This window comes from Chiloscyllium plagiosum, unplaced genomic scaffold, assembly GCF_037043375.1.
Source record: "Chiloscyllium plagiosum isolate Xiang-an unplaced genomic scaffold, Cpla_swu_hap1 HiC_scaffold_36, whole genome shotgun sequence".
NCBI classification, from domain to species: domain Eukaryota; kingdom Metazoa; phylum Chordata; class Chondrichthyes; order Orectolobiformes; family Hemiscylliidae; genus Chiloscyllium; species Chiloscyllium plagiosum.
Window position 1 is genome coordinate 30,441,742 of NW_028270174.1, and position 576,716 is coordinate 31,018,457.

Here is a 576,716-nt window from a genome sequence, read left to right on the forward strand (position 1 = left end):
GATCCAGTCCTTGCTGCCCTATCTCCATGGTAAGCTTTATTATGACAGTGCTGTAGCTTTAAGAGGTGTTCATTGTCCTGGTTTCTTTTAAGAGAGAGATTGCTCGTCACCTCTTGTTCAATCTGTGTTAAGGTAAACAGCTTATGAGGCTTTGGTAAGTTGGAACAATAGAGGTAGCCTGGATAGTTATGTCCAGCTGTCATAGATCGGGATTTCTAGTTTTTTTTTAACTTTTATTTTCAGCAATTAATGAAGAGTCAACAGGTTTGGACTGGCTACTACTCTCTCTGAGTTTTTTCTTGATGGTTGTCTTTCTGGATTGTTGGAGTTACCTGTGAGATTGATCTATTTTCTGAATTTTGCCACAGGGTATGTTTATGGAATGTTTGAGACTATTGGAATATAGTAATTGTTACTGTATCTATTATTCTGTTACGTTTTCAAATAGAGTTGTTCTTCAAAGTTATTATTTCTTTTATTGTATTTTAGCTATAGTATTTCAATAAATAGGGTTTTGCTTAACATAGAGTAGTCTGACCAGTTGAATTGCATCTAGAACACAGTACGTTATATTTGTCTTAAAAATAAGAAAATGTTAGGATCTAGACTATCTTCTTAAAATATTTTGAGTGGGTCTGGCCTGGTCCATTACACAGCCAATTCTGCAGAGGGTAAGCTGTAAAGGCTTACTGAAATTGTGACAGGGTTGGGCACTTGAATGAGATTGTCCTCAACAATCACTTCTGCCAGGAACAGAGACCCCATCCAATGCAATGATCTTCCTTTCTCAACAGGCATTAAAGTAGTTAGGCCTCCCACTGACAGCAAGATGGGCATATGGTTCCTTCAGGAAATCTTATTTAGAACTCTGAGCTCAGTCCTGTGCAGAATCATAGGAACTTGGTCTATGGTGAATGTGAAATTGGGCATGTAGAAGTGTCATGCCTAATTGACATAGGAGTGGAAATGTCAATTACTACTCACCAGTGTTTCCATGAGTATCTAGCACAGGAGTGCAAGCTGATTGATGCCTATTTCCTCATCTGGGGTTATGTTTTGCAGAGGTCGGTCATCTCCTATCATGACTATATCGAGCTCTCCAGCCTGTCCTCAATCACACTTTTAATAGCCTGGGACCTCTGGTGGGTTGTGACCTGATTGATACTCCAATGGAAGGGTGAAAGTTAAGAACACCTGTGATGTTGAGATAGAATGTATTAAAAGCTATCTGTGGGTCCTTGGAAAACATGTATGGTGAATGCTATGCACACTACATATTTGGCAGACAGGGCACAAAAGATTTTGACCTTACTCCACACACTCAAGGTATGTCAACCTGTATGGGACCCAAGAACTATTCAAGTTGCAGGAAATTGGTTGTTCTTTCAAATATCTGCACCATCACTGTTCTCGAATAATCATGCCAGCCATCTCCAACTGTTCAACATCAGGTCCTGCTAGTGTCACATGTCACATATAGTAGAGCTCCCACTTGATATAACTCTAAGAACTGCCATCATCACTGTTGAGAAGAGGGTACAGTACCCTTGCTGATTGCCAGTTTCAGCAAAGATGTTTCCTATCAACCAAAAATGCCTGTGGTGTCCTTAAATCTGCCACTATCATGGATAGTGCAGCAATTGAAGCAGACATTTCAAACCAGATTTCAAAGATGGTCAGTTACCGAGAGGAGAATACCCAGAAGAGGAAACTTGTTTCTACTCTCATCAAGCGTGAGATGACTTTCAGCAAAAAAAAGATGACAATTGATATTGTGACCTGGTAAACCACAGGATAGTGACTACAGATGAATGTCCAATAAAGCTTCCTTGCCAAAGGATTCCACATCATCATTGGGAGGATAGCCTGCAGAAACCCATGAAGCAAGGTGTCATCTGAGTATGTATGCTTCACAGTCTTTGTGAGGAAGAAAGGTGGAAAACTGAGAATCTGTGCTGATTACTGGGCACTGAACACAAAGACTAACAAAAGATGCTTGCCCTCAACCTAGGGTTGAGGTTATAACCACTTATCTATTGAACCAATGAACAAGATATTGAAAAATGGCATTTGGAGCAGACATTGGAGGACTTCACAAATACACAAGAATGCTGCTTTGGTTCTGTAGTGCTCCTACTATCTTCATGCCTGTGCCGGATAAAGCTTTTGACAGTCTTAATTTCCAGTCCCTGTAGGGTGACATATTTATCTTCGGTTCAATATTCGGGGAAACTCTTGCAAGACAAGACATTGGGTGTAAGCCTGCTTTTTGTAGTTAAACCCTAAAGTCAAACCAGAAATGTGCCAACATTTCCAGACAGAAGTATGATATCTGGGGCACTTCGTTACTAAGGAAGTCATTATTCCTGATGAGAGTGAGCTGGGTTTGTACAAGGCTATGCATAATTGGCTGCCACACTCCATGATTCTTGATCAAATGCTGGATAACACACCAACCTTTATAAATTTGCCTTGATTGGTGGTACAAAAAGAAAATGCTGCCATTAATGTGGACTCAAAATGTTTTAGTTGTAATTGTACAATTAATCATCCATGTGCTTAGCACAAGATGCCTGTGTGCTATATGCATTTGCCAGGATGGCATATTTCAGTCATGGAAGTTTGTAATGGGACCTCCAGCAGAAGGTTGCATTGGTGATGGAGGACACTGACCAAGGAAGCTGCGCACTTCTCTGGATGACTGTCAAGGAGGGCAACTGGAACAGTCAAAGAGACTCTCCTTGGAAAAGAGTGTCTTTGGTGAAAAGGAGTCTGATGGGAAAGGAGGGAAGACAGATGAAGAAATTCCTCAATTCAGTGTAATCCACACTGTCATTACATGCATGTTGTGTAACTAATTTCTTGTTATTCTTAATTTCCTTTCCTGTTTGTAATGACCTGACCTGATGCCAGTGGAATAAAGAATTATCTCATGATCTTTTGACCATTCATGTGTTCAAATCTCAAATTACACTAGCCATATTTATCAATAAAGGAAGGGTAAATGAAGAAAATTGGAATTTTCAGAAGTGTTAAATACTTGCATGTCTGTTTTCATGATGATTTCAAAGATTCCCCAGAATATCTCAATGGCAATGGTCTGTTCACAAGAACATAAGCTAAATCTTCAGCATTTTAAACAAAATATTTATGTTAATAATACCATCTACAGATGAAGTAATATGCGTGCCCTTAATGTGTATAAGTGAAAGTGACAGAAATAATTAGTATCAATAAAATTATGTATCAGGTTGCTTTTATTTTTTTTCATTTTTAAAAATATTCAATTTGATATTTCTATCAATCCCTAACTACAAAATTAAAAATATAATCCACCAACACAAAGGCCAAAAATTTGCTCAAGTCCTTTAAAATGTAAACAGATAAATATCCAAGTTGATATTACAGTCAGGATTTTTCTCCCAGCAGTGCCATTGCAGATGGGAGTTCTTCCCCCACCAATATGACTGCTGTAAACCTGACCTGTTTTCTTCAATTATTTGACATGTAGGGTGGATTCATCGTGGGGTTGGTGTTGTTAAAATGAATACAGCCATTACAGAAGAAGGCAGTTTTGTTGTCATTTCAGATCATTGTGAGTGTTTCACCCATAGAGGATGGAGCAGCAAAAAAAAAGAAATATTCTGTTCCTGTGATGGCATGGATAATTCTTGGCTACACAATGATGAGAGAGAACTCTACAAGTGCCCTGTAATTACCACTTCCCTGTTACTGCAAGTAATGCGTACCTACCAAAAAGTACACAAAATTGCTGGTACCCTCTCTCCACAGTGAATGTGGAGGGAGTGGCCAGCATGCTTCTGATGGGTACTGGATGAATATGCAGATTGTGTAGATGAGTTGTGGGAAAGGGGTGCCTTGGTAAGATATGCTGCCTGACAGAGGCGCCACAATAATTTTCCATCAATTCTCCACCGTTGTCTTTGCTTAGCTTCAATTTGGGTATGAGAGGAGAATCCAGCCATATATCTTGGTTGACAGTTTGATAAATTGCTACTGCTAAATAGGCAGATTTACTATTGACTTCAATATTATGCCTTCCAGACTATGGAACACATTGTTGCTGTGTTTAAATGTAAATCACTCTTTTAGTGAAGCAACATGAACCAATTAAAGTTTGTTAGAGCAATTTTGCTTTTACTTAATCCATAGACCAAAATACATCCTCAAGGCTTCGTGTACTGTCTGATGACAATAATGTTACCACTGCCATCAAGGCGCTCGAATAACTGTTTTGTTACAAACTAAAATTTAACCATTTATAACCAAACTGAAGATCAACAGCTGCTATACAAAATTAATGGTATTTGTGAAAGATATTTTTAAAAACCAAGAAGTTGAGTACTCACAAAGAAATTGTAATTGTGGATTTCATGCTTTCTTCCTCACTATACATGTTTTATTGATCCTTTGAAAGGCTGTAAAATGTTATATGCTCATCTCAGAGAAAGCATACAGAAGGAATTTATGTTGCAAGTCTTGAAGCTCATGCCTATGTTTCAATGACAAAGTGCTATTGCAAAGTTTAAGCCAAATGCCCTGCCATCTTTTTCTGACAGCGTAATGGTATAATAATCTTAAACAAAAAATAATGGTATGATTATGACTAACTTGTAAAGGAAAAGAAAAGATAAATGGCATTAAAAAACAGAATTCCATATATTAATAAAATCCAAGCCAAATAGAATTTTAGACGAAAAAAATGTTGCTGTAGCAACAAGATAGCTTGAATGTAATTAATTGCCAGATCTTTTACAGTATTGAAAAGGTTAACCACTTAACTCCTGCCATGACGCAGGAACTTTAATTCAACCCACTAGTACGTATAGTTTCTCCCAACAGTGCAGTCATTGTAGTGTTCCTGTTCACAACCTTCACTCATCCTCACCTCTGCTGCAACCCAAACTGCCACCAGTTCAAGACTGTCACCTGTCCCCAACCCCTTGCTACTCTTTGTATGGTAAATGAGGGCTTGGGAGAGGAGTGCCAAGTGAGGCAGTAAGGCGCCAGGACAGGTGGCAAAGAGATTAGAGGGACAGAAAGCAAGCTGGTGAACAACGTTGAACAGTCTTGAGAGGACTGGTGAAAGGGGCAGTGAGAAGTCTTGCATTGAGCAGCACAAGATTGGGAGAAGGGTGATGAGAGGTCAGGAGTGAGCTAGTGGCCTCACTTTTCAATGTACATTTAAATGACAAAACATGTCACACTGATTGCTGCAAAAGAGGGAGTGGTTTCTACAAAGATTTTCTGTTCTCCTGGATTCAATGGATTCTGGTATTAGTTTGTAACAAAGTCCCTGTCCGGGAATCTCCAGTGCAGAAGTAATCTCAAGTTAAGTGGGTAATTTGTAATGTGATCAGGGACAGGAGTAGGACTTCTGACCTTGATTAGAATATCAGGACTATTTGGTCTGAAGTTCTCTTGGCGGAAGTCTCAGAGTTTCAGGTCCTCTACCTTCAGTAGCTTTTTTTTTGCTCTAACTGAAACATGTAGAACTTCTGTATCAAGTTTAGATCCTAGCTTTAAGTAACACTTAAACAACAAACTTCATGAATGTGTTTTTTGTGAATTCTTTGGTAGTTTAATTTAAAACAAAGTTTTATGTAACAGTGGAATGCTTTATTTCTGGAAGTTATAAAAGACAAGGAACACCTTGTCAGCTCATAGAATGTCATTGCCAAGGGCTACAATCCAAATCATGTTACTGTCTTTGTTGCAAAGAACATTGTGGAAGGAGGAGCTAAACCAAACCTATAAAAAAATCTTCTCCCTCCCAACAAATAAAGTATAGCTTGTGATTAGAAGAGATCATTATCATATTGACTTAATGTGATGTAATTTTAAATAATTTGTCTTAGGACCAATTACATAAAGTTACCAAGCATACATTTTGTTTCTACACAAAGTATGCATTTATAAACACCATAATTCAACTTCACTGAAGTTTTCATTAAGATGGTATTTTGTTATTCATTTTCATGATGACAGTAAAAAAAACCAATGTAATTATTATATAAATAAACAGTTAAATTGTTTTGGTCAAAGATTATTCAAACGTTTGCACATCTACAGCTTTCCATCACTGTGATCTTTTACATTAGTTCTGTCCCTTGTTGATTTTCAACAATTGTTCTTTTTATTTTACCACACTAGGTGGTGTCGTTGTTGAAGAAATCCATCAGGCAAACCTTATTGAAGAGGCACTAGAAATAGTTGCACTTTTGCTGGGAAGCCGAATTTCTTGCTTGCATTTATGCAGCTGGCTTGATAAATATCTGCAAAAACATTGTAGACATTGTTAAAATGCATTTGTGAATTTTATTGAAAAATCCATACTCTGTTCACCTTTTACCATTTAAAGAATTTGAGTCAGAAATTTAACCCACTAAGAACCAAAATTGTCAGAGTCGATACATGCATATGGAGTAAAAGTCTGAAGTTCACCATTTTAATGTAGGAGGTAGCATTTGCAATTGGTTTAGGATTTACACTGCTGACAGAATTTAAAGCACCTGGATAATTTTGTCGATGAGTATATGTTACATGCAGAACACACTTAACATTATGCATAACTTCAACTCATTGAATGCCATGAGTTAACTTTGCTTGGTGCAGTGGCACACTAACCAGGATGCAGTTGAGTGGTGCAGTTGTAACGAGAAAGAATTTGAACAATGTTCTTATCCTGAAAACTTAATGATTTAACTAAAACTTTTTACAGCATTGTATGCCAGATGTGGGTGTTGTATTCCTGGTAGTGAGCCCTTCAGTGATCTCCTTTCATCTCATCAGCAAACAAAAAAGTTTTCTGACCCCTGGGGGATCATGAATGTATACTCTCCTCTCCACTCCCTACACCATGACCTCCACTGCAGCATTATAGACACTTGATGACTTCTCTCCACCATGTTCAACCATTTCAATGATAGGTATCACAGCAATTCATCTCCCCTTTAAGAACTGCTGATTACCTTACTCCCCCTGCTGAGTATGCAGTCAATGAATGTGCAGCATTGGCTGCATGCACAAATCATTGTAATGAACAGGTAGCATTTATTTTACAGACTGTCAATGTTCCTATCAATTGATCTGGATTGAAATGCTACCACTCTCTTCCCTTGCCTCCTATTTTACTTAGCAAACCATGCCACTCATAATGTAGTAAAGCATTATAAATGGCAGAGGGGAAAATATTTGTTTAGAAAACCTGAAAACTTGGCATTGAGCTCACTAGAAGTACACTAAATTACCAGGACTTTAAATTGAATAGAAATTATCTCGCAGTAATATATTTCCTTTGATTTCAAGCTCCCAAGTCTGCAAATAACATTTACAAAATAAGTTTGAATGTTTCTGAATTTGGCAGTACCTCTTTTTTAAATCTTCTATTATATTCCAATTATAAATTAAATGAATCCACTATCAGGTCTACTCCCATTCCTCCATTTTCAGAAGAAAGAAAGAGGAAGATAAGAAGATAGGATTGCAAAGCTTTTAAGCTGCACCTGCACAGTAGGTGGTCTCCAGCTGTTTCCCACAACCTACATCTTCATACCGGCAGAGCCGCTTTTCTGTCAGACACTTGAGAAGTTTGTATTCCCCTCACAAAACAATATCTGATAACTGTTAGCTGCCATAAAAAACTGTTTCACAGCTCCTGAGTGATCTTGAGCTAAGGTACAAGCTTACTTTCACATATATCCTATCATTATTGCTTTGACAATATTCTCAATCTGGACATTTGCCAGCATTATGTTTTTCTGCATAATTACCAAAGCTTCATTTGGAGATGATTCTGTTACTCCTTCATAAAGATATCTTCACCTTGCATATATCTCATCTCACTGATGACAAGTGTGGCAACTTTTTATTGTTTAGGATCATAATGACTCTTCTTGCAGTCTGAATATACCATCCTTATATCTCCTACAGTTGTAGAAACTTCTGGGGTTCTGTCTGGTGTTTGTGCACTTGCACTGTTTTCTTTCATAGAGAGAGTCAGGGCCTCCTGCTATCAAATGGAATTCAGAACAAATTTCAGGATGCATTCCCTAGTGAGGGCATAGGGGCAAATACTGCCAATTACTACAAAAACTCTGTTTTTTCATTTGTGGATCTTCTCCTGTTGGTACACAAAACTGGGGCTTTCTTTGCCAAATGAAAACTGCAATTAGAGATTTTTTAAAAATTGAAGGCCCAATGCCCTGAAGAAGATTCACTCTTAAGTATCACATGGCACCTCATTGGATGCTTTGATGCTTTTCGGTGCAATAAGGAATTTTCCTCCCTAGAAGTGGGCTACCTATAGTCCCTCAAGAACACGACTAACATGAAATTAAGATGCTCTGAGTCAAGATTAGTCTAATACTTGGTGCTGTAACACAGGTAGGTTGAAGAACCGATTTGGTTCATATCTTGTAAATCTGTCAATTAAGTCTATCCTTGATCACCACAGGGTAAACTAACTCATTGTGGAGATAGCGCTGATGGCAAATCTAGACACCAATGGAAAAGTTGGTCTCCACTACTGCTGGAACAAGGTTAGCTTGGACACTTTATTTTGAAGATGTGCTGTCAGGTGTGCAAGACCTGGGATTCAGAAACCTAAAGTAATTCTATAAGATAAAAATAATTTAGGATGCTGTGTCCTTTCTGAAATATTACCTCACTCAGTAAAACCCAAACAGGGGATTCGGAAAGAACAAATAGTCGAAGGGCCTCAATTTTCCCAATCGATGCATCAACTTCACCTTCTGCAATTCCGTTTCTAAATGCACCTTAACATGTAAATGAAACAAGATTACAATTTGCAGAAAACAAACTAAACATATACCCACAGACTAAACGGAAGAAACCTAGCTAAATTGGAAAATTTTAGTGACACTGAGTAAAGTTGCATATTTAGACACCAGTTTCTTCTCCAGCACTGAAAAGATAAGAAAAATCTTTCAAGTAGTTTTAAGCAAGCTACAGTAAATGAGTTTTGAATAGTTTATCGAGTAAGAATGAACAAGTTGAATTGAATAAGTTATATTTGACAAAAAATGAAAGATTTCCTTTATATTTTATATGTGATAATAGATCAATTGTCTACTTCAAACAGAAACATACTACAGAAATGGTATTCAACAAAGAAAGATACATATTTGAATTTTTCCAGCAAAATTAAATGCTACAGAATTTAAATTACAGTTTTATTTGCCTAATTTTAACTCTGTTAATGAATAGGTTTTGAATAAATTAAAATCTTTCCTCCAAGTAATTGTGTATATATTACTTAAGACCTAGGTTAAAATTCAATTTTAACATGAACACACAAAGTGAGCAGTAATGGACAAGTGGTATCTATAAAAGTCTGCTCATGACAGGCTGTTTAACAGCCACACTGCATTGAATTTTACTCTTGATATATATCAAGAATATATATCACTGATTTGATAAGGGACTGAATGCATAGTTTCTAAATTTGTTAACAGCACAAATATAAGGAAGTAAGTTGTGAAGAAGATAGAAGACATTTTAATAGGCTTTTAGTTAGGTTAGTTAAGTGAGTGTGCAAACATTTGGCAGATGAAGTATAATGTGGGACAATGTAAATTTGTTCACTTTGATAGGGAGAATAGAATAGTGGAATATTATTTAAATGGTTAGAGATTGCACATTAGAGATACATACAGATCTGAGTGTTCTGGTATATGAATCACAAAGAAATGTTATGCAAGAACAGTAAATGATTAGGAAGGTAATTGGAATGCTGTTTTTTGTAAGAGAAATAGAATATAAAAAGTGGTATTTTAGCACAAGGTAATTGTCAGATCACACCTACACTACAATGTACAGTCTTGTCTCCTTATTTAAGAGAGGATATTATTGCATTAGACATTGTTTAGAAAAGGTTTTTTGGACTGATTCCTGGGATGGGGACTCTTAGGAGAAAATGTTGAACAGATAGGGCCGATGTCCATTGGCATTTCAAACAATGAGATTACCTCATTGAACCATGCGAGATCCTGAGAGAACTTGACAGGATGGATGCTAAAAGAACGTTTCCCCTTGAATGAGAGACTAGAGCAAGGCTTAGAAGATTGAGAGAATGCAGAATTATCTTCCTTAGAGAGTGGTGGAGGCAGTGTAATTGAATATGTTGAAGACAGAGGTTGAGAGAATCTTGACTAGTTAAAGGGTAGCCAGTAAAGTGAAGTTTGAGGCCACAAACAATCAACAATCTTAGCAATTAGTAGGGCAGGCTTGAGGGCCCAAATGGTGTGCCACTCCTTCTAAGTTGTATATTCATCTTGATGCAACCAACATTTTGTTCTAACATTTTTAAATGTTCCATTTTACTTTAATTTGTCTATGACATATTCAATTACCTTAAACTGAATGGAGGAATTAAAATTTAAAGGGAAATTATTAGAAAGCAGTTTAGTTTTAATGTGTTCAGATGGAATGATAAATGCAATAGAGACAGTGAATTTACACGTTAGTTTAGGCAAAGTCAGAAAATAGGGCTAAAGGAAGAATTTTCAGGTTTTCTACTGAAGTTCCAGTTAGTTTGAGTAGCTTTTGCTTTCAGGCGATCTTCTTGCTTGGAAAATTCCTCTTCAATGATGACAGCGGTCACTAGCTCACACTCCACTGAGGAAAATTTGATATAAGCAAGATACATGCACAGCACCCATGATTTTCCTGAACTTGCTACTGACTCTCCCATTCCTTCCCTCATCACCTTGCTGTGGGGTAGGCTAGAGTAAATGTGCAAATGTTGATATGTTCTAATTGAGAAAGTGGATAAAATGAACAAAAAGAGAAATCGGTGAACCCGAGTTACAAAAATTTCAAGAAATGAATAAGACCAATCAAAAAAAATGCTCAGATGCTTTCCACAGAGCAATAGCCATGGGTTGTAAAAATTTACACTTCCATTTCTAGCAAGATTATTACAAATTTTTATTAGAAACTTTTTCAAAATTTTTACAAACATCTATGTACAAAAAAAGTAATATGAGTAAAAAACAGAAAAATAGAGTACAACAATGTCATATCATGATACTATTAGTCATGAACTACCTACTATTCTATCAGAACAAATGAATCTACTTAAACTAAACTACAAATTAAATAAAAAATAAACTGAATTCAAATTAACTTAAATTATATCTCACTACTTTATTCTATTTCACTCACTACACCTCCACTGAGGCTCCCATCCCGGGGAGCATCAGTCATTGTACCCGTATTCTTTTCCCCCAACCTCCCCCTCCCAGGGCTCCATGGGCGCCCAGACTGATTCCCATGGCTATACCACAGCCCTAATTAATATTGCTGATAAGTCTGCATTAATATAATTTAAAAAGGGCTGCCATGTCTTGTAAAACTGCTCCGTTTTGTGGTGCACCATATTTGTGAGGTAATCTTGGGGGAGATACTCCATCACCTGCCACACCATAAGACCTGGGGGTTTTTCCAACGTCCAATTCCTTAAAATATTCTTCCTCGCGCAATGGGTAAGAATGTTACACAATCTCTTCCCATGTTCCCTCGGAGAGGACAAATTTGGCAAGCCCAGAAGAAGAAATACCAGATCCACTTTAACTTCGATCTCCAGGATGTGCTTTAGCTCCCTTACTATAGCATTCAATATCTCTGGATCTTACAACATGACTAGTAGCAGTGTGTGAGAGTGCCTATACTAATGTTACATTTGGGACACCTGGTGACGCTCCTCTCTTGAACTTAGCTAGCCTCTCTGGCACCATATGAGCCCTGTGTAAAATCTTCAATTGCATGGCCTGCACTCTGTTACAAACTGAAATTTTCCTTACATTTTCCCAAATGTCTTACCATATACCACCAATGAGATATCCTCTCCTAGCTCTTGATTCCACGTCGCCTAAGGCACGTCTTTTCTGTAAATGATACAAAGTACTAACTGAAAGAGCGCTCGTCTGACTTGTAAACTGAGCCAGGAGCGTGGTTTTCCTCTGTATATAATCGCTTATCTGAAAGTACAGAAAAGGTCCCTATTCGACAATCCATATTTCTGACTTAGCTGGCTAAATTACATCAAGACCTCCCTCTTGAATAAATCTCCCAGACAAGAGATTCCCTTATTCTCCCATAACTTAAAGCCAGAGTCCATTGCTCCAGGTTTATCCTTGGGCTCCCACCAACAGGGTAAATGGCAAGTCTTAAGCCAATTGCCCTCATCTTGCCTCATTATCCTCCAGGTTTTCACAGTATTTAAAATGATCGGATTCTTACATTGCTCAGTCATGGATTTCATCTTATCCATAAATAATAGATTAACCAGGGACATCTCGACTGCAAAACTTCACCATCAAGCCAAATTGACTCCAAATCCCCCATACCCAGTCTATGCTAACAGGACACTTATTTGATATCTCTTCATGTCCGGAAGATCCACCTCTCCTTCACCCTGTGAAAGCTGCAATTTGGTAAATTTAATTAAGGGTTGCCTGCGACACCAAATAAAATAATCTAGCCAACCATTGAGCCTCCATAACACTTGTCTGGGTAGCAACAACGGGAGCATTCTCATGGAGTACAACAGGCAAGGAAGAACATTCATTTTAATCAGGACTATTCGGCCTAACCATGATAACGGTAATCCCTCCCACTGCTGCAAATCCTGTTTTATCCTCTCTGGTAGTTGTACATAGTTAGCTTTTTATAGCTGGTGGAAGGCAGAGATAATAAAAATTCAATAAAAATCTTTTGATGACCATCTAAACGGAACTGCATTCCATCCTTCAGATCAGGCACCTCCACTAATCCCCCACCGGCATGGCTTCCGATTTCGTAAAGTTGATCCTGTAGCCCGAAAAATGCCAAATAAATTAATTGTTTGAATCAATCGAGGAATGGACTCCTCCAGATTGGCAAAGAACAAAAGGACATCATCAGCATATAGGGTGATCTTATGCTCCCCCATTCCCACCTTTGGCGCCACTATTTCAGGATCCCTCCTGATAGCCTCAGCTAACAGTTCAATTGCCAAGGTAAATTGTCAGCAGTGAAAGAGGACACCCGTGCTGACTACCTCTCCCAATATTAAAGTTATATGACTTAGTGCCGTTTGTGATGACTGCCACCTTCGGATCATTATATAATACCGCCACCCATCTAGCAAAGGTTCCCCCCAGACCAAAGTGCTCTAGGACCCCAAACAGGTACGGCCATTCTATCCGGTCAAATGCCTTTTCTGCGTCTAGGGAGAACTGCAAACCCGGGATCAATTTTTGCTGGCATACCTGCACTATGTTCAATACCCTCCTGATATCATTGGAGGAGCTACGGCCCTTAACAAAACCAGTCTGATCATATTTTACAATATGGAAAACACCTTTTCCAACCTCAGGGCCAACATCTTGGATAGAATTAAAAAATTTACATTCAACAGTGAAATTGGTCTGTATGAAGCACATTCTTCGGGGTCTTTCCCGAATGAGGGAATGATGGAAATATTAGCCTTCCTAAGAGAGGGCGGCAGACAATCCTGTGCATATGAATAGCTATACATCCCCAGAAGTGGCTCCACGATCACATTTATGAATTCCTTATAGAATTCACTTGGGAATCCACCTGGCCCCGGTGCTTTACCATCCTGAAGATGCTTTATTGCTTCCTGCACTTCCTGTACTGTCATAGGCGCATTCAACAGGGAAGCCTGATCCACGTTTATACTGGGGAGGTCCAGGTTCTCAAAAAAGGACTGCATTCTCATTGCACCATGTTTGTTTCCCTCCAACTGATATAACTCTGCAAAAAGTATTCCCTAAATCTAACATTGATCTTCTTCAATTTACGGGTAACTGTGCCAGCCTTCTCTCTAACAGACATAATAGATTGGGAAGCTTTTTTCTTCCTAGCCAGATGTGCCAGGTATCTACCTGGCTTAACTCCAAATTCAAACAGTCTTTGTTTAGTGAAGGAGATCTCTTCTTTTGCCACCTGTGTGTGCAATGAGTTGAGAGCTGCCCACAGGGCTGTGACCCGCTGCAGCTTGACCAAAGAGGGCCTATTATAATATACTTCCTCAGCTATCAGCAGCTGGGCCTCCAGCATCTGTTGTTGCTCCTCCCTCCGCCTCCTTCTAGTCACTGAATACGAAATGATAAGGCCTTGTAAATATGCTTTAGTGGCCTCTCAAAGTATTGCCAGATTATTGGCCGTACCGGAGTTGATATCCCAGAAGGCCCTGAACTCTCTTTTAACATACTCAACAAATTCAATATCCCTTAACAGATATGAGTCCATGCGCCAGTGCCGTGAATCTGTTCCACCACCCTTGATTTTAATATCTAAATACACTGGCGCATGGTCCGAGACAGCTATATTCCCAATTTTGCACGCCAGTGTTCTGTCCAATCAATCTGATGGTATTAAAAAAAAGTCAATTCGCGTGTGGCACTCGTGTGGGTTGGAATAGAAAATAAAGTATCTTCCGTTAGGGTGGACATGCCTCCACACATCCACTGATCCCAACTCCTCACACAAGTCCACCAACTGCTTAGTTTGTGTGGACGTACCTGCTGGGCCCCTTGGCACCCTGTCAATCTTGGGATCTATGAGACAATTAAAATCCCCTTCTGTGATCATGCAGTGCACCCTAAGACTCATGAATTTAGTGACTGCATCAATTAGAAATTTAAGAGGATGCGCCGAGGGACATTCAAGACGCCATACCCTTCTCCATGTATTAGAGCTTTAAGAATGATGAACCGTCCATGTTCGTCCTTAATTTGCTCAGTTACCTGGAAAGGGAGGTTCCTTCTTACCAGTATAGCCACTCCTCTACTCAGAGTTAAAGGAGGAGAAGACTACCCTGTCACACGCCCCTGCTGCAGTTTCAGATGTTCCTTATCAGTTAAATGCGTCTCTTGCAGCAGAGCAATGTCCACTCTTCCGAAGGCTTGACAGCACCTTCTTTCTTTTAATGGGAGAATGGCTCCCTTTTACATTCCAGGTGTATTACCTGAACAAATCACTAGCCATGGTCATCCAGGGCAGCCCGTAGTTTCCCAAGTGGAGGAAGCTTCTCGGTGATATGCCGAGCGACAAAGACATTTACTCTATAAAGTCTAAAAACTACTCCTGTAAAAACTACTACAACTAAAAACGAATCACTACCTTTAACTTAAGCAAACACCCAAATAACCTCCGATTCACTAGTGATCTCCCCCTTGCCCATATGGGGTATACCTTCCAATCCTTGGTACCATCCCAACTCCCACTAGCTAAGGCCATGCCCTAGACCCAGGTAATTCACAAATGAAGAAAACCGGTTATTGCCCCCCCAACCACCGCACACATCTTAACCACAGCCACCCCCAACCCAAAAACAAAAAGGACAGCAGTAAAAAAAACACCCCAGATAAAAGCCAACCGACCGATATATGAAATAATTTCAGTTATACATCAAGGCAGTACGTATAAAGCCAATAATCACAAAAAAGGGGAGAGAGGAGGAAAAAGGGGCAATAAAAAAACCCATACTATTGTTCATAACGATGCCCCCTCCATCCCCACCCCAACTCGAGTCCTTTAATTCAGAGAATTCACAAAGTCCTTTGCCTTTTCTGCAGAATTAAAATTAATACCGTCCCTCCATGAGCAAAATGCAACACGGGCGGGTACCTCAAGGAATATTGAATGTTCATGCCCCTTAATTTTCTCTTAATTTCATCAAATGCCCTTAATCAGGGCTCCTGAGAAGTCCTGAAAAAAACATTATTCTTGAGCCTTTGTACATTAAAGCCTGTGAATCTCTTCCCCGTCTTCTTGCTGTTTCGATCACTAACTGTTTTGCTTTATAATGCAAGAGTTGCACTAGGACTGCACAGGCGCGTGGGTCCGGCCATGACCTGCACATTGCGATTCAGTGGGCCCGCTCCACATTCAACAGGCCCGACTCCAACTCCAGCCCCAGGAACTTCAGGGGCCACTTCTCCAGGAAGCCAACGAGGCCCTCACCTTCCTCATGTTCCGGAAGACCAAAAGCCGTAAGGTTTCCTTCAATTCTATTTTCCTGGTCGTCCACTTGCTCCTGAAGAACCCGAACCTGTTCTTCCAGTGTTTGGATCCTTCCTCCCAAGACTCTGCCAAGGTCTCTGATGCCACGGCCCTCTCCTCCGCTGTCTCTACTCTTCGGTCCAACAAATGAATTTCCTGCTCATGCTTTTTCAGCATGGCAGATAGTGTTTCCATCACTGCTTCAATCTTTTCTTGGAGTTTGGCAAATCCAATGGGGCCACCCTGGGAGTTTCAGCCCTGGCTGCAGGCACTCCCAATGCAATTGGGGAGTGCCCTGCCTGCTATAGTCCTTTAGGCCCCTTTCCTTTATTTGCTTTCATTCTGGCCTTACAGCTGTCGCACCACAATTTTAGCTGCTACAGATGTTCAGCAAGTTTGTATTAGGAGATTTTTGTCCTGGGGGTGGTTGATGAGAGGGGTAAAGGCCCACCTTGCCTGGGGGTATGGCACAGAGCACAGCACAGCAGACCCCTCAGACTGCCACCATCTTGGGTCTCCAATTACAAAATTTTAACATTTTTAGTGTTAGTATCTCGACAGCAGGAATCACTGGAGTATAATTAGCATCAGAGGCTCCATTTACTTTTTCTTTTTAGCCTAGAGGCAGTGGTTTCAATTGTAATGCATTGATTTTCTGCTTTCATTGAGATCAGATAGGAACAAACTTAAAATCTTAATAATCTTTATGACCCATCATCACATAACTCAATCTGTCCAGCAGTGACAAGCTATAAGTTGAGAAGTTTAAGAAGAATTATGAAAAATTATTTAGAGATCTTTCTTCTTATAATTTGTACCAATATAATTTGAAAAAGGTTGTAAATAATGAACAACTAATTTATTATTGTGCATGAGACACGTACCCAGGAAGAGTCTTTCTAGAAACATAAGGAAAGATGCTAGTGTTAGCAATGAGGTAGCAACCAATTGACCAGCTACCAAACTGATTAGTTTTCATTTTCATTGACCTCATTGGGAAGGAAATCCAAATGGAATATATAATGAGCAACCTATTGGGTTTCCATCCACTCCTGAAAATGAAAATTAGTTCCAATGTTTTGATAATTACCATGAAACAATCTAAGTACAACCAGCACCCATACAGGTCGTTCTGGTATAACATGCTTATCATCAAAGCGATTTGGCTATAACATGATTGACGAATTAGGGAGGATGTTTTGATAATGTGAACTTTCTACTGAATGGGTATAGCAATCTTCTACACTGTGATTTTCTGTAGCGGTTTTCTATAACACAAGGTTCCAAAAGAACCCAACTGTTGCGTTATAGCAGAATGGCTGAACTGTGTTCACTACTGGATAAATTTCCATCTACACCAGCTGGGCCTAAAGCGTTGCTTTGGCAGAGTGGAGAGAAAAAAGGTCAGACATAGAGCATGCCACACCTGTCGTGCCAGGTTTACCAGGTGGGAAAGATGGAAAAATCTGACCTTGTGTTTGTAATGAACAAAGCTGCAGGAAATGTAAAAGAAATCAGAGGTAGACATTAGTTGGAATTGTTTCCCAGTTAGTTTCTTTCTTAATAAAATAAGAACCATGAATGTACATCTGGTTAAGAAATGTAGTCGTTTTTTTCAAAATTCCTAACATATCATATGAACAAAAAGTTTGAAAATGTTGTTGCAGCATTAGTAGATGAATGCTTTATATGTTCACATGACAATGCTTTGTCTATTATTTTTGCAAACACATAGACACATTTAAAATAATTCAGATATGTCTGTTATAATCGACAAATCACACAAAGTGTAAAATGTTAGTTTTCCGACCTTCCTGACCGCAATGTTTAGCTCACATTTTTTTCCAGATATTGTTTCAAAGCACATTTTTAAACCATGTTTTTAAATTGGATTTGGCTACAGAAAAATATTAGCTGGTTACCTATTCTGTAGTAGCCGTCTTCTGTTTCTTGGTATTTGAGATATTTTGTTATATTGTTGTGCAAAACATTCTTGTCAAATTCAGATTTCTGAAATAGAGAAAGGAAGATTCAAATCATTATGATGAAATTATTTTAACAAAATTGAAGAAACCAATTTAGAATTGCACTTTTGAGAACATCGTGAGCTAAGTCAGCTGATGCATTTAAAAAGTGCCAACCCGGTAGCCATAAGTTACTGCCAGTAGGCTAAACAGGCAGAGAATATGACTTTCAGTTAGTTAGGCAAAGTCTCACCTTTGAAAGCTGCTGGCCAGACTGATTAACCAGTCACTCTAGACATTTCAGCAGCACCAGAATACAGAAGTGTGCACTGCCAGGAAAGACGTGCAGATCTTTAATGGATTCCAGAGAAAGGTCATTTCCTATTAAAGGGCAAAGAGGGAATACAGGGGTGGAAATAAGGGAATTGGGAATGTGGCTGGCTTTGGAGTCAGGTTGGAAGAAAAGAAGTGGTGGTAACATCTTGAGGAGAGCACCCCTGATGCACACAAGGTAGCTCCTGCATCCAAGCACCTACTGCATTATGGAGAGCTTGAAGATAGGTGGGAAAGCAGTAGGCTGGTAGCACTTGTATTTTACATGCTCCCCTCTCCTCAGTTCAGAATGTGGTGGAGCTTGGAGGGAACTTGCAGGTGATGGTGTTCCCCCATAGTCTGGTGGCTGTGAATGCAGATTTATTGCCTAAACCTTTTAGTAAAAGATTAACTTACATCAACTGGTAGAATTTCCACTGTTGTATTAAAAAACTTATCTCCTGGATGTTCCATATTGCCACTTCTAAAGAGGTATCTGTGAAACAAAGCAGGCCAAAATAAGGGAGCATATGAAACAAACTTATTATCGCTGCCTGATGCAAAGCTTGATCTGTTAAATTATATGATGCTAGCATACAAACATCTAACTTCTTCCTCTGAATGCCCTCTCTTCATGCCTTTAATGAAGTGTTTATCCATTTATTTTAAATAAGTTACTGCATTTGCTAAAATAGCGGAGAGAGGAATTACAGATGAACCTGATAAACATTTATGAACAGTGTCCCTGAACACAATAAGACTCATTTTCACTGGCAGCTGTTTTCCTATCCAATTATTTTTGAACAGGTAGGTACAGTAAACACAGCAATGAAAACAGCATCAATCTAGAAAACCTTCAGAAAGATCAGATTATTGTATTATTCAAAAATTAATCTTATACTTGCCCAGTTCTTGATTGATTCTAGGTTCTGATTTTAATTGTGGTCAAAGGGCAGGAGTGGAGCCCAGCTCAGCAACAATCAACAGGAGAATGTGGCTGGGTGAAAGCCAATGAAAATGTTTGCACGCTGTCAGGTAAATGATAGTGACAGTGGGGTGGTGCAGAGAGTAGGCAATTACTGACTGATAGCCTGGGCCCATACCTTTCTTTAATGAAATATACAGGCGCACCCCTGTATTACTGAACCTGATTGTCCTTCACATAGTATTTCTATGTCAAGGCCAGCACCAGGCAAATTAAAATAGCATTAAAGTCTGACTGACACCATTAAACAGTGACTTAGTCAAAGCATTTCTCTCTTTTCAGAATGCTGCTTTTAGCTATTCATCTGTTCCCACTCCCTAATTGTGACAATTTTGAATGAGGAGGCTTAATCTATCCAGAGATGTAGACAATATTGCTCTGTAACTTGTTGCTTAAAGGTTTGTGAACATTGCTGATGAATCACTTGTTTTTTTTTATTTCATCTGTTTTCTGGAAAGGAGTGCATGCCTTTTTTTCTACAACTCGAAGAAGAAATACATCATTACATAAAAGTATGGGGTTGAGATCGTTATATGTTTTAAGGGAAGAGAGTGCAAACATTTTAAGCAGGAATAGTTGCAGGGTAACGAGAAAAGAGACATTTGGGATTTGTGTTGGATTACTGTACCAAAATGCTTGCACAAAAATGATTGTTAAATTGGTTTCCTTTCAGATTGTATACTTCTGTGGTTCCATTTGTTATATCAAAATTAAAATTTAACATGAGGAGTTGTGTGCATGAATGTACATTCTACTATGTTGCAACATGTTGTCACACCAGTACAGATATACACCACCAGCTTAACATTTACATTTTAGAACTTCAACTACCGTGTCATCTTTTTACCCAGTAAAGATTACAAGTAAAATTACATATATAGTTATGTTACAAAGATAGGTAGAAGGTGACAGAACAAGGATAAGTGAAATGAGTGCACAAAAACCTGACAAATAAGAATATAGTATGGAAAAATGGAAAGTTGTTCACTTTAGCAGGAAGGATAAAGAAACAGTATTATTTAAATGCTGAATGACAGCTCGGTACAGATGGATCTAAATGTTCTGGTGCACAAGTCACAACATGTTAGCATGCAGGTACAATAAATAATTAAGGCAGCTAATGCTTTCTTTTAAAACAAGGGGAAATTGAATCTAAAAGTAGAATGTTATTCTTCACTTAAACAAGGCATTGGCAAGACCACATTTCAAAAACTGCAGTTTTGGTCTTATTAAGGAGGGATGTAAATTTGTTGGAGACAGTTCAGAGCAGGCTTACTAGATTGATATCTAGAATGAGTGAAGTCTCTAATGAGGGAATATTGGGCAGGCTTGGTTTGTTTTCACTTGAACTTAGAAGAATGAGGGGCAATTTGTTTGAAGTTTATATCCTGAATGGTCCAGACAAGATGGTAAGAATAAAGATATTTTCTCTTTTGGGCAAGTCCAGAACTTGAGGACATTGTTTGAAAAGGGATACCTTTTACGACAGAGATGAGAGGAATTATTCCTTCTCTGATGGTTGTGAGACTTGAAACTTCCTGCCTCATAAGATGATGGAAATTAGGTCACTGAATATTTTTAGGACAGAATGAGACTAATCTCTTGTCTAACAAGAATCTAAGGTGATAAGGAATAGATGGGAATGTGAGATTTGGGACACCAACAGATCATTCACAATCTTAATGAAAGATATAGCAGACTCGAAGAGCTAAATGTCCTTTCTTATGCTCTTAATTCATATGTTTATAGATTCATACTTGAGATGAAGGAATTTATCTAAACTGAGGTAGTTACAAGTAGGGCAAGACTACATTGAAAGAAGAAATGACAAAATATTAATTGATAAAAATGTGAACATGGTTAAATCTATTTGTAATTCAGACTGCAGCAAATAATATCGATGATTGGTCTCGGTCTATCATACATGAAACAGATTTATACAATGCACTCTTATACCAACCTTTCAATTTTCAGTGGTTGATAGAATCTGAATTTGATGAAGTCCCCTACCATTGGAGTAAATGCCCAAAAGAAATCATCCCCTTGATAGGCCTTTTCCAGACTGTGTTGTTGGTAGATTTTCAAACTACACGTCAATTCGGCAGTCGGATTTGTATGTCCTTTGTGTAACAATCCTTTCTTAAAATCTTTATCCTATATTTTAAATAAAATCATTAGAATAAGGGCTTGAAATATAAAAGCCATAGACATCTAACACAAAAAAACTGGTAAACATTAACTAGCTGGAGATAATAGTTTATTTCAAAATGGCACCAAAAAATATGCAATGCACTATTTTACTACCCTGAAGTTGTATTGTGAAGACTGCAGATGCTAAAGAGTCAGAGTCGAAAGGTGTGGTGCTGGAAAAGCACAGCAGGTCAGGCAGCATCTGAGAAGAAGGACAGTCAACATTTCTGGCATAAGCCCTTCATCAGGAATGTCGGAGGGAAGGGAGAGTTGAGAGATAAATAGGAGGGTGGGGGTGGGGCTGGGGAGAAGGTAGCTGGGAAGGAGCTTCAGGGTGGGAAGGTCCTGGGGGTGCAGTGGGAGAGTCACTGAGATCCTTGTGGAGGGAGAAGGAGAACGTCTTCAAGGTGGACATTCTTGGAAGAGGCTTCACAGTAAGGTTTTCAGCTACTCACTTTCTTCTAGCTTATGTCCAAAGCGTCAACTGTCCTGCTCCTTGGATACTGCCTGACCTGCTGTGCTTCTCCAGCACCACACTTTACAACTCTGAAATTGTATTGTGCCAAAACAATTAGTTCAGTTAGAGCTAAAGCTCCAAGTTCTACATTTCTTCAGGCTTGTTATTAGCAGACACATTTGATTGTCAGGGTAGCCTAAAATGCAAGTCTTTAATTATCAGCTAAAACAGTCAGTCTTTCAAGGTCACAAGGTAATTACAAATGAAAAAGGCTAATCATCCCATCTTGATATATCTGTCAAGAATAATCTTCATCCTCCCAATCTCATGCTATTGTTTCTTAAATTATCTCAGGTTTTTTGCTGCCTACTCTTTTACCGAAGAATTTAATACATGTATTAATCATTCTTAATCTGAAGAGGGACTTCCTGGAAATCAACTCTAAAATTATCTTTCACTAGTATGAATCTGTTCCATAGGGTATAACTCAGGTTTTCCTTTGGCTAAGTCCAAGTTTTGAGTCAAGGATTTTGAGTGGATTTTCACCATCTAGGTGTTGAATTAGAATCCCTACAGTGTGGAAACAGGCCCTTTGGCCCAACAAGTCCACACTGACCCTCCAAAGAGTAGCCCATCCAGACCCATTCCCCTACCCTACACCTACCCCTGACTAATGCACCCAACCTACACATCCCTGAACACTATGGACAATTTAGCCTGGCCAATTCACCTAACCTGCACATCTTTGGATTGTAAGAGGAAACCAGAGCACCTGGAGGAAACCCACACAGTCACAGGGTGAATGTGCAAACTCCACACAGCACTGAGTATTCTCACTGTATCTTACCAAACCCAGCTATTAACTACTTACCCAGCCTCTATGGCATCCGTCATGTCTGACTCTAGCCCCAGCTTATGTGGCGCATTCTCAGAACAATTCACCACTCAGTGGAAGTCACCAGCGTCCTTTGTGACGTCAGCATCTTTAAAAGCCCATAGCGCACCTAGTCAAGAACTGTCAACCCAGACCTACCCTGCACAGTTCCTGACATTTGCCCGGACATGGTAGATGGGGGAAATTGGCACCTTGCTTTGTAGGCAAGGACCTGGAGGTGCTGGGGGATGGGATAATGCAGAGAGAAGACTTTCTTTTTCCTCAGGACTAACACTCGAGGCTACAACACCAAATCATACCAGTCTTATTTGAGAATGCCACCTGGATTAAAGCAGTCTTAGCTGTCTGGACAAACGCACAGCAATTAATGAAGAAAGTAGAGGCCTTTTTCACTCTGCCAGCAAAGTGCTGCCAATTTCTCTCATACCTCATTTTCTCTGCTGCTCTACCCACCTCCCACCAAAGGTCATGCTCTACTATTCTCACTATTGCCTGAAACATCTTCCCTCACTCTCTGCCACCATTCGAAACTCTTGACATCACTAACACTACATTCCCTTTAGGCTGCCTAATCATTCACTTGAGACACCTCCCCACCTGCACCAAAAGTAGCACCTGTGCCACTCATTTTCATCTTCCTTAATACCTGCCGCTCCTTCCATGAGGTAAGCAGCCCACAGTAAAGTAGACCGGACATGTCTCGTGAGGGTTCAGAAGAGAATGGCACATAACAGATGCTAAATGTCCATGGACGTGGAGTGCATATGACCTGTGCCCATGGAGCAAGCCCTGAAACATTGGTTTGTGATATCCAACATGGAGTGTTTTGGAGCAAGCAGAAAGCTGAATTCACCAGGTACCTGCTCTGATCTCCCTTGTCAAGTTTGCTCAATGTCTAGCTTGTTTAGCGCATGTGGTAAGGTAGAAGCTGAATAATGTATGAGGTCAGTTGATTAGCAAGGCATTTAACAAACAGTAATACCCCTTGCTTGGCAACTCACCACTCCCTAGTGAGAATTCACTGCTTGTGAAAAGCGTAAAAGGGGCAACAAGATACTCCCGATGTCAAGCTCAGCCATGTGGCGCATTTCATCTTATTCTGCCACAGATCTCGCCATGGCTCATGTTGCTCAGACTCCTATAAATTTTCACCCTAGTTTTGCTCTACAGCTAAATAAAAGTTATATTTTGAAGCCTGTTAAACCATTTGGTTAGATCATGGTTGATCTGTATCTTAAACTTAATTGATTCATTTTGATATCCCTAGCTAGTTAAAAAAAGCAATTTTTGACAATCTTGTGTTACGACACAGAGATAGCAAGCCACACCAAATCAGACTCGCTATTAATGGATTATTTTTATTTATTCATTCTGGGATGAGGGTATCACTGGCTAGGCCAGTATTTATTGCCTGTTCTTAATTGCCCAGAGGGCAGTTAAGAGTCAACCACATTGCTATGGGTCTGGAGTCACATGTAGGCCAGACGAGGTAAGGTTGGCAGTTTCCTTCCCTAAAGGACATTAGTGAAACAGATTAGTTTTTCCAACAATCAACAAAAGATTCACAGTCATAAGATTCTTTAACTCTAGGTGAATTAATACATGAAATTAAAGCTCAGTCTTCTTCAATCAACAACCTCTACTTACAAACCAACAAACAGACGCAATTAAGGGATAAATTTTGAAAATAAAAGAATCATAAGTTGCCGGTTCAATAATTATTTCAACTATGAATAAGAAGACTTCACAACATCTAATGGATTGTATTACAGACAGCTAGGATTGTTTCTTGCTTAAATTCTGAAGTAACTGGTCAATATAAATAGCTTCTGAGACCTCTGGAGACTTTTCCTTATTTCTTACTGACAGGGTTCTTTCCTCAGTACTTCGAACAAGTCACTAACTGGAGAATAACTAGGGGAAAGCAAAACCAAAAAACGTCCTGCAGCTTCCAAAACCACAGCGCCTTCTACCAAAATATCCCAGTCAAACCTGTTCTCTCTTTCATTTCCCTTTCCTTTTAACATTCTCTGTACAGGTATTTCTAGCATAACGCGTGTTTCGTCAATGCAAATTGGCTATAATGCGATTGATGAATAGTGGATGCTGGTTAGATATCACGAACTTTCAACTGCACAGGTGTAGCAATTTTCTATAGCGATCTCCTACAGCGTGATTTTCTATAATGTGAGGTTGCACAGGAATGCAACCAGTGCATTATACCAGAAACACCTGTAGTTGGCTGGCCAGCACTTGCTCTCCCTTGATTGACCAATTCCACATCCAAACAGCTGCCAGTCCCTGATCATAGTGACATCTCAATGCCAGTTCATCTATAGTGTTCTTAGAGCAGTAATCAGCCTGCTTTATCTTTCTAGGCCAATTCCCAATTTTAAAAAACAAGCTGTTGTTCAAAGTTCAATTCTCAATTGCAACTTACAGTTCCAACTGATGATCTCAATTCTTGTAAATTTCAATTGACATAGCATCCAACATCTTAGGAGAGGATATTTTGGAGGACCCATGTGTGTTGTGTGGAAAAATACTTTTTTATTTCCATCGTTAGCTGATTTAGCTCTAATTTTGAGATTACAGCCTTTAGAGATTTATACTCTTTATTGAGGCATAGTGTCCACAAATAGGGATAGACCAAGACTCCATTTATCTAAAGCATCACTTCCTCACTTTTATATTCCAATCCTCCTGAAATAGAGGTCAATTCGATTAGATGGTTTGATCATATTTTGGAACCTGTGCACTAATTTCGACCTTTAAATCTCTTTGGTCTTGACAACTCTTGACTCCATCCGAATCAAGAAAATATCTGGATTTTTCTTTGTTCCATCTAAAGTGATTAAATCTATATTTTCCAACATTGAACATGCATCCACCACTATGTTGTCCATGACCATTTGTAACTTCCTGCTACCAGCTATACAACTTACCCCAATTTAATATTATCTACAAAGCTGTCTATTTTTCATATATATGTGCAGCATTTAACACCCATCTGCATTGAATGTCATCTGCCAATGCTATGTCTTTTATATTTTGTCCAGCTCACTTGATATTTTTCAAACTGTCTCTGAGACTGTTTACCCATCTTGTTTGGTGTCATTTGCAAACATAGCCAATTTGTATTAAACTTTCTAACCTAGATCATATATGTAAATTAGAAACATTGCATATGTAAACTAGGCTCCAACACTGAGCTCTGACATATCATGTTCAATATTACCCTCCTCTCTTCCTTCAGCTGGTCTTGTTTTCAGTTTTTGTGAATCCTCACAGCATTGACTTTTTTGGAAGATTTTCATACTTATTAAAATAATTTTTAAAAGTTAGGCTCATCATGACATAGGGCATACCACAATCCACTTGGTGTCACTTCCTTAAAAAAGGCAAGTAGATTGGTTAGCCGGGATCTTCCCCTTCTGAATCCATGTTGATGGTCAAACCTAGATTATCTTTGTATAGGTTGTTCTGTCTCACAGTAGCTATGTGATATACGTTTAAGAGACATACTCTTAGTATCATCATCATACCATAGCATGTGATCAAATGGAATAAAAGTCTCACTCTGCAGCTTGTAGCACGACACAGAGGGAAGCATGCTACTTTTATATCAGAATTGCTTAGTTTGACCCAGGCATCTAAGTGCCTGGGTTATAGCATACATATGCAGATTCTAGGTGCTGTATTAAAAGATCATTAAATTCTTCAGTACAGGTACTACATGATGAACATGTCTTTTTTTTATATTTGTGTTAGGGGAACTCACATAAGTATCACATCACAAGAGTTTCAGCTCATCAGCTATCTTGCCACTTCACATCACAGGTGATCCTCAAGTTTGTTTCTGATAATTGATTCCATTATCTTACTCAGGATGGAAGCAAGGCTAATAGCTCTGTTAGAGTCAGTGGTTTGTTCGCATTTTTCAGCATGGATACAGCATGCATTAAAATGTTTCCACTGCTGCCAGTTCCATCGCCACTGATTCCTTTGTAATAATCCTGAACCAGAAGATTGTAAGTATAGTTGTGTCCATTTTGTAGCATTAAATTAATATTCAGCAAAGAAGAATTCAACAAATTATTATTTGATGAGTAATTTGACCTCTGTACAGGATGTTACATATCTATACAGCAGTCCATATTGTCTCAAAGTGTCACAGTAGTGTCCATAATACAGTAAAATACCCAGCAGTGCCAAAAGGACATTGACCTTCTCCATTCCACCAGGGTAAGAGACATCACTGTCCGTCTGCTACCCCATCCCTTCCTCTCCTGCCCACACACACACAAACAATCTCTGCTGCTGCATCTATCTCCTACCAATGCTCATGCTCCACCACTCTCATCCCTGACTCACTCTTACTCATCCCAAGGTGGACTTGCCTCTGATAAGGACACATTCAGCATGTTTGAGCACTGGGACTTGAGCACATAATGTAAGCTGATCCTTCTGTGCAGCATTGACAAAGTATTGAGGATGAGACATTAAACCAAGGTAACACTGTCTACTATCTCAGGGGCATGTAAAAAGATTCCATGGCACACATCAGCTCTTTGATCTTACCCTGTATAAGCTGACTGCTGTATTTCCTTTCTTTTAACATGACAAGCAATACTATTTTGCTGTGAAGTATCCTGGATACCATGGGATTGGTAAAGGCACTGTAAAGCCTTTCTTACTCCCATGGTGGTATTAGGTGGATAATTCCAGGATTTTGACCAAGGATACTGAAGGAATGGCAATATCTATCCAAGTCAGATCAAGTGTGTGACTTATACAAAATTTAAGTGATCGTTTCCATGAATATGCAGCTCTTACCCTGGTTGGCCCTGATTGGAGCCTGGGAAGTATTGTTGAGGCAAACATGTAGTGACTTGCTGCAGAGACTGTACACGTCACAATTCTAGTGATGGATTCCATTTAGCTCTGCATCATTGGAAAAAATGTTAAAATGGTGCCATTCAGCTGACTTGGTAGAGGTAAAAGATTCCACAAAGGTACTTGGTCTGACTTTCATGTTGGGAATTTTTAGCATCTAGTGTTATTCTCTTCCATGGTATGATAGCAAGGTGCATATTAATGAGTTGATATTCCATGTTAATGAGGATGATAATGAGCAATAATCCCTGTCAATAGGCATCTGGCTGCTCCCTAACAAGAATGTTATCACTTTGAACTCTGTTGGAAAATGCAACTTATTGCTTCTGATGTTGAGAAAGGCCTTGCACACGATTCTCCCAGACTTCTTGCCACAGACAAGATCATTCAGGGCCTTATAAGAATCTGTCCTTAGCTCAGAAGCATCAGTATTACCCAAGCTGCCCCCTCCATCATTCCTTCATGATCACCTCCCGTATGGTAGGGGACACATTGGGCATGTGCAGACACTTTCTGACCTTTTGAGGGACTGCCTCACTGCACGATCCCAGGCACCCACTGCTCCCCACCCACCCCGAGACAGGGGCTTTACTTAAACCTCCCCCAATCAAGTTTTCATTCCTCTCTTGAAAGATTTTAAAAGCTGTGATCCTAATAAATTCAATGAAATTACTTTTGCTCTCTCATGAATAGTCCTGTTAATTGGAGGTATTTTGCAAAATGTAACTAAACAGCAAAAAATGAAATTGACTGAAGAGTAGAGTTTTAAATTAAATCAGAATCAAATAGAATTGAATATGGTAAATTGAATTTCATTATTGTGATAAGTAAAATTTGGTTCTGTTATTAAAAATGGAGAAATATAACTCGGATTGTCTTTGGATTGCGGATGGATATTTTTTACAGAATACTGAAGACTTAGTTGAGTAGCTTTACAAATGAACTGATAAGAACATTTGTTAACAGCATCCCATCACATTAAATATGACCTACAGCATAAGCAGTTAATGCACATAAACGTATGCTATAGCAAGCTCTTACACAGAAATTTCTGTTTACCTTCAGAGGCTGAAGTTTCCCAACTAATGAAGAATGAGTTCCCACATGTTGAAACAGGGAAGGTTTGTAACGGATTCGTAAATTAGCTTTCTGTCTGTCACAGTGTTTCTGAAAGAAACAGAAAACATGGTATACCATTAGACTTGCTTGAAATAAGGGACTTCAAACCATTACTTTGCTGATCAATTACCTTACTGTGCCTATGAAGTATGTGATTCACAAAGAGGACATTTTAAAGCTGCAATTATGCGTTGAGAAGCTTACACGCCTATTTTGTATTTTGTATACGCCAGTATAGCATTAAAATACAGAAGTGAAATAAGTATCAGTATTTCCAGAATATTTGTATCAGTGGATTGTAAATATCATCCTTTTCTCATCCACACATAAAACAATCTATGCCTCCTAAATGACACACATTTAAAACTGCCAAAAAAGCATTCATTTGTCACTTCTATTACTGCCAATTATAGAATTGTTTCTGACAGTGTTTTAAGTGTTCTGAATAGTTTGTGCAAAATCAGGTGTAAAATGAGAGGTTTGAATTTGAGACAAATTCAATAATATATCAATGTGCCTCCAGGCTTGCTGTAGTTATGTGACCTTTATCACGGGGCACTCGCCTCAGAGAGTTATCTTGCACCCAGTTCATTAGATCATTCAGTACAGGCCTCATGGTACTGGATCTAGCTCATAACATTGTTTTGGAGTGGAGCCACGATAGAGAGTTGAAGAGCTGTCTGATTAGCTACTGATAAGGAGCACAGATACTATTCAGAGCTGTGAAAACTGCCACTGAAAGTTTCTGAAAAGGAACATCAAAGCAAGCCACAGCTGAAGCATTGGATAAGACATAGTGACTGATCAAAACGAAAGGTGCTATGAAACAGACTTGCTAAATTAGAAAATTATTACAGATCTACTTAAACTGAAGCAGCTACATACTTTATTGGAGAGAGACTGTTGTAAAATGGATTGCAACCTAAACCTCTCTGAAGATAAAACACAGATTGTAGAGATTTTGATAACTTTGAAGGCATGCTTTGAAACCTAAGTAAATGTAACTTATGAAGATATATATTCACTATGAGGGACCAAGATTAAAAAGAAGTCCACTAAACAATATGTGACTTCATTAGCATGGCTCACAGAATACTGTGAATTTCTGCAAATAAAAAAACAACCTAATTGAAGTCAGGATTATATTAGACATAAGAAATCCCACAGTGAGAGCATGTATACTGAGAGAGGAAAAACTTATTTCAGGAGAGGTATTGAATGTGAACAAGTGCTGTGGTTGTAAATCAGCTGCTAGAACGTAAACAGAAATTGCCAGAAAAGCTCAGTAGGTCTGGCAGCACCTGTGGAGAGAAATTAGAGTTCATGTTTCAGGTCAAATGACCCTTCCTCAGAACTGGGGAGTTCCTCCAGTTTGAGGAACGGTCACTCAGCCCAAAACGTTAACTTTGATTTCTCTCCACGGATGCTGCCAGACCTGCTAAACTTTTCCAGCAATGTCTATTTTTGTTTCTGGCTGACAGCATCCACAGTTTTTTTTTCACGGTTTTAGCTGCTGGAACATATTCATGACTATGCTTTGCATTATACTGATAGATATTCCAGATCCAAAGGGCAGAACATTCATGGACAAAGGCCATGATGCACATACTGCAGAAAGCATCACAAAGGAAAAGAAGGCATGTCTAGCGTGGGAAAGCAGTATTCTCACCACAAGAAGCAAAATAATTTTTCTCATGTGTATGGCTCGAAAAAAACATAACAGCAGGCATATACAGCCAGTGTAGAGATATCAGCCGAAGATTCTGACGAATTACTGTATGCTATACACATGATCTGTTCCTTCAGGTCAATACCTGATTGATGGTTTATGACTGTCAGGATGATGACCGTAAAAGGAGAATATCAGGCCAAAATAAAGTGTTTATTAGCTTCTCCCATTCCATTACATCACCTATGCACTGTGACCTTCACAGACCTGTATGAAGTGGCTCAAACTGGCAATCTAAATATGCAAACTTGAAAGTAATGTTGAGGCTATATAATGGCAACATATTTGTACTGAGAGGACAAATTGCTCTAACAGCCCAATGTAATAACAAGACCTAGAGTCTCAGATCAGGAACAGCAACGGAAGCAATTGATCTCAACCAAAGCAAGTCTGAAGCTTCAACTGGTAACTCTCAATGGATCAAAAAAGATTTTCAACATGTTGCAGCACATTAAACCATTGATCATGGAATGGATCCAAGAAGCGTAAGTATTTACAGTTTTAGGATATCTTTCTGGAAAATGACATCCCAAAGTGGATGAGATTGTGAAACCAATTCAGAATCAGCCATGAGAGATCCAGGTGGCCTCAAGGTCAGGCTGAAAGACCAGATGAAAGAACTGGTAAAGAAGAAAGTAATAAAAAAAACTCCCACAGAATGGATTAGCAAAATCATAGCAGTAAAACTATGTGGAAAGGTGAGAGTGTGCATCGACCCAAAGGTTCTAGATAAAGCTCTGAAGGGATCTTACTACACAATGCCAACTATCAAGGAAGTTTGCTTGAGACCAAGGGCCAAAGTCATCACATCCATAGATGTGAAGGACGGTTACTGTAAAGTAAAGCTGCATGAAAACTGCAGTTTTATAACTACACTCTGGATGCCCTTTGAGAAATACAGATGGTTGCATATGGCCTTTGGTATTTAAATAGCTCCAGAGGGGCATCAACATAGATAATGAGAGTGAACACACTAGTGGATGATCTGCTAACTTATGGATGTGAGCATACAATGGGAGAAGCCATTGTTGACCACAATCAGATTCTGGTGCAACTGCTAAACAAGCTGAACAAGAAATAATTAAAGATGCCTGAAGTCAAGTTCACAGGGCACAGCAAAAGATCTATGCCCAAATTCTGTACGATGTTTGGGGTTCACTTTCATAGAGCCATATAGCATGGAAGCAGGCCCTTCGGACCAACTTGTCCATGCTGACCAGATACTCTAAATTGAACTAGTCTCATTTGGCTCATATCCATCTAAACCTTTCCTATTCCTGTACATGTCCGAATGTTTTTTAAATGTTGCAATTTTACTCACCTTTACCAATTCCTTTGGCAGTTTATTCCATACGCACACCACTCTGTGTGAAAACCATACCCCTCAGGTCCCTTTTAAATCTTTACCTGTGCCCACTAGTTATATACTCCCCTATCCTTGGTTAAAACAAAATATGCCTCTCATGATTTTATAAACCTCTAAAAGGTCAGTCCTCCACCTCCGACATTCAAGGGGAAAAAAGTCTCAGCCTGCCCAGTTTCTCCTTAAACTCAAACCCTCCAATCCTAGCAAAATCCTTGTAAAATTTTTCTGTACCCTTTCTAGTTTAGCAACATCCTTCCGATAGCAGGGTGACCAGAATTGCATGCAGTATTCTAAAAGTGGCCTCACCAATGTCTTGTACAGCCACAACATGATGTTCCAATTCCTACACTCAATGTTCTTGAACAATGAAGGGAAGCTTGCCAAAGTCAGTTACAATTGAGTTGAGAGATCCAGTATAAAGGAAGTACTACAGTCATACTGTTATAAGTATACTTTATAACTTTTACCGAATTTCTGAAGTTTATCAAAACAAGTACAAAAACAGTGATATTCAATAAAAGCAGTTAGTTTTCGTTGATCCACTTTGGGACACCAGCTCACAATTCTCTTGCTTCTCTTCTGTTGTCTAAAGTTTTCTTTCTGTGTTAAGTCTTTTCATTATTCTCTGAACTTTTTATTAATTCTTGCTGGCAACTGTGCATGATCAGAGGCATCTCTCTAACTGGTTTGCTAATGCCTGGACAATACACCATCAGTCTCAGATTAGTGAGGTAATATATGGCCAATTTGTGATTGTCACTTTTAAATAAACCAATCACCTTACAAATACCTACCATCTCCTACTTTGTTCCTTATTATGTTAATCACATCACACAGCTTTTCCTCAGTTTACTAACTTCATAGATCTTTATCATAATGAAATGGCACTAGTACAGTAATTCATGTGTCTGCTTAAAGTAGGTAGCATTACCCCCTGGTTACTTAATATAATCTCAAATAGCTAACTGATCCACTTAAGTATTGTCCTAAACCTATCACTGATCTTTATTCAAAGAAGCTTGTCTGACTTCCATGGAACTCTAGAATGCTGAGCCTGACATTGGTGATGGGCAAGTTGTTAGAGGGAATTCTGAGGGACAGGATTTACATGTATTTGGAAAGGCAAGGGCTGATTAGGGAGAGTCAATGTGGCTTTGTACATGGGAAATTGTGTCTCGCTAAGTTGATTGAGATTTTTGAAGTAGTAATGAAGAGGACTGATGAGAGCAGAACGGTGGATGTGATCTATATGGCCTTCTGTAAGGCATTTAACAAGGTTCCTCATGGTAGACTGGTTAGCAAAGTTTGATCACATGGAATAGAGGGAGAACTAGCTATTTGGAACAGAACTGGCTCAAAGGTAGAAGACAGAGGGTGGTGGTGGAGGGTTGCTTTTCATACAGTTCAATGAAGAAAACAATTCAAACTATGTGCAACTGGATTGAACTCATACTACTTTGCACCTCATTAAGGTGGACTCTTCAATTGGACACTGGTGGCAAGTACTGGAGCTTAATAAAAACACTGCTCAGGAAAATATTTGCTTAACGACGTTGACTTCCTATCAATTCAAATGGACAGAAAATCAGGAGCTTTTAACTTGTGGTTTCTCAATTATTTCTTCATGAGCAATACTCTTCATTGGGAACATCTAATTGGTAGTCAGCTGTCAGATTTATTTCCAATAGGAAAATCTGAGTCAGGATCACAAATATGTGAAATTTTATCAATAATGTACTAGTAACAGAACAAGAAGCAGTTCTCAAACTTTTTGAAATGCAAAATGCTGCAACTGCCAGACATCAAAAGAGAAAAAGTGGAAACCTTCAGGCATCAACAATGGAAAAAGAAACAAAATTAAGTTTTCAACAACAGTCTCTACTTGTAGTTGTGTTATGACCCCAATTGATAATATTGCTGTACAAGTCAGATCCAGACAGAAATCTGGTTTAATAGATCATATTTTTGTTTCTTAAACATTTAAAAAGGTGGTTTTTCACTTAAACACGAGCATGCAATGCTGCTGATTTGGTTTTAATAATACAAAAGATTTATTATGCAAAAGAAATACAGATAAAATAGAATAAACAAAACTGTTTACATATGATATTTAAATATTTTATAATACAAGATAAAATACAATATTTCACCTATCCCAACAGCACTCCTTTAGAGTACTCAAACACCAGAGAAAAGCCCTTCTCTGTCACATCTTGGTTTAACTTAACTGTTTCTTTCAATTCCTTGTCTGGAGTGTTTGATAGCCTCTTCCTTGAATATTCATAGAACTGAATTTAGACTTTCTCAATTTCAAATAACCCCTTCAGGATTCTAATCTAGCACTTTTGGTTTGGAGCTTTCAAATTAAACTCCCTGCAATGAACTAACCTATTTCTTGGCAGTTCTTAACTTTCTTCAAGAAAAACTATTTTATGCATCTAACTTCCACCAGAATGTCTGCAAACCAAAAAAAAAGGCTTTCTAAGGTGTGGGTGGAAAAACCAAATCCCTGATCAAGCAAAAAACAAATTCCTGATCATTCTAATTGAAAGCAAGCTAACGCTTTTCAATGTTTACTCTGTCTGTGCATAAAATAAACTAGGAGAAAGTGAGGACTGCAGATGCTGGAGACCAGAGTTGAAAAATGTGGTGCTGGAAAAACACAGCAGGCCAGGCAGCATCCGAAGGGCCGGAGAATCGACGTTTCGGGCATAAGCCCTTCATCAAGAATGCATAAAATAAACCCAATACAAGAAAAAAAGCCCATTACACACTACTGAATACTGGGTTTTACAAAAAATACAGCACTAGAAATACTGACAAGTTAAACGCCCTCACTTGCACACCAATATCCACATACCACGAGTTCAAAATACAATCTCAAAAATAAAGAGATATATGTATAAACCTTACATATTTACTGTACATTTTCAGAACAATAACCCTACATAAACTATCTTCATAAATATCACCTAAAACGTCTGCGTATATCCAGTGTTTTCTGTTCTCAAAAGTTTAAATCTGATTTATGTTAGTAACTCTAATAATTGTAATTGAAGTAGCAATGGAGTTTGAAGGAACAAAGATGATATGAGAAGTTATTTATAAAAGGAAAGGACATCTTGCTGCTTGCTTCTATTTTTTCCTACCAGTGAAATATTGGTTCATTATTTTGTGAACAGTCATGTCTGTAGGTTACAAAATTGTGGCCTACTAATTGTGCTCTGGAAAAAAGTGTCACAAGGTTGAATCTTCATTTCTTGAGGAAATTGAATAGACTGACATCTGGGGGTACCTGCTGCCTTCCTGCTACCATAAGAATTAAGGCCCAAGCTTCCCCACTTAAGAACAGTTAACGGCCTTTTCATGCTTCCATTGCAATTAACGCTGCTCCTAGTAGAGAATAGGTGTGACTGGTAGAACTTAGTGTCACGTTCAGGAATGTGATCAGGGCATGGATGGGGAATGGAGTAGACAGTATGGTCACTGAAAACCACCATACTGATGTCCCTCTCCCCACAACCTACACCCTACAATCAGAAAATAAGTCACCTATCTTGTCCTTTGCACCTATACTACACCAGTATTGTGCTGCCAGCAATCTCTGCCTTTCAAGATGCCCTGGTTGGCAGCATCAGGTATGCTGAAATATTGCTATTCTTGGAAATGAAAGTGCAAGAAACCTATCGGGTGTCCTATTTGTGGGGGTGTCCTTTGCATTATGGCACTTGCCATCATATTAGAAAGTAAAACTCCTGGCCACAGTGTCTAAAGGGTTTTTCTGAATCCAAGAAAAGCATCAATGAGTGAAGAAGTACTTTGGTAATATCAAAAAAGTCATCAAAGTAACTGACTATGGGGGTACCTGCTGCCATTGCATTCTCCACACTTTTCATTGGTCAGTAGGGCAGATGGGTCTCATTTTCTACATAGTATGCCTCAATGCAGCACTTCCCAAACCTTTTCTCACTGCAACTCCACTTGGAAGATTAAACCCCAAGTCAGACCTGGAGAATAGGTGTGAGGAGGGGCTTAAGTTTGTGAGCAGCTATTTCTGGCATATAACTCAGTCACTCATTTAACTCTGTTTATTCTCCACAGATGCTGCCAGACCTGTTGATTTTCTCCAAAGTTTTTTTTTCAGAATTCCAGCATCTGCAACTCATTGTTTTATTTCACCGAGTTCGACAGTTTTTGAACATACTTCACTGCCATTAGCACTAACTTTGCTTTTTGCTCTGGTTTACCATCTCTATCTGTTTCACGTGCTTCCACATCTACTCCATCCACCCCCTCCCCTTTTTTTCACGGCATTAAAGCCACCTCTTTTCTTGCTCCTTTCAGTTCCAATGAAGAGTCATATTGATTTCACAACATTAACTCTGTTTCTGTCTCCATAGATGTTGCCACACCTGCAGAGTTATCAAGCATTTTCTGTATTTATTTCAGACTCCATCATCTGCAGCACTTTGCTCCTGTCTCCACTCCTCACCTTCTGAAAAGTTATTTTTGAAACAGGTGAAGATGGTTGGACCTATGACACTATATGCTGAGGAATTCTTACAGCAATGTCCCAGGACTGAGACAATTGACCTTCAACAAACACAGCAATCTTCCTTTGTGCTGACTATGACTTGAAACAGTGGATAATTTCTCCCCTTGATTCCCATCAACTTCAGTTTTGCTGAGGCACCTTGATGTCACATTAGGTCAAATGCTCCTGTGATATAAAGTACAATCACTTACCTCATATCTTGAGCTAAGCTTATTGAACCTAAGCTATAATGAGGCCATTGACATTCAGTCAAGTTCCGCCAGTGCCAATGGACAAGTTATTCCTGATAATTGAGAGTAGACTGATGAGAGGTAATTGGACATTTTAGAATTACCGTGTTTTGTGTGGGATGTTGTCAGTTGTGTGCTTAGAGGTTCAGCAAGATAAGAATGGCAGATTTCCTTCCCTTAACCAAGATGAGATTTTTAGAGAATCAAAAATTACTTCCTGGGTTGCATTACTGAGACTAGTTTTTAATCCCAGATGGTAGGAAAAACTAAAACTAAAAGGACATACATATTTTTGAAGCAACGGTGCCTAAGAACAGACTGATCAGTCTATTCACTGTTCAAAAACTTACAGGCCACAATCAAAGCAAAGATATCATAAAAATTACAAGTACATTGCATTGATTATTTTCAATGGTTTGTAAGTGGCTCTGCTGGACAGAAATTGGAATTAATACTAATAACATAAAGAAGTTAGAAGAACTATTTTTTATGCAACAATGCATTTATATATACAGTGTGTTACTGCAAGTGGCTACTGAAAGTAAGTCAATCACAACACTGAAGAGGGAATTAAACCTTTGAAGAGATACAAGTATGACAAGACATTAACAAAAGCATGTTTCAGAGTACATGAGTATTATTCAGACTGTCTGTGCAGCACATCGACAAGCAATCTTACTATTCTTCTGGCTTTCAGTTCAGTTGACTTCTGTGCTTCCCTGAAATGTTGTTTGGTTTGTGCAGCTTTGCATCTTTGAATGAGGGACCAAATAACGACTGTTAGTCTCTATTGCAGCATTCTTAAAGTTGGAACGTGTATCCATTTGTTTCTCTAACCATCTTCCTTCCTGTCTGAAGCCACAACATATCGCCTCTTTATTAGATGCTGCCTGTCTTTTGTGTGGCTTAAGTGAAATCAGACTACTGTTATGTTACATTAGTGACCCAGGGATCATATCCTGATACACATAAAGTGCATGATCACTGCAGTCTTGAACTAAGGCAGTCTGTCATTTTTGTGCAGTTATAAATTACCTCTGTTATTTTGATTTCTTTTTAAATCACATTGCAAATTCAATAGCTATTTTAATTCATCTCAACTCATATCAGTTTTGTATTTTAGAATAGCTTTGGCAGTTGTTTAGCAAGGAGAAAGTGAGGACTGGAGATGCTGGAGATCAGATCGAGAGTGTGGTGCTGGAAAAGCACAGCAGGTCAGGCAGCATCCAAGCAGGAGAATTGACGTTTCGGGCAAAAGCCCTTCATCAGGCCACATTCTTGACAGTTGTTTAGTAATGCAAGCAAAACATTTAGTACATCTTAGTAATCTAGTAACAGTTAAAACAGATTTATAACATTTTCTATGATTAACGTCTTTAGCAGTCAGTTAAATCATAGAAAATAATAATAATGTTCATTTTTAAAACTTTGATTGAGTGTTTGATACAAAACAACCCTTCACTGAATAAAGTTGACTCCAAACCAGCAAACTGCTAATGGATATTTCTCCCACCTGATATTCATCGATCATATTCTCATATCACAACATCGTTAGTATGGCTTTAGAAGATGATTTAAGCATTGAACATTCAAGAAACCCATTTGAACAGAGTTGTTCCACAAAGCATATTGTTCATATTTAAATCCCTAATCGCTGCTGTGCTATCACAATAAAATCACTGCAGCCTTATTTACAATGTATGAGTGTAGCAATTCCTTATGGATTACACATAGTATGAAGGTCAATATCTTTCAAAGAAGCAAATCAATGTTAAGATGTTTCATGAATCTTTTAACTGATTTACACAAATGCATTTGGGTGATGGGATGCATTTAAAATTAAAACATGTTGAATTTCTGCTCAGTTAGTTTAGTTAAAGAATAAAAATAAAAGGCTATGGATTTATGACTTCTCAACCATCATTCATTCAAACTATGCTCCTTACCAGAATCAGGGAATCACATGTAACATCTTCTATTTGTTTAAAGAAGTTAGAAAAACTAATTTTCATGAAACAATGCATTACTGCAAGTGGCTACTGAAAGTTAGTCAATCACACCACTGAAGAGGGAATAAAACTTGGGTAACAAAGATATCTGAGTGACTAGTGACAACGTTAACATTTAAGATTTCCTTGTACCCAAATGCACAAGTGGCATTTGCCAATTGGGAATTCTAGCCTTGAATCTCAATTTCCACTACCTGGCATCCAATAAGAAAGCTGGAAGATAACAAGAAGGCAGTTCATGCAACAAATCACTTCATATAGGGGAGATGTCAGGGGTGGGTGTTTTACCCAGAGAGTGGTGGGGGCATGGAATGTGCTGCCTGTGGGAGTGGTAGAGTCAGAATCTTTGGTGACCTTTAAGCAGCAATTGGATAGGTACATGGATGGGTGCTTAAGCTAGGACAAATGTTCGGCACAACATCGTGGGCCGAAGGGCCTGTTCTGTGCTGTATTGTTCTATGTTCTATGTTCTGTAAGAGAAAATAAGGTTGAACTAAGTCAGCAGGAGAATTCATAAAATACTGGCAATGTGAAGATTGGGCCAGAAGAAAGAACAATCACCATATTAATCATAAATATTATGATGTCAACATGTCCACATATCAGTTGTATACAAAGGCAGAGTGGGTTATGTAAGGCTAATACAGTAGCAAGTAGCTCTTTATAGAACAAGGAGAATCAAGTCAACCAGTAGCAATATAACCTAAAGTAGTAACAGTCAGCAGCCACACTTAAAGCAAGTGTCTGGATTGATACACAATATATGTGAAGTAACAATACTCTGATGAAGTACAGAATGGTGCACTGCTTAGGGTATGGAAGTTGTCAGAGAAATTCAAAATCTATACCATACGGACTGCATTTTCAGATTGGAATGATAGTTATGGATAAAAATTAAGTAACATTCTATTGGTACCACTTATTAACATATGTCATGTTTTATGTTATTAAGTAAGTTTCAATTGCATTATGATTAGTCATGTGAAATTTTTATCATGTCTCATTATACGTAAGAATTTTGTAGAAATGGTGTACAACCACAAATTAGCTTGTTTTGAGAGAATGCTAAGAAGTGATTGTTAATAATGATGATATCCCAAATTATATACAATTTTGATTGGAAGTCATGTTTTTGGTCATATATCTTTTTCTCACCATTCAACTGGTCCAAATGGACTCTGAATGATAAGTAAAATAATAGATATACTTAGCTTTATAGACACAGAGGAAGGGGAGTTTTCAACTCACCACCTATATAATAGCCAGACAGATTGCCCATTTTGAGAGACTCCACAACAACCATCACCCTATCCCATTTCTACAAAGGGCAGATACTATGTATTGGTATGACTCTTGGTGGGAGGTGTTCACTAGCAATCAAGTTCTATCACCCCATCAGCTGTACCATAGTGTGAATGTTTTATTTAATCACTAAAATTGTCAATTTGCTTCCGTTATATTGTTATGTAGAGCAAAAAGATTTTCACCAGGTGTCTTCAATAAACTCAAAATAACTCATTTTACAGAGGCAAACTTATTCTTACAATAGGTGGTAAAACTAGTTAACCACCAAACTATTTGCCCAATTAAACTACTCCACTAGGCGAAGGGTCTGAACATAAAGGATTAAAAAGGGAACACATTTCATGATCGGGTTGACTTCCTGTCATTGAGGTTATAATGCTGGCAGCTGTGGAGTGAATGAAATCTTCAAATCAAACTTCATTTTGAGATGGAAAGTTATTTAGACTTAGCTATTTGATTGGATCTTTAGCTTGCAGAGTGTAAAAGGAAGTTAACAATCCTGATTTATGGAACTTCCTGAGGTTTCTGGAAAATACTTCGTTATAAAATATCTGTGCAGTTTATCAAAAGTGAGATCTTTCTTTTTGCTACCAACATCTTGGAGGTTTGTTGCTTCAATTGACACATCTAAATATACACTGAAAGGGCACCAGTGAATCCACAATTAAGGCCATATGACTAATCTCTCAAAAGCTTTGGCTTGCTTTCTTCCCACATAATTAGTTGATTTTCATAAACAGTAGGTGAACCAGAACCTACGTCAACATTTGACTCTTCATTTTCAAGAAGTCACATAGTAAACCTTGTGGAACGCAGATATTGTAAACATCATTTCATATCTTTTAGCTTCCTTTACATAGTTACTTTTAAGGACTACCTTAGAAGTTCTTTCTAACAACATGGCCAGGTAATATCCATTAGAGAAGGTGAAAATTACTCCTGCCCTGGCAGACAACTAAACAAGTCAGGGAGAGGATTCTACTTCAGTAATATAGAGCTAATCCCACAATCTTCTGCATCCAACACTTTAAAGCTTCAGTGTTTTATTTACATTCCATTCTTCCTTTGCCAGCAGTTCATCACTCCAAGGATTTAGACAGAAAGTACAATAAATAATGTATTTGCACCAGAAGATTGTCAATGATAAAATGGGATGTTTTATAAGTTTTATAAACAGTATCGTACAGCTACCCTTCTTTGCCATTGGAGTGAGACAACAATTTTTGTCAGTGCTTTGCCAAAACTTTGGAATCTTGATCTTACCTAGTACAATTAACGTCCCAATATGAATGTGAGTAATTAATCCAAGTTTTGTTCATATTCCACCTATGCAAAAATGCAATATTTCTTTTTCTTTAACAGAAATTTAATAACTAGCAATATTATTGCCTTTGAATTGCAAGGCTCTAGCTTTAAGGACCAATCAGGAAGTTAGCCCATGAAGCTTGGAAATAAAAAGAGTATACTTTTTGTTTTAATAGAGTTAAGCATTTGCTTAACCTCCCTGTATTTATGTGACAACAGAAGAAGAGATGTGAGCAGCCTCTGGATCATTTTACTATGAAGTAAGTTCTAGTACCTAATGCAGGAATGACATTGAAGCTCTGGCCTCTGTACAGCATACCTTGTTTCATGGTGGAATTCCTGATAATTTCCCATGTGCTGGATGACCATATGTATGAAAACTGACATCAACTGCAGCAGCTTGAGCAGCAACAAATCCATGAGGTTGAGAACTTTTGAGGATAGGTAAAATCACTCTTGTCCTGCCAGACCATGGGGTTGCTTTCTCGTTAGAGAGAGACAACTGGATGGTGGTTTAACCTGAAGGTCACCACACCTCAGGCAAGGAGAAGATATTGAGAAGGAGAGTTCTTCATGGTAACCTCAGGCACTGCAGGAATGAATGCATGCTGTTAGCATCATCCTGCATCGCAAACTAGTTGTCCTGCCAACTGAGTTAACTATCGGCTTTTGAGGATAGCACATTTATAAATGTGGTAAGTTCTCAATTTAAGAGTATGCAGGGAGAGATAGAGAGGGCAATTCCCAATAAGCAAGAAGAAATAGGCACAGAGAGCAGAGGTCACTTGAATGCACCCTACTATCCAACGGTGTTCAGTTCTCTTGTATGAGCATGTGAGGTCTGACAGGCTTAATTCCAAAGAATTGGCACACCCAATATGTCACATGGGTTTGATGGGAAAACAGGTCAGGATCTTGAGGGAGCAAGACCTACCAACTGGGTCATCCTCATAGTGTCTGGCTATAATGTCTAACATTTTAACATACCTTGCATTATGCACTAATTTACATCTTGTTTAAAACAAAAACCTCCTTCCATTTGACTACCAAGTGGTGTTCCTTTGCCACATTAGACTAAGCAGGCTCTGTAAATCCTACCAGAAAACAGGATGTTAGCAAAATTCTAACAGACAGCTTATATAGTATGATGTGCAGTTGTTAAGGTTCATTCTGCAATGGAGTCAAATGGTATGGAATGGGGAGCAGAATTGCATACAGTATTCCAGTTGTGACCTAACCAGCATTTTGTACAGTACCAACATAACCCCCTTCCTCTAGAATTCAATGCCTCTGCCAGTAAAGGTGAGTATCCCACATACCTTCTTAACCACCTTATCTATCTGTCCTGCTATCTTCAGGGTTCTGTGGACCTGCTTAACAAGATTCCTCTGATCTTCAGTTGTTTCCAAGGTCCTAATTTATAGTATAATCCTTTGCCTTTTTCGTCCTCCCAGATTGCATTACCTCACACTTTTCTGGGGTGAATTCCATTTGCCACTGTTCTGTCCATCTGACCAGTATTGAATTCTCAGATGTTAGTATATCAATAAACATCAATCAAATTACATCAACCAGAACTGAATCAACAATGTGCTGGTGAATGTTTAGGAAGACCTTTCATTTGTCACAAAAGCGCCTGTAGATATCTTCTCTGGAATGTTTTGTGCGATGGTGCTCCTGCCATTAAGAGAAGATTTTGCCAAATGTGCTCCTAACAAGTGCTTTGGGAGCTTCACTTGCTTGAAATGCACATCGGGTAGGAGGCATGATATTTTATTCTTTGGATGAAGGCAGCATAGACTCAGTTGTGTCACTCTACACAGTCCAACAGCCTGTTTACACATGAAGAATAGTTTTCTTTGTCTGGTATTGAAGGATTGCTAGATTCCCTGGAACCACCACCCAGAGGTAAAAGGCAAATGGCTGAATGGAAAACACAAATAATTGTAATTTCCAGTGAAAATTGAGTTGGCTGAATAAAGAATGGTGAAGAAGACTGATTTGATCAATATTCAAACACACATATGATTTACTATTGACACTATAGAAGTTCACTCTAGTAGATACTTAACATATTAATGCCATATGTAAAACCATTTTTCTAAAACTAAAGAATTTATTGTCTGTGCAGCCTTCTTCATCACGACCGTGAAGAAGTATGTATTCTATCTTCCATATATCTTAATTTTTTTCAACATAAAGCAACAGCATTATTCAGCTTCTAATATTCAGTTAATTGCTTAATTGAAATGGAAGTAGATATAAAGGCAGTAACAGATGATTATTGCAGATTTCATTGTTGGTATTTGAGCTACCAAGAATGAAAAATTAACTTACAGCATCTTTCTCAGGATTGCATACTTTCACCCACAATATGTGATCCAGCAACCAATCTATTGGCTTGTCCTTGTAGAACATGATAATGAATTCTATGACGAGTGTCAGATCAGGAGATTTGAACAACTTTCCTAAAACAGAGTAAAATAATAATGAAAACAATTTTACTTTTCCACTCTGCTTTATTGGGAGATTCTACTATATTAGTTGAGACATGATCATAGATGTTGGCAAAATTTAACAGATAAAATATGTGAGTACAATAATTTTATAAAAGTGGACTCATTATGTAATAAAATTAAAAAGAGTTTCTTCTGCTTGTTAAATCCTTGGGTGTAATGACAAACTGTGTTTCAAGGCACATCACTACTGCAAAAATACTGTTTTATTGATTGCAATATAACTAATGTGTAGGTTCCTCTGTTATTCTTCTCCAGTGAACATGACAGCACTGTGATACTTAGTAGCCTTTCAAAATGTCATCCAAATTTAATTAGCATGACTTAATGGATTTTCTTCTTTTAGACCACACTAAATATATAGATAATTGCAACACAGTTAACTGTGAAAAAGAATTGCAGTCATGATCATCTGAAATGCACCAACTGGTCAATATAGTCTACTGCGGACTAGTATTGAGCCCCAATTCAATTAAGATAGTATAGTATATCCATAAATGCAAAGGATAGAGAGTACATGAAAACAAGTTATCCACTGTGTGTTTAAGGCACTCAGTAAACAAATGTTCATTTTAAAAAATAAACAATGACTCAGATATTGTGATGGCGAGAGAGTCAATTCCACAGCATAGAGTGTAGCTGCGCGTCGGGACCATGCAGAATTTGAGATGCAGCTGATTCCGAAGGAAATCTATTCTAACTTCTGGGTAGCTACTATATGGAATACCCAACTCAAGTTAAACAACCTACTCAACCTTCAAAATCTTACATCCCTCAGAACCCTGATCTCTAACCACCATTCTCCCTAACCAGAAACGCAAACCAATACTATCCCCTACAACTAGGGCCCAACATTGTGTCACTGCCTTGAACCCTAAATCTGATATCACCCATCCCTAGACAGGCAGGATAACAAATTGCTGAGCATTGACAGGCATCTTTGTATCCTCTTTGGCCACAGGTGAGGTCCCAAACGACTGGAGAATAGCCAAAATAGTTCCATTGTTAAAGGATAGCAAGGATAATCCAGGAAATTACAAGCCTGTGAGCCTCATGTCGGTGGTAGGGAAATTGTTGGCAAAGATCCTCAGGGACAAGATCTAAAAGTATTCAGAAGCAAATGGACTTATTAGCGATGGACAGCATGGTGTTGTGTGGGGGAAGTCGTACCTCACTAATTTGATTGAGTTTTTTGAGGAGCTGATGAAGATGATTGATGAGGGAAAAGTAGTTAATGTTGTCTACATGGACTTCAATAAAGCCTTTGACAAGGTCCCTTATGGCAGACCGATGCAAAAGGTGAAGTCACGTGTCATCAGGGGTGAGCTGGCAAGATGGATACAGAAATGGCTTAGTCACAAGAGATAGAGGGTAACAGTACAGCCATGCTTTTTTGAATGGAGGATTGTGACAAATGGTGTTCCAAGAGATCAGTGCTGGGACCTAACTGGTCAAGTTAGTAAGTCGGACGATACAAAGATTGGTAGAGTTGTAGATAGTGAGGATTATCGTCAGAGGATACAGCAGGATATAGGTCAGTTGGAGGCATGGGCAGAAAAATGGCATATAGAGTTTAATCTGGATAAATGTGAGGCAATGCATTTTGAAGGTCAAGGACAGGTGGAAATTACACAGTGAATGGCAGAACCCTTAGGAGTATTGATATGCAAAAGGATCGAGGTGTGCGGGTTCACAGAGATCACCTAAGGTGGCAACACAGGTAGATAAGGTAGTAAAAAGGGCTATGGCATGCTTGTGTTCATTGGAAAGGGTATTGAGTAGGGGTATTGGAAGGATAGGCAAGTTATGCTGCAGCTTTATAAAACTTTAGTTAGGCCACACGTGGGAATGTTGCATATAGTTATGGTCACCACACTATTGGAAGGATGTGGATGCAAGAGGATACAGAAAGGTTTACCGGGATGCTGCCTGGTATGGGGGATTTTAGCTATGAAGAAAGGCTGGATGGACTGGGTTTGTTTTCACTGGAAAGCAGGAGGTTGACGGGCAACCTGATAAAAGTTTACAAGGTTGTGAATGGCATGGATAGAGTGGAATGTCTGAAGTGTTTTCCCAGGGTGGAAGGGTAAATTATTCAGGGACATAAGTTCAAAACGTGTGGGAGGAGAAGTTTAAAAGAGATATTCGAGGCAAGTTTTTCACACAAAGGGTGGTGAGTGCCTCAAATGCACTGCTAGAGGTGTTGGTGGAAACAGATACAGTAGCAGCATCCAAGAAACACCTGGATGAATACATGAATAGGAAGGAACAGAGATACAGATTCTATAAGTGAAGACAGTTTTAGTACGGAAGGGCAAAATGTGTCAGCGCAGGCTTGGATGGCCGAAGGTCTTGTTCTTGTGTTCACTCTCCCCAACCTAGCAACTTTAAATCACCGTCCAAGCCACTGCACTGGACATCTCTCTCCAGATGAGACATCACAACCCCAACCTGTTGGCCTAACCACCCAGATGTGAAAATATCCCCCACATCCTGGACAGACCTGACAACCCTGGCCATCCCTCAGACCCGATACCCTTTGTCCCCCTGCATTCCCTGCCACTGGAACTGAGAAGCCCCTCTCAGACCTGATACACACCCACCTATCCTGCATGCTGGCTTGACATTCTGCCAGATGAAACTGCCCACATCCACCTGATGCCAGGTTTAACATCACCTCTCCTGACCCTGATCTAGCCTAACCATATCTAGTATTCCACTTTCCTTAGATGACTGTCACTCTCTAACCTTGCACTTATCTTATATACTTATCTGTTCACAGTAGCTGCCAAAGTGGCAAGCTGTGTTGCTGGATATTTAAATCACAGAACACGGCAGACTGACTGCTGCAAAAAGGAGCCATGGTTATATATTGATTCTCTTCATTGCTGGATTAATGAGTTCTTGGTAAACCCCTGTCCAGGAATCTTGAGTGTAAAAGCAATTTAAAGCTATATGGGTAAGATTTAGTCTGATCAGGAATGGAAATAGGGTTTCCAACCCTGATCAGGATATTTGAGTCAGTGCTACACTTAAATGCTGATGTTTCCTTGAATGTATTCTGCATACTATTGGCAGTGATTTCTTAATTGTTCCGTCTCTAGCGTATACCAATTTTACTTCACATTCAGATATAATCTAGTTACCAACATCTCTAAGATCTTCAAATCAACATCCTGCTTACTAAGAATAGTTTACAATATTTAAATAGCTAAGAAAACATAATCATCATGGGTCAAATATCAACATTCATCTCCTCAGACTGACAATAATGATGAGCCCCTTAAAAGCTGCAAGCTTATTGAGACTGTACAAATGAATGAAATCTGATACGGTTTCATAAACTGAATGCTATTTCAAGCTCCAAAATACAGTAAAGTTCTTTTGTCTTAAAGCACAGAAATCCTGTGGGGTAGTGCTTGACTTTCTAACATTAATAACAGCATTCTCTTTCAAGACAATGGCAAACACAAAAACACATTCAGTGTCAGAAGTATATAAATAATTAAATTAATATATAGTTTTCATAAACCAATGCATGTTTAGGAAAGAGATTTTTCTTTAACTTCATGCACACAGAAAAATTTCATTGCTTTGTGCTTTTTAAACAATGGATTAAACTGTGTTTTTGATTACAAACATAACTATCCAATAGGACTCAAATATCAAGGCAACCAGGAAAGGGCGATATTTACATTGTTGCAAATTTTAAAAAATAAATAAAATTTTAGATAAATTGTTTGTGAACTCCATGTTTGGAATACCATGAAGGAGATTTAAATCCATTTAGGAAGCAGCTTTTCAGGGTGAGGTTCGTATCTTTATTCATTGTTTTAAGTGGGGTAATTCCAGCTGGGAAGTGGGTAAGATGATCATGTAATGTTCCCATACATTAAGATGCAACTTAAAATTAACACTTAATTGCATTTTTTTTTAAAATTGTCTTTAACTACCTCAAACTGCTGATTCACTGCTGTAGCAAGATGTTAGATTGCCTGGATGCCTCTAGTCTTGTGTAACGTAACGGTTCTTTAAGAATGAATGTTAAAGCTGTGTTAAGTTCTACTGAACCTGATGATGTCATACAATGTTTGAGTGAAAAAAAACAAGTCTAACACAAGTCCTGATGTGTCACCTCTGATTCCTAAGAGTTCTTGTAATTATGCCTAACTAGACATATATGTATTCCTATCAAGTAGAAAATTATATCTTATTAGTACAAATGCCTCTTCTTATTAAAGACTCAATAATGGTTTATTGTCTCTGACTGCTAATTAAATAGACCTTTAAATTCAGCATAGAAGGGAGGAATTGTGGTTGTTCTCTACCCCAACTACAAGCCATCAGTATTTAGTACTGCAAAATACACGATGATTGGCATTGGCACAGATCATTTTATGCTAGTAACTATCTCACAGACTTTGACAATGGGTCAGGGTTACAGTTGAACGGCAAATAGAAGCCTTCTTCACTGCATTCAGCAACAGAACAGAACAGGGCTGCAATAAGTTTGCAAACTTTGTCCTAGCTTGTCTGTTAACAGTCATTTATAACGGATTTCAAAAATGAGCAAAGATCAGTGTTTCAATGCAAGGTTGTTTTAATTACTAGATTGAAACTCAGTTGTGACTGGTAGTAAAAAAAGTCTTTGTTGGTGGTTGTAATCAATATATGTGGATGGAGTAAATTGACAAAATCGTTTCCCTGGGGTGGGGGAGTCCAGAACTAGAGGACATAGGTTTAGAGTGAGAGGGGAAAGATATAAAAGAGACCCAAGGAGCAACCTTTTTACACAGAGGGTGGTGCACATATGGAATGAGCTGCCAGAGGAAGTGGTGGAGGCTGGTACAATTGCAACATTTAAAAGGCATTTGGATGGGTATATGAATAGGAAGGGTTTACAGGGATATGGGCCAAGTGCTGGCAAATGGGACTAGATTGGGTTGGGATATCTAGTCGGCATGGACAAGTTGGACTGAAGGGTCTGTTTCCATGCTGTACATCTCTATGACTCTATATATGGATTCCTTGGATATTCTGCCACTGTGCTAGTGTAACTTTGTTGGAGATGCACACTTGCAGGGTGAATAGACTTAGCTGGTATAGAGGCAGGAAAGTTGATAAAATTCAGTGGTAATATTCTTCATACCTGAAGTTACGAATACACAGAATGCTTTTGCTGATTGTACTTTAGATTTAAACCGTGCAGAAAATGTGTTGCTGGAAAAGAGCAGCAGGTCAGGCAGCATCCAAGGAACAGGAGAATCGACGTTTCGGGCATAAGCCCTTTTTAAACCGTGCAGTTAATTTTGAACAGCGTTAAGCTAACTTTGAGTAAACCCAGAGTTACATAATTGTAATGGAAATATTCACTTTGTACTTAATCTCATCACACTCAATTTCATAGTTATGCAAAAAAAGGCCTAAATCAATACCAAAACATCAATCAAATTTCAACCGAAATCCAAACTGAAAGGGACTTCTCAAAAAATCTTTGTTCCAAAATATTACTACTAATGGCATAAAGAAAATGTTCCCTCAGTGTTTTGTTATTTATGCATTACCTAATATGAGTGATGCACTGTAAGGACCAGGCTTGACCTGGGTCTCTGCTGATTTAGCTAACATAAACTGGGAAGATAGAGGAGTGCTGCAAATAGGCTTAACAGTCTGAATAATGAAGATTAAAATCAGACTAAATTCACATTTTCTGGTTAATATTCAATAATGTCTTTTGGAAACTTGTTGTACTATTGAGCTTGGCTGTGACATACTCGTAGATTTGCTGACCAACACTGTCTTGACTGTCATATGAGGAATTACCATTGGCTAGGTGACCAAAAAATGACAAATGCATATGAATGATTCACCTGCATTAGACCCCTCAGGATAGAAGGAAAGACAGTGCATTAATATAAATATAAGAAAGTAGATATTGGCAGAATTATCAGTGCTTGAAAGAGGTTGCAGTTTTTTGAAGATCATTGTAAGCATTTTCTGAATACAAATGTATTATACTATAATTGTAATTAAGTTATTTAAAATGAAATACACAAAGGCTCTTTACAGGATGATTCAAAAATGTTAGTCTGGTGAAGTGCATTAAATATTAATCTTCTGTAAAGTACCATGTATTAATCTTAGGTCATATATAATAAAAGGCATTAATAGATTTGTACTTCTCCAGAATATGTTCACTTGCATAAAAATTTGTTCTTGAATGAAAATGTATTTTGTGAATGCAAAATACGATTACAAACACTCTTACCAATAAATCCAAGTTGCGAAAATTCCAAAGTCAGCCAGTCATCTGAAGGCTGCTGTTCTGCAAAGTTCATCATAGTTTGCAAGTAGTTGGGTGTTGCTATAATATCATCCTCCAACTGTTACATAGACAAAAAATCAAGTCATTGGTTTATTGTCGTGGAATGAGTAATATACTTAAAGCAAACATCAAGTGTTTTAATTTCCTTGGGTGGTTAATTGTTAATACATTATTTTTAAACCAACAACACTTAAAAGTAGACATGTCAACAATTCATCAAATAGTCCACAAAGAAAATTTGCACATGAAAAATTAACCAGTGTATTACTGGAGAAAACTAATGTAGTTTGTTTGCCTTTACTTTCTGGCTGCTCAACCTGACACCTGTCCAATATCCGTCATCTTAAGAATTCTCTCCATCCATCACTGGTGCAACACAGGAAGTGTGCTTTTGACAGCACCTCCTAAATCCCTGATCTTTAACACCTTCAACATGCTTTTGTAACCGGGACTATGCACAACATATAACAATTTCCTGATTGAAACCACAAAATGTACATTCAAATAGCTATTTTTTTACTTCCTACTTTTTTGCATCCATCTTCTTATTTTTGAAAACATAAATAATTCCAGTTTTCAGCAATTATCAAATTTTCAAAACGTGTTTTAGCTTCCATAGCACCTGCAGTTTAATTACTTTTTTCTCATACATGTTGACTTTGTTGTTAGTTACTGAACACAAAATAAATAGATAACAAAATACAAGCAGTGCAATTTTGTAGAATGAAATGCATATGCTTTAACTACATTCATTGTGGTTCATATTATGGTACCCTGGCTCTTAATGTATTGTGTTTTCAAATAAATGTCAAAAATTAAAATCTGTCACATCTTGTGTCACTTCGCCATCTAACAGAAGAGTTGTAACCTTTCCTCTGGTATTGAAGATCCTGGTGATGGAGGTGGAAGTCCTGCCTGCTGAGAGCTGCTGGCTAATCAGTACTTCGATGCTTCTGTAGAAATCAATGAGGCCAATGCAAGTGGGGTTCTACACCACACAAGGCCTCAGATCAAGGACATACAAGTGATGGCAGAAAGGGGATTGTGGAGGAAGGTGTTAGCAACAATGCCAGTAGTTGACTTTCCTCGATTTGGCACTGAGTGCTTTTGAATGAGGTGTTGTTACACAAACCTGCAAACAAACATAGGAAGGTGGCTTGTTGTGGTCCCCTCATGGCAAGTATCTCATCTGCTGCTGGGCTAACACCAGTGGTATCTGGATGAGACCTTTTAGTGAGTATTAATTGGGATGGGTATTAACTGGCTTCTGCTCAGCTAAATACCTGACACCATGAAAACTGCCATGGAGTAAGGCAACAGATTCCGTCAACTCATTTTGGACAGGATACAGAAAAGATTCATTAAAATTATATCAGAGTTCATGGGATCCAATTATGGAGGTTCCACACATTTTGTTTGTATTGTCTTGACTTTAGAATGTTGAGGGTAATTTATTTAGGTCTCAAAATGATAAATGAATTTAGTATGAAAGGTACAGAAAAGTTGAATTTTGTGGTCTGTTGCAATGGATGGGAGTTTCTGAGTTGTAGATGTGTGGATTATCGACTTTCAGCAGCTTTAAGAAACCAATTGGCCATTTAATGGCTGCTATGTGGGTTTTCAGTCAATGAGATTTCTTCAAGTTGTGCTGACCAGCCTCTAGCTTTTACTTCAAAACTTTATTGAATTTAAATTTCTCCATCTGCCATGGTAGATTCAAGCCACTGTCTATAGAACATTAGCCTGCCACTCTGGACTACTGCTCCAATTAGATAATCCTTATACCACCAACTCCTTTTAATTATTTTGGCACTGGGATCAGTCTTGGAATTTGGACAGGTGTCTGCAGCCACTGTTTCAATGAGTACTCCTGGTTACTCAGTCATCATCCTTCAAATGCATCTGGTCATATAAACATCGCTGGCACCTAGCAGTTCCTGAGAAAATAGAAATCATGGCTGCTCCTTCCATCCAGGTTGAAGACTAATTATATGTTGATTGAATGGGAGCTGTCTTTTCATTGAACACCTTGGCTAGCCCGCTGTACTTTATAGCTACATGAGAATAATCAGTTGTGCCTCACATCCTGTGAAATCCCACTATGGCAGCAAAGCCTCTGGGTCTTTGTGTCTGTCTATTGCAGTCAGTGGGGAAGATTATGAATTGCCCTGTATGTTTGAACTTGACAATATAAAGACTTTTGGACAATGGTGCATGGCAGGCTGGGTAATGCCACTCAGGACCTATATGCTGCTTGGGATGAGATGGAGTCAAAAATTTCAAAACCACTGTGACTTTCAGTGTAGCCAACATTGAATGCTTCCTTCACCAGCCACCCACACTAAAAACACACACACACTATCACCCACGCACACAAACACACTCACCCATTCCCACACCAATCCTAAACACAACTACACTCACTGTCTCTCACACACACACACACACACACACACACACTCGCATTGGAAAACTGAGGTCTCCTCAAGGTTGCATCGCTTATTCATCTGCATGTCTACCCTACACACTCAATTGTCTGGGTACAGTTCCATCTTTACCTCTCTGGCTAATGCAACCTTTATTCCACAGATTGAGCTCCTGCATGCACTTGCTTTGACCATACTAATGTTAATGAAGGAGCAGTGCTCCGAAAGCTAGTGCTACCAAATAAAATTGTTGAACTATAACCTGGCGTTTTGTGACTGTAACGATGTTAATCTGGCCTCCTATCTCGCCTTTATCTTATTCTCTTGCTCACTAGTTGATATATTGCCAACAGAAATAATAAAGCTCATATACCATAGGGCATAATGTTGCAATGATGAGATATTATCAGGTGCTATCAGTTTACAGATAATATAATTCATAAGACTTCAGATAATGTCCAAGATTCTAGGCTATCCACAGTGTATCCTGCTGAAGTTAGGTGCAGGGCCAATATCCTTTATATCTGCCTTTAAAGTCAAATGTGAAAGAAACTGATGTTTTCACCTGGCGTGTTTCACATGCTGAGCTTGATGTATTGTTTCAGTTGATTAGGCTGTTAATATTAGCAAGCCATTAATGGCTCAATTGAAAATGGGATTGAGCTCTACCCACTCACTATATTATGTGATCAAATGTGGCCAACTAATGTGATCATATTGAGATCATACCCACATCATCGCTGCAGAATGAAATTGTCCAGTTCTCATAAATTTCAGAAACTGTCCTTGTGTGAGGAATTTTGAAAAGGATGGCTTAATGTTTCAAATTGGTATTGGACAATTTCGAAGTGAAATCAGGATAATTCCTGCTGTGGAGGAATTGCCTTAAGAGCAAAGGTTAAATATTTTGGAACTCACTGGAGTTTAGAAGAATGAGAGGTGATCTCATTGAAACATTCTTAAGGGGCTTGACAGGGTAAATGCTGAGAAGATGTTTCCCCGCATCAGGGGACCAGAGGGCATTGTCTCAGAATAAAGGAATGCCAATTTAAAGCTGAAAATGTGGAGGAATTTCTCTGAGTGGTGTGAGCCTTTGGAACTCCTTGCCACAGAGAGCTGTGGGGTCAGAGGCCTTGTGTACATTTAAGGCCCTAATAGAATGATTCTTGATCAGTAGGGGAACAAGACTTACAGGGAAAGGGCAGGAAAGTGAAGATGAGGAATGTTCACTCAGCCACAACCCTATTGAATGTTGGGCAGGTTCTAGAAAAATCTGTGATTTCTAGCCATGGGAGATGGTCAGAGCCAGGGAGATGGTGAGGGTGAAAAACAAAGAGGCAAGAGACAGGCAGACATCCTGACACAGAACTTCATTAACAGTACAACACAAACACTGCCCCTACTGCCCTGGGAGGCAAAAGGACCTGACAAAAAAAAGGAAAATAAATATTAAACAAGAAGGGTGGGTTAGCAAATTTGCGGACGACACTAAGATAGGTGGAGTTGTGGATAGTGATGAAGGATGTAGTAGGTTGCAGAGAGACATAGATAGGATGCAGAGCTGGGCTGAGAGGTGGCAAATGGAATTTAATGTGGAACAGTGTGAGGTGATACACTTTGGACGGAGTAATCGGAATGCAGAGAACTGGGCTAATGGTAGGATTCTAGGGAGTGCGGATGAGCAGAGGGATCTCGGTGTCCATGTACACAGATCCCTGAAAGTTGCCACCTAGATTGACAGGGTTGTTAAGAAGGCATACAGTGTTTTGGCCTTTATTAATAGAGGGATTGAGTTCCGGAACCAGGAGCTTATGCTGCAGCTGTACAAAGCTCTGGTGCGGCCGCACTTGGAGTATTGCGTACAGTTCTGGTCACTGCATTATAAGAAGGATGCTGAAGCTTTGGAGGGGATGCAGAGGAGATTTACTAGAATGTTGCCTGGTATGGAGGGAATGTCTTACGAGGAAAGGCTGAGGGCCTTGAGGCTGTTCTCGCTAGAGAGAAGAAGGTTGAGAGGTGACTTAATAGAGATGTACAAGATAATCAGAGAGTCAGATAGGGTGGACAGGGAGAGCCTTTTTCCAAGCATGGGGAAGGCAAACACGAGGGGACACAGCTTCAAAGTGAGGGGAGATAGGTATAAGACAGATGTCAGAGGTAGTTTCTTTACTCAGAGAGTAGTAAGGATATGGAATACATTGCCTGCAATGGTAGTAGATTCGCCAAGTTTAAGTTCATTTAAGTCTTCATTGGACAGGCATATGGATGTAAATGGAATAGTGTAGATGGATGGGCTTCAGATTAGTAAGACAGGGCGGCGCAACATCGAGGGCCGAAGGGCCTGTACTGCGCTGTAATGTTCTATGTTCTAATAAAGGTCCTGACAATCCTTATTTTCAGTTTCAGTTGTAGAGTTGTAAAGTCCATGCTGAGGCTACCATGAAGGACTCTCCTCCCTAGCCTCAGCCCTCACCTAAGGAAAATACAAACATTGAAATTGTATTTTGTCAACATGAAACACTGTAATTACACAATCCGTGGAGATACTGCAGTGTCACCAAAATTAGAGAACTCAATTGCAGTTGGTAAACCATAGGTGATTAGGAGATAGTGAGGACTGCAGATGCTGGAGAGTCAGAGTCAATAAAGTGTGGCACTGGGAAAAGCACAGCAGGTCAGGCAGGATCTGAGGAGGAGGAGAGTTGATGTTTCGGGCAGGATCCTGTGGCTTCAATTAAGAGTATGAACAAAATTTGTGATAAAATATATAGGTAAAGGGAGCAAATATATGATTTTAAAAACCAGGACTGAATATTGATTATATACACTGGTCCATGTACTCTCTGTCATCTAAAGCTATTTCAGTTCAAGAGTACACTTGGTAGTTTATGGCTTTTAGCAGAGTTTGGCACTTAAATATTTGTGGTAATCCTTTTACAATGCTGATTTGTTAATTTGGATAGTGTTTTATATGTGTACACATAAATGATTGACTACTATGCTGTACCATTACAAAATTTGAATAGTTGTCAATGATTTTTAAAAGTTGCAACTAAAAGTCCATTGTTTATATTCTGGAAAAGATCTTGCTTTCATATAGAGAATAGAAACAGAAAATGTTGGAATTGGTGAGCAGGCCAGTCAACATCTACAGAGAGATGTACAGAGTTATCAACCCAAAGTTTAATTTTGTTTCTCACTCCACTGATACTGGCTGACCTCCTGAGTATTTCTAACATATCCAATATTTCTTTATATATTGAATTTTCAGCATTTGCACTTTTTGGAACACAATTAAGGCTGTAGGAACACAGTTAAGGCTGTATTTCCTTTTAAAATTTAGCCAAAGGGTATATTTTATTTGAACTATTATTTCATCATTCATGATACCATCTGAATTACAAGGATCAATCAAAATGACTCATAACAGGCAGAACCAAAGTTCAAATTATTTGTTGGTCATCAAACTCTTTGAGATTAATTTATTGACTTCTGTAATCCTCTGCTGCCATATTATGTAATTTAATCAACCTTTGGCAGTACTGCCTCCTTACTTCTGAAGCAAAATAACATGGAGTCTCATAGAATATCAGTTGACAAAATACAAATAAATTGACAATTTGTCTTGTATTATAGTGCTTAATTGTTTCCCATATTTGAGTAAAGACTGATGTATTTTTTTAAAAGCTAGGGAAACAGAAACAAATTGACTTTGCCTAGCAATTACATATAAAGTTCCTCTTGTCTACAGATAATGCAATCTGGAATCCTAAAGAAACAAAACTGATGACAGAGCACAAATGTGGAATGAAGGAGGACATCAATTTTAAACCTGCTTAAATTAAAATGGAACTGGCAGACATAGTTGGCTTGATATTACACTTTGATGAGGAGGAACAGAACTTTTCAGCTGCATCCTTTAAATGTAAAATAAATATGTGTAGCTCTTAAATAAAATAAACAATGTTCGGAACTTTGCTCACAATCAAATATCTTAATTTTAACTTGAACAGAAATAAATTGGATAGTCTAATAAATGAGATATGAACATGAAAAAGGTTAAAAAACAGTGTGAGAACTTTTTAAGATTGCCTTCAAGGTACCTTTGGTTATTGTGAATACACACAGTACTTTAGGTGATTGGGATTATTTGATTAATGAAATATTGGGTAGCAATAAATAGGGAATAGATGGAACTAATGTGTGGAGGAACTGCCAGACTGTATAATGAAGGGATCTTGTAGCGCTGCAGTAATGTGCCTACCATCTGAGCCAGTAGACCCAGGTTCAAGTTCGAGTTCCTCCAGAGGTGTGTAGTAATGTCTAAGTAGGTTGATTAAAAGACTCTATAACTAAAAAAGCTCTTTTGCCAAAGCAAGCTGCCTTGGTTTCTGTCTCACTGACTGATCCAGATCTGATTTGACCATCTATGATTTGACTCAAAACCATCTCTGCTACCAATGTCAAATCAGATTCAAATTAGTCGGTGAAACAGAAACCAAAATACAAAAGTTGCTGGAAAAGGTCAGCAGGTCTTAAGGAAGGGTCACCGGACCTGAAACGTTAACTCAGATTTTCCTTCACAGATGCTGCCAGACCTGCTGAGCTTTTCCAGCAACTTCTGTTTTTGTTCCTGATTTACAGCATCCACAGTTCTTTTGGTTCTTTGTCAGACATGGTTTTGAAGAGGTGAAGACAGGAAAATTATAAGTTCATTACATTCAGAAGGTTGTTACTTTTGAGAAGAATAGCTGAAGCCAGGTGTGAAATGTTGGGATACAGTTTCGCATGGATGTTCTGTGAAGCTGAACCTTATGATTAATAGAAAAATTAAACACTTTTATGGACATGGGTTACATTTTTACCAAAGGAAAAATAAGCTTTAACCTCAGCAGGTTTGCTTCCTACTAGATGTGGGATCAGGTATGCTTAGAGCTACTTGCTCAAGAATTGGTCAATGAGGAAGGTTTCAATAGTCCACAAACATTTGTGAAAAAAAACAAGAAAAATGATTTGGCAAAATTGTGCAATTACGTTAGAAAATTACATATTATTTATAACTTTTTTAAGAACCAGCACAGCCTTAATTACAAAAAAGACCAATCAAATGTAATAAGGTGACATGATTTACAGCAGTTTAATCCAATGATATTTCCTGGGAAAGGGTTCTTAATTACAAGAAAAGTCCAATCATCTGTAATATGGTGACATGATTGACAGCAGGCTAATCCAATGATATTTCCTGAGAAACAGATTGTTTGATGCACAAAATCATTCCATGCTTGCTAGTTCAAGGTTAGCTCAAATACCAAATCACTGTCTTATGATTCATATTATGAAAACTCCATTGTTTTTCTCTTATCTCTAAATACAACCAACTCAGCAAAGCATCAGTTCAAGTTCAAAGTGTCAAAGAAAAATCTAAAGCCATTTTGTTATGTTATTTTAAATTGAAAAACCATTTTGTGGTTAATAAAAATCTACATATACATGTTGCTTCTGACAACAACCTAAATTCAAATTTTAGATCATCAAGGAAAGTCTGGACAGTCCACAAACATTTGTAAAAAAACATACAAGAAAGATGATTTGTTAAATTTTTATGAGCCTTTGTTGAACTTTAATTAAGTTAGAAAGGTAGGCAGTTTTTCCATCGAATACTTTACAATGGAATTTAATAAACTACATTCAAGATTGAAGATAATCTATTTGTACAGTTTCAACTCAATAATTGATTTAAATTAGTAAACTGTGCTGAGCTGTTGAACATGGATAGACTCCTAGTATGAAATGTAGTTAAATTTTCAGATATCAAAAGCTTTAAAAAATTTCTGGGGAAACATTCAGTCTCAGCAATCTTTCTGGTTCAAACAGGATATTCAACAGTATTCAACATAAATAATCACAATTTCAATAGAGACCAAGGTACAGGCAGAAAATGCAAAGGAGAATCATAACCAACAGGAGTGAAGACCCCTGACGATGTTACTAGGAATTGGAAACCTATAATAAAGGAATAAATCCAAGAATATCTGGGTATAGTCAGCAGGTGCTTTAGACATGACTCAAAATACCATCACAGAATTTTAATGATGCAAAAGGAGGCTATTCAACCTATTATGGAGGAGAGCGCAAGGACTGCAGATGCTGGAGATCAAATTCTAAAAGTGTGGTGCTGGAAAAGCACAGCCAGGAAGGCAGTATCTGAGGAGCAGGAGAGCCGACGTTTCAAGCATAAGCTCCTCAGCATTCCTGATGGAGAGCTTATGCTTGATTTGTCGACTCTCCTGCTCCTCGGATGCTGCCTGATCGGCTGTGCTTTTCCAGTGCTACACTTTTACATTCAGCCTATTATGTATGCACAGGCTCCCAAAGCATTTTAACTTAGTGACAACATCTTGCCTTTCCCCCATAACCCTACACATTCCTTATATAGAAACGATCAGCCAAAACCGTCTTGAATGTCTCAATTGAACCTACCTCCACTATACATCCAATTAATGCATGTATTCATCGTCAAGTGAAAACGTTTTACCTCATCTCACATTCACTTCTGGCAAGACAGTATAAAATTCTGCCTTTTAGTCTCAATCCATTTATGAGTGGAAACAGTTTCTGACTATCCAGACTTCTCGTGATTTTAAAAACTTCTAACAAATCTTCTCTTAATCTTTGTCTCTCTAAAAAAACAATACCAACTTCTTTAATCTATCCTGATAACTGATGGGTCACATCCCCAGAACCATTCTTATAAATCTGTTTTGCACTCTTTCCGATGCATTCATAGCTTTCTAGATTGTGATGACCAGAACTTTACATGATGCTCCAGCTGAGGTCTAACCAGCATCTGTTATAAATTCCCTGCTGTTGTATTCTATGCCCCTACTTATGAACCCTAGAATATGGAGTGCTTTATTGACAGCTGTGTATATTGGTTATAATTTATGCAAATATACACCCAGGTCTAGATGTTCCTGCATACCCTTTAGAATGGTACCTTTTATTTTATACAGTCTCTCCATGTTCTTTATACCAAGGTGTATCACCTCATACTTCTTCACATTAAACTTCATCTGCCACTTATCCTCTCCCTTCACCAACTTGTCAATGTACTTCTGAAGTTCCATGCTGTCCTCATAATGTACAATTGTCTCAAGTTTGGTATTTCAACCCCAGGGCATCAATGTGGACTTCAACAGTTTCTTCATTTCCCCTTCCCGCACCTCACCCCAGTTCCAAACTTCCAGCTCAGCACTGTCCCCATGACTTGTCCTACCTGCCTATCTTCTTTTCCACCTGTCCACTCCACCCTCCTCCCTGACCTATCACCTTCATCCCTTCCCCCACTCACCTATTGTACTCTATGCTACTTTCTCCCCACTCCCACCCTCCTCTCATTTATCTTTCCACCCTTCAGGCACTCTGCCTGCATTCCTGATGAAGGGCTTTTGCCTGAAACGTCGAATTTACTGCTCCTCGGATGCTGCCTGAACTGCTGTGCTTTTCCAGCACCTCTAATCCAGAATCAAGTTTGGTATTGTTGGCATGCTTTGAAATTGTCCCCTGCACACCAAGATCTATATCACTTATATTTACCTGGTAAAGCAATAGTCCCAATAATGACCCTGGTGGAATTCCTTGGAAATTCCATAGGCTTCTTCCAGCCTAACAATTACCTTTTAATTATTACTCTCCAGCAATTCCTGTTTTGGTTTTACACTATTACTCTCTATTTCCTATCCTTCAGCCAATTTTATTTTCATATTGCTACGCTCTCATTTATTCTATGACCTATTAATTTCCTCACAAATCTGTTATATGGTACTGTATCAAGTGCCTTTTGGAAGTCCATGTATATCACAAAAATAGTCTTCCTCTCATCAATCTCTCAGTCACCTCTTGAAAGAACTTCTGCAAGTTAATTAGATGTGATTTTCCATTAGCAAATCTATGCTGACTCTTCCATTGATTATCAAATTAATCCACATGTTTCCATTGACTATTAATTCTATCCTGAATAACTGTTTCAGGAAGTTTTCCCACCACTTCAGATAGAATGACTGATATGTAACTGACAAATCAATCTTTACAACCTTTTTGCAATTCTGGCACCATCCTAAATTCATGGAAGATTGAAAGATAATTTGCACAGCCTCTACAAATTCACTCTTACTTCCTTCATTATTCTTGGTCGTACTTCATCTAGTCCTGGTTCTTTTCAACTTTAAGTCAATACATTCTCTTCATCAATTTTAAATTCTTCTAGTGACTGAGCTTGTTCCTCAACTACTATTGTCTCAGCAGCATGTGCCCTTGCAGGTAAAGGCTCTTTGTTTAAATACCCTTTTGTCCCCTAATCAGCTTTACCCCTCTTTTCACCACTCTTTCACTATTGATAGTCACATAGAAGACTTTGGGATTTCCTTTAATGCAATTAAATGTTCTAAAAGAAATAACAGGGTTTATGAAATTAAGCAAGACATTGGGTTAAAAAGGAAAAGATGATGATAATGATCAAGGAGAGGGAATTGTGCTAATACGGGAAACTTCAGCCCAGACTTATTCAATTGTAACAGACTTATTCAATTGTGCTGTTTGCACAGTCAATGCCTGTCCACAGTACATATAGAGTAAACTGGATAAATGTTATTTAAATAATAAAGACCAAAGTAAGAGTATAGAATTTAAGAGTTCATCTGCTTCAGGTGTGGATACAACAACATGCTGAAATCACGAATAGGAGTGACGATTCACTGTAACTTAACTGGAATGAACCATTTTATCAGCACATACTGCGAAGTGAAATTCTCTTATTGTTAAGCAGGCCATCAATAAAAAAGGTTCAAGGGGAACTGGACACAGGACATGTCTAGGCAATTGTTTTAGGGAAGCTAATTAATTCAGTGTTCATAATCAGTACTTTATTGGAGGCAATAAATGTGTAAGTGGACAAGGTATTGTAGAAATGGAGAGGGAAATTCAAGCAGATTACCCTCCCCTCTCCTCCCCACCCCACCCCATATGATCAAGCTGCTCTTTTATCTTATTGTGGAGTATTGACAATACCAAATTTATCTTTGTATGACATTTTCTTTCTTTACAGTTTTGCCAATATTCACCCACTTAGTTTGACAAATGTTTTGATTTACTGCATTTACAATAATTGATGATGTTAAAGATGATATTGTTACTAAAATTAAAATTGAATTATTCAAATCATATGCTGAGATATGTTATAGCTGATTGAAGTGTCTTAATCGAGCTATGCTTAAACTACAGCACTCATTGCAAGCATTTAAAATCAACCTGCATTTTCTTGTTAAACGTTTAGTTTATTTATTTTGAGTATTATCTCAAATACTTGTTAAATGGTAAAAGAGATGATTACTGGAAAATCTTCAAATGCTGCAGAAAAAGTGCAAACATTTGTCAGCTTACATTCTGGTAATAAATAATAAGTAGAAGTATTACGCTTCATAAATACGTTTGTGGTTTTTATATGAACTAAGAATAAGGATGCTAAAAGAAGTTGTCAGAGCTGATGTTATAAATTTTTCTTTTGTCTGTTTGCCAAAAACCCCATTGAATAAAGATTGTAACTGAGCAACCTGAAACACTTTGAACTTTAGAACCCCACAATTATCATGAGGAACTGAAGATACTTTAATGGGCACAGGGAATAAAAGCATCTCATTTCTTCACAGAAGGATCATATGGCCAGCTATTATTATTGCATCATGGCTACATTATTAGTCTCTTGGCAGGCTTCTGAGAGACTTTTTTTGCCTTCTTAATAGATCTTGAGAGAATGTGTAACGCTGCAGCATTTGGGTTAGTATAGATATTAATTGCTTTTGAGCTGCTTTTGCCTTTTATTGACAAAGACATTGTAAAATGGGAACTAAATACACAGAATTTGGGCATGTGGATACTCAGTCAAAATGGAAGAGATGAAAAGAAATTGTGAAGGTATGTGAAATGCACACATAAAATTTGTTTTCATTTGAAGTATAACACAGTTTTCCTGCTGTCAAACTGGCTGTGCACAGCAAAGTGTCAATCCTGCAACAATAGAATAATTAGCATAACATTTCTGCATTGTGACCTTATCAATCTAACTGGAGTTATACAGGCTAGCAATTGCAAAAGCGCATTTCTATGACCTGTAACAGCAGACCGATTAGTCACTTTGTTCATGAAGCAAATCCTGATTCTTGGTTTTGCAGGTTCATTGAAATCCTTTTGTCCCATTTCTGTACGATCTGCTTGCTAGCTAGTTGGTTACTGTCACTCAAAGCAATGTAGGGGTGACTAGTAGATGGTTCTTTAGTCGTGACTTTCACAGCACACTAGTTTTTGTACTCAAGCTGGTACGCGAGCAACATAGCCCACAGGCACACATCAGTTCTCAGTTCACTAGCACACCATCTTCCACTAGTGCATACAGGCCAGCGTTGAACTGCTTTGAACCCATTTTCTTGGTGTATTCTTAAAAGGGGAAGACCCAAACTGTATCGCTTCCTAGACAGCTGACCTTTTTCCCATTATATGTACAGTTTGGGACAACTCATGATCATCAGGAAAGTAATAGTAAGTATCGTTACTAGTGCTATCAAGCAGTAGTTGTTTTAACAATAACATGTACACTCATTTTGGGTTCCAAGAGGTTTTCTCAGCTCCTGAGCTTGTTACAGCCTTGGTTCAAACATAGACAAAAGAGCTGATTTCCAGACATCAGGTAAGAGAGACTGCTCTTGACATCAAGACTACTTTTGGCTAAATGTGGCATCAAGGCACCCTAGCAAAACTAGAGTCAAAGGGAATCAGGCAAAAAATCATACCACTGGTTGGAGTCGTGCCTAGTACAAAGGAAGATGGTTTGGTTGTTGGAGGTCAGTCATTTCAGCTCCAAGACATCTCTGCAGGAGTTTGTCAGGGTAGTGACTTAGGCCCAAACATCCTCAGCTGCTTCATCAATGATTTTCTCTCCATTGTAAAGTTAGAAGTAAGGATCCTTGATGATGACTGCACAATGTTCAGTACCATTCATGACTCCTTAGATATTTCAGCAGTCCATGTCCAAATATAGCAAGATCTGAATAGTACCCAGTTTGAAGCTGAGAAGGGGCAAGTGCCAGGCAATGGTATCATCAAATGGAGAGAATCTAGCCATCGCCCCTTGACATTTAATCACTTAACCTTTCCTGAATATCCTCCTTTCAATATTCTGGATGTTACCGTTGATCAGAAGCTAAACTTGACTAGAAATATAAGTGGCTACACAAATAGGTCAGAAGGATACTTGCAGCAAGTAACTCAATATCTACAAGTGAACAGTGTGATGAAGTACTTCTCATCTGCTTGGGTGAATGTAACTTTAACAACACTCAAATAGCTTGAAACCTTCTGGGACCATATGGTCTGCCTAATTGACATTGCATCCACAAATATGCAATTCCTCGATCACTGCTCACTATCAGCAGTATGTACCACTTACAAGGTGCTCTGCAGAAATTCATCAAGGCTTCTTAGTCAATACCTTCCAAACCCATGATTACTGCCATCTAGAAGGACAGGGTGCAGCAAGGAGATGGAAACAACATCTCTGACAAATTCCACTCCAAGCTACACACTATTCTGATTGAAAAATATTGCTGTCCCTTCAATGGCCTTGGGTCAAAATCCTAGAACTTCTTTCCTAAAGGCATTATGGATTTTCTTAATGTACATGGACTGCATTCAAGGAGGCAGCTGACCATCAACTAGGGCAATTAGGGGTGAGTAACAAATGCTGGGCCAACTTGCAAAGCCCCACGTCCCATGAAATAATTAAAAATAACTTCCAGGAGATTGCAGTTCATTCATTAATGCATTGTTCTCCTTTGAAGTACATTTGTTTGAAGTTTCTGTGACATCAGGTATAACATTCCAGGTTTCTGTTCCCAGGCAATTATTGAATTTATGTCCACAGACACTGTAGCAGTCTTACTTAAAATATACATGCCAGAATGAAAAAGTTTGAAATGTTTATAGTGACCCAGAATTATGATCTGTGGTCATAAAAGTGTGTACATTCTCCTTCTGCCTACAAAGAACGGGGCTGTGTGAATTAATATACGTAGCTTCCAATTCACTTAAACGTGCTGAACTGCAGGACCAACTGATAATCCTAAATTCGTTGTCAGTATAATTCTTCACACACTCAGGATCATGTAACAAATGTTGTCCAATGGCAAAACCACATCCAAAGTTGGACACTGTTTTGAGATTTGCAATCATGGTCTGTTGCATATGATGAGTTCATTGCTGTTATGAACAGTCAAAGCGAAATGCTTTTGATATGATCCACCCCAATCTTTGTAATGTATGGCTGACATATCGAACATCATACTGACACTGAAATTCATATGTCATATTACCTGTTTGTGTGATAGGTCGCATCCTGTCAGTGGTGAATGCCATTTATGCTGTGACTGCATAGGAGCAGTGTTAAACAGTTCTCCAAATGTAGTTCACACTTTTGGGAGACCTTGCTTTTTTTAGGTTAATTTGAAGTAAACTGGATATTTGTCAGGACCAAAGTTTACAGCCTTATATTCATTCAGAACTGCACAATATACAGCAAGAAGTAATCTAATCAGAGTATCCATTGTCCAGCAGGATGGCTTTTATGCACCCCATTTCAGCAACATGGTGAACAAATGACTCAGATCCAACACATATAGTGATGAGTGAAAGTAGGTTTGTAGCAGATAGTTAAAGAGAGCTCCGTAGCCGATTTCTCAACCAAGACATCAAGGAAAATTCAACTGCTCCATTTAAAGGTGGATTTGACTGCAGGCTTGGGCCTGTGAAGTGTTATGAAGATGTAGGTGTGTACTGTACCTTTAAGAGAGAATGAAAGCTAGCAAGGACTCACTAAAAGCACAGAGTGTGCTGAACAATTTAAAAACAAAGAAAGCTGGAGCTGCGTTGCCATGGTACACAACAAATTCAAAATCAGCCAGTTTAAATTATGCCCCAAAATACCAAAATCCAATTGAATTTGAATTTTAATGTTTTGATGACTTCAAACCAATGAGACAGTCCAATATTTTGGGGTATATAAGATCAGGTATTTTGAACCATTGGCTAGAACAGCAAAGAGCAGCCAAGTACCAACAGACTGCTACCAGAATAGCTGTCCTGTCCATAAGAAAAGTTGTGCAGCAGAAGACCGAAGAAAAGATGACCCAGGAAAATCTACAAAGGAGAACTGACCCAGCTGGCTGGTTTTGAAACATGACTTTTTTTTGCAAATCTTAAACAGGTTTTTAAAAATTGGACCAGTATTGTAGAGTGGGAAGTAAAAGATAGATTTAAGAGAAAGGACTTTTAAACAGTTGTTGCCTAATGTTCTCTCTTGGACTTAAAGAATAACACCATTAAACTTTTCTTTAAATAGTGATATTTGGGATGGCTCTTTGCCACTCAAAATTTAACAGATTATAGCACGAGGTGGTCTTTTCTATGTGTCTGATTTAAATTAGTAGATGGGTTTACCCCGTGTCGTAACAGAAGACATGTAAGGAAACTATTACATGCAGCTGCCAATTGAAAAATAGCACATGTATCATCTATTTATTGGAAAAGTGCAAGGGGCAAGAGGTTGGGTGACAATCAAACACAAATTTCTCATGCAACTCAATAAAGACATTTGTAAGACTTAGCTGGGATTACATGACAACTCTATTTACTTGGGCATACATGATGTTACTAAAGCAGTTCAATTGTGAGAGTTGGAGTTAATAAATTCAACGAATACTAATGAATACGAGGACACTGTTTCTAGATTGTCATGATAATGTTGCAAGGCAAACTCACATGACATATGAAAGTCAGACAAGTCATTCAAAATGCTGCAATATGCATGCAATAGATCCACTTTCAAGGGCTTTCAAGGATTTACCATCTTTAGTGGACACTGGCTAGTGACACATTAACTGGAAGTAGACAAGTTCAAACTCAGCAAAAACCTCTTTATGTTTGATGTGTGATAAAGGCATACCGAACTGAAACTCTGCATGAGGACAAACTTCTCACCTGTGGAGAACACAGAGAGAGATTTATTACATATTTTGGAGCCTTGTTAATTACATTACTGAACTGATTCCATTTTAGTGAGTTTACATCGTGGGTGTGTTCCAAATGCAACGCAGGATTTTGAAGCCTCAAGACCAACCCAGTCATACGTATCTAATTAGCACCTTTGAGCAAGTTTCCTACATACACAATGCCAATGTGCTCATTCAACTATCTGCATTGCAATTTCACTGTATATCAAGGATTAGACTCTCATTTGTTGGAAATGGTCATTGCAATGTACCTGTGTAGCATAGATTTTAATTTTTCATTATTTTGTAATTTAACTAGGCTTATCAATCTTGATTAAAGCTGCTTTGTATTGACAATCACCTCTGTGTTTAATAATTCTGTGAAAGCTATATGAGGCTGTGCATTTTCTGAAAGTGTAAGAGTAACTGCAAATATTCCAATTTACTGCTATTTCAGGCTCTTAAGATGCATAGTTCATTAAAGTCACTACTCAATAAACATAAAGTAGAGAAGAACGAGTTGCAATTAAGATCATTCAGATTGGTCGGTTGATCAAAGACAGAACTGGAATCCAGTCAGTTACTTGTTTCCTGTCCCCATTCTCTCTCAGTGTCTCAGAAAGATGATTCTATGTTTGAGACCAAGAATTAAATTTGAATCATCCCTATGAAGGACATATTCATCACTGAATCCCGGAAAAACAGGAATACTATTTAGTTTACCCTCAGGACCAATTCAGGTGAGGTTTCTTAAGTGGTGGGGTCAGTTAGTGGTAGTAATTATGATTAATCCATTATGATTTTACAGTCTAACATTTATAGTGTGCTCATAATCCTAACAACAATTATGAGCAGTGGGGGCTGAATTGCAACCCTGCTTGAAGTGGGAGACCAAATAATTATAATACTGCTGCTTAAGGAAAATATGAAAAACATAGCTGTTAAGTTATAATAATGGTAAACATGGGTTATCGATTTTCAATTTCCAATTTCCAAGAACTTTGACATCTGAGACTGTCATGGAATAACATTATTTTTAATAAGAACAAATACTAATCTAAAATGATCGCTGTGATCACTTGACCACAGATTGAGACAAGTCCAAGGGACCAGAACGAGATTAATGAAACCAACTGCACTGAAGTTGCTATTTTTAGCTAAAGACAACGAAATCAGATAACGTTTTGCTATTCATTTGGGGAATGTGGACTTCATTGACTGGCCAACATTTGTTCCCCAGCACTAATTTCGCCTTGGGAAGGTGGTGATGAGCTGTATTCTTGAACTGCTGCAGTCTAACCACTATCAGGAAGGCAAATTCCTGAACTTTGACCCAATGACAGTGACTGAACGGTGATGTATTTCCAAGTCAGGATGGTGAGTGACTTGGAGAGGTGGTGTTACTATATATCTGCTGCCCTTGTCCAGATGGTAGTTGTCATGAGTTTGTAGGGTGTTATCTAATGAAGTGTGGTGAATTTCCTCAGTGCATTTTGTCAATGATGCACTCAGCTGATACTGAGATCTGTGGTAGAGCAGTGAATGTTGTGAATGTGATGCCAATGAAGCAGACTGTTTTTTCCTGGATAGTATCAAGCTTCTTGAATGTTGTTGGAGCTGCACTCATCCAAGCACATGACAAGTATTCCATCACACTCCTGCGACAGCTATGTGCAATAAGGAAATAAAATGTTGGTTGTGACCCACTGACAGGATGTTGTAAAGTTTGGAAGGACTGGGGAAGAATCAAATCATTCCTCTAACCTGTATAGGACCTAACTATAGTCATTACACTGTAAAATAGTTCAACGTACATGAAGTACTTTCTGAGATATGTGACCTGATGTGCTATACTAACACAGAATTATTGTGGTAATAATGATAAGGAGTAAAATAAAATTGAGAATTATTAACTAATATTAACTCCAAAACAGCCTCAAAGTTCAGTACAGTTACACAGAGAGCTTTTGTACAGTCTGTAGAGAGTTGGGAGCTCCTTCTACCTCATGCTCACACCTTACCAATCCACACAATTTCAGCAAGTATTTTATCTCACTCCTGCTTTAATCGATGAATTGATGATACCCCCATAGGAATGCATAATTTATTGTTCAGGAAGCACTTACAAATTGGAAAGCTGTTATAAAGAGACTGTTTTAAAGTAACATTATGAGCTAATACTAATGGCTTCTCACAAACTATTGATCAAACCCTGAAAGGTTCAACTTATCAATGACTGTAAGTGGTTACCTTCTGATTTTGAAATTGACACCAAAGGAATAAAAATACTGTAAATATTTCAGTGAATTGGAAAGGTCCAGAGATCTTCACCATGGAGTTTGATCACGGAGAACTGTTTTGGTTTTATCTGCAGGTAGATGATTACACTGTACAATGGGCAGTTACTTACAGAGGGATCTTCAGTCCAGCTACTACACCAGCTGGCTGCTGCTAGTCATCTGCCAGTGAGTGCCAAAAGCAGTGTATAGTTCGCTTTGGCATGAGATTATCACTTACCATACATGTTATTGGAGGACGGTGTGTGGGTGTGTCTGAATTAATTAACTTCCTGTAGTTATTGTGATTTATTTTAGAATAGATTTTGAGGTCAGACATTAGAATGAATAAGTTTGTGTGCATCACCAAAGGATTATTTTGTTTATCATAGATTGTTTTACAATCTAGCAACATAAATAATTGAGCTTTAAGGTTTGTCAGATAATTATGGAATTTGTTTTTTCAAGGGAAAATACTCATTGCTTAAAGAGGGAAGCCTTTTGTTTCTAGTTTTTACTTTTCAGGTTTGGTTAATCCTATGAAGTCCTTGGAATAGCAAGCCTGGACAGACCTGTGCTCCTGAGAAGATAAGGATACGTAGTGAATCATGTTACTGTAGAATGAGGATTTAGTGTTAGTCCCAGTCCAGAAGTGTTGGGACATAATCTTGAAGAGGTTACTTAATGCTGAGTATATTTAAGTAGGTGTATGATAACTCCAGGAAAGAGCTACCTGTAGTTCTAGTATAAATATTGAAAGTGACTTAAACCAACTGACCTGATAGGTGCAGGATTCTGGTGGGAGTATTGTGTATATGGTGTTTTTGGATACTTACAAAAGCTTTTTTTCCCTTTGATTTATAAAAGTATGTTTTGGGATTAATGGGATTATACTTTTACTGTGTATTTAACAAAGATTAATTTACATTAGAAGAGGATAGCCTGGATTATTCTATTTTTTATTAATTTACTTTGTTAATAAATTTGTTTCATTGTTAAAGTACAATCTGGGTACTTATGTTTCAGTGCAAGGCCAATTTGTTAAAAAACAAAATATGATCTGTCAAGCCAGATTCCTGCTTGCCAATCAATACAAACATGGCTAATTGAACATTTAGGTTATGGAAATAAAGTTGAGGCAGAAGATGAACCATTTAAACACAATGTTTAAACACAAGCCAGACATGCTGACACAGTCCCAAGGACTCACTGCTACTTCCCACAGAAAGGATATTTTTGTTTACTAGTTTTGCAGAATTGATCTCCGATTATCAGTCTGAGAGAAGCATGGATGCCTTAATATTTCTCATAAAAAAGCTTAAAAACTGACAAAATCCTGGAGTTTGTTTTTGCAACCTGGCTAGGGGAGCAGCTAGCTATTATCATAGTAACATGAGATTATTAGATAAATGTATCCATATAGCTGGGCACTCAGATGATATTCATACAAAGTCTGAACATATTTCTCTAGAAAACCAACAAAAGTTGACTTACATTTCACTAAAGCAGATAGTAACTTAATAAACAAATGCATAAGAGGCCAATGAAAAACAAAAAAAGGAGATAAGTCAGGATACCCCAGACATAGCTCATGGGCTCCATACAACCCTCAAATCCTAGCAATTGAGGCCTCAAAGTCCAGGTATCTCAGCTGTACTTGCATTAATATTCCTTATTCTCCAAATTATTCTGTTTGAATGTTGTTGTTTGGGAAGAGCTTTTCTCAATACCCTTGCCTCATTAGTCAATAAATCCTGAATTAGAAGAGATCTATTAAGAAAGAAACAAAATTAACATAATCAAAACAGAAAGTGCTGGAATTAATCAGAAAGTCAGGCAGCACTGTGAAGAGAAACAGACATAACCTTCATCTCCACCTCAAACATTATCTCTGTTTCTATTGCCTGATGGAGTAGTTACAAAATTTTTTATTTATATTTAAGATTTTCAGCATTTTCATTTCAGTATTTTTCTTCTGTATCAACATGTTAAGTCAATAATCTTCCTTTAGAACTAAAAAGTTTAGAAATAAATTGATTTCAAGTAAGTGCAGAAGAAGCTCCAACATGGCCTGCTCCCCACTTTGTTCTCTTTATTTCCCTGCCCCTTTTATCCTGTCTGTCCACTTACTCAGATCTTCCAAATCTGATGGAAAGTCACTGACTTTACCTGGGCTTGATATTAACTGCAAGATGTGTTGAGAACTGGGGACTGTAGGGAAGAGGTTGTTTCAATATGGTTAAACAACCTAGAAGTAAATATAGCAATTTATTGATTTTTAATACTCACTATAGTCCACTATAATTTTCATTCAAAACTTGGCATGGCAAGGACCTGCATATGCCAATCTCAACTAGTCTTATAAATTGGAAATATTACATTTGGCTCCCACATCCAACTCCTTAATATTTAATGCGTATACCAGGGCCTGAGTGCTGATCCTTGTGGCACCCAACATGAGAATGACCCATTTATTCCTACTTTCTGTTTTCTGACTGTTAGCTAATATTTAATCCATGCCAGTACATTACCACCTATACCACATGCTTTAACTTTGCTAACCAATCACCTTTGGGGGTCTTTATCAAAAGCCTTATGAAGATTCAAATATAGACAGAGAAGGAGATATTCACAGTTATTCATCCTCATGGTCAGATTTTTACTCACTCCTTTGTCTGTCCAACTGTTCTTCCTTCTCTTTGGGCTCTATCCCTACCTATCATTCACTCCTTACTCCCTCCCCCATCCTATATTCTGCATATAAGCCAACATTTTCCTCGCTACCACCAGTTCTGAGGAATGGTCATCAGACTGAAACGTTAACTCGGATTTCTCTTCACAGATGTTGGGAGACAATGCGGATGCTAGAGAAATCAGAGTTGATGAAGCGTGGCACTTGAAAAGGGACAGCAGGTCAGACAGCATCCAAGGAGCAAGAGAGTTGACATTTCAGGCAGGACCTTTCTTCAGGGTGGGGGAATGGGAAGGGAGTTGAGAGATAAATGGGGATAAGGGGGAATGGGGCTAGGGGAAAGGTAAGCCATAGATGGGCGAAGGTAGGGGGTGATAGTGATAGGTCAGTGAGAAGAGCAGAAGGTGGGAAGGAAGATGGACAGGTAGGTCAGGTCAAGCGGGCGGATCTGAGTCAGAGGGTTGGATGTGGGATGGGGTGGGGGGAGGGGAGATTTGGAAACTGGGGAATTCAATATTCATGTGATTGTAGGCTCTCGAGGTGGAAGATGAGATGTTCCTCCTCCAGTTTGTGGGTGACCTTGTGTAGGCTGTGGAGGAGGCTCAGAATGTATATGTCCTTAGAGGAGTGGGAGGGAGACTTGAAGTGAATGGCCACAGGAAGGTGGGGTTGGTTAGTGCCTACAGACCAGAGATGTTCCTTGAACCATTCCGCAAGTTTGCGCTTGGTCTCTTCAATGTAGAGGAGACCACATTGAGAGCACCAAATACAACAGATGAGGTTGAAGGATGTACAAGTAAATCTCTGCAGGATTTTAAATGATCCTTAGGTGAAGGTGAGAGTGAGGGGGTGGGGGGGAGAAAGAGTGTGGGTGCAGGATTTGCATCTCTTACAGCAGCAGGGGAAGGTTCCAGGAGTAGAGAGGGGGTTAGTGAGGAGTGCAGACCTAACGAGAGAGTTGCGGAGGGAATGGTCCTACAGAATGCAGATAGGGATGGGGAGGGAAGGATATGTTTAGTGATGGGGTCTGACTGAAGGTGGCAAAAGTGGTGGAGGCTGGATTTGGAGATTGGTGGGGTAGAATATGAGGACTGGGGATTCTATCTGGAAGAGGAATACCTCGTTTTCCACCTCAGAAGCCTCCAACCACATGGCATCAACATTGAAGTCACCAGTTTCCAAATCTCCCCTCCCTTCACCTCAACCCAGATCCAAACCTTTGACTCAGATCTGCCCTCTTAACCTGTCCTACCTGTCCATCTTCCTTCCCACTACCTGCTCCACCCATCCCACTGACCTATCAGTATCACCTCCTACCTTAGTCCACCCATCGCCTAACTTTCCCCAGCCCCACACCCCATCCCACCAGTTATGTCTCAACCCCTTTCCCCCTCCCCAGCCCTGAAAAAGGATCCTGCCTGAAACGTCAACTCTCTTGCCTGTTGGATGCTGTCTGACCTGCTGTGCCTTTGCCAGCTCTACACTTCTTCCCAGACACTGCCAGACCTGATCAGCTTTTCCAGCAGCTTCTGTTTTTGTTTCTGATTTACAGCATCTTTTGGTTTGTAAGAGAGCCTTTCAGGTCTTGTTGTATACATTTTGACTCCCTGTTCTATATGGTAAAGGAAGAAGTTCACACCATTTCATTGTGGAAGAGGATGAGAGAGGGAATGAGGGGGGAGGAGAGGGCATAGTGCCATTGACTTACTGCTGTACAAACACCTTCCTCCCTTCCTGGAAATACAATGTGGGAAAGTGTAAGGTTATGCACTTTGGTAAGAAGAATAAAGGCATAGAATATTTTCTAAACTAGGGAAAGGCCGTGGAAATCTTTAGCACAAAGGGATTTAGGAGTCGTAGCTAAGGACTCCCTTAAGGTTAAGATGCATGTTCAGCTGGCAGTTAGGAAGGCAAATGCGGTGTTAGCATTAATTTTGAGAGGGCTAGAATAGAAGAGTGGGGATGTATTGCTGAGGATGTGTAAGGCTCTGGTCAGACTACATTTGGAACATTCTGATCAGCTTTGGGTCCTATATCTGATGAAGGACGTGCTGGCTCAGGAGGAGGTCCAGAGGAGATTCACAAGAGTAATCCTGGGGATGAAGAGCTTGTCATATGAGGAGCAGTTGTTTACTCTGGGTCTGTATTTGATGGAGTTCAGAAAGATGAGAGGGAATCGTATTGAAACTTACAAAATGCTGAGAGGCCTGGGCAGAATGGATGTGGAGAAGATCTTTCCACCAGTAGGCACAACTTCAGAGTGAAGGGAACAGAGATGAGGAATTTCTTCAGCCAGAGGGTGGGAAATCTGTGAAATTAATTGACACAGAAGGCTGTGGAGGCCAAGGCACTGAGTTTATTTAAGACAGAGACAGATAGGTTCTTGAGTAGTAAGGGGATCAAGGGTTACAGGGAGAAGGCAGGAGAAAGGGGTTGAGAAACGTATCAGCCATAATGGCAGAGGGGCTGAATGGTTGAATTCTGCTCCTATATCTTCTGGTCACAATGACTCAGCACACACGTCCCTTGTTCAAGATAATCAGTATCACTGGTGGTGAAGATTTGGAGATGCCGGTGTTGAACTGGGGTGTACAAATCACACAACACCAGGTTATAGTCCAACAGGTTTAATTGGAAGCACTAGCTTTCAGAGCGCCACTCCTTCATCAGGTGGTTGTGGAGGACACAATTGTAAGGCACAGAATTTATCGCACTGGTAGTGAAGTTCAAGTTCCCTGGGAGTGGCTTGTACTGCAAACATGGACGATAGCTGTGTCTAGCCTGGTACAATGCTGAGTGAGAGCTCCCTCATGCCTGCTCCTGTTTCTTTTCTAGTGCAGACTCCCTCCTGTTCTTTTATTTTTTGCTTCTTCTTCTTGATCTCCCAGAAGGTGTCATCACAAATTGTTCAGTACAGCTGAAAAGCTCCTGCATAATGCCCATTAGAAACCATCACCATACCTACACAGCTCCTCCAATCATAGATTCTGCCACTGGAGGAGTCACAAGATTCAAGAAGGGTTACACTTGAAACGTTGACTTTGCTACCTCCTGATGCTGCCTGGCTTGCTGTGTTCTTCCAACCTCCTGTCAGTCTACTTTGGATTTAGGCATCTGCAGTTTTTTTTGTCTCTAACCAAGATATCTGTACACTGACTGGTGTCTCTTAGTCCCTCCTCTCTCTCAGGGAGATATCTGTACACTGACTGGTGTCTCTTAGTCCCTCCTCTCTCTCTCAGGGAGATATCTGTACACTGACTGGTGTCTTTCAGTCCCCTCTCTCTCTCTCTCTCTCTCTCTGTGAGAGATCTGTACACTAAGCAAAGATGGAGTGATTTGCTCTTCTTGTCCAATGTGGGGGTTTAGGAAGAGTTTACATGCTACTGAGGATTATGTCTGCAGGAAGTGTCTTTTATTGTGAATCCTATCAGATCGAATGGATTGGTGGAGCGACAGTTAGAGGCAATGAGGAATTTAAAAGAACCAGAGGGTGTGATGGATGGCAGTTACAAGAAGGGAGAAAAGCTGCAGATACAGTCAGATAGATGGGTTAACTCCAAGAAAGATAGAAGAGGTACTGCAGGTAGTCTTCTGTGGCTATCCCCATTTCAAACAAATGTGCTGTTTTGAAAGAGGTAGAGGGTGATGGGCTTTCAGGGGAATGTAGCACAAACAGCCAAGTTTCTGGTATCAAAACAGGCTCTAATGTAATGAGGGGTACGTCGGGTTCCAAGCGATCGATTGTGTTAGGGGACTCTCTCGTAAGAGGCACAGACAGATGTTTCTGTGGCCAGCAGTGAAAAATCAGAATGGTGTGTTGTCTCCCTGGTGCCAGGATCAAGGATTTCTCAGAGAGGGTGCAGAATATTCTGAGAGGGGAGAGGGACCAGCAGGAGGTCATTGTACACATTGGAACCGATGACATAGGAAGGGAAAAGGATGAGATTCTGAAGGGAGAATATAAAGACTTAGGCAGGAATTTAAAAAGGGAGGTCTTCAAGGGTAGTAATATCTGGATTACTCCTGGTGCTACGAGCTAGTGAGAGTAGGCATAGGAGGATAGACCAGGTGAATGTGTGGCTGAGGAGCTGGTGAAGGGGAGAAGGATTCACATTTTTGGATCTTTGGAATCTCTTCTGGGATAGAAGTGATCTGTACAAGAAGGATGGTTTGCATCTAAATTGGAAGAGAACTAATATACTGGCAGGGAGATTTGCTAGAGCTGCTCGGGAGGATTTAAACTAGTAAGGTGGGAGGGTGGGACCCAGGGAGATAGTGAGGATAGAGATGATTCTGAGACTGGTACAGTTGGAAAAAGGAGCGAGTCAAACAGTCAGGGCAGGCAGATACAAAGTAGAAAACAGAGGAGGACTGATAAATTAAACTGCATTTACTTTGATGAAAGAGGCTTAATAGGGAAGGCAGATGAACTCAGGGCATGGTTAGTAACATGGGACTGGGATATCACAGCAATTACAGAAACGTGGCTCAGGAATGGGCAGGACTGGCAGCTTAATGTTCCAGAATACAAATGCAACAGGAAGGACAGAAAGGGGGGCAAGAGAGGAGGGGGGGTGGCATTTTTCATAAAGGATAGCATTACTGCTGTACTTAGGGAGGATATTCCTGGGAATACATCCAGGGAAGTTATTTGGGTGGAAACTGAGAAATAAGAAAGGGTTGATCACTTTATTGGGATTATATTATAGACTCGCTAATATACTTTGAGAAATAAATTTGTAAGGAGATTTCAGTTATCTGTAAGAATAATAGGGTGGTTATGGTCGGGAATTTTAACTTTCCAAACATAGACTGGGACTGCCATAGATGGAGAGGAATTTGTTAAGTGTCTACAAGAAGATTTTCTGATACAGTATGTGGATGTACCTACTAGAGAAGGTGCAAACCATCTCTAAGCTCCGAAGGCTGAAGACTTTTCGTGAAGTTTTTGCTCGCCATAACAAGGTTGTTTGGCATGCAAACAGTCAACCCAACTCCACACCCACTCAACCTACATCACTCAGATGTGATGAGTCAGCATGGCCCAGCACTGATAGGCATCAATTCTGTCTCAGTGCTCTTCGTACTCACAGGTGTGTCTGCTGTTTGGTAATTTTTTTATTACACCATGAAACTATCACTTATTCCAAAATTCGAAAACCAGCTGGCCTCAATGGTTTCAGATAAAGGATTGCGTACCTGTGCCACTGTTTTAGAAAAGTGGTAAGGAAAAGCCAGGGGATGATAGACTGGTGAGCCTGATGTTGGTGATGGGCAAGGGAGGGTATCCTGCGGGACAGGATTTACACGTATTTGGAAAGGCAAGGACTGATTAGGGATAGTCAACATGGCTTTGTGCTTAAGAAATCAATTCTCACAAACATGATTGAGTTTTTTGAAGAAGTAACAAAGAAGATTGATGAGGGCAGAGTGGTGGACATAATCTACATGGACTTCAGTAAGATATTTGACAAGGTTCCTCATGGGAGACTGGTTAGCAAGGTTAGATCTCATGCAATACAGGGAGAACTAGCCACTTGGGTACAGAACTGGCTCGAAGGTAGAAGACAGAGGGTGGTGGTGGAGGGCTGCTTTTCAGACTGGAGGCCTGTGACCAGTGGAGTGTCATAAGGATCGGTGCTGGATCCACTTCTTTTCGTCATTTATATAAATGATTTGGATATGAACATAGGAGGTATTGTTAGTAAGTTTGCAGATGACACCAAAATTTGAGGTGTAGTGGACAGCGAAGGAGGTTACCTCAGATTACAACGCAATCTTGATCAGATGGGCCAATGGGCTGAGAAGTTGCAGTTGGAGTTTAATTTAGATAAATGCGAGGTGCTGCATTTTGGGAAAGCAAATTTTAGCAGGACTTATACACTTAATAGTAAGATCCTAGGGATTGTTGCTGACAAGAGACCTTGGAATGCATGTTCATAGCTCCTTGAAAGTGGAGTCGCAGGTAGGTAGGATAGTGAAGAAGGTGTTTGGTATGCTTTCCTTTATTGAACAGAGCATTGAGTACAGGAGTTGAGGTCATGTTGCGGATGTACAGGACATTGATTAGGCCACTGTTGGAATATTGTGTGCAATTCTGGTCTCCTTCCAATTGGAAGGATGTTGTGAAACTTGAAAGGGTTCAGAAAAGATTTACAAAGATGTTGCCAGGGTTGGAGGATTTGAGCTACAGGGAGAGGTTGAATAGGCTGGGGCTGTTATCCCTGGAATGTTAGAGGCTGAGGGGTGACCTTATGGAGGTTTAATAAATCATGAGGGGCATGGATAGATAAATAGACAAAGTCTGTTCCCTGGGTGGGGGAGTCCAGAACTAGAGGGCATAGGTTTTGAGAGGGGAAAGATATAAAAGGGACTTAAGGGGCAACTTTTTCACACAGAGTGTGGTGCATGTGTGGAATGAGCTGCCAGAGAAAGTGGTGGAGGCTGGTAAAATTGCAGCATTTAAAAGGCGTCTGGATGGGTATATAAATAGGAAGGGTTTCAAGGGATATGGCCAAGTACTGGCAGATGGCACCAGATTAGGTTAGGATATCTGGTTGGCATGGAGGAATTGGACTGAAGGGTCTATTTCCATGCTGTACATCTCTATAACTCTATGACTAAGCAGGGCCAATGGCTACTTTGAGCAAGGAATACAGACTTATTTTGTCTCATTGGGTTCCCTTATAGATTGCCTTCAATCTAGATTTGCAACTTCGAGAGGAGATAACATAAGAGTTTCAAAAGAAAGCCCTCAGTGGTACAATCACAGTGCATATCTGTTCACACAAAGAACAAAAGAACAAAGAAAATTACAGCACAAGAACAGGCCCTTCGGCCCTCCAAGCCTGCACCGATCCAGATCCTCTATCTAAACCTGTCACCTATTTTCCAAGGATCCATATCCCTCTGCTCCCTGCCCATTCATGTATCTGTCTAGATACATCTTAAATGACACTATTGTGCTCGCCTCGACAACCTCTGCTGGGCAACTCATTCTGGGCACTCACCACCTTCTGTGTAAAGAACTTTCCACGCATTATTTCCTTAAACCTTTCCCCTCTCACTTTGAGCTCGTGACCCCTAGTAATTGAGTCCTCCACTCTGGGAAAAAGCTTCTTGCTATCCACCCTGTCTATACTTCTCATGATTTTGTAGACCTCAATCAGGTCTCCCCCCCAACCTCCGTCTTTCTAATGAAAATAATTAGAATCTACTCAACCTCTCTTCATAGCTAGCATCCTCCATACCAGGCAACATCCTGGTGAACCACCTTTGCACCTCTCTAAAACATCCACATCCTTCTGATAATGCATCACCTTGCATTTGCCTGGATTGAACTCCATCTGCCATTTCTCTGCCCAACTCTCTATACTATCTATATTCTGCTGCATTCTCTGACCGTCTTTCACTATCTGCTACTCCACTAATCTTGCTGTCATCAGAAACTTGCTAATCAGGCCACCTATACCTTCTTTCAAATCATTTGTGTATATCACAAACAACAGTGGTCCCAGCATGGATCCCTGTGGAACACCACTGGTCACAGGTCTCCATTTTGAGAAACTCCCTTCCACTACTACTCTCTGTCTCCTGTTACCTAGCCAATTCTCTATCCATCTAACTAATACATCCCAGACCCCATACAATTTCACTTGCTCATGGGGAACCTTATCAAACACCTTACTGAAGTCCATGTATATGGCAACTATAACCCTTCCCTCATCAATCAACTTTGTCACTTCCTCAAAGAATTCTGTGAAGTTGGGAAGACATGACCTTCCCTGCACAAAACCATGCTGCCTATCACTGATAAGCCCATTTTCTTCCAAATGCAAATAGATCCTATCCCTCAGTATCTTCTCCAGCAGCTTTTCTATCATCGATGTCAGTCTTACCGGTCTATAATTACCTGGATTATCCTTGCTACCATTCTTAAATAAGGGGACAACATTAGCAATTTTACAGTCCACTGGGACCTCACCTGTGTTCAAGGATGCTGCAAAGATATATGTTAAGGCCCCAGCTATTTCCTCTCTCACTTCCCTCAGTGACCTGGGATAGATTCCATTTGGACCTGGGGACTTGTCCACCTTAATGCTTTTTAGAATACTTAACAGTTCCTCCCTCCTTTTGCCAACTTGATCTAGAGTAATCAAACATCTATCTCTAACCTCAACATCCATCATGTCCCTCTCCTCGGTGAGTACCGTCGCAAAGTACGCATTACGAATCTCACCCATTTTCTCTGACTCCATGCATAACTTTCCTCCTTTGTCCAACCCTTTCTCTCAGTACCCTCTTGCCCCTGAAAGGTGAATAAAAGGCTTCGGGATTTTCCTTAACCCTGTTTGCCAAAGATATTTCATGACCCCTTTTAGCCCTCTTAAGTCCTTGTTTCGGATTGGTCCTACTTTCCAGATATTCTTCCAAAGCTTTATCTATTTTCAGTTGCTTAGACCTTATATATGCTTCCTTTTTCCTCTTAGCTAGTCTCACAATTTCACCTGTTATCCATGGCTCCCTAATCTTGCCATTTTCTATCCCTAATTTTCACAGGACATGTCTGTTCTGCTCTCTGATCAACCTCTCTTTAAAAGTCTCCCACATATCAAATGTGGATTTACCCTCAAACGGTTGCTCCCAATCTACATTTCCCAGCTCCTGTCGAATTTGGGTATAGTTGGCCATCCCCCGATTTAGCATTCTTCCTTTAGGACCACTCTTATCTTTGTCCATGAATGTTCTAAAACTTACGAAATTGTGATCACTATTCCCAAAGTTATCCGCCACTGAAACTTCAACCACCTGGCTGGGCTCATTCCCCATCACCAGGTCCAGTATGGCCCCTTCCCGAGTTGGAGTTTTTACATACTGCTCTATAAAACCCTTCTGGATGCTCCTTACAAATTCTGCTCCATCTAAACATCTAACATGAAGTGGATCCCAGTCTATGTTGAGTAAATTAAAATCTCCCATCACCACAACCCTATTGCTCCAACATCTTTCCATAATCTATCTACATATTTGTACCTTTATCTCATGCTCACAGTTGGGAGGCATCAGTACAGCCCTAACATTGTTACCACACCCTTCCTACTTCTGAGCTCTGCCCATATTGCCTCACTGCTCAAGTCCTCCATAGTGCACTCCTTCAGCACAGCTGTGATATCCTCTCTGACCAGTAATGCAACTCCTCCACCCCTTTTACCTCCCTCTCTATCCCGCCTGAAGCATCAATATCCTGGGTTATTTAGTTGCCAATCTTGGCCTTCCCTCAACCAAGTCTCAGTAATAGTAATAACATCATACTCCAAGGTACTAATCCAAGCCCTAAGTTCATCTGCCTTACCTACTATACTTCTTGCATTAAAACAAATGTACCTCAGACCACCAGTCCCTTTGTATTCATCATCTGCTCCCTGCCTCCTCTTCCCCTTAGGCAAACTGACTTCATTATCTAGTTTCTTATGAGCTTTAGTTACTACCCCTTTACTGTCCACTAATCTCATTTGGTTCCCATCCCCCTGCCACATCAGTTTAAAGCCTCTCCAACAGCGTTAGCAAAAGCACTCCCTTGGACATTGGTTCCAGTGCTGCCCAGGTGTCGACCATCTGATTTGTAATAGTCCCATCTCCCCAGAACTGGTCCGAATGTCCCAAAAGTATGAACCCCTCCCTCCTGCATTATCTCTCAAGCCACTCATTCATCCTGCCTATTCTTTCATCTACTCTGACTACTATGTGGCACTGGTAGCAATCCTGAGATTACTACATCTGAGGTCCTACTTTTTAACTTGGCTCCGAACTCCCTAAATTCTGCTTGTAGGACCTCATCTCATTTATTACCTATATTGTTGGTGCACAACGACAGCTGGCTGTTCACCTTCCCCCTTCAGAATGTTCTGCAGCTGATCTGAAACATCCCTGACCTGTGCACCTCGGAAGCAACATACCATTTAGGAATCTTGTTTTTGACCAAAGAACTGCCTATCTTCTCCCCTTACAGTTGAATTCCATATCACTATAGCTTTTCCACTCTTTTTCCTGCCTTTCTGTACAGCAGAGCCAGCCATGGTGCCATGAACCTGGCTACTGCTGTGTTCCCCTGGTAAGCCATCTCCCCCAACAGTATCCAAAACGGTATACCTGTTATAAATTGTTCATTTCTTTCTCACCTTCCACCCTACCAATCTTCGCATACACTGCATCATCCGCCGATATTTCCGCCACCTCCAAACGGACCCCTCCACCAGGGATGTATTTCCCTCCCAACCCCTTTCCGCAAAGACCGTTCTCTCTGTGACTACCTGGTCAGGTCCACGCCTCCCAACAACCCACCCTCCCATCCTGGCACCTTCCCTTGCCACTGCAGGAATTGATAGATTTCTGAAAGCCTTCAAAAACGTAAAAGGTACATTCTTGGTAAAAGACCTGTGACCAAGTCCTTTCCCACTGGTAGCTACAAAAATAGCTGTGATCACCAAATATTTGGAATACTTAGATGACTGCAGGTAAACCTCTAAATGTTCTTGCCTTGGTTTCAGTGGTGAGTTTTAGGAAGACTAGGAAACCGATAATGTGAAGTTATGTTTGAAATGTATTGCTACATTACTGCAATTATCATTTTTAATCACTAATCCACCTCTCACTAGGGTATTGTATAAAATTAACACTAATATGCATGAAGTAAGGACAAGACAACTTGACAAGTGGAAGTCAACTTCCTGTAACTCTTACATTTTTGACAGCTGGATGTTATGGGAAATCGAAAATATTGCAGGATATTTGTTGTCACATTATTAGAGTAAACTTTGGCTTGAACATCAGCATGTAGCACTTGGCTAAGTTTTTTTTTGTAGAAAATAAACCTATTAACATCCTTTAACTTTTTGTTCCCAATGAGAAATAGCTACATTAGGAAATTATTGCCGAAGAATTGATTTGTACCTTGTCACTTGAGAGTTGCCAGTTATGTAACAGCCAGATACATTAACAATCTTATTTTTGACAGAATCACACAACGGTCACAGCAGAGAGGAGGCTATTTGGCCCATTGTGTGTATACTGCAGAATTCTCCTAAGCCCAAAATGGAATGACAAATTCTGTTCCTGAGCATGGCAGTCCCCTTTCTGTGTGGGTCGGCATGGAGTCAGGCCAGGTTTTCTGCATATTTGTTTATTGATGCAGTTGGGTATTTAAATCATCAGCTGCCTCCGTTCAAGTGGGATCTTGGTTTCCCTCTGAAGTGGAAGCTAGAGTGTTCCTATTAAACCCATTATGATCAGGTCTGAACTTGCTGTATGTGTTTGAATATCCAAAGTACCCCTTTGGAGAGGTATAATAACCCTTTGGAATATGGTTCCGACACATTTTGAGGGAGGGAGGGAGACATCAGGTTCCCTTCAGGGGTATTCAGTTGACCTTTGGAAAATTATTCTTGGAGGTGTCCAATATCCTTTGAAGGGGTCAGGTGTATTTTGGGGTTGTTAATGGTACATATGAATATGCATAAAAATTACACTAACTCATTAGATTCATCAAACTGTAACAGAACCGTCAAGCTAGCAAAGAGCTTTCAACTGTTAAAGAGTTGTCAACAAATGATAAGGTGTCAAAATTGTTGAGGAACTTTCAAGGTAGTCAAACAAATTAACTATTTTGAGTTTTAAACTTAAACAAATATCTGTGATTTTTAAAAACATAAATTATTTCTATTTCCCTCTGTTGACATAACCTTGAGGATTATTATTGTAAGATTTGTGCTACTTGGCTGATTTTATTACCTTACATAGTCACAGTGGGATGCCTATTAAATGTACAGTTTGATTGGCAGTTCTAAGTGATTGTAGAATATAGGCTTGTTTACACAAGCAACTAGTTGAAAGCATGTCAATATTTTTTTTAAATCAGTGAGAGTATTTTATTTAAATAGTGACGTTGTCAACAGAGACAACTTTATTTTATGAGTTTGCTCATGGTGGATGCTAGATGAGTGTGTATGAAGGGGAGAGGCAAAAGAATCTGAGAGGGGGCAAAGGAAACTGGGGAACTTGGAGGTGGGCACAGAGATATAGGTTGGCATGAAAGAAATGCAGAAACAGGAGTGTGGGTGCAGTGGCAAAAGCTGGCACAGGGTTATGGGAAACATCGGAGTGAATGGATGGGCAAAAGCATGAAGGAGTGCAGGGTGAGCAAGGTTATAAGGATGGGTAGATAGGGTTATGAAGGTGTAAGGTGTACCTTTAAGAGAGTTGAAGGAATTAGCAAGCAAACAGAGTGCTGGAGAATTTACAATGTAACATTTGGTTCAGAAGGTAGCAGTACATGGGTTGCTATGAGACAAAAAACAAATTTAAATTCAGCCAATCAGTTTAAATTATGCGCCAAGATACTAAACTCCAATCAAGTTTGAATTTGGTACTTTGACAATATTAAAACCAATGAAACGATCCAATGCTTTGGGGTATAAATATTTTAAAAATTGAACAGTTGGAAGAGAACTGGCAAGCCACCAACATATGGAGAAAATGAGATTTGCAGATGCTGGAGGTCAGAGTCAAGAGTGTGTTGCTGGAAAAGCGCAGCAGGTCAGGCAACATCTGAGGAGCAGGAGAATCGACGTTTCGGGCTGGAGCCCTTCATCAGGAAGGATCCCCTTCCTGATGAAGGGCTCCAGCCTAAAACATCGATTCTCCTGCTCCTCGGATGCTGCCTGACCTGCTGCACTTTTCCAGCAACACACTCTCGACTCAAGCCACCAACATATGCAGACTGCCTGGAGAATGGCTCTCTTAAAGGTACCTTTATCTATCAATGACCTGTGAAACAGAAATCCCTAAGAAGAAGACAGAGGAAGATACAAAGAGAAGATTCGACACCTGGTAAATCTTAATCGGGAGTTTTATTGGTCCAGTATTGTAGAAGGGAAAGTAAAAGTAAGGTTAGAGAAAGGATGTAAACAGTTGTTAGTTAATATTCTATGTTAGACTTAACGAATAAAGTTCTTAATTTTTTTGTACTTTAAATAGTGACCTTAGAGATAGCTCTTGGCCTCTCGAATTTTAACAGATTATAGCATGGGTTAAATCACTCCTGCGTTGCAGGTTTAAATTAGATCACAGGGATGTTTACCCAGTGTCGTAACAAGAGGTGGGATTGTAGGGGTGGATAGAGGGGCTTAGTGTGGCATGGAATATGAGGTGGCATGGGTTAGCAGTGATGTGGCATGGGAGGGAGGTGATATAAGGGTCAGAGTTGGTTTTGGTTTTTAGTTTTAATAAATCTTTAACACAATGGTACAGGTAGACCTTGTGCCCAGTTCACATCTGCAGTTGGCAGACTCTGCATTTGTTCTGGGGTTGCGTGGCATACCTCCCAGGAAACTCCATCACCCCAGAACCTCTTGGACTAATTTTCCTGGGTCAGGTTTGCAGAGCCCCATAAATGCCTCCTAAGCTGGGAGTGAAACCTGGTGCCTAGGTTCTGCTTTCTCTTCGTAACCCAGCACATTTCTTCTTTTCAGGTAACAGTCTAATTCCCTCTTGAATACCTTGATTGAAGGTACCTGCACCATACACTCAGTCAGTGCATTCTAGACATTAACCAATCACTGTCTCAAAATGTTGTTCTCTAATATTACACTTGTTTCTCTTCCCAATTATTTTAAATTTGTACCATCCAACTCTCAATCCATATGTGTTTGGGAATAATTTCTCCCTATTTACTAAGTCCAGAGGCTTCATGATTTTGAATCCCTCTATCAAATCATCTCTAGCATTCTTTTCTCCAAGAAATACAGTTCCATCTTCTACAAACAATCTTTAGAATTGATGGTCCTCATCCCGAGAACAATTTTGATGGATAAGCACATGGATAATGATGGGATAGTGTAGGGGGGACGAGCTGAGAATAGTTCACAGGTTGGCGCATCATCGAGGGCCGAAGGGCCTGTTCTGCGCTTTATTGTTCTATGTTCTATGTTCTATAGGGAGAAAGTGAGGACTGCAGATGCTGGAGATCAGAGCTGAAAATGTGTTGCTGGAAAAGCGCAGCAGGTCAGGCAGCATCCAAGGAGCAGGAGAATCGACGTTTCGGGCATAGAACGGCTTATGCCCGAAACGTCGATTCTCCTGCTCCTTGGATGCTGCCTGACCTGCTGCGCTTTTCCACCAATACATTTTCAGCTTCTATGTTCTATAATCTTATATACACTGTCACCCTTTACATCCATCACAATTTTCTCATATGGGTTCAACATAGCCTCCATGCTCTTTACTCTACACCCCTAATAATAAACACAACATACTGCATGCTTTCTCAATCTTTTGCCCAATGTGTACTGTCACCTCCGATGATTTACATGCATACATGCACACAGGTCTGTTTGCTCCTGAACATCCACTAGAACTGTACTATTTATTTTGTGCTGCCTCTCTGTTTTCTTCCTCCCAATTTGAATTATTTTACATTTCTCCACATTGAACTTCATCTGCCACGTGTGTGCCCATTCCAGTAATTTATCCAAGTCTACATTATTGTCCTCACAGTTCACAATTTCTTTCAAATTGGGTATCAATCAGAGGCTTTGACATTGCACCATGTATACCAAGATGTATAATCATTAATATGTGTCAGGAAAAGCTTAGGTAACCAAACACCAACCCCTGGGAAACTCACCTTCCTCTAGCCTGAAAAGTTAGAAAATAGCCACTTTTCTCTATTTTCTAACACTCAGCCAATTTCATAGATATGTTCCTTCAATTCCTTTTATTCCTAAATTTGCTCAAATGTTGACAATTCTGTTCAACAACAGTTTCAAATGCTTATAGGAAGTTGATGTGCAGCATGTATACCGTCTTTGGCTATCAAATCCAGAGTAGATCCAAATTCAGATATACTAGCTCAGAGGCAGGGACACTACCTCTGTGACACAAGATCTCTGAGGAGATTCAAAGCTGCTCTGGCAACATGCTGTTTGCATTTACAGTTGTGTTCCAGAACTATGGAAAATGATGGTAAGGAGTTCCAAATGTCTTCATCAGATGACACTCAGGAACCTGCCTCGCCTTTACAATCTACCATTGGCAAATATTGAAAGAATTTATAGGTGAATCCTCAACTGGTTGACATGCATTAAGAAATCACCTTCCTTGGCCATCGACTCAAAAAATCTCGAGCTTTTGACTCAGAGGCAGTGATACTACCCATTGTACCACTAGACCTCCAGTGAGAAAATGCTTGAACAAAAATTGATAATCCCATCCTCCCTCAATAAAGCAAAAGCAAAATACTGCTTATGAATATTCAATATATTTAACTTGATTTGCCTGAATGAATTGACATGAAATTGTGGAACATGCTTTTTTAAATAAAAGACTTAAGAACAAAAGTATATGAAACTCTTTTGATTTAAATATTGATTTTTCTTTCAAAGTGATAAATGTAAATTACTCTCTGTGGTAGGAATAAGTATAAAGTAGATTTTTCCCATCATAAAATGTTTCAGTACAGCTTTCTCTTAATGTTTTGTTCTTTTGTTTTCCACTCAGAACAGTGTTTTCCACATCCCTAAATGCCTTGAGAAGGTGATAGTGTTTGTCTTCCATATTGAAGGTGTTGCAAGCATATGAAGGGATAACCAGGTTGCAATTACATACAGGCCAGACTGAATATAGATGACAAACCCTGAAAGATATGAGTGAGCAGTAGGTCATTTTTTTTCCTGCTGCTGGTACAGATCATTGCAAATTTGTTGAATTCAATTTGCAACTATTTGAACTTTTAGATCGTGGTGTATTTGGTGAGTAGCATAATCGTAAGACTATGCTGATTGCTCAAATTGTATAACATTTTATATGAGAGAAATAGACCATTCATCCAACTAATCTGGACTGGTGTTTATAATTTGTATCAAATCTTATCAAGTCTTATTTTCTAAACAATATTTACTTGGCAAGAATACACTAAAAGAATCTGAGTTGCTGAGGCAAAACAAACTTTTCCATGCCAGCTGAATGTCGCTTGGAGCTCTGGATAGAGATAGTAGAGGCTCCAACCTCCCTCATCACATGTCTGACCAGGAATCTGTCTCACCTTTACAGCCTGCAACTGGCATGTGCTAGAAGGATTCACAGACGGATCCTCAAACCTGTGTGACCACTTTATGAACATATCTTCTTTGGCCATCAAGCCCAGGGGTGAGATTCAACTCCAGAGCTCCTGGTTCAGAGGTAGAGACATCACTCACTGCACCATAGAACATTACAGCGCAGTACAGGCCCTTCGGCCCTCGATGTTGCGCCGCTCTGTCATACTAATCTGAAGCCCATCCCACCAACACTATTCCATGTACGTCCATTTGCCTGTCCAATGACGACTTAAATGCACTTAAAGTTGGAGAATCTACTACTGTTGCAAGCAAAGCATTCCATACCCTTACTACACCACAAGACCTCCAGTGAGAAAATACTTGAACAAAATTGACAATTCATTCTTCCTTCCACAAATTAAGTGCGAAAAAAAGTGATGATGCATATTCAACTTGATTGAATAAATTGGTGTCAACCTTCTGATAAGGTTTTACGTTTTGTTTTAATTTCTTTGCTCTTTTCATAATTTATATAAAGAATGAAGAGGTATGGTATGGGCCTATTATTGTTTTAATAAATTTCCATTCTCTGAACTCTCTTTGGGATCTTTCAAACTGTTTCCATTAAAAAACAAACCGCACAATAAATCCAGATGAAGCTTCAAACTGACAATCTTCACTGCAGTTATTATAAGCTGATATTCTCCAGAAGCTGCAGTTATTACAGTTGAAAGTGATTAAATGCTAATGTCTAAGTCCCATGAGCTGACTAATTAGTGGAAAATGGAATATTAGATACCATATCGTGCAATTGATTTCTTTGAGGGACCAAATTTATCTACAAAAATGATGTAACATCTTACTACTATACCTGTAAATAGAATACTCCTTTGGCTTGAGCATACATCATTAAAAAACTGTAGTCCAAATTCTGCTTTGTTCTCCACCTGAAAGCAGAAATGTTCATATACAAATCATTGAAATTGTCAGCACATTTGGATTACGAAAGACTCTACATCAGAAAATGAAAACAGGTTCAGGTAACTTTCATACCCCAATCATTTTGGTTTAGCAATCATTTCTGGTTAATTGAAGTGTTGTGCGTGTACTTATGTATAACTTGAAAACGGTGTTAACCACTGACCCAGTATTAGCCACACATAACTACACAAAGCCGTTCAAGGTAGCTATTTATGCAAGTGGGTGTCGGTGCTGTGCTCTTACAGGAAGAGGACAAGAAGGCAGAAAAGACCTATCAGATATTTCTCCAGGAAATTGAACATTCATCAACAGAAATATTCGACAGGTGAGAAGGAGACTTTGAGCTTAGTGTTGACGTTACATCATTTCAATGTTTATGTTACCAGTAACGTATCGAGACAATCATATACACTGATCATAACCCATTGAAGTTTTGTGGAGAAATTTAAGGACACAAATTCCAGACTGTTTAAATGGAACTTGTTGTTATAGCCATTCAATTTGAAAACTGTGCATGTGGCAGGACGAAAAAATGTGATTGCTGACACATTGTCAAGATTTGGATGAAAAACTGAGATATTTGGTAGCAGGAGTTAACAGACTGGCCTAGAATGTAGTACTGCATGTTTATATTGTTATGGTCAATACAATGTGTATGTGTTGTAGGGTACTAACAATGTAAGTAATGACGGCAGATGCTGGAAACCAGATTCTGGATTAGTGGTGCTGGAAGAGCACAGCAGTTCAGGCAGCATCCAAGGAGCAGCGAAATCGACGTTTCGGGCAAAAGCCTTTCATCAGGAATACTAACAATGTAAGTTAAAAGTAATGACTGCAGATGCTGGAAACCAGATTCTGGATTAGTGGTACTGGAAGAGCACAGCAGTTCAGTCGGCATCCAAGGAGCAGCGAAATCGACGTTTCGGGCAAAAGTCTTTCATCAGGAATACTAATACTAACAATGTAAGATTAGGGTTTTTAAAATGAAGCCATCTTTGGATATTGATGGTTCATTTCTTTTAAGGAGGGAGGTGTGATCTTGCTATCCTTTGACAAGGTTATTCTGTCCTTGGTTTTTTGACCCGAGAGGGGTCATAAACGCAGAAGTGCCAAAATATATAGAACTGGCTACTTTAACAATGGCGAACACGCTACTTAAATCAATAATCAGAAAAGGCTTACAGGTTTTTTTTTAAAACACTTGTACAATGAAAGGGGAGCGGCCAGTTCAGGGCTTTTTCTAGTTTTAGGTTAGTTAATTTTTAGCTCCATGCTGATCCTTTCTCTCTCTCTCTCTCTTCTGTAAGAACTTATATTTGAGTTTACCTTATTGCCAAGGAGTGTGTTATGTTGCAGAAAATCGGAACAGCTCTTTGTTGAGTTGTGTTTTCACGTTAGTCGGGATTTCAAATAATTGTTGTTATTCTAAATTTGGTTTTAATTTGTTTGTGTGTAAATAAATTCTGTTTTGTTTGAAACCAAGTGGTTTGACCAGCTGCAATGCACCTTACATCTACCTAAAACAACTAGAAAAGGTAGGTTCTGGGCTACCTTCTTATAATATTTTGAGGGTGTCTAGCCTCATCCATAACATTAACCAATCCTCTATCCATGCTAATACATGGGTAATAATGCCGTGCACCTTCATCTATGTAGCAGCCATTTGTGTGGCTCCTTGTCAAATGCCTTCTGGAAATCTAGCTATGTCACATCTACTGGGTCCCCTTTGTCCACTGCACTTGTAATGACTTCACAGAATTCCAATAAATTAGTTAAGCATGACCTGATTTTCATGGACCTATGCTGCGTCTGTCCAATTGGACAATTTCTATCTAGATGTCTTGCTATTTCTTCCTTAATGATAGATTCAAGTATTTTCCCCACTACAGAAGTTAAGCTAACCAGTCTATAATTCCCCATCTTTTGTTTACTTGCTTTTTTAAACAGTGACATCATGTTTGCTGCTTTCCAATCTGCTAAAACTGTCCCAGAGTCCAGCAAATTTTGGAAAATTGCCACAAGTGCATTTGCTATTTCTCCCACTATCTCTTTTAGTACCTGGGATGCATTTCATCAGGGCCAGGAGACTGGTCTACCTTTTGCTCCATTAGCTCGCCCAACACTACCTCTTTTGTGATAACTGGTTACTTCTTAATCATAGTCAAAATCAAATAGAATTACTTCAAGCTGCTTAAGAGTATTGCGTTTTGAATGCACATGGAAATCATACAAGATTTAGTTCAATCTTGGTTTGTGAAATGCTCCAAATCTTAGTCAAGTTATTTTGATTACATTTTCCAGATAATAGTTTAACAAAAGTACCATAGTGTTGCAACTTAATGATCCTGCTAGTGCACTTCTAACAGTTGCATTATAAAAATGGCATGATCCAAATTTGGCTTAACATGCTTCAGGGGTTTCCACAGAGCTCTGTAAAAGGTGGAGCCACTATCCAGTATAAACAAGGTCAATAGCACAGGAAAGAAAGACAGAGTTGGTGCACCAGCCTAGGATTTCCCATATCTACAGTCTGGCAGAGCAATGGTTCATCGTAAAAAATAACCATCCGAATTAGGTTAGGCTCACTTTGAGGCTGAGGCCTTTACAAAGAGAGCTAATGGGCATAGTTACTGGCTTCAGTCAAGGTCTTCCACAATGGCAGGCAACTAAGAAATGTGACACAGGCACTTGCCTTCATAATGGCACATCATTCATTATATTAATCAGTCGAGGCTACTGGTGGGAATGCTGCCATTTAAATGAGAGGTTTGAGTCACAACATAGCAATGGTCTACATTATCTAGATTTTTAAAAACAGGAATCACTATTCAACTTTCTCCTTTCCATTGACAATATGCGCAATTTACATAACAGTTCTTAATATAATCTCTCATTCCTGTTCCGTATCCTTTCAATAGCTCCAAGGTTTTTGTATTTCGATGACTATAACTGTACACAGTATTATTCAAGTGATCAATAAAGTGACAGGATTTCCTCAGTGTTTCAGTTTAATATTATTTTTAATACATTATTTTCATCTTTGAAACTACATTTTATATTTAATTTTACTTTGAGTATATAAATTTTGAATGATCATGGAAAAAGGTATTTATTTCCAGGTTTGTAGACCTATCTGGAGTGGTTTATATAAAATAGGCCTTGAAAGTTCATTGTGGACTTTAGAGATTTTTTGTTTTAACAATGCTCCCTAGAAATCACATGACAGGTGATAGCAGTTTAGTTTGCTGTTGACCTTGCTGGGGTTGTTTTTGAATGTTGATTTATTTTATCAAGGTGAATTGGAAGAAAGCCTGCAGATAACAAACTGAGTTTGAGGGAAGCTTAGAATAAACTAGCTGAGCTGAAGGGAATCCCACTGAGAATTAAACGTGTTGGAGGGAATTCTGCTAAAATAAAGCTGAGTGGAGGAAGGCTGGCTATGAACAAGGTGTCCAGCTGATACCTCCCATTTCTGAACAGAAAGCCCTCTGTTCATGGTGAAACTTATTTGTTCTTTCAAAATAGCGATTGAAATAACATCGTAAGATTGTATTTGCTGAGCAATCTGCATCTGCCACACTTCAGAGATAACCATGCATGATTCGTGATTTTACCTGATGTGCCAGAACATCAGAGCAAATGTCTCCAGAGCATCCTACATTTTATATTTTACAGTCAAGAATAATCCATTAGCCAAAGTATGTTTTTTTTTCCAGAAATTAAATTTCTTCAGAGGAATCTGTTTTATTTCCCTCTTTTCACCTGGAAAAGGCTGTGTATGTGTGTGACTGATTGCACATGTTAATCAAATATTGTATTTATATTAAGTGTGTTTTGAACATTTTGTTTAGATAAAAAGCCCATAATTATGTTAATTAAGAAAACTGTTGTTTAAGACCTGATATAGATAAAGAATTTTGCTATCATTAACTCTTGGTGAAATTTATTTCTAACTTCGTGTTGTCAGCCATGGAATAGTAGGATTAGAGTGACAGTATACTCCTCCAGCCTTGCTTGGAACATTTGCATTAATAGTTTCAATATATTGTTAATCAGGATCCTCAGATCTCTTTCATTTTCATTGCCTATTGCTATCTTCCCCATTTAATTGATGCTCCTTCCCTATATTGGTTTCTGTTCAAGTGAATAACTGTACATCCCTGTTGATTAAATTCATCTGCTGCCTGTCTGCTCAATCTTCAGGTATATTCAAGTTTTCCTGTTGCTTATCCTCTTCAACTTTATTAACTTAGTATGGTCTATACGTTTAACTGTTCTGTATATGACTTCTCACTTCAGATAATCCATAGAGATATTGAAAAAGGTCCTGTAACAGACCCCTATGTGACCATGCTCGTCATATTACCTCAGATTGATGATAATCAATGGAGCACTAACCTCTAGTTTTCTATTGGTCAACAATTACATATCCTATTCAAATTATTTCAATTAATTTCAGTTTCCCTTACTTTCAGTCTGAACATCTCCAAAGGAACTATATCAAAGGCTATACTGAAATCCAAAGTATGTTAGACATACATGGCCCAACCCCCATCAATCTCTTTTAATCACAATCTTAAAGAAAATAATAAATTAGATGAAGTGGTTTAAGATCATTACCTTCTCAGAGTCTCCCAAGTAAATGGGAAGAGATGTAGAAAAGAAAAATTGACTATGAAAGTGGATTTTAAAAGATTTTGCATCCACCAGGATAACGCTGGAATTCTTCAGGGTCAAACAATCAATATAAGCTTAGGGATGAAATTCTACAAGGAATAGAGGAGCCATGCTAGCATACGTGATAAGTGTCATTGGTGCCTATAATGACTGTGAATTCAGGAGAAGGCCTATTAATTGCATAGGAAAGACAGGCTTCCATTCTACTTGGTGCACATCTGGGAAACCTGAAGTGGAAAAGTGACCAGCTTGAAGGATCAATTGTCAGATCAACTCCACCTTTATGTAAAAAGTGCTGTCTATTTGCTTTCAAGAACTTCCTTTGTCAGAAAAATATAAAATATAAAGTGGACAAGTCCACAATAGCAGAATTTTTACCTTCCAGTTACTTCAAATACAGCATAATACTCATGCATTCTTTTTATTCTACGATAGGAGAAGATCTTCAGTAAGGCGTTCAACAAGGTTCCCCATGGGAGACTGATTAGCAAGGTTAGATCTCATGGAATACTGGGAGAACTAGCCATTTGGATACAGAACTGGCTCAAAGGTAGAAGACAGAGCGTGGTGGTGGAGGGTTGTTTTTCAGACTGGAGGCCCGTGACCAGTGGAGTGACACAAGGATCGGTGCTGGGTCCTCTACTTTTTGTCATTTATATAAATGATTTGGACACGAGCATAAGAGGTACAGTTAGTAAGTTTGCAGATGACACCAAAATTGGAGGTATAGTGGACAGCAAAGAGGGTTACCTCAGATTACAACAAGATCGTCATCAGATGGGCGGGTTGAGAAGTGGCAGATGGAGTTTAATTCTGATAAATACAAGGTGCTGCATTTTGGGAATACAATCTTAGCAGGACTTATACACTTAATGGTAACGTCCTAGGTCGTTTTGCTGAACAAAGAGACCTTGGAGTGCAGGTTCATAGCTCCTTGAAAGTGGAGTTGCAGGTAGATAGGATAGTAAAGAAGGTGTTTGGTATGCTTTCCTTTATTGGTCAGAGTATTGAGTACAGACATTGGGAGGTCATGTGCGGCTGTACAGGACATTGGTTAGGCCACTGTTGGAATATTGCGTGCAGTTCTGGTCTCCTTCCTAAGGGAAAGATGTTGTGAAACTTGAAAGGGTTCAGAAAAGATTTACAAGGATGTTGCCAGGGTTGGAGGATTTGAGCTACAGGGAGAGACTTAACAGGCTGGGGCTGTTTTCCCTGGAGCGTTAAGAGGCATTTGGATGGGTATATGAATAGGAAGGGTTTGGAGGGATATCGGCCGGGTGCTGGCAGGTGGAACTAGATTGGGTTGGGATATCTGGTTGGCATGGACAGGTTGGACTGAAGGGTCTGTTTCCATGCTGTACATCTCTATGACTCTATGACTCTATTTGAGGAAAACATTTCACCCAGAGAGTTGTAGGTATTTGGAACTCACTGTCTTAAAGGGTGGGATAAAGGCTGGAACCCTGAAGACATCTAAGAGCTGTTTAGATGAAACACTTACATACAAAAGCTACGGGCTAAGTGCTAGAAAGTAGCAATAGAACAGATGGATATATGATGGCCAGTGCAGATACAATGGCTCATGGGTCTCTTTCTGTTTTGCAAAAATCATATGGGTCTCTGACCCTATGTGGGTGCTGCCTTTTTGTTGTCCATCCCTAATTGCCATTGATTTGACAGTTTGTTAGGCCCTGTCACTTCGTGCCTGAAATCACATGTAGATCAGACAAGGTAATTTTGGTCAATTTCTTTCCCTAATGGACATTCATGATGGATTTTTGCAACAAATCAAGTTAGTTGTTGTGCTCACCATCACGGTTGAAAAAAATCTTTCTGTCAAATTTTAATTTGCTCCTTGATAACAGAATGGCAAAGATGCTGCAATGATGTACCTAGGCACTGAATGATCGAGTAATAGAGAGCAAGCGAGATGCAGCCTGGTCTACTTATGAGCTGGAACTCTGCTCACTGTGTGAAAAGTGTCCTTGTTGCAGCCTTTCAATGCTAGATGCCAGTGCACCCAGCAGGGCTAGTCTATGCTTCCAGAATGCCTTGCCAGTGTATTAGAGAGGTGCCATGGTGATTGTGAAAGTTTGGCAAATGCTGGATGCCAATGTCCATCAACAAGGGCCCCATCCATCATGTCCTGTGATGCAGCTTGGTCCTATGCAACATGGAGGTCCTTCAGAGCAAGTGGTGAGCTGAATCTGTTAAGTACCCAGTCTGGTTTTCTATTATGTTTTGTTGTTGTCTACGTTGTTTTGAGTTTAGTAAAATAGAAATCTGAACATTAACGAAGTTTGTTAGGCTTGCTAACAAGCCAAGATATAGGTGAAAGCAGGAATAAGGTAGCTATGATCATATAGAATGGTGAAACAGGCTCAAAGGACCAAATACCTACTCCTATTTTCCTTCTTTCTATATTTATCAAGCAATAATCCACCTTAATTAGCAACTCAGTATGATCTAGTTGATTTGCCATTTGTTGAACACATGAAAAATGGAGCAATATGCTCAAGCCAAGATAGCCCCTCTCGACCTTTTGTCCTATTGTACTACAAATCCTGCATTGTCCATGTTATTCAAATCTCTACAACATTCTACCCATTGATCTTGAGTAGGAATGTTGAAATCAAAATGTATGCCAGCTCCCCTAAAAGCAAAACCATTCAAAGTACACACTGGGCTGGGGTGGAAATATACTCAACGTTGGATCCAGAAGGTTGTAAAGTGCCTAAACAAAAGAATTTAGGCAGTGCTCCTATTGTTTGCATTGGGCTTCAGTGGAATACTGTTGCAGACCTTGGACAGAAAAGTAAGCATGAGAACAAAAAGGACAGCTTTTGTGGCTATGAATCATTAATACTTTCAATGATGAAGGTGAAAAACAGTGGTGAAGTATTTATGCTTTTGAGGGTAAAGTGCAGGAAAACAAAACAAAATGGGCATGTGTCGATAACTTCCACTGGACCTCTACTTTAGCACCTATTGGTTTGGTGCTTCTCTTATTATTAGGAGGCCCTTGATGCACAGAAACATTCCGTGCCCTCCACACTGCTTCACTACAATGGGCCATTATAATACTGGCTCCAGAGACTGAACCCATAAAATAAAAGCTGCAGATACTAACATGAACATTGCAGTCACATCAGATTTTTGTTTTAGCTAAATTTATATATATAAAACAATATATAACCAACTAATCAACAGTAAAGTTGGACATTTTCACAAGGGATAAGACAGAATAAATCAACTCTCTCCACATTCAGATAATTAACTTAATGACAGCCTTACCTTCCTGCTGAATTTTGCTTCCTTTGCAGGGGATAAATGATGAAGTAAGGCATTGCTCACTGGCTGTAGTTACAATTTTATCATCACTGAAGTGGTACAGCTCAAAAACAGAGGCTTTCATTAACATGGAATTGCTGGCAAATGGGACTAGATCTGGTCGGCACAGACAAGTCAGACCGAAGGGTCTGTTTCCATGCTCTACAGCTCTATGACTCTAATTAATGAAAAATCTGAAATTAATTGTCCAACTTTAAAACAAATATTGTGAATAACTTAATTTTGTTAGTCAAATATTGGTAGAAGCACTGACCATCAATGGTAGGATTGGAATGTTATCAATAACCATTACCAGACTATACTCCTGACTTATGATCCAGCATTGGCTGAGGATCCGCAATGTTTCTGGAGAAACAATTGTCTTGACCCATTTCTACCACTCCTCTGAGATCTGTGCATCAGGAGACCTTTTAGGTTGTGTCAGGTAGTTCCACTTCAGATAGAATGTGAATTCAAATAAAGCTTCCTGTATTCTGACTTAACACTAGGAGGTGAGGACTGTTATGATCCTATCTTTTCAGGAATGAAAACAGAATGATTTTTTTAAAATCAGCCCTTGTTTATGTGCGTTTTATCACCAGATAAAGGCAAAGCCACCTATCCAGCTAGAAATTAAATCTGGGATAGAATTTAAAATATTATTTCAAATCTACGCAACTGGGGATACAACTTCCAACATGCTTCAGCTGAGAATTCTTGAAACTCATCAAATGTCTGGTGGTGACAGATCTAGATCATGGTCCAATTTGATAAATCCAATTTAGAGGTGGTTCTTGAAGGTAGGTGGTAACTATAGCAAACCACATTTGAATCATTAGCATTTATCTTGGTATTGAAGAGAAAATGATAAAGCAAATGGAGACTATGTTGGTAGTTATTGTTAATTGAACTATTTAGAAATATTCAAAAACATCATGGGGCAATAAGGCCCTTCCAGCCTAGATGTAGGGATATATCCACTGTGTCACAAGACCTCCAATGACAATGCAGAACTGCTGACAAAATCTAATGGGTAATACTGACAACTTTCACTTATGCTATTTCCCAATGAGCATTTACCTGACATTAGAGCCTAACACAACTGTGTAACAGTTAAATTGTTACAAACTCCAAAGTCTCAAGTTTTGCCTGTTTAAGATAATTGTGCTTGTCTAATTCTGGCCTTCTGAGTAGCCTAATTTTATTTGCTTCATCGGTGACAGTGCTTTCTGCTGCCTGGGTCCTAATCTCCCCTTTCTATTTATTTTCCTTCCTTCAAAATGATTCTTAAAACATGACACTGGATCAAGCTTTTGGCCCTTTGTCCTAATATTGCCTCATGTGGCTTGCGTGTCTAATTGTGCTTTATTATGCACCTGTAAAGTGTATTGGCTCATTTTATCTCACTAATAGCTCTATATAAATTCAAGTTGTTATTGCTGAGTTGGTGTTATTTAAAAACAAAACTCATCCACTGGAATCTTTTAATATCTTATAATATTGTACTCAAAGTTGCTGCAGTATTTGGGATGGATTTACTGCACTAATATTAAGAAAAAATGAGTCATTAAAAGCAACTTGCATTAACATATTGCCTTAGGATTTTGCAAAGTAGCCAACAGCCAATTAAGTATGTTTGAAATGTAGTCATCATTGTATCTCTGAAACTAAATTGCTAATTTACACATAGCAGTGGAATGGTACTTCTAGATTCCAGATGTTGGAGTAAAAAAGAACAATTTCTGGAAGAAGTCTAGAGTAACAATGATAGGTAGTGTTATATCCTCCCATAATCTGCTGGGTGAAGGAAATGAAACTGATTCCAATATTTACATTCTTCTTATTTAGACAGGTGTACTCAGTTCAGTGGGAAAACACCTAGCACAGGCTGAGTATCAGGCTGCTTATGGCAAGTTAGTTATAATTGAGTTGCTCTGTGATAATGGAGTGATAAAGGCTGGATTTACAAGATTCAAGAAGCAAAAATATCATAATTACAAGAAGAATTCCTGAAAAGGGAGATTTATTGTTAAAGCTTTTTGTCCTGTACCCATCAGGACAAATGCAAGAATGCAAAATATCTAATGACTGTAGCAATTTATTCCACAGGAGAAAGAGGGGCTGATTGGCTGGCAAGTCAACTGTAATTAGCCAAAGCATTGCAATAGAGAAAGCAATGGGTCCTATAGGCTCCCAAATGTCCCAGGTAATTCAAAAAAGGTGCAAGGTTTAAACATGCTCTTTTCATTTGCTGAGAACAGCTCTCTGCATATTAATATTACTTTCTTCTGAGCCAACCAGAGTTGACTTCCCAAGCAATCAACACCTTTTTCTCTAGTAGCACAAGATTATTGTGATCTTTGAAATTTGGCATTCTTGCATTTGTCCTGATGAGTGCAAAATGAAAAAAAATCCAGCAAAATGTCTCTTTTTTCAGCATTAGTCATAGTCAAAAAATGTGGTGCTAGAAAAGCACAGCAGGTCATGCAGTATCCAAAGAGCAAGACAGTTGATGTTACGGGCATAAGCCCTTTATCAGGAATGTGGAAATCCTGAAACGTTGACTCTTCTGCTCCTCGGATGCTGCCTGACCTGCTGTGCTTTTCCAATGTCACATTTTTCGACTATGACTAATGCGTTCTTCATTGAAATAGCATCATGGGATTACTTATGCCCACCCCAGAGGCCGGATGGCTACTCTGTTTGACATATTTTCTGAAAGGAAGCATATCTGCCAGTGCAGCATCTCCTCAGGACTGCACTGCAGTTTCAGCATAGATTGACATTAAAATGCTGAACAAATCTCTCCACTAGCTTTGAATGTGTGAAACCTTGCTCCCCTCCCATTCTTTTCCTCGAACAATGGAAAATTCCCATGGTGAGAGTCCTTTAAAATGTTTTGGTGATCCAGCAAGCTTTCATTTACAGAGGAAGGCTTGGCTTAACTAGGAGGATGAAAAAGGCAATTGCTACAGCAGGTCCTAAATGTCCATGAAATCTTCCTACGCTGGCTGTCGTCGGGGAACTAAACAGAAATCTCTGATTTTCAAGAAAATACGTAAATCATTGTGTGGTGCTATTAAATTACCCTTGCACATTCAAATTGAAATCCCCACCTTTTCACTATGTAGCCATATTGCAGAACACTTGGCTATTCAAGCATAATGTATACTTCTATCATATTTAAGCAATTTTAATCTGAATTCCCACTTTTGACCTAATAAATGGGAATCCAAATACCATTTCTCTTCAGAAATTGTAGAAATGGCAGTAGGTAAAAGGAGTCAATGGAATGGTTCGTGGGTGGTTTTCCTCTCATTGTTCAAAGTTTTGCCAAATTATCCAAGTAAATTGAAAAGGAAATTTGATGCCTCCTCTAATTTGCTGAAAGGTGCTGTCAAAGGCTACTTCATTATCCAGCTGAGGACCTGAGAGGAATGGATAGAGTGGGGAGCAAATAATACATCCTTCTATAAAACACAGCCCAAACTTTCAGAGGGAAGTTAAGAGTCAACCATACTGCTATAGGTATGGACTCACAAGTAGACCAGATGGCATATTCCCTGTTAGCAGGAAATTAGCGAATCAGATGGATTTTATGACCATCTAGCCATTTGTTATTAATGGGACATTTCCCCCATTAATCCCCTTGGGGGGATTGAATTTATGGGCAGACTGTTTGGTTGGCAGGGTCTCCTGCAAACTCCCTACTTGAAGAGTCGGCAGGATGATCACAGTAGCCTTGCAGGCATTTAATGCTTCAAGAAGTGTTTTAGCTGTTGGGCAGTGTCTGATATGGAAACTGGGGCCTTGAGCAAAGTAATCTACTGGACTTTTTCATGATATCACTTTAAAAGATTGTTCAAACAAAGAGCCAGGATGTAAAAACAGGATGTGATCAGTAGTCAGTTTGTAATGTGAATGCAGTTGTTCTAAATTAAGTTAACTCTACAGCTACCTAGATTACACCTCTTCCCACCCTACTTCCCACAGAAATGCCGTCCCGTATTCCCAATTCCTCCGCCTCCACGTATCTGCTCCCAGGAGGACCAGTTCCACCACAGAACACACGAGATGGCCTCCTTCTTTAGAGACCACAATTTCCCTTCCCACGTGGTTTAAGATGCCCTCCAACACATCTCGTCCACATCCCACACCTCCGCCCTCAAACCCCACCCCTTCAACCATAACAAGGACAGAACGCCCCTGGTGCTCACCTTCCACCCTACCAACCTTCGCATAAACCACATCATCCAACGACATTTCCGTCACCTCCAAATGGACCCCACCACCAGGGATATATTTCCCTCCCCACCCATTTCTGCTTTTCGCAAAGACCATTCCCTCTGTGACTATCTGGTCAGGTCCACACCCCCCAACAACCCACCCTCCCTTCCTGGCACCCTCCCCTGCCACCGCAGGAATTGCAAAACATGCGCCCTCACCTTCTTCCTCACCTCCATCCAAGGCCCCAAAGGAGCCTTCCACATCCATCAAAGGTTTACCTGCACATCCACTAATATAATTTATTGTATCCGTTGCTCCGAATGCGGTCTCCTCTACATTGGGAAGACTGAACACCTCCTAGCAGAGCGCTTTAGGGAATATCTTTGGGACACCCACACCAATCAACCACACCGTCCTGTGCCCAACATTTCAACTCCCCCTCCCACTCAGCTGAGGACATGCAGGTCCTGGGCCTCCTCCACCGCTGCTCCCTCACCACCCGACGCCTGGAGGAAGAACGCCTCATCTTCCGCCTCGGAACATTTCAACCCCATCAATTTGATTTCACCAGTTTCCTCATTTCCCCTTACCCCACCTCACCCCAGCTCCAACCTTCCAGCTCAGCACTGCCCTCATGACCTGTCCTACCTGCCTATCTTCCTTTCCACCTATCCATTCCACCCTCCTCTCTGACCTATCACCTTCATCCCCACCCCCATTCACCCATTGTACTCTTTCCTACCGTTCCCCACCCTCTTCTCTGACCTATCAACTCCATCCCCACCCCCATTCACCTATTGTCCTTTATGCTACTTTCTCCCCGTTGATTTTCCTGCTCCTCGGATGCTACCTGTCCTGCTGTGCTTTTCCAGCACCACACTAATCTAGACTCTGGTTTCCAGCATCTGCAGTCCTTGTTTTTACCTAAATTAAATGAAGTTGTGTTGCTGAATCCCTAGAGCGTAATTGTTTGCTAAGCAATCCAAATTATGAATATATATCAGCTGAAGTCTTCAAATTAAATCAACCTAACTCATTGTTTATTTTCCCTGTGAGTTAATTTAATGATTGTGTGTAAGGGAGCTGAAAATGCTATAAACTTTCTCCCCGTTCTTAAACTTGTTCCACTCATCTCAAAGTTGAGGCCACTTGCTTGGCCCTTTGGCCACATAAGGGCCCTCATCAAGGTGAGTTATGGGGGTCAGCATATGTCTTGTCCAACAGTATAAATTGCACATAGTTCAGGTACATCTGCCAGGCTAGCAGGAACGCCACCAAGGGAATATACCAGTGGAGAATCATAAAAGTTTGCCCCATGTTACCAGAGCATTAGTGAGACCCTCTATTACTAGCACAGTAACATTACTATGATGCCATCATGTGCTATGTTGTGTCTATATTCAGAATACAAACTGAATTGTGGAGTATTTTACATGCTAATTTCTTCAGCTGATCAGGGATATATGCCTTGAATTCTACAACTGCACATTTGCAAAGAATAAGTCATGAGTTCAGTCTAATTCAGATTGCCTCATCTGACCATATGTTCCAACAGAGCAAGAGTTTACAGCATCTCTTTGACTATTGTAGCGTTTCTTTTTGTTCTGATAACCCACAGTAACAGTGCTCGGCTTGATTTCCTGTAGGTAATAAGGTGCAGTCCAAAGCCAATGTAATTCTGCTATCCATAATCTCTCAGGCTGAAGATTGATTATATAGCTCCCTTTACAAATCCGATTGATAAATAAAGCCACCTCAGTTGATATGTTTGTTTTCCTCTTTCAAGAGGTGCAGGTATTAAAGAGCTAGCATCATGGACTGTGCTACTTCAAGTTGGACATTGATTTCCTAATCAACCCAGACTAATTTGATCCAAAGTGAAGGAATCTGAGCGTATCAACAAATGTGTTACTGGTAATATGCAAGATGTTCTGGTCACTGCACTGGTGAAATGTTACACCAAGGGTCATATCCAGAGACAGCGTGACGTATGACCTATGTTAAATATGATTTTATGAAACCATAGGACTCAGGCAGTTATGCTGATTGTAACTCACTACCTGTTTAACGGGATGGTTTTTAAAAAAAGTTGAATCCCTACAGTGTTGGAACAGGACTTTCGGCCCAACAATTCTAGACTGACCCTCCAAAGAGTAACCCACCCAGACCCATTCCCCTACCCTATTATCCTATATTTACCCCTGACTAATGCACCTAACCTATAGATCCCTGAACACTATGAGCAATTTAGCATGGCCAATTCACCTAATCTTTGGACTGTGGGAGGAAACCGGAGCACCTGGAGGAAACCCACACAGACACAGGGAGAATGTGCAAACTCCACATAGACGATAAGTGCTTTTGCCAGTGCTTCCTGCTATTACTCAATTCATTAAATGACCTTGAGATCGACAATGATCTTTGTACCTGAACGTTTTGCTTCAGAACTAATCAAATTTCAATACTTTGGTAGTCAAAATCTCATTCCATTTACTTCTCAGTTTCTCTATACATTAAGTGGAATAACATTATTTCAAGAAAGGGATTAATAGATGATAAAGAAATAAAAGGAAAGAGAACTAAAAATTCAGCTCACACGAGTATTGATAATTGCTGGAGAAGTTCAGTAGGTCTGGCAGCATCTGTGAAGAGAAAGCAGCATTAATGTTGCAAGTCCAGCAAACTTCCTTCAGAAGACCCCTTCTGAAGAAATGTCATAAGATTTAAAAGGTTAACTCTGATTTCTCTCCACAGATGCTGCCAGACTTCTTGAGCTTCTCCAGAAATCTCTGTTTTTGTTTGTTTCAGATCTCTAGCATCTGCATTTCTTATATTGGTCATTGTATTGGTCTAAAATTTGCTTGGCTTGATCCACTGGATTATGTTGGATGATTATCCAATGGTGAGGCTGCTGGATCTTGCAGGGTCAGTGGAAGGACACCTGATTATTATGGGAGAACTCGGTGCAAGGCCACATCAAAAAATTCCAGTGCATGACCATGAAAATTCTGGTGATGTACTGCCTATTGCGAGCTCTAACTCGATACTTCATTCCATTAGCTTGGAACTGAGGGCAAGGAGTCTGAGTGACAACATTTTTCTAGAAAACTTTCCAGGGAATATTAAGTCAGTTATGGACATGCCAATCACATTCAAGTGTATTAAATCAGTCTGCCTCATCTCACTGGATGTACTGACTGCCAGGTTCTCTTCCTGAAGAACAGTCATACCAGTCTCAAAATGTTTCTCCTCCATAGACACTGCCAAACCTGCTGAATATTCTCTGTGTTTGTTTCAAATTTCCAGCATCCACATTGTTTACCTTTACTCACAAACAATCTGACAACGTTCTCAACAAAATGCAAGTGTGTTATGTGAATGTAAGTTTTGGAAGCAAATTGCATTCATATCAACAAAGTAACAGACACTAAAGAGTCAAATATCATAGCCTTAGACGTCAAACATTTACAAGTTTTACATAGACAAAAACATTGCCATCTGCAATACACCCTGTATGAAGATGTGATGATGGTCAAAGTGGAAAATGTAATGGAGGCTTTTGATATAAAGAGATCCCTCCCAGAACTTGATTCAGTTGTGTTGCAACATCTGTCGAATGGCTTTTTTTCAAGAATATATATTAGTAGGCAACTTTAAAATTCACAAATAGTTACCTTACTCTCTGTTGGGTATCTCCAAACGTTTCCTTCAGATTTGAGAGGTCAGGATAAAAATCAGCAGAAGGAGAGATGATCTCAAGAAGCCCTGACTGTATTTCATTGGAGTACCTAAGAGTAGCATGTCAATAATGCAGAATTATCAATTTATAGGACAAACCTATGAAGAGAACACTATTGATTTTCTCGCAACTTGCAAAAGTAACTTGGTTTCACACTCTTGGCTGTTGAAATTACATGATGCAATATTAGAGATCAATGCAAATTTACCCGCTGATTTATTACAACCATTTAGGTTAACATTATTCCTTTTTCTGTTCAGTACACACTCTGAGGGTATTTACAACCATGGACTTACACCGAGTTCATGATTATGTTTGACAAAGTATTTCAGTGGGTTGCCATTATCTATTGCTGCCCAGGAAATTCCCATTCTTACTGTCTGTCCTCAGGCATATTGGAAGAATATATAGGCTGATCTATTTGGCCACATAATGAAGGTCAAGACCAGAGCTTCTGACCCAGAGACAGGATTTGCCATAAGGCCTCCTTAACACTCTTACTAACATAATGAAAAATAAATTTCTCACAAAAGACCTTTAAAAGCTTTAATTCCTAGTATCCCTTAATGCAATGTTAACATTATGTCACACAAAATGTGACATACTGTTCAATATTCTTATGGTTGGAAACTCCTTAAAGAATTGCATTTATTATTATAAGATAGTGGCAGAATTCATGTAACATTGACTTGGGAATTGAATTTCGAATAACCTAAAAGGTCTAAGGTGGTTTATGCTAATCAACAAGCTAAAAGTCGAAATTGTAATTTTCTGTCTGCCTGATGCTAGTCCAGGCATAACCTCTTGCACTTGAATTTGCTAATTTTGCTTGGGTTTCATTTCAAAGCAAAGATGGGCAAAACAGTTTTAATCCTTCACCCCGTCCCAAAAATGCCAAAGACCTGTAACCCCTTGCATTTTCAGTCTGGAGTCAACTTTTCTGTTGACATAGCAGGAAAAGGAATTTAATATGAGCCAATTACCAATATGTGCTCCAGACAAAACGCCAAGCTGTGAGTGGAAAATCTGAAATTAATCCAGTCGTGTAAACTGTCTTATCCTCAGGCATTGCTGGCACACTGTCCATGATTTTCAGATATCCATGATCTGTGGGAGGGCCCCTACCACCAACACAGATATGGTCCATGTTTAAATTGGTTTTCCACTTTGTGTTAGTTTGTCTTAACCTCCTAAGCTCATTGTGTAAACTGTGATAAGTGGCTTCCTCATCCTAACTCAGCTGCTTACAGGGCCTCTGCCACCACCATTAGAAACTTGCTATCAGCATGGGCTCTAGGGATAGGCCTCTCCTCCTGTCCTCTGCTCTACAGCTCTTTATTGTGTCATGATCTGATTGCAGCTCAGTAAGAATGGCAATCAATTTGCAACTTAGCACCATGAGCTGTTGCTCCAATTTTTATTCATTATCAACTAGTTGACTTCAAACTTACGTATTTTGTAAATTTTCTACCAGCTTATTTACATAATCTTCTTCCACCTGTGGACCAAAAACAGAAGAATATAATTTAACCCATCAATATTTCATGACTTATTTGTTCACTTTAATACTATATGACTACTGGAGTACAGTTATTTTTTAATTGTGTGGTATTAATATTAATTGGTTCTGTGTAAGAGAGAGATGCAAGATTTAATCCCTAAGGTAACAGGAAAGATCAATAGCCCAATTTCTGTGCAAGTGTAGCACTTCACTAGTCTATGGAACTAGTCTTGCAGAATTAAGGTCTTTCTACTCTCTGTCTTAACAATTTAACTTTATCCCTGTCTCCAAAAAATATCATCCTTTGGGGCAACTATGACCAGGTTGTGCTCATTTAAAATCTTTATAGTAAAGAGATTTTTATCCCATCAGTCTAAACTAGATTAGATCCTAGATCTGAAATTTAAGTGCTTGAACTTTGGCCATGCTTAATCTTTATCTTTAGATTTGATTAGATTACTTACAGTGTGGAAACAGGCCCTTCGGCCCAACAAGTCCACACCACCCCGCCGAAGCGCAACCCACCCATACCCCTACATTTACCCCTTACCTAACACTACGGGCAATTTAGCATGGCCAATTCATCTGACCTGCACATCTTTGGACTGTGGGAGGAAACCGGAGCACCCGGAGGAAACCCACGCAGACACGGGGAGAACGTGCAAACTCCACACAGTCAGTCACCTGAGGCGGGAATTGAACCCGGGTCTCTGGCACTGTGAGGCAGCAGTGCTAACCACTGTACCACCGTGCCGCCCACGGTGCCGCTGAATAAGTAAACATGACAATAGAATTATATCAGTTTGACAAATGTTCCAGCTAAACACGCATTAAAGATCAAAGTGCAGTGCTGTACTAAAGTGATTTTAATTGGTACACAAAACAACAAATATCCTACAGCCTAAAAATTCTGATTGCACCAATCCTGATTTGTGTTGATAAGGGATAGAGCTGCAGAGATATTATCAGGAACACAGGTGCACAGGCAAGATGAAACTATGCAATCAACGTCCAACTTTGTACATTCATACCATCATTAAGATTGGCTATTTCCATCTATGTAATATTGCCCAACTTCACCCCTATTTCAGCTCATAGGCTGCAGAAACCCTCATTAATGATTTACCATCACCTGATTTGACTATTCCAATACATGCTTGATTGTTCCCTCACATTTTACACTCTGGTCATTGAGGTCATTCAAACCTCTTTGTCTGCCTCACACTAAGTCAGATTTATCCACCTCCCTGTGTTCTTTGACCAATATTGGCTTCCAGTCAAGCAAGCTGTCCATGGCCCAGTCCTTGCCCATTTCTGTAATCTCCACCAGCCTCTAAGATAACTTAGGCAACTATTTCTGGCCACTCCAGTATCCCCCAATTTTAAGTGCTCTAACTTTGGCCATACCTGCAGTTGCCTAAGCCATGGATTCCCCTTCTGATACACTCCATCATCTCGCTAAAATACTTTTAAAAATAATTCTTAAATCTATATGTCAAATTTTACATTTTTTGGCTAAGTGCCAATTGTGTCAAGTGTTCCTGAGGATTTTTCACTGCAAAGTATAGTGAGATTTTTTTGCCATAATTTACCAAAGTCTTTAAATACATGTGCTGTCCCTTTGATGTCCATCTTATCTGATTCCAGCCCACCTTACTATGTGCCATTCCCAAAACAACTTGCCACTTACTGGATATTGCCAAAGGTCTTGCATCTATGCCATCTTTAAAAAGTCACTGTACACCCAGACAAGCATTGACAATCAGGCATTGCTCTCAATAGTAACATAATGACTTAGCAGTCAAAAAGCTGACAGTCCATCACACATTACAATCCTTCTTCAGTGGGCACTGGGGACCGAGTAGTGGTGACTTAGAAGAGAGGGTGGTTAATTGAGATGTAGCTAAGGACAGGTAAAATAAGTTGACTGGGAGTTAAACAGTGGCTGGGACAAGAGAACAGGATTGTGATGTGTGATGGACTGTCAGCTTTTTGACGGCTAAACCTTTTAAAGATGGCATAGATGCAAGGGATGCCAGTCTTTCGGTAATATCCAGTAAGTGGCAAGCTGGACAGTGACAAGTTGTGAGTCTTCAGAAGGGGAACATCACTCAATGGCAAGAACCAGACAATTCCAAAGACGAGCTTTTATTTACAGCCAGCAAAATTTATGAATGCAAACCAAATGAATAGAAGTTGTCGTTTGTCCCGCAATTATTCTAGGGTTCATGCTGCACCCAGCTCTCATCTACTGGAATCAGGTCAGCCAGCTTCTCTCTGGCTTGTAGCATGCACACAGCTGAGTTATGTCATGCACAAGGACAGCTTCCCCCTCCAAAATGGCCTCATTCTCCTGCTTGGAAAACTGCTCTATTTCTCCCAGCTTCTCAGGTTCTATAGCATCAACTGGTTGCTTGCTCCAAATGTTCAGAGCACAGAGCACCAGGATGATGTAGCACACTCTGTCTGGACTACATCAAAGGGCTTAGGCAAAAGTGAGGACTGCAGATGCTGGAAACCAAAGTTTAGATTAGAGTGGTGCTGGAAAAGGACAGCAGGTCAGGCAGCATCTGAGGAGCAGGAAAATCAACGTTTCGGGCAAAAGCCCTTCATCAAAAATAGGGCTGAATTCCTGACGAAGGGCTTTTGCCCGAAACGTCGATTTTTCTGCTCCTCGGATGCTGCCTGACCTGCTGTGTTTTTCTAGCACCACTCTGACCTACATCAAAGGGCTTCCCCAGGGCAATCCAAACAGCAGAGCCTCATGTTTTATCATGATGCTGGTGGCAGCATGTGCCACGAGCTTGGTGAGTATGGCGTGCCAACACAATACTGTACATCAATATGGAAGTGCCCACTGCACTCCAACCTGCTCTACACAGACCGACATCATTCAACTTTTTATTGCATTCAGTAGGGTCCAGTAGCATCCTTAAATGCAATATGATGAGGCGATATTCCTTTCCTCCTAGTGCACCCACTTTAGGGTATAGGTTAACCAATCACCTGTATGTGTTGCAGAGTGATACTAACAGCGTGGGGTCAATTCCCGCATCAGATGAGTTTACCATGAAGGACTCTCCTTCTCAACTTCACCCCTTCCCTGAGGCATGGTGATCTTTAGGTTAAACCACCATCATCATCTCCCTCTAATGAGATAGCAGTTCTGTGGTCTAGTGACGTTATTTTTACAGCACCCTTAAAAGTTTCCCAACTGATGGGATGCTTTTACCCAGCATTTGTCTGATTTTATGTTATTGTTGCTAACTTCTGCATCATTGAAATTACGATGTTAGGTTTGCAAATACTAACGGCAATGTGCAAATCACCTTTAATCTGTATTTAAATCCTTGGCACATTCATTCCACATGCACTGCAAATGGACGAAAAAGTGGTTGCAAATGAAATGGAGTTTGCAAAGGTATGCATCCTAATATTCAGCAGATCAACTGACAGTAACACCACCATCCTGGGCATTGTCACAGCCATTTTCCAGTTCAATTTTGCACCTAGAGAATGGCTAGTGATGGGGCATCAAATCCAATTCACAGTGGACACTGTCAGCACCAACCTGTGCCTAGTCACCTGGTATACTCCTCTTGCTACCTGAAGCCTCCATATCCCCTTAATCTCCACATTATCCCGACAGTGCATTCCCACCCATCCCATCATGTGGACACCCAACCTCCAGCTGTTCCCCTTGCCCCCAAGCTAGTGGCCCCCTTTCCTTAGCCTGCCATGCTCTCCGATGATGATTTACCCACACCATATACAGCTAGAGTTTCTCCCTGTCACTGTCCTGATCTCCATCTCTACATGAGCTTCTACTTTTCCCTTGCCCCAGCCCCAGCTTTGACTCATCTCACGCCTTTGGCAGCAATCTCCCTCCTGCCTGCATACAGCCCCCTTGCACCCTCCTTGACAATCAACACATAGAACCCCAGAATTATTCACCTATGACCTGTGACTAAGTTCAATAGGAAGCACCGAGACATCTGAGTGCTGTGTTTGCCATTCCCTGACGGACAATACATGGTTCTAATGATTTCTTGTGATGCGGGTGTGTGCGTTTCTGTCTGTTTATTTCTCTGTCTAAAGGCAACACGTGATTGTCATCAGCCCTCCAGCCTCAAGTATTGACACCGTCAATGTTTCAACAAGATTCTACCCTGGGAAGCATTTTTCGACATTTCATTAAGTTAAAGGTGCTACATAAATATAACTGAGGGGGTCGGAAATTGTCTTCACTCCTTGAGTGGCGATCTGTGCAAGTGAGTCATTTGTCCTATCCAATTTTCATCTTGTTTACTTCAGAGAATGAAAATCAGGTATGTTTTATAATATGCTTTCATCCTATTCACCTCTCTGGGTTAACTTTCAAGCTGTGAAGAAAACAGAAGTGGAGTTTTGCTGCTGGCAAATTACTGCAGAACACTGAGCCGTAGAAATAGCCAAGCAGCTTAGAAACCATTCTTAATGCATAAAAGTAGTTTATTTTTCAACTTTATTATTTACAATCATGGAAAGGTATAGCACAGAAGGAATTCGATTCAGTCATTCTTCTGCTAGTTCTTTGAAATTAGTCCAATTAGTCCCACATTCCTGCTCTTTCCAATAGCTTTGTGATGTTTCTTTCTTCCTTAAGTATTTATATTTTTTGCAAGTTATGATCGAATCTGCTTTTACCACCCCTTCAGACATTGCATTTCAGATCATAACAATCTGCTCTGTAAAAGTACTTCTCCATATCTTGCCTACTTTTTTTTGCCAATTACATTAAATTTATGACCACTGGTTACAGATCAACCCCAGAGAATAGTTTCTCCATCCTGACATTATCTGAAATCACTCAATGTTCAGCTCATCTATTAAATCTTTCTTTCACCTTCTCTGCTCTAATAACCACTCCAGATTCTCTAATCTCTTCACATAATTGACATTTATTGCCTACATCTCCAGTAGCATTCTAGTGAATCGCCTTTGCATTTGCTGCAAAGCTTTGACACCTTTTCTAAACCACTATGCTCAGGGTTGGACAAAAGACTCCAGTTCAAGCCCATAACCAGTCATTTATAAAAGTTCAGTCAAACATTCTGCCTTTTGTACTCCTTAGAATGTTAATTTGAGAATGAATGCAGCAGAACATAAGGAGTCCCAATTTAATGCTGTACTGTGAACAATGCAAATCCTAGAAACAGGTCTGTCATTTCTATAAATGATTCCATAGGAACCTTACACAGATTTCACTCCTATCATCACAACAGCGTCAGAGCTCATGATGGATTATTTTCATGGGATCATGATGCTACTCACCAAGAGTGTATGTTTTATAATTAGCTGCTTTAAATCATTCAGATAAATACTGTTTAAATGTTTGATTTTTTAAAAATTGAGTAACACAACAACAACTCAAAATTAGCAAGCGTCTTTAAAGTTGAAACATTGACACTGAGCCACATGGGGAGACATTCTGGACATTGCCAAACACTTAACCAAAGAGGTCGGTTTTAACAAGTGTTTTAAAGGTAGAGAAGCATTGGGTCTTAAGCAAAGAATCCTAGGACCTATCCAGCTAAAGGCTGGGCTGACAATTTTAGAACAACTGAAATCAGGGATGTGCAACTCGCCAGAACTAAAGCACTGCATACATCTCAGAGAGATATAGGGCTAGGGTGGGGTTTGTAGAGACATAGGGAATGAATGAGGCCAACAGAATAATCTGAAAACAAAGGAAAGAAATTAAAAATCACAATAGTCCGCTTGGTAAACTTAAAGGGGTTGGAGAGTGGAGTAGTTAGGTCAATGGGGTTGAGCAAGAAGTAACCATTCGAGGTTGAGTGAAGCAGGTTTGAAATTGTTCAGCTTTATGGGATACAAAACCAAGGTGGAAAGGACAAAATATTTATTTGCACTTGTTTTCACGCCCATTATAATTGATAAATGCAAACTTTGCATTTTGTCATCATTTGAATGATTCCTGTATGCAGCCAAGCATACTCTGCATTACCAGCTGGCTGCTACATTTAATAAGGGACCTTTCAATACATTTGGGGAGCAAGTGTTTCAGCATCCAATCCTTTCTTCTTACTACTGGGGAATTAATGATACAAGGCTGCTGTAGAATGTGAGAACAGAATCTTCCCAGCTCAGAACAATGGGTGCAACAAGGAATCAATTTGGAAAAATTTGATTTTGAACGCCAAGAGAAAAATATTCTGATTCGGCAGGTTTTGAACACAGATGAATGGTGAGAAGCCTGTTTACATACTACCTCATTAATATGTGGTTTTCTGTTCTCTCACACCAGATGATGTCAATTGCCAATACAAAAGCCAGAGTTCGAGCTTGTGAACTCAGCTTGCCACAGCCCTCTCCAGACCTCTAATTTGGACAGCAGGTACCAACATCTCAGGGTATGCTCCTTGGGCAGCAACCACCTGCTACAATACCCAGTCACCTCCACTGTCCATGGCAATTGGCATCAAACACATACCAGCCTCTTTGGATGCTCATGGTACATTTCTGACCGTACTTATAATACAGTTCTCCACTTCAATGCTGGAGAATGATGACACCTTTCATTCTAATGCTGTTGACAGGATACTTAGCATACAGGGACAAGCACTGAGACTATGGATTGATCCAAGGTGCATCTCAAGGCTCCTCGCTTGGTGTCTTCATACTCGCCCACTTGGATGTTTACAGTATCTCTGCCTTGCCATGCACTTTGCCTCCTCATTCAGAACTGAAAGGCTTACAGTACTTCTGTCTTGCCTTGCCAGTTAGTGTAGACATTAAACATGGCAGTTTGGCATGCTGTCAGCAGGTCATTAGTCAAGGGAGTGGACATGTTTACGTATGGCACTGTCCAACATCAATTTTTCATTTGCACCATGTGCCAGCCTCAGCACATGGAGCAAGCACACTGCATGGGTTTCAATCATAGGATCTTTACTCAATGTCTAATGGCAATGGTTTCCATCTAAACAAACCAGCCTCCGATATCGGTTCAGCGCTTGGACACGGTGAGTTGACTGCTTGAAACAGTCAAGGGCAGAAAATCTGAACAACTTCAGTGCAGGCAGTGGACTACAGGCAGTCGTGCAGATCCAGTGCAACCAGCCCTAGGATTCGTAGTACGTCAGGGAGGGGTCTGATCAGTCATCAGTTAGGGCTATCCATCCAAGTCTGTCAGGGGGTTTGTCCATGGTTCGACGTGGGGGTCAGCTCAGTGAAAGTCGAGGAGATTATCATGGGATTTGGCAGTGGGGATTGTGGGGATTGTGATGTGGGGGAGATTACAGGTCATGGGAGGACATGAGTCACTTTGGGGAAGGGGTCATTAACAGTCACAACCACTCTAGCTTCATCAGGTGACAGAATGGCACAATGTTTGACATAGATAAGCTGAGGGTTCAGGGCTTAGGGGTAATGTTGGGAGATTAATTTCTAAAAGAAAAGGTGGGTGAGAATGCATGGAAGCTCAGTACAGATGGGTTCCACATTACCTTTGTCCTTGCTATCCCTGTTGAATCCATCTGAATTGAGTTTCCATATATTCATCAACATGCTCTTAAATGCAATGCTCCTTTTCTTGCATGATTTGGGCAGTAGGGTGAGGTACAAGGTATTGATAATCATTCAGCACTTACAAACCCTAGCCATGGATAGCATGGCTAGTGCTGCAGTCTTCAAAAGTCCATGGAGAGCCATTCCATTGGCCTCTTAGTCAGAGCGCTCGATGTCACGCTGCACAGGGGACTATGGTAAACCACCATTTGTGTGTCATGCAAATTCTGACTGCTTACATTACTATGGACCTGTTTTTTTTCTGATATCACCCAAATTGTTCATTGGAACTGTTACCTGGCCAGAGCAGGACTTGTTGTTATTCGTAGCCATGACATATCAAATACAAAGAGAAGTTGAGATGCATCAACAAGCTCAGGACCAGCAGCAACCTCCAGAAGATGCCAAACGGTCTCCATATGAAGAAATTGCAGCTGAAAATCCCCCTCAGGATGTGCAGGAGATACAGGAGGCTCAGTGTCTATTGCCTTCAATATCATTTCCTTCACATGAACAAGGTGCAGTGTCGATACAAAGTGAGGATGTCCTGGGACATTTTCGCCAAACTCTGCCAACTATAGAAGCATGATCTTTAATTGGAAAGATTGGCTGGCCACACCATCCCCATGACAGTTAATTTGACAGCTATGCTGAACTTTTATGCAACGACTGCTTCCAAAGATCCATTGACGCCTGTGTGGGATCTCACAATCTTCAATCCACAAATAATTCAAGACAGTTATCAGTACAATTTGTAATAGATCTCACTGCTTCTCCTCAGCCCCAGATAATGACTCCATTACACAACCTGCCAACTGAGGGTCAGGTATAGATACCATGAAGCCATTTCTTCCATCCAGGTCATCAGGAAGCAGATGATAGGCCTCTTGATGATGAGGTTCTGCTGCTTGGATTAGTTAGAGAGATGGTTCCAGACAGAATGTTCTCCATGATCCTTACAAGCTGTGCTCTGCACATTTGGAGGAGGCATAGAGGAGATGTATAATGGAAGTTGAAGACCTGGGAAAGCGGTAGCGGTCTTCTGAGGAGGAAGATGAGGCCATTGAACAGGAGGAACATCACCTTCTCGATGATGCAGTGCTGCAGCATCATGACAACAAATCAGACAGGACCTCATTGACTCGCTATTCCAGTTGATGTGAGCTGGGTGCAATGATCACAAACTGACCATAAATTTGTCAAAAGGCAAACAGTCCCTGCCTGTTCCCAGAAGCAAACAGATTTTCTTTTCTTTCTTCACTTTTGCTGTTGCTGAATAAAAGTGAACATATTCAACCATTTAAAGTATGGAATGCTATTACATTGACCAAAATGAAAATGTAAGGCTACACTGAGTCTTAGGGAAAGACTATTTCTCCAGTACATGAGGAAAGACGAAATGGTACTAAAAACAGGTAGCCTGGGTAATTTGGTTCTCATAATTACAATTAAAATGTCAGCCATGCCACCTATGTGCCTGCAAGATGGCAGTGATATGGTCGACTCCTTGCAAGCTTCTGCGTGCAGATCTAGGTTTCCTATTTCCTACAATCATTCTACACTCTTTAAATTAATAGCATGCTTTTAAAAATTACTAATAACTCTATTTTATCTAAACTCACAGGTTTGAAGCTCCTCCAATCTTCAAAGCCGGCTTAAAGCTCCATCCCACCTTGATAATGTTTTTCTACAGCCTCTACCATCGGGGAGAAGGTACAGAAGCCTGAACACACAGACCAGCTGGTTTTGCAACAGTTTCTACCCAACTGTTGTTAGAATACCGAATGGACTCACAAACTCTTAACATTTGCCTGTACCTGTGTTTTTGTTTTTGCTGCTATTTACCTATTATTTACTATCTATGCTACTTAACTAAGTGACCTGCCTGTATTGCTTGCAACACAAAGCTTTTCACTGTGCCTCGGTACACGTGACAATAAATTCAATTCAATCAATTCAACTCAGAGACATATCTTTTTCTTTTCCCTCCCACTATGAGCAGAGTGAAGGGCAGCTTTTGGTTGGTAGTACTTGAACGGCTTCATGGCTAGAGTCTAAAAATGGTGCCAGGAATCCCAGGAGATCCTGGCAGTAGTGAGTATGTCTGCCATTGTTGAGCAATTGTAGCACAATTGAGGCATAGTGCGTAACAAGTGAGATGAGCTGTGAAGAATAGGTGAGATGATTCACTCAGGCTTATGGAGAAAAGCCCTCAGTGAAACTCCCCAATATTGACACTAAACTGTTTTAAAATCAGTCCCTAGTCTTAAAACTGGAGAGAAGGGAATGGAGCACTGGGACAGACAGAGGACTCTCATTCACAGATGCAGAGACTGAGTGCACAGGAGGGAAGCTATGTTTCCTTGCCTGGCCAGGGAACCAGCAAGCTGTGCCCTCTGGAGGAAATGGAGACAGTGACCAGAGAAGGGAATTTCTGGTGCTAGATTTTCCTGTTCTGATATGGACGTTGGGAATGGCACTCAAGGCCTGGATCCAGGATTTCCACCCTCCTTTCTAACTCTAGCAATATTCATTGACACAGGAAAGGCCAGTTTGATTACACAACATCAGAGGAACATATGCATGTTTGATTTCACAAACTTATGAGCTTCTGAAGACAATAGTTTTTTTAAAAATAGATTTCAAGTACTGTTCATTTATTTTGACAGATTTATGAGACCGCAAGACATAGGACTTAGAACATAGAACAGTACAGCACAGAACAGGCCCTTCAGCCCATGATGTTGTGCCGACCATTGATCCTCATGTTAGGTAAACCTAATGTACGAACCCTCAAATTTCTGTGACCATATGCGTGTCCAGCAGTCTCTTAAATATCCCCAATGACCTCACTTCCACAACTGCTGCTGGCAATGCATTCCATGCTCTCACAACTCTCTGCGTAAAGAACCCGCCTCTGACATCCCCTCTATACTTTCCGCCAAACAGCTTAAAACTATGACCCCTCGTGTTAACAATTTCTGCCATGGGAAAAAGTCCCTGGTTATCAACTCTATCTATGCCTCTTATTATCTTGTACACCTCAATTAGGTCCCCTCTCTTCCTTTTTTTGTCCAATTAAAAAAGTCCGAGCTCAGTCAACCTCTCTTCGTAAGATAAGCCCTCCAGTCCAGGCAGCATCCTGGTAAACCTCCTCTGAAACCTCTCCAAAGCATCCACATCTTTCCTATAATAGGGCGACCAGAACTGAACACAGTATTCCAAGTGCAGTCTAACCAAAGTTTTATAGAGCTGCAACAAGATCTCACGGCTCTTAAATTCAATCCACCTGTTAATGAAAGCCAAAACACCATATGCTTTCTTAACAACCCTGTCCACTTGGGTGGAAATTTTAAGGGATCTATGTACCTGCACACCAAGATCTCGCTGTTCCTCCACACTGCCAAGAATCCTGTCTTTAATCCTGTACTCAACTTTCAAGTTCGACCTTCCAAAATGCATCACTTCACATTTATCCAGGTTGAACTCCATCTGTCACCTCTCAGCCCATCTCTGCATCCTGTCAATGTCACGCTGCAGCCTACAACAGTCCTCTATACTGTCAACGACACCTCAAACCTTTGTGTCGTCTGCAAACTTGCTAACCCATCCTTCAATCTCCTCATCCAAGTCATTAATAAAAATTACAAGGAGCAGAAATTAGGCCATTTTCCATCAAGTCTGCGCTGCCATTCAATCATGGCTGATAGGTTTCTCAACACCATTCTCCCACTTTCTCCCTGTAACCCTTGATCCCCTTAATACTCAAGAATTTATCTATCTCGGTCTTAAATATACTCATTGACCTGGCCTTCACAGCCTTCTGTGGCAATGAATTCCATAGATTCACCACTCTCTGGCTGAAGAAGTTTCTCCTCATCTACACTGTCAGATCATTCAGTATTCTGTATGTTTCAAATAGAGCCCCCCTCATCCTTCTAGACTCTATTGAGTAGAAACCCAGAGTCCTCAAATGTTCCTCGAATGTTAAGCTTTTCAGTCCTGGGACCATTCTCATATGTCTCTTCTGAACACACTCTAGGGCCAATACATCCTTCCTGAGATAGGGGACCCAAAACTGCCCAAAATACTCCAAATGTGCTCTGACCAGCGCCTTATAAAGCCTCAGAAATACATCACTGCTTTTATATTCAAGTCCTTTCAAAATAAATGCCATAATTGCATTTGCCTTCTAACTACTAACTCAATCGCTCGTTTACCTAGAGAGAATCCTGGACTAGACTGCTCCAGTCTCTTTTTACTTCAGATTTCTGAATTTTCTCCCCATTTAGAAAATAGTCCATGCCTCTTTCTTCCTACCAAAGTGCCCTCACACTTTCCCACGTTGTACTCCATCTGCTACTCTCCTAACCTGTCCATATTCTTCAGTACTCTCCCTGCCTCCTCAATGCTACCTGTCCTTCTATCTATCTTTGTACCATCTGCAAACTTAGCCAGAATACCTTCAGTTCCTTCATCTAGATAATTAATGTATAAAGTGAAAAGTTGTGGTCCGACACTGAGCCTTGCGGAACACCACTTGTCACTGGCTGTCATCCTGAGAAGGACCCTTTTATCCCCACTCTCTGCTTTCTGCCAGACAGCCAAGTTCTATCCATGCTAGCCCTTACCTTACTCAATAGCCACCTCAGCGGCATCTTATTAAAGGCCTTCTTGAAATCCAGGTAGATAACATCCATTAGCTCTCCTTGATCTAACCCACTCGTTACTTCCTCAAAGAATTCTAGCAGATTTATCAGGCATGACTTCCCCTTGATGAAACCTGCTGACTTTGCCCTGTTTTACCATACACTTCCATGAATTCAGAAATCTCATGCTTCACAATGAATTCCAGGATCTTACCCATGACCAAGGTTAGGCTGATCAGTTTGTAATTTTCCATCTTTTGCCTTACTCCCCTTTTAAATAGCAGTATCACATTAGTGATTTGCCAGTCCTCTGAAAATCTCCCTGATTCCAGCAATTCCTGAAAGATCACCACTAAAGCCTCCACTATCTCTTCAGCTATCTCCCTTCGAACTTTGGGGTATAGTCCATCTGGTCCAGGTGATTTAACCACCTTCAGGCCATTCCGTTTTTCTAGCTGAGGAGATACTCAGCTTTATCTCCTCACTCTTTTGAATTTTTGGAATATTACTCATGTCTTCTACCATGAAGACTGACACAAAATAATTATTCAGTTCCTCAGCTATTTCCTTGTTCCACACTACTATCTCTTCAGCGATATTTTCCAGTGGCCCAATGTCCACTTTTGCCTCTCTTTTGCCCTTTGTATATCTAAAGAAACTCTCACAATCTTCCCTTATATTACTTGCTAGCTTACCCTCATATTTAATTTTCTCCCTCCTTACTTTTTTTTTGTTGCCCTCTGTTGGACTTTGTAAGCTTCCCGATCCTCCGGTTTCCCACTGCCCTTCGCCACATTATATGCTTACTCTTTTGCTTTTCTGCTTTTCCTGACTTCCCTAGTCAGCCATGGTTGCCTCATCATCTCTGTACCATGCTTCTTTTCCCTTGGGGTGAATCTCTGCGGTGTCTCCTGAATTACTCCCAGAAGCTCCTGCAATTGCTGTTCCACTGTCTTTCTTGCTAGGCTCCTCTCCCAGTCAATCATACCGAACCCCTCCCTCATGCCTTTGTTGTTGCCTTTAATCAGCTGTAATACCGTTGCCTCTGATTCTATCTTCTCCCTCTCAAATTGCAGAGTAAATTCAATCATATTATGATCACCGCCTCCTAAGGTTCCTTCAGCTTAAGCTCCCTTATCAAGTCTGCCTCATTGCACAGTACTAAATCAAGTATTGCCTTTTCTCTAGTGGGCTCTACTGAGCTTTCCAAAGATCTACACATGATATTACAGGGCCTATCAAATCTGTTTATACTGGATATTTTGGAGAGGTAAGGATGGGTGTATTTTCCTATGCAAGCCAATCCCCCAACAAGCTTTGTGCTGAAATATAGCACAGAGAAAGGAGCATAGTTGTATGCAGCAAGTCTTTCTGAGTGTCACCACGACTGCTACCAGAGTGCTATAACCAGGTAGTTTTAAGGCCTAAAACACAAGGTTGGAATGGAAAGGGAAAGATAAATTGTATCTGTGTGCTATGAACATCTACATACTATTTTAAGGACCTCTCAGACTCTCCAATCTGACAGGGTTCCCAGCAAGACTCATTGCAAACCTATTTTGGAGAAATGAAAATGGAATGTAATATGGGAAAGCAGAAAAGCTTTACCACTTCCAATGGAATATGAATCCAGCCCCTGTGCAGACATACATTCCTTTATGTCTACTACAAGGTTCCACAAAAAAATCTTGCTTTGAGATGCTTTGCAGAATGCCTTGTTTGTTGGATTATTTTTTCATACCCTGAATCTTCTGAAAAGAACAAAGATGAATTAATGTTTCAGGTGAATCCATTTCATCAGAATCACTTGCTCTGTGTTTTAATTAACTCTGATGGAACAGATTATCCTCTCTTAAATTCCATTTAACACACAGTTGTGGAGCTTATTCATTCGCCATGACAAACAACAATAATTCATTTACAACTTCAAGAATACACTTAAAATGTTTAGCAGATCTCAAGAATATTAAAAGTTAATGATGGCAAAGTTTACTAGTCCATTTGAGAATGACTTTGACATTAACATTTTGTTCGGTGAAATAGAATTTAAAGCTTGACTGACCTCTGCAATGAATACAACTATTACACATTTTTTCTTTTCCTCTGGAGACAGCTCATAAATAAGGGAATTCAGTGTGTCCAACAGGTAAGTTTGTGATTCTCTCTTTACTGTGGGTACGCCCATCACCAGCAAGGCTAAAATGAGAAGAGAACTGGTGAGTGAAGGAGTGAACATCACAACTAGAAATTCAACAACAAGTTAGGCAAGTGTTATATGGTATAGGTGAGGGATTTAAGGCCATTTGAAGTTTTGAACAGAAGTAACATGTACAATTTCATGCCTGAAATTAATGGAAAGAGTTAATTCAATTTTTATTCTACTCGGAATTTAAAATGTTATCTATTTGTACACAATTTTGCCTTTTATTTGGAGACACCCGGGAAAGGCTTTGCATTCTGGGCCAGAACTGCAAATGGGATCAGGTCCCAAATACAGGTCCTGACTGATTTTACCTGAATTGGCCAAATGGTGGCCAGAAGACATGCTGGCAGTCCAATTAACAACAGTCGTCAGGCTATGAATGCCTGGGGGCCAATTCCTGAGGAACTCTTCAACAGGTTGGACTGTAGTTGCACCTATGACCCGATAGGAGGCAGAAATCTTCAAAGTCTGCCTGGGGCACTCACAACCCCTGCCCCCAGACCTTAACACTTCTTCTCCCATTCAAGATCATCCAAGGCAACTGCCACCAAGCCATCCCCAAAGGGGAACCACAGCCCAACTGAAAAATTGCAGCAAACTATGCTTGGATCAGCTTGGAGCAGTGATGATAGCATATGCTGTGAAATTACTCACCTGTCCACTTTCTTGCCCTCATATCAGGGCAATCCACCTGTAACCATTTCCTAGTTTGTCCCTTTTTTGTCTCTCTTAGAAGGCTATATGGGTTGGGTTATGGAGATGTGAGGAAAAAGTGGGGTTTGCCAAAGACAAATACGGGCAGTGAAGTGTAGAAACTAACATGAAAATATATTAAACATACAGCCACAGAGTCATAGAGATGTACAGCATGGAAACAGACCCTTCGGTCCAACCCATCCATGCCGACCAGATATCCCAACCCAATCTAGTCCCACCTGCCAGCACCCGGCCCATATCCCTCCAAACCCTTCCTATCCAAGTGCCTCTTAAATGTTGCAATTGTACCAGCCTCCACCGCTTCCTCTGGCAGCTCATTCCATACACACACCACCTTCTGTGTGATATTCAATATCTTTTTTGTTCTTCATTTTTACCTATTCAAATATTTAAATGATGTTGGAATAGAGAATGATGGGAAATGGATATTATCCATCACCAGCTTGTGTGTGTTTCTGGAGTACCAAACAAGCACATCTGTGATAAAGGCTTGGGAACTCACTGGATGTTGTCGGACACAGAAGGTTTGCGTTATAAAGATAGGCTGGGATGTTTTCACTGGAACATAGGAGATTAAGAGGTGACCTTATAGAAGCTTATAAAATAACGAAGAGTATAGACAAAGCTAATAGCAGTTGTTCTTTCCCTAGGATGGGAGATTTCATGACTGGGAGGCATATTCTGAAGGTGGGAGGAGAGAAAGTTAAAAAAAAAAGACATGGGGGCAATTTTTTTACATTGAGGGTGATTCGCATATAGAATGAACTTCCAGAGCAAGTGGTGGATGTGGATACAATTACAATGTTTAAAAGATATTTGGATAAATACATGAAAAGGAAATTCTGGAGGGATACGGGCCACGCGCAGAAGAGGTTAGTTTGGGATTAGGGTCGGCATGGACTGGTTGGGCTGAAGGGTCTGCTTCCATGCTGTATGACTGGTTAAACTCTATGGGAGAATAACTCTGTGACTGCTATTCCCATTGATTCTCTAATAATTGAAGAATCAGTGATGAAGATAATCTGTGACTCCACTATTACAGGGATTAAAGAATATTAAGAGGAGCAGGTTGAATAGCTGTGTCACTTTGAGCACTGGGCTTCAATTAAACCTAAACCTTTGAGAATCTATGGTTCCTCACTACTGCTCTCAAAGGTCAGACAATGTGAAATAAACTTAGACTCTAATGGTTGTTAATCTGCAGTGTAAACCTGCTAATAATTTGGATTTACACAAGCAACTTCCTTTAGTGAGGCCTCAAGAATTGGTATGAAAAGAAGAAAACATTTACATAGTTGCTGTAACATTAGCCTTGCAATTTGGAGGCAGAAAATATCCGACATCCATTCAGCACTTGTCTGATCTCTCATTGCTTCAAAGGGTCATGGTTAGACAGTATTCAAAACACAGAAGAAGTAACAATGGATTTGTTCAATTAAATGAAAAGGTGACAAAGCCTATTTGTGTTTCTAATGTTGAAATAGACTCCATGAGTATAATGTTCAAATAGGCTCCGTGAGTATAAGGTTGTGTTTAAAATAAATACTGTGAAACAAGTAGTTTTTCCAGATTCAGTGGAAACAAGTCAATCATTACAAGGCTGAGAAATTTAAATTCTCTGATTGACAGCATGATCACAGATTCTACAAAATCAGATTTTTCAAAAAGAGATATCCAAAATCATCAAGCTTGCCCTCAGTAATTTTGTGTTACATAAGGCAGGAACAGGTGGTGGTGTTCTGAGTAAATACAAATTGAAGAGTAAGATCAAATTTAACAATAAATCCAGGGTTGACCTGTGCATTTGTATATGTCGCCTTCACAATGGAGATCATCCGTGAGTTTCAGCAGTGGATAAGGAAGCAAGTGCATGTGACTCAGCCTCCTGGTGATGGAGCATGCATTTACTGTCAAGGTTGTAGGACACCGGATGGATAAAATACTGCAGCAACTGGACGCTGAGATAGGAATATTAATGTTCCCACAATGGCAAGTATTTCTGTGCTGACTATGTGCTGGAATTTATCATCAGAAGTACATAGTGAGGTAAATGCCAAGGCAGCTGTATCTTTGTATAAAATGTTTCCACTTCAATGTGCTTGTGCCGAAATCTTTTTGTGGAACAGACACTTGGTATTATGATTGCTGAATAAATGAACTGAAAAAAAAATCAATCAGAAGAAAGTGCTCATAGAATCTAATCCAACAGGGAAGGAAATTGATGCACCAGTACTCCCCGTGTCTGCATGGGTTTCCTCCGGGTGCTCCGGTTTCCTCCCACAGTCCAAAGATGTGCAGGTCAGATGAATTGGCCATGCTAAATTGCCCGTAGTGTTAGGTAAGGGGTAAATGTGGGGGTATGGGTGGGTTGCGCTTCGGCGGGGCGGTGTGGACTTGTTGGGCCGAAGGGCCTGTTTCCACACTGTAAGTAATCTAATCTAACCTAATACTATTGGCATACTATTCTTGGATAATTTTTTTTATTAGCTTGATAAATAGATGACTAAATAATAAATCTATGGATAATCAGGTTCTGAATAACATCCTGTAGATTCTAGCCCAGTGAAGAATCCAGAAGTGATACATTGTCTTTTTAGAATTAATATTGATTTTGCTAAAGTGCAAGAGGTTTATAGTGAAATTTTCTGTACAAAACTAAAATTAGGACAGACACAAATTTTGTCAGATTTGTTCGATGGAACTACAGATCAGAAAATCCTTTGTTTGGTGAACAATTGCTAACTTCTGATGATTAAATTGAATTGTTGGAAACATTGGGAGCACTGAACTCTGCATCCAAATCTCTGATCTGCCTTACTACTAAGTCCAACTTTATGAATGGCAGACCAACTAATTTGGTACAGTCAACTTGTTTCAGAGATGACGTTCAGCAGACACTTTCTAAACTTATTCAATGTTAAGTTGAGGGAAACGAAGCATTCAAAGATATGGGGTTGGGTTGAATCTTTGTTGTGGAGGTGCTGCTGTTGGACTGCGGTGGACAAAGTCAGATGACACCAGGTTCTAGTCTAACAGGTTTATTTGAAATCACAAGCTTTCCAAGGGCTGCTCCTTCATCAGGCTCCTTTATCTGACGAAGGAGTAGTGCTCCAAAAGCTTGTGACTTCATATAAACCTGTTGAACTATAACCTGATGTCGTATGACTTTTACACTTTGAAAGTGTAAAAGGTGTAGGCTGTACTCACTAAGCCCTCCCTCCAAAGGTTTATTGTTCAGTGGCAGGAATAAGCTTTTTCTTTTGTCATTTAGGAATTCTTATTCCACATTAGTGGGCGGCACAGTGGTTAGCACTGCTGCCTCATAGCGCCAGAGACCCGGGTTCAATTCCCGACTCCCGACTGTGTGGAGTTTGCACATTCTCCCCGTGTCTGCGTGGGTTTCCTCCTGGTGTTCCGGTTTCCTCCCACAATCCAAAGATGTGCAGGTCAGGTGGAATTGGCCATGCTAAATTGCCCGTAGTGTTAGGTAAAAAGGGTAAATGTAGGGGAATGGGTGGGTTGCGCTTCAGCGGGTCGGTGTGGACTTGTTGGGCCGAAGGGCCTGTTTCCACACTGTAAGTAATCTAATCTAATCTAATAAATTATTCATCTTGTCTAATAGGGAAATCGCTCATACTTCTACTGCTTTCCAGGCGAGACTAGGAGATGCTGGTTCTCCCTCACTTCCAGGAGAAAAAAAGCTGATTTTATGTGTACCTCAAACTGTTTCACATTCTAATAATAAAAAAAGTTAAATTTGATCTTCTTCAGTCTCATTTTAGTCAGTCCACTTATTTTGACTGGGTGGGGGGACCCAGCATTGACATACTAATTTTGTAAAACTTAAACAGAAATACATTCAAACAATAAGGAAATAAAGACTTCTTTTGTGTGTCTGGCTGAAGAGAATTAGATCACTGCCTCCCTTATTTACAATATTTTCCAAATCATGACAACTTCCATAGGGGCCAGACAATCCATGGCTTCACTATTACAGGGAGTAAAGAACATTAAGAGGAGCAGGATTGAATGTGGCTGTGTCACGTTGAGCACCAGGCATCAAAGGTCAGACAGTGTGAAATAATTTAAGACTGCAATGGTTGTGAATCTGCAGCATAAATCTACCAAGAATTTTGGATTTATGTAAGCAATTTTCTTTAGAGAGGCCTTAAGAATTGGTGATGGAGAAAGAGAAACATTTACATAGGTGCAGTAACATAAGTGAAGACCTTGTACTTGGATACAGAAAGAATCCGACACCCATTCAGCACTTGTCTGATTTCTCTGCTTCAAAGGGTTATGTTTAGACAGCATTCAAAATGCAGAAGTCGTAATAAACGAAAAGTTGTCAAACCTTATTTGTGTTTCTAATGTTGAAATAGGCTCCATGATTATAAGTTTGTATGTTTAAAACTAATACTGCTATAAGAATAATTTTTCAGAATCCATGAGAACAAGTCAGTCATTACAAGGCTGAAAAGTTTAAATTCTCTGACTGACAAGGCAATCACAGTTTCTAGAAAAGAGCCATTTTAAATCATCATGCTCGCCCTGAGTATTATCAAGCCATCACAGTATTCATGACATGCGCTTAACAAACGGAAGTAAATCAGAGAATCTGAGTAACAATGCCTTGTACGTAAATACATCGGTTAAACTGTTGAATCACAAAGTTGCACTTTAATCCATTTTCTGGGATTTTCAATCGGTTCCCATATTACTTTCCTTGATTTCTTTAAGGCCCTACTTAAGTTACAGACAGTTCTCAGATACAATTAGTTCTATTGATGCTAAATGTGGTTTCTGTGTCACTGCACAAAAGATGAACCACAGAAACATCTCTTTATGCATAAGATTTATGGATATGCAACTGTCCCTACCCCAACAGCTAGTGTGTTGAATCTGCTTACAACAACAAAAGGAAATGTATAAACATTACTGGTAGCTTCTGAGAAGTTGGTACAGAGGACAGGAGACAAGACTAGTGCAAACTGATAAGATTAATTAACACTAAAACTATTTGCAGTAGGATAATAAGACAAGGCTTCCCCAGTGCTTTCTTCTATCAGGTTTCAGTCCCGTGTGGACTGACATCTGTGTTATTATGACACAACTCCTCACACAAATGCACCATAGCTCCTGTTAGAGCACTAATCTATTGAACTTTTTAATCTATGTCTTGCAAAAATCTGTATCTCTACATTCTACTTGCACATGGGAAGGATTTAGAAGGATATGGGTCAAGTGCTGGCAAATGGAATTAGATTAATTTAGACATCTGGTCAGCATGGATGAGTTGGACCAAAGTGTCTGTTTTGGGCTGTACAACTCGATAACTTTGACATCCTCCTACAACTGGTGTCCCTCAACATCTGCATAGATAGTCTTTAGGCTGGTTTTACTAAGCCCTCCAAACATGCAGAAAGTTTTTTTGAGGTTGAGGATCCATTCATTTAAAATTTATTCTCTGAGCATCTTCATTAGTGTCTGTGCCATACTTTGTTGTGCAATCATACTATCCTTCAGAAGTTCAAGATATGCACCCTATCCAGCTACTTTACATCATCGCTTGCCTGATCAACAGACATTGTAACTGCAGCTGTAAAACACAAGCAACCAACCCATCCTCAGCATCACACCATATTAGAATCCATATTGAGGGAGTGCTATTCGTTCCCTCACACACAGCGCAGCATAACACCGCATCATTGCTCATGGCTAACCATGGTCAACCCTCTGACCAACTTGGATAGACAGCCCTGACTGATGAATGATCAGACCCTTGACTGATCCTGTTCAGCCCTGATTGATTTGCTATTAATGCCCTGTCTGGGTGCACTGGAACTGCAGGATGACCGTGGCCCACTCTTTGGACTGCAATGGTACAGAACTCCTGACCTTACCCACTCTAATGCCTGATTGACCACTTTTAATCTTCTGGCCTGATATTAGACAACATCCTCAATTTATTGTGCTCGGATTCCCTGACTAACAACCCTTCTCTTTGACTCAAGTGAAGGCCACTCCCCTTGGAATTTGCAATAGAGCCATTTGGTCAAAGCACATGCAATGTATTTGCCATGCAAGCTGCTGGCACATGCTGCAAGTATGGCACTGATTAGATTAGATTCCCTACAGTGTAGAAACAGGCCATTCGGCCCAACAGCTCCATACCAGCCCTCTGAAGAGTAACCCACATAGACCCATTCCCCTACCCTATATTTACCCCTGACTAATTCACCTAACCCTATGGGCAATTTAGCATGGCCAATTCACCTGACCCGCACATCTTTGGATTAGTATAGCTTGGTGTTGGAAAGCAAAATATCACCTCCCTCTCACTGATCACAGTGGCAAACTGATTGGGTTTGTGTCTATGCAAAGTGGCAAGGCAAGGCAGAGGTACAGTGAACCTGTAAGTTCTGAAGGATACAGGAATAAGCAAAAAGGCAAGGCAGAAATGCTGAAAATATCCAAGTAGGTGCAAAGTGAATAAGAACTAACAGCAAGCTAAGAACCCTGCACTGAATTCTGTTCCAATGCACGAGACAGCTAACTGTCCCTGTATGCAAAGTGGCCTGCAGCAGCAGTGCAGTATAAAGGTATTGGTGCACTGCAAACGGGCAAACTGTATTCCAAGCTAGTCTGAAATGTGCTATGGTGATATAAGGCTGTGCATGCCCGAAGCCAACCTCTATTGTACAGGCAGTCACTGCTCATGGGGTGTAACCTGAGATGTTAGGGGTGCTGCCCAAGCTGGAGCGTCAGATGAGCAAGCAACAAGTTGGAGCAGCCAGTTCTGACTGTCATGTTGAGAATTGTCAGTATTTAGTTTGTCTCTGTTGCACAGGAGAATAGGAAATTGAACATACACGAGGTATGATTAGGCACTAATGAGGTGTAAATGTGGCAAATAGGATACTCACTACTCATGAGTGAGATTTTCATCTCAACCTCCAAACCTTGGGTGTAAAAACAAAAGCAAGAATTGAATTTTTCTGATCTCACCACATTTTCCCAACTGACTTGTCACAGCCCACAATGTTCAAAGGCTGAGAAAATTCAATCCAGCATCTCTGAGATTTGTAAGTCTTTCTATCTTAAGATGATATGAAGATGACCTTTGACTTTAGGTTGGCTCCTCCTGGACCTTGGCATTTGGTGAACGAAGGCTCTAGGGTTTTTTTTTGTTTATTTGAAGCTATTTATGCCCAACAAAAAGAACTGTGATGCCAGCTCCTGGATGGAATTTAAAGTCCGTAAGGACATTCATTGTGGTTCTCATGTGATGTATTGGCTCTCATTCTAAATGATATTATCATTTGGTGGTGGTTTGGTGCTTGTGCCATTTGTGTGGAACTTCTTTGCTTTAAGGATTTTGTCTTATGTTTGCCAACACAGCCGCAGAAGTTTAAGCAGATTATTCCTACTCCCTTTGGGACTTAGAACTGCCACGGGGAGCCATGGATAAACAAGTCTTTCCCCTGCTTGCAGTTGCAGTGCATTTTCAATTCTTTCAGCTCTGCCTGCTCAATGCTCAAAGCTGAATGGTTTCAAATAGGTTACTGCCAAGCAGCTATGCTTAAACTGTCTGGGGCTGTCTACCTTTTGCAAGGTTTTAGGGTGAAGTAGCGTGGAGGTTGCACACCCTGATCTGATGTTTCTCCAGTTCTGTCCATGTTGGTTCCTGGGCTATCCTCCTGGTTTACCTCTCCCCAGTCTGATTGCTGGACTGGCTTTGAAACCTTTTACCCACTGCTCTCCACAGCTGGGATTCTCCTCAGGCTTCTCCCTGTCATTCAACACTGTTTTTCTTGGTCTGGTCACTTCTTGCCACTAAGTATAAGTATCTCTTGTAGTTTCTGGGAGCTTGGTACAGATGAAAACTGGACACAAAACTAGTACAAACTAGTACATACATATGCATGGAAAAATAAGCCTTCACTAGTGTCTTTTTCCATTAAGTTCCAGTCCCATATGATTAGATAAACAAAAAACAAAGAAAATGTACAGCCCAAGGAAATGTCCCTTCGGACCTCCAAGCCTGAGCCGATCCAAATCCACTGTCTAAACCTATCACCCATTTCCGAAGGATCTGTATCCCTCTGCTCCCCACTGACTCATGCATCTGTCCAGATGCATCTTAAATGAATCTACCATGCCTGCCTCTACTACCTCTGCTGGCAATGTGTTCCATGCACCTACCACCCTCTGTGTGAAGTACTTTCTGCATGTATCTCCCTTAAACTTTTCTCCTCTCACCTTGAATGTGTGACCTCTTGTTATTGAATCCCTCACCCTGGGAAAAGCTTAGCTCTATCCACCCTGTCTATACCCTTCATGATTTTGTAGACCTCAATCTCCTTTTTTCTAATGAAAACAATCCTAACCTACTCAACCTCTCTTCATAGCTAGCACCTTCCATAGCAGACAACATCCTCATAAACCTTCTCTGCACCCTCTCCAAAGCGTCCACATCCTTTTGGTAATGTGGCAACCAGAACTGTACACAGTATTCTAAATGCGGCCAAAGCAAAGTCTTGTACAATATTAACGTGACCTGCCAGCTCTTAAACTCAATACCCCGTCCGATAAAGGCAAGAATACCATACATCTTCTTGACCACTCTATCCAACCTGTGCAGTCATCTTCAGGGTACAATGAACCTGAACTCCCAGATCCCTCTGCTCATCAACTTTTCCCAAGGCTCTTCCATTTACTGTATAGTTCACTCTAGAACTAGAATTCCCAAAATGCATCACTTCACATTTGCCTGGATTGAACTCCATCTGCTACTTCTTCACCCAACTCTCCAGTCTATCTCTATCCTCCAGTATTCTTTGACAGTCCTCTATGCTTTCTGCTCCTCCATCAATCTTCGTGTCATATGCAAACTTGTTGATCATACCAATGGTGCCCTTTTCCAGATCATTTATGTATATCACAAACAACAGTGGCCCCAGCACTGACCCCTGTGGAACACCACTGGTCACCTTTCTCCATTTCAAGAAACTCCCTTCGACTACTACTCCTTGTCTCCTGTTGCTCAACCACTCCTTTATCCACTTAGCTAGAACACCATGCACAACATGTGACTTCCCTTTCTCCATTAGTTTACCATGGGGAACCCTATCAAATGTCTTATTAAAGTCCATGCATATGACATCTACAGCTTTTCCTTCATCTATCAACTTGGTCACTACCTCAAAAAACTCTACTAAGTTGGTAAGACGTGATCCCCCTGCACAAAACCATGTTGCCTATCACTGATAAGCCCATTCTTTTTTAAATAAAAGCATGTTTTATCCCTCAGTGCCTTCTCCAGCAGCTTTCCCACCACTGATGTCAAGCTCACTAGTCTGCAGTTACCTGGAATATCCCTACTACCCTTCTTGGACAGAGGGACAACATTAGCAACTCTCCAGTCCTCCAGCACTTCACCTGTGTTTAAGGATGCTAAAAAGATATCTGTCAGGGCCCCAGCTATTTCCTCTCTCACCTCCCTCAGCAACCTGGGATAGATCCCATCCGGTCCTGAGGATTTGTCCACCTAAATATCCTTTAGCCTACCCAACTCATCCTCCCTCCTCATGTCAACATGATCCAGAGTAAACAAACTTCTATCTCTAATCTCAACATTCATCATATCTCTCTCTTCAGTGAACACTGTTGCAAGGTAATTATTGAGAATCTCACCCATTTTTTCAGGCTCGACACACAACCTTTCTTCCTTATCCTTAAGAGGAGCAACCCTTTCTCTAGTTACCCTCTTGCTCCTTATATATGAATAGAAGGCCTAGGGGTTCTCCTTAGATGTTGTTTTGGAGACTTGACTCCTTTCAGGAACCTGGGCACGAGTGTTACAACATGCCTAACCTGTGAGCAATGCTGCCACCAGGATTGTCATTGGATAACTGCCATTATATATAAATAAAAGGCCTTTGGATTCTCCTTAATTCTGCTCGTTAAAGTTATTTCATGACCCCTTTTAGACATGGCTCGTTATGCAGATGCTCAGCAGCATTGATACAGTTAATCCTTCAGTCTACATGAAGGAGCCTCTTTCCCTCGCAGTTATATTTCTATTGGCTTCTTAGAGATGATGGATAGATTTCTGGGCCTGCATTGGCAGCATTACTTCATTTACTTTACGGCATCAAAGTGAAATGGGTAGAGATTGAGGGATAAATATTGGTCAGGACTTTCCAACTTTGTGCTTCCAGTTAAAACATATAGCAGTTTGCAGTCTTAGATCTGTCTTTTCAATATGTACTGTCATGGGGTGTGCTGTCTCCTAATGGAGAATGAAATTGCTTATTAAATATCAAGCTTTTAAAATGTGATTACATAAATCAGATGGCCCTTTGCTTACCTTCCCAGCTGTGTGTCTGCAGATTGGAGATTTTCCATCCATCCATGCCAGTGTTGGGCAGGAATTTACCATTAATTCTTTTTGTTTTCTCGCGCTTCCAACTTAAGAAACAAGTAATTTGAAATATCACTAACTGTTTTTCCATGGCCAGTATCCTCCTCAGCCCTTTGCCCACATGTCAAAGAAAACCACCAGCCTGCCAGCTCTTAGACCAACTCACATACCACTTCAACCCTTCAAAACTTTAGTTTGGAGCTCACGGACTCCTTTGACTTGCATGCTTCCATCAGATTGTTTATATGGAGGGACAAATGTACCTCATGCATCTGCACAACCTGCAACCTTTGGCTCTTAGCTTGCTTTCTTAGCACACACTCACTTTATCTCCCAATGGAAGGCTGCCAGTCTCTGTATACTCCACATTGCTTTCTTCATGCACGTTCACTGACTTCAGCAGTGATTTATGAAATAATTCCACAGAGGCTGGTATCCTGTCGCTGAGTCACCCTTTATTTACACGTGGAGAGTCCTTGACTTTGATTCAGCACCCTCAGAGCCAGTTCTCAGAATGCACACGATATCTGACACTCCTGTTCTTCTCTGTCAGCCAGGGCTCCCTGATTGGGACAGATTTACAGTCCCAATCAGGGTACTCCCATTTTATAAGGGCCACCTGACTGCCCTCATTACAATCAATATAACTCGAAGACTGCAGCTTCTATGTGGCTCACATTATTTTCGTGGCACACAGAGTCTTTACTGTTTAGTTACAAGCTGCCAGTTACTGTGCATTTTCTGCTGCTTTTTAGTGCAGAGGAAAAGATAGGCAGCTTGTGATGGTGGGGAGTACTGAACTGTCTATCTTCCAGTCAGACACCAAATGTGTTTCAAGCATGTAAAAGTCAAAGGCAAACAGTCCCTTGTGGGGTAAAGGGTAACTACATTCATCGTCACAAGTACTGCCAGTCAGTCAAAGAGCTTGTCCTTTGCCAGTCCAGAGGGGTTAGCCATGGTCAATCAGGTGCTTGGACCTACCGGAATCTGGGAATCTAGGTCTTTGCAAATTGGAGAATTGGCCACAATCAGTCCTGTAGGTCAAGTGCAGCCAGTCCAGACATTACAGATAGGATGTAGTCGAGATATCAATCTAGGGCTGGGCCACAGTCAGGCAGGACTATCTTACAAAATCTCTCTGGGAGATGGGCTATTGTCAGTCTTGGAGCTTGATCAATAATGTTTAAGGAGATTATCATGAAGCAACCTTCTAGCCCTAGTAAGTGGGCAACTCTAGTCTAGGGATAGTCTTCATTGTCCTGGGTTGTTGGGAGAGGGATTGGTGACAGTATGGTGGCAATTATAATGGTAAATTGGGACCATTATGAATGGGAAGTGACTGGGAGCTCTGGAAGGGAGAGGTTCAAATGGATCATGCTAACTCTGGCTGAGTGAAAGTGGAGACATTAATAGTTCAGGAATTGATTTGAATGGGATGGTGCAGGCTGAGGGTCTTAGAGGCCACAGAACAGCAACACAGTTTGTGTCATCTGACACCTCTGAAAGGTTCACATCATCCATGTGGAAAGTTGTCTATGCGCACCCTTTGTCAAACACTGCCAGTAAAAACATGGAGGTGCACAAAAGAGCACAACAAATATGAGTGAATGGGACAGAATGACATCACTGGCAGGGGTACTGGGTGCACATGCTCACAGAGAACATTTTGAGCACGTCAGCAGACATTTTCCCACAAAACAGGGAACTTGAAGGATAGGATGAAATAAGTTTGTCAGAAGCAGAGCCTGGAAGACACATACACTGAAACAACGCTAGAAGTTTGACATGTCAGATTGAAAGTCAACTGCACAGTAACTACAGAAGATGGCTGACACTACATTCAAGATAGGTGAAGTAAGTTGTTGGGATTTTTCTTTAGGATGGGGAAAGCTCTTGAAACTGATGGCTCAGGACATTTACAGTAATCTGTCACCTGTCTGCCCTCAATTTGAACAACCTGCTCATAAAGTACACTGACCCAGGGGAAAAAAAGCATATTGGGAAAATGACCATTCACTTCTTCGAATTTCACGACAATTGAGGAAAGGCAACAACAGTTAAACAGCTGTGGACTCAGGTTTCACACTCTCAACTCAAAGGTTCTAACAACTTTCAACTGCATCTGCTTTTCTATTCCTATGAAATAACTTCCCACCACTTCTTTTTAAATTCATTACCCTGTCTTTGTGTATGTGTTTCATGTTATATTTTTATTCTTCTTCAGGTCAGTGGGTAAAAACATTCCCTTATCTTTCACTCATGTAAAGCATGGTAATTGGCTCTGGCATTTCCCAGCTAACTGCGTTATAAATTTGTTGTGACTGATCAACGGGAAGTTAAAAAGAGGGGAACTGAATCCCACCCCTTACCTGTTTGGAACACTTGGTGGCTAAAATGCCTTGCAATGCACTTCAGCTCTCTTAAGGCAATATTGAAACTTCTGTTGCTTTAACATCTTTCTCACAGTAAAGAGATTAATGGTCAGCAAATTTTTCACCTGTCAGGATACAGTCTCTATCCCAGGATAAAGAATCAGCACTGATTACATTTTCAGTGTCCCTGCCACCACCACCAATTTCTTGCCTGCTGAGGACATCCATATGTCTTGGTTTTAACCTAAACTGTCGGATTTAGAGCCCATTTCTCACATTGGCCAAATTTATACCCTGTTGGCTTTAAATGAAAGTAAAATTGAACAGTGTGTAAATCCATAATTTACTCAACCCTTTCTCATTCTCAGTGGGTGATTTGAATTATAATCAAGGTTTTATACACTCCTTCCACTTGGGATTAATGAGTAATGATGAAGAATTGTAATCCTGGCTAACTGTTTGCACTCCATCATGGAGGTTGACATGCTATTTTTATGAACAGGGAACTTGTTCAGCTGTCTGAAGCTTCAAGTTTGCTCAGCAGACTCCATACTGTATCAAAACTGGCACTTAAATCTCACTAACTCCAGTGTAAAAGAAGTTAATTAGGAGGTGCTTCTTTCAACAGGAGAACTGATGGAATTCTGGACCTTGTACTCAAACAGCATGGACAGAATGGGCTGAAGGGCTCGTTTCATCCTATAAAGCTTTATGACTGTGACTTCCAACTATGATTGAGCTTAATAGATATTTTAAGGTGTTGGAAGATTTAGAGTTAATGAAAATAAATGTGATCGCCACTGATCTGATAATTGAATAGTGGAATAAGCTTGAGGGACCGAATGGCCTGTTTCTGCTGTAACTGTGTTATTGAGGTTCATTGAAAGTTTGAATACACTCTCACATTCTTCTTGGCCTTCATGATTAGGACTGTACTTATTGCACTGTGTGTTCCACTCACAAAGTGAACATAATGATGTGGGGATAAAACAAAATCAAAGCAACTTTTAAAACTATATTCAACTAGCCAACTCTTCAATCTATAACATGCTGTTACTTCCATTTACATCTTGGTTTTCTTGTGACATGAGCGTTATCAAACAAGGAATGGATCATTTCAGATGGCAAGCCAAGCAGCTTTCTTAGGTTTTCCGAAGTTAAGACACACTTTTTATGTTTCCTATCAAGTTAATTATTTATCAGCAAGGAGCTGATGCATAAATAAAGAAGAAACAATTAAATTGTCATTTTGTGTCTGATTGATGGGAGAATGAGTAGTTGTCCAATAAGAAGGACAAATGCAAGAGTGTGCACTCAAGGCTGCCATATTTAAAGGCCATAAGTTGTAGGAGTAGAGAAAGGCCATTTCGTCCATTGAGTCTGCAGAGATTGTAAGTAGGTTAGCTAGGTTAACCTCACTGTCTGAGTTCCCTGATTGTTACTGTTAATCTGGTCCAATAAGGCAGTCCTCGGCAGACTGATATAAACAGAAATGTCAGAGGGTCTGTTCACTATGAGTGCTGGCTCTGAGGGAGATGGATCAGTGTTAAGGACTCTGCACATGTTAATTAAGGGTGACTTGGTGTTGGGATACTGGCTCCACCATTCAGTGAGATCATGGCTGATTTGGTCAAGTTGAACTTCACTTTCCTGCTTTTTCCATTTGATTCCTTTATTGATTAAACATCTGACTGTCTCTATCTTGAATATACTTAACAATGCAATCTTTATAGCCATCTGTGGTAATGATTGTAACAGCTTCACTACGCTCTGGGAGAAGAAATCCCTCCTTATTTCTGCTTTAAATGTGCAACCCCCTTTTCTGAGATTATACCCTCTGTTTCTCAAATCTCCCACAAAGGGAAACAACCTTTCTGCATGTACCCTGTCAAGTCTCCTAAGAGTCTCAAATGTTTCAATAAGGCTGTTCCTCATTCTTCGATATTCCAATGAGTACAGATCCAACCTACTCAACTTCTCCTCATAATGCAGACCCCTCCATTTCTGATTTCAGCTTAGTGAACCTCCTCTGGACTCCCCCCAATGCCAATATATCTTTCCTTAGATTAGGGGTCCACAACTTTTCACAGTATTCCAGCTATGGTCGGACTACGGTCTTGTATAGTTTTAACAAAAAAAATCTAAACTTTGAAATAAAGGCACCTGTGCATCCACACGTGTGTGTGTGCATATGTGTGCGTGCGTGTGTGTGTGCGTGTATGTAGGGATGGGGAGGGATTTGGCAGGGGTTCAACTTGACATTATGGCTCCTTACTTTGAAATAAAGGCCTATCTCCCCAATCCTGTATCCCCTGAATTACAACGTCCACTCAACTGACTCATTTCTATATCCACCCCGGGGGGTTCCTCCCTGTACCAATATGCTGTGGTCAGTTACTCATTCTCCCTGCAAGTCCCCAGACTCATCTGCACAGCTAGCAAGAATCTCAAACTGTTGGACCATTTCAGAGGCTGAGGCTCTTTAACTGTAAGTCTGGGTTCTCATACCTATTTCATCTATGGTCTGACCCTTCAGTGTCTGACCACAGACTAATTTAAAATGACCTAATTTTAAAGATGTGACTATCACTGGAACAAAGCATCCAGGTACTTAATCCTTCCCTGATGTGGTGCAATGTCCTTGCACTATGATAGTAAGGACACTTTAGGGAATGTTTCATAATTGTTACAAGTTGAGAAAGTTGTGATACAAATAAATGGAAAATTTTCTGTCTTGGGACAATGGCAAACATGCTCACACTCTGCAGGATAAAGGGTATGGAGCAGAAGAAGGACTTGAGTGTAAGGTTTATGATCAGTCACGTGAGGAGTGTGTGTGTGTGTGTGCATTAACATTGCAGTAGTGAACCATTGGATGTCTTGTTTGGATATCAACACAGCTCAGCAGATTGAAACCTCCTGATATTGAGTCACTTCAGCTGCTAGCAAGGGAGTGCACAAGAATGAAGAGCTTGGGTATGCTCACATCTCACCTTATCGGGGCCACAATGACGTTGGCTATTGTGAGAGGTGTTGCAGAATCATGTGAGAATTTCAGCAAGGCCTATTTTGAAGTCAAGACCAACTCTCTGCACTTTTAACTACATTCTGGGCTTTGAGATGAGATTTGGTTTGCCTATTAAGGTGGGGGGGGGAGGGGTGGGGGTTAAGATCTCATGAACTGCAGATCTCATCTCTTTAATATGCAGCCTCCTACCTACTAGCAAGATAAAGCAAACTAGATGGCGAGAATTCTTGACCTGGAAGCCAGAGTGGGTACTTGGTGGCTTCAGCTTGCTGCTAGCTGCAAAGAGCCTCCATGTTGCATTAGCATCCCAGGAAATGATTCAAGAGCAGCAGCTGCTCACATCCTTTGTCCATAGATATTGGCATCCCAATCATCACCAAACCTTATGGCATTTCTCTGATCCACTTGCAGGACATTTAAGAAGTTGAGACCCACATTTCAGGGAACACGAGCAATTGGAGTTGAAAAGCTGCTGGAAGGACACTCTGCAGAAAGGGCTAGACACTCAGCTCATGGATTAGAGCAGGCTGCATCTCAGGGCTACTCACATACTCTCTTAGCACTCACTCACTCAGCACTTAACTGCACCCTCACAGCATCCCAGCCATGCTTTGCCCAGCCATGCACACTATTAGCACAATCAGACAATTAAGTAGCTTGCCTGGTGGTCTGAGGGACATGTTGGTTCCTCCTGCAGCTGGAGCCATTCGTATTGCCCTGTCTCTTTCTGAAGAAGGGATATCTGGAGTGAGAGCCAAGTTTCCTGTCCCTCTGTCACTTGCCATGCCTTCAGTCCTGAGGACCAATGGCTGAAGCAATGGTACACCTCTCCGGCAGACCCTGAGGGTGTTGGACCTGTATGTCCTTGGATACAAAGGAAAAGACTCACTCCATCAGGTTGAGGAGCCTCATGTTAGACAGCCATCCAACGATCCTGGCTCTTTTGCCCTGTTCAACTCTGTTTTCTCCAGGAATTAGTGAAATGAATGGCTTGAATGAGATGAAAGTGAGTGGCACAACTGTTAGTGTTGATGGAGGTGCGCAAAAGGTGTTGGGGTGTCCCAGAAAAGTGAGTAGGCAGCAGAGAGGACAAAAGCACAGTCAGGGGTGAAGGAGATTGAGGGAGGACAAAAGAGAGTGAAGGAAGATGTTAAAGGTAATAGTGAGAGTGGACAAGCTTGGTGGGGGAGGTAGGAGCAGTAGCTGAGATAAGGTGAGTGAGGTAGCACAGACAGGTCAGTGGTACTTACCCTGGCAGAGTGGAAAAGATCACCAACTTTCCTGCTGCACTGCTGTACATTTCTCTGAACCATGGAGACTGCACTGACCCGGGTGATGAATATAACAAGGCTGCCAGGGGCAGATGCTGTGAGCCTCCTCTACCAGTCAGTCCTCCCAGAAACAGACACCATTCTTCTGCACCAGTCCATCCACCAGATCCCTGCAACATTTCCCCTTCTTCGACATCTTTGAAATGACAGACGGTCCCCGAGCAGGGCAACTTCAGAATGCCAGTGCTCGTCCGGTTGCACATCAGGCTTTCGAAATGTGCCGCAGGTGCCAAAGATGCTAGTTTTCAGAGGCTATCTGATTAGACAGGACTTTTTCTGAGTGGTGCGGTGGAATTAGAACCCAGTAAGAAGGAGCCATAGGAATGAGGTAGGTAGTTAATGAGGTGAGCTTGGTAAGATACGTCGAGAGATCTCATTGGGTCTCATGATGAAAACCTTCATGAAACTCAACTAAATAGACATGGCCAAAAAGAAAAGATACACCTCTATAACATGGCTATTGATGTTCAGAGAAAAAAATCCCCAAGGGCTTCTTTCCCAAATTGGCTATATTTGTGTGCTTATTTTGGCCTGAAGAAAGACAATCTCAGTATAATGTGACTCAGTGACAGCACTCCTGCCCTTGGGTGCAATGGTTAGGGATTCAAGTCCAACTTTAGGGAGACGAAAATAAAATCATGGGTGACATTTCAGTTGCAGTACATAGCAGGGTGCTGCACTGCCAAGGTGCCATTCTTTGATTGAGAGGTTAAGTACACGATATAAACTCACTATTTTGGAGAAGAGTAAGGACGTTGCCCCCACCACCCCCACCTCTTGAGCCAAGTACTGTACGATATTTATCATCCAGCTAAATATTGAAAATTCATTTCACTGCTGTGTTACCTACAACATGGTTACACTGCCTTAATTGGATGTAAATTGCTCTGGGATGACCTGACATCATGAAAGGCACTGTCTGTCTGGAAATGTTTGGCTTTATTTGTTTCCTTTATTGAAAGTACACTTTCTGCCATTCAAAAAATTCAAGGTTTTGATTATCCTGGTCTAGGTGGAAGCAGCAATAAAAACTTGAATGTTTGGAATGAAGATAGAGAGGTTGCTTTTAAAATTTATTGAGAAAAGAGAGGCAGTTTTCAAATGCTGCTCAGTTGTTAAGTATTACAAGAAGATTTAAGAAATATACTGTGGAACCTTTAAACAAAACCATTTAAAGTAACCATTCATATAACACATTAAAGGGAGTACTTTGTTTAAATTCAGGCAATTTGAGGCAGCAGTTTTAGATGTTTTTGATTGTTCCTTACCTCCAGTCCTGCCCTGTCCTATCATTTCTTTTGGTTGAAGGCTGTTTTCATTCAACATCAGATGAGGAAGGTAATAGAAGATATTTGGTTGTTGAACATTATGCTTTCTGGTAAGGTTCAATGCTTTCATCTTCATTATATCTGAAATCAAGGATACCAATATGAAGGGAATATTAACAAATTGCAGTAGCTATGTCAGCTTAACGTAGCAACTTCAGTCAAACCATGCCTCTGGTTGTAGGCTGAGACTTCAATCCTGTATAGAGGTGCTATATTTGCATTAATGCATCCTGAGGCCTGTTCATTGATTTAACTTGGATGAAAAGAAACCTCATTGCACTACTTGACAAGCGCAAGAAATCTTCCTGATGCCTTGCCCAACATTTCTCCTTCAACTATTAATAATTGATCATTCACCTCATGTTTTGTATAAGCAACCTTGCTGTATGAAATGATGAAAGACTATAATTGAAAATCAACCTACTGGCTGTGGAATGCTTTGAGATATCCTGGGAATGTGAAAGATGTGGTATAAGGGTATGTTCTTTCTGCTGACTGCTGCACTTTAATATTTGCCACTAAAGGCTAAACATAAATGACTACTTAAGGCAGGTATGAATAGAGGCCTGATAAGCAAGGAGTGAAAGGTTATTGCCGCCAAATGCGAATGTGAGGTAATCTGATCAGCCATGACCTTACTGAATGGTGGAGCAGGCTTGAGTGGCCTATCTCTGCTTGTGATGTACATGTTCATATGAAATAGCAGTTATCCAATGACAATCCTTAAGGCAGCATTGCTCTCAGGTTAGGCATGTTGTAACACTGGTGCCCAGGTTCCTGAGAGGAGTCAAGCCTGCAAAAACATCAACTTAAGGAGAATCCCAAGGCCTTCTATTCATATATAAGAAGCAGGAGGGTAACTAGAGAAAGGCTTGCTCCTCTAAAGGATAAGGAAGGAAGGTTGTGTGTCGAACCTGAGAAAATGGGTGAGATTCTCAATGATTGTTTTGCATCAGTGTTCACTGAGGAGAGGGACATGATGAATGTTGAGATTAGAGAAAGACGTTTGTTTACTTTGGATCACTTTGACATAAGGAGAGAGGATGTGTTGGGTAGGCTAAAGGACATTAAGATGGACAAACCCCAAAGTCCAGATGGGATCCATCCCAGGTTGCTGAGGGAAACGAGAGAGGAAATAGCTGGGGCTCTGACAGATATTTTGTAGCATCCTTAAACACAGGTGAAGCGCCAGAGGACTGGAGGATTGCTAATGTTGTCCCTTTGTCCAGGAAGGGTTGTAGGGATATTCTAGGTAACCACAGATCAATGGGCCTGACATCAGTGGTGGGAAAGCTGCTGGAGAATGTACTGAAGAATAAAATCTATTTATTTTGGAAACGAATGGGCATATCAAAGATAGGCAACATGGTTTTGTGCGGGGTAGATCGTGCCTTACCAACATATACATGGACTTTAGTAAGGTGTTTGATAAGGTTCGCCATGGTAAATTAATGGAGAAAGTGAAGTCACATGGTGTGCAGGGTGTTCTAGCTAGGTTCATAAAGAACTGGTTGACCAACAGGAGACAAAGAGTAATAGCTGAAGGGAGTTTATCGAAATGGAGAAAGGTGACCAGTAGGTGTTCAACAGGGATCAGTGTTGGAGCCACGCGTTGTTTGTGATTTCCATAAATGATCTGGAAGAGGGCATTGGTGGTCTGATCAGCACATTTGCAGAAGACATGAAGATTGGTGGAGTAGCATAAAGCATAGGGGACTGTCAAAGAATATAGATAAACTGGAGAATTGGGCAGAGACGTGGCAGATGGAGTTCATCATAGAATCCCCACAGTGTGGAAACAGGTCCACACTAACCCTCCGAAGAGTAACTCACCCAGACCCATTCCACTATCCTATTACTCTACATTTACCCCTGACTAATGCATCTAATCTACACACCCCTGAACACTATGGGCAATTTAGTATGGCCAATCCACCATAACCTGCATAACTTTGGATTGTGGGAGGAAACCAGAGCACTTAGAGAAAATCCACACAGAAACGGGGAAAATGTGCAAACTCCACACAGACTGGAGGCTGGAATCGAACCCGGGGCCCTGGCGCTGTGAGGCAGCAGTGCTAAACACTGAGCCACCGTGCCGTCCGTAAAGGGGAAGGATGCATTTTGGAAGGTCTAATTCTAGAGCGAACTATACAGTAAACAGAAGAGCCTTGGGAAAAGTTGGTGAGTAGAGAGATCTGGGAGTTCAGGTCCATTGTACCCTGAAGGTGGCTGCACAGGTGGATAGAATAGTCAGGAAGGCATATGGTAAGCTTGCCTTCATCGGACAGGGTATTGAGTATAAGAGCTGGCAGGTCATTTTAAATTGTACAAGACTTTGCTTCGGCCCCATTTAGCATACTGTGCACAGTTCTGGTCGCCACATTACCAAAAGGATGTGGACGCTTTGGAGAGGGGGCAGAGAAGATTTACGAGGATGTTGCCTGGTATGGAAGGTGCCAGCTATGAAGAGAGGTTGAGTGGGTTAGGATTGTTTTCATTAAAAAAAAGGAGATAGAGGGGGGACCTGATTGAGGTCGACGAAATCATGAAGGGTATAGACAGGGTATATAGAGATAATCTTTTTCTCAGGGTGAGGGATTCAATAACGAGAGGTCACACTTTCAAGGTGAGAGGCGAAAAGTTTAAGGGGGATACACGCGGAAAGTACTTTACACAGAGGGTGGTAGGTGCCTGGAACGTATTGCCAGCAGAGGTAGTAGAGTCAGCCATGGTAGATCCACTTAAGGTGCGTCTGGACAGATGCATGAGTTGGTGGGGAGCAGAGGGATGCAGATCCTTAGGAAATGGGCGATAGGTTTAGACAGTGGATTTGAATCAGCTCTGGCTTGGAGGGCCAAGGTGCCTGTTCCTGGGCTGTACTTTGATGAGAAAAGAGGACGAGTGGAAATGAATTGTGACAGCTGCCAGAAAACCGAGTGCATGATACACTGCCCATAGTTGTACATTGATAAAACAGAATTCCTTCCCAGTCAGACTGTTGCTAGCTGAGGTGAGAGGCCAAATTAATGCAATTTAATAGAAGGGTAGTCTATGGTATCTTGGAATGATGGGGAGGCAAAAATGAAACTGATGGCTACACAAAAAAAACCTGAGCCAATCTGTTTGGCAGTGCACTTCAGCTCCTAATGAGAGCTGTCATCCACCACATTGTTTGCAAAGGTGCCTGCTTTATGCCTGAAAATAAGGCACAATGCCATCCTATTTCTAGGTCTGTAATTCCCAAAGGTTTCTAGTATTTCATTACCAGTAGTCTTAGTTGTGTCTACAATTGACAGGCAAATTGAGTTCTTCAGCCAATGCTGTTTGTATGGAAGCGCTTGCTTTGTTAAGCTCATTTCTGACGATGAAGTCAATCTTGCCTGGCACACGTTCAAAGCTGGTTCTCATTTTGCAGAATGGAAGAGGAACCCAAAAGAACAAAAGAGAAGTACAGAACAGGAACAAGTTGTTCGGCCTTCCAAGACTGTGCTGATCATTGTGCCCAAACTAAACCAAAAAACAAACCTTCTGCCCTTATTTGGTCCATATCCTTCTGTTCCCTCCCTATTCATGTAACCATCCAGTTGCCTCGTAAGTGTCATCAATGTTCCTCCTTCAACCAGATCTTCTGGCAGCACGTTCCAGCTCCTACCACTCTCTGCATGAAAAACCTCCATCGCACATCTCCCTTAAACTTCCACACTCTCACCTTGAACATGCGCACCCTTGTAATTGAAACTTCAACCCTGGGAAAAAACCTCTGACTGTCCACCCTATCTATGCCTCTCATAAAATTGTAGACCTCTATCAGGTCTCCTCTCAGCTGCCATCTTTCTAGTGAAAACAATCCTAATCTTTTTAACCTTACATCGTAGCTAATGCCCTCGAGACCAGGCAACATCCTGGTGAAGCTGCTTTGCACTCTCTCCAAAGCTTCCATGGCTTTCTGGTAGTGTGGCATCCAAAACTGCATACAATACTCCAAATGTGGCCTAACAACGGTTTTATGTAGCTGCAACATGGTTTGTACTCCCTGCCCCGGCCAATGAAAACAAGCATGCCGTATGCCTTCCTAACCACCTTGATCACCTGCATTGCCATTTTTAGGGAACTGTGGACCTGCATGCCCATATCTATCTGTATGTTAATGTTCCTCAGGGTTCTGCCATTTACAGTACAATTCAAGGAGAAAGTGAGGTCTGCAGACGCTGGAGATCAAAGCTGAAACTTTATTGCTGGAACAGCACAGCAGGTCAGGCAGCATCTAGGGAACAGAAAATTCGACGTTTCGGGCACATGCCCTTCCTCAGGAATGAGCAGAGAGTGTTCAGCAGGAGAAGATAAAAGGTAGGGAGGAGGGACTTGGAGGAGGGGCGTTGGAAATGTGATAGGTGGAAAGAGGTCAAGGTGAAGGTGATAGGTTGGAGTAGGGTGGAGGCGGAGAGGTCAAGAAGAAGACTGCAGGTCAGGAAGGCGGTGCCGGGCTGGAGGGATTCGGCTGAGACAAGGTGGGGGGAGGGGGGATGAAGAAACTGGTGAAGTCCAAGTTCATCCCCTGTGGTTGGAGGGTTCCCAGTCGGAAGATAAGACGCTCCTCCTCCGACCGTCGCGTTGTTGTGGTTTGGCGGTGGATGAGTCCAATGACCTGCATATCCTCGGTGGAGTGGGAGGGGGAGTTGAAATGCTGTGCTACAGGGTGATTGGGTTGGTTCGTCCGGGTGGCCCAGAGGTGCTCTCTGAATCGCTCCGCAAGTAGGCGGCCTGTCTCCCCAATATAGAGGAGGCCACACCGGCTGCAGCGGATGCAGTAGATAATGTGGGTGGAGGTGCAGGTGAATCTGTGGCGGATATGGAAGTTTCCTTTGGGGCCTTGGAGAGAAGTGAGGGGGGAGGTGTGGGCACAAGTGTTGCACCTCCTGCGGTTGCAAGGAAAGGTGCCGGGAGTGGAGGTTGGGTTGGTGGGGGGTATGGATCTGACAAGGGAGTCGCGGAGGGAGTGGTCTCTACGGAAAGCTGATAGAGGAGGGGAGGGAAATATATCCTTGGTGGTGGGGTCCGTTTGGAGGTGGCGGAAGTGACGGCGGATGATGCGCTGTACATGGAGATTGGTGGGGTGGTAGGTGAGGACCAGTGGGGTTCTGTCCTTCAAACCAAGGTTTGACCCCCGAAAATGCATCATTTCACATTTGTCTGGATTAAACTCCAGCTGCCGTTTCTGTGTTCAAGTTGCCAATCTATCTATATCCTGTGGTATCTTTTCATAATTGTTGGCACTATCAGCAAGTCCACCAATTTTTGTGTCATCTGCAAACTTAGAAATCAGACCACCCACAATATCCTCCAGATTATTTATATATACTACAAACAACAGAAGACCTAAAACTGATCCCTGTGAAACACTTCTCGTTAACAGTCTCCATTCTGAAAAACACCTTTTCACCTCTACCCTCTGTCTTCTATGACAGTCAGTTTTGTATCTATTTAGGTAAAAACAAGGACTGCAGATTCTGGAAACCAGAGTATAGATTAGAGTGGTGCTGGAAAAGCACAGCAGGTCAGGCAGCATCCGAGGAGCAGGGAAATTGACATTTCGGGCAAAAGCCCTTCATCAGGAATAGAGGCAGGGTGCCTGCAGAGTGAAGAGATAAATGAGAGGGGGGTATGGGGGTGGGGAGAAAGTAGCATAGAGTACAATAGGTGAATGGGGGTGGGGATGGAGGTGACAGGTCAGAGAGGAGGGTGGAGTGGATAGGTGGAAAGGAAGATAGGCAGGTAGGACAGGTTATGAGGGTGGTGCTGAGCTGGAAGATTGGAGCTGGGGTGAGGTGGGGAAGGGGAAATGAGGAAACTGGTGAAATCCACATTGATGCCCTGAGGTTGAAGTGTTCCAAGGTGGAAGATGAGGCGTTCTTCCTCCAGGTGTCGGGTGGTGAGGGAGCTCTATCTAGCCAGCCCACCCCAAATCCCATGTTATTTTAGTTTTTGTATGAATGTGCCATGTGGGACTTTATCAAATACCTTACTAAAGTCCACATAAACCACATTCCCTCATCAATTATCTTTGTCACCTCTTCAAAAACTTCAGTCAGGTTGGTGAAATATTTGCTGAAGCCCCAGTTATTTCTTCCCTTGCCTCTTGCAGTAACCTGGAATAGATCCATCTGGCCCTGGGGACTTGTCTACTTTACCGCAACTTAGGATACCCAAAACGTTCTCCTTCAATACATTGACATTCTCTGGAGTATTCACACACATCCCTGACCTCAACAGCAATTCATGTCCTTCTCCTTGAATACCAATACAAAGTACTCATTTAAGATCTCTCCCACTTCCTATGGCTCCACACATAACTTCCCTCCATTGTCCTTGAGTGGGCATACTTTTTCCTTTGCTACCCTCTTTCTTCTAATATATGCATAAAAAGCCTTGGGATTCTCCTTGACTCTGTTTGCTAAAGACAATTCATGACCCTTTTCAGCCTTCCTAATTCCGCACTTAAATTCCTTCTTAATTTTCCCAGTTGCTTGTGCTGCCTTTAGTTTTAGTGGATCTTCCTGACTTTCAGGCATAGGTAAACCAGCAAGTGTACTTTGAGGTTGTGTACAACTGCATGAGACCCAGATGTCAGGAACCAACAGTATCTATGATGGTACTGAGCCTAAAAGACCCCAAAAAGCTCATTGATTAAGGAAGATTTCTCATTCTTTCCTTCATTCCATTTTCTTTAGTATAAAAACCACTTAGCTGCTAAGTGTTTACGGCTTCAGGTGCAAATCAGAAAGTATCATTTATCTTAAAAAACAGACTATTTGTGTCACACAATCGAAGACATAACTGTTTCCTTCCTGTGTTGGAACAGTTTTAACCAAGGGCTTGCAAGGCACCTGTTTTTGTTAATCACCTCCGGCTACATCGTGGCAGTTTGACATCTCAAATTCAACACCAAGCATTACAGGTACATTTCCACTTTTGGAGAGATAAAGCATCACTGCAGCTGGCAATGATGAGCGGTCTGGGGCCATGCCTTGCCACAGATGAACCCTTGCATTTTCCCAAGTTTAATTGTGAAAAGTTAACTCAGTCAAGATATCTCTAAGACTAATTATGGCTATAATGGGAGATATCAATCCTAACAATAAAACATGTTCACGCAGAGAAAAACATTATTTTTACAGGCTTTTTGGCAGAACAGGCCTTTTAGATACAAATTGTTACAGTCAGAAGTTTATATAACTATCATTTGACTCTCAAGACATCTATCTGTTGTAGCTACCTTAGATTTAGTCGATCACAACATGGTTACTGTTGCTGACTGATTCTGAATATTTTAGTATGTTGATAGGAGGAAATGTTTCATAGGAAAAGAGTGAAATCTAGTGACATATAGGCATAATAGCAGGTTTAATTTCTCAAAATAATAGAAGGGATTTAATGTATGTGAGACGAATGGAAAGCATAAGTGGGGCTAGATAACTTCAACATCAATCTCTTTGTAACTTCATAAATGTTAGCAGATTGTATCTACCTTATCTTACTAAGTCATGAGAACTTCCTTGTAATTTAATTTCTTTTCTTCTTGTATTACTTTCTTTTATCACTGTAATAGCCTCTTGTTTTGCAGCACCAGAGGTTGAATTTAAAAAAGATTACTGACATTATTTAGACTGTCCAACCCGAAATAATGATTCAAATACAGGAAGATTTGGAATATATTAGCTTGCTGGTCACCTTTTGAAAAGTCCAAACTTAATTACAGACATAATAGGGAGCAGATAAGACATGGTATTATATAGCTTCAGTCTTAATTCTTTTTGGGTCAAGCTAAAATTTCTTGCACTGTTGAGACATAATAATTTTTAAAGAATACTCCTTTTAGAAATCAGATTTTTGAAGTTTTGGTTTTCGTCTGTAGTTTAGGGACATTAACGGGTGACAGGTTATCTGTGCTCACGCCTTCCCAAGAGTGGAACCTGAAGTAGGCTGCACTTCTGCTCTCGTTAAGAATGATTGAGGACTCTGGGTCCGGACTCAATGGAGATTGAGAGGGGATCTCATTGAAGCTTACAGAATACTGAGAAGCCTGAATAGAGTAGTCGAGGAGAAGGAGGAGAGACTAAGACTGACAGCACAGCCTCTGAGTGAAAGGATGACTCTGAAATGGAGATGAGGAGGAACTTCTTCAGCCAGAGGGTGGTTAATCTGTGGAACTTATAGCCACAGAAGGCCATGGAGGCTAAGTCATTGAATATATTTAAAACAGAGGTAGATAGGTTCTTGATTAGTAAGTGGATCAAAGCTTACATGGAGAAGGCAGAAAAATGAGGTTGACAAACACATTTGCCATGATTCAATGGTAGAGCAAAGTCAGTGGGCTAAATGGCCTCATTCTGCTCCTATAGCTTATAGTCTTATGGTTGGGAACCAATTTCCTCATAATTCTATTTAAAATTCAAATTGTTAGTGATGTACACTGGAGGCAATCATGCACTTGGAGCAAGTATTTATTGATGGATCCTGCTGTCAGCTTTGGCTGGGACCTGATAAAGGTCTGGGAGGCGAGGGTTACTCAAAGTCATGAGTCACAAATTTCCCTCGGAAATGAATGCATGCTGTTTGCACAAGGACTTGTTCAAGCAGTGGTGGATAGTTTGTTTTGTGGAGATTTGGCTGGAATGGGTTATTTTGTGGGCTAGTGGCCCACTGTCAAGATTGGGGGCTTTTCCCTGCCAGCAACTTGTATGGTTGTTGGTTAGTTCCCATGTTGGGGCTGTGGGTGAATGGGGAGAAGCCATCAGGTCTCCATAGGCTCACAAGTTGTTTCTGTTCTCTGTAGTACCAGCCAATTGAAGCCTGAAGAAAACTAACCGACTTTTCTTTCTGCAATTGCTGTCAGCTGTGACTTCTAATTGATAAGTCAGCATTATTTTATAAGTTGGAACCAGTCACCCTGTGCCTTCTGCAACCAAGTGAAAGCAAAGAGAAGATTGCCTATTTATATGTGTGTATAAGGACTATTTATTTGTAATAAATTGTCATTCTTGCAAAGTACAAAAACCTGGTCCATGTTTCTTGTTCACCTGGGTCTACAAGTCCAGTAAATTGGAGAATTCTGCATACTTTTTAAAATCTTTAACCTTTGTGATGACTCCAGGATTAGCAGAGCTTGATTTTTAGCAATGCTATCCCAGTGAGGTGAAATAATAGCAAGTTTACTGCACAATGCCACAGATTTCGGTGACACCTTATGGAGACAGCCTCAATGGTCTCTGGCATTGCCTTTCTAACATCTGCAGTTGTTAGTTCCTGTCCAAAGGATGTGGCAACCTGTTTTTATAATGGCTTCGCTAAATGACTACATCCTGACCAGCCTCTCCTGCTGGTGCTGCTATGTTGCAGCCTCTGGTGTTGACTTATGACAACTCTTCCTCTGTCACACCTATGGTCCTGCTCTTGACCCCCATCCTCTGTCCTCCTGTGTAACCCTCTTCCACTCCTCCATGTTACGGATCCTATTCCACCCTCCATGGCCTACTCACCCCTGACTCCATGCAAGTTGCCATTCTCCTGCTCACCACCCTTATAGATTCTAACAAAGTAAATTTCTAACCTCAGACATAATTACACAATGCTGACTGTTGTCCACCTTTAAATGAGTGTGAACTTGGTGTTATGAGAGTCACATGTGCTGCTGGTGTAATCTTGAAAGTAGGACATAATTTTAATATTGTTAGTCTTCTTGGCATACAAATGCATTACAAGAGTAAATATGCACTGGATAGTGAGAAACCTGATCTACCATTAACTTAATCTCTGCAACTCAACCCGACATAAGGAAACGAACATTTTGGTTCCCACCTAACTAAATTACTCTGAATGCTACACTTCTCATCAGTACAGGCTGCATTAAGTACTGAACAATGTTACCAATGGGATTTCAGCAGTAAAATATTATTGACAAAATATTCTTCCTTACAAATGTTTATGGTACCACAGCAAAATTGACAATGGGCTAATTAATTTTGTACAATCACTTAGAGAAATAATTATCTTAACAAAAACACATCTTCCAACATTGCACTAATCCTCTGCCAACTCTTAATGATCAATTCACACCCCACCATGGACTTCAGCAGTTCATAAAGATATTTTGCCATCATTTCTCAACGTTAATTAGCGATGGGCAGCACATGCGAGCTTAGCCATCAGCCCCCAATCCTGTGAATAAATATGTTTTAAAATTTGGGTTACGTTAGGGAAGTATACTATTCACACATCGGGAGGACAATCAAATAATAAAGTGCTATGAAACTTAATAATTCATTGAGAGTAGGAATCTTGAAACATGTTTTAAGATCACCAAAGGAACAATGTGTACCAGATTAAGTATGACTAACAAACCAGAACATTCTAACAGAAGATGAACCTCTGAGGAATAGAAACCATAATGTGATCAAGGGTGTTATTGGGTTTGATAACAAGAAGGGAAATTCTCAAGTTAGGATTACAAGTTTCAGTGAAATAATATTGAAGGGAGGTGCATGAATTAACTGCCAGTAAATGGGATCAAATGAAATGGTTCAACACTTCTTGGAATGTAATACAGACCCTCAAACAGTAATTGAAGGAGATAGAAAAGTTAAATAGGTAGCAATAATAGTATTTAAAACAGAATTTCAACAACCGTAATATTAAATGGGATAAAATCAGATTAAAGCTATAAAGGGTGTGGAATTATTGAAATGCTTTCAGAGCTTTTATTTTGGTTGATCTGTAGCTGGAGGAGAAAGTGAGGTCTGCAGATGCTGGAGATCAGAGCTGAAAATGTGTTGCTGGAAAAGCGCAGCAGGTCAGGCAGCATCCAAGGAACAGGAGAATCAACGTTTCGGGCATAAGCCCTTCTTCATAGCTGGGCTATGATTTGCTCAGAGTGGCATGAAAACAGCTAATTGTAGATAAGACAACACTAGAACAGGAGGAGGTATTCAGACAGGATATAGGGAGGGTTCCACTTAGAAAAAAAGTGCAACTCTCAAATCTAGGTCAATAGGAACATCAAAGAGCATACAGAGTAAGGTAAGTCAAAGCCAATGACACTTAGAATTGTAGAAAGCTGAAAGGAACATAAGAAGTTTAGGGCTGAAATTAAAAAAGACAAAATTAGGAAAGGAGGCTGTCTGAAAAGTGAAGACACAGGAGGATGTGTGTGCGGGTGTGAGTGTGGGGGCTGTATGGGTGTGTGTATGTGAGAGAGTGTGTGTATGAGAGAGGGTCTGCGTGAGTGTGTGTATATGAGAGGGTGTACAGCTAGTGGGGTCACCTATTCACTATGAACTCAAGATCCCGGTTGAGTCCATCCCCAGTGATTCTGAACTTGGCTATCAGCCTCTGCTCGGCCACTCCGTGTTGTTGCGTATCCCAAAGTCCGCCTTGGAGGATGGTCACCTGAAGATCCGAAACCGAATGCCCCGACGGCTAAAGTGTTCCCCGACTGGGAGGGAATACCCGTGTCTGGCGATTGTTGTGCGGGTAATATTTTATAACTTCCTATGTTGGAAATAGAACTAGTCTGACTGAAGATTGGAATACAGACAGATTTTAATCCCACACCTTTAATGCATTGTCTGAGCTGAGGTGTCACCTTTTTGGATGGACTGAATAGCCTTGTCCTGCTCCAACGTTCCTATTGCCACTGACAGTCAACTTGTCTTCAGAAACAAGCTACAATGTGAAGGAGGTGTTGCTGCCATTTTTGAAAGGAGTGTCTATGATCCAAAAGTTGTTCCTGACAAGTTCTTTGTATTCACCAATAATTTAAGCAAAGCGGAGGGATGACAGTCACACTATTAATTACTGAGTTAAAACAGCAACTGAAAATCTCCGACCTTCCTTCTTTAGGTAAGTTGGATCATAGGTTATACACATCATTAGTCTGGAACAGCAAATTGACATAATTACTATATCATTTCATCAGTCACCAAAACCACAGTAATTGGCTTTTCATAGCAGCAGAATAATTACAGATGAAAATGGAATTCATTCTTGCTGAATTTAACTAGGTAAAGATTCTAAAATGTCACCACTAAACATCTTAGCAACCAGAATCATGTAAAGAACTCTAGATGTGCCCAGGTCATCAAGTTTTTTCATGACCTGTTCTAACTTGTATTCTGTTGTTTTAGCTGTATGTATAGTTCAAGACCTTATGGGTTTATTAACTGTTGCTCTGGATTACTTGGATATGTTTAGATGTACACAGAAAAGTACCTGGGATCACCCTTGGCTAGTTCAACATAATTCATGGAATATACATAAAGTTTTTTTTCGTACTTTAGCACTGTATAGTCGACTGTGTTTAATTTAGTTTGCCAATTGTTTCAATTATGTTTGTACTGTGCCCAATTCATTTTGTCACTTCCGAGAAGCCTGTTCCAAAACAACACTTCTCTTCCCACTCAGTTGGTATCTTCTGATAATTTGACCATTTTCCATTGCAATTCAGAATCCTGCTCATACAGAAAAATGATTTAGTTATTTCAGCATCAAGACCTAAAAATCCCCAATCTGCAAGAGGTCTGTTAATGCATATTTGTTCTCTCCCATCATTCAGGCAGTTACTTATCCATTGCCAAGACATGTCTACAAATTTATTAATAACCTTTTGGATGTAACTTTGTCAAAAGTCTTTTGGGAATCAAGGTGTGTAGCTTTATAATAGATTTGGCTTGTCATTTCTTCAAAGAAGTTGGAGTGATTGCTCAGACAGATTCTTTCTGAATCCATATAGACTGCTGTTAACTAGTTGATTTATAAAAGAGATGATCCTCAAATTACCACTGATAATTGATTCTACATTTTTTACTTAGAATAAAAAATGAGTACCTCTATATCTGCTTGTGTCTATTTTACATTTTTGAGTATGACCAGGCATTTCCTTGCTTCAATAGATTTATACCTGACATGCCCCAGTGTACAGTGACTTATTTACAACAATATTAAAAGCAGGATATTCTGGTCAACTCCTTGCATCTCTTTGTCATTCAAATCCAGCACCTTTAGTCACCATGGTGAGTTCACCTGATAGAGTGAAGTCATGAAGAACACATTTGTCGGTGATGTTCTGGGACATCATGGGGTTATTAGGTGGATGATGTTTCAAGGTGTCAATAGTAAGTTTAAAAATTCTTCTTTTGTACAATAAGCCTCCTTGCACCTGACCATCTGTGGCAATTGGGAGCGAAGGGAAGAGGTCGCCAACAGCTGACGGTTTGTGGAAAGGTGTTGGGGCCAGGTTAGCTTTCTTCTGTGTTTGCAGAAAAAGGTGAAAAGAAAATTAACTAGGGGTGCATAGAATGACCTCAGTCTCACAACCGAGCTTGTAACCTCCTTCCCTTTTGAAAAGGGAAGCATTGATAGCATTGATAATTGCATTAAAATAAAAGCATTGTTCAAGTTTGTGAAAAAGCAATCTTGTACTATTCCAGTGAGCACTCCGGGTATTGATTGAATACAACATCTCTAGTTCATGAAGGGCTCACTATTGTGTACATTGGCCTGTATGCCAACACGGCTGCAGTGAATGACAGCTTAGACCTGTAGCATTGTGGTTTGCTATCTACCAAGCACAAGTATAAGGACCGTATAAGGACTTCATTGCTTGAACCTGAAATTACATTTTATTTCTTATGGCTTGCTTTCTACTCTTCTGAACCATTGTCCATTTACAATCACTTCAGTCTGCCTCCAGTTCTACTGTTTTTCATACTATCTTGGGCTCATGCTCACCTGGTTCTTGTATTATTTATAGGAGCCAAGTAGCATGTGTAAATTATCCAATTACCACAAGGATACAAGTGTGATTCCCTAAATCTATTATCCCTGCTTATAATCCTGTTTTGCAATAACTCCCTGAATTCTTTAAGTGTAATTACTGTAAACATATTTGAGCATGTGGTAAAAGTTCCTCTCATTCTCTTCCTATTTCCTGTTTTAACAATCTCTTTAAAGCATCCTAAATAAAACTTTATACATCAGTTGCGAAACTTGAAATATGAGAATATTTGTTTAATTATCCTTATTTGCTCTACACTGTTTTGAAATCATGCTGGATCAGGTTTCTCCCTGCTAGACTTGGTAATTTTTCTCATTCTATTTTATCAATCTTGCCTCATTAATTACTTATCCCACACCTATGCCATATTTCATATCTGATTTTTGCCCCATCTTCCTATGTGTCATTCACCACTCATCTGCCCAAACACTGGCATCCTTTGTCAGTGCCATCTTTAAAAGCCCATTGTGTACACTGCTGTCCCAGAAGTGCCCAGCTTAGACAAATACATGCAGAGATAGTGACAATGGTGGTGTGATTCTCCACCAGGGACATGGAGGACCTGGTGGTTGGAGTGCTCTGGAGGAGTAGTGTCCAATTTCCAGAGAACAATCAAAGGAGGCTGTTAGTGACAAATGAACTGCAGATGCTGAAATAGAAAACATCAAGCCAGGCAGCAACAGGAGGTAGAGAAGTCAATATTTTGGGAATAACCCTTCTTAAGGACTAGATGTGAGGGCAGGGGAGCCTACTAATGGGTGGGGGGAAATGATGCACGTGGGTGAAATGTAGAGAGTCTTAGGATGGTGAGGTTCTGACCTTGCCAGCCTGGTTTGATATTGACACCGGATCATAGCCATCTTCACAGTGTACAGGAATGGCCAGCAATGCCTAAAGAAAGTCAATGGCATTTTCCACTCCACCAGAAAAGTGCCATATTTTCCTTTCAGCCATCTCACCATCACTCCATCTCTGGGACTGCTCCCACCTCCAACTAAGGCCCATGCTCTGCCACTTTCACTGATGCATACAGCATCTTCACTCACTCACTCTTCCCTCTCCCCTTCCTGCACTACAGCCCCCCCCCCCCCACCGAAAACACCCACACCATTAACCCTGCATTATCTCTGTTCTGCCTTCTCAGTTACTGAGTATACCTCGCCACCTTTACTGCACATGCACCAGCGCTAAGCCTTGCCACCCACTGTAATCTCACTCATTCCGTCCTTTTCTCTCATTCCAGGAGCACATACCATGGCAGACAGTGCCTGTATGGGTAGAAGGCTGTCTGACAACCATATTCTCCCCTCTATGAGGACAGAATCCTGGCCTTGCAGGAGATGGTCAGATCACTCCTGAAGGGGAATTCCCAAACATTCACATCCCAGCAAACAAGTAAGTACCACTCTTCCTTCCACTGCAGCTCTCACTTTAACATTGTTGTCACTCTCAATCATTGTATACCATGTCTAATCAGTGGCCACAACTTTTTCTCTGATTGGCCCAGCTCCTGCAAAAGATCCACCTTGGACATATGAGGACAAGATTATAGAGGCCCCAGAGAAAGTAATAAGCAGGCTGTTTCCTGCAGCCCCCCAATCAGCCAAAATACTGACACCTCAAAGGAATGTTAGGCACAGAGAGTTTTGGTAAATAGCACCTCACAGCTTTATAGCTGACCCAGGAAGAAATGCCCCAGACCATTGACACTGGGAGGACTGACAGAGACCACGGACCTGCTCAGACCCAAGCAGGAGAAGACCCTGGGCTGTCAGTAATCAGGGACTTTGTCCGAATGCACAGGGAGAAACAGGAACAGCAGACAGAAATGTGGGAGGAGTGGCTCCCAATGCTCAGAAGCTACAGCAGTGCTGTGATATATACAACCATCTGGTTGTCTCCAGGGACAGGGTCTGCTGGAGAGGCACAGAAACCTCTACTCTATCACTCCAGCTATGGTCCTCAGGACTGAAAACATAGTGATAAAGGAATGGGTAGCTTTGACTCCAGTCCAGTCGTTCCTTCCTCACAAGAAAAAGGGATAGTACCAGAACACACCCAACCAGAGGTGGAACTGCACAAAGGTCCCGCAGAGATCTCCTCTTGGAAGAAGAGGAGCAAAGCCTCCAACCTCCATCCTGACTGACCTCTCTGATCTTTGAAAATTGAAGCCAAGGTGGATTAAACTGATTTTGGCATGTCTGGTCCATCTATACCCAAGATTCTCCCAGAGTCACCTTACCAATCTTCCAGGGCCAGCAGGTTCTCTTCAACCCAACTGTTGGACTAGGGAGTATGCAAAGACAGTGTGAGAGGGCATGCAAAAATAAAATGGGTTGTGGGCACCTTGGGCGACATGAGTCAAAATAACATCACTCTCAGTTTGTGCATAAATATTTCTGTATTTAACTTTGATGTGGTTGTGAGTTTCTCTTCGTAGGTGCTAAAAGTATCTTCACATCACCTATTCATTAGAGGATAAAATGCCTATTGCACCATCTGGGAGCGGGCGAACAACATATACACATGGCATTGGGTCTTGGAGACACCTTTGTCCTTCCTTGTCCCTTGTTCCTAATGTTTGGTTCTTGCTGTGTGCAAAAGTGTATTTGTTGAAAAGTTGTTCACTAGCGGCTGTGCTAGGGAGGTGCAGCGAAGATAGAACATTAATGCTATAGGATAGCCAGGCCGTAATCAGCCTGCTTACCTGGGTCCTGTGCAGGGTATGGGCCTGTGGCCAATGTTTTTTCCCTTGTTAGAACATTCACCAACTTGTCATTATTTTTTATTTTATTCTTTTATCAATTTTGTTTTGGAGCAATGAACAGAAAATGGCTTTTAGAAAATGAGCAGTAGTTTGCATTTGTTAAAAGAAAAAGACCAAACAAGCTGTTGTTTGTTTGTGAAGCTAGGCCTGGAAGTTAAGTGCAGGTTGGTTCTTGACTCAAAGGGAATAAGAGAATAATGTTTAAACGGAGAACGGATGTTGGCCATTATCAAGGTCATTACCTGGGCATTGGACCCAACCAGTCTGGAAAAGATTGTACGCTCCAGCAAATGTTGAATGGTAACTGGGATCTTATGGGGAAATATTCTGTCTGACAGGGAGGGAACAGTGTTTGAATGGGGTTTTGGACATTTTTTTGAGAAAAGGAGTTTGATGCTACATCAGGATGATTTGAATGTTCCCTGCCTTGCCCTCCCATTATCATTTCTTGGAAGTTCAGAGAATAGAAGCTAAGTTACAGTATTGTTATGAAGTTGAAGGTGTGTACTGTACCTTAAAGAGAGAGTGAAAGCTGGCAAGCACCTATCATGTGGCTGACTAGCCACATGACAGGTGTACTGGAGAATTGAAAGATGTAACCTTAAGATATATCCTTTGGCTGAAACCAAGATATCTTAATTGTTTTCACAGCAGTTAGAATTTAAATTATGCCCAAAGACACTAAAACCCAATTGAATTTGAATTTTACTGTTTTGACAACATTGAGCCAATGAGACAATCTGATGTTAGGTGTATAAAAAGCAGGCACTTTGGACAGTTGCCATTGTCAGACAGACTGCCCAAAAATACCCTCTATCAAAAGTACCTTTTTCATATAAAAGATCTGTGCAGCAGAAGATTGAAGACAACCCAGGAAGATCTACAAACAAAGGAAGATCGACACTGGGATGATAACCACTCTCTGGTTTTGAAAACTGACTTGCTGGAAATTTAATAGGGGCTTTATTGGATTGATATATTGTTATAAAGTGGGAGATAGATAACAACCCTTTAAGAGAAAGGAGGCTTAGAGTTATAAATAGCTGTTGTTTAATGTTCACTTTAGAGTTAAAGAATAAAATTGATATTTTTTGTTAAATTGTGGAATTTGGTAGTTCTGTCACTCATACCTAAACAGATTAGAAGGCGAGATGAGCTTTTCATTGTGTTTGGTTTAATTAGCAGATGGGTCCACCGCCATATCACAACAGTATCACTGACTTCCTCTGAGCAAAAAGGTGACCCTGATTGACATCTTCAGAAAGTCAACCAAAAAACAACTTATTTATTCCTTTACTGTGTTTATTTTCTGTCTTCTATGTGAATGAGGTTCCAAACAAAATTTATCAGGTTTAGATCACAACTAGATAACTTTGTTGTTCAATGTTGCTCTGCTAAAATTACTGTATTGTTAACAAATTGCTACGACTTTTGTTTAAGCCCCAGACCCAGTGTCCAAATTTGTTTATTTGCAGAGTCTAGGATTGGTTATTCAAAAAGTCTGGCTAGGAAATAGTAGGTCATTTCTGAGGGTTTTGGATACTTTAATTTTACTGTATTGCGACTACAGATGTAGAAAGGCTGAATTAGTTTGGCTGGCTGACTCCATATTGTAACATAACTGGAGACTGGTCCAGGATCTTGAAACGCCGACAGTAGGTCTGGAATTGGATTTTTGATACTTAGAATGGGTAATCAGCATCCAATTTATGCTCAGACCTAAGATGAAACTGGAAATTAAAGAAGATTTTTTGAAAGTAACAGAAGGTTCTTTCATACAGTTGGGTGTGCAACTAAAGTTAAACGAGTAGAGTTATCCAGCAAACTGCTAATAAAGTTGCCAGAGAAAACTAAGAAAGCAGATTTTATAGATTTAATAATGAAACAGGCTTCATTGAAACAGAGTGGCCTGGTGGTACAGGCAGAACATCAAATGAATCAGTGAACCTTAATTTGCAGTTTTGGAAATGGAAATATTGGAGAGAGAATTCCAAAAACATTCAGAACTTAAAAACTAGAATTCCACAGGGCAGAAAAAGAAAAAGAAGGGAGGAAAAATAGAGAGAGAGAGAAGGAAAGATGAAGAGAAAGATCAGGAATTTAAAATGAAAATGTTGCAGCTTAGGAAAGTTAAACCAAAGGTGTGGGAAGAGGAAATTTCTAGTCATAAATCACAGTTCAGTTCAGAGATGTATAAGATTGTGCAGCCTTTGCCAATATTTGAAGAGAAGGACATGGAAGCACTTTGCATGTTGTTTGAGAAAATAGCAATACAAGTCAGGAGGCCAAAAGCAGATTGGACCTTGCCCATACAAAGTAAATTAATTAGTGAAGTGCAAGAGATTTATGAATCCCCATCAGAGGAGTGTTCTTGAAATTATTAGGTGAAAAGGTTATTCTAAGCACTTATGAATTGGTCCCAGAAATATAGAGGCAGAGGTTTTGTAACTTACAGAAACAGCCTGGACAAACGTACACTAAGATTGAGAGAGTTAAATAAAATAATGTTGATGGGTGGATGACAGCATTAAAGATTAAGAATAACTACAATGCTCTCAGAGAAATTATTATTTTAGAAGCATTTAAAATTTCCTTACCCTCTATAATCAGAACACAAGTGGAAGGGTAATATATAGCAATGGCAAGACAAGCAGCTAAAACGGCAAATGCTTATGAACTGATCCATGAACCTTTTTTACTGTAATTCCCAGAAACGTGAGTACTAAAGAAAGAGGGAGAATAAAAGGAAGGCAGTTGGCCAGGGATAGTAGGAAATTTCCCAAAGACTCCTCCTAAGTTTAAGGAGGAAATGGTTGAGGGTGAAAGTGAGGTTCAGAAGTTTAAATGTTTCTATTGTAATAAGTTGGGTCATGAGCATTTGGAATGTTGGAAGTTGAAAGGTAAGCCCATGGGACTGCCAAGAATTAGTAAAAATGAGTTGGAGAAGGGAACACAAAAAGTTAACAGCATAGAGCAGGCCAAAGGTCTAATTATAACAAAAGGGCTGGAGGTGAATTCTGTCATTTGTAAAGTAGGACGTGAGGTAGATGAGAGGTATGCAGGATTCTTGTCAAAAGGAAAAGTGATTATTTTTCCTTCAGGTGAGGTAGCTAAACCTATAACTATAATAAGAGATACAGTGGAACAGAATCACTTTAACTGGAGAAAGCTTTGATTTTCCCTCCAGAGAATTCAATGGGAGCTGAGCTATTAATAAATGAGGTTTGTGCAGAATATATTCCTGTTCCATTATATAATGTACAACTGGGACGTGATTTGTTATCAGGAGCAGTAATTGTCAGTGTTGTAAAAAACATTACTGCTTGAGGAAGTAGACTTACTTCTGGGTAACAATTTGGCAAGAATAAAAGTAGTGGCAAAAACAAAAAATTGCTGGAAAACTTAGCAGGTCTGGCAGCATCTGTGGAGAGAAATCAAAGTTAATGTTTTGGATCCAGTCACCTTTCCTCAGAGGAAGGGTCCTTCTGAGGAAGGGTTACTGGATCCAAAATGTTAACTGATTTCTCTCCACAAATGTTCCCAGACCTGCTGAGCTTTTCCAGCAATTTCTGTTTTTGTTTCTGATTTCCAGTATCTGCAGTTCTTTCGGTTTTTATCTAAAAGTAATAGCTTGGTCCATTACTACAGAATGCCAAAGGAGGTTCAAGAAACAACAATTACAGGAACAGACTCCTGGTAGTTTTTCTTCATGTGTAGTAACCAGGGAGATGACTAAACAAAATTTTTAAATAAGGATTGATATGACGTCACAAGCAAGTGAAAGAATAGCTGAAGCTTTCATAAAAGGTGAAGATAATCCAGGTATTTGGTATGATATCCATCAATGAAGCACAAAAGGCAGATCCTGAATTAAATAAACTAGCACAGTCAGCTCATACTGAAGTACAGGCTGAAGCAATTCCAGAGTGTTATTATCTTAAGAGTGGAGAACTGATGTAGAAGTGGAGGCCTTCTCATAGACCTGCAGATGATGTACAGTATCAAGTATTGAATGTAGTAGGGGCGGACATGAGAAATAAGAATGAGAGTCAAAGAGAAATTGACAATTCTCAAAGTGAACTTCCTACTATTAGGTTTACAAAGTCAGTGATATTAGAGAACTATACATGGTATTTTTGCATCTGGAGAAAGATCAATGAAGAGATGTATGAGATTGCTCAGAAAATGTAAAGACATTTTTAAGTATACAATTGGATATACCACATTAACTGAACAGGATGCAAATATCGGTGATTCAGACCCAATATAACAAAACTCATATTGATTAAAACCAGAAAAACAGGACAGAATAATAGAAAATTCAGTACATGTTGGGAAATAAATTGATCAAACCAAGCCAGAGTAATCTGAATTCTCCTGTAGTATTGGTTCTGAAATCAGACATTTCAGTTAAACTACATGTAGACAATTAGAAAGTAACTGTCGTCACAAAGACAGTCAAATCCAATTTGCATTGAAAGGGTTGGTAGTTGAAGGCGTGACCTATAAAATGGCCCATGTCTGCCCACACTAAATGGCCGATAATAAGAATAGCCCAGCATAACATTAAAACACAAGATGGCTGAAAGAAGATATATGAGACTAACAGTCTGCTCCACCCTTAAGGAAAGAAAGTAATGATACTTTGGTAGAGGAGATTTACCAGGATGTTGCCTGGTATAGAGGGATGGTCTTATGAGGAAAGGCTGAAGGACCTGAGGCTGTTTTTCTTCAAAGAGAAGAAGGTTAAGAGGTGACTTAATAGAGACAAACAAGATGATCAGAGGATTAGACAGGGTCAACAGTGAAAGCCTTTTTCCTCAGATGGTGATGGCTAGCATGAGGGGACATAGCTTTAAATTGAGGGGTGATAGATATAGGACAGATGTCAGAGGTAAGTTCTTCGCCCTGCCTGCAACAGTAGTAGACTTTAAGGGCATTTAAATGGTCATTGGATAAATATATGGATATAAGGTGGGTGAGAGTGATTTTTTGAAAATATTTTTTAAAAAATATTGATACAGCCCCTCTGCATGGAGGCAGGCCTTCCACTGAGCTAACATCCTCTACTCTCGTTCTAAGGTCACCCAGCTTGACCCCACCATTCCAGAATAAAAAAACAGAATTTCCAGGCCCTTTTCGCCCTTTCTGTGTTTGTGAAAACAGGAAATGTCCTCACCCTGCGTCTGTGATCCTGGAACTAAAATCCAGGACGCTGTGTAGGCTTTAGGCAAGGGAAGTATCGTGGCCCAATGGTTCGCACTGCTGCTTCACAGTGCCAGAGACCTTGGTTCAATTCCAACCTCAGGCAACTGCCTATGTGAAGTTTGCACATTCTTCCCATGTCTGCATGAGTTTCCTCCGGGTACTCCGGTTTCCTCCCACAGTCCAAAATTGTGCAAGTTAGGTGGATTGGCCATGCTATATTGCCCATAGTATCCATGGATGTTCAGGCTAGGTGGATTGCAGGGTTACAGGGATAAGATGGGAGGGGTGGGTCTGGGTGGAATGCTCCTTGGAGGGTCAGTGTGGACTCAACAAATTTAAAAAGTGTGGTGCTGGAAAGGCACAGCAGGGCAGGCAGCATCTGAGGAGGAGAGTTGACGTTTTAGGCATTAGCCCTTCATCGGGAATGTGGGTTGGTGGGCCCAAGGGGGCTAAGAGATAAATAGGAGGGGTGGAGCTGGGGGAGAAGGTAGCTAGGAAGGCAATTGGTAGATGCATGTGGGGGTTGATGGTGATAGGTGGGAAGGAAGATGGACAGATGGGAGCAATTCCACTCCAGAACATTCCAGATGGCCTCCTACTTCAAGGACCACAATTCCACCCTCCCCCACCAGCCATGTGGTCAATAATGCCCTCCAGTCCATCTCCTCCACTTCCCACACTTCCGCCCTCGAATCCCACCCTCCAACTTGTTCTGAAAGGGCGGCACGGTGGCACAGCGGTTAGCACTGCTGTCTCACAGCGCCTGAGACCCGGGTTCAATTCCCGACTCAGGCGACTGACTGTGTGGAGTTTGCACGTTCTCCCTGTGTCTGCGTGGGTTTCCTCCGGGTGCTCCGGTTTCCTCCCACAGTCCAAAGATGTGCAGGTCAGGTGATTGGCCATGCAAAATTGCCCGTAGTGTTAGGTAAGGGGTAAATGTAGGGGTATGGGTGGGTTGCGCTTCGGCGGGTCGGTGTGGACTTGTTGGGCCGAAGGGCCTGTTTCCACACTGTAATGTAATCTAATCTAATCTAATCTAAAGTGTAACAAGAAAAGAACCCCTGGTCCACACCTTCCACCCCACCAATTTCCGGATAAAACGCATCATCCTCCACCATTTCTGCCACTGACAGTCAGACCCCACCACCAGAAATATATTTCTCTCCCCACCCCTATGAGCACTCCGTCGAGACCATTCCGTCTGTGATGCCCTCATTAGGTGCATGTACCCCACCAACCCACTCTCCATGCCCGCACCTTCCCTTGATGCCAAAAGAGGTGTAAAACCTGTGCCTACACCTCGCCCCTCAGCTTCCAAGACCCCAAAGGATCATCCACATCCAGCAAAGATTTTACTGCACATCCAAATACGTCATCTACTGTGTCCAATACTCTTGACATGGTCTCCTCTACACTGGGGAGACAGGACGCCAACTTGCAGAATGTTTGAGAAAACAACTCTGGGACACATGCACCAAACAACCCCAGTGCCCTGTTGTCGACCACTTCAACTCCTCCTCCCACTCTGCTAAGACTATGCAAGTCCTGGGCCTCTTCCACCACCAAATCCTAGCCACCCGACGCCTGGAGGAAAAACGCCTCATCTTCCATCTTGGGATCCTCCAACCACATGGCATCAATGTCAACTTCACTGGTTTCCTCATTTCCCCTCCCCTAACTTATCCCAGATACATCCCTTCAAATCGGCACCACCCTCTCAAATATCTCCCACCTGTCCATCTTCCTTCCCACCCTCTGATCCGACCAATTACCATCACCTCCCCACCTGCATCTACCTATCGCATTCCTTGTTACCTTCTCCACTGCCCCACTCCCGTCCTATTTATCTCTCGGCCTCTTTGGGCCCCACTCCCACATTGCCGATGAAGGGCTTATGCCTAAAATGTCAACTCTCCTGCTCCTTGGATACTGTCTGACCTGCTGTGCTTTTCCAGTACCATGCTTTTTGACTCTGATCTCCAGCATCTACAGTCGCCACTTTCTCTCAATGGGCCAAATGGCCTACTTCCACACTGTAGGGATCCAATGATTCTGAAAGATGCAAACTTCAGCCATCAACTTTATAAGGGATGGTGGGATACTCTGATCCTGGGCATCCCAAAAATATTTGCACACATTAGACTCAGTAATAAGGACATCCATTTTACAATTATGCCTCTATCAGAAGTGTGCAGGTACTAGGGTAACCTTGTTAACTGAGGCACTGAGCAACATGAAAAGACAATGCTCCAGAAAGCTATTGTATGTAATATATTAGGCATGAGGTCAACTGCACAATAAAACCTGAAGATAGTTTCAGTTTTAGGGAAAGGATACTTTAACAGTAAGAAATAATTTTTCTCACCTTGTAAATGTTGATAGTTTTACCCTCAGAAAGTTCAATGGAAAGCACAAGGACACACCCATTACCTGTGTCCTAGCTAAGCCAAAGCTGATGTTGAATATGAATATGATGAGAGAACCATGCCCTCAGTGGCATGCTATCATGGTCAACCAAAGCATTCTCTATGGTGATGAATCCAGACGCATTCTTTACCATCATGGTATCTCAATTAGTTCTCTTTAATTTCCAATGATGAAACTAAAAGGTCCAATGTTTGATAAATAGTTTTCCATTAATGGTGTGGTTGTCAACAGAGGAGAACAAGCACATAACCATAAAGTGAGATGTTACACAGTTGAAAAGGTCATAAATCGCACACAATGTGCCGTTACTGCATTTGTGTTGACGACATCTTGCATTTTCTTGTATTTTCTAACTGCTGATTACAAATAAAATGACAAATACTGCTGGCTATATTATTTAACAGAAAGGTAATGGTGACATTGCTCTGCTCACTATTTCAGTGACTGAGGCCCTCCTGGAGTGATAATGTGAGTGTATTTGTATTGTGTGAGTTTTACAAAAGTGTGAGCAAGCATCGTAAGGCATTAGCTTGGTTTTGGTTTTAAAGGAAGTAGGAAGTGATTTTTATTTGGAGAATGAAAAACATATAGATTGGTAAATTTGTGTTACTTGGAACTAGGAATTTACTTTAGAACCATTAACTTACTTCACTGCAAGGGTTTTGGATTGAAAATTCCTGACTAAATCCCAGTACTGAAGCTGGTTGAACTTGAATTCAGTCAATAAATCCAGTCTCATTGATGGTGACCATGTCAACTACCATTGATTGCTGAAAACCCATCTGATTCACTAATGTCTTTTAAGGAAGTAAATCTACTCCAGGCCAACAGCAATAGCATTGTCTACTAACTGGTCTTTAAGGAGGTTTAGCAACCCTTCAATTTAATGGTAATTAGGACTGGTCAACGAAAAATGTTGGCTACGCCAACGATATTCACATCCATTGAAAGAATAGGGAAACAGAACCGACCTATATTCTGCCATTAACACCTCCTAGTAATACCTGCATCAAAAGTTTAACTCTCTTTCTCTGACACCGGATGCTGCCAGACCTGCTCAGTTTCTCCAGCACTTTCTATTTTTATAACATTAGTCAGCTTATCATGGCAGCAATCTGAAATGGATAACTGAAATGGATAACGTTCATCCCCTCCCCACTGTTCCTCAACTAACATAATGATAGAAGCCAACATTAACATGAGAAATCAATATGCATAGATTCCTGTCGGAAATTTCAGGCTATCCAAACCAATAGATGTTTCATGGGCATTTGTTTCTGATTCTGAATTTTATAAGGAAAACAGAAATACAGAATTGCACAGGGAGATTGGCTGTCTAAAACTTGCATTGGTGTCAACAGGTCCGAACACCAATGGGAGCAAGGGTTAAAAAAGGTCATGACAACCACATTTTGAGCTGATAAATCGTTCTGCTTTGATTTTACTTCTAAATGTATTGCTGTGAAGTGTACTACTACAATAGTATCACAGACACAGTGAACTCATTGACTGTGCTAAATAGCCTGTTAAGTGTCAAGTGTACTGGTGCTAGATTTAATATTACTTAGTGTACTGTTGCAGAGTATGTTACTGCCTGATGTTACTCTCTCACTCTTCAATCACCAATCGATTGTTAAAGAATCTGCTGCTACCACACAATCTAACAGTAACTCCATTGTTCTCAAGATTCTGCTGCTACCTACACTATTACTAACATGCTTTCATCATTAATATTATAATTGAGTATTCTGCTCCTGGTTATTTTCATAAGATCATGGGATGTAGACATCATTTGCAAAGCCAGCAGTTATTGCCCTATATTAGCTGGTGGTGAACTGCTCCAGTCAATGTGATGAAGGTAGCCCCATAGCACTTTTGGGTAAGCAGTTCCAAGGTAATTGCCAAATAATAATGAAGGAATATTTCTAAGTTGGATTGGTATGATTCCTCTCCAGCTTTGATGCCAAATATGAAGCAAAGAATATCATGCAACAGTATGAACTCTTGGCTACGTAATGTTTTGATCATATTGTTTTAACTCGATGGAGTCTTTCATAACTACATGCATCTTTTCTGAACTTGCTTTGGCAAATATTCTTCCATAAGACTATCTCACTGGGCTAGGTGGCCTGATCAGTTCTTCCAAATTTGTCTCGTGGCTACTGATGGTTTTATTACATTAGCTTGTCTTTATTGGTCAGTGCATTGAGTAATGGAGTTGGAAGATCATGTTGAAATTGTACAGGACATCGTTTGGGCCACTTTTGAAACACTGCATTCAATTCTGGTCTCCCTGCTATAGCAAAGATGTTGTGAAATTTGAAATGGTTCAGAAAATATTTACAAGGATGTTGCTAGGGTTGCAGCATTTCAGCCATTGGGAGAGGCTCGGTCTCTGTCTCTCTCTGTGTCTATCCACGATCACTGTCCTGCAAAGGTTTCTGGTATCAAATCCTATCTATACAATAATTGCAAACTCACACTAAATTACTAACCTACCTTTGTTTACAGTGCCCAATTGCTTCTTAGCTCTCATCCTTATATTGTCCATGCATAAAAGTTAATTTCTAGCTTAGTTGAAACTTTCATTGAACATGATACCTATCCACCGCCTGCATTGAATGAATACAAAGTGGCAGGGGAACATCAGATCTTCCTGATAAGTTCACATAAATAGGTTTAGGGTGGCCACTGAGGAAAAAACGGTGGCAGGATGGAATGGATTAAGGGAGACCACAATTTATTTATTTTTAAATCTCCTTCCATGGGATATGGGTTTTCTGCCTATCCCTAACTGTGCTGGTACAATGTGATTTGCTAGGCCATTTCAGAGGGCAGTTACAAGTCAACCACTTTTCATAGAATCACAGAATCCCTATAGTGTGGAAGCTGGTGATTCGGTCCATCACATCCACGACAACCCTCCGAAGAGCATCTCACCCAGACCCATCACCCTACTCTATCCTGTAACCCTGCATTCTCCATGGCTAATCCACCTAGCCTGCAAATTCCTGGACACTAATGGCAATTTAGCACAGCCAATCCACCTAAACTGCACATCTTTGGACACTGGGAGGAAACCCGAGCACCCAGAGAAAATGCAAGCAGACAAAGAGAGAATGTGCAAACTCAACACAGACAGCTGCCCAAGGGTGGAACTGAATCCGGATCCCTGGCCTGTGAGGTCCTGAGTCTCGTGTCAGCCAGACCACGTAAGGAAGCTAGGTTTCCTTTCCTAAAGGACATTAAAGAACTAAGTGGGCTTTTACAACATAGTCACAAGTGGATTAGCATTTAATTCCAGACTTTATTGAATTCTAATTTCATCATCTGCCATGGTGGGTTTCAAACATTTACACCACACAAGTACCAGATAATGACCATCTCCAGTAAGAGACAATTCTAACCACTGCCCCTTGACATTCAGTTATGTTACCATCACTGAATCCCCCACTATCAATATCCTGGGGATTACCAAAAACCTGAAACTCAGTTGGACTTGCCATATAAATAAAGTGGTTGCAAGAGCAGCTCCAACAGCATTCAAGAAACTGACACCATCCAGGACAAAGCAGCCCACTCGACTGGCACTACATTCATTTCCTCCATCGCCAATGCTCAATAGAAGCAGTATGTACTTTCTACAAGATGCAGTGCAGAAATTTGCCAAATATCCTTCGACTGCTCATTTCAAACACAAGACCACTTTCATCTAGAAAGACAAGGACTGCAGATACATGGGAACACCAGCACCTGCAAGATCCTCTCAAAGCCACTCACCATCCTGACTTGAAGTATTTTGCCATTCCTTCACTGTTGTTGGGTCAAAATCCTGGAATTCCCTCCCTAAGGACATTATAGGTCTATCTACGACACATGGGCTGCAGATAAAGAAGGCAGCTCATCACTACTTTCTCAAGGGCAACTAGGGATAAGCAATAAATGCTGGCCCAGTCAGCAGCACTCACACCCCACAAGTGAATAAAAGCAAAAGTTTCTGGAACATTAGTCTGGAACTTCTGGATTATTAGTCCAGTGATATTACCATTATGTCACCGCCTCACCTATGGGAGCTCCTGTATCCTGTACTCTCACCTCTCTGGCCTCACAATGGAAATACTCTGACTGCCTGGAAAAGCCTCTTTTTTCTTAATTCTTATCAGCAGTATTCTGCTTCAGCCTGATTGGCTGCTCCAGTCAGCTCCCAGTTAAAATGCCTATAGAGCCATTCCAACATATAAATATCCTGATTTTCAGTAATTAACTGGTCCTTAGGTGTCGTGCAGTCCAATTTATTACTTACAGATTGATAAAAAGGAGTGTGTAGAATTTACTGACAATTGCTGAAACTTGGGTCTGTACAGGGGCTAACAGAAGGATGAAAATAGTGAAATAGTGCTAAGGCATTAAGCAGCAACTTGACAAAAGAATATAAGAACTAACAGCAGAAATAGGGAATTCAGCCGCTTGAGCCTGTTGCGGCATTAATACTTATCATGGCTGATCTTATCTTGGCTTCGACTCCAGTTTCCTGCCTGCTTCACGTAGCCCCTTAACTCACTGCAAATTTAAAAATCGTCCTATCTCCTCCTTAAATTTGTTCAGCATCCATCACAGTCCATAAAGAAAAGCTGGATAGTCTGGGACTTTATTCAATGGAGGGTAGGAGGTTGAGACGTGACATGGTAGAATTTTGTAAAATAATAAGAGGTATAGATAGAGTTGATGGTAGTTGTCTTTTCCCTAAGATGGGGAATTTCAAGGTGAGAGGGTTTATTTTAAGGCGAGAGAAGAGCTATGTAAAAAAGACATAAGAGGCAAGCTTCTTACACAGAGGGTGGTTCAAGTGTGGAATGAACCTCCTGAGGAAGTGATGGATGTGGGTACAATTACAACATTTAAAAGACATTTGGATAATTACATGAATAGGAAAGGTTTAGAAGGATATGGGCCAGGAGAAGATAGGTGGGACTATTTAGTTTGGGATTATGTTCGGCATGGACTGGTTGGACCGGTTAGACGAAAGGGGTTGTTCCCGTGCTGTATGACTCTATGAGTATGACTCTATGAGAATAGCTGAATAGTTTGTATTTATGTTTGCTGGCATCTAATCTTACCAATTTCCTCAAGTGAGTGAGTAGGTGGTAAATCCAAATGTCCACTTTTCAACTGCAAAGAGTTTCAATATTTTTAAAATCATAGCTTTGAATTACTTTAGGAGCTGAAATAAAAATTCACTGAAATAAAAATTTACTTTCAGCCTGCATTGCAGAACAGCCTGAATCCACCCTCATTCCCACTGACAATATGGGGTTTTGGATTTCTGAAGGTCCTCTGCATGGTTTGCCCATCCTGATTTTAGTAATGACCTATTCTTATGACTTTCAGGAATTCAACCTTGCCACACCATTGCCAGTAAAGTCGACTCTTTGAATTTTGAGAGCTTGGCCTTTATGAAATGGTGACCTATTTTTAATTGTACAGAAAGCAAAAAAGACAGTATTACGTGTGACAATGCTGCCACTTTAAAAAGGTTATTATGTCCTTGGTGTTTTGGAAGAAAGGTTGTAAAGTCAGAGGTGCCAAACAGTCTAGTTCAACAATGGAAGGGGAGTGGCCCCTTCTCCCAGTTCAGGTTTTTTCTAGTTTGTTTTAGCTGTAGCAGTCACAATACGAATGTTCAGGGGAGTTACAAGCTTCAGTATCTCCTCCTTAAATCTCCTTAAAATCTCCTCTAACTTTCTACTGAAATCTCTCTTTGGATGTTGTTCCCTCCTGCCTGTAAGAATCTGTGTTTGAATTTGCCTTTTTGCCAAGAGGTGTGTATATGGGATGTTACTGTACTGCAACAGTTAATGAGTAATAGCTGCTGCATCAGGTCGGTTACGTTTTTCAGTAAAGTTATTCTAAATTCCATTTTCTTTTATTTATGTTTCAACTGTAGCGTTTAAACAAATTTTGTCTTCCTTTAAGCCAAGTGGTTTGACCAGCTGAATCACACATGGAATATCCACTTCACATCTGCCTTTAATATAAGAAAAGGTTAGGGTCTAGGCCACCTTCTTAAAATATTTTGAAGGGGGTCTGGCCTGGTCTGTAACAAAGGCAAGAAGAAGAAACATTTGATAAAATAATGTGGGCACAATGTATGTGATTTTCCTTCATCCCAAATCTTGAACATTCTCAAAATCCCATTTTCAGCGTGGGCTGGTTAAAAAGTGGCAACTATTAATGCCTCCCATTGTGACTACTGTCAACAGTATGGCTTAACCCTATACTAAGAGTCATACTGCTTACTACATTAGTGACACCGTTCACAACTCAAAACGGTTGCCATTTGACATTCGTGATGAAGAGCTTATGGTCGAAACATTGATTCTCCTGCTCTTTGGATGCTGCCTGACCAGCTGTGCTTTTCTAGCACCACATTTTTTGACAAATGTCGTATATGGGTTTCTTTACTTTGGTATTTTGAGGAGATCTGAGAACCATGACCTACCATCAGAAATGTGCCAGGTTGAGACTTCCACCCAGCAAATGTACCAAATGTTGACTTGACCAGAAATTGTGCAGTAAGCTTGCGTTAACATTGGAGGATGGCATAAAGGAAAGAATCGCACTGGAAATTGGTCAGATACTCCTGCTTCTGTGATAAACCATAGCCACCTTATGAATCTAGTAAGGTATTCAATTAAGCTATTTAGGACTTTCACCCTGGGTGGTTGCAGAAGGATCTGCAATTCCTTCGGTGCTCCGTTATGAGCTAGGTCTCCTAGAATTGTATTGCCTTCATTTCTGCAATATATACACCTGCAGAAGGATAATCAAATTGGGATTCACAACGTAATGTACAGGTCAAGATTGTTTAAAGAAGTTTTCCAAATCCAAAGCTGTCAAATGAGGCTAAGCGTCTTCAACTAAACAAATAGTTTATTATTTATTCATGGAATGAGGATGTCACTGGATAGGCCAGTCTTTGCCCACCCCACAGGGCAGTTAACATTGTTATGAATCTAGAGTCATATAAATGGTAAGAATGACAGTTTCCTTCCCTAAAGGGTATTAGTGAACCAGATGGGTTTCTCACACAATTGACATTGGTTTTATGGACATCATTAGACTCTTAATTTCAGACTTTTAAAAATTATTATAATATAAAGATTTGACCCAATCGAACTGCACAGTAATCCACTTTTAAGTCGGTGGTTGAGAGGATCTCCAAGCCTATTTGTGAAGCATAAACAAATGCTAGAATGCTTCAGTGGAGCCAGTTAATTACTTACAGCTCTATTAGGAACAATCTTCCCAGTGCTGGATGGCTGTTCACTATACAAAATAGTCTTTTTGGGAAACCAAATTAACCAGGCCAAACATGAAAGAAAAATATGACAGTTTCTTATGGAGACTCCATTTTTCCAGCCAAACACAAGTCATCACTGTAGTTATGGCCAGCAGATGATTGCCTGAAAGAATATTGATTGAATCAAACATATCATGTTGCTAATTGGTATTTGTGAGATATGCTTTAAGTTTTAAGGTTTAATTTGGGCCTGGATACTGAAAGTGAAGAAAATTCCTCTCAAAAGGAGCCACTGGTGGCATCCATGAAGCACCCGGTATCCACCCTCCCAGGCTGGCAACGTCTATTTAAGTTTAAACAAAAACAGAAATTGCTGCAAAAAGTTCAGCAGGTCCGGCAGCATCTGTGAAGATAAATCAGAGTTAACGTTTTGGGTTGAGTGACCCTTCCTCAGAACTGGAGTTGCCAGTTTGGCTGAGCTTTTCCAGCAGTTCCCATCTTTGCTTCTGATTTACAGCACCCACAGTTCTTTTGGTTTCTACTTAATTTTATCCTTATGCTTCAGCAGGTCACCTCAGATGTGTCCCTAGCTGTATGTGCAGCAACTTTGACTCATCTTTATAGTTAAATATAACTTATTAATGCAGCAAATGCTTTCAGTATACAGCAGGGAAGGACAGGAGTCAAATTTCTGTTTACTGAAGGTAACTTTGTAAAAACGTTTCAAACGCTTGTCAATTCTTTCACAGTTCATAAAGGAAGGAGCAGCTGAAACCAATTCTACCTCTGATGCATTTTTTGACAAACCAGTTTTTGGAAGTGACTTGTTCCTTGACAGAATTTATTAACTATTTCAGGGAATATATTGAAACCTAAATATTTGTGGTAAGTGTAAATTAAGGAATTTACGGAAGCACCTTTACAGCCTTTAGGATTATCCATGCTGTCACTGGTGACTGATGACAATTTTATGCTTGGTTTGCAACCAGTTTTGTGTAGCTCATTGTGCTTTTGAAATTGTGCATATAAAAATTGAGTTAAAAGTTTAATTATTGAAGGAACGAGTTAAAACTTCGATGTAGATGGAAATCCTCAGCACTGCCATTTGGTAGAGTATCATGTCTATCTGCAATAAAATTAGAGTAGTCAACACAGCTTAGAGAAAACTTCTAAAAATAAATTGTTGGTTACCAACCAACAGAAGAGCCTATTAATTTTAATATGCCATCATTCCCCCACCATCGCCCAGTCTTTTATGAGTGTTCCTGGCCCTTCATTCTTGGTCAGCTCTTTCCAATAGGTGCAACATGCAATATCACTGTCTCCTCATTGAATTGTTGACATTTTCTTTTGGATTAATTTGAATGATTATAGGGAAGGAGCAGAAGGAGTGCAATTAATTAGACAGCTCCTTCAATGAGCCCACGCAGGTTCAATAGAGCATCTAACCTCCTCACACATGGTATGATTCTACATTCAAACATTTTCCCAGTTCTGGACTTGTTTCAAGGTAATTTTTGTTGTTGTTTGGACCATCTCTTTCTCTATTTTATATATAGATTTTTTTTATCTAGCTGGATGGACCATTCCCCCCCCCCCCCCCCCCTTGCTAGTTCCACTGAACCTCATTTCAATGTTTCTTCATTTTGTACCCAATAAAATAACCCAAATAGTTTTAATATCTTGCTGGAAATCATACAATGCCAGAACAAAAGGAAAACTGCCAAAAACATCACCAAAGACCCAATAAAACCAGGTGGGTCCTGTCCAGTTTCTATTACAAATAAATATTTGGATGAAAAACACACTGTCCAGTTGAAATCTGGATGAAAGCTATGCAGCAATAGAACTTTAGCATTATTTATATCAGTGTATGCTCTCATTCGGTTTACCAATTTAGGATCCAGGTGCCAACCTGATTTCAACAGTAGCACTCTTGCCCCTGTGTCAGAAAGGCTGAGTTCAAAATCTATGCCAGGACTAAGTTCTGAACCTAAATTAATATTTCATTTCAGTAACTCAGAGTGTGTTTTACCATTAGAGGCACAGTGTTTTGGTTGGCATGTTAAAATGTGATGTCATCTGCTGACTTAAGCAGATGCCTTAGTTCAGTTGGTAGCAGTCTTGCCCTTCAATTACAGGGTTCCGAGTTCAAGCCTGGCTCCAAAACCTGAGCACAAATACCTGGAGTTGCACACTTGTGCAGCACTGTGGGTGTGAGATGAGATATTCAACCAAAACACCATCTGCCCATTCAGGTGGTTGTGTAAGATCTCATGGAACTATTTAAAACAAGGACAGGAATGTGTGGTGCTTTGGTCAATAATTGTTAACATTCTTAAAAGAAATAGATTATCCCATCATTAACACTTTTATGACTGTGGGAGTTTGGTACAGGTAAATTGACTGCCACGCTTCCAACACTACAGGAGTATTACACTTCAGAAGTACTTCATTACCTATAGAGTACTTTGAGACTTCTTGGTGGTTATGTTAGGCACTATTTAAATGAAAATCTTTCTATTTTCCTCATGATGCCATTCAAAAAGAGCAGTGGTATTCTCCTAGTGCCTTAATGAACAATTAACCATTAAATAACTATCTAAAATAGTGTAATTAGTCATTTATTATGTGGCTGTTTGCGGACCTTTGCCACTTCCCTAGTTTAAAGCATTGGTTAATCAGCCATGAATATTTTGAGACAGCTTAAAATTGAGAAAAGGCATTACACAAATAAAAGTTTTTATAACTAATTTTCCTGAAGGTATAGGTGTTTGTCTATGTGAGTCTCAATGTTATAAATTCCTCACTATATCTAAATGTAGAAATTAGGAGCAGGAGTAGGCCATTTGGCCCTTTGAGCCTGTTCCACCATTCAGTGTGATCAGGGCTGATCAAATGCTCTGTACAATTCTTTCCTGATAATGGGCTTTATGCCTGAAATGAACTCTCCTGCTCTTCGGATGCTGCTTGACCTGCTGTGCTTTTCCAGTGCCACACTTTTCGATTCTGTACTATGTTCCTGCTTTCTCGCTTTGATCCCTTTCGCCCTAAGATCTATTTCTAACTCCTTCTTGAAAACACTCAATGCTTTGGCTTAAACTCAGAATTCCTCTGGGTGAAGAAATTTCTCCTCATCTTAGTCCTAAACAGCCTACCCTGTATCCTTGGATAGTGACCCTTGAATCTGGACACCCCAGCCATCAGAAACATCCTTCCACGTTTACCCTGGCTCATCCTGTTAGAATGTATAGATTTCTAAGAGATTCCCACCCTCATTTTTCTAAACTCCAGTGTACATAGAGTCATAGAGATGTACAGCATGGAAACAGACCCTTAGGTCCAACCTGTCCATGCCGACCAGATATCCCAACCTAATCTAGTCCCACCTGCTAGCACCCGGCCCATATCCCTCCAAACCCTTCCTATTCATATACCCATCCAAATGCCTCTTAAATGTTGCAATTGTACCAGCCTCCACCACTTCCTCTGGCAGCTCATTCCAATTGTACCACCCTCTGCGTGAAAAAGTTGCCCCTTAGGTCTCTTTTATATCTTTCCCCTCTCACCCTAAACCTATGCCCTCTAGTTCTGGACTCCCCGATCCCAGGGAAAAGACTTTGTCTATTTATCCTATCCATGCCCCTCATAATTTTGTAAACCTCTGTAAGGTCACCCCTCAGCCTCCGACGCGCCAGGGAAAACAGCCCCAGCCTGTTCAGCCTCTCCCTGTAGCTCAGATCCTCCAACCCTGGCAACATCCTTGTAAATCTTTTCTGAATCCTTTCAAGTTTCACAACATTTTTCCGATAGGAAGACCAGAATTGCACACAATATTCCAACAGCCGTAACATGACCTCCCAACTCCTGTATTCAATACTCTGACCAATAAAAGAAAGCATACCAAACGCTTTCTTCACTATCCTATCTACCTGCGACTCCACTTGCAAGGAGCTATGAACCTGCACTCCAAGGTCTCTTTGTTCAACAACACGCCCTATAAGTCCTGCTAAGATTTGCTTTCCCAAAATGCAGCACCTCACATTTATCTGAATTAAACTCCATCTGCCACTTCTCAGGCCATTGGCCCATCTGGTCCAGATCCTGTTGTAATCTGAGGTAACCCTCTTCGCTGTCTACGACACCTCCAATTTTGGTGTCATCTGCAAACTTACTCGCATCCAAATCATTTATGTAAATGACAACAAGTAGAGGGCCCAGCACTGATCCTGTGGCATTCCACTGGTCACAGGCCTCCAGTCTGAAAAACAACCCTCCACCACCACCCTCTGTCTTCTACCTTTGAGCCTGTTCTGTATCCAAATGGCTAGTTCTCCCTGTATTCTATGAGATCTAACCTTGCTAATCAGTCTCCCATGGGGAACCTTGTCGAACGCCTTACTGAGTCCATATAGATCACATCTAGCGCTCTGCCCTCATCAATCTTCTTTGTTACTTCTTCAAAAAACTCAATCAAGTTTGTGAGACATGATTTCCCACACACAAAGCCATGTTGACTATCCCAAATCAGTCCTTGCCTTTCCAAATACATGTACATCCTGACCCTCAGGATTCCCTCCAACAACTTGCCCACCACCAAGGTCAGGCTCACTGGTCTATAGTTCCCTGGCTTGTCTTTACTGCCCTTCTTAAACAGTGGCACCATGTTTGCCAACCTCCAGTCTTCTGGCACCTCACCTGTGACTATCGATGATTCAAATATCCCAGCAAGAGGCCCAGCAATCACTTCTCTAGCTTCCCACAGAGTTCTCGAGTACACCTGATCAGGTCCTGGGGATTTATTCACTTTTAACCGTTTCAAGACATCCAGCACTTCCTCCTCTGTAATCTGGACATTTTGCAAGATGTCACCACATCTATTTACCTACAGTCTATATCTTCCATATCCTTTTCCACAGTAAATACTGATGCAAAATATTCATTTAGTATCTCCCCGATTTTCTGTGGCTCCACACATAGACAGCCTTACTGATCTTTGAGGGGCCCTATTCTCTCCCTAGTTACCCTTTTGTCCTTAATATATTTGTAAAACTCTTTGGATTCTCCTTAATTCTATTTGCCAAAGCTATCTCATGTCCCTGTTTTGCCCTCCTGATTTCCTTCTTAAGTATACTCCTACTTTCTTTATACTCTTCTAAGGATTCACTCGATCTATCCTGTCTATACCTGACATATGCTTCCTTCTTTTTCTTAACTAAACCCTCAATTTCCTTAGTCATCCAGCATTCCCTATACCTACCAGCCTTCCCTTTCACCCTGACAGGAATATACTTTCTCTGGATTCTTGTTATCTCATTTCTGAAGGCTTCCCATTTTCCAGCCGTCCCTTTACCTGCGAACATCTGCCTCCAATCAGCTTTCGAAAGTTCTTGCCTAATACTGTCACAATTGTCCTTTCTCCAAATTAGAACTTCAACTTTTAAATCTGGTCTATCCTTTTCCATCACTATTTTAGAACGAATGGAATTATGGTCGCTGGCCCCAAAGTACTCCCCTACTGACACCTCAGTTACCTGCCCTGCCTTATTTCCCAAGAGTAAGTCAAGTTTTGCACCTTCTCTAGTAGGTACGTCCACATATTGAATCAGAAAATTGTCTTGTACACACTTAAGAGATTCCTCTCCATCTAAACCTTTAACACTATGGCAGTCCCAGTTGATGTTTGGAAAGTTAAAATCCCCTACCATAACTACCCTATTATTCTTACAGATAGCTGAGATCTCCTTACAAGTTTGTAGTCCTAACTGATCCGGTCTCTCTTTGTATATCAGTTCTGCCATCCCAGGAATCAGTCCGGCAAATTTTCATTGCACTCCCTCCATGGCCAGAACATCCTTCTTCAGCTGAGGAGACAAAAACCCCACACAATACTCCAGGTGTGGTCTCACGAAGGCCCTGTACAAATGCAGCAGGACATCCCTGCTCCTGTATTCGAGTCCTCTCAATATGTTACACAGAAAGTGCAGGAAAGTGGACATGAGGAAGATCAGATCAGCCATGATCCGACTGAATAATGAAGCAGGCTGAAGGGATTGAACAGCCTACTCCTGTTCCCAATTCTTAGGGTCTTTCTTAGGCCAATAGACAATTTGCCTTTTCACCTTCTTGACTGCTGCACCTGCATGCTTATTGAGTGGAACTTTCAGTGACTGTTCAAAGCTACTCAGGTCTTGTTGCAATCTATCATCATTTTGTTAATAATCTGCATTCCTGTTTTTGCTACAGAAGTCGATGACCTCACACTTATTCCACATTATACTTAACCTGTCATGAATTTTCCCATTCACTCAACTTATCCAAAACATATTGAAATACCTCTGCAATCTCCTCAGTTAACCCTCCAACAGAGCTTTATGTCATCTGTAAACTTGGAGATATTAAATTTAGTCACCCTACCTAAATCAGTAATATATATTGCGAATAACTGGCATCCAAGTCCTGACTCCTGTGGTATACCCCTAGTCAATGCCTGTCACTTGGAAAATTACTTATTTATTCTTTCCCTTGGTTTCTTGTTTGCCAACTAGTTCTCTGTCCATGTCAATACATTACCCCCAATTCTACACACTTCAATTTTACATGTTAAACTCTCTTTTAGAACTTATCAAAAGCCTTCTGAACATCCAAGCAAATCACATCCACTGGCTTCTCCTTGTCAACTCTACCAGTTACGTGCCTGAAAAGTTCCAGTAGACTTGTCAAATGTTTCAATCCATGCTGATTTTGTCTGATCCTGTCACTGTGTTCCAAGTACTGTGCTATTAAATCTTTCACGATGGACTCCAGTATTTTTCCTATTATTAATGTCAGGCTAACTGGTCTATATTTCCGTTTTCTCTCCATTTGTTTTTTGTAATAGTTGGGGGTTGCATTAGCTACTCTCCAATCCTTAGGAATTGCTCCAGAGTCAGTAGAATCTTGAAAGATGACCACCAATGCATCCACATTGCCTACCTAGAAATTCTTATTGAACTGAGGCTGAATGTACTCAAAGCTTCACAAACATTTTCCTGTGGGATTTGTGGAATAATGATAAAAAGAAAGCTCAGTCAATGGTTTTCCATTATCTAGAGCGGGAATGCTAGTGTTATCTGAATACAAGAACTCGTTATCACAGGAAGTGGTTGAAACAAAATAACAAGATGTTATTTTAAATGGCACTCCTCGGGTAATTTTTCTCCCCAAAGTGCTTCACAGGAGCATTACAGAGATTGGGATTCGCTAAGCCATGCAGGAGTTCAAAAACAAGGGTGAGAAATTTAAAATCAAGGTGTTGCCAACTGGGACTCAACATGTTCTGGAAACAAGTGTAATTGCTTCTTGAACTACAATCAGAAATGTTGAGGACGCTAACGGATTCAGTATCTACAGCAGAATGCGAACAATCTAAAGTGGTACAGTTGGCCTTCCGGGCAGTTCCACCATTTCCTGATATTTCAGTCTCCAGCATTTTGCCTTTGCCTTCTGTAACTCTTTGTAGTTATTTGTTGCAAAAGCCTCAGTCTTTAGGTGAACAGGTTTGAATGATATCATTATCACATCCTTTTCCCAGTGTAGAAACTTTGCAAAATCAAATTAATGCCATTTAGCACTTAATATACAACAAATTCTTATGAATTTTACCTGAAAAATTGGAGAAATTCCTAGATGTATTATTCAGTGTCTTTTTGTCCACGGCTATTATTTGCTTTATCTTGTTCAAGACAAGTTTCAATTCCTCCGAATGTTTCAGACTTTCTTTTTCGGCCATATGCATTCTGTTACTCAGTTCCAAAAGTTCGTGTTGATGCGCAATCATTTCATAATCACCTTCTGAAAAAAATAAGAAAGGCTACTGTAATACCTCTGCATTTCAAATTAATGACTTTATTTTCCATTTATCACATTTCCAGTCTGACTTTTGGAGCGAGATGTGTTTTAGTGTGGGTTGGATGGGGCTGTAAAATTTCACAAAATTAGTCTGTACCAATGGGACTCTGCAGGTTTGGTCTTGGCATGAGGGCAAGGTAGCTGGCAGCAGGTGGTGCTGGGGTAGAGTTACAGGGGAGACCACCAAGCATTTGATAGAAATGGCAGCATACCCAAATCATTTCCCCAGTTCAGCCTCATTTGAATTTTGATAATATAAAAATAAATGCTTGCATTTAAATAACACCTTTCTTGGCTTCAGGGTGCTTCCAAATGTTTTACAGACTATGAAGTACTTTTAAAGTGTATTCGCTGTTGTTCCTTAGGAAGCATGGGTAAAAGTGAATTGGAATAAAAAAGGGTGAAAGTAAAATGGGTGATCTTGAGTTAACAGCCCATTTAACACCTGTCCTGGTACCATTGTTATAAAGTCAAAAGAGTGTAAGGTCACTTTAAGAGAGAGGTGCCTTTTCTGAGCTGAGAGATTCTGAGAGGAAGTGTCTGTGATTGGATGACTGGTGGAAAGAGTGCTGAGAATAGATAATAAGTAACAATCAGCTTGGGGTTGTTTTGATGTTAAAGCAACTGGATTTGAATTTAACCAATTAATTTAAATTATGACGAGGATACCAAAATACAATTGAATTTGAATTTATTGTACAGGTCGCTCTGCTATAACACACGTTTCATTAAAACAAATTGGCTATAACACAATTGATGAATTGTGGACAGTGTTTGGATAATGCAAACTTTCTACTGAATGGATATAGTGATCTCCTATAGCACGGACTTGCAGAGGAATGCAACTGCTGCGTTATGGCAGAACAACCTGTATTGACAACATCGAGCCAATGAGAAGGTACAATATTGGGGGTATAAAAAGGCAAGGGCATTTTGAAAATGAGCTAGAGCTAACTACCCATTGAACGTGAGAGCACATGACAACTGAAAGGGACTCTCAAAAGAAATCTCTCAGAAAGCATAATCTATTAAAGGTACCAAGATATTTTATACAAAGCCACTCGCTATAAAAAGTAAGACAACGACCCAGGGAGAAGACAGCAGATTCGGAAGACCAGAAGGAAGACTGCATAAGAGACTGCATGGACTTTGAGAGATTAAGTTAATTTAATGTTTAATAATTGTGTTATTGGGGCAGCATTTTTGTAGAATTGGGGTCAGATAGTTATTAGTTAAGAAAAAAAGGGTGAGGATTTGTTAATAGCTTTTGTTTAATGTTCACTGTTAGAATTAGGAAAATAAATTATTAGCTTTCTTTAAGCAGTGGAAATCAGGGATTTTCTTTCACTCACACACTTTCAGCAGATTACGAGGAAAGGTGAGCTATTCTGGGGTGTTAGATTTAATTAGCAGAGGTGATTGACCTCCACATTGTAACACCATACTGGAGTGAATTCAGATGAAATGAAAATTGGGAGAGCTGTAAAACTGGTCGTTGATTTGTTGATATCTGTTTTACATGATCTCTCAGTAAGATCTCTTTCCCATAGACTCTCTTTCCCAGTAAGCAGTGGAAACTGGGTCATTGAATATAACCGCTCCAGAAGTGGGGGCAAAGTCACATATGTTCACACTGTATGCGGATGATGTTCTTGTCCTCTTATCAAACTCAACAATCTCAGTTCCATACCTGATACAATGCGTCAATTTCTTTGGTGGCTTCTCGGGTTATAATTTTGCGAAGTCAGAGGCCGTGCCCATGGGTGGTCTCCTGAGAATGCCTGGTCCTGAGGGTGGATCTCAGTTCCCCTTTAGATGGTCACAGGAGGGCTTTCTCTACTTAGGGATGTTTATTACTCCCGTTTTTGATCGGCTATTTGAAGCCAATTTTGCCCATTTATTCAACAGTATGAAGCAAGACCTTCGTAGATGGGAGGTACTTCCGATCTCTTGGTTAGGTCAGATAGCCCTCATTAAAATGAACATTCTGCCCTGCCTGTTGTATCCTATGTAAATACTTCCTCTGCATTTTACCAAGAAAATATTTAGAAGACTGAACGGCTGGTTTAGTTCCTTTATCTGGTATCACAAGCAGCCCCTAATTAAACTGACTAAAGTCCAGTTACCTCACAGACAGGGAGGAGTGGGCCTCCCAGATATCAACAACTATCAGTTAAGCTCGTTGCTATCTTATGTGAATGATTGGGCCCGGGGGAACCCTCATTCACTTTGGTGGGACATCGAAGCATCTCAGGCAAGAGGCCCCCTTATTAGCCTGATGTTCTTAGTCAAAATGAGAACAGTTAAGGACTATTGCCATAGCCCAACAGTCATCAACACTGTCAAGGCATGGAGGGCAATGTGTCAGAGTGAAGGCAATAATTGCCAAAACCTCATTTTTGACACCCATAGTTGGTATGCCGGGTTTTCAGCCAGGGATGATGGACTCTGGGTTTAAACTATGGGCAGCTAGGGGCGTGTCTTGCCAGGGTGATTTATTCAAAGGGACTTACTGATGTCTTTTGACCAGTTGGCTCGGAAGTATGAATTGCCCAGTAGGGACCTCTTTTCTTTCTTTCAAATTAGAAAAATTTCATACAAAAAGTGACCACATCTTTAACTGATCCTTATAGGTCTGACATGGAGAAGAGGCGGTTGACTGCTGAGGGTACATTATCTGTTAGCAACACTTATCATCTATTGGGAGAGGGTCCCTCAAACGAGATCAAATGACTCTGTAAGGTATGGGAAAGGGAGCCGGATGTTGAGATCTCTTTTGAAAAATGGGAGGATATCTGGGAAAATGCAAGAAGGATCTCATTTTACAACAGACTCATGCCTTGCAATTCAAGATTCTCCACAGGGTCCATCTGGCCCCAGACTGCTAGATTTAAAGCCGGAGCATCTCCAACGTGTCCTAAATGTAACGTGGAGCATGGGCACACTCACTCATTGTCTCTGGTCCTGCCAGAGACTGCGGGTATACTGCAGCACTGTGGTAAGCAAAATAGAGAAGGTCTTGGGGACGGAGGTGGAGATGGACTCGGTATCTCTGCTTCTTGGCTTTGTTAATTCACTTTCATTAGATGCACACAAAAAAAGGCTTTGCCGTATCCTCATTTTTTGTGCCAGAAAGAACATTCTGTTAGGGTGTGCTTTGGAAAATCCCCCAGGGCTGGCGGGCTGGCAAACGTTAGTCATGGAGCACATCCCCTTGGACTTCCTTACGAGTATGGTGCACCATAAAACTGAGAATTTCTATCAGACATAGTGACCTTTTTTGGACTACCAGGATACAAATTTGTCTGCCATGTTACTAAGAGCCTTTATATAGCCACGGCAATTCTATGTAATGGATTTGATATCCAGAGGGGAGGAACTATGAACTTATGAATTTGTGTAAACTTATGCGCTTGATGATCGAGGGCTATTGCTTTGTTTTGCTGAGCTGTGTTATGGTTATTATCATTATTATTATTGTTAAGATTTTCCTTTTTAGCTTAGTTATTAGCTATTATTTATTTATGTAATTAGGGGTTTGTTTTTTAATATAAATTTGAATTGTTTGTATTTGTTGTAATAGTCAAAAGAAAAACTTTTCTTTTTTTTAAATCGAAAATATATTTTTTTAAAAATTGCTACAAGGGACTCTTCTGTCAAGGGCACAGACAGGACATTCTGTGGCAGTGAGTGTGAATCACGGACACAGTATATTGTTTTCCTTGTGTCAGGGTTAAAGACGCATCAAACCATTTGAAGCATATCGTCAAAAGGGAGAGTAAGAAGCAGGACGTTCTTGTACACATTGGTAGAAACGACATAGTTAGGATAAGGGTTAAGGCTTTGCAGAGTGAATATGAGAGGTTAGGTCAAAGGTTAAAAGTAGTAATGTCTGGTTTACTCCCAGTGTCAAGTTCTAATGAGCAAAGGACTAAAAGGATAGGTCAGATAAATCAATGGCTGGAGAGTTGGTGCAATGTGCAGGGATTCAGAGGAGAAAGTGAGGTCTGCAGATGCTGGAGATCAAAGTTGAAACTTTATTGCTGGAACAGCACAGCAGGTCAGGCAGCATCCAGGGAACAGGAGATTCGACGTTTCGGGCACAGGCCCTTCTTCAGGAATCAGGCAGAGAGCTTCTTCAAGGAAGGCATCCTTGATTCCTGAGGAAGGGCCTGTGCCCGAAACGTCGAATCTCCTGTTCCCTGGATGCTGCCTGACCTGCTGTGCTGTTCCAGCAATAAAGTTTCAGCAGGGATTCAGAATCTTGTATCATTGAGATTTTTTCTGGGGTAGAAAAGGTTTGTTCAAAAGGGATGGGTTTCTCCTGAATGGGAAATATCCTGGTGGGGAGATTTGCTAATTCTATTTCAGGAGCTTGTAAACTATTAGAGAGGGAGTGTGAGGGGTTCCTAAGTTGAAATGAAAATAGAAAGACAGATGAGGATGGTTCTGAATCAGAAAAGACCAAGTTAATTGGAAAAGATGGACAACAGCAAGAGAGAGAACAAGATAACCCTGAAGAATTAAACTGCATTTATTTCAAGAAAGGGGTCTTACAAGTGAGGCGGATGAACTCAGGGCATGTATTGTAACATGGGACTAGGACATCATAGCTATTACAGAAACTTGGCTGAGGGAAGGACAGGACTAGCAGCTCAATGTTCCAGATTTTAGATGCTGTAGGAAGGGAGGCATGAGAGGTGAGGGAGTGGTATTTTTAATTAAGGAACACATTACTAATGTAATTAGAGAGGACAATTCTGAAGGACCATCCAATGAAAACATATGGGTTGAAATTAGAAATAAGAAAGGGATAATCATCTTGTTGCGATTGCACTATAGGCCCCCCCAGTAGTCAGAAGGAAATTGAGGAGCAAATATGTAGATAGATCTCAGATATATGTGAGAATAATACGATTGTAATAGTAGGGGTTTTAATTTTCCAAATATTGACTGGGACTGCTATGGAGTTAAAGGAGAGTTCTCACCTCTCCTCCCCTGCCCCCCACCCTGCCTTATTGCTTTTTTATTGTCCTCTGCTGGTTTTTAAAAGTTTCTGATATAGATCCTGGTTAAATACTGCCACTCACTCTTGAGGCTCGCATAGTCATAATTGTCACTGAGGAGCTGACACCTTTTGAACTGTAACTCAATGTGTCAAGGCCTTCACAATAGGCAGGATAAATCTGGAATGGAACATTTGTTAAATAGAATCATATAGTCAAAGAGACATACAGCATGGTCCAATTAGTTCATACCAACCATGTTCCCAAACTAAACTTGTTCTATCTGCTTGCATTTGGCCCATATCCCTCCAACCTTTTCCTACTTATGTATTTATCCAAATGTCTTGTAAACATTGGAACTGTACATCTCTGATCCCAGCCTACACCACAAGACAAAGATAATTTTACAAACATCTCTTGGAATGTTTAAAAAACTCTTATCCCTCTATTTTCCAAATTTAGCAACTGAGTATATCCTCTTGAAATTCTTGTCCATAAAAATGCACCATACATGAGGTTGAAAGATCACAAGGTTACTTTTCAATGTTTCAAAAATTCTTAATCATCCAACCAGTGTGTTTTGCAATATGATGATCCTCTGAGCTTACCAATTGGAGGAAGATACTTCCCAGAAATGCTTGGAGCATGGCTATTGCAGGACTGCAAGCCGAACGTGTTTGATGCTAAGGTTCTAAGGACAAATCAGGTAAAATTGTATTGAAAAGAAATCTGTTTTATTTTTGAAATAAAATGGTTTCCTACTTATGTAAGCATTTCATTGTTCATACCGACCACAAAACATTAGAAATTAATTATCCAGAACCTTTCTCAAGTGCACTTCCAGACACCAATGACTACTTCAAAGATCCAAGGGTACAATTTAGAAGTTTAACTAGTTTCCAAATTATTACATTTAAATTCTGGTCCCCAAAAAACTACTTTTAGGCAACTTCCAAACGCTGCTAAGAACAAAGATATTCCTTTAAACCTACAAACCAATATTATTGAATGTGATTTGGAACACAGCTTTAACATTGACCTAATTTGGTCATTTGCAACATTTTGATCATAGCCTGATACAGTAGGTTCAGCAAGCCATTTCAGAGATTACTAGCTGCAACAGCTCACAATGACCATCATCACTGGGTTGTCTGAATGCACCCAAAAGATCCCTAAGCTAGCACATTCATTCTGGTCATTCGGAGATGATATGGGACACATTAGGAGTATAATTTCCAAAGGCAAAGAAGTGGTAATTCCACACACTTACATGAAGACATGCTAAGCCATATTTATGTATTAGTCACACCAAAAAAAAAATCAAGAGATTGGTATATGAATCCTTATATTTATGCTGCAATATAAATAAGGACATGTATCAACTAATTAAATTTGTGAGATCTGTCAATGCCATTAACTTCAACCATTGAGAGAACCTCCCTTTCCACAAGAAATGTATTCTCACTGTACAAGAATCGCAACTGATCTTTTCCATGTTCAAGGATACAACTATGTTCTGGTGACCAACTCCTTTGAGTCTGCTGTTGTACAATGAATCAAAGCTATCCCTAGTGTAATGGTCACTGATACTGCTATATTCAATATGTTTAGCACTCCTCAATAAATTGCATCTGACAATAGTTCGCTGACAACCTTCAACACATGTCCAGAAATGGAGTGTTCAATATATTATCTCTCTCCTCACTATTCTCAGTCAAGCAGTCTCACAGGACATTGTTCATACAGTAAAATCCACCATCGTCAAGTGTAAAGCCACTTGACAATATGTTCAGATAGCTATGCTAAATCTCCGTGATACTCCTCAAGGCAACAGTTTCTCTTCATTGGTACTTCTCATATTTGGAGACAGACCCATATTGTTCTTCCCTCACACATTCTGACCATCTAACCACATGTGCATGACATGTTGTTGAGAAGAACAAAGAAAATGGTAGACGAGCATGATCATCAAGCCGGCAGCCTGTCACATTCCAAGAAGGACCATAAGTCCAAAGTGTTCAACTGCAGGAGCTTTATCAAGGTGCTGCTCATTTAACAGACAGCAAGATTAGATTAAGCTGTTTCCCACTCAAAATGGCTGATTACATCATCATGACATCATGTGATCAGACCGTTAAAGTGGCAAAAACCAACTTAAACCAGGACAAAGCATGAGAGTTTGAGATTTTCATACAATCACACGTGTGACCAGATGCAATGACATATGTTCAGTCTAGGTCATGTGACATTGTAATGAGCAGGAATGAAGACCTGTGAAGAACCAGGCAACACACCAAAGCTGCACAAAATCAACCGCTCATGACCCAGCATGATAACTCCCATACCGATGACAATCAACATCTAATGATACAAATCATCATCAATGAAAGACAGCACACTGCAGATGAAGCTGCACAGCAAAAATCAGATAAGTGTAGAATGATTAGATCTGATTTTGTCATACATCCACCAAAAGTTTAACTAAATCCATTATCTAAATGCAGCTATACAAATCATTTTCCATCTTATCGGAAAAGGGTTCCTCTTCTTTAAAGGGAAAAGGGGGGATATTGTGAAATAGGTCTGTACCTTTAATGCTGTTAGTTTACATCACAATATATGACATACCAGTATAAAGGTGCCTACCTGATCTGCTTTATCATCATTACTGAATCTCCCATTAACAATATCCTATGAGTCACCATTGACAATAATCTGAATACTGCAGCTACAGCAGCTGGTCAGAGGTTGGGAATTCTGTAATGAAATAGCTCACATCTAATTCCATAAAGTCTTTCCATCATCTATAAGGCACAAGTTAAAAGTATGATAGAATACTGTCCACTTTCTTGTACAAAAGCATCTCTAACAACATTTAAGAAGCTCATCATCATCCAAATCAAATCAGCCTCCTTTGTTGGTACATCATCATTCTTCACTCCCTCCACCGTCAAACATAGTGGCTGCATCATCTACAAGACACACTGCAGTAACTCACCAAACCTCCTCCAACTGTACTTCTCAAGCCCATAATTTCTACCAACAAGAAGGATAAAGGAACTCCACCACTACCAAGCTTCCCTCCAAGTTACACACCATCCTAATTTGGAATTATATTACTGTTCCTTCACTGTTGCTGTATCAAAATCCTGCAACTCACTTCCTAAATTCTATAGCATGGTGTCTGCAGTTCACCACCAGCTTCTCAAGAGCCTTTCAGGGCTGTACAATAAATCCTGGCTTATCTAATGCAGCCAATCTCCATGAAAGAATAAGTTTTTAAAAATGAACGGTGCAGTACATCTCCTTATTGCTTTGCAACTCAGAGTCTCCTGGATTCAACTGATAGCTCCAAGTAACATTGGGAAATCTGAATCCCTGGAAAAGCGACATGGTCCTTCAATTAGCCGAAAGTCATCTCCAAGAAGCTGAACAAAAGTTCAGTGGCAAATTTTTGATCTACCTACTCTGCATGCTTCTGGTGCATGCACAGCATACCTGCACTAGTTCCTTTCCAAAACACTGTATGCTATGCAAGGCATGGCAGAACTGGCTGGGGAGAGGTCATCCACCAATTTTGTGACTCTAGCTTTTGTGACAGATAACAATGATCTGGATAGAGCCCAATTTTACAGCCATTCTATCTTACTATTCCATAGTATAATCCTTGGCCCATTATGCTGTTTCTGAACAAACAAAATGAGTTTCAGAGATCATCTTACGCTGGGTGGCTGAAGTTGAAATGCATCTTCCTCAGAAGACATTCCATGTCATAGTATGCGACATTATTATGGTTTTGGATTTCAGCAGTTCAGTTAAGGGGTTATTGTTCACAAATATGCTATTAAAGTGTCTTTTCACATCTGAGTCATGGTCCTTCATTCTTAATAAAGCTATCATTGAATGTTTGATACAATGACTGATTATGTACGCCAACATTTTGTCAAACATTTGAGTTGAAAAATTAGTAATCTCAATTTGCAGAATCTCGCCAACGCATTTTCATCCATAGCTACTGTCCAAATGCAACACAAGGAAATTTATCCTGAAGAAATGGACTCAAGCTGCCTTTTCTGATCTCCAGTTATAGCAGAAGTCCTGATTTTACAAAAATCCCCAATGGAGAAACCCGAATTAAATTTTCCATGGTGCTTGTTGGTATTTCATTTTCTCACCTTTTGTTTCTGAAAGAATATTCTATGGAATGCAATTGTTTCTAGACTGTAGACTTTGTTAACGACTTATAGTAAAATTATAGGCATGGACACACCACTCATCAGGAAATGGTGTAAGGAAAAAATATGAGAAATAGCCACTGGAAAAAGTTTCAAATAAATTTCGACAATCTAGATGAAAAAACATGCAATTCTGCGCTTTGACGAGTACGGCCATAGCTATGGGTTCAGTTAAATACAGAAAACAAAACTTTGACAAGTAACCACTGCTGATCAATTACAGGTGATTTTCATTTATTGTAAGATTGAATCATATACACATGTCAAGCTTGAGAGAACTCTAAATTGATATTCTCAATAATTTCAAAACTGAATTAACAGATTTCTGATGGGCAAATTTACTAAGCGGTATGAAACCAAGGAGGGTAAATAGAGTTCTGATAATAATCAGCCACAATCTATTGAATGGAAAATTTGGTTTAATGCTGTTCCTATGATCTTTTAAATTTGTTCGTGAGGATTTGGGCATCGCTGACTAAGCTAGCTTTTATTATCCAGACGTAAATACCCATGAGAAGTGGCGGTAAGCCAGAACCCTTAGGGACATTTTGTGAACAAATAAAACAAGTTTGTGGTTTTTCCAGTTATTAGCAGAAAAGTAATAATTTTAGATTAGATTCCTCTACAGTGTGGAAACAGGCCCTTCAGCCTAACAAGTCACACCGACCTTCCAAAGAGCAAACCACCCTGACCCATTTCCCTCTGACTAATGCACCTAACTCTACAGGCAATTTATCATGGCCAATTCACCTAGACTGCACTTCTTTGGACTGCGGGAGGAAATCCACGCAGATACATGGAGAATGTACAAACTCCACACAGACAGTTGCCTGAGGCTGGAATCGAACCTGGGTCCCTAGCGCTGTGAGGCAGCAGTGCTAACCACTGAGCCACCATGCCTTTGTCCAATTCTAATATAATAGGACAATAATGCAAAAAGGACCAATCTGGAAATTCACATAAAATGTAGGGCTGTACGCAATTGTCACAAACTTGTCTTGTGAACATTTTGGCAAGGTTTGTGCATTTCTTTTTAAAACTAATCAATGTATTTTTTTTCTCTGCTGCGTGTAGCCTCACCATTTCCCTGTAAGGGCTCCTTTTATTTTGCATGGCCAGGCACACAGTAACTTTAATCAGCCTGCACAGTATTTTTAGGGCTGCTTGGTGGTTGTGCAAGTAAACAGTTTACTGAGAAAATTGGACGTAATATTAATGGTCAGAATAACAGGCTAATATTCATTACTCATGGCTATATATAGGACATTGCCAATGCAAAATGGCTGACACAATAATTTTGCATAACAATACCCAAACATCCCATGCCGGGAACACAGATAGTGCAGGAAGCCCTGTGGCTGTCTCTAATAGTTACAGCATTTTGGATACTATTGGAAGAGATGACTTCTCACTGAATAGTAGTGGTAGTCAGGTCCATGACACCATGGGTAGTTCTGCTGTATGGATGCGGGGGGGGGGGGGGGGGGGGGGGTGAAAGTGTGAGTGTACAAATGGATCTCAATGTCCTTGTATCCCAGTCAAATAAACAGGAAGATGCAATAAGTAATTAGGGAGTGTTACGAATTATGCCAGACCACTCAAAACATTCTGAAGCAGGCAGCCGAGACCATAACTTTGCAATTTGGTTTGTTAAGTGTACAGTGAGAATTAGCCATTTGAGTTAGCTAGGTTGACTACCAGGTTTTAAAACAGACAAAAATTTATTCACAAAATTATGGAATGAAACACAAACACAAAGGACAGAGTAAAGAACACCTCCAGAACTGAGTCTGTCCAAACTAGACTTAATTATGCTGTTCCAAATATACACAGCAGTCCCATATAAACAAACCCTTTAAACAGAATAAAAATGAGACAAAAGCTTACAGGTCAAAGTTAGAGGGGCAGAAGGAGACAGAGTTTAGCAGCCTGTTTCCACACAGCTCCACAGGTGAACTGATCATAACTTAACTTCAGTTTCCAGGACTGGCCACTCCCCTTTCATTGTACAGGTCACTTCTAAACAATAAAAGCTTTGGCCTAAAGACTCATCTGTTAACGTATAGTCAAAGAGACCTCTTAATACCCTTTTACCTCTGACCAAACCCAGTCGATTTGGAGCCAGGACTGTTTTACAACCCCTCTGAAAAAAAAATCAAGGACACAGTATCCTTGAGAAAAAGAACAGCTTTTAGAAAAAAGGATCAGCTTTATGACAGCAGGCAAATGGTATGTTGGCCTTCATTGCAAAAAGATTAGAGTTCAGATGTAATGATGCCTTATTGCATGTATAAAAGGCCTTGGTGAGACTGTACCTGGAATACTGTGTGTAGTTTTGATCTCACTACCTAAGAAAGGGTATATTCACCATAGAAGGAGTGCAGTGAAGCTTCATAGGCTGATACCAGGGAAGGCAGATCTACTGTAGAAGGAGAAGTTGACTAATTTGCCATCACAGAAGCCCAGGTGACTGAATATATTCGAGAAAGGGACTGATCAGTTTTTCGATACTAAAGGCATCAATGGGTTGGATAGAAAATGGGAATATGGAGTCAAAATAGAAGATCAGCCATAATTGTATGGAACAGCAGAGCAGGCTGTAATGGTCTATTAAGCTGTTCCGGTTCCTAGTTTCTATGTTTCTATATCAAAAGGAACGCATTGTTTGTGAAGTGTTATGAGATGTTAGGCGAGATATTGACTACAGTGGTAATAAAAACTGAGAGAGATGTAAAGAAAACTGCTGACTCATTATCATTTGCATCACCCTATTAAACATGAATCACGAATCATGGCTCAATTGGTAGCATTCTTGCCTCTGAGACCGAGTTCCAGGCTGAAATCCAACTCCACCCAAAATAAAGGCTGACAACCTAGACAGACAGTGCAAAAGGAGTCTGTACAGTTGAATGCACTTTCTTTCAGATAAAATGTTGAACCCAGGCCACCAACTGCCTTCTCAGGTGCATGCAAAATATTACAAAGCACAACTTTGAACAAAGCAAGAGAGTTCTCCTTGATTTCTGCCAATATTCATCCTTCGATTGACACCACAAAAATTTACCCATTGTTACTGTTTGTAAAAGCTGTTGTGCATACATTGGTTGCCATTATTCCTACTTTACAACAGTAACTACACTTTAAATGTATTTTGCTATTGGTTCGCACTTTGACATGCCTGGTCATTGTGAAAAATGCTATATAAATGCAAAGTGATATAAAAAGTAGTCATGGTGCAATTTAATGAAAATGGTTAACGTATATGAACACTCTGGATAGAAGTTTGCTCACTGAGCTGGAAGGTTCGTTTTCAGACGTATTATCACCATACTAGGTAACACCATCAGTGAACCTCCGGTGAAGCACTGGCATTAATGATCCACTTTCTATTTATGTGTTTATGTTTCCTTGGGTTGGTGACGTCATTTCCTGTGGTGATGTCACATGTATATGTACATATTTGTGTCTTCTGGAGTACAATGTGCAGTTCTGGTTGCGCTGTTATAGGAAAGATACTATTAAACTGGAGAGGGTTCAGAAAAGATTTGTCAGGATATTGCCTGCAATTGAGAGTTTGAGCTATAAAAATAGGCTTATACTTTTTGACATGTGACCTTAGGGAAGTTTATAAAATCACCAAGTGGGGCTGTTCAAAGCTAGGGGCATATTATTATGGTGACAGGAGAAAGATTTAACAAGGACATGAAGGACAATTTTTTTTACACAGTGTGATTATTGTGTGGAATGAACTGTCAGAGGACATGGTGGGTGCACATACAGTTATGATGTTTCAAAGACATTTAGATCAGTACATGAATAGGAAAGATTTGAATGGAGCAGGCAGGTGGGACTAGTTTAGTTTGGGAACATGGTCGACGTGGACCAGTTGAACCCAAGGGTCTGACCCATGCTATATGACTCTAGGATATTGAAATTATCCCATGGCGAAAATCTTTAATAAAGAATATATTTGCTTTACCTATGGATAAAGGATTGGAGCTGCACCAATAAAAGTTCAGGATATTCAATAATATCAACTATCTATTCTGGGCATGTACCAATGTGAAAGATTACGTCAGTGAAATGTTCCCACTATTTAATATTCTTGGGGGTTACTTCCATTAATATATCTAAAAATAAACTTTGTTGAAATTTTGCAAGAGAAAGCCCAGTTTAACAAAATTCATCCTTGTGGTGTAAGATCTTGCCATCCTACTGACAGCTGATTATTTCCAAGATGTCATTTTGGCACCAGATACAATAGTGTTCCACCTGTCCAGTTTGTAAACCCCCTACCCAGAGCACCAGGTACGCGGAACCTTACGGTATAGTTTTCATTTTATTCATCACTTTTCAAGCTTCAGTGCTGCAATAATTTTTGCACTGAAACTAATGTTTTCTTGATCCACTATTCCCATCTTTAAAGAAAAATAAAGGAAAATTCTTTTCTCAATGCTCTATGTGAATGCAAAATGCCTAGAATAAGAAACAATGTACTAGCCCCATGTGCACATGGTTTTCAAACACATAGATTTCAGTCTGAAATCTATTGCATACATAAGTGAATCTTGCTGCTTCACAGCACCAGATAAATACAGTGTGGAAACAGGCCCTTCGGCCCAACAAGTCCACACCGACCCTCTAAAGAGCAACCCACCCAGACCCATTTCCCTACATTTACCCCTTCACCTAACACTACAGGCAATTTAGCATGGCCAATTTATGGTGGCACAGTGGTTAGCTCTGCTGTCTCACAGTGCCAGAGACCCGGGTTCAATTCCCACCTCAGACAACTGTCTGTGTGGAGTTTGCACATTCTCCCCGTATCTGCGTGAGTTTCCTCCGGGACCTCCGGTTTCCTCCCACAGTCCAAAGATGTGCAGCTTAGGTGAATTGGCCATGCTAAATTGCCCATAGCACTAGATGCATTAGTCAGAGGGAAATGGGTCTGGGTAGGTTACTCTTCGGAGGGTCAGTGTGGACTGGTTGGGCCGAAGGGCCTGTTTCCACACTGTAGGGAATCTAATCTTATAAATTCAAGTCACCTTCAGGATTTGAATACATGATCCAGGATATCATTACAATATAATATTGAGGGCGATCTGCATAGTTGTAAATACTTTCTTTTGGATGAGAAATGAAACAGAGAGTAGTTCTGCCCTCTCAATCAGATATAACATATTCCAGCATGCTTACAGATGAGTGGCTGAGTTAGTCCAAAGGTCTGGTCAACAGTGATTCATCAAAAAAAAAATTTGTTTTACTAGAACTTGTATTGCTTGATGTTGAAATAGACATAGAAAAGTAGAAATATTTTCATTATTCTGAATTAACACCTCTAACCTTGGTAAGTCCCACCCAAAAACAAACACAAAATAATTAATTGATGAAACTTGGGAGGAAAATATTATATTTTTCACTGAGGTTTGGATTAATATCAACTGAAATTCATGATGCTATTCAACTAAAATCAAGAAACAAAGCTGATGGTGCAAATGGAAGAGTTTATTGAGTTCACCAGCTCGACAAATCCCCTTTGGTTACAAGGCAACCCTAAATACACAGCAAACTAATTGCTAAGGAAATGAAAAGGCAGAAAATAAAAAAGAAGTAACAAATTATACTATCAAAGTTAAGAAACAAAGGCAGCCTTGGATCAAAAGATTGCACTCTTATCTCTCGGGGAATTTATCCCAGGAGGTAGATTTGGATGTGTGCAGAGAGTAAATCTCCTAAAGTGACTATTGGTCAAGGATCCCACCCTCTTCTGGCTTTTATCCAGCTGTGCTTGAAGTGGTCAGGGAATGTCTGTACATTTGTCATAAAAGGCATTTAAATATTCTAAGAGACAATAAATTTTGGTTTAATTCATCAGGGTCACCAAGGCAAGGGTACAGCAGGGAATATTCCTTTACTGAAACTGGCAAGCATGGAAGCCGTTGGTGAGTGAAAGTGAAGAGCTGTAGCATGGCTACTAGAGAGGCTACTGTTCACAGCACTTGTCAGTGCTAAACCAGTGGGACTGAATCTTAGCCAAATAAAAGTTAGTGTCAGTTGGGTAGAGCTTTTTGGTGGAATGTCCATGGCCTCTGCAGAGAAACAATTGGCTCTGCTAGAAGCCACTTCTTGGAGATTGGGGCTGTAGGCTAAAGGAAAGGGTACTGGCCATTTTGAAGGGGGCAACATTATTTGTAAGGGGGGGGGGGTGTATACCATAAAACATGGATGGGAACAGGCGAATGTAGGAGATGGCTTGATCCAAAGTCTGGGGCAACTTGAGCAAAGTGCATGGCCACACCTGGCAACATCACCTCATATACCAGGGGTTGGGGCTATGTATAGTGAGCAGCTACAAGCTCATGTGGACGGGAACCTGGGGAGATGCCTTTGGGATTACGAGAAGGACGATCAAGAAGAGACGTGCTGAGGCTCATCTGGATGTTTGGAGCCTCACCAACACGTAGAGGTGGAGGTTGGAAGCCACTGGGTGAAAAGCTTTCACTGTTACCTTCCAACGTGTTAGAAATTGAAGATGCTGTGGCCACACCCAGAGTGGGCAGGATAAGTGTGAGGCATTGATGTGAGGCATTTCGAATAAAAGCACATTGCAACCAGAACAGTACTGTACAGCACACAGTCCTGCGGGGTGCCTAATCCTTGATGATCTTAACGCTGTGTCTCCTTTTGTATTGTACAGTTCCCTGTCCCAAACAATGACAAACACCTCATTCACACCAACATTTTTGCACACAGAGGCCAAGGAAAGAGTAGGGGTGTATGATCATGAGGGGTAATGGCGTCAGCAAAACTTATTTTGTGAAGGCCATGTTCATCTTGTTTTCACATGCTGCAAGTTCTCAGCATAACCAGATCCCTGGTACATTCTACAGAGAGGTGAAGTTCAATATCACGTTGGCACAGTTCAGGGCTACACATACACAGGTATTTGTTCTATAACGCAATACTTGCATTCTTGTGCACCCCCGCATTATAGAAAAATTGCGCTTTAGAAACAGTGCTTGAAGCATTGGTGGTGTAATCACATTACAGCCAACACACATCTTAAAAGTTCGCGCTATAGAAACAGTTGCCCCTTATTCATTAATCACATTAACAAAATTCGCATTATAGCAGAATGACCTGTACTCAAACAAATTGGATCAATACAAAGACAAGCAAATTTATCCAAAAATGAATAATCATGCAAATATCCCTCCCACCATGTCCAAGTCTTGTCCCGAGTTCTGCAGTTGGGGTGAATGAAACGTGCACAGCCAAAGAGTTTATTGGTTCAAGAGATTTATTTGTGTGACCTGGTGACACTTGTGTGTAGATAACCCAGACATTCTGAGGGTCATCTTGCCAGTGATTTGTGGACTCTCCTCTGCTTCAATCTGCAAGGCTTGGAGGGGCTAGCCAGAGTGGAGATGGAGGACCCAGTCACCTTTAAAGAGTCATGAGAGAGGACTTCTGAGGGACATGTATAGTTCATCCTTCAGCTGAGTACCTCTTGGCACTATCCTGTCATTTTGAGGAAATGTCAAGAGGACCAATAGCTGGGTGATGCAGTGAAACCTGGTTGATCCTGAGGGTACTGGTTGTAGTTCTCCATGGCAGCTGTCAAATTGTCCATGGAGGAGGCAAGGCAATTCTACACTTGGGGCAACTAGGTCTCCAATTGTGTAGCTGCACTGTTGCAGCAATGAGAGCCATTGCCTGCTGTCTGCCACTCCTCTTCCTCTAAAGTGCATTTGTACAAAGTCCCCGAAACCCAACACAGCAGGGTTCTCTCCTGAGCAGGTGGCTGGACCTTCGGAGGCCGGTAGCCTGGGGCATTTCGTCCTCAGCCAGTTCCTGACCTAGTGAATTGCTTACCAGCTGGTACTTTCAAATCTTCTAAACATGACATTCCCACTGAGGTGTCAGTGTCTGAGCTGGTGGGGGGGTGTAGGAGGCAACCTTGCTGATGTTCCCCATGAGGCCTTCATACTCTTATCCTTAGAAGAATATCTGTCCCTGAGAGTAAAGTAGCCTTGCATAGCCTTTCACTAATTGTTGCCAGTACAATGCATGTTCTGTACCTCCTGCAAATGGATCGAAGAGAAGCCATGAGGATCTGACAGGTTGGAGAATGCCGGATGTCAGTGTCTGTAGATGAGGCCTGTATGATGTGTCCAGATTGTGCCCTGAGCAACATGCAGGTTCCTCGCAGACAGCAGCCAACTGAAGTCACCAGGCTCCTATTCCACATTGAGCTTTATTAGTGCCTAGTTTAAGATCATTCAGCAAGATTGGATACTGAATATTAATGAGGTGAGTTGCACCATCAATAAGTGTTTAAAGATCAATAATCAACATTAATTGAGAAGACACCACTGCTCAGTGAGAAACTTGTCTTGCCACTGGGCAGATGAATAAAAGATGCAGAGCAAGTTGCTCCTGACATCAAGATAGGTCTCACTAGATTTCTGCACAATTCCCTCCACATCCTAGGTCATTCAGACTCCGATAAGATTCCAGTTCTGTTAGATCACTCCACTGGCCTTGTTCTTCATTCACCTGCAGTTACACTTCCTTGATGTTAGCCTTCAGCATGGCACAGGAGCAGCTTATAACACTTCATCTCACACCTCTGATAAAAAGCAAGAGGTGCAACACCACTAAAACCAGGAAGAAAACAACAGAATTTGCTGCTTTTTCATCAGCTATGGGCCACAGCACAGATGAGAGTGGTGGAATAGAGAGCTCATCCAAGGAGTCAAGGCGCCTATTCAGAAACTAAACACAGAAGCAACTCTGTCAATTTGTATGCATACCAGAGCCTCAGGAGGCTCATGTGTGTTTCTGTATGTGCATGTCTAATAAACACTAACAAGATTTGAATTGCCTGTCTAGGGCAATGACTATGAACATTTGAATTCTACACTGGATGTTTACAAGCACCTGCATCTCAGCATTCTATACAGGAGAATGCAGTTAGGTGGTGGAAAATATCCACTGGATGAAAGTCATTGTCACATTCCCGTGCTCCAATTTGTCATACTACTTTTCATTGTAAGCTTGTCAAAGTTGCCAACTTGCTCAAACTGGAATGCTCTAGATTTCTTGCCTTGTCTCCCTAATGAGAAAACAAGTTATACTGTTATTGGATGTTCTTTATGTTGAAAAATAAGCTGGGCATTTTATTTTTCTAACCTCATTATGGAAAATGCAAGTTACCCATTATTGTTGTGGATATCACCAGTTATTCTAGAATTTGCATGATTAGAGAAGTTCAGAGAATATTGTCCAAGCCAGATTGTTCCTGTTGCTATTCATTCTGCAGTGAAATCTACAGGAAGTAATAGAAAACAGGAAGCTAACATTATCGTATTCACCTTTGACATCTGCTTCAATTATCTATCAAACGTTCAATGAGGGAGATATCATTCCAGCAAACGATTCTTCCAAAACAATTCAATTAAAATGTAGATCTTGGAAGTACCCTATTGGACAATCCCTTCAATTATGCCTAGATTGTTCCGACTGGGATTCACTGCTGCTAATTCCTGACGGCTTGTAGGATCAGGGTAAGTGCCTACACTTGCAGATTGATGCAGGAGCCCATGAACAAAACTCAAAACTCTGCCTGTCTTGGAGGTTGCAATTTACAGCATTCTGTTCTGTCTGAGGGTCTGAGGCACACCACTGTTTCCCATCCTACCTCTGGGAAGAATAGTGACTCATACCTGGAGAAATATATTACATTATTAGATAGTGCATAATAATCCATCACACCTGGTCCCATCATTGCTACTGATATAACAGAACCCTTTGAAATCAGGATCATTTGCACTCTGCACCCAACCTACTGGTCTCACCTTCTACCATCACCACCAGAAACCATGTTCACTCCTGGCCTACGGTTACACTCCACTGCAAATTTCTTATTTTGGTCAAATCAGATCATCGGATATTTTACAACCACCTTAAAAAATAGGCCAAGCCTTGCTTTAACATTACATTCATTCATCGAGTCATCAAGGAACCTGCAATGAAATATGCAGCTGGATGAAAAAGTAACTGAAACACTGTTAATAGAAAAATTCAGTAAGGACTGGTGCCGAAATTCCATGGGGCCTGCACTGATTTCTGCTTTTTCTGGCATTCCTATCTCACCCCTTGCCTTCTCAAAGCCCAAGTTTTAATTCCCTTAATTTTATTGCATTAAATTGCTGAACAACTAACATTGTGTACTGACCTCCATGCAAGCTAACATTATCAATTTTTCACTTTCCCCAGAAAGATGGTGACCGTCATCAAAAACCATATCAGTGCTTATAACTGATCACTTTAATTCCTACATCCCTTTCTCTTTCGGATCCTTGCTGTTGTCACCTCCCAAATTTATCTCATCTTTCCAGCAACATCAGATTTAAATCTCTCCATTACAGTTCATGTTCCTTACACAGCAGGAAATCTTACTGGAATTTGCTGGAAGGTGAGAATAGGCTGCCGGCTCATATTTAGACTGGTGCTGACATAATGTGCTGTAATTTTCCTTGACTCTATAAACTGAGGGGTCTGCCTGCTTGGTTCCTCTGAAATTTTAATCAATACCTTTGTCTCCAAGGGTGCCTCCATTTTGAGGTACCTTTGATCTGTATCCACAGACCCCACCTCTTCTAGTGGCTGAAGGTGTTGGCCCTCTGAGTCAGCAACATTGGAAGCTCACTCATTGAGGTGAGAACTGGAATCCGGAAATCATTTCTTTATAAACAACAATCCACGTTAACCCTGATCTGTTCTGCCCTCACAACAGATGGATGAGCTCTTTACCTTCAGCTAGGTATTTGTACCTGATGAGGTGACACTTACATTGGCTTCCATAACATAAGAGCAACATAATACTGAAAGATTCAATAGATGTTTATTACAGCTCCTGGTATGAATAGATGTTACAATTGCAGCCACTTTTTTGTCTGGGTTAGTACTGAGTAAGTCAGTGACCATCTGTAGCATGTCATGCGGCAAGTGGCCCCAGTAAGATGGACACTGAGGTCTTTGTACAATCAGAGTCCTGCTATGATTCAGTGAAGATAGCATCAACATGAATCTTAAAGGACTAGTGCATACTAGCTGAGAGACATGATATAACACTCACCATCCACAATAGAATGGAGAGTGTAGAAGCTTGGCTCCCAGGCTCTAGTCCCAAGCTCAGGGTCTAAAATCCATAGCAAAAATCCTGCCAAAACCCTTGGTGACTGCAGTTAAAATTTACATCCTTATGCTTAGAATTTTTTAAAATATCTGATCTTTACCATCTTCAATTCAATCATCTTTCCAGCCCCTTCAACCTCTCCCCCAAAATTTCTACTCCTCTCACTTTTGTACATCTCATATTCTCAACTCACAGACACTGGCATCTGATAAATGTCAACCTCAGAGCACATCTCCAATCCACTTACAGGACACTTTTGCATTTCAATGCTGCATCACGGCCTGCAATTGCACCTACCACTGTGAATCTGCAGTATTACACTTTGCACTCAGACGCACATACCCAGCTCATGGACTGTGGACCAGCTTATATTTCCAGTTTCTTCACTCTCTGACATAGTGCTCATTCACTTTGGTCCTACATTGCAGTGCCTTGTCTTGTCTTTTTTGCACTTTGCACTCTCAGCTACAGTTACTGTTGTGAAAGAATTATTCAATGTTCTATAAAAAATTACCAGGCAACACAAAAAAATCCTTCACAAAATTAAACTTTAATCTTGCAAAATCCAAGCTGTGGGAGCCAGCAAAATGTGTTCCCTGACTCCTCCCAAGCTCTTTGTTCTTCTCCAGTTTATACAATTTGTTGGTCCCGCTCTTATCGGATAACATTAGCAAAGCCAATCATGCTGGCTTGCTTTGCCTTTCTAAATTAATCATTGTCAGTCACACTGGTTCCCTCCATCACACTTAACCTATCACATTACAACACAATCATCTTCAGCATTAGCTCATCTCCCAGTGATTTAACTAACCTATCACAATGCACTACCATTATCTGTTACTGGCGCCCTGTAACATGATCCCAGGCATACATTGCAATACTAAGTTAACTACATAATTGCCAGAATAACTTCCATAATACCAGGCTCACAATACTTCTGTCTAGCCTTGCTTTTTTCCCAGAAGTAAAACCAGGATGATTGTCACAGTTGTCAGCAGTCTCCAGTCAAGTCAAGGGGATACAGCCTTCACGAAAGGGATCTAGGCACAGTAAGTTGGAGCAGTCTCTTGATACCAGTTGAGGCTCTGCTTGCAGTGGTCTAAGACAGGATTCTCTCCTCATAAGGAGTGAGAAGCTAATTGATTGGCTGCTACCACTGATCTGACTAGTTTCCTAGAAAGACAGTGAGGCAGATACTACAGAAATTGAAAGTGGATTGCAGTGCCACTACAAGAAGAAGGTGAGGACTGCAAATGCTGGAGATCAGAGCAGAGAGTATGATGCTGGAAAAGCACAGCAGGTGAGGCAGCAACTGAGGAGCAGGACAATCAACGTTTCGGGCATAAGGCCCTTCATCAGCCCCTTACTGCTATGTAGATGTAGAAGTGGCGTGAGCCTGTGAGTTGGCAGCACAGAGTGCATGCAGTGTTGGGGGTTGGAGTGGGTGAGAATATGAAGGAAGATGTCACAGGCAATAGTGAGAATATCAGAACATGAACCTTGGTAGGAGGTGGGTGCAAGAGCAGAGATAGAGTGAGTGTGAGGTATTGGAGACAAAGTGGTGGCACATACCCTGGTGGAGTGGAGAAGGATATTTGCCTACATCCTGCAGTGCTGGTCATCCTTCCAGATCATTGAGAGTGCTTTAATACAAGTAGTAACGAGAACAATGCTGGTCCATTGCTTGTCCTGAGGTAGAGTACAATCCCTTGTCAGTACCTCTTCCACCCATACCCCTGCCATACAGTGGGGCACCAATTTCTCTCTGTCTGCCATGTCCATATTAATGTCAGGAACATTGCAGGGTACCTTCATACTGACAGCACTTGTCCAGGTGCACAATGACCTTTTGCAGATGGTACAGTGATGCTGGTGAATTCTGGGTTATCCACTAAGTGGTGACATATTCTAGAATGGTGCTGCTAAGATGAGGCAGAAATCAGACATGAGGGACACCAGGAAACTAATGAGGCCAGGTAGGGCGAGAAAACTCACTAGACCTTGTGACAAAGAAAACCCCTCGAAAAACTTCAACACAACTTGGACTTGGCCCAAAAATCTTAAGATTCAGCCCATCATATTTTGCCTCATTCTCTACAAAGTACTTTCAGAGATTTTGTTTCCATTGCTGGCATTTTTAAAAAACATTTGTATCTATGTATTTTATCAAACAAATCTAGATCCAAACATCCTTTAAGTGCATAAATAAAGCCCTTCAATTTTTGTTTTACTTGCATTTAGCATGCTTGCACTCAAGTGCACACAGGAAAAAAACAATTTGTATAACAGGAAAACAACATGACCTACAGGAAAGTTTTATCTGAGGTAATGGAGTGTTTCATACTCTGTGAATGCTTTTGAAATGTCAGCATTGAGGAATAATATGTCACTTTGATTGTAGAATAAATAATTTGCATTTATATAGCACCTTATCTTAGATATGTTTCATGTACAATTCATCACTGGTCTCTTTTTCAGACAAGCACAGAAGAAAGAACACAAGTCTTGCTCACCTATACTCTCCTTACTGAGTTTATTTAATTTGCACCGAGCCTCCAATTTAAAATTCTAACTTTGGCCCATCCCTCCCTCTGAAAATCCTCCCACCTATTGTCTCCCTGCCTCCTACTCAAAGACTCTTCTTCATTCCTTCTGACCTTTTGTGCATTCTTTACATTCACCTCTGACTGCTACCATCAACTAGCTCCATGTTTCACCGAAAGCTATGTGGCAAACCTGGAAAAGAAAGTAAGCGCCACTAACCATGCTTTACGGTCTTTGTGCCCAGCTTACCATGTGTCAGTGAGACTGGCCTTGCTAGGAAGTTCATAGCAATCATTTAGCAAGGAAGTGATACATTATGTGCAATTTCATTGTTTCTATTCCTTGTTCAGTCAGTTGTTAAAGGTCCAACCTTAAGATAGGAGATTTTACCTCACCTGCTTTCTAACATCTCTTCCCTTAACCAGCATTACCAAATCAGGAAGTTTATTTTTAATGAATCTACATTTCTGGCAGCATCTGTGGAGAAAGAAACAGAGTTAACATTTCAAGTCCAGTCTGACTCTTCTCTGTCCACAGATGCTGCCAGACCTGCTTGGTATCTCCAGCATTTTCTCCATTTGTTCTATATATCCGACTGTTGTTTGTAGCATCCCACTATATACTATGTTCACTACGTGTGGTAATGCACTACTCACTGCATTGTTGTAATATACCTCCTCAATTTAAATCAGTTTGAATTAAAACACACAGCACCTTGTTCCCGCTATGTGATCTCGTTTTTATCCTATTATTCTGCCTAACTATAACTTAAGTACAGTGGCTTATTGTAAAATCCTTAAAAGAAAAATTAAACAACAAGGGGAGGAAATAGCCTCATGATATTATCACTGGACTGTTAATCCAGAGACCAAATTAATGTTCTGGAGGGGGTTCAAATCCGCCACGGCAGATAAGAGTCGTAATGTCTTACAATATGGAAACAGACCCTTCAGTCCAACTAGTCCATGCCGACCATGTTCCCAAACTAAACTAGTCCCACTTGCCTTCATTTAGCTCATTTCACTTCAAACCTTTCCTAGTCATGTACTTATCCAAATGTCTTTTAAATGTAACTGAACCTGCATGCACCACTTTCTCTGGCAGTTCATTCTACACACTAACTACTGTCTGTGTAAAAAGATTGCCCCTTGTGTCCTTTTTAAAACTTTCTCCTCTCACCTTAAAAACATGGCCCCTTGTTTTGAACGCCCCCAGCTTTGGGAAAAGACCTTGCTGTTCACCTTATCTATGCCTCTTGTGATTTTATAAACCTCTGTATGGTTGTCATCCTGTTCCCCCCTCAGTCAAAACAAAATGCTCAGAGGCACAGTATAGTTTTACTCCCTTCATCTTTATTCTGGGCCCTGGAGGGAGAGAGAACGATCACCCATGTGCACAGAGACATGAGTTCACGGTCTTCTCTGGAATAGCAGTTTCTTAATTAATTATATAGTGATTTTACAGGGAGGAGCATCCAGTTAAGTCAACGTACATATTGATTGGGTGACCGTTACAATCAGCGATCATCAACATAAAGATTAAGCCATCTGCTGTTACACAATGAACATTCTTAACCTTAACTGGCTTCATATAATGAATATTTTTCACCAATTACATACTGAATGCTTCCAATATTGTTAAATGGCTCTGCATAATGAATGCTGTTCCACCTTGTTAACCCACTACCCTTGCATCCAGCACCCCATTGTTAACTGCAAGTTTTTATCTGATGCTCAGCTGAACCACTTGTTTCACAAAACTCAAAACATAACTCTTTCCCTACCTGCTCATAACCGATATACATTCTCATGGTCACCCCTCAACCTCCTATGCTCCAGTGAAAAATGTCCCAGCCTATTTTTCTAATTCAATCCCTCCATATCCAGCAACATCCTGGTAAATCTTTTCTGAACCCTCTCCAATTTAGTAATATCCTTCCTATAGTCGAGTCGATAAGAACTGCACACAGTATTCCAGAAGAGGCCTCAACAATGTCTACAGAGGTCTGAGCAATAAAGGCAAGTGTGCTAAATGCCTTCTTCACCACCCTGTCTATCTGTTTCAAAGAATTATATACCCAAACTCCTAGCTCTCTCTGTTCTACAGTAGTTTCCAGAGCCCTACCATTAATTATATAAGACTGCCCTTGTTTGTTTTATGATAGAATCTGAATTCAATTAAAGGAAAATCTGAATGAAGAGTCTAATGATGACCATGAATCTGTTGTTGATTGTCAGGAAAAATTCATCTCATCCACTAATGTCCTTTATGGAAGGAAATTGCTGTCCCTATCTGGTCTGGCCTACATATGATTCCAGACCCACAGCAATGTGGTTGACTCTGAAACTGCCCTCTGCGCAATTAGGATGAGCAATAACTGCTGGTTTAGCCAGTGATGCTGTCATGCTGTGAATATATTTTAAAAATACAGTACATATTCTGAATACTCTATTCTTTCACTGTTGACAGTTCTTGTAGCATCACCACTGCAATCTAAGTCAAAACAGTATTCCTGAATGTCACTTGCTACATTTTTTTGCCTGCAGATTTTTCTTTTGACAAATACACAATTAATGGTGCAGCTCATTGCTTACAAGGCATAACGTGCACTTATTTTGTGCTGAAAGTGTCACAAATTAATCACACAATCTGAATTGAGTCATTTTAAAATCACGTCCTTATTTACTGAGTAACAATTTCTGCTCAGTCATGATAAAGGCATCACTCAAGTTTCTCTCATTCTTCCCAAACTACTCACTGTAAACAAACACCAGTTAGACTAGAAGGCTTCACAAAGGGAAAGTGTGCTACACCTCTTTGATTTTGTTTGGAAGAGAAAGATAACCTATAAAAGGAACAAATCAGTACTATCACAAGGTACATTTTAGCACAGATAATTTTGCTGGGTTACATATGTGTGATTTATAAATAAATAAAAATGGGTAGCCCATAGATCTCCTTTGTCTTCAACAATTAAGGCTCCATCTAACATTAACAGTAAGAGAATTCTTATGACTGCAATGTCACTATCATTCTGCGCACACTTCTGTCTGTCACAATGTGATAGCACATGTCATTAACAGGCTCAAATTATAACATCAACAGATCAGAACTGAGGGGGTAGGAAATGTGTGAATCAAAAGTGATGAACATGGCGAGAAAATTAAGCAGAGAAACAGCTCAGAGGTAGTTAAAGAAAGCAATAAATACAGTAGAAAGAGGAAACTTACACCATTGCACAATGGCTCAGTGGTTAGCACTGCTGCCTCACAGCACCATGGACCAGGGTTTGATTCCAGCATTGGACAACTGTCCGTGTGAAGTTTGCACATTCTTGCTGTGTCTGTGTGGGTTTATTGTGGGTGCTCCGGTTTCCTCCCATAATCCAAAGATTTGCAATTTTGGTGAATTGGCCTACGAAATTGCCCATAGTGTTCAGGGATGTGTAAGTTACGTGCATTGGTTGGGCCGAAGGGCCTGTTTCCGCGCTGTAAGGAATCTAATCAAAGATGAATGGTAAGCTTGTGACAGTTTTAAAAAACAAAAAAGATTACCAAAATAAAATAAAGAGGTAGAAAATAAACTTTGAGAATAAACTCAATAATATCCAAACAGAAAGTAAGAACTTATCTAAATATCTGAAAAGGTAGGGAGTGGCCAAAGTGAACATAAGCTTCTTCGAGACTGAGGTCAGAGAGATAATAATGGAGAATCAGCAAATTGCAGAAGAGCTGAATACTTTACTCAGTCATCAGGTAGAGGATATTGGTACCATTCCAAAAATACTGAATAATCAAGGGGCAAAAGTGACAAGTACAATAACTATGATTAGGGGGAAGTATTGAGGACGCTCATGGATCTAAGGCCATTATATCCCATGGGCCTAATAGTTTGCATCCTAGCATATCAAAGTAGGTAGCTATAGAGATAATGGATACATTGCCCATTAACAACTCTATTGGAGCTATCCCTGTATTTTCATGAGGGGTGGTCCTACAATCAAATAGGAACAGGACAATTTGGTATTTAGTGAAGCTATAGGCTGTTTCCTTAATGTTTTGACTGCGGGTTCTATCAGACCATTGGATGATGGATGATATAGAGCTGTCCTTATATGTTGGGAAATACTCAAATTCCCTGCTGGTAAACGATGGCCTGTTATCTGTGACCAGCACTTCCAGAGTCTGGGTATTGCAAAAGATGTGCGCAGTTTTTCTATCATCAACCCAGGGTTGACAAATGAACTTTAAGCACGTCCAACCATTTTGAGTGGATGTCCACAATGACTAAGCACATTGAGCCTATGAAAGGACATGCATAGTCGACATGTAACTGAGGCCAGCGTTTACCCAGCCATTCCCACAAATGTAGGGGAGCTGCTGGTGATAATTTTTGTCCTTGTCGGCACTCTGGGCAATGCCCCACCAATGTGGCTATTTCTGCATCCAATTCTGGCCACCAGACATAACTTCTAGGCAACATCTTCATTTTGGAAACCCCTGGATGACCTTACTGGAGTTCAGTCAGTATCTGGCAGTGACTCTTGCTCCCCATAATAATATGCTATTCTCTACGGGTCTAAAAAAGTTTCATTTCTGGTTGTGACGGCCCTTTGATGTCCCCCATCACTCCCACTAGTTTCAGTTTTGCCAGGACTGGATCTCTCAGCATCCAACATCTGATATTTTCAGCTGTGACTGGAAGTGAGTCCAGAAAAATTAAAACTATTATGGATTCTATCAGTGAGAGTATCACTGGTGATGTATCTGCCAGCAGGAGGCAGCTGAGTGTGTCCGCATAGGTTACTTGGCCTCCCGGACAGTGTGGAGAAAGTGAGGTCTGCAGATGCTGGAGATCAAAGTTGAAACTTTATTGCTGGAACAGCACAGCAGGTCAGGCAGCATCCAGGGAACAGGAGATTCGACGTTTCGGGCACAGGCCCTTCTCCCGGACAGTGTTTCAACTTGTAATTATACGCATTCCTCTCTATTAGGCCACTTACATACTAACACTATCCCAGTGTGGTGCAGGGAGGCATTATATGTCAATCCCAGATCTCGCTTAGGATTATAGTGTGCCAAACTATGGCTTGGTTATGTGACAACTTCCAAGGCTGGCCCTTTTCTAGGAGTTAATGCAAAGGTATCAGGATGGAGGCCAGGTTATGTATAAATTTTCTGGGAAAATTCACCAGCCCAAGGAAAGACCTAAGCTTCGGTACAGATGTGGGAGCCAGGGCACTTTTAATCACCCTCACTTTATCTTCCAATGGTACAATGGTCTTGTCAACTCTGTAGCCCAGGTAGATCTGAACAAAGAGACCTTGTACTGCAGGTTCATAGCTCCTTGAAAGTGCAGTCGCAGGTAGATAGGATAGTGAAGAAGGCATTTGGTATGCTTTCCTTTATTGGTCAGAGTATTGAGTACAGGAGTTGGGAGGTCATGTTGTGGCTGTACAGGATATTGGTTAGGCCATTTTTGGAATATTGCATGCAATTCTGGTCTCCTTCTTATCAGAAGGATGTTGTGAAACTTGATAGAGTTCAGAAAAGATTCACAAGGATGTTGCCAGGGTTGCAGGATTTGAGCTATAGGGAAAGGTTGAATCGGCTGGGGCTGTTTTCCCTGGAGCGTCGGAGGCTAAGGGGTGACCTTATAGAGGTTTATAAAATCATGAGGGGCATGGATAGGATAAATAGACAAAGTCTTTTCCCTGGGGTGAGAGAGTCCAGAACTAGAGGGCATAGCTTTAGAGTGAGAGGGGAAAGATAAAGAAAAGGCCTAAAGGGCAACTTTTTCACACAGAGGGTGGTACCTGTATGGAATGAGCTGCCAGAGGAAGTGGTGGAGGCTAGTACAAGTGCAACATTTAAAAGGCACCTGGATGGGTATATGAATAGGCAGGGTTTGGAGGGATATGGGCTGGGTGCTAGCAAGTTGGACTAGATTAGGTTGGGATACCTGGTTGGCACAGACGAGTTGGACCGAAGGGTCTGTTTCTGTGTACATCTCTCTGACTTTCTGGGTATTCTATCAACTGAATCATTAGTTCTCAGATTTACATGAGAATCTTGAGATTCTAAAACTATGTTGAGTGCAAATTCAATGAATGTATTTGGGAACTCCCCCAGTTACTCAATGGGTCAATGTGACACAAATTAGAGTTATGAAGAGTTGGGGAGTGTGTTTTGATTCACCCGTCTCTGCTGGAGGACCTTACCTCAGCTCAAGTGGCAATGAAAGGACAAGAATTGGCTTTCCCTGAACTTTGGAAGGGAAACATCAGTCTTATGCTGGGTGGCAGCAAAGATATTTGGGTGAGGATGACAACAGCAACGTGCATTTGTATGGTACCATTAATACTGTAAACAGCCCAAGACATTTCACAAAAATATAATCAGACAGCGAACTGAGCTAAAGGAGGAAATATTTGGACCTATAATTCACATTTTGGCATGCAGTAAGTTGTGAAGAACACCTTAATGGAAGAATTGGAGATGGACAGGAGTGAAAGTTTCAAAGGAAGTTCAGATCTTTTGTCTTACTTGGCTACCCAGGGAGTCTGGAGGGAATACAGGAAGCTCAAAAGACTAAAGAAGAAGAAACAGAGATTTCAGAGAGGATTGTTGAGGTGGGAGATGATACGCAGTCATGGAAGGTGAGGCCATTCAAGGATTTGAATCTAAGGACTGGAATTTTAAAATTGAGGTAATAATGGACTGTGAGTCAATATAGATCAGTAAGCACAGAGGCTATGGATGTTTGGTATGTTGCATATACAGACCACTGTAAAACAACATGAGTATATACTGTTTAGTCTCAAATGTGAAAAATGGAGCTGCACAAGATAGGGAAGGCTGTTCATTGCATGCAATTGCCATGAAAAGACCGATATTAAGCAATCAGACTACAGATAGAGATATGACAGTGGTGTCTTGCATTAAGAATATAGTGGTTAAAAACTAATTTCATTTTTGGAAGAAGCTAAAAATTCTACCACACAGGAAATATGCAAAACCAATCACGGCACATGTGATCTGTGCAAGTACAAGTATGCATTGACATTGGAGAAATCTAACTGTAAATGTCAAAAGCCTTTGATAATCAACAGAAACATTTAAGTACAAAGCTGTATTTAACTTGGGTCACTGAATCCGGCATCCGGGTGTAAAGTTTATATCAATGGAACAAGTGCAAGTCAGAATTTTCCAAACAATGAAACAATCTGTCGAAACTGTTAAGGAAGTGGGTTGGAAGAACATAAATGGTAAAAAAAAAATGAAATATTTACACCAAAATTTTGCTAGGGCCAAGTTGCACAATACAGCCTGAGACAGTGCCTGCCCTTTATAGCTTTCCACCTTTTATCTCCTTTTGTGTACTTTTCTTTCCCCTCAAATTCCCCTCAAATTCCAAACATTTAATTTTATTTTCACATCCTTACATTCCGAAGGTAGAGCTGTGCACAACAGGAAAGCATAATGGTCTTGGGTTTGCAACTCCAATTCACAATTCACGCAATTGTTTGCAATGGTGCACAAGCTGTAAGAAAAATGTTGCAAGCTGCAAATTTGGTTTATCCTTCATGCCCCACATCCCTGATGTACATTCGTAGCATGTAAAACTTTGAATCATAAGTGCCAAACCATAAAACCTGCACATGATTAATACCCTGTTTTGTTTTTCAAACACTGCACTGGTGTATAGGTTAATAACAAATTTGTACTACACAGTTCAATCACAAATAAAGAGGTATTGTTTCAGTGAAAATGATTGATTGTAAATAAGTGGTTGCAAATCAATTTATTTTATCATGGGAAGAGAAACTGTGAAGTTTTGCAAGAGATGCAACATTTCCCGATAAGTACACATTCCATTATGTGACAAATATATAAACATTTGTGCATCAACTTTGTTTGGCAACTTTAAATGCATCCAAAGAGCCAATTTGGTCCAGTTGTTATTAAATGAATCATAACATTGTATAAGTTGATTTTTTTAATGCTCTTCCCTCAAATTCCTTAGCCCTCCTGAACTGAAGATAGCCATTAAGGATTGGGATATGGTTTCAAGGTGACACCAAAATTATATATTGGTGAAATAGTCATTTAATATGTATAATATTTATCCAACCAAGCCCAATCTTGCTTTAACTTGGCATCTCCAATTGTACTATTGGTAGCATTAACTTGGCATCTCCAATTGTACTATTGGTAGCAGGACTCACTGGTGAACTGCAAACAGGACCAGGCAAATCATATCGGTTCACTCCTGCAGGAATCCTGGAATCTAATGGAAAATTTGTATTAAAAAAAGGTCTACACATTGCTGGTTTCCCTCAGTCAAATGTCAACATAGATTTCGTAGAATCCCTACAGTGTGGAAACAGGCCATTTGGCCCAACAAGTCCACACTGACCCTCCAAAGAGTAACCCACCCAGACCTTATGACCCTACATTTACCCTTGATTAATGCACCTGACCTACACATTCCTGAACACTATGGTCAATTTTGCATGGCCAATTCACCTAATCTGCACATCTTTGGCTTGTGGGGGGAAACTGGAGCACCTGGATCCCTGGTGCTGTGACGCAGCAGTACTAACCACTGAGCCACTCTCATAGTATTTGGAATAATGGACTGCTTGCATGTGTTCCAGTATGCTTTTTCAGTGTAGATTAACTGAATAGCCACTAATTATGAATCATCCTCAAAGGCTTAATGTACAATTGGGTGTAGTGCTGAAATCAGGAAGGTTCTAAATTGAATTCTTAGCTAATTACAGCTCACATGTTCACATGATCAATCCAATTTGGCTTGTTCAAAATACACTGAAATTTTTTTTTACAACATCGCCACAGTTGTATAATCATTCCAGGGCCCTTTATTATATTAGATTAGACTAGACAGCGTGGAAACAGGCCCCTTGGCCCAACCAGTCCACACCAACCCTCCGAAGAGTAACCCACCCAGACCCATTTCCCTCTGACTAATGCACCTAACACTATGGGCAATTTAGCATGGCCAATTCACCTGACCTGCACATCTTTGGACTATGGGAGGAAACCCATGCAGACATGGGGGGAATGTACAAACTCCATACAGACAGTTGCCCGATGCTGGAATTGAACCTGGGACCCTGGTGCTGTAAGGCAGCAGTGCTAACCACTGAGCCACCGTGTTGGTGACAGTCCATGACATATATATATCCATGACATTATTTCATTTCACCGCCTCTATTTAAGACTAACATACACAGATGGGCCAACAAATGGAATCTGCTAGAAAGAGATAATAAAGGAATTCAAGTTAACTGCTTGAACAATTGTAACGCTAAATGTTTCTCACTGAGACATTATTGTTTCTGTCCCACAAATATTACAGGAGTCATTGCAGATCAGTGAGCACACTGGACCAGAACTTGATGGAAGTTAGAATATGAGCAACACAGTTTTGAATAAAGTTAGAGGTGGAAGATGGGAAACTAGTCAGAAGAAATTGCACTAGTCAGTCAAATCAGTTGAAGGTAGCAAAGGAGAAGATTTCAGAATGAAATTAAGTGCAATTTATATGGATTGGAGAAATTTTACTGAGGTACACATCAGCTTTTATTGTCACAAAGGGATATGGAGCCAGAAGTTAAATTCAGACTCAAATAAGCAGCAAAGTTGCTTCGTTCAGCATCAATGGTTAGGGAACAGGGTTTGTGGCATATCAAAGACAATGTCTCTCAAACATTTAGTCGGAGGAAATATTGCTCACTTTGGACAACTCTGAACAGAATTGGGGAGTGGTGCTGACATGTATAAATGATATTTAGCTTGCTGTGTGAAACTTGATGTCATGTTTTGAGGTGATGTTTCCAAGGGACAGCAATAAGATGAGAAATGATGGGAAAACCCACCTAGCTGAACAGCAGAGGAGATGTATTGGAGGAAGATGGTGCCGTCAACTATACATAAGTATGTATAGAAACAATAAGATGGAATAATACACTATGATCACAATCATGAAGGATGTAGTTAGTCATTTTGAATAGAGTTGCTCCAATACTGTAGTAGGGTTGGAGACTAGATTGGAAGGCTTGTTGGCAGATTTGAAAGGTTGGGTATACAACCTGAGAATATTACATATTATATTAAGTATGTAAAATGCAAATAAGCATGACAACTTAAAGCTAATAGGTATTTTCTAGTGGAAAAAAGTAAAGTTTATGAGAAACAAGTGCATATCATTCAACCCCACGATTCAACCATTCAATTAAACAAGGGCTGATTTGAAAATTAACTCCATGTCTGTATCCCTTAAAATGTTTGGCTCCCAAAAATTGGGAAATTGCAGTTCTTAAATTTTCATTTGACCTCACCACAACCAGTTTTTGAATGAGAGAGTTCCAGTTTTCAACCACCATTTTGCTGAAGCAGGGTTTTTGACATAATCGCTGAACCTGTATTTTTAAGAGTATAGAAAATTAAACTACTTCAATTTTTTATAAAATCTCTGGTAGGTGGATGACTTAAATATTAACCAAAAGGCCAAAAAAAGCAATATAATCTTTTTGCATGTAACACACTTACTGCAGAATCTCAATTGATTATGAGTCAACTGTGAGGGCGTACAGCAACAGATGCCATGGCTGTCCCTGTGATTATCCTATTATCAAGCAGTAAAACCACAACTGAGGTCACAAGATAAAAAGAAACCTGGTTCCCCATTCTAGTTCTACAGCATCCTCACACACAAAATAACTTATAACATCAGTACAAATCAAAAGTTTATTGTTCTTACCACTCTACCATCCCCTATCCCACACAAAAAGTATAAACCAAGACTGTCACTGGTAATTTTGCTTTCTGGTGTTTGGCAATTCTACATTTTCTGAAAAGGTTGGGGGGGGGGGGGGGGGGGGGAATAAAATACCACATTTTAACATAAGTAGAGATTAGCAGGAAAGACATTTGAGCATCGTTGATGATTTGCTCTTGTTGTACATAAATTCAACTTATCTTTCCACAACAGAATTCACAGTCCTGTGTTGAAAACCTTTCTATTAATGTAACCAATATAATCCTGCTGGAATACTATTCTGAGGCTTGTGCACACAGGCAGGTTGAATACACTCGGCCTCTACCCATGTAAATGGAGCAAGAAACATGATCATGTTCAATCTGCCCATATTTGCAAACTGAAGAACAGTGTATCCACCATTAATGGTGATTCTGCTGTCAGAAATTATTCTTTAACTAATCTACTTTGTGCTAAGAATTACACCAGAAACCAATTTAAGATCATCAGTTGAACTTGCACCATGATGCATTTGTATGTGCAGGAAGCTATGCATATTAATACTCAGGGCCCTGTTTTATGTAGGCAAGAGGAATATCCTATGTCCATTGCATCTTTTCCGTGGAAAATTAAACAAAAGTCATGCAAACAGCAAATCTCTGCTGTATTCCCATGGAAAACCCCAATGAAGCAATTACTTGTCTGAGAACTGAGATTGACAATTAACTGTTCTTGATGCAAATCCATGTCAATGATGGCCCAACCAATCAGTATCCTCTTCCCATTCTATGTCAATTGTTATCACTTTCTTTCAGATTTGTTTCTTGTCTCCTTGACCAAATGAGGAGTGCAATGAAAACAAATTTTGATTTTTTGACTCTGTTTAACAAAATATGTTATGAATATCTGTTGGATTCTTCAATAGCACAGAAATTACACCCAGTTTCTTAAATTAAGGAAATTAAACATGAATTGCCTTATACAAAAACCTGCATCAAGTAGAACATCCTGTGGGAGGAAAATTCTCACCAGTTGAGTGAAAATTTTGCCATTGGTTAAATACCATTGTATACTTAGTTTATGCATAGCTATACAGGTCCACAGATCCCTGTAGGTGGCAACACAGGTGGATAAGGTGTCAAGAAGGCATACAGCACGCTTGTCTTCATTGGCTAGGGCATCAAATATAAAAGCTGGCACAGGTGTACAAAACTTTAGTTAGGCCACATTTGGAATTTTGCATGCAGTTCTGATCATCACACTACCAGAAGGACATGGATGCTTTGAAGAAGGTGCAGAGAAGGTTTACCAGGATGTTGCCTGAACTGGAGGGTTTCAGTTTTGAGGAGAGGTTAGGTAAACTCAAATTGTTATCACTGTAAAGATAGAGGCTGAGGGGCGACCTGATAGAGAGACAAAATTATGAGAGACATAGATAGGGTGGATAGTCAGAGGCTTTTTCCAAGGGTGGAAAGGTCAACTACAAGACAGCACAAATTTAAGGGGAGAGGGAGAAAATTTAGGGGAGAAGTGCAGGCAAAAACTTTCACACAGATAGTGGTGAGCACTTGGAATGCAATGCAATGCCAGTGGAGGTGGGGGGATGTAGGCATATTAGCAATGTTTATGGCATATCTTGAGAGACACATGAACATGAACAGAAAGATAGATACTGAACATCAGCAAGAAGTAGTCAGTCTAAATAAAAATTGGGAATCAGTGTAGCCTGGGTGGGACGAAGGGCCTGTTCCTGTGCTTTATTATATTATATTTTATTAAGGCTAATTCCACCATGACTGCCTTGGGTTCCTCCCATCTCACCATCACACTTAACTCAACACTGCTCCCACCTCATTACTATTGCTGTTAAAACAAGCAGCAACACATCCAATAGGATCAATAAAATGCACACTCATATTCTGATCCAGAGGTATGTTACTCAAAAGAAATGTTCACATGAAACAGGCATTAAGGCTTTTACAAACACAAACAAAGAGTTTTACCTCTGTTTGATACTCCTTCTGTGGCCTGTGCATTCAGGTCCACAGAGGTACCTCTGAAAAGGTATCAAATATGGGAACTAGGTTGCCATTTTTTCATATACGAAGTTGACTTAGGTGATTGCAGACCAATAATTCCTTCTTTAATCCCATGTTAAGTGATTGGATCTAATATCAGATGTAAAAGACGTCATGCACAATAATAACTTTAATAATGGCTATCAATGCAGATTCAGGAAAGACCCTGCCTAGCCAACATCACAACTTTTCAGACGTGCCATTTCAAGCAGTCATTGTGTTGTACCCAGACTATCAGATGGTACATTATAATAGTCTTCACAAATGTCTGTAGGCAGATTTTAACCCAGCATTCCAGGCAGGAATAAGCCACATAAGAAGTTAAAACCTTTCTACAGGTACCTCTGCGCAAAACTGTCATGAATAGGATACAAATTTGGATCCTGCAAAGCTTATAACAACACAAATTGAAAGTAATTCCCCAGTAATAAACTAAGTTCAGGGTCATCAAGCTACAATGTTAAAGAACGTTTCAGGAACTGCAAGCCTCAAATCAGTGGAGTCTGGGTGTTCTTGAGAATGTTGGAGAACTGGAGTTGGGTATTAACTTGTCATATTTATTATTGGTTGGTTTTGGGGAGAAAATGTGTTGGTAGTTACTTCAGAGGGGGAGTTATTGCTAGTGTTATGATTTGCTATGATAGGAACAAAGTACAATCTTCTCATGAGCCACTAAGAGTTGACTTTGTCATTGCTTGTGTACAGTAGTTTTGCAGTAAGAGGGCAGAATCCATCTCACCCTTTTACCTCTCAAGACAAATTTCCAAGCAAGGTCTTTGAATGGGAAGCATCAGATAATTTGTCAGTAATGTAATTAATTATTTTAAAGTTACATTTTTTTCAACAAATATATTTTTCCAGCATTTATGCCAACACATTGCTGGTTCAAACAGCCACCAAAATGAAGGGATTAGCCAGAGTTTCTAGAAGATTGTAGTCTACATCGGGCATCTGAAGAGCAATATAGTTTGATGTTCAGGCTATTTGTATTGTCTGTTTGCCATTAAGGAGACTTTGTGCCAAATAGTTTACTGCTTTTACTATTCTATGGTCATTTTGTTTCACAGGGATGCAGAAACAGCATTTCATCATTTGAAGTAATATTTGACTCAAGTAAAGTAAGCAACAGAGGTCAGCAAGCAGCAGATTGTGTTTGCAGACCTTAGCGTACCATCCTCATCAAGTCAACTGCCTTGGCTTAGTCAGGATTAGCAGGAACCAGTTGCTATCATCTGAATCATGCATATCTTCCACCAACTTGTGACATAAATATAGCACTGGCATTGTTTGCCAAGGTTACCACTGCCTCTATTTTTGTTTGCTCTAGCTCGTAACTAACAGCATAATGTGCTGCACACATATGTAACAAACAGGTGATAGATGCAAGTCAATATGGCAAGTAAATTCAATTTATTCAGTGTACTATATTGGTTTAATAAAACAAAGAACTGCAGATTCTGGAAATCTGAAACTAAAACAGAATGTGTTAGATAAACTCAGCAGATCTGGTAGCATCTGTAGAGAGAAAGCAGAATTAGTATTCCAAGGTAACCCTTCATCAGAATGAAAATGACTGGGAAAGGATGAAATCTTTGCTGATGACATCGGGTGCAGTTTTATGTGTGAGGTGAGGGATGCAGGAATGAATAGACGACATGGACACCATGTAGAAAGAGAGAGAGAGAGAGAGAGACAGAGCGAGAGAGAGAGAGAGAAGAAAGAAAAAGGAGAGGCAAATAAAAGGATTGCTGATGATAAAATGAGAGGGAGATAAATGCTAGGGTGTGGTGTTAACATGAAATATGAATGGTTGAAAACAACTTGGCTGTGCTGAGATTAAACAATGCAGAATGGGACCTGGAGTGGAGGGGGGTAGGGGGAGTGAATTTGGGGAGAGGAGGGGTAATGAAGGGAGGTGCAACTTTGAACTTGTTAAACTCAACTTTGAGTCCTCAATGCTATAGGGTACCTAGGCATATGAGATATTGTTCCTGCAGCCTGAGTTGAGTTTTGCTGGAACACTGCAGCAGGCCTGAGGCTGAAATGTTTGCATGGGAACATGGTGGTGTATTGAAATGGCAGGCAACAGGAAACTCAATCATCTTTACAGACAGAATGCAGATGTTCTGCAAAGTGGTCACCCAGCCTGTACTTTGTCTACCCAATATAGAGAAGAAAATATTGTGAACAATGAATAGAACATACACATAGAACAGTACAGCACAAGGAATAGGCCCTTTGGCCTACCATGTCTGTGCTGACCATGGTGCTGTTATAAAATAATCCCATCTGCCTGCATATGGTGTATATCCCTCTATTCCTTGCCTGTTCATGTGTCTGTCTAAATACCTCTTAAAGTTTGTCAATGCATCTGCTTCTACCACTTTCCCTGACAGTTCATTCAAACCACCTACCAACCTCTGTGAGAAAAACTTGCCTCACACATCTTCTTGAAACTTTTCCCTCTCACCTTAAACCTACGCCCCCTAGTATTTGACATTTCCACCCTGGGAAAGAGACTCCAACTATCCAACCTATCCATGCCTCTCGTAATTTTATATACTTTCGCTCCTCAGACACTTGAGCAAAAACAATTCAAATTTGTCCAACGTCTCCTTAAGGCTAATACACTTCAATCCAGGCAACATCCTGGTAAACTTATTCTGTACCCTCTCGAAAACCTCCACATCATTTCTGTAGTGCGGCAACCACAACTGTGTATACTATTCTAAATGTGGCCTGACCAAAGTCCTATATAACTGTAACATGACATACCAATTTTATTCTCAATGTCTTGACTGATGGAGGCAAGCTTGCCTTCTTTACCACGTGCATAGCCACTTTCACGGAGCTATGGACTTGGACCCCAAGAACGCTCTGTATATTAATGCTCCTAAGGGTTTGGCCATTTACTGTATATTTTTCTCTTGCATTTGAGCTCCTAAAATGCTTCACACTTGTGCAGATGGACCTCTATTGCACTTTCTCAATGGCAACTATATTCTTCCTTGGATAAGAATCACCAAACTTTGTACACAGGTGAGATCTCACCAAAAGTCTATACAATTCCCATAAGACATATTTACTTCTGTACTCAGATCCACCTGCAGTGAAGGTGTACATTCCATTTGCTTTCCTTAGTAACTGTTGCATGTCCAAGTTGGCTGTTCAGCTCTCTTAATCACATTCATGGGAGTATAGATCAATCAACACAAAAATCATTTTTATGTAGGGTAATGACAATTAGCTCAATTGGCTGGATGGTTGGTTTGCAGTGCAAAGTGATGATAACAGTGTGGTTTTAATTCTTGTCTCTGCTGAGATTACAATGCATATCCCACCTTCTCAACCTTGCCCCTTGCCTAAAGCATGGTGACCACTACCAGTTGTCTCTTACTAGACTCATTCCGAACAGAACAAGGCATTTGGCACACTTGATTTCACTGGGTGATAGCATTGAATATAGCAGTTGGGATGCCATGTTATGGCTATACAAGACATTTGTTAGGCCATTTTTAGAATACTGCGTTCAATTCTAGTCACACTTCCATTGGAGGATATTGTTAAACTGGAGAGGGCACAGAAAAGATTTACGTGGATGTTGCCTGCACTGGAGGATTAGAGCTATAGGGATAGGATAGACAGGCTGGGGCTTTTTCCCCTGGAGCATCAGTGGCTGAGAGGTGACCTGATAGAGACATATAAAATCATAAGGGGCATGGATAGGGTGAATAGCCAATCTTTTTCCTAGGGTGAGTGGGGTCCAAAATTAGAGGTGAGAGGAGAAAGATTTAAAAGATCTAAAAGGTAAATTTAAAACATTTGGAAGAGGAAAGATTTCTGCTGCACAGAACTCATCTCTTCCTATTTCAACACAGTTTTTTCTCCCCTTGACCAGTTCCTGCCCACTTACATCTGCGGAGTTCTGAGGAAGGGTCACTGGACCCGAAACATTAACTCTGATTTCTCTCCACAGATGCTGCCAGACCAGCTGAGCTTTTCCGACAATTTCAGTTTTTGTTTAAAAAGGACCGGAGGGCTAACCTTTTCACATAGAGGGTGATGCATGTGTGGAATGAACTGCCAGAGGTAGGTGGAGATGGATAAAATTACAACATTTACAAGGCACCTGGAAGGGTCTATGACTGGAAGGGTTTAGAGGGATATTGGACAGGGAAAGTGGGTCTCTAGTGACTTTACCTTTGACATTTCAGAGAGCACTGTTCTTGAAACCACAGGAAATGCAAAAGGAAAACAATGCAAATGTTTCAGAAAAAGACATCCAGGCTTCTTTTGTTTCAATGAGATCCATCATCTTATTGAAAAATAGTTTGAAAAATTTGAAAACAAATTTGTAACATTTTATTGATATTATGAAGAAAACCTTTGGGCATCTCCATTATTTCTCATGTGGTAGTAGTGTGGAATTTGAGAAATTGCTGTTAATAAAGGTTAAAGTACAATTTAAGGTTGTAAGTTTACTCGCTGAGCTGGCATGTTTGTTTTCAAGTGTTTCGTCACTATGCATGGTAAGCCTCCGATGAAGCACTGGTGTTCTGTCCGGCTTTCTATTTATGTGACTTGGTATCTTAATGTGAGTGATATCAATTCTGGTTCTTTTTTTCAGAGGTTGGTAAATGGGGTCCGAATCAATGTGTTTATTGATGGAGTTCTGGTTTGACTGCCAGGCCTCTCAGAATTCGCGTGCATATCTCTGTTTAACCTGTCCTAAGATGGATGTGTTGTCCTTCGTCTGTATGTAAGGATATTAATGATAATAGGTCATGTCCTTTGGTGGCTAGACACAGAAAAGGCTGTCCTCGTAAGAGGGATGAACTACAATGACAGAGATATGGACAAAAAGGATTTCTTAGCAGTATTAGAATCAACCCTGAAAGACAATGGACTCACAGAAGAAACCCACCAGACCATCAAACAAACAGGTGCACAGGAAGGAGGAAGGAGACATCCTCAACACACAGGAAAGGAAAGCCCTAGAAGGACTCAGAAAAGACAGAAACCTCATAATCCTACCTGCAGAGAAAGGGCGTATGACCGCCATCCAAAACAAAACACAATACATTGAAAAGGTGAACTCACTTCTGCCAGATACTGATACCCACCAACAGGTGATGATAGACTCAACTCCACAGCTAGAATTCCTGAATATCAAAGACACCAAGATAGAAAGGGACAAAATAATGATCTCCTTTGACATAAACACCCTATTCTCATCAACTAACATCAATCTGGCCAAAGAGGCACTGACCGCACTACGAGATGAACCAAGGACATAAACACCAGACAGCACCAATTCCAACAGCAAGGACAGCATCCTCAAGCTAGTAGACCTGTGCCTCACTACCCACTTCACCTTCAATGACAAGACCCACAAATAAATCAATGGAACACCCATGCGATCACCAGTATCAAGCTTCTTAGCAGAAGCAGTAATGCAGAGACTTGAACAAACAGCCAACCTCACGATTCAATCCAAACTTTGGGTCTACTACGTAGATGAGACCTTTGTCATCACAAAATGGAACAAAATAGAGGAAACCTACAACATCCTTATTGGCATAAATTTCATAAAAGAGGAGGAGAACAACAACAGACTCCCCACCCTCGATGTCACAGTGGAACAAACAGTTAATGCAGACCAGCGTCTACAGGAAAGCAATACACACAAACCAAATACTCAACTACAGAAGCAATCATCCCAACACCCACAAATGGAGCTGCATCAGGACATTATTTAAATGGGCTACAATACCCTGCAGCACCCAGGAACTATAAGCAGAAGAAAAATACCTATACAGCGTATTCAAGAAGAACGGGTAGCCCACCAATTCTTAAAAACAACAAACCCAAACAAATAGACACAACATGCCTAGAAACTCTAGCCACACTATCATACATCAAAGACATCTTGGAGATGACTACAAGGTTACTCCAACCCCTCCAGCCCACAAAGCTGCCAACACACTGAAACAGCTACTGATGAACCTAAAGGATCCTATACCAACCAGCAAAACGAAAGTCATTTACAAAATACCATGCAAGGACTGTAACAAATACTACATTGGACAGTCAGACAGAAAACTAGCCACCAGGATACACCAACACCAACTAGCCACCAAAAGACATGACCCACTATCACTAGTATCCTTAAATACAGATGAAGAAGGACACCACTTCAACTGGGACACCACATATCCTAGGACAGGTTAAACAGAGACACACACAGGAATTTCTAGAGGCCTGGTGTTCAAACTGGAACTCCATCAATAAATACAACAACTTGGACCCTATATACCAACCTCTGAGAAAAAGTACTGGAAATGATATCACCCACCTTAAGAGACCAAGACACATAAATAGAGAGCGGGACAGAATACCAGCGTTTCACCGGAGGCTCACTGATGATGTTACCTAGCATGGTGATGAAACACCCGAAAACAAACCTGCCAGCTCAGTGAGCAAACTTACAACCTGAACCTCAATCTGGGCTACAAATCCTCTCAAAAATTGCTGTACAATTTAAAATTAAAAAATCAAACTTATTGGGTCATTAAGTATAGATGATAAAATATTGAACAGAGTAATCTGAAGAAACTTTAAATCAACAATCCTTCTAAGAGATGGTTACACTCTTCTTTATCATACTAGGTCATAATTAAAAGAGAATGTTACATCTAAAAGAAGAGACAAAGTAATTGTGAAGTTGACTGTTCAGCAGAACTAGTTATGGACTCAGGGTACAACAATTGCCAACTTTAAGTACAGTTGGTTCTGGTATAACATGATTTTTCGTTCTCATGCAATCTTGCATTATAAGAAAATGCAATAGCCACAATAGGGCTGGAATTGCATTATCACCAATACAGGTAAGGAAGGCTTGCATTCTACAACTAACAGTCTAAATTCTTCAATCGCATTAAAGCCAAGTACTGGATTTAAATACAATGATGAAACACGCTGAAGTCAAGAATGACTTCACAGCAAGTAAAACATTAAAAGTCATTTCAAGAGATTTTATGTATGCTAAGTGCCCATTCTTAGTTGATCCAACACCTAAATATGAAGTTAGTCAATTTTAGAGTGCTTCACACATCAATTTTCCAGACACATGTACTAATATAGCTGGATTCCTAATCTTTTCAGGGTGGAAAAGAGAAATGTTGTTGTTTCATTTCGTGAGCTGAGAAAATAAAGTTGTTAAAAAATACTTTCTTTTACTGTGACACTGGCTGCTTTGGAGAAAGTGGATAGGGGATTCGATTTGTGAAACCTATATGGGGTGTACTGAAAGTAGCATGTTTACAGGCAATTAGGGTGAGCAGCATGTAGGTCATTGGTAGTCATTCGCATCCCGTGAAAGAATAAAAAAAAACAAATACTCATTGAATATTATACAGGCTTGTGAGATAGTGTACACCTCATACAAAATGTTAGTGAGAAAAAATTGTGGAGCAGCCTTACTGGCTTGAAACAAATGCCAAAGAAAGGAAATCTCACTTAAAGTCATGTAAGTCATCAACTTTCTGATTACAGTTTGAGATTGCTTATCAAGGGTGAGCAGCACATGTGAACAGGTTTATAGAGGGCATTTTCTTTTTACACACAATCTCCAACCATAATACAATTACCTTGTCAGCTGACGAAAGAATGCAATCTTTGCAGATGTATATTCTCAGTTACTGCAAGCTCTGTGCAAATACTGACCCTGGCTATCATCATCTTTGGGGAAGATCAGCTACTATGTATTTTGAAAGAGATCCTGGAGTACCACTCAGAACAAACCTCTCTCATACCATAAACTCTGGTTCATGTCTTTACATTGAGGCTTTCTCTGTTTTAAAATTGTCACTTTTTCTCTCTCGCAGCCTTCAGAATTGCTAACAACAATTTTATCACAAAATGTGGCCACACTAAAGATCTGTTAGCATTTCAATCACACCATGTTAAAAAGTAACCACGGTTATTTATTTGGTGATTCTGAATGTGCTGCTTAATTGAAGTAACAGAGAACATTGTGAATGTCCAGTTGAGGGGTGGTTGTGTGGAAATGAGCCTAGTTCGGGTGGTTAGATGCATCTAAATGGGAACAGATGAATGAGTATTTGGGACAAGGAATTTACAAGACATGCACCATTTAATTCAATGATGACTTATCAAACATTTTAAGACATCCAACAAATTGCTTTTTTAAAGTAACTGAAAGTAATCAAGAATCCCTAAAAACCAAGTGAATTAGACTAGATTGGATTAGATTTCCTACAGTATGGAAACGGGCCATTTGACCCAACAAGTCCACACTGACCCTCCGAAGAGTAACCCACCCTGACCCATTCCCCTACTCTATATTTACCCCGACTAATGCACCCAACACTATGAGCAATTTAGCATGGCCAATTGGATTGTGGGAGGAAACTGGAACACCCGGAGGAAACCCATGCAGGCACGGAGAGATCGTGGCTCAAGGCAGGAATCGAACCTGGGTCCCTGGCACTGTGCGGCAGCAGTGTTAACCACTGAGCCACTGTGCCGACTTACTCAATGATTGAGTATACACAGTTCTCTAGGAAGGTATTCTTTAAGATATACCACAAAAATGAAAGTACTTATTGCATGCTGCACTGTAACGCATAAATTAATCTCAGCAGTTATGATAAAATTGCCAATAGTAGATCCTCTAGCACCAATCTGCTAGGCTAATTGGAGTACCAACAAGCACCCATAACCAATGAAATATATATGATCAATGGACCCAAAAATTCAGCACAAGCCTGCGATTGGAAGGGATCATTGTTGTGGCCTTTACATGCAAGATCCTAGTCATTCAATCGTTGCCAAAGCAACATTTTTTTTTCCAATGCAGAGTCGTCTCCCTCTCTGTGGCAGTCACTTGAGACTATGGAGATCATTATTCCACCCTGCATATTAGTCTCCAGTCCCAACTCAGGCCTTGATTGATGAGGGGATGACAACTCCAAAACAAATACTGTGGTGTCCCTCACATTATTGGCCTTTTGAGGGGTGGGTGGAGGCTTTTGCCTCTTACAAAGCTGACTGGAAATCTCAGAATCACAAATGCATCGTTGCCATTTTCTTATAACCTATGTTGGATTCTGGCCAGGGATACATAGGAATTCAGTTGAATCAGATAAGGAAATTTGGGGTACAGTTACAATACATTCCATTTTAAGAACATGGGAACAGCAGTAGGCTATTCAGCCCTTTAAATATGCCTTGCCATTCTAGACTGTGGTTGATCATTTCCTTCATGCCTTTTTCTCACATTACCTCCATATTGCTTAATGTCATTCATCTCCAAAAACCTATTGATATCTATCTTTAACTTACTCTATGACTGAGCATACTCAGTTCTCTGGGTAGGTATTCTTAAAGATGAAAGTACTTATTGCATACTGCACTGTAACATGTAAAATGAATATAAAAGTTCATCATCATAAACCATTGCCTTTCATTTATATCTCTCAGAGAACTAGAGGTAAAATGGGAAGAGAGACTTTTAATCTTATGGCAAAGAATGAACAATGGCATCTGATTTTACTTGTTTCTCAATTATTCATAATTATAAGTCTTTAAACTGAAAATTTAACAAAAAAGTAAACAAAGAATGCATTTCATAGGAAGGAACTCTTGTGATTCAATGTATTGGATCCTGCCTCTGAGCCATACGCAAGGGTGCAGTCCCACTTCAGGACTTGATGGCTAAGGAATGTGTGTTAACAATGCAGCCAAACAGATTAAGTATCGACTTGTAAATCCTTCTAACATGTGCAAAGACTGACAGTAAAAGCAGAAGAGAAATTCCTATACAGACATGTGTTGGAAGGAAATTGGAACTTCTATTAATCATTATCCTGGTCTACAACCTGCATGTAAAATTGCTATTTAGACAGCACCTTCTAAACTCACAATCACTACCATCAGGAAGGATAAGGGCAGCAGACACATGGGAACACCAGCACCTGCAAGTTCCCCTCCAAGTCACTCATCATTCTCACTTGAAAATATATCGCCTTCCTTCAGTGTCGCTAGGTTAAAATCTTGGAACTCCCTCCCTGAAGGGATTGTGAATGTACCAACACCAAATGGACTGCAGCAGTTCAAGAAAATAGCTCATGCCCACATTCTCAAGGGCAACTAGATGTGGGAAATAGGTGCTGGCACAGCCAGTGGGATGAATTGAATTGAATTGAATTTATTGTCACGTGTACCAAGGCACAGTGAAAAGCTTTATCTTGTGGGCTATACAGGCAGATCACAGAGTTAAGTGCATAGATAGTAAATAATTTGTAAACAGCGGCATAAACAAGAATACAGGACAGGCGAATGCTAAGAGTTTGAGAGTCCATTCAGTATTCTAACAACAGTAGAGTAGAAACTGTTATGAAACTGGCTGGTGCATGTTCAGGCTTCTGTACCTCCTCCCTGATGGTAGAGGTTGTAGAAAAACAATGCCAGGGTTAGATGGATCTTTGAGAATGCTGGCGGCCTTTCCTTGACAGTGGGCAGGGTAGATGAATTCTATAGATGGGAGGTTGGCCTTTGTGATTGCCTGTGCCGAGTTCACCACTCTTTGTAACCGTCTCTGATCTTGAATGATGCAGTTGCCTTACCAAGTAGTGATATGTCCAGGCAGAATGCTCTTGATGGCACACCTACAAAAGTTGGCAAGGGTATTCGCCATCATGCCAAATTTCCTCAGCTGCTGAGGAAGAAGAGACATTATTGGGCCTTTGTAACCAGTTCGTCCACATGAAAGTCCAAGAAAGCTTGCTATGGATTGCCACTCCCAGGAGCTTGACACACTCCACTCATTCCACCTCTGTGCTGTTAATGAGTAGGGGGGCATGAGTAACATCCCACCAAAAGTCAATAATGAGTTCCTTGGTTTTGCCGGCATTGAGAGCTAAGTTGTTCTCAGTGCACCATTTTTCCAGGTCTTCCACCTCCAGTCTGTAGTCTGTTTTGTCGCCATCTGAGATTCGATAGACTATGGTGGTATCATCAGCAAACTTGTAAAAGGCATTAGTCAGGTATTTGGCGACACAGTCATAGGTATACAGTGAGTACAGAAGGGGGCTGAGAACACACCCTTGGGGCACTCCAGTGTTGAGTGTTAGTGAAGATGAAATATTGTCCCAAGTCTTCATTGATTGCGGCTTTTAGGTCAGGAAACTGAGGATCCAGTTGCAGAGAATAAGGCTTAGTCTGAGAAGAACTTTAATTACGAGATAAAATAGATTTTATGAAAAACATAGAAGTTACAGCAGTTTAATGAAATAGATAGTGTTGAATTAACTGAATTCCATTTTATAATTCGAATAAGCATATTTATGTTGTAAAGTTAGAAAGAACATGTACAAATCAGGCTGTGACCACATCCTTTTCTCACACACAGTGTGAAAACTTGCTCCCATAAACTGTGAACAGAATTAATACATTATGTACAAATTAAAGAATAATGTAGTGTGCTGGAGTGAATAAAATTCTTATTCTTTTAATGAGTTCCTTCGAAATAGTACAGAATGTCCTTTGGCTCTGCAAGATTTCTTGAATTAAATAGATTAATAGCACTGTGACAAATGATGAGGTTAAGTCTGATAACCCCAAAAACAGGCATGGGGTTCAATATATGTGGTTAATGTGCAACTGTTCATTGCGCTGCAAGTGGGTTTTTATATTTTATTCATCTTTGGGATGCTGGCAAGTTCAGTATTTATTGCTCAGGTGATAATTGCCCTCCAGATGGGTGCTGAGCCACCTTTCTAAACCACTGCAGTCCAAATGGCATAGACACATAGTTTGATGTAGTTGGATATGGATTAAGCAGGCTGTTTTGGCTTGGACAGTGTAGAGCTACGTCAGTGATGGTGAAGGTACATCCATCTGGGTATTCGACTTTACACTTGACTTGTGCTTATAGATGAAAGTGTGGACTGCAGATGCTGGAGATCAGAGTCGAGAATGTGGTGCTGGAAAAGCACAGCAGGTCAGGCGGCATCTGAGGAGCAGGATGTCATCCCTGATTGAATCTGTTGGATCAGGTTGTGGTGGGGTGGGTGGTGGTCCGAAGGTATGCTTTACCTGCGAATGGAGAAACTCTAGAGATGATGTTAGCTGCTGAAAGTATCTTTGCATTTCTTCTCTCATTCCTTCCTTGCCAAGGTGGGTATCAGTACGAAGACAGTCACACATTTAACGACACTAAATTGTATTTGCCTATTTCAACATTTTTTGAATTCTTGAAGTCTGTTACTCTGTTCACTATTTATGATACTATCAAGTTTTATACAATCCATAAACTTCTAAATTGTACTGCCTAAACAATTGTACTGCCATAAACAACAATCAATGGTCCTAAAATCAAACCCTCGGGTACCTCATTCAGGTTGTTCAAAAATTATTTTCCTTTAATAAATTGATATTTGGCTAATGTAAAAGCTGTCAGGGTAAGTATTCCAAAAGTCTGGAACAGCAAGAAAACAATAAAATGTTTCCTGTGCTTTCGCAATTGAAGAGGCAGTTTCAGTTCAGATTTAAATCTCAAATGTTTGTGGGAAACAAATGTTGAACATTTTAAAATATGTTCTCCAAATGAAACTTTGTAAATAAAACAGTCGGAATTAGAGTAGCAACTTTGGTAGAGATCAACATTCAATTTGCAATATGAAGGGGGCCAATGAAGTCTTAACAATAATTAACAGAATTTAAACAGCTCAGCCTCAAGTTCTGATGTTCTCTTGAATCTTAACAAAACATCAAACTCAAAATGCACTCTTTTTGTGAACATTCTGCATTAAAAACACAGCAGTAAAGATATTTTAATACAATACTCTCACCTGGCTAAAGCATGACCACTAACCCAACTGTTTTTTGTTTAAAACAGACATTGTAGAATTTCAAACAAATCAGGGGCTCAAGGCACTCAATCAATTTGTTTTAAGGTTACAAGTTTGATAATTTTAAAAAGGACGTAATGTTGTACAATTTCAATGTAAAAACAAAATCTGTCCCACTACACAACCCACAAAACACATTGAATTGAGATCCTGATTCAAACAAGGCAAAACAGTTACCTAAAAGGATTTTCTGAACCAGTATTTTAACAAACCAAAAATTTTAAACATCAAGCACTCTCAGTATGGCACAATTTACATTGAAACTTCCCCACTCGATCCAAGTATTAGTACAACCTTAACTTCAGTGTTTGCTCAGTTTCTTTGCACCCTCTCAATGAAATTACACTTATAAAAAGAGAAAATGCAGCAGACCACATGGCACCACAGTCCAAGCCACTCTTTTCCCCCAGGACAAAGACTCGCAGAGCCTCAACTTTTGCCACTAGGGGACTTTAACCCTTTCTTACTTTACTCCTCACAGGGGCTTGAACCCCATTTAAACACAAAGAACTTGAACCCCAATTAAACACAGAGAACTCGAACCTCAATTCACAGAATCTCTACAGTGTGGAAACAGGCTCAACAAGTCCACACCAACCCTCCAAAGAGAAACCCACCCAGACCCATTCCCCTACTACTCTACATTTTACCCCTGACTAATGCACCTAACCTACATATCCCTGAACACATTGGGCAATTTAGCACAGCCAATTCACCTGTCCTACACATCTTTGAATTGTGGGAGGAAGTCAGAGCACCTGGAGGAAACCCACCAGACATGGAGAGAATGTGCAAACTTCACACAGACAGTCGCCTGAGGCTGGAATCAAATCAGAGTCCCTGTGCTGTGAGGCAGCAGTGCTAGCCACTGAGCCACCATGCTGCCCCAAATTAAACACAGAAAATTTGAACCCCAATTAAACGCAGAAAACTCGAGCCTTGCTTAAACACAGAGCCCGAACCATGCTTGAACATAGAAAGCTCGAACCTCAGCACAGTGCGGAGGACTTGAACCTCAAATCAGCCCACCCGGTAGACTCAAATGCCAGTATTGCACAGAGGGCTTGAATCTCAACCAAACCCACCCCAGGGGACTCAAATCCTAGTACCGTGCAGAGGACTCAAACCTCAACCACACCCCCCTCCCTCCAATGCAGCACAGAGGACTTGAACCTCTGCCTGCCAGCTCACCTGCGAAACTCTCTCTCGACTGAACTAATTACTGTTTGAGGAATCTACAGAATACAGAGTGATTGAACAATGGGACAGTCAGCGGCACACAGGAATATCGAGGAGAATTAAGGTTTAAAATCTTAGCTTGTGGGCCCGTTTGTCGAGACACTGATGTTCCAGGCAGCTGCTGAAACCATCCTATCGTAACTATTCGTTTGGATCCTGCTGACTATGCCAATATTGTTGTTCTGTTTCCCCCACCCCCACTGTCAAAGCAAAATGCTCAGAAACACAGAGTAGTTTTACCTCCATCGTCTTTATTCTGGGTCCTGGAGGGAGAGAGAACGATCGCTCATGTGCACAGAGACATGAGTTCATGGTCTTTTCTTATTTTAAAGGCAAATTGGTGCCCTTAATATGTGCTCCTTCTTCTCCAACCGTGGCTTCCCACCTACAGTTGTTGACAGGGCTCTCGACAGCATGCGGTCCATCTCCCGCGCCACGACCCTCATCCCCTCCCTCCCCTCACAGAACAAGGATAGAGTCCCTCTTGTTCTCACCTTTCACCCCACCAGCCTTCACATGCAAAGAATAATCCTCCACCATTTTCGTCAACTCCCAACACGACGCCACCACTAAACACATCTTCCCTTCCCTCCCCGTCTGCATTCCGCAGAGATCGTTCCCTCCGAGACAACCTAGTCCACTCCTCCATCACAACTAGCACCTCTCCCATCACACACGGCACCTTCCCATCACACCTAACACCTCTCCCATCACACATGGTACCTTCCCATCACACCTAGCACCTCTCCCATCACACACGGCACCTTCCCATCTCACCTAACACCTCTCCCATCACACACGGCACCTTCCCATCACACCTAGCACCTCTTCCATCGCACACGGCACCTTCCCATCACACCTAACACCTCTCCCATCACAAACGGCACCTTCCCATCACACCTAACACCTCTCCCATCACACCTAACACCTCTCCCATCACACACGGCACCTTCCCATCACACCTAACTCCTCTCCCATCACACACGGCACCTTCCCATGCAATCGCGGAAGGTGCAACACCTGCCCCTTTACCTCTTCCATGCTCACCATCCAAGGCTCCAAACACTCATTTCAGATTAAGCAGCATTTCACTTGTACATCTTTCAATTTGGTCTATTGCATTCGTTGCTCCCAATGTGGTCTCCTCTATATTGGAGAGACAAAACGCCGACTGGGTGATCGCTTTGCTGAGCACCTTCGGTCTGTACGCAATCAAGTCCCGGACCTTCCTGCGGCTTGCCACTTCAACACACAATCCTGCTCCCATGCCCACATGTCTGTCCTTGGCCTGCTGCAATGTTCCAGTGAAGCTCAACGCAAACTGGAGGAACAGCATCTCATCTTCCGACTAGGCACGTTACAGCCTGCCGGTCTCAACATTGAATTCAACAACTTCACTTGATTATCCCATCTCAACCCCTCTGTTTTCATTCTGCTCCATAATTTTATTTCATTTATTTTATTTATCTTTGTTTAAATTTTTTTTCACTGTTCTGTACCTCTTATTTCTTGATTGTCTCTCTTTCTCTCGCTCTCCACTCTCTCATCACCTTTTTCTTTACCTCTCCTCTTCCCCCTTTGCTACCCTTCTCCCCTGTTTTCCATTTTGCCCCTGCTTCACCCATGCCCCCCCATCCCCCACATATTTTGTCACATAGCACTGGCTTCAGCCTTGGTCATTCACCGCTCCTAATCTCCCTATAATCTCTCTATGCACTGTCATTATCACCTACCTTTGCTTCAGGAGCCATGACTCACCTTCTCTCAGCCTAGAATAAATACCTCCCTATTTCTCCCTTTTTTTTAGCTTTAACAAAGGGTCAGTTAGACTCAAAACGTCAGCTCTTTTCTCTCCTTACAGATGCTGCCAGACCTGCTGAGATTTTCCAGCATTTTCTCTTTTGGTTTCAGATTCCAGCATCCGCAGTAATTTGCTTTTAAATTCAAACAGAGATTCTTACAGGCAGGAGGGAACAGCATCCAAGAGAGAGATTTCAGAAGGAAATTCTTTACTCAACTCAACTTGGAATTCCCCTAGACTCACATATCTTGTAACTGCTACAGTTAAAAGCAAAGTAGAAAAACCTGAACTGGGAGAATTGGCCACTGCTCTTAGCTAGATTTTTCAGCACCTCTGCCTTTAGGATCTTTCTTCAAAAAAACCAAGGACATCATCGTCACACCTCCTCCTTAAAAAAAAGAACTTTATTTTAAACCCCTTAGTCTTACTGTTAGTACACTACAACATATATATTACATTGCCTCTAGGCATATAAACATTCACTATTACATTCTATTTCAGTCTGTTTACTCCTGCCACCGAATGCCTCCATCCTTCTTCATTCCAGTCTTGACTACGCATCGACAATTATATTTTCCTGTCCTACCACGTGTATAATTTTCAAACTTAATGGGTACAATAATAAGCTACATCTAAACAGTCTGGAATTTTTGTCCTTCAATTTCTCCAAAAACTTTAATGGGTTATGATCAGTATATATAATTGTCTCAGTCACATTACTGGCAATATAAATTTTAAAATGTTGTAATGCCAACTCCAAGCACAAGGTCTCCTCCTCAATTGTGAAATATTTCTGTTGATGAAATATTCAATAGGTCTTTCTATCTTTCATCATCATCTCGTAAGAGCACAGCACCAACACCTATATAACTCGTATCAAAGGCCTTGTATCGTATCATAATTGAATGACTTTGCGTAGTTAGGTGTGGCTAATACTGGGGCAGTGGTTAACACAGCTTTCAGGCTGTCAAATGCCTTCTGACATTCCTCCACCACTGAAATTTTCTGCACTTCTTCAATAAGTCAGTGAGTGGAACAGCCACATTGCTAAAATTTGGCATGAATTTCCGATAAAACCCAATGAATCCCAGGAATTGTATTACTGCTCTCTTTGTCAATGGTATGGGTAACTCTCCAATTACCTTTGTTTTCACATTCCATGGGTCCACCTGTCCATGTCCGATAAAATGGCCCAGGAACGTAAATTGGGCTTTGGCAAATTCATTCTTAGTCATACTTATCACCAAGTCTACCTTGAAAAGTTGATCAAATAATTCCATTAAGTGCTACAAATGATCCTTCCACGTGTGACTAAAACTCACCAAGTCGCCAATGTATACCACACAATTGGGTAATCCAGAAATAACTTTGTTGGTTAGTCTTTAAAATGTGGCTGGCACATTTTTCATATCAAATGATATGACTTTAAGTTGATGCAGTCCATTTATTGTTATGAAAGCTGAAATTGTCTTTGCTGTTTCAGATAAAGATCAGTATCCTCTGCAAAACTCCAATTTAGGAATATAAGTTACTTATCCCACCTTCTCAATACAGTCTTCCAAGTGTGGAATTGGATATGAATCAGACTTTGTAATTGCATTGACTTTTCAATAATCTACACACAACCAATGGGTACTATCTGGTTTTGGCACTATTACTATGGGTGAGCTCCAGTCACTGCAACTCACTTTGATTATGTTGTCTTGGGTCATGCATTCAATTTCATTTTGAACCTATAACAACTTTATGGGGTTAGGTCTTTAAGGATGTTGCTTAATTGGAAGCTGGATGCTACTTTTCACACCAGCTTCCAAAGTAACATACAAACCCTTCCTCTCTTCTACAACATTGCATCAGGATTGCTGAGGCACTGCCCTGGGACAGTGGCGGTAGCTCCATGAAACAGCCTGTTATTTTCTGTCATGATAGCAGCGTTCCTACTCTCATCCATGCCACTCTGCCAATGCTTTTGCTGCTGCCTCTCAGCCAAACAGCCCAGATTCCCACCAACTGAGCTGTAGATTGAGGTCATATAGGCTCAAAGGTAAGACTATAACACCATAAGAAATAGTAAAAGAAGTCAGCTATCCAGCCCCTCAAGCCCACTCACCATTCCATAAAATTCTGGCTGATCCAACATTCCTCATGTCCACTTACCTGCCCTTTCCTCATAACCTTTGATTCACGTATTGATCAAGAATCTATCCATCTCAACCTTAAATAGGCACAGGCCTCTTCCCCCACAGCTTTCGGTAGCAAGGAGTGTCAAAGACTCTCAATCCTCTGAGACACAAAATTCTTCCTCATCTCTGTCTTAAATTGGCACCTCCTTATTCTGAGACAATGTCCTCTGATCCTAGACTCTTTCCTGAGAAGAAACATCTTTTCAGGATTTACCCTGTCAAGCTCTTCAAGAATTCTACACAATTCAGTGAGATCACCTCTCATTCTTCTAAACTCCAGTGAGAAAAGTCCAAACTTGCTGAGCCTTTGGTCATAAGACAATCCCTCCATACTGGGATCATCCTAATGAATCTTCTCTAAGCTGTCTCCAACAAAATAATACCTTTCCTTAAATAAGGGGACCAAAACCACTCAGAGTACTTCAGATGTGGTCTCACCAGTATCTTGTAAAGTTGCAGTAAGACTTCCCTACTCTATACAGTACTGCACCACCCTTAAAATAAGGACCAAGATTCCATTAGCCCTCCTGATTACCTGCTGAACCTACTTGAGAATATCCACCAAAGTCAGCGATAGTCTCAACTGGAGATCAGCAGTTTTTCACCAGCTTTGCTCCAGTTACTTAAATACTATACTGTTGTTCCTGATCCTTTCAAATAGCACCAGGGAGACCTTTCAATCTGTTTAACATCAACTGAGATGGACAGGGTTAAGACAGGGAAATGCGTGTAAAGTTGGAATATGATGTTGACATCACATCAGTATCACCACTGTAGTATTACTTTGAATTGGATACTGCCTTGTCACAGATTCAAGATCAAGCCAATCTGATCTTTCACCTTCTCTGCTGGCCTCTCTCACCAACTGACAGATCAAGTCTGTCAATCAGGAATCATGCTGACTTCTAAACAGGGACCCAGTCATGGATGAACTTCTTGACTTCCAGGGTTCCATGAGCTATCAGATACCCTGATCCTCCTGTATCAGAATATAAACATTTCTGCCTTTATTTTACATTAGTCAGACAACGGATTAGCTACTGAAGGTAGACGTTAATGAAAATAGATTGCAGACAGTAGAATCATAGAATCCCTACAGTGTAGAAACAGAGTTAAAAATCACACAACACCACGTTATAGTCCAACAGGTTTAATTGGAAGCACACTAGCTTTCGGAGTGACACTCCTTCATCAGGTGCTACCACTCTACATTTCTCCTGACTAATAACTTTAGCCTACACATCCCTGAACAATATGAACAATTTAGCATGGCCAATTCACCTATCCTGCATATCTTTGGACTGTAGAAGGAAACCCACACAGATAAGGGGAGAATGTGCAAACATCACACAGATAGTTGCCTGAGGCTGGAATTGAACTCTGGTCCCATGAGGCAGCAGTGCTAACCACTGAGCCACCGTGCTGCCCAACTTGGAAACTTGGCAGAATTTCAGTGTCAACTTGGGAACACTTACCTTTGTGGCAGCAACGTTAAACAGAAGTTATTTATGCTAGTTTTCCAAACTTGAACCTTTAAAATTCCCTTGTGTTTTTTAGGTCAATCCTGCTCAGTCTCTCGTGGTCTCATTAACACATATGATAATGAAGGCCAAAGGCACTGCAGCTTCAAGCTTCCTGATTTTGCACTTGCAAAGTAGTCAGGCTATGTGCATTGAGAATTACAAGGCTCAGCCATTGGTAGTTTGTGAGCCTGAAGACTGCATAAAATTTCAAAGGGTATTTTCACAGCTTGAGATAATATTGTGCAATTATTTTGTTTTGTTCACATTTGGCTGACAAGTCGCACCTAACTGCTTGTGACGCTGTGCAACTATGCAATTTTCATGCTGGTATTTTCCCATCATAGTTATCACAAGCAGGTATAACATTTTCAATGATCATATTCTTATGTGCCACTGTCACACAGAAGGAAGAAAAGCAGAATGGGACGGAAGAAATGAGAGTCAGGAAGCACTTAAGGAAGATGGCCTTCCATCAGATATTAACATTCCTCTCAAGAACACGCTTTAGGCAAAACATAGCACACCCTCATTCACACCCCACCCGCAATTTTGAAATACAATTTAAAGGAACCTGAGGAGCAGCTTGTTCACACAGAGGGTGGTGCATGTATAGAATGAACTGTCAGAAGAAGTGGCAGATTCAAGTACAATTACAACATTTAAAAGGCATTTGGACAGATACATGGATAGGAAAGGTTTAAAGGGATCTGGACTAAATGCAGGTAAATTAGACAATAGGTCAGTTTAGGAAACCTGGGTTGGCATGGACGAGTTGTGTTGAAGGGTCTGTTTCTGTTCTGTATGACTATGAGTCTATCCTAAGGGGTGTCTGGGATACAGCTGCAATAGCAGATGTGGATCCGATATTCTCTAGCAGAATCAGTACAAGAGCTTGGTGTACATGGATCTGAAAAGGTTAATGGTGAGGAGTGCCATAAGCATCACCTCTATGACACTTAACAAAACAGCTTTGAATCTTGAAAGAGTGAGATCAAACATCTTGTTCTCCTCAAAGTCTCTGTAATAATGCAACCTGAACCACCTGCCAACATGCAAAATAAAATCCTGTTAACTACAGGACACTCTCCTAGTCAGACCAGGAGGTGCTAAATAAGTGTAATTTTCTGCACCTAACGAGGACATGGCAGGAACCTTCATCATGAGCAGCAGCTCATACAGTCTGGTGTGTTGGCATCCTCATATACAGAGGGCTTCAGCAGACATGAACCTGCGCAAAAGCTGAAGGATCTACTGTGCCTAAAAGAGAAAATCTGAACCAGTGGATGAAATGAGAATTAGCTGGGATGACAAAACGAAAAGGGCCTTGGTGAGGCTACGCTTCAAGTATTACCTGCCGCTTTGGTCTTCCTACATAAGAAAGGATATACTTGTCATAGACTGAGTTCACTAGGCCAATGTTGGGGCCTGGGGACTGTATGATTGTCCTAGAAGGAAAACTGGTCTAGAAGGGATTGGATTTAGAAGGATGCGAGGGAATATGATTGAACCGTATAAAAGTCTAATCAGGGCTGGACAGATTAGATGCAGGAAGGATGTTTTTCTGGTTGGGGCATCGAGAATCATGGGTCACAGGATATAGGCGAGTCCATTTAGGACTGAAATGAGGCCACATTTTCTCTCTCAAAGTTTAGTGAACCTATGGAATTGTCTGCCACAGATGGCTGTGGAAGTCAAGTTGCTAAATATATTCAAGAAAGAGATCAATCATTTTTTAGATATTAAAAGGTATCAAACGGTATGGAGAAAACTCAGGGACATGGCATCAGCATGATCATACTGAATGGTGGAGAAGTCCTGAAGGGCTGAATGGCCTACTCATGCTCCTAGTTTCTACACTTCTGTGCTCCAAAAAGGTGGGTGCAATCAACAACAGGGAGAAACAGGAAAAATGAGATCAAAACCAGCTTTTAATTAATCCCATCAGTATTACAACATGTCAAAAATTCTTTGTGGTTTGTAAAGTACTTTGGGATGCCTGAGCTCCCAAACATATTTTGATCATTTAAAACATTTAAACATTCTGAGGTGAGTCCTGTTATTCTGCACCTAAGAAAACCCAAAATGACTCTGCAGATTCAATTGGACTATCCAATCTGAGGACAAGGTAAAAAGCAAAAACACAAGAGTTACATTCTTCATCTATTTTTGGACTGTTGGATCCAATGTTAATTGTTATTAACTGGACTGAGTATACAAAGGGGGAACATTCACAAAGATCTGCTGCTCCACTTCTCTGATATGTAACAACTAAATATTTTACCTTGAAATTCTGCAAGAATTCTGATGGAGAGTTTTCAGAGCACCCACAGAAATAGCACAAAGTTAACAGACTTGGGGTTTACCCATTTCTTCTGGCTTTTTGCCAATTTGTTGCTACAGTCATGATCAAGATCAGGCCAGTACAGATTATTTCAATATCTATGTAACTGAAGAACTCTTGTGGGGCAGTGATAATGTCCCGACTCTGGACCGAGAGACCTGGGTTCAAATCTCATTTGCTCCAGAGATGTCTAATAACATCTATGAACAGGATGATTGGGAAAAATAGGTTAAATCAGAAAAAAAATTGATGATTTGAAAAATAATAAATCGGAGATGGTGGTGGTTAGTAGTTTACAAAAGTAAAGACATGCTGATGTCGGTGATGGGAAAGTCACTCAGCTGTGCGTGATAGTACTTCCGGGTGAAGAATAAGAAGAAATAAATAAAGATCAGAGTGCCCTCTTTCTCCAGTGTCGTGGTGAACATGTTCATTTTACTTGTGAAAGGTCCCTAATTTGAAACATCAAGAAGAGAACACAAATGTGCTAGAGAAAGTAAATAGAGAGAAACAGTTTCTGTTCAAAAATGGACCATGAACCAAAGGTTGCAGACTTAAAGTGCTTTGCAAATGTGAGATATGAAAAGCCTTTTCACACAGTGAGTAGTTAGGGTTATGAATGTGGCTGAGGGTTCAATTGAGGCATTCAAGAGGGCATTGAATAATTATTGGGATAGAAATACTGGGCAAGCGTATGAGGAAAAAGTTGGTATTAATGCTCATTTGAAGAATCAGTGCAGACACTGGGCACAATGGTCTCATTCTGCTCTATTACACTTCTGTGATCCTGTAAACCGCTTCAAGACCTATCACTAAATGCTCCTCTATCCATCATCATAGACACAAAAAAACACTCAAAGTGACAGTGAAAGATTTGGCACATTTCACCCCAATGAGTCAAGTAATGATCAAGCTGCTAAGTGACTGTCCTTTTAAATTGTGTGTTGAATTCACAAAGGGCTTTAGTGATAACTCTCCCACCTGGAATATGGAGAATCCTGCCAACCGAATACTGTCAATTTGTGACATTCTTGGTAGTCATAAATTAATTACAACCTGGATGTAATGGATTAGATTCAATGAAGTTAAGCTTAAGTAAACTTAGTTAATGAATACCCAATAAGAGGCTGATGAACCCACTATGGAGGTATCGTGATCTAAATAGATCCTCATTCAAGAGTTTTGTCAGGAAAGTTACAGAGAAGCAGCATTTACAAAAGTGGAAGGATATCTATCGTCCCTTCAGCATCAAGTGAATATATTTTGGGGTAAATCTTCACTTTATGTAATAATAAACTCAGGAGAGCAAATTAACTGGAATGGAAATAAAATGCTGGAGAGATTGAAACTTGCTATTGCCAGTTTTACACAGTTTCAGAAAACCAAGGTCGACTACCTTGTGGTTAAACTGTACAGTAGAAATCTACTCAGATGTAGCTATTCAATGAGGTAAAAAGAATGAATGACTGCAGATGCTGGAAACCAGATTCTAGATCAGTGGTGCTGGAAGAGCACAGCAATTCAGGCAGCATCCGAGGACAGGCAAAATCGACGTTTCGGGCAAAATGTCTAATGTAGAACAAAAATGATGGTATTTAGATACCCTTCAAAGCAGAACTAAAATCAAGAGAACCAGGAACAAAACCAAAAATAAATTGTGAAAACATTCAACATATCAAGCAGCGACAGAAGTGATGAGGCAGGTTAGCGAGAAGGGCATTTAATTGGCAGGTTGATAGCATAATTTAACCCTGCCACCTTCCAGCCTCGAAAAGAATTAAAGTCTGGACGGGAAGGTTCTATGGTCAACATCCCCAACTTGCTGCCAGTGGAGGCCCCAGCCTTAAAGAACACTGTGAATAAAACAGGTGCAAGCTCACCTGTAGATATATGGCCTTATGCTGGCTCCTGTTTACTTAAAGGATCAGGAGTTGGCAGAAGGACCCTTGATACCTGATCAAGGTGCGGATACAGGCCAGGGCTGTTGCAATCCTCATGTCTGGAACTCCTTAGCAATTCCAGGCTGCAGTTCCAGCTGAAGCTATGATTTCCTGTGAGGTACTGCAGAGGTTGAAGCTGACAGCCTCTGATTAATCAGAAACTCCTGGGAAGCAGAATCTCTGCCCCTAGGGCTTAATTCCAGGGTACAGCCCACTGGTGCCCAAAAACTATTCAAGTGGCAAAAGATCTGATAAGATTACTTCAGGAGATGCAACACAGGTCTCTTGTTGGCTTTAATTTCTCAGGTTGATGACCTTTCATCACCCAACCACCTCGTAGCCCAACACTTTAACTCCCCCTCCCACTCCACCAAGGACATGCAGGTCCTTGGACTCCTCCATCGCCAGACCATGGCAACACGACGGTTGGAGGAAGAGTGCCTCATCTTCTGCCTGGGAACCCTCCAACCACAAGGGATGAACTCAGACTTCTCCAGTTTCCTCATTTCCCCTCCCCCCACCTTGTCTCAGTCAAATCCCTCGAACTCAGCACCGCCTTCCTAACCTGCAATCATCTTCCTGACCTCTCCGCCCCCACCCCACTCCGGCCTATCACCCTCACCTTGACCTCCCTCCACCTATTGCATTTCCAAAGCCCCTCCCCCAAGTCCCTCCTCCCTACCTTTTATCTTAGCCTGCTGGACACACTTTCCTCATTCCTGAAGAAGGGCTTATGCCCGAAACGTCGATTCTCCTGTTCCTTGGATGCTGCCTGACTTGCTGCGCTTTTCCAGCAACACATTTTCAGCTCTGATCTCCAGCATCTGCAGCCCTCACTTTATTTCAAAGACCTTTCATCAGAATCATTCTTCTTTTTTACCCTCATTGGACATTTTGGAGACTTTTCCTGACAAGGAAATCTATACAAACATGTGCTTAATATTTATCTCATTACTGAAACAAGAACACAGCATTGTTCTGCATATCTTAAAGGTAACTCATGCAATCATGGGCCAAAATTCTGGGCGTGTTACTCTATAGAGATGAGGAACCTTCTTAATGAGTAAAAAGACTGCATCATTTATAGAATCCTTTTGCCATTTTTTTTTCTATCTTGTGACCCAACATTGAAATGTTATTCTTGGTTTAGTTGTGATTTCTGCTTTGGAAAAGGAGCAGGGGCCAAACTAAACCACTAGGGCAATAGAAAATGTTTGGGTCTATTTTTTCTACCTATTTTTCCTTCACAGTTTGCATTTATTTTACACTTCTCGTTGTCCTGCCAGATTATCACCTACATGGAATTGAGAAAAATCTATGTAATACATCTTTTTTTTTTGGAAGGAGGGGGCTATTTTGCAGATAAGTGCAGGTCACCTGCATTTAAGCAAAGCTGTATGCACAAGATTCTGAGTAATATTTGTCCATCTTGATACTTAGATATTTAATAGCAATATCACTTTGGTGCATTATATAGCCAATCAATCCCTTTGAATAGCAGGGTGAAGTTTTCTACTGTGGGAATATGTAACAAAATAGTAAATACACATTTGCAATTTTTAAAAATTCATTTGTGTGACATGGGGCATCACTGGCTGGCCAGCATTTATTGGCCATTACTATTTGCTGCCTCCTTGAACCGCTGCAGTCCATATACTGTAGACTGACCCACAATGGCATGAGAGAGGAAATATAGGATTTTGACCCAGTGACAATGAAGAAATGGCGATATATTTCCAAATCAGGATGGTGAGTGTCTTGATGGGGAACTTACAGGTGGTGGTGTTCTCATTTATTTGCTGCCTTTCTCCTTCTAAACGGAAGTGATTGTGGGTTTGGAAGGCACTATCTAATGATCTTTGGTGAAGTTCTATAGTGCATCTTGTAGATAGTGCACAGTGCTGCTACTGAACATCAGTGGTGTGTTATGGACCATGCTAGACCCCCTCAGGAAAGTAGCCCGGTCCCTAGCTTTGCTAGTTGTTTTAAGCAGGTGTAAGGTGGATAGTCCAGGAGTGACGCAGCTGGCCTGACCACTTAGTTTTAAACAAAACAGAGTTTTTTGCAAGATTACTGAATAAATCACAAACAAAAGAGAACAGAATACAGAATAACTTAACTTATCCAAAAACACAGCCAATTATCCCAACTTAATGATGCTGTTCCAAATACTTGCCACAATCCCCAGCAACACTGCTTGGCAAAAAAGATAAAATCAAACACAGGGTCTTACAGGAGAAAGAAAGAGAGAGAGAGAGAGAGAGAGAGAGAGAGTTGGCAGAGGCATTCAGTATACAACACCTTCTTCTATGTCACTGTTTCTTGGACCAGCAGCCTCAAACTGACTGCTTTCAATGAACAGCCAGATTGCTATATAAAAAAAACCAAACCAAAGAAAAGCTGAGCTGGGAGAACTAGCCACACCCCTTTCATTGTACCAATGTTTTTTTAAACTTGAAAGCCTTTTGCCTGAGGCAGTGTCTGTTAGCTGTGATCAAATTGGTCTAAGACCTTTCAAACCTAAGCTTTTCAGAATCGCTGCTGTTACGACCTCTCTGAAAAAAAAATGCCAAGGACAACATAATCTTGTTAAAGGAGCAGCATCATCACAGTGTGGAAGGAGTGAATATTTGCAGACATGGTGCCAATCAAGCGGGCTGCTTTGTTCTGAATGGTGTCAAGCTTTTGTGTTTGGATCTGCATCTATCCAGACAAGTGGGAGTTTTCTATCAATCCTGACTTGTGCCTTATAGATGGTGGATAGGCTCTGGGAAGTCTGGAGGTGAGTTACTCGCCACAGTATTCCTAACCTCTGACCTCCACTTGTGGCCATTGTGTTTATGTGGCAAGACAAGTTGAGTTTTAAATTTTGCAGAATGTAGTGATTCTAAATTTTACTTCATTTTAATGTATTGGCAGACTGCCAATCCAGGCAAATGTAGCCTTTATCTGTACAATCAGCAGCTCAATGCAGTACTGTGCTCTCCAATGCACCTCCAAAACCACTATTACAAGTAAAGGGTATTTTCTCAATACTCTCCAAAGTACCGCAGTGTAGGAAAATGAATTGTGCTTTATGTTTTTGACAGTACTCCAAATGACCACTATTTAACTATAGAGCAATGTACTCAGTACATTTGACACTATTATCACAGTATGATGTGAACTTAATTTTAATTATTTACTTCTTCAGGCTTTTCAATGGTATACTGAAATGAAGTATGATGTGGTCTTTCTTGAGCTGCTTTGCTTCAAAGTAATCAATCACATAAGAATATTTATAATTTGGCTGAGACACAGTGACTGCTGGAGAAACTCAGCAGAACTGGCAGCATCTGTGGAGATGCTGTTTCAAGTCCAGTATGACTCGTCATCAGAGCTGAAATGGGATAGAAAGTATTTTGGTCAATGTTTTTGACAGAGGCAGAGGAGGAGCAAAGGGAGCAGGTGGTGTGGGGACCCAAAACAATGGGTTGCTGATGTTGGCTTCAGAGCTGTAAAATGGGTGTAAATTAAGGCACAAAAAGAGAGGCCGTGTATCGACTCTACTAAGAATGAAGCAAACAAGACATAAATAAGATAAAGCTGGGGGAGAGGGGATTGTTACATCTTGGTCCATTTCTTACACTTCCTCATTCCCCAACAGCATCCTCACATGCCATTGCAGAAGACGTAACACTCATCCACTTGCCTCCTCATTGCTCAAACGTACCTTACAGTTAAAGCAGCATTTCATATGTACTTCTTTAATCTAGTCACCTTTATTTACTATTCACATTATGGTCTCCTTTACATTGGCAAGACCAAATGCAGACTGAGTAACTGTTTTGTAGAATGTCTCTTCTCTGTCCATAAGAGTGACCCTGGTCTAACAGTTGTTAGCCAGTTCAATGAACCTCCTTGCTCTGATGCTAACATTTTATCTTGGGCCAGCATGGTGGCTCAGTCTTGCACACTGCTACCTCACAATACAAGGGACCTGGGTTTGATTCTAGCCTTGGGTGACTGTGCAAACTCCACACAGACATTCTCCCCATCTCTGCATGGGTTTCTGCTGGGTTTCTTCCCACAGTCCAAAGATGTGCAGGTTAGGTGGATTGGCCATACTAAGTTATCCCATTGTGTCGAGGGTTGTGTAGGCTAGGTGGATTAGCCATTTGAAATCCAGGTTACAGGGATAGGTGGGAGCCTGGGTCTGGGTGGAATGGTCTCCGGAGGGTCAATGCAGACTTGATGGGCCAAATGGCTTCTTCTGCACTGTTAAGTAGAATGCAAGCTGGAAGACCAAATACCCCATTTTCTGATGAAATACTTTACAGCCTCAAGGATTTGATATTGAATTGTGTAACCTCAGAGACTGATGAAATGCTGTCTGTTGTCCATCTTTCTTCTCCATTATTCTCTCCCCCATCCCACCACAAGATCTTGTTTACTTTGTTGTCAGTAGAGTGGACACATTCTCTCCCTTACAAACCTCAACTGACAAACCATTTTATGTATCACTTCTTGTTTTTCACCAACATTAACAACCCTTTGTGTTTGTACTGGGCCTCCACATCAGCCATTCCCTTTTCCCTTCCTGTGGTTCTGTCAAAGGTAATTAAAGAAAAACACTTTTCCAACTCTTTCAGTTCTGAAGAAGAGGTATACTGATCTTGAAATGTTAACTTTGATTTTCTCTCTCTCCACAGATCCTGTCAGACCTGTTGAGTTTCACCAACATTTTCTGTGCTTTTTTCAGATTTTTAGCATCTGCAATATTTTGCTTTTATATACTACTGGGCTCACTGAGTTAAATGATTATAACTTACTTTACATAATACAAAAATAGCAAGCATACTTTTCTCTAGATCAATAAGAGGCCATTCAAGCATAGTGAGCAAAAAAAGTTAGGAGATTCTATAATTAGGGGTACTGTAGGCAAACTAAAATAGGATGTGCAGGGAATTTAGGAAGGAAGAGGTTCAACCAAGCCAGAAAAAAGAAGGGGACTCTTTGTACTCTTTGTAAGAGGACCAAGTCTCCCACATGGTGCGTTGCCTGCTTGGTGCCAAGGTAAGGGACATCTCAAATAGGATATTGGAATGAAAGGGAGAACAATTCAATTATTGTGGTCCATTTTGGGGTGAACAACAGAGGCAAGAGATCCTGTTTGGGGAATATCAGGAATTAGGAACAAAATTAAAAAGCAGAACCTCAAATGTTATAATCGCTGGACTACTACAAGAGCCACTTGCAAATTGGCATACAGATTTTAAAAATTGGTAAGTAAACACAACGCTAAAGGAAAGATGTGGGAAAAAGAGGTTCTATTTCATGGGACACTGGTATCAATAATGGGACAGGAATGCATTGTGTCATTGGGACAGGCTTCACCTGAACCGATCTGGAACCAATGTCTTTGTAGAAAGGCTAAGTAGGGTGGTCACAAGGACTTTTACCTAGGCAGGGAGGGCTCTGGAAAAGCGATGGGGGTGCAATTAATAATTAAATAATATGACAGAGTGTAAAGAAACAGTCAGGAATCATACTTCAGGTACAGCAGGTAATGGGAAAACTATAAGAAGTGCATTGATTAAATTGGAAAAAAGAAATAATAAATAGGTGAACAAAGCATGAGTGCTGAGGAACGGTTGCAGTTTACGGCCCAAATAAGAATGCTGCACACAAAGAAGGGGAGTTACTTTGGTAGTGGGTAAGGTGTTGGAAAAGCTTATAAGAGATAGGATTTATAATCTTCTGGAAAGGAATAATTTGATTAGGGATAGTCAACACGGCTTTGTGAAGGGTAGGTCATGCCTCACTAACCTTATTGAGTTCTTCGCGAAGGTGACGAAACAGGTGGATGAAGGTAAGGCGGTTGATGTGGTGTACGTGGACTTCAGTAAGGCATTTGATAAGGTTCCACATGGTAGGCTACTGCACAAAATAAGGAGTTTACGGATTGAAGATGATTTAGCAGTTTGGATCAGAAAATGGCTAGCTGAAAGAAGACAAAGGGTGGTGATTGAGGGGAAATGTTCATCCTGGAGCTCAGTTATGAGTGGTGTGCCACAATGATCTGTTTTGAGGCCACTGCTGTTTGTCATTTTTATAAATGATCTGGATGTGGGTGTAGAAGGATGGTTTAGTAAATTTGCAGATGACACTAAGACAGGCAGAGTTGTAGACAGTGCCGAAGGATGTTGTGGGTTACAAAGGGACATAGATAAGATGCAGAACTAGGCTAAGTAACAGCAAATGGAGTTTAATGCAGAAAGGTGTGAGGTAGTTTACTTTGGAAGAAGTAACAGGAATGCAGAGTACTGGGTTAATGGTAAACTTATTGGCAGTGTAGATGAACAGAGAGATTTCTGTGTCCAGGTACATAAATCCCTAAAAGTTGCCACCCAGGTTGATAGGGTTGTTAAGAAGGTTGTTAAGAATGTGTTAGCATTTATTGGTAGGGGGATTGAATTTCGGAGCCGTGAGGTCATATTTGAGCTGTACAAGACACTGGTAAGGCCACACCAGGAATATTGCGTGCAGTTCTGGTCACCGCATTATAGGAAGGATGTAAAGTTCTATGTTCTATATTCTAAATACACAGAGTGTAAGGAATAAGTGAAATGAGCCATTGGCACAATTTCAAACTGGAGATTACAGATATAATAGCCATTACTGAGACATGGCTGCAGGATGGCTGGGACTGGGAAATAAACATACAGGCTTATAAGGTTTAAAGGACGGACAGAGAAAATTGCAGAGAACGTGAAGTAGTCTTACTGATTAGAAAGAAAACTTCAATGGTGAGGGAGGATATTATATGGGTAAAGCATTTAGTGAAAAAAAAGAGGAACTGAGGAATGGGAAAGATCTAAAACCATAACATGTGTTGTGTACAGAACCCCTGGTAGCGGCTCTGAAGTGCTAGGTTGTATGACTGCAGAAATTAAGGCATGTGTATAGCAAAGCAAAAGTACAATTAATGGAAGATTTTAACTTTAACATTGTTCCTCGTCCGCCTCTTCCAGTCTATCAGAAAGGTAGTAAATTTCTGGAGTGTGTCAGAGATAGTTTCCTTTTGCAATATGGCCAAATTGCAAGGGACAAGCAATATTGGATTTAGTAATGAGTAATAATCCAGATTTAATTAGTGACCTAATCGTGCATAAATATTTGTTAAATAGCGATCATAACGTGATTGAGTTCAATGTAGCATTTGAAAGTGAAAAGCACGAACCAGCTACTAAAGTTTAGGCAAGGCCTATTTTAATGAGATGAGAGTAACTGTCCACAATAAACTGTGAATATCTGCTAATGGGTAAAACAACTGAAAAGCAATGGAGCATGTTGAAAGAAAATTTAATGCAATAAAAATTGAGTTTATACCCATGAGGAAGAAAAGCTCAGCTTCACAAAAAAAGCATGGACTTGGATAACTAAAGAGATAAAGGGACAGCATAAAAAAACAACTAAAAAAGTTTACAAAATGAAAAAGGGCCACAAAGCAGTTTATATGAGCTACTAAAAGGGATTATGTGAGGAAACTTGCAAAGGACATCAAAATCAATAACAAGAAATTTTACAGCTACATAAATGGAAAGCAGGTGGTCGGGAGCAATGTTGGTCCACTAAAGATTGAATGTGGGAACTGAAAGTATCAAAGACTATGGGGAAATGACAGAAATGTTGAATAATTATTTCACCTCAAAATTTACAGTAAGAAAGGAAGATACCTTGCTGAAAGTCACAAGGAAATTAATAGTGGATCAAAGAAAGGAATTGAATAAAATTAATAGAAGTTAAATATTGGTAATGAGGAAATTAATGGAATTAAAGAGTGACAGATCTGTAGGACCTGACAGTTTTCATCTGAGGGTATTAAAGGAAGAGCACATTGTAAATGCCCTAACTATAATCTTTCAGAGGTCCTAGACATAGGGGTTGTCCCACTGGTTTGGAAAATTTCACATTACTTCGCTTTTTAAGGAGGACAAAAAAAGGAGGAAAACCAGGAAATCATAGACCAGTTTGTCTCATATCTGTGGTGGGTAATTTTTGGAATCAATAATCATCGATGAGGTAACTGAACATCTTGAAACTTTTGAGTTAATCAGGAAGAGCTAGCATGGAATCATGGAAGATTTCAACTCTAACATAGATTGGGGGAAGTCTTCAAGATATTAACAGGAAAAGGCGGAGTAGAAAAAGATAAACAATTTACAGACAGGGAGTAGAAGGAGATCGTTCATGTGCAGGCAGATGGAATTAATTTGGAATGACACCATGGTCAGCATAGGCATGGGGGCCGAAGGGTCTATTATTATAGTGTACTATTTTATTCCCACTAGTTGGGCATTGTAGAACTAAGCAGAGCCTAAGAATTAGGACCAGACAATTCAGGAGAGAATTCTACTCATTTGGTAGTAGACGATTGAAATTCTCTTTCACAAATGGCAGTGAATGCTAGATCAGTTGTTAATTTAAAATCTGAGATAGATCAATATTTGTTAAGCAATGGTATTAAGGGATATGTGCTGAAGGCAAGTAAATGGAATTAGGCCACGGATTAGCCTTGATCTCATTGAATGGTGAAGAGCCTTGAGGGGTTGTTCCCATGTTCCTATGTACTCTCTTACATTCTGCCTTTGGACTTAGCTATGACTTTGCAGCTTCTTTCACCTTCTGTTAAAAATCTGACTAATCTTGCTGAACCTGATTTGTCTACTCTTGTTTCACTTTGTGTAATTTTAACAAACTGCCAAATCATCCTGACCAAACTATCAGTGCCTAGCAAAAAGACATTTATTGAGCACAAAATCTGTCAATTTTCATTCCATGCTTTGGAAGAATAGAAATGCCATTTGCATTATACTGCTTTCACTTTTCTAACATAAATGTTTGTGAATACACATTGTTTTAATTATCAACATGTTAAAATTAACCCATTTTGCATTCTTTGAAAATATGGTCCCAAAAATCCTGACCCATTACAAATTCCAAACAAAATCTTACATAGACACAGCAATAGATCACTAAGACCCTCAGGTCTGTTCATATTCAATAAGACCATGATTGATCTTTGAGTTAAACATGAATCTGCATTTGGCTCTATGTCACTGAACAGAAGTTTATCAATCTCAGGTTTAAAGTGAACAATTGACAAAGTATCAGTTATTACTTGTGGAATAGATTTCAAACTTCTGGCATTCCATCTATGTAGAAGTATTTGGTCATTTATTCATTGGACTTCAATCAGATGGCTATACAGTATTAATCTCCAATGCAAAGCAGTTTTTGCATGAAAAAGTGTAACTCTTACTCAAATTATTGAAATCATGAACTATATCCCTGAGGATAGGCAATTCACAAGTTTTAAAAAAAGGCAAATGGTTAGTGGAAAACATGAGCAGTACACCTAGAGGGAAAGAAACAATAACACTTAGGACCTACATTCAATCTGGTCTAACGAAATTGTTGATGGCTTGATTTCATGCTGATGTAATTCACTCAAGTGAACACAACAGTAGCACAATCATGACTTTGAAGAGACCTAAGACATTTGGGGCCAATTTTCAAAACAAGTTTGAATTTTCAAAGCAGGCAATATAAATCCAACCTAATAATAAGGTCACTGCCTGAGGTGTTCCCACCATTGTATATCAAGGGACTGGAAACTTTGGTCTGTATGCCTGACAAGGAATGAAAGTTGCCAATATCAAGAGTTATATAGCATGTTCCACTCAATATAAGTGTACATGAAAAGTTTTGTTTTATTGCACTTTCCATAATATTCAAGTTCGATGTATTGTAATGGCCTTTTTAGTTTAAACATTTTATAAAGTTTTTGGTCGGAAAAAAACGTCAAACTCTTTCCCTGAGAAGTGTAATTCCAACGATGTTTATTTAAATTTAGCATTTTTTTATCTGGACTCTTCGCTTATCACTATCTGAATCAATGAATATTGGCGGGTTTGTGATTCCAGTATAAACGTACAGAAACACGTAAAATAAATATGCAGGATAGAAGAGTTGTACCTCACTCCAAAACAAAGAGTACCAACTACAGTCAAGTAGCGTCCCGATTCTATTGGGGAGCAACTTCAACCTGCAACCGGCTAGTCACTGTAGAGTACAATGTGTCCAGACAGAAATGCCACACGTACCTTGCATATTCAGCCGGGCAACGAACCAGGACATAGAAAGAAATGTACCCAGGACGAGCACTGTTAAAATACTTTCATTCCTGAACTTCATCTCATGTCAGAAAGAGATGACAAAGCGGACAGGTGTTTGCTGGTGCTGGGTATCGTGTCGTTTGAGGTCTGGGAGCGGGCTTTGAGATTAATCCAGGTCAGCACTGTCTCTCACTCTCTCCAATAGTCCTGCTTTTGATTTGCGCCTCTCACTCAATCTTCAGCTATTGTCCACAGAATCTAATGTGAGCACTGTTCCACCTTGGAAATGTATTCTCTCTCTTCCTTCATGCCGTGCAGTTCTCAGCTTGTTCAAAAGTTCCCTTTCCCGGATTTACGTTTTTAATTAATCTCCACTCTTTTCTCTTCCGGGATTTCCCCAATCATTGTTTTCTATCTCTTTCTTCTCCGGCAGCTCCCCTCTTTGAGTTGCTGCTGAGTTCAGTGACACGCTCAGAGATCCCTGGCTTAGTCCCGACCGAATGTCTCTTTCAGCTCAGACGATTGTCATGGTTTCACGAGTCTCTGTTATTAACCCCGTGGGTCTCCGCCCTGACCGCCGCTAGCCTTCCTTCCTCTTGAGTCGTCGCTGAAGCAGCTGGTCTCCCCTCTCTCACACACAACAAACACACGCATCCAGTTCCTTTATTTTCTTTCACTTCTCTCTCAGACATCAACAGGGGCTGCACTCTGTGTTACTTAGGTGTTGCTTCCCGTGTGTTTCTATCTCGGATATCGTTCTTCCTAGGTGTCTTCCGCGTGTTGCCCCTGAGCGGATCTCAGGCATTGCTCTATGAAGACGTCGGGTTTGTCCCCTGATTGTGTTTGCAGGGTTTACTCCGTGTGTGTGTAGATGTGAGGTTTGTTGCCTGTGTGTATTTTGGGGTTTACTGCCTGTGCTTATATTAGGGTTTGCTCCCTTTGTGTGACTGTGAGGTTTGTTCCCTGTGTGTATACACTGGTGAGGTTTGGTCCTTGTATGTGTATTTTGAGCTTTACTCCCTGTGTATTGTTGTGGTGCAGCTGCTTACAGCTTTTTCAGATATTGTTCCTTCGCTCTACCCTAGATCTGTTTTCTATTTTTACTTTCTGCCCCTCATTTTCCAACAATGCCAATCACAAAATAAAGCATAGACTATAAGTGGTCTGCTGCCTATAACTGCACGAATTTTATTCGGCCCATTCATTTACACTATCTTTCAATTCCTGTTGCATAACTAATGTGTGCATTGGTCATTTTTGTATTTCTAATTATGATGTGCTTGCGATTATAACGACGATAAAAATAACTCACGGGATTTGTGAAAGTGATGATTTTATATTACATTTAAATACTTAAATTATTTAGGAAAGATGTTTTCTTGGGTATCTCTATTCTTATGCTAACTGTGGCAGTTACAGGGGTTAGTTTTTTGATCGAATGAGGAGCTGAGCCAAATACTGTCAGTAGATGTTTCTTAACGTGAAAACATCTATTTATGAGTAGGGATGAAATTAATTTCAACCCCATCTAGTGGCATCCTTCTGTAGTGCAACGTTTGTCGCAGCTGATGAGAAGGTAGACTTCTACAGAAATTTATGGTTAATTCCCACGATGTTTCTGTGGACGTTTTTTTCCAACCAATCTGTTCAGAAATATTATGATACAGCTCCGGAGTAGGGGGCTCAGAGGTCGGGTCAGCACCCCTTATATAGAGTTTGTGGGCACTTTAGGTACACAGTTAATTTTACATCTGTTAATGATTTTTTTTAAAGGACGTAACAAAATTATCCGATCAGTTGTGGGCCTCGCTGCCTCTATTGCTGAATGAACGTGTTCGCTGGCAGCAGAAATAACACGATGAGGAATTCGGATTTGCCAACGCAACATAATTCAGTTTATGTCAAATGCAGAGGAGGGGGACCTGGTAGCAGTGGTAATGTCACTAAAGCTAGCCAAGCATAGAATCATAGCATCCGTAAAATGCGGCAAGAGGCCATTCGGCCCATCCAGTCCGCACCGACCTCCGAATAGTACCCCACCCTATCCCCGGAACCCCAATCCACCTAGCCTGCACATCTTGGACACGACAGCATTCCCAACCCACCTAACCTGCACATCTTTGGACTGTGGGAGGAAATCCACACAGACATGGGAATGACAAACAAACTCTACATAGACAGCTACCCAAGGCTAGTAACAAACCCGGGTCCCTAGCACTGTGAGGCAGCAGTGCTCACCACTGAGCCACCGTTGTATCCAAGCCCAGCATAATGTTCTCGGGGCATGAGTTCAAACCCCATACAATGGTGAAACCTGAATTTACCCAAACAGTAAGAAAGACAGGAATGTAGAGCTAGCTTCATGGTGGCCATGTAACCACTGTCAATTGTTCTTAGAAAAAACAAAAGTCTGATTTTCTAAAATCCTTCAGAGTAGGATATCTGCTGGTTTACTTGTGACTCCAAATCCTTTGCAATGTACTCAATTCTTAACTGCCCTTGGGCAATTATGGGTGGACAATCAATACCAACTTAGACAATGGTGACTGCACTGCATGAAAAGGTTTTTTAAAAATGCTGCCCAACCAGTTCACATTTATAAAACAAACACAGAGAATGCTGCAGAAACTCAGCAGCTCTGTTAGCATCAGTGGAAAGAAAAACAGAGTTGTTTTGTTCTGAAAAACAAGTCATACCAGACTTAAAATGTTGACTGTTTCTCTCTTCACAAAATGCTGCCAGATCTACTGAGTTTCTGTTTGTTTCAAATTTGTAACATTGAGTGTTTTGTCTATATATCATTTTTAAATTGACATCTCCCAGGTTCATTTGGTGTTTGAATGTTTTCCCTACCTTCCTACTGAGATGTGTTAGATGTGTTTTGGTATCAGAAAGATTGATTTGCATTTTCTTTCTGACCCCACAGTAGTTCTAAAGAACTTACAGGGATATTGTGGTTTTAAAAAAATAAATACAATGCTGAAGGTATTATTAATTAAAATGTGGAGGAAATAATCAACAAGTTAGAAGAGAAAGTTATTGCTTGGAGTTGGATAGAGGTGAAGTAGCCTAATCTTATCAGACCATTAGACTTGAGGGTCAGAAAAGGAGAATTTCATGACAACCGCAAGTGGTAATAGGAATTAAACCAGCCATCCAGCCAACTGAGCGAAATCAACCCTCTACTGAGTCAAATATATCACTTCTGAATTTATACAAGCCTCAGATTATCTCCAAGCACCTTACATCCAAATACTTTTGAACTATTGTAAAGTAAACTGTACAGCCCATTGGTACATGGGAGACTCCGAGGCAGCAATCTCATGGTGATCAGATAATCTTGTGCTACTGACTGCTGGATAAATATTAGCTACCACACTGGGGAGAACTCCTTTAGTCTTTGCAACAGTGCCATGGAAACGTTTAAGACTAGCAGAGCCAGCTGACAATTTATCCTCCAGTACAAAAACAGCATCTCCAACAGATGCAACACTACATAGGCAGTGAGTACATCCCCTGCAGTTACAGTGACAATCAGAGCAGTGTACAAAATTGCTCACTGAGTACTGTCCTGTCGTGTCAAGCTCAGATTGTGTTAAATCCCTGGGGTGAAACCTTTTAACAATTTATTTAGGTTACTTGTAGCAAATTTATATTTAAAACGTATACCTTGGAAATGTGTTATGTTACATTAAAAAGTGTTGGAATTAATGCATTAATGTTTATTAAAATGACAAAAGGTATTTTATATTTACAAAGAAAATCAAAGGTGACACTACAAGGGAAAGTAAACAATTCCTTCCAGTAATAGTTAACAAAATTATGGTTTCACAGCAACAGCAATTACGTTGACAATATGGACAGGTAGTCTTTGTGAGAAGTCAGTGGTGTGATATATACAATTGTGAGTACCACTATGGTTGAACAGTAAAGGAGGAATAAGCCATTCAGCCTCTTCTGCCTCCTCCACCATTCAAAATCATGGCTGATCATTTACTATCCCTTAGATTTCTTTGATACCTAGAAATCAAGCAGATTCTGCATTGAACAAATGCAATGGCTAAGGTTCAAAAACGATCCAGGGTAGAAAATTCCAAAGATCAGTACCCTCTGAGTGAAGAGGCTCCTCTTCCTCTCAGTCCTAAATAACTTGCCCCTGACTCTGAAATTGTGTTCCTTGATCCTCAACTCCACAAGGCAGGCGGCACAGTGGTTAGCACTACTGCCTCACAACGCCAGGGATCCGGGTTCAATTCCCGCCTCGGGCAACTATCTGTGAGGAGTTTGCACATTCTCCCCGTGTCTGCGTGGGTTTTCTCCCACAGTCCAAAGATGTGCAGGTTAGGTGAATTGCCATACTAAATTGTCCATAGTGTTAGGTGTAGGGGAATGGGTCTGGATGGTTTGCTCTTCGGAGAGTTAGTGCGGACTTGTTGGGCCAAAGGGCCTGTTTCCACACTGTAGGGAATCTAAACTAATTGGGTGGTATGGTGGCTCAGTGGCTAGCACTGCTGCCTCACAGCACCAGGGTCCCAGGTTTGATTGCAGCCTTGGGCGACTGTCTCTGAGAAGTTTGCACATTCTTCCCGTGTCTGCATAGGTTTCCTCCCACAGTCCAAAGATGTGCAGGTTAGATGAATTGGCCATGCTAAATTGCCCATAGTGTTAGGTGCATCAATCAAACAGAATAGGTCTGGATGGGTTACTCTTCAGAGGGTTGGTGTGGACGTGTTGGGCCGAAGTGCCTGTTTCCACACTGTAGGGAATCTAATCCAAGGAGGGGAACCATAAGTTTTAGTTGCATCACCTTTTATTCTTCTAAACTCTCATGAATATAGGCTCAATCTCCTCAATCTCACAGAGCAGTCTTGCCATCTGAGGAATTAATCTGGTGTACTGCCATTACACCGCTCTGTGACACATATATCCTTTATAAGGTAAGGGGATCAAAACTGTATACAGTACTGCAGATAGAAACTTACTAAGGTTCTATCAAGGTAGTGCAAGACATCTTTACAGCTATACTCACCCAATACAGCTATACTCACCCAATGACAACCACACATGCACATTCCCTTGTTCTGACTGCTATTATCTCTCAAGCTCATGAGCAGTGAAGCCAATTGTCACACTCCAACACCTTTCCATGCTGCTTGTAGCAATTCCCGTAGGTGGTTGATCACCTTCTCTCATGCTGAAAAACAGGAGATTAGGAGATTTAATAACAGAGAACATTTGAATCTCAATCTGTGGTTTTGCCTTTGCATTCTATGAAGAGGCACCTGGGTTCTTCTTGCAAACATCCCATAGTGGTAGATGGGCTCAGGTCTCCACTTCATAGGAGGTTGGTGTTGATGCTTTGCCAGGCCTAAAATTACCATTGTTTTATTTGTACATTTTTATACATTTTATCAGCATACTAACTGACCTAAAAGTTATTTGTTTAATAATTAACAAGGCCATTAAATGAACTTAAGTTAAATTGAAACAATAAATGGGCAGGTAAGAGGGGATGGAAGTAAACAGCACCTGAACATCCACATGTGCACATTTCCCTTGTTCTGACTACTGTTATCTCTCAAGATAATGATCCAAATCTGTTTTGAAATAAAATGAACATGCCATTAGAGTCAAAGACAATTTTGTTTATTGTTTTAGGAAGAGATCATTTCAAAAAAGCAAGATATTTACTGAACATACTTCATTTTTTAGAGAGCATATCCAGTGACAATAAGCAAAGCCTTGTTGCTAAATGCTGAGAAGGAAATTAGAATCAATTATGGTGGACCTGGAATTTGCCTTTGTAATTAGGGAAAAATAGTCAATGATCAAGTCAATAGTCAAGATTATGTACTGTCGATAACAACTTCTGGTCTCTGCATGTGTGTAGCTAAATACAGAAACAGTAAAGTTTCTGTTGGAGACGCTTGTCCTGTCTCCACACGGTAAGGCTGTTGCAGGTGCAGTTAGCACAGGACTAGTAATTTTGCTTTAACTTTGATATTTTAAGCTCTATTCTCATTTAAGTCAAAAAAAATGTTAAAGCTAGGGCTTGTTGAACAAAGTACAAATCTTAAGCGTTCTAAGCCACCATGGTTGATTTTCATCTGAATTTTGAGTTTTCATTTGTGTATGATATTATTTATTATTATCTGCCATGCCCACTGCCTTTCCTTTAGCAATACATTCCATTATCTTGGGAGCCAATGAAATACTTTATTTTGAAATGTGGTTTTAGTATTGTCACCTCGGAGAACTCAGTTATTCTTTTCAAGTGCCGGTTTAAACTGACAAATCCAAGCCAGCTGTTCTTAATTAACCCCCATTGTTCTGGGTGACCTGTGAATCTATGTGGTCAGAAGCTTATTCAGGATCAGTGTTTTGACCAATTATTCTGTAGTTCCCTGTTTTATTGCTTTATTTCCTTTTTTTTGCATTCACGGCATTATGTCAACCCTGACCAATCCTCTGACATCACTACCAAATCAACATTAACATTTGGAAGATTATAGTCCAAGCCTTTGCTCTTTTTTTGAATGCACTTCATTGTAACCATTGGAGCCCAAGCATTTTCAACTTTGTGTTCCACCACTTATTTTAATTTTCCTTCCTTATCCATGTTTCTCTTTCGTAAACTGCTCTACCATCTCCTGTTGGTCTTCATTTTCAGCACTACAGTCTGTATATAACATCACAACTCTGTTGTGACACAAAAGTCTACTACTGGATTATAGAAAATAATTAAATACATAATTAATTAAAACACGTTAAGAATAGCAGAATAGGTGATGTGTCACACCTGCAATCTGCGGGAACTCCTAGAGGCCAGTGTGATTCAGGACAAATGAATCTAAGTAAGGTAAATAAAGCTCGAGCTGCTTCACCTTCGAATTTGAGCTGGATGCTGAATTACAATCACTGCAACCAATAAGAATCCCTACAGTGTGGAAGCAGGCCATTTGACCCATCAATACTCACCGACTTTCGAAAGAGCATCCCACTCAGACCTACTCTATCCTTGTAACCCTGCATTTCCCATGGCTAATCCACCTTACCTACAAATCCCTGGACACTATAAGCAATTTAGAATGGACAAATCACCTAAACTGCACATCTTTGGACTGTAAGAGGAAACTAGAGCACGCAGACATGGGGAGAATGTGCAAACTCCACACAGACAATCACCCAAGGGTAAAATCGAACTTAGGTCCTTGGCGCTGTGAGGCATATAAGGGAAGAAGGGATAGATTGTCCTAGAATGTGGTCACATTCATAAAGTGGGGTATTCTGATGTGGTCAAAGTTAAGGGTAACTAAGAGTATGGCAGGAAGGGGGACTCAGGGTAAGAGTGCTGGAGCCTCAGTTTTTTGCAATTATCCAACAGGTTTGAGGTTATTTCTGTTTGTTTGGATGAGATTGATGGCTGCAGGATCGCCTAACTAACTGACTGTGACACTTTGGAACAGGAAGCTATGTGATCAAAGAAGAAAAGCAAAAGAAACATTTACTGCCTTGTGCCAGGGTTGACATTCGTTCAAGCTTGGACAGGAACTTGGGAGTAGGAGGTGGAAGATCATATTGGTACCAAAGACTGAGGAAAGGAAATGACTAGCAAAGAAACACCAAATTGAAGAACAGGGCATCTAGGGTAATAATCTCTGGATTATTATATGTTATGATCCTAGCCGATGGTACTGCTTGACAAGTCAGATCCCAGAACAAAATCTTGATTAATAAGTTTTTTTGTTTTAGTTAATTTGGTGACCATTAACTGAAACGTAATTACATGAGGCAGAAATCTACTGTGCACAAATACAAAAACAATAAAAAGCTATCTAAATGTAGATTTGAATTTGAAAGATCCCAAAACACACGCATGTATTATTCCGTTTCCTGACTATTATATAAACTGAAATTCAGAGATGTTACATCTTTATAGAGTCACAGAGATGTACAGTACAGAATCAAGCCCTTCAATCCAACTCATCCTTGCCAACCAAATAATCTAAATTAATCCAGTCCCATTTACTCATCCAGATGCCTTTTTAATAGTTGTAATTGTACCAGCCTCCACCACTTCCTCGAGCAGGTCACCCAATACATGCATCACTCTTTCCCGTGAAAAAGTTGCCCCTTAAGTCTCTTTTAAATCTTGCCCCTCTCACCCTAAACTTATGCATTCTTGTTCTGGACTCCCCCAACCCAGTGAAAAGACCATGTCTATCCATGCCCCTCATGTTTTTATCAACCTGTATAATGTCACCCCCTCAGTCTCCGGCACTCCAGGAGAGAGAGCCCCAGCCTGTTCAGCCTTTCCCTATAGCTCAAACCCTCCAACATAGGCAACATCCTTGTAAATCTTTCCTAAACCCTTTCAAGTTTCACAACATTCTTCTGAAAGCAGGCAAACCAGAATTGCACATAGCATTCCAAAAGCAGTCTAACCAATATCCTGTACAGCCGCAACATGACCTCCCAATTCCTATACTCCATGTTCTGGCCAATAAAGGAAAGCATACTAATCACAAATTCTAAAAAAAAATTTGACTTCACTGATATATCCCAGTTCTTTGCACTGAATTGAGAAGTTTACACAAATACTTACAAAACTGAGAGCTAGACTTTCTTGGCTTTTACTAACTTGCAAGTAAGTAAAAACAAAACCGAAGGTTCTGTATCTATATGCACAGCATTCAATACAAGTAAGCTCATTGCATATTGAAATAAATAATTATGATCTGATAGGCATTTCATAGATATGGCAGCATAAAGACAAGGACTGGATCCTGAAGATTTAGGGATATCATATATTTGAGAAGAATAGGAAACAAGGTCAAGGTTTTGTGGTAGTACTGTTAAACCAAGATTAAATTGGTGCAGTCCTTGGTTCAGGAGATCAGGTTGTAGAATTTGTTTGGGCAAAGGTGAGGAATAGTAGAAGAATAAAATCACTAATAAGTGGCAACAAACCCCCACCCCCCACTAAATAGTAGCAGAAAGTATACAAAATTGGGTACTTTTATTTAAAAAATGGCAATCATCATGAAATGACTCCTGAGCTGGGAATATCAGACCAACAATGGATAACAAGTCCAGAGAATGTTTTCAAGAGTTGTTTTTTAGAGGAACACATTCTGGGACCAACTGGAGGGCAGATTATATTGGACTTTATATTGTGTAATGTAACAGAATTAATTAGTGACCTCCAAATGAAGGCACATCAAGGCAAAGAGTTAAAGATTAGTATTCTAAACTTAAATAAGGCCAACCATGTGGGCATGAAAGCTAATCAAGCTGCACTGAACTGGAATAGAGAATAGCCAGGGAATAGAGAAGGAGTGACATTTGGAGTAAGTATATCCCTAAAATAAAGAAAAAAATCTAAGGGGAGTACCCATCATGGTGGATAAAGAGCTTCGTTGCAACGTTAAATTTAAGGAAATAGGATACAATTGCACAGAAATGAATGACAGGTCAGATGATTGGTTGGAATACTAAGAATGTCTGACAATGATGAAAGCATTAATCGGAAGAAAGCTATTCTAGCATCTATGCTGTATGACTGTATGATGCTGAAAGGAAACTAGGGAGAAATTTGAAAACATGAGAGTTTAGATAAGTCTACACAGATTTAAAAGTAAGAATAAATAGAGTTTGATCCTCTGGTGAGTGAAAATAAGGAGTTATTAGTAAATAAGAATGAAATGGTGGATGAATTGAGCAAATAATTTGTTTCTGTTGTCATGATAGAGGTGACAAAGAACATCCTGGTAATTGCTATAAGTCAGGTAGTAGAAGGGAGAAAGGAAATTTGATGAAATTGCAATCGCTAGGGAAATAAGACTCAGTGAACTGATGGAGCTGTAGGCTGACCAGTCTGCATTTTCTGATCTTTATCTTGAAGTTTTAAAAGGACAGGATGGATGAGGGAATGGTTGTATTCAGGAAAGGTTCAATCAGACTGGTATGTAGCAAATATAAATCCTCGACTTAAAAAGGCAAAAAACAGGAAACTAAAGGCCAGTTAGCTTGACATCTGTTTTGGGCAACACTTGTTAATTCAAACATATAAAGAGCTGACTTCTTAGAAAAACATAAGTTTTAGGGAAGAGTCACCACTACTGCGTGAAAGGGAATTGTTTTTAAGCAATTTATTCAAGTCCTTTGAAAGAGTAATGTGCACTGTGGATCAATGAAACATAGTAGAGCCCCTGTTTCTGAGCCAGGAGGCCTGGGTTCGAGTCCCACCTGCTCCAGGGGTGTGACATAACCTCTCTGAAGAGGTTAGAAATATCTAGATATCTGAAGAGAGAGAAGACATGGTAACTAAGGTTTCTGATGAGCCAATGAGTGACAAAGTTACTAAGCATTTACAGCAAGTAATGAGGGAGGCTAATGGAATACCATAGCACATTGCAACAGTAATTGCATGTAAAAATAAGGATATTCTACTTCATTAGACAGAGCTTTGATGAGACTGCAGTTTTGTTGTCTTTATGAAGCCGTAGAGTCATATAGCATGGAAACAGAGCCTTTGGTCTAATCAGTCCATGCTGAACATAATCCTACACTAGTCCCACCTTGCCTACTCCTGGCCCATATTCCTCCAAACATTTTCCATTCATGTATTTATCCAAATGTATTTTAAACATTGTAATTGTACCCACATCTTCAGGAAGTTCATTCCACACATGAACCACCCTATGTTTTAAAAAAAGACATTGCCCCCGTGTCCTTTTTAAATCTGTCTCCTCTCATCTTAAAATGTGTCTCTCTTGTCTTGAAATCCCACATCCTAGGGAAAAAAAAATACCATTAATTCTATCTATATCCTTCATTATTTTATAAACTCCTATAAGGTTGCCTCTTAACCTCCTACCCTCCAGTGAAAAAGGTCAAAGCCTATCCAGCCTTTCTTTATAACTCAGACCTTCCATACCTGGCAACATTCTGGTGAATCTTTTCTGAAGCGTCTCCCAATATCTTTTGTTTAACTGGGCGGCCAGAACTGTTCTTTGAGGATGTGACTAGACAAGGTGATGAGGGTCGAGCGGTGGATGTGGTGTATCTGGACTTCACCAAGGCATTTCATAAGGTTCCCCATGGTAGGCTCGTTCAGAAGGTCAGGAGGAATGGGATACAGGGAAATTTAGCTGTCTGGATACAGAATTGGCTGGTTGACAGAAGACAGCGAGTGGTAGTGGAAGGAAAATATTCTGCCTGGAAGTCAGTGGTGAGTGGTGTTCCACAGGGCTCTGTTCTTGGGCCTCTACACTTTGTAATTTTTATTAATGACTTAGATGAGGAGATTGAAGGATGGGTTAGCAAGTTTGCAGACGACACAAAGGTTGGAAGGTGTTGTTGACAATATAGAGGGCTGTTGGAGGCTGCAGCGTGACATTGACAGGATGCAGAGATGGGCTGAGAGGTGGCAGATGGAGTTCAACCTGGATAAATGCGAAGTGATGCATTTTGGAAGGTCGAACTTGAAAGTTGAGTACAGGATTAAAGACAGGATTCTTGGCACTGTGGAGGAACAGCGGGATCTTGGTGTGCAGGTACATAGATCCCTTAAAATTGCCAGCCAAGTGGACAGGGTTGTTAAGAAAGCATATGGTGTTTTGGCTTTCATTTACAGGGGGATTGAGTTTAAGAGCCGTGAGATCTTGTTGCAGCTCTATAAAACTTTGGTTAGACTGCACTTGGAATACTGTGTCCAGTTCTGGTCGCCCTATTATAGGAAAAATATGGATGGTTTGGAGAGGATTCAAAGGAGGCTTACCAGGATGTGGCCTGGAATGGAGGGCTTATCTTACGAAGAGACTTTGACTGAGATCAGACTTTTTCATTGGAAAAAAGAAAAGAGGGGACCTAATTGAGGTGTACAAGAAAATGAGGCATAGATAGAGTTGATAGCCAGAGACTTTTTCCCAGGCAGAAATTGTTAACACGAGGGGTCATAGTTTTACGCTGTTTGGCGGAAAGTATAGAGGGGATGTCAGAGGCGGGTTCTTTACGCAGAGAGTTGAGAGAGCTTGGAATGCATTGCCAGCAGCAGTTGTGGAAGCAAGGTCATTGGGGATATTTAAGAGACTGCTGGACATGCATATGGTCACAGAAATTTGAGGTTTCATACATTAGGTTTACCTTACATGAGAATCAATGGTCGGCACAACATCGTGGGCTGAAGCGCCTGTTCTATGTTCTAACTGGACACAGTATTCCAGAAAAGTCCTCACCAATGACCTGTACAACCTCAACATGATTTCCCAGCTCCTGTACTCAAAAGACTGAGCAATGAAGGCAAGTTTGCCAAACAACTTTTTAACCAGCCTGTCTATATGTGACACAAACTTCAAAGACTTTTGTATCTAAGCCTCTAGGTCCCTCTGTTCTACAACACTACCCAAGGTCTTACCGTTAATTACATAAATCCTACCTTTGTTAGTTGTACCAAAATGCAATACCTCGCATTTATCCAAATTGAACTCCATCTGCAATTTTTCAGCCCATTGATCCATTTGATCAAGATACTTGAGGAAGAAAGAATGTAAAAGCATTGGAGGTGAATCGGAGGAGGTTTACGAGATTGATATCTGGAATGAATGGTTTGTCATAGAGTCCTACAGCACGTAGACAGGCCCTTCAGCCCAAAACTGGTCCATGCCAATAAAATGTCCATCCGCGGTTAACCCCATTTCCTTGCACTCGGGCCCATATCCTTCTAAACCTTTCTTACCCATGTATTTGTTCAAATGCCTTCCTCATTCCACAATACGACCTATTTTAGTGTCATCTGAGGATTGTTTTTTGAGGATAGGTTGATTAGGCTGAACTTGTTTTCTCTGGAGTGAAGGGTGGCTTGATGTATGTAAGATTGAGTAATCTTGACAAGGTAACCAGAGTGTTAGATAGGCTGGACAGTGAGAGTCTTTTTCCTTTGATGGCTATGGCTAGCATGAGGGGACATAGCTTTAAATTGAGGGATGATAGATATAAGGCAGATGACAAAGGTAGTTTCTTTACTCAGCGAGTACATAGAACATAGAGTAATAGGGGTGTGGAACACACTGCCTGCAACAGTAGTAGACTCACCAACTTTAAGGGCATTTATATGGTCATTGGATAGGCATATGGATGAAAATGGAATAGTGTAGGATAGATGGGCTTCAGATTGGTTCCACAGGTCAGTGCAACAGTGAGGGCTAAAGAGCCTGTACTGTGCTGTAATGTTCTATGTTCTATTTATAAACAACCTCACCGACCCTGAAAATCCAACCTTAGAAATATGGAATACCATTCCTTATATTTCATTATAAAAACTCCATATTTAAAAAATAACCTTAAAACAAATAAATGCTAATGATATTTTAATATCTAACCTAACCTGTGCTTGACCTAGTTGTTCTCATACACTCTGTAAATTGATTAAAAAGCAAGAACTTCCAGATTTTCTGCAAAAAATTCCTCAATTTGTTTGGCTGCTTTGTCTTTGTTGTTGTTGGATGTCAAATGTTCTCCATGGACAGTGCCAGCATGGCATTGACATAGTAATAGGGGAAATCAATATCACAGAGTCTGCTAACTCCTTTTGGGTTTTTTTAAAATTTCAAAAATATACTTTATCCGTAAAAATATTCTTATATTTTTGTCACTAAAGTAGTTCAATTCTGTATAGCAGCATATGAAGAAAAAAACATTGGAGTTTAGCTCTATCCGACAGTCATTTCTTAATTGTACAAGGATATTTTTACATATATTTGAGGCATCAGGAGGATGCAATAACTAAAAGAACCCCCATTGTACTCTGGCAGAAAGGCCTTAGATGGTGGTCTTTCCCCACTGCACCTTGGTGGCAGCTGCCCCAACTTTTCGTGCATCCCTCAACACAGCCCTCCACTTGGAATGTGCCAGTCAGCAATACTCGGTTGAGGTCAGCCCCTTGCTTTTGTTTTTTTTAAATTTCAACAATATACTTTATTCATGAAAGTATATATATACATACAAAGTCACTAAAGCAGCTTGGTTCTGTACAGTAGTACATGAAGAAAACAAACAAACATTGGAGTTTGATTCTATCCAATAAACAAACCTAAGGCATCTTTATTTGAATAATATTATATCTATGTATAACTGAGGCACCTGATAACTGAACAGAGCCCCATTTGACTTTGGCAGAAAGGCCTCAGATAATGGTATTTCCTCAGACATTGGTTTTTCCCCTCTTTGCCTTGGCAGCCCCAAGCTTTACTGCATCCCTCAGCACATAGTCCTGGACCCTGGAACTGCAACATTTAGTCAGGGTCAACTCCTTGTTCTGGAAGACCAACAAGTTTTGGGTAGACCAAAGAGCGTCTTTCACCAAGTTGATGGTCCTCCAGGCACAGTTGATCTTTGTCTCGGTGCTTCTCGGGTAACAGCCCATAGAGCACAGAGTCCTGTGTCACGGAGGCTGCTCAAGACGAAGCTCGACCGAAGCCATTGCATCTTTCTCCAGACTTCCTTTGCAAAGGCACATTCCAGCAGGACATGGATGATAGTCTGTATCCCCCATCCCCACTTTAAGGGCAGCGTGCAGTAGCACAGACAGACCAGGCATACAAAACATATCTCACAGGTAATACCTTTCTCACCATCAGCCAAGTTTCCAAAAAGCACCAAGTGATGTCATTTCCTTTCTTTTGGGTAGCTTTCTTCGAGGTTACTGACTGCTCACAATTTAAGGGTCTTTGGCAAAGGCACTTACAGCTTCCTCCATGCTCCTTACATTAATGTAGATGATGTATTTTTTTGAAGTCACCCACAGTCAAAAATTCATCATCTTGGTGGCACAGGTGGCCTTACTACAAACAGGCCACCTTTTACTTGGGATTGATTGCACACAGTGTTTGCACTTCTCCAATGGCATCACTCCAGTGCTGGGCATGTTGGAATATCAAATTGTCGAAGAGGCTTGATTATTCTACAAGCCCGCCTTGATTTTCCATTGTGTGCAAATGTAAACATCTAGTAGTTCTGCTATGCTAATCTTACTCGCAAAACATAATTACAACTTCAGTGCTGAGCATTAATGATGTGGAAGAAGAACCTGACTTCCAGGAATTATTTAAGCTGTGTCCTCTGGTTCGGCACTCACCCATCAGTGGAAATATGTTTCCTACTGCCAGTATGATGAGGATGTTAGGAGATTACAGGGTGACCTGGACAAGTTAGGTGAGTGGGCAGATGCATGGCAGATGCAGTTTAATGTGGATAAATGTATGGTTATCCACTTTGGTAGCAAGAACAGGAAGGCAGACTACTACCTCAATGGAATCAATTTATGTAAAGGGGCAGTACAGAGAGATCTGGGTGTTCTTGTACACCAGTCAATGAAGGCAAGCATGCAGGTACAGCAGGTAGTGAAGAAGGCTAATAGCATGCTGGCCTTCATAACAAAAGGAATTGAGTATAGAAGCAAAGAGGTGCTTCTGCAGCTGTACAGGGCCCTGGTGAGACCACACCTGGAGTACTGTGTGCAGTTCTGGTCTCCAAATTTGAGAAAATTCATTCTGGCTATTGAGGGAGTGCAGCATAGGTTCACGAGGTCAATTCCTGGAATGGCAGGATTACCTTACACTGAAAGACTGAAGCGACTGGGCTTGTATACCCTTGAAGATTGAGAGGGGATCTGATTGAGACGTATAAGATTATGAAAGGATTGGACACACTGGCAGTAGGAAACCTATTTCCACTGATGGGTGAGTGCCGAACCAGAGGACACAGCTTAAAAATACGAGGTAGAGCATTTAGGACAGAGCTCAGGAGAAACTTCTTCACCCAGAGAGTGGTGACTGTGTGGAATGCTCTGCCCCAGAGGGCAGCGGAGGCCCACTCTCTGGATTCATTTAAGGAGTTGGATAGAGCTCTCAAAGATAGTGGAATCAAGGGTTATGGAGATAAGGCAGGAACAGGATACTGATTAGGAATGATCAGCCATGATTATATTGAATGGCGGTGCAGGCTCGAAGGGCTGAATGGCCTACTCCTGCACCTATTGTCTATTGTCTATTGATCCCAGTAGCATGAGCCAACTGAAAGATACAGCAAAAACTCTGGACTGATGATGTAGGTATAACTTCTGTGTTTCATATCTTTACATTCACTAAGATATCTAGCAAATAGAAGGATACAGTTCCAGAATATTTGTATATGGGTTGGGTGTTTTATCGAAAAAGAGTAAAAATCCATAGGATTATTAAACACCTTATAGTTCAGTTTGTGTGGTATGTCAATTTTGCTTGAGCTGTGAGGAATTATTGCATAGCAATGTTCCTCATTTTTGGCAAAAGATTTTAAGAGTCCGTATTTGGAGATTGGGTGAGGCCAAGCATGGACTCGGCCCTTAGGTCTACCTGATCAACATATAGAGAGACACGATTTGGCTTTGGACTCAAAGCAACACATGCATTTCCAGCAAGCATTACAGAACAACAAATCAGGCAATTGAATTACTATTGATTCTTCCCTCAGATGCCAGTACTAAGGCCGACTACAGCATTCACGTGTGCACGCTACCTCTGATTAGTTAGGTCTATACAGACCGGGTAACCAATTTAGGAAAGTCTGGGCTATAGCGAAGCGGACACTTCAGCAGTATTAGGAGAGAACGTAATTCAATTACCTTTTAACCAAGAATGATGCATAATGCATGCCAATAAAAAGGACAGGTAGAGCATACATCAGACCACAGAGGCACTCTTAAGTACTTGCATGTGTGACATAGGGCATTTATCTGCTTTAATGAGCATGATCCATTCCTATGATCATCATTTACTTAAATCTGCACGGTTTTTCTTACTGGTATTGTCTGTTTTATATGTGTCTCATGCTTTTAACTGGAAAATTTCAGGCTTAATACGTGTCTGATTTGGAGATCTTTGCCCCATATACAGCAAAGCTAGAGGCCTGCTTTTTTCAAAGAAAATAATGGTGTATGGAATAATTTGGACAGAAACTTCCAATCCATTGCACATAGAAATTAAGCAGTTTTGATCCACCTTGTTCTGGTCCTCCACAGAGTCTACCTTACTGGAGACTGCACTGAAATCTACATAAAGTCATTAAGTTGGGATACTTGCCTTTTAATTACATGCTCAACACATCATCTTGACTTTTCAATTTCTTTTTCACTTTCTGAACATGATTTCAGCCTAACTCACATCTGACTGAGGGAATTTTCCTGTTCTTTTGAAAGTGTGCAGAGAATTAGTGACCAACAAAAATCTGAAGAGAATTCGTCAATCTCCTTTGCAAATGTGGTCTTGCCTTTGATTGCTTTCCATGGAAATGGACTGACTGCAATGTCAGGAACCTATCCAGCAATGGAGAGAATGCAACTGAAGCCTTATCACCAGATAATCTAGTGTTTTCAAAGACAAACAGGACCCTTGAAGCTTCCATCTACCAGCAGCTTACAATAGGTAAGAGTACAGTGGAATTTCCCAGTGCTCTGACAGTTACAGCTGATCCAATCTTTACATGGTGAAAACAAGACTTGGATCATTGTGGGCACTGGCCTGACATTGTAATATTCTCTCATTGTGTCTACTGTCCAGGAGAGAACTTAGGTTAAACAGAAGTCTTCAGATGGCATCAGTTCCATATTTCTTTTATCATTGAATTAATCATTAAAATTAATGGTCATGGTCTACTTGCTCCCTATTCAGCAACACTCACCACTGCCACAATGAACATTGCCAGCCACCTTAACTTTTAGCTGGTGATTCCTGCCTCTTCAGCCAGATTAGAATAGTGATCCTGGAGGCAGGTTGTTAATTAGGTGTTTCTTATCAGGTCATGCCTAGAGACCCTCTGCTGCTACAAATGGGATTGATGCCTAAACGTTTAGCAAATCTTCTCTACTTTTAAAAAAGTGAGGATTCTTTAATCAATTTGAAGTTTTGCTGTTACCAACCATGTATAGGTCATTGAATCAGACACTGAACAACAGGTCTCTTCTCAAAAGCCTGAAAACATCTGTGGGCAGCTTTCAGTGAAGTCTGTACCATAAATTCGTTAACACAGCTGTTGGTCCCTTTCTTAAGCTTTGTTTAAAATTAAGATGTTAATAAATCATAAAATTATGAATCACAATTTGAACAAATTAAGTTAAATCTTCATGATATTCATGGATTCCCATCACAATGTTTAGAAAAGATGCATGTAGATTTCCAAATATGCACTTTATCCATTTTTATTATTTGTTAATGAGTTACAGACACAACTTATTGGACCTACATTCATCGCACTTCTAAATATCCAGAGTGTTAAAATTCAACCACGTAGCCGTAGCTCTGGAGTCACATGTAAGCGAGACCTGATAAGAGTGGCAGATTTCCCATCCATTGTCTAAGATCTTTCTGCCAAAGTACAATGATGATCTGTTCAGTTATCAGAACCTCACTTGGCCTCAAAATGTATGTAAAAAGTGTCTAGATTGAGTAGGAAATGCCTTTGGTTTTGCAATTGCAGAGAATGTCAAATTCCATTTTGTTTTTTCTTATATGCAAAGACTGTAACAGAACTGCTATGGTACCTGTGTATATACATAATTTTTATGAATAAAGTATATTTCTGCAATAAAAAAGGACATAAGTGAACTAGATGGGTTTTTAATAGCAATCAACAGTAGCTACAAGTTTGCTATTAGCCTAGCTTTTATTGAAATTTCACCACCTGTCTTGTAGGATTCAACCCCACGTCCTCAGGACATTAGACCGGAGTTCTTGATTACTAGTCCTGTGAAATTACCATTTACTCCATGACCTTCCTTTATGCAAACATTTTTTGGGGGATCTGAGAATATGCCTCCTCAAAAACAAAAAACATTGATCTCTTTACATGGCGCAGTCTGATTTATTTTAAATACTTTCTTTTTCTTATTTTGTTTTAATTCAACAACGTAATGGAAGTGAAACAACACTCGTATCCTTTTTCTTAAGCAGACCCTCCATTTGAACGTGACTATCTTACGCTGAAAGATTGGAGCGACTGGGCTCATATACGCTTGAGTTTAGAAGGCTGAGAGGGGATCTGATTGAGACGTATACAATTATTAAAGGATTGGACACTCTGGAGGCAGGAAGCATGTTTCCGCTGATGGATGAGTCCCAAACCAGAGGACACAGTTTAAAAATAAGGGGTAGGCCACTTAGAACAGAGTTGAGGAGAAACTTCTTCACCCAGAGAGTGGTGGGTGTATGGAATGCTCTTCCCCAGAAGGCTGTGGAGGCCAAGTCTCCGGATACTTTCAAGAAAGAGTTGGATAGAGCTCTTAAGGATAGTGGAATCAAGGGTTATGGGGATAAGGCAGGAACAGGATACTGATTGAGGATGATCAGCCATGATCATAATGAATGGTGATGCTGGCTCGAAGGGCAGAACGGCCTATTCCTGCACCTATTGTCTATTGTTACAACCAGTTCAGTGAGTTCTAAGTTGGCTGACAAATCTGCTATGTGAACTGCACACTCTTTCACGTGAGGTAGGTGGTACTTTAAGGATCAAGTAGTTAAATTGTTTGGAGGTTTGCGTGTTCTCTCCAATGCCTACAGTCCATCTCTGCATGAAATCCTGCAATGTTTGCTGCTTTCTTAAATGAACTATTCTTTCAGTCAGTTACAAGTCAGAGACTCACATGTTTGACTTCTTCAGAGATGGTTTGTGACATTGCTAAAGCATTTCCCCCATCCTCCTGTGAATCTCCTGCCACGATTGAACTCTTGGGTAAAGGAGTTGTTTTTGGAGTCTTGTGTCAGGAGTATGTAGATGTTCTGCTGTTGGACCTTTTTTTTGTCACCACATTTGGAGAATCCTATTAAGGCACCACTGGTAATGTTTTTCCTGCGGTTTGAGATATACGCATATGAAAAAACACCAAATGCATCAACAATTACCCTATAGTTTTCTAAACCTCACTCTCCCCTCTTTATACCCTTTTGGTAGTTGTCTGCATGACTCATCTCATGCTTGTGGCCTCACAATACAACTTTCTTTATTCTCCCTCCACCATTACACCAACAGTATTGTACTTTTCAGGGTCCACTAGGTGGCATCACAGACTGCAATGAACATGGAGTGAATCCTGTGTGAAGTTGACAAGAGCGTTCCAAGCCTCTGAATCTCCAATTCAGCACCACCATCACAGTTGCTTTTTTTTTTGCTAAGTCCAAAATTGGGCATTAAGAATAGCATTTAGTACATAATTAACTCAAATCTATTTTGTCTAATTTTCTCAGATTCTGAAAGTCCTTTCCTGACAGAACTGTGCATGTACTTACATCCCAAGGACTGCAGTGGTTCAAGAAAAAGGCTCACCACCATCTTCTCGAGGATAATTTGGAATGGGCAATAAATGCTGGCTAGGAGAAAGTGAGGACTGCAGATCAGAGTTGAGAGTGTGGTACTGGAAAAGCACAGCAGGTCAGGCATCATCCAAGAAGCTGGAGAATCGACATTTCAGGCAAGAGCCCCTCCTCAGGAATGAGGCTCGTGAGTCAAGGGGGTGGAGAGATAAATGGGAGGAAGGTGGAGCTGGGGGGGGGGGCTGGTGGAAGGTAGTTGACAGTACGATAGGTAGATGGAGGTGGGGTAATGGTGATAGGTCAAAAAGGAGGGTGGAGCGGATAGGTGGGAAGGAAGATGCACAGGTCATGAGGGCAATGCTGAGTTGGAAGGTTAGAACTGGGATAAGGTGGGGGGAAGAGAAATGAGGAAACTGGTGGTCCACATTGATGCCCTGGGGTTGGAGGGTCCCAAGACGAAAGTTTAGACATTCCTCCTCCAGGCATCAGGTGGTTAGGGTGTGACAATGGAGGAGGCCCAGGACCTGCATATACTTGGCAGAGTGGGAGGGGGAGTTGAAATGTTCAGCCATGGGGTTGGTTGGTGCGGGTGTCCCAGAGACGCTCTCTGAAGTGCTCTGCAAGCAGGCATCCTGTCTCCCCAATGTACAGGAGACTATGTAGGGAGCAACAGATACGGTAAATGATGTGTGGAGGTGCAGATAAAACTCTGATGGATGTGGAAGGCTCCTTTGGGGCTTGTATGGTGGTGGGGTGAGGAGATGTAGGCACAGGTTTTGCAATTCCTGCAATGGCAGAGGAAGGTGGGTTGGTGGGGCACATGGACATGACAAAAGTTGCGGAGGGAATGATCTTTATGGAAAGCAGATGGGGGGAGAAGGGAAATATATCTCTGGTGGTGGGGTCTGTTTGTAGTGGCGGAAATGGCGGAGGATGATGCGCTGTCCCTTAGGTACCTTTTATATTTTTCCCCTCTCATCCTAACCTATGCCCTCGAGTTCTGGACTCTCCAATCCCAGGGAAAAAACCTTGTCTAATACTCCTATCCATGCCCCTCATGATTTTATAAACCTCTATAAGGTCATCTCTCAGCCTCCAAAACTCCAGGGAAACATCCCAGCCTATTCAGCCTCTCCCTCTAGCTCAACTTCTCCAACCCTGGCAACATCCTTGTAAATCTTTTCTGAACTATTTCAAGTTTCACAACATTCTTCTGATAGGAAGGAGACCAGAATTGCACGTGATATTCCAAAAGTGGCCTAACCATCGCCCTGTACAGCAGCAACATGACCTCTCAACTCCTGTATTCAATGCTCTGACCATTAAAGGAAAAACTTCCAAACGCCTTCTTCACTACCTGCGACTCTACTTTGAAGGAGCTATGAACCTACACTCCAAGGTCTCTTCGTTCAGCACCACTCCCTAGGACCTTACCATTCAGTGTATAAGTCCTGCTAAGATTTGCTTTCCCAAAATGCAACATCTCACATTTATCTAAATTAATGTCGTCTTAACTTAAAAGTTGCCACTTTTCTACCAAAGATAGATGCACATTATTAAGTCAGTCACTATAGATTCCTAAAATCATCTGCCTAAAAGTCATCAGGTATATTCCAAACTTTCATAACCGCAAAATAACCACCCAGGATAAAACATAGTCAGGAAAACTACTAAAGATAGGAGAGATCAGCATCAAATATATGCATGCCCATACATTATAAATACATACATAAATGCTGATATATATTTGGCTACAAGCCCAGATTTTGTGGTCAGAACGGATGGCGTAGGCAGCAAATTACACTTTTCACATTCTCATGCCACGATATTTGCAGTAATTAGAGAACATTGCAATCCCTTCACTTGCAATGTAACATTCAAATAAGGATGCAATTGTAAGGTAGAAATGCCAAACAGACTGAAGATTCCCTACTGAGTCTAAACCAGGAAGAGTATAATAGATTATTCAAAGTACTGTAGGGAAAGAAAAATAGCATTAATAGAGAGTGATAAGACACAAAGAAAAACTAAAATAAAACTTCAATGACGAAAATCTGAAAATGGGTGAGATGCTCTGGTCCACAAGGGTCCTGACCTTCAAGATTCTAAAATTAATTTGCGTGGATTTATGGTGAGCATGCAGAGACGGGTTGGGATAGAAGATACCTGCACATAGATTCTTTTAACATGGGGTGATCATTGTACACCATGGCAGAGTGAGGTTTGGATCCAATGACAAGGTAAGTCCAAGATGACTTGTTCTGTTGTAGGATGGCGGGGAGGACTAGTAAACACTCATCTTCCAGTAATTACCAATTGTTACCATGATTGAGTAGGAGGTGAAGTTTGTGGTGGTGACAACCAACAGTGTATGGATGTTGGAGGCATATCCTGGGCCAGAGGCTGAGCCTGGTCCTGGGTTGCTCGCCAGCCCAACCTCCGGAAGCGACAGGTTAAGGATGAAGTCAAGATGGCACAGAGAGCTGGGAGAGGCCAGCCAGTGGAAATCCTTGCAGCTATATCCTGAAGATTTGCCTCAAGCCAACCTTACCTTACCTGACCTGACTGTGCAGTGTCCTGGCAGTATGACCCGACCCTAACACATCCTGAAACAATTGGATTGCGATGGGGGCCATTAACCTGGACCTGTTCCCGAGAAAAGCCCATATAGTTGTAAACATAGAACCTTCAGGTTTTTAATTCGGTCTTTGCAGCCTACACTAGGTATTAAACTCTACCCGCTCTCCTGTCGGTTTCTTTATACTCCACACAACCATCATTTACATGAATGTGAATTGCAAATCTGTCACTGAGATAACAATGTATAGCAGCTTGCAAAGGTGCAGCAAAAATTGGACAGCAAATTCTGGGCAATGATATTTGGTCAGCAGTGAAGAAAGGATGATCACCACTGTCCTTGAAACTGCCTGCGAAGATCCAGCAAGCGCTTGATAACGTGTATTGCCCCTTTCTAGATGGAAGTTAAAATATGGTGCAAACTCTGGTGTTTCAAGCAGAGCAAGCAGCCTATCACATTGAAGCAAATGAGGGATGTTGGAAACACTAATTACCATTCTCCATAAATTCAAACTTAAAGTATTAAAATAAATTTATCTTAAAAGTAAGATGAAACTAAAATATCAAACTTTCAAACAAATTGGAACGTTCTTAGTGAGGGAGAAATTTTACAAAATTAAAATTCACTTTGTGGCAGGGGTGCTGTTTAATTAGGAATGTTATACACCATTAAAACCCAGTTATGTCTTATTTAATAAAGTGTAACCTTTTCCAAACATGTTTCATTGAAACTAATAATGTTAAAGTTTTTGTTAATGCATTGATTTCCCATTGACTGTGATTCAACAATGTACCTTCATGTGTACAGGAAGATCCTCTGTACCTGCTGTTCTGATCAGGAGGTGTTCCCTTGACATCACCTGTGCTTTTTCTCCCCCTAAATGGTTGCTCAATGGAGCTTTGTTGCCCTAATGGATATTCTGTCAGATTGCAGTGATCAACTAATTAGGAATTTCATGCATGCACCAACATGAAGACAGTTTGTACGTGCTTTGGCATGTAAGTCGTGTAAGAATTACTGTTTGGATAAAAAAGATATGGTCTCTTACTAATCTGTAGGAAAATTGTTCTGTTGGAGGGGAAAAGAATCTATGAAATATGCAAATTTGTTTTGGGAAGAAATTTCTGAAGTGACTCTGAATCTGAACTGTTGGTGAAATAGTCAGGAAGGGGTCATGTTATTAGTGGTGATTTTTGTAGGCATTGGACTTAAAGTTTTGGGTTGTGCAGGGGCAACTTATATGAGATACTGAGGTCAATTTAATCCAAAATATATGAAATAGTTAGAGTAATGACATCTGTAATAGTTTAGTAGAGATGCTGGGATTTGCAAATTCCTGGAAGGCATGGTAACTTAAAAGGCCTCATCTGCAGATACCAACAGGAATGTACTTTAAGATGTACATATGCTGTTGTACATCTGAATCTGATGGTAGCCCTAAGGTGGCATATGCACTAACCACCTGAGAAGATTGTGTGACGATGTTGCTCCTTTAACAAGGTTCTGTTGTCCTTGTTTTTTTTCAGAGAGTTAATAAAAGCAGTGATTCCGAAAAGTCTGGCTTGGATGAGTTTTAGGGCCAATTTGATTACAGCTAACAGATACTCCCTCAGGCAAAAGGCTTTCATGATTTAAAAAAAAACACTTGTACAATGAAAGGGGACTGGCCAGTTCTCTCTGCTCAGCTATTCTCAGGTTTGATTTGTTTTTGGCAGTCAGTCAGTTGTGAAGCTGCTGGACCCAAGAGAAGCAGGTCCATGCTGACCCACCTTCTCCCTGACTTCTCTCCTTGAAACCCTGCATTTGATTTTGCCTTTTGTGCCAAGAGGTGTTTATGTGCATTGTTGCAAGTATTGGGAACAGCGTCACTAAGTTGGGATAGTCTGTTGCGTTTCGGATAATTTAAGATATTTTGTATTCTGTTCTATTTTATTTGTGTTTCATCTGGTAATCCTATAAATAAATCCTGTTTTGTTTAAAACTAAATGGTTTGACCAGCTGCATCCTTCCTCACATTACACCTGCTTAAAACAACTAACAAAGTTAGGTTCTGGGCTACTTTCTCGAAATGTTTTGAGGGGATCTGTTCTGGTTCATAACAAATAAACATAGCTTTATGGTCCCAATGAAAATTTCCCCAATATTTAATTTGTACTGGATGTTTTGGTTCTGTTAAGTACTACCAACATGAATATTTACTCAAATAATTCACTGGAAAGTCCTGGCATAGATTGGTCATTAATAACAGAGCTCACACCACTTCCATTTATCAAATGTCCCCATCCCTAATTACCATTCCAACCTGACTACCCACTCTTGCCTCCCCCACCCCAAACTTACACACTTGCATCCTTAAATTTCTCACTTGTTTTTGTGGCATATATCATTGAATAGTACACACAGTTGCTGTGGGAAAGGGAAAAGGGATGTGACCTCACCTCTTCTGCACTCCACATTCTTCTGTCCTGGCACCTAAATTCTGTGATCCCTGCTGCACCCAGGACTGGATTACAACTGCAGTTACCAAAAAAAGTTTGTAATTCATAATTGTCTTTTCTTGCTGTCAGCAAGAATCACATAAGCATGGTTGCTGACTGGAAGATTCGCTCCATTAAATTTCAATTTTAAATTTTTGGAATTTTTTCAAACTTATTGTAATTTTTCAATGTTGTAAAATTAGAATTTTTAAATTGACTTTTACTATATTATTCAAAAATGCTTCATGCATACATGCGCATAACTAATACTAATGGGAACTTTGAGCATGAAGTATTATAGTATCCATAGTGTTATATAACAAAGATACTTTGCACAACTAAGAATTATTCATAGAAAACTTGAACGTAACTTTGTGAAATATCTTTGATATCATAAAATCACTTACATTCTGCATCATGATCTTTCTGCTCCAACATGCATTACATTTCTGTAATTTTTTTCATTCTAATTTGAGCAATTTATTTTTGACAAACTTCTACTTCACACCTAACAGCATTTTTCCAGTAGGATGAATGATGTTTCCCCAAATTCTCTTTGACTGACACACATTGACTCAAGTTATGTGAAGCTTTTGTTGGGCACTTCTTTGGAAGCAAGTTCATATGTGCATTTTCTTTTTATCTGACATGGTTCCACAGCTCTTCCTCAGTACCTTCCTTCTTGTTTGGAGGTAGCATCGCCAAATTTACCTGTTCCCTTGTTCACTGACGTTGGTTGGTCCTTGATTTGTGTACTTTTTTTTATAATTATAACAATCTAAGCATGCTTCTGAAACCCAAGGAAGCAGCAGCCATTATACTTCTTAACTGTTATCAGTACAGGCAATTACAGAATCAATAGTTAGTTTCTGACTTCACAATATGAATGCTTGAATTGATAGCGTGAGTTCTTTCATTCATTCAAGACAGTATCACTTCTGTTATATCTGCTTCGATATGAAAGTTTCATTCTGTACACAGTCACAACATGTCATTATTTCAATTTTCATAGTTTCCTCCATATATAGTGCATGCACATATAACTCGACAGGTATTTCTTTGCCATATTGTGCTTTACTGGAACTTGCAGGCAGGAGGAAAAACAAATCTTCCAGTCCATTTTTTTATTTTCAGTAGCCAGTGGAGAAGATTTAGAGACATTCTCTCAACACTGATAGGCAGAAAATTGAAACAGCAAATGTTATGCTTCATTAATTCAAAGTAATGCTTATAAAACTGAGCTGCTGAACCAAACATAACCCGCACATTTCAAGTTTCATGTCCACTTGATACTACTTGTCAGCAGCAATATGGTTTTTACCTCAATTAAGCCAGAGTCCAATAGTGTCAAAATCTCTGCAATTATCCCACATGCTCCAGAAGTTATTTCCACGACATGGTTACTTCTGTTGTCCCTTTGACAAAATTTACGATCCTTCTTTCATAGCCCCCCATCTTCCTCATCAGACCCAGTCCCTAAGATTACATTGCAGCCTCAGCACATCTGTTTCTGTTACTTCCATGCAATGGCAAGTCTTGCCTGTAACAGACAGCTCAGAGTTGTCTCCCATCGAAAAACCATACCATGTATTTGAGGTAGCTGGAACAATCTTTGGTTGTGGATCCCTTGTCAATTATATTTCCACTGAAGATCCTCACTACTGAGCATACACCAAATCTTTGATCAAACCTAACAATGACAGTGATAGAACAATACAGCACAGAACAGGCCCTTCGGCCCACGATGTTGTGCCGAACATTTGTCCTAGCTTAGATGTTTCACAAATATTGCTCTTTCCTCCAAACAGCATGAAGTAAGAACTTTGTGTTGAGAAAAAGAATTACTCCAATGGTAAAAGTAGATCCATAAAATTTTCAAAGCATAATTCCTTCAGAAAATAAACAGAATCTTCTCCCTTCCAGCACTGAATAGGAACTGAGTTCACAATGTGAGGGAGAAGAGCCAATTGAAGATTTGCGAAACGTCAATTAACTGATTTTGTTTAACATAACAAAAAAGACCATGCACAAACAGTCAAACATTACAAATTTTGGTATGCATTAACCACAGTTATATTTAACTTAATATTTAATTTATAAGGGTTATTGAGAAACTCTTATTAAAACAGATCTGGATGTGATTAGCAGCAGCAGTAACAGTGGAGTTCATGTCCTGCAATTACTTGTGAAGTCTCTGGTGTTTCTGCAGATGTGATGACTGAATGAATCCCTTCCCACAGGCTAAACAAGTGAATGGCCTCTCCCCACTGTGAACTCGCTGATGTATCAGTAGGTGGGATGAAGTAATGCATCCCTTTCCACACTCAGAGCAGATAAATGTCTTCTCCCCAGTGTGAACCTGCTGGTGTGTCAGCAAGGTGGATGAACGAGTGAATCCCTTCCCACAGACTGAGCAAGTGAATGGCCTCTCCCCAGTGTGAGTGCGCTGATGGGCCAGAAGTTGCTTTATACTTTTAAAGCACTTCTGACATTCAGAGCAATGAAAAGGTCTCTCCTCTGTGTGAACTTGCTGGTGTGTCAGAAGCTCAGATGACTGAATGAAGCCTTTGCCACATGCTGAGCAGGTGAAAGGCTTCTCTCCAGTGTGAATTCGCCGGTGTCTCTGAAAGTTGGCTGACTGGGTGAATCCCTTTCCACATACAGAACAGGTATATGGAGTTTTACCAGTATGAACTCGCTGGTGTCTCCGAAGGCTGGCTGATTGAGTAAAACCTTTCCCACAGTCGCAACAGGTAAATGGTCTCTCTCCAGTGTGAATTCGTTGGTGTGTCAAAAGGCTGGATCTCTGTGTAAATTCTTCCCCACAAGCCAAGCAGCTGAATGGTCTCTCCCCAGTGTGACTGCGTCGATGATTTTCTATCTGGGATGGGTAACTGAATCTCTTCCCACAATATTCACATTTCCATGGTTTCTCCATATTGGGGTTGCGTTGTCCTTCTCCAAGACTTATAATCAGTTGAAGACTGACCCACACATATTACACATGTATTCCTTTCTGCTATGATTGGCATGATGCTTTTTCAGATTGCATGGTTAGTTGAAATACTTCTTTCACATTCAAAGGCTGATGGCATTCAGGTTCTGAAGAATCGCGTAACGCCCTGTAAAAGGAGTTTACAAAAACTATCATTTTCAGTCTAAGGACCGAAATTTATGAGATTCTCTTCTCCTGCTTCCTGGTACATGATGGCTGTGCAATTGCCCTGTGGCGCACTGCCGACAGATGTTACAATGTGCTTTGCTGCACACTGATCTCTGTAAAAATGACAACCACTCTATTTTTGTTCCTTTTTACATTTTGATTCCTGGCATTTGTATAACTCAACTTTCCCTTATTATGTTTCTGAAAGACATACTAAGTAAGTTTAAATGCCCAAAATATGAAGAAGCAATGTAAAAAAAGATAGACTTTATCACATTTCCATTTTTAAAAACAAAAGAAGTGTAAAATGGTTAATGCCAATATTTGTGGTAAAACATCCGGTACTTGATATTGTATTTATTTTAAAAATAAGTTTCAATGGGAGACCTTTTCAGTGCAATGATTGGGTTGTTATTTCAAGTCACTTCCTGTAAATAATAAACATTTGCTGATTGGCTGTTGTGGCATGGAATGTTTTGAATATAACATAAAATCGAGGAGTGGCATCAAGAGCACAAAGGGGATCATGAGAGAAATTCTACCTTTGCAGGCAATGTATAAATTAACTTCATCGATGTTTAATATTATAAGTGTTCTGTTTAAAGTTTCTATTAAAATTATATGAATTATTGTATATCTACACATGTATGTGCAAAGGATCCTTGTTCAGTGATTGAGCAGATGTTGGCCCACAGGGAAGACAGAGTTGAAAAATGTGGTGCTGGAAAAACACAGCAGGCCAGGCAGCATCCGAGGAGCAGGAGAATCGACGTTTCGGGCACAGCCCAAAATGTCGATTCTCCTGCTCCTCGGATGCTGCCTGGCCTGCTGTGTTTTTCCAGCACCACATTTTTCAACTCTGGTACTCCAGCATCAGCAGTCCTCACTTTCTCCACAGGGAAGACAGTCATAGCAGCAGCATGGACTGGATTTGCCCTGAAGGACCATATGGAATTTCCAATACATCTGACTCCTTAGGTACTGCACCAAAATTTGAAATTTCTGACAGGCAATTGCCTACTGTTTGGAAACCTCTGAAAAGTCCCATCTCAATCCAAACCGTTTGGAGGGTTTCTACCTTAATTACCCAGAATAAGTTAGAGGAACTAAAATCTGTTCCAATTGCTGGATTGCTATTAAATTGAAACCCATAAATCACTAATGAATCCCCTATTTCTATGCCCCATGGACACCAAGCCTTCCCCACTTCAAGATAAATTAGACCCGAGCCCCAACTGCACCCCTTACATCTCACTCCACCTATCTAATCTTGCCAGTAATTGGAACTGAAGAAGTAGGGTTTTCAATCTAACCAGAAGATCTGGGCTGTTATAGTCAAAGATCTTATTGGTATTGATGGTGCACATTTATGTACAAAGCAACTTCTATCTTACTGAACAAATATTTTTCCTAAGTTCCTATTCGTATTAACTCTACACATATAATAAATCATCTATTGAGTAGTAACAGTTATGTTCACAGATTCTATTAATACTATGTGAATTAGTTAACTTTTATCAAGTTTTTGAAACATCCCAACAATCTTAAAAAAAACAATTCTAGGCTGAAATTTAAAATTGGATAAGATGTTATGATCAGCAGCAATTCTGTCGCGAATGTCATTTCCAGATGCAGCAGGGATTCTAGGCTGTAGCCATCAGGACAGAGTGTGAAGCACAGGAGGGTTGAAGGTACCCCTGTACTTCTGTTATCATGGCATGCCAGACTCGTCTGTCTTGTACCATCCTCACACTTGCATTGCAGCTCATCTACAAAATTCATCATCACCTAGATCAATCCCTCTTTTTGCTGACCTCCACTTTGTTATTAGAATGGATCCATCTTTGCAGTTATAAGCAATTGAATAAAATAATGAATTTTGTTTTGAATATCACTTTAAAATAAAATTTATCCCTTTCTTGCAATTTCAAATACGTCTTAATTTGTCTTATGGGCTAGCTATGGATGTACATTTTTAGAGACAAAAAACTGTTTTAGTGTTCAGATTTCATAGGTGCCAATCTTCTTCCACAAGTCTTAATTTTATGTTCAGATATCTGAGGCATACAGGAAAGTGGATAAAATACAGCATAAGTTTTTTTTTCCTTGCTACAAGCTTGAGTTTCTTTGTGACATATTGTTCTTCTTCATAAAATTACTTCTAGCCATCTCTATATTAACTTGGACAACTCTTAAGACCACAAGAAAAAGGAACAGAATGTTCTTAATAGAAATCGGAATATAAATTTTGGCTCCTTCACCATTCAATAGGAAATGGCCACAACCACCTGATGAAGGAGCAGCACTCCAAAAGCTAGTGCTTCCAAATAAACCTGTTGGACTATAACCTGGTGTTGTGTGATTTTTAACTGACATACCTCGTCCACTTTTATGCTGTTTCCCTGTAACTCTGGATTCCCTTACTGATCAAGGATCTATTTTATCTATTAAATATGTACAAAGACTCTATCCCCACAGCTCTATGTAGCAAGGAGCTCAAAAGACTCTTTAAAGGAAAAAATTCCTCCTTGTCTGAGTCTCAAACTGGTGCCACTTTATTCTGAGACTATGCCCTCTAACCCTAGACTGTCCCAAGAAGGGAAACATTCTCTCTGCATTTACCCTGTCACACCCTGAATATTCTGTTCTTTTGTTCTCCCTTCCAAACTAAATAACTTTTTACTGTTAGTGTTCATGCTCAATCTACTTTCAAAATATATAGCAACGATGTGGAGGTGCTGGTGTTGGACTGGGGTAGCCTGCGCCTGATGAAGCGGCTGTGCTCTGAAAGCTTGTGTGATTTCAAACATACCTATTGGAATATAAGGCAAAAGTGAGTACTGCAGATGCTGAAGATTTGAGTCAAGAGTGTGGTGATGGAAAAACTCAGCAGGTTAGGCAGCATCCGAGCAGCAGGAAAAATCGAGATTTCAGGCAAAGCCCTTCATCAGGAATTAGGCTGAGAGCCTCAGGAGTGGAGAGATAAATGGGACAGGGATGGGGCTGGGGGGAAGGTAGCTGAGAGTGCAATAGATGGATGGAGATGTGGTAAAGGTGATAGGTTGGAGGGGAGGGTGGAGCGGATAGGTGTGAAGGAAGATGGACAGATGGGGCGGGTCATGAGGAAAGTTCTGAGCTGGAAGCTTGGAACTGGGGTAAGGTGGAGGGAGGGGAAATGAGGAAACTGGTGAAATCCACATTGATGCCATGGGGTGGAGGGTCCAGTGGTAAGGGAGTGGTGGTGGAAGAGGCCCAGGACCTGCATGTCCTTGGCAGAGTGGGAGGGGAGTTGAAGTTTTCGGCCATGGGCGGTGTGGTTGAATGGTGCGGGTGTCCCAATGTTTTCTGAAGCGTTCTGTACGTAGGCGTCCTGTCTCCCCAATGTAGAGACCGCATCTGGAGCAATGGATACAGTAAATGACGTGTGGAAGTGCAGGTGAAACTTTGATGGATGTGGACAGTTCCTTTGTGGCCTAGGATGGGGGGGGAGGGAGAAGGTTGGGAGGCTTGGGCACAGGTTTTGCAATTCCTGTAGTGGCAGCAGGAGGTGCCAGGACAAGAAGGGGAGGATGGGTTGGGGGGGGGGGGGGGGGGGGGGGGTGGACCCGACGAGGTACTTGCGGAGGGAGCAGTCTTTATGGGAAGTGGAGGGTAGGTGTTGGAATATAACCTGATGTTGCGTGACCTGACAAAATGTATAGAGTTTAGTTAACCTACATTTTGTGGGGCCTCTTCTGATTCTGCAAGTGATGTTTTGTTGAGTTTTCCACCTCCTGATGCTGCCTGGCTCTGTGTTCTTCCAGCCTCCAGGTTATCTACTTTGGATTCCAGCATCTGAAGGTTTTTCTTGTCTGTTAAGTACTGCTTTTGTTGCATGTATCTAATATTTCACAATCCAATTTTAAAAATGTTTGTTTAGTGTACAGATTGAACAATGTTATGACCAAAGGGCCACCCATGTATTTAACCCGAGCACACCCGCAAAATACCCCCGTTTCACGAACAATTATCATTCAAATCTGCTTCAAAGGCTCTTTTCCTCCAAGCATGGCTCGCTGCTTTCGTTCTTCCAATCCCTACAACTCAAGCAAAACGATTATCATTGAGTTCAGTAAAAGACGGTTTATTTTTACCCAAGCGACCTCTCCACTCGCCGACCCCCAATTAGGCAGCTCCTCAAGCGCGATGGCGTCACCACGTCACGCGAGCGCGTTCATGGTAGTTAGCCAATCGCAGTTTGCACTCCGCCTCCGTGTGACCCCACCCACACGTACCTGTGCCCTGCCCCTCGACCGCACGTACTTGTGCCCCGCCCACACATAGATTTCCCCGCCCCTTACCACACGGCCCCGCCCCCTTGTCATACGGCTCCACCTTCGCAGCACGCCCCGTAGTTGACAGCGCCGCAGCCGCAGCCGCAGCCGGCTGCATACCTTTGATGCCCCGCCTCGTGGAGCACGGTGGGCGGTGACGCATTTCCTGTGGCCGTTGGCCTGGTGACGGTGAATCATCGCGCGGGGGCGGGGGGCAAAGCATTCCTTTTGAGCGGTGACGGTGTGAGTAAAGTTCCTCGGTACAGCTGAGGGATGTGGAGGCTTGGAGTCTTCTGCCTTAAGGCGGGAGGGCTGAGTGGCTCTCGGTTCACCTCTCCGGAGAGTGTCCAGCAGCGGAACCTGGGCCGGCCACTTGTTGCTGCCTCTCTGCCTGGTTAATTCCCGCTCTGTTTGCACCATTATGGGGGCTCTTATTGAGAACCACTCGGCCTTCAGTCAAGTGGCTGCATCCTTTACTTCCTTTCCCACTTGTTATGCCCCACAGAAGTGGGATGGAGGTGCCGTGTTTATTGGTAACCTCAGACTCGCGCACTTGCTCGTGGCTTTACGTTATTTTGTTTTTCGAAGTATATTTTCCATCTCAAAGTTTTTTCCTTGATTTATTTTCACTTTCAACCTATTTCCGAGTTTTGTTTATTAAGTTGGGTGCAAAAAGCAGATGTGGTTTACTTCCACTAAGGCCTTATATTACAGAAGTGTAGGTTGATCGAGAAGCTAACTTGACGTTCAACATAATTTATGACTCACGCTCAATTAGTAAACACCTCTGTTAGGTTTACAGCAGAACGCTAGGGAATGCATTGCAGAGCTTTTAAGAGTTTCTTTTAAAACCCAGAGTAGTTCAATGTAATTTGAATGCTGCATGGGGAGGACGCTACCTTGTCTATTTTGCTGTTATTACAATGGTGTATAGCGCTGAGTCAGCTATAGTGAATGTGCTGCTTCAACAGCACATGGTTCTTTAGTTTTTACTTTTGCACACTCTGCTTTCTCTCAATATTGTGCATTGTAAATCGCTGTCTGAAAAAAAAGTAGCTCATCAAATCAAACATGAATAAAGGAATGAAGGATCAATATAACCCAAACTTTGTTCTTTCATTCCATGCTAATATCGAAGAATCCCTCCAGTGGAAAAATAGGCCATTTGGCCTATCAAGTCCACAGTGATTCTCTGAAGAGGTGTGACCATGGAACATAGGAGCAGATTTTTTTTATCTGAGAGTTTTGGAGGATGATAAGTAAACAGGGCTTAGTGTCAGCAAGGACAAAGTTGATGATGAAAATGTTGAGAAACCATATTTGCGCAAGTATCAGTTCGTCTGATGTAAACTCAATGCTTCACATCTGTTTAAAATATTCATCTGTTTTTCTCACATGTTCTGTATAGGTCAACCCCTATCCTTTAGCCAAAGAGTCCCATCTGCTTATATTTACCATAGTGCACACTGTTGAAATCAGAATTGCCCTGGTACAAATCTACTTGTACTACAAATAGAATAGTATATTCTTGAAGTCAGCTATTTAGCTCCTAGGCTGATAGGCTAGCCCATTATCAAATTAGACATTGGTGATATGCTCAGTCTAAGACAGGATTGTAATAACAAAATAGAGTTTCTGCTAGAAGCAAAATAAAAACTGGTTTGATTTTCCTAATATCTTATTGGGATGCAAGACTTAACAATGTAGGTGCAGGAGGAAAAACAATTGCAGGAGTTTATCAGACTCCAGGTAGATTGGCAACAATAAAACCAAGTGAGGACAGTCCCATTAAACTGGACATTAGAGAGGAAACTGAAGAATATGACATTGCTGTTCGAGTCAAAGACTACTGATTGGTTAAGGAGGCATGGTGTACTGTGGTCATTCTCACAATGTCATTTCTGGTTGCTTTAGCATTTTTTACTGCTGTATTAATATCGGAGGTTTGAATGTGAAGTTGTGGGAAAGGTGGGCACAGATTTGATGTGATAATTGTCTGAAGAAAAGTCTTATCAAATTCAAAAAGTTAACTTCGTTTCTCACCACAGATGCTGTCAGATCTGCTAAGTTTGTCCAGAACATTTTTTATTTCAGATTTCCAGCATCTGCAGTACTTTTTTTATGTGAATGTGAGATTGAACAGTTCAGTAGTTGCAGAAGTACATAGTGTGTGAATGTCTAGGTTATGGTTCATGGAATCTTTAATTTTGGGAACTAAAGCATTTCAGTAGAAAATGTGTGAAATGCAATTGAGGAGCATTAAAGTGTAGTATGTTTGAACAGTTGAGGTAATTTCACTTTGAGGTTGCCTTTTTTGTTTCATGGAATCACAGGGGTCGGTTAGTTCAGTTGGTAGGACATCTGGTTTGCGATGCAGTGTTGCCAGTAATGGTTCAATTACAGCACCAGCTGAGGTTACCTGGAAAGGCTCTCCTTCTCAACTTCTCTCCTAACCTGAAGTATGGTGATCCTCAGATTAAAACCACTACGAGTCGTCTCTCTCTCTAATGAAAGAGCAGCCCTATGATCCAATTGGACTATCGCAACTTTACCTTAGCAAAGGAATCAGAATCTAAGATTGTTTTTAGAGGTAAAGTTAAATTAATTCAGATACATTCAGGAAACTCCTCAGGCTGAAACACCTATTAGCTCAGAACAAGCTATGTTGTCGTGGAGATGGATAGACTTGGCATATTTTAGATTTCAGGTTAACTAGGTGTGCTTTTCCTGGGAGAGTGCTGAGGTAATGAAATGGCTTAAGGCAGCATGGGTGTTGCTGTTAGACTCCAAGCAGTTATGGCAGGAGAAGTCTATGGAAGTTAATATGAGACTGGGGTCAAGAAGCCACAAGCACTATTTGATTCATGCAGTTGAGAGAGACCACAGAGGTTTTGTTAGCTTAATGAAGCAAACTGTCTTGGAAAAAGCTAGAATTGATGCTGTAGTGCAATTCTGGGCATCCAGTAGAAGAGATTAAACCACCTAGGTGTGAGTGGTCGTTGATGGACTCTGATGGAATGACTTTTAAGGAAGATTTAAAGCCAGAGTATTGAAAGTGATGAATTGGAATCCTTTGTAAAGGCGAAAATGTTTTTAATGAAATTTGGTGACTGTGTCACTGGTTGCTAAGAAATATGTGGAATCTGTCTTGACCACATTTGCAATTTGATGTGCTTCATAGAGTGCTTTGACAACTGTCTGTCTCCCCTCATTTATTTCAGGTTAGGTCTGGTTGTTAAGAGTATATATCAAATACATTGTGTTAAAAATCTCACAACACCAGGTTATAGTCCAACAGGTTTAATTGGAAGCACACTAGCTTTCGGAGTGCTGCTCCTTCATCAGGTGATTGTGGCTTAAGCCGGCAGTTAGTGGTGTCGATAGTAGTCATGATTTGGCGAGGCATCTCCAAATCATATATATTGTGTGTTGTGCAACTATTCTAACTTTATATCATCAAGTTTATTTAATTTGTTCAAAAACAGTGGATCCTTGTGGCTTTATTCTGTTACTAAGTGTCTGAGATCTGAAATTTTTTCTACTTTTTAGAAAAGTTATTGGTTTTTTTGCAGATCATAACATAAATTTGGTCTCATCCAGGATCATAACAGCAATTAATGGAAAATGGCCAGTTAGGCATTTAAATTGCGGTTATAAGTGACTTGGGGTGAATTATTTTCAAAGACATAAATAGTAGATGAGAGGATGTTGAGTGACAAACGACAAAGGTGACCAGAAATGACCTTGTCTAACAAATGTATGTTACAGTGCCATTTGAGCATTTTGAAGTAGGAATGCAATTTGACTTTTACTACTTGAGTAGTAAAACTAATTTTTGAGAATAGATAATTTGGAACAAAAAAGGCATTATCAAATCTATTTTGTGTACCAACCAATTTTCTGGACCATCTTTCAGCTCCCACTATTACCTTGCTGTTACAGTACCAGCAGCAAGCAGGTACTGAGATTTGAATGGCTTCATTAGTTTTGTTTCCATTAAGATTTTTGCTTTAAATTTTAGTACAGTGTATTGTCGAAAACCAGCATAGATCATGTTCAAATTAGGAACTTTTATTTTGCTATATGATTGTGATGGTGAGTTTCAGTTACTTGATCCCTTGTTATAAATGCATTTTTTTGCAATAGGGTTTGTTATTTTGCCATAAAGCAAAACAAAATGGAAGTATTAAATGTGAAAATTATAGGATGATTGGTTGATATTCCAAGCACTGTGTCCTTTTACATCTATGATTTGAGTTTGTAATCATTCCCACTACCTGTGCTCCATTTGATTGAGGGGGAGTAACTGCGTGGTAGCTTTTATTAATATGCAGAATTGATTTTGGATAGTTTTGACTTGGAAGGGTCTTAAACTCAAAGCAGGTTAGCTCTTAATTTGAATCACATTTATTGAGATCATCTTTCTTTTTCTCACCAGAATATGATTAGTTTGATTTGGAATTACCTGTACAGCACTCTTCTGAGGTCTTGGATGAAGTGGATTTTAAGAAAGCTTACTGGAAGATGTGAACTGCAACGTATTTGTGCCAGTACTGTTCAAGGAGCAGAGCGAACAATGAAAATTGGTGAGCAGTGAGGAAAGCTATTTCTGAATTATAAGTAGGGCATCCAATAATACACTTTGCGCACTTTTTTATTGTTATGGTATCAATGTTCTAGGCTTATGATTGGCGTCTAGGACCATTAGTCTGCCTGATCCCTTTATTATCCAAACCTATTTGTTTTGGACAAACCCTATAATACTTCCCCTCGATTTTATAGAGTCATTGTCATACAGCGTGGAAACAGACCCTTTAATCCAACGCACCAAGCTGACCAAGGTTCCCAAACTAAACTAGTCCCATTTGCCTGCATTTGGGCCATATCCCTCTAAATCTTTTCTGTTAATAGAACAAAAAACATCACGCGCAGTACAGGCCCTTCGGTCCTCGATAGTTCCACGGGTCGGTGCAACAATCTGAAGCCTATCTATCCTACACTATTCCATTTTCATCCATATGTTTATCCAGTGACCATTTAAATGCCCTGAAAGTTAGCAAGTCTACTACTGTTGCAGGCTGTGTTCCATGCCCCTACTACTATGAATAAAGAAACTACCTCTGACATCTGTCCTATATCTATCACCCCTCAATTTAAAGTTATGTCCCTTCATGCTGGCCATCACCATCCGAGGAACAAGGCTCTCGCTGTCAACCCTGTCTCACCCTCTAATTATCTTACACGTCTCAACCTTCTTTAATAAAAACAACCTCCAGTCCCTCAGCCTTTCCTCATAAGATCTTTCCTCCATACCAGGCAACATCCTAGTAAATCTCCTCTGAGCCCTTTCCAAAGCCTCTACATCCTTCCTATAATGCAGTGACTAGAACTGTACGCAATACTCAAGTGTGGCCAAGCCAGAGTTTTGTACAGCTGCAGCATGACCTTGTCGCTCTGAAACTCAATCCCTCTACCAGTAAAAGTTAACACACTGTATGCCTTTTTAATAACTCTGTCAACCTGGGTGGCAACTTTCAGGGATCTATGTACATGGACACAGAGATATCTCTGCTCATCCACACTACCACGAATCTTACCATTAGCCTCGTACTCTTTATTCCTGAAACTCCTTCCAAAGTGAATCAGCTCACACTTTTTCACATTAAACTCCATTTGCCACCTCTCAGCCCCGTTCTGCTGCTTATCTATGTCCCTCTGTAACCTACAACATCCTTCTACACTATCCACAACTCGACCGACCTTAGCATTATCCGTAAACTTACTAACTCATTCTTCTATGCCCTCACCCAGGTCATTTATGAAAATGGCAAACAGTAGTGGACCCAAAACAGTAGTACACCGCTAGAAACTGAACTCCAGGATGAACATTTCCCATCAACCACCACCCTCTGTCGTCTTACAGCTAGCCAATTTCTAAATCCTAACCACTAAATCACCCTCAATCCTACGCCTCCATATTTTCTGCAATAGCCAACGTGGGGAACCTTATCAAACACCTTACTGAAATCCATATACACCACATTGACCATCCACCTGTTTGATCACCATCTCAAAGAACTCAATAAAGTTTGTGAGGCATGACCTACACTTCACAAAACCGTGTTGACTATCCCTCTAGATGATTATAAAGCTTATCTCTTATAACCTTTTCCAACACATTACCCACAACCAGAGTAAGGTTCACTGGTCTATAACTACCAGGTTTGTCTCTACTCCCTTTCTTGAACAAGGGACAACATTTGCTATCCTCCAGTCTTCAGGCGCTATTCCTATAGACAATGACCGCATAAAGATCAAAGCCAAAGGCTCTGCAATCTCTTCCCTGGCTTCCCAGAGAATCCTAGGATAAATCCCATCCAGCCTGGGGACTTATCTGTTTTGATACTTTCCAGAAATGCTAACACCTCCTCATTGTGAACCTCGATCCTGTCTAGTCTAATAGCCTGTATCTCAGTACTCTCCTTGACAACATTGTTTTTTACATGTGTGAATACTGATGAAAAATATTGATTTAGCGCTTCCCCTCTCTCCTTGGACTCCACGCATAATTTCTCACTGCTGTCCTTGTTGGCCCTAATCTTTCTGCAGTCATTCTTTTATTCCTGATATACCTGTAGGAAGCTTTAGGGTTTTCCTTCATCCTATCTGCCAACGACTTCTCATGTCCCCTCCTGGTACTTCTCAGCTCTCTCTTTAGGTCTTTTCTGGCTAACTTGTAACTCTCAAGTACCCTAATTAAGCCTTCACATCTCATCCTAACATAAGCCGCCTCCTTCCTCTTGACAAGAGATTCAACTTCTTTAGTAAACCATGACTCCCTTGCTTGACCACCTTCTCCCTGCCTGACAGTTAAATACTTATCAACAACACGTAGTAGCTGTTCCTTGAATAAGCTCCACATTTCATTGTGTCCAACCCCATCAGTTTCCTTCCCCATCGTATGCATCCTAAATCTTGCCTAATCGCATCATAATTGCCTTTTCCCCCAGCTACAACTCTTGCCCTGCGGTATTTACCTATCCTTTTCCTTTGCTAAAGAAAACATGACCGAATTGGGGTCACTATCACCAAAGTACTCACCTACCTCCAAATTTAACACCTGGCCAGGTTCATTACCCAGTACCAAATCCAATGTGGCCTTGTCCCTTATTGGCTTGTCTACATCCTGTGTCAGGAAACCACCCTGCACACGTTGGACAAAAATTGACCCATCTAAAGTACTCAAACTATTAACTTTCCAAATATTGACTGGAAATACTAAAGCCCCTCATAACAACTACCCTGTTACTCAGAATTTTATCCAGAATTATCTTTGCTATCCTTTTCTCTACATTTCTGGAAGTATATGGAGGCCTATAGAAAACTCCCAACGGGGTGACCTCTCTTTTACTGTTTCTAACCTCAGCCCATACTACCTCAGTCGACAAGTCCTCAAACATCCTTTCTGCCACTAATACAGTCTTTGACTAACAATGCCACACCCCCATCCCCCTTTTACCGTCTTCTCTGTTCTTACTGTAACACCTAAATCCCGGAACCTGTAACAACCATTCCTGTCCCTGCTCTATCCATGTCTCTGAAATGGCCACAACATCAAAGTCCCAGATGCTGCAAGTTCACCCACATTTTTGCGGATGCTCCTGGCATTGAAGTAGACACTCTTCAAATCACCTTCCTGCTTGCTGGTGGTTAGCACTGCTGCCTCACAGCGCCAGAGACCCGGGTTCAATTCCCGCGTGGGTTTCCTCCGGGTGCTCCGGTTTCCTCCCACAATCCAAAGATGTGCAGGTCAGGTGAATTGGCCATGCTAAATTGCCCGTAGTGTTAGGTAAGGGGTAAATGTAGGGGTATGGGTGGGTTGCGCTTCGGCGGGGCGGTGTGGACTTGTTGGGCTGAAGGGCCTGTTTCCACATTGTAAGTAATCTAATCTAATCTAACTCTTGCGACGTTGAAACCTTATTTATGACCTCACTACTCTCAACGTCCTGGACACTGGGACTAAAATTTAAGTTGACATTCCCCTGCGAATTAGTTTAAACCCTCCCAAACAGCATTAGCAAATTCCATTCCCCCCCCCCCCCCCGGATATTGGTATTCCTCTGGTTCAGGTCTAGACTACCCTATTTGGAGAGGTCCCACCTACCCCAAAATGAGCCCCAGTTATCCAGCTATCCAAAACCCTCCCTCCTGCACCATCCCTGGAGCCATGTGTTAAACTCCTGTCACTCCCTATTCCTCACCTCGCGAGCACATGGCACCAGCAACAAACTAGAGATAACAACTTTTTTTTCTAGCTCTAGCTCCCTGAATTTCTGCCTTAAATCCCCATCCCTTTTCCTACCTATGTTGTTAGTACTTACGTGGACCACAACTTGGGGCTATTTCCATTCCCCCTCCCCGTCAAGGATCCCAAAAACACAATCTGAGACATCACGAGCCCTGGCATCTGGGAGGCAGTACACCAACCATGAGTTTCTCTCGTTCACACAGAGCCTCCTATGTGTCCCCCTAACTATGGAGTCCCCAGTGACTCATGCTCTGCTCACTCCCCCTTTCCCTTTTGAGCAACAGGGACAGTCTCTGTGCCGGAGACCTGTACTCCATGGCTTACTCCTGGAAATTCACCCTGCCCCCCCCTCCTCCCAAACAGTATCCAAAATGGTATACTTGTCACTAAGGGAAATGGCCACAGGAGTTCCCTGCACTGCCTGCTGGTTCCCTTTCCGTCTCCTGACTGTAACCCATCTGCCTTTTTCTTGCACCAGAGGTGTGACTACCTCCCTGTAACACCTCTCAATAACCTCCCTCTGCCTCCTGAATGATCTGAAGTTGCTCCAGCTCCAGTTCCCTAACAATGTTTTCAAGGAGCTGGAGTTGGGTTTACTTCCTGCAGATGAAGTCAGCAGGGACACTAGTGTTGACCCTTACCTTCCACATTCTGCAGGTGGAACCTTCAACTGCTCTAACCGCCATTCCCTCTATTCTTAATTCCCAAAGAGACTGTAGAAAAGTAAAGCATAAATAAAAGACTGCTTACCTTATCAATCCAGTGCACAGAACCTTTTTTTCGATTAAAGGAGGATGATGGATGGGAGAGGAGAAAGTGAGGTCTGCAGATGCTGGAGATCAAAGTTGAAACTTTATTGCTGGAACAGCACAGCAGGTCAGGCAGCATCCAGGGAACAGGAGATTCGACGTTTCGGGCACAGGCCCTTCTTCAGGAATGAGCAGAGTGTGTTCAGCAGGAGAAGATAAAAGGTAGGGAGGAGGGACTTGGAGGAGGGGCGTTGGAAATGTGATGGGTGGAAAGAGGTCAAGGTGAGGGTGATAGGTCGGAGTAGGATGGAGGCGGAGAGGTCAAGAAGAAGACTGCAGGTCAGGAAGGCGGTGCCGGGCTGGAGGGATTCGGCTGAGACAAGGTGGGGGGAGGGGGGATGAAGAAACTGGTGAAGTCCAAGTTCATCCCCTGTGGTTGGAGGGTTCCCAGTCGGAAGATAAGACGTTCCTCCTCCGCGTTGTTGTGGTTTGGCGGTGGATGAGTCCAATGACCTGCATATCCTCGGTGGAGTGGGAGGGGGAGTTGAAATGCTGTGCTACAGGTTGGTTGGGTTGGTTCGTCCGGGTGGCCCAGAGGTGCTCTCTGAATCGCTCCGCAAGTAGGCGGCCTGTCTCCCCAATATAGAGGAGGCCACACCGGCTGCAGCGGATGCAGTAGATGATGTGGGTGGAGGTGCAGGTGAATCTGTGGCGGATATGGAAGTTTCCTTTGGGGCCTTGGAGAGAAGTGAGGGGGGAGGTGTGGGCGCAAGTGTTGCACCTCCTGCGGTTGCAAGGGAAGGTGCGGGGAGTGGAGGTTGGGTCGGTGGGGGGTGTGGATCTGACAAGGGAGTCGCGGAGGGAGTGGTCTCTATGGAAAGCTGATAGGGGAGGGGAGGGAAATATATCCTTGGTGCTGGGGTCTGTTTGGAGGTGGCGGAAGTGACGGCGGATGATGCGCTGGGAGATACTACCTAAGTCGTGTTTTGGGTAATTCAACCACGCAAATATATTACTTCACTTAGTCAGCTGTCCCGTGTCTGCTCCTGCTCAGTGTGCGCTCCGCCTATTCACGAGGTAAGTTTTTAAGTCAGTGATTCAACTTCCTGTCAGCCCTGGTCGATGCTCCCACTCTTCCTGCTGCTGAAGCAAAAAAAAACTGTCATGTCTTTTAAATGTTTTAACTGTACCTGCATCTGCCACTTTCTGTGGCAGTTCATTCCACATATGAAACACCCTCTGTGTGAAAAAGAGTTGCCCCTCCGGTCCCTTTTAAATCTTTCTCCTCTTAGTTAAAAAATATGCCTGCTAGTTTTGAGTTCCCCTACACTAGGGAAAAGTCCCAGATCATTCCCTAACCTTTTAATCTCTGGGTTTTTTTTGTATCATTTTCAATTGTGGATTACAGGGACAGCAAGCAATGTGCTAAGTTGGATTTGACTTGAACTCTATGTATGATAAGATTATTTTTTGTTCTTCACTTTATTTTTATCCACTTTGTGCAACTGAATATTTCCATAAATTCTTTGACTAAAACCATACGTTAATTTATATCTCATTTACTCCACAATTTTGTTATTGATAATTGTAGAATTTTATCTGGTATGAATTCAAGACTGGTCCATGTTATCTAGATTTTCATCCAGTCTCTCTTCATATAATGCATAGAACTTTATTTATAGTTAATATTGTTAACGCAATAACTTGCAGATAAAAAATATTTTCATATTTTAATGCAATTATGATTATAAAGTTATAACAATTAAAACAATTGTTAATCTGTACAAGTTTTATATCTGTCTTAATATACTTGTTTTGCATTCATACTTTAAACATATTTCCTGAAAATCTGATAAAATATTTAACCTAAAAGCTAAGTTTATCATTTCTTTCAAATAGAATATTCTTTGAAATCATCCAAAAATGAAGTAAGTAAGATTCACTTTATTGTTTGTCTTTTTTACTGCTTGATAAAATCAATCAGTATTATTCTTAATTACTAATGTACTTGGCCTGAGTCACAAGAATACTGATTTTTCTTCATAGTTATCTGATCTACTCTCAAGAATTTTTTTTCCTGTGTTCTAGCTCTCCTGTTCTATTCCCCCATATGTCTGTTTAATTTGAAAAGCCAAACTTTGTGAAATTTGTCTTCACACTGGAATGTGGTAGCCGAAACACTGCTGGTAAAGTATGGTCTTTGCTTCAGCTGCTGTGTGAGAGGTGCAGACTTCAGCATGAAGGCAACTCTGCTTTGTTGAAGGAATATACCTAAAGATTTACATGACTGGTTACCTCAATATAGTACAATCTCAAAGTTATTCAGCCAGAAGTAGCTGGTGATCGAAATGAAGTAGCGCTCGAAGTAATCCAGTACGTTAAAATGCTACAGATACTACTTTAAGCGCAGTGTAGGCATTTTGTAAGTATATTAAGAGCAATAGGATTACCAGGGAAAGAGTGGTGTCTATTAACGACCAAAAGTGCAATCTGTGTGTGAAGCCAGAGGATGTAGGTGAGATCTTAGATGAATATTTCTCATCTGTATTCACCAAGGAGGAAAAATACTGTATCTGAAAATTTCAGTTGGGATGGTGAGGTTCTACAGCATGATAAAATTGATTTGTAAGAACAATTAGTTACTTTAGCAGGCATACAAGTGCATAAATCCCTAGGGCATGATGAGATGGTTCCCAGCCTGCAATAGGAGGCAAGGCAGGACATTCTCAGAACCCTAGTGAAAATATTTAATACTTTGCTGATCACGAGTGAAGTGCCAGATGACTGGAAAATGGCTAATATGGTTCCTTTATTCAAGAAGGGCAGCAAGGATAGGCCAGGTAATGACAGACGAGTTAGTCTGACATAAATGGTAGGGAAATTATTGAAAAAAATCTGAAAGTCAGGATTAATCAATCCTTGGAAAGGCAGGATTTGATCTGGGATAGTGGTGTGGGAGATCCTGTCTGTCTAAATTGAGTTTTTTGAAAAGGTGTTTGAATATGAGTATAGTGCAGTTGATTTGGTTTACATGGGCTTCAGTAAGGCCTTTGACAAGATCCACAAAAGAAGGCTGGTTCAAAGGATAAGAGCCCATGGGATCCAAGGCAAGTTGGCAAACAGGATGCAAAGGGTGATAGAGGGTTGTTTTTATAATAGGAAGCTTGTGACCTGTGGTCTACCACAGGCATTGATGCTGGGACCCTTGCTATTTGTTATGTACATTAATGACTTGGATGTGAATATTGAAGGTATAATTAATATGTTCGCAGATGATACAAAAATTGGTGAGGAAGATGGTCTGAGACTACCGTCTGATATTAATCATCTGATAAATTTGGCAGAGCAATAGTAAATGTTACTCAATCCTGATGAGGTGAGAGGTGATGAATTTTAGGAGGTATAAATAGGGTCAGATATACACCATGAATGGTAGGGTCCTAGGGAGTACTGAGGAACAAAGAGACTGTGGTGTATAAGTCCATAGATCCCTGAAGGTGTCAGCACAGGTAGACAATATAGTGAAGAAGGCAAACAGGATGTTAACCTTCACTCGCTGGGGTATAGAATGTGAGAGCAGGGAAGCTTGTTACAACTTTATAAAACAGTGGGTAGCCCAGATGGAATTCTATTTGCAGTTTTGGTCACCACACTATCAAGATGTGATTGCACTGGAGAGGGTACAAGGGAAATGTTGTCTATGATGGAAAGTCTTGGTTATATGGAGGGAATGAATAGACTGAGTTTTTCTTTCCCTGGAGCAGAGGAGGCTGACGGGGAATCTGATTGAGATAAATTAAATTATGAGGAGCAGAGACAGAGTAAATCATGAGAATCTCTTCTCCGAGGTAGACATGTTTAAGGTGAGGAGCAGGTGGTTTTGAGGAGATCTGAGGAAACATGTTTTCACTTAGGGTGGTAGAAATATGGAAAGCACTGCCTGAGAGGTGTGATGCAAGTACTGTTGCAACATTGCATCTGGGTGAGTACTTAAAATGCCAAGACAAAAGTAAGCTATGGGCCAAGGTGCAGGGGAAGTGCGATGAGTGTAGTTTGGTGCTGTTGGATGGCATAGACATGCTGGACTGAAGGGCCTGTTTCTATTCTGTATGCCTTTAGTAGGAGGGATGGGGAGAAGAAAATTGGCAATAGCTTCATCATCTGAGTATGGTGATCCCATTTGTTATATTATCATTTGAAAGTTTGGGTTTTAAAGTTGAACTATGTGGATATTTTGATTTTTAGTTTTGTGAAGGTTATTAGTTTTAAGAGGTCAAAGTTAGTTTTGAGTAGTTAAATTACCTGGCAAGTTAATTAATGATTTTTTTTTGCAAAGTTGAACTGTAATGATATACAGAAAAGCAGACCAGGACCACAATCAGATTTCAATTGAGAAGAACCAATTCAGAGCTGCAGGGAGGCATTTTAGTTAGTGGCCGTCCAGACATTCAGAGTTGGAAACAAGTCTTCAACCTGTTTAGCAGATTAAATAGTTTTTCACTTAAATTTCAATTTGGCAAAGTCAGTGAAATAGCCACTATCTGTGTCTCTTCAGAAGAGACGATATGGAGAGAATCACATCTGATAAATGTGTAGAAAGTCACCAAAAGGAAATGATTTAGATTTAGATTAGATTACAGTGTGGAAACAGGCCCTTCGGCCCAACAAGTCCACACCGACCCGCCGAAGCGCAACCCACCCATACCCCTACATTTACCCCTTACCTAACACTACGGGCAATTTAGCATGGCCAATTCACCTGACCTGCACATCTTTGGATTGTGGGAGGAAACCGGAGCACCCGGAGGAAACCCACGCAGACACGGGGAGAATGTGCAAACTCCACACAGTCAGTCGCCTTAGGCGGGAATTGAACCCGGGTCTCCGGTGCTGTGAGGCAGCAATGCTAACCACTGTGCCACCGTGCCACCCACAAATGCTTGCAATTTAGTTAAGAAATCATAACTGAGTTAACTGTGAGATTTCACAGCAAGTGTGTCTGTCAAGAATATTGCTGGGAAAAGGGTTGAATCTTTTTGCTGTTTATGTTAAGATCTTCCAAAATGGTCATAAGCTTATTTGCTTGCATTATTTTACTTTGCGCAATATACTTATGTTCTTTACTGGATCAGTATGTTCAATGACTGACCGCCACTGCTACAAAATTGTAAAATTAAAACTTGCACTTGTCAAGTCATGTTTTACTCTATGATCTGACTTTTCCAGTATTACCATCGTTTAGGATTACAACAGTAATGTTCAATAAGTTATGCAATAGATAACAATATTTCAGGAAAGAAAAGTTGTTGTTTTCTCAACACTATGTAATCATAATTCCTTAGTAACATTTAGGTAAAGTGCAGGTTCATAGCTCCTTGAAAGTGGAGTTGCAGGTAGATAGAATAGTGAAGAAGGCGTTTGGTATGCTTTTCTTTATTGGTCAGAGTATTGAGTACAGGCGTTGGGAGGTCATGTTGCGGCTGTACAGGACATTGGTTAGGCCACTGTTGGAATATTGCGTGCAATTCTGGTCTCCTTCCTATCGGAAAGATGTTGTGAAACTTGAAAGGGTTCAGAAAAGATTTACAAGGATGTTGCCAGGGTTGGAGGATCTGAGCTACAGGGGGAGGCTGAACAGGCTGGGGTGGTTTTCCCTGGCACGTTGGAGGCTGAGGGGTGACCTTACAGAGGTTTACAAAATTGAGGGGCATGGATAGGATAAATAGACAAAGTCTCTTCCCTGGGGTCGGGGAGTCCAGAACTAGAGGGCATAGGTTTAGGGTGAGAGGGGAAAGATATCAAAGAGACCTAAGGGGCAACGTTTTCACTCAGAGGTTGGTACGTGTATGGACTGAGCTGCCAGAGGAAGTGGTGGAGGCTGGTACAATTGCAACATTTAAGAGGCATTTGGATGGGTATATGAATAGGAAGGGTTTGGAGGGATATGGGCCGGGTGCTGGCAGATGGGACTAGATTGGGTTGGGATATCTGGTCGGCATGGACGGGTTGGATCGAAGGGTTTGTTTCCATGCTGTACATCTCTATGACTCTATGTACACTGGAGTTTAGAAAAATGAGGGTGGGAATCTTAGAAATCTATACATTCTAACAGGATGAGCAAGGGTAAACGTGGAAGGTTGTTTCAGATGACTGGGGTGTCCAGCTTCAAGGGTCACTGTCCAAGGATACAGGGTAGGTCATTTAGGACTAAGATGAGAACTTTTTCACACAGAGGGTGGTATGTGTATGGAACGAGCTGCCAGGGGAAGTGGTGGAGACTGGTACAAATGCAACATTTGAGAGGCATTTGGATGGGTATATGAATAGGAAGGGATTGGAGGGATATGGGATGGGTCCTGGCAGGTGGGACTAGATTGGGTTGGGATATCTGGTCAGCATGGACGGATTGGACCGAAGGGTCTGTTTCCATTCTGTACATCTGATTCTCGTCCTATCAGTAGGCCACTATATTTAATCAAAGGTAAGATGAAGCAGGGAGCAACATATTTGAGTAAATTTTATTTTGCAGTTTACACTGGTACTCTTGCCGTCCATGGGAATATCTGTTGTGGTTCTGTTCGCCAAGCTGGAAGTTTTTGTTGCAAACGTTTCGTCCCCTGGCTAGGCGACATCATCAGTGCTTGGGAGCCTCCTGCAAAGCGCTTCTTTGATGTTTCCTCTGGTGTTTATAGTGGCCTGTCCCTGCCGCTTCCGGTTGTCAGTTTCAGCTGTCCGCTGTAGTGGTTGGTATATTGGGTCCAGGTCGATGTGTTTGTTGATGGAGTTTGTGGATGAATGCCATGCCTCTAGGAATTCCCTGGCTGTTTTCTGTCTGGCTTGCCCTATGATAGTAGTGGTGCCCCAGTCGAATTCATGTTGCTTGTTGTCTGCGTGTGTGGTTACTAAGGATAGCTGGTCGTGTCGTTTCGTGGCTAGTTGATGTTCATGTATGCGGATTGTTAGCTGTCTTCCTGTTTGTCCTATATAGTGTTTTGTGCAGTCCTTGCATGGTATTTTGTACACTACATTAGTTTTGCTCATGTTGGGTATCGGGTCCTTCGTTCTGGTGAGTTGTTGTCTGAGCGTGGCTGTTGGTTTGTGTGCCGTTATGAGTCCTAGGGGTCGCAGTAGTCTGGCTGTCAGTTCTGAGATGCTCCTGATGTATGGTAGTGTGGCTAGTCCTTTTGGTTGTGGTATGTCCTCGTTCCGTGGTCTTTCTCTTAGGCATCTGTTGATGAAGTTGCGCGGGTATCCGTTTTTGGCGAATACCTTGTATAGGTGTTCCTCTGCTTCTTTTTGCAGTTCTGGTGTGCTGCAGTGTGTAGTGGCCCTTTTGAATAGTGTCCTGATGCAGCTTCGTTTGTGTGTGTTGGGGTGGTTACTTTCATATTGTAGGACTTGGTCTGTGTGTGTGGCTTTCCTGTATACCCTTGTAGTGAATTCTCCGTTCGGTGTTCTCTGTACCATCACGTCTAGGAATGGGAGTTGGCTATCCTTTTCTTCTTCTCTCGTGAATCGGATTCCTGTGAGTGTGGCGTTGATGATCCGGTGTGTTTTTTCTATTTCCGTGTTTTTAATGATTACAAACGTGTCATCGACATATCTGACCCAGAGTTTGGGTTGAATTTGTGGTAGGACTGTTTGTTCTAACCTTTGCTATGAGTCCCGAGATTGGTGATCCCATGGGTGTTCCGTTGATTTGTTCGTATATCTGGTTGTTGAATGTGAAGTGTGTTGTGAGGCACAAGTCCAGTAGTTTAAGTATGCCATCTTTGTTGATAGGTTCAACGTCCTGTTGTCTGTTCTGTATGTCCAGTAGGTTGGCTATTGTTTCTCTGGCTAGGGTTTTGTCAATCGAAGTGAACAGTGCCGTCACGTCGAATGATATCATGGTTTCTTCTTTGTCTATGTGTATATTTCTGATGCACGCACGCAGACAACAAGCAACATGAATTCGACTGGGACAACACTACTGTCAAAGGGCAAGCCAGACAGAGAACAGCCAGGGAATTCCTAGAGGCATGGCATTCATCCACAAACTCCATCAACAAACACATCGACCTGGATCCAATATACCAACCACGACAGCGGACAGCTGAAACTGACAACCGGAAGCGACAGGGACAGACCACTATAAACACCGGAGGAAACATTAAAGAAGCGCTTCGCAGGAGGCTCCCAAGCACTGATGATGTCGCCTAGCCAGGGAACGAAACGTTTGCAACAAAACTTCCAGCTCGGCGAACAGAACCACAACAACGAGCACCCGAGCTACAAATCTTCGCACAAACTTTGAATGGGAATATCTTTCTACTGAGTTAAATAATTGTTGTTTTCTCAGAAATGAGTAACTGAATAGAGGAACAGGTGTAGTAGCGCATTTTAATTTGCACCAACGTTGACATTTAAATTCTGAATGCTTATTTCCCAAAGACATTAACAATATTTACTCTAATAGTTTAGTCCTGACTAATATTTGTTTCCATTAATTGTTTCTTGTTTAGGTTTTGAAGACATCAGTGGATCATAGTGTGCAAAATATGGAGAACAACGTTCAGGACATTATGGAAATAAAAAAGATTTCCATTCAGAAAGATCCAGAGTAAGTGTGTGTTAAATTCTTGAAATATTGTGGTCGTTTAGTTTTACTACCCATTTAAACTCTTTACTGTTCTGGTGGATCTTTGTACATGTAAAGGCTCAGAAGTTGCTAGGCAGATGCTAGAAATCTGAAATATAAACGGAAGTTTATATGTTAGAAGTACTCAATAAGTCAGGCAGCATTTGTGGAGAGAGAATGTTAATGTTTCAGGATCGTGACCTTTTGAGCAAAACATTAACTCTGTTTCTGTCTCACAGACACTCCCTCACCTAATGACATTTCCAACAACTTCTTTATATGTGAGTCTAAACAGTATCCACATGCATATTTTCAGCAGTAGTCACCAGCTAAGACTGAGGAGTGGGGATTTTGTTTCTCTTTTAGTTCTTCTTAATTGCTGCATTGTAATGCCCTCCCTAAAGATGAGTAACTTCTCACAAAGCAAGGATGGAGCATATAGCTTAGGAATATGCCGCATGTGCATTTACTCAGCTTTATTGCATTCATTTATCTATTTACCACCCCTTCTTGTAAAGTTGATTATTTGAGGTACGATTGCTTGGATGCTGATTATTGTCCACACATTACCCAAGTGGCTGTTCATTATGTGAATCTAGGTGGTGACTGAAAGTAGATAATTTGGCCGTGAGAACATTACAAAACTGCTTATCTGACATCCTAATGCTGCACATGTTACTGGATAGCAATGAAAATTTATCCAATCTGCTCTCTCTCATACAGGCACCAAGACCAATTGTAGTGCATCTGCCATTTCCCCAGACCTAAAATTTTGCTATTTCAACGCACAGCCCGAATTAGAATAAAATAAACATTAATACTCCAGATGTTTCCAATTCTGAAGTAAACCTTATTCTGAATGAACCCTGGCATATGTAAGTCAGAAATAACAATGGACCTGATTCTCTTAAAGTTTGTGAAACCTGAATTGGGTTGCTTTCTGAAGAGTTTCATTGCCATTTCAACTTCAGATATTTTAATATCAGTGCTTGTCCAAGCCACCTTATTTAAGTATGAAGTTAAGGTTAATGCAATAACAATCTTTGTTGCAGTTAATGAACTCCAGTATATTCAATCAAACTTTTAATTTATTCTTGATTTTAAATAATGTGCTGAACATGATGGTTACTGTGCCACCTGGGAACAGTATTCATTGACAGACGGTTGGATACCAAAGAGTGCTAGCTCTTGGGCATCATCCCTGCTGTGGTATTTGATGGGGAGGAGAAAGAGTCAAAGTATGTGGCTCCTTGGAGTATATGTTAACTATTTCCAATCCTCCCACTTCCTCCAAACCAAAGGAGTAGCCATGGGCACCCGCATGGGCCCCAGCTATGCCTGCCTCTTTGTAGGATATGTGGAACAGTCCATCTTCCGCAGCTACACTGGCATCACCCCCCACCTTTTCCTCCGCTACATCGATGACAGTATCGGCGCTGCCTCGTACTCCCACGAGGAGGTTGAACAGTTCACCCACTTTACCAACACCTTCCACCCCGACCTCAAATTCACCTGGACAGTCTCAGACTCCTCCCTCCCTTTCCTAGACCTTTCCATTTCTATCTCGGGTGACCGAATCGACATGGACATCTACTGTAAACCGACCGACTCCCACAGCTACCTAGACTACACCTCCTCCCACCCTGCCCCCTGTAAAAACGCCATCCCATATTCCCAATTCCTTCGTCTCCGCCGCATCTGCTCCCAGGAGGACCAGTTCCAAAACCATACAACCCAGATGGCCTCCTTCTTCAAGGACCGCAATTTCCCGCCAGACGTAGTCGACGATGCCCTCCACTGCAAGTCTTCCACTTCCCGCTCCTCTGCCCTTGAGCCCCACCCCTCCAACAGCCACCAGGACAGAACCCCACTGGTCCTCACCTAGCACCCCACCAACCTCCATGTACAATGTATCATCCGCCGTCATTTCCGCCACCTCCAAACGGACCCCACCACCAGTGATATATTTCCCTCCCCTCCCCTATCAACGTTCCGAAAAGACCACTCCCTCCGTGACTCCCTCGTCAGGTCCACACCCCCCACCAACCCAACCTCCACTCCCGGCACCTTCCCCTGCAACCGCAAGAAATGCAAAACTTGCGCCCACACCTCCCCCCTTACTTCCCTCCAAGGCCCCAAGGGACACTTCCATATCCGCCACAAATTCACCTGCACCTTCACACACATCATCTATTGCATCCGCTGCACCCGATGTGGCCTCCTCTATATTGGGGAGACAGGCCGCCTACTTGCGGAACGTTTCAGAGAACACCTCTGGGACACCCGGACCAACCAACAACCACCCCGTAGCCCAACACTTTAACTCCCCCTCCCACTCCACCAAGGACATGCAGGTCCTTGGACTCCTCCATCGCCAGACCATGGCAACATGACGGTTGGAGGAAGAGCGCCTCATCTTCTGCCTGGGAACCCTCCAACCACAAGGGATGAACTCAGACTTCTCCAGTTTCCTCATTTCCTCTCCCCCCACCTTGTCTCAGTCAAATCCCTCGAACTCAGCACCGCCTTCCTAACCTGCAATCATCTTCCTGACCTCTCCGCCCCCACCCCGCTCCGGCCTATCACCCTCACCTTGACCTCCCTCCACCTATCACATTTCCAAAGCCCCTCCCCCAAGTCCCTCCTCCCTACCTTTTATCTTAGCCTGCTGGACACACTTTCCTCATTCCTGAAGAAGGGCTTATGCCCGAAACGTCGATTCTCCTGTTCCTTGGATGCTGCCTGACCTGCTGCGCTTTTCCAGCAACACATTTTCAGCTATATGTTAACTATGCTGAGTTTTTGACCTATCTAGTTTTTGCAAGAGATTCACAATTTCTCTACATAGCAATACAGTTGTGGGATGAGTCGCGAGGAAACTCAGCCTATTAGTTTAATGTGTTGTGGGAAAGTAACGAGAACCTGTAATTAGGGATAGTGACCTAGCAATTAGGCAAGTATGGCTCTGTGATTAGTACAATGTGGGCTCAAAGGGAAAGTCCTGACCAACAAAATTAGTTGCATTTTATTTCTTTGAGAAGAAAACATGGCAAATGAGGGAAAATCTATGGATATTATTTGTGTGAATTTTCAGAATTCATTTGGAAAATTTTCATAACAAACTCTTAACAGAATTAAGAATGCATGTTGTAAGAGTTAACCATTTGACATGAGTAAGGCATCATTGATAAAGTAACATGCAGAGGATGAAACGAGTAGGTTTGTATTCATATTGGCAAGCTATTTTTATGCATTGTGCATGTGGGCTTTGCTTGCTTGGGCAGGATTTATTGTCCATCTCTAATTGAGAAAGTGGTGATGAGCCTGTCTACTTGAATCATTGTGATCCATTTTGGTTAGGTATGCTGTAATGTACTAGGCCAGACCACTCAAAACATTCTTAAGCAGGCAGTCGAGGCCATAACGTTGCAATTTGTTTCGGTAAATTTACAGTGAAAATCACCCAGAGTAAGTTAGCGAGGTTGACTACTAGGTTAAAAACAGACAAAACTTTATGCACAAAATTACACATTGAAATACAAAGAATAGAATAAAGAACCCCTACAGAACTCAGTCCATCCAAACTAGACTTAATTATACTATTCCGAATGCACACAACAGTCCCTATAAGCAAACTCCCTTAGAAACCAGTATAAATGAATGGAACAGATGCTTATAGGTTGAAGGTAGAAGGGAGAGAGAGAGAGAGAGAGAGAGAGAGAGATTGGTTCCACACAGCTCATTGTTGAACTCCCAACTAGTTCTGGACAAAACTGAACTGCTCAGCTAGAGAGCTGACCATTCCCCTTTCATTATACGACTCACATCCAAAGTTTGTGAGAAGATTTGTAGCTCGGGTGCTCGTTGTTGTGGTTCTGTTCGCCGAGCTGGAAGTTCTTGTTGCAAACGTTTCGTCCCCTGGCTAGGTGACATCCTCAGTGCTTGGGAGCTTCCTGTGAAGCACTTCTGTGGTGTTTCCTCCGGCATTTATAGTGGCCTGTCCCTGCCGCTTCCGGTTGTCAGTTTCAGCTGTCCGCTGTAGTGGCCGGTATATTGGGTCCAGGTCGATGTGTTTGTTGATGGAGTTTGTGGATGAGTGCCATGCTTCTAGGAATTCCCTGGCTGTTCTTTGTTTGGCTTGCCCTATAATGGTAGTGTTGTCCCAGTCGAATTCATGTTGCTTGTCGTCTGCGTGTGTGTCGCAGAGAACAGCCAGGGAATTCCTAGAAGCATGGCACTCATCCACAAACTCCATCAACAAACACATCGACCTGGACCCAATATACCGGCCACTACAGCGGACAGCTGAAACTGACAACCGGAAGCGGCAGGGACAGGCCACTATAAATGCCGGAGGAAACACCACAGAAGCGCTTCACAGGAGGCTCCCAAGCACTGAGGATGTCACCTAGCCAGGGGACGAAACGTTTGCAACAAAAACTTCCAGCTCGGCGAACAGAACCACAACAACTCACATCTACAACATGACCACTTTGGCCTGAAGTCTGATCTGCTTACATATAAACAAAAAGGCCTCTCAATACCCTTTAATCTCTGTGCCAAACCAGACTAATCGGCACCGAGAACTGTTTATTACTCCTCTGAAACAAACCAAGGATGTAGTATCCTTGAGAAAAGTTACAGCTTTTAGAAAAAAGAATCCAATTTTGTGACAATGCCCATAGTCCTGTTAGGGAGAGAACTCCAGAACGTTGGTACCATGACAGTGTATATATGGTAATATATTTCCAGGTCCATATGGTGATTGATTTGGAGGGAACTTTGAAGGTTAATCTGCTGCCCTTGTCCTGCTGGGTGTAAATAACCATGGGTTTGCAAAGTGCTGTCAGAGAAGCCTTTCTGCAATGAATGCTGCAGATGGTGCACACTGCTGCTGCTGTGATCAATGTTGGAGTGAATGTTTGTGGATAGGGTGCTTTGTTCTGAATGATAGACAAAAAAACCTGAAGAACTGCAGATGTTCAGTCTGAAACAAAAACGGAAATTACTGGAGAATCTCAGCAGGTCTAGCAACATCTATGGAGAGAAATCAGTTAACATTCAGCATTAACCTTTCCCCCAAGCTTTCCTTCACCCCCACATACCACCAAGTCTTGTCATCACATGGAATGCTATCAGACCCTACGCATTGTCAGCTACTAATAGCCTCATTAGTAGCTATTCATTCCCCAGACTGACATTTAACCATTCCTTTGTCTGTCCAGATGTTTTCCTTTCTTTGGGCTCTATCCCCTCCTATTGTTTGCTGTCCAACCCCCCTGTATTAAAACCATCCTTTCCTAGCTACCATCCATTCTGAAGAAGGATCACTGGATCCAAAATATTAACACTGATTTCTCTCCACAGATGCTGCCAGACCTGCTGAACGTAACCAGTAATTTTTGTTTTTGTTCTGAATGATGTCAAGCTTCTTTAATGTTGATAGAACTTCTCTTTATCCTGACTTGTGCCTAACTGGTCATGGACAGCCTTTAGGAAAATCAAGTGGTGAGCTATTTGCAGGATTCCTAGCCTCTGATCTGCTCTTCAGGTCACAGTATTTGAAAGACTGTTCAGTTAGTTTCTAGTTAATGGTAACCTTCAGGAAATTGGTACTTGGAAATTCAGAAATGTTGATGCCGTTGAATGTCAAAGGATAATGGTTTGATTCTTTCTTGGCAATAGTCATTGCTTGGTACTTGCCACTTGTCAGCCTAAACTTGCATATTGTTCAGGTATTGCTGCCTTTGGACATGTAGTGCTTCAGTATATGAGGAGTCCTGAACGATACTAAACGTGCAGGTACCAGCGAGCATCCCCACTTCTAACTTAAGGAAAGACAATTGATGAAACAGGTGAAGGTGTCCGGACTGAGGGCATTACCCTATTACCTGCAGAGGCACCCTGGAAATGACTGACCTCCAACAGCCACAGTCATCTTTGTGCTAGGTATGATTCCAACCAGCAGAGGTTTCCCTGGTTCTCATTGACTCAGGAAGCTGGGACTTCTTGATGCCATGCTTGATCACATGCGGCCCTGGTGTTAAGGGCAGTCATTCTCACATTCCTGTGGAGTTTAGCTCTGTTGTGCCTGCTTGAACCAAGGATATTTTGTGGTAAGAATTAAGTAGCCCTTGCAGAATGCAAACGGAGCATCAATGAGCAGGTATGGGTATGTAACTGCTGTTTCATAGCACTGTTATGATCTCTTCCATCAGCTGACTGATGAGTGAATATATACAGGTGCTGTAGGGTTTAATTTGCCTTTCCTTTTGTGTAGAACATATCATCTAGACTATTTTCCATATTGACAGCGAGATGCCAGTACTGTAACTGTACTAGAACGGTTTGTCTATGGTGGTAGCAAGTTCTGGAGCACAAGTTTTCAATACTATTTTCAAATGTTGTCAGGGCCCAAAACCCTTGCAGCATTCACCGTCTTCAGCCATTTCCTGATATCAGAGTGAATCAAATTAGTTGAAGACTGGCAGCCTTGACAGTGGGGACCTCTGAGGCCAAAATGGACTATCCACTCAGTATAGAAAAGGTTCAGGGAGATCTGGGCCAAATAAAGGCAAATGGGACTAGTTCAGTTGAGGAAATTTGGTTGGCTTTGTTTCCATGCTATATGACTCTAGATAAGTAGATTTTCTTCCCTAAAGACATAAGTGAACTAGATGATTGTCATTAAAAAAATCATTAGACTTTTAATTCCAGATTTTTAAATTTAAATTCCACAATCTGCCACAGTAGCCCAAGTAAAGTCATAGTTGTGCAGCACGGAAACAGACCCTTCTGACCAACTCATCCATGTTGACCAGATACCCTAAATTAATCTAGTCCCATTTGCCAGCATTTGGTCCATATCCCTCTAAACCATTCCAATTCATATACCCATCCAGATTTATTTTAAATGTTGAAATTGTACCAGCTTCTCCACTTCCTCTGACAGCTCATTCCATACAGGCACCACCCTCTGTGTGAAAAGGTTGCCCCTTAGGCCCCTTTTAAAGCTATCTCCCCCCACCTTAAACCTATGCTCTCTAGATTTGGAGTCCTTTACCCTGGGCCTCTCCTCATTCATACCCCTCATGATTTTATAAACTTCTATAAAGTCACCCCTCAACCTCTGATGCTCCTGGAAAAATAGCCCTCGCCTATTAAACCTCTTCCTGTAGTTCAAACCCTCCTGGCAATGTCCTTGTAAATCTTTTCTGAACCCTTTCAAGCTTCATAACATCCTTCCAATAGAAGGGAGACCAGAATTGCACAATGTATTCAAAACGTGGCCTAACCAATGAACTGTACAACTGCAGCATGACCTTCCAAGTCCTACACTCAATACACTGACAAATAAAGGCAAGCATTCCAAATGCTGCCTTCACTATCCTGAAGTAATGCAAGTGTTCTGGCACTGAGTTGATTGTCATGGCAAGTAGTATAGATGAGAGCAGAAAGTTGCAATGTGACATTGATAGCTTGTGATTGGACAAAACATTAAATGTGGAAGTTAATATATGGAAACATGAAGTCATCCAGTTTGAACCTAAGAAATTTGGAGCAGAGTATTCTAAATGGTAAGAAGCTATAAATGGAAAGAATAAATATTTATTGAAGTCCCTGTGCGTAAATCAATAAACTGCTGGGCAAGCCCAAAATATGATGGAAAAAGGAAATAATGTTAATTTTTTATCTTGAGAAAGTTGAATCCAATCGGATAGAAGCTATTATAATTATGCCAAGTTTTGGTCAGACTCCATCTGTAGTATTGAGTTCAGATCTGGTATTACATCTCGGGAACAATGTACTCTCCTTGGCACCGTAGAGCCCAGATTTACTCGAATAGTAGAGGGCTATATCGAGATATTTGCCATTTCCTTTGCAGAATCTCTTTTGAGATCTAACGATTTCTGTAGTGAGAATGTTATCCCTCTTAACATACAATTGTTTGTCGCATTTATTAACAATTGCGAGCATTGAAGCTACAGTGATGTCATCAAACTGCAACAACCAGTCAATCTGAAAGATTCTTGGAGACAACCAAGCTAGAAATTAGAGCTAAATTCAAATCACTTTTTAAAGATTTACTCTGAGAGAAGTAAAATTTGGTGAATTCATGAAATATGAAAATAGAAGCTGGGATATAAAATAACCTTGTTTTGAAACAACTTTTTAAATTATTCACTTTAGGAAGATCTGATGATAAATCAGGAAAGTATTCTGAGTTGAGGAGCTAGAAACCATCTCAATTTATAGCAACATTCCACATATTTTTCATTGCCAGGCTGTTCATCCATAGTTACTACTCAGGTTGCTGTTTAAAAGCCAAGTTACAACTTACTGAACCAAGCTTAACTTCTTAGAATTCCTAAAAGTAAACAGTCAGGTTTGTTAGATGAATTGATTTTGCTATTGCCAGCTATTTTGGCTTCTTGCATAACAGTAGTGAATGACACAGTGCATCTTTAGTCTTTTCATTGTTAACCTCCACTTGTGACATTTCCTGACATTGCAGTCTGGGTCAGATTAAAAGTGAATTTGACTTTAAAAACTCCTCAAATTCAAGCTTGCTGTCAAAAATAATAGTGCAACTGATTTAAATGATTTGTTACTCTTTCAATTCCTTTGTGAAATTAGTTGGGGCATTGAAACACAAGCTCTTGAGTTAAAAAACCATTTAAAGGCTATGTAATGGAAAATTAACAAAATTAACATGTATTCTGAAATCCATTTACTCTGAAATCTGAAAGAATAATGCTTTACTAACTTTAAAACTTTCTGACACTTTGCAACTTTGCTGAAGTCTGCAGTCGAGGGACAGCTTGTCTCGGCAGAACTTTGTAAACATTCAACAAGAGAAAAATATAAGAACAGCTGAGTCTAACCCAGGAATCTTTGAAGTGGTGGTCTGTCATTGTGAATTGCCTCCTCCTGTCCTGTGTTGCTGATACAATAAGGGAACGAAAAGAATAACAACTCAAAGCTTCATAGTCTTTGTCCTTGAGAGCATGATAAGAAACAGTATAAGACAAATATCTTAATTCTGCTCAGGGCCATTGCACAAGGCATTTTTGTCAAGTGCATGTGGTCCCTCTGCAATGCAGAGGTTTAAAAAAAATTAATAAAGCTTTTTGGTTGCTCTTGCTAATAGTTGAGTTGAGTCAATTTAATTTCCATGACAGGCTAATATTCCTTTTTGGATGTTTTCTTTAGCTTCAAGATAAATTTACAGATTTGCTTGCTTCAAATCTCTGGCTTTAAAAAACTCTTTGCTGATGTAGAGTACCTACGGAAGCAACCCTTTGAATCTTCAAACAAGCAACATGAAGATATGCTATTAAAGGTATGTTTATTGAATTTTCAATCTCACTATTTACTCAGGCAACTTTGCCTTGCTTGACTGCAATACTTAAAGATTTCTTTTGAGAAGGTAAAGGATAATATAAGTGGCATTGTTCTTTTTAGAGGATCCTCAATGGCTAACTTCCACAGTTTGTCGTCATTACCCCTCTAGTCTCACCACAAATTCAAGCTTAAGCACAGCTGAGTCTAACCCAGGAATCTTTGAAGTGGTGGTCTGTCATTGTGAATTGCCTCCTCCTGTCCTGTGTTGCTGATACAAACATTGTTACATTTTGCTTATTTGTGCATAAAGACTATATTGTGTATATTGAAATTATTGCAATGGGTGCAAAGTGAAGAGTGGAAACATTTTTCAAAACTTTTTTTAAGTTAATAGTTACTAATATGAAGCACATTATTTGAAGCAAATTTAACTGAAGCATGGCTCATTTACTTTGGGAATATGTTCTTAATGGTTACTGTCATTTGTATTTTCACAAATTTTCTTTCCCTTGCACCAGTGAGCATGAAGTAACTTGACTTCCTTTTGGATGAAAAGCAACAATTTGTTTTTTAAAAATGTTAACAAGTTGAACAAAACTTGCTGTGCCTGGTATGGTTGAATAAATGTCACCCTGGAACTGTTCTGTTGTCATCCATAACTAGTCAACTGTAAAACTAATCTATTTAAATACCTCCATTTAAAAAAACATAATTACAGTTTGTACAAAGGACTGTTCCAGTTGTAGTATCATTGTTTAGTGTATTGTCTCATTTGATATTTGCTTATTTCTGTCAAAATGTTTAGCTGTGGCAGTTGATGATGCCCCATGTACATTTGGAGTCGAGAATTACCAAGCAATGGGGTGACATTGGGTTCCAAGGTGAAGATCCTAAAACTGACTTCAGAGGCATGGGAATGCTGGGGTTACACAACCTTGTGTAAGTCTTTGTATAGGATCTAAATAGCATTTTAAAAAAAAACTAATCAAATAGCCCCTTCCATCTTAACATGCTACGCTGTGATCTGTGTTCTGTGTATTGAAATGATTGGCTTGCAAAGTAGAGCTTGTGTACTTCATTCTTCTTATGTACAAGAAGAATGATGTCAGTTTGTCCACTTCAGCAGGCACCTGATCATTTGATATTTTTTAAGTAATGCCTTGGAATAGATTCTATTTAAAACGTTCAGTTTTTCCTTTAGTAATTAAACAGTCATTGTCCCAGTGCTAACCTTTTGTATGCAACAAGAACTGAGACTGGGTGTGGCTAAAATGTGGACATGTTACTGCCTTTCCCATTGGTCCTACAATCCCACTGACCACCTGTTTTAATCTTGGAATTTTAGAAGGTGTAAGACCCGCACCGCAAGAAGACACAGACATTGTTAAATTAGTGATGTGTATGGTTCTTAGGGTGAATTCATATATACATTTAGGGTACACTTATTCATCTTTTGCCATTAAATACATTTTTTTTGTTGTAAAAGTACTTCAACTGAAACTCACCCTGAGTTTATGAAAATATCCGTTGTTGGAAAGGTAGATGCTTTCTTCCTGATATGCAAGGAGTAGTAGAATTTTTAATTTGAAGAGTTATTTATTCTCCTCCATGTCTATTTTTAAAGTATCTGGTACATTCATTGCCTTTGATAAATGTGGGGAAGGCAAATTTCATGTGATTTGTTCTTATGTCAAAACTGTTTAAAGTGGGATTTCCCCTTGTGCTACCTCTTCTGATGTACAAGGTGTTGTTTAATAGGAAGAAAAATGAAACTCAACTTTTGATTCTTAATGGCAGGTCTGATTTTAAACTTGTCATTAAATGTTTAGGTTCTTTGGGGAACATTACACCAAAGTAGCTCGCCAGACTCTTTCACGTTCGAATCATCCCAAAATAGGGTAAGTGAAAGTATGTAGTTTGCACAATAGCATCTTTTTGAGAGCTGTTTAAATTCTCATTTTCATATTAATAAGGAAAATCAATGTAAGAATCTAAAATGAAAACTCGCAGCACTGATTACTTGTAAACATTTTAAGTGAATGGCAGTTTCTAAAATAAATTGCACTAAATACTCGAATTTTTAAAATGAGTATGATTTTGAAATGTTTTTGGTATGTTCTCAAGTGAAAGCCAGGCTGGACATAATGATCCAGATCTAAAGGTCGATGTAATTGTCGGTGTAATCACTGAGCATCTGGGATCCTCAGAAACTTTGGAGGATTCCAGCTTGGTTAGCCAGGAAAAAATAAAGGAATTAAAAGCTGCTCCTCCTCTTGATTAGCTATGAAAATGAGCCCCTGACCTTTCATCCAGTTTTCCCCTTGATCACTTTCCTCAATCCTTCTCGAAAACCAGATCAGCTTCCCCACCAATAAATACCTGACTTGCTGAAAGCCGACCCTCCGCATCGAGTGCCTGACAACTTGCTATGTGACTCATCTACTCTGTTGGCTACTTAACATCCTGCCTCTAACCCCACTAGGACCACTGGACTCACTAGCCCTCCACCCACTGTTACTTTTTCTCTTGTAATTGCAACAGTGGCTTTAAAACTGTGGAATACACCCATTATTGCCATTAAAAGGGACATGATTTCTGTGTCAATTTATGCCAAGGCCACGTATATGGTTTACATAGAGCATAGAACAATACAGCGCAGAACAGGTCTATCGGCCCTCGATGTTGTGCCGACCTTTGAACTAATCTAAGCCCACCTCCCTACACTATCCCATCGTCATCCATGTGCTTATCCAAGGATTGTTTAAATCTCATTAATGTTGCTGGCAGGTAGGGCATTCCACACCCTTATCACTCTGAGTAAAGAACCTGTCTCTAACATCTGTCTTAAATCTATCACCCCTTAATTTGTAGCTATGCCCCCCTCATACAAGCATCATTTGTAGCTATGCCCCATCATCCTAGGAAAAACACTTTCACTGTCTACCCTATCTAATCCTCTGATCATCTTGTATGTCTCTATCAAATCCCTTCTTAGTCTTCTTCGTTCCAATGAGAACAGACCCAAGTCTCTCAGCCTTTCCTCATAAGACCTTCCCTCCAGACCAGGCAACATCCTGGTAAATCTCCTGTGCACCCTTTTCAATGCTTCCACATCCTTCCTGTAATGGGGTGACCAGAACTGGGGTGACCTGAAGGAGGGCTTATGCCTGAAACGTCGATTCTCCTGTTCCCTGGATGCTGCCTGACCTGCTGCACTTTTCCAGCAACACATTTTCAGCCCTGACCAGAACTGTACACAATACTCCAAGTGTGGCTGCACTGACATTTTGTATAGTTGCAGCATGACATTATGGCTCTGGAGCTTAGCTCTTGTACCAATAAAACATAACACATCGTATGCTTTCTCAACAGTACGATCAACCTGGGTGGCAACTTTCAGGGATCTATGTACATGGACTCAAAGATCCCTCTGCACATCCACACTACCAAGAATCTTTCCATTGACCCAGTATTCTGCCTTCCTGTTATTCTTCCCAAAGTGAATCACCTCACATTTAGTTGCATTGAACTCCATTTGTCACCTCTCAGCCCAATTCTGCAGTTTATCCAAGTCCCCCTGCAACCTGCAACATTCTTCCACACTGTCCACTATTCCACCAACTTTAGTGTCATCTGCAGACTTACTAACCCATTCACCTATGCCTGTCTAAGTCATTTATAAAAATGACAACAGAAGTGGTCCCAAAACAGATCCTTGTGGCACACCACTAGTAACTGGACTCTAGGCTGAATATTTTCCATCAACCACCACTTTCTGCTGCCTTACAGAAAGCCCGTTTCTAATCTAAACTGAGAAATCACCCTTAATCACATGCCTCTGCATGTTCTCCAACAGCCTACCATGTGGAACCTTATCAAAGGCCTTACTGAAGTCCATGTACACCACCTCATCCACATGCTTGGTCATCTTCTCAAAAAAACTCAGAGGTTTGAGAGACATGACCTGTCCTTGACGAAACCATGTTGACTGTCTGCAATCAAATTATTGCTTGCGAGATGATTATAAATCTTATCTCATAATCCTTTCCAGAACTTTTCCTACAACAGATGTAAGGCTCACTGGTATATAATTACCTGGGTCATCTCTACAGCCCTTCTTGAACAAGGGCACAACATTTGCAATCCTCCAGCCCTCTGGTATTAAACCTGTAGACAATGATGACTCGAAGATCAAAGCCAAAGGCTACAACATCTCCTCCCTAGCTTCCCAGAGGATCCTCTGATAAATCCCATCCAGCCCAGAGGACTTGTCTACTTTCACTCCTCCTAGGATTGATATCACCTCCTCCTTACTAACCTGAATCCTTTCTAGTCTAATATCTCCTAACTCATTCTTCTCCTCCACAATATTCTCCTTTCCCTGAGTGAAAACCAATGAGAAATATTCATTTAGCACTTGTCTGATCTTCACAGGGTCCACTCACAACTTTCAACTTTTGTCTTTGACTGGCGCTATTCCTACCCTAGTCATCCTTTTATTCCTCACATACCTGTAGAAAGCCTTAGGGTTCTCCTTTATTCTACCTGCAAAAGACTGCTCATGTCCTCTCTTTGCTCCTCTTAACTCTCCTTTTAAATCCTTCTTAGCTGATCTGTAACTCTCCATTGCCTCATCTGAACCATCTCGTTTCATTGTCACATAAGCCTCCTCCTTCCACTTAACAAGAGATGCAATTTCTGTAGTAAGCCACGGTTCCCTTACCTTATCACTTCCTGCCTGACAGGGAAATACCTATCAAGGCCATGCGATATCTGTTCCCTTAACCAGCTCCACATTTCGATTGTCCCCATCCCCTGTATTTGCTACCCCATTTTATGCATCCTAAGTCTTGCCTAATCGTATTATAATTGCCCTTCCCCCAAAGATAACTCTTGCCGTGTCGCATGTGCCTATCCCTTTCCATCGCTAAACTAAACGTAACCGAATTATGGTCACTTTCTCCAAAGTGCTCACCTACCACTAAATCAAACACTTGTCCTGGTTCATTACCAAGCACCAGATCCAGTGTGGCCTCCCCTCTTGTCAGCCCTTTGATATACTGTGTCAGGAAACTCTCCTGCACACATTGGACAAAAACTGATCCATCCGACGTCGTAGAGTTATAGCATTTCCAGTCAATGTTGGGGAAGTTAAATTCCCGCATAATGATCACCCTGTTCCTTTCACTCCTACCCAGAGTTGTTTTGCCGATCCTCTCCTCCACATCCCTATAAAAAAAACTCCCAGCAGTTTGACCTCTCCTCTCCTGTTTCTAACTGCAGCCCATACTACCTCAATAGAAGAGTCCTCGACAAAAGTTCTTTCAGCCACCGTTATACTGTCCTTACTGTACTACTATTGGAATGGATCCTGAAAAGCTAACTGGATAACATTTTGCCCAATTGCAATTGGAAGTAAGGGTTCTGACCGAAATCAGAAGGTTTGGACCAAACTTTTAAAGAAAGAAATTTACTTTTTTTAAAATATTTCCTTCAACTTGGAAACGTAGTATAGTAAAATTGTCATTATTCTGACTTAATTGTTTAATTCCATTGATTGCAAAAGCAAATCAACTTGTTTTGCTAGAACATGAAATAACTTAAGGCCTATTTTCCTATCAATCAGTGTTTAAACAGAGCTACTCAGCATACATGCTTAAATTTAATACAAGGTCTCCAAACAATAGCAAGTATACTAATTAAACTGAGATTAAAAAAAGTCTCCTTTACAATATGAAATAAAACAGGAAATACTGAAATGATCAGCAGTATAGCAGCACCTGTGGATAGAGAAGCAGAGTTAAATGATTCAGGTTGATCACTTTTCATCAGAACATCAAAAAGATCTTTTAATAGTTAGCCTTTCTCACTCTAACTTTATGCAGAAAGTGATTTTTTTAATTGGATATCATACCAGCATTTAATTAAGAATATTTTTCTTTGCAAGCTTTTAAAAAAAAGTACAGATATTTAAATTGATTTTACAGCTAAAGCTATGTAATGTTGTGGTTCCAGATATTCTTATGCTATAGTTGGAATAAATCTTACTGAAATGGCTTACAGTATGATGAAGAGTGGCTTACTGAAGAGTCATTTTTACAACCTGGTTCCTGGAGTTCCACAGTTGCAACATTTTCATCAGTTTTATTGTACGTACTTTCGATTGTTTCCTACCACCATTTAATGCTTATTTCTGTCAAGAATGTTTTGTTTGCAGTGTTACTGTGAATATTTTCATAGATATCAATGGTGCATCTCTAAATAGATGTGAACTATTTGAAATTAAATAATGCCCTGTTAATTTAAATCGGTTATTAAAATAGTTAATTTCAAGCAAACGTAATGTATCTGACAGTGTATAGTAATGTAACATATCATGACTGACTGTTGAGACATATATTTCTATCCATATCATCACGTATCTGACTGCAGCATATTGCTTTTAGATTCACAATGCATTTGCCAAATGTGTCATGCTTTTGATACCTTACGACAAACCTTAGTAACAGATGAAGAACTGAATATTTGTATTTCCCAATTCTTAGGGCAAGAATGTGCAAATCACAATGTTGTTTGTACATCTGAGATTAGATTTATAGTCTTTCTCCCTTAGCAAAGTAGTTTATTCACCAGTACTTATCTGGATCATTCTCATAAAATTGCATAGCTGAATTTGGTAATTTACTGTATGAAGATTGCAAATTTAATTCCTTGCAATGACAACAAATGTGATAGACTTAATTGCCATCATACATTTTTCAGCAGGTCTTTCATTCATATTTTAAACCACATTTGGGAGACTAAATATTTTGAAAAAGGTTCAAGCTACAGTTTCTGTTCTTTTTTATTTTCTTATGAAATGCAAATTTTATGTGGTTATTTTACCATCTGTGATTGAAGGTGTCTTTCTTTGCCTAATGTTGCTCACATTTTACCTGAAGTTATTTGATGTCAAAATGCAGATTTGCTTGACTAAACTTGGATAGTTTGTATGTAATGTATGCCTTATCATTTTTAGAATCTATTATTGCAATAACTTGGAGGGATGGTGATGGTAATGTTACTGCGCTTGTAATCCAGAGGTTCAGCCAATACTTTGGAGACATCAATTCAAACCTCATCACAGCAGTGAGGCAAATTTGCATGCAATTTAATCCATATTAAAAAATCTAGAATAAAATACTAATTTAACCAAGAAATTACCATATTAAAAACCCATCTGGTTCATGAAAGTCTGAGACAGGGCAAGCTCCCATTATTAAACAGTCACATGTGACTCTAGATTCACAGCAGCTATCATTTGAAAAGGCATAACAAACCATTCAACTGTACCAATCTGCAGCAGGAGAAAACAAATCGCCTTGCATATATCTACACCACATTGACTGCAGCATTTCATGTACGTGTTTCATTGTCACTTTCTCGATAAGTTAGGAATAAACAAAAGGTTTTGTCTTTCCTGTGATGCGCACATTTTCAAGAAGGAAAACAATTTCCATGAAAGATCTAACTGTTTTATGCTGAAGGACTTTGGGTAGTCCCTTTGTAAAATTACAGGCCTTCAGCCCACATGCCATTCTCGATTTGTTCACTTCAGTTGAAGTTAGTGTCTTCTAGTCAAAAAAAAGTGCAAGTTGTGTGTATTGCAAATTACTTCCTAACGTTTTAGCTTTGTCATAAATGAGGGTTTTCTTTCTACTGTTTTAGTTATCCGTGATTTTAGCAGTTTTGAGTTTGGCTGCCAATTTACTGGATTTTTAAAATCTATTGTGCAATATCTGCAGCATTTGTGTAATTATCATTTGGTAGTCGTTAATGCATTCTGAACTCAAATTCATGGGTAGTTTTGTTTGTCTTTTTTAAATATAGTAAAAAGTGTAACTTAATTCTTCAGGAGTTTTATTCCAATATTGTTGCTGTAACTATTTTAATGCTATTAGAAAAGAGATTACAGGATATATGGCTTGATTTATGTACATTCCAAAAATTATACCACCTCTGTGGGAATTTAACAGTTTACTCATGATATTTTACACTATAAATCAATATGTTGTGCCTTGAGACTTTTTATTACATCGTAAGTGCTATATAAATGTAAAATGTTGAAGTAATCTAGGTGGCTGGATTAAACTTGAATTTCTTCCCTTTCCCCCAGTGATACATAGAGTTACAGAGTCATGGAGATGTACAGCATGGAAACAGACCCTTTGGTCCAACCTGTCCATGCTGTCCAGATATCCCAACCCAATCTAGTCCAATATTTCCATTTTCTTTGAAGTCCACATATCTCCTAAACTTTTATTTTTCTTCTTTCAAATGCTGAATGCAGATTACAAAGCAAAACAAGTTTATGCATGTTTACGGGCAGATTATAATGGACAAGTGGTTAGAAATGTTAGTGAGAGCATAGTGTTTTAGGTTGAAGTTGGTGTACAGAATAGAAGAGAAGCATTATGTAATGCAGCCACTTTTCTTGAATAAAAGTTTTATTTTTGTTTTAGGTTATCTATTGTATGAGTTTGATCAATTCTGGTTCAAGGAGGGACCATCCAGCATCATGGAATTCAACCAGTACAGAGAGCAATTTCATGAAAGGGTGAAACAGCTTTTACAAGATCCGAAAACATTGCTTACCTTGAACTTCAAAAAGTAGACAGTAATTTACATTAAGCCTATAAAGTAGCACTTGGAATTAATTGCAAGATATGAGTTTATGCAGTGGATCTGTGATTTTTCAGTAGATTTTTAACTTGTAAATAGCAACTGATTAAAAACATTATGTGACTGAAATTCAGGATGAATCCACTTTCAGTATAAATGTGTCATCAAATTGTTTCTGGTTGCCTGGTGTTTGGCATAAATTTGGATAACTTATTTTGTGACATCCACAAAGCAGTCATTGGAATGGTGCTTTGTTATGAAAGGAACTATTCAAAGTGTGTGAAATTTGACTGAGAAATTTTCCATTTGGACCACAACATTTGAAATGAGTTTCTTCCTTTAACATTTTTCACTGTACCTTGTTCTTGCTCCTACTAAGACATGTAGTTTCATAAACATATTGGCAAATATTCAAATCAGCACTTTGTCTTTTAGCGTACTGAAGTTAAATAGCAAATGGGGTTCTTTTGAGTGATTACCAGACTGTAATCTCCCCACCATAACAAGAAACAAACTGAATATTTCGAGACCAGTATGACTGTTCAGAATTTCAAAGTCACATTGGACTCGACGTTAGCTGTTTTGCTTTTCACAGATGCTGCCAGACCTACTGAGTTTCACGAACACTTGTTTTTATACCACCAGGATATTCCACGTGTTTACCATTAATGGACGATTAATTTCTATGTGGTGTAAAATTAAATTTTCCAGGGATAATCTATTTCAATCTGACTACAGTCAATGCCAAAAAGTTCTAAATTAACAATGTATTCTCACAAAAGCCTTGTGTTATAAAAATAATAATTCTAAATTTTGTTTTCGTAGTAAGTCGCAAGATAATCTACCCCAAAGAACACCATAGGCTGTCAATTTCTTGGAACTTGTTAATGACGGCAAATTGTTGACAATCTTGCAGGTACATTTAAGCTGAGGACCGCTTGAAGTACGCACTTTTTAATCTTTGAGTGCTTTTGTTAAATATGTAAACTAGCTATTACTACCACATGCATTGTAATGTGCCACACTGTCATATTTCATAGTGAAAAATTAACTCAACCAAAAAAAAATTGATTAAAGGCAGATTATTGAAAAATTCTAGAATTTAGTGTTACGGTCACTACAGTATTTGAAGAGGCACAAGGGAAAATGAGCCTCATCTTGCTCAGGATAGCAACACAAGTGTTTTTCCATGCACCATTTCAGCTTTTTATTGATGATCCCTTTATTGTATGAGCAACAGTGAAAAGTTTTATATTTATTACCGATGATTCTGTATAAAATATTTGTAGCTGAAAGTTGCGAAGTTTACTGGATGAAATGCTTTTTTCCAGAAAGGTATGCTATAATGTTTGAAGTTTATATAGATTTCTACTGGTTGGCTTTCCATTTAAGAATGGGGGTGAGATGGGTGGGGGGGGGGAGATGAAGCTTTATTTTATGAACTTTTTGCTGAAATAAATAGTATAAAACTGAAACAATTAAACGCATCTTGTATGTATTTTTAAGAAAGATCAACTGGGTATTTAATCTTAAGTCTATTGTATGTCTACACAGAGGAATGTTGCTACATTAAAATCATTAAATACCATAGATGTAAAATCAATTTTGCACCAGTTACTGTCTCAAGATGAACAGCTTTTCGTGGAAAGCATGCTTGAAGATCCATGAACATTCCCATAATTTCTCTCTATTCATGTCTGCTGTTTGCCTCACAGCACTAGGGTCCCAGGTTCAATTCCTGCCTCTGGTGACCATGTGGAGTTTGCACATTCTCCCGTGTCTGCGTGGGTTTCCTCCCACAGTCCAGAGATGTGCAGGTCAGGTGAATTGGCCATGTTAAATATCCCACAGTGTTAAGTGCATTAATCAGAGGGAAATTGGTTTAGTTGGGTTACTCTTTGGTGCGTCGGTGTGGACTTGTTGAGCCGAAGGGCCTGTTTCCACACTGTAGGGAATCTAATCTAATCAAGTCATCAGTTCTTCAGATTTCATTATAACATTGTACCTTTCAGCCACTACATCTCCTTCCTACATTTGTACCACATGAAGACCTGAGTCTGTTAGAGAATGGCCACTTAGCTATTGACCTAATGCAGTTCAGGTGGTCAGGTCAAGTTGCTATTTCTTGTGAATTTTTAGTGGGGCAGCACAGGAATGATTGATGTCTATTTTGATTTTCTGAATTAATGTGGTCTAGCATGTAGCTGATATTACTGGGAGAAAGTGAGGACTGCAGATACTGGAGATCAGAGCTGAAAAATGTGTTGCTGGAAAAGCGCAGCAGGTCAGCCAGCATCAAAGGATCAGGAGAATCGACATTTCGGGCATAAGCCCTTCTTCAGGAATGAGGAAGGTGTGCCAAGCAGGCTAAGATAAAAGGTAGGGAGGAGGGACTTGGGGGAGGAGTGTTGGGAATGCGATAGGTGGAAGGAGGTTAAGGTGAGGGTGATAGGCCGGAGAGGGGGTGGGGGCAGAGAGGTCAGGAAGAAGATTACAGGTCAAGAAGGCGGTGCTGAGTCCGAGGGTTGGGACTGAGATAAGGTGGGGGGAGGGGAAATGAGGAAGCTGGAGAAATCTGCATTCATCCCTTGTGGTTGGAGGGTTCCTAGGCGGAAGATGAGGTGCTCTTCCTCCAGGCATCATGTTGCCATGGTCTGGTGATGGAGGAGGCCAAGGACCTGCATGTCCTTGACGGAGTGGGAGGGGGTGTTAAAGTGATCAGCCACGGGGCGGTTGGGTTGGTTAGTGCGGGTGACCCAGAGGTATTCTCTGAAACGTTCCGCAAGTAGGCGGCCTGTCTCTCCAATGTAGAGGAGGCCACATCGGGTGCAGCGGATGCAGTAAATGATGTAGGTGCAGGTGAATTTGCAGGTGATATTACTGCTCCTGCAGATACATTGGGTTGAATTTTACCAAAGATTGACCAGGTCAATTGCACAACATTTCATACATGATTTCTCTCCACGTGTTATCTCATGCAATTTTACTCTATTCACCTCATTATATATGCACTGTGCTTATATGGTGGTGTGCTTGTGCTATAATGCACGCACCAGTGTCACTGCTGGGACTTTTCAGGATTTCTGCTGATGCTGTGTTTAAAATCCCAGTTATGCACCAGGGCAATCACAGCCAGCTATGAAAAGGCCTTTATGCTACATGTAAAGGGAGAGAAATAAAAATAAGTTTGACAGTACTTGGTTTACACAGAAGATACTTTGTTCAAAATGCTAGCTACTTCATCACCTATCTAACGGTTAATGTAACTGCAGTTTCAAGAATCAAGCTATACAGCTACCTGTCTTAGTGCCATGTTATGTTAGAAGCCTATGGAAGGGATTGCTACTTATTTCCTAATGCTTGATGAAGCATTCAGTTTGGAAGCATTGAAACGGTTCAAAGTATTAACGTTTTTGAACAACAGCGAAAGCAAAGTAAAAATACAAACAACTGCATTGGCTCCTAGGAACAAGCAGGCCGGTTTAGAACACCAACAAATTTACATCAATGAATGATGACTATATCCATCTCGTATCTATTGAATGAAGGGTTTCAGCCTAAAATATTGGTTTAGTTGCTCCTCTGCTGTCTGACCTGTTGTGCTTTTCCAGCTTCATATCTATTGACTCTGGCTTCCAGCATCTGCAGTCCTTACTGTATCCAAGCCAATTAAGTCCTGCCTGGCTGCTTGATTCTGATGCTATGTTTCACTGCCATGCTGAAGGGATGTTCTCTCCCCACACCCCCACCCTCAAACCTAGCACAATGTCCTCACCAGAAGACTGTTGCTATCTTCCAGCTCTTCATCCATTATTTCCTCTTTTTGCCAGCTCCAGTTGTGCACAGCACAGCATGTTAGAATTATGCAGCACATCTCTCTGGTCTATAAGGCCTTCCCTGACCAATCTAAGCATTGGAACCTCCTATTTAGGAAGTCTATTATCTGTTGCACTGTTGCCCTGGTAGAAAAATGGGCTAAATTGTCTACACTTGTCCTTAATCAGGGGGTTGCTGTAACATAGTCATCAGCCAAGCCCTTGTGTACCAGTACTATTGCTTTAAAAAGTGTATTTTGTCCTTTTTCTTTAATGAGATATAGGTGACAAGCAGTCTGCTCAAAGTTAAAGAAAAAAACCTCGTGGCTGTGAAGCCCAGAGGATTTTTTAAAAAGTTGGAACAGTCGAAGCAGTCTGAATGGGTGGGGTCTCTCACTCTCAGAATCAGAATTTTTAGTTATAGGTTTCTGCAGTTTCTGAGGTCTTGAAGCTGAATGTGGAAGCTTTTTTTTTCCCCCTCTCTCTTACAGATAAAAGCCGGGGGTTCTCTTCCTGCTCTAGAATTGCATATGAGATTATCTGCTTTACTAAATTTGAATTTGCCATGTGTGTTTTTGGGATGTTACTATATTGGAACAGTTACTTAGTATTATATATATAGTTAGGTATTTTGGTAGTTATAGTTAAGCCAGTTCTTTTTATTTTGTCTGTATTTTAACTGTAGTGTAAGAATTAAGTGTGTTTTACATCAAGTCATGTAGTTTGACCAATCAAAATGTATCTGAGGCACAAAGCCTTACACTTACCTTTTAAAATAAAACGTTCGGGTCCAAACTACCTTAAAACATTTTTTCGGGTTTGGTTTGTTCCCTTACACTTGACTCAGAGTAACCAGCCTTCTAAGGCATCTGGCCCTTGAAATGAAGAGGTAACATCAGAGTTCGCCAAGATCTTGGGATCATGGCAGCTCCCAGGTTACCTGGTATAAACATTTACGATGTGGTACTGAGGATCATAGGTGAAATTAATTGATTTTTGGAATTTTTGTCAAAATTCCACAAATTAATTGATTTTTCTTGGGCAAGGGCAACTCCAAGATAGATCTTATTTTTGTTTCTCTAAATGCTATTTGGCTTTGTCCCATAATGTGAACCAGGTAAGTTACATTTCAATTTGGCAAATTCAGTTTTGACCAAGTTTAAAATCAATTTGGCTCTTTATAAGAGATCAAACAATTTGTTTAAATATTCCTCCCAGGTTTAGCTGAACATAGCTAATCACCAATATCCTTTGTCAAATCTGCTCAATACAGTCTTCCAATTCAGAAATTGTGTATAAGTCCAAATTTCCCACAATGACTTTGTGATAATTCATACATAATCATTGTGATTCATTTAAATTTGACATCACCATAGGTAAGCTCTAACCACTGTGAATTAGATCAACAATGTTACTTACAATCATGAATTTATCTCTACACTTAGGCTAATGTCTGCATTGAGTCGGCAAGAATGTTACTTTATGGGTTACTTTTTAATATTACCTTAGCCAAAGATATTTTCCTGGCCTTTTTACACAGATTAATTTGAGATTTTATTAATTTTAATAATCACCTTCATGGTTTTTGACAGCACAATATTTGATCTAACATTTTGAGAACCAAGGTTTTTCCCGTGGGGTGGGGGAGTCCAGAACTAGAGGGCATAGGTTTAGAGTGAGAGGGGAAAGATTTAAAAGGGGCATAAGGAGCAACTTTTTCATGCAGAGGGTGGTGTGTATGGTATGAGCTGCCAGAGGCTGGTACAATTACAACATTTAAAAGGTATTTGGATGGGTATTTTAATGGGAAGGAGGGATAGAGCGATATGGACCAAGTGCTGACAAATGGAACTAGATTAGTTTAGGATATTTGGGCGGCATGGACAAGTTGGACTGAAGGGTCTGTTTCCGTGCCCTACATCTCTATGACACATTATTCTATTCTCCAATCTAATTAGTGGAGGATTTACTCCAGAAATTTCAATCTCTGATTCCTTCTCAAATCATTGATTATTTTTATTTTACTCCCTATTTGTTCTCACCACTGTAAATGCACATAATGTCCTGAATATCCACCCTGTCATAGTATAGTTTTAATATATTAACATGGAGCACTTTTTTTTCCTCCAGTCTGGAATACTCACTACAAAAGTCACAGAGAGTCAGATGTACAGCACGGAAACAAACCCTTCAGTCTAACTCATCCATGCCAACCAGATATCCCAATCCAATCTAGTCGCACCTGCCAACCCCCGGCCCATATCCCATCCAGATGTTGCAAAAGTACTAGCCTCCACCACTTCCTCTGGCAGCTCATTCCATACATGTACCACCCTCTCCGAGAAAAAGTTGTTCCTTAGGTCTCTTAAATCTTTCCCCCCTCACCCTAAACCTATGCCCTCTAGTTCTGAATTCCCCCACCCCAGGGAAGAGGCTTTGTCTATTTATCCTATCCATGCCCCTCATTTTATAGACCTCTGTCAGGTCACCCCTTCGCCTCCAACTCTCCAGGGAAAACAACCCTAGCCTATAGCTTTCCCTATAGCTCAAATCTTCCAAACCTTCAACATCCTTGTAAATCTTTTCTGAACCCTTTCAAGTTTCGCAATATCTTTCCGATAGAAAGGCGACCAGAATTGCGAACAATATTCTAAAATTGGCCTAACCAATGTCCTGTACAGCTGCAACATGTCCTTCCAACTCCTGTACTCAATACTCTGACCAATAAAGGAAAGCATACCAGACGCCTCCTTTACTATCCTATCTACCTGCAACATAATTGAGTTTCTTTTTGTACTTTGATAAGGTCTGGTAAACCTCACTTTTAATGGTTCCTTCAAGAGAGGTAACAGTATTAACACCCTTTTTTCCTTGACAAAAATTCCAAACTTTGGTCTTTTTATCTGCACTGATATTCATTGTGGAGCATTTTGCAATTTTGTTTAGCCAACGTTCACATTTTGGTTAATTTTTCTCAATGAAAATCTTTAATTAGGTTGGAACTGTAATCTCTGAGCTTTGGTCTATACTTTGATTTTTTTTTTTCTCTAACCTTGTTGATGTCACTTTTTTTTATAAAATCTTAAATTACCATGGGAATGTGACTTGAAAGAAGTTCTGGGATTTACATAATGAATTGAAATCTGTAGCCCATTCTAAGTGATTAAAGACTTAACAGCAATCTAGGTTTGTTCAATACATCGTATCAGTTGTATGACGCTTTGATCTTTTACCATAAATTCTGTGTCCTATGATTCTGTCCCACTAGCTACCTGACAAAGGAGCAGTGCTTGTACTTGTAAATAAACCTGTTGGACTATAACCTGGTATTGTGATTTTTAACTTTGTCCGCCCCAGTCCAATGCCATCACTTCCACATCTGCCAATTCAGTTGATGAAATATCTGAACCCAAAGAAATAAAGTAAGAACTGTTCAGAAACAGTGTAATGCGAGCTATCTGACTTTTGGATTTTCATGGACAGAAGACACCATTTGCCCCTTACCTCAATGACTCATTTGGAGAGAGAATTTGGCAAACACTGCAATGGTGCCAAGTAAATTGAGATGAGTAAATTGAGACTTCCTTCAGCAATTGGTTTTGGGAATATGTCTGTGCTCGCAGTTGGAGATGGTGTATTTTTCCCAGATTTAAAATACCAATGCTTTTGATCCACCTTTAGCTTGTTATATGCACACTTTTGCAAACCCCTCTAGAAGGCTGTAACCATAGTAAATGCATTTAATTGTGATGTTTATGAGCAATCAATTCAGTTGGGAAAAAGAATGGGTGTACTGTGGAACTGTTTGCTCAAGAGTGACTTTTGAACAGTTTGGGAACCACTAGTCTACCTTCTCAAGGAAGGAGACATTTGGTAACAACATCAATGAAGTAGGTTGGGCTAATAATAAGACCAAAATGCATTGAAGTAACGTAGTGTCTGCTCAAGAGCAAGATTCTGAAGTCACCACTTGAAGCTTAAGAGGAAAGTCAGACATTGTTTTCTCAACATTGTGATTCTGATTTTTCATTCTTAACAAATCTCTTTGACCCTATTATTGTTCTTAGGAGGGGAAATTCTGTCCCATCTTCCCTCCTTAACATGCACTGCATAGAAATTAAGATCAAACTTTAAGCTAGATACCATTCCCCTACATTGAAAGTTCCCAAACAGCAATATATCATTAACTCACATCACATGCATTGTCAAACAAAATATGCTACCCATCAATTGCTCTCCTTACTATTGTTAACAAACTCTTCTACTTACCTTCACACTCCTGCAACCAATGTATCACACACAACTCTGTCTCTAATGGATAACGTTAATTTTCACATTAATTGGGAGATGCAAAAAGATGTCAAATTTCTTGTATATGCCTGCAATTTGTTTGAGCGTGTTCTTGAGCCAACAGGGGAACAGGTCATTTTATATTTAACAATTAATAATACATCTGAATTAGTTGACAACTTAAGTGAACAGCTAACTAACAGTAATATGACAAAACTGAACAGTGGAAGGTGAAACTAGAGCACCAGAAACAAGGAAAAATCTGGAAATGAAGGGAGGAACTTACTAGCTTTAATCTAATCTCCATCAGCCTGAACATTTCTGTGTTGCTCCCATTCTGGACTCCTGTGCATTCTGGATTTTATTTGGAACTCTGTAGATGCCTGCGCCTGGCCCTTAAGTTCTGGAACTCCCTCTTTAAACTATGCCTTCCCCTCTCCACATCTTCTGAAATATTCCTTAAAAACTGTCTATCTGACCTAGTTTCAGCCATGTCTATAATTATTTATTAGTGGAACAGTGTCAAATTTTCTTTTAACAATACTTTTAACACATTAAAGATGCTACATAAATTAGAAGTTTTAAACTAGAAAATTATTCTAATGTTTACTGTGGGGAAGTTATTGAATAATGTTGCTTGGTGAGAGTGCTTGAGCTCTTGGACAAATATGAATTGATCAAAGAGAATCCTCATAAGTTTGTAAAGGGTAAGTCATATACATTAAACAAATATTTCAAGGTAACTCGGGGGAGATCCAGGACTATCTGTTCATTTTTATATGGGCAGACAAATTTGATAAGAATTGTGAAATCATACATTGCATCCACAGCCCCAGAGGAATACAGTTATTGCAGGAGAGATATTAAAAAAGCAAATTAGAAGATCAAAAAGGGATCATCAAAAACGACCTGCAAACAGGATTAGAGAGGATCCTAAATTAGTTTAATAATACATGAAAGGGAAGAGATTAACCTGGGAAAGACTAAGGCCCATTGAGGTCCAAGGGAGAAACCTATGTGTGGAATTATGGGGTATTGGAAGGGTGTTGAATGAGTACTTCTCTATGGTCTTCACTCTGGAAAAGGAGAATGTAGCTATGGAATTCAGGAAAAGGAACTGTGAGGAATTTGCACAGTTTGACATGTGAAATGCGGAGGTATTGGAGGTTCTGTTGGGCTTCAAAACAGACAAATCCCCAGTCCTGGATGAATTGCATCCCAGGCTGCTGCAGGAAGCAAGGCAGGAACTTGCAGAGGCTCTGATGCAAATCTTTAATTCTTCTCTGGCCAGAGGACTGGAGGACAGCTAATGTGCTTCCACTTTTTAAGAAAGAAATTACAGTCCAGTGAGTCTTATGTCAGTGGTAGGGAAACTATTGGAGAAAATTCTGAAGGAGTGAATTAATACCCACTTGGAATGGTATGGTTTAATTAGAGATAATTAGTATGGTTTCGTCAGAGGGAGGTCTTACCTTTGTTAGAGTTTTTTGAAATGTAATCAAGTGTGTGGATGAGGGAAGTTCAGTTGATGTAGTTTTATATGGATTTAAGCAAAGGTTTTGACAAAATCTCACATGGGAAACTAAGAGAAGTTTAAACCACACAGAATTCAGGGAAACTTGGCAAGATGGATCAGGATTCTGGCGTAGTAATATAAGATATATAGCTGTTTGAGTGACTAGAGGCCCAATGTCCAGCAGTGTACCACAAGGATCAGTGACGTTACCCTTTTAGTTTGTTATATACATAAATGATACAGATGAAAATGTGGGGGGGAATGTTAAACAAATTTGCAGATGACCCCAAGGTTGGTAGAGAGTTTAATAGTGAAGAAGATGTTTGTAGGTTACAGGAAGATTTGGATGGATTGGTCAGATGGGCAGACCAGTGGTAGATGATATTTAACCCTGATAAGAGCAAGGCAATGCACTCTGGAAGAAAAGAACAAGATGCGGGAATATTTCATGAATGGCAGGACCCTTGAGTAGCTTAGAGGAACAGAGTGTTCTTGGGTAATAAGTCACAGAGCTCTGAAATCAGAAGAGCATGTGAATAGGCTGGTAAAGAAAGCATATGGGACACTTGCTTTCATCAGTCATAGCATACAGTATAAGATCAAGGAGTGTTGATGGAGTTGTACAGTGTTGGTTAGGCCACAGCTGGAGTACTATGTGCAGTTCTAATCACCTCACTACGTGAAGGATGTGATAGCACTGGAGGGGGTAAAGAGGAGGTTCACCACAGTTTCCTGGGATGGAAAAGTTGAGCTATAAGATGAAACTAGATACGCTTTGATTGTTTTCTTTAGAGCGGCATTAAAAATCACACAACGGGGGTATTTCAAGATGGTGACGGTCTGATAGGTCAACCCAGGCAAAGTGGTGTCTTTCCCTTCCCTTTACTAGCCATTTTTGTAAACATCAGTTTTAAGTCCCCTTAATCTGTGTACATTATTTTTAGTGATCAGGGAAGATGATCAAAGGAAAAGGGCTGTGTGAATCACAACAAGCAGGGCATCCCCCTGCAGTGACGGGCACGCATGCAGCTACAGCATTGACCTCCGTGGAAGCTGCTTTGAACTTGCCTGCACATTAGAGCCTGGTTTTGGAGTTCATTAAACTCCAAGAGAAGATCGAATCAGCGATGAAGGGGACCCGGACTAGGCTGGATCCAATCTCGGCCATGCATGCTGCAAAAGCATGAGCTGGAGATCCAGCACCTCGGTTAGCATGTGCAGCAGGTCAAGCAGCGGACTATGGCATCGGAGACCATGGCAGAATCCTCAGAGCGTCATATCCTGGCCCTGGATAAACAGGTACATTAGTGGAACAGGTCGACGACCTCGAAAATCAAGGTTGAAGGAAAGATCTCCGCATTATTGGGCTGCCGGCATGAGAGGAAGGGGATCGGCCAGTCAGCTTCTTTGAGCAATGGCTTCCGCAGTTCTTGGGACTGGAAACCGAGGCGGGCTGGGTACGAGTCGAGCAGGCTCACTGGGTCGCGGTGCGCAGGCTCTGATCGGACCAACACCCCCACCCGGACCTGGTTCGGTTTCAGTACGTAAAGAGAAGCAAATGGTATTGGAAGCTTCCAGCACATGGGGAATGATCCACGGGCCCTGATCAAAAGGGATTGAAAATTATGTTCTTTCATGACTTTTCTGTAGCTGTAATCTGCAAGATGAAGACCTTTGATGAAGTAAAGAGGAGGCTGAGAGACCTGATAGTGTTGTGTTTCAGCCACGGTGGGCCCGTGCATATTTTTGACTCATTAGAAAAGGCAAAGGACTTCCTGGACACTCTACTTGAACCAGCCAGTCCATTTTAATATGGACAATCATGTTTCCTTTGTTTTCTCTGTTGTTTACTTTGTCTACCTGGTTTTGCTCCTTTAATATATGGGGGTCGTTTTTCCCCTCTTTCATTTTTTTATAATTCCCTTTTTTCTTTTTCTTGGTTTGGGTGGGTTTTCTTTTAATCAGTAAAAACTGGGGTCAATGTATGGGTGGGATGGGTTGAATGCCCACTTCTAATTTCCTTGTTTATAAGATACATGAGTTCTTTACTTTTGTTTTGCCTGGATTTGGGGCACGGCTTCGACTAGAAGGAGCCATGGAGGTATTAGTGGGTAGTGTGAGTGCCCCCTATGGGCAAGTGGGAAAGTCTCCTATTATCTGTTTTTTGTGTTGGTTTACTGAAGTAGTTTTTAGAAGTCATAGAGTCATAGGGATGTACAGCATGGAAACAGACCCTTCGGTCCAACCTGTCCATGCCAACCAGATATCTTAACCCAATCTAATCCCACCTGCCAGCACCCGGCCCATATCCCTCCAAACCCTTCCTATTCATATACCAATCCAAATGCCTTTTAAATGTTGCAATTGTACCAGCCTCCACCACTTCCTCTGGCAGCTCATTCCATACACGTACCACCCTCTACGTGAAAACGTTGCCCCTTAGGTCTCTTTTATATCTTTCCCCTCTCACCCTAAACCTATGCCCTCTAGTTCTGGACTCCCCGACCCCAGGAAAAAGACTTTGTCTATTTATCCTATCCATGACCCTCATAATTTTGTAAACCTCTATAAGGTCACCACTCAACTTCTGATACTCCAGGGAAAACAGCCCCAGCCTGTTCAGCCTCTCCCAATAGCTCAAATCCTCCAACCCTGGCAGCATCTTTGTAAATCTTTTCTGAACCCTTTCAAGTTTCACAATATCTTTCCGATAGGAAGGAAACCAGAATTGCATGCAATATTCCAACAGTGGCCTAACCAATGTCCTGTACAGCCGCAACATGACGTCCCAACTCCTGTACTCAATACTCTGACCAATAAAGGAAAGCATACCAAATGCCTTCACTAATCTATCTACCTGCAACTCCACTTTCAAGGAGCTATGAACCTGCACTCCAAGGTCTCTTTGTTTAGCAACACTCCCTAGGACCTTACCATTAAGTGTATAAGTCCTGCTAAGATTTGCTTTCCCAAAATGCAGCACCTCGCATTTATCTGAATTAAACTCCATCTGCCACTTCTCAGCCCATTGGCCCATCTGATCAAGATCCCGTTGTAATCGGAGGTAACCTTCTTCGCTGTCCACTACACCTCCAATTTTGGTGTCATCTGCAAACTCACTAACTGTACCTCTAATGCTCACATCCAAATCATTTATGTAAATGACAAAAAATCTACTTTGGTAGTTTTTGTAGTTGTATTTTCAAGATTTAATTAATCTTTTACTGTTTCCACTCAGTGCGTTATGAATAGGGTTCTTCTTCGTGTGGGGTCACGGACTGTTTCAGATGGCTGTGGCCAGTTGCTCATTTAACTGGTGCACCTGGAATAGTAAGAAGAGTCACTCACCGATTTAAGAGAAAGAAAATACTTTTGAGTCTTAGAAAAAGGAGGGTTGATGTCACTCTGTTGCTAGAAACACAGCTAGATGATAAGGAGCAGTTAAAGATACAGCAGGGAGGATTTGACCACATCTTTTAATTCTAAAAGCAGAGGAGAAGCTATACCTATTCAGAAGAAGAGATTAAGGATGAATATGGACAGTTTGTGATCCTCAAAGCTCTAATACATGGAGAAGAGTATGGTATTTTGAATGTTTATTGCTCCCAGGCATACCCCCTTAAGTTTTTAATGAATGCACTTTCCAGGTTAATGGCCCTTGGAGTGCGCCACCCAATTATAGGGGGAGACTTCAATCATCTTATGGACCCCAAGGTGGACAGGATCCCAGGGGTCTCCCAGGCACCTCCCTGCAATGCACATAACTGGTGGACTTGTGTGGGGATTTGGGGCTGGTGGATGTGTGGAGATGCCTTCACGCTGAGGGTAGGGACTTTATCTTTCTCTCTAACCCACACAAGGATTGATATGTTTTTTTGCTCCACTGACCTTTTTGGATTCAGTACTGTCCTGTAGAATTGGGAGCATGGCCATTTCTGACCATGAGGCAGTGTATTTGGAAGTTAAGGTCAGAGGTAATGGGACAGGCTTGTGGAATTGGCACATGGATCCTTTTCTCCTGAAGGACAGCACATTTACGGAATGCTTTTCATGGGAGTTCAAAATGTTTTGGATATTAATTTGGGTATGGCCAGTAACCCATCGATGCTCCTGGAGACTGCCAAGGCCCATGCAAGGGGTATAATTATTTCTTACTCGGCGACCCAGCAGTGCCAGAGAGGAGAGCAGCAACGTATGCTTGAGGCCCAGTTGAAGCAGCCGAGACAGCATGCTTTGACAGGTCGTCTATGACCAAGCTACAGTGGATTACAGCTCTTCAGACAACAAAGACAGAGATCTCCTTCGTAAAACCAAGGCTATTCAAGTATGGTGATAAGCTGGGTAGATACCTGCCAGGAAGAAGAGCGGCCATCAGTCTATCACATCTATTAGAGAGGATACTTGTGATTCCAAAAAGATTAACGCGGCTTTTAGGAAATTTTACTGAATTGTATCGATTGGAGATCGGTGAGGACAGGTTGGCAAAGATGGAGTGCTTTTTTTTTAACAGCTTGGACCTTCCAGGTGTAACTTTGGAGCAGGCATCCATTTTGAATGCCCCACTGACAATGCAAGAGATAGAGGAGGCAGCAAGGCAGCTCTGAAGTGCTAAAGCACCCGGCCCAGATGGATTTCAGAGCGAGGTTTATAGGGAGCTTATAAATATGTTGGCCGGGCCAATGTTGGACATGGCTGAAAATGTGTTGCTGGAAAAGCGCAGCAGGTCAGGCAGCATCCAGGGAACAGGAGAATCGATGTTTCGGGCATAAGCCCTTCTTCAGGAGGGCTTATGCCCGAAGGGCTTATTCCTGAAGAAGGGCTTATGCCCGAAACGTCGATTCTCCTGTTCCCTGGATGCTGCCTGACCTGCTGTGCTTTTCCAGCAACACATTTTCAGCTCTGATCTCCAGCATCTGCAGACCTCACTTTCTCCTCAATGTTGGACATGTACAATTATTCATACAGTAAGGACTGCCTCCCGCCCTCTCTAGAAGAAGCTAATATTTCCCTTATTTTCAAGAGGTTTGTGCCTCATACAGGCCTATCTCACTGCTAAACATGGATATAAAAATTGTGTTAAAAATGCTAGCACTGAGTTTGGAGAAGGTATGGCCCTCTATCGTAAAGGAGGACCAGGCAGGTTTTTTTGGGGGTTGTAGGTCCTTTAACAACATTATAAGAGTGCTGAACATGGTCCAGGTGTGCCAGCAGAGGTTGATTCTGGGCTTGGTAATCTCCCTAGATGTAGAGAAAGTGTTTGACTGGGTGGAATGGCCGTACCTTTTTTATGTCCTGGAATGATTTGGTCTTTTGTGGGGGGGGGGGGGGCGTCCTTCACCAGATGGGTGGCTGTGTTATATAGTGATCCTCTGGCAGCGGTCCTTACTAATGGCGTAAGATCTGCTGATTTTAGTTTTGGTACAGGCAGCCGACAAGAGTGCCCCCTTTCACTGCTGTTGCTTACATTAATGACTGAGCCGTTGGCAGAGGCTATCCGGAATGACCCCGATATAGTTGCCCCGGAGGTGCGATCAGGGGGGTGTAAAATCACCCTTTAAGCAGATAACATACTTCTTTTTCTATCTAACCTGACAGTATCTGTGCCTTGTTTAATACAAAATATTAATTTATTCAGCTCTTTCTTGGGGTATAAAATCAACTTTAAGAAATCTTAGGCCATGCCCATGGGGGGTCTTGTGAGAGTACCCGATCTTGAAGGTGGAATCTGATTCCATTTCAGGTGGTCAATGGGAGGTTGTCTATATTTAGGCATTTTTATTACTCCTGCCTTTGATAAATTATATAAAGCTAATTTTGGGCATTTGCTTGAGAAGATAAGATAGGACCTTCAACATTACGAGGTTCTACCAATATCTTGCCTGGGTAGAATGCCTCTGGTTGAAATGAATGTTTTTCCTCGCTTATTATATCCCATGTGAATGCTCCCTCTGATGCTACCTAGGCAAACGTTGTAGAGACTTAACGATTGGCTTGGTTCTTTCATCTGGTGCTGAGGGTGACTCTTATTCAACTGCATTTTCCACAGGGGATGGGGGGAGGGTGGGCAGGGGAGACTTCCCAGATTTCAAGAGATATCAAATAAGTTCCCTATTATCCTATGTGAATGATTGGGCTTGTCAGGACCCAAGGTCAATATGGCTGGACATTGAGGCCTCCCAGGCAAAATGTCCCCTTATTATTTTGCTGTTTATGGCCAAGATGAGGACTGTCATGGAGCATTGTAGAAACCGACAGTCATTAACACAGTTAAAGTGTGGAGAATAATGTGACAAAGTGAAAGTAATTTATATGAAACTTCCCTTCTTACTCCCATAGTAGGAATGCCAGGATTTCAGCCAGGATTGATGGATTCTGGCTTTAGGGGAGTCTCGAGGAGTCTCTTGTTTTGGAGACTTATTTCAGAGGGAAATCATGATGTCTTTTGATTAGCTGAGCCAAAAATATGAATTGTCCAGTAGGGACCTCTATCGTTATTTTCAGATTAGGGACTTTATAGAGAAATAGACTGCACTATTGGTTAATCCTTATAAGTCTGATGTGGAGAGGAGAGTACTTCAGTCCACATGTATTTTCACGATTAGTACCCTCTACCATTTACTGGGAGGCAGTGTCTCAAAGGACATTGAACTTCTCTGTGGTACTCAAGAATTGAGAGTGGAGATCTTGTCAGAGGTATGGGAGGTCATTTGGGAGAATGTGAGTTAGGTTTCGATCTGTAATAGAACGCAGGCTATGTGCAACTGAAGATTCTCCATAGGGCCTAATTGGCCCCAGAGTGGCTTGTGAAATTTAAGAAAGGAACGTCCCCAGTGCGTCCCAAATGCAAAATAGATATCGGTACTCTCACCCATTGCTTGTGGTCATGCCACAAGCTTCGCAGGTATTGGACCGCTATAGCAAATGTTTTGGAGGGCATCTTTGGAACGGAAGACGAGGTAGACCGGGTATCCCTCTTCTTGGGCTTGCCAAATCTACCTTCTTTAGATAAGCATGGGAAGAAACTGCTTAATATTCTTACATATTGTGCGAGGAAGAACATTCTGATGAGCTGGATCTCGGAAAATCCCCCAGGTATGGCCGGATGGCACAGGTTAGTTATGGAACATGTCGCCTGAGACTTCCTTACAAGTATGGTGCACCAGACAACAGAACTTTTTCATAAGACAAGGTGGCCCTTTTTGAACTATATAGACGCAGAGTTGTCGACCATATTGATTAGGGACTTTGCATAGCCACGAAGACTAAGTCTGGTGGCAAGGGACCCCAAGAGGAAGGATCCTGAATAAATACGGGTCTGCAAATGATGATGGGGAGCTTTGGTGGAGTTGCACTGAGTAGTGTAATTTAATTCAACCTAACTTAATTCAACTTATTTTAGAACAAAGAACAAAGAAAATTTACAGCCCAGGAACAGGCCCTTCGGCCCTCCAAGCCTGAGCCAATCAAAACGTACTGTCTAAACCTGTCGGTCAATTCCTAAGCATCTGTATCCCTCTGCTCCCCACCTATTCATGCATTTATCCAGACGCATCTTAAACAAATCTAGCGTGCCTGCCTCTACCACCTCTACTGGCAAAGCGTTCCAAATGCCCACCATCCTCTATGTGAAGTACTTGCCGCATGTATCCCCCTTAAACTTTCCACCTCTCACCTTGAAAGTGTGACCTCTCATTATTGAATCCTTCACCCTGGGAAAAAGCTTGTCTCTAGCCACCCTGTCTATACCTTTCAAGATTTTGTAAACCTCAATCAGGTTCCCCCTCAATCTCCTTTTTCCTAATGAAAATAAACCTAACCTACTCAACCTCTCTTCATAGCTAGCACCTTCCATACCAGGCAACATCCTCATAAACCTTCTCTGCACCCTCTCCAAAGCGTCCACATCCTTTTGGTAATGAGGCAACCAGAACTGTACACAGTATTCTAAATGTGGCCGAACCAATGTCTTGTACAATTTTAACATGACTTGCCAGCTCTTATACTCAATACCGCGTCCAATGAAGTCAAGCAAACTATTTGCCTCCTTGACCACTCTATCCACCTGTGCAGCAACCTTCAGGGTACAATGGACCTGCACTCCCAGATCTCTCTGCCCATCAACTTTTCCCAAGGCTCTTCTGTTTGTTGTATAATTCGCTCTAGAATTAGTCTTGTCGAAATGCATAATCTGACATTTGTCTGGATTGAAAACCATCTGCCACTTTTCCGCCCAACTCTCCAGTCTATCTATATCCTCCTGTATTCTCTGACAGTCCCTTATGCTTTCTGCTACTCCACCAATCTTTGTATCATCTGCAAACTTGCTGATCATACCAACAGTGCCCTCTTCCAGATCATTTAGGTATATGACAAACAACAATGGCTCAACACTGACCCCTGTGGAACACCACCGGTCAACTTTCACCATTTCAAGAAACTCCCTTCAACTACTACTCTCTGTCTCCTGTTGCTCAACCAGTTCTTTATCCACTCAGCTAGAACACCCTGCACACCATATGACTTCACTTTCTCCATTAGTCTACCATGGGGGACCTTATCAAACGCCTTACTAAAGTCCATGTATATGACATCAACAGCCCTTCCTTCATCTATCAACTTGGTCATTTCCTCGAAGAACTCTATTAAGTTGATAAGGCACAATCTCCCTCACACAAAACCATGTTGCCTATCACTGATAAGCCCATTCTTTTCTAAATATAAATAGATCCTATCCCTCAGTACCTTCTCCAGCAACTTTGCCACCACCGACGTCAGGCTCACTGGTCTGTAGTTACACGGAATATCCCTACTACCCTTCTTGTACAGTTATTTTGTTTAATTATTTATTGAATTGTAGTATGGGTGAATTTTTTGATTTTTAAAAATTTGTTTTGTATAGTAGTTAGCTTATTGTTATTGTTGTTATACTATAAGATGGTTGTGCTATTTTTATTATAATTTTATAATTTTGTAAAAAATTTAAAAAAAAAAAAAAAAAATGTAATACCACGTTTATTTGGAAGCACTAGCTTTCGGAGCACTGTTCCTTCATCAGGTATTTGTCCACCCCAGTCCAACACCAGCTCCTCCACATCACGGCTTCTTTAGTGCAGAGAAGACTGAGGGCGGCCATGATTGAGATGTGTAGGATTATGAGGGGTACAGACAGGATGAATAGAGAGCAGCTATTCCACTCAGTTGAGCAGTCAATCACAAGAGGGCACAGCTTTAGCTTTAAGGGACAGGAGATTGAGGATATTTGAGAAAAAAACCTTTTCACTCAGCAGGTGGTGGGAATCTGGACTCCAATGCCTAGGACGGTAGTGGAGGCTGGAAACCTTACAATCCTTAAAAGATATTTGGATGAGCACTTCAAATATCATAACATTCAAGGGAATGGGACAAACGCAGGACATTGAGATTGGCACACTTTTAGTGGTAGTTACGTCAGTGCAGACTTGATGGGCCAAAGAGTTGTATGAATCTATGAATCAGAGTATTTTCTGTTTAGTGGAAAGATAGTTACTGTGCCAGAGCAGAGAGCTTTAGAAATATAAGCACAGGAAATGCTACAAGTTACTGAACAAGAATATAATTTAAAAGGTTAGTTGATCCTTAGCCTTTATCTCAAGGATATTCAAACAACAGACTAGGAATTTATGCCACAAAGCTCTGATTGGACTGTGAGGAGTATTGTGTTCAATTCCTGGCACCATGTCTCAGGAAGGATACTTCGGCCTTGGAAGGTTACTGTGCATATTGACCATAATACTACATCACATACTGTTACATTGAGGGGACAAGTTATCCAGACTACGTTTACATTCCCTTCTCTATTTATGGTTGGGGATAATGTAGTTAACATGTTTAAAATAATTAAAGGTTTTGATAGAGTGAAATTATTTCCTCTTGTGAGTGAGTCCAGAACAAGGAGGGATAGCTTTTAAATTATAGATATTCTGTCCAAGCCTGATGTTAAAAAAACACGTCACACGGGACAGCAGTAAACTGAATGTTCCCAAATGCAGTTGATTCATTGACTACTTCAAAATTGAAGTTGATTTTTTGTTTGGCAACGATATTAAGGCTAAAGGGCCAAGATGACTTGAGTTCAGATACAGAACTGTCAAATTTAATAGAAAGGTGGAACAGACTAAAAAGGCTGAATGTTTACTCCTGCTCTTAAATTATTTTCAACATACAAAATAAACTGCACTGAGTGCTCTCAGCATAATTGCAACCCTCATTTCCCAACATCTTGCAACTTGTACATATCTAAAATATTCCATCATACCAACCACATTCTCTAAATCACTTACAAGAAAGCCAGTAACATGCTCCCTTCTTTCTTGTAGATGGATGCGTAAAACATAAGGCAGTATGTTCTATTCAGTGATCAGATCAATATTCAGTGATCAGAAAAGGCTAGGCCCACTTTTATATCTGCTGTATAGCAAACTGTAATCTGATGATCATTTGCTACAATATCTAGTGAGCCTGAGGCATTGAGCTTAAGGACTGCAATTATCTTCATAGCTCGGAACACTGCTCCCCATTCTCTGATTCTAGTTTAGCTGCAAGAAGTAACATAATCAGTGACAGCCTTCTTGGTAAAGTGAAGCCACCTGAAATATTATTCTTTAATTATGAGATGGGCCCACTGAAGATTTTGGATATGGCCTCATTTTCTCCAATGGTACATCCCTGAAACATATATGGACCACCTATGAGCACAATAAAACATTGCAGTCAAACACCCTCACAAATTTATTGCAAGGCATCAAAATTAACTTGTAGAATGGAAAAAATAACTGGGAAAAAAAGGTTGTGTATCTGTAAGGAATTGCTCAGTCGTTTTAATAGTGTTGTAGTACAGTCCTTTGTGCCTGTTAATGTGATATGTCAGGCACTGGGGAAAACCAATTTCATGGAATGCTCCTGCACTAAGAATAATACTCTAATTGCATTGAGGCTTCCGATTTCTTTCAGTGTATGACCTGGATGCGGTGAGAGCCCATTGCAATCGGATAGGCAGCAGACATCTGGTGCAGAATGATCCAGACATACCATCCACTGTATTGGACCCTTAGACATTCAATATGTTTCTGTAGAACAGATGAAGTGTGAACAAATTTCTAGATCAGCGTCTCTTTGTACATTCTTAAGGAACACAATGCATGTTGCTCTGTAGCATATGTTTAAAAAGCAAACTCCATAGTACATTATTGATCGTTTTCCTGTGAATATAAAGTGCTTTATTTTGATTGTTCATATACTGTCCAAAAATATTTACCCTATGTGTTTTACAAAATGTCCATAAACAAATATCAGCAGATTTTTAAATGCAATAGAATTAAACCAAAGGCATGTTGTCCAAAGAGCCTCATTTCATACCAAATAGTATTTTTAAAAAGGAATCCCTTGTTGAAAATTCATGTTTATGGCATCAGTTCTTATGTCATTAACGCAGACTCAGCAGTGGAGGGAAATCCTTCTATGATTTGGAGTAATGTGTTCCGAGGAATCATGCAGCACGATCATAACTTTGTTTGACTATCATCATTGCCCTTTGCAGCTGCTCGTAAGTCACAAACATTATCACATTCCAGCTGCCAAGGCGCAGATAAGAGGGAAGAAATCTACAATAGAAATGAACACTGATAGTGAGTCCAGAATGTTTAAGACATGGTGGGAGAAGAAAACAACAGTTATATTACTGTTACAGGTCGACTAAGTTGCATATTAAGAACTTCAAGTTAAACTATAAGCTACAGTGATCTGATAAGAGAATGTGGATTCAGCCAAGAACCTCTGAGAAATTGGACAGAGAGACCTTTGGGTTCAGGTGCATAATTCCTTGAAAGAGGTGTTACAGGTAAACAGGGTGGTGAAGAAGGCATCTGGCACACTTGCCTTCATTGGTCAGAGCATTGTGTAGGAGTTGGGACATCATGTTGTGACTGCGCATGATATTGGTGAGGCCACTTTTGGACTATTGCATTCATTTCTGGTCACCCTGCTATAGGAAGGATATTATTAAAATGGAAAGGGTTCAGGAAAGATTTACAAGTATGTTACGGTTTGAGTTATAAGGACAGATTGGATAGGCTGGGACTCTTTTCCCTGGAGCATAGGAAGTTGAGGGGTGACCTTACAGAGGTTTATAATGTCATTAGGGGCAGAGATAATGCCAACTGCAAAGGTTTATTTCCTAGGGTAGTAGAGTCTAAAGCTAGAGGGTATGTAAGGTGAGAGGGGAAAGATTTAAAAAGGACCTGAGGGACAACGTTTTCACATAGAGAGTGGTGCATTTGTGGAATCAACTGCCAGAGAAAGTGGTAGATGCAGGTACAGTTACAATATTTAAAAGACACTTGGAAGGTACATGAATAGGAAAGGTTCAGAGGAATATAGGCCAAATGGAGGCAAATGGGACTAGTTTAGTATGAGAAATCTGGTTGGCATGGACAAATTGAACCAAAGGGTCTGGTTCCGTGCTGTATGACTCTGATTCTATACAATAGAAAAGACAATAGCTAGACATATACTATGATACGTTAGGGGGCTGAAGAGAGGTTTGGTACATGATGCTTATTGTTTCTCATTCATGTACGTGATCATGCTAATATTATTGAGCATCATGCTAAGATTCTGAACAATGGCAAGACTAATGGGATTTTCTAGATTTGAAATATCTCCTGCTCTGCTTAATACCAGTATGAATCTTTAATATGTAAATATATTCCTGATTTCTCAATTATGTAAGCTGGTGAGTAGTTGAGCCAGGATATCCTTGGTTTTAATCCTTGGTCTATACTGAACTTGTTTATTTCAGCTGGGCCAACAGGGATATTAGTGCAACTGAGTCTCAGTATGACCCCTAGTCTGGGAGAGAAGATTAGCCAGGTTTCTTACTCCTGAACCTACCCAGCAGTGCCTACTACAACCATGCATCAGAACCAAGTTCAGCTACAATGTCCCTTGTTTGAATCATCAGTTGAGACTGAGTAGCTATGCGATCCTGAGAAACTGACTCCAGTAAGGAAGCAAGGGGAGAAAATCAATAGATAAAGCAAAACACCAATTAAATGTAGATATAGGACGTTTAACGTAAGACGAATGTTTGAGGACTCTGGGTCTATACTCGATGGAGTTTAGAAGGATGAGGGGGATCTAATTGAAACTTACAGAATACTGAATGGCCTGGACAGAGTGAATGTTGGGAAGAAGTTTCCATTGGTAGGAGAGACTAGAACCTGAGAGCACAGCCTTAGACTAAAGGGAATACCTTTTAGAATGGAGATAAGATGAAACTTCTTCAGCCAAGAGTGGTGAATCTATGGAATTCACTGCAACAGAAACCAGTCAAGGCCAGATCATTGAGTATATTTAACACTGATACAAATACCTTCCTCGCTGTCAACGGCATCAAAGCTTACGGGGACAAAGTTGGAGAATGGGGTTGAGAAACTTATCAGAGCTGAAAAAGTGTTGCTGGAAAAGCGCAGCAGGTCAGGCAGCATCCAAGGAGCAGGAGAATCGACGTTTTGGGCATGAGCCCTTCTTCAGGAATGAGGAAGAAGGGCTCATGCCCGAAATGTCGATTCTCCTGCTCCTTGGATGCAGCCTGACCTGCTGCGCTTTTCCAGCAATACTCTTTCAGCTCTGATCTCCAGCATCTGCAGTCCTCACTTTCTCCTGAGAAACTTGTCAGCCATGATTGAATGGCGGAGTAGACTCGATGGACTGAATGGCCTCATTTCTGCTCCTGTGTCTTATGGTCTTATATACTTTTCTGTTAATTAAATTGAATGAGATTAATTTACCCTTTGTAAAAAGCTGTTGGTCCTTCATTACTCAGCATTTTCCAAGCACAATTGAGCGCACTCTTGTAGTGTCCAGGAGCAGAGTTCATGTACCTCGTCTTTACCACATCAACAGGAGAAGCTGCTACTGTTGCACAAAACCCTGCACCAAAGGCTGAGAGGAAGTGGCACGGAAAGTTATCTACAAATTAGAACAAATTCTGATCAGTTTTCGAGTTTGCATCTGTTAAAGTGAAGACACGAGATTATAATCAACTTGTACCTTCTGTGTAAGGAAGAGTATACTATAGCGTTGTACATCTGGATGGGGTATCAAGCTTTCTGGATTAAATTTAGCATTGTGAAAATGTGTGCCTTTACGATGTGCTTAATTAAAGTCTCTGGCTAAGCTCTGTGTTTTGTTGCAGAAGCTTAATGAAATGAAAGTTGGCATTATTCAGTACTGAATAATTTTATACACAAACTTAAAATAATAGGAGTAACCTAAATATTAATAATGTAAAACATAATGGGAGAAAAGGATTTCCGGTTCATTCTTTGTTTCTCTTAGTCTCACTGTGAATCAAGATTTGTTGGTCTGGTAACATTCCAGAAATCATGCATGCTTACAAGAGCCAACCATATATATTTAAACAGGAAGTTCTTTATTTGAAAGACAATTCTCTGAAAGTCATGTGGATCAACATCAGTCCTATCTCAATGGTGAGATTTTTAGTCACATGTCAAGTTAGCATCAGGTACAGACAGTAGAAATCAAGTAAATCCCGAGAAGAGTATAAAAGCAGTAGGAGTATACTTAAGAGGGAAATCAGGAGAGCAAAAAGGGGACATGAGATAGCTTTAGCAAACATGGTTAAGGAGAATCCAAAGAGATTTTATAAATACATTAAGGACAGAAGGGAAACTAGGGAGAGAATAGGGCCCCTTAGAGATCAGCAAGGCAACCTATGTATGGAACCACAGGAGATGGGGGAGATACTAAAGGAGTATTTTGCATCAGTGCTTACTGTGGAGAAAGATATGCAAGATAGAAAACATGGGGAAATAAATAAGGACATCTTGAAAAATGTCCATTTTACAGAGGAAGAGATGCGATATCTTAAAATGCATAAAAGTGGATAAATCCCCGGGAGCTGATCAGGTGTACCCTTGAATTCTGTGGGAAGCTAGGGAAGTGATTGCTGGGCCTCTTGCTGAGAAATCTGTATCATCGATAGTCACAGGCAAGGTGCTGGAAGACTGGAGATTGGCTAATGTGGTGCCAAGAAAAGTGGTAAGGACAAGCCAGGGAACTACAGACCGGTGAGACATCAATGGTGAGCAAGTTTTTGCAGCGAATCGTGAAGGACAGGATTTACATGTATTTGGAAAGGTAAGGACTAATTAGAGATAGTCAACATGGCTTTGTGTGTGGGAAGTCACTAACTTGAGTTTTTTGAAGAAGTAACAAAGAGGATTGATGAGGACAGAGTGGTGGACGTGATCTGTATGGACTTCAGTAAGTCATTCGACAAGGTTCCTCATGGTAGACCGGTTAGCAAGGTTAGATCACACAGAATACAGGGAGAACTAGCTATTTGGATACAGAACTGGTTCCAAGGTAGAAGACAGACGAAGGTAGGAGGTGTTGCAGGCCTGTGACCAGTGGTGTGCCACAAGGATCGGTGCTGGGTCTACTGCTTTGTTTCATTTATATAAACTTTTTGGATGTGAACAGAGGAAATATGGTTTGTAAGTTTGCAGATGACACCAAAATTGGAAGTGTAGTAGACAGCGAGGAAGGTTACTTCAGAGTAGAATGGGATCTTGATCAGATGGGCCAATGGCTGAGGAGTGGCAGATGGACTTTAATTTAGAAAAATGTCAGGTGCTGCATTTTGGAAAGGCTAATCAGAGCAGGACTTATACACTTAATGAGAAGAAAGTGAGGACTGCAGATGCTGGAGATCAGAGTCAAAGAGTATGGTGCTGGAAAAGCACAGCCAATCAGGCAGCATCCGAGGAGCAGGAGAGGAAAGGCTTATGCCCAAAGTGGTTGATTCTCGTGCTCCTTGGATGCTGCCTGACCGGCTGTGCTTTTCCAGCACCACACTCTTTGACACTTATGCACTTAATGGTACAGTCCTGGGGAGTGTTGCTCAACAAAGAGATCCGGCAGTGCAGGTTCATATTTCCTTGTAAGTGCAGTCGCACATAGAAAGGGCAGTGAAGAAGGTGTTTGGTTTGCTTACCTTTATTGGCCATTGCATTGAGTATAGGAGTTGGGAGGTCATGTTGCAGCTGTCCAGGACTTTGGTTAGGCCACTATTGGAATAGTGCATGTAATTCTGATCTACTATAAGGGTGTTGTGAAATTTGAAAGGTTTCAGAAATTATTTCAAGGTTGGAGGATTTGAGCTATAAGGAGAAGTTGAATAGACTGGGGCTGTTTTCTCTGAAGTGTCGGAGGCTGAGGGGTAACCTTATAGAGGTTTTGTAAAGTCATGGGGGGCATGGATAGGATAAATAGACAAGGTATTTTCCTTCGGGGAGGGGGAGTCCAGAACTTGAAGGCATAAAATAAAGGTGAGAGGAGAAAGGTTTAAAAGAGACGCAGGGGCAACTTTTTCACGCAGAGAGTGGTGTGTGTTTGGAATGAGCTGCCAGAGGAAATGGTGGAGGCTGGTACAATTACAACATTTAAAAGGCATCCGATTGGGTATATGGTTAAGAAGGGTTTAGAGGGATATGGATCAAATGCTGGCAAATGGGACTAGATTAATTTAGAATATCTGGTCAGTATGGATGAGTTGGCCCAAAGGATCTATTTCTGTGCTGTATATCTCTATGACTCTAAATATTATTTGTTTGACTCCAGCCGGCACATTAGTACGTGATATTAGTGATAGCCAGGAAAGCTGGCTGGTAATATTGTTATAATATTTATTTTGTTGCGTATATAAATACTGAATAAATTTGATAATTGCAGCAATGTGAAAATGGAGTTAATGTCAAACACAAATAAGACAGTAAAAAGTTAGAAATAAATAGGGAGTTAGGTAATTTCATTCAATGTTATCCATGATAATCTATTATTTTAAGAATCAGAATAAACTTGAATTTCCATGTCTTTTTCACTGCTAAAAACATACACTCCTCTGTCTTGCCCCTACCAAAGGGCAAGATAACTTTTTTTTCACTGGATGTGGGAGGCCTTGACTTATGATCTATCCCTAATTATCCTTGCAAAGGTGTGGGTGAGTTGCCTTCCTATACACCTTGGGCGTGATTAAGGGCATGGTTAGTTCCAAAGCACAATACTTCAGTATTACTGCCAGTGTATCAGCAGGGCCCTTTGCCTTTTCAGTATCCAGTGCCTTTAGCTCTTTGTTGATACCAATGTGATATCATGTGGACTGAATCAAATTGGCTGAAGACTGGTATCTGTGATGCTAAGGACTAGAGGAGGAGGCTGAGATAGATCACCAGCTGTCACTTCTGGCTGAAGAAGGATATTTCAGTCTCGTGTTTCGTTTTGATGTGCTGGACTCGTCTATCAGTGAAGACAGAAATATTTGTGGTGCTTCTGCTTCCTGTTACTTGTCTAGTTGTCATAGAGTCATAGAGATGTACTGTGGCAGGACTGCATTGCTTAGATCTGATCCGTTGGTTGCAAGATCACTGAGCAATGTCTGTAGCATATGGCTTCCACTGTTGAGCATGCAAGTAGTCCTGCGTTCTATGGGCTATTGCAGGCTGCAGCGTGACATAGACAGGATGCAGAGCTGGGCTGAGAAATGGCAGATGGAGTTCAACCTGGATAAATGCGAAGTGATGCATTTTGGAAGGTCAAACTCGAATGCTGAATATAGGATTAAAGACAGGATTCTTGGCAGTACGAAGGAACAGAACTTGGTGTTCAAGTACATAGATCCCTCAAAGTTGCCACGCAAGTGGATAGGGTTGTTAAGAAAGCAATGGTAATGGTATTTTGGCTTTCATTAACCGGGGGATTAAGTTTAAGAGCTGCAAGGTTTTGCTACAGCTCTACAAAACCCTGGTGAGACCACACTTGGAATACTGCATCCAGTTCTGGTCACCCTAGTTCTGAATTGCTAGATTGGTTCAAAATTTCTCCCATTTTGTGCAGTTCTAGTGTCACACAACAAGATGGAGGGTATCTTCAATCTGAAGATGGGACATTGTCTCCCATCAAGCATGTAATAGACAGATGCATCTGCAATTGATGAAATTGAGGTCAATCAATTTTTCACTCTTGTTGGTTCCCTCACCACCTAGTGTGGACCCAAACTAGTTGCTATGACTTTAGATGGTAGATGGATCTCAGCAGGTCTCTTTGTCCATGCTTGACCTGATGTTACAAAATTTCTTCAGGTCCACCGTCAATATTCAGAATTCCCAGGGCAACTTCCTCTTAACTATATACCACTGTGTTGCCATCTCTGCAGGGTTGCCCTGGTGGTGGGACAATGCATACCCAGGGATAGTGATGATGGTGTCTGGGATGTTATTTGTAAGGTATAATTCCATAAATATTACAATGTCAGACTGTTGCCTGATTACCCTGCGAGATAGTTCTTGCAACATTAACATAAGACCCCAGATGTTAATAAGGAGGACTTTGCTGGGCCAACATGATGTACTTGCCTGTGTTGTCTCTAGTACCTCAACTGATTCTGATTTGTCCGTCTGGTTTCATCGCTTTTCTTACCCTTTGCTGCAGTTAGATACAATTGAATGGTTTGCTGGGCCATCTCAGTGGGCATAGACGAATCAATCACATGGCTGTAGAATCACATGTTGGCCAAACCAGGTAAGGCGCTAGGCTTCTATTCCCGAAGGGCATCAGTGAACAGGGTTTTTACAATAGTCAACAGTGACGTCAAGGTTCCTTATACTAGTTTTTAATTCCACATTTATTGATTGCATTTATATTTCACTATCTGCTGTGGCAGGTTTCAAACCCATGTCCCTAGAGCATTAACCTATGGCATCTAGATAAGTCCAGAGACACAAGCACTGTGCAACCACCTTGCTCAGTATGGTCCTGTAAATTATGCTAAAAGTTCCCTTGCTATATGCAGAGCACAGCATAAAATTCATGTAGACTGAGCACTGATACTAACTGACAACAAAGAAAATGAGTATGCTTTGACCCTCTTTTCTGACATTTTCTTTCAATCTGCTAGGATTTTTGCAGCCTTTATTGTTCATTTCTGCCAGCGTTCTGCTGATTCTTCCATATCATTCTTTTTGTTAAATTCAAATCCAAAATATAAACTAGAATCTGGTTGACTTAATGCAGCAGAATACCACATGGATTTCACACTATGACAGTAACAAAAATTACTTCCTAGCTTCCTCATCTTGCACTCAAGTGTTTTTATTATGACAAGATATCAACATGATACCCACTTTGCAGCTAAAAGTAGGCAACAGCAAGAAATCTGCACCAACACTTCCAGCTTGATTCAGTTTGCTTAAGGAGAAAGTGAGGTCTGCAGATGCTGGAGATCAGAGATGGAAATGTGTTGCTGGAAAAGCGCAGCAGGTCAGGCAGCATCTAGGGAACAGGAGAATCGACGTTTCGGGCATTAGCCCGAAGAAGGGCTAATGCCCGAAACATCGATTCTCCTGTTCCCTAGATGCTGCCTGACCTGCTGCGCTTTTCCAGCAACACATTTCCATCTCAGTTTGCTTAAGGCAAAGCTACTTACAGTTTAACACAAAGAGGGCACTTCCTCGTCTTTGTACAGAATGCAGCAAAAACAACAAAAGAGGATACTGGAATAAAATTTGCCAAGAAGGTGTTAGCCCACCTGTCAACAGATTTTCCCTCAAAATGGCCTCTTTAATGATGTCATAGGTTACAAGTTCTGAACAGTTGACGATGGCATTCCGAGCAATATTGGGAAAAGTTCCTAAAAGCAGAGACAAACAAGGCATGATTAATGTAAGAGAAATGCATTCCTTTTCCAGGATTTTTCCAACTGGACTTCCGATGCAGGATTCGCCACAATGGAAGTGATTCTGCAAAACAGGCAGGTAGTGTCAGAGTGGATCTTTGCAGAGAACAGGCCCCTGTTTCCACAGCAACAGCTCCCACATTTCATTCAGTAAAATTTTTAAAAGTTCCCAAACCCTCTTTGATAGTTCCTGAAAAAATGTGTGTAAGCTGAGTGGCAGAAGGGAATAGTGTAGCCATTGGGTAAAGGGTTAAGGTGCAAGGAGCCAAGTAGTGATGGAGTAGAATACCAACTGTGGAGTTAGGGAGGCACATCAGCTAGGGTGTAGTGTAACAAACAGGAAGCTAAGGAACTAAGGCAGCAGCTGGGTGAGGGGGTAGAGTGAAGGATTGGTGACAGTGTAGGGTGCAAGGTATGTGAGGTAAAGGTGGCAGGCGGGTGTGAAATTACATTTGTAGATGGATTTTTCACAGGGTAAGGTGGCAGGTGCCAAGTGCCTGAGGCAGTATAACTTGTAGATCAGTGGGTCCGGAGCCAAGATGGGTGAGATGATGGCAGGAGGGTCAGGTTTCATGGGATGGGTGTGTGGTTGGGTGTCTGTGGGTGAGGTGCTTGACTGTTTGCAGGGTGTGAGGGGTGGGATTAAGTGCCTACCCAGTGATGGTGTTTGGGTGTTAGCTGAGAGTGCTGGCTCATTGTGTGTGTGATGCGGGGAGGGGGTATGCCAGATTAATAGTTACCAAGGAATTAGAGCTGGTTTTAATCCTACTGGCTGACTCTTCAGTCTCCAAAAAAGGGTACCAAACACTGCTTAATTGCCCACTGGAAGTTCCAACCTCCTGGGCAATTATTGCATACTTTTGGGATATGATCGGAGACCATAAGATCTGGGCCATGAAGAGATGTTACACACAAATTTGTACCTTTCCACAGTCCTCGAAATCCTTCTTCTCTGGCAATTGATTTATATGCCTGGAGTGTGCCATGGTATCGCTTTGTAACACCCCTGAGGTTCACTTGTGCCTGGAAACGAACTTTAACCACATCGGTTGGTTGAGCCACTAGCACAGCGAGTGCTCCTGTAGTACATCCTGCCAATAGGCGGACAACCATACCGGTATCTGAAGGAGAGGATTTATCATTATTTCACATACACTATTACACCTAGACCATAATATATATGAAAACATCTTTTGTTCCAAACTGTTTTATGGTAAAAATATTTGTGTTATTCAACAAGAAACACAACTTTCACTTGTCTATAATCCATACCTTACTTTTAAAAAGTCATTAAACTTGCCAAAAGATACTGAACACGGTAACTGCATTCCTTCCATTACTGTACACTGCATTCTAAGCTAATGTCTACAACCACACCCACACCAGATCCCAGCTCCCAGCCCTGCCGAGTTTTCACCATCCCTCCAGACGTCGAACAATTCTTCCGTCGCCTCCACCTCCGAGCTTACTTTCACAATCAGGACTCCCGCCCACCTTTCGAGGACCCCTTCACCCACCTCCAACACACTGCATCCACCTGGACACCCCGCGCTGGCCTATTACCTGCCCTCGACCTCTTCATTTCCAACTGCCGCCGGGACATTAACCGCTTCAACCTGTCTACCCCCCTCCCCCATTCTAACCTCTCACCCTCAACGCGCTGCCCTCCAATCCCTCTGCTCCAATCCCAACCTCACCATTAAGCCAGCGGATAAAGGGGGCGCAGTGGTAGTCTGGCGCACTGACCTCTACACCGCTGAAGCCAAACGCCAACTCGAGGACACCTCTTCCTACTGCCTCCTCGACCATGACCCCACCCCTCATCACCAAACCATCATCTCCCAGACCATACAGAACCTCATCACCTCAGGAGATCTCCCACCCACAGCTTCCAACCTCATAGTCCGGGAACCCCACACTGCCCGGTTCTACCTCCTTCCCAAGATCCACAAGCCTGACTACCCTGGCCGACCCATTGTCTCAGCATGCTCCTGCCCCACTGAACTCACCTCTACCTATCTCGACACTGTCCTATCCCCCCTAGTCCAGAAACTCCCCACATGTTCGAGACACAACCCACGCCCTCCACCTCCTCCAAGACTTCCTTTTCCCCGGCCCCCAACGCCTCATCTTCACCATGGATATCCAATCCCTCTACACCTCCATCCGCCATGACCAGGGCCTCCAAGCTCTCCGTTTTTTCCTCTCCAGACGTCCCCAACAATACCCCTCCACCGACACTCTCATTCGTTTGGCCGAACTGGTCCTCACCCTTAGCAATTTCTCCTTTGAATCCTTCGAGGAGAAAGTGAGGTCTGCAGACGCTGGAGATCAAAGCTGAAACTTTATTGCTGGAACAGCACAGCAGGTCAGGCAGCATCTAGGGAACGGAAGATTCGACGTTTCGGGCACATGCCCTTCTTCAGGAATGAGCAGAGTGTTCAGCAGGAGAAGATAAAAGGTAGGGAGGAGGGACTTGGAATTCTTCTTGACCTCTCCGCCTCCACCCTACTCCGACCTATCACCCTCACCTTGACCTCTTTCCACCTATCACATTTCCAACGCCCCTCCTCCAAGTCCCTCCTCCCTACCTTTTATCTTCTCCTGCTGAACACTCTCTGCTCATTCCTGAAGAAGGGCATGTGCCCGAAACGTCGAATCTTCTGTTCCCTAGATGCTGCCTGACCTGCTGTGCTGTTCCAGCAATAAAGTTTCAGCTCCTTTGAATCCTCCCACTTCCTCCAGACCAAAGGGGTAGCCATGGGCACACATATGGGCCCCAGCTATGCCTGTCTCTTTGTTGGCTACTTAGAACAGGTGATCTTCCGTAATTACACCGGCACCACTCCACACCTCTTCCTCCGCTACATTGATGACTGCATTGGCGCCACCTTGTGCTCCCGCGAGGAGGTTGAGCAATTCAACTTCACCAACACATTCCACCCTGACCTTAAATTTACCTGGACCATCTCTGACATCTCCTTCCCCTTCCTGGACCTCTCCATCTCCATTAGTGACGACCGACTTGACACTGACATTTTTTACAAACCCACCGACTCCCACAGCTACCTGGATTACACCTCTTCCCACTCTATCTCTTGCAAAAATGCCATCCCGTATTCCCAATTCCTCCGCCTCCGCCGTATCTGCTCCCAGGAGGACCAGTTCCACCACAGAACACACCAGATGGCCTCCTTCTTTAGAGACCGCAATTTCCCATTCCCACATGGTTAAAGATGCCCTCCAACGCATCTCGTCCACATCCCACACCTCTGCCCTCAGACCCCACCCCTCCAACCGTAACAAGGACAGAACGCCCCTGGTGCTCACCTTCCACCCTACAAACCTTTGCATAAACCAAATCATCCGCCGACATTTCCGCCACCTCCAAAAAGACCCCACCACCAGGGATATATTTCCCTCCCCACCCCTTTCCGCCTTCCGCAAAGACCGTTCCCTCCGTGACTACCTGGTCAGGTCCACGCCCCCCTACGTCCCACCCTCCCATCCTGGCACTTTCCCCTGCCACCGCAGGAACTGTAAAACCTGTGCCCACACCTCCTCCCTCACCTCTATCCAAGGCCCTAAAGGAGCCTTCCACATCCATCAAAATTTTACGTGCACATCCACTAATATCATTTATTGTATCCGCTGCTCCCGATGCGGTCTCCTCTACATTGGGGAGACTGGGCGCCTCCTAGCAGAGTGCTTTATGGAACATCTCCGGGACACCCGCACCAATCAACCACACCGCCCTGTGGCCCAACATTTCAACTCCCCCTCCCACTCTGCTGAGGACATGGAAGTCCTGGGCCTCCTTCACCGCCACTCCCTCACCGCCTGGAGGAAGAACGCCTCATCTTCCACCTCGGAACACTTCAACCCCAGGGCATCAATGTGGACTTCAACAGCTTCCTCATTTCCCCTTCCCCCACCTCATCCTAGTTTCAAACTTCCAGCTCAGCACTGTCCCCATGACTTGTCCGGACTTGTCCGACCTGCCCAGCTCCTTTTCCACCTATCCACTCCACCCTCTCCTCCCTGACCTATCACCTTCATCTCCTCCCCCACTCACCCATTGTACTCTATGCTACTCTCTCCCCACCCCCACCCTCCTCTAGCTTATCTCTCCACGCTTCAGGCTTTATTCCTGATGAAGGGCTTTTGCCCGAAACTGGATTAGTGGTGCTGGAAGAGCACAGCAATTCAGGCAGCATCCGAGGACAGGCAAAAGCCGAGAAACGTCGATTTTACTGCTCCTTGGATGCTGCCTGAACTGCTGTGTTCTTCCAGCACCACTAATCCAGAATCTGGTTTCCAGCATCTGCAATCATTGTTTTTACCTAATGTCTACAACTGCCTTCTGAATATATTCATTGTGTTAACTGTCTCCTAGTCCCCAGTTCGTGCATTGATTTGTGCGCTGAAACATATGCATTTTAAATAACAGTTCCTCCGGCCAATGGGTACATACTACCATTCTGTCCGGTATAAAGTTGTTTTACAGAGTCATAGAGTCCGATTCTTATTGAAGCGAAGATCATCTGTCTCTGGAGGCCGGCAACTAATCCATTGTACAAACTCCTGGGTCCTTCGGTTCTGACGATGGTGCGAATTGTCCCCCAGACGCCGCGGTATTTGATACTTTTGGGAACTCCGACTTCTGAGGATCGTGTGGCTTCGCCTTGAATCTAAACCAGGTGCAAGTGTGTGAGTTCAAGTGGCGGCAGCATGAGAGCAAAACTGACGCATGTTCTGATTTATTTGATTTATGCAAAATTTATTAACATGCAAAATAAATTAATCGCATGCAACGAAACGTGCAGATATACTTCAGAGTTTACTCTTTATTTTAAAAAAAATGGATTACTCCCTCCCCGCCCGTTACCTGTAATCTGACTTTAGACGTATCCAGGGGAAATGTGATGAGATCAGCAAAGCAAGCTGCTGTGCCAGCACTCAGGATCTGCACACCAGGAGTCACTGGAATGCTTGAAGGTTTTAGGCCCACCATCCTCAACACAGACCGTGGAACTTTGCAAAGTGCTAGAAAGAAATAACGTAATCATATTGTCGACAATGCTATTCAGGTTACCCTGAGTTGCTTTTATGATCCTGATTTTTTTGTGTGTATATTATTGGTACATTGCTACAAACTGACTTTTCATGACACCTAACTATTCTATTTTACACTGCACCTCGCCATTTTATTTCCATCTTTTAAATCCTGGTAAATTGATGGCAAACACCAGCTCTGCTTATTAGCCCATGGAATTCACCAGCATCACTTTTCTTCATCAAGATAATCTATCCACGACCCCACTCCCACCTCCGTTTCTTGGCCAAAGGCCTAGAACTAAAATGCTGGAGCCTGGTTCCACACTATTAACTCTCTCCTTCACACCCAGTCAATGCTATTCAACCAAGTGCAGCATCACCCCAAACCCTGTTTTAGTCATTGCCAACATCTCTCCGTGTATAAATTCTCCACTGGAGGCACTCACTGAATAGAGTTCATTGACCAGGTCCCTCTGTAAATAAAACAATGTTTCTTTTTAGAATCAGCCTCTTCAGAAACATTATGATCTCCCTCTGGAGTATGGAGGGACTTGAAACTAGTTCAGAGGTTGGGACACCACCACTGCACTATAGGCGACCCTTAAGGCATTAGCCTGGACCTACATCCAGTGACATTGTCAATTCACCACAGTCTCCCCTACAACAATCTGAGATCAGCACAGATGAGAATCCAGCCTGAAACTTGCTCATTGAATAATAACAAGGAACATCATTAAATTCAGGAACGTTTGTACCTAAGTCAGAAGGATGTTTTCATGTACAAGTTACTTAGACATTGGTTAAAACGTAACTGGAATTTGTGACAAAATATAACGATCGTCCCTGTGAGAAGTGCGGTAAGTCCACAGTACAATCCTTTTAATTCCAGTACAAGCAATAACGACAAACGTTGCAGATTTCTGATCAATACTTTCAAATGGCTCACCATTACCTTCAACGGATTGGTGCTTTCTCGCCCTGCACAGTGAAGAGTAATCCCCTGAGGAATTCCTCGCCCATGTCGACCAACTGCTGTTCCTTTAAAATGACCACAGCTTTGCCCCTTTGGGGTTTTTGTTGTTATGCAACTAAGACAAGTTCGGGTGAGACAACCAAAGTGCAGCAAGAATTGGGCGTTCCGAGGTAGGAAGTGTGGGCTGATTACCCTTATCAGCACCACCTCAGTTTAAATGTGTGGCAACGTTCCATCGAATTAGCGAGAAGCTTGGCTAAAATGTGCAACTCTAACCTTCACCTTTGTTGACCTAAGTGGCCCAGAAAGAACACATCTCCAGCAGCAGAGAGTGATTTTGGACCCGCTAAATGACGTACAAAGATGAGGATGTTATGGGTTCGTTTATGGGTTTTACGTTATCTGTAAATATTTACTGTGAAGCATTGCTATTGAAAACGAGAACCCAAAACAAATTGGAAGTGAGAAGACTTTGCTCAACATCTTGTAAAATTTGGGATAGGTGTTTAATCTGTTCGACTTTCACAAGCGACAAAAAAGTGCTGCTGTCAATTTCTCAACAACTCAACTTTACAGGGCACTAAGACAGGGAGTTTTGTTATCTTAATTATTTTTATGGTCCTTTTGTCAGTCATTGGTAATGCAATAAAACATGTCGATTACGTGGAAGTTGTCAAAGTTCAGAATTTTCTCAAATTGGAGTTGTCCCAGTTGTACAATTGAGTTGCAACGAGAAAAATATAACATGTAGGAAGTCATCAAGAGGAAAAAGATGCAAAAAAAGTATAATTATATAGTATGTTATGCAATTGGGGAACGATATGTTTCTGTGCATTGGTTTCACGCCCGGTCGCCTCTTCCTCTGAGAGACTCCCACTCCGGTAAAGCCAATAGCAATGGAGTGATCCAGGAGGCCCGGCCCAAGACAGCCAATAACCAAGCAGAGATCCAGGAGGCCTGGCCGAGGAAAGCCAATGACAGAGAGGGAACCTTGATACTGGGCGAGGCCACTGTCCTCAGGGTTAAAGAAGAGCCCAGACTTTGCAAAGGGCGGTTACTGCTGGTCCAGGGCTCCGGCCAAAGTTTACATACATTGCTTGCAATTGTGCCGGAAATGCAGACACTTCAAATGGTGTTAATGATAGGCCGCCGAAGTGGGCTATCCTGGTGATTTTTTCCCCCAGATTCAAAAAGTGCCATTGATATGAAATAACGTGTAATTTGCAAAAAGCAGATGGCAAAGCTGATGTTTTAAGCCTGACTTGTCCTGCCCTGACTTGAAGCCACGTCATTCAGTTTTACTACCGTTCATTTATTAATGTTAATTGCTCGAAAAGATTTTTAAAATGGTTTCCACCTCTGCTTCATCAAACCGAGTTGCTTCAACCCTCAAATCTTAACTAGGAGAGTGTCTTCAAGGGATCCAGTCGGATTCCTGCTCCTCAGCTCTAAACTAGTTTAGTTTAAACTCCCTTTCTCTTTGGTTGAAATTCTATTTTTAAGAGGAGATGATGGCCTATTGCTGGACTGTATATCTAGGGACTGAGTTGGTCCAACTCGGATACCTCCCTCCCCTTTCTTGCCCTCTCCATTTCCATTTCCAGAGACAGTCTCCAGTCCTCACGTTCTCCCTGTATATCTAGGGACCCATCATTCTAAACTCACTCGCACTGTCAATGCTCTTATTGCCTCTGGTGATCTCCCCTCCACTGCCACCAAACTCCCCAGCCCCGCACTGCCCGGTTCTACGTGCTCTTCAAGATCCACAAGTCCAACTACCTCGGCTGACCCATCATCTCAGCGTGCTCCTGCACCACCAAATGTATCTTGTCTAACCTCTACTCCATCTTCTCCCCCTTGGTTCAGGCACTTCCCACCAACATCCACAACACCAACCATGCCCTCCATCTCTTAAGTAACTTCCAGTTTCCTGGCCCCCAGAGCTTTAACTTCATGATGGATGTGCAGTTCTTGTATGCGTCCATACCATACAAGGATGGCGTCCTGGCCCTCTGCTTCTTTCTCTCCAACAGACCCATCTAGTCCCCCTCCACCAATACCCTCCTCCGCCTCGTTGAACTGGTCCCCACTCTTAATAACTTTTCCTTTAACTTCTCCCATTTCCTCCAAATCCAGGGGATGTCCATGGGCACCCGGATGGATCCCAGCTACGCCTGCCTCTTTGTCAACTATGTTGAACAGTCCCTTTTCAATACCTACATAGGTATTGTGGCCCAACTCTTCCACCATTATATTAATGACTGCATCAGTGCAGCGTCCTGCACCCAGGCTGAACTAGAGCAGTTCATCAGCTTCACCCACAACTTCCACCCCGCCCTCAAGTTCACTTGGTCCAACTCGGATACCTCCCTCCCCTTTCTTGGCCTCTCCATTTCCATTTCCAGAGACAGTCTCCAGATGGACGTTTACTACAAGCCCACAAACTCCCATAACAAACTGGAGTACACCTCCTCCCATCCAGTATCCTGAAGAACTCCATCCTGTTCTCCCAATTCCTCTGCCTCTGCTGCATTTGTTTAGACAAAGAGACATTCCATTCCAAAGTATCCTAGATGACCACTTATTTGAACAGCTTGCTTTCCCTCCATCCATCATCCAAACAGCCCTCTGCCACACCACCTCCATTCCCTGCTCCAGTGCTTTAAACCCCCCCTCCAAATGCAATAAGGACAGAGTCCCCCTTGTCCTCACCTACTACCCCATCAGTCTCTGTATCTACCGCATCACCCTTAAACACTTCCGCCAACTCCAAATAGACTCCACCACCAAGAACATCTTCCCCTCCCCACCCCTCTCTGCCTTCTTCAAGGACCATTCCCTTCGACAGTCCTTGGTTTGCCCCACTCTCCCCATCAGGTACCTTCCCCTGCAACCGGAAAAGATGCAAAATCTGATGTTACACCACTACCCTCACCTCCAAACAGTCCTTCCGTGCGAGACAGAGGTTCACCTGCCTCTCCTACAACCTAGTTTACTGCATCAGGTCTCCTGATGTGGTCTTCTCTACAGTCAGGAGACTGAACGTAAACTTAGGGAATGGTTCACCGAGCATCTTAGCCAGGCCTGCAGAAGCTGACCGGACCTCTCAGTCACCTTCATTTTAATTCCCCTTCCTACTCCCGTTCCGACATGACCATCCTTGGCCTCCTCCATTGCCACAACGAACCAAACCACAAATTGGATGAACAACACCTCATCTTCCACCGAGGCAGCCTACAGCCCAGAGGACTCAATATCGAGTTCTCCAATTTCAAATAACCTCCTTCATCATCCCGTGACTCCCTTCCCAGCCCCTCCCCCTCCCTTCACCCCTCCCAGCCACCTACCAGATACATTCCTCCCATTGACCAATCAGGTCGTAACCTTCACCTATCCTTCACCACCCCCTTTATCTGCAGCATCTATTACACCCACCCCCAGTCCTGAAGAAGGGTTACACCCGAAACGTCGACTCCTCCACCTCCTGATGCTGCCTGGCTTGCTGTGTTCTTCCAGCCTCCTCCCTGCCTATTTTGGATTCCAGTATCTGCAGATTTTTTTTGTCCCTAATCATGTATGTTCAGGGAAGCAGGCAATGATCTGGGGGCCAAGGTTCAAATCCCACCACAACAGTAAACTGGTCTGGCGGTATAAATACAATAGCAACGATAGCTGGGAATTCTGTAGTTCTGTACTTCTCAAAGACTACCATCATTTGCAAAGCATAAAATCAGAAACCTGTTGAGATATTTTCCACTTGCCTGGATGAATGCAACTTCAACAACACTCAGCTCAACAGCATTCAGGACAAAGCAGTAAACTTAGTTAGCACCCTATCCATCACTTTAAATATTCAGTCTCTCCAACAGATATATTGAGTGACAGCAGTGTGTTCCATATACAGTGCAGCAACTTTCCAACTTTTCAACTCTTACCAACCCACAATTTCTACCACTTAGAATAATAACAGTAACAGATACATGCTACATTCAACTATGGTAATGCAATTGAGCATTGGGGGAAATTGTTTAAAATCTCTGTTATTGGAGATGGTCATTGTTTGCCACTTGTCTAGCCCAAATGTTATTTGTCAATATCATCCTATGTTTGAATAATGACCTGGAATGGACTGTGTTATTATCTTTGGTGTTCCAAATGGTAATGAATGCTGTGGAATCATTTGCAAAGATCTTCACAGCTGACCTTATGGTGGAGATAGGATCACTGATGGTAAGAAGGTTTATGACATTTGATTATTCCCATTTAGAATCTTGAGTTCTAAAGTTAAAAGTTTGATTTATATTTCTGTATAGTGTGTTAAGAATTTCATTTTTGAGTTCTATCATTTGTGTTGGTTTATTTGAAGTTTTGTTCAAATGCATCTAAATAAGGTCATTGAACATCTTCTTTTGTGCTAGGTTTGATTCTAACCAATGTTCTCTCTAAACTATGCAGATTTGTGTGCATCAGCACACCAACTGCAACATTAACTTCCAGATCTTGCAGGCCTGCTCAGCTGATATGAAAATGAGAGGGAATGCTGACTTCAACATATGGATAGTTTCCACCTGATTTTCATTGACAAAGTTTGATCGGGCTTCTTGATGCCAATATGATCGATGGCTATCCTGATGTAATCGCCAGTCAATCTCATAACACCTCTGGAATTCAGCTCTTTGTCCATGTTTCGAACAATGATGTTCAGAGCCAAGTAGTTCTGCCAGAACCTAAACACAAGCAAGTTAGGCAGCAGTGCTAACCATCATGCCACTCTTTATGCTTAGTCACATTAAAATTAGTCAGGGGTAAATATAGGGAAATGGGTCTGACGAGGTTACTCTTTGGAGGGTCGGTGTGGACTTGTCAGCTTGTTTCCATACTCTAGGGAATCTAATATAAAGTGATGGATTTTAACATGGGAAACATGAGCAACAAGTTGAAAGAAGAACTCATTTGCATAGGATTGTTGAAAGTTGTGACATAGTTTAAGTTGAAGGGCTATATTTTCGCAAATCAGAGATGAAATGCAACCTGCTGGGCTGCATAGTAAAAAAGACACAATAGAGATATTGTAAATGTCAAATCAACAGAAAAAAAGGAGCACACTGCTTCTAATTTTTTGCTCCAAATAGTTTCTTCAGTTGACTACCATCAAAAAATAATGTTCAATTATAATTGGAGTGGAAATATCCTGTAAGATCATTTATTATTGGGAAAACAATTCAAAGTTCTGATTCCAAAACAATTGCTGTTTATCATATGCACAAATCTACCAACATCTGATTCCCAGTTCTATATTTTAAAATCAATTTGCTTAATAAAAGCAAAGCTTTAGAATACATATTTTCCATTTATCACAAACAATGGCACAAAACACTGTTGCCATACTGATTACATTTGCCAGATAAAATATGAGCAAATAATTAGAGTTGAATGGGATTTGTTTTACACATAATTGAATAAAAGTGTTTTTTTAAAATAAATTCTGATTCCAAGATCAGTTCAAATCAAATGTAACATTGAAGCATATGGATGAGCTGCCTAATACTTTAATTTTAATGTGACTAAACATAAAGGGTGGCATGATGGCTCAGTGGTAAGCACAGCTGCATCGCAGTGCCAGTGACCTGGGTTCGATTCTCGCCTCACGTGACTGTCTGTGTGGAGTTTGCACATTCTCCCCGTGTCTGTGTGGGTTTCCTCCAGGTACTCTGACTTCCTTCCACAGTCCAAAGATGTGCAGGTCAGGTGACTTGGCCATGCTAAATTGCCCATAGTTTAGGTGTATTAGTTAGGGGTAAATATAGGGAAATGGGTCTGGGTAGGTTACTCTTTGGAGGGTCGGTGTGGACTTGTCAGCTTGTTTCCATACTCCAGGGAATCTAATATAAAGTGATGGACTTTGACATGGGAAACATGAGCAACAAGTTGAAAGAAGAACTCATTTGCATAGGATTGTTGACTATTCTCAAAGTTTTCAGTCAATGTGAAGCTATTATGAACTTTAACTGCCCACTAATAAGTCATGTATATCAATTCAAAGTATTTAACTATTAGCACAAAGCCCAATTAACAACAATTTCTCAGTTCTCTCTTCAAATGTCATCAATTTTGATCAGTAAGTTCAAACTTGCTTCACACAAAGCTTAATCATTTTTTGTCAATGAAACAATACAAATTAGAAAGTGCTGGCCAATTTAAGCTTTAGATCAGAAGTACACCGTTTTAAGTAGTTAACTTTTTAAATGTTGATTTTGTAACAAAATATGATACTCACAGTGTGACATTGAACAAGTTTAATCCTAATACCAAATTGTGGTTTACAACCATTTTTTATTCATATGGTATCAAGTCCAGTAAAGGAAATAAATTATTTAACTGTGTCAACTTTCCCTTGATACAGGTTTAACTTTACCATTATCCTTTGTAATCCTGACCCTCTCTACAATTTGTTAAGAATAATTTGAGGTCTATATAGTCTGTCAGGCAGCATCTAAGGAGCAGGAAAATCGACATTTTAGGCAAAAACCCTTCATCATGAATGAAGGACTTTTGCCTGAAACGTCGACTTTCTTGCTCCTCAGATGCTGCCTGACCTGCTGTACTTTTCCAGCACCACTGTAATCATGATACCAATCTCCAGAAACTGCAGTACCCACTTTCATCTATATAGTCTGGTTGTCATGAAGTTTTGGCAATAATAATTGACTGTGCCATACGAAGTGATATTGTGAACAAAAGCTCTAAGAAAAAACAAGTATTCCCTTCAAAGCAATAGATGCCCATTTGTTTTCATTATGATCTTCCATAGTTTAATTTCTTACCTCAACATTGTCTGAGCCAACCGTTTTTCCATGTGGTCAGGCTAGCAGTAAACACTGATAGATTACGTATCCTACAGTTTTCCCAAACTGTGGAACCACAGTAACAGATCAATTGTGCATTGAAAAATTAATCCTGAAAGCTTTATGGGAAGAGACAACTTTTAGCCATTTTATTTCACATACCAAGCCAAAATCTTCAATCATACAAGATTAAACCAGATCTTAATCTGAGTAGTTTATAGTCTTGTCATTAAGGATGATGAATCAAATCTCTTTTTGATTCCTCACTTATGATTCAGCAATCCCATTACTTTTAATCTTTCATTCTGAAGTTTTGTACTTTGCTTTAATTTTCAAAGCTTCAAATGTTGTTCAATGGTGGTATAACCATTACCATTTGAGAAAAGTAGAGTCAACAAGATCAATCAAGATACTTCTGCCCCATATTTTACCACATGTACAAACTCCTAAATTCCTTTTTCAACTTTCACATTGTATTGTATTTTACCAGATGTCAATTAGTTTTTGAGTCATTACACAGCATGGACTAAAAGGCAGAGACTTATAATAGATCCAAATTGCTTTTAAGTTTTCTGAAGTAAGGTCACCTCTCACCTGTATTTTGTTAATGTTGATCTTTAAAACTGAACTGGAAAAACTTGATGCTTGCCAAATCAAAGTAAGTTAGATGGCATGACACACTTACTTAGTTTTGACATTGGACACGGTTTCTGACAATATAATATAACAATCCTTCTTGCATATGAAATATCTGTCTCTTTCATTACTGAGATTATGTATATATCATATAATAATAATTTGTCAGTAAAAGTACACCACCATGATTTCAAAATCTTATTGTGATTAGCTTCACATGCCTGTTAGGCTCTATCCTTGACTAGTACATAAATTCAAACACACTTCCATCTATTATTTTAGTAAACATAGTAGAGGAATTAAGGTACTTCTTTAGATTGTATGTTGTGCTTTTTTTATAGATTCAGAACCATGGCCCTGTTTTTAGTTAATAAAGGCTTAAATGTACTACTCATTGATGCCCAGTTACAAGTTACATCTACAAAATGAGCCTTGGTAAATTGTTGAACTAAACAAAGATTTTCCTTCAGAAATACTAAATCAATTTTCTATGGGATTGGACCTGCCTGAGGTATTGGTAATCTCCTGTCAGGAAAGCTTATTCTCTGCTTGTAGACTGAGTGGTTGGGACTCTTTCCTCCTTCCAGTTGGACCAAGTACAGAGGAATGGCTTACAACTGAGGAGAAAGCAGCCAGTGATATTTTTGCTGCAGCTGGTGCTGTTCTTACCCCTTGTCACAAATGCAAGGTGCAGTTTCATAATCCCATGCCATGACGGCAACCAGGAACTATGGCTGAAAGTACTATACAGGTCCCTTCAAAGAAGGTAGCAATCGCCTTTAAGTGGTGATAGTATTCTGTGTGAAAAGTGCTTCAAACAGCAGCCTCTCTCCTGACCATGATTGGTGTTCTTCAGTTTCACTAATGAAAGATTCCCCAGCTCCTTAGTGTTTCTGAGAAAGCTCTTTTCACTGTGCATTGGTGACTGGTAAGTTTCCTAAAGGTCCTGAAGCAAGTGCCCTTGCTAAGACAAAATCAAGAGTAAAAGAATATGTTCCTTGCCTTAATTAGTTTCCCATCATTTCCAAGTTGGCCTTGGATCCTGGCCTGAGGAAACCCATAAGAGGATGGGATGAGATTGATATTTCAACCTGACATTAGGTGATTTAACTCTCTGCATACATTGAATTCTGTCTCCCCTTGGCTCGGAGAGCTTTCCTTAAAGAAGCTAAAAAGTTTGACTGCATGTTCCAAACTTCTACTTTTCTCAAATATGAATGTGCACCTTAAAGGTTTCATTAAAATATTAGTATATCGTTGTATTGATGCTTACATTGAGTCAGAGTATGTTCTTTTATAATGATTATTGTGTTATATAATGTGCATGTGCTAGAGACAGTGTTTTACAGCAAGTGAACGTGTCCAGTTTCTGATTGTCTTATTGAAATAACTCTACAGAGATCGGTGTCCTGTCACCAAGTCACCCTTTATTTATTCATGGACAGTCCTTGCATTTAGTACTGCCTCTTCAGAGTCAGCTTTCAGACTGGCAGTATATCTGACAGTACTCTATATATCTGTCAGCCAGGCTCCCTGATTGGACTAGATTAACAGCCCCAATTAGGGAACCCATATTTTATTATGTCCAGCTGCTGACTTCATTACAATCGCTATATTTATATCATGTCATACAATCATTGCTTAAAGTTTGAAGGCTAAATTTTAGAAGTCTCAATTTTTCAATGAAAACTATAAATGACTGGCTTTATTTTATGCTTATTACTGGCACACGATAATACTTCATGTGCATTTAGTCCTTATTGCATTCTTTTAAAGCCCAGGCCTTACAGAGATTTGGTTGGGATTATGTGATATATTACAGTGGTTTGTGAGAAGGGGCCAAAGACCTTAACAATAATTGTGGAGGGGATGACAAAGGCTTTGGCAGCAATGGGTGGGTTATGGTATGAAAGACTGGAACATGAGTTCTGAGGCCTATCAGAACTCCAAAAGAGAATTCAATTGTTTGAGAGGACTTGCTATTCCCAAGATTGAGACCAAAAGGTAGGAGAAAAAGGTGACTTAGCATTTGATACATTGAAATAAGTTTGGGACATGGCATCACTAAGCATTTCGACAATTGAAAGTTCAGGGTCTCTTTTGTGGACAGAACATAGATGTTCTGCAAAGTAGTCACCCTGTCTATGCATCTTTCCCCCACTGAAATTATAGGTCTTTTTCAACATATAATTTCAGTTACATCATATAGTAAACTTTTGCTATAAATCCTGTGTCTAACAATCTTATTCTCCACAATCACCTGATGAAGGAGTGGCACTCTGAAAGCTAGTGCTTCCAAATAAACCTGTTGGACTATAATCTGGTGTTGTGTGATTTTTAACTTTGTACACCCCAGTCCAACACCGGCATCTCCAAATCATGCTCTGATGAAGGTATCAATGTTGAAACAGAGTTTTGTTTTCAGAAATCTCTCAATCTTTAACTGGAAAACAAATGTCTGCTGCTTGACAGCATTAGTTTGAGATATTTCTTGATTCGACCTTTCTCACTCCAGCTCGTGTTATAACTGGGTAGATATATAAATACCTGCATTATATAAATAACCTACTTTCAGGATTGGAAGTGTGACCAAGATTGGAAGAGACTGAATTCTAAAATCCATCCTATTTCACTTCTGCCAATGATCTTTAGCTCATTAGATTTGGCAATACTTAACAACATTATGACCTAATATTGTGGAAGTTTAACATTAAAAATATCTTACCAAAGCCAATAGGAACCTGTGAGGACAAATCATACACAATAATTGATAATGGGACTTGAGTATTAAGTTGAGTTTTATCAGGATTACACATTAACCAGTTTGAATGTTCTTTGCACAGTTTACACAATTTCAGCAATCGCTTTGCAAATTGCCTGTGTTGCTAATTTTGAGAAGATAAGGGAGCCAGAAGTGAAGCAGTCTGGATATTGCTGTGTCACCATAATTTTTTTTGCTGTCTGTAAATAGAAAATGTCTAGCCTGTAGTACACTACTAGGCAATGTGGCAGATGCACCACTTTCAGCATGTTCCTTTCTTCTTCTAGCTAATACTCCATCTTCCCTACACTTTCTCCTCCGTATATCCCTATCAGAACCACACATCATGGTGTGGACTTGTTGGGCCGAAGGGCCTGTTTCCACACTGTAAGTAATCTAATCTAATCATCTTCCAATGTGGCTTGTTCTTTCCAATGTCCCAAAACTGTGTAATTTCTCTTTCTGTCCTGTGTCTGTCTACTTTTTCAACAATCTACAGGTTAATCAAACGTATCATTAGTTTCACTTCACCACCAGCTCTTGAATTACTATTTCTTCTTGGCTAGTATTTTCAATCAGGCCAATGTCCTGAACTCCATATATTTACCTCGGCATTAGTTTTAAAATTCTTAATTCAGATATTCTCCTAGTGCCATCTGTTGTGCTGTGTACTTTCAGCTCACTGTGAACTCTACCACCCTATCCACTTAACATTTCCCCTCCACAAGAAAAGCGATCAGACTATTACCCTCTGAAAACACTGTCCTTGCTACTTGCATGATACATACATGTATTACAAATTGTCCAAGATAATGACTGTCCCATGGAAGAATCTAGTCACATGAAAGCTGCATGTTTGGGAACCTTTCACCAAATGAGAAGAGCCCTCTCTCTTCAAAATGTTGCCTGCCACAAACTATGTTTCTTCCCGACCTGTTCAATCTCATTCCCTGGCCTCAGTTTGAAATTGAATCAGACTGTTCAAAGTGACTTGTATGAACTAAGTTGCCAATCCTCTCTTATCCTGGCCATCTTTTTGACTGCGTAATACCCTTCCTGTAATATTGCCCATCTCCACCCATCCAGAGGTGAATCCGATAATAGTCTAAGCTTGTGCTTGGTCCCCTAAGGCCTCATCCCTCCTTCCAGCCTAGTAGAGTTCCAAGAACTTCATGTTGCTCCAATTATAGAATCAGAGAGTTATATAACACGGGAACTGATCCCTCAGTCCAAGTCTTCCATGCCAAGCAAATATCCTAAATTAATCTAGTCCCATTTGTCAGCATTTAACCCAAGTCCATCTAAGTCCTTCCTATTCATATACTCATCCAGATGCCTTTTAAATGTTGTAATTGTACCAGCCTCCAGCACCTCATCTGGCAGCTCAGTCCATACACACACCACCCTCTGCAGGGACACTTGGGTCCCTTTTAAACCTTTTCCTTCTCATCTTCAACCTATAGCCTCTAGTCTTGGACTTCCCTACTCTGGGAGAAAGATCTTGACTATTCACCCTATTCATGCCCCGCATGATTTTATATGCCTCTCAGGGTCCGACACTCCAGAGAAAATAGCCGCAGTTTATTCAGCCTCCTCCTATAGCTCAAATCCTTTGGCACCAGCAACATGCTTGTAAATCTTTTCTGAACGTTTTATCAACACCTTTCCTATAGCAGGGAGACCAGAACAAAACACAGTACAGTAGCGACTCGACTTACGAACTTAATCCGTTCCGGGACCCGGTTCGTGAACCGAAAAGTTCGCGAACTGAATCAATTTTTCCCATTGTTCGAATAGCATAAGAATGCTTGGACGTAGCAACGAACGCTGTTCACAGTGCACGCGCCAAAGACGAACTGAATGAGATCACGCGGGGCCTGAGAGCTTTTGCGTTCAACAAGCGCGTACCTCAACATTGTCATATCCCCCCCAGTCCAGGAACTCCCCACATACGTTCGAGACACCACCCACGCCCTCCACCTCCTCCAAGACTTCCGTTTCCCCGGCCCCCAACTCCACATCTTCACCATGGATATCCAATCCCTCTACACCTCCATCCGCCATGACCAGGGCCTCCAAGCCCTCCGTTTTCTCCTCTCCAGATGTCCCCAACAGTACCCTTCCACCGACACTCTCATTCGTTTGGCCGAACTGGTCCTCACCCTTAACAATTTCTCCTTTGAATCCTCCCACTTCCTCCAGACCAAAGGGATAGCCATGGGCACACATATGGGCCCCAGCTATGCCTGTCTCTTTGTTGGCTACGTAGAACAGTTGATCTTCCGTAATTACACCGGCACCATTCTACACCTCTTCCTCCGCTACATTGATGACTGCATTGGCGCCACCTCGTGCTCCCGCGAGGAGGTTGAGCAATTCATCAACTTCACCAACACATCCACCCTGACCTTAAATTTACCTGGACCATCTCTGACACCTCCCTCCCCTTCCTGGACCTCTCCATTTCCATTAGTGACGACCGACTTGACACTGACATTTTTTACAAACCCACCGACTCCCACAGCTACCTAGATTACACCTCTTCCCATCCTATCTCTTGCAAAAATGCCATCCCGTATTCCAATTCCTCCGCATCCGCCATATCTGCTCCCAGGAGGACCAGTTCCACCACAGAACACACCAGATGGCCTCCTTCTTTAGAGACCGCAATTTCCCTTCCCACGTGGTTAAAGATGCCCTCCAACGCATCTCATCCACATCCCGCACCTCCTCCCTCAGACCCCACCCCTTCAACCGTAACAAGGACAGAACGCCCCTGGTGCTCACCTTCCACCCTACAAACCTCCGCATAAACCAAATCATCTGCCGACATTTCCTCCACCTCCAAAAAGACCCCACCACCAGGGATATATTTCCCTCCCCACCCCTTTCCGCCTTCCGCAAAGACCGTCCCCTCCGTGACTACCTGGTCAGGTCCACGCCCCCCTACGACCCACCCTCCCATCCTGGCACTTTCCCCTGCCACCGCAGGAACTGTAAAACCTGTGCACACACCTCCCCCCTCACCTCTATCCAAGGCCCTAAAGGAGCCTTCCATATCCATCAAAGATTTACCTGCACATCCACTAATATCATTCATTGTATCCGTTGCTCCCGATGCGGTCTCCTCTACATTGGGGAGACTGGGCGCCTCTTAGCAGAGCGCTTTAGGGAACATCTCCGAGACACCCGCACCAATCAACCAAACCGCCCCGTGGCCCAACATTTCAACTCCCCCTCCCACTCTGCTGAGGACATGGAGGTCCTGGGCCTCCTTCACCGCCGCTCCCTCACCACCAGACGCCTGGAGGAAGAATGCCTCATCTTCCGCCTCGGAACACTTCAACCCCAGGGCATCAATGTGGACTTCAACAGCTTCCTCATTTCCCCTTCCCCCATCTCATCCTAGTTTCAAACTTCCAGCTCCGCACTGTCCCCTTGACTTGTCCGGACTTGTCCGACCTGCCTAGCTCCTTTTCCACCTATCCACTCCACCCTCTCCTCCCTGACCTATCACCTTCATCTCCTCCCCCACTCACCCATTGTACTCTATGCTACTCTCTCCCCACCCCCACCCTCTCCTAGCTTATCTCTCCACGCTTCTCTGCCTTTATTCCTGATGAAGGGCTTTTGCCCGAAACGTCGATTTTGCTGCTCGTTGGATGCTGCCTGAATTGCTGTGCTCTTCCAGCACCACTGATCCAGAATCTGGTTTCCAGCATCTGCAGTCATTGTTTTTACCTAAACGCGTAGCAAAGCAGAACAATGAAACCATGTGGTCGCACACGGGCTTTTTGCGTTCGTACCTTGAATTTCGTACGTACGTTGAAGCAAAATTGTACGTACAATCCTGTTCGTAAACCGATTTGTTCGTGAATGGGGTCGTTCGTATGTCGAGGTGCTATTGTATTTCAAAAGTGGCCTAACCAATGCCCTGTACAGTCATGTCTCTTGTGTAATTTCCTTCACTCCAGCACTGGCATCCTGGTTGTTTTAAATTCCAAGCGGTGGATTTTTTTCCCTCTCCAAATCTTTCTGCCTCAGTTCCATCCTGTCTTGTTTAAGATAATATTTGAAATCTACTTTTTTGATCACTACTAATTATCTTCTTATGTGGTTCCAGATCCCATTTTAACTGATTATTTTCTTGCCAAACACTTTGCGGTATTTTGTTACATTAAGGGCATTACAGAAGTTCACCTTATTGTTTGAATGTCACCCTGCAGCAGATGGTGCAATTTTTGCCTAATATCACACAAGCTAGAGACAGCAGATTGGGTCTGAGCTGATATGTTCAGATACGGATTAATTTATAAATCTGAGTTCGGGGTTAACATTAGATACACAGAAAACAATTCAAGATTCATTGCATCCACATTTGTTAGTCCCTGATAAACCTTTTTGTTCTTATTTCAATCCAGCAACATATTTGTAGACCTGAAGGAGAATCTAATTTGCTGCTGAAAGTTAATCAGCTCCAGGAAACAAAATGATGAAGGAAAACAATAACAAGAAAAAGAAATACACAAAATTGTATAAAATTATGAAATGACAAGAGGTAGATATTTGTATTAAAAACTGGTGAGAAGGAGAGTAGGAGCTATCATTTCTGTAATATTACAAATAGATTCTGTTCTAGGATCATTTATGTTCACTTCTGTATCGATAATTTTCTCGGTTAAGAAGAATACGGATCCAAATTTGCAGATGGTATTGAAATTGAAGGCACACTGAATAAAATTGAGGAGCATAGGAAACTGCAGGTATGTTAGATGACAGAATGGGCAACAAAATGGCAGGTGCAATTCACAGTCAGTCATTTAGATTAAAAGTAACTAATTTACATTTTGATGAGGGAAAATTAAATGATATAGGAAAGTAGGGAGATATCAAGCTTAGATAGACAAAATATTAAGGGCCATATTTCAAGTAGTTCAGCATGAGAGAAAAAAAAATAGATTATTAAGTTTTAAAGCAAAAGTTTTTTTATGATTAGGTAAGGAGGGGAAACATGTACTCTCTTCCTGTTCCTTGTTAATTCAGTGATTAATTGTTTGTGTGTTGTGATTGTAAGAGACAAGCAGAAACATGTTTCTTTGAGTTTTGTTTTGAAAAATGTAAAGACAATTAGATTTGTTGGACCTAACCCAGTTTGACACACACACACACACAGCCACACACACAAGTTACAGAGTGGGAGGATGGAATAAGTAATTTAGCACTCAGTACAGTAACCGGATATATGGCGTTTGAATTTCAGTAACTGGGCTTGGCTGTTTCTCATGATTTCAGTATCAAGGCAGTTTAAAGATGTTAAAGATGATTCATACTTTATTTGCAAGATAGCAATTTGTTGGTTCAAGAATTTGTAAAACTGTTTGTGCATTTGGAGAGTCCAAAAACAATTCAAAATTTGGAGAGAGAAATATTTACACAGGGATCTTTTTCCTTCTGTATCCCATTTGCTTGTCCTGAACTACAGAAAAAAAACAAGTACTTAAAAACACAAAAGTGCTTTAGCCACGCTGTCATCTGGCCATCTGTATGCAATTTCTCAGTTAACCTAAATATTGCTAGAGTATCATGAGGTCAAACTGCAGATCCTAGGTAAAACCATTAGGTCATATCTAGACAAAATTGTTTTACAGCCAGAGTCCACTGTCCAAGTCATTTGTTTAATGATTTGTCCCCACCCAATTATATACCAGGTTGATTGTCTGGATGCTTTGCTAATAGGTAGGAAATGAACCCTGTTCATACACTTTCATAGCAATTGTCCAGGGGGTGATGCTGCCTCCATTTCAATGGCTTTGGAACATGGAAGGTACAGTAGCACAAATGTTCACTCGTCTTTGACTGTGATTTCAATGCCTTAGAATATGTCTCAGTCACTTGGGAAAAAATTCAATTAGTGGTTTCAAGCCTGTAAATTCATAAAGACCTTTTTTTTAGTTTCAGAATAGTACTGCAGGTAAAAGTCCAAAGGCAATGGTAAACCACACAAAATCTCAAAGCTCAATCCATATAAAATCGTAAAGTTGAAGAACTGTAGTATAGTGGTCATCATGTTTGCCTAACATGCGAAAAAGTTCAGAATCGGGCAAAATCAGCAGCCCTCCTTCATTATGCAGCATGGTGGCTCAGTGATTAGCATTGCTGCCTCACAGCACCTGGGTTCGATTCCACCCTTGGGTGACTGTCTGTGTGGAGTTTGCACATTCTCCCGGTGTCTGCGTGGGTTCCCTTGGGGTGCTCTGGTTTCCTCCTACAGTCTAAAGGTGTGCAGGTTAGATGGATTAGCCATGCTAAATTGCCCATAGTGTGCAGACTTGGTAGATTAATCATGGGAAATGCAGGGTTACAAGGATAGATTAAGGGTGTGGGCCTGGGTGGGATGCGATTCAAAGGGTTGATAGGCCAATCATCTGCTTCGGTAATGTAGAGATGCAGTAAACTTTGTGCAGCTTTGGGGTCCACACTATCAGGAAGATATTGAGACAATGATGAAAATGCAGCATTAAATCACTACATTCTTGGTGGCATCAAGCTAAAAACAGAGTTTTAAGAAACATTTTTTTTGTGACAAACAAGGGTGCTTTATTTTCTCTAAGATTTTTAATGGTACTACTGGAAGACTAAACATTGCATTGTACATTCTGTTTGCAGCAAGTTAGATCCAAGATGAAGATCAAAGATATTCAGTGGTGAAGCAATCTATCAAAAGCAGTTTCAACTGAACTGTCTGATGAATAAGTGCCTTGTCATCACATTCAGTCAGTAATTGCTTTGTTGTGTTAGATTATATTGCATTGCAGGTATCAGTTATCTGGCAACGGCTAACATGAACTCTGATCTACGTTCAATTTGTGACCAGCACAAAGGTTTCAGAAATGGTTATGAAGATCCATGTTAGAAATATTGCAACAATATGCAAGAGGATCAGCCTGTGCAGTCTGCAGCTGAGGTGAAAAGCTTTTTGCCGGCTTCTGTGCAAACTGAATTAAGTTTTAGCATTTTCAATTGGATGTGATGGATGAGAGATAAAAGTAAAATAAATTAAACATAGCAGTAATTATAAAATATTCATCAGTTCAAATGCCAACTTTAAATGTATGGATCGTAGCTTTTATGGCAGACTTCAACCAGCAGCCTTAAATAATACATTTCACTTTACAGCACTTGGCGATCTCTACCTTGTACAGGCTGAGTGCCAAATCTCAATCACTTCCTCCAATTTCCTCATGGATCATGATCCAACCACTGAACATCAGGCTGTAGTTTCCAGAATGCACCTCCTGTGGAGATATACCTTCCACAGTCTCCCCCAAACCTCACACAACCCGCTTCTACCACCTCCCACAAAATCCACAAACTGGTCTGCTCTGGCAGAACCATCATTTCAACCTATTCCTGCATCACTATACTTAATTTTAGTCTCTGCAATCAAAGATTATCCTCTGCGATTTCCGCCACCTCCAGCAGGATGTTACTACCAAACATCTCTTCCGCGTCAGCATTTTGCAGGGACCATCCCTTCTGTGACATCCTGATCGACTCCTCCATCATTCCTAACACTTTCTCACCCTCATTACAGCTTCCCATGCAATCGCTGAAGATGTAACACTTGCCCATTCATCTCGTGCTTTCCCACTGCCCAAGGCCCCAAGCATATCTTCCTGGTGAAGCAGCGTTTCACTTGTATTTCTTTCACTTTAGTCCATTTTATTCTCTGCTCACAATGTGATCTCCTTTACACTGATGAGACCAAATATAGATTGGGTGACCTGCATTTTGGAACAGCTCTGCTCTGTATATAAGAATGACTCTGACCTTCCAATTGATTGCCATTTTAATAAACCACCTTGCTGTCATGCTAATGTTTCTGTCCTGGACCTAATGCAATGTTCCAAATACCAACTCAAAAATCACCTAACACTGGGTTATGGTCCAGTAGGTTTATTTGAAACCACAAGCTTTTGGAGCCTCCACTCCTTTCTCATGCAACAACAAGCTCAAGGAACAAGACCTCATTTTGCACTTCGGCACTTTATAGCCTTGAGATCTCAATATTGAATTCTGTAATGTCAGAAACTGACTGCATAATATCTCTTCTCTATTTTTCTTACATTATCTCTCCCAACCATGTCTCCCTACCCATCATCCTCTTCCTCTTAGAGCACTCTTTCCCTTTCCCGTCTTCATTTACATCGATTTTACATCTTTTCTTTTTCACCAACGTTAACAACCCTTCTGTCTTTTGCACTGGGCCTGTACACCATCTACCCCTTGTTCTTCCTCTGCCAAATCAAAAATATTAAAAAAGATCACTTTCGAACACCTTTCAGTTCTGAAATAAAGTCGAGGTGAAGTGTTAACTCTATTTCTCACCATGGATGCTGCCAGACCTGCTGTGTTTCTCCAGCATTTTCTGTACTTGTTTCACTTTACCTATCGTCCCAAAACTACAGCAAAATATCCAGTGCTTCAGAGGGAAATCCAGGCCAGTAAGGTTTCTCCCACTGGCCCTCAGGAATTTACTAAATAGGGGGCACCAATAAATAGAATGCCAATAGCACTGACTCTGTATTGTAAATATATCCTCAAATCAAGATATACAATTCTTTCTGATAGCATGTTAAATCATCCACTGCCAAACAAATTTTCTTGGGGAGGTACTATACTAGAAGAAAAGAATTGCAGTTATTAGATTACCTACAGTATGGAAACAGGCCCTTTGGCCCATCAAGTCCACACCAACCCTCCAAAGCGTAACCCATCCCCTACATTTACCCCTGACTAACACCATGGGCATTGCCAATTCAACTAACCTGCACATCTTTCAGATTGTGAGAGGAAATTCACACAGACACTGGGAGAATGTGCAAACTCCACACAGACAGTCACCCAAGGCAGGAATCAAACCAAAGTCCCTGGTGCTGTGAGGTAGCAGTGCTAACCACTGAGCCACCATGCTGCCCCAGTTATGTAGCATCTTTTTATATCTCTCTGAAATGTTGTAAAGTATATCGCACATAATAATTGGGTTTTCAGTGCACTGTCCAAATTCTTGAGTGAGATTTGAACCCCTACAATATTTGCTCGCACAATAAAATATTTACAATCGAGCCAATGATTTTTGGAAAGTCACCCGCAATTAGGTTCTTTTACCACTATTAATGCATTATTATCAAATATAATATAAAAGATCAGGTCTTTAGTACAAAAAGGACGACAATAAGACTCATGAAATATCATAAAGATCAGTGGTCGTGTAGAAGGTGGATGTTCTGCATGGAATTTAAAAATAATACCCAGCTATTCGGAAGGTTTGAAGAATACACTCAGAATTTATAATCCTAGAAACTGCAGATTTATATTTAATGAAGTGACAGGTGTCTGAATCAGTGGACAAAAGGAGTTCATTCACCAACAATAATTTTATGAACAATGCTGCCTTGGCTTCCTTTTCCCTTTTAAGGGCTTTTGAGTGGTAGTATCCCTACCTCTGAACTAGGTTCAAGTCCCACCTGCTGCAGGGATGCATTATAACACCTCTGAACAAGTTGATTAGAAAATACATTTCCTTTCCAAGGGCTCTTGTGGTGCTAGTAGTGACCCTACCTTTGAGCTTGGAGGTCTAAGTTCAAGTCATATCAGCTCCAGAGGTGTGAAATTACAATAAGTTGATGGGAAAGCATCTCCTTTCCCCTTCCATCTGAAAGCACCAACTCAAACTATGTTATGATGATTCCCAGGTTGTTTGCTTTCCTCCAGTGCATCAGTCAACTATCTTCATCATGTATGAAGCTGCTTCCAAAAGCATTTGAGATGCATAGACCAATCCAAGTCTAATTCTGATTTCATATAATGCATCAAACTTTACCCCATAGTAAACAGAGCAAGCATTTCTACTCATCAATGAAATTGTGTAGGTCAGATATTGTAAAGGCACTAGGAACCAGGCTCAGCAAGCAGACAGTCAGAATTACAGCCACTGAATACAGGAATTTTTTTTATCTAGCAGAGTACTTGTGTCCTATGAAAGTGGAGTGTGGGCTCCCCTGTCTCATCTGGCTGGGATCTCCCGTAGGTGATTCTGAGTCACAATAATCTACCTTCAAAAAAAGACACTTCAGAAACCTGATTTATTGAACGTAAAAGTGGGGGAAGAAATGAATTTTTTATAGGTGCCACTTTGTAGAGTAGATTAGATTAGATTCGCTACAGTATGGAAACAGGCCCTTCGGCCCAACAAGTCCACACCGACCCTCCGAAGAATAACCCACCCAGACCCATTTCCCTCTGACTAATGGACCTAGCACTGTGGGCAATTTAGCATGGCCAATTCACCTGACCTGCACATCTTTGGACTGTGAGTGGAAACCAGAGGAAACCCATGCAGACACGGGGAGAATGTGCATCGGTTTCCTCCGGGTGCTCTGATATGCATGAGAAAGAAGATGATTTGTCTCCCAAATGGAATTAATTTGATATTTTTCTGCTTTGTGAATTGACCAACCATGCCATTGGGAAACTCAGCAGTAATTGTAAATATAAATAGTGATTTTAAATGATAGAGTTATTTCTATTTTAAATTGGAAGCCACCAAGAGAAATGGATAAAATAGAATAAGCATATGGAAATAGTACAAGAAAAGTACAAGGCAGATTATGGCCCCGAATTAATATTTTGCATTAGGTCAGCAGACGTGGAGGTCACAGGACATAAACACAAGTCAGGAAAGCAGAAATAACTTTACTGTATGAATTATATTCTGGATTAGTGGTGCTGGAAAAGCACAGCAGTTCAGCTCCTCAGATGCTGTCTGAACTGCTGTGCTTTTCCAGCACCACTAATCCAGAATCTGGTTTCCAGCATCTGCAGTCATTGTTTTTACCTGCATGAATTATATGCAACATCTCCAGGTCTGAAGTGGTTTTTGCTGAAGTTCATCCCAAGCAGCTCTGTGACACAGGATTCTGTGCTCTCCAGGCTATTCCTCAGGATGCACACTGAGGCAAACAACAACTTTGCTTGGTGGGCCATTAAGTCAGTGAAAGACGCTCATAGGTCTGCCTGAAACTTATTGGTTTTTCAATGTAAAGAGTTGACCTCGACCGAGTTGCAGAGTGGCAATTTTCAAGGTCCAGGAAATACACTAAAACTTGGGGCAACTGTCGCCAAGGTGCAGTGGGGAAAGTCTAGGGACTTTCTATCAAAGTACAATGAGCATCCGTGCACTTGTCAGACACTCTCAGTACCTTCAAATGAACATAATAGTTTCTTGCAAGAATAGAAAATGCTTTTTTTTGCAACTGTAGAGAAGCTCTGAGGAATGTCAAAATTCAAATGTTTTTAGATTAGGTTCCCTACAGTGTGGAACAGGCCCTTCAGCCCAACAAGTCCACACCAACCCTCTGAAGAGCAACCTAACCAGACCCATTCCTCTACATTCACCCTTAAATGATGCACCTAACACCACGGGCAATTTAGCATGGCCAATTCACCTAACCTGCACATCTTTGGGCTGTGGGAGGAAACCCATGCAGACACAGGGAGAATGTGCAAACTCCACACAGATATTTGCCCATGGCAGGAATTGAACCTGGGTCCCTGGCACAATGAGGCAGCAGTGCTAACCACTGAGCCACCGTGCCACCCTGTTTGCTTTTTTTTTCTGTAAAGACTGTATAGAACTGACTTAGAACATTTGTATGTACTTACAGATGACTTTATGAATGAAGTGTATTTTTAAAATATAAAATAATGTCCAGAGCTATGTTGCTTTCACAACAGTAGTGGTAAAGTTCTGCACCAGACACCATATTTAGTTACATAATTAATGATTCTTATTGATAAGAAATGGTCCATGTCATAAAAGATGATAACAAATGGTATATATAATAGTTACAAAGCATGTAATACAATTTTAATTTAATTATGCAATATATTTTAATAAAGATATTAAATCTCTCTCCTACTATGTAATCAGCTGTGGAATCCAACTCAAAAGTGATAGTGTTCTGCTTTAATGAAAATCTGAAGTTTACTTTTTGAAATGTAACAATAAGTCACACCCAGGGAATTATTCTGTAATTATATTCCTTCTGCACAACAATAGAAAGAAAACTGTTCTGGAATCTTATTTCGCCAACAGCTTTTGGTATTATAGATTCATACTCTACAAGTATGTGAGGAATAAAAGGATAACTAAGGTAGGAATAGGGCCAGTCAAAGACAGAAGTAGGAAGTTGTGTGTGGACCCTTTGGAGATCGGACAGATGATAAATGAATATTTCTCATCAGTTTTCACTCAGGGAAAGGAGAATATTGTAGAGGAGAAGAATGAGATGCGAGCTATTAGACTAGAAAGGATTGAGATTAGTAAGGAAGAGGTGTTTGCAATTCTAGAAGGAGTGAAAGTAGACAAGTCCTCTGGGCCAGATGGGATTTATCTGAGGATTCTCTGGGAAGTTAGGAAGGAAGTGTTGGAGGCTTTGGCTTTGATCTTTGAGTCATCATTGTCTACAGGTTTAATACCAGAGGGCTGGAGGATTGCAAATGTTGTGACCTTGATCAAGAAGGGCAGTAGAGATGACCCAGGTAATTATAGACCAGTGAGCCTTACATCTGCTGTAGGAACAGTTTTGTAAAGGATTATGAGAGATAGGATTTATAATCGTCTCGCAAGCAACAATTTGATTGCAGATTGTCAACATGGTTTCTTCAAAGGCAGGTCATGTTTCACAAATCTCATTGAGCTTTTTGAGGAGGTGACTAGGCATGTGGATGAGGGTAGGGCAGTTGACGTGGTGTACATGGACTTCAACAAGGCTTTTGATAAGGTTCCACATGGTAGGCTAATGGAGAACATGCAGAGGCATGGGATTAGGGGTGATTTAGCAGTTTGGATTAGAAACTAGCTTTCTGTAAGAAGGCAGCGAGTGATGGTTGATGGAAAATATTCAGTCGGAGTCCAGTTACTAGTGGTGTGCCACAAGGGTCTGTTTTGGGACCACTGCTGTTTGTCATTTTTATAAATGACTCAGATGCAGGCATAGGTGAATGGGTTAGTAAGTTTGCAGATGACACTAAAGTCGGTGGAGTAGTGGACAGTGTGGAAGAATGTTGCAGGTTGCAGGGGGACTTGGATAAACTGCAGAATTGAGCTGAGAGGTGGCAAATGGAGTTCAATGCAGATAAATGTGAGGTGATTCACTTTGGGAAGAATGTGCAGAGGGATCTTGGAGTCCATGTACATAGATCCCTGAAAGTTGCCACCCAGGTTGATAATGCTGTTAAGAAGGCATACAGTATGTTGGGTGTTATTAGTAGAGAGATTGAGTTCCTGAGCCGTAGTGTCATGCTGCAACTATACAAAACGCCAGTGCGGCCACACTTGGAGTATTGTGTACAGTTCTGGCCGCCCCATTACAGGAAGGATGTGGAAGCATTGGGAAAGGTGCAGAGGAGATTTACCAGGATGTTGCCTGGTCTGGAGGGGAGGTCTTATGAGGAAAGGCTGAGAGACTTGGGTCTGTTCTCATTGGAAAGAAGAAGGCTAAGAGGGGATTTGATAGAGACATACAAGATGATCAGAGGATTAGATAGGGTAGACAGTGAAAGTCTTTTTCCTAGGATGATGATGTCAGCTTGTATGAGGGGGCATAGCTACAAATTGAAGGGTAATAGATTTAAGACAGATGTCAGAGGCAGGTTCTTTACTCAGAGAGTGGTAAGGGTGTGGAATGCCCTGTCTGCCAATGTAGTTAACTCAGCCACATTAGGGAGATTTAAACAATCCTTAGATAAGCACATGGGTGATGATGGGATAGTGTAGGGGGATGGGCTTAGATTAGTTCACACGTCGGCACAATATCGAGGGCCGACAGAGCTGTTCTGCGCTGTATTGTTCTATGTTCTAATGTGATTTGGATGTTGGGGAAAGTATGAAATTTTAAGTTGATAACTTGGTTCATTGTATGTCTATAGTGTGCAACAAGACAGAAATACAATCTTCCTCTTCTCCAAAGCTGTCTCTCACCATAGGAAACACTGCCAGTGGTTTAAGATTTCAGAGCACTTTAAGAGGATAGACTGGGCAAGGATATTATTCTTCTTGAACACATGTAAAACATTATTGAGCTACATACTTGAATGCAATTTGATTCCACATAGATAATTGACTTATATATATGTATCACTTGCATTTGTATAGAGGCTTATCACATCCAAACAGTTCAAAACACTTCACACAATTAAATATTTTTAAAGTTGCCCGTTACGTAGATAATTTCAGCAACATTCTCAGGACGCTTAGTCAGTTCAGATGATTTGTGGGTGAGTGTTAGCTAGGACACTCAGAGAATTGCCCTACTCCTTTCTGTTTAAACAGTGCCACAAGATCTTTAACATCACCCTGAAAATTTAGAACAGGAAGATGGGACCTCCATTTCATGCCCCATTTGGAATAAAGCATTCCCTCAGCACAGCCCTGGATAAAACCCCTGAAGTGTAGCTCAAAATGAGAAACTTACAATCCTGAGGGAAATGATAAGCCTAGCACACATTGACAAATTGGAATTGTGGTTATGCATGTTAACATCTTAGTCAAATTTTACCAGTCATATTAGCTATTATCATTGTTGATAACTTTGAAAAGGAAATTAATTTGATAAAAAAAAGTGTTTCTTGGATTTTTCTTTGAATGGGTGGCGGACTAAAAGGAGAGCTCCAGCTTTGTCAGATGATGATCTACTGGTGCGATGATTTGAGAGACAGCAGATTGTGAGAAGTTCAATGTTGAGATGGAAGGACAACATTCATAGCAGGTCACTATGAAGGTTGAGTGCGATAATGGCTCAGGTTAGCTGAACTATGTCGGACGCATGGCTGTCCCTGAAATCCCTTGCAGCTAATGGAGAGGCAATGTTTCTCACTCATTAACAAATATGTTCTCGTTAAATTTGGAAGTTCGCATTTTCCTGTTGGTTTCCTTTAATCACTCATATTATTTGCTTCTTTTTACCTGCTACCCAAACTGACAGCATTCCCTACCCAGAACAAAGTCAAGTAGAGGTACATTTACCTTCAAAACACAATTTGCATTTTTTTCTATGACTGTGGTGCAAATTGACAGATCCAGGTTCCATCCTATTTGGCCCTTTTCATTGCTATGAAGCACAATTTCCAGACTTCTACATAAGACACTTATTAGAGCTCAGTTGGAGTATTTTCTACAGATCTAAGTGCCACATTGTACAAAGGATGTGAATGCATCGGAGAAAATGCAGACGTGGTTTACAACAATGGTTCCAGGGATGAGAAAGTTCAGTTATAAGAATAGATTGAACAAGTTAGGACTGTCCTCCAGGGAGAGAAGGAGGCTGGGACTGTCCTCCATGGAGAGAAGGAGGCTGGGACTGTCCTCCATGGAGTGAAGGAGGCTGGGACTCTCCTCCAGGGAGTGAAGGAGGCTGGGACTGTCCTCCAGGGAGTGAAGGAGGCTGGGACTGTCCTCCATGGAGTGAAGGAGGCTGGGACTGTCCTCCAGGGAGTGAAGGAGGCTGGGACTGTCCTCCATGGAGTGAAGGAGGTTGGGACTCTTCTCCATGGAGAGAAGGAGGCTGGGACTGTCCTCCATGGAGTGAAGGAGGCTGGGACTCTCCTCCATGGAGTGAAGGAGGCTGGGACTGTCCTCCAGGGAGTGAAGGAGGCTGGGACTGTCCTCCAGGGAGTGAAGGAGGCTGGGACTGTCCTCCATGGAGTGAAGGAGGCCAGGAGGAAATCTGACATGTTTTCAAGCTTATGAGTGGGCTGGATAGAGTAAATAGGGAGAACTTGTGAATGGGACAAGGACACAGTAACTCAGTGGTTAGTATTGGTGCCTCACAGCACCAGGGACCTGGGTTCAATTCCAGCTTCGGGCAACCGTCTGTGTGGAGTTTGCATGTTCTCCCTTTATCTGTGTGGTTTACTTCCAGGTGCTCCGATTTCCTCCAATAATCCAAAGATGTGCTGGTTAGGTGAATTGGCCATGGTAAATTGCCCATAGTTTTCAAGGATATGTAGGTTAGGTGCATTAGTCAGGGGAAATGTAAAGTAATAGGGTAGAGGAATGGGTCTGGGTTGGATACACTTCAGAGGGTCACGTGGACTTGTTGGGCCAAATGACCTGTTTCTACACTGTAGGTATTTGATGACAACAAGGGGGCATAGATTTAAAGTAATCTAGAAAAGATGAAGTGAGGAAGAGGTTTTCACTCAGTGAGTAGTTTGTGTATGGAATATGCTGCCTACAAGTGTGGTGGAGGCAGAGTCAACTGAGGCATCCAAGAGGGAATTGAATGATCACTTTGATAAAAATAATGTGCAAGGATATGGGGAAAAGTATCAGGAGATTGGGACTAGGTAATGATGCTCATTCGAGGAGAAAGTGAGGTCTGCAGACGCTGGAGATGCTGCCTGACCTGCTGTGCTGTTCCAGCAATAAAGTTTCAGCAATGATGCTCATTCAACAAGTTGATGCAGGCACGATGGGCCAAATGGCCTCCTTTTGTGCAATAACACTTCTGTGATTCTTAAACACGATGAATTTTGTACCAGATCTTATTATCCATGAGGGAGAACACTGAAGCAGTTCCTTCCTCCTCCATTTCATTACTCTGTGCGGTGATTTAGGTTTCCTTTGTTGACCAGAATATACCAAAGTTCCTCTTTCTCAAAAAACTTGATCAGGCTTTTCATTTTCTCTGCTGCCTTTTCATACATGGATAAAAATAAGACTGTGATATTTTTAATTAATTTAACTCTGCATACTTAGTTCTTCAAATTTGCAACAAGTGTTCAAAGTAAACTCTGAAGAACTGCATTATATCTGATGGAAAGTGTTTGTTGATGGAGGCTACTGTGTGTCAGCCTTTTGGAAATAGCAATTTATTGCTCAATATTTGCGTTGCAGATCAAGGCTGTTTTCCACAAAAGTAATGTCAAAGTAAATTCCTTTGAAAGTTCACTCAACTGGGATTGTGCAGTACTGCTACCATGGGATTTCTGCTTCTGAGCAAAAATATAGATAAAAACCTCCACTTTAAAAATGATTTCAGTAACAGCTTGCATTTACTTAATGTAGTACCTTCCAGCATTGAAGAAGGTAACAAAAAACTTCACACAGGAGTAATTGGACAAAAATTGAAGCACAGAAAATAATTGGATATTAGCAGCAACGCATTTTGGCCAAAGGTTTACTGAGGGTCCCAGTGAAACGAGGTAGGAGGTTTAAGGAACAAATTCCAGCAGCTATCAATGAAATTACTGCAGAAACAGCCACCATAAGGTATGAAAAATGCATAAGATACTAAATAGTCACAGCACAATTTCAAAGTTTTGAAACAGGTTACAGATATATTTTAAAAATTGGAATCATGAGGTATGCCTAAACACAAGGATGAGAATATTACTTTTGAGGTGTTGGACCAGTGACTAAGTTAAATCAGTGTGCTCAGGGTGATAGACGACTAAGTGTAGGGTAGAATAAGACAGGGTGGCAGACTTTGGCAGGTGTTCCCTCGAACATACTATCTCACACAGAATCTTTATTCTAATCCTCTCATTTACAGTTAGAATAACCTCAAATCACTCCCTGTATCGCTCATTACTCACATCTCTCTTCCCAATCCAACCCATTTCCATTTGATCTTGGAGACATATCTTACCCTGGTCATTACTAACAGCACTTTCAAATTTCCACCTGCCCAGCCTTTTGGCTCTCTGTTCACTACAATAGTTCTATATCTTCCAAATTGCTCAGTTACAAACTCACCTCAACATTTTTGTGCCTCAGTATAACTCTTATTCTCTTCAGGGCTTTTTATATCCCTGATACATCATTTCTACTTATATAAGGAGTCAAGGATTTGAATACTTATGGTAACTAGTTTTGTTATGACGAAGAACACTGGTTAGTCCTGCTTACCTTTGTCAAAACCGCTCAGTATTCCAAAAGATAAATCCCAGTGTTTCTTCTTCATTGCAACTCCCGTTCATAAACTTGTTTCTCCTGCCTCTTTGCTTGCACCTCTGACAGCCTCTGCTCAGAGCTAATTGACTGTCTCCAAGATTGAAACTACTATTTAACTGCTTCTGCCAGATCATTTTTTTATATCCTGGCATTCCTTTGTCCAACAAAACAGCCAGAGACCCGGGTTCAATTCCCACCTCAGGCAACTGTCTGAGTGGAGTTTGCACATTCTCCCCGTGTTTGCGTGGGTTTCCTCCAGGTGCTCCGGTTTCCTCCCACAGTCCAAAAATGTGCAGGTTAGGTGCATTGGCCATGCTAAATTGCCCGTAGTGTTTGGTGAAGGGGTAAATGTAGGGAAATGGGTCTGGGTAGGTTGCTCTTTGGAGGGTCGGTGTGGACTTGTTGGGCCGAAGGGCCTGTTTCCACACTGTAAGTAAGTAATCTAATTCTAAAACAAAGGTGCCTCCAGGTTCCTTTTTGCCTCACCCAATATTTGTATATTTCTCTAGTTTCTCTCCTATCAACCCTCATGCCCTCTCCAAGCTCATCTATATCCACAAAAGCCAACTTTCTTGACTTCTATACCTACTAAGTTACTGACAATCTAATTCTCCACTTATTCTCCTCCATGTTAACCAGGTTACAAGCAGTCTCATCTCCTCTGGTAATGCCTTACTCTCCTTTACATTTTCAATCATCAGACCCATTTTCAACAATTCTAAAACTCTTGACTCTTTTGTAAGATACTGCTCCATGTCCAACCCCACTTTCCCCTTGCAATGGTTTCTCTTTCTACTTCCAACCCAATGCTTCTGGAGTCTCCCAAAGATCTTTCCTTGCTCTTCTCTTATTTCTTATCCACATAATGCTCTTGCAATAATTATGTGAGAGATTTACTTCAGAAACCTTATCAGGCTAATGATACCTAATTTTACCTCACCAACACCTTTGTGTTTCCAATACATTTAAATTGGTCACAGTGTTTGTCTTGTCTAACAGGATGCCCGGTTGGAATTAATCCATTTGACCAGCAATTAGTTCTAATTCTCAAGTTCGAACTAGCATGTTTGATTCAAAAGGGGACAAAAATATTCTGTTCATAAATTCAAAGAAATTTTATTCAAACAGAAACTTCATTCAAAGACAAATATATATTATTGCAGACTTACTGAAGTTATTATAAAGTCAATTAAATTCCAAGTATATAAAAAATGTTCATTCTTACAATTAAACTGCTTAGTCTTTATACATAGTGCAGCATATATATAAAATTCACTGTCTTTTTCTTGTACTAGATTAATGTTTCCAGGGACAAAAGCATACTCATCAGATCCAAAAGATTGCAGTTTCATGAAAAGACGTATTCCATTCTGCAGGCTAAGTCTGGAAATTGAATTTTATTCTCCAAAGAATTTCAACATCTTCCATCTCAACATCTAATGGTGCCTTGTCATCTTTTGATTGGCAGACATATTATTTAGTTTAACTTAATTGGTCATTAGATTTGTGAGTAATTAACCCTGATAATAGAGGTCCTTGTGGAGACAGCGTTCTTTCTTCACATTGAGGATGCCCTTTACTGCATTTTGTGCTATTATTGCAATGGGACAAATTTCAAACAGATTTAGCTACGCAAGACTGGGCATCTATGAGGCACTGTCAGCCATCAGCACCATAATAGTATTCAATCACAATCTGCAACCTCATGGCCCATCCTCACTCTAAAATTATCATCAAGTCAGGGGATCGGTCTGGTTCAATGAAGAGTGCAAGACAATATACCAGGGGTTGCACCAGATATACTTATAAAGAATTGTGAAGCTACAACACAGTATGACATGTATGCCAAACACCATAAGCAACAGATGATGCATGGGGTTAACCAATTAACCAGTTCTACAAGAAAAAAACAGAACTAATTCCTGCAACCCAACCACATGCAGTCATGAATGGTGGAGAACAATTAAACAACTCACTGGAGAAGGAAGTTCCACAAATATCCCAACCTCAAGGACAGAGTAGCCGAGCATATCAGTACAAACATAAGGCTCAAGTATTTGCAATGATCTTCAGCCAGCAGTGCCGGTGGGTGACCCTCCGTTGGCCTCCAGTATTACAGCTACCAGTCTTCAGCTGATTCAATTCACTCCACCTGATACCCAGAAATGGTTGGAGGCACTGAATACTGCAAAGACTATGGGCCCTGACAACATTCCAGCAATAGCACTAAAAACCTATGCTCAAGAACATGCCATTCCCCTAGCCAAGCTCTTCCAGCACAGTTACAATACTGACATCTAGCCAATAATGTGGAAAATGGACAATGTCCAATACATACAAGTCAGAACAAATCCAAACTGCCATTTACCATCAGGCTACTCATGATAGAAGAAATTATCAACAGTACTGTCAAGTAGCATTTACTTCGCAATAACTTGATCACTCAGGTTCAGTCTGGGTTTTGTCAGGGTCACACAATTCCTGACTTCATTACTTGGCTCAAACAATGGACAAAAGAACTGAAATCCAGAGGTGAGGTGAGAATGACTGCCCTTGACACTAACGATGCATTTGACTGAGTGTGGCATCAAGGAACCCCAGAAAAGCTGGAATCAATGGGAATCAGGGGACAGACTCTCTGCTGGTTGGACTCATAACTTGCACAAAGGAAATGGATGTGGTTGTCAGTCATCTCAACCCCAGAGCATCTCTGCAGGAGTTCTTCATGGTGGTGTCCTAAACCCAACTATCAATGACCTTCTGTCCATTTTAAGGTCAGTGGTCAGGATTATTGCACAATGTACCATCACTGAATACACCTTTATCAAAATTCAGGGGGTTACCGTTGACCAAAGCTCAACTGGACTTGCTATACAAATACAGTGACTACAAAAGCAGGTCAATGTCTAGGAATTCTGCATCTCATCACCTGATTACCCAAAGCCCATCATTCATCTACAAGGTACAACTCAGGAGTGTGATAGAATACTCCCCAGTCACCTGAATGAGTGCAGCTCCAACAATGCTTAAGATACTTAATGCATTTCAGGATAAAGCAGCCCCGCTTGATTGACACCACATTCTCAAACACCCACTCCCTCCGTCACCGACTCACTGTGTGTCATCTACAAGACAAGCAGTACAGAATTTCACCAAGGCTTTTTAGAAAGAATCTTTAAAACTAATGTCCACTACCATCTAGAAGCACAGGGGCAGCAGATACTTTTGAAAACACAACCAGCTGCAAGTGCTCCACCAAAATACTTGCCATCTTGACCAGGAAATAAATCGCTTTTTCTTCCAGCATCGCAGGGTCAAAATACAGGAACTTCCTCTCTGACAGCATTGTGGGTCCACTGAAGAGACTCCCAGCCCATCCAGACTTGTTTTATAGCTCAAACTTTCCATACCCAGCAACATCCTGGTAAATCACTTCCAAACCATTTCCAGCTTAATAATATCCTTCCTGTAACTGGGTGACCAGAACAGGATGCAGTATTTCAAAAGAGGCCTCACCAATGTCCTGTATAGCCGCAACATGACTTCCCAACTCCTATACTCAAAGGACTGAGTAATGAAGGCAAATGTGCCAAATGTCTTTTCACCACCATGTCTATATGTGATACAAATTACCACTAATTATGTTCCTCAACCCGTAGGTCCCTCTGTTCTACAGCACTACCCAAGGCCCTACCTTATTTGTTGTATCAAAATGTGATACCTTGCATTTGTCCAGATTGAACTTGATTGGCCATTTTTCAGCCCGTTGACCCATATGATTAAGATCCCTTTGTAATCTTAGAAAACCATTTCACTATCTATTAGGCCACCAATCTTTTAACAACGAAAGCAACAGCGGCAAAAAGGCATCAAGGTTATGGGGGGAAAGTGGGAATATGGCATTGAGCTGCATGATCCAGTCAAGGACAGTAGTGGGAAGTTGTGCGTGGAGTCCAAAGAGGTAACTGAATATTTTTTGTCAGTATTCACACAGGAAAAAGACAATGTTGTCTAGGAGAGTACTGAGATACAGGTGATTAGACTAGATGGGATTGAGATTCGTAGGGAGGAGGTGTTAGCAATTCCGGAAAATGTGAAAATAGAAAAGTGCCCTGGGCCGGATGGGATTTATCCTAGTATTCTCTGGGAAGCTAGGGAGGAGATTGCAGAGTTTTTGGCTTTGATCTTTATGTTGTCATTGTCTAAAGGAATAGTGCCTGAAGACTGGAGGAGGGCACATGTTGTCCCCTTGTTCAAGAAGGGGAGTAGAGACAATCCTGCTAATTATAGACCAGTAAGCCTTACTTCTGTTGTGGGCAAAGTTTTGGAAAGGATTATAAGAGATAGGATTTATAATCATCTAGAAATGAATAATTTGATTAGGGATTATCAACACAGTTTTGTGAAGGGTAGGTCGTGCCTCACAAACCTTATTGAGTTCTTTGAAAAGGTGACCAAACAGGTAGATGAGAGTAAGGCAGTTGATGCGGTGTATTTCAGTAAAGCGTTTGATAAGGTTCCCCACGGTAGGCTATTGCAGAAAATACGGAGGCATGGGATTGAGGTGTATTGAGCTGTTTGGAACAGATATTGACTAGCTCTAAGAAGGCAGAGGGTGGTGGTTGATGGAAATGTTCTTCCTGGAGTTCAGTTTCTAGTGGTGTACCACAAGGGTCTGTTTTGGGGCCGTGGCTGTTTATCATTTTTATAAATGACCTGGATGAGGGTGTAGGAGGATGGGTTAGTAAATTTGCGGATGACATTGAGGTTGGTGGAGTTGTGGACAGTGCAGAAGGATGTTGCAGGTTACAGAGGGACATAGATAAGCTGCAGAGCTGGGCTGAGTGGTGGCAAATGGACTTTAATGCAGAAAAGTGTGAGGCGATTCACTTTGGAAGGACCAACAGGAATACAGAGTACTGGGCTAATGGTAAGATTGTTGGTAGTATGGCTGAGCAGAGAGATCTTGGTGTCCATGTGCATAGATCCCTGAAAGTTGTCACCCAGATCGATTGGGTTATTAGAAAGGTGTACGGTGTGTTAGCTTTTATTGTTAGAGGAATTGAGTTTCGGAGCCACGAGGCCATGTTGCAGCTGTAGAAAACTCTGGTGAGGCCGCATTTGGAGTATTGCATACAGTTCTGGTCACAACATTATAGGAAGAATGGAAGCTTTGGAAAGGGTTCATAGGAGATTTACTAGGATGCTGCCTGGTATGGAGGGAAGGTCTTATGAGGAAAGGCTGAGGGACCTGAGGCTGTTATTGTTAGAAAAAGGTTAAGAGGAGACTTAATAGAGGCATACAGGATGATCAGAGGGTTAGATAGGGTGGACAGTGAGAGCCTTTTTCCTCGGATGGTGGTGGCTAGCATGAGGGGGCATAGTTTTAAATTGAGGGGTGATAGATATAGGACAGATGACAGAGGTAGGTTCTTTACTCAGAGAGTAGTAGGGGTGTGGAATGCCCTGCAACAGTAGTAGTCTTGCCAACATTAAGGGCATTTAAATGCTCATTGGATAAACATATGGATGAAAATAGAATAGTGTAGGTTAGATGGGTTTTTGAATGGCTTCATAGGTAGGTGCAACACTGAGGGCCGAAGGGCCTGTACTGCGCTGTAATGTTCTATGTTCTATGATCAGCTATGATCATACTGAATGACAGTACAGACTCGAAGGGCTAAATGGCCTGCTCCTGCAAATTGCCTTCTTGTGCTTTAAATTTGAGTGGAAATAAATTTGAGAGCCAAGGCTTCTGAAAATTAGCACACTCCTTGAGTGCAGTTGTGCCTAGATCATTAGTTTTGCCCAAAGTAGACTTTTTAAAAAAATTGTTTTTGTGGGATGTGGGTGTCACTGGCTGGTCAGTATTCATTGCCTGTCTCTAGTTGCACTTGAGAGGGTGGTGGTGAACTGCCTTCTGGATCTGTGGCAAGCCATCTACTGTGGGTCGTCCCACAATGCCATTCCAGAATTTTGGCCCAGCGACAGTGAAGGAAGGGCGATGTATTTCCAAGTCAGGATGGTGAGTGGCTTGAAGGGGATCTTGCAGGTGATGGTGTTCCCATGTATCTGCTGCCCTTGTCCTTCGTGATGGAAGTAATCATGGGTTTGGAAGGTGTTGTCTGAGAATCTTTGGTGAGTTTCTGCAGTGCAGCTTGTAAATAGTACACACTGCTGTGACTGAGCTTTGTTGGTGGAGGGAGTAGATACTTGTGGATGTGGTGCCAATCAAGCGGGCTGCTTTGTCCCGGATGGTGTCAAGCTTCGAGTGTTGCTGGAGCTAGACCCATCCAGGCAAGTAGGGAGTATTCCATCACAATCCTGAGTTGTGCCTTGTAGATGGGGGACAGGCTTTGAGGAGTCAGATGATGAGTTGCTTGCCACAGTATTCCTATCCTCTGACCTACTTTTAGAGTCATAAAGTCATAGAGATGTACAACACGGAAATCTACCGTTCGGTCCAACTCATCCATGCTGACCAAATATCCTAAATTAACCTTGGCCCATATCCCTCTCAATCCTTCCTATTCATATATCCATCCAGTTACCTCTTAAATGTTGTAATTGTACCAGCTTCTACCACTTCCTCTAGCAGCTCATTCCATACACGCACCACCCTAGTGTGAAAAAGTTGCCCCTTAAGTCCCTTTTAAATCTTTCCCCTTTCACCCTAAACCCTCTTCAGAGGGTCAGTGTGGACATGTTGGGCTGAAGGGCCTGTTTCCACATGGTAGGGAATCTAATCAAATACTTACGCCCAGTAGTCCTGGACCCCCGCAACCCAGAGAAAAGACCATGTCTATTTATCCTATCCATGTCCCTCATGATTGAATAAACCTCTGTAAGGTCATCCCATCAGCCTCCAATATACCAGGGAAAACAGCCCCAGCCTATTCAACCTCTCCCTGTAGCTCAAACCCTCCAACCCTGGCAATGTCCTTGTAAATCTTTACTGAACTCTGTCAAGGTACACAACATCCTTCTTATGGGAAGGAGTCCAGAATTGCATGCAATATTCCAAAGTGACCTAACCAAAGTCCTGTACAGCTACAACATGACCTCCCAACTCCTATACTCAATACTCTGACCAATAAAAAAAAGCATACCAAATGCCTTCTACACTATCCTGTCAACCTGCGACTCCACTTTCAAGGAGCTATGAACCTGCACTCCAAGATCTCTTTATTCAGCAACACACCCCAGTACCTTACCATTAAGTGTATAAATCCTGCTCTGATTTACCTTGTCAAAATGCAGTACCTTGCATTTATCTAAATTAAGCTCCATCTGCCACTCCTCAGCCCATTGGCCCATCTGGTCCAGATCCCGTTGTACTCTGAGGTAACCTTCTTCACTGTCCACTACACATCCAATTTTGGTGTCATCTGCAAACTTGCTAACCATATCGCCTACGTTCACAACCAAATAATTTAATATAAATGACAAAAAGCAGTGGACTCAGCACTGATCCTTGTGGCACACTGTTGGTCACAGGCCTCGGGTCTGAAAAGCAACCCTCCGCCACCACCCTCTGTAATCTACCTTCGAACCAGTTCTGTATCCAAATGGTTAGTTCTCCCTGTATTCCACGTAATCTAACTTTGCCTTTTCAAATGCATGTAAATCTTGTCCCTCAGGATGCCCTCCGACAATTTTCCCACCACCAATGTCAGGCTCACTGGTCTACAGTTCCCTTGCTTTTACCACCTTTATTAAATAGTGGCACCACATTAGCCAACCTCCAGTCTTCCAGCACCTCACCTGTGACTATTGATGATGCAAATATCCCAGCAATCACTTCCCTAGCTTGTCACAGTGTTCTAGGGTACACTTCATTAGGTCCTGGGGATTTATCCACGTTTATGTGTTTTAAAACATCCAGCACCTCCTGCTCTGTAATATATACATTTTTCAAGATGTCACCATCTATTTCCCCACGTTCTATATCTTCCATTGTCCTTCCCCACAGTAAACACTGATGCAAACTACCTGTTTATTATCTCCTCATTTGCTGTAGTTCCACACAGAGGCCGCCTTGCTGATCTTTGAGGGGCCCTATTCTCTCCCTAGTTACCCTTTTGTCCTTAATGTATTTATAAAATCCCTTTGGATTCTCCTTAACCTTATTTGCCAAAGCTATCTCATGTCCCCTTTATGCCCTTCTGATTTCACTCTAAAGTATATTCCTACTGCCTTTATAATCTTCTAAGGATTCACTCAATCTCTGCTGTCTATACCTGACATATGCTTCCTTCTTTTTCTTGATCAAAACCTCAATTTCTCTGGTCACCCAGCATTCCCTACACCTACCAGCCTTGTCTTTCACCCTAAAGGAACATATTGTCTCTGTACACTTATTATCTCATTTTTGAAGGTTTCCTATTTTGCAGCCACCCTTTACCTGTGAACATCTGCTCCCAATCAACTTTTGAACGTTCCTGCCTAATCCTGTCAAAGTTGGCCTTCCTCCAATTTAGACCTTTAATTTTTAGATCCCGTCTATCCTTTTTCATCACTATTTTAAAACTGATAGAATTATGGAAACTATTGCTGAAAATACAGAGGCATGGGATTGAGGGTGATTTGGCAGTTTGGATCAGAAATTGGCTAGCTGAAAGAAGACATAAGGTGGTGGTTGATGGGAAATGTTCATCCTGGAATTCAGTTACTAGTGGTGCACTGCAAGGATCTGTTTTGGGGCCACTGCTGTTTTTCATTTTTATAAATGACCTGGGTAAGGGGGTAGAAGGATGGATTAGTAAATTTGCAGATGACACTAAGGTCAATGCAGTTGTGGACAGTGCAGAAGGATGTTGCAGGTTACAGAGGGACATAGATAAGCTGCAGAGCTGTGCTGAGAGGTGGCAAACAGAGTTTAATGTGGAAAAGTGTGAGCTGATTTACTTTGGAAGGAGCAACAGGAATACAGAGTACTGGGGTAATGGTAAGATTCTTGGTAGCATAGATGAGCAGAGAGATCTCGGTGTCCATGTACATAGATCCCTGAAAGTTGCCACCCAGGTTGATAGGGTTGTTAGGAGGCATATGGTGTGTTAGCTTTTATTGGTAGAGGGATTGAGTTTCAGAGCTATGAGGTCATGTTTCAGCTGTACAAAACTCTGGTGCAGCCACACTTAGAGTACAGTTCTGGTCACAGCATTATAAGAAGGATGTGGAAGCTTTGGAAAGGGTTCAGAGGTGATTTACTAGGATGCTGCCTGGTATGGAGGGAAGGTCTTATGAGGAAAGGCTGAGGGACTTGAGGCTGTTTTTGTTAGAGAGAAGGTTGAGTGGTGACTTAACTGAGACATATAAGATAATCAGAGGGTTAGATAGGGTGGAAAGTGAGAGCCTTTTTCCTCAGTAATGGCTAGCATGAGGAGACATAGCTTTAAATTGAGGGGTGATAGATATTGGACAGATGTCAGAGGTAGTTTCTTTCCTCAGAGGGTAGTTGGGGCATGGAACACTCTGCCTGCAAAAGTGGTAGACTCACCAACTTTAAGGGCATTTAAATGGTCATTGGATAAATATTTGGATGAAAATAGAATAGTGTAGGTTAGATGGGCTTCAGATTGGTTCCTCAGCTCGGTGTAATACTGAGGGCCGAAGGGCCTGCACTGTGCTGTATATGTTCTATATTGCTATGTTTCTATATTGTCGCTGGACTCAAAATGCTCTCCTACTGACACCTCAGTCACCTGCCCGGCCTTATTTCCCAAGAATAGGTCAAGTTTTGCACCTTCTGTCGGTACACCCACGTACTGAATCAGAAAACTTTCTTGTGCACACTTAACAAATTCCTCTCCATCTAAACCCTGAACACTATGGCAGTCCCAGTCTATGTTTGGAAAGTTAAAACCACCCTATTACTCTTACAGATAACTTCTCACAAATTTGTTTCTCAATTTCTCTCTGAATATTCGGGGGCGGGGGGGTACCATAGTACAATCCCAATAATTTGATCATCCCTTTCTTATTTCTCAGTTCCACCCAAATAACTTCCCTGGTCATATTCCCAGGAATACCCTTCATAAGTACAGCAGTAATGCTATCCCTTATCAAAAACACCACTCACCCTCCTCACTTGCCTCCCTTTCTATCCTTCCCATTGCATTTCTATCCTGGAACATTAAGCTGCCAGTCCTGCCCATCCCTGAGCCATGTTTCTGTAATTGCTATGATATCCCAGTCTGATGCCCTGAGTTCATCTGCCTTCCCTGTTAGGCCTCTTGCATTGAAATAAATGCAGTTTAATATAGCAGTTCTACCTTGTTCTCTGCTTTGTCCCTGTCCCTAACTGTTTGATTTGCTCCTTTTCCCAACTATCCAGTCTCAGACTGATCCCTTTTTCTTATTTATCTTCCTGGGCCCCACTCCCCCACCGTATTAGTTTAAATCCTCCCGAGCTCAAAAAAATGTCCCTGCAATACATTAGTCCATTTCCAATATAGATACAATCTGTCCTTCATATGCAGGGCACCTCTATCCCAGAAAAGATTCCAATGATCCAAAAATGTGATCCCTTTTCCCCTGCTCCAACTCCTCAGCCACGCATTCATCTGCTCCATCCTCCTGTTCCTACCCTCACTAACTTGCAGCACTGGGAGTAATCCAGATATTACTACCTTCGAGGACCTCCTTTTTAAATTCCTGCCCCAACTTCTTATATTCTCCCTTCAGAATCTCACCTTTTTCCTTCCTATGTTGTTAGTTCCAATGTGGACAATGACCACCTTCTGGTTCCTCTCCTCTTTGAGAACATTCTGCATTCTCTCCAAGATATCCTTGATTCTGGCATCAGGGAGACAACACACCATTCTGATTTCTCACTGTCAGCCACAGAAACATCTGTCTATGCCTCTGACTAGAGAGTCCCCTATCACAATTGTTCATTTGCAGCCGTTGTGTTTATGTGGTGAGTCCAGTTGAGTTTCTGGTCAATGGTAAGTCCCCAGATTATTAGTAGTGGTGATAACACTATTGAGTGTCAAGGGGCAGTAGTTAGATTGTCTCTTATTGATTATGCCTGGAGTTTGTATGGCATGAATGTTGCTTGCCACGTGTAAGCCCAAGCCTGGAAATTGTCCAGATCTTATTGCATTCGAACATGAACTGCTTCATTTTCTGAGGAGTTATGAATTGTGCTGAACATTGTGCAATCATCAGCGAACATCCCACTTCTGATCTTATGATGGAGCGAAGATCATTATGAAGCATCTGAAGATGATTGGGCCTAAGACACTATTCTGAGGAATTCCTGCAGAGATGCCCTCGAGCTGAAATGACTGACCTCAAACAGCAATGACCATCTTCATATGTGCCAGGAAGGACTCCAACCACTGGAGAGTTTGCCCCTAGATAGCCATTGATTCCAGTTTTGCTAGGGCTCCTTGATGACATACTTGGGTTGAAAGCCACCTTGATGTCAAGAGCTGTCACTTACACCTCACCTTTAGAATTCAGCTCTTTTGTTCGTGTTTGTATCAAGGCTGTGAGAGGTCAGGAACTGAGTGGCCCTGGTGGAACCCAAACTGGGCATCACTGAGCAGGTTATTGCTGAGCAGGTGCTGCTTGATAGCACTGTTGATGACACCTTCCATCACGTTACTGATGGTCGAGAGTACATTGATGGGGCAATAACTGGTTTGGTTGGATTTGTCCAACTTTTTTATGTCCTGGGCATACCTGGGCAATTTTCCACATCGTCAGGTAGATGCCAATGTTGTAACCGTACTGGAAGAGCTTGGCTGGGGGAGCAGCAAGTTCTGGAACACATGTCTTTTTGGACTTCATGTTTAGTATAAGTATATGTAAACTATATTTTTGCTTCCATTGTGAGTGTCAATCGATAGGAATTTAACCTAAAGGTCAGGGAATACATTCTGTAAGATTTTATTGATTGGTGTTGTTGAAAAAGACAGAGCATACTTATTTACTGTGTTTCTGAGAGAACTAGATGTGACTGGTTCTTGTCAGTTCTATGTTTTGCAAGTTGTGTTGAATTTGCTTTACTCAAAATACAGCTCTGTCCACTTCAATTAATAATACAAATGTCCTTCATGTATATATACTTATCATTCTGACCAGGATCCACAATTGTCATGTTGTATAAAGTAATGGTTCTGAATAGGTTAATGTTAAAGATTGCATTGGACTCCATCCAGTCTGATCATAAAGTCATAGAGATTTACAGCAAAGAAAGAGGCCATTCGGCCCACAGCCAGTCAAAAACATACATCTCACTATTCTAATCCCATCTTCCAGCATTTGATTATGGCCTTTTATGCCCTAACTTTGCAACTGTACATCTAAATCTTTAATTGTTCTGAGAATTACTGCCTCTACTATCTTTACGAGTCATGAGTTCCAGATTTTTGCCATCGTCTGAGTGAAAACATTTTTCCTTACACCATCTGGTAAATTTTCTGCCCCTTACTTTAAGTCTATGCCCCTTGTTATTAATCCCTCCATCAAGAGGAAAGGTTTCTTTCTGTCTACCCTATCTATGCCCCTCATAATTTTATACAATTCATTCATGTCCCCTCTCAATCTCTTCTGCCCTGGAGTAAACAAACACAGTCTGACCACGCAGTAACATCCATACGATAATGTTTGGTTGGAAAACAATCATCTCTGGCTCCTGACCGTCTGATAATTATGTCTAACTTAATGAAAGTTGTTTCTTTTGCTGTAATGCAATAAGCATTTTAATATTGCTAAGAAAATTCCCTATTCTCATTGTGACTCAATAGTGGTTGATCCTCTACCACTAGTAATTAGATAGGCCTTAAACCTCAGCCCCACTGGGAGTTGCCTGAACCATTATTGCTCATTTCAAAGAGTAGAGAAAGGACTTTTGTGACAGAGTAGTAGTGTCCTTATCTTTGGACAAGAACATTCAGCTTCAAGTCCCAGCTTACCAGAGGTGTGTCATAACATGTCTGAATGAGTCTATTAAAGTAAAAAAAAAGAGCAGAGAGGGGAATTGATGGTAACATTCTCGCCAAACCACAAGCTGTCAGTCATTGGTGCTACAACATCCACCATTTCCAGTTTACCTTCTCCCCTAATCCCGACCTTCCTGTTGACCATGTGATTTACATTACGGTCGAGAAATGTGGGACAGGAGTTTGGAAGGTGATGTCACTGATCCTTTTGTCTTCGAAACATGGCTTTGGTGAAGAAAGCGAGCTAAAATCAGACAGTATCTCTCATGCGTGACTCTAATGCAAGTTAAAATTGAGGCTAAATTGATCTGATATAGGACAAACATAACCATTTCAAAATTAAACACCAAATAATTCGTATCTGGAGTTCTCAATCTGGCCCTGAAATCATGTAAGAAAAAAGTTAGCTTGAAATAATTTAAATTTTCTGAAAGACATGGTTTAAACTTAAGAAAGATTTTCATTTGTATGGTGTAACATATGGTTTCTGAAAGTTACAGCCAACAAATTACTTACAAAGTATAATCACTACTGTAACATAGGAAACTAGCAGTCAACATATTGACCAAGTTGTATGCAACAAGTTCACATACAGCGATGTAGTAAAGACCAGATAACTATTATTTTTAGTGTCATTGACTAAGGTAAGTATAGGCCAGAACACTGGGATATCTCCCCAGGGTTTCAAACCAGTGCATGGAATCTTTTACCCATACTTGAGTAGATTTTGGTCTTTAACTCTGGGTAGAAAACATTGCCTGGGCCAACAGGAAAATAGTAAATTTGGCAGAGGCCCTTATTATTCCATCTTTATCTAGGAAGAGATGGGCAATTCTCCTCACTTGGACATTTTTTGGCACTCCTCACAGGTGACACATAGCTGTTCATATTGGAGACTGGAATGATGAGACATGCAGTGGTTGGGGACATGTTTAATGATGGTGGTGTAGGGATGTGGGGCTACACTGTTTGCAAAATAGTGGGAAATTGAGAAGTGTAGACATCCCACTAAATTGAATGTTGGTACCTGATTAGCATTCTTTGTCTCCATACCTGCTGAAGCCAGCAGTCATCATCATCATCCTTTACCTAAAGTTGAAGAAACAACTGCGGATGCTGGAAATCTAAAACAAAAAAAAAAATCTGAAATTGCTGGAGAAACTCAGCAGGTCTGCCAGCAGCTGTGGGGAGAAAACAGAAAGAAGGACAGTTCTGAAGAATGGTCACCTGACTTGGAACTTAAGTCTGCTTTCCCTCCACACATGCTGCCAGACCTGCTGAGTTTCTCCAGCAATTATGTTTTGGCTTCACCATCCTTAACCTATTTATATTCTTGAAACTGAGGAAATCCATCTGTTCAAGATGAAATTTAACCTGGGCAGGAGACATTACGCACGTAACGTCATTACAATATCTAAACAATCAATGCAACTCCTTGGAGCAGACTGTTCTCACACCCTGTCCTGTCTCCATTGAAAGTAGTTTGGAGGCTGGCTGGGGTCACATGTAAAATTTTTAACATTTCTTTATCTCATCTGACCCAAAACCACCAAACATGTTGTTAGCTTCAAGCTTCTATCAGAATGCCCAGTGATGAGTGAAAAACAATCACATTTACCCAACAATATTGCTTACATTGAGTCATTATTTAATAGGAGCACAAACATTAATACATACTTTATAACACTCCAAAAGCAAGATTGTAAACATAGGGATTTCAAATGTAGTTCAGCGAATAAAGAAAAAGATAGTAAAGAGGATAACAGCAGTTCATTAAAGCAGAGTGACTCCTTATAGTGTGGCTTAAAGGCCAATAGTGTACTCTGTCACTCTTGCATTGAGCCCATTCAGCAGGATTTACTGACAAACTATACCATCTAACAGCACATTCTTCAGGATTCTCAGAATCTATTTATACTCACAGCTAATATCATTAAAGACAACTACAAAAGAAAGCTTTTTGTATATTACTGGGTCAGAGGTTTTTTTTGAATTCTAACAGCAAGACCAGCATTTATTTTCATTCCTATTTGAACTGCATGACTTGCGAGAATAGTTCAATCACATTCAGGCCTGACCAGGTAAGCAGGGCAGACTTCCTTCCTTAAAGGCTGAGGCACAAGATTTTTATGATAATCTCCTTGACAATATTAGTGCTACTCTCCCGACTGGCCACTATGGAGTCACAGAACTGGCCATGATGACCCATACCGTAAGCTGCAACGACACGGAGCTCCTGACTGAGGGCACCCACACTGGATGTCTGACCATGGCTAATCCCCTGGACTGATATCGGAAACTGCCTTTGACTTATTGTACTGGCAGCCCCTTATTGACAGATCCCCACCTCCCTGAGCTGTACCATAGTTCCAATGTGCTTCAAGGCCATTACCATTGTCCCCAAGCTGAAGAAATATTCAGCATCCTGTCTCAACGACTAAACAACCTGTCTCTGAACGTGGACAAAATGAAAGAGTTGGTGGTTGACTTCAGCAGTGCATGGAGTGACCACTTCCCGCTGGACATTGGCAGCTCCCCCATGGAGATCGTGAAGAGCACCAAATTTGGCGTGGATCTAGCAGAGAATCTCACCTGGTCTCTTAGCACCAGCTCCACAGTGAAGAAAGCTCAGCAGCATCTTTACTTTCTGGGTAGACTGAGAGAACCCCCTCTCACTCCTCATCCTCACCACATTCTACGGAGTGTTCATTGAGAGTACCCTGAGCTGCTGCATCACTGCCTGGTTCAGGAATTGCACCCGTCTCGGATGGTAAGACCCTGTAATGGATAGTGAGGACAGCTGAGAGGATCATCAGGGTCTCTCTTCCCTCCATTACAGACATTTACACCACACGCTGCATCCGAAAGACTAAGAGCATTGTGGAAGACCCCACACACCTCCTCACTCAAACTCTTCTCCTTCCTGCCATCTGAGAGAAGATACCGGAGCATTCGGTCTCTCACAGCCAGACTGTGCAACAGTTTCTTCCCCCAAACCATCAGGTTCCTTAACACCGTGTGATCGGACTCTTTTCCATTTGAAATTCTTTGCACAACTTTGAATTGCTACTAGAACAATGTCTATTAATTATCATTCTTTTATTACACTGTAATTAGCATGTTTTGACTTCTTATGCACTTTATACCACCCTTTGTATGATCGTGTAGTTTGTGCTGTCCATGTAGCACACTGGTCCTGGAGGAATGCTGTCTAGTTTTTTACTGTATTAATTGTATATGGTAGAAATGACAAATATAACCTACTCTAGTGTACTCTACTCCATGAAGTTCACTGACGACTACTCTCTGAGACATGTCTATTCGCATGTTACACACTCACCCAGGTAGCCACGAGCTGTGCCTTCATTAAGACAGTAAGTGAGCAGCCCTAGAATTCAGCCTGGTCCAATCGGTGAGCTCGGTGCATGTCTGCACCACATGCAAAGTGTACTCGCAGCAGCCTTTTAATGTTAATTGCTGAAATGCAGATCTCAACTTCCTAAACATCTTGCAGGTGAACTGGAGCGGTGCCACAATGATCCTGAGAGGTTGGCAATAATTATTTGCCAATGTCCATGGATGAAGTGTGCCCACACATCGTGCCCTGAGATGCTGCTACATGGTGAGTAACTTGAAGGTTCTTTGCAGACAGCATAAAGCTGGCGTCTCCATGAAATGGCTCTGACGTCCACATCAAGAATTCTCAGCATCTGGTTTGCTCGTAGCTGATCATAGGAATGTAAGCTGCATTTTAATATCTCTCTCTTCTGTCTCTTTTCATGACCAGGAGTGAAAATCCTTTCAAATATTTTTGAGGCTATTGGTCACACATTAATTGCTGGCTCAGGTTTGATTAACTCATTTTTTGGATTAGATTAGATTACTTACAGTGTGGAAACAGGCCCTTCGGCCCAACAAGTCCACACCGACCCGCCGAAGCGTAACCCACCCATTCCCGTACACTTACCCCTTTACCTAACACTACAGGCAATTTAGCATGGCCAATTCACCTGATGTGCACATCTTTGGACTGTGGGAGGAAACCGGAGCACCCGGAAGAAACCCACACAGACACTGGGAGAATGTGCAAACTTCACACAGTCAGTCGCCTGAGGCGGGAATTGAACCCGGGTCTCTGGCGCTGTGAGGCAGCAGTGCTAACCACTATGGCACCGTGCCGCCCACAATTGTACAGACTACTTCCAACTGTTTGCCTCATAGTTCAGACATCAATGAAGAGTCAAATTGTCTTGCATGCAGTACTACTTGCAAGTGGGAAACTCAACTTGCAATCCCAATTTTACCTATCTCTTTGGCTCTAAACCATAAATCATAGATTGACTCCATAAAGAAGGCTTCACAGTTCCCATCAGCCCTGTCTAGGCAAGATGATTGCCTTGGGTCAGACTGTAGCTCTTTCCTTCACCCCTCCTAACCATTCATTAAACTAGAGAAAATTAAGTGGCATTATCCACACAATGGACTCTTTGTCAGAGCCAGGTAGAATAGCAGGAGTTTGAAGTGACGAAGAAAAATTGCTTTTTCTAATTCCAGAAAATAATTTGCCAATAAATGAATTTAACTAGAATAGTTGGATCTTGATGTTTTTAATAGGCTTTGATTTACATAGGGAGCTTTTTAGTATTTCCATGTTAATCTTGCAGTAATTTTACTGTGAACTGTACACATTTCATGTAGGGCATGAAATGCAAACCAATGAACTGTCTTGCCCCAGATTTGTAAGCGATTCATTGTGCAGCAGGCACTACTCTCAGAGTTTTGCCCGAGCGTCCATTAAAAGAATTCAGAATTCTCCTGCAGCATACAGAGCGAAGGATTAGCAATTAGGAACAGCCATTAATAATTCAATGCATACACTTATCCAGTAATGTGCTCATAGATGAATGATGAAATCAGGTTTAACACAATGCTGCAGAAATTAGTTTTATTTCAAATGTGTGAAAGATCATAGACAATGAATAGCAAGGTGCTTTATAGCAAGGAAAGGGAAATTTGTGCTCCTGGCATTATTCATTTTAATATACACACATCATAAGTGAGCCTGAAGCATAAGGATAACTTTCAACATTGACAGGGCTTATGGCATCTGCCCATAATATATGCCACCCCATTCTCCTTTTCATTATCTACTTGCAATTTGATACAGTACTAGTGCAACTGTTCACACGCTCCTTACCAAGTTGTCCACTTATAGTGAACATACCAGTTTTTCAACACTCTTGAGTGTTATTAGAGCTGCACCCACTCAGGCAAATGGAACGTGTTCATCAGAGTGCTGATTCACATTCACTCTACCATTATGCTACCTTAAGGGACTAATGGACGTGCACATCAAGGTGCCTGTGATCCTTGGTGCTTCCCAGAGTCCGACTGTTCATCATGTATCCCCTTGCTTTGTTTGTCATTGAATATTTCTAAGGCTGAATTTGATAGATTCTTGATTGACAAGGCAGTCAAAGAGAAAAGGTGTACAGGGTTTCATTTGGTATGGACAGGACAGTAGAGTTGTGACCATAATCGTATGAATGATGACCTCGTCATATGGAGAAGCATATTTAGGAGGCCAAAAGGCCTTCTCTTGCTCCTCATTTGTATGTTTGTATTTATGTATGCTTTATACATTTCAAAGTTTATCTTGCACTGGTCCGGGCTTACACTGGAATGGTTGTAAATTTGAAGTGGAACAAAATTGCACCTTTATGAAAACCTCACTTGTGTTCTGAGTACATCCTCTCTCCAGTCTTCAACATTGATAACTACATTCTCCTTCAATACCTACCCCTATCATTCAGCTGAGTGGAATTGTGGTTACCTGCTTCTATAATTGCCGAGCCAAACATTCTTGACATAACTTCACCTCCTGCTCCCTCACCCTTCCATCGCTAAGGAATTTCCCAAGGACCCATCATTCTACCTAGTTACATCATCCAAAAATATAAGAAAAGGTTCCATGTGAATATTCCACGTGTTCACCAACCCCTCCATTTCAAGCCTTTAAGAGTAACAGAGGGTTGTTTTGAATATGTCCAATCGTCCACCCTTTCAACTTCTACTATTCATACTGAGACTTAATTGACAACAAATTTTTAGAATTTCAAGTTTATAGTATCTTTCATGGTCTCAGGACATTCTAAAACACTTTACAACCAGCAAAGTAGTTTTAATGTGTAATCACTATGCACTTGTGGAGAATGGTGAAAATCAGACATGGTAATGGAATAAATAGCCAGATCACCATTTACTAGGTGTTGGTTCAGGAATAGATGTTGGCTGAGGGAGTTCAGATAAAAGGACAAAATATTGGAAATACCCAACAGCTCCTGTGGAAAGAGAAACGAGGTTAATGTTCAAAACATTCCTTGTTTTGATGTTGCATTCTTTCAACTGATAAGCTAAGACAACTGGACACACACACACACACACACTCCCCAGACCTCCCGAAGAGGGTGCTATCACATTGAATCAGAGGCCGGATTAGGTTTAGTCTTTGTGAGAAAATGCCAATGAGGTAAATTGTAAACATTGCTCCTTTACCACAGTTTGCAAAAATTTGGCCATTCTCTCTCAATGTGAACAAAGGCTCAGGAATGCATTTGTCATGAAGCTAAGTTTGCCATAGTCTTACCAGTCCATACAACTGCTCTCTTGTTAGAGATAGATGGCTGGTTAAACCTTAGGGTCACCATGCCTTAGACAAGGGTAGTGGTGGCGCGGCATGGTGGCACAGTGGCCAGCACTGCTGCCTCACAGTGCTAGAGACCCGGGTTCAATTCCCGCCTCAGGCAACTGTCTGTGTGGAGTTTGCACATTCTCCCTGTGTCTGCATGGGTTCCCTCTGGGTAGTCCGGTTTCCTCCCGCAGTCCAAAAATGTGCAGGTTAGGTGAATTGGCCATGCTAAATTGCCTGTAGTGTTAGGTGTAGGGGAATGGGTCTGGGTGGGTTGCTCTTCAGAGGGATAGACTTGTTGGGCCGAAGGGCCTGTTTCCACACTGTAAGTAATCTAAACTAATATAATTAAACCTCAGATGGTGCAGGAATTGTACCCACACTGTTGGCAGCAATGTGTATTGCAAACCAGCCAGCCAACCAACCATTAGGTGGCCCTCTAGTGCTCAATTATCAATATACAAATACAACCTAAATCAGATTTAACATTGCTACAATAAATTAAAGGTGACAAAATTAGCCACTAGGACACACAACAATATCTGTTTAGAAGCTAGGAGAAATTGAGGACTGGAGATGCTGGAGATCAGAGTTGAGAGTGTGGTGCTGGAAAATCACAGCAGGTCAGGCAGCATCCAAGGAGCAGGAGAATCAACGTTTTAGACATTCCCGATGAAGTGCTTATGCCCAAAATGTCGATTCTCCTGCTCCATCGACGTTTTGGGCATAAGCACTTCATCGGGAATGTCTAAAACGTCGATTCTCCTGCGCTTTGGATGTTGCCTGACCTGCTGTGCTTTTCCAGCACCAAACTCTCGACTCTGATTAGAAGCTGTTCGGTGAACAATACAGTTTTCAACTACTAGTCTGTTGACATGAATGTTTGGCAAATGCTTCAAAGGTCTGTTCAATTTTCTTACTAACACAATCCCAGGGGAACAAAACAAGTTGCTTTCTGTATAATCTTTTTAAGAATACATTTCTTCTTGCTTCCTGTAAATATGTGTGATAAGAAGATTCTATCACAGGAGTAGTAAGTCCTATTTTCAAAAAGCAGCAAAGGCTGTTAGTACATGTTAATACCTACAGCTCATACATTTGCTGTGATAAGCTCTTATTTAGTGGGTGTCTTTTGTTTTTAAATTGTTAAATAGAGCTACATGTATGGCCATAGCACCACCATTTTTACCTGGTCTGAACTACATGTGACTCCAGACCTACAGCAATATGGTTGACTCTCAATTGCCCTCTAAGATGAGTAATAAATGCTTACCTAGTCAGTGAAGCCCTCAACCTGTGAACGAAAAAATAGTTGAGAGGGGAAATTTAAAGGAGATGTGTGAGAAAAGCTTTTTTTATGCAAAGGGTGGGAGGAACGTATTGCCAGGGAGGTGATTGAAGCAGATGTGGTCACAATGTTTAAGAGGCAGTTAGATATGAACAGACAAGGAACGGAAGAATACAGACCATGTGCAGGCAGATGGGATTAGTTTAGAATGACATCATTGTCAGCACACACATGGTGCTTCGAAGGGCTTGTTCCTGTAGCATTCTATATTCACCGAGAGATTTGCTCAAGAAGGATGCTCACTGTGTTTGGCAAGATAACCACTAATACTCTTGAGTCGTTTTTGCAGGTCTTGTCAACAAAACCTTGCTTACTGCAACATCATGACCCCAGGAAAGTCACAAGAAAGGCCTAGGTGCATGTTTTTTGCAGGATGAGAAACGTACTGCTTTTGGTTTGAACATGACTCAACTTCTACCCTCTCCTCAGTCATTGCACATATGAACACACTGCCCAAATAGTAACCATCAGAAACAATACCATCTGAAAAGCATCATAAATATTGTGAGGATAGACCAGTAGCAACATTTTGCAAAAGAACCTCACTCCAGAAAATCAAGGATTTAACTCTTCCAGTACCTATATTTTATGTGGACATTTCTTAAGTGAAAGTTTGAATGGAAGTGAAAAGCACGCTATTATGTGTTGTCTTTCTTTAAGGTGTAAGTCATGGAGCTGCACCAATCTGTTTGACCATCAGCCTTCTGAGTGATACTATTTCACTCCATCTCAGTTAGTTCCATTTGTGGCTTCTCCTGAATGCACATGCTGCATTCCTTTAAGGATCAATGAATGGCTTTGCATTATCCTGAAGATGCATTATTGCATTGTCATTTAAGTTGCTGATTGTGTCAAAGCAGTCTGAGTACAACCATTTGAGATTGTTGACTCCATTGATTGCATCAAGCACAATCTATTTCACCACAGTGGGTGTGGTTTGAATCTCATGAATTATGACTGCATTGAGATGACCTGTTTGTAGGGGGCATTCTTACAGTACTAGATTGTCGTTATCTATCAGGTAAAAGTTTTGGAAAGCCAAGATGAACTTGCATGTTGGTGTCTGATTGGGCCAATTCAGAGAAATGGTGATCATGGAGGTCAAATTGATTAACAGTTCAACAAGAGGAAGAAAAGTAAGTTTTACTACTTTAATTTCTTTCCCAGTTGTTAAATTAACACATGAAATGATGCTTATAGGAAATATCATTTTATTTCAACTTAAATTCTATAGTTTAAGAAGTTGAGACTGGTCAACAATAATCTGGTTAACTTGCTAAATAATGTTTTATTTTAATCAATGCTATTATTGATGAGACCGGGCCTGTCATATTACTGGTCAATAGTCTTCAAGTAGATAGGCCTTGATTTGCCCTTCAGCAGAACTTCCCACTTGACCAAGAGCTTGCCTATTTCCTGCTTCTGGACATGAAATGCAACAGTTATACCACTGTCTTTTTTTTTGTGTCCAGAGCTTAACCAGGTGATTTGCCATTTAATAATATCATGAATCACATCCTTATTGTCCCATAGATAAGGGATCCTTAACAAAATGCTGGCACAAAAATCCAGAATTATTTACATGAAAGGCTAACCAACTCCCTCTAATATTTGAAGACAGGCATTGTTCCAAATTCCATCCTTTCAAATTAATTATGGATTTCATTCCTTCTTCAATTTTAGTTGCAAGCAAAATTTTAACAAAGTATTGTAACTTTAATGTAATGTCCCAGCCCAAATCGCATAATATGTCTGAAAAGCTAAACACATGACAGTCCTGGCTTTATAAGATACATCTAGCTTGATCTTTGATGTGTTCTTTACAGTAAGTATTTTTCCCAAGCTAGATCTTTGGAGGGAAAGCTATACATATACCCTTCAGAATGAAGAATTGAAAGGAATGCCAGCTATGGTTTCACATTTGATTATCTTCAAATATTGGGGATAATTGTTCATTTGCAAATCGTACAATGATTAGATTAGATTCCCTACAGTGTGGAAATAGGCCCTTTGGCCCAACAAGTTCACACTGACTCTCTGAAGAGTAACCCACCCAGACCCATTTCCCTCTGACAAATGCACTTAACACTATGGGCAATTTAGCATGGCCAATTCACCTGACTTCCACATCTTTGGACTGTGGGAGGAAACCAGAGTACCCGGAGGAAACCCACACAGACACAGGGAGAATGTGCGAACTCCACACAGATAGTCGCCTGAGGCTGGAATCAAACCCGGGTCCCTGGCACTGCGAGGCAGCAGTGCTAACCACTGAGCTACTGTGTCACCTCTAGAACTTTGTCATGTGATTGAAACATCTCCATTCATCTAATAATTCACTTTTGATATGCAATGATAATTTTGCAACAAGGTCATGAATCATCTTTCAAATCCTTAGTGCCATTAAAAATCCTAAAATCAAATTCAGAATCACATCCTATCAAATGCATGACACCTGTCAATTCTTTATGGAGTTAAAAATCACACAACACCAGGTTATAGTCCAACAGGTTTACTTGGAAGCACTGGTTTTCGGAGCGCTTCTCCTTCATCAGATGGTTGTGGAGTATAAGATTGTAAGACACTGAATTTATAGCAGAAGTTTACAGTATGATGTAACTGAAATTATATATTGAAAAAGACCTGGATTATTTGTTCAGTCTCTCATCTTTTAGAATGATCATGTTGGTTTCAGTTCATTCTAAAAGATGAGAGACATAACAAACAATCCAGGTCTTTGTCAATATGTAATTTCAGTTACATCACACTGTAAACTTTTGCTATAAATTCAGTGTCTTACGATCTTATACACCACAACTATCTGATGAAGGAGCAGTGTTCCGAAAGCTAGTGGTTCCAAATAAACCTGTTGGACTATAAGCTGGTGTTGTGTGATTTTTAACTTTGTCCACCCCAGTCCAACACTGGCACCTCCACATCAATTCTTTATGAGACACCAGGTGGCGCATCAGAGCAAATTAAGGATCAGCTCAACACAGATCATGCAACATCAGAATGTAAACTTTAGAAGAACAAGTTACAACACTCCGAGCATGACAATTTCAATTTACCATTCATCACGGGATCATTGAAAAAGGTTATTTTGTTGTTACTCAAAAGATCAACTGCTTCATATAAAGATACTTTGCTGCCAAGGCACTAATTATAATTGTTTAAGATGGCTATGTGGTCATCTGTACCAGCTAGGACCAACAGCCAGAGAGCATTAAAGAGCAGGCCAGAGGTGATTTCTGATCTACCCAGCCTCCTGTACACAGTTGAGAGTGAAAGATAACAGAATAGGCAGCTTGACCTGAATTACTCCATTTTCTGGCACAGTTAGTTGGCATTGAAAAGCATTTTTTTGCCCTATTCACACATATATTTTTCAGACAATGTTTCCCTGCATACAATTATTAACTAGTTGTTATAAAGCTTGTGCCAATAAAAATAAATGATTACAGGTATTTTAGAGCCAAGAACCAAACAATTCTCAGATTTCTCACTACACCTTTCCAGGAAGTTGGGACAGACTGAAAACCTTAAAGAGAGTAACCCGCTGTTTGGCAGAGGCCTGGAACATTTACAAGATTTATCCTGATTTCTGACATAACTTTGATGTAAGATCAGTGGAACATACAGAGAAACAATGCACCTTACACCTGTCTTCCTCCCAATCTCCACCCGCTTTCACCTCCATGATGCCTGTGTGGGAAAAATACAAAGGTCAGAATAGCTGCCTTTGACAGTGTTGTGAGGCCACATATGGTGGGATGGGATGGTGACAACTTTCCTCTGCCCTGGTCTGAACAATTTATAAATAGGAAAAGGATAGGTATTTCCACTGGTTCTGAGCCAACATCTCCCCCACCTCATCTGAGCCTCCATTGTGGTCATGGTAATGCATAATCCATCAGTTCCAGAGGGAGTTCTGAGCTCGCAGATTTGACTCATTCTCCACTCGACTCATCCAAGTGTTTTGGGTGGTTTTGCTGAAAGGCCACGAGTCAGTCTGTTTTAGCTCTGAGTCACACAGTTTCAGTGGACAGTGAAGAAAGGGAGAGTTTGCTGTGTATCTTACCTTCTCTGGTCTGATAATGTTATTGAATTTCCTGTGGCAGTGCTCTGCTGCCTTGCACACCGTTGCTGTATCTGTCAGTGTCTCTGCCTAGTCCTTGAGCACATATGAGGACCGGGATGCGGAGGAGCTGGAAAATCAATCATACCGTTCCTCTTGCACACAATCAGGGGACTGCAAATCATCACCCGCAAACATCAAAGCCTTGTCCTGATAGCCATCTCCTGAATCAATCAGCTGTGAGAGTCAGAGAGTTTTACTTGATTGAAAAAGGCAATTTAAATGTTTTCCTTTAGAATTTTTGTAACGGAGAGCTGTCTTATGCTCGCAGCCACCAGCTTCACACTGACGGGATTTTGTTTTCCCATTGGGCCCATGGAAAAGTTCCGAGCTAAGCAATATGTCATCTGTATACTTTCACAAATACCCTCCTACTTTATTAAAGAATAAGGCTAAATTGTCAAATGTTGCCTTTCCCATGAGATGGTTCCACTTTGTGTTTATTTCTGTTTCCTTTGTTTCTCTTTTGGTCATCAGTTCTCATATTGCCTCTGTGACTCAGTTAAAAATGATTTATTTGACAAAACTTTTACTCCTGTGGTTCTTTAGCACTCTGTCAAAGCAATACTCTGTTTATTAATTGCTATCAGCAATGTTAGGGATTGGGATGTTGAAATACCATTGACATTCCCAACTAGAGGATTTGTAAAGGTTTAAATTAATATGTTTATTCTTTGTTTCTGTGCATGCTATTTTCACACAGGCATGAACTCATTTTTACTTTAGTTGGTCAAAATAGGGAATTGATAAATTGCTGCGCCAACAACAAAAGGTTTCAAAATGAATCAGCAGCACAAAGTGCAAAATAACAAGTGAACCAAAGTCATGCACAGCACTCATACTGGCATCGATATAGTCATCTGATTAGTTCTATTATTGTAACCCAAACATTCCTTGGACAAGTGTTAATGGACAGTGTGGGATTATACAGCTTGATGGTATTGCCATAAAGACAGGGAAATTAGAGCCATGGATACATGACTCATTAACCTTCAAGTCCTAGAGTCACTTTGATACATAAGATTGAAGGGAATGGACATACCCAGAATTTATGTTGAAGCTTCTGCCTAATTTATCAATAGAAACATGATGTACTCACCATATTAGATAATGATGATTTATGATCAGTTCAAGTTATCCTAGCATAAGTAACATTTCTAGTATCACCCTAAATTCTACATTCATTTAACAGTAACATAAGCAAGAAGACATTTGCAAGGATCAGACAGGGTTCTAGAGGGTTACAAGGTAGCCAGGAAGGAACTGAAGAATGGACATAGTAGAGCTAGAAGGGGCATGAAAAAGCTTTAGCGGGTAAGATTAAGGAAAACCCTAAGGCATTCTACTGTTACATGAGGAGCAACAGAATGGCCAGAGTGAGGGGAAGGCCAATCAGGGACAGTGGAGGGAACTTGTGCCTGGAGTCGGAGGAGGTAGGGGAGGTCCTTAATGAATACTTTGCTTCAGTATTCTCTACTGAGAGGGACCTTGTTGTTTGTGCAGACCGTATGAAACAAGCTGATATGTTTGAACAGGTTGATGTTAAGAAGGAAGATGTACTGAAAACGTTGATAAACATAAGGATAGATAAATCCCCTGGGCCAGAGGGGATATACCCTAGGTTACTACAGGAAGTGAGGGAAGAGATTGCTGCACATTTGGCAATGATCTTTGCGTCCTCACTGTCCACTGGAGTAGTTCCAGATGATTGGAAGGTGGCAAATGTTATTCCCTTGTTCAAGAAAGGGATTAGGGATAATCCTGAGAACTACAGATCAGTTAGTCTTATGTCAGTGGTGAGCAAATTATTGGAGAGGATTCTGAGAGACAGGATTTATGATTACTTGGAAAACCTGTTAGATACAGTTAGTCTGATTAGATACAGTCAGCAAGGCTTTGTGAGGGGAAGGTCATGCCTCACAAGCCTTATTAAATTCTTTGACAATGTGACAAAACACATTAATGAAGGTTGAGCAGTGATCTGGTATGCAGACTTTAGCAAGGCCTTTGATAAAGTTCCTCATTGTAGACTCATTCAGAAAGTAAGGAGGCATGGGATACAGGTAAATTTAGCTGTCTGAATACAGAATTGGCTGGCCCATAGAAGATAGAGGATGGTAGTAGATGGAAAATAGGCCATATTCAGCCTGGAGCTTGGTGACCAGTGGGGTTCTACGGGGTTCTGTTCTGGGACCTCTGCTCTTTGTGATTTTTATAAATGACTTGGATGATGAAGTGGAAGGGTGGGTTAGTAAGTTTGCCAATTACACGAAGTTTGGTGGAGTGGTGGATAGTGTGGAGGGCTGCAGTAGGTTGCAACGGGACAATGATAGGATGCAGAACTGGGCTGGTAAGTGGTAGATGGAGCTCGACCTGGAAAAGTGTGAAGTGATTCATTTTAAAAAGTTGAATTTGAATGCAGAATACAGGGTTAAAGGCAGGATTCTTGGCAGTGTGGAGGAACAGAGGGATCTTAGGGTCCATGTCCATAGATCCTTCAAATTTGCCACTCACATTGATAGAGTTGTTAAGAAGGCGTATGGTGTGTTGGCTTTCATTAGCAGGGGGATTGAGTTTAAGAGCTGCGAGGTTATGCTGTAGCCGTATAGAGCCCTGGTTAGACCACACTTGGAATATTGTATTCAGTTCTGACTGCCTCATTATAGGAGGGATGTGGAAGCTTTAGAAAGGGTACAGTGGAGATTTACCAATATGTTGCCTGGGCTGGAGGGCATGTCTTATGAAGAAAGATTGAGGGAGCTAAGGCTTTTTTCATTGGAACGAAGAAGGGTGAGAGGTGACTAAATAGAGGTGTACAAGATGATGGGAGGCATAGATAGAGGGAATAGTCCAGGGACTTTTTTCCCAGGGCAGAAATGGCTATCACGAGGGGGCATAATTTTAAGGTGATTGGAGGAAAATTTAGGGGAGATGTCAGAGATGAGTTCTTTACACAGAGAGTGGTGGGTACATGGAACTGCCAGCAGTGGTAGAAGAGTCAGATACATTAGGGACATTTAAGCAACTCTTGGACAGGCACATGGATGATAGTAAAATGAAGGGTATGTAAGTTAGTTTGATCTTAGAGTAGGATAAAAGGCCGGCACAACATCAATGGCTGAAGGGCCTGTACTGTGCTGTACTGTTCTGTGTACTATCAAATAAATAAATAAATATCAAATAAAACTCTACTGCCTATATGCAGAAAGTTCGATCCACCTCATGTTTACTCGCTCCAGATCTGGCCATAACTTAATTTTAAAATTCCAATTTTTTTTTCAAATCACTCTATGGCCTCACCCTTTTTGAGCTCTGTAGCCTCATCCAGTCTACAACCCTCCAAGACATCTATAATTATCCAATTCTGATCTTGCAAGCATCTCTGATTTTAATCAATACAGCGTAAGTGGCTATCCCTGCAAGCCTCTCAGCCTTTTATTATCTTAAAACCCTCTACCACGATTCCTTTAAGGTCCTCCTCTGAGCAAGAATTTGGTCACCTGTCCTAATATCACCTTCAGTATCAAATCTTGGTTGAGAACTGTCCTATGAAATGCCTCGGGATGTCTTACCATTGTTAGGGGATTCTACAAATGTAAGTTGTTGTTGTTGCATATAGCCTCCACACATACTGATGGGCCAATACCCTCTGAACAATGTGTGATTTCAGAGATTTGAATATTTAACTGGAACTAATTGCACGGGTGAGGTTAAAACGTGACTCTATATGATCGAGTTAATTAGGCAATAGTGAGTGTGTCAGTAAACCAATTTTTATTTCTATTGACTTGACTGGCTCCACCAAACAAATTTATTCAAGAATGTGGTAATGATGCGGCAAATTAATTAAACCAACTGGGAAGAAAGTTGACAAAGTTAACCAAATAGCATGCAATAATCAGAAATTCCTTTATACATTGGCAATCTCAATTGAATAAAGACCTGGGATTCAGTCAACAAAATCAGTTAAAGGCTAATAAAATGGCTAATGGCCTAAAATATTAGCTCTGCTTCTCTCTCCACAAATGCTGCCTGATCTGCTGAACATTTCCAGTATTTTCTGTTGTATTTTAAATCAATTAAGGACAGTGCTTCACTGGAGAACATTAAATAACTATGAGGTCACCATGTTGCTGTAAGAACTGCAAGGTTAGTGGGGGAGATGAGCAAGTGGATGGACTGGCCAGCAAGTGATCAAACAAAGAGGGCTAAGCGATCAACTGATAAATGGCCCAGCAAGCAGGCTGACTGATTTAACAGATGGAGGAGGATCAACGTAGCAGCAAGGACAACATAGTCTCTCCAAAGTGTGATGTCAGGTCACATGGATTTGAGTGAAGAGAGTTCTAATGAAGTTTTACTGAACCATTGTACTCACTGGCATTTAGAAGAATGAGAGGGGATCTCATAGAAACATATAGAATCCTGGAGGTATCGGACAGGCTAGATGAGGGAATAATGTTCCCAATGTTGGGAAGTCCAGAACTAGGAGTCACAGTCTAAGAATAAGGGATGAGCCATTCAGGACTGAGATGAGGAAGAATTTCTTCAGAGTTTTGAACCTGTGGAATTCTCTCCCATGGGAAGCTGTTGGGGCCAGTTTATTAGATATATTCAAGAGGGAACTAACATGGCCCTTTTTTGTTGCTAAAGGAATCAGGGTATGGAGAGAAAGCGGGATACTGAGATTGCATGGTGAGCCGTGATCATATTGAATTCTGGTGCAGGTTTGAAGGGCTGAATGGCCTCCTCCTGTACCTATTTTCTATGTTTCTATGTCTCTGTAGCTAGTGTAAATAGTTAGTAAATGTTCACCAGTTTTCAATAGTCTGGTGGCCCGTACTCATCTGCCAAAAGCATCCAGAACCTGGTCATGATATTTTTACACCATCCTGTGGTGCCTGTTAGGAAATGCAACATAATGGGTTAAACATTAGGCTGCTTCTGAGTTTGGACGAGAGCATCATGAGTCACAAACTACCAATATCGAGTCCAATTGAGGCAGGCAGTGCACAAACTCTGTGCAGCCTCCTCATTAAAATGATTTCAATATGCATCTTGGTGTGACCTGTCCTACTAACCAGCTGCACAGTCAACAGGTGACCTAAGAATCTGGATCAGTGGTGCTGGAAGAGCACAGCAATTCAGGCAGCATCCGAGGAGCTTCGAAATCAACGTTTCGGGCAAAAGCCCTTCATCAGGAATAAAGGCAGAGAGCCTGAAGCGTGGAGAGATAAGCTAGAGGAGGGTGGGGGTGGGGATAGAGTAGCAAAACTGTCCCCTTGACTTGTCTGGACTTGTCCGACCTGCCCAGCTCCTTTTTCACCTTTCCACTCCACCCTCTCCTCCCTGACCTATCACCTTCATCTCCTCCCCCACTCACCTATTGTCTCCATGCTACTCTATCCCCACCCCCACCCTCATCTAGCTTATCTCTCCACGCTTCAGGATCTCTGCCTTTATTCCTGATGAAGGGCTTTTGCCCGAAACGTCGATTTCAAAGCTCCTCGGATGCTGCCTGAATTGCTGTGCTCTTCCAGCACCACTGATCCAGAATCTGGTTTCCAGCATCTGCAGTCATTGTTTTTACCTGGGTGACCTAAGAATGTTTGAACCTATCACATGTTCCAGCTAGCCTCCAAAAGGACATTTCTCTGCATCATCCTAGGAAGCTGCTGCTGCTTGCTGTTGCTGCACAAGGGAAATGGAACACGAGAGCAGAGAGAGAGCTCCCAGTTTTCCTGAGAGACACATTAGTATCGAGCAGAAGGATCCAAAGAGAAGGGATGACCAGGGAGGTCAATGCGTACAGTCAGGACCCAAGAACCTCACAGCAACAGAGGAAGAAGTTTAATGACCCCACTTATGTGGTGAAAGTCATAAGTGCATCATCATATTCCTTCTCATACTCATAAAACTACTAACATCTCACACTGCTCAATGAACCAAACTCCAGCTACTGAATTAACTATGCAACAACTCATGTCTAATATTCACATTCGTTCATTTTGCTTACTTCTCACAATCTGCACAGACCAACTGGTTAGTGAGGGCAGGCACATCACCCAAACACAATGTAACATCTGTTCTCAGGGAGGAGAAAGTGAGGACTGCAGATGCTGGAGATCAGAGTCGAGAGTGTGGTGCTGGAAAAGCACAGCAGGTCAGGCAGCATCTGAGGAGCAGGAGAATCAACATTTCAGGCATAAGCCTTTCATCAGGAAACTTAAGCCCGGAACATTGATTCTCCCTGTTCCTCAGATGCTGCATGAGCTGCTGTGTTTTTCCAGCACCACACTCTCGACTCTGATCTCCAGTATCTGCAATCCTCACTTTCTCCTAGCTAACATTCTGTTCTTACTCTTGAAAGTCAAGGTTGCCCTGACAGGAAGGAGCAGGGAATCTGTAGGGGTAGGCATAACGCCATCTACTAAGCTGGGCACAGGAGCTGCTCTGTATCATTGGGCTCACTGCTACAGAGTCCACAGCATCCAGGCTCACTGAGAGTATTTGTGACAGCTACCTGCTCCTGTTTTATGCCCTTACTCAACTCCTTTCTCACTCTCATCCTGATATCTGGAATTATGTACCAGCTTAGTTTGAGTGACTGTGGATCTCTTGCTTTACCATCCACGCACTTGCCTCATCCTCCACACTCCTTTTTGCTTTCTGCTGCAGAGCCCTCAGGAGGAAGAGGGAGAGCAACCCTATGCCAGTCATGATCAATGGTGCAATGCCACATGATCTGACATTTGCAGCTACCAGCTCAGATGCTGGCACAGCATGCAGCTCAGCGTCAGAAACTGCACATGGTGCTTGGGCTACAGCAAGGTCAAAGGGAAGGAATACTTCCTGTCCAGCTCCCCAGAGGATGAGATGGCAGATGGGTTCTGTGGCAGGAATTGCAAGTTAATAGAGTCGCCTAAAAGAGAGCATTGATGGCAGTGCACATAGAGATGCCTTGTGCATTCATGATTCTGAAAGGCAGCTTCTATCACAGTTGAAGACCATTTGAAAGGCCCAGTTCCAATAGGGCACAGGGTTCTGCATAAAAGTGATGGCCAACTCGACAGCAGCACTTACAGAGCCATCACTGAGACTGTGTCTGGCACTTCTTCAGGTACTGGTGTGGCAGTGAAAGCATCAGTCAGAGATCAGGTGATCCATGACATTGCCCCATCTGTAGCTTTTGATTTGTGCAGTGCGAAGGGCATGCTGGACCTCACTGAAGTTCAGCAGCAATATTATTCTCTGCCACATTACTGATGTGCAAGCCAGAGGCAGTAGCAGAAGCTCAATGAAGCAAAACCTGCTCCGTTCTCTCATGTTGTCTTTCCTTTCCCAGCCATTACCAATTTGCCACTGCCCTAGATGTTCCATCTCAGACACCTAACCCAGAGTGTAACTACCTAGAGCTCCTGGAGGACATCTCTCAAGGCCATCCACGGCCTCATCTAATAAAAAGCAAGAGGCTTCCACCAACCATGCTGCAGCCACTGAGATAGCACTATATGGGAGCACTAAGGCAGGCTAGGGTGCATACATCACAAAGACTTTTGTGTTTATACAATTGGGAGTGTTGTTGGAGGAGGATGTTAATGTGAAACTGGTGGGGCCAAGGCCCAGCAGGTATAGCTGCTTGGCAGGTGGGGCAGCAAGGCTGGCAGGATGACTGGGAGAAGGACACTGCAAGGATGGGTTTGGAGGGCCACAACAGTGAGAATGCTGGTCCAACATAGTGGGATAGTGAGACCAGGGGTCGAGTGAGGGGTGGCATAACTGCTAGATAGGGCTCAGTGGAATGAGACCAGGGGTCAAGGGAGAGTGAGATTGCCAAGCTAGATGTTGGGTTTGGGGTGGTGGAGGTGTGGTGGAGTGGGCTAGGGTCTAGGGCACAGAGCAAGGCAGGGAGCATTGGGTAAGGAAGCTGTTGAGCATGCGTGAGAAAGAGAGATAATGCTGTGTAAGTTTGCGGAACGAGGTTTTGTAAAAAGGGGCTGGTGACTGTTTGAGTGTGAGGAGAGGGGCTGCAGAGTGACTGAGTATGTAACAGGGATGATGCTTTGGAAAAAGGGCTGGTACGTGCCTGGTTGTTGATGTGTGTGTGTGTGTGTGTGTGTGTGTGTGTGTGTGTGTGTGTGTGTGTGTGTGTGTGTGTGTGTGTGTGTGTGTGTGTGTGTGTGTGTGTGTGTGTGTGTGTGTGTGTGTGTGTGTGTGTGTGTGTGTGTGTGTGTGTAATAGCTGTTTAAAATGGGGGGTGAACAGAAGTGGGGGAAGGGGCTTTACTGAGTCTTGTGTCATCAGCGAATATGTAGAGTTTGACTACAATCTTTATGAATTCATAAAATTGAAACATTTTAATAAATCTTGTATATTTTTTTTTAGTGAATGTTCCTATGCTTTTTACTGCTATTTTTATCTGGAATACGGGATCACATTAATTTTGAAGAGTTAAATAGGTCACATTGTAAAACAGGGTATTATCAAATTGGAAAGTGCACAGAAAGGATTTACAAGGACTAGAGGTTTGAATTGTAAGGAGAGGCTGGATAGACTGGAACCTTTATCCCTGAAACGTAGGAGGTTGAGGAGTCACCAGGTAGAAGTTTATAAAATCATGAGGGACATAGTTAAGGTGAAGAGCAAGTGTCTTTTCCCAGGGTAGTGGAGTTCAAAACTAGAGGTTATAGTTTTAAGTGAGAGGAGAAAGATTGAACAGGCATCTGAGGGCCAACCTTTTCACACAGAAGGTGGGTTTGTGTTTGGAATGAACCACCAGTGATAGATGCAGGTACAGTTACAACATTTAAAAGACATTTGTAAAGATACATGAACAGGAAAGGTTTAGAGAGATATGGGCCAAACTCAGGCAAATGGAACTGGTTAGGTTTGGGACTCCTGGTTGGCATTGACGAGTTGGACCAAAGGATCCACTCTGTGCTGAATGACTCTAAGACTATATAGTTTGATGTGGGCTGATCAGCAAGTCAGATTGAAGAATTCTCTCAGACAGCAAAGTAGGAGATAATAAAATTTGAACATAAATTAAATTTCAATAGTTGCACAGAAAATGAACTGACGAGTGGAAACATTGTCATGAGGTTCGGTGAAAGAATGCAACTCTAAATTTAAAAAATGTTTTAATAAATCTAATTTACAAATGTTCTTTGGGAATGCTCATTCCACATTTTAATCTTTTTCAGGGCTGATGTGACTGTTCAGCAGCAATGATGATTAAGAAAACTATGAATAGCTCAGTTACTCATGATTGAACAAGGCTAACATTTTCATTAACCCTAAGAGTGAGAATAATTGATAAGTATTTTAAGGACATGACAAATCTGTAACTCTGTAATATCTATTTTGATCCGTGTTCAAAAAATACTATATGCACTCTTTAAGGAAAAAGTGTATCAATAAATGTCACATTTACCTACATAATAAGTGAATGTGAAAAGTGGTTGTCAATTATATACAATAATGATGCCTACTACCTTACTGCTAATTTGGAGCTAATAATTTTACGTACAATTTAAAAGACAGCTTTTTTATCCATGCACATGGAATATGCCACACAGCAATCAACGCATTGAAAACGAGAAATTGGCACCCTTATCGTTGAATGCAATTTCAAATTGTTGGAAATTCACCAATAATTTCTCATTGTGGCTCACAAATACCACAAGCAGTATTTCAGCATCTCAGCATTTATAAAATGTGTTAATTTCTACTCATGTGGTTTAACAACTAGATTTCCTTTCATCCATCATGATCAACATCTTGACTTCAAAGTAAAGACAAACTGGTCTTTTCTGTGATTTGTCATTATGGGGGTTCGACTGCCTTTCTTTGGATATAAGAGCAGCAGATCTCCTGAGATGATGTTCATGTTGAACTAAGAGTTATGTCAAGGTGAACATTATGCTAGTTTATACATAAAGCTGATAGTTAAGAAAGTTTTATACCATTCTGCAAGTGTCTCTTGTATAATCTCAATATTTCTGTAAAGCACCCTTTGGCCTTTTGTTTTGTCCTTTCCCTTGCCCAATTCGGTTGTTGCATTAACCTTGTTGTTATGTCTGCTTTTTGGTCAAAATGCAATAAGTTTGACACATTGATAACCAAAATCAACAGCACTCCTGTAAATCGAGGTTTAGAGTCAAGGCCAAAGAGAAAGATTTTAACATGACAAATTATAAGCAAACTGTGACAAAAAGGGATGGAGAGGATCACAGTAAGAGTCACCAAAAATTTTGTCTAGAATTTACAAATACAGTAAAAGAATAAAACTAAAGATTCTGTATCTGAGTGCATGTAGCATTCAAAATAAAACAGATGAGCTCAGAATGCGAATAGAAATGAATAGATACAAACTGGTGGCCATTGCAGGGACATAACTGAAGACTGGAACCTTCAAGGGTACAGAACATCTAGGAATTATGGGGAACCAGGAAGTGGTGGCTCTTTTGTTAATGATAATTGAGACTGATAATTTATGTTTAGGAAGTCAAGGTGTGGAAACAGTTTGGCTAGAAATGAAAAAAGATAAATGCAAGATGTCCCTTGTGGAGTGGTGTACAAGCCCCATAATAGTGACCACAGGGTAGGGCTGTGCATAAAGAAAGAGACATGAGAGCTTGTGAGAAAAGCAGGGCAATAATCATGCGAGATTTTGATCTAAGCATAGACTGAAAAAGTGAAGTGGAGAAAGGTAGCCCAGATGAGAGTTTCATGGAATGTTTTCTGGACAGTTTCTTAGAACTGCATGTTCTAGAGCCAACCAGAGAGCATGCTTAACTCAACCCAGTATTGTGCAATGAAATAGGATTAATTAATGATCTCATAGCAAAGGTGTCCCTAGGTAGAATATCAAAATGAGACTGGGGAATTTATAATAGAACATAAGGAAATGGCGAATGAAACTGTTATTTTGCATTATCCTTCATAATCCCTCAGAAGCAGCAATAAATCTGGAAGTGGAAAGAAGGGAAGAAATCGTGAAAACCACAATGATCAGAGAAATGGTCCTGAGTAAATTAGTAGCACTGATTAAATTGGTGGAGCTGCAGATGGACAAGAGTCCTAATATACTCCATCCTAGGGTCCTAAAAGAAGTGAGATAGTTGATGCATTGATTTTAATTTTCCAAAGCTCCCTTGATTCAGGGATGATCCCACTAGTTTGGCATCAAACAGAGTCTTTTCCCTAGGATGGTTAATTTCACAACTAGGGGGTACATTTTTAAGGTGTGGCGGCATGGTGACACAGTGGTTAGCACTTCTGCCTCACAGCACCAGGGTCCCAGGTTCAATTCTGATCTCGGGCGACTGTGTGTGGGGAGTTTGCACATTCTCCCTGTGTCTGTGTGGGTTTGCTCCGGTTTCCTCCCACAGTCCAAAGATGTGCAGGTTAGGTGAATTGGTCATGCTAAATTGCCCATAGTGATAGATGCATCTTTCAGAGGGAAATGGGACTGGGTGGGTTACTCTTCGGAGGGTTGGTGTGGACTGGTTGGGCCAAAGGGCCTGTTTCCACACTGTAGGGAACCTAATCTAATATGTCTAAAAAGACATGAGTGGCAATTATTTTACGCAGAGGGTAGTTCAATGTGGAATGAACTTCCTGAGGAAGTGTGGATGAGAGCACAATTACAATGTTTAAAAACATTTGGATAAGTACACAAATAGGAAAGGTTTTGAGGGACATGGCCAGGAGCAGGCAGGTGGGTCTAGTTTAGTTTGGGATTATGTTTGGCATGGACTGGTTGGACCGAAGGGTCTGTTTCCATGCTGTGACTCTATGACTCAATGTTTGAGCAAACTATTGGAATTCTTTGAAGAAGATGGGACGCTGTGAATGAGGAACAACTGTTTGGTGTAGAGGACTTAAATTTCCAAAAGGTATTTGAGAAGTTGCCACCTCCAGGGTTATTGGGAAAATAAAAGCTCATGGGTTAGTGGTGCTAATAGTATATTGTCACAGATTGTTTGGCTAATAGGAAGCAGAGAGTATTCCAAATGGGTCTTTTTCAGGTTGGCAAGTTGTAATAAGAGATATGTCACAGTAAAGGATGCTGAGATCTCAATTTTACAATTTATCAATGATTTGGATGAGACTAATGGGGCTGTGCACAGTTCAATGAAAGATACAGTACACTGTAGGCAGTCAGAGAAGGTTTATTGGATGAATGCCCGGAATGGATGGGTTGTGCTACAAGGAAAGGTCAAATAGAATAGGCCCGTATCCGCTAAAGTTTTAAAGAGCAGGAAGAAACAAATAAGATCCAAAGGAATGTTGACAGAGTGGATAGGGAGAATCTAGAACCAGAGGTCACTATTTTAAAATACGCGTCACCCATTTAAAACAGAGATGTGGTGCATTTTGTTCTCTCAGAGGGTCATATGTTTTGGACTTCTTCCTGAAAAGTGGTGTGGTGACCTTAAGTATGTTAAGACAGAGGGAAATATATTCTTGATAAACACAGAGATGAAAGGTTATCGGGGTAGGCAGGAATGCGGATTTGAAGTTACAATTGAATTAGCCATGATTTTGATGAACGGCGGAAGAATATTCCATTTGCAAATGCATTTGTACAATACAAAGAATGTCACCCATACTTCACTTTCAGCCCCACTTGGCTCCATCAGTGCTCAGCTCTACTGATCAGCCTGGAAACCCCAGTCCCTATTCTCTACTTAACTGGTACATTTCCTTCCTTTGGTACTCCACTCGCTATCCTGCTTAATACCTCTGTGATCGTTCCATTTTAAACCTGTTATTGTCTCTCTCCCACTCACTGTTTTACTCCAACAACACTCACAATATGAAGGAAGCTGATTCCATACCTTTAACTGTTCACTTTCTGTGTCAGAGAGGTTCATTGATAGTCACTGAAACCAAGCACATTGTTAAAAGGATATTCACTCTGTTAAGTACAACAGTCAAACAGACAACTAACATGAAAATAGAATAACTTAATGAAATTCACAAGGCAATGAAGGGTGGGATATACGTTTTGCAAAGCTAACAGCAGAATAAAGTAAATTGGCCAATAACTTGTCATATCTCTTCTTCCTGCCTCAGTGCATAATCATGATGACTGCTCAACATACTTGCAGAAAATTGAGCAATTTAATAAGTTTTAAGATGGTTCCTACCTGATAATGACGAAAAGAGAATGGTCAGGTATTTTTGTGTGGTTTCTGATTGTTGATGTGTTTTTTCCTAACTATCTAATGAATTGAAATGTGCATTAGGCTTTTTAAAATTAAATACTTAATTTACTAGATAATCATTTGATCAACAGCCTATTATAGAAACTGGAAATTCATTGAGATGTGAAAAGCAAGCAGTGGTAACCAATCTGCAATGATTTTAATGTCTAAGCAGTAATTTGAAAAGGTATTGCTATGATTGTTTTGGTATGTCAATGTATGACCACTTTTAATTGTGACATGTAGCAAATTCCAGAGACGGGAGGGCTTCGGACCCTGATATCAGAATGAACTGAGGTTGTGAGATTGCCCTCACTAGCAGTGAGACCAGCTCAATAACTTTACCACAGACAGCCTCCTCACTGGATCATGTGTGCCCACTATTCTGATGGTGCAGGCTGAATCAGAGGGATGAGAATCCTGAAGCCATGGGAAGATGTGGGAATAATCCCTACAGTGTGAAAGCAGGCGATTTGGTCCATTGAGTCCACACTGACCATCTGAAGAGCATCCCATGCCCATACCTTATCCCTGTAATCCTGCATATACCATGGCTAATCTACTTAACCTACACATCCCTGGGAAGTATGGCAAATTTGGCGTGGCCAATCCACCTAACCTACATATCTTTGGACTACGGGAGCAAACCTACACAGATACAGAAAGAATGGAAAAACTCTACACAGTCATAGAGTCATTGAGATGTACAGCATGGAAACAGACCCTTCGGTCCAACCTGTCCACACCGACCAGATATACCAACCTAATCTAGTCCCACCTGCCAGAACCCGGCACATATCCCTCCAAACCCTTCCTAGTCATATACCCATCCAAATGCCTCTTAAATGCTGCAATTGTACCAGCCTCCACCATATCCTCTGGCAGCTCATTCCATACATGTACCACCTTCTGTGTGAAAACGTTGCCCCTTAGGTCTTTTTTATATCTTTCCCCTCTCACTCTAAACCTATGCCCTCTACTTCTGGACTCCCCGATCACAGGGAAAAGACTTTGTCTACTTATCCTATCCATGCCCCTCATAATTTTGTAAACCTCTATAAGGTCACTGCACAGCCTCCGACGCTCCAGGGAAAACAACACCAGCCTGTTCAGCCTCTCCCTATCGCTCAAATCCTCCAACCCTGGCAACATCCTTGTAAATCTTTTCTGAACCCTTTCAAGTTCCACAACATCTTTCTGATAGGAAGGAGACCAGAATTGCATGCAATATTCCAACAGTGGCCTAACCAATGTCCTGTACAGCCGCAACATGACCTCCCAACTCCTGTACTCAATACTCTGACCAATAAAGGAAAGTATACCAAACACCTTCTTCACTATCCTATCTACCTGCGATTCCACTTTCAAGGAGCTATGAACCTGAACTCCAAGGTGTCTCTGTTCAGCAACACTCCCCAGGACCTTACCATTAAGTGTATAAGTCCTGCTAAGATTTGCTTTCCCAAAATGCAGCACCTCGCATTTATCTGAATTAAACTCCATCTGCCACTTCTCAGTCCATTGGCCCATCTGGTCCAGATCCTGTTGTAATCTGAGGTAACCCTCTTTGCTATTCATTATACCTCCAATTTTGGTGTCATCTGCAAACTTACTAACTGTACCTCTTATGCTCATATCCAAATCATTTATGTAAATGACAACAAGTAGAGGACCCAGCACCGATCCTTGTGGCACTCCACTGGTCACAAGCCTCCAGTCTGAAAAACAACCCTCCACCACCACCCTCTGTCTTCTACCTTTGAGCCAGTTCTGTATCCAAATGGCTAGTTCTCCCTGTATTCCGTGAGATCTAACCTTGCTAATCAGTCTCCCATGGGGAACCTTGTCGAACGCCTTACTGAGTCCATATAGATCACATCTACTGCTCTGCCCTCATCAATCTTCTTTGTTACTTCTTCAAAAAATTCAATCAAGTTTGTGAGACATGATTTCCCACGCACAAAGCCATGTTGACTATCCCTAGTCAGTCCTTGCCTTTCCAAATACACGTACATCCTGTCCCTCAGGATTCCCTCCAAAAACTTGCCTACCATCAAGGTCAGGCTCACTGGTTTATAGTTCTCTGGCTTGTCTTTATCGCTCTTCTTAAACAGTGGCACCACGTTTGCCAACCTCCAGTCTTCCGGCACCTCACCTGTGACTATCGATGATACAAATATCTCAGCAAGAGACCCAGCAATCACTTCTCTAGTTCCCACAGAGTTCTCGGGTACACCTGATCAGGTCCTGGGCATTTATCCACCTTTAACCATTTTAAGACATCCAGCACGTCCTCCTCTGTAATCTGGGCATTTTGCAAGATGTCACCATCTATTTCCCTACAGTCTATATCTTCCATTTCCTTTTCCATAGTAAATACTGATGCAAAATATTCATTTAGTATCTCCCCCATTTTCTGTGGCTACACACAAATGCCACCTTGATGATCTTTGAGGGGCCCTATTCTCTCCCTAGTTACCCTTTTGTCCTTAATATATTTTTAAAAACCCTTTGGATTCTCCTTAATTCTATTTGCCAACGCTATCTCATGTCCCCTTTTTGCCCTCCTGATTTCCCTCTTAAGTATACTCCTACTTCCTTTATACTCTTCTAAGGATTCACTCGATCTATCCTGTCTATACCTGACATATGCTTCCTTCTTTTTCTTAACCAAACCCTCAATTTCTTTAGTCATCCATTATTCCCTATACCTACCAGCCTTCCCTTTCACCCTGACAGGAATATACTTTCTCTGGATTCTTGTTGTCTCATTTCTGAAGGCTTCCCATTTTCCAGCTGTCCCTTTACCTGCGAACATCTGCCTCCAATCAGCTTTCAAAAGTTCTTGCCTAAAACCATCAAAATTGGCCTTTCTCCAATTTAGAACTTCAACTTTTAGATCTGGTCTATCCTTTTCCATCACGATTTTAAAACGTATAGAATTATGGTCGCTGGCCCCAAAGTGCTCCCCCACTGACAACTCAGTCACCCGCCCCCTGCCTTATTTCCCAAGAGTAGGTCAAGTTTTGCACCTTCTCTAGTAGGTACATCCACATACTGAATCAGAAAATTGTCTTGTGCACACTTAAGAAATTCCTCTCCATCTAAACCTTTAACACTATGGCAGTCCCAGTCGATGTTTGGAAAGTTAAAATCCCCTACCATAACCACCCTATTATTCTTACAGATAGCTGAGATCTCCTTACAAGTTTGTTTCTCAATTTCCCTCTGACTATTAGGAGGTTTATAATACAATCCCAATAAGGTGATCATCCCTTTCGTATTTCTCAGTTCCACCCAAATAACTTCCCTGGATGTATTTCCGGGAATATCCTCCCTCAGCACAGCTGTAATGCTATCCCTTATCAAGAATGCCACTCCCCCTCTCTTGCCTCCCTTTCTATCTATCCTGTAGCATTTGTATCCTGGAATATTAAACTGCCAGTCCTGCCCATCCCTGAGCCATGTTTCTGTAATTGCTATGATATCCCTGTCCCATGTTTCTAACCATGCCCTGAGTTCATCTGTCTTCCCTGTTAGGTCCCTTGCATTGAAATAAATGCAATTTAATTTATTAGTCCTACCTTGTCCCTGCCTACCCTGACTGTTTGACTCACTTCTGTTCTCAACTGTACCCGTCTCAGATTGATCTCTTTCCTCACTATCTCCCTGGGTCCCCGCTGCCCCCCTCTCCACCTTACTAGTTTAAATCCTCCCAAGCAGTTCCCTGCCAGTATATTAGTCCCCTTCCAATTTAGGTGCAATCTGTCCTTCTTGTACAGGTCACTTCTACCCCAAAAGAGATTCCAATGATCCAAAAATGTGAATCCTTCTCCCATACACCAGCTCCTCAGCCATGCGTTCATCTGCTCTATCCTCCTATTCCTGCCCTCACTAGCTTGTAGCACTGGGAGTAATCCAGATATTACTACTCTCGAGGTCCTCCTTTTTAAATTTCTGCCTAACTCTCTGTAATCTCCCTTCAGAGTCTCAACCATTTCCCTTCCAGTGTCGTTGGTTCCAATGTGGACAATGACCTCCTGCTGGCCCCTCTCCCCCGTGAGAACATTCTGCACCCTCTCTGAGACATCCTTGATCCTGGCACCAGGGAAACAACACACCATTCTGCTTTCTCTCTGCTGGCCACAGAAATGTCTGTCTGTACCTCGGACTACAGAATCCCCTAACACAATTGATCTCTTGGAAGCTGACGTACCCCTCGTTGCATTGGAGCAAGTCTCAATACCAGAAACTTGGCTGTTTGTGCTCTGTTCCCCTGAGAATCCATCACCCCCTACATTTTCCAAAACAGCATACCTGTTTGAAATGGGTATATCCACAAAAGACCCCTGCACTAGCTGCCTACCTCTCTTACCCTTCCTGGAGTTAACCCATCTATGTGACTGTATCTGAGACTTCCCCCCTTCCTATAACTGCCATCCATCACATCCTGTTGCTGTTGCAAATTCCTCATCGCTTCTATCTGTCTCTCCAACCCGAGGGTAGGATCGAATCTAGACCTGGATGCTGTGAGGCAGCAGTGCTAACCACTGAGCCACTATAATGCCATCACGATGGATGTGCCGTTGTAGGAGATAAGAACAAATTCAAATTCGGATGGCCAGTGAAAACACTGCTGATCACAAGACAAACCACTTTGGGATATGACCAAGTTGGGAGCGAGGGGTCTATAAGGACTGCCTACTTTCTTGTTCATAGTCCTGTGGGACATGGTGATCCCAGCCTGTGATGACCCTGGACTGTCTCAGGAACATACCTCCAAGAAACTGGTTGACTGCCAATGCCCTGGAGATGGTTCCACACTGGGAAATACTGGCAGCCCCATTAGATTAAAAAAGACCTCAGGCTGGTGATTACACATGAAAATATCCTGCTTGCCTCCTTGGAACATGTAGTGGGCCACCGCTGGGAAATGTCTGAGGGTAGGATTGTGTGAGGAGCTGTCCCAGGCTAGCTACCTGTAATTTTACCAGTAACCTCCATTTGTGTCCGTATCCTGCCACCTGGGGACCAATAAAATTCTACCTTATATTTTCAGCTTTATAGATGTTTCTAAGTAGTGTTTAATATTAAATTCATTTTTAAACATTCCGTAATATTAAAATATTTTCAACAGCAGTCACAGCCAGTTGAATGAGCTGCGATCATTCACAATGGAATTCAGCTGAGTGCCTTTTGATTGAACAACGCTGATGTCATGGAGTTAAAAATAAACTGATGACACTGTAGGGATGCACAGAGAAATAAATGACTGAGAGAAGAATGTTACAAATGCAATGAAGCAGGAAGGTTGTACATTGAGTCATTCACATTACCTCATTATGGTGCCTCAACATACCCTGAATACCAAGAAAGTGCATTGGAGAACACGTCACCCTCTAAAAATCAATAAGAGCCAAGCCTTGAATTTTTAGTAAGCTTTTAGAAAGCTTTTGGATTAAGAAGTAACAACTGAGAATTGACTGATTAAATACAAATCTTAATTGTTCCCTCTTACTTAGTGAACAATAAACAAATTATTTATGTTACAATTTATCAACGGCAAGATTCATTACTTGTGATGTAAAGGGTTAATTATACAGTCTCTTTCAAGCAAAGCTGCTGAGCATGTGCAAAAGGAAGCAATGTGACCTCAGATCATATGGAACTGGAGTCTGAGGGTTTCAGACAATGCCCTATCTTGCTACACTTTGTTAACATATATCTTTAATAAAGTCTGTTACTGTTTAGTCTGAGGACTGTTGCCCTCATCTTACTACACTAATAAAGATCATATGATAAGAAGTTGTGACTGAGTTTGCAGTCATTTGTTGTCAGATCCAGCTAAGTGAGGCATTGGCAATCTGTTATCAACACGGCCATTTGACTGAATTGGTCTGCAATAGTTTATCGTTTGCATATTGCAAACTGCAGTTGTAATTGATGGGAGTTCTGACTTTCTGTTTTTGCCTGGATATATTGCCATGGACATTTGTGGGAGAACTAAAGGACAAACAGCAATGGCGGATGAATATGTACGCTGACATAATTTTTACATAGAAATCACAGAAGCAAGCCAGGTGTGCCACATCCAATCTAATTCATTTAGCTTTACTTACCTATGAGTTTCACCAATCTCTTGATAGCATGATGGGAGATAACTGCTTTCAAGTAATGTTGGATCAAGGGTATTTTTCCACCCTTCTTCACTTCCTCTACTTCCACCTATCTATATGGGGTTGAAGTGTAGGAACTAGGAGCAGTGGCTCCCTCTCTCTCTCCCAGCATCATTGGGCAAAGACCACAAGCAGTAACCCTTCTGTTCTGTCACTCAATCCCAAATCAATGACTGATTAATCGGAGGTGGGAGCCAGTCTTATATTCAATCCTTCGATCCTAGAAACCAAGATGTTTGTTGTAGCCTTCAACTCTTCCTCCAATGCCCTCTTTTTAATCCTTTTCCTGAAAAGTATTGACTGTTGCTAGGAACACTTCCACCAACAATACCTTCTCTCCATTTCCTCAGTGAAGTCCTGTTAATTGTATGAAGTTACACGGGGTGCGTTGGGAGATTGTGGAACTGTAAAGAGACTCAAAGCCAAATCAGATTTTTTTTTGCCCAATATCTACATGAGGATTCATTAAAAAGTGAAGAGGAAATAGGGGATGAACTATTGTACGCAAAACAGGAATAGAAACCTTGGTTGTTTTTTGCCAAACCCTGAACAGTGCTTGGTCTAGATTAGTTAAAGTCAGCAAAGACCAAGTATCAGTCATAGCCTCTCCTTGGTCTAGTACAACACATGATCTCCCTGTATTCATCAGGGCGATGCTACTATTCACAATATAATAATCAGCAGTAGTGAATCAGTCCTTCATATATCTTGCAGCATTTTACCAAAATTGTTTTGAAATAAACAAAGTCATTGAGGTTGAAATTTAACTCAGTTATGTCACGTAAGGGCCTAAAACAGATGTAATACCAAAACTTAGAACTTCCCTTTCCTGCATGGAAATATGGATCATTGCTGAATTGGTCATGGCCTCTAATGGACGATTCTGGTGATGTGCAAGTTACAAATGGAACTTTTAGTCCTTGAACAGCCTTAAAGTGACCTCGAGAGGCTACTCACAAATGCCTCAAAAACATGGAAGATTTCTTTTGAGGTTGCGTTAGGAGACACAACCCTTTGTAATGCCTTGTGCAGTTAGAATGAGGAGGACTGCACCTCTGGGCTCCACACTATTGTGAATCTCCATTAAACTGATCTCTCCCACTGCCCATATCCCCAGCATCCCCTAACTCAACTGCTTCAGATTTATCTGTTCATTTTGTGCAGAATGAACTTCTCTTCAGAATAAATCAGCAAAGCTGCTTCAGGGAGCTTCAGCAATGAATTTACATTGATGCCTGAGTTTCTTCATTCTAGAGATCGGATCCAATTTGAGATATAGAGGAATATCAAGCTCAATTTTGGCACAAGTCTCCAGATTTTAATGAGGATAACTTTGTTGGGGCATTTACGTTTTTGTTTTCTTCAAATCTGATGCCTCGCTTGAGGCTAAGCTATTTTATTCTCTTTACAATTTGTTTTTGGAGCAGTTTAGTATAATTGAGTGGCTTGAGCTGAAAATGTGTTGCTGGAAAAGCACAGCAGGTCAGGCAGCATCCAAGGAGCAGGAGAATCGACGTTTCGGGCATGAGCCCTTCTTCAGGATTCCTGAAGAAGGGCTCATGCCCGAAACGTCGATTCTCCTGTTCCTTGGATGCTGCCTGACCTGCTGCGCTTTTCGAGCAACACATTTTCAGCTCTGATCTCCAGCATCTGCAGACCTCACTTTCTCCTAATTGAGTGGCTTGCTAAGCTATTTCAGAAGAAAGGCAGGAGTTGAATTGTATAACTATGGATCTGGAGTCACATTCAGGGCAAACCATGTACAGGTAGCAAATCTCCATTCTAAAGAACATGAGTGAATCAGATGGGTTTTAATTACAATCTGTTAGTGTTAGTAATAGTGATCTGTGAAACTATCTTTATCATTACAACTTTGTTTAATTAACTCTGTTCAAATCCATAAACTGCTGCAGAAAGATCCCAAATCACAGAATGCTTGGTTAATACCTTGAAATTACTCAGGCAATAAATGTTTATAGTATAAAGACTGAATGAAACCCAATTGTAAATTGTTGTCAGATGCTGTTTTAATAAACTTATGGAAATGTTACTTCTAGTTGTTGAAAAAACACACTGCAGAAACCTAGAGCACCATTTTTAGTCAAAATTTCAGGAAGTATTATGTACATCCAACAAAGAAAACTTCTGCATTTTTACCAATACTGTCTTTTTCTTTATGATATCAATCCTTGTTGAGAAATCAGAACTTTATCATGATTGATATTTTGCTCCCTTTAGATTATTCTAAAGAAATGTAGGGAGGTGTTTAAAAAGGCATATGCACAATGATAATTCCACATTGATATTAAGGAACATAGAAAAGACATTTTAGTTAAAGCGATTGGCTGTCAGGGCTCATCATTTCCCCATGACACCCACGTAAGTACAAATTACAGTAAAGGAGTGATGAGTCGAATCCCAGAGAATGTGCCCTCAAATGTATGTTAAGCAGTGCTTTGAGCAAGCCCCAATGTAACTTGATTTGCCTATAAACATGCTGTATGTAAAACAAAATCTAAATGAAAGGACAGTAAAGTGGTATATATGAGAAAATGTCTTCAATTTTCAATTTGTTGACAGCTTGCAAAGACCTGACCTTGCACATTAAAATGTATTAAAAAGCATTGGGAGTTAGTTCTGGAAAAGCTCACCAGTGCTGTTAAACATGTTTTCATGCTGCAGTGCAAATCCCAGAGCATCTCTCCAGCTTTTACAGCTTCAGCTGGAAGCCCTGGCACAGCAGGAATATCATAGGACTAATAAACCCAAGCCCCAGGCTAATGTACTGGGGAGGTATGGGCCTGAATCCCAGTATGGCAGCTGGTATCATTTCAATTGGATTTTTAAAAAAACCTAATGAAAAATTTAAAAGGGACCGAAGGGGCAACTTTTTCACACAAAGGATGATGCGTGTATTGGAATAAGCTGCCAGAGGAAGTGGTGGAGACTCATACAATTACATCATTTAAAAGGCTATCTGCATGGGTATTTGAATAGGAAGGGTTTAGCTGGAATTTCCATACTAACTTCTAGAACACCTTTGCAGCCTTAGTGATTTATGCAGTCATAGTGGAATTGATTGGCAAGTTTGGTTTCTGCCACCATCTTTCAAGTTGCATTTATTCATGTGGTATTTCCTCATTTAACTCTTATTTAAGAAATTCCCCACTGTGGTCCTGTTAGGTCAAACTATGCTGAATATATAGGAACTCGACATTAATGTGGCATTCCTTTGTGATCTATTCAGTTTCAGCAAAACCAGAGTATAATATTACCATCAATAGTGAAGCTAACTCTCATTTCATCTTTCTTACCCATGTAATGAACAGTTTTAACTGAATCAGCCGAGTCATTGGCTCTCTTTCAGGCATATGGGTATTCCTTTATGGATTCACATTTTCACATCATACATAATTACAGCTTAACATTAATGTGTCATTAGATTACTAAGACATCTTATACTTTAATGAACATTGCTCAATGAAACTGATACCAATTGCAAAACGATGCTCATACCAGTGAGAATTGCAGTGTTGTACCTCATTGTCTGAAATGATCAATTATCCAAGCCTCATGTTCCTAACTCTCCAGCAGTGCTGCAGGAACAGTTAGGGCAGAATATTCCTAGCCCTTAAGTAGTGTGGGCAATGTGGAGAAATTTGGGAAAATACAGTGAGAATGGAAAAATCTCTCAACATCGAGAAAAACATTTCTCATTTCAATAAAAAATTATTCATTTTATGGGATGTGGATATCACTGGCTGGCCAGCATTTATCGCCCGTCCCTAGTTGCCCTCGAGAAGCTGTTGGTGAGCTGCCTTCTTGAACTGCTGTAGTCCACCTGCTGTGGGTTGACCCACAATGCTATTAGGGAGCAAATTCCAGGATTTTGACCTAGCAACAGCGAAGGAATGTCAATTCATTTTCAAGTCAGGATGGTGAGTGGCTTGGAGGGGAACTTGCAGTTGGTGGTGTTCCCATGTATCTGCTGTCCTTGTCCTTCGTGATGGAAGTGATCATGGGTTTGGAAGATGCTGAGGGTATTTGGGTGAATTTCGGCAGTTCATCTTGTAGAGAGTACACACTGCTGCTACTGAGCATTGGTGGTGGAGGGAGTGGATGCTTGTGGATGTAGTGCCAGTCAAGCGGGCTGCTTTGTCCTGGATGGCGTCAAGCTTCTTGAGTGTTGTTGGGGCTGCACTGATCCGGCAAATGCTGAGTATTCCATCACACTCCTGACTTGGATCTTATAGATGGTGGAGAGGCTTCCAGGAGTCAAGAGGTGAGTTACTTGCTACAGTATTCCTAGCCTCTGACCTGCTCTTGTAGCCACTGCATTTATGTGGTGAGTCCAGTTGAGTTTCTGATCGATGATAACTCCCAGGATGATGATAGTGGGGGATTCAGTGATGGTAACACCACTGAAAGTCAAGGGGCAGTGGTTAGATTTTCTCTTGTTGGTGATGAACATGGCCTGGCATTTGTGTGGCACGGTTGATACTTGCCACTTATCAGCCCAAGTCTGGATATTGTCCAGAACTTGTTGCATTTGGATACAGACTGCTTCAGCATCTGAGGAGTTATGAATGCTGCTGAACATTGTGTAATCATCAGCAAAAATCCCCACTTCTGACCTTATGTTGGAGGGAAGGTTATTGATGAAGCAGCTGAAGATTGTTGGGCCTAGGACACTACCCTGAGGAACTCCTGCAGAGATGTCCTGGAGCTGAGATGACTGACTTCCATGAGCATCTTCCAATGTATCAGGTATGACTCTAACTACCACAGAGTTTGCTCCCTGATGCCCATTGATTCTTTTTGCTAGAGCTCCTTGATGCCACACTTGGTCAAATACAGTCTAGATGTCAGGGACTGTCATTCTCACCTCACCTCCAGAATTCAGCTCTCTTGTCCATGTTTAAACCAAGGCTGTAATGAGGTGAGGAGTTGAGTGGCCCTGGAGGAATGCAACTGGTACTGCTTGATAGCACTGTTGATGACACCTTCCAACACTTTACTAATGCTTCTCAGTAGACTAATGGGCAGTAATTGGTCAGGTTGGATTTGTCCTGCTTTTTATATATAGGACATACTTGGGTAGTTTTCCACATTGTCGAGTAGATGTCAGTGTTGTAACTGTACTGGAACAGCTTGGTCAGGGGAACGGCAAGTTCTGGAGCACAATCTTCAGGGTTATTGCTGGAATGTTGCCAGGGACCGTAGCGTTTCCAGTATCCAGTGCCTCCAACAGTTCCTTGATATCACACGGAGTGAATGGAATTGGCTGAAGACTGGGATCTGTGATGCTGGGGACACTGCAGGAGGCCAAGATGGATCATCCACTCGGCACGCCTGGCTGAAGATTGCTGCAAAAGCTTTTGCCTTATCTTTTGCACAGATTTGTCAGGTTCTTCCATCATTAAGGATGGGGATATTTGTGGAGCCTCCTCCCCCTCCAGTGAGTTGTTTAATCATCCACCATCATTCATAACTGGATGTGGAAGGATTGCCGAGGTTAGATCTGATTCTTTGGTTGTGGGATCACTTAGCTTTTCAATCGCTTGCTGTTTGTGCTGTTTTGCATGCAAGTAGTTGATTGATGGCTTCACCAGGTTGACACCTCAATTTTAGATTAGATTAGATTAGATTAGATTACTTACAGTGTGGAAACAGGCCCTTCGGCCCAACAAGTCCACACTGGCCCGCCGAAGCGCAACCCACCCAGACCCATTCCCCTACATTTACCCCTTCACCTAACACTACGGGCAATTTAGCATGGCCAATTCACCTAACCTGCACATCTTTGGACTGTGAGAAGAAACCGGAGCACCCGGAGGAAACCCACACAGACACGGGGAGAATGTGCAAACTCCACACAGTCAGTCACCTGAGGCGGGAGTTGAACCCGGGTCTCTGGCGCTGTGAGGCAGCAGTGCTAACCACTGTGCCACCGTGCTGCCCATAGGTGTGCCTGGTTCTGTTCCTGGCATGTCCTCCTGCACTCTCCATTGATTCTCTGGCTTGATAGTAATGGTTGAGTAGGGATATACAGGACTGCGAGGCTAAAGATTGTGCTGGAGTATAATTCTGCTGCTATTGATGGCCCACAGCACCTCATGGATGCCCAGTCTTGAGTTGCTAGATCTGTTCGAAGTCTGTCCCATTTAATGTGGTGATAGAACCACACAACATGATGGAAGTTATTCTCAATGTGAAAGTGGGACTATTTCCACAAGGACTGTGCAAGTGGTCACTCTTACCGATACTGTTATGAACAGATACATTTGCAGCTGACAGGTTGGTAAGGATGAGGTCAAATATGGTTTTCCCCCTTGTTGGTTTCCTCACCACCTGCCGTAGACCCAATCCAGCAGCTATGTTCTTTAGTATAGTACTACAGCCAAGTAGTACTGCTGCCAAGCCACTGTTGGTTGAAATCCCCACCCAGAGTACATTTTGTGCCCTTGCCATCCTCAGTGCTTCCTCTAAGCTGAGAGAGGACAGTGCATGGTAATCAACAGGAGGTTGCCTTGCCCTGTTCAACCTGAAGCCATGAGACTTCATGCGGTCTGGAGTCTAGGGCAACTCTCTCCTGACTGTATACCACCATGCACAACTCTGCTGGGTCTGTCCTGCCAGTGAGACAGGACATATCCAGGGACAGTGATAGTGGTGTCTGGGGTGTTGTCTCTAAGATATGATTCTATGAGTATGGCTATGCCAAGCTGTTGCTTGACTCGTCTCTGAGACAGCTCTCCCAATTTTGGCATTAGCCCCCAGATGTTAGTGAGGAGGACTTTGCAGGATTGACAGAGCTGTTTCTGCCATTGTCTTTTCTGGTGCCTAGATTGATGCCAGGCTATCTGTGCAGTTTCATTTCTTTGAGACTTTGTAGTGATTGGTACAACTGATTGGCTTTCTAGGCATTTTCAGAGGACAACTGAGAATCAACCACATTGCTGTGGATCTGGAGTCACATGTAGGCCAGACCAAGTGAGGATGGCAGATTTCCTTCCCTAAAGGACATTAATGAACCAGATGGGTTTTTCCAAAAATCAACAATGACTTCATGGACATCAGTTGATTCTTAATTCCAGATTTTGTTTTATTGAATTCAAATTCCACCATCTGCCATGGGTTATTCAAACCTGGGGCCCCAGAACATTACCTGGGCCTCTGGATTAATAGTCTAATGATACCACTGGACCATCGCCTTCCCTAGATTGTCCCTTTAAAGTTCCAGTGGCAAGTTCTGAATCGCACTGATAAGTGGCGAATACCTTGCACCTACATGTTTGCATCTCATTAGTAGTTAATCTCATGTCATTTATGCTCAGTTTGCAATTCTCCCATTGCCAAGGAACGAGATGCTGCCTATTTCCAACATGAAAGACCAAATGGTTACGTGGTGAATGCATCTCGCCGCTTTCTCCAGATCTCTATCTGACAGTCCGTTCACAAACATCTCATTGCATGTTCCAGGGACAGCAAAAGTCAAAGGGGACCAACCCTTATTTGAGTAAAGGTGAACTACAGTCAGTTAAGAACATTGTCTGATCTCAGTCCTGGGAGTTGGCACTCAGAGGGCTACTGTAACTCAGGCACATGTTGTCTCCACTGTTAGGGGATCCATGTCTTGAAAATGCAGGGATTAAATCACATTTAGTGCTGTTGGAACATCAGTCTGAGGAGAGGGATGTGCTCAGTCAGGCTGTCCTCATAACTCTCTCCTGGGGTTTGGCCATGGTTAGTCCTAAGGGTTTGGGCAGTAAAAATCAAGGGGCTTATCAGGAGTTAGTCCATGCAGTGTTGGGGAGAATGGAAAAGCTAAGCCTAGGATGGTCTGCATTATGGTGGACGTTGGGGCGAATATAACAGTCACTGGTTGCTGATAGTCAATTTTAAATATAAGGGTGAAATCTAAGCCAGCATAACAGAACATGGAGAACTATTGGATGGGAGGTTTTCCAAGTTACCATCACACTGGCCTTTGTGGGAAGACAGTGGATCATTATCATAGGCATGGCAATGGAGTGCCAGTTTGCAAGCATTGTCAGCTGTCACTGCATTCTGTTGGAACTGGCTTTCCATGTTGCTGTCCATTAAAACAGCCATATGCATTCACACCAGAGCCAGCATGGCAGTGATAACATTGGCAAAATCCTCCAAACTTCAATTCAATAACCGGGTGTTTCTGACAAATCCTGCCTGATGCTCCAGTGATTGTCTGTGCATTTGTAAGATGTCATTAAGAGGCTGACACCATGGTATTATCTCCTGCCTGGGACCGAACAGATGCCTGATCTGAGCACTCCTCTGAGCTCCAGAGACATAGGCTGCTTCTTTCTTGGCCCGCTGCAGACGTATGCTAGTGATATGCTCACCAGATTATGTTCCCAAATCTAATCCAGATAGAGAACGCACTGAGGTGAAAATCTCCCAAGTTGCTGGAAGGTGCAGGCAAAAGCATTGTGAGTGCAAGCTCCAAGTGATATGTTGCTCCTTCCTGGGAGGTGAGGCATTAGCTGTTGGGCTGACAGATTGGCCTATTTTGGATGGCAATTGTGAGATATCACTAATGCCTCTGCAAGTGAAGAGAAGACATTGATTGTGCTGTATAGGGAGAAACTTGAGCATTTTAAGAATAAGTTAACACTGGAGGTAAAGGGAGAGCAGTGCAGCACAGCACAAAGAGGTTTATTAGATTGCCTCAATATGGAGATCCCAGGCGTCCATCAAACTCAATTCTCTCCAGCCATCTGAAGAAGGTGCTCAAGAAGGTGCTCAAGAAGGATGAGGAGAGGAACTTCAGCTCCACCCATCCAGGCTTATTTTGTCCAATTATGAGTCAATTTCTCAATACAGTCAAGCAAAAGGAAGGATTAAGTCTGATGAAAGTGGATTTAAGAACTGTTAGTGGTTATGCAGGAGCAGGAGAGATGGAAAGATGTTTCAAATAAGTGAAGAGGAAGCACAGAGTGCAGGAAGGGGAAGGATTAGTTTGGGAGGATAAGGTGAGTGAGAGCCATTGGGTGGAGATCCCGGACACAGTTGTGAGAATTGTAGCCCATCAGCCTTGATGATACTGTGCAGAGTTAGAGTGAGTGTGAGGAAGCAGAAAGATGATGGTAAGACTTATCATTGTACGGCCCAGAAGATCATTGACTTCCTCAACGGTCTTTCCTAAAACACAGCGAAGGTGTTCGACTTCCACTCTGTCTGAAGGAATGGCCCCTGCAATAGGATGAAGGGCAGTTGCTTCTAGCTGCTAGTTATTTCAATAAACCACCTTGCTTGAGGGTATAACATTGGTTCCCACAGCCTCAGAGTATGATCTCTATCCTCCATTTCTCGTATAAGCCCCCACATGCCCTCAGCCATGTCTTGTTTGTGTCTTGTTGACTTTGCTCCCAGCAGAGTAGACACATTTTCTCTGTTTCATATCTACGTTCACTCCCATTTTACATCACTATTGCTCCTTAATCACCATTACATTTCCCTCTGTGTTTTGCTATTAGCACTCTCACAATTTGTTCCACTTGCTCCTCATTCCCTTCTGTCATAAAAACCATCATTTCCTAGCTCCTTTCAGTTCTGAAGAAGAGTCATACAAGACTAACCCTGTTTCTCGCTCCAGAGATGCTGTCATACCAGCTGGGTTTCTCCAGTAATTTTTGTTTTTATTTCAGTTTTCCAGTTACCACTGTACTTTGCTTTTCGTCAATCTAAGTTTTCTGGCTGTTAACACAATCTTCATCTTCACAAAATGCTATGAAGATGAAGAATGATATTAAGAAAACTCAAGTTTGTAACAAATGAACAAACTCATAAATCACTCCATTCTATCAACACACCTCAGCAATAATAAGTAAAGATCTGTGGAAGAAGAATAAAGGTCGTGGAGATGTGGAACTAAGTTAAATGTTAAAAACTCCATATACAAAACATAAGGCAAATTAAGACCTATTTGAAATTGCAAGAGTGGAAAGAACTCGAATTCAAGTGACACTGAGAAAAGCAGATGCCAGTATTTCAATCATTTGATCAGAGCTGAAAAGCTCAGAGATCTTTGCTGCAGGACGAAATGGAGGGAGTAGTAAGAGAGGAAGAACATTAAGAAGCAGTCACAGAGGAGTTACAGAGAAGTTAATATAAGGTAGATGAGTATAACGTAACTTGACAGCAGCTCTCTTAATAGCAGAGACAGAGTGAGTGATCTACCATTGTATAAGGGGAGTCAGACCAAGTGCAGTCTTCTAGTGAAACAAGGTTAAGCACCAAGAATTTTCTATTTGACCACATGTTTTAAAACCACAAAGTTCATCATTCATTTTATATAAGTGTTATTAATTCCTATGAACTCATGTATAATTTAAGTTGCCATTGCACCCTTTCCACATGGGTAAGTTACAGGTAGAAAGTAGGGATGTGTCTACACGGACAGTTTGGATTACAATTGTGAAAACAGACCGTTTAATAATAAAAGCTGGCTGGAGGTAGGTTCAGGTGTTATGCATTCAGACATTCAGATTTTATTGCTTCTGTTTTTAAAGCTCAATCCTTGAAGCACTTGCATCCGTAAATATCACGTGGATGATCCATCTTGGCCTGCTGCTGAGAATCCATCATCACAGATGCCAGGCTTCAGCCAATTTATTTCGCTTCATGTGAATATAGTAAAGGCTATGAGCCTTACAGTATAATGAAAATAAATATGACAATGAACTGGTGTCATATATCGTGAGATAACTGTAGCATCAGCGTTAGCATGCAAGAGACTGAAGAAAGGATGGAATGGCTTGTATTATTGACAGAGCTAATAACAGAGAACAGTATTATACACAAGAGTATAAATAGAACCTACTAGATTGATATAGCAATTACTCACATGTAAGTGGAAGTATTACAGGCCACATGCTATCAGCAGAGACAAGGACAGTCATCTCTGCCCTGTGCAGAATCGAACCCAAGTGAAATGCCTCATGGCAACATGAACTGTGAAATTTTCCAGCCGTACTGTCTTTTCTATCTCCTGGTGTATACAGTCATAGTCACAGAAATGTGCAGCATAGAAACAGACCCTTCGGTCCAACTCATCCATGCCGACCAGATATTCTAAATTAATCTATTCCCATTTGCCAGCACTTGGCCCATATCCCTGGGAGTGCATGACATCGCCTCCGGACCCCATAATTTCTCATGGCTTCAGGTTAAACATGGACAAAGAAACCTCTTATTGGTTACCATGTACTGTCCTCCTTCAGCTGATGAATCCATACTCCTCCATGTTGAACAACACTTGGAGGAAGCACTGCGGCTGGCAAAGGCACAACATGTACTCTGGGTGGGGGATTTCAATGTCAAAGTAATGGCAGCAGCATTACTGATGCTTTTTATCAATTATGTAAATGACTTAGATATGAACATAGGAGGAATAGTTAGTAAGTTTGCAAATGACACCAAAATTTGAGGTGTAGTGGACAGTGAAGAAGGTTACCTCAGGTTACAACGGGATCTTTCAAATGAGCCAATGGGTTGAGGAGTAGCAGATGGAGTTTAATTTAGATAAATGTGAGGTGCTGCATTTTGGGAAAGCAAATCTTAGCAGGACTTATACACTCAATGGTAAGGTCCTGGGGAGTGTTGCTGAACAAAGAGACCTTGGAGTGCAGGTTCATAGTGGAAGTGAAATCGCAGGTAGATAGGATAGTGAAGAAGGCATTTCGTATTTATTAGTCAGAGCACTGAGTATAGGAGTTGGGAGGTCATGTGTGCAATATTCCAAAAGTGGCCTAACCAATGTCCTGTGGGGAAGTGATGGCCTAGTGATATTATAGCTCGACTATTAATCCAGAAACCCAGAATAACGTTCCGGGGGCCTGGGTTCGAATCCTGCTACGGCTGATGGTGGAATTTGAATACAATAAGAAAAATCCGGAATTAAGGGTCAACTGATTACTATGGAACCATTGCAATCGTCTGGTTCACTAATGCCCTTTAGGGAAGGAAATCTGCCATCCTTACCTGGTCACCCTACATGTGAGCCAGAGCAATGTGGTTTGACTCTCAACTCCCCTCCGAAATGGCCTAGCAAGCCACTTAGTTGTATCAATTGCTAGAAAGACACAACAAAGAAATGAAACTGGATGGACCACCTGGCATCGACCTTGGAAGCGGAAAAGACGATGGCAAAAACACAAACAGCCCTGTCGACCATGCAAAGTCCTCCTTACAAACATCTGGGGGCTAGTGCCAAATTTGGGAGAGCTGTCTCACAGACTGTCAAGCAACTGCCTGACATAGTCATTCTCACGGAATCATACCTTACAGATAACGCCCCAGACACCACCATTACCATCCCTGGATATGTCCTGTCCCACCAGCAGGACAAATCCAGCAGAGGTGGCGGCACAGTGGGATACAGTCGGGAGGGAGTTGCCCTGGGAGTGCATGACACCGCCTCCGGACCCCATGATTTCTCACTGTGGATTTCCAACAACACTTGGAGGAAACACTGCAGCTGGCAAGGGCACAGCATGTATTCTGGGTGGGGGATTTCAATGTCCACCACTAAGAGTGGTTTGGCAGCAGCAGTACTGATCGAGCTGATTGGGTCCTAAAGGATATAACTGCTTGACTGGGTCTGTGGCAGATGGTGAAAGAACCAACATGAGGAAAAAACATACTTGACCTCATCCTTACTAATCTGCCGGCTGCAAAAGCATCTGTCCATGACAGTGCAGATAAAAGTAACCACAGCACTGTCCTTGTGGAGATAAAGTCCCACCTTCACATTGAGAATAACCTCTGTTGTGTTGTATGGCACTATCACCGAGCTAAATGAGACAGATTTCAAACTGATCTAGCAACTCAAGACTGGGCATCCATGAGGCGCTTGGGCCATCAACAGTAGCAGAATTGTACTCCAGCACAATCTGCAACCTCATGGCCTGGCATATCCCCCACTCAACCATTACCATCAAGCCAGGGCATCAACCCTGGTTCAATGGAGAGTGAAGGTGGGCATGCCAGGAGCAGCATCAGGCATACTTAAAAATGAGGTGAAGTTACCAACCAGGACTACTTGCGTGCCAAACGGCATAAACAGCAAGTGATAGACAGAGCTAAGCGATCCCACCACCAATGGATCAGATCTAGGCTCTGCAGTCCTTCCACATCCAGTTGTGAATGGTGGTGGACAATTAGACAACTCACTGGAGGAGGACGCTCCACAAATATCCCCATCCTCAATAATGGAGGAGCCCAGCACATCAGTGCAAAAGATAAAGCTGATGCATTCGCAACAATCTGCAGTCAGAAGTGCCCAGTGGATGATCCATCTCGGGCTCCTCAAGTGGTCCCCAGCATCACAGATTCCAGTCTCCAGCCAATTCAATTCACTCCACCTGATATCAAGAAACAGCTGGAGGCCCTGGATACTGCAAACACTATGAGCCCTGATAACATTCTGGCAATAGTACTGAAGATGTGTGCTCCAGAACTTGTCGCTCCCTTAGCCAAGCTCTTTCAGTCCAGTTACAACACTGGCATCTACCTGACAATGTGGAAAATTGCCCAGATAGATCCTGTGCACAAAAAGCAGGACAAATCCAACCCGGCCAATTACCGCCCAATCAGTCTACTCTCCATCATCAGTAAAGTGATGGAAGAGATCATCAACAGTGCTATCAAGCATGACCCGCTCAGCAACAACCCGTTCGGTGATGCCCAGTTTGGGTTTCACCAGGGTCACTCAGCTCCTAATCTCAGTACAGCCTTGGTTCAAACATGGACAAAAGAGTTGAATTCCAGAGATGAAGTGAGAGTGACAACCCTTGACATCAAGACTGCATTTGATAGAGTATGGAATCAAGGATCCCTGGCAAAACTAGAATCAATGGGCATCAGGTGGCAAACACTCTGCTGTTTAGAGTCATACCTAGCACAAAGGAAGACGGTTGTGGTTGTGGATGGTCAGACATCTCAGCTCCAGGACATCTCTGCAGGAATCCCTCAGAGTAGTGTCCTAGACCCAACAATCTTCAGGGCCTTCATCAATGACCGTCCCTCTGTCATCAGGTCAGAAATGGGGTTGTTCGCCAATGATTGCACAGTGTTCACCATCATTTGCGACTCCTCAGATACTGAAGCAATCTGTGCTCAAATGCAACAAGATCTGGACAATATCCAGACTTGGGCTGACAAGTGGCAAGTAACATTTGTACCACACAAATGCCAGACAATGACCATCACCAATAAGAGACACTCTAACTACTGCCCCTTGATATTCAACAGTATTACCATTACTGAACCCCCACTGTCAACATCCTTGGGGTTACCATTGACCAGAAACTCAACTGGACTCACTACATAAACACAATAGCTACAAGAGCAGGTCAGAGACTAGGGATACTGCAGCAAGTAACTCACCTCCTGACACTTCAAAGTCTATTCACCATCTACAAAGCATAAGTCAGAAGTGTGATGGAATACTCTCCATTTGCCGAGCTCCAACAACACTCAAGAAGCTTGACACCATCCAGGACAAAGCAACCTGCTTGGTTGGCACCACAACTACAAACATTCAATCCCTCCACCACCGGCAGCAATGTGTACTATCTACACGATGCACTTCAGAAATTCACCAAAGATCCTTAGACAGCACCGTCCGAACACATGACCACGTCTATCTGGAAGGACAAGGGCTACAGGTACTTGTCAAGACCACCACCTGCAAGTTCCCCTCCAAGCCACTCACCACTCTGACTTGGAAATATACCACTGTTGTTTCACAGTCGTTGGGTCAAAATACTGGAATTCCCTCCCCACCGGCATTGTGGGTCAACCCACAGCAAGTGGACTGCAGCGATTCAAGCAGGCAGCTCACCACCACCTTCTCAAGGACAAATAGGGATGGGCTATCAATGCTGGCCGGCCAGCAATGTCCAAGTCCCCCAAATGAATTTTTAAAAATTCTGGTCTCCTTCCTATCGAAAGGATGTTGAGAGTTTCTCCCTTGAGGGAGAGTTTAGGACCAGAGGGCATAATCTCAGATAAGAAAGATAATAAAACAAAGGTCTATGAATGCAGGAGATCTGAACCAAACAAAAAAAAAAGAAATTATTGGAGAAACTCAACAGGTCTGGCTGCATCTGTGGAAGGAGAACAGAGTTGCTTTGAAGCCAGTGACCATCCTTCAGAACCAAATGAGAAGGATTGTTTTCTTTCAGAGGGTATTTAATTTGTGGAATTCTTTGCCATAGAGGACTGTCAAAGGTGAGTTGTTAAGTGTATTCAACTCTGAGATAGACAGATTTTTAATCAGTAAGGGAATCAAGTGTTATCAGATAAGGCAAAAAAGTGGAGTTGAGAATAATCAGATCGGCCATAATCTCCAAAATGGTAAAGCAGACTCAATGGGATAAACAGTCTACTCATGCTACTACAAATAGACCTTATGGTCTTAGAAATCAGGATAGTGTTTTTTTCTGCATTCGCCTGGTTGAGTGCAGTTCCAACAACATTCAAGAAGTTTAGCACCACCCAGTACGATGCGACCCATTTTATGACGTCCTATTTGCCACCTTAAACTTTCATTTCTTCCATCTCTGGCACACAGTGGAAATAGTGTCCACCGTCCCCAAAATGAACCGTGGTAACCTATCAAGGCTCTTTGGACAATCAACCTGCTACAAGGAAAAGATAGAAGGTACATGGGAGCACCACCATCTCCTGAATGTTCTGCTCCAAGTTATCCTTAGTTAGAAATCTACTCGGCCTTCTTCAACATTGGTGGGCCAAAACCTTGGAATCTGTGATCAAAAAATACCTCTGTGGGGGTATCTTAACCATATGGACTGCAGCATAGAGTCAGAGAGTCATGGAGATGTATCATATCCTGCAAACGGGACTAGGTTAATTTAGGATATCTGGTCGGTATGGACGAGTTGGACCATAGGGCCTGTCTCCATGCTGTATATCTCCATGACTCTACGGCTGTACGGTTCTATGACTGCAACAGTTGAAGAAAGTGCTTTGCCACTATCTTTTCAAAGACAGTTACTGATGAGCAATAAAGGCTGACCTGGCCAGCAATCCCACCATTCCATGAATCAACAAAGAAAAACTTCACACTCAATTTTCTTGTTACAGCTACTGACTTTCTTACTGATTATCTTATCAAGCCCAGTCTCAGTCCAGTGTGATAATCGAATGCAAAACTTTGATCCAACCCTGGAGCAGCACCGTATCTGTGTGAAGAAACAGTAATCTACAAGAAGCTGAAATGAAACTGTGAACATTTAACTGTTAACTTCAAACCCACTGAGCTGTGTCAATGACTTCTACAAATATTATAATTCCATGAAAAACCATTTGAAACGTAATTTGCAAAAAAAAGGTTTGTTTTTCTATTCTGTGCACTGCTGTTGGTAATGGAAGGTGCCTTAAAAATATCATAACATTGAAGAATATACTTTGCTTGCTGCCTAAATTAATGTTGACATTTAATAATTGATAATTACCACAATTTTTTAGCTTCCAAAATGCAGTCAATAGTTGTGGATCATATTCCAACAAACCATTCTAAAAGCACTTATACCTACAAATTTATGTTGTATGCTGCATATTTTTAAGGCATTCTGCTTCGTCTCCACGTGGTCGGGTGGGAAGTCTAAAATCAGATGGCATAGATTTAAGGTGAGAAGGGAAAGATCTAAAAGGGACCAAAGGGACAACTTTTTCATGCAGAAGGTGGAGAGTGTATGGAATGAGCTGCCAGAGGAAGTGGTGGAGGCTGGCACAATCACAACATTTTAAAGGCATCTGGATGGGCATATGAATAGGTAGGGTTTTGAGGGATATGGGCCAAATGCTGGCAAATGGGACTAGATTAACTTAGGATATCTGGTTGGCATGGACAAGTTGAACTGAAGGGTCTGTTTCCGTGCTATATGGTAAGTAATCTATGGTAATTCAGTTGGATTTTCAGTTCTAAAGTTACCTATCAAACTCACATGTGCAGACCTGTATCTTTAGAAGGTGTTTCATAAACATCGGAAGCTGGAGATTCCAAAGACATTTGAACATGAGAAGGAAGGAATGTGTTCATCCTCATGTACATACCTCCTGATTCACTCTCACACAACACAATTTACTTTGCCCTCAGGATACTTTTTAAACTGTTAGAAAAGAAACAGTCATGGAAAATAGGAGCTTGACTTCTCCTTAGACATCCAATGCTCACCAGATATATTTTTCAGTTGGGTCTATAAAACACACTCACCAGAAAAATGATAATTTATCATGTGTGTGTAAATTCAGTTTCTATGTTTGTTATTTATGCCTCTTTGCAATTTCAAAGTAAAATTGGATGAAACCTGTCCATTTATATGAGCACCTTAAAGGGATTGCTGGTGGCCACACCCACAAACTTCAGATCAACGCTTGGGTAAGATATTTAAGGGCTGTTGAAGACCAATCAACTAAATTCCAGAATGATGAACTGTTCCCAAGATGGAAACCAAACTTGACCAGGCACCGTTGGTGTGACTCCCTCCACTGGAAAGTGAGGTATTCATTACAGTATCAGTATTGAACAAAGGAGGAATAATATAGAATAATATGGAAAGAAAGCTTAATAAAGATACAATGAGACAAGCAGGAGGCTAAAAGAACACAGCAAGCCAGGCAGCATCAGGAGGTGGAGAAGTCGACGTTTCGGGTGTAACCCTCCTTTAGGACTGGGGGTGGGGGTAACGGGAGCTGCAGATAAAGGGAGTGGCGGAGCCTGGGTGGTGAAGTGGGGATAGGTGAAGACAGGTAGAGGGCATGACCTAGTTGGTCAATGGAAGGAACAAATTTGGTAGGTGGCTAGGAGAAGTGGAAGGGAGAGGTAGGAGCTGGGAAGGGAGTCGGGGGAAGAGAAGGGAGGTTATTTGAAGTTGGTATAATAAATCATGTAATTTGGTGGTACAAGAATCATCGTACCAGAAAATGTTAGTTTTTTACAGGTTTTTGTCACATTAATGATGACAGTGCAGTTAGTTTGGTACTTATTGTGCACATTTTATCTAATTTTCCTGTTCCATGATGAAATGCACATTGGTTAAGTTTATTTACTCATTTTGCTATTCTGACTAAGCGGTATTATTGAATCATAAATTATTAAAAAGATGTCCTAGCTATTTATTTACTAATCAAGAGGTTTAATTTAAAAGTACTTTTTTATTAGATTAGATTACTTTACAGTGGGGAAACAGGCCCTTCAGCCCAACAAGTCCACACTGAAGCGCAACCCACCCAGACCCCTACATTTACCCCTTACCTAACACTACAGACAATTTAGTATGGCCAATTCACATAACCTGCACATCTTTGGACTGTGGGAGGAAACCGGAGCATCCGGAGGAAACCCACGCAGACACAGGGAGAATGTGCAAACTCCACACAGTCAGTCGCCTGAGTCGGGAATTGAACCCGGGTCTCTGGCGCTGTGAGGCCGTGCTGCCCACAAACATCCTATTTAACATTTATTAAACATTAGATTCTTAACCTTTCATTGCATTTCAAAATGTTGCAACAATGTAGCATTTCACAGTTTGAAGGCTGCAATTTCCTGAAGAGCTGTCATAAATCCTGACAGATTTCATTTTGCTGATCAGTGTGAAGGATGTGTAAATTACAATCTACAAATGTTTCTGAGAAATATCAATTCTGTGTTTAGCCATTTCAAAGAAGTCAGGAGGGCACAGACCAATGAACATTTTGTTTTTCAAATAACCCAGTCAGCATGTCTCATTTTCATGGAGACACAAGAATATTTCCTTTGTGTTGCAAGTTAAAATTTCCTGCCTTTTTTTATATAAAAGGGAATGTGGTAAGTGCATGTTTTATTTTTGAAGTAGAAGATCTGAATTGCCCGCAGGTCAAAGACAAATGTGTATTGCACTAAGAAAATCTCGCCATTTGGATTCACAGCAAGCAGTCATTACTGAACCAGCATTATTTACACATCCCCCAATCAAGGCAGCAGAAGAGTACATAAAGCATTGCATTATTCTATTTCTATTGAAAAAGAAATCACACATTAAAATGTAAAATGGTATTTGTTCGTAATTTTCCAGAATACAATATGACTAAACCACTATACACACATATTATATATTTATGAACAACAATATATGAAAATTTATCAGATCACTAATGTGTTCCTATTGCAACACAACTGAAATATATATGACCAATACTGCTAGAGTAAGCTAGATGTCAGAGAAAATGTTTTTTTAATCAGTGTTAAAGTTGAAGATGTGTACTGTATCTTCAAAAGAGAGTGAATGGTGTTCTGCACTGACAGCTTACAAGCACCTGTGTATATTAATAGATAGCAATCTCAGAGTGTACTGGAAAATTGAAAATATGTAACATTTGGCTGTGAAATGGATACCTGAGTTGACTGTTTCAGAGAACATCTCCGGGACACCTGCAACAACCAACCCCACCGCCCCATGGCCAAACACTTCAACTCCCCCTCCCGCTCTGCTGAGGACACGCAGGTCCTGGGCCTCCTCCACCGCCGCTCCCTCACCACCTGACGCCTGGAGGAAGAATGCCTCGTCTTCCGCCTCGGGACCCTCCAGGCCCATGGCATCAATGTGGATTTCATTAGTTTCCTCATTTCCCTACCTCCACCATACTCCAGCTCCAACCTTCCAGCTCAGCACCTTCCTCATGACCTCTCCCATCTGTCCATCTTCCCTCCCACCTATCTGCACCACTCCCCTCTGACCTATGACCTTTACCCCCACCTCCATCCACCTATTGCACTCTCAGCTATCTTCCCCACAGCCCCACTCCCTCCCATTTATCTTTCCACCCCCCTAGGCCACCAGCCTCATTCCTGATGAAGGCTTTTGCCCAAAACATTGATTTTCCTGCTGCTCGGATGCTGCCTGACCTGCTATGCTTTTCCAACACTACATTCTTGACTCTAATCTCCAGCATCTGCAGTACTCACTTTCGCCATTTTGAAAATCAGACAAAGCAACTGCCATCAATACAGATCCAAGGAATTAGGAAACCCTCTCTATCAAAGGTACTTTTACATATGAAACATACTCGCAATAAAAAGAAAGACGATGACCCAGGGAGATCTCCAGCAGGAAGAAGACAGATACTGAAGATGACAGCCACTGTATGATTTTGAAATTAAGTTGATGTTATTTTAATAAGTGTCTTATTGGAACAGCATATTGTTTTCAAGTTGGAGGTAGGTAATAAGCAGTTATGAGAAGGGGGGGGCTTAGAGTTGTGAATAGTTGTTGTTTAATGTTCACTTTTAGAGTTAAAGAATAAATTGATACTATTTTCTTTAAATAGTGGATTTTGGGAGTTCTCTGTCACTCATACTTTGACAGATGATGAGGTGAAGTGAGCTTTTCTGGATGTTTAGTTTAATTAATGGAAGGGTTCACCACCATGTCATAACACCAGTATATCATCTTCTGACAAAAAAATGAAAATAACATTTCATTTTTCTTGCTACATACTAATAAATAATATATCTGTGTTCTTTCTCCTTCCATTTACATCAATTTGTCTCTGCTGTCTTAATATCTCTGTGTTACAATTGAACTTTGATTACCTTTGTCTATTCTGTTTATTGATTGGGACTGTAGCATTGACTGTCTTAATCCGGAATATAAAGTTGGTCCAAGTAATGATGAATGTGACAACTATCATCAACTGTTGGAAAAATCCATTTGGTTCACCATGGTCATTTAGTGAAGGAAATCTGCCATCTTTACTTGGTCTGGCCTGCATATGACTGTAATGTGGTTGATTCTTAATTGCCCTCTGAAATGACCTGGCAAGCTACTCATTCAAGGGCAAGGAGAAGTGGGTAACAAAATCGGCCCTGCCAGAGGTGTTCAACCCCATGAAAGAATAAAAAAAACAAAGGTCCTGACTCACTTTACTCTATGGGTGGATGTTGTAATACCAGTAAAGTTAAAGATTTTTTTGACTTCCACTTTCTTTCTAACTTTCAGTTTGAACCGTGGAATCTTTTACTTAGAAATATTCTGATGTAAACTGCCGACTATTTTTTGACACTAATATCTCTGGCAACCCATAAGTTGTGATCAATTCCTCAAGCTGTCAGTATTTTTAAAACTTGTGGTATCGGGCATGCACTCAGCATTAGATATAATTAACGGCTAAGCCAAAGTGCAATATCCGCTCCACTTGAAAGAAATTGCTACATACTCATTCCCACAGATTTCTTGTGTTTGACCATGGAATGAAAAGAATCTTGCTTGGATCATTTCTCATTCTGAACACACTTCAAATATTTGTGCAACGTCTCTCAATTTTCCTTTGGCCACCTTAAACAGCTTCTTGCTACTAATTTCATACAAACTATCCCTGTCTGTTCCTGATGAAGTTCCCCAAACAATCTTTTGTAAACATTGGCTGAATAATAAACAACATGGGAAACAGCCTTAATCTTCAGTTTATTTCTACGTCGGCAATACTCCTACAGTTTCTCAACACACCAAACCGCACACACATTCATAACGTAATTGAGCACTATACTGAGAACAGTTTCTTCACTCATTTCTCTGGTCAACATTGGTATGTCATTTGAAAATGTAAAATAATTCACAGGGAAATCAATGACAGGAATTAATCAGTTTTTTATGGAAATCTTGAAAGAACACAAGTATTTGCATGATCTGCTGACTTACAATATATAATTTTATCAATGATTCTCCTCAGTCAAAGACTGCTTTGTATTCGTTCCTCAATGTCAGGTATACTCTTACCAATCACTGCTCAATTACCAATTACTTCAACGGGTTCTATCCTATTTGCAATGGCATGTAATAGAATGCATTGTCATGTTGCATTCTAACATTAACTTCACCTTGTTATATAGACAGTTGGCCTGAAAGGGTTAACTTGAAAGCTTTGGAAAAGCACTGCCTACTGATACATAAATGATTATCTTGTGGGCGGCACTGTGGCACGGTGGCACAGTGGTTAGCACTGCTGCCTCACAGCGCCAGAGACCCGGGTTCAATTCCCGACTCAGGCAATTGACTGTGTGGAGTTTGCACATTCTCCCCGTGTCTGCGTGGGTTTCCTCCGGGTGCTCCGGTTTCCTCCCACAGTCCAAAGATGTGCAGGTCAGGTGAATTGGCCATGCTAAATTGCCCGTAGTGTTAGGTTAGGGGTATGGGTGGGTTGCGCTTCGGCGGGTCGGTGTGGATTTGTTGGGCCGAAGGGCCTGTTTCCACTGTAAGTAATCTAAAAAAAAAATTATCTCTGGGAGGATCTAGTCAGTTCTAGTTTCCAATTATTAGTTGTAAATCAGTTTTCTATCTATGGCCTTATAGCGTAGATCTACTTACTACCTTGGAAGATCTTAAAGGTACATACAAATCATCTGAATTAGGAGTAATACTGGATCATTTGGTCCATCAAGACACTCTGCTATTTAGTATGGTTAAACTGAGCTGTTTGTGCTTCTAATTCCACATTCTCACCTACTCTGATAACCTTTTGATTCTTACCTATCAGAAATCTGTTCACCTCTAGCCTTAAATATATTTAAGGGCCTTGTTCCCACCACCTTCTGAGGCTGAGGGTTTCAAAGTTCCACAGTGCAACAACAAGAAAAATTTCTGCAAATCTCTGCCCTAATTGGTGACCTTTAAAGTTAAAACAGTGCTTCCAGTTATGGACTCACCTATAAGAGGAAACAATTTTCCCATCAACTGACGAAGTGAACAAAGTGTCAATGTCTCTTACCTATCTTAAGATAATATAACCTATCATTATGAAATAATCTATTCTTTATTTCCTCAAACTTACCTCATAAGGAAGCTCTTCGGCAGGAGGCAGCTTCGATGGGCTTTGGAGTGGCGACGGTGTTTCAGAGGCAGCATTAGCCAGTGAAGCCTGGAGCAGGACACTCGCTTCCATGTGGTGTAGGCCCCTGACGGCACTATGGCATGGGCTGGTGTAGCCCAGAGTAAGACATTCTCTCTGCAGTATGGTGTGGGCTGGTGAGCCCAGAGTGAGACACTCACTCGGCAGCATGGTGTGGGCTGGAAAGCCCGGAGCGGGACATTGCCGGCCGTATGCTGCAGCAGCAGAGCAGAAAAAGTTGGACTCGATCAGATTAAAAATCACACAACACCAGGTTATAGTCCAACAGGTTTAATTGGAAGCACACTAGCTTTCGGAGCGACGCTCCTTCATCAGGTGATTGTGGAGGGCTCGATCGCAACACAGAATTTATAGCAAAAATTTACAGTGTGATGTAACTGAAATTATACATTGAAAAATTGATTGTCTGTTAAGCCTTTCATCTGTTAGAATACAGTGATAGTTTCACTTCTTTCATGTGTAAATCACAAAACCTTTTTTTAAAAGTTGCATTCTTGGGTTAGCTGTTAACAATGGTGATAGCTAGACAATATGTTGAAGGTGTTAGCCCCCTGTGTTCTCTGTCTATGCCATGATGTTTAGATTGATTCTAATCTAAAAAGTGAGATAACAGAGTTTTACATAAATTCATGCAGTTTTTGAGCAAAGTACCATGTAAGCCTGCAAGTACAAATTCACCCCACAAAATATATGTGTGCATGTGGGTCTTTGTCTGTGTGTGTCTGTCTGGGGTGGGGGTTGTGAGTGTGAGAAAGTGTGTGTGTGTGTAGTGAGTGCAGAGTGTCTTACGTCTGTGACTGGGTGCATGTGTGAGTGTGGGAGTGTGTGTGTCTATAAGGGTGTGTGTGCGCGTCTGTGTGTACCTGTGTCCGTGTGTATGTGAGAGTGTGTGTGTGTGTGTAGGAATATCTGTGTGTGTGTGTGTGTAGTGCAATGGTGATCACCTGTAATGTGACATGAACCCAAGGTCCCGGTTGAGGCCCTCCCTATGGGTACCGAACTTAGCTATCAGCCTCTTTTCTCTGCTGCCTGTCCCGAAGTCCCCACCTTGGAGGATGGTCACCCGAAGGTCCGAGACTGCCCATTCATCTGTTGTCGTAGCCTTTGCTCGGTTTTCCCAATGTACCATGCCTCCGGGCATCCTTGCCTGCAACGTATAAGATAGACAACGTTGGATGAGTCACATGAGTACCTGCCATGTACAAGGTGGGAGGTGTTCCCACGCGTAATAGTGGTATTTATGTCCACAATCTGACACGTCTTTCAGCGTCCACTGTGACACGGTTGTATGGAGTTGTCCTGAGAGCCAGGCAGTTTGCTACGTTGCAGGCAAGGATGCCCGGAGGTATGGTACATTGGGGAAACCGAGGAAAGGCTATGACAACGGATGAATGGGCACCGCACAACAATCAACAGACAGGAGGGTTCCCTCCCAGTTGGGGAACACTTCAGTGGTCCAGGACATTCAGCCTCGGACCTTCGGGTGACCATCCTCCAAGGTGGGGACTTCGGGACAGGCAGCAGAGAAAAGTGGCTGAGCAGAAACTGATAGCTAAGTTCGGTACCTTTAGGGAGGGCCTCAACCGGGACCTTGGGTTCATGTCACATTACAGGTGATCACCATTGCACCACACACACACACACATAGATATTCCTACACACACACACACTCTCACATACACACGGACACAGGTACACACAGACATGCACACAGACACCCACACACACCCTTATAGACACACACACTCCCACACTCACACATGCACCCCGTCACAGACGTAAGACACTCTGCACTCACTACACACACACGCACTTTCTCACACTCACAACCCCCACCCCAGACAGACACACACACACAGACAGACAAAGACCCACATGCACACATATATTTTGTGGGGTGAATTTGTACTTGCAGAATTACATTATACTTTGCTCAAAAACTGCATGCATTCATGTAGAACTCTGAGCTCAAAAACTGCATGAATTTATGTAAAACTCTGTTATCTCACTTTTTAGATTAGAATCATTCTAAACATCATGGCATAGACAGAGAATATAGGGGGCTAACACCTTCAACATATTGTCTAGCTATCACCATTGTTAACAGCTAATCCGAGAATGCAACTGTAAAAAAAAGGGTTTTGTGATTTACACATGAAAGAAGTGAAACTATCACTGTATTCTAACAGATGAAAGGCTTAACAGACAATCAATTTTTCAATGTATAATTTCAGTTATATCACACTGTAAATTTTTGCTATAAACTCTGTGTTACGATTGAGCCCTCCACTGTTACCTGATGAAGGACCGTCGCTCCGAAAGCTAGTGTGCTTCCAATTAAACCTGTTGGACTATAACCTGGTGTTGTGTGATTTTTAAATTTGTACACCCCAGTCCAACACCGGCATCTCCAAATCGATCAGATTAGATTCCCTACAGTGTGGAAACAAGCCCTTCGACCAAACCAGTCCATACTGACCCTCCAAAGATTAACCCACCCAGACCTATTTCCCTCTGATTAATGCACCTAACACTATGAGCAATTTAGCATGGCCAATTCACCTGACCTGCACATTTTTGGACTGTGGGAGGAAACCAGAGCACCCGGAGGAAACCCACGCAGACACAGGGAGAATGTGCAAACTCCATGCAGACAGTCGCACAACTCTCTTTAAGTTATCTTATTTTATTCTGTGAATGGCACTTATCTATGAGTAACGGTGCACATGTTTCACGATATTCTGTATCAAATGCATGTGACAATAAAAGATATTCATATATGTCTCCAATGCTATTTCTTCAATTACATACTGTGCTGGTTCAGCCTATACCTAAATAAATGTGCATATACAGTAAACTTTCAAATTGTTCAAACTTCCTCAAAGCCAACTTTAGAAGTTCCAAATATGTCACAAAGTAATTCGATCCTTGATTTCTCAAATGAAATAAAAAAAGTATTCTATTCCAGCCTCATTGGCATCAATTTGTGTTACTTGAGAAAAACTATCCATGTGAATTCATAGCAAGCAGGAATTATTGAAAATATTACTTCAACAACAGAAATGACAACAGAGAGGGCTCTACAATACAAAAATCAATCAAAACTATTCTGATATAGAGTCATAGCATCATATAGCATAGAAACAGACCCTTGGACCCACCAGGTCTTTGCCAATTAACAAACACGATACTACACTAATTGCATTTACCTACACCTAAAAACACATACGTAAAAAGGCAATTTTCACAATCAGATCATAGATTAATTGTGTACCTCAGGATTGGCTACCTTTTGATTCTTGGTTATAGGAAAATAATACTTAAAAAGTTGGGCAGTGGGGTGGCTCAGTGGTTAGCACTGCTGCCTCACAGTACCAGGGACCTGGGTTTAATTCCACCCTTAGGTGACTGTCTGTGTGGAGTTTGCATATTCTTCCTGTGTCTGTGTGGGTTTCCTCTGGGTGGTCTGGTTTCCTCCCACAGTCCAAAAATGTGCAGGTCAGCATGCACATGCTAAATTGCCAATGATGTCCAGGGATATGCAGGCTGGATGGGTTAGCCATGGGAAATGCACGGTTACAGAGGTGGGTATAGGTGAGACCCTCTTCAGAGTGTTGGAGAGGACTTGATGGGCTGCATGGCCTCACCCAGACAATAGGGATTCTATGACTCTATAAAAGACAGCCTTAGTCCATAGATTTTTAAGGACTCTCCAGGCATGTCAAACATTGTACACTTATTAAAGTTTTGTTTTGTATTTTAATCCTGTGCCACATTAAATCGTTCGATAAGATTGTAATACGTATTTGGTTATAGAATTTGTTGATAAATTTATGCCACAACTAGAGTGATCACTGAGAATACCATAAGTGGATTAACTGACTTTACGGTGCTTAAAGAACGTGGAAACCCCTCAGAGACAGCTCCTTGCTGATTGACTGTCAGGTCCTGAAAGCTGTATGCAGTAAGGTACAATCACCTTCAATTGTTACAGTAGACATTTTCTTTCTACTGTACATATCTTGCAGTTTGTTTATCTTTTGGTGCACTTAACCCAGGAGTGTCCGATAGCCAGTCCCAATGACTGCCTCCTCACTCCACTGACATGTTGCATGGGAATTAATGAAAGAAAAAGAAAGGCTTATGTGGCATACCTTTGAATTGTTGTCACTGTTATAACGTATAAATTATCAATGAATACACTGGTGAAGCTTTTCCATATTTTCAACCTTCGGCCATTACAATATGACATGAATTGATTCTACAGTTTTAGCTGGGATCAGTAGTGAATAGCATCGGTGGCCTCATATTCCGTCTCAGGGTTTGAAGTTGAGTAAAATGCCACCTTCCCCACCACCCGTACCTTTGGGGCCAGGATACCGTAAAAACAAGTAGCAAGGAGTTTGAAGTGGGGCAATCTAATCTTTGGCATCAAATTACATACATAAATCATTCAAACTTTGATCTTATAGCATTTTGATGTCACATGCACTCTTCAATTAGATTAGCAGTCTTGGTTTCTTTCCAAGTCTCCATTATATTCAATATATTTTTGCAGATAATACAATAATGATTTTACTCATTGGTGACTACAGTTCTAAATCAAGTTCATTGCTTAAATGGACTTTCTTTCCACTAACACAAAGAATTATAATTTTGTTATCCAACAACAGGTCTGTGGCTTCTTTGTCAGTGCAAAGGAACAGTTATTCTGTTCTTGTAAAGTAGTGCAATTGTACAGATGCAGTTTAGTTTTATTTTCCTGTCTACACAATTAATTCCTGCCTTAAGGAATCACAAATTAGATTAGATTAGATTAGATTACAGTGTGGAAACAGGCCCTTCGGCCCAACAAGTCCACACCGACCCGCCAAAGCGAAACCCACCCATACCCCTACATTTACCCCTAACACTACGGGCAATTTAGTATGGCCAATTCACCTGACCCTGCACATCTTTTGGACTGTGGAAGGAAACCGGAGCACCCGGAGGAAACCCACGCAGACACGGGGAGAACGTGCAAACTCCACACAGTCAGTCGCCTGAGGCGGGAATTGAACCCGGGTCTCTGGCGCTGTGAGGCAGCAGTGCTAACCACTGTGCCACCGTGCCGCCCTTTCCATCTATTATTTAGTTTGGCATTATCAATATTATTTCACTTGCTTCTGTCAACCTACATGCTCTTGTTCAATTTAAACCATCATCACACACACCTGCCAAGGCAATGTTCTTAGCTTTCTTTGCAGGACAAGGACATAGAAATTGCTTCAGCAATGGTGGTTAACCTTATTGCCCATTGCTAATTTCACTTGGGAAAGTGGTATGCTTTCACTTGGTAGGCTGCCTTCTAGAATTGCTGCAGTCTTTGCGACACAGGAACATCAATGTGCTGTTAAGGAGGTAGTTCCAGAATTTTGGTCCATTGACAGTGGAGGAAAGGAGATATGTTTTCAAGCAAAGAGGAATTTACAATTTCTTTTGTTTCCATTTGCTTATTATCTTCATTGTTCTAGCTGGGAGAAGTTACAGATTTGCAAGGTGATGTTTAAGGAGTCTTGTTGAGTTGCTGCAGTTCATTTTTACATAAAACACACAGCTTGTATCAGTGGTGGAGGGAGTGAATACTTAAGATGGTGGGCGGGGTGCAAATTAAGTGAGTTGCTTTGTTCTGGAAACACTAGCTTTCAGAGTGCTGCTCCTTCATTAGGTGGTTGTGGAGTATAAGATTGTAAGACACAGAATTTATAGCAAACATTTAAAGTTGTTAAAGTCCACTTGAGAATGTAACTTTTAAAAAAGTTTTGTGATTTACATATGGAGGAACTGAAACCAACATGGTCATTCTAACAGATAAGAGACTGAACAAACAATCCAGGGGTCTTTTTCAACATATAATTTCAGTTACATCACACTGTAAACTTTTGCTATAAATTCTGTGCCTTACAATTTTATACTCCACAACCACCTGATGAAGGAGCAGTGCTCCAAAAGCTAGTGTTTCCAATTAAATATGTTGGACTATAACCTAGTGTTGTGTGAGTTTTAACTTTGTCCACCCTAGTCCAATACCGGCACCTCCAAATCATGCTTTGTTCCGGATTCTGCCATGTTCTTGAATAGTGTTGGAGCAGCATGAATGCAAACATATTCATGACCTGTTCCTTGTGGACAAGTTTTGGAGAATCTGGAGGCACAATTGATTGGTTATCTAGCTTTTCATACATTTCAGCCTTAAGACTTTCAGAGGAAATAAATGACCAGTGACACCTGTTTAAGGGACTTGGTCTTGTATTGTGAAAAGGTGCATCCCACTAACTACTCCTGCTTCCATAATATACCAACATTTGATTGCATGTTATCTTTCATCCCAAGACTACCTGTATCGTTTTCATGATCTTTGTCACAAAATGTACTTTAAACAAATTGATGTTAAATTTGAATAATACTAAACTGTATTTATAACACCTTTAATGTAATAAAATATCCCACAAGAGCACAAATGTTACAGATTTATCAGAAAATTACATATTAATGGCACATATATAGGTTAATGTTAGGACAATCAAAAGCTGAGTTAAAAATTAAAGTTTTAGGAAGCATTTTAAAGGAGGAGGGAGATATATAGAAAAATTAAAATGTTAAGGAGGGACCTACAGAAATAAGGGCAGGCAGTTGAATGGTCTGCTCACCAGTTGTAAAAATGTACAAGGGGAATTAGGGAAATGCAGAGTGCCAAGAGGGTTATAGGGCCCAAGAAGGTTACTGAAATACAAAGCAAGACCATAGAGGAAGCTTAACATAAATATGAGAACTTTAGTTAAAATTAATGTAACTGAAGGCTTCAAGTGCTTCTCATGTTATTTTACAGAAACATAAGCAGAACTTCATCAGAATTTTCCCTCAGTGTGCCCATTTCCTCCACCTGGAATTCACTAAATCATCCCCTTCACGACTAAACAATTTACATTCTCATTCAGTATCAAGATAACTTGTGGATATGTTTGGTAATTTTGCTTCACGATCAACTACAAGAATGTGATCCTGCAGATCTCGAGTGCTGCTTCCAGCATTTCCTCATTGTGGAATTTGACACCTTGTCACCATTGAGGTATATAGACTGACTGAAATGATGACAGTTCAGCAATTAAGGGTTAAGTGTGGAAGGAACAGTCAAGACTGGAATTCAGCTTCTGAATGAGAGGTCTCTATTGCTAGATCACTGTTTAAAAACAAATATGCTGACTTAGGTCCTGTTTCATTGCTTTGAGACCTTGCTTGGCAGAAATTGTCTGCCACATTTCCAATAACAGTGAATACAGGCTGAAGTTTATCTCCCCTGCTGGTGGCTTTGAAGGCTGGGATTTCATTAAACATAACGAGCACCCCACCCCCCCAAACACACTCATTGTAATTATCATCAGTAGCAGGCATTGTGGCTGGTGAAAAACCTGTCATTGGCAAATAATTGTTGATCCAAAGGTCTCATCCCCATTGTGTGGGCTAGTAGTAGGCAGTCAATTCCCATCCTAATGGCCCGCTGGGCCCATCAGAGGGAATTTGCATCCCCAATGATCTACACTCCGAGCTTGTCCTCCCCTATGGGCTCTCAAACGCCAGCTCCCTGCTGAATTCACCTGGCCTGTCAGCTTGTCAGCTGAAACCCCCCACTTAGTCAAATCTTAGATTACTTACAGTGTGGAAACAGGCCCTTCGGCCCAACAAGTCCACACCGACCTGCCGAAGCGTAATCCACCCATACCCCTACATTTACCCCTTACCTAACACTACGGGCAATTTAGCATGGCCAATTCACCTGACCTGCACATCTTTGGACTGTGGGAGGAAACCAGAGCACCCGGAGGAAACCCACGCAGACACGGGGAGAACGTGCAAACTCCACACAGAGTCGCCTGAGGCGGGAATTGAACCCGGGTCTCTGGCGCTGCGAGGCAGCAGTGCTAACCACTGCATGTCTCTATCCTGAGTGCTGGAGAACTGTTCGCCTGTGAATGGCTAAAAAGATCTTGTAATCCAGAAGGTCAGAAATCACTTCACATCTATTAACAACGATTGTTAAATGAGGGCATGGATAGGATAAATAGACAAAATCTTTCCCCTGAAGTGGAGGAGTCCAGAACTAGAGGGCATCGTTTAGGGTGAGAGGGGAAAGATATAAAAGAGACCTAAGGGGCAACATTTTCATGCAGAGGGTGGTACGTGTATGGAATGAGCTGCCAGAGGAAGTGGTAGAGGCTGATACAATTGCAACATTTAAGAGGCATTTGGATGGGTATATGAATAGGAAGGGTTTGGAGGGATATGGGCTGGGTGCTGGCAGGTGGGACTAGATTGGGTTGGGATATCTGGTCGGCCTGGACAGGTAGAACCGAAGGGTCTGTTTCCATGCTGTACATCTCTGTGACTCTATGACTCCAGCACTTCATACATTCAGTCTCATACATTAAAAGTAGGCCAATAATCATAAAGCACTTGGATAACTGAGGAAATGAAACTCACTACAGAAATGTAAGTTTTTTTAAAAAATGGACTAGATAGGCCAAATAGTCTCCTTCTGTGCTGGAATGACTGCTTATTTGTATCTGTTTAAGGCAATGTCATTAACATGGCTCAGTGGTTAGCACTGTTGCCTCACAGCACCAGGGTCCCAGGTTCAATTCCAGCCTCAGTTGACTGTGTAGAGTTTGCACATTCTTCCCGTGTCTCCGTGGGATTCCTCCCACAGTCCAAAGATATGCAGGCTCGGTGAATTGGCTATGCTAAATTGCCTGTTGTGTCAGGGGTAAACATAGGGGACTGGGTCTGTGTGGGTTGTTCGTTGGTGTGGACTTGTTGGGCTGAAGGGCCTGTTTCCACACTGTAGGGAATCTAATCTGAATAAACAACATTATTTAATTTTCATTGTACTATTTATCTTTCATACAATAAAAGTATCAATATTGCAATGAGAAGCTCAAAACATCAGAAGCACTTTTGTAACCAAATGATGAAACGGAATTCCCTTTAAAATTTTGATTCGCACAAAAAGAAGTAGTTTTAATGCCAGAGCTATAACATCATCACCATAGTCATGACTGATCTAGTTAGTAGGAATTTTACTTGTAACTGACCTTTGAACTGGCTCATTCTTCACAGTTATTAGATAAATTGAATGAAATATTTAGACATCTTATGATAGCAATGGGTGGAAGTGGCCAAGGGTTCACCTTAACTGCAATTTTTGTTGACTGGATACATAAGGAGGTCCAGTCAGAATTTAGATCGAGTTTGTATTTACTTAAGTGGTCATAAATCCAAAAGATATATGGCCCTACTGATGTATTTACTGACTGACTTAGCAGTGGTCAATAAGCGTGACCTTAAAAAAAAAGTTAGAATAGCTTGGCCAGAGGTTGAAATGGACATGAAGCCCCTAGTCTCAAGCAAGCATGTGGGTGGTGAGCAGAAATGGGATTTCAGGTGACAGTAAGTCACGGCCAGTGAGACTAATGTTTTCATGCACTGGTTGCTGAACTGATTGGAGAGGAATGAAGGCATGGGCACAGGAAGTCCAAGATTTCCTTGCAGGGCATGAATACTTGCCCATCTCTAGCCTGTGAAGATACAAACCAAAAAAAAAATTATAAAAAAATCTTAAAGAACTGAAATTGATGGAAAAGCTCAGCAGGTCTTGCAGCATCTGTGAAGAGAAATCAGAGTGAACATTTTAGGTCGAGTGACCCTTCCTCAGAACTGATGGTAACTAGGAAAGTTTCACTTTATATGCAGAAGATAGGGTGGGGGTGGGGGGTGGGGGGGAAGGGGTTAAGGAGTAAACAATAAATGGGGATACAGCACAAAAAGAGAAGAATATTTGGACAGATAAAGGAGTAGATAATGATCTAGCTAGGAGGGTGAAAAGCTATTAATGGGGATTGTTAGTGGCTAACAATGGCTTGTGTGTAATACCAGACAATGTAATAACAAGGCCTCGTGTGGAGGTTTGGAAATGGAAGAGTTCAAGCCCAAAAGTTATTGAACTCTATATAGAGTTCAAAAGGCTGCAGGCTCCCCAAGAGGAAAATGAGTTGCTGTTCTTCCAGCTTGTGCAGAGCTTCACTGGAGCACTGCAGCAAGCCTAAGACAGAGATGTTGGCCATGGAACAGGGTGGCGTGTTAAAATGGTAGGCAATTGGAAGCTCAGGGTCTTTTTGTTGTCAGAACATAGGTGAAGTGGTCACCCAGTCTATGCTTCATCTCCCCAATGTAGTTGAGACCAAATTGTGAGCAGCAAATGCAGTAGACTAGATTGTGTGAAGTCCAGGTAAAGTGCTATTTCAACTGGAAGGTGTGTGTGGGCCCTTGGATACTGAGGAAGGAAGTAAATGGACAGGTGTTACACCTTCTGCAGATACAGGGGAATGTACCACAGGACTGTGGGGGGGGGGGGGGGTGGGGGGGGGGCATTGGGAGTGAAGAACGAACGAATTAGGATTAGATTAGATTACTTACAGTGTGGAAACAGGCCCTTCGGCCCAACATGTCCACGCGGACCCGCCGAAGCGCACCCACCCAGACCCATTCCCCTACATTTACCCCTGTACCTAACGCTACAGGCAATTTAGCGTGGCCAATTCACCTAACCTGCACATTTTTGGACAGTGGGAGGAAACCGGAGCACCCGGAGGAAACCCACGCAGACACGGGAGAATGTGCAAACTCCACACACACAGTCGCCTGAGGCAGGAATTGAACCCGGGTCTCTGTGCTGTGAGGCAGTAGTGCTAACCACTGTGCCACCGTGCCACCCATGAATGATGTCCCGGAGGGAATGGCCCCTATGGAAGGCTAACAAGAGAGGGGAGGAGAATGTGTCTGGTGATAGAAAATAGACGCTAACAATCCTCTGGATGTGATAGTAGGTGAGGACAAGGGGGACCCTATCGCTGTCGTGGGAGGGAAGAGAGGATTGAAGGCCAAAGTGCAGGAGATGGGTCGGACCCGACTGAGAGCACTGTCAACAACGATGCTGGGGAATCCTCTGTTGAGGAAGAAGGTGGACATTTCGGAGGCTCTCTTGTCAAAGTTGGCAGCTTCAGAATAGATATGATGGAGACAGAGCAACTGGGAGAATACAATAGAGTCTTTATAGGAAGCAGGGTGTGAGAATGTGTAGTCAAGGTAACTGTAGAGGTTGGTGGGTTTATTGTGGATATTGGTAGCATGCTATTCCCATAAGTGGAAACAGAGATAGAGGAAGGGAATGGAGGAGTTAGAGATGGACTAGGAGAAAATGAGAGTGGGATGGAAATTGGAAGTGAAACTGATGAACTCTTCCAATTCCGGATGAGGGAAGCAGATGATATCATCAATATACCGGAGATAAGAGTTCAGGGTGGGGGCTGGAATAGGACTGGAACAAGGAATGTTCCACATACCACAAAGAGACAGACAGAACTGGGGCCTATGTGAGTACCCATAGCCACCCCTCTGACCTGAAGAAAGTGACAGGAGTTAAAAGAAAATTTGTTAACAGCATGGACAGGCTCGGCCATGCAGAGGAGGCTGGTGGTGGCTGGGGACAGATTAGGCCTTTGTTCCAGGAAGCAGTAGAGAACCCTGAGACCATTCTGATGGGGGATGGACACGTCCATGGCAAAGAAGAAGCGGCTGGAGCCCACAAACTGGAAATGCTGAAACTAGCATAAATTGTCAGAGAAATTGCAGATGTAAGTGGGCAGGGACTGGACCAGGGGAGAAAAGATAGAGTCAAGGTAGGAAGAAAGGAGTTTTTTTAGATTAGATTAGATTAGATTACTTACAGTGTGGAAACAGGCCCTTCGGCCCAACAAGTCCACACCGCCCCACCGAAGCGCAACCCACCCATACCCCTACATGTACCCCTTACCTAACACTACAGGCAATTTAGCATGGCCAATTCACCTGACCTGCACATCTTTGGACTGTGGGAGGAAACCCGAGCACCCGGAGGAAACCCACGTTCTATGGGGTAGGAGCAGACAGAAGCAATGGGGCTACCTGGGCAGTCCCGTTTGTGCATTTTGGGAAGGAGAAAGAAGCCAGCTGTGGCTGGGGTTGAGAAGCTACAGGCTTGGAGGCAGTGGGGATGGGGTGGGAGAAGAGATCACCAGTTGAAATGAGGGGACCATAATTCACACAATGGCTTGATGTTCCATGGTGGCATCATAGAAGGGGAGGTAGGAGGAGGTATATGAGGGCTTGCACTCAGCCTCTGCAATGTAGAGGTCAATCCACCAGACTACAACAGACCACCCTTATCAACAGGCTTAATTACAAAGTCAGGATTGAATCTGACTCCATGGTAGTCAGTTCCTGGGAGGATAGGTTGGAATGGGCAAGTTGGGGGAGGGGTGGGGGGTGGTTGGCAAAGAAATTGAGGCAACCTATTTCATGTTGACAGCTCTCAATGAACAGATCAAGTCCAGGTAAAAAGCCAGAGGGAGGTGTGTTGGAGGTGGACAAAGGAGTCTGTGGGACAGGGATAAGACTCTTATCCAAAGAAATGGACATGGAGGCAGAGACAACAGGAAGAAGAGTTCAACATCATGTTGTGCCCAAAATTCATTAAGGTGGGGACACAGAGGATAGAACTGAGACCTATGATAACTATAGAACGTTCAGCATCAGAAAGCGGAAGGTCAGGAGGTGGGATTGGGAGAGGAGATGGAGTCAGATGTGACCAATTTGCAGACCACCTATCTTCTATCTACAAAAAAAAAAGACCCTGAGCTTCCAATTGTCTGACACTTTAACACACCATTCTGTACCCTGGCTAACACCTCTGTGTCAGGCTTGCTGCCGGGCTCCAGCAAAGCTCAACACAAGCTGGAAGAACAGCACCTCATTTTCCTCTTGGGGACCCTGCAGCCTTTTGGACTCAATATCTAGTTCAATAACTTTAGGGTTTGAGCTTTCCCATGTCCTTATCCCAAACCTCCACACATCAGGCCTTGTTATCACATTATTGCTATTATACTCAATCCATTGTTAGTCACTAACAATTCCCATTAATAATTATTTACTCTCCTAGCCAGATAGCTATCCACTTTGTCCAACTGTTCTTCTCTCTCTTTGGGGAGAAAGTAAGGTCTGCAGATGCTGGAGATCAAAGTTGAAACTTTATTGCTGGAACAGCACAGCAGGTCAGGCAGCATCCAGGGAACAGGAGATTCGACGTTTCGGGCACAGGCCCTTCTTCAGGAATTCCTGAAGAAGGGCCTGTGCCCGAAACGTCGAATCTCCTGTTCCCTGGATGCTGCCTGACCTGCTGTGCTGTTCCAGCAATAAAGTTTCAACTTCTCTCTCTTTGGGGTCTATCCCCACCTATTGTTTACTCCTTACCACTTCTTCCCTACCTTCGGCATATAAACTGACATTTTCCTAAATACCATCAGTTCTGAGGAAGAATCACTCGACCCGAAACATTAACTCTGATTTCACTCCGTAGATATTTCCAGACCAGCTGAGCTTTTCAAAATAATTTAAAAATATGCTTTCTCGGCATCTTATAATCCCAAACCGGTCAATTGTTGCATAACTTCTATCAAACAGGGTAAAATTCTGGTTTTTCAATACAATGTCAGAGGATACTCTGGATGGAGATGGTGATGTGAAATATTAGAAAGCCAGAAAGGTTCTGAGTCTTAAGCAAAATTACATCAGTACTAATTTCCCAGGGCTGGGTGAAGGATGTGAACTGGATATATTCGACATATTTGTGGTTGATGCAGGTTGCTTGAGATAATGGTCTTCAAACATAAGCAATCAATTAGCTTTTTGAAATAAGACTTGCGGATTTTGTACATTTGGAAAAAAAGGCCAAAACCTAACAGAGTTCTTTGAAAAGGCAAAGTACATTTTTGAAGCAATAAGTATCTCTTTGGAGAATGTTAAGACTATATATTAAAACTGTAAGGGGGAGTGGATAAGATCTGTGAAGCTATCAAGTTGTCATGTCATGTAAATCCCCAGCTCTCTATCTTTTTGAAAGAGAAATAGATTTCTGTTGGAAAAAAAGAACTGGTGTTTGCAAGTTGACTAGCTGTTTGCTGAATTGCTTAAGGGAATGTGGGCCTTTTTTGACTTTGCTGCTCTTCTATTACATTCTTTACAATTTGAAAGTCACAGAGCAATGAGGTGCATTGTTTAAACAGACCAGAGCCTCCAAACTCTCTCTGTAATCAGCAGGCTCGAGTCCATTAGTCATTCTGATCAAAAGTATAACTGTTCTCGGGGCTCTCTTAGGTTTGCAGAGTTAGTAATACTCCAGAATTGGAGGTGCAAAAATTTGGCCATCTAAAATTCAGTAAGTCATGGCTATCTCTCATGGGTAAATGCTATATCAACTTGTTCAATTTCTGTATTTTTAGCAGTGACAATTTGTCCATTCTACTCAACCCAGTATTGCGTTTTACCTTTTTTTCCTCCAATCGATTGGCTCTGTAATGCATTTTTGGAAGATGTGATGCACTGCACAGTTGCTTCAAAATGATACTTTTCCTTTTAGTAATTGTGTGCTTCTCACAAGAAAATGCTGAAGTGTGTGTGATATTGGTACTGACCGGGGAAACACCAGGGAAATTTAAATCTAGAAGATTCCTCCACCTTGTTGATTTACCACTCCTCATTAAGACATTTCCTGACCATGTAATTTAGAGTGTCACAATCCAGTAAAAACTATCTTTCATGCACTTTGGATAATATGTTGGTGCTTATGCAGCATTCTCCGTGCATTTTTGCATGCAAATGTTCTTTGGTAGCATAATAGATCAAGTTCAGAAGCGAGCATCAGGCAACATAACATTATAAAGTAATACTATTGATTTCTGGTTACATTAGCTCGTAAAGTCCATTAAATAGCATCTGTTATGGATGGAAGGAGGGATGAAATTCAATACGGAACAGAAAGATAGTCCAGTGATCACAATAATCTGCTATTTCAAAGGAAATCACACAATTAATATGTGGATGGATTTGGAAGAACCTGACTGTTGAGTCCCCAATAACTGCTGTATATGTTATTTGTCTTTGTACAAAATTATCAAGAACAGGCTTCAAAATAATTTCAGCAAGGAAAAAAAAATACCTGGAATTATCATCATCTTCAATGCATTGGTACCTCAAATGACCTTCAAAAAACAGCAAACCATGAATGAAAATTAGGTGTCATCAGCAGGCAATAGCTGCAATGCAAAATATTTATTTCAATCTGTATTTCAGATGATGGCATGTCTCAAATGTAGCTGCATTAAGGCCTACAAGTTTTATCAGAGGAATGGTGTAAAATGAAATGTGGCTCCCACACAGAGTTAAAGGCTTTTCCTGTTTATCTTGTACAATCGAGAGTGACTGTACAGATCGCCCCAGTCACTAGACAAGAAAGCAGCAACCAAATACAGTTTTGAACTTCCCTAATCCACCACTCTCTGGTCCAGCAACCTCTGCATTTTGGCACCTGCAGTGCTTCTAGTTTCCCCTGTGTTGGCACAATATTAACCTTTATTCTGTGGTGTAGTGTGAGAGATTTATATATAGTTTAATATAATTTATTTTTAAATTTGGAGTTTTCAAAGCTTCATGTGCTCTGTACTTATTAAGTGACCCTCTCCTTTTCAACGTATAACATATGGTTTCCCCTTCATTTTGGTCCAAGATATTTCTGTAATTTCCTCTCTCTATCTACAATTAATTGTCTGTAATTTGTTTCCTCGTTCATTCTTCCATGCAAACATTTTCTCTAATTAATGAAAAACTTAATTTTTTTAATTGCATGGTGAAAAAAGTCAACAAATTAATTAGTGTAACACATACTTTTTAAGTTTTTTAATGTTATTCTATACATTGTTCCTTTAATTTTGTAGATCAAACCAATATTTCCAAGAATCCTTTCAAAACAAAAAAGAAAAGAAGCCAATTTAAAACCACTATTTTGATTTGGAAACTAAACTTAGAATTATATTAGCACTGAATCTAGTATAAAAATGAAGTTTCCAGGAATGGTTTCAGTAACAAAGAGACATTAGTTAACATATAAAGTTACAAGGAATCACTGGATACAAATGATTAATAAACAAACTTAAGTAAACTCTTTTATAAAGCAGCATGAAAATCAAAGTGCAGGTGCTCCAGTTTTCTACAGAGAATGTCTTAAATTAATGTCTTAAGTTCAATAAAATGCAATGAAAAGTGGGGTTTGGAAAAATGGGACTAAGTATCACTTATAATTTACAATACAGATAAAGAACACCTGACAACTCTGGTGAAACTACTGTACAGTCAAGTTTACTAAATGTTATATTGGTTTATATGGTAAGTTTATAGGACATTACTTCATTTAACCTGTTGACTAAACAGCAGCAACCACCTCATCCAGAGATTGCAGAAATCTCATAGTCATTTGCTGAAGTGGTTGGTTTTCCCATAATTCTGATATTTTTAGCATTTGTAATCCTGGGCATCACTAACCCAACTTTCTCAAAGTATCTCACCAAAGCATTCTCAGTTAGAAAGGAAGCTAAAAACTGCTCAAAGGTGATAGCCCAATCTTTGTCCATGCTGCCACTCCTGGGAAGAGGATTTTCATTGTTATTGCGCACAAGCACAGTGTCCTCTGTGATGTCCTCACACTGTAGCTTATCATCGTCATTAGATCCAGCACTCAAAACAGAGTATGAGGACATGGAAGTGTCATCTTTTGTTTCATCATCTGAAATCAACATTGCTGAAGATACTCCATTGTCTTTTGGTGAACTGTTATCCAGTTTAATGTCTTGCAATTCACTAGAAGCCACCTTTTCATCACTCATTTCATCAGCAATTGGGCAGAAAGAATCTCCTTGTCCATAATGCAATGGCTGGTTTTCCTTTTTTGAGTGTACTCTGCTGTTGCTATCATCACTTCTGCCTGCTTCCTGTGTTGACTGATTGATAAATTGTTTTCCTACTTCACCAATCTCCAAAAGTAAACTGGTTACAGCTGCAGTTGAATGGTACAGTTCTTGCTCATTTACATCTTCACTGAACATGTTGTACAGAGTTCTACATAGTTCAATGAACTGTTCCTGCAAAAGATCAGGAATAAACATGAAGTTACCATTGGTAATTTGGAAAATTATAAAATTACTTACTGATCTTGGCACAAAGGATACCTACTTGATTCAATTTAGGTAGGTCTTTGATACTCTCTAACTTATGCTCCCTTTCTTGTGCCCACATCCTGATATAATGTCGGTAATCATGAGAGTTTGGTCGTTTTTCAACTGTAAAAGAGCAAACTTCAAACTTAACAAAAATGTACAGCTATAAATTAAATTATTAAAAATGATTATAGCAAAACCTTTTCAATAATACAGTATTGTCCAAATTAAGTGTATGAATCCTTCACAGTCAAGATTGGTACACTTTTTATGAATAAGTCTGCAGAGAATTATATGATATTGTCTTTCTACCTTTTTCATTCCTTAGGTTTACAGTGACAAAGCCATCTTCTGTCTCATGTTTTGCCCTGGTCTCAACATCTGTAACAATTAAGAATAAATATTGACAAGTTATTATACTTGTTATCAATTCTCTTCATCATATTGTGTGTGTCTATGTGTGTGTGCACGCGCGCGCAAGATATAAATATAGCTTTTAAAGCTATTGAGCAGAATCCTCTTTGAAAAATATCAGCATGTTGACAACCCACACCATTAGCAGGGGGCAAATTGTGAAACATTTTCTAATGTTCATCTTTCCTTTCCTCTCAATATTTCTTTCTGTGCCCTACATGATCCCACCATTCACCAAGTGTCAGACCACCTGCTGTCCTTTTTATGCCATTTGTGTCTCACAATTACAGCACACAGTTTGAGCTGTAGAGTGCAGTAAGTTGAATACTTAAATAGTATAAATTGCAAGATGCCGTTTCAACAAAATTTGGTCTGTTATGTTCTACAAAGTACAATTAAAGTTTAAAAAAAAACACAAAGAAATTCTATTCACTTTATTAACTTGTGTTCTTTATTGGAACCAACAGCTATCATGTATTTTTGCTTATCATGATGGAGTTGTTAATTTTGTCTTTGAATCTCTACAATTCCTCCAATCACAAAGACAGTACCCAAGATAGAATCAATAATGCAGTTCTTTAAAATTATTGTTAAAATGAAATAAACAAATGACTTTGATATGTAAAGACTTAATTTATTCAAATTGCTCCTCTGAGATTAACCCCCTCATTTACAGAATAAATTCAGTGAACATTTGTTGTACATTCTCTCCAAGGCATGCATATACCAACTTCAGTAAGGAGATCAAAACTGCATCCAGAACTTTTGGCGTGAACTCAACAAAGCCCCATATAATTGCAGTGAGACATCTTTTCACTTATACTGATTTCTCGTCATAAAAAGCTGTCATAGCATCTGTTTTAATAACTGCATGCCAACTACTTATGATTTGTCCTAGGTCCATAACAATAACATTTCCCTTTTTTCACGTTTCTAAGAAAAATTCTTTCAGTGAGACTGAATCTCATTTTTTTTTAAAGCTAAATTCGAGTTGCATTAACTGTATTGCCAAACATGCCTTGTTATCTACCACATCCCAATGGCATCTGTCACATCCAATTCCCTATCCATTGTGTCACGTGCCATTCCCAGAACAACTTGAAACTCAGCAGCTACCCCACAATTCACTGGTATCTTTTGCACCCATGCCAATTTTGAAAACACATGGAGCCCAGTGGTGCTGTGGCTCAGTTCGTTAAAGTGCCTTCATCATAATTGGGAGGCTGTGGTTTCAAATCCTAATGGTGCCAGTGTATTTTTGCACATGGACAGCAGTGAGTTGAGGGGTTAGGTTATTATATTTTACATTAGGATTAAACCTCGGCACAACATCGTGGGCTTTAGGGCCTGTTCTGTGCTGTACTTTTCTATGTTTTATATTCTATGTTCTAAAAAAGCACCATCAGTGTGGACATTTGCATCAGGCAATGTAGACAGGGATTGGTGCCACAGGACCTTGTGATCTTGCTGGTCAGTGTGGTGCATATGGGAAACTTCCTCTTCCCTTAGTGGAGGCCATGACACCAGACCATGTCAGTCTGACCAGAGGATGCCATTAGGGTTAAAGCAGTCTCAGCAGTCTGGAGGAAAGCACAATACCAAAGGAACTTCACCAGCATAAGTGCCACTGACATCCACTATCTTTGCTACAGTACCTACTCCTACCAAAGCTTGTGCCCTACCATCCTCCCTAATACTTGCAACCCGTTCCCTCAATTGCTATCACGCATCCCAATTCCTGATACTTCTTATCATGCATGCCAACTTCGTTGCCTATCACTCACTCAGACTCCTCTCCATCTGTACCAAAAGTAAAGATACAAAATATCATATTGGAGATAGTGGGGGGTCAAGGATGTAATGTGAATGAAGAATATGAAGCAATTAATCTTAATTAATAAAACATATTGGATAAAATAATGGAACCGAAAACTGAAATTCCATTGACTTGTTGGCCTACATTCTAAGATTCTAATAGAAGTGAATATTGAGATGAAGAACGCACAAGTGTAATCGTCCAAAATTTTCAATGGAATATTCTTGGACAGAACAATGGATCAGAAAGGATCAAATGCAACTCATTATTCAAAGAAAGAAGGGAGAGAAGAAACAGGGAACTACAGGGCAGTAATGATGCCATCACTTGGCAGAAAATATTGAAATCCATTAGTGACTTTACTTGGAAAATGATTAGGATTTTCACTCAGGGCATTTTAAAAATTATAGTATGAATAGACAAGGTCAGCATGGCTTTGGAAAAAGAAGTCGTGTTTGACAGACCTTTGAGGATGAAACGAGTGGAGCAGATGAATGAAATCAGTTCAATAGTGTATTTGGATTTTCAAAAGGCATTTGTTGTGGTGCCACACAATGGATTGTTGTATAGTATGCTCACAAAGTAGGATATAATATCAGTTAGAGGACTAGTTAATGAACAAATAGGAGAGTCAGAGCAAATGTCATTTTGATGTTGGCAGTCTCTTGGCTAGTGGTGTGCTGCAATGATCCATGCTTGGCATCTAAAATAGCTTGGATGAAGGAATTGAGAGTAATCTATTTACTAATGGTACACTGTATGTTGGAAAGTAAGCTGCAAGGAGGACACAAAAACTTTAAAGAAATATAGATAAATTAATGGAAAGAAGGGTGGCAGATAGTTTATACTGTGGGGAAAATGTGAAGTTATTGATTTAGTTAGGGAAGGATATGAAAACAGAGGGCAGAATATTATAGGTATATGGATAATATGAGCTTCGGTGAGATTTGTTGTGGAATTCTACAATAAGTCGAAAAGACCAATCTAGATCTCTTTCCAAGCAGGAGTAACGAATCCCTCACTAAGCAGTGTCAGTTGCCAATCGAGGGAAATTGTTGCTTGTTAAAAGCCTTGCTAATGGCTCAACTCACCTCATCCACTTTCTCTCGTACTAAACTCTCCAAACAAGTTAGACATTGAGAGAACTTGAGATGAAGCTAGAGTCGTGATACCAAGTACACAGCAAATTCAGTTTACTGCTTGCTCTGAATGACCTCCATTATGGACTCCAGGCACTATTTTGTTAGGAGAAAGTGAGGACTGCAGAGGCTGGAGATCAGAGCTGAAAAATGTGTTGCTGGAAAAGCGCAGCAGGTCAGGCAGAATCAAAGGAGCAGGAGAATCGACGTTTCGGGCATAAACCCTTCTATCTTGTTAGGCACAATCCATGGACATCACCCACAGACATTAGAACTGATATATACCAGCCTCTAAGAACCCTCAAGGTACATCTACAAACCCCTTACAGGATGCTTCTGCACATCAATGCTGCATTTTGGACTGCAGCAACAGCTATCATGGTGATGATCAGAGAGAACAATTCGCACTCAAGTACATCAACCCTACTCAGATTGGGCCAGGCAGCATTTCTGGACTCTTCACACTGTCATTGCGCTGATCCCTTTGACCATATCTGGATGCTCATTGCATCCTTGCTTTGGCTCTCAGCTAGAGCTAACAGGCTAATATTACTTCCGCCTTGTCTTGCTATTTTATGCAGACACAAGGGAGGAATTTTGTCAGTGTCGTCAATGGACCTTAGTTCAAGTCAAGGGGGAATACTCTTTGATCATAAACTTCAAGTCGGAGTGTATTTGGGTTCCCATGAAAAGTGAATTCTATTATTGTATTCCACCAAATATCAAAACTAAGTCAAATCCTTGAACAATATCTATTAGTCAGAGCACATGTTCAATGGAACATATCAGAAACTAAAGATCTGTGTGGAATTTCTTTCCAATTGAACACATCATCTACTTATTAGCTACCAGCTTTTCTTGTTATGTTATTAAAACCAGAAAACCAAAATTTCAGAAGAATGTTACTTCTATCCAGTAAGCGTCGTTCGACCCTGTAAACTCAGTCTGTCACCATGCCTTCCCTTTTTGCAGTCCTGCTTATATACCAATTCAACTTGATCCATAATATAATCTCTCATCTTGACTTACAAACTGTATAAATATATAAACAACACAAAATAAACTTACCTTGTACAGTTTCAGGTGTTACATCTTCAAAGAAGTATTGCGTGGCTTCAAATGCAGAATCAGGGTCCTCTTGCTCATTGAAAATTGGTTCTAAGAACAGTAATGAATGAACAAAATAAGCATTTATTTCAAAAAGATTTAAAGGTATAAAGCATAAAAGCTGTATTTGCAACAAGTAGAATACTGATAGGTCAAATCAAAGTCAGAGGGCTAACTGAAATCTGTAGTTCCGATAACTTTCGGCTCTGTAACAAAAAAACAAAAGAGGTGTTTGTGTTGGAAAATGGGGTGATAATGGCTGGGAAATTGAATAAGATTGAGTCCACGCAGACCATGGAAGCCAGTTGTTTTGTGTGGTGTGAAGGAAGATTGGTGCACAGATTTCCTCTTAATTGTAGGTAGGCACTACCATTTTCTGATTACTAAGTTCCCAACAGATCCAACTCAGGGTGACTTCAAGTTGTCCCATAGCAGAAGACCTACACATTTTTCATGCAAAATATTTTTACTTTATTTTCAATTTACCTGACGGAGAAATAGTAGGGGACCCTCTTCTGAAAGGAAGCTTTGCCAGTTTATCTCCATCACGAGTATGAAATTTTCATGCCTAAGTAGCTGGTATGCTCAACAATTTAAGAAGCACACAAATCACGTCACCTTATGCATTACATGGTTATGTGTCAGGAAAGCCATACCAAGCTCTATCTTGAGATACTGCCAGACATTTCTGAAAGAACTATGATATCTAGAATGACTATGTGTACTTGTGTTAACTAAGCGGTTGATATGAAGCTGCCTTATTTGCGATAAGGATGCCTGTGCAGTTACTACACTTGCCAAGACAGCAAGGATCAGCAATGGCTCAAAATATAGCTAACCCTGCTTGGATGCATGCCGCAGTGCTGATCTATGTAACGGATGGTAGTGTGCAGTTGCATAGAAGCAAATATCTTTACATGTATTTCATTAGGCACCAACCCATTAGCATTGACAGATATAGAAGCCGAGAGGTAGGTTCCATTGTTACTTATCTGCAGAATTAAGTCTTAAATTCTAATTCTGAAGGTGAAAGTGAATTCTGTACTGTGGGGAAAAAGATAGAATTATAGAATCCGTAGAGTGTGGAAGCAGACCATTTGGCCCATCAAGTGCACACCAACCCTCCGAACAGTATACTACCCAGACATCCCACCCTATCCCTGTAACCGGCATTTCTCATTGCTAATCCACCTAGCCTGCACATTCAGGACACTATGGACAATTTAGCATGGCCAATCCACCGAATCTGCACTAATTTGGACTGTGGGAGGAAACTGGAGTACCTGGAGGAAACCCACGCAGACACGAAGAATGTGCAAACTCCACACAGATAGTCGGTTGAGGTTGGAATTAAACCTGGGTCCCTAGTGCTGGGAGGCAGCAGTGCTAACCACTGAGTTGATCGCTTCTGCATGGTGGCTACAAAATTGTCAAAATATAAATATACATGTGCCTAAATGAAAATTAAAAGGTTTTTGTAATGTGATTTAAAACGTTCTTTCTCAATGGAATCTCCTGACTTGTACGATACACATTAATATTACATAATTTCTTCTCTGATATATTTTCCATTCTGGCTTTGCAAATTCAAGTGACATCAGCAAAATGGCCAGTCACTAATCATTTCTTCAGCCAGAGAGTGGTGGGCCTGTGGAATTCAAAGCCGCGGAGTGCAGTGGAGACAGAGATTGATAAATTCTTGATGTCACAAGGAATTAAGGGCTACGGGGAGAATGCAGGTAAGTGGAGTTGAAATACCCATCAGCCATGATTAAATGGCAGAATAGACTCGATGGGCCGAATGGCCTTACTTCCATTCCTATGTTTTATGGTCTTATTTCTTGATGAAGTACAGATTAGGTTTTACATACAAAGCAGTAAAACATGCAAGATTTTAGAACACCATTGAAAGAAAGTTATTCAAATACTTAGATTTGTTTTAGAAACTTCCTATGAAATTGTACAGTAATGGAGTAATTTTCTCATTAGAACTTGACTCTAAAATGCATAACATTTCTTACCAGGAAGTACATGTATCTTATACAACAATTTCAATTTTTCTACAAGATCCGCATGGCACATTGTACCTATGAAAACAAATCGCATAATCTAATTAAAACGGTCTCAAAGATTATACACTCAAGCAAATACAATACTCACTGTTCAACTCTACTGTTTGGATTTTCTCCCCATTTTGACTTGGCTTATAACTAAAAAGATTAGTTACAATAGAACACTACCATAGTGCTTCCCAGGAAGGGAAAGCTTTTTATCCATAGGTTTCTAAGTAAAAAGAATCTATTTAGATATTTTAGGACAGAATTCAAGCCCTAAAGTTTGGGCAATTAGGTCATGCTCACTATTGTACTTTAAACAATAAAAAGCATATTTAAAAAGGAGTCCTGCAGGTATTAGAACTTGTTGGAGTTCCAGAGTAGCTATTGCTGCACTGGAGCTTGCAAATCCAAAGCTAACCACATTGGGGATTGCAACCTGCAGTTTGGGAAGTTGTCCACTACAGTTTAATGAAAACAATACATGATGTTCTAATCATACAAAAAATTATTATTTCAAGAACACAGTTAATTTCCGTGAATTAATGGAAGAAATCACCGAACAAAACACAAGAGAGTAATATAAAAGGTGAAACAACTGACTTTGGGAAGATAGCTTGGTGTATTTATTAATTAATAGCTTTTTTTCCCCCAACTCCATGGCAGCCATTTTCTTTCCCCAATTGTATGCTACCCAGAGTGCAATAACTCCAATGCTGGATGTAGGTTTGCTCGCTGAGCTGGAAGGTTCATTTCCAGATGTTTCTTTACCCTACTAGGTAACATCTTCAGTGGGCCTCAGACAAAGCAATGCTGAAAGTTCCTGCTTTCTATTGATATGTTTGGGTTGGTGATGTCATTTCCCATTGTGATGTTATTTCCTGTGGTGAAGTCACTTCCTGTTTCTTTTCTCAGGGGGTGGTAGATGGGGTCTAACTTGATGTGTTTGTTGATAGAGTTACAGTTGGAATGCCATGCTTCTAGGAATTCTCGTGTGTCTTTGTTTGGCTTGTCCTAGGATGGATTTGTTGTCCAGTCAAAGTGGGATGAGGAAGGACACCACTTTGACTGGGACAACACATCCGTCCCAGGACAAGCCAAACAAAGACACACACAAGAATTCCTAGAAGCATGGCATTCCAACTGGAACTCTATCAACAAACACATCAAGTTTGACCCCATCTATCACCCACTGAGAAAAGGAACAGGAAGTAACTTCACCACAGGAAATAACATCACCAACCGAAAGAAACCCAAACATATAAATAGAAAGCAGGAATTTTCAGCATTACCTCGCCCAAGGCCCACTAAAGATGTTATCTAGTAGGGTAATGAAAAGTCTGGAAATGAACCTTTCAGCTCAGCGAGCAAACCTACATCCAAAACCTCAACCTGAGCTACAAATCTTCTCAAAGCTTGTTAACTCCAGTACTCAAATTTGTTCACCATGGCAAAGTGCACAGTCTTTCTTCAGCATCAAGCATAGCATTCCCTCAAACTGGTGTCCTATCACACTGCACATTGTAACAGGTTGGCATATCAAACAATGATCAATCATATGTACGTTAGGAATTATTATCTTGATTATTTTCTTTAAATTCTTAATGTGGAAACGTCAACAGGATCTTTACTTGTTTACTCACTTAGTTTCCAAACTGTCTCACTAGCAGGTATAATTTAACAAAAAAAACTTCCAGTACAATGGCATTGTAAATCTTACAACCTTATGAATGGAAAATAAATCTTTCTACTTACTTAACCCTGTGACAAATTCTTTGAAGTTTATTAAAGAATCTCCATTCTCATCAAGTAGTCGGAATAAGCGTGCAGCTAATATATCCGAATGTGCACCACATGACCAAGGGAAAAGAAGTGTAAATAATCCTTTGAATTGTTCGAAATCAATACGATATTGTTCAAGATAAGGCAGATTAGGGTCATGACGTTCTATAGCATTGCTATTTCCACCCCAGTAACAGCTGGTGAGATGCTCAGCCTAAATGTGATTAAAAAAAGCAAATTTACAATTTTCAAGTGGTGAACATAGATAATATGGAGCAAGTTTAAAAAGACAAATTTTAGTGGCTAACAAAAAAAGTATCATGGCAAATGGTGGAAATATGAAGCAGATCTGGTAATATCTATGGAGAAGAAAATAGAGTTGATATGTACTTGGACATTGTAGGCATAGCTAAGTTCTGGAAATATCTTTCTGCATTTCATTTTTCTTTTAAAACCCTCATTAAAATATAGCTCTTTGATCAAATTTTTGCCTAAACTGGCTTGGTATCAAATTTTGCTTTGCATTGCTTCTTGGAACATCTTATTGTGTTAAAAGTGCGAACTAAATAGAAATTGTTGTTGTTTATAACACTAAATGATAGCAGATACAAAGTTGTTTATTCAATATGGATGTAATTGTGGAATACTTCCCTTCTATCAGCCATGGATTGAATCCTGGGGAATTACTACATAGATGAATAAGTTATTAAAACCATCTGGTGAGATACTTAGCCTAAACATAATAAAAATTAGAAAGCTTAACAAGTTAAATAATTTTAAATTTTGTTACAACCTCTGCAGCTCAGTTTCCTGACTGGAATAAAGCAGAGGTTGGTATTTAAGTAATTTGCCTCTGAAGCAAGAAAAACAAACTGAAATCATTCAGGCAATAGCATTTATGCCTTTGTATTTGTTACACTATCTCAGTTACACTAAGGTAGTAACTTCAGCTCTGTCCCTTATCTTCTATTTTAGAGATATGGGGTACTAGATATTATGTGTAAAGCTAATGTATAACAAATACTATTACAAACAATGACGCCAGCTGAAAACACAAAAAACAGTTCGTATGCTAACTTGGACACTGACATCAAAAAGCTGCTTACCTTAAAAAGGACATACAGTTCTTCCAGTTCATCAATTGTAAATGATGTGTCTGTCACAATAGCTCGAACCTGGATATTAAAAAAAAATACTTTTTTTTTAGGAAAAGCACAAATTTTTTTACTGTCTTGTAATTTAAATACTCAAAATATAAATCAATTTGGAATAGTTGCATTGCTGCACTCACTACATTACGCTTTGTTGTATCTTCAAGAGTTTGAATTACTCGTAGTCGCTGCTTAAAGCGCATCTGCTCAATCACATCAGCTCTGATGCTACCAAATTTCTGAAAAGATGGAATATGCACAATATATAGTGTATATTAATTATAAAATAATCCCATGTTATCATCTATGGAAGCTACATTTCACACAAATAGAAATTATATCCATTGCACATACTTTCTAAAATAGAGAAACAAAACAAATTTGTAATTAGTCATGAGCATCTCACCAATTCTGGAGCATGAAACAGCAGAATTAAGGTTAATTTGATGCACAAAAAGCTTCATTTGTCTTCAATTCTTCTAATCTTCTACTGATGTTAATATAAAAGTGTCTTAAATTTAAATATGTTCAAAATTTAAAGCATTTAGATTGTGTTTGGTGGAAATCAAGTTTTCGAACTTTGTATTTTTCCTTGTGGTGAGTAAAATTCACTGACATATTTCACTAGCTCATGATTTCCAGAAATAATCTCTTTACTTTTGGAAGTTCTTCACATTTTCATTCATGTCCTCTGGAGCTCATCTCAGAATCTTACAGATGATAAATTATTTCTGCATCCATTATTCTGTCACTACACTCTTTCTCTTCATTTGTTGTGCAGGTTTGATCAAACAGAGTACAACAGAAATTATGATCTCATCACAATAATAACTATACATAGACATAGTGTTTCCTCCATGCCATGCCTTTTGATACCTTTAACAACAGGCTGCTCCATCTGAGATGGCTCTAGGCAAAAACCAAAGTACCAAGGTTTTGGTTCCTGATTTCCTGTTTGTCAATGGATGTGCACGAGCTGTTGTTTTTGAACTGGGCATTCAATGTAGTTTGGACTAATTCCCCAATGCATGCGACGATTTTGGCCTTATGGCCAGCACAAGGAAAACTTAAGTAATGTACCAACCTGTTCCAAAAAAACCCTATCTTGAGCCCAAGGTTCCAATTCATGAACAAAGTCAAAAACAAAATTGGATGGACTCAGCAGTATCTAATATCACTTATCTAGGCAGCACACTCTCCTGAGTTGTCTGTATTATGACAAGACACATTCAAGAATTGACAAAGCAAGCATAGCCTTCAGCTATGGGAATAAAGAGGAGTAAATCTGCCTACCAAACTACTGGTTTACAGGGTAACAGTTTTGTTTTTCTGCTCTACACATACAAGACTTGGACCCTAACATATTTGGACCAATGTACCATGTGCACCAATAGCATACGAAGAAGTTCAAGTACTTTCACTTGAACCGCCTTCAGAATCTTATGGACATAAATGACAAAAAAGAAAAGTTCCAGATACTGAGGTGTGCCAAGCATCTCTACTATATTGAAATGGTCACAAATTAATTAGGCGCCATGTAGTCAGATGGCTGACAAATCGCTTACCAAAGCAATCTTCTGTGCAGCGTCTACAGCATGCCCCCATGGTATTAAAAGAAAGTGCGATAAGAACAACTCAAGGCTTCACTTAGTTTTGACATCAACCTCTAAGTTCTGGGAGAAACTCACCCACGAGTGTTGCACCTAGCGCAGCCAAATACAAAATACAAAGCAATGAAAGCCAAAGCCAGTAACTCATTCAAAACTCAATTGTGCATGGGATCCTATCCTATTTGCAGCAGAACCTTCCATGTGTTGAAAGGCCTTAATGGTCAGCTACACATTTGTTGGAACCCTGTTAAGTACTCCTGGTAATGAGTATAGTCAAGTTTGTCTCAAAGGTCAAACAAAGAAATATAGGAGCTACTAACAAATCCACAACACACCTGCATTCACAGTGGATTTGAGACTCTCCAATTTTCCACAGCTTTCAATTAGCAGAGATAGGTTTAAATTTCCCAGAGACATAGGAGTCCACATTATGCTTCAAAGTTTTCCACAATAATTTTTGCAACCTGGTTAGCCCCAACTTTTAGCAAGCAACTATTACATTGGACTTTGTATACTCTTTTGTGATTAAACCACTTAAAACGAATATTCATCAATATTGTTCATCCTAGTCGCATGCTTGGTTTCCTATTCCGTTTGCCATTCTTCCAAACTTTCACAAAATCTGCATTTCTTTTCAAAATTCTCAAAATCAAAATTCAGAAATGTCAGACTGACTAGCATTTGAATATTCAATTTCTTCTCACAATTCAAAACATCTTGCTTGTGCCAGAAGTTAGGCTGCTCTTTTCAAGCAATCTTGAAACTTCACTTCCTCATCCACATTATACCAACAAGCATTGTAGATAAGTGGAAAGCAGGCCAAAATCAGATTGCGGCTTATGGTTTATATCTCACTCTTGTTAAGATGTGATATTTTAACACATTATTTTTGTACATAACTAAGAATTACAATAAATTAAATATAATTGTTAGTGCAAGGGGAAGGAGAGTTTAAGAATGATTGCACTAAAACAAAGTTTGATCAAAAGGCTTATACATTTATTTTAAGTAGGGTAAATTTCATGTTTTAATTTCTATAACCTGCAAATTCAAATTGTGAATATAGGTTGGCCAGTTCAGTGGGTTATTTGGCCTCCTGGCAGAAAGGAGGACCTCCACCTTCCCCACTGCTGACAAAATGTTTGGATGTTGGAAAAACAAGACAAAATTTACACCCCCCCCACGCTTTGTTGGCAACCTCCATCTTCTAAGCCTGTCCCTCGATGACTAATAAAATCTTAGCCAAAATATTGCACAGAGTGCAAGTATCAAATGGTGTTCCTTCAACTCTGCCTTTCATGCATCCCTTGCTTTCTTGTTCCAACATTAGTATAAGTTTCTTCGATCACCTCGGGCTTGTCTTAACAGGTAGCCCATAAGGCACAGTGAGACTTAAAGGAGAGATCTTGTGTTGCCTGCACGCTTTTGTTCAAAGCACAGATTGATGTAACTGGGAGATTTTGAACAGACTCCTGCTCCAGCCAGAGGCCGTTATTCTTTTGTAATTGTTTCTGTTACTTTCCTGCATCACCAGTGAGCCTATGAGGACAGTCAGCAGGCCAGTGGCAAAGGTGTTGAGTCGGACAGCTGTTTACAGGCAGCAAGGTATGGAGAGTTAGGCAGGTTGCCAGAGGTTGCAACAACAGCACAGTTTGAATTTTGTAACGCTCAAAAGAAATGCACGACTTTGATTTATTTATTGTCATGTCTATTTTATTACTAAATACAATGAAAAGTGTTGTACAACATCTTAAACACAGAAAAATAAACCAAAACATAGAATATAAAGGCAGAAGAATAAAGAAACGAAGAAGTGTTCAACTTTACATTATTTATTGCTAAATGCTCTGTCATTGGCCACTGATCTTGCGGCCAGCATGAGTCCTTTCACCGTGCAACAGGAAAGAAAGTCACCACTCCTCTGCGTCATCTCACTTCCAACACCCTCACCACTAATGTGTTCTCAGTGGACCTTGCCAATGCAGATGTCACCGAAGCTACCATGCGCTGCACTATGAGTCCACTTTAGGCCCACCTCTCTGATGCAGCCATTGTACCGGGCACAAGCTCACCTCCACTGTCCCCTCTGTGAATCTGTATTGGACGCAAATGCCACTAGGAACCCAAACACTCTCCAACACCACTGAGTCTGCCCTGGGTCAACTTGCTAACCACCATGAGTCTGTGCTGGGCCAATTTGATGCTGCCATTGTCCTCATTGCAACCAAGTTCTTCAACAGAAGTAAAATAAAGGAGGGAAAAAAAACATGAGGAGAGAGAAATATTTAAAAAGAAATGAAATGAAAAGCGGACGGAACAGTTGAGCCCTGGGCTCAGAAGCCCTACTCCATCACCATTCAGTGCCATTGCAACAACCTCATACTGCTCTTCAGTAGCATTAATCACCAAACCCCCTAGGCTTGACAGGATGACTGAGGAGAGAGAGGGGAGAGTGCAGAGTGCAAGGGGCTGGGTTGATGGTTGAGTCAGCGGGTGATAGGGGTGCATTGGATGAAGCATCCAAGGAGAAGGAGAATCGACGTTTCGGGCATAAGCCCTTCTTCAGGAATGAGGAGGCTAAGCCTCCTTGCACACCTCCTCATTCCTGAAGAAGGGCTTATGCCCGAAACGTCGATTCTCCTTCTCCTTGGATGCTGCCTGACCTGCTGCACTTTTCCAGCAACACATTTTTAAGCTCTGATCTCCAGCATCTGCAGTCCTCACTTTCTTCTAGTGCATTGGATGAATCCATGATTTCAAAATGAATAGACACATACCTTTACCTTCTCCTTCAAACTAAAGGGAAGGAAAGCCCAAGGTGAAAGGTAACCTACTTCAGACAACCCCTGCCCCCATGACATGAATTCTGCCAAGGCCACCTGATAGCGTGCACCCGATAGCGTGCACCCAGCAGTGGTAGGCCAAGGACTAAACTCCTTAGTTTATCCCTGATTTCCAGGGCTTGCAGCCTAGTTTATTTGCTCTCCACCTCTGCTTCTTAACTGAAAAGGCAAAGAAAGGTTTTATTAATTAGCTTTGTTGCTTGTTACATTTGAATTGTAATAATCATTATTCATTTAAATAATCAACTTACTGCTTTGGAGCAGATTTTTTTTCTCCACAAAATTCATGACTACTGCTGTGGCAAACCTTTATTTTTTAAACTCTACTTTCTGTGCTGCTGAATGGAGAAAAAAAAGTATCACCTGCCCATTATAAAAAAGGTTGATCTTGTTCCTGAGCTTTAGAATTCTCTTTCCACCCACGCTCTTCCTTTTAGAGGTTCTTTAAAAGGTAAGTCTTTGACCAAGCTTTTAGTCACCGTCCTAATATTTCCTTTACTTAAAAATAAAACCAAGAATTGTGGATGATAGAAGCCAGAAACAAAAACAGGTTATTGCTGGAAAAACCTCTGGCAGCATCTGTGGAGACAAAGCAGAGTTAACATTTCAGGTCTAGTGACTCTTCCACAGAACACAGGTGCTGCCAGACCTGTTGAGATTTTCTAACAATTTGTTTTAGTTTCTCATATTTTCTTTATTGGTTCGTTTTGAAATCTAACTTAGATTTTCTACACAGGAAACACACAGGAATAATTTCCTGATGTTAAAGACTACAAAAACAGAAGTTGTTCTTGTAGAGCTGCTCAATGTTATTGTGTACATTATATTGAAATAAGGAAGAATACATCCATATACTACCTTTCCTGACCTTGAGGTATCTCCAAACACTTTACAGTCAATTAATTATTTCCCTGGTGTAACAAATAATGTATACAAATCAAGCAACCAATTTGCACACAGGAACGTCCCACAAACAGAAATGAAATTAAGTTAATTTCTTTCGAGATGTTGGTTGGGGGATGAAAGTTTGGGAAATCAGGTGCACCTTACTCTTCTCTGGCCTCCCAGCCAAAAAAAGTCACTGGATTGTTTACAACCACTTAAAAAAGCAAGTGCTCTGAATTACAACTCATTTGAAAGGTGGCACTAATGCTTCAGACCTTCAGTATGGCAAGAGTTTTCTAAACTTAAGCAGCACTCCTATGCAAACATGGCAGCTTGCATCTTAATACAACCAATCTGCTCGTAGGCTCTTTTGAGAGGGGAATCACTCTATACCAAACTTCTGAGCAACTTACAGAATTGATATTTCCATATTAAGATAGAGATTATATAAAAAGCCATCATAGTATAAAATAGTCAGATGTTCAATCAAAACATCATAGAAGATAAATCTAGGGTAAGGGGGATTTAAAATTCCATTTAATTGACTGTTTTCTGCTAAATAGGCATCTTGACACTTTATTCTCTTTACTATATTGTTTCCCAACTACTTCTGCAGGAAGGACAGAGCTGAGACTACATAAAGAAAAATCATCTGTTGTTATCTATACACATCCAAGGGTTTTATTTTGAAAGAATCGAATTTTGGTACACTTTGGATGGCCTGTGAGCCAACTTAGCTCTCTTCCAAAGTATGTTACCTTAAATGAAGACGGGAGTTTCATTGCAGTGATCTCATCAATATTTCATTTCTATTGCATTACGATGTCCAAATTACAGCTTTATGATATGCCGCAAGGAAAAGCCAGCAATACAGTCAACTTTTCTTTTAGGCAAAACACTGAAACATTTGAAGCTTTAGGACTCGGGAAAAAGAAACAAAGGAGGTTGGATTAGTTTTGGATTTTTCTAGCAAAGCGGTAAGACAGATAATGGTCTCCTTCCTGATGATGGTAAATGTTTACTTAAGGTCTTTTAGCGTCATTTGTAAGTTCCAGATACACCGCCATTTAACTTGGTGACTTCATTGTGATAATTTATACCATAACTGTATAAAACATTTTCCAATACTCCAACAGATGTCTATTACCTAAAAACATAAATTGAGACAGTACTTTTTCATTTCACAGTCAACAGCAACCAGATGAATTCACCAAACTGAATTTAGGTTATAGGGGCTACTCTTAACACTTTGGTTTTAAATTGACATTAGGAATGACAAGAAACATAAATTACATGGACAATTGTTAGTTTTCTATGTTTACTTCAATCTTTAAATTAAGATTAGACTGAAAGTAATGAGCTTGGAAAAAATGATCAAGTTTGATGATTAGAGAGTACTATCAACAGCTGTCACTGAATCATCTGGCTTTTCCACAATTCAGTCCAAGTGTGAATATAAGCCAAACATGTTTTGTCAACATAAGGGGTTTTATTCCCCCTTTGTTTTGAACTTAGATCATCCTCCTCTCTAAATGTGATTGAAGTTAAACATCAGTAACATTTAATTCAAGTCTTCAGCTATCAAAAGACCCTTCACTCAAATCAAGATCATATTAGAGATGGCAGAACACTGTTACTCACATCATATGAGCTCCTGATTAACTTGAAGATATCAACTTCAGGGTAAGGATCTCCATCGTCACTGAGAAGAGAATGAAGATGAGGAATGGGTGGCAATGTGCTGTCTTTGTTCGTCACACTGTCCAAATATCTAGAGAACCAAAACATTTTATGTTGTGAATGCTTTCATGACAGATGACTAGCAGACGTCATTTAATAAGGGCAGTTTCTTGATTGTCAAAAGTTCAATTTATTACAGCGTTAGAGAATTTAAATAATAAATAATTTCTCTTGGGATATGGAAGGCTTTACACACAATGCAGTAATTTCTCCCCATTGTATGACATAAGCTGTACTACAAAAAGAATATATATGCAAAGTTCAATGCAATTTACATTGGTATGAATACAAACAAAATTACAATAACAGAATCTAAATAATGTTCTGTTTCATCTATCCTAAGGAGGATTATTTGGTACCCAATTATTTCTTTTGTCAGGTCAAACTGAACCACAAGCATTAATGAGTTATTAGACATGGGATTCTTGCTAAAGATTGCTAAAAATGTATCAATTTGTAACATAACCTGAAAGAAATTCTCTGAAATCAAATTTTTGAAATTTTATGTACCCATTTTATTGTAGAATTGCGACAACAAACTGATTTTTAAAAAAAAAATCAAAAAGAGCAAATAAAATTAACTCACTTTCCAAGAATAGTCATGGCCTCGCCATCATCCTTACAATTCAACAACTTTTCAATATTAGCATCCAACACAGCAAGAGCAAGTTGAAAGATCACTTTAATTCCCTCAAAGAAGAAACAGTCCACGACAACAACAGCACTTTCAAAAGGCATCACACTGAGGAAGAGTGTGAGGAACCAGGAAAGCGAGATGGTGGATATAACACCCAAATACTGCATACAGTCATACAACTGTGGCACATAATCCCTGGTAAGCTCTTCAAACACACCCTGATCCACCAACGCACCTACAGAAAGGAGCAGAATAAACGTTAAATATTCAAAATAACTGGCTAAATTCACATTAAAGAAAATAATATTACAAGCTTTTACATTAGTGTAAATTTGTCTTTAAATCGGCCTTATTGTCCTTCCCAAAACATGTTCGGGATGGATAATATAACCTGCATAGGGCACCACATCATTTTTTTTTAAAAAAAGTACAGAAACATATGGGACAGGCTAGGCCAGCTTCTTAGAGTCCAGACACGCTATGCAAAGGACAAGTGAAACAATAAAAATATATTAACAACATATTCGGAGGAAGGGTCACCAGACCCAAAACGTTAACTTTGATTTCTCTTCACAGGTGTAGCCAGAACTGCTGAGCTTTTCCAGCAACTTTTGTTTTTATTAAAAACACAAAGGATTATGGGTAATCTAAGATGGAGGACAGGAAAAAATTGTGGCTGTAAGAGCTGCTCCTTTTTTTGAGGTAATTTAGGTGATTTACTCAAATTCCAGGAACAGCAATTACTGTTTTATATACTGTTGCATTGTTCTGGAACTTGGGGGGGGAGAAAGATCAAAACAAGGGCATTTTAAAAAGGAGGAAGACAGAGAAAGGTAGCGACCACATGGTCAGAGAAAGACACCTATACTGCTGTCTGACACAGTAGTGAATCTGCATAGTTACTGCCTTTGCTGTTTGAATTCCGGTATCTCTGGACATTAAAGCGTGTCGAGGAAAAATTAACAAACAGCAAAATTCATAGTTGACCTTGGAGGAACCTGTGTGGAAGAGCACAGGAACAGAAAAGTGCATACCTTTAAGTATAGCCTTGCTGTAAATATACAATAGTGAGTTCTTTCTTGACTATGTGTTTTATTGAGATCTGTCTCTTGATTAAATTTTAAAAACATAAGCCATAAGTATTAACTTAGCCTGGAACAGTGTTTTTTTTAGAGCAATAAGACAATGTTATTTTCTGGGTCTGTAGATTGTGAAGGTGCAATGACAGCCTTTAATAGATCGATGTGCTCTGTTGGATGTGGGAGTTTATGGAGAGTCTCCATGTTACTGATGATTATGTCTGGAGGAAGTGTCTTTGGTTGCAAATCCTATCATATCATATGGATTGGATGGAGCAGCAGTTAGAGGCAATAAGGAATTTACAAGAGCTAGGGGGGGTGATGGATGGTCATTATAGGAAAGGAGAAAAGTCACAGATACAGTCAGGTAGAAGAGTTAACTCCAGGAAAAGTAGGTTGGGTATGCAGGTAGTGCATGAGTGTCCTGTGGCTAATCCTATCTCAAATAAATAAGCTGTTTTGGAAGTGTAGGGAGTGATGGGCTCTCAGGGAAATGCGCATGAACAGCTGGGTTTCTGGTATCAGCAATGGCTCTACTATAATGAGGGGTATGTCAGGTTCCATGCTATCAATTGTGATAGGGGACTGTCTAGTCAGAGATGCAGACTGACATTTCTCCAGCTGGCAGTGAAGAATCAGAATGGTGTGTTGCCTCCCTGGGGCCAGGATGAAGGATATCTCAGAGGGTGCAGAATGTTCTGAAAAGGGGAGTGGGAACAGCAGAAGGTCATTGTACACATTGGAACTAACAACATAGGAAGGGAAAAGGGTGAGATTCTGAAGGGAGAATATAAGAAGTTAGGCAGGAATTTAAAAAGAATGTCCTCGAGGATAGTAATATCTGGATTACTCCCAGAGCCACAAACTAGTGAGGGTAGGAAAAGGAGGACGGAGCAGATGAATGCTTGGCAGAGGAGCTGGTGCAGGGGAGAAGGGATCACATGAGCACCTTATTGGGATTGTATTATAGACCTCCCAATAGTCAGCGGGAAATTGAGAAACAAATTTGTAAGGAGATCTCAGTTATCTGCAAGAATAATAGAGTGGTTACGGTAGAGAATTTTAACTTTCCAAACGTAGATTGGGACTGCCAATGTGTTAAGGGTTTAGATGGAGAGGAATTTGTTAAGTGTTTTAAGAAAGTTTTCTGATTCAGTATGTGGATGTACCTACTAGAGAAAGTGCAAAACTTGACCTACTCTTGAGAAATAAGGTAGAGCAGGTGACTGAGGTGTCAGTGGGGGAGCACTTTGGGGCCAGCGACCATAATTCCATTAGTTTTAAAATAGTGATGGAAAAGGATAGAACAGATTTAAAAGTTGAAGTTCTAAATTGGAGAAAGGCCAATTTTGACGGTAGGAGGCTAGTTGACTAAAGAAATTAAGGGTTTGGTTAAGAATAAGAAGGAAGCATATGTCAGGTATAGACAGCAGAGATCAATTAAATACTTAGAAGATTATAAAGGCAGCAGAAGTATACTTAAGTGGGAAATCAGGAGGACAAAAAGGGGACATGAGATAGCTTTGGCAAATAGGCTTGAGGAGAATCCAAAGGATTTTATAAAATATTAAGGACAAAGGGGTAACTAAGGAGAGAATCGTGCCCCCTCAAAGATCAGCAAAGCAGCCTATGTGTGGAACCAAGGAAATGGTGACGTACTAAATGAGTATTTTGCATCAGTGTTTACTCAGGAGGAAACGGAAGATATAGAATATGGGGAAATAGATGGTGACGCATCTTGAAAAATTTATATATAACAGAGGTGGTGGTGCTGGATGTCTTAAAACACCTACAAGTGGGTAAATCCCCAGGACCTATATTTCATAGAATCCCTACAGTGTGGAAACAGGCCCTTCAGCTCAACAAGTCCACACTGTGAAGAGTGACCCACCCAGACCCATTTCCATATTACTCTACATTTTACCCCAGACTAGTGCACCTAACCTACACATTCCTGAACACTATGAGCAATTTAGCATTGCCAATTCACCTAACCTGCACATCTTTGGATTGTGGAAGGAAACCAAAGCACTTGGAAGAAACCCACGCAGACACTGGGAGAACGTTTCTGTGTGGAGTTTGCACAGTCACCCAAGGCGGGAATCAAACCCGGGTCCCTGGCGCTATAAGGCAGCAGTTCTAACAACTGAGCCACTGGTTGCCTGATCAGATGTACCCTTGAACTTTGTGGGAAGCTAGGGAAGTGATTATTTAAAAAAGATGGTAAGGAAAAGGCAGGGAACTATAGACTGGTGAGCCTGACATCCATGGTGGGCAAGTTGTTGAGGGACATGATTTACATAGAAAGGCAAGGACTGATTAGGGACAGTCAACATGGCTTAATGCATGGGAAAAAGCATCTCACGAACTTGATTGAATGCTTTGAAGAAATAAAGCAGATTGACGAGGGCAGAGCTGTGGATTTGATCTATATGGACTTCAGTAAGGCGTTCAACAAGGTTCCTCATGGTAAGCTGGTTAGCAAGGTTACAGGGAGAACTAGCCATCTGGTTACAGAATTGGCTTGAAAGTAGAAGACAGTGGGTGGAGGTTGGAGGGTTGCTTTTCAGACTGGAAGCCTGTGACCAGTGGTGTGCCATGAGGATTGGCACTGGGTCCACAGCTTTTCATCATTTATATACATAATTTGGATGTGAACATAGGAGGTATAGTTAGTAAGTTTGCCAATTACACCAAAATTGGAGGTGTAGTGGACAGCGAAGAAGGTTACCTCAGAGTACAATGGGATCTTGACCATGTTGGCCAATGGGCTGAGAAGTCGCAGATGGAGTTTAATTTAGATAAATGTGAGGCGCTGCATTTTGGAAAAGCAAATCAGAGCAGGCCTTATCCACTTAATGGTAAGGTCCTGGGAGTGTTGCTGAACAAAGAGACCTTGGGGTGCAGGTTCATAGTTCCTTGAAAGTGGAATCACAAATAGATAGGATAACGAAGAAGGCGTTTAGTATGCTTTCCTTTATTGGACAGAGTATTGAGTATAGGAGTTACGAGGTCATGTTGCAGCTGTACAGGACTTTGGTTAGGCCATTTTTGGAATATTGTGTGCAATTCTGATCTCCCTCCTAACAGAAAGATGTTGTGAAACTTGAAAGGGTTCAGAAAAAATTTACAAGGATGTTGCTAGGGTTAGAGGATTTGAGCTACAGGGAGAGGCTGAACCGACTGGGACTGTTTTCCCTGGAGCATTGGAAGCTGAAGGGTAACCTTATACAGGTTTATAAAATCATGAGGGTCATGGATAGGGCAAACAGACAAGGTCTTTTCCCTGGGGTGGGGGAGTCCGGAACTAGAGGACATAGGTTTAGGGTGAGGGGGGAAAAATGTAAAAGGGGCAACATATTCACACAGAGGTTGGTGCACATATGGAATGAACCACCAGAGGAAATGCTAGAGGCTGGTACAACTACAAGATTTAAAAGGCATCTGGATGGGTATATGAATAGAAAGGGTTTACAGGGATATAGGTTAAGTGCTGGCAAATGGGACATATCTGGTCAGCATCCACAAGTTGGACCGAAGGCTCTGTTTCCGTGCTGTACATCTCTATGACTCTATGACATTTTTTTTTTGAATCCCTGATTAATTAATTCAATTGAAAGTATTAGGGAAATATACAGTTAAAATAAATTATTGATAGAACCAAAATGTAAACAATGAGTGGCGGCTCAGTGGTTAACCCTTCTGCCTCAGTGCCAGGGACCCAGGATCAATTCCAACCTTGGACGGCTGTCTGTGTGGAGTTTGCACGTTCTCCCAATGTTGTGTGGATTTCCTCCATGTGATCTGGTTTCGTCACACAGTCCAAAGACATGCAAGTTAGGTGGATCGGTAATGCTAAATTGTCTGGAGTGTCAGTGGATGTGTAGTCTAGATGGACTAGACATGCAGGGTTACAGGAATCAAGTAGAGGGGTGGATCTGGGTGGGATGCTCTTTGGAGGGGCGGTGTGGACTCGATGGGCTGAATGGCCTGCTTCCACACTGTAGGGATTCTATGATTCTAATGCTTGAATATTTTACAAGGTGGAATTAAATTGGATGATTATGTCAAGGTTTTTATTTAAAATGGGTGGAATTTAAGTTCAAGATGTAAATAAGCAATTTGTTTTAACCAGTGGCAGAAAAGAAACAACATGTTTGCAATAAGCAGCTTTTTCTTGTTATGCATGGAAATCTGATTAGTGTTTTCTTTTAATCTGGGCTAGGTCTGTCATATAAATGAAGACTTTGATTAGTTTGGTTAAATCTTTTCAGGTTGTGGTGACCCTGGGAATAGTGGGGCTTAATTTCTAAGGTGCTACTCATGAAACCGAAGTCAAAGCCAGTATCCATTGAGTTTCTAATTAAAAAGGTGCTGGCTCAGTGTGTAGTACAACTACAAATGTCTGAAATTGTACTCAAGTTTGGCAAAAACATGAACAAGTTGAGCAGCTGAAATGTGCTTTATTCTAGAAAGCAATTTTATTCCCATTCATCTATATTGAGCTTCCTGAGCAACAGGAAAAGAAAGATGCTGGCAAAACATCTTTAAAATTCCTTCAAAATAAGTAGAGGCTAATTGTTTCAAATTTAATTCCACTGGCTCTAAATTACTGGAGAAATTCTTTACAGTTAATTAGCTAAGATTCTTAACTATTTGTACAGAAGCAGAAACACTTAAAAATGCAGCTTTATGATATTTGTTTTGACTACTTCTCTTGCATGTACAAATATTTTTAAAAAAGCGGTTTTAACAGCAGCAGGGAAAAGATTACCTTAAGAACAACCTTGGTTATCCGAACATCAATTACCTGAACAAGATCTCAAGGCCCCAAAGTTTGAGATTGGAAATCAGAAACTCTCTTTCCAAGACGGACTGCCCATCAGTGAACTCAGCAACTTCTCTCCCACCCTGCCTCTCTCTCTTGCTTTCTTCACTGCTCTTATGCCTCGTTTTCTCTCTCTCTCACATGGTTTCTGTCCCCTTTCTCTCTATCTCCTTCTGACTCTCTTATTCTCTCTCTCTGTCATACACAGCAGAAAGCTTCTGACAGCTGTTCTTTCAGCAAGTATATTTACAGACTTACATGCAGCTTTTTTTCCCCTTATACTTTAATTACAATCTGAAGTTTGGGTTCAACTATTTTAGACAATTGGTTATAGACTTAGGTACCTCATTCAATGAGCCGGATAAGTGAAACAGCACGTCTCTGAGCAGAGACGCTGACAGAAACCCAAGCAGAGATTTGAAAGCCCACATAAAACTACAGAAAAGATGGCCCTGATCCATCCCAGAGTATCTTTCGATTTGATTTTCTCAAGTTCAGTGCTTCTGGCTGAGGCAGTATCATGAAGTTTCATTTACACTTGAGAATGCTTCCTTTGTTTATGATCAGATCAGTTAGCCAAACAATTAGTTACCAGAATAAAATACTCCCTGCCCATATCGTTCGGATAATCAAGGTTGTTCTATAATGACTTAGATGAAGAAACTAAATGCAATTTCTCCAGGTTTGCAGATAATAGAAAACTGGGTGGAATAGTGAACTTTGAGGAGGCTACAGAGCTGTTTCAGTGCGATTTCAACAAGTTGAGTGAGTGGGCAAATGCAAGGCAGATGTAGTATAATGTGGGTAAAAATGAGGCTATCCACTTCAGTGAAAATAGGGAAGCAGATTATTATCTGAATGGTAATAGATTGGGAGAGGTGAGGTGCAATGGGATCTGGGTGTCACAAAGTAAGTACATAGGTACAGCAGGTGGTGAAGGCAGTAAACAATATGTTAGCCTTCACAGCACAGGGATTCAAGTACAGAAGCAGGAATGTCTTGCTGCAATTGTACGGGGCCTTGGTAAGACCGCATCTGGTGTAGTGTGTACTGTTTTGGTCTCCTTATCTTATAAAGTATGTTCTGGTTTCAGAGAGTGCGCAACAAAAGTTTACTAGCCTCATTCCTATGCTGACAGGACTGCTGTATGAAGGACAATTGGATCAGTTAGAAATATATTCACTGGAGTTCAGAAGAATGAGGAGGGATGTCATAGAAACCTACAAAATTCTAATACAACAAGACAGGATAAGCACAAGAGGATACTCATGATAACCAGGGAGCCCAGCACTAGGGGTCACAGTTTAAGAGTATAAGGTAAGCCAGTTAGGACTGAGTTGAGGAGACTTTTGTCACCCAGGGATTGGAGAGTCTGTGGAATTCTCTGCCACAGAAAGCAGTTGAATGTTTTCAGGAAAGAGATAGATGTAGTTCGATACTCTAAAGGGATCAAAGGATATGGGGACAAAGCTGGAACAGGGTATGGAGTTGGATGATCAGACACTATCATATTGAATGGCAGAGCAGGCTCAAAGGCCTATCAGCTTACTCCTACTCCTATTTTCTATGCACCCATGAGTCACCTCTGCGAAGACATCACTACTGAACATCTTTTCATGCTAAATGTAGGTCTTGAACTGTAAATTTGATTATGATACAATGAAAAGGACAAACTGGATAAAAGAAACTGAACTGACAGACATTTCTGTCCTCAGTGAATTTATTTTGCTCGCAAAAATTCCATTTTTTATTTAGCTGCCCACTTAGGTCAGCGGGGAGACCCCTCTCCAATGAACAATTACTTTCCTTGCCATCAATATTACATTTTAGCACTTTCCACAACTAAACCAGACTTACCAACCACTCTAGTGTTATAGTAGTCTGGCAGCATCCGTTCACAAAGTGCAACTAGCAACCAGAAAGCTTCCTCTTCTTTTGCATACAACAGTAGCACTGAAGTAACAATGTTCATTGCCTGTATTTGCAGAGATAAACAATATTCAGTAAGATGTTGTATAATCTATTTTATATAAAAATCCATTTATAAATTTTAGTCTTTGTCACAATTAACACATCATAAATTAGTAATGCTCAACTAGGTTGGATCTTCTGAATACATGAAAATTAATTTAGCAAAGTTAGTTATCATTGAATAATACCATAAGGTCTTATTGCATGGAAGAAAGCTATCATTCTGGATTCATTCTGGAAACAGCTATCTACTTCGTTCTCACTTTGACTCATTCAAATATTTACCACTTCGACCATTATGGATTCTATCTCCATTAACATCCCCATCAAATCTTTGCATATAGCATAATCTCATAACTGTTAATGTATTATGGATGTTACATTTTTGCTGCAAACCCACTAAGTAGTGAAAATATTTAATAATGGAAATCTTCACAATGAATTACAGTTCTATCAAATACCTTCTAAGTATTCTTAATGCTGTGAACAAAGCCTCAATTTCACTAATCTCTCCTCAAGCCAAAATCTTCTCATCCCTTGTTTAAATTCATGATTCTTTTTAACATCTCTTCTATGGAGTCTTGTCTACAGTTAAGGTGGCAAAAATGAGACATAATATTCCACCTAACATATATGATTCATACAAATTTAACATTGTGCTTTTACATTACTTACATTCTATTATTCATAAACATAGAATGATATTGTTAAGGATCATAATTTAATTTACCAACTTTGGAGCTTTTAAAGATATTTGCATCTAATATTTGCTTTATCATGATTTTTTTTTCTGCTATTTGCTTTAGATTTGGTAGATGTTTATTTCGTCTTATTTTACATTTTAATTGCTCTACCTATCCAAAGTGGTCTATTCTTTTCCGACATAACACCTTTACTTCCTGAGGGAACAAGTTGTCAGCATCCTAATTTCATTTTCTGTTAAAACTATTCGTATTGTTTATGCATCTTATCTTTTTTCCCCAGATTAATTAGTGCTATGACTCCAGTTGATGTTGTTACTAGAAAAGTCAGATTTCAGACCGAAATCTGGCTTGATGAATTATACTTGGCTTTTTTGGTTTTTAATAAGGTGGTCTCTCACTGAAACACAAGCAAAATGTAGCAGATTGGTTTCAACAACAAAAGCTTACAAAGCAAGAAAATTAAGAATTTAGAATAAACCCAACTATATACATAACACTTAACAAACCACACCATAAATCTCAGAATACTCCTTTTCAGATTCCAAAAATACAACTGTATGTACCCAAAAGCGCCCAGTATTTACACCAGAATTTAAAAAAAATCTTTCTTTCAAACCTCAATAGGTTCAATTTAACTGTGGCTATGACTTCCAGTCTGGAAAATCTGACAGCTCCAGGGAGAAGCTTTCATACACCTGAGTTTAAAAGTATTCCGCTTCAAATAATCTCTTCAGATTTTGATTTGAAATTATGACCAAATTTCTACTTCTAAGGTAATCCCCTTTTATCTTTTTATTGTTAACATTAATTTATCTTAATATTAAAGACTCAAAACTAAATTTAAAAATAAAATGATCATAAAATATATATTAAAAAGCAGATCTTACATCACACTTGCTTAATTCCCTTTAATCTCAGAAATTTTTCCAATCAATGAACTTTACCTTTAATACTTCCCTCTTCATTGTGTTTTTTGAATATGTTACGGTTCCTGTTTACTTGTCTATCCCATTGGTCAGATGCAGCATGGGTTCATGAAAGGCAGGTCATGCTTAACTAATCTGCTGGAATTCTATGAAGACATTACGGGTACAGTGGGCAAGGAGGACTCAGATGATGTGGGCTATCTAGATTTCGAAAAGGCATCCAACAAGGTGCCGCACAAAATACTGCTGCATAAGATAAAGATACATGGCATTCTGGTTAATGTGCCAGCATGGATAGAGGATTGATTAACTAACAGGAAGCAAAGAGTGAGAATAAATGAGTACTTCTCTGTTGGCGATCATTGACTAGTGGTGTGCCTCAGGGATCAATATTGGGACCGCAATTATTCATAATTTACATTCTCACATCACACTTGAAAGCCAAAATTGGAAATACTGTGGATATCAAATCTAAAGCCTTACCCATTCAAAAAATGCCATGGAATGCATTACTCATTAAAGTGCTATTATATTTCAATTAAAACAAGAAAATAATTTTATAAAGATTTATATATCTCATGACAAAGCAAATATTTAAGCACCAGGATTCTGAGTGAATTAACTCCATTGTTGGCTTTGTAAATGTTTTTGAAAATTGAAGCACACCACTGTTGCACTACAATATTATTTACCTGGCAATATCCTATGTTAGGATTTCGGAAAGCATAGGCAGTGAGTACCCGTCGCAGAGCACCAATTCCCATCTCATTCTGAAATGCTGGATGCTCAGGGAGTGAGCGGTGTAGATCCCTCTCTATTTCTTCTGTGGCTAGGTTGTACTTTCCAATGGATTTCTCCACCAAATCAGAGTAATATCCAGAATGGGTGGCCATCTCATTAATGGCACCTGAATGTAAGAACATGCTTTTATATTTTACAAAATGAGCAAGATTGTATATTTTATCTTAGGATATTTTGAATCACAATAGTAGGCTTCAATATATAACACTTTAATGGCCTCATTAAGAGAAAGAATGGTGAAGAAAGAGTAAGAAAGGAAAGACAGAAAAACTTTTCATTTTAAGATTGAGATTGCAATGGGCAATTTCTTTTTTTTTCACCTTCTATTAAACACAGTCATTAATAAAAGTGAGTTTTATTGTTGATCTTGAAGCTATTTTGTTGAATATTTCCTCTTTCCCTTTAGGTGGAATTAAGGCAAATTCTAGTTCAAGAAATTCTCGATAATATTCAATTCTATCAGGAATAAGGCATTCCCCGTTTGCAACTAAAAGGCTGTGCTATTAACAAAAAGAACAAAATTAAATAAACACTAAATTAGAAAGATTTTTCTATTTAGAGTCACAGAGTCATAAAAATGTACAGCACGGAAACAGACCCTTCAGTCCAACCTGCCCATGCCGACCAGATATCCCAACCAAATTCTAGTCCCATCTGCCAGTTCCCAGGCGCATATCCCTCCAATCCCTTCCTCTTCATAAACCCATCCAAATGCCTTTTAAATGTTCCAATTGTACCAGCCTCCACCACTTCCTCTGGCATCTCGTTTCATACATGTACTACCCTTTATGTGAAAATGTTGCCCCTTAGGTCTCTTTTATATCTTTCCCTCTCACACTAAACCTATGCCCTCTAGTTCTGGACTCCGCCACACCAGGGAAAAGACCTTGTCTATTTATCCTATCCATGCCCCTCATGATTTTATAAACCTCTATAAGGTCACCCCTCAGCCTCAGACGCTACGGGGAAAACAGCCCCAGCCTGTTCAGCCTCTCCCTATAGCACAAATCCTCTAAACTTGGCAACATCCTTGTAAATGTTTTCTGAACCCTTTCAAGTTTCACAACATCTTTCTGATAGGAAGGAGACCAGAATTGCACGCAATATTCCAATAGCGGCCTAACCAGTGTTCTGTACAACTGCAACATGACCTCCCAACTCCTGTACTCAATACTCTGACCAATAAAGGAAAGGATACCAAACGCCTTCTTCACTATCCTATCTACCTGCGACTTCACTTTCAAGGAGCTATGAACCTGCACTCCAAGGGCTTTGTTCAGTAACACTCCTTAGGACCTTACCATTAAGTGTATAAGTCCTGCTAAGATTTGCTTTCCCAAAATGCAGCACCTCGCATTTATCTGAATTAAACTCCATCTGCCACCCCTCAGCCCATTGGCCCATCTGAACAAGATCCCGTTGTAATCTGAGGTAACTTTCTTTGCAGTCCACTACACCTCCAATTTTGGAGTCATCTGCAAACTTACTAACTACACCTCTTATGCTCACATCCAAATCATTTATATAAAGGACGAAAAGTAGTGCACTCCACTGGTCACAGGCCTCCAGTCGGAAAAACAACCCTCCACCACCACCCTCTGCCATCCCATGGGGAACCTTGTTGAACACCTTACTGAAGTCCATATAGTTCACATCTACCGCCCTGCCCTCATCAATCCTCCTTGTTGCTTCTTCAAAAAAATTCAATCAAATTTGTGAGAAATGATTTCCCATGCACAAAGGCACGTTGACTCTCCCTAATCAGTCCTTGCCTTTCCAAATACATGTATATCCTATCCCTCAGGATACCCTCCAACAACTTGCCCACCACTGACGTCAGGCTCACTGGTCTATAGTTCCCTGGCTTGTCCTTACCATCTTTCTGAAACAGTGGCACCACATTTGCCAACCTCCAGTCTTCTAGTACCTTACCTGTGACTATCGAGGATACAAATATTTCAGTAAGAGGCCCAGCAATCACTTCCCGAGCTTCCCACAGAGTTCAAGAGTACAACTGATTAGATCCTGAGGATTTATCCACTATTATTTAAGAAGATAATTTTGAAAGGTAAACCTTGATGATACTTTCAAAACAAAAAACAAGAATAGTGCTGATCTAATCTTCTGTCTTGCATACCTGAAAAAAGTAACCAAAGCTCCCCCCTCATACTTTCAGGGATGCCTTTCAGTACAAGCTCCTGAGTCTTCTCTGTGCGATACATGCATACTCCACGGCCATATTCAGCAAAGTGGACTTGCCAGGATTGCTCCTTCATTAGTTCCTTTGCCTAATTGTCAGATACAATGTAAAAAAAATGAACAGTATACGAATTGTGGACACTAAAGATTTCATGGCAAATATACACATTCACTTTCTAAACTTTAGAGTTTTAACTAACAATTATCAGAATTGGATTTTAACATAATGAAAAGTAATATCTATGGAACATTTTGCATTAAATTAATTGTACAAATGTATCACTTTAAAAAATGATTAAAGTGTTTTAAAAGGTCAGGTCACTGCCATAGTATTAATAAGGCATCTTGTTTTAATAACCAGCACATGCTTCACTGTCTAAAATGGCATCACTGTCAACTCTGCAGTCCTGTTTTTAAATTTTAAATTTCAAACTTGCAGAAAGCAGCACAGTGTTTTTCAACGAACTGCAGTTTTAATAGATTCTTGGTAGAAGTAGTGAGATGCAAAACTACCACAACTCTCAATGACGGAGTTAGATTCTGTATTATGGGGAGGATACAGAACATAGTCAAGACATGCCTCTTGTAGATGAGTTGAAGGCACACATTTTTAGGAGTAAAAGAGGAATTTATCTGTTTTATTTTAAAAAATGGGAATCTTATTTGCATACCTACTTTAGTTGGGGATTGTGCAGATATATCTGAAATAGTCTGCGGTATCTTTTTTGTTTTCTTTATAGAGTAGGATGCATATTTTTCAATCATATTTCAGCTTGTATGTAATAATTTATGCACAATCAGGTCAAAAATCACTAGGTTTATACTAGATATGCAGCAATTTAAAATGAAAACCTCAACAAGCCAAAAGGTACATGTTAAAAAAGCTAATAAATTTATATATATCAATATATGAATAAGCAACATATACCACTTTAGGATTGAATTCTTCAGGTGATCTGCGACGATACATTGTCATAAGTGTTTGTGTAGCTATTGGAATACTATTTCCATTTAGATTAAGCTGTCGCTCTCCATCTGTGTCAGAGGTAGAACTGAGACTTCTCTGTGGACTACCTGAAACAATACTGCTTTGTCTGGAAAATACCTGGAAGGCAAATAGTTAGAAAACTGTTTAATAGTAAATCATGATGCTCAGATTAGTCTTTAATAGAATTAACATATTTTAATACATATTGCTATACTTTAAAACAAACAAACAGTAAACTTGAGTGTTCCAAATATTTTAAAAGTTATCAAAAGGTCATGGAAGACTGTTGGAAAAAGTTGTAGAAATTTAGAGATATCAGCCTTAATTATCAGATTGTGTCATTGCGCAATCAAAATAGTTATCCAGTAAATCAAAATTACCACAGTAACTTTGTATCATTCACAGTAGCATGTGGTTTGTTGATAAAAATATTCAAATTAAGTAGGAAGTGCTTCCTTCATTTTGTCCAACAACATGATCCAAGATCAAACAAAATGGAGCAGCCTCAATGGTAAGTTTCATCATTATTCATACTCAGAAGTATTAATGGGACTGAATTTTGCATAGAAAATAACAATGAAACAAGCAGCGTGATCTATATTAAAGATTAAGTGGACAGCAACATCTGGAGTATGCACATGCTCGGTTAAAATTCAGAAATCCAGAGGCAGCAATCTGAGTTACTCTGTTTCGCCATCATCTGTATTTTAACCTGCTTTCTGAGAAACTAGACAATAATATCCATGTAAAAGTTTAAACTTGCAATAACTACCTCTGAGATATTCCTGAAAAGGTTAGAGTTGATTCATTCTTCCGTAAGTAACTTGTTAAACAGCATGGTCAGTAAAAGTTGCTATGAAACACACAATGTGCTCCTATGAAGTCATGTTCCTTCAGAAAGTAGTTAATATTGGACACTAACTAAAATTAAATGTACATTGTTACTTTGTCTGTCTCTTTGAACACACTCTCTCCCTTGTTCTAATTGCAGCTTTCTTTCCCTATCTTTATGTTGCCTTCTAGGCATAATTTATTTCAAACTCATAATTCTTGGTGACCACCTGGTCAGGTCCACGCCCCCCAACAACCCACCCTCCCGTCCTGGCACCTTCCCCTACCACAGCAGGAATTGCAAAACCTGTGCCCACACCTCCTCCCTCACCTCCATCCAAGGCCCCAAAGCAGCCTTCCACTTCCATCAAAGTTTTACCTGCACATCCACCAATGTCATTTATTGTATCCGTTGCTCCCGATGTGGTCTCCTCTACACTGGGGAGACTGGATGCCTCCTCGCAGAGCGCTTTAGGGAACATCTCCGGGACACCCGCACCAATCAACCTCACCCCCCTGTAGCCCAACACTTCAACTCTCCTTCCCACTCTGCTGACGACATGCAGGTCCTGGGCTGCCTCCACCGCCGCTCCCTCATCACCCTGGAGGAAGAACACTTCCTCTTTCGCCTCGGAACACTTCAACCCAGGGCATCAACAGGACTTCACTAGTTTCCTCATTTCCCCTCCCCCCACTTTACCCAGTTCCAACCTTCCACCTCAGCACGGTCCCCATGACCTATCCTACCTGCCTATCTTCCTTTCCACCTATCCACTCCACCCTCCTCTCTGACCTATCACCTCCATCCCCACCCCCATTCACCTATTGTACTCTATGCTACTTTCTCCCCACCCCCCACCCCCTTCTCATTTATCTCTCCACCCTGCAGGCTTCCTGCCTCTATTCCTGATGAAGGGGTTTGCCTGAAATGTCGATTTTCCTGCTCCTTGGATGCTGCCTGACCTGCTGTGCTTTTCCAGCACCACTCTGATCCAGACTCGGGTCTCCAGCATCCGCAGTCCTCGTTTTTACCTTGGTTTATACTCTGCATGACCCAATAAGAATTTTTGAAATCTTATTGTTTGACAACAAATGCCTTTTCTTATCTTGCTCACAAATCACACAGGTCCTCTCTAAAGACCACCAAACTGAATTAGATGTTGACAAAGGAGGTTCTTTGTACAAAGAAAGCCCTCAAAATGCACCATAGACATCTATCGACATAATTTGTGAGTTGTCACAGACTGCAAAATAAGTCATGGTCACCTAGAAAGAAAATTCCAATCTATTTCACACCCAGGGACTTATTAGCTACTGAGAATTTGAAGAAAATGCTGAGATTTGTTTCATTTAGAACATTCAGAGGCACCAAAGTGAAGTGAGCAGCAAGCCTTTCATCTCATCTCAAACAAGGTTCAAACACATAATAGATTTAAGAGTAGTCTAAACTAGCTCACTTCATAACCCGATGATACATCTCAGATTAAGTATGCAACCCAGAATATGCGCTGAATTAAAAAGAATATATGCAGCAATAGATTAGGAATTTTTTTAAGTAATATTCACCGGCTTCCTTTTCTTAATTAAGTATAACCTTCAGTATTTCTTAAAATGTTACATTCCATTACTGAAGAATCTGAAGCATAAACAGGTTTTGATTTATAGAACTTGGTTGTGCAATGTTATTTTAGACATTTTGGAAATGTTATAACATTTCTAATTATAGCTTCAGATTGTATGATGTGACATTTTACGATTATTTCTCCATGCAAAGATTAATTCATTAAAAGTTATGGCTTGGTAGTTTTAATCATTCTGCAATCAAACAAGATTATTAAGCACATTTCAGAGTCAATATACTACTATTCAATACAAGCTATGTACAAAATATCCTCGATTTCAACTTTTAGTCTCTCTCCGCAAAATACTTCAGACAGCAAGGAATTGATTTTCAGAACTTAGCATTACAATAAACACTACTAATTTCTTAAAATTTGCTTCACAGATGGTATTTTCCCACATACCTCATCATCTGAACCGAGACTGCCTACAATTTCTTTGTCAATGCAAATTTTTGATGTTGTTTGCTGTAAGAAGTCAGAAATTCTTTGCACCAGGAAGTCTCGGTCTTTCAAGTTGGCAAAAAAGAAAGTCATCCTATTCTTGGTACTGATAGATAATGGGCTTGGAAGCACACTTGAACTATCTGCCTTCTCCACTATTGTCACCTAAGAAAGGAAAAGGTTATATATCTTTCAGTTTATTCAAGGGAAACTAGCAAGAATCACCATGACATCACTTAACAAATGAAACACGCTACTCCCCAGTGAGTTACCGGACTTTAGTACAGTTGTACTGTTTCGGCTATTCCCATTTACGGCTCCTGTAGATATGTATTTGTTTATATTTTTCATCAATTATCATCCCTTTTTGCTTTGTGCCATAAACCTTTCATCATTTAATTGCTCCCGCTTTCTGCCTTGCCTTAGCTCAAACTGAAGAAACCTGTTAGATCTCTTAAGTTTTTCTAGTTCTAATGAAAGGTCATTGGCTTAAACATCAACTATTTTTCTATCCACAGATGCTACCAGACCTGCTGAGCGTTTGCTACTTGTATTTCACATTTCTAGCATATCTTGTTGATGCTCTAGTATGATAGAGTTCAAGTCAGAAAAATGAATTGCCCTTCCAACGCACACCACTGCTCCTTACTGTGTACAATGTGACACATTTCCAGACTATTTAAATATATTGACGCACTAAGAGCATACATGTCAATTACAGATCTGACCACGTGGTGCTTTGTCTTTTAGTCATGCATATCTTTGCAGAAAGAAATACAATTTGTATTTAAGGCAAGTGTTGTGTTGCAGGTCCATGACAAATTGGATAATCATGTACTTCAAATAAGGGTCACAGCATTCACTGCTGATGTTCAAACATTTTGCAGACATTAACCAGTACTACTGGTAATAATTATGCATACATTTAGCAACAGGTAGAACAAAACTTGGAATTTTACCAGAGAATCACAAACATTACAGCTCTGAGCGCCAAGATTTTGAAGCTAATCAGTGAACTGAGTACTCAATTCAACTCATTTTTATATCTTCTTGCACCATCTCAAAGCATTGTGAAACAGTTTGAATTTTATAGCACTACCCTATTCCTTTACAAAAGATTCTTATTCAAAAATTTCACTTTCAATGAGTGTAGCTCATCAACTAAAAACTCAAGCGAATCAGACGGAAGACAGCTACAGTGAAATGAATAAATAAATAAGACCACAACAAGACAAATTTTCACTTTTCCGCAGCCCTTATGAAGAAGTTACAAGAATATCTTTCTTATAACTCCTAAATTGATGGTCAAAACATGTCTTTGTTCTTTATATCTGGGAAGGACACTTAACATTTATAAAAATATGGCCATATCTCCAGTTTCTTTTTAAAGCTGGAACTTATATTTATTGAATGGTGGGTGGGAACAAGAGGAAAGCATTCTATAACTCCTGCTTTCACACCATGCTCTCTCAAGATTGAAGCAAAACAAAAATGAATTATGTTTTAGAGCATAGAACATTACGGCGTAGTACAGACCCTTTGGTCCTTGATGGTTTCACAGGTCAGTGTAACACTCTAAAGCCAATCTAACCTACACTATTCTATTTTCATCCATATCTTTATCCAATGACCATTTAAATGCCCTTAAAGTTGGGGAGTCCACTACTGTTGCATTCCATGCCCCTGCTACTCTGAGTAAAGAAACTACCTCTGACATCTGTCTAATATCTATCACAGCTCAATTTAAAGCTATGTCCCCTCATGCTAGTCATCACCATCTGAGGAAAAAGGCTCTCACTGTCCACCCAATGTAATTCTCTGATCATCCTATTAAGTCACATCTTAACCTTCTTCTCTCTATCAAAAACAGCCTCAAGTCCCTCAGCCTTTCCTCATAAGACCTCCCCTCCATACCAGGCAACATCCGAGTAAATCTCCTCTGAACCCTTCCCAAACCTTTCACATCCTTCCTACAATACAGTGACCAGAACTGTACGCAATACTCCAAGTATGGCTGCCCCAGAGTTTTGTACAGCTGCAACATGACCTTATGGATCCAAAACTCAATCCCTCTACCAATAAAAGCTAATTCACTGTCTGCCTTCTTAAAAAGTCTATCAACCTGGGTGGCAACTTTCAGGGATCTATGTACATGGACACAGAGATCTCTCGCTCATCTACACTACCAAGAATCTTACCATTAGTCCCGTAATCTTTATTCCTGTTGCTTCTTCCAAAGTGAATCATCTCGCCCCTTTCTGCATTAAACTCCACTAGCCACCTCTCAGCTCAGCTCTGCAACTTATTTATATCCCCCTGTAACCTGCAACATCCTTCCACACTATCCACAACTCCACCAACTTTAGTGTCATCCACAAATTTACTAACCCATCCTTCTATGCCCTCATCCAGGTCATTTATAAAAATTACAAACAGCAGTGGCCCCAAAACAGATCCTTGCAGTACACCACTAGAGGTCCAGGATGAATATTTCCCAACAACCACCACCTTCTTTCAGCTAGCCAATTTCTGATCCACAGTGCCAAATCACCGTCAATCCCATGCCTCCATATTTTCAGTAACAGCCTATCATGGGGAACTTTATCAAACACCTTACTGAAATCCATATACACCACATCAACTGCTTCACCCTCATCCACCTGTTTGGTCACCTTCTCAAAGAACTCAACAAGGTTTTTGAGGCACGACCTACCCTTCACAAAACCATGTTGACTATCCCTAATCAACTTATTCCTTTCTAGATGATCAAAAATCTTATCTCCTATAACCTATTCCAACACTTTACCCACAAACAAAGTAAGGCTCACTGGTCTATAATTAGCAGGGTTATCTCTACTCCCCTTCTTGAACAAGCTATCCTCCAGTCTTTTGGCACTACTCCTGTAGACAATGACAACATATAGATTAAAGCCAAAGGCTCTGCATTCTCCTCCCTGGCAACCCAGAGAAACCTAGGATAAATCCCATCTGACCCAGGGGACTCATCTATTTTCATACTTTCCAGGATTGCTAACACATCCTCCTTGTGAACCTCAGTCCTGTTTTGTGTCGAATCCTTTGTCAGCTACAAGATTCTCAGACTTTCTTTGGTATTTATTTTAGTTCTCATTGCTGAAATAAGAATTCCAACATTACGTCCAAAGAAAGAGTCAGATTAATTCTATTTTGATTAAATTTCCATCGTAAAGACTCATTGAATAGACAAAAGCTTTTGATTGCAAGCAGCAGCCCAAATCTGATTAACGTTTGTGATATAAAACAAAATAACAATTGAAATACAACTAAAAAAAAAAGCCGACTGGCATTTGGCACACAAGTCCCAGAGGAAGGGAAAATGTTGCACTTTGCATAACTGAGCCATTAAAAACAACTGTTACCTAATTTATACAGCCACAAATGGACAAATGAGGCTCAGAAATTCTTCAAGGTTTCTAAGAAAAGACCAGTTTAAGTCACCTTAGTTGGCACACACCTCTCTTAGAGGAATAATAAGACTGCATAGGTTTTCCTCCTTACTGGTGAAGCAGATGTAATTAGTAGAAACAAACATCTGACCCACGACGTGCATTTTACTGAATGGTGTCCAAAGGGTGCAGTCTGTGTGTCCATCCAGACGTTCATCTTTCGGAAGTCGGAATAAAGCTCTGTATCGTTCGCTTTTTGCCCTAGCATCAAGGTCCCTTCAGTTTCAAAAAAAAAGTTTCATGAGCAGGGCTTGACCTTAAAAAGTCAGTGCTAAATGAAATGAATCACACAAAACCAGTCAAATGTCTTCACTAACCCCAGGCAGAACTGCATAATAAAATGAGAGCTCAATGATATCTAAATTAATTTGACAAATCACTAACCGTTTTAGCACAGAAACTTTTTGAGGAGACTTCTTTTTCAATCTTGGAAGTGATCGGTCTTCTTCAAAACCTTCATTATCAAGCAGCTGTCTCATAGCAATATTGGCTAGTTGTTCCATTAGTTTAAAGGTTTCTCCAATATTGAGGAAAACTGAGAAAATATATTCACTGCATCTTGTGCTCACTTTGATTATTTCAGGAAACAGCAATGTAGTATTCTTCTCCAGCTGGGTAATGTCTGCCCATCGAATCACTAATTTAGCTAAAACAAAACAAAAAAACCCAAAAATGGTGTTTTGTGCTAATACTTTACCACAAAGAGAATAGCAACAAAAAAATTCCTAGTTACCTTGTCAGAATTAGAGGAACTAAAATCTCATTTATACATACAGTAGCGCCTCGACTTATGAACGTAATCCATTCTGGGACCCGGTTCGTGAACCGAAAAGTTCGCGAACTGAATCAATTTTTCCCATTGTTCGGATAGCGTAAGGATGCTTGGATGTAGCAACGAACGCTGTTCAAAGTGCACGCGCCAAAGACGAACTGAATGAGATTACGCGGGGCCCGAGAGCTTTTGGATTCAACAAGTGCGTAGCAAAGCAGAACAATGAAACCACGTGTGTCGCACCTTGAAACCACATGGTCACACTTCATTCGTACCTTGAATTTCGTGCGTACGTTGAAGCAAAATTTTACGTACAAACCTGTTCGTAAACTGATTTGTTCGTGAACGGGATCGTTCGTATATCGAGGTGCTACTGTATTTCGATTATGAGACACTTTATTTCCTCAACTTGCATCAAAATTAGTAATATTTAGGAATGTTACAATATTCAATGACAATGTAACTCGTATATTCAAGTGGCTATTTAAGTCTTTAATGAAATAAAAGCATAACACAGAAACATTTGCAAGGAAGTAGTTCAGAAAAACACCCAAGATTCAATTTTGTAAATATCTGTAAAAGCAAAGGTTTCAGCAGAAGTCTGTGAATGGAAACGTTTCTATCTTCCTATTAAAATTTGCTTTCTTATCTATTAGCCTGTAACCACATTTCAATAAAATATGCCTCTGCACATCCTACGCTATTCGTAATCAGTTATTCTGCCACTTAGAAAGTACTTGCCGAATTGAACGTCTAGATTTGAAGTGTGTCCAGACAAATTTTACTATCAATTCTGCTCTTAAAAAATAAAGAATTATATTAGTTAATTTAGTATACGGCATTTTGTTCATTTTTATTTTAAATTAAGACACATTCAAAGATTCAAGTGTAGGGTGAACAGATTGAGGGAATTATCTGAGCAGTCACTATGGTGCCTTTGGAAGCTTCAATAAATGTTATAACAACCATATCTGCTGACATGAATAATATCATATCATTTTAGCTGTTAACTGAAGTTATACACAGTTTAGCTTAACTTCAGAGTTAGTTACGTTTGATGCTTATCAAATGCGATACTAATGTAGAAGAGGTGGGGTGATGTTTGTCAACTCCAAATCCACACCATTCAAATTATTAACTAAATCAATTACTTCTAGAAGATTATTCAGCAGCCTAGACTTGGATGGTGATGAGGTGGAGTGAGGAATGTCAAGTTATTCATATATTAAACATTTGGGATTAATTCTGTAAGTTAGTTCGCTGAGCTTGAAGGTTTGTTTTCAGATGTTTCGTCACCATACTAGGTATCATCAGTGAGGGTCTCTGGTGTAGCGCTGGTGGTATGTACCACCTCTCTATTTATAGGTCTTGGTTTCTTAAAGTGGGTGCTGTCATTTCAGATTATCTTTTTTTAAGGGAAGGTAGGTAGGATTTAAGTCAGTGTGTTTATTTATGGAGTTCTTGTTAGAATGCCATACCTCTTAAGAATTCTCATGTGTGTCTTTGTTTTTCCTGTCCTAGGATGTCTGCGTGTTGTCTCAGTCAAAGTGGTGTCCTTCTTTGTCTGTATGCATGGAAATTAGTGAGAGTGGGTCGTGTCTTTTGGTGGCCAGTTGGTGTTCATGTACCCTGGTGGCAGGTTTCCTGCTAGTTTGTCCAATGTAGTTTTTTTTTTAAAAAAAGTTCTTGCATGGTATCTTGTAAATGACATTAGTTTTGCTGGTGGCATCTTATGAATATCTTTCCTTGAAAAAAAGAACCAGTAGTAATGACATCACCCACCTTGAGAAACCAAGACCTATAAATAGAGAGGCGGGACATACCACCAGTGCTTCACCAGAGACTCTCACTGATGATGTTACCTGGTAGACTGACGAAGCATCTGAAAAGAAACCTTTAAGCTAAGCAAGCTAATTTACAGATTTACCATCAACCTGAGCTACAAATCTTCTCAAAACTTGCTAACATTTGGGATTGTTTTTAAAAAAAGTCCAACTTCAATACTATAGTGTTAACTGCTACTCTATTTTTCAAGTTGAATATAAAAAAGAATACTATACCTTCTTTTCCCAGCAAAAATGAGTAAAAACAGAGATGATTAATGCTGAGATACATCCAACCCTGCCGTGGTACCCGACCCTTCCAATAACTACAAGAGTAGTAGTTAACCAGCTTTTCTTCTTCTGGCATCCCAAATAGCTTACGAAATTTTAAAATAGCTTCTTTAAATTTATCTGTGTCATCATCCTCCTTTATATCATTATTTTTGTTATATTCTGCAATTATACCCTAGAATCAAAGAAAATTATTCACAGTTAAGACTAATACAATGCCATACTCTATTAAAGCAAAGACTGTTACAAAGACACAGAAATAAAATCAAGGTTATTTTTCCAAAAATTAAAAATGAAGACGGAAAGAGGAAAAATATAAAAAAATTATCTAACACTAGTAAACATTTAAAATTAACATTTTCATTCTAAAGTTGGGAAAAAAAATCAAGTCACTGAAGTTCCTTGTAACATCCAGTCTTTTCTGAATCAGTATTCAGTGTTAATCCTGCTATATTGTTCAATTTTTTAAATAATTCATCCATGGGGTTGTTTGGTTGGGGGGGGGGAGTTTCGTTAGGCCAGCATTCATTGCCCATCCCTAATGGCCCAGAGGGCAGTTAAGAATCAAATCACTTTGCTGTGGGTCTAGAGTCACAACAAGGTCAGACCAGGTAAGAATGGTAGTTTCCTTCCTTAAAAGGATATTAGTGAACAAGATGGGAATTTTCCAATAATCAACAATGGCATCATTGTCATTGTTCAACTCTTAATTCCAGATCTTGTTCATAGAATTTGAATTCTACCATCTTTGGGATTCAAACCCAGGTCCCCCAAATATTACCTGGGTTTCTGGATTAACAATCCAGTGATAATACCACTAGGCCATTGCCTCCCATGAATTATAAACTCTTCATGTACTTTAATATTTAGCTCAGTTTAACTATTGTTATTTTGGCATTGGTTACCTGTATTTTACCCTTAACAAATGTAGTGATATCATTTTCATTCTCAAAGATTGAAAGTGTCTGTAGTAAATTGTGCTCCATCCATTCCCAGTGTTCAGTTATGTCTTTTCTTGAGCCACCTAAGGAAGCAATAATATTTCAAATATCTAGGAATCTAAGTTTATATCATTCTGTTCAAATCAAACATATCCAAACAAATGATATTACTTATCAGTTGAAGATATGTATATATAAAGATTGTAGTATCAAAGAGGTAGCTAATGGAATTAACAGTATTCCCAGCCCAAAAAGGAAATAAAGAACTGCTAACATCAGCTACAAAAAAAGAATGAGCTACAAGAAAAAGGCAGTTCATAGGAACAGTCTGAGCCAATGTTGTCGGAGAGAAAAGTCAGTTTTAATTATTCTTTATTCTAAAAAGCTTGGAGGCCTCTGTAACAGTGCAAGATTGGTAGCCAGGACCTACATACAGTCAAAAACAAAGAACATTCTGTTTATATACAGTCACATGTATTATGTTATAGATAATCAAGAACATTCATCTTCTGTTAGTTATTTCAGTCGATACAACATTATAAAATAATCCAATGCACTTTACCTTTTTAATATGCTAATATTTCTTAGTTCTATGTTGGCATTCTTGAGGACTGCACCTCAAGAGACCTGGGATCAACATCAAGGAGGTTCAGTTCAGTGTGGGGAGAATTTCAAAACATTTGGCAGGACTTTTATGCAAGGAAGTAGCAATGGAAAAACAAGTTGCACAAATAATTGAAAGATTCAGGAATCTGAAGTTATAAACAGCAGTTATCTGAACATAAGAAAATTCATAGAATCCTTACTGTGTGGAAACAGGCCATCAGCTCCAACAAATCCACACCGACCCTCTGAAGAATATTCCACCCCCCCACCCCATTACTGTACATGTTCCCTGTCTAATGCACCTAACTTACACATCTCTGAACATTGTGGACAATTTAACTTGGCCAATTCACCTAACCTGCACATCTTTGGATTGTGGGAGGAACCGGTGTACCCAGAGGAAACCCACAGAGACATGGGGAGAATGTGCAAACTCCACACAGTCACCGAGGTTGGAATCAAACCCGGGTCTCTGGTGCTGTGAGGCAGTAGTGCTAACCACTAAGCTACCGTGTCGCCCTAAGATAGGTTTGCAAACATATAAAACATGGTAAATAGCGCCATGAGATGGGATTGATAATAAAATCCTTGACACCATAAAGTGCAGGGATTGAGTAATAAATATTTTAGGATATAGGTGCTTAGGAAATAAAGGAAAGGAAAAAAAAGGTGCGAGTGAGATCATGTGAAAATACTGACTTAAGAGGATATAGTGATGGAATCAAAGACCGAGAGCTGGATCTTACCAGAAAGCAGTGAAGTGTCATTCTTGGTGAGTTTCATGCAGTACTTTTCTCGTTGAAGCCTAGCAAGTTTGCTCACAGTCTTCTCAAACTCACCACACTCCAAAATGTGCCCTGCTTGTCGTATTTTCCTAATCACCCCAGTCAGAAGTGCTAGTAGCAATAGAATCGGAACCAGTAATAAATATCTTTAAAGCTCAGCAATCCAACACTGGTGATCCACTGCTGTTTTGCATGGTTCCTGTCCATTGCCCCAGACATGTAAAGAGTGAAATTGGCACCCTGCTTTATACACAGAACCTTGGGATGGTGGTGTGAATAGTCAACGTCCATGGAGTATGCTGTGAGATGTTGTCCAGGATGGTGCGAAGTGCAAGCAGCAAGTTGGCATTGCCAGGTTACTGCTCTTTCATGCTTGGAATTGACACCTATCAGTTTCTACCAGATGGGCAAGAGAATGGAGAACAGTATATAAAGAAGGCAAGATGATATAATAGCAAGAATGTCAATACATGTAAGTAAGTCTCTTGCTGATCACTAGTGAGTATTGAGTCTCACTGTTCACTCAGTGAGAGAATGGGACTTCTTGCTCTCAGCATCAAAAAGCTCCTCACTGGCCATCTCGCATCATTTTTCTAACTTTCTTACTAATGCCTATGGCAGTCAGAGGCTAGGAAGATATCTCCTAGATTCTACTGATGTGGAAGTGCCGGTGTTGAGCTGGGGTGGACAAGATTAGAAGTCACGGAACACCAGGTAATAATCTAACAGGTTTATTTGAAATCACAAGCTTTCAGAGCACTGCTCTTTCATCAGGTGCTCTGTTAGACTATAACCTGGTGTTGTGTGACTTCTGACCAGAATCTATTGATTTAGAATTAAAAATCAACAGGGATGCCATTACACAACTAGATCCATTCTGTAGGTCACAAATTGCTAGGAAGGATATACAGAAGCAAACCTGCAGCCAAGTGACAAAGAGGTTCAAGAACTATAGGAGTAAAGAAAATGGGGACTTAAATTATCATATTGACTGGGATACTAACAGTGTAAAGGACAAAGAGAATTTCAGAATTCAGTTCTGATGAAAGGTCACTTGACTCAAAATGTTAACTGCTTTCCTCTCTACAGATGCTGCCAGGCCTATCCTCCAGCACTTTGTTTTTGTTTCACATTTGCAGTTCTTTATCTTATTTATAGAAGAATTGCTGAAGTGTGTTCAGGAGAATTTTCTACTGTTCTGGTCAAGTGAAGCAGGAAGCAATCAATGGATTGGATTTTGCAGAATGAAGTGTGTCAAGTTTACAGGTGTCAGCAGGCAAACGCTTAGGGAACAGTGATCACAATATAAAGTACAAGTCAAATGTAGAAACAATACTTAGAGGAGGACCTTTTTTTTGCTGGTTAAAAATTGATCTGGTCAAGGTAAATTGTAATCAAAGACTCACAGGCAAAATATACTTCAACAAGACAAGCCATAAAAATTGAGAGTCCAGTTATTGTTAGAGTACATTCCACAGGAGAAGACAAGACAACCAATTCAAAAGCACCCTAGATGTCAAAGGGGATGTAGAGCAAGATGAAGCAGTGAATGTGTATAATAGATGCCAGATTGGCAATAAAAGTGAAAACAATGCTGAAACAGGATAGTTGCTAAATTGTTCTGTCTTCACTAACATAAAAGAGCATTCAGAAGTCTCCAATATGCATACAGACAATGAAGGAGTAAAGGAGATGCACTGGGACTAATTATGGACCTTAAAAAGTACAGGACAACACTTTGAACTTAGAAAGGAACTATCAAATACCCAATGTGAAAAAAGTGAGCTGAACTCACATGAAACAAAATACTGGATGGAATAAAAGCTGACAAAGTAGTACTGCAAAGGTAGTTGAATTTAAGTTAGGTATGCCACCATATATAGATGGCACACAACTGAATATACCAAAGGGAGTTATGGGTGGAATTATGGAAGTACTTGCCATAATCTATAAATCTTTCTTAGGTAAAAGGGAAGTACCAGAAGGTGGAAACATTGAAATTCCTACCAAATGAACCAGCAACGATAGTCAAGCCAATTAAATATCAATGGCATAGAGATTTTTGGAAATGTTAATCCAGGACAAAATAGCAGTCACTGAAGACAAGTTTGGACTAACTAAGGCATGCTAGCATAATTTTGTTAAAGACAAATTTTGTTGAACTAACTTGATTGAGTTGTTGAATAAGATAACAGAAAGGGTAAGGCAACAAAATCAGTGTCTATGTACACACTGAAGTACCATATAATAATGTTACTATCAATGTTACCATCTGGAGGATCCAAGATGGTGGTGATCGGATAGGTCTGCTGTGCTAGGGCTCCACATCAAAACCCAAGTAAGGTGGGTTTTCACCACCACCCTCGCGAGTCATTCATAAGAAAAGTTCATTAAAATAACAAAGTACCTAGAACCTTTTCAATTCGCATCCTGACAATCTGGGAATAAGTCTAATAAAGGAAAGGTAGCCAGAGGATCGCAGCCAGCAGGGCACTCCCCTACAATACAGGAGACACATACTGCAGCAGCCCAGACTCCCATGGCGACACATTTGTACCTGTTGGATCAACAGAAACTAGTCTCAGAGTTTGTTAAACTCAGAGAATCATCTCGGCACTGGAACCGATCTCTGCCATGCTAAAAAAGCATGAGCAGGAGATCCAAACGTTGGATCGACACGTCGAGGCAGTTGAACAAAGGACTGCAGTGTCAGAGACTGCAGCGAAAAATTCAGAGGGATGGATCCAAACACTGGAAGATTGGGTTCGGACCCTGTTGGATCAAGTTGATGACCTTGAGACTCCAGGGCTATAAAGAGAAGCAGCTGTCAATGGAAGCCTCCAGAAGACTGGAAAGTGATTCACAGGCCTTGGTGTACAAAGGGTTGAAAATTATGTTTTTTCAGGACTTCTCTGGTGCCATAATCAAGAAGAGGAAATCCTTTGATGAGATCAAGAAGAAATTGAGAGACTTAAATAACCAATACTCTTTGAGGTACCTGGCAGTACTGCGCTTTAATCACTGAGGGTCTGTTTATAATTTTAACTCAGAAGAAAAAGCGAGGAACATTTTGGATTCTTTGAAGTAAGTGATTCGGGTCGGGGGATTAAAAAAAAGACAATTACGGACAATGGTGAGGGGTGATTTTTTTAAAAATGGAAGATGAATGGGGTCGATGTATGGAGGGGACAGGGTGGGCACCCACTGTTATCTCCCATTTGTGTAAATAATAGGTTTTCTTTGTCTTGGTATTGCTTGGGTCTGGGGTGCACCCTTAGCTAGAAGGAACCAGGATGGTTGTAACGTTTTGGACGAATACACCCTTTAGGAAATCTCCAGCGGTTTGTTGTTTATATGTTTGTTTGGTTCAGTTAAGTGTAGTGGTTAGTTTGTTTTAGTTCTGGTAATATTTGATTAGATTAGATTAGATTACTTACAGTGTGGAAACAGGCCCTTCCGCCCAACAAGTCCACACCGACCCTCCGAACAGCAATCCACCCAGATGGATCCCCTACACCTAACACTATGGGCAATTTAGCATGGCCAGTTCACCTAACCTGCACATCTTTGGATAGTGGGATAGTTTTTAGATCTTATAAATTCTGTGTTTTTTCCACTCAGCACAGAGTAAGCTTCTTCTTTACAGGGTCCGCAGGCTGCTGTGGGCAGTCATGGCTTGTGGTTCGTTTAGATGGTGCATCTGGAATATAAAAGGGACCCACTCTCCGTTTAAAAGAAAGAAGGTGCTCTCAAACCTAGAAAGAAAAGGGTTGACATCGCTCTGCTGCAGGAAACACACTTAACAGGCAGGGTACATGTGAAGTTGCAGTAGGGAGGATTTGGTAGGGTATACTTCTCCTTTTTCGACTCCAAAAGTAGAAGAGTGCCCATACTAATAACAAAAGAACCTCCCATTCCAGATAGTACAACAAATCAAGAATGAATATGGGCGGTTCATCATTCTCCAGGCCTTAACACACGGGGAAGAGTATGGCATCCTGAATGCTATTGTCCCCCAGCGCACTGCCTTAAATTCTTAATTGATGCAATCTCTAAATTAATGGCTTTTGGGGCACACCATATCATCATAAGAGGAGACTTTAATTGCCTCATGGACCCTGAGGTATACAGCAAACCAATGGGTCTCTTGGGTATCTCTCTGTAATCTAAACAGGTAGTGGACTTGTGCAGGGAGTTGGAGTTTGTGGATGTGTGGCGATATCTCCACCCTAATGGTAGGGATTTTACCTTCTAGTCCAACCTGCACAAAATGCCACATGAGAATTGATATGTTCTTTGCTTCACTGATCTGTTTGGATTCAGTATTGTCCTGCAGAATTGGGAACATAGCTATCTCGGACCATGCGGCAGTGTACTTAGATCTCAAAATTAAAAAGATGATGGAATAGACACGTGACATTAGCGCATGGATCAGTTTCTTTTGAAGGATAGTAAATTTATAGCATACCTCAAAAGGGAGTTTGGAGCTTTCTGGGACGTCAATTCGGGTACAGCTAGTAATCCATCAGTGCTTTGGGACACTGTCGAGGCTTACTTAAGGGGTTTGATTATCTCATATTGAGCAACCAGGAAAAGGCAGCGAGGTGAGCAGCAACAGATGCTAGAGGCCCGGCTAAAAGCAACCGAATAGATATATTATGACAGACCATCTGTGGTCAAGCTGCAGAGGGTCATGGCTCTCCAGGCTGCTCGGAATTCAGTGCTTATGCAGGCAGCAAAGAGGAAGGTCTCCTTTGCAAAGCAAAGGTAATTTGATTATGGGGATAAGCCAGGCAGATATTTGGCTTATCTGGCTCGGAAGAAAAATGCCCCACAGTCTATTGTGTCCATTAGGGAGAGAACTGGTACTATCACTCACAAGTCGCAAAAGATTAATGTCATATCTTGGAAATTTTATGTGGAGTTATACTGGTACTAGGGGTGCAAGGATGGGTTGGCAAGCATGGAATCCTTTTTCAAGAACCTGGACCTCCTCAGCATAACTGCAGAGCGAGCCTCCCTTATTCATGTTCCCCTAACAACACAGGAGGTGCAAGCAATGGTAAGACAGCTCCAAATTGGTAAAGCACCTGGCTCAGACAGGCTCCTGAGTGAGTTCTACAAGGAGTTCATAAATATGTTAGCTGAGCCAATCCTGGGAATGTATAATCACTCATAACCAAGACTGCCTTCTACCCTGTTTCAGGGAGGCTAATATCGCCCTCATTTTAAAGAGGAGGAAAAGACCCTGAGGACTGTGCCTCATAGACCTCTCATTGCTGAATGTAGATTTTAAAATCCTGTCAAAGATGCTGGCCCTGAGATTGGAAAAGGTTCTGCCAACATTATAAAAGACGACCAGAAGGATTTCATTAGAGTCTGTAGCTCTTCAAATAACATCAGGAGAGTGTTGAATATAGTGCAGGTGTGCCAGCAGAGTTCAGGGTTTGGTGGTCTCCTTGGACACTGAAAAGGTGTTTGATCGGATAGAGTGGTCGTATCCTTTTGGTCTTGGGGGGGGGTGGGGCTTTCGCTAGGTGGGTGGCAATGCTATATAGTGACCCTAAGGCGGCGGTTCGTACAAGCAGGGTTGTCAGATAACTTTAGCATTGCGAGAGGCAGCTGACAATGATGACCTCGCTCGCCACTGTTATTTAATTGTAATTGTACCGTTGACAGAAGCCATTCAGAAGGACCCTGAAATAGTGGTGCCAAACGTAGAAATAGGACAGCACAAAATTACTGTCTACACTGATGACGTTCTCCTATTTTTGGCTAATCCAGAAAAGTCCGTACCCCGGTTAATACACAAAATTAAATTATTCGGCGTCTTCTCCGGATATAGAATAAACTTTACAAAGTCGGAATGTATGCCTGTGGGGGCTTGGTGGAGGGCCTGACCTGGAGGATGGAACATGGGTTTTCTTTACCTGGGTGTTTTTGTTACCCTTGTTTTCTATCATCTGTAGAGAGCTAACTTTGTGTAATTATTTGATAAGATAAGACAAGATATGCAGTGGTGGGAGGGGTTACCAATATCATGGTAAGGTTGAATAGCCTTGATTAAAATGAACTTTCTTTCTCGGATACTATATCCTATGAGAATGCTCCTGCTGTTGCCGCCAGATAGGTGTTGCCGAGGTTGAATGGCTGGCTTACGTCCTTCATCCGGTGTCATAGACGCCCTCTCATTAAATTTACTAAGTTGCAGCTCATGCAGAGTATGGTGGGGCCGGGGGGGGGGGAATCTCCCAGATTTGAAGCGATATCAAATAGGTGCCCTATTGTCATATGTAGGTGACAAGGTGTGCAAGGATCTGGGGTCAATATGGCTTGACATCAAGGCTTCTCAGGTGAGGTGTCCCCTCAATAATTTACTGTTTATGGGTAGGATGAAATCCATGGCTGAGCATTGTAAAAGCCCTATTACCCTAAGCATGGTCAAAGTGTGGAGAATAATGCGGCAGGGTGAGGGAAATCCAAGGAGACCACCAAACCTGGAATTAACCTCTGCTGGCATTGCTGTACTATACTCAACAGTCTCCTAATGTTATTAGGAGAGCTACAGCCCTTAATAAGCCTTTCTAGTTGTCTTTTATAATAGTGGACAGCACCTTTTCCAATCTCAGGGCCAGCATCTTTGACAGGATTTTAAAATCTACATTGAGCAATGAGATAGGTCAATACAAGGCACAGTCCTCAGGGTCTTTTCCTTTCTTTAAAATGAGGGAGATATTGGCCTCTCTTACATAAATTCACCTAAGACGTCACCGTTTACCCCTTTAGTTGGAGCCCCAGGATTTAGGCCGGGGTCAGTGGAGGTCAAGGGAGTCTCCTGTTTGGGAGATTTATTTGAGGAAGAGGTCCTGTTGTCCTCTGACCAATTAAGTCACCAGTATGGACTACTTAGTAAGGACCTCTTCAATTATTTCCAGATTAGGGACTACATGCAGAGAAAGACCACGCTCTTGGCTCAGCCCTATAAGTCTGATAAAGAGAGGGGCGACCTGGAGAATATGGAAAGACTCTGGAGTCTGGAGTCAGGAACTAGGAGAAGAAATTTCGTTTGAAGCATGGGAGGACATATGGGAGAATGGGAGGAAAATCTTGTTATGTAATAAAGAACAAGTCGAAGATTCTTCACAGGGCCCATATGGCTCCAGAACTGTTGGCAAAGTTCAAGAAAGGAGCATTAGGATGTCCTAAATGTAAAATCAACACAGGCACCCTTACGCATTGTTTATGGTCATGTTACAGGATCCGTGAATATCGGGGTGCCATAGCTAGTGAGTTGGAGGGGATTCTGGGAGTAGATGGGGCTGTTCACCCTAATGAGAAGATTTGACAGAGGCATTCACATTCATAAGGGACCTATACAGTGTTAGTAGAGAAGCTATTTTAGCTTGTGGAAACATCAAGAAACAGAGGACACAAACCTAATGTGACTGGCAAACGATCCAGAAATAATTTTTTTTTAAAAATAAAACACAGCAAGTGCTTACAAACTAGAATGTTGTACCTGAAAAGATGCTGAAGGCAGACTAAATTCACTACTGCCCATTTTACAAACCTATTGAAATTGAAAGCTCCACCCAGATTACCACCCAGATTATTAATAGTAACTATAGATATGTCAATAGATTCTAACTACAGCCAGGACGACTTATCTTTGGGTAAGTGCAGCATGGGCTTCTGGATACTGCTTTTCCACAATTAGAAGGCTAATGTATATTGTTGGGAGTCCAAGCAGATACATACTTGGTAACCATTTAACACCAAATCTGGTCAGAAAGTGTGCAATGTTGATATTAGGACCACAGTGTTCAATAGCATTATAACCTCACAGGTATTGTAGTGCTCATTGAACATTGACTGGGCTCAACATTTCATAAAGTTTAAGTCCAGCATGGTTGAAATGCAATAAATAGTAGAGGTCAGCCATACAATTCTTCAAGATCATGTCCTTCAATAAGATCAGAACTGAGCTGACTGAATATTCACACTTACCAAGCCACATTCCTATCACTCAAAAAACCACCAGTTATCATCTTGATTATAATAGCTGTCTGGAGTATAGAATTGCAAAAACTCAACCAACTTAGATTGGTTTAAAGTAACTCGAGGAGAAAGTGAGGTCTGCAGATGCTGGAGATCAAAGTTGAAACTTTATTGCTGGAACAGCACAGCAGGTCAGGCAGCATCCAGGGAACAGGAGATTCGACGTTTCGGGCACAGAGGAAGGGCCTGTGCCCGAAACGTCGAATCTCCTGTTCCCTGGATGCTGCCTGACCTGCTGTGCTGTTCCAGCAATAAAGTTTCAACCTTAAAGTAACTCGATCCTAATCCTCTAGTTTTAGATTTTACAGCCACAGTAAAGAGCTTCACAGCACTCGCACTGTCAAATCTTCCAAAGAATTTTACACAATTCAGTTGTTACAACTGAACTCCAGAGAATAGAGACCAATTCTACTCAAATCTTTCTTCATAGCAAGATCTTTTCATCCCAGGAAATAATCTAAAGAAAATGCGAAAAAAAATTCACTAAGTTATATTATCTTTTCGTAAGTAAGATGACTAAATCTTATCACAATACTCCATGTATGATTTCGCCAAAGCTGTAAATAATTGCAAAGGTTTTCCTTGCTCTTGCACTCCAGTCCTCTTACAACAGAAGCTAATATTCTATACATATTCCTACGACTTGCGATATCTGCATACTAACTTTGATTTGTGTTCAAGGACATTCTAATGCTTTTGGATATGAACATTTACTAATTATCAACCTTTTAAAGGGTATTCTGTTTCTCTATTCTTCCTAATAGAGAGCGAATAAGTTCCACATTGAATCCCATTGAGGCATCTTGTCATCCACTAAATTTGTTTATATCTCTTTGAAGATTCCTTGGGCCCCCTTCACAACTTGCTTTCCACCATCGCTCCACACCTGCTAACCATTATAAGGTCATCTAACTTTGATAGATCATGGCTGAATCCTTTAGCTAAATCACTGATATATAGATTGCCAATTGCCTGAGGCAAAGCACTGATCCTTGTGGTAACCCAATACTCACTGCCTGACAACTTGAAAATAGCCTATTTATCGCTACCTATTTTCTGTTAAGTAACCAGTCCTCAACCCTTCAATTCCAACTGCATTAATATACTGTAATGGCCTCATGTGGTATTTTCTCAAATATCTTTTTCAAATTTACATGTGCCACATTCACTGGCTTCCCCTCATCCAACCGGCCAATTGCACACTCAAAAATAACTCCAACATGATTCCCTTTTGTAAATCCACGTTGATTCTATCTTATAATGCAAAAAATATCACGTTTACCACATTCTATTCCTAACACTTTCCCTTTTACTAATGTCAGGCTAATTCGTAAACATTTTGTTTTACTCCACCCCCCCCCCCCTCCACCCACCCCCTTCAACAGTAAAGAATGAGTTGCTTATTCTTTTGCACCAATCTTTCTGCAAACTCTAATATGGTCTACCATAATAATTTCTTTCAACTCCTATCCTCCAAATTTGTGGGACTGAATTTGCTTCACTCTTACCCGATTGATTTTGGAAACAGAATCTCCAGCAATGGCTGGGCTTCCCACGCCACACACAGTCGGACACATTCCTTTACTTCACACAGATTCCTGTTATTTTTCCTTGGACCTCAGTTATCCATTGTAACCCTTTTCTGAATATGGTCACTATGTTAATCTGCTCCCAAATCTCTGGAATCTTCAGTTTATGCAGTCCTTCATAGTTTTTGTCAGTACAGTAATTTGCATTTAAATTGCAAACAAATTGCCAAGATACTTCACAGAGCCATAATAAAAAAGGACATCAAATCAAAGATGGCAATATTTGAAGAGGTGACTTCAAACTTCTACTCCTAGTTCTCATGTTCTTGTCCAATACTGTACCCCAGGTAGCAAAGCAAACAAGCAGGTCTTGAAGTGGTAATCCATCCCAGAAATACTAATATCACCTCGGTTATATATTTAGCACTTGAACATAAATGCAGTATTACACTGGAGTAATTTTTAGAGTAATTTTACAATTAAACAAACCAGGAGTACCTCATGTGCATCTGTTAAGTAAGTTAGAAAGATAATTGAAATCTTTATAGGTGGAGTATAAAGTCTAAAATGAAGCAAGGTATTTGGAAATGCCTAAAGATGAAGCTAATTTGCCAAAGGCAGACCACACATCAAAGACAAATAACACAGTATGTTCAATTTGAAAATAAATTGACATAAGTTACAAAATAGCCATTTTCACCTAAAATATGCTAAATTGCATAAATTATTTCTTTTTAAAAAAAATAGAAACAGCTCATGCCAAAGGTGGCAATGCACACCATCAAAAGATACGCAGGAAACAAAAAGAAACCATTGTTGCAGCAAAGTTTTTTAAAATTTTAACTATACTACTCAAACCTTTTTAGATGCATCATTGAATTCAAAATAGGGTCCTCAAAGGTGAAAGCATTTTATTGGGCAAGTAGAGCACTACAACGTGATGTAATACCACTTCATAAATGATGCAAAATATTAACCTTAGCACACGCACTATCAAGATTTGAGCAAAAGCAAATTTTACCAAATATTGTTCCATCTCTGGGTTCAGATCCAGGAACGAGGGGGAGGGTGAAAGGAGAGAGGGAGAACAAAGCGATTGTAAGGTTTTAATATCCAAACTGCACAATAACAATGAGCTATCCTTTTAGCACTTACCACAAGCAATTGTCCAGTAGACTAGGGAGTCAGGAGTCTGGTAAAGGATTCTATATGGTGCAACACGAGCACTGGAATCCAATACAACGTCAAGTGTCCCAACAAGCAAACCTGCAGTGAAGGCCCCAAAACAAGACAAGTTATTCCAGTAATTACAACTAAATAAATGGACACACAGTTACTTGGTATCTAAATATTGCAAAAAGTTCATGTTCAAATCTTTCATCCTAAATCAGTCTTGTTTTCTAGCTATGAAAAGAAATTAGTCTACTAATGAAAATTATTATGGACTATTTGAAAAGGTTTCTCTTAAAAATACTGATAAGTACCGCATTCTTACATGAAGTTAAAGTATAACGTGAAATAATTTAAATACAGAATGTCTAGTATGTCATTATTGTGCAAATAAATGTTCTTCTGTCAAAATGTAGCTATAATTTAAAAGATTATTTAACAACTCGTTCTCACTCTTTACACATGAAAACAAACTTTTCGTAAGTCTAATAATCTGAAACATTGAAAAATATGGCAACATTTGAGTTGGTCATGTGATCCAACAACTGCAAAGTAATGCAATGTAATGAGAAATTCATGAGTGATAATGAAAGTTGCGAAATTAGGAAAATGTGAAAATTAGAAAGTGCTTAAAATTACAATACAATTAATTTCTTCGAGATTATATGCTCCTTGCTTGGACTGTTTTCATCTTTACATTATGATGTCTTTTGATCCATTTCCCTTAGATTTAAAAGTTATTCGTGGAATGTGAGCATCACTGGCTGGGCCAGCATTTATTGCCGATGTATTGTTGCTCTGGAGAAGTCGCTGCCAAGATGCTTTCATGAACCACAGCAGTCCATATGCTGTAGGCAGAACCATAATGCTACTCGGGAGGGAATTCCAGGATTTTGACTCAGCGATACACTTCCAAGTCGGAATGATGACTTGCAAGTGGAGATGTTCTCATGCATCGGTTGCCGTTGTCCTCCTTGATGAAAGGTGTCAGAGTTTGGAATGTGTTGTCTGAGGAGGCTAGTTAATTTCTGTAGTTCACACAGTTGCTACAGAGCATTGGTGGTGGAGTGGATAGCATGTGGATATGGCACCAATCAATCAAATTCTCTCCATTTCTTGGATGATGTCAGGCTTTGAGTGCTGTTGGAGCTGCACTCATCCAGACAAACAGGGAGTAACCATCACACCCCTTGTAGTTGGTGAATAGACCTTGGGGAGTCAGGATATGAGTTACTTGCCGCAGAATTCCTAGCCTCTGACTTGCTCCTGTAGCCAGTACATTTATATGGCTAGTCCAGTTCAGTTTCTGGTCAACAGTAACCCTCAAGGATGTTGATAGTGGTGGAATTCAATAATGCCACTGCCATTGAATATCAAGGAAAAATGGCTCAATTCTCTTGTTGGAGGTGGTCATTATCTGGCACGTGTGGAATGAATGTTACTTGCCATCACCCAATTAAACCAGATTACAACAAATGCCTGCTTTCCAAAGCTCAGAACAATGATTTATCATTGTTGCCTCATTGCTGAATACATTCTAAATCGGAGTACTGAGGTTTGTAACGTATGGTCTTAAATTCATATGGCACTTGTATCGAAAAAGAATATCTTCACAGAAGAGAATAGCATTTCTCTATTCTAGAAATTTTCTAATCAACTCATTTAAAGTTGTTATTACACACCTCTGGAGGCGAGACTTGAACCCAGGCCTCCTGGCTCAGAGGTAGTTTCAGTAACATACATCATAACAGCCCTCTAAATATATTTATAATCAGCCCGTTCAAACATGTTGCTGCACACTTCTGGAGCAGGTGTGACTTGAACCTGGATTTCCTGGTCCAGAGGTAGGGACGTTACCACTGCACCAATTGGGCCCTTTTTTCATGTTCTAAATACCTTTTAATCAACATGTTCAGAGACGTTAAGATACAACTCTGGAGCAGGTGGGAGCTGAACTTGGGTCTCCTAGCTCAGAGGTAGGGACACTACTGTTGCACAACAGCCCCTTTTTTTAAAATGTTTTCTTAAAATCCAGAAGTGCACAATGCATGCACAACTGAACAGCTTTTCCCCCAAAACACACATGGTACTTTCATCTATTATCCATACCACTACATCAATTGTTTCCAATTGATCAATTTACATAAAATGCACAACAATGACAATTGCATTGAGGGAGAGGAGGAGAGAGCTAAATCAAAATGGAGTTGGAGGTGAAAATAAGGCATTCTATTTGCTACGGTGCTCACATTGCTCTAACAGCATCAAGAGTGTTAGTGGAGACAACATGCTCTCTCTCAAAAGACTGCTGGGCATGAGTATAGCCATGGAAGAGGGACAGATATTTGACAACTATGATCCCCTCCAATGGCCACCTTGGACCTTACATGAGATGTCTAGAGATTAGGACAGTGGAGCTAAACTACAATGAAAAGCTAAAAAAACTCTTCAAATAATTAAAGAAGGGGGTTGCACCCATTCACAACTAATATGTACATGGTCGACAGACTCCACAGCACCACACTATAAACAGCTGATATTTCATCCACCTTGTTCGTGGAACACTCGCTTTTGCTGTCTATATCCCTTAACATCCGATGTGCATCCTCTTCATAGCTTACATTTTCACCTGGCTTTGTATCATCGACAAACTTGGATATATTACACTCAATCTCATGTTTTCTAACAACCTGTTCAGAGACGTAATGATTCATGTCTGGAGCAAGTAGGACTTGAACCCTGGTCTCGTGACTCTGAATTAGGGACACTACCACTGCACTACAAACATCTCTTCTTCTTAAACTCTAAAAACAACAACTGTTTATGAACACCACTTCAGACCCTTTATGAAGTTTGAATACGGTTTTTCTTTGGGGTGGGGAGGGGAAAGCTCAGAACTCATTAGTACCCAGGTTCAATTTCAGCCTTGTGCGACTGTCTGTTCGAAGTTTGCATGTTCTCCCGGTGTCTGTGTGGGTTTCATTCAGGTTCTCCAGTTTCCTCCCACAGTCCAAAGATATGCAGGTTAGGTAGATTGGCAATCCTAAATTGCCCCATAGTGTCAAAGGATGTGCAGGCTAGCTGAATTAGCCATGGTAAAAAACAGGGTTTCGGGTTAGGTTTGGAGGCCAAGTCTGGGTGGGATGCTCTTCCGAACTGAAAACTCAATAGGCTGAATGTCCACTTTCTGCACTTCAGGAATTCTATGATTCTAAGGTGCACTCACCATAGACCAGATAGAGAATGTGCCTGTATTTCACAATTCAATAAAGTCTCTTCTTATTCTTCTATGTTCAATAAGTACAAGCCAAACCAACTCAACGACTCTTCAAAAAAATAAACGCTCCATTTCCAGGATAAATTTAATGAACCTTCTCTAGACTACATCCAATAAGTGGACGAAAACTGTTCACAATATTCCAAATGTAATCTAATGCGCACATTGCACAATTTTAGCAAGATTTCCCTGTTTTTATATTCCATTTCCTTTGAAATAAAGTCCAACATTTCATTTGTGTTCCCCATTACCTGCTGATCTTGGATACTGGTTTTGTGTTTTAGGCACGAGGACTCTTAATTCTCTTTGGCTTCAGCTTTCTGCAGCTCTTTTAAATAATATTCAACTCTTATATTTTCCCTTTCAAAGTGAATAACCTTACATCTTTCCAGAATATATTTCACTGGCCAAGTTTTTGCCCACTTGTTTAACTTATCTAGATCTCTCTGCAGACTCCTTCTATCATCCTCACTACTTGCCTTCCCATCTAAGTTTAGGTCATCCACAAACTTGGTGACAGTAAATTCACTTTCCTCATTCAAGACATTAACATATATTGTTAATAACTGTGGCCCCAGCACTAATTCCTCTTGCACTCCTTAGTTACAGACTGCCAACTTGAAAATACTCATTTTCCTAACTCTCTAGCTCCTTTAGTTAACCAATTCTCTATCCATGCTAATAGACCAACCCCAACACCATGGACTATTATCTTTTTACATAGCCTAACATGTGGTACCTTAACATACACTTCTTGGAAATCCACATCTATTACATCCATTGGTTCCCCTTTATCTATTCTGCTTGCTACTTCAAGAAGTTTTCATAAATTTGTCAGGTACGATTTCCCATTCATAAAGCTATACTGATGCTGCTTGATCACATTACATATTCCTAAATGCTCTGCTATTACATACTTCATAATAGACAATAGCATTTTCCTGTAACAGACATGAAGGTAATTGGCTGAAAAGTACCTTTTGTTTTTTGTCTTTTTCCTTTAAGAAGGTGTAACATTGCCATTTTACCAAACCTTCAAGACTTTTCCAGAATCTAAGGATTCTTGGACAATTACCACCACTATTTCTGGAGTTATTTCTTTTAGTATCCTAGAATACATCCTTTCAGGTGCCTTTACGGGGATAACTGTTGAACTTGACTGCAATGAATGCACTCTTGTCACAAAACTGAATTCAAAGTTTGTGCGAAGATTTGTAGCTCGGGTGCTCGTTGTTGTGATTCTGTTCGCCGAGCTGGAAGTTTTTGTTACAAACGTTTCGTCCCCTGGCTAGGCGACATCATCAGTGCTTGGGAGCCTCCTGCGAAGCGCTTAGATTAGATTAGATTAGATTACAGAGTGGAAACAGGCCCTTCAGCCCAACAAGTCCACACCGACCCGCCGAAGCGCAACCCACCCATACCCCTACATTTACCCCTTACCTAACACTACGGGCAATTTAGTATGGCCAATTCACCTGACGTGCACATCTTTGGACTGTGGGAGGAAACCGGAGCACCCAGAGGAAACCCACGCAGACACGGGGAGAACGTGCAAACTCCACACAGTCAGTCGCCTGAAGCGGGAATTGAACCCGGATCTCTGGCGCTGTGAGGCAGCAGTGCTAACCACTGGGCCATGTGCCGCCCTTTGATGTTTCCTCCGGTGTTTATAGTGGTCTGTCCCTGCCACTTCCGGTTGTCAGTTTCAGCTGTCCGCTGTAGTGGTTGGTATATTGGGTCCAGGTCGATGTGTTTGTTGATGGAGTTTGTGGATGAATGCCATGCCTCTAGGAATTCCCTGGCTGTTCTCTGTCTGGCTTGCCCTATGATAGTAGTGTTGTCCCAGTCGAATTCATGTTGCTTGTTGTGTGCGTGTGTGGCTACTAAGGATAGCTGGTCGTGTCGTTTCGTGGCTAGTTGATGTTCATGTATGCGGATTGTTAGCTGTCTTCCTGTTTGTCCTATATAGTGTTTTGTGCAGTCCTTGCATGGTATTTTGTACACTACATTAGTTTTGCTCATGTTGGGTATCGGGTCCTTCGTTCTGGTGAGTTGTTGTCTGAGCGTGGCTGTTGGTTTGTGTGCCGTTATGAGTCCTAGGGGTCACAGTAGTCTGGCTGTCAGTTCTGAGATGCTCCTGATGTATGGTAGTGTGGCTAGTCCTTTTGGTTGTGGTATGTCCTCATTCCGTGGTCTTTCTCTTAGGCATCTGTTGATGAAGTTGCGCGGGTATCCGTTTTTGGCGAATACCTTGTATAGGTGTTCCTCTTCTTCTTTTTGCAGTTCTGGTGTACTGCAGTGTGTTGTGGCCCTTTTGAATAGTGTCCTGATGCAGCTTCGTTTGTGTGTTGGGGCGATTACTTTCATAGTTTAGGACTTGGTCTGTGTGTGTGACTTTCCTGTATACTCTTGTAGTGAATTCTCCGTTCGGTGTTCTCTGTACCATCACGTCTAGGAATGGGAGTTGGCTATCCTTTTCTTCTTCTCTCGTGAATCGGATTCCTGCGAGTGTGGCGTTGATGATCCGGTGTGTTTTTTCTATTTCCGTGTTTTTAATGATTACAAACGTGGCATCGACATATCTGACCCAGAGTTTGGGTTGAATTTGTGGTAGGATTATTTGTTCTAACCTTTGCATAACTGCCTCTGCTATGAGTCCCGAGATTGGTGATCCCATGGGTGTTCCGTTGATTTGTTCGTATATCTGGTTGTTGAATGTGAAGTGTGCACAAAACACTATATAGGACAAACAGGAAGACAGCTAACAATCCGCATACATGAACATCAACTAGCCACGAAACGACACGACCAGCTATCCTTAGTAGCCACACACGCACACAACAAGCAACATGAATTCGACTGGGACAACACTACTATCATAGGGCAAGCCAGACAGAGTACAGCCAGGGAATTCCTAGAGGCATGGCATTCATCCACAAACTCCATCAACAAACACATCATCGACCTGGACCCAATATACCAACCACTACAGCGGACAGCTGAAACTGACAACCGGAAGCGGCAGGGACAGACCACTATAAACACCAGAGGAAACATCAAAGCAGCGCTTCGCAGGAGGCTCCCAAGCACTGATGATGATGTCGCCTAGCCAGGGGACGAACCGTTTGCAACAAAAACTTCCAGCTCGGCGAACAGAACCACAACAACAAAACTGAATTTCACAACCATCAATCTTTTGATCCAAAACATGTCAAATATTATAAATAATATTTAGAAAATGTTTTAGGAACTTTAATAACATTGTGGATAACGGAGAACATTTAATGGCAGGCTGAACAGTTCACAAAATAAGTTTTAGAAAGGTTGCAACACAGCAGATGTTCAGCTATAATGTCTTTGCCAGGCCTTCCTCATCCTTCCCCCATAACCCTGTGATTTTTTTCTCTTACCAAATTCTCTTTCTAAAGCCATAATTGAATACTCTTCCAGGTAATGCATTTAAAATCCTAACCATTTGCTGCATAAGAAAAAGTCTTCCTCTGCACCAATAATTTGTTTACCAGTCAATTGTGATCAGGATATTAAAGAGTTAAACAATTGGGAGAGTTTAACTCTATCTACAGTCTACAGCCGTCATGACTTTTAGCAGCTCTAACTAAAGTACTCTTTAATATCCTGTTCTCCAAAGTGAACTCTAGCTTCTCCAGTTTATCATATAACTGGAGTTCCTCATCTCTGAAATTACTCAATCTTTTTCTGCATCTTCTCAATTATGTATTAGAACAATCAAAAATGACAGACAGGGGACAAAACTCTCCTGAATATAGTTCAGGAATTCATGTGGTCAACATGAACTTCCAACAAAATGCTGAATTCTATTGGCAGGATGCAGAATTGGAAGGTACCCTATTACAGCTTTATTGCCAATGTATGCTGACGTGGAAGGGAGGCAACAGCCTAGTGGTATTATTGCTGCACTGTTAATCCAGAGACCAAAGTAATGTTCTGGGGACCTGGGTTCAAATTCCACCATCGCAGATGTGGTATTTGAATCCAATAAAAAGAAAAGTCTGGAATTAAGAGTCTAATGATGACCATGTCACTATTGTCGAAAATTGGAAAAACCTATCTGGTTCACCAATATTTTTAAAAGAAAGCTACCAGACTCACACCAATGTGGCTGACTTAGGGAAGGGAAATAAATGCTGGCTTCGGCAGTGAAGTCATGAATGAATATTAAGAAAAGTTAATGGGATGTGCTTTACCAATAATGGAGCCTCAAAATAATATAGCATACAATAGTAAGTGATGTTAAACGACGAGACAACAGAGGTCTTATGCAACTTCATGTTGCCCATAAATTGTTACAGTACTTGGTCTATTGCAGAAATCATTTAAACTAACTCTGCAGGGGCATGGGAACCTAGACTGTAGCTTTAGGGTGCAGGACCTGGAGTGTAAGGAGGTTAGGAACATGGCATCAATCTCAAAGGTGGGTGCCTGTAAACAGGAAAGTGGCTTGAAGTGTGTATACTTCAATGCAAGAAGTATACGAAATAAGGTAGGTGAACTTGCAGCGTGGGTTGGTACCTGGGACTGCGATGTTGTGGCTATTACGGAGACATGGGTAGAACAGGGACAGGATTGGCTGCTGCAGGTTCCAGGGTTTAAATGTTTTAGTAGGGTCAGAGGTTTGGGTAAAAGAGGGGGAGGTGTGGCATTGCTGGTCAAAGATCGTAATACAGCGGTGGAAAGGACGATGGATGAAGACTCGCCATCTGAGGTAGTTTGGGCTGAGGTCAGGAATAGGAAAGGTGAGGTCACCCTGTTAGGAGTTTTTTTACAGGCCTCCTAATAGTCCTAGAAACGTAGAAGAAAGGATTGCGAGGATGATTCAGGAGAAGAGTGAAAGTAATAGGGTGGTTGTTATGGGGGACTTTAACTTTCCTGATATTGATTGGGAAAGCTACAGCTCTACTTCGTTAGATGGGTCAGTGTTTGTCCAATGTGTGCAGGAGGGTTTCCTGACACAATATGTAGATAGGCCAACAAGAGGTGAGGCCATACTGGATTTGGTTCTGGGTAACGAACCAGGCCAGGTGTTAGAATTAGAGGTAGGTGAGCACTTTGGGGACAGTGACCACAATTCGGTGACTTTTACTCTAGTGATGGAGAGGGATAAGTGTGCACTGCAGGGCAAGAGTTATAGCTAGGGGCAGGGAAATTATGATGCGGTGAGGCATGACTTAGGATGCGTGGCTTGGAAAAGTAGGCTTCAAGGCAAGGGCGTAATTGATATGTGGAGCTTGTTCAAGGAGCAACTATTGATAAGTATGTACCTGTCAGGCAGGGAGGAAAGGGTCGTGTGAGGGAGCCGTGGTTTAATAAGGAATTGGAATCCCTTGTTAAATGGAAGAGGGCGGCCCATGTAAAGATGAGGCGTGAAGGTTCAATTGGGGCGATTGAGAGTTATAAGGTAGCCAGGAAGGACCTGAAGAGAGAGCTAAGAGCAGCAAGGTCCTTAGTTGGTAGGATTAGGGAAAACCCTAAGGCTTTCTATAGGTATGTCAGGAATAAAAGAATGACTAGGAATAGGTCCAGTCAAGGATAGTAGTGGGAAGTTGCGTGTGGAGGCTGAAGAGATTGGGGAGACACTTTCGTCAGTATTCACTCAGGAACAGGACATTGTTGCTGATGTGAATACTGAGTCACAATTAAGTAGAATGAATGGCTTTGAGGTATGTAGGGAAGAGGTGTTGGAAATTCTGGAAAGGGTGAAAATAGATAAGTCCACTGGGCCTGATGGCATTTATCCTAGGATTCTCTGGGAAGCAAGGGAGGAGATTGCAGAGCCATTGGCCTTGATTTTTGTTGTGGGCAAAGTCTTAGAGAGAATTGTAAGGGATAGGATTTATGAACATCTGGATAGGAATAATGTGATCAAGGGTAGTCAGCATGGTTTTGTGAAGGGCAGGTCGTGCCTCACAAACCTTATTGAATTCTTTGAGAAGGTGACTAAGGAGGTGGACAAGGGGAAAGCGGTAGATGTGGTGTATATGGATTTTAGTAAGGCGTTTGATAAGGTTCCCCATGGTAGTCTACTTCAAAAAATATGGAGGTATGGCATTGAGGGTGAGTTGGAGGTTTGGATTAGGAATTGGCTGGCTGGAAGAAGACAGAGGGTAGTAGTTGATGGTAAAGGTTCATCTTGGAGTGCCGTTACTAGCGATGTTCCGCAAGGATCTGTTTTGGGACCATTGCTGTTTGTCATTTTTATAAATGACCTGGAGGAGGGGCTAGAAGGTTGGGTGAGCAAGTTTGCGGATGATACGAAAGTCGGAGGAGTTGTTGACAGTGAGGAAGGATGTGGCAGGTTACAGCGGGATATAGATAAGCTGCAGAACTGGGCAGAAAGGTGGCAAATGGAGTTCAATGTAGCTAAGTGTGAGGTGATTCACTTTGGTAAGAGTAACAAAAAGATGGGGTACTGGGCTAATGGTCGGATACTTGGTAGTGTGGATGAGCAGAGGGATCTTGGTGTCCATGTACACAGATCTTTGAAAGTTGCCACCCAGGTAAATAGTGCGGTAATGAAGGCATATGGCGTACTGGCTTTTGTTGGTAGAGGAATTGAGTTCCGGAGTCCTGAGATCATGTTGCAGTTGTATAAGACTCTGGTGCGGCCGCATCTGAAGTATTGTGTGCAGTTTTGGTCGTCATACTATAGGAAGGATGTGGAGGCACTGGAACGGGTGCAGAGGAGGTTTACCAGGATGTTGCCTCGTATGGTAGGAAGATCGTATGAGGAAAGGCTGAGGCACTTGGGGTTGTTTTCATTGGAGAAAAGAAGGTTTAGGGGTGACTTGATAGAGATGTACAAGATGATTAGGGGTTTAGATAGGGTTGACAGTGAGAACCTTTTTCCACGTATGGAGTCAGCTATTATAAGGGGGCATAGCTTTAAATTAAGGGGTGGTAGGTATAGGACAGATGTTAGGGGTAGGTTCTTTACTCAGCGAGTCGTAAGTTCATGGAATGCCGTGCCAGTAGCAGTGGTGTACACTCCCTCTTTATGGGCATTTAAGCGGGCATTGGATAGGCATATGGAGGATAGTGGGCTAGTGTAGGTTAGGTGGGCTTGGATCGGTGCAACATCGAGGGCCAAAGGGCCTGTACTGTGCTGTATTCTTCTAAAAAAAAAATCAAAAAAACAGGATTTGCTTTTGCAAACTGAACATGAATAATACACTCTGCTTCATCTGATTATTCAGCACTTTGAATATCCATGATCATGTTTAGGCATTATGTAACTGATCACTACCACCTTCAAGGGCAATTAGAAATGGCCAATAATTGCTGGCGTAGTTATCAATGTCCACATCCAATGAATGAATGAAGAAGAAATTAAACAGAAAAATACAGTTAAGAATTACAGTGTCAATGGTGAACACAACTTTTCCAATTATCTTATTTGGTATTTCTTGCATGAAATCAAAATTCGTTCTTCATCCCAAAACAAAAACAAATCAAGAAGTGAATTCAAACTTGAAAACTTTATCAATGACCCAAGTTAACTTCAACTTATTTGGATGAACGCCTGCTTCATTGTTAGCGTGGTACATTATGCTAACGTGTGCAATATTGTATAGTTCTGCATCATGCCAATAGGCAAAAGGAATCACTCGATGTCTGCCTTGTCTAAATGTTGTTGTTGTAGATCATTTTTCTTTCTACACCATGAATCCAAAACTAAATTTGTACCATCTCACTCAATGGAAATTTAATGCCTGCCAATAACTTAGACAAGACTGTTACTAATCAAGACACTTCACATGAACATTATCAGATATGGAAGGGCAGTCTTATGAGGAGAGCTTGAATTGGTTGGGCCTGTATTCTTTAGAATTTAAAAGAATGAGAGGTGACCTTGTTGAAATATATAAAATTCTTCAGGGACTTGACAGGTTAGATGCAGAGAAGTTGTTTCTCTTGTGGGAGAATTTAGGACATAATCTCAGAATAAGAGGTGGCACATTTAAGATAGATGAGGAAGAATTTCTTCTTTCAGAGGGTACCAAATCTGTGGAATTCAGGCTGTCGAGTTGGGTTATTAAGTATACTCGGAACTGAGGCAAATGGATTTTGAATCAAAGGTCACTGTTCTAAACTCTAGTAGAAACAAATCCAACTGTCCAACCTGTCCTTATAAAACAATCCACTCATTGCAAGTAATCTGCTATGAAGTGCCTCCAACAGTTTAAATAAGGAGGTAAAAACTCCACACAGTATTCAAGATGTGGTCTCATCCATATCCTATATAATTGAAATGTGACATAATTACTTACATGTTTATTTCCTCTCTTATTAAAAGAGTGCCCATTTGCCTTGTTGATTACATGCTGAACCTGCATACTCAAGTTCTGTATCTCATGCACTGAAAAATAAATTCTCTGCATTTCAGAATTTTGAGGTCATCCTCCATATAGTTAAGTTTCTGCTTTCTTATTCTTCCTGCCCATTTTCATACATTATACTCGATTTGTCCACCCATTTGTTCACCCATCCAACCATCTACATTCCTCCTTATGATTTTTTCATAACACGCTTCCGACAATGTCTTCCCTCCCTCATAGGAGTCATTGATATGAATTGTAAAAGTTTGAGGCCCAAGCACAGATCATTCCAGGACTTTACTCATCATATTCAGTCAAAGATCCATTTATACTTTCCCTGTTTTCTGTCAGCCCATCTTCTCTGCATTCTAACATTACCTCATACATCTTGAGCTTTTATTTTCCACAATGACCTTTGATCTGGCACCTTCTCAAATGCATTTGAGAGATGCAACTACAGTATATTTACTGGCTCCTTTTTTAATCCAAAGTGCTTGTTATTCTATCAAAGAACTCCAAACGATTGATTAAACATGATTTCTCCTTAACAAAACCATGTTGATTGTTCCTAATTACATTTCTGTAGTGGGTAGAAACTAATCTCTTTAATGGCTGATTCGATGATAAACATCAAGCTAATTGGCCTATAGTTTCCTGTTTTCTGCCTCCCTTCTTCTTGAACAGAGGGGTTATATTTTCTACTTTCCAGCCTGATGAAACCTTACCTGAATCTAGTGAATTTTTGAAAATTAACATAAAAAAAAATACTATCGCATTAGCAACCTCTTCTAGGTCTGGAGACTTACTAGGCTACAGTTCCATCAGTTGGCTTAGTAGCACTTCCCTCAAAACTGTCATTTCATCATGTTCCTTTTCTCACTTCCACCTCCTGTTTTACATCTATTGATGGATTTTTTTATCCTTTATAGTGAACGTAGAAGCAAAAAATTTGTTCATTTCATTTGCTAGAATTTCCTTATTATCTACCATTAACTCACCATTATCACTCTAGAGGGCCAACATTCACATTTTACTTTTTCCTTGAGGTACCAGTAGAAACTCTTGCTACCATTTTCACATTTCTAGCAAGCTTCCTGTCATACTTGAACTTGTTCCTTCTGATTAATCTTTTAGTCATTTTCTACTGTTCTTTATATTCTGACTAATCTGACATGTCACTCTCCTTTCCACAAGTATCTACTTTGTTCTTTGGTTTGATGCTTTTTCAAACAATAGATAAAAGGTCCTCCCTTTATAATTATGCTAAAGAAAGATTCTACTTTGACAATGAGTATTCTGAAATATCCCTTTAAATATCTGCAACTGCATCTGTACTGATCTAACTGCCAGTTTAGTATGCCAGTTCACTTTAGCAAGATCAGCTTTTCTTATTTAGGTTTAAAATACTAGTCTTAAGATGCAAGCTTCTCCCTTTCAAACTAGATGTAAAATTCAATCATAGTGTGGTTGCTGCTTCCTAGGGACGCCTTTTCTCTGAGGTCATTAATTAGTCCTCTTACGTTATATTAGACTTGGTATTATATAACCAACTCTCCGGTTGGTTCCAAAATATGCTCTTCTAACAAACTGTATGAACTCCTCATCCAGGCTATTACTACTGCCAATGTGACTTTTCCAGTTTATATGCAATTTAAAATCACCTATGATTATAACCACCCATTACCATAAGCACCCAAATATAATTCTAGTACACTTTGTCTCACATTGATTTTTCTGTCAGAGGAGTAGCAAACTACTCCCACAAGTTATTTCTTTCCCTTACTGTTCCTCATCTCCACTCAAAACAATTCTACATCCTGATCTCTTGAACCAAGGTGATGTCTAACTATTGCATGACTTGATTAAGTTAAAAATCGCACAACAACAGGTTATAGTCCAACAGGTTTTATTGGAAGCACACCAGCTATCGGAGCACCGCTCCTTCATCAGGTGATTGTGGAGGACACAATTGTAAGGCACAGAATTCTGTAGATTGACCCCACTATGCAGTGCCCATTTTACCCAGTACTGATGCCAGTGGCTGTCAAACCAGATCTCACTTCTCCCACATCAGTTTTTGAGCAATATGTTCATCTTTCTAATTTTATGTACCTGATGACAATTTGTGACTAGCTCAGGTAATAGAGACTATAACCCTTTAAATTATGGCCTAATTCATGTTCGCAATGCAGATCCTCCTTCCTAAATCTTCACTCCAAATGAACTAACATTAAAAAATTTCCACATTGTATGGATTTCAAGAGATGCTAGACTCTAAGCGTTTTCTTTGTGTCACTACAAAATATTGATCCAGTCAAAAAAAAGGCTTTGTCATTGAGCTACCAAGAGTTATCATATACAGAAGTGCCTTAGAAACAGACCAGAGACAACCTTAGTTTCCAGTCCATGGTTTTATATGACTTTGTACCATTCTTTTCAAGCTGATCAAGGGTATTTTAAACCGCAACAGTGTATGGTTGTAGCAGTCTCCCATCTCTGCAGCAACTATAGGTACAACCTCAAAATATCTACAACAAGATGACAAAAGTTTTATTTCAAGGTAAGTGAAATCTTGCAATAGTAACCGCAAAACCGAGCATAAAACCATATCTTAAAGCTACAGGTATGGCAGACTGCAAGATTATTTTTCTGGGAAAATGTTGAAGATGAAGAATGCAATAAAGGTATACAATAGCAAATATTCTGTAGTCAAGATCCACTTTTGTGTGCATCTGTTCCCAAATGAAGAAATACAATTTCTAGCTGGAAAAAAGTCAGAAATCACATGACACCAGGTTAGAGTCCAACAGGCTTATTTGAAATCACAAGCTTTCAGAGTATAGCCCCTTCATCAGGTGAAGTGAGAGAGAAGCACACAGACACAGAATTTATAGGTAGAGAGAATAAAAGATCACACAAATGGTGTGAATGTGGTACAGTTTTGGATTACTTATTACTTTGGTTAGATCTTGGCATGCAAACCTTATACCTATCATGTTATTCCAGTCATTAGGTTTGTCTCCAGCAGCACCTTTTTTTTTAATAATTATCTCTGTCTCATTTAATTGATTATAGGTTATCCCTTCACTTGTTATTCAGCTATTGACACTTTATTCACACCATTTGAAACTTTTGATCACCTGCACAGACTTATTATTTGACACCCCACTCACACCATTTGTATAATTTTTTGTTCTCTCTGCCCTTGATCTCTCTGCCTATAAATTCTGTGCCTGTGTGCTTCTCTCTCACTTCACTTAATGAAGGGGCTATATTCCGAAAGCTTGAGGTTTCAAATAAACCTATTCGACCATAACCTGGTGTTGCGTGACTTCTGATTTTGTCTGCCCCAGTCCAACACTGGCACATCCACATCATACCTGGAGAAAAGCATTTAGATAAGCTATTCAGTTTCATTAGCACTATTATAAAAATATTAAACACTGTACATCTGCATAATTTTGGCCTAAGCATACAACTAAACAAGTGAAAGTGTGATCTGCATGCTCAGCATTACTCTCCTTATTGCTTGGAGGGAAGTGTTACTGGTAAACGGTAAGTTTAAAAAGTCACCGGGAGGCTCCAATTACACTTTGTGACTGCTGAATCATAACAATTTGAATACAAAATATTATACATCCACTAAAGCTCAAAATTTGAAAAAAAAAACTAAAAATTTCCGATATCATTAGATAATTTTATTAAAACAGAAAATCCTAGAACTACTCAGCAGGTCTGCCAGCATTGTGGGGAAGGAATCAATTAGTGTTTCAAGTTGACAATTGTTCATCAGGGAGGAAGTGAGGATTGCAGATGCTGGAGATCAGATTTGAAAAGTGTGGCGCCGGAAAAGCACAGCCGATAAGGCAGCATCCGAGAAGCAGGACAGCCAACATTTCGAGCATGAGCATCATGAGGATGCCCCAACACACCACCTTTCGACAAATATTGCTAGGCCTGCTGAGTATTTAGAGCAGGCTTTACCTTTATTTTACATTTCCATCATCTGTAGTACTTTGCACTAATATGAATAAAGACAGGGTTTGTTTAGTTCAAGCAGGTAAGACAGTAAATCATTAACAAGTTAGGGAAGAAAGGGATAAATTCTCAGCCATCGCAATGGTATAAATCTTACATAGTGAATCAACCATTTGTATTACAATAAGCACAATTTAACTAATCTCAATAGAGTAAAAAAAAAATCGATCAAGTTCGAAAACATGTGGATGTTCCACTCCATTACATTACAGCTCACAATGTGATGATGAAACGTTTCCCACAAATTTATTTAAAATTTAGTCAAAAGAAATGCTACTAAGATAGCAGAAATTAAACACCTTGCCTTCAATGATGATGAAATGGTTTGTTTTACTTTTGGAGTAATTTTTCAACAGCTTCAAAAGATAGAGTTTAGTTTTTTCATGGATTGGGTAGGATTCATGATGTTGACTTGTGTCAAATTGAACATGGAATTCTACTTTAATCTCAGGATTTAATTAAAAGATGTTCAAAACCAGGCAACCCAATGCACTCTAAGAAAGTTGCACAGCTCTTCTCAGGAGACTTTTACATATTCAGTACAGTACAAGTACAGTATTACATATAATACTGTAGCCAAATGCAGGATGAAGATACATCTCAACTTCTGAAATCCTCTTAAAAAAAATACAATTTATGAACTTTTTACATGTTCATATCTTTTTCACACCGAAATAATCCTGAACCCTGGACGCATCCTAACCATGTTTGTTGATGCTAACTTGTTTAAGTTGGAAGTAGCACCAATCACAGGCATTTGGAAAAGGTCCTCAAAAATACTTAGTTTTAAGTTATTGGCCTGCGAGGTAAAATACATTTTGATAATGTACATGAATAGATTTTTTTGTCAACTGCTTCGTTATAAATTTAGATGTCTACGTTTATTTAAAAAAAACCCACTACATCTCCTCAGTTTTGCTATTTGACTACAAACACAAAATCAAACTGTTACATAGAAACATAAGAACAAACAGCATGATTTTAAATAAAGACAGCAGATACTGAAAATCCAAAATAAAACTAAAGGTCAGACATATCCAGAAAATCAGGCAGTACATTCAAGCAAAGAGAGTTAACCATTCATCACAACCAGGAACTTTGCTTCTCTCCACAGAGATGTCTAACTGTTGAATATTTCCAGCATTTTCTGTTTTTAATCACAGAAAGACTACATTTGGCTGCACTCCATCTGTAGCACCGAAGATTGACTATCTAATTCAAATAGTTATATTAACAAAGTTAAAATTGTATCCTGTCTTTGGCTGGCTTTGAAGACTAACAATACAAGTTTATTTGGAAACTTCAAAAAAAATCCTCTGCAAGTGTATAGCACTGCTACATCAGTTACTGTCAGCTTATCTCAATAAAGTGCAAGAATCAGAAGCTACAATGGCAGCACAACCAATGTGAAGTATTATAAATGATATGGCCCAGTTTGTTCTATGTTCCAGACATTGTGCTTCAGTTGATTTGCTGTTGTTACTCCACTATTGTTGTTCGTCCACTAATTTACAAATAAACATACAATGCTGTTAAATAAAACAAAAACAGTATTTTTCCTGAGCCACAAAGATGCATAGTATATCATTTCATACATCACAACTCTCAAATCCATGCTCGACTCCTTTATACATGTATCTCATGACCAAAACAACAAACTCACAAAATCCTAAGATGAGAATGAATACAAAATACAAGTAATCTCTTGCTCTTTGAATGCTGTCTGACCTGCTGTGCCTTTTCCAGTATCACGATTTATCAACTCTGATTTCTCCAGCATCTGTAGTCCCCATTGTCTCCATCACATTACTTGGAAATGTAAACTGTCAATGTTTGAAGGTGGTGGTGGTGACGGCGGTACAAAGAGTCTGAATATATAGTTTTCCCATTTGACCACAATTACCCTCTAATAGTATGCATTGAATCCAGACATTAAGGACTTCCCTTGGATTGAACACAAGTGGATTGGGAAAGTAAATAAAAAGCATTCTAAATTTGTTGGAAAAATAAATAAGAAGCATTCATCTGGTCCTGGACTACAAATCAGTGGTGTCATGAGTAGACTAGCGGGTGAACGATGTCAGTAAACTTATGCTGGGGTGAGCAGTTCCTATTTATTTTAGAAACAGAAAGGAAAATATCACAGACTGTATAGATTTTACAAAAGTTGTAATTCCTTCTTAATGTCTAAGAACTTGAAATTGTGTAGTACCTTTATAAAATAAAATTATCTTCCAGAAAATATTGAATTTTCAGATTTATTGAAACTGACTTTCAGTGATGCAGACTTCAGAGACATGTGTGGCCGGGAGCAGCTCAATAGATTTTCATTGGAGTTGTCATTTTGACAGTCCAAAGCTGATCCAAAGCTGGCTGACCTCAGAAAAGCAGCATCTACCTCTACAAGTTTAATTTTAAAAACTATCAAAATAGTAGATATAATTTTCTAGTAGGTAATAATATTTTTGTCAAAGAAATACATTTTAAACAGAAAAAAATTAGTTGTCTTTTCATTTTTGATGCATTTAACAGGGAAAGAGCAGATAAAGCTTTACTCAGCAAATGATGATAAGACTCAAACTGGCATTTATGTAGGAGACCAGAAGTAAAAGGATCATTAGCATTAACTTCAAGAAAGTCTCCCAAAATATTATTGTTTACATGAATTAAACCAGTAGATAGCAACTCTTATTCAGGACTTAATGTTTCCTCAGATTAAAGATTGTTTCAAGCTGAAATATAGGATAATTGCTTTCTAACAATGTGATTTTCCAGGATTAAAAATAACCATTAAACAAGGTGCATTGTAGCTCTGCGTCTATATTCAATGGTTTCTAGACTGAGACACAGCTTTGGTCACATGACAATAAAAGGTTGATCTGATAACACAGGAAGCAAAGCTTTTGCCTGGAAGCCCTTGGGATGATAACCTACAATACAAAGAAGAGCCTTACAGTCTGTAGCAAAGCTGTGTATAGCCATACAAAGATACTTGCAGAATTTGCCAATAAAAATCACAACACTATAAATAGCTCGCATCAGGCTTATTTATAGAGAGCACTAAACAATCTTGTCCAGAATTCTTTTGTTAAAACAGAATAAAGGGACTTTGGGGTGCAGGTAATCAGTTCTGTGAAAGTGGAGTCAAAGGTAGACGGTAGTGAAGAAAGCATATGGCACGATTGCCTTCGTTGGTCAGTGTGTTGAGTACAGGAGTTGGGATATCATGTTGCAGTTGCACAGGACATTGTATAGGCCACTTTTGGAATACTAGGCGAAAGTGAGTGCTGCAGATGCTGGAGATTAAAGTCAAGATTAGAGAGATGCTGGAAAAGCACAGCAGGTCAGGCAGCATCCAAGGAGCAGGAAAATGAGGCGCCTTGTCCTGAAGAAGGGCTTTTGCCCGAAACATCGATTTTCCCGCTCCTCAGTTGCTGCTTGACCTGTTGTGATTTTCCGGCACCAGTTTTGAAATATGCATTCAATCCTGGCCTCCCTGCTATAGGAAAGATGTCATTAAATTTGAAAGGGTTCAGAAAAGATTTACAGGATGTAGCAGGGATTGGAGGGTTTGAGTTATAGAGAGAAGTTGAATAGGTTGGGGCTTTTTTTTCTCCTGGAGCGTCAGAGACTAAGGGGTGATCTAATAGCAGTTTATAAAATCTGCACAGATAGGGTGAATAGCCAAGGTCTTTTTCCCAGGATAGGCAGTCCACAACTAGAGAGTGGAAAGATTTTGAAGAGACTGAGGGGCAGTTTTTTCAAGCAGAGGTGGTACATGTATGGAATGAGCTGCCACAGGAACTGGAGGAGGTGGGTATAATTACATTTAAAGGCATCTGGATGGGCACATGAATATGAAGAGTTTAGAGAAAAATGGGCCAAATGCTGGCAAATGGGACTAGATCAACTCAGGATATCTGGTTAGCATGGATGGGTTGACTCTATGACTCTATGTCAAAAACAACTCAGCTTAACAGAAGGGATAAATGAAAAACAGTAAGTTTACACATACTGGAAGCACACTGGCTCCAATATCTCAAAGGGAAAAGGGGGAATTTTAACAATTGTCCACACCACTAAAACTAACTATTTCCAACGGGCTGAAGTGTACTCATGTAAAAATACCAGACGAAAGTATTATTTTTGTCAGAGAAAACTGATCAAAGGAGAAAATCTTGGGACATCATTTACAGTAGTTCTTCAATAATTTCCCACATTTGAATGTCACTAAATTAAATCCAAAATACATATATATTCCAATAATAGGGTACTCCGATCTGTTAGATAATCACAGCATCCAAATAGACAATTAATCCCAAACATTTAACGAGTCATATGTGGTTTTTGACGAACATATCTCAACAAGTGCTGAACTGAGAGACTGTGGATGAAAATGCTGAACAAAAACTTTACGTACCCTTAAATGGCAATATAGTAATGCAGAATTTGCATTCAGTAAAATTATGTATTCGAGGTAAGGCAGGGCGAGAGAGTACACAAACAGTAAATGACAGCCATTCGCAATCACTCAGCTGGCGCACGTTTGCATTCTCAGATGAGCATCAATTAAAAAACACACACGTAGGTAGGTAGGTATTGACACTTACCAGCCAGCCCTCCACTCCCTTCTCCATGTCCCTTTCTCCTCTGCAGTATGAAGTACGGGTTGGCTCTCTCGGTCACCCACAGCGCGTTGGCCAACACTACTTCCTCCGGGTTGACCCACATCCCCGGTGGCCGCGGCGGTTGGAGGGAGGAAAGGAGAGAGGGAAAGAGCGCGAGCGAGCCGAGCGGCGCCGCGTGAGGGTGCTGACTATGTAAGCAGCAAGGACCGCAGCATCACCGACAAGAGCGCGGCGGACAACGGATTTTACACCACAGAGGGGGTGGGAGCAGGAGGAGGAGCTGCCCCTTGCCTATAATCAATGGAACCACCCGATTAAAACGAGTACATTGCCTCCGCTATTGTTTTCGTCGTTTTTTTAAAAAAAGACGTTTAATGACAACAGACGTTTTCGACAGCTGATTAAAACATAAGCCAACGGATCGCCGATTCAAACACATACGGACGACAGCAGCAGGCAAGCGTACCCCCGGCGCGGTGTTATTGTCACGTCATAACGTCAACGTTAAACGCTTCAATGAAATAAATGAAGGGAATCGGATTGGAACTCGGCAGCAGTTCAAAAAGGGAGGGAGAGTGGGGCGCGCGGTGGTCTCACGCAGCGTCCGTTATTGTTGCTGCTGTGTAGTTGTTGTTGTAGTAGTGGAGCGAAGCGCCGATCGCTGGGTTTATTTACCCTTTCACCCAGCCAGAATGTCAACATGTAGTAACAGCTCCCCGGCACTGTCACGTTGCGGTATCAGTGAGCACCACCCTATTGACTCTCACCATTACGTCTCACGGCCGCTAATCTCCTCCCCGCTCACCCGTGTTGCTATTGTTCTGACGTTCCTTGTTCAAACCCGTTTCCGAATTAAACCAGCGCCACGAAGCACAAAGAACAAATGAACTGCGAATGAGCACAATCCGGACAAGTAACCGAAACCAACATAGACTACAATCCTATCAATATCGAAAGGCATCGCCAATTTCATCTGGGGGGGGGGGGGGGGTTTAAAATGGTACCTCGGACAAGGTGTTTAAAGCTTCAAGTCATTTTTTGGTATAAGGGGAAGGTTTACAAAACTAGTGAGCAGAATTTATCTTCGACAATCTATTGTTGCATAGGTAGGACTCTTGTACTGCAGTGGTACCTCTTGACTAGAAGGCCCGGATTCAAGTCCCACATGCCTTAAAGCTGTGTCTTACTATACCTGAAATAGGTTGGTTAAAATATCTACAATTGCATTGGTCCATCTGGTAAAATTTATCATGTATTGATCTTACATGGCTCACCTGCCAGTCTTGAGTTACTCTCTGGCAGTGTGTTCAAGAGATTGGCTGATTGCAATTAACACAAAAGATGCCTGCTTTTAAGTCACAGTTTAATATCAACTATTAAATTCCTTTCTATAAGTAAATAAATGACTACAAAATACCAGTCCTTGGCTTTTAATTAATAAGATACATGTTTACATCCTAGGGTGCATAACTGCCTTATTTTTAAAAATCCTTATCAAGATGTTACTTAACTAGGCATCAGTGTTACACTCTTCGAGGAGAAAGTGAGGACTGCAGATGCTGGAGATCAGAGCTGAAAACGTGTTGCTGGAAAAGCGCAGCAGGTCAGGCAGCATCCAGAGAACAGGAGAATCGACGTTTCGGGCATAAACCCTTCTTCAGGAATGAGGAAAGTGTGTCCAGCAGGCTAAGATAAAAGGTAGGGAGGAGGGACTTGGGGGAGGGACGTTGGAAATGCGATAGGTGGAAGGAGGTCAAGGTGAAGGTGATAGGTCGGAGTGGGGTGGGGGGGGAGAGGTCAGGAAGAAGATTGCAGGTTAGGAAGGCGGTGCTGAGTTCGAGGGATTTTACTGAGACAAGGTGGGGAAGGGGAAATGAGGAAACTGCAGAAATCTGAGTTCATCCCTTGTGGTTGGAGGGTTCCTAGGCGGAAGATGAGGCGCTCTTCCTCCAACCATCGTGTTGCTATGGTCTGGCGATGGAGGAGTCCAAGGACCTGCCTGTCCTTGGTGGAGTGGGAGGGGGAGTTGAAGTGTTGAGCCACGGGGTGGTTGGGTTGGGTTGTTGCCTCCAGCAACAGACCTCCCTCCAGATCCTCCGCTCCACGCTTGCAGCCATGTGCCGCTACCTACATTCCCTGCAATTAGACCTACCCCAGCTTAGGACAACACTCTCACAGACCTGCAAAGGACCTCTATTGTTCTTCATCCACAGAAGAATCCATACACTAAACAAACATTTCTTCCTAGCCATATCGGAAATTAAAGACGGACCAACCAACCCAACCACCCCGTGGCTCAACACTTCAACTCCCCCTCCCACTTCCCCCAAGTCCCTCCTCCCTACCTTTTATCTTAGCCTGCTGGACACACTTTCCTCATTCCTGAAGAAGGGCTTATGCCCGAAACGTCGATTCTCCTGTTCCTTGGATGCTGCCTGACCTGCTGTGCTTTTCCAGCAACACATTTTCATCAGTTACACTACCTACCACATTGCATAAGCCTATGCAATAAAGCAGAAAAAAGTTTGCAAGTTTTAAAAAAATCTTGTTGCTAGAGATTATGGCCTCTTTACAATATTATAGTTTCATGCCAGCTTTCTTAGTCTATTGACAAGGTACCACTAGGTCACATGGGATTCAGGATAAGCTTGTCAACTGGATACAAAATTGGCTTAACAGTAGGAGTGTTGTTTTTCCAGACTGGAGGCCAGTGACCAGTGTTTTTCCACAGAGTGTTGGATCCGCTTTTGTTTGTCATTTATACAAATAATTTAGATGAGCATGTAGAAAGCATGGTTAGTAAGTTTGTTGATGACACCAAGATTGGTGGTATAGTAAGTAATGAAGAAGGTTATCTAAGATTACAAAGAGATCTTGATCAGTTTTGGTTAACGGGCTGAAGAATGACAAAAGGAGTTTAATTTGGATAAATGTGAAGTATTGTATTTTGATGAAAGAAATAAAGACAAGACTCATGCATTTATAAGTAAGGTTTTAGACCATGTTGGAGAACAGAGAGACCCAGCGGTTCAGGTACATTATTCTTTGGAGTTTGCATCACATATAGATAGTGTCATGGAGTCATAGAAATGTACAGCACAGAAACAGACCCTTCGGTCCAACTCATCCATGCCGACCAAATATCCCAAAACAATCTAGTCCCACCTGTCAGCACCTGGCCCAAATGCCTCCAAACCCTTCCTATTCATATACCCATCTAGATGCCTTTTAAATGTTGCAACTGTACTAACCTCCACCACTTCCTCTGGCGGCTCACTCCACATACTTACCACCCTCTGAGTGAAAAAGTTGCCCCTTAGATCTCTTTTATATAGAGTCATAAAGATGTACAGCATGGAAACAGACCCTTTGGTCCAACCCGTTCATGCTGATGAGATATCCCAACCCAATCTAGTCCCACCTGCCAGCACCCGGCCCATGTCACTCCAAACCCTTCCTATTCACAAACCCATCCAAATGCCTCTTAAAAGTTGCAATTGTACCAGCCTCCACCACTTCCTTTGGCAGCTCATTCCATACACGCACCACCCTTTGCGTGAAAAAGTTGCCCCTTAGGTCTCTCTTATATCTTTCCTCTCTCACCCTAAACCTGTGCCCTATGGTTGTGGACTCCCCCACCCCAGGGAAAATGCCCCTCATGATTTTATAAACTTCTAAGGTCATCTCTCAGCCTCCAACGCTCCAGGGAAAACCACCAGCCTATTCAACCTCTCCCTATAGCTCAAATCCTCCAACCCCGGCAACATTCTTGAAAATCTTTTCTGAACCCTTTCAAGTTTCACAATATCTTTCCGATAGGAAGGAGACCAGAAGTGCACGCAATATTCCAACAGTGGCCTAACCAATGTCCTGTACAGCTGCAACATGACCTCCCAACTCCTGTACTCAATACTCTGACTGATAAAGGAAAGCATACTAAACGCCTTCTTCACTATCCTATCTATCTACGACTCCACTGTCAAGGAGCTATGAACCTGCACTCCAAGGTCTCTTTGTTCAGCAACAACCCCCCTGCCCCTGCCCCCCACAGGACCTTAGTATTTAAGTGTATAAGTCTTGCTAAGATTTGCTTTCCCAAAATGCAGCACCTCGCGTTTATCTGAATTAAACTCCATCTGCCATTTCTCAGCCCATTGGCCCATCTGATCACGATCCTGTTGTAATCTGAGGTAACCTTCTTCGCTGTCCACTACACCTCCAATTTTGGTGTCACCAGCAAACTTACTAACTATACTTTTTATGCTCACATTCAAATCATGGCAAGTTCTCACTATATTCCATGAGATCTAGCATTGCCCGCCAGTCTCCCATAGGGAACCTTGTTGAACACCTTACCAAAATCCATATAGTTCACATCTACCGCTCTGTCCTCATCAATCCTCTTTGTTACTTCTTCAAAAAACTCAATCAAGTTTGTGAGACACGATTTCCCATGCATAAAGTCATGTTGACTATCCCTAATCAGTCCTTGTTTTCCAAATACATGTACATCCTGTCCCTCAGGATTCCCTCCAACAACTTGCCCACAACCGATGTCAGACTTACTGGTCTATAGTTCCATGGCTTGTCCATACCACCTTTCTTAAACAGTTAGCCAGATTAGCCAGCACCTCACCTGTGACTATCGATGACACAAATATCTCGGTAAGAGGCCCAGTAATCACTTCCCTAGCTTCCCATAGAGTTCTAGGGTACACCCTAGATTTATCCACTTTTGTGTGTTTCAAGACATCTAGCACTTCTTCCTCTGTAATATGGACATTTTTTAAGATGTCACCATCTATTTCCATACATTCTATATCTTCCATGTCCTTTTCCACAGTAAATACTGATGCAAAACACTCGTTCAGTATCCGCCCCATCTCCTGCAGCTCCACACAGTGGGTGTCTTGTTAACCTTTGAGGGGCCCTATTCTCTCCCTAGTTACCCTTTTGTCCTTAATGTATTTGTAAAAATCCTATGGATTCTCCTTAACTCTATTTGCCAAAGCTATCTCATGTCTCCTTTTTGCCCTCTTGATTTCTCTCTTAAGTAGACTCCTACTGCCTTTATACTCTTCTAAGGATTCACTCGATCTATCATGTCTGTACCTGACATATGCTTCCTTCTTTCTCTTAACCGAACCCTCAATTTCTTTAGTCATCCAGCATTCCCTATACCTACCAGCCTTTCATTTTAATCCTAACAGGAATATACTTTCTCTGAACTCTCATTATCTCATTTCTGAAGGCTTCCCATTTTCCAACTGTCCCTTTACCTTCGAACATCTGTACTCAATCATCTTTTGAAAGTTCTTGCCTAATACCGTCAAAATTGGCCTTTCTCCAATTTAGAACTTCAACTTTTAGATCTGGTCTATCTTTTTCCATCACAATTTTAAAACAAATAGAATTATGATCACTGGCCCCAAAGTGCTCCCCCACTGACACCTCAGTCACCTGCCCTGCCTTATTTCCCAAGAGTAGGTCAAGTTTTGTAGGTACATTCACATACTGAATCAGAAAATTTCCTTGTACACACTTAACAAATTCCTCTCTAACTAAACCCTTACTACTATGGCAGTCCCAGTCTACATTTGGAAAGTTAAAATCCTCTAACATAACCACCTTATTATTCTTACAGATAACTGAGATCTCCTTACAAATTTGTTTCTCAATTTCCCTCTGACTATTAGGGAGTCTATAATACAATCCCAATAAGGTGATCATCCCTTTCTTATTTCTCAGTTCCATCCAAATAACTTCCCTGAATGTATTTCCAGGAATATCCTCCCTGAGTACAGGTGTATCCCTTATCAAAAATGCCACTTCCCCATCTCTCTTGCCTCCCTTTCTGTCCTTCCTGTAACATTTGTTTCCTGGAACATTAAGCTGCCAGTCCTGTCCACCCCTGAGCCACCTTTCTGTCTTTGCTGTGATATCCCAGTCCCATGTTCCTAACCATGCCCTGAGTTCATCTGCCTTCCCTGTTAGGCTTCTTGCATTGAAATAAATGCAGTTTAATTTATCAGTCCTACCTTGTTCTCTGCTTTGTTCCCGCCTGCCCTGACGGTTTGACTTGCCTTTGTTCTAAACTGTACCAGTCTCAGACTGAAATCTTTCCTCACTATCTCCCTGGGATATCCCACACCTTATTAGTTTAAATCCTCCTGAGCAGTACTAGCAAATCTCCCTGCCAGTATATTAATCCCCTTCCAATTTAAGTTCTTTTCCTGAGGGTGGGGGATTTCAAGAAGGGAAGCATATTTTTAAGATCAGAGGAGAAAGATTTTTTTTAAAAAGGCAATTTTTTTTTAGACAGTTTGTGTGTGGAATGAACTTCCAGAGGAAGTGGTGGATGCAGGTATAGTTATAATGTTTAAAAGACATTGTGATAAGTACATGAATAAGAAAAGTTTGGAGGGACATGGGCCAGGTGCAGGCAGGTGGGACCAGTTTAGTTTGGGATTATGGTCTGCATGACAGATTGGACCGAAGAGTCTGTTTCTGTGCTGTATGATTCTTGTGTTGTCTGCATCCTTATTGATGTTTAAACAAACTATATACGCATTTACAAACTCACAGATAGTTGACAGCCAACATTCTCAATTGCCTGGGACCTGCTTTCACAAATGCAGACAAAGGTAATTCTAATAATTGCTTGCTTGCATGCTCTTGGAGCTGTCCTATCCTGAATTCATTGCTTCAAAGGAGAGGTTTTGGCCTAGGTTTACCTTGGCAAAATCAGCATTCCCTTAGTTACATAGTGACTGAATAAAGAATCAAAGTCAGAAACTATTCCCTAAAAAGAGCCTGTCAAAAGTATATTTTAAAGAACCCAACAATTGCCTGCTGCATATCGAAGATAATGTAAGGCTTGGTCTCCTTAACCTGCACTATTTGCCTTGATATCCACTCTAACCAAGTATCAACACCACATAAAAGTATATCCTAGATTTGAAAATTCTGCAGCTAATTTTCCATAAAAGATTTACACATAAACAAGTATAACTGACAAATAGCTTCCCTTGACTATTCACCCATCGGTTGGAGGTCAAGAGGTGTTTGAAATGTGTGGTGACAAGTTGGTTTCACACAGATTCTAAACAATGGCCTACTTGGTATATTTTTAGTAATGGAACACCTTCTATTTCAGGTATCCCATGACATCATCAAACATTGTGATGGAGAGTAAAGCTCCTGTGCTCTGCACCAGTAAAGTGCCTCAATCTCAACTTCAGAGGACACCTAATTAAGCAACAGCCTGTCATTTCACTCCACTGGCTCAAACATGCACCATGTGATCTTTCTGAATAAGGTTGCCAAAATATGCTGATGTTTGGAACGCCAGCAATGGCTTGGTTCTTCATGATTACTAACTCAAACATTGTGAGATGATTGGTAAACACTATTAATGCTGAATCATCCATAATGACTGGCTCTTATTCTCGAGGACAGCATGGTAGCTCAGTAGTTAGCACTGCTGCCTCACAGTGCCAGGGACCCAGGTTTGCTTCTATGTGGTGTTTGCTCATTCTCCCTGTGTCTGTGTGGGTTTCCTCCTACAGTCCAAAGATGTGCAGGTTAGCTGGATTTTTAAAATGCTAAAATACTAATCGTGTCCAGGGGTGTGCAAGCTAGGTGGGTTAGCCATAAGAAATGCAGGGATACAGGGATAGGTTCGGGGTGGGGGTGGGAGTGGATATGAGTGCAATGTTCTTTGAAGGATCGATGTGGGCTGAATAGCCTGCTTCCACACTGTAGGGATTCTAAGATTCTAATCTCTTACAGTTAGAATCAGCCATTCCTTTAAGGTTTAATCCTGATGATATCATCTGCATATATTGTTAGAATAACAACTTGCATTTCTATAGCAGTAGCAAAATATCAAAAATGTGATATTATTTAAATGGAGGAAAAAATGCAGAAATCTGCAACAAAAAAGGATTTAAGGTATTTGTGCATGAAACACAGGAAACTAGTATGCAGGCACAGCAGGAAATCAGGAAGGCGAATGGGATGTCAGCCTTTATTTCAAGGAGATTAAAGTATAAAAATAGTGAAGTCTTACTGCAACTATACAAGGCACTGGTGAGACCATATCTGGAGTGGAGAGCAGAGAGGAGTGCAGAGAGGAGTATTGGTCCCTTTTTTAAGGAAATATATCATTTTTATTAGAAACAATTCAGAGAAGATTCACCAGGATGATTCCTCACATGGAGGGATTGTCTTATAAGCAAAGGCCGAACATGTTGAAACTCTACTCACTGAAGTTTAGAAGACCAAGAGATTATCCCACTGAAGCGTATAGGATTCTTAAGAGACTCGTCATGGTAAATACTGAGAGGATATTTCCCTTCATGAGAGAGTTGAGTTGCAGAGGGCATAGTCCTGGAATAAAGAGACACCAATTTAAGACTGAGATGAGGAGGAATTTCTTCTCTCAGAGGATTGAGAGTCTTTGGAACTCCTTGCCGCAGAGAGCTGTGTAGGCAGAGTCCTTATGTATATTTAAGACTGAGATAGATAGATTGATCAATTCTTGATCTGTAGGTGAATCAAGGGTTACAAGGAAAACACAGGAAAATGGACATAAGGAAAGTTGGATCAGCCCTTGAATGGTAGAGCAGGCTTAATGGCTTACTCCCTGTGCCTGTTTCTTAAAGTCTAATGATAGAATTATTAAACCAGGGATATGCAAGAGGCCCAAATTGAAGGATTGCAGACATCTCAAAAGATTGAAGGGACGAAAGAGGTTACAGAGGTAGGGAGGGCAGAGACCTAAGGATTTGAAAAAGGTGAGATTTTTTTTTGATTGATGTATTGCCAGAACAGGAACCATTGTATTTAACGAGCATGGATGAGACTGGTCAGGAGCTACAACGCATTGTGTATGAGGGAAATTTATTGCTGACCATCTTGTTTTAAGAGCTATCTGTCTTGTTTCTGATCATGGCTTAGATTTGCTGCCACTATGCTCTTTTAGGGAAAGGGTGTATAGGATTTCCTTTTGTCTGGTGTGATAGAGGAAAACTTAGTAACCTAATGAGAAGACTCTTAACTAAAATGTAGTTTACTGAATGTTAGCAACTAAGCACAAGTTTCACTGATCAATAAACATTGTTACAAATGTTATGAGGAAAACCTGAATGGTAGATCTTACTCCTTTGAGATTCTAAGCTGATCTTCCACCAGCTTTGTACAATGTCATCATAGTAAGTGGCGCTCAAGGCACTTCTTGGCATTAACTGTTTCAGACCTTCACATCCTAATACAATACAGACCATAGAATTCTTATGTGAGCATGAGATTAAAAGATGAGAGGCCAGCTAGGTGGCTATGTCTAAAAATCACAAATAAATGGACCAGAAAACAGATGTACTGACCAGAGTTGCTGCTGGATGATGTTACAGGGATTATTGTAGGCAGTTATAGTGCTGAAATGGACACATAGTTGGAAGCTCGTCTCAGGGGTAAACATTAAGATTGTGAATATCTAGCTGAGCTTCAGACGGATGGCAGAAATAGAAATAGTACGCAGAGATTGCTGTTTGTATCAGGTACAAAGACAATTGTTTCAGTCTTCCAAATACTTAATTGGAGAAAATTTCTCATTCAGTATTAGATGTTGGAAAAGAAGTGCAAGAAATCATAAACAGTGAAAGAATTCAGAGAGATAGAGGCAAGTGTCAATAAAAATAAATGCAAAAACCTCAAATGGGCAAATGAAAAAAAATGAAACTTTGACTTGGTTCATATTGTTTGCAAATTTTATTTTAATAATATTCTAAAAGTAAGACTTTTAAATTTATCTCTGTCTCCATTCCCCATTGAGTACCTGAGTGTGCAGAGTGTGACTGTCATATTAGGGCTGATTTTAAGTTGAGGTAGTCCTAAAATCACAAGACTGCACTCACCATCCCATTATCTAAATTTGAGTCCTACGATATTACTAGTACTTCAACATTATTTCTTCAACACATCCAGTTCTACAACAACTATGAAACAAGTACTCAGGTCCTTAGTATCTTTGTGGAATTCACCTATCTAGACTTTTTCATGATTTTTATATTGGAATATCTATTATTTTCCTTCTAAACTTTCAAGGACTTATGAGTTCAAGATATGAGTTATCCTGGACACTTGGCTGTTGTTGGAGGAAGAGTTATAATGTAAGCAATGTTTTTGGTCTCTGAGGAAACGACACATGCAGAAACCTTCACAGGCATTTATATCTTGCCCACCTCTAGCCTTTATGCCTATATTCAGGCACCTCCAATTTTCAAAGGGGCATTGCATCAGGAGATTTTGAACGTATGAGTTGGACTTTGTCAATTTGTTGCTAAGGTAGAGTATCACAACATGTTCATAGGCCTTGGGTTAAACAGTTCATTCCTGATTTATTTGAGTTCTGTTTTAGAGTTTTGTGTACTAGTTGCTTTCTTTCTGTCATGCCATATAAGTGTATTATAGAATAATATTCTTAAATTATTGGTGACAAATTCAATATCCCTAGTTAGAAGCATGTTTTCCTGATCTTTAATAAATGCTGTAATTGCGAGTAGTGTGCTGATCAAATGTTTAACCTAATACCAATGATAGATTTAGTTTGACAGTGTCTGAACAAACAGTGCCCAGAGCTGGGCGAAAAGTGGATGCAACTTGTACCATAGAATTGCTTGAAGTCCTCTGTTTGTCAGTTGAATATCTGCTTAAGTACTTTTATTTTAAATATTAACCATATTTAATGTGGGCAATTGATCAGAGAACCAATGGGAAACTTTTGTCACTTTTCACCAGGAGGTCTGATCTGCACTAAATCAGGCCTCCTTAATAATTAAGTCTGAGCAGCTGGCTAGTCAGAGTTAACACCGCCTGGGGCAGTACTCACCGACTGTGATAGGCTTGCAGGAGAGATTGGACATTGGTCACTAGATAAGAGTGAGTGTGGGCAGGATGGAGGCACCGGGATGGGTGGGATCATTGTTGAGGGAGAGGGATAGGCACAAAGGAGAGGTATGGATTCTTACAAGGTGTCCCTACTTGCTTCTGATTCTCTCAAACAAGCACATTATATCATACATAAGGGACATCCCCATCCTTCCACATGGCAATAAACCACTTGTTTCTGGGCTGTTCCTGGATGGCAAGTCCCCCATCACCCATCAGAATATGATTCATCAGCCTCAAGTCTGTGAAATGATTCTGGGCAGGGCTTTCCTACTCTGAACATGATCAAATGGAGGTGTGATAGCAGCAAGATTTCCAACTGACTTATGCAATCATAAGTTCCTCCCCCAGTATACCTGAACTCATCTGAGGGGAAGGGGAGCACTACACATTGTGTGTAGGATTACTATTAGTTGGTTAAAATATGTCTGCTATATTAAGACATTACAGTGAATTAAATTTAAATTATAATATCAGTGACCCATTTTTAATGCCTTATTTTGGTGAATATCCTAACCAAAAGTACAACAATTAGAGGAACGTTTTCCCTAATGAAATGTTACTAGCCGTCAGGATCACCTGTAATTTGAACTTTTCTAATTTGAAGTTCAGCAGTGAGAAGCTTCAATTAATGCAGAAGAAGGGCTGAAAACTTCTTCAAAACATTTGGAAGCCTGTAAACAGAATTGTTACAGAATTGGAAAACAAAACTTTCATTTTTTGAGGTATGTTAGTCCATGCTCCTGTATAATATGCCTTTGGAACAGGCACAACTCTCTGTTTATCATTCATAATGCCAGTGAATTTGTAACTTTGGAACTGCTCCACCATTGTTAGAACATAAGTCCATTGGGAACAACATGTACAGTTAAAAAAAAGTGGTATGAATTATAAATTTATACATTATTAAACTAGTCAATTTATCAGATGACCATTAGATGTTGAAATTCCATATGAGCCTTCTCCTTCCACCTTACTTCATCTCATTTGATCAATATATCTTTCTATTTCCTTGCCTATTATATATTTACCTTACTTCTCGTTAAATGCATCTATGCTATTTGTTTCAACCGCTATGTGACAGCAAGTTCTACATTCTCATTCCGTGTTCTTACCAATTTTTAAGTAGTTCTTCTTAAGTACCTTATTATATATACTAGTGACAATCCTATATTTACATAATAAATATTGCTCTTCTCACAAGTGGAAATACCTGCTTTTGTGGAATTTAATGCTCCTCAAACACTAACCGAGTAGGTCATACCTACTGGGTTTAGCTTTGGCTATCTTAGTTAATTGGTGGAGATGTTCACACCCTGAAACAGATTCTTTTGTCTATTGAGGGACCTAACATTGGGAAAGGAGATTTGCAAAAAGTCAATCCCCTATTTTCACTGTCAACACTCACATTTGTATAAAATTGAACCATCCATTTTTGTAGAAAATTATCCATCCATGGAACCCCATCTTGCACACTTAACTGTTGCTGGAGGATCCCTTGGCAATCTTCTGTTAGGCCATAGTGCAATACCAATGTTGTTATTGTACCTGGTAATACTGCTGGATTTGTTTGCACTTGTATCCTGCTGAGGCTTGAATTAATGGTAAGTCTTGACTCTGTCTAGATAAGCAATAGGATTCTCACCAGCTCTTTAGCTGGTGGCTGAGACACCAGTCACCTCCACAAGAGTCCTGTGTTTCCGTTTACTCTCGTTGTGGTGGTGAAACATGGCCCCTCTTGAGTCTGTGTGGTTCAAACAAAGAGAGATTTTAATTGAGTATGTGCAAGGGAGAAGCCAAACTCAGTTACTCAATGAACTTCTCAAAAACAGAGTGTTCAGCATACATTTATAAATCCCAACCTCAAGCAGGCCCTTGTTATCTCAACCTTCAGCTTTGGTTCTGCTAGTTTCATGGTAATACAATTGTTTTGTCTGAATTTTCAGGTACTCTTCTTGCTGTGCATAACAATGAATATTATACATGTCTGGCTGTCATTATTACAACATGGCAGAAATTGAGCATTACTACAACACCTATTTTAATACAATCACACACTTAATTTTAACCCTATTGATATTAACGCATTCAACTCTACTTCATGATAATCTTATTGTAAATCAGTTTGGAACCACAATTCCTTTCTCGAATTGTATGAATAATTAAAAAATAACATTAGCTTCAGTTATTTCAAATCTTTTGGATGTAGGTTTGCTCGCTGATCTGGAAGATTTGTTTTCAGACATTTCGTCACCATACTAAGTGACATTTTCAGTGAGCCTCCTAATGGAGCACTGGTGGTGTAGTCCACTTTCTATTTATATGTTTGAGTTTCCTTGGGTTGGTGATGCCATTTCCTATGGTGATGTCATTTCCTGTTCATGAGTGGGTCATGAACATCAATTAGCCACAAAATGACATGACCCACTCTCATTAGTATCCTTACGGGTGAGGAAGGACACCACGTCGACCGGAACAACACATCCATCCTCGGACAAGTCAAACAGAGACAAGCACAAGAACTCCTAGAAGAATGGCATTCCAGCTGGAACTCTTACCAACAATACATCGACTTGGATCCCATTTACCACCCCCTGAGAAAAAGAACAGGGAATGATGTCACCATAGGAAATGACATCACCAACCCAAGGAAACTCAAACATATAAATAGAAAGTGGGCTACACCATCAGTGCTTCATTCAAAGGCTCACTGAAGGTGTTATCTAGTATGGTGACGAAATGTCTGAAAATGAACCTTCCAGTCAGTGAGCAAACCTACATGCAGAATCTCAAACTGAGCTACAAATCTTCTCACAACTTGCTAATTTCAAATCTTAATTGGGACTTTCACTTTTGTACCTATGTTTATGAGATAGGCACATTAGGACAAGAAATCTAGTCAAAATTGAGGTAAAGTTGAAGCTCGTGGAATTAAATGGACATTTGCTGCATGTACCTAAAATGGCTGAAGAAGTCAGAAGGTATTGGTCAACAATTGTTGGAGTAGAGGAAAATATATGTTGGGCTTCTTCAGGGGTTCATACTAGAACTACTTTTCTTGATATATGCTAATGGGTAGACAGACACAACTTCAAAAATTATAGATGACACTTAGTTTATAAGTGTTGTGAACTGTAAGGAAGATTACAGTATTCCAAAACCATGTGGACAGTCTTGTAAATAGATGGACTCATAGCAGATGAAGTTTAAAACAAAGAGCAATGTCATAGATGTTAGTGGGAAGAATAAATAGAGGCAATACGAAATGAAGCATGGAATTCTGAAGACAGTAGAGGTGCACAAGTTTTTGAAAGTGGTGAGGTGGGTTGAAAGAGTGGCTTAAAAAGTATCTAGAATCCATCCTTTTATAAAGAGGGACATAAAATACAAAACAAGGATTATGACAAAGCTTTATAAACACTTGTCTGTCTACAATAGTCCATTTTGTCCATTTCTAGCTGTTGTATTTTAGGAAGACAGAAATATTTATGAGAAGTTTTCTGGAATGAGGAACTTCACATGATATATTGGATCATCTGGTGTTGTTCTCCTCAAGACGTTCAGACTTACGAGGTATCTAGACAGAGTAGATAGAGGAAAAACTCCCCTTAGTAGAAGGGTTGAGAACCAGAGGAAATAGGTTTAAAGTGATCAACAAAGTAGCAAAGTAACATAGGGAAAACATTTTTATGCAGTGAGTTATGACTAGAAGGAGAAGACTTATCATGGTCTTGAAAATAGAATTGTTTAAACAACTGAAGATGAGAAAATCGCAGTATTACAGGAAAAGAAGAAGGGAATCAGCATGGTGAATGACTCTTGCAGGGCCAGCATCAGTTCAGTAGGCCAAATGGCTTCTTTCCATGTTCTGACCTTTACAAGATTCATTCTTTGATTCTTTGAAATAAGGAGGAATGTTATCATTATACACAAAACCAGAATAGTCTAAAAGGCCAGCAATCAAATCATATTCTGAGATGTATTATAAAAAAATGTTTTTTTAAAATGATAATCATTAGAAAATATAAACATCATTTTTTAATCTCAAAATAGGGTTGTTTACACAGATCTTAATGTCAACTCCTTTCCTGTGGATTATCAAAACCTGATTAAAATAATGAAGTGCAGATAACGTTGAGTACTGTATTGAGGTTTGGGTAGGCGAGAGTGCATTGCATGTCTGGTTTCTGACCTCAGTATCTAAATTTCCCTTCCCCTTTACGCAGATAAACAAATTTCACTGTGAACGACCACCAGAGGTAAAGTATAAACCACAAGCAAATCGTTTCAGCCTACCTACTTTGTTTGTAGGAGTTCTACTGTCTGGGTTCTCTATACTAATTTTTGAAAAATGTGCTCAAACTTGAGTGACGTAGAGACAGTTTCACATCTGTGGTTGGCCTTAAGACAGCATTATAAAAATAGTAAGCCAGATCTTGCTGGAAAATGAATGCAGTGTTAATTATATTGGTTTCTTAAAACCAAGAAAATGAAAATTCCTTGGTGCTCAACTCTGCATTTTTCGCTAAACTAATTCCTAAAATTAATCAGACGAGTAAAGCAAATACTTGTTGGTGCAAGGTATCTCACAGCCTGCCCTGTTAAATTTTTTTTTTGTGTGCCTTTCAAGTCAAGATGTTTTTACACTGTGATTTGCACTGAAGTGTGAGCCATTAATTCTGTGCTGAGGACAACATGGTAGCAAAGAAAAGTCTGGGAATTTCATTAATGAAAGGACGAACAGTATATCTCTTTAATGGATGAAATTTAATGATTGCATAACAGTACAACATTACGAAGCAGCAAATTGTGTAGCACCTTCAGGGGATTAAGTGTTATGCTGCGGACCCCAGAATTTGCTTGTCAATTTACATTTGGCTTACTTTTCCTCTCAGTCATTTCTTTCTCTCTCTTAGTTCAATCTTTATTTTCCTTCTCCTTACTTTTATTTCTGTAGATGATTAGACCCTAATTATCCCTACTATGTTGTTCTTATGTTTCTTATGCAATCATTAAATTTCATCCGTTAAAGAGATATACTGTTCGTCCTTTCATTAATGAAATTCCCAGACTTCTCTTTGCTACCATGTTGTCCTCAGCACAGAATTAATGGCTCACACTTCAATGCAAATCACAGTGTAAAAACATTTTGACTTGAAAGGCACACAAACAAAAATCTTAACAGGGCAGGCTGTGAGATACCTTGCACCAATAAGTATTTGCTTTACTCGTCTGATTAATTTTAGGAATTAGTTTAGCGAAAAATGCAGAGTTGAGCACCAAGGAATTTTCATTTTCCTGGTTTTAAGAAACCAATATAATTTAAAGCCATGAAAGTCAGACAATAAATCAATCATTCAACTCTATGATGATGTGTATGTCTGCAGAATAATGCTGCGGCTCCCTAGATAAACTTCTTAAACAAGTGCTGGTGGTGTTCAATGCTTACTCAAGAGATGATGTTTGAAAGCCAGTTCTACAACTAACCTTTCCTAATGATTCTCTGTTTTACTCCTTGTTTCTGCTCTCCAAATTTGAATTTCTTAGTCGTAGTCTAACTAGGGGTGGATGCAGAGAAATAATGTGGCATGTAAACATCAGTATCAATCTTTTAGGTCAAATGCCCTGTTGCTGTGAATTTATGTAATCAAATAATCCCACACCACTTATCTTTCCCTTACAGCCCTGCAAACCTTTCCATTTCAAGTATTAATTCAGTTTTCTTTGAAGGTTCTTTTGGATAAGCTTCCATCACCTTTCCAATGGTGTACTCCTAATAATTCACTGCATCTTGTATCCCTAGGTATACTTCAACCATGCCTCAAAGCTGTTATTTTTTTGCTTTCCTCAGCTGAAATCAGTCTTGGCCTCCAGATAAGTCAACTTTTAGATTATCCTCTGGGACAAAGACAACCCAAAATGCTTCAATATGCCACCAGCTTTACATTTTATCCCATATCAAAAGCCATATTTAAGCAACTTATCACACTGTTGTCTCAAACATGACACGCATCGTCTGCTCTCACCAGTGGCAAGCTTGAAGGGTATTTAATTAGACAAGGTGGTATGTACCAAACACCCGCTACCTTCTCACCTCCACCTGAATTACACTCTCACATGTGCTCGGCCTTTCATTCACTTCTGATTGTGGGCCCTTACATGGTCAATAATTACCTCTGTTGCAGTCAACACTTCTGTTGGAACGGAGGTGGGTGTGTTGCCAAATGGAATGCACAGCAACTACAACCATGTAGTCCCATTTGTCACCTCTGATGGGGAGTGGGGTGGTGTGTCTCTTGAGCTTAGACACTCAAGCACCTGATTGGGGAACTGAAAAACAGGAAAGAGGTGCTGCTGCAAGCCATCCCCGGCCCTTCTGCTGATCCTCCTTCCATACTGCTACAACTCCCATAGAGCAAAGCTACACCCATCAGATGACTTAGAGTCATAAAGTCATAGAGATGTACAGCATGGAAACAGACCCTTTGGTCCACTTAACTGCAGCCAGGATCATGTCATCGCTCTGGGACTCTAGTGCCTGTTTTTCCAGCAGGAACCGTGAGCACAAGAGCTGCTGGTTTCAGAGTAGCTGAGATATCTGTCCCTGATTGCTGGTTCCATGGGAAGTTTACCATTGTGCAGTTGGCTTATGGCTCAACAGGCTTTCACATAAAGCGATAGAGTGATGTTTTTGCCAGTTTTCCAATCCGCGGATAAGACTCAAACAGCTCAACAAGATTTCATGAATTGAGGCCATCTAGTACATCTGCTGCTGTCCCCCCACCTGCTCCTGACCTTATACCAGTCTCACAACAGTCCAGTCCTGATCCTGCAACAGAATTTTATAATCCAAAAAGTTTGTTTGAAAAAGCCAGAATGTTGTGGATGCTGAGAATCTAAAATAAATATGGAAAAATACTGGAAATATGCAGTGTGTTCTGCAGCATTTGAATAAATAAGCAAAAAGATCATCAACTCTGTTTCTTCACAAAAATGAAACACGTGAACATTTATTCCTATTATCCTGTTCACAGGTGGTGGGCATCACAAGCCACTATAGAATTTATTGCTCATTCCTAGTTGCTTAGAGAGCAGTTAGGAATCAACCATCATTGCTGTGGATCTGGAGTCACACGTAGGCCAGACCAAGTAAGGATGGCAGATTTGTTCCCTAAGGGACATTAATGAACTAGATTGTCAATCATTTCATGATCATTGTTAGTGTCTTAATTCCAGATTCTCTTAATCAAATTCAAATTCTACCAGTATGTAGACAGGTAAACAAGGGGCAATGCCATATTGGATTTGATACTGGGGAATGAACCCAGTCAGGTGTTAGATTTTGAGGTAGATGAGCACTTTGTCAATAGTGACCAGAATTTGGTTATGTTGCAATAGCAATGGGCAGGGATAGATATATACTGCAGGGAAAGAGGTATAACTGGGGGAAAGGCAATTAGGCAAGATTTAGGATTCATAGGATGGGGAAGGAAACTGCAGAGGATGGACACACTTGAAATGTGAGCTTATTCAAGGAACAGCTACTCCGGGTCCTTGATAAGTATATATCTATCAGGCAGGCAGGTAGTTGTCAAGAGAGGGAGCCATGGTTGACTAAAGAAGTTGAAGCCCTTGTCAAGAGGAAGAAGGAGGCTTATGTGAGGATGAGGCAGGAAGGCTCAGTCAGGGGGCTTGAGAGTTATAAGTTAGCCAGAAAAGATCTAAGAGACGGCTAAGATGAACCAGGTGGGGACATGAGAAGTTGTTAGCGGATAGAATCAGGGACTTTTATAGGTATATCAGGAAAAAAAGAATGACTAGTGTAAAATTAGGTCCAATCAAAGATAGTAGTGGAAAGTTGTGTGTGGAATCTGAGGAAATAGGGGAAGTGCTAAATGAATACTTTTTGTCAGTGTTCACATTGGAAAAGGGCAATATTAGTGAGAGTACAGAGATACAGGCTACTAGATTAGATGGGATTGTGGTTGACAATGAGGAAGTTTTAGCAATTTTGGAAGATTTGAAAGTAGATAAGACCCCTGGGCTGGATGGGATTTATCCTCTGATTCTCTGGGAAGCCAGGGAGGAGATTGCAGAGCCTTTGGCTTTGATATTTATGTCACTATTGTCATCAGGAGTAGTGTCAGAAGACTGGAGGATAGCAAATGTTGTTGCCTTGTTTAAGAAGTGGAGTCAAGACAACCCTGGTAATTACAGGCCAGAGAGCCTTACTTCGGTTGTGGGTAAGGTGTTGGCAAAGGTTATAAGAGATAGGGTTGTTAAGAAGGCATATGATATGTTGGCATTTATTGATGGGAGATTGAGTTTTGGAGCCATGAGATTATGCTTCAGCTGTTCAAGACACTGGTAAGGCCGCACCTGGAGTATTGTGTACAGTTCTGGTCACCACATTATACGAATGATGTGAAAGCTTTGGAAAGGGTTCAGAGGAGATTTATTAGGATGTTGCCTGGTATGGAAGGAAGGTCTTATGAGGAAGGCTGAGGAAACTGAGGATGTTTTCGTTGGAGAGAAGAAGGTTGAGAGGTGACTTAATCGAGACTTATAAGATAATCAGAGGGTTAGATAGGGTGGACAGTGAGAGCTTTTTTCCTCGAATGGTGAAGGCTAAGAAGAGGGGACATAGCTTTAAGTTGAGGGGTGACAGATTGAGGTCAGATATCAAGGGTAGTTTCTTTACTCAGAGAGAAGTAGGGGCGTGGAATGGCCTGCCTGCAACAGTTGTAGACTTGCCAACGTTAAGGACATTTAAATGGGCATTGGAAATGCATATGGATAAAATGGAACAGTGTCAGATGGGCATCAGATTAATTTCACAGGTCAGTGCAAAATCAAGGGCAGAAGGGCCTGTACTGTGCTGTAACATTCTGTTCAATGTTCTATTTGTCATGGCAGGATTTGAACCCAGAGTATTACCTGCATCTATAGATTAATAATCCAGCAACTATACTAGGTCATCACCTCCCCACTTCACTGACCAATCAGTTTATTGCCATGGCTCAATGGTAATTAACTAATGGTTTGCTTTCCTGAATCAACAGTTGTTTTGCCTTTGAAATCACTACCAACAAAGGTAATGTTCCAAGTCCAACTTAACATCTCAGAACTGAAGAAAGCTGGGTAATGATGTTGTTGATAAGAGACTGAATAGAACAAATGGTGAGGATGCCCACAGCAAAAGACAAAAGGAGTGCTCATAGTGGTAAAAGATCGATATAAATGCAAAATAATTGAGAGTGTGAATAGTAGAAAATGGGTCAGCTTTAATGAAAGCAACACAAACATAATTTTGGGGGGGGCGGGGGGGGGGGGGGGAGAGAAGACTTTGTAATCAAAACAAGGGCAGTGTTCACAAGAGCATTCTTACATTTCTGTTTTAGGATTGCTTCAGTGCTCCGGTGAAGCCAATTCAAGCTGATGAAACAAAATCTTGTTTTCTGCTTAGTGTGATGATATATGCCTTCAAGAGAGATTTGTTCCATGTTGCTGAGGTGTATGCTCCATGAAAAGCAGAGTAAAAAGCTTTGTTGTTTTTTTTAAAAATTAGACAAAAGAAGCATGAGAGAGTGGAGTCAGGCTCACAGAGCCGGGTTTTAGTTTTGCTTTTAGTTATTGAAGTTGAGGTTTTTAGATTTGAAATTGCTAGATACAGCTTTCTCTCTGCTGCTGGAAAAAACTTAAATTCTCTCTCTGCTGCCAGATTCCTTCTGTCAGTGTTCCTTTTTCCTGAACTGGAGAAGATAGCAAGTGAGGGAAATCTGTTTTGCTGAATTTGCCTTTGCCAAGGGTGTGTTTTGGGAATGTTGGAACAGTTGACAAGTAGTAGTTAAATGATATTTTATTAGGTCTTATAATAAAGCTGTGCCAATATTTTGCTTGTATTTAAACTGTACTGTAAGAATAATGTGTGCTTCGCTTTCAGCCGAGTAGTTCTACCAATCGAATCACATTTGGAACACAGCACCTTACGCTTGCCTGTAAAATAAGATAAAAGTTAGGGTTTAGACTATCTCCTTAATACATTTGAGGGGGTTTGGTCTGATTCACAACATTTGCCACTTTACACCCTTCAGCACTCAACATTGAGTTGAACAACTAGACTTACTGACTTTCTCCAGCACTTAATGTTTTTACTCCAAATCTTGAATACCTGCTCTGTTCAAAGATGATCAATTTTTGTAGGAGTTTTCAAGCACACATTTGGTCCCACAATGGTAGCACATTTTTTTTTTGGAAAAATTGAATTGAATTGTACTTAGTATACTGGCTAGTTTAATGTAGTTATGTGACATCTGCCGCTCATGGAAGTGCCTTTGTGTGCAGTTTGTGGCAGCTATAAACTGCATCACTTGATGAATACTGTCAAGAATAGTACAACTGAAAATGTGGATTTTCAAAGCTGCAAAAGAGGCAACAGTTGAAATGAAAACAATATTGAATTACTGGATCAGTAAAAATGCTTGTGTATTTTCCATGTTCTGCTGGGGAAATGAAAGGCGATATGGAGAAGAATTGGATTATTTTTCCATTCAGTGGCAAAATAAGTTTGTTAATTAGCACATATTAGAGATAAGGAGGAATGTAATAGTAGTTGGGGACTGTATTGTGAGGGGAATTGCCAGTGTTCACTACAGTAAAGAGCATGAGTGCAGACCACTGTGTTGTCTACCCAGTGCTAGGGCTTAGGATATCTGCTCTGGAGAGGAACGTGTAGAAACCAGTGATCATGTTCTATATCAGTACCAACAGCATAGATAAAACAGGCAAAGAAGTTCTGCTGAGGGAGTATGAGAAGTTAGATGTAAACTAAGATGAAAAACTTAAAAAGCAATAATATCTGGGTTACTTTCTGAGCCATGTGCAAATTGGCATAGGTTGTATAAGATTAGAGAAATAGCTGAAAGATTAGTATGAGAGCAATGGGTTCTGGTTCATGAGGCACAGGCATCAGTATCAGAAAAATTGGGATCTGTATCACTGGGGCAGTCAATATTTCAACCATGCTGTGATTGATATTCGTTCAAGCCACATTACGAGGTAAGCAGAAAGAGTTTTAACCTAAACTGGTTAGAGCGATGGGGTGAGGGATCAAACTTGGGTAGGTGTAAGAAATCAAGAAGAAGAGTAGCGGCAGGAAAGCAAAATACAAACATGGAAAATGAAGGTCAGAGAATGTCTGGAAGGAACAGTGAGGAAAATAAAAACTAAGCCTGCTACAAAGACAAAGAAAACAAAATTAAATGCTTTGTATCTGAATGAATGTAGCATTTATAACACAGTAAATATGATCTAACAGCCATTGCAGAGATGTGGCTGCTGAATAAGAAGGATTAGATCCTGAATGTTAAGAGATATATGATATTTTAGAAGGATAGGAAGATAGGTAAAGTCAGTAGTAGCACACCTAATTAAAGATGGTATTGATGCACTTGTTGGAGCTTAATTCAGGACATCAGGATGTAGAATCAGTCTGGGTGGAGAAGAGGAATAGTAGGAGAAAGAAGTGAAGAGTGGAAATGATCTATAGCACCCCCTACTAATAACCACAATGAAGGAAGAAGTGTGGAAAAATAAATATTGGTGATAAAGCGGCGATAGTGTATACGGGTGATTTTAATGTATGTACGAACTGGAAAAATCAAATTGACAATAGTAGGCTCATGGAGGAGTTCATAGAATGATTTTGAGAGAGTTTCTCAGAGCAGCATGATGTAGAATTGACCAGAGAGCAGAATGTACTAAGTTTGGCATTGTGGGATGTGACAGGATTAATTGATTTTTTCAGTGATTGTAGCAGTGATTGTAAATTATTGGACTTTACATCCAGTTTGAAAGGGAGAAAACTCGGTCCATGACTCATGTTGTAAACTGAAATAGAGAAATTATGTGGGCATTTAAGCTAGCTAAAATAAACTGTCATGATTTGGAGATGCCGGGGTGTACAAAGTTAAAAATCACACAACACCAGGTTATAGTCCAACAGGTGTCAATCACCTGATGAAGGAGCGACGCTCCGAAAGCTAGTGCTTCCAATTAAACCTGTTGGACTATAACCTGGTGTTGTGTGATTTTTAACTAAAATAAACTGGGATATTAGGCTAGATGGTAGATCAGTAGAGAAACAGTGGCAAATATTTTAAAAGTATTTTAGAATACCCATAATAAGTACATTGCTTTTTTAAAGAAAAGTTCCAAAGGGAGGACTCACTATTTGTGGATTTCCTTAACTTCTTCAAACTTAAAAAATATATAACTGTGCAAATGAGTGGCTGGTCAGATGACTGGCCAGAATTCAAAGAATGACAGAGAATGACTAAGATACTAATTAGGACAAATAAGTTACTTCATGAGAAGATATCAGCTAGAGATGTAAAGCAGGTAGCAAACATTTCTATAGGTATCCAAAAAAGAAAGGAGTAAGTCATGTGAGTGTTAATGATCTAGAGGCTGAAAATGGGAAGTTAATTGTAGATGGAATAAATAAAAGTTTTCCTCTGTCTTTACTATCGAGGGTAGAAAAAAATCTGAATGATACATGTAAATCTGTACATTGAAGCAAAGAGGAACTTAGTAAGATTCTAAATATTTGGGAAGCAGTACTAAGCAAACTGATGGAGCTGCAGGTTGATGTGTGTCCAGGTCCTGATGGATTTTATAATAATGGAAGTAGCTAATAGGGTCATAGATGTGTTGGATTTTGGAAAGTTCCAGTAAAGCAGAAAGTAACAAATATTGTATCTCTATTCAAGCTGGGAAAGAACAAAAAACAAATTAGAGACCAGTTATCTTGATGTCTATCCTGGGAAGGTACTGGAATTCATCATTTAGAGACTATAACTGGACACTTAGAAGAACCTAACCGAATTAAGATTCAGCATAGTTTTGTGAAAGACAAATTGTCTTTATCCAGTTTATCAGAATTCTATGGATAAATGGGGGCTGTTGATGCACTGCACTTAGATTTCCAGAAAGTGCCACATAAAATGTTACTGCACATAGTAAGAGCCCGTGGTGTAGGAGGTAACATGAGTGCTGAGAGAAGATTGGCTGAATGGCAGAAATCAAACTAAGTATAAGTGAGCCTTTTTTAGATTGGCAGGATGTAATGAGTGGGGTCCTGCAAGGGTATGAGCTGGGACCTCAACTTTTTACATCAATGACTTAGATGAGGGGATTGAAGGCATGGTGGCTAAACTTGCAGATGACTCAGAGACAGGCATGAAGTATGTTGAGAAGGTGACATAACAAGAATACAGACTAATGTAAAGAGGTTAAGTGAATGCGCAAAAAATATGGGAGATGAAGTATAATGTAGATAAGTGTGAAGTTGTTCACTTTGACAGGAAGAATAAAATAGTATTAAATAGAAAATGACTGCAGAATTCAAGATGCAGAGGGACCTAAGTCTTCAACGTAAAAATCACAAACTGATAACAAGTTTAGAGCCCAGTTCAGTGCAAAGAATGAACATTTTGAGTTTCAGAAAGAAGCTGTCAAATGAAGTCCATCCACTCATCTCCGCTGAAGCAAGTCTAAAACTAAGAGTAGTAATCCTAAAAATGGCAGAAGATATTTGTATTAGGCCACAAAACCATTGACTGTTGAACTGATTCTAAAGATATTTTTACTAGTTTTTGATATCTTTCTGGTTAATATTATTTTGAAGTAGATGAGGGTCTGAGACCACTTCATCATTTGCCAAGGAGAGTGGCAACTCGTCTCAATTCCCTCCTCTGGTATCTCCTTACTCCTAGGCTGCTGTTCTACTCAGGAAGTGTCACTTCTGCGGCAATTACTATTGCCCAGCATGTCTTTAATGGGACATGTTTGATTCATTGTTGGTTGTTCATCTAGTATGTGCTCATTCCTAGGGTAACGTTCCACTCCAGGGAGTGTCATTCATGTGTTAACTCCTGTTGTGATAACTGTTGTTGCTGATCTATTTCCAGTTTTGGAGAACAATAGATCTCAGATACTGGTGGTTGTTCTGTCTTCTATGTAAATGGTGAGATCACATTTTCCGTATCAACTGCATGCAGTGAAGGAACAGCTTGTCTAGTTGTACCCATATGTCTGTGTTGCGACAGTATATCTGGTCAGTTAGGATTACTGCGTATTATCAAAATGACAACTGCTCCACTCAGTTCTTGAGTTGCTAGATAGATTGACTGTGTTGAACAAGTTAAAAGTCTACTCTTGGAATGAATCTCTAACGCTTGGCTCTGACAATGATTTTGCTGCTATTAATGGCTTCAGTAGTTTTTTTCCCTGTTGAAAGTGTTGTTGGCAAATAGCATGTCTTTAGTCTTTGGACTACACTACTCTCCATGTCTTCATTTGATGTCTAGGATGTCATATACCACAAACAACTCTTTATTTTGCTTAAATTGATGCTCATTAAAAGTACTGCAATGGCTGATTCTTAACTCATTACTTATGTCCAGGGACAATGGACTACTTCTGTTGCATTCTTCAGACTGGAATCAATTCCTTGTTGGCCTTCAAGAATGTGGTTCACCATCTCCTTAGAGGAAACATTATTATTTTTGTTATTTAAAATATGTCATCTTGGGCTATCACTTCATCTAAGCACAGTACTCTCTCTGCTGTTTCCTTGCTCTTTCAGGCCATCTTTTCATCATTATGTCCTGCACCACTTGGAGAGTTGCATCTTGTTGTATAGCTCACTTAATTTAGCAAGCCACTTAAGTTTCAGATTCAATGTCTCTGCTGGGTTAATAACTTCCAGAGCACATCAAGCTGTTGCTTCCCATTGAAGTTGAAAGATTTCACGCTCTTTTCTAGCATCCTCAACTTTCTTCAAAGGGAGTGCTGTTCTCCACAGCATGTCGGCAATGTACATCTGTTTCCCTGTTTATATATCACATCCTGATGATATCTCAGAACATAATAAACTATTTGCAGATACTATGGAGGAGATAATAGCGATTTAAGGAAGATACCTGGTTGATGGTCAAAACTTAATGTTACTTTGTCTTACCCAAAGAGGTAATTATCAAAGTACCAGGGTAATCTGGCACTCTTTCTGAATCTGTGATGTGGAAGTGCTGGTGTTGGACAGGAGTGGACAAGGTCACATGACACCAAGTTATAGTCAGCAGGTTTATTTGAAATCATAAACTTTTATAGCACTGCTCTTTGTCAGATGAAGTGTAGAGAGGCACACAGGCACAGAGTTTATAGCAGAGAGATCAAAAGATTATGTAAATGGTGTGAGTGAAGTGTCAACAGGTTGATTGATAAGTCTCTGTAGGTGATCAAAAGAGTTAGATGGTATGAGTAAAGTGTCAACAGCGGAATAACCTATAATCTGATTAATTGAGATAGAGATATAATTGCAAAGAAGTTAAAAATAAGATGGTGCTGGAGACAAATCAAATGGCTGGAATAACATGATAGGTAGGAGTTGTATGCTGTGAGCCTAACCAAAGTAACAAATACTCCAAAACTGCGTAAATTAATTAAGCTAGAGAGATCATACATAACACATTATCAAGGTAATGGTGTCAAAACAGTACAGTCAGGAAGATTTTACATATAGAACTGTATGGTGGGGTTATATGTAGAGTGACATGAACCCAACACCACAATTGAGACTGTCTTAGAACATTGAACATAGAACATTACAGTGCAGAACAGGCCCTTTGGCCCTCGATGTTGCGCCGACCTGTGAAATCAATCTGAAGCCCATCTAACCTACACCATTCCATTCTCATCCATCTGCCTATCCAATGGCCATTTAAATGCCCTTAATGTTGGCGAGTCTACTACCGTTGCAGGCAGTGTATTCCATGCCTCTACTACTCCGAGTAAAGAAACTACCTGTGACATCTGTCCTATATCTATCTGCCCTCAATTTAAATTTATGTCCCCTTGTTCTAGCCATCGCCATCTGAGGAAAAAGGCTCGCTCTCCAGTCTATCTAACTGCCTGATTATCTTGTATGTCTCAATCAAATCACCTCTCAATCTTCTTCTCTGTTATGAAAACAGCCTCAAGTCATTCAGCCTTTCCTCTTAAGACCATGCATCCATACCAGGCAACATCTGATTAAAGTTCCTCTGAACCCTTTCCAAAGCTTTCACATCCTTCCTATAATGTAGTAACCAGAACTGTCCAAGTGTGGCCAGCCGAGGTTTTTGTACAGCTGCAACATGACCTCATGGTTCCAAAACTCAATCCCTGTACCAATAAAAGCTAACACACGTGCTTTCTTAACAACCCTATCAACTTGGGTGGCAACTTGCAATGATCGATATACCTGGACACCAAGATCTCTCTGCTCATCTACACTACCAAGAATCTTACCATTAGCCCAGTACTTTGTATTCCTGTTACTCCTTCCAAAGTAAATCACCTCGCGCTTTTCCACGTTAAACTCCATTTGCCACCTTTGAGCCCATCGTTGCAGCTTATCTATTTCCCTCTGTAATCTACAACATCCTTCATCACTATCCACAACTCTATCGACCTTAGTGTCATCTGCAAATTTACTAACCCATCCTTCTACGCCCTGATCCAGGTCATTTATAAAAATGACAAACAACAGTGGACCTAAAACAGATCCTTGCAGTACACCATAAGTAACTGAACTCTAGGATGAATATTTCCCACCAACCACCACCCTCTGTCTTCTTTCAGCTAACCAATTTCAGATTTAAATCGCTAAATCACCCTCAATCCCATTACTCCGTATTTTGTGCAATAGCCTATCTTATCAAACTCCTTACTGAAATCCATATACACCACATCAACCACTTTACCCTCATCCACCTGTTTGGCTGCCTTCTCAATGATCGATATACCTGGACACCAAGATCTCTCTGCTCATCTACACTACCAAGAATCTTACCTTTGGCCCAGTACTTTGTATTCCTGTTACTCCTTCCAAAGTAAATCACCTCGCGCTTGTTTGGCTGCACGACCTATCCTTCCTAAAACCATGTTAACTATCCCCAATCAACTTATTCTTTTCGAGATGATTATAAATCCTATCTCTTATAACCCTTTCCAACAGGTCTCTAATTTCCAGGGTTGTCTGTACTCCCCTTCTTGAACAAGGGGACAACATTTGCTATCCTCAATTCTTCTAGAGCTATTCCCGTAGACAATGATGACAGAAAGATCAAAGCCAAAGGCTCAGCAATCTCCTCCCTGGCTTCCCAGAGAATCCTAGGATAAATCCCATCCGGCCCTGGGGACTTATCAATTTTTACACTTTTCAGAATTGCTAACACCTCCTCCTTGTGAACCTCAATCCCATCTAGTCCAGTAGCCTGTATCTCAGTATTCTCAACCACATTTTTCTATGTGAATACTGATGAAAAGTATTCATTTAGCCCTTCTCCATCTCCTCTGACTCCATGCACAATTTCTTACTACTGTCCTTGACTGACCCTAATCTTATTCTAGTCATTCTTTTATTTCTGATATACCTAGAAAGCCTTAGGGTTTTCCTTAATCCTTTCCACCATCCACTTCTCATGCCCCCTCCTGGCTCTTCTTAGCTCTCTCCTTATGTCTTTCCTGGCTAACTTATAACTCTCAAGCGTCCTAACTGAGCTATCACATATCATCCTAACATAAGCCTCCTTCTTCCTCTTGACAAGAAATTCAACTTCCTTAGTAAATCATGGTTCCCGCACTCGACAACGTCCTCCCTGCCTGACCGGTACATACTTATCAAGAGCATGCAGTAACTGGTCCTTGAATAAGCTCCACATTTCAATTGTGCCCATCCCCTGCAGTTTCCTTCCCCATCCTATACATCCTAAATCTTGCCTAATCACATCGTAATTGCCTTTCCACCAGCTATAACTCTTGCCATGCAATATATACCTATCCCTTTCCATCGCTAAAGTAAACATAACCAAATTGTGGTCACTATCAACAAAGTGCTCACCTACTTCCAAATCTAACACCCTGGCTGGGTTCATTACCCAGTACCAAATCTAATGTGGCCTCACCCCTTGTTGGCCTGTCTACATACGGTCTCAGGAAACCCACCTGTACACATTGGACAAAAACTGACCCATCTAAAGTACTGGAACTATAGTATTCCCAGTCAATATTTGGAAAGCTAAAGTCCCCCATAACAACTACCCTGTCACTCTCGCTCCTATTGAGTATCATCTTTGCTATCCTATCCTCTACATCTCTGGAACTATTTGGAGGACTACTGAAAACTCCCAGCAGAGTGACCTTTCCTTTCCTTTCTAATCTCAGCCCATACTACCTCAGTAGACAAGTCCTCAAAATTGTAATACTGTAATACTTCCTTTGCCTAACAATGCCGTACCACCTCCTCTTTTACAATTTTCTCTGTTCTTACTGAAACATCTAAATCCCAGAACCTGTAATAACCATTTCTGTCCCTAATCTACCCATGTCTCTGAAATGGCCACAACGTCAAAGTCCCAGGTACCAACCCATGCTGCAAGTTCACCCACCTTATTCCGGATGCTCCTGGCATTGAAGTAGACACACTTCAAACCAACTTCATGCTTGCTGGTGCCTTCTTGTGACCTTGAAACCTGAGTTCTGACATCACTACTCTCAACACCCTGTATACTTGAACTACAATTTCAGTTCCATTCCCCCTTCTGAATTAGTTTAAACCCACCTGAAGAGCATTAACAAATTTCTCCCCCTAGGATATTGGTACCCCTCTGGTTCAGGTGAATTATATCCTGTTTGTATAGGTCCTACCCACCCCAGATAAAGCCCCAATTATCCAGGAATTCAAAACCTACCTTCCTGCACCATCCAATAGCCATGTGTTCAAATCCTCTCTCCCCCTCCCATTCCTTGCCTCGCTAGCACATGGCATGGGCAACAAACCAGAGGTAACAACTCTATTCTAGCTCTAAGCTTCCATTCGAGCTCCCTGAATTTCTGCCATCTCTCTTCCTACCTATGTTGTTGGTGCAAAGATGGGCCACGACTTAGGGCTGCTCCACTTCCCCCTCAAGGATCCCAAAAACACGAGCAGAGACATTATGAACCTTGGCACCTGGGAGGCAACACACCAACAGTGAGTCTCTCTCGTTCCCACATAACCTCCTATCTGTCCCCCTAAATACGGAGTCCCCAATGACTAATGCTCTGCTCCTCTTCCCCATTCCCTTCTGAGCGACAGGGACAGACTCTGTGCCGGAGACCTCTGCCCTATTGCTTACCCCTGATAAGTCTTCATGGATGCAAGCTTGGCTAGCAGTTTCTGCTCGGAGATTTTGCTTTGTTGTGTATCTTGAAGGCTGCCTTGGAGGACATTTACCCGATGATCAGAGGCTGAATGTCGTTGACCGCTGAAGTGTTCCTCGACTGGGAGGGAACATTCCTGTCTGGCTATTGTTGCATGATGTCCATTATCCATTGTCCTAGTGTCTTCGTCGTCTTATGAATTTACCATGCCTCAGGCCATCTTTGCCTGCAGCATTTGAGGTAGACAACATTAGCTGAGTTACATGAGTATCTGCTGTATACATGTTGGGTGGTGTTCCCAGGTGTGATGGTGGTGTCTATGTGGATGATTTGGCATGTCTTGCAGAGGTGTCGGTGACGGGGTTGTGTGGTGTTGTGGTTGATGTTGCTCTGAAGGGTGGGTAGTTTGCTACGAATGATGGTCTGTTTAAGGTTTGGTAATTGTTTGAAGGTGAGAAGTTGAGGTGTAGGATGATCTTGGCACGATGTTCGTCGTCATCGATGACATGTTGAAGGCTGTGGAGAATATGATGTAGTTTCTCTGTCCAGGGAAGCACTGGACAATGAAGGGTACTCTATTGGTTGTGTCCTGTGTCTATCTTCTGAGGAGGTTGTTGTAGGTTCTTTGCTGTGGCACATCGGAACTGGTAATGGATGGGTTGAGCATCATATGCCTTTCTTATGAGGGTGACTTTCTGTTGACACTTTACTCCTACCATCTCACACTTTTGATCACCTGCAGAGACTAATTTTCAACCTGTCGACACTCCACTCTCACTATTCGTATGATCTTTTGATCTCTCTCTCTATAAATTCTGTGCCTATATGCCTCTCCACACTTCTCCCCGTGAAAGGGCAGCACTCAGAAAGCTTGTGATTTCAAATAAACCTGTTGAACCATAATCTGTTGTAGTGTGACTGCTGACCTTTCTCAATCTGAGCATAGCATTATTCAGTTTGAGTTACTGCTCTGGATGCAAATGCAACTGGTTGTCCTTGTTGCATAACAGTTCCTTCAATATTGTCTCACCAGTATCACTCTTCAAGGTGACTTCATCATTGGTGTTGCAGTACCTCAGCACGAGCATTGTCATCAATTGTTTTATTCTAGTGAAAGATGTTTTATTCTAATTAAAGCTGCTGTTGTTCTGTTCCCCAATACTACTGCACACCTTAAGCAATAAACTTGAATAGAGGTTCCAACTTTGATGGGAAACTAGGCAAGAACCTTGCTGAATAGTTTGGAATCCCAATAGATTGTTTCACTGGTTTCACTCCTGTTGGTCATTGCATCTCTGGTACAACTCTCACTTGTCAGGATCAGGGTGGAATCCCTTTGCTATCAGTATATGATTCATGTGTTTGACTTCAAGCATCTTCAATTACATACCTTTTTCAGCCTCCAGCTCATCTGATGAGGTCTTTCTAGTAGTTGCACTAGATTCTGATTGTGCTTTGCATTGAGTTGTTTCATTATGTCTTCACACCCATTGACCAGCAGTATAATTTGATCCACTCTGGGAAGATCATTAACTATCTTATGTTGCCTGTGTTGATACTGTTCTGGAACAGCAGAAATGCCGAATGCTATGCAAAACCAACTGTATCTCCAGGAAAGTGTCCAGATGTGTAAGAAAATAGCTGTTTTCATCCAGATTCACTTGCAACTAACGATCCTGAGCATCATAGGTAGTAAAGGCCTTAGCCTTAGAAAGTTGTGAAAAAATTTCTACAGTGTTTGTCGTGGAGTAGTGGAATCTTTTGAAGATTTATTGAGATCCCTTGAATCTATGTATATTCATAATTTAAAAGGATTTTTCAAAGCCACCAAGTTGCTAATCTTGGTCACTTCCTTGACTGCTGCCTTCTTTACCGCTCTTCTATCCTGTCTTTCAGGTTTGATGGCAGCTGGAACTCTATTTAATGGATGCTGGGTTAATCTTAAACTCTCACTTACATTTAAATGATATTTGTCAGGAATTAATCTAAGATGTATAAAGACAAAATAATCTTTTAGATCCATTCAGCAATCAGTGGGGCTTATTGGCCTATTGAAATGTTGCAAATTTATTTTGTCTCAGGTAGCGAATCCAAGCTTTAAGCATGAATCCTTGCATTGCGGAAAGAGGCCATTCAGCCCATCAACTCTGCACCCCCAATTCCCTGAACAGCATCCCACCCAAACCCAACCCCCCATCCTATCCCCATAACCTCGTATTTACCATGGTTAATCTGTCTAACCTGCACATTTCTGGACAGTATGAGACAATCTAGCATGGCTAATCCAGCTAACCTGCACATTTTTTGGATTATGAGAGGAAACAGGAGTAACCAGTGGAAACCCGGGCAGACTTGGGAAAATGTGCAAACTCCAAGTTATCTATTTTAAGTAGTTTAATTGCTGTCATAGCAAAAATAGTGTCAGAGCTCACTTTGGGGCAATTTTTTATGTTTGTCACATGAGCAGTACACTGGTGGAGCATATTTCCCACCTCTTAAAACAGCCACTTAATTTTTGATCATTTAATCATAAGTAGTATTCCTGGAGCAAAGGCAAAAAAACTTTATATATTTGCAATGGTAAAGCACAATTAATGTATTGCTGCTAATTAGACCACAACATTTTGAGAATTTAAGCAAAATTCATTTGCACAATATTTCAAATTTACTTTTCACCAAGTAATACTCATGCTGAATAGATATATGAATAAATCCACTTGATGCTAATGCTTTGAACATCTCAGAGCTTTCTATTGCTCACTTAACAATGGACTTAGTACTCTCACAATAATAACATTTATGAATTATTTACTACCCTTGATAAAACTATGCCATGGCACACCATCAGCAGATGGTGTTCATTCTGCATTCACAATATATCATTCATTGAAATGACAGTCAATTTTTTATAAAGATCAAATATAAGGAAAAAGTAAATTTGTGAAGTTGTCAAGTATTATTTTACTATTCAAAGCTATGGCATACTATGGTATAAAATATATGAAGAGATAAAAATAAAACTACATAATGCAGATTTCACACTGTTAGACTTTTGACAGTAAATCTCCAAGCTCCTTCAAACAAAATATAATTATCCATCATGAAATATTTATCTCATAGATTTCATCATTCTTTTTCTATCTGTCATAAGACCATAAAATCATAAGACATAGGAGCAGAATTAGAATATTCGGACCATTGAATCTGTTCTGCCATTCAATCATGTTTGATATGTTTCTCAACCCCATTCTCTTGCATTATCCTCTTAACCCTTGATCCCTATACTAATCAAGAATCCATCATCTCCATTTTAAAGACACTTAATGAAATTAGATAATGAGAGTTCAAAGACAGTATGTCCCTGTTAGTGAGAAGGACAAGGCTGATAGGTGTAGGGTATGTTGGATGATGAGAGAAATTGAGGTTCTGGTCAAGAAAAAGTCGGCATGTATCAGGTATAAACAGTTGGGATTGCATGAATCTCTCGAGCAATATAAGGACAGTTGGAGTATACTTAAGAGGGAAGTCAGGAGAATTAAAAAGGGGCCGTGAGATAGCTTTGGTAAATAGAGTTAAGGAGAATCCAAAGATATTTTATAAGTACATTAAGGGTAAAAGAGTAATTAGAGAGAGAATAGGGCCCCTTAAAGATCAGCGCGGCCGTCTCTGTGCGGAACCATGGGAGATGGATGAGATATTAAGCAAATATTTTACGCTAGAACTTATTGTGGAGAAGGACATGGACACAAGGGAAACTAGGGAAATAAATAGTGATGTCTTGAAAAGAGTTCATATTACAGGAGAAAATGTGCTGGAGGTCTTAAATTGCGTAAAGGTAGATAAATCCCCAGGACTTGATCAGGTGTGTTTCCCAGGACTTTGTGGGAAGCTAGAGAAGAGATTTAAGGGCCCCTTGCTGAGATATTTCTATCATCAACAGCCATGGGTGAACTGTTGAAAAGCCAGGAAGTTACAGACCAATGAGCCTTTGGTCAGTGCGGGGAAGTTTTTGGAGGGGATTCTGAGGTACAGGATTTACATGTATATGGAAAGGAAAGGACTGATTAGGGATAGTCAATATGGCTCTGTGCGAGGGAAATCATGTCTTACTAACTTGATTGAGTTTTTTTAGGAGATGACAAAGAAGATTGATGAAGGCAGAAAGGTAGACGTTACCTATATGGACCTCAGCAAAGCATTCAACAAGGTATGGTAGACTTTTTAGTAAGGTTAAATCACATAGGATCCAGGGGAAGCTAGCGATTAGATACAAAACTGGCTTAAAGGTAGGAGACAAGAGTGTGGTGGTTGTTTTTCAGACTAGAGGCCTGTGACCAGTGGTGTACCGCAGGGATCAGTGCTGGGTCTAATGCTTTTCAACATTTATACAAATGATGTGATGTGAATATTGGAGGCATGATTAGTAAGTTTGCAGATGACACCAAATAGGTGGTGTGGTGGTCAGTGACAAAGATTGTCAGAGTAAAATGGGGGACCTTGATCAGATGGGCCAATGGATCAAGGAGTAGTAGATGGAATTTAATTTAGATAAATGTAAGATGTTGCATTTTGGTAAGGCAAACCAGGGTAGGATTTAGACACTTAATGGTAGGGCCCTAGGGAGTGTTCTGAACAAAGAGACCAGGGTTGCAGGTGAATAGTTCCTTGAAAGTGGAGTCACAGGTATACAGAGTGGTGAAGATGATGTTTGGTACGCTTGACTTTATTGGTCAGTGCACTGAGTAAAGGAGTTAGGATGTTATGTCATGGCTATACAGGATATTTGTGAGACCACTTATAGAATACTGTGTAGAATTCCCTTCTATGGAAAATATGTTGTTAAACTTGAGAGGGTGCAGAAAAGATTTACAAGGATGTTGTTGGGACTGAAGGGTTTGAGTCATAGCAAGAGGCTGAATAGGCTTAGGCTATTCCCTGCAGGGTCAGAGGCTGAGGAGTTTATAGGATTTTATAAAAACATTAGGGGCATGGATAGGGTGAATATCCAAGGTCTTTTCCCTCAGGTGGGGGGAGTCCAAAACTAGAGGGCATAGATTTAAGATGAGAGGGGAAAGATTTAAAAGAACCTGGGAGTTAACTTTTTCACACAGAGGGTGGTGCGTGTGTGGAACAAGTTACCAGAGGAAGTGCTAGATGTGGGTTTTATGCCCATATCCAAAAGTTTCAAGACAGACTGGCTGATGAGAAGGCAAAGTTAAAAACTGTAGTCAGGTTCTATAACACTGTTTATTACATATTTGGACTAAATACATGACATTCTGCGATATTTTAGACAAAGGTAAAAGCTGTATTTGCATTCTATAATGCTGTTTATTACATATATAGACGAAAGACATGACCTGAGATATATATTCCTGTTTTTCTTTTCCTATCTCATACATTACCTCCAACCACACTGAGCTATTTCTACCCAGTTTGGGATAGCTTTGTGACATCATCGCAAGATTGTTCCAGAGTCCTTAAAACCCTGCATCATAAAAATTGATTAGGATCTTTACAAAAAGGCGAAAGATTTAAAAAAGACATGAGAGGTGAATTGTTTACACAGAGTGTGTTTCATGTGTGGACTGAACTGCCTGAGAAGTGGTGGATGCAGGTACAGTTACATTTAAAAGACATTTGGATAAGTTAATCAATAGGAAAGGTTTGGAGGGATGTTGACCCTGCACATGCAGGTATAACTAGTTTAGTTTAGTAATATGGTCAGCGCGCATTGGTTGAACCAAAAGATCTGCTTCCATGCTGTATGACTCTGTGACTAATAAATGAGTTATCTATATAACTACTTTTTACAACATTTAGTGCATATATTTCCTTATATCTCTCATCCCTCACCAAGTCATTGATGTGATTCATCTGTGTCAAGAGTTGGGTCAGGAATGTCCACCACAAAGAATAGAAACGCTTGAGGTGAGATCAGGATTAATCGATATGATGGCCTGGGATGTTGGTTTAACTGCAAGAATGTATGGGAAGTTAGTTAATTTCTTCTTCACAGAACATACAACTGTACAGCACAGGAACACGTCCTTCGGCCTATGATGTTCTGCCGAAAACGACGCTAAATTCAACTAATTCCTTCAATCTGCCCTTGGGATATATCCCTCCATTCCTTGCATATTCATGTGCTAATCCACAAATCCCTTAAACACCCCTATCATATCTGCCTCCGCCATCACCCTGGCAGCGCATTCCAGATTCCTACCATTCTTTGTATAAAAACTTGCCCCCACTTCTCCTTTTCCACCCTCACCTTAAATTCATGCTCCCCAGTATTAGACATTTCAACTCTGAGAAAAAGATTCTGACCATCAACCCTATCTATGCCTTTCATAATTCTATAAAGTCTCCCCTTAGCCTCCGCCACGCAAGAGAAAACAATCTGAGTTTTTCTAGCCTCTACTTATAGCTCATACCCTCTAATCCAGGCAACATCCTGGTAAACCTCTTTTGCATCTTCTCCAAGGCCTCCACATCCTTCCTGTAATGTGGTGACCAGAATTGAACACAATACTTGAAGTGTGGCCTAACCACACTTATAAGGTTGCAACATGACATCCTGATTCTTGTACTTAATTTCCCTACAGATAAAGGCAGCATACTTTACACCTTCTTTACCACCCTGTCTACTCGTGTAGCCACTCATCATTGATAGCATCTGAATCAGGAGATGGTGTTGTTTTTCTGAGAAAAAGTCAATGTTGGTTGTCCACATGTAGTATTGATCTGATCTTCCAAGTTCTGTTCCAAGACACAAATATACTTACAAATGATTTAGTTTTGTGTTTGAAATATTCTTTAGACTGTTGCATTTCTTTGAAAGGTGACTTCCTTTCCGACAGTGACTAAATTGTTGGAATTGGCCAAAAGGTTTTGTCTTCACTGACGTCTCTGGCAAGATCTGCAGCATTAGAATTGTTTAGGATTTTGTGTTGAAATTGTCACATACAGTGCTTTAAGTAGTCAGTACTCTATATTGAATGTTCTGCATCTTTTGGCTG

General features: G+C 40.7%; 5 protein-coding genes across 18 annotated transcripts; 1 reads left to right on the forward strand and 4 right to left on the reverse strand.

Annotated features, from left to right (window-relative positions):
- Window positions 1–3,239: 3,239 nt before the first annotated feature.
- Window positions 3,240–254,444, reverse strand: LOC122539369 (alpha-1,3-mannosyl-glycoprotein 4-beta-N-acetylglucosaminyltransferase B-like). Of its 4 annotated transcripts, none has more exons than XM_043674130.2 (15): window positions 254,315–254,444; window positions 179,048–179,236; window positions 139,811–139,951; window positions 120,528–120,661; window positions 106,198–106,244; window positions 104,682–104,795; window positions 88,664–88,739; window positions 50,158–50,272; window positions 43,711–43,841; window positions 28,815–28,922; window positions 21,278–21,471; window positions 18,750–18,828; window positions 17,979–18,066; window positions 8,686–8,798; window positions 3,240–6,296 (listed from the first exon to the last, which is right to left on the reverse strand). In XM_043674130.2, exons 2-15 carry the CDS (start codon window positions 179,220–179,222, stop codon window positions 6,273–6,275), a joined length of 1,539 nt encoding a protein of 512 aa, XP_043530065.1. In that variant the 5' UTR covers window positions 179,223–179,236; window positions 254,315–254,444; the 3' UTR covers window positions 3,240–6,272. The 4 variants fall into 4 exon arrangements, with proteins under 4 accessions (XP_043530065.1, XP_043530063.1, XP_087836189.1 ...); XM_043674128.2 differs by lacking the exon at window positions 254,315–254,444 and adding an exon at window positions 249,255–250,129; XM_087980063.1 differs by lacking the exon at window positions 254,315–254,444 and adding an exon at window positions 209,726–209,823.
- On the reverse strand, window positions 254,337–281,683 carry LOC122539371 (uncharacterized). The gene is made up of 3 exons (XM_043674131.2): window positions 281,547–281,683; window positions 275,074–277,788; window positions 254,337–254,460 (listed from the first exon to the last, which is right to left on the reverse strand). The coding sequence occupies exon 2, from the start codon at window positions 277,602–277,604 to the stop codon at window positions 276,846–276,848; it is 759 nt and encodes a 252-aa protein (XP_043530066.1). The 5' UTR covers window positions 277,605–277,788; window positions 281,547–281,683; the 3' UTR covers window positions 254,337–254,460; window positions 275,074–276,845.
- Window positions 281,684–282,206: 523 nt separating this feature from the next.
- On the forward strand, window positions 282,207–319,242 carry elmod2 (ELMO/CED-12 domain containing 2). 7 transcript variants are annotated; one of them, XM_043674133.2, is made up of 9 exons: window positions 282,207–282,331; window positions 286,581–286,728; window positions 293,099–293,127; window positions 299,704–299,801; window positions 309,033–309,162; window positions 309,970–310,103; window positions 310,994–311,062; window positions 315,180–315,313; window positions 317,666–319,242. In XM_043674133.2, exons 2-9 carry the CDS (start codon window positions 286,584–286,586, stop codon window positions 317,815–317,817), a joined length of 891 nt encoding a protein of 296 aa, XP_043530068.2. In that variant the 5' UTR covers window positions 282,207–282,331; window positions 286,581–286,583; the 3' UTR covers window positions 317,818–319,242. The 7 variants fall into 7 exon arrangements, with proteins under 7 accessions (XP_043530068.2, XP_043530067.2, XP_043530070.2 ...); XM_043674132.2 differs by having other exon boundaries at window positions 282,252–282,385; XM_043674135.2 differs by lacking the exon at window positions 282,207–282,331 and adding an exon at window positions 282,383–282,402.
- Window positions 319,243–338,678: 19,436 nt separating this feature from the next.
- LOC122539374 (dicarboxylate carrier UCP2) lies at window positions 338,679–426,366 on the reverse strand. Of its 5 annotated transcripts, XM_087980066.1 has the most exons (8): window positions 425,991–426,366; window positions 419,503–419,547; window positions 352,127–352,284; window positions 351,713–351,929; window positions 348,162–348,359; window positions 347,092–347,193; window positions 341,273–341,453; window positions 338,679–339,085 (listed from the first exon to the last, which is right to left on the reverse strand). In XM_087980066.1, the coding sequence occupies exons 3-8, from the start codon at window positions 352,250–352,252 to the stop codon at window positions 338,971–338,973; spliced, it is 939 nt and encodes a 312-aa protein (XP_087836192.1). In that variant the 5' UTR covers window positions 352,253–352,284; window positions 419,503–419,547; window positions 425,991–426,366; the 3' UTR covers window positions 338,679–338,970. The 5 variants fall into 5 exon arrangements, with proteins under 5 accessions (XP_087836192.1, XP_087836194.1, XP_087836193.1 ...); XM_087980068.1 differs by lacking the exon at window positions 419,503–419,547; XM_087980067.1 differs by lacking the exons at window positions 419,503–419,547; window positions 425,991–426,366 and adding an exon at window positions 406,601–406,886.
- Window positions 426,367–464,846: 38,480 nt separating this feature from the next.
- tbc1d9 (TBC1 domain family, member 9 (with GRAM domain)) lies at window positions 464,847–540,150 on the reverse strand. The gene is made up of 21 exons (XM_043674139.2): window positions 539,482–540,150; window positions 519,188–519,298; window positions 507,019–507,137; window positions 506,060–506,288; window positions 503,612–503,873; window positions 503,236–503,443; window positions 499,704–499,907; window positions 496,789–496,965; window positions 495,799–495,949; window positions 493,553–493,767; window positions 491,117–491,234; window positions 483,302–483,587; window positions 482,617–482,746; window positions 475,778–475,876; window positions 475,593–475,661; window positions 474,460–474,700; window positions 472,672–472,737; window positions 470,612–470,701; window positions 466,487–466,555; window positions 466,191–466,297; window positions 464,847–466,099 (listed from the first exon to the last, which is right to left on the reverse strand). The coding sequence occupies exons 1-21, from the start codon at window positions 539,600–539,602 to the stop codon at window positions 465,404–465,406; spliced, it is 3,768 nt and encodes a 1,255-aa protein (XP_043530074.2). The 5' UTR covers window positions 539,603–540,150; the 3' UTR covers window positions 464,847–465,403.
- Window positions 540,151–576,716: the final 36,566 nt, after the last annotated feature.

What these genes read in the sequence shown, in the direction of transcription:
- LOC122539369 (XM_043674128.2), bottom strand. Translation starts at nt 249,345, where the DNA reads ATGAAGTTCAGGAATGAAAGTATTTTAACAGTGCTCGTCCTGGGTACA. An exon ending in CAACCACTGAAAATTGAAAG is followed by an intron (nt 18,829 to 21,277) that starts GTTGGTATAAGA and finishes TTTGTTTCACAG; the next exon opens with ATACCTCTTTAGAAGTGGCA. An exon ending in TTTGGGTTTTACTGAGTGAG is followed by an intron (nt 6,297 to 8,685) that starts GTAATATTTCAG and finishes ATGTTTTTGCAG; the next exon opens with ATATTTATCAAGCCAGCTGC.
- LOC122539371 (XM_043674131.2), bottom strand. Translation starts at nt 277,604, where the DNA reads ATGGAGAAACCATGGAAATGTGAATATTGTGGGAAGAGATTCAGTTAC.
- elmod2 (XM_087980064.1), top strand. Translation starts at nt 282,637, where the DNA reads ATGCCCCACAGAAGTGGGATGGAGGTGCCGTGTTTATTG. An exon ending in TGGAGGTGCCGTGTTTATTG is followed by an intron (nt 282,676 to 286,580) that starts GTAACCTCAGAC and finishes TTTTCTCACCAG; the next exon opens with AATATGATTAGTTTGATTTG. An exon ending in TCGAATCATCCCAAAATAGG is followed by an intron (nt 311,063 to 315,179) that starts GTAAGTGAAAGT and finishes TTGTGGTTCCAG; the next exon opens with ATATTCTTATGCTATAGTTG.
- LOC122539374 (XM_087980068.1), bottom strand. Translation starts at nt 352,252, where the DNA reads ATGGTGGGCCTAAAACCTTCAAGCATTCCAGTGACTCCTGGTGTGCAG. An exon ending in TTATACCGGACAGAATGGTA is followed by an intron (nt 348,360 to 351,712) that starts GTATGTACCCAT and finishes CCTCTCCTTCAG; the next exon opens with ATACCGGTATGGTTGTCCGC. An exon ending in GAGGGAAAATCTGTTGACAG is followed by an intron (nt 341,454 to 347,091) that starts GTGGGCTAACAC and finishes TCTAATTTGTAG; the next exon opens with ATAACTTTCCGTGCCACTTC.
- tbc1d9 (XM_043674139.2), bottom strand. Translation starts at nt 539,602, where the DNA reads ATGTGGGTCAACCCGGAGGAAGTAGTGTTGGCCAACGCGCTGTGGGTG. An exon ending in CTAACATAGGATATTGCCAG is followed by an intron (nt 491,235 to 493,552) that starts GTAAATAATATT and finishes CTGCAAATACAG; the next exon opens with GCAATGAACATTGTTACTTC. An exon ending in AACTGTATGTCCTTTTTAAG is followed by an intron (nt 474,701 to 475,592) that starts GTAAGCAGCTTT and finishes AATCACATTTAG; the next exon opens with GCTGAGCATCTCACCAGCTG.